This window comes from Cheilinus undulatus, linkage group 4, assembly GCF_018320785.1.
Source record: "Cheilinus undulatus linkage group 4, ASM1832078v1, whole genome shotgun sequence".
Classification (NCBI taxonomy): Eukaryota; Metazoa; Chordata; class Actinopteri; order Labriformes; family Labridae; genus Cheilinus; species Cheilinus undulatus.
In genome coordinates this window covers 4,756,758-5,333,473 of record NC_054868.1, presented here as the reverse complement: position 1 = coordinate 5,333,473, position 576,716 = coordinate 4,756,758, and the positions used below count along the sequence as shown (strand labels likewise).

The 576,716-nt window shown below is 39.6% G+C and overlaps 5 protein-coding genes across 8 annotated transcripts; 2 read left to right on the top strand and 3 right to left on the bottom strand.

Annotated features, from left to right (window-relative positions):
• Positions 1-20,823: 20,823 nt before the first annotated feature.
• On the bottom strand, positions 20,824-35,620 carry hand2 (heart and neural crest derivatives expressed 2). The gene is made up of 2 exons (XM_041786119.1): positions 34,925-35,620; positions 20,824-21,414 (listed from the first exon to the last, which is right to left on the bottom strand). The coding sequence occupies exons 1-2, from the start codon at positions 35,540-35,542 to the stop codon at positions 21,292-21,294; spliced, it is 741 nt and encodes a 246-aa protein (XP_041642053.1). The 5' UTR covers positions 35,543-35,620; the 3' UTR covers positions 20,824-21,291.
• Positions 35,621-142,964: 107,344 nt separating this feature from the next.
• fbxo8 (F-box protein 8) lies at positions 142,965-172,872 on the bottom strand. 3 transcript variants are annotated; one of them, XM_041785281.1, is made up of 8 exons: positions 172,710-172,872; positions 154,550-154,655; positions 154,096-154,179; positions 152,704-152,848; positions 151,044-151,170; positions 150,658-150,776; positions 146,804-147,000; positions 142,965-143,973 (listed from the first exon to the last, which is right to left on the bottom strand). In XM_041785281.1, exons 2-8 carry the CDS (start codon positions 154,653-154,655, stop codon positions 143,786-143,788), a joined length of 966 nt encoding a protein of 321 aa, XP_041641215.1. In that variant the 5' UTR covers positions 172,710-172,872; the 3' UTR covers positions 142,965-143,785. The 3 variants fall into 3 exon arrangements, with proteins under 3 accessions (XP_041641215.1, XP_041641216.1, XP_041641217.1); XM_041785282.1 differs by lacking the exons at positions 142,965-143,973; positions 146,804-147,000; positions 150,658-150,776; ... (2 more) ...; positions 154,096-154,179; positions 154,550-154,655 and adding an exon at positions 163,378-167,642; XM_041785283.1 differs by lacking the exons at positions 142,965-143,973; positions 146,804-147,000; positions 150,658-150,776; ... (2 more) ...; positions 154,096-154,179; positions 154,550-154,655 and adding an exon at positions 163,378-167,610.
• A 2,616-nt stretch (positions 172,873-175,488) lies between these two features.
• On the top strand, positions 175,489-185,269 carry cep44 (centrosomal protein 44). The gene is made up of 11 exons (XM_041785834.1): positions 175,489-175,630; positions 176,013-176,110; positions 179,364-179,511; positions 179,630-179,767; positions 180,237-180,299; positions 180,580-180,741; positions 181,320-181,448; positions 181,540-181,638; positions 183,765-183,839; positions 184,612-184,649; positions 185,001-185,269. The coding sequence occupies exons 2-11, from the start codon at positions 176,019-176,021 to the stop codon at positions 185,059-185,061; spliced, it is 1,005 nt and encodes a 334-aa protein (XP_041641768.1). The 5' UTR covers positions 175,489-175,630; positions 176,013-176,018; the 3' UTR covers positions 185,062-185,269.
• A 1,127-nt stretch (positions 185,270-186,396) lies between these two features.
• Positions 186,397-199,062, top strand: dctd (dCMP deaminase). The gene is made up of 6 exons (XM_041784361.1): positions 186,397-186,523; positions 187,207-187,303; positions 190,465-190,600; positions 191,184-191,300; positions 192,064-192,160; positions 197,736-199,062. The coding sequence occupies exons 1-6, from the start codon at positions 186,483-186,485 to the stop codon at positions 197,818-197,820; spliced, it is 573 nt and encodes a 190-aa protein (XP_041640295.1). The 5' UTR covers positions 186,397-186,482; the 3' UTR covers positions 197,821-199,062.
• A 10,135-nt stretch (positions 199,063-209,197) lies between these two features.
• tenm3 (teneurin transmembrane protein 3) lies at positions 209,198-576,135 on the bottom strand. Of its 2 annotated transcripts, XM_041784623.1 has the most exons (51): positions 575,753-576,135; positions 483,492-483,683; positions 429,574-429,838; positions 400,266-400,439; positions 397,006-397,070; positions 381,399-381,518; positions 381,107-381,190; positions 378,385-378,509; positions 373,994-374,234; positions 371,405-371,506; positions 367,873-368,067; positions 364,397-364,597; positions 353,283-353,468; positions 340,549-340,695; positions 332,090-332,220; positions 331,095-331,183; positions 325,997-326,116; positions 325,548-325,680; positions 325,336-325,464; positions 319,115-319,246; positions 316,804-316,939; positions 309,220-309,363; positions 280,698-280,769; positions 278,591-278,768; positions 277,859-277,879; positions 262,209-262,333; positions 261,985-262,092; positions 256,904-257,058; positions 255,110-255,211; positions 253,553-253,726; positions 253,202-253,261; positions 251,867-252,029; positions 251,552-251,690; positions 251,296-251,401; positions 250,404-250,546; positions 249,370-249,548; positions 246,756-246,860; positions 244,719-244,849; positions 238,370-238,539; positions 234,072-234,198; positions 221,165-221,362; positions 220,856-220,915; positions 217,850-218,194; positions 217,278-217,522; positions 217,020-217,201; positions 216,686-216,888; positions 214,328-214,438; positions 214,095-214,237; positions 213,868-213,992; positions 213,482-213,612; positions 209,198-211,469 (listed from the first exon to the last, which is right to left on the bottom strand). In XM_041784623.1, the coding sequence occupies exons 2-51, from the start codon at positions 483,673-483,675 to the stop codon at positions 210,714-210,716; spliced, it is 7,860 nt and encodes a 2,619-aa protein (XP_041640557.1). In that variant the 5' UTR covers positions 483,676-483,683; positions 575,753-576,135; the 3' UTR covers positions 209,198-210,713. The 2 variants fall into 2 exon arrangements, with proteins under 2 accessions (XP_041640557.1, XP_041640559.1); XM_041784625.1 differs by lacking the exon at positions 277,859-277,879.
• Between the last annotated feature and the right edge of the window lie 581 nt (positions 576,136-576,716).

Genomic DNA, 576,716 nt, shown 5'->3' with positions numbered 1-576,716 from the left:
TACCACTGTGTGAAGTCTTAACCAATCAGATCAGACAATTTTACACTCCCCAGACTTGCTCTGACCCACATTTGATTTAAGAATTATAGCAAGCTCACAGTTCCAGCCTGTTCAGTGTCTCTTTCCTCTAATGTCGGTGCTGTTGTTCTATTTTTAATGTTATTATGGACACTTGATTTGAGGTTTTTGCCTTAATGTTCACTGTCATCTTTGATGCTGTTTGTGTTGAATGTAACGTCACTATTATTGAAAAGATCCCAATTCAGTTAAAAAAAACTGCAAGCTATGAATGAATTGGTCTATATATGCCCATATATGGTCACGTTGGTCAACTTCCTCTGTGGCCCTACAACCTCACAGCCAGACATGACTGAAGACATAAAACCTGGCTCCATTATTGGCTCTGTGTGCCCTCCTTTAGCCAGTTTTATGTTTGTTCCCAGACCTGCTGATCAAAAACATGCAGCACTGGACCGATCAGCCCGGTGGTCTGCACGGACACGGGTGGTCTCAGGATTTACAGCCACCTGAGTGTGTGTCTGTGTGTATGTGTGGTGAGTCAGCAGAGTCGTGGGATAATTTGTCTCATTTCCAGCTCAGGTGTGCAGGACGGCTGTCACAGGCTGCTGGGTGCTGCAGAAGGATTGTTCAAAGTGACGGCGTTGGAACAGCAGAGAATCAGCCGTGTCGTTTTGTTTGTGACTGCAGCTTTTTTAGACTCACACTTCTACCTAAAATCCACAAACAGGAACCTTCTGCTGCTCTCCTAGCTGGGACAAAGCTGTGAGGTGTCTGCACACTCAACAAATAGTTAGTACTTTTGATTTAAATCAAATTCTTCTTTTAATTTAGAGTTTTTATTCAACTGTCTCATTTGTAGTTTTCATTCAATGTGTAGAAATTAACTTTAACAGAAGTTGAGCTCTTTGTGTAATTGTCCTTTAATTCTTGTCTGAAATGTTGAGTTTGATGTTCCAGTGCATGCTTCTGTCATTTCTATAAAATTATTACAGACTAGTTTGTTTTTGTGTGTCAGGAGTTCATCCTGGTGTTGGTATATGAACTGAAATCTGGTCCTTCACTGCAAAAAACTTGAATCTTTGCAAGTGTATTTGTCTATTTTCTTATTTTCATCCTTGACATGTCCACATAAACATCTGGAAGGTTGGAATTGCTTGTTATTTAAAAAAGAAATCTTCATAATGAATGAAGTAAAATTTAACTTACACCTTTTGTTATTTCTTTACAGAAAAGAGCCTTTATTTCATTTCCAGACACATTACAAGTCTTTTTTTTTTCTTTGCCTTTGGAGTGTTTACAAAGGCAAAAAAATAAAGTGAATAATCAAATCATAAATATTTATAAAATGCATGACAAAATGATACGGATTTAAATGATATTCACATGTAACATATATTTTTGTTTCTTTGAACCTATATATAAACTTAAAACAAAAGTAAGGCAATTTGTGTTTGGTACATTATTTCTTTGTTGTAACAATGCTTCTTGGCAATAAATCTTAGACCATTGGAAAGCCTGTTTATTACCCTTATAAATGATGCCACATTTGTAAGGATCATGCATTTGTGGGATGAGCAGCAGAGCTGAGTATGTAGGTTACGCCCATGAAAAATGTGCCAGATCTTCTCTGCCAAACAGCTGATTCTGCCATTGAATCTTGTTGGGTGTTTGGTGGATTGGATTATGAAGTTTAAAGAAACAAGACATATTGACAATTTAACAATTTATTCATTTAACGAACAGGGGGGCAAGTGTTGTCATCTTGGAGGATAGAGTTCTTGCTGACAGGGTGAAAAAACAGTATTTTTGGGGTGTTGTCTTCTTGGGACGCCCACTTCACGGCTTGTCTCTGACATTCCCCGTTGTATGGAGCTTGGCCTTCAGTTTGGAGATGGTACTAGGGTTCACTCCAAACAATGACGCAACTTGGTTTTGCGGAACACCAGCTTGGAGTTGCCCAACCGACGGGCCGTATCCAGATCAGTCAAACGTTGCATGCCGATTCTTGAAGCAGACATCTACTGACCACTGTAGCAGGGCCCATGCTCACAGCACCTGGGGGTACCAGGAGCTCAAAATAAGAGTCAATAGCAACAGCAAAATAAGCTGTTTGGCATTGGCAGAGAAGATTTGGCACATTTTTCATGGGCGCAACCCACATACTCAGCTCTGCTGCTCATCCCACAAATGCATGATCCTTACAAATGTGGCATCATTTAAAAGGGTAATAAACAGGCTTTCCAACGGTGTAAGATTTATTACCAAGAAGCACTGTTACAACAAAGAAATGAGAAATAATGATTTTAATGAAAAATATTCTTTAAACTTTGCTTTCATAGAAAAAAAAACACCTGTTGCAGCAGTTACAGACCTTCGTCATTCTAGCGGTCAGATTTTCAAAGTAATCTGATGAGATTTCCCCCCCATGCTTGGAGAATCTCCCACAAGATGGATTGGCTTGATGGAGTCTTCCTCCATACCGTATGATTAAGCTCCTCCCACAATAGCTCAATAGCACTGGCCACTCCACAACAGTCAGAATTATGGCTGACTACTCTTTAAGTATCTCGTAGACATTTTGGAGGTGTGTTTTGGGTCATTATCCTGTTGTAGGATGAACTTGGCCCCAAGCAAGTGCTGTCGAGGAAAAGCGAGGAAACGAACCTTGAACAATTAAAAAAAACAAGGAATATTTTAATCTGCAACTGCTGCCACTTTATACCAATTTTGCCAGATTTCAACCCGTTGTTATCACTTTTTCCCACCAATTTAGCCAACTTAAACATATTTTTGCCACTTAAACCCCATTTTTTTTCTTAGTTTTAAACCTTTTCCACCACTTTTTTCTGCCTGTTTTTGTGATTTCTAAACCAAATATTGCCAATCTCTGCCTATTGTTGGCTCTGTTGACCCATTATTGCCACTATGAACCCCTCTTTACCACATTTCACAATTTAATATGCCCACTTTTACCAGTTTAACCCATTTCTGCCTATTTCTGCCTCAGCTAACCCTTTTATGCCAGTTTATATCAATTTTTCATCCCATTTCACCAAATTTCCACCCATTTTTGCTACTTTAACGCCATTTCAGTCACTTTTTATCCCATTTTACCTATAAAATGCCTGTTTTTGCCTCTTTTTTGCCACTTTTATCCAATTAATGGCACTTCTAACCCATTTCTGCTTCTTTTAAACTCCAATTTCACCACCTTTCGCAGCATTTTTTGCTATTGCTAACCCATTTTAGGTATTTTTACATTTTTAAGAGGGCTCCTTACCACACAAATGAATTAAAAACAATATTTGTTTCTTTGATAAGAGTGGTTATGATTCAGGTGAAATTTAAAACACCACACCTTAACTCTACAATGGACCAGGATTTTTCTGGCCCTCAGTTTGGCTGGAGCATTTTTTCCCCCCTAATGGGCGGCCTTGTCTCCACATGACTATTCTTGAATGTGCATGGCTGTGTTCAGCCACCTTCAGGTACTGTGGGGGTCCCCCGTCTCTGAACCTTTATTTTGAGGGTCGTGGTCTGACAAGGCTGAGAAGCCCTGGTTTAGATTAGCTGTATATGTGCAGGTTATCTAGCATTAACTGCATCAGTAACAGTTATTGGCCCCAAACAAACTGTGCTTAGGGCTCCAAGTAGGCTTGGGCTGGTCCTGGTTTTACTTTTGGAGAGGTCCTCTGCCTTCGATTTTTTGAAAACACTGACATACGGGGCAAAACCGTTACAGGTGTGAAAATTAAAGCATTCAGTGATCAGCTCAGGTCAAATATCTCCAAACTTATTCACCTGTGTAAATCCTAAATCAAACACAGCCCTACTAGAAAGCATGACAGCCTTTCCAACATGAGTTAACAGAGAATTTATCCTGATTACTGTTTCAGAGAGCAGGCAGGCGATTTGTTTTTAGCTTTTACACTCTTTTGGGAGGAAAATATTTCCCACTGCACAACATCATGGCCTAGTACTTGCAGCTACAGTGTTGGATATTTGTAACTATCTTTAGCATTGCAGGCCTGAATATATTTAATTTTTTATGTCTTGATTTAATACAGGCCAGTTTATCTGGAACAGCCTCAGTGAAAAAAAAAATCAAAGAAAAGTAATTTCTCTCTCTGTGGGGTGTTTTGACGGCCATCTAATGTCAAAAGAAATCAAAAGTGACCCCCGCTGTGCGTCAGGGTTAAAGGAGAACAGCAGTGATCGAAGCAGACACCAAACATCCTTGAAAGCTCATTATTTTATCTTTATTTCTAACAGCAATGACAAACATATCCTTTAAACTTTCCAAACACATCTGTACTTCACAATCAGGACTGCTAAAGAAGAATTCATGACAGAAATTACATTGTTTTTAGGTGTACCTAATAAAGTGACCAGTGCAGGCGACTCTTCACGTCTCATTCTGACTAATGCGATTCTCTATAATGTCATTAAAAATCCTCAGCCGTGATAATAATTCCCCTACACCTCCGCCTCGTTTCCCTCTCTCTCTCTTTTATTCTCTGGTGATTTATGGCCGAGCGAGGAGGTCAGTCTGCTCTGCGGTTTATTGGTCATTAGTTGTGAGGTTGGCGTGTCTCACACCTCTCACACCTGGGTGGCCTTCTCCCCCTTCTGTTCTGCCTCCATCAGTTTGTCTGTAGGTAAAAAGCCCTCCTGCTGCTTTGTCCAAACACTTTTTACATGAGAGTCTACATTTCAGACGCAGAAAGTGTCACTTGCATATTGGATACTATTTACGTTACCAATGCTCATTTTTCTGCTATTATGAAATGCAAAAGTAAAAATGTGTTTTTTTATGTTATGCTAAATGCTTTTTTGCTGCTGCAGAAAATTAAAGTAGTAACATTATTTTCCTGAGTGTAAAGCAGAATTTTTAAGATTAAATGATGGATGATCACTTGAGATTCTGAGACTGAACTAATACTGTAGAATAACTTCATATTAGTAGCACTGGTAGAGCTTCAGTAGACTTTAGAGAAAGGTGTTCTAAGGGTCATTTTTACAGGGATGCAGGTCCAATAAACATCAAATCTAGAGAAGGAACGATAACGGTCAGTTGAGTTATAACAGTTTGAGTTTTTTATGGGAGGACCACACTATCAATATCATGACTTCTGATTTTTAATTTGCACCTCATTAATCAGGCTTTTATTTTGAAAAGTTTACATTTACTTCCAAGTCAGGTGACCGTCCTGGTCAGTGTATTTTCTGGCTGATCCATTTCCTGGTTGAAACCAGGCTCAAAAATCAGGAGAAACTCTCGTTATTCCCTTTTTTTTTTTTTTTTTTTTTTTTTACGTTTTTGACCAAAAATGGGAAAAACTGAAAAACAAGCTGTTTTTCTGGGGGTTTTTTTCACTTTGGTCACAAAAACAGAAAAACAAATAACTTTTTTTTTTTTTTTAAGGTCCAATTTTTTTTTTTCAATTCTGTTATTTTGTTTTGTCCATTTAATGAAATACTTGAGGGAAAAGAAATCATGTGACCATTGGGAAAGGTGAACATTTCAAAATAAAAGCCTCCATGTCAAAACAACAGCAATTCGTGTATCATTCGTTCATTTAATATTTGATTGATAAATGAATAACAAATTATGAAAACATGGTTTATTTTCTTGTTTTCATTTCTGAAAAAAACCCAAAATAAACAAGAAATGATGCATCTTTTTGACTTTTGCTATAAATGTTGGATCAGAGGATGTAATATGAAAAAACTGGGGTAAGCAGTTAGTATGGTTTCAATGTTAATTTGAAGGTGTTGTGATCAGAAAAGCATCCTGAGAATCCCATGCCCATCGCTGAGGAGTTCCCGCTTCCTGGAATGATATATGGAACACAAACACCAGCACCAAGTTATGTCACATTCCCGCACTTGTGCTCCTTCATTTGTATTCGTGCCATGCTTTTGTCCTTCCGTGCCAGAGCCAGGGAAACATGCCGCGTCCAAGCCTGGAAGAGTGTACTCATGCTGGTCAAAGGTACTGGACTTTTAGGCTCAAACGTACCTAGGCACAGTACAGATTAGTGTGAGTGCGCCCTGACTAGGTGTTTGTATTCCCGTATATCATTCCAGGATGTGTGAATGGATGCTTCTCTGAGCACAACACCTGTACCAGGTTACACAAATCAATATCACAATTAAATTGACTGCTTACAGATTTTTTTTCATATTACATTCTTTGATCCTAACATGAATAGCAAAAATCAAAAAGATGCACCATTTCCTGTTTATTTACAGAAATGAAAACTAAAACGTGAACGGTGTTTTCATTATTTGATTTGGTTTTCAAAACAGAAACGTGAACAATGAGCCATTTTTCAAAATTTTTTATTCAAATATCAATCAAATATTAGATGAATAAATGATACACCGATTGCTGTTGTTTTGACATGGAGGCTTTTATTTTGAAATGTTCACCTTTCCCAGTGGTCACATGATCTCCTTTTCCTCAAGTATTTCATTAAATGAAGAAAAAAACAAAATGGAATAGAAAAACAAAAATTGGACCCCCTTATTTCTAATTTTGTTGTCATTCCTTTTTTTTGCCACCAAAATGAAAAAACACTCATTTTGCCATTTGTTCCATTTTTGGTCAAAAACAAAACAAAAAAAAAGGGAATAACGAAAAATTCTCCCAATTTTTGAATCTGGTTTCAACCAGGAAATGGATCTGCCAGAAAATACACTGACCCCTCCCACTTCTTTACTGTCTTATTGTTAAACAACAACAGGAAAGGACAATAAACAAGATTCAACCATTTTTCAAGCTTCGTTTCCTCGTTTTACCATTTTAATTCAAAAACAAAAATGTAAAAATGGTGGCTATTATTGTTTTTTGTTTCAACCCAGAAACAAAAAACGAGTGAAGCTGGCCATTTTCTTGATTTCAATACAGTCAAATGCCCTTTCTAAATAAATTATACTTTGGTACCCTGACTGGCAGTCATGTTACTGGGAAGTAAACATAAACTTTTCAAAATAAAAGTCTGAGTACCACTTTAATTCAAAAAACAACAACAAACGGGAAAAATGACACAGATTATATGTTTTACTGTTTCTGTCCAGAAACGAGAAACAAGTGCAGCTGGCTTTTTTCTCGATTTCCATACGGTCAAATGCCCTTTAAAAAAAAATTATACTGTGGTACCCTGATTGCATCAGACAAGAATGGGACAACATTACTCTCCCAAAACTTCAACGACTAGTCTCCTCACTTCCCAGACGTTTACAGACTGTTGTTAAAAGAGGAGGGGATGCTACATGACTAGGGATGGGGATGGTTAATTTTTATTGATATTGATACTCTTATTGATACTCCTTATTGATCTGAGTTTTTATCAATACCTCTATCACTGTTGATACTTTCTATCCTTCGGTGGAAAGACAAAGTAAGAGCAAATTTAAACTACAAGTGGTCTTATCTGAGTAGTGCTTGAGTGAAAATTAAATTTTCCCATTTTTATGTGACATTTAAAAACATCATAACATAGAATACAGTCGTCTAATTTACTGAGGTTGCATGAACATATCATGTTTTCCGTCTTCAGCTCTTAAAAATTGCTAAACAACTTTAGCTTAGTCAGTTCCATCACTGATTTCTACACTGGATTGTTAACAAACAGGACTGTCTCAAAGTTTTGGAGCACTCTTCAGCATTTATCTGAGCAGCTGAAGAGAGAGGCATGAGTTTTGATCCCCATCCTGTAAACACGGCCCTGTCCCTACTTTTTTGAGATGTAATGCTGCCATCAGAATTAAAATGAGTTCATATTTTTCATGGAATGGTAAAATATCTCAGTTTAACATCTGATACGTTGTTTATGTTTAATTGTGAATAAAATATGTGTTCATGAGATTTGACAATCATTGCATCCTGTTCTTATTTACATTTTAAACCATGACCCAACTTTTTTGGAATCTAGGTTGTATTTGCTTGATGCTTTTATGGTCCCTGCAGCCACACGGATGTCAGATAATCCCAGCACTGCTCCTTAATGTCTCATTTCACTCAAAGTCTCGAACAGGCCTGACTTTGTCGCTCTTGCGCGCCTTATTTTTATTTTTGCTGTTTTGTCTCAGAGTTGTCAGATATTTGTGATTTATTTCAGACAAATCAAGCCTCTAATTGGCTTTTTATATCCCTGAATGAGATTTCTGTCTGTTTACTATGGTGGGAGTTTTTAAAGCTTGACTGTAACTTGGATAAACCAGGAACAGTTCATGAGGAAGGACCTGAAACTGTGAGTGCAAAATGTAGAGAAAAGTTGACAGAGTTGATCTTCCTGGCGTGGCTTTATGTCAGGGGTCATCAAGTACATCTGCACAAGGGCCGGATTTAGTCTCAACAGAAACTCTGGGGGTCGGACTTTCAAATTCACGAAAATTAAAGAAATGTTTTATATTATTTTAGGCATTACCAGTGAGATCTATCTCTATTATCTATAACGCAGCAGGCCACAAGGAGACAGGCCTGACAACAGAACAGTCCAGACCCCTTAAAATCACAGAGAATGGGCCCTCTCTAGATGTCATTTAGCACCAATATTAACCCATTTTTGACACTTTTAACCCTTTTTTGATTCTTTTTGCCCCCTTTTGCCTCTTTAACACAATTTTTGAAAGATTTGAACCCCATTTAAACAACTTTTCATGCATGTTTTATCCCCTTTGTGACACTCATCAATTTTTGCCACTTTTCTTCAAATTTTGCCACTTTTTAACCCCTTTTCATTACATTTTTTCAACATTTTTTGTAACTTTAAAAACAATTTTCCCACTTTTAACCCACTATTGATCATTTTTGCCCATTTTTGCCTCTTTAACACAGTTTTTGAAAGATTTTAACCCCCTTTAAACCACTTTTCCTGCATGTTTTATCTCCTTGACGCCACTCTTCTATCAATTTTTCCACTTTTTAACCCTTTTTCGTTACTTTCTTGCACTACTTTTTTGTCATTCGTAACCACTTTTTGATACCTTTTGTGCCTTATTTCCTCTTTGACCATTTTGTGCCACATTTTAACCTTTTTTCATCACTTTATCTGGTCATTTTTGCAGCACTTCTGCCAGCCTTAACCCTTTTTAAAATACTTACTAATTATGACAGTAAATCTCTGTAAAAACAGATCAAATCGTTAGTCATTCTAAAACTATTTCAATGTTATTTTTGGGGGATGGATTTAACAGCTGCAGACATTTAAAGCCAAAAGATACTCTTAACATCTTCTTTTCCTCCTTTTCTGAATTCAACAATCTTTCGGGCCGGACAGGAAGCTTTGGGGGGCCTGATGTGGCCCCCAGGCCGCCAGTTGATGTTCAGTGCTTTATGTGCACGCTCAGCACTGAGAAATCAAACTAGTAAAACTAAATCTGACCTTTGTGTTTGTGTGATTGTGGCCCAGCGGAAAAGAGCAGCATGTCCCGTTCTGTGCAGCTGATTAAAGGAGGCTCCATATGGAAAAAAGCTATAAATCCTCCACATCATTTTTTCTCTATTTCCTGCTTTTTCTCTTTTTAAAAAACATCTATAAAAATGGGAACAATGGGCTGGCTGTCTCTGCTCTGCCTGCTAATGAATCCAATATTTCCCCTTCATGGCACTAGGGCTGATTAGATGTAGAAAAAACCTGGTTAGTCATCGTCTCTTTTGATGGAGAGCCCTATCTGAGCCTGTGAGTTGCATAATAGCAGTTATGGGGTGAATGGAGTGACCTGGAGGTTTGTTTCAAAGGTTTCCAAGAGCCCGCCCTCTCTCTCTCTCTCTTCTCACTCCTTCTCCTCTTCCTCTTTTTCCACTCCTCCCTCCTCACTCACACAACTCTTTTCGACACCCAAACACCATCACATGTTTATCTAATTGCTGTGCATGTCCCCTGTTATCAAGTGAAGCCACTAAATCATCATCTGTGTCCTCGGTCAGGCTTTGGTTCTCCTCACAGCTTGGTTTTTCAGCAAAGAAAAGTCTTTGGAAGAATCGGGCCCTCTAGTGGAGAGAAAGAACAGCAGCCCAAAATGGTGGGGAGGTGGGAGAGGAAGGGGGAGGAGGAGGAGGAGGAAGGGAGGGTCTGCACAGAGTAATAGCTGCCAGATGTTTTGGTTTTATCGCAGGGAAAAATTCTATCCCAGCCGAAGTCATCGATCATGTTCAGCTGCAGTCAGAGAGACGGACAGGAGACGAGAGGACAGATAAGTCCATGAATGAGCAGAGATGTTGGTATGTGGTTGGTATGTCTCACTCTGGCTGCAGGAAATGTTTTTTTAGGTAAGTGTTTCAAAAAGCACCGTCTGATTCAGACTTTTACAACTCAAACTCACACTGGTGAATTTAGCTACCTTTATTAGCTTCAGTATTTGCATAGTAATAAACATGATTGCATTTTGTTAAAGCAGGTTAAACGTAGGATTTAATGGTGGATACAGACTTACCTTTATGTTTTTATTATGCAAACAAATGTAGAACCTTTCTGAACAAAAATATGAATGAAATTTGACCCTGGAGTCAAACTACAGTCACCAGGTACACAGAAACTATCAATAGTGTTTGCCTCCTTGGATGTTTTCACAGATTTCTACAAATTAATGTCATTAAATAATAATGTGTAAGGTGAAGTAAGTATCATAAGCATATTCAACAGAAGTCCAGCCAATTGGTGCAATGAGTTCAGTGAATGTGTTTAAGTGATTGTAGTATAAAGACACCTGTGTCTGGAAGGTGCAGCCACTGGTTCATCAGTATTTCTGGCTACCATTACACCACGAAGACAAAAGAACACTCCAAGCAACTCAGAGGAAATGTTATTGAAAATAATAAGTCAGGGGATGGAGACAAAAACATTTCCAAGGCACTGGACATCCCCCAGGGTTCAGTTAAATCCATCATGAAGAAATAAAGGAATATGTCACATGTGTGAATCTGCCTAGATCAGGCCGTCCTCACAAACTGAGTGAGCCTGCAAGAAGGAGAGAGACTCTGCAGACAACAACTGTTGCCCTGGTTCTTCACCAGTCAAAGCTTTATGGGAGAGTGGCAAAGAGAAGGAAGCTGTTGACAAAAACTCAGATTCAAGCCCCGTCCACAAGGAGACGAATTCAGGAGTATACGCATACGTTTTTTGTCGTATTGGCATTTCATCCACACGGAAACGGCATTTTGGGTGACTGTAAACGGTACTTATTGAAAAAGGGCCCCAGAGTGCACAAATCCATAAATGACTACCATTTCCTCTTTTGTTTTTGGACGGCCAGCCACATCTTTCTTGAAACGATTACAACACACATAGCGTAGCTCTCTTAAGACGCCTGCGCAGGTCCAGCCAAAACAATGGTGGCGGATTACAAGGTTGTGGTCGTGCTGCAGAAGCTACTGAGCTTGTTATGGCTTTTACTGCGAAATCTGATGCTCCTTTACCACCATCGCGAAACGCACCATATGTTCTTAAATCCAATGTGGAGAACAACCAGAAGGGCAACTAAAAGATAGTTTGTGTCAGTTTTCTCTGATCTTCTCTCTTTTGGTGCATTTCCATGGCAGCGTGACAGCCCCATGTACAGGCTTGGCATATGCACTACAGCATTTTCAGTCGTTGTCAGTGGTTCTGTGCTAACGCGGCTATTTCCTGAAATGATCCCGTCTTTACGGAAAACTTTTTTTAAACGAAACGGCAATATATCGTTTTCATCGTTTTGTGGATGGGGCCAAGATGAAGAAAGTTCTTTACACAATGAGACCGAAATGGGGCTTTTTGGCCATTGGTGGCAGCATCATGCTGTGGGGATGCTTCTTAGCAGCCGGCCCTCGAAGCAAAATATAGGAAGATCCTGCAAGAGAATTACGTCTTGGGAGAAGATTTATTTTCCAGTAAGACAATGAGCCAAAGCATACAGAGAAAGCTACACAGAAATGGTTTAAAGACAACAAAAGGAATGTTCTGGTGTGGCCAAGTCAAAGCCCAGACCTCAATCCAAAAATCTGTTGCTAGACTTGAATACTTTTTATTGGTGTTGTAGGTCGCCTCCCAAACTTTTTAGATGTAAAAGTGCAGGTTTCACCAAGAGCTTTATGGTAGATGAAAACCAAATACAGAACCTTTCTGAAGAAAAACTGGAGGCACAATCACATTTAGATTGCAGTCAAACTAGAGCTACCATGTGGCAGTCATATTCCTCCACCTGGCATACAACTGTGAACACTGAAGCTGCAGCGATGGGTCAGGAAAAGAGCTGTAGTTGTTTCTGACTTTGCACCTCTAAATCAGTTCATTCTTAAACTATAGTGGACATTGGTGCAAAGTTTGAAGAAAAGTATGAAGGTTGAAGCATTCTTGAGAGTACAGTGTAAAAACAGCCTGGACATTTGGGTGAACAACCCCAAAATATAATTTCTCGTGCGCCCTTTCATCCATTCATTAACCCCTTATTTGTCTTAGCATGTGACATGAGGTGAACCAGCTATCAGTGACTTTTAAAAGTTCTCAAACAGCTGACTCAGAGACTAACAGCTCAGGCTGGCGTGCGTTTATGTGAGCATGTTTGGGTTCCGGTCGCTGTAGGGTCATCTCTGGACTTATCTGCTCTCCTGTCTGCACCTGAGGCCAGACTCGGGACGGCCCACCTCACATTTATCTCTGTCAGGACAAGAAAAATCCTCTGCAGCTCTCAAACTGATGACATACCGACTGTCTGCAGATAAGACGACTGACTGACAGCTCGGTCCGTGTCAGTAACCCAAAGTGTAGGTCACAGGCTAAGATATGGATAATTATATGGATGGATAATTGAAACTCATCATTAATAATGATGTTGTTGTTTGTTTGAAGGGTAGTCTTCTATTTACAACACGCAACGACACATATTCTGTTTTTGGTGGAAAAGTTTTAAAAAATAGTGTGAAGGAGTGATTGCCACATACAGTGCCTATAAAAAGTTTTGCCCTCCTTGGATGTTTTACCCTTTCATTGGTTTTATAAATCAATCATGGTCGATGTATTTTGGCTTTTTTGACAAAGAATCCTCTTTCATGTCAAAGTGAAAAGCGGATAGGTCTCAGTCAGGTCTCTGAAACTTTACTTCATTCTTGTTTGCTGGACTGCAAAAGCTCTGTCGGGTTGTACAGACCAGCCCTTTTCAAGTCCTTTTTCCACTCTACCTTTACAAGCCTTCCAGCCTTCTCCTGCTGAGAAGCATCCCCACAGCATGATGCTGCCCCCACCATGCTCCACAGTGGGGATGGTGTGTTTGTGGTGATGTGCAGTGTTTGGCATCTTGATGGTTAAAAAGCTCCATTTTGGTCACATCAGACCAAAGAACTTTCTTCCACTTGACCATGAAGTCTCCCACATGCCTTTTGGTGAACTCTAGTCCAGATTAAATTGAACTGTCTTCAACAGTGTCTTTCTCTTTGCCACTCTCCCCTAAAGCTTTGACTGGTAAAGAACCCAGCCAACAGCTGTTGTCTGCAGAGTCTCTCCCATCTCAGCTGCTGAAGCTTGGAACTCCTTCAGAGTAGTCATTGGTGTCTTGGTGGTCTCTCTCACTAGTCTCCTTCTTGCACACTCAGTTTGTGAGGACGGTCTGATCCAAGCAGATTTACACATGTGCCATATTCCTTTATTTCTTCATAATGGATTTAACTGAACTATATTCAGAGCCTTGGAAATGTTTTTGTCTCCATCCCCTGACTTAGACTTTTAATATCCATTTCTCTGAGTTGCTTGGAGAGTTCTTTTGTCTTCATGGTGTAATAGTAGCCAGGGATACCGATGAACCAGTGGCTGAACCTTCCAGACACAGGTGTCTTTATGGACCTCTGTTGAATTAGGTCAGTCACTTTAAATGGGGTGAATATTTATGCAATTACTTTATACCCTAGGTATTTTCATTTAATTGACTTTACTTTGTAGAAATCTGTTCACACTTTGACAATAATAAGTATTCGTCCTTTTTCATCAAAAAAATCTATTGACCATGACTGATTAATCAAATCAATGAAAGGGTAAAACATCCGTACTTCTTATAGAGGGAGCTCACACCGTGTCACCATGAAACCATGTTTTATTAAAGTCATGACACTGTTTACATCCAACACTGAGCATTATTTAGACTCACATCACAACACAGACACTACACCATCACCATGATGGCATTACATTTACAACAGAGAGAAAGAGAGACTTCACATACACCTTGTAGTTTAATCAAAGAAACTCAGTCTGACAGTCAGAGCGGCTGTTTGAGTCCTTAAAACGTCCACATTGCACATAAATATATTCCATTAAATAAAGTAGAGACAGCCCGGTGTGTCACCTGTGTCCATTCACCACGTAGCAGAGGTACGAAGCTGCTTTGCTTTTTTAAAGAGTTTTCCCCTTTTACTTCTGTGAACATCCACGAAAGAGCACGTGTTTAATATTCTGCACTATCTCAGCCACAGGCCCAATTCTGATGCTTTGCCAGGCCCTCTTTTTGACCCACCCGGTGGCTGTTAATATGAGCCTAGTATCTTTTATTTTGGGCACAAAATCTCTTGGTTCAGGTTTTCAAAGAGGAATCAGAATGGTGAAAAATAAATCTATAGGAAGTTTGTTTTTAGTTTATTTCAAATTAAAAATCTTCCAATAAAAATTTTGAACATTTTTATGATCTAAAGGTCAAATTTTAGGCTGACATTGAGGTTTAAACCATCAAACTAAAAGACAGCACCTTTAAAGGTCACATATTTTACCCCTTTAAGACAAGTTGATTTTGCTCTCAGAGGTCCCCAAAACATGCTTGTGAAGTTTGTTGCTGAAAAACACTGCAGTATTGGATTTTTGCAATTCTAAAACCCCTCTGTTTCAGCCCTGCTCAGAATGAGGTGTTTCTGTGTCTGTGGCTTGTCTGACCCCGCCCCAGACTCCGCCCTCTCAGAAAATGGATGTGGCATAATGGATGTGGCTCTCCTGATCCTCCTCTCAGCTAAGAGGAGGATCTGGAGAGGAGGGTGGAACTTTCTTCCAAGCAGGGAGGGCCTACCAAACCTGGGGGCGGGGCTAACTCACCACATGACATCATGAGGGGAAAATCTGAGAACTGCTTGTTTCAGCCACATTATCTGAAGGGGGGGGTTCTGATTCTTGGGGGGTTTGTAGACAGGCCAGGGGCACATATTTTCGTTAGAAATGTCTGAAAAGTGATTTTTGCACATTTTGTGACCTTTACGTCACGTTCTATTAAAACATAAATATGTACAAATAGATGCTTCTTCAAGGTTTCAGCATGCGTCTATGCAGCCACCATTTTGGAGAGGGGTAGCTGAAGCTCATAATAATGTGTCAGACATGTTAATGATCCAGGATCCTTGGTTGAATAAAAAAATGTAGTTTTTCATGCCAAATTATGCTCGGCATTAATGTGAATCTTCAGCAAGAATCACATGTGAGACGTACAGTGGTTTTCAACCGCTGGGTTGGGACCCAATAAGCCATTGTCAGTGGGTTGTAGATGTGCAAATTGTGTCATAAAGTCCTGAAGCATTTCTCAAACATGTTGCTCTGTTGAAGGTCCGTGTTATCTTTTTCAGTATACATCTGATTCATTATTTGGATCTGATCTGGTTGAAAAAATATCAAAAATATGGGTCGAAATTTCCGCTAAGGGAGCTGGGCCACTTTCATACACCTCACCTTTGTGTAGTAAAGTTTGTGAAACTAATCCAGTGTGGGTTAAGATGTGCTTAGATATCAAATACACTTGAAGGTAAAAGCATTAGTGGCTGATTAGACGAATAGCCAATCACTGTAAAGGATTTTGGGGTAGCCAATGAGAATCCAGGGAGCACATCTCAACCCTGGCTACCACTAGATCTGCCCCCGTTCTGGATGACTATAACCTTCCATGCAGCAGAGACAGGATATGCTGACAGCTCATCTTCACATGCAGACACACAACAAGAGAAAACTGCAGGATGCTGCAAAATTCTGCAGAATTCTGCTGCTTAAAAGATAAGGACAAAATATACTTTGTTAATCAGATCTTTACATGGAGCAGAGAGAGGAGCAAATGGGTTCAATCTGTGCTACTGTTTGCTAATCCTTTTGTCTTTATTCATTTAAGATATCATTATTTGTTGTAAATCTGTTTTCCATTTACGTTGTCTCAGTAAAGCCATTAATCATCAACACTGCAGCATCACCTAGTGTCAAAACTAGGAAGTGCAATAAAACTTTATGTTTTAATATGGGCCACATTTTATTTCACTTTCAGAATTTGCTGAGTGCCAATGCATTTGCATGAAGACTTGATTAAATCTGCATTAATGTCTTTAATATTTATTTTTCTATTAAAACATCATACGTTTGGGATAAAATCTGCCCTATAGATTCACATCTAGGCTGCCATTTTGTACAATGCATTCTGAGTAGTGATGCTGCATGGTCTACTTCTCAAATCTTTTGGATTGCATTTGCCTGAATCTACATTTTAAGGGTGAAACTCCATTGAAAGAACAACCATGCAGCCATGCATTTGTCTGAAACACTGGTATCACTCCAATAAGATTCATATGACTTACTACAAAGGGTTCCCTTAAAAGTTCAAATGATTTAAAATTTGGAAAAAATAACTTGCAACAGATTGAGAAGTAAATGAAACCAAGCAATGTTTGGCATCACAATGTGCAGATGACTTTTGACTTGTCCACTGAGCTGTCTGAGCTTTTTCAGACTAGTGGTTCTCAACTGGTGGGTCAGGACCCAAAAGTGGGTCGCAAAGCTGTTTGTGTTGGGTGTGGGTTGTGACCAGTGTCTGGGGAAAAAATGGTGGCAAGGTCTGAGAAGTACTGCAGTCTTTAGTGAATATACATGTGTTTCATCATAATAATAGGGGAATGTCAATGTTTTCTCTGCATTTCAACTAATTTGTCTCCTGTTTTTACAACTTTTTACCATGGTAATGAGGTAATTTCTCTTTTTTTAAACAAAAAAATATGTAATCATGGTGAAATGGGGCATAAGGTGTGTTTTATGTTGTTCTATCCAATATTCAAACTTCAAAATTAGCCCTGAATAAAACTAAAAAAAAAAAAGAAGAAAGAAAAGAAAGTTTTTTTTGGGGGGGGGGCTTGATTTGTCAATGAAGAAATTAGATCTGGAGATCTGAAGGAGCAGTGCTGGACCTATTCCCATCACTGTGAGAGCAAGAGGACACTACAGTGAGTAGCATCCAGCTTCAACTCTGCTATCGAAGGTTAACTTCAAAGTTCCTAACAGGCAGAGATACTGTGTGATTTTTTTAAAAATTAACATGCATATTTTCAACTTCACCTGCATTGGAAATAACACGTTAACACTGACAGCCCAAGCATTAGCATCTGTATTATAATGGCCATTATTTAATGGTAATAAAAGTATGCTGTTTTTCTGCGTGAACAAGATCCTAATCTTGGAATTACATCTACTCTAAAAAAAGCTCTTTTTCCACCAGTGAAGGGATTATCATCTCTTAATCTTGAGAAAATTCTACTTGCATCACTGGTTAGCTAGTCTGGATGTATCATCTGTGAATGACACCATGTTGGTTCAACTGATCCTGAGGAAACACTTAAATGCCAGTATTATACCACAACCTTTAGAATAGCCAAATATACTGGCCTATATAATAGATATGTAACTGTTATGTCAGCAGATTATCACATAACACCAGCTATGCCTTTATGAGGAATCTTGACCCATGAATCTGAAGAATTTAAACCACTGAAACTTGTAAGATGAAAACTGTTGGACCTCAGCTGATTCTCAGCAAAGAGGCAGGACAAAAAAATGTTTGTAAATGGTAGACAGAAGCCCTGAAAGGACAAGATGCATATATACCATTTGACTCCAGTGATTATGGGAAAATTTGAGCTTTTTCTATAGATTTGGAGAATTAAACTCACTGTCATGATAAACTCAGTTATTATGAGGGCAGATCTAAAAAAAAAACCTATCAAAATAATTCTTAATCACTGGAAAACAGAATAAAATAATTGTATGGATCTGTGTCTGCTAGACTTTTAGGGACATTTTTCCTAGGTCACACATTTGCAACCCACTGACATGGGTGGTTTCATGATTTGGAGGCCCCAGGCAAAGACACTGTTCTTTTTCTGGCTCTGTTCTCATTCTGGAGTCTCAGAACCTCGTGCTTTCTGGTGAACCAGGCCACATTCACACCAGTTTAAGCGGAACCAAAGTGGGAGGACATGATGGACATGTATCCTTCTTCAGTTTCTTGAGTTAATTTATTATTTGGTCTAGTGTTCAGGTAAACCCAGCCTTTGCCATCTCTTAAACAAGTTCGGCATATAACCTGCTCTTCCTTGTTTTGGAATTCTGTCAATGCCCAGATTACCACCAAACATTTTGCCTCCCCAGCAGACAACTTTTTCTCCATTTTCTCCTCGTCTGCACAACCTAGAAAGTGACACGCCCACTGATGATGTCACCGTTCCCAAGAAAGACCCAACTATTTCTGGTTCCAGCGGAGGACCAACTTTTTAGGTTCAGAACCATTTTTTTGTAAGTTGAACATGGGGGCTGGTTCAGAATAAGGTTCAGGAACCGGCACTGAGCCCCACCAGTCTAAAAGAGTTGAGGCCCTTCCCCATTCACAATCGTAAGGAGGGAAAAGTCTTAAGGGATCTAGGTTTACTTGACATGAAGACGTCTGGGGCTTTCCAGGGGCTTGGTTGGGTGGTTATTTACAACTGATAGTTTGGCTATAAAAATCAGCCTATATCAGCTGTAAATATATGCCATAAGAACAAGTGGAGTTTAGGCTGGACCAACAGACCTACATCAGTCTTTTTCTATATTCATCATTTCTCCTTAGGATTTAAAGGTTGTTTTCAGGGCTGAAATGTATTAATCTGATCATCCTCAGACTTTAAATTGTGTCTGGTTTTAGGTCTGAACTACATTTACCTATCGATGTAAATATTGGTATGTGGGATATCAGCAAAAGTCCAATCTTGCATGAATGCATGATTACTGCGTGACAGATATGGCACATGTAAGCTCCAGCTTACACCACTGTGGCTTTAATACTAGTGGCTCATTGTATGACAGATCTGGGGAGCTGAGCTGTTTATCTTGGCATATTCTCCCGATGTAGACATGCATATCTGCTGACGCGACGCTCATGCAGGCAGTCCTTGACTTGTCATCATGCACGCCAAAATGAAAATCAAGCTGTGACACAACCGTTATGCAGCTACAATGCACCCAGACTGGTAAACTACTGTACATTATGCCTCATAAGATTAGTGAAAAAAGTGACCTTAACTTTATATCCACATTATTCCTGAGGGGTCTTCTGTATCTACGAATGTAGGCGGAACTTCCTGTAATTACCATAATCCAAATGTCCAGCAGCTTAGCAACAACGGCGGTTGTTTTTAAAAGGAATAAATGTTCATTTTAGTAAGTTCTGCCTCATTTGTTTGAGATCATCCAGCTAAATGTTACCGTAAGTTTCTGAAAGAACTAATGTTAATAACCAGACAAGTTTGAATATGGGTCTTTAACATCACACTGGACACACCCACACGCAAACATCTCATCACAGCATCCTGTACTGGCAACAGGAAGTGACACAAATGGGCCAATTCTTTATTTCTCCTACTGTACTGAAGCTATCAAGCTTGGATTTAAGAGAACAGCCTCAATATTTCTCTACATCTCGTACATGTTTCATTAAAGGATGACTCAATGGTGATGGCGAGCATTTTGACATCTCGCCAATCTGGCAGGAAGTTCACATAACTCTAATATGCCACATCTGATTTCATTCATATTTGACATATGATCAAGGTCTCCCCCTCTATACATTTAAATGTTAATTTTAAGGGTTTTGCTGTAGTGCCACCTACTGTAAGAAGTCTGTCACACCTCCTGAACCAAATGTCCAAACTTATTCTAGTAGCCCCCAATGCAATGTGCAATAGTGGGCGGTGACCAATGAGCATTTGACATCATCCACTGTTGAGCGTTGGGCATCGCCCACTTTCAAGCTGTCCAATCAGACGTTTGCCCTACGTCATTACATCATCACGTCCGCTTTCAAGAAATGGGAAGTAAACAGTACGCTACGAAAATGATTCTGAATGGAAATTACCAACATATTTCACGTTCAAACATGCATTTTCGTTGTTTTTAATCAATGTATTCTCTTCAGGATAACTAGCAGGCTAACCAGCGAGCACTGTGAGACGTCTGCTACTAATGAATAGTATCATTTACTGAAGATGCTATCATTTATCTTAAAAAATCTATTACACCATAGTTTATAATATATAAAGTATAACACGTTCAGATAGATTAATCGGATTTTTAATATTCAATTGATTAAAATGTATTTTTTTATCATAAAATTCAACTGTCAATAGATTCCACTTCTATTGTTGTTAAGCCTTAAGTTATGATGTTTTTGTCAGATACTCATTGTTTTATTGGTGGGTCACAAACCATCATTTTCTGTGCTATTTTCCTCATACCCACAGATTTCGTAGGAAGGGTAAGGCAGCGTTGAGTGGGCGATGCTCAACATTGAGCATTGCCCACATTGGGCTCCGCCCCCTATTGCACACTGCACTGAGGGGCTTCTCAACTTATTTGAATTTCATATGATAAAAATATCGGTCCTGCCCAGATCACGCCTACATATTACTGTCATACTGCCACCCTAATCTCCAAATCCCTAATAATCAGGATAAGCATCTCCACATTTCCCGCAAAATATCATGGGGGCGTTGAATAAGGTGGATTAGATTCAGATTTATTCAACCGAGTATCCTGCATCATAAATAGATCACACAGCTTAAAAATAGATTCACAATTCAGTCAAACAGGAATATTTTAATCCTACACAGACCTTAGCTTACTCATCTTACTGTAGACTTACAATTATGAGCTACTGACACCCCTCCAAGATGGCGGCAACGTAGACGCATTAGACTCCCGGAAGTGGCCTCTACTGTAGCCTACATATCTCTGCCAACAGAAACTCCATCAAACAAAGCATCGACGACTACTTCCACGTGCCTTCACACTGAAACACAGCGCGTGCAGGTCCACACAGAGGAGGAGGAGGAGGAGGAGGATGACGCCATTATAGTTCATTAGCGCACTCTTTTTGTCCCATTATCTCCGTCCTCGAGCGCAGAGCCGGAGGAGGAGGAGGAGGAGAGGAGCGCTATCAGCTCTCATTAAGGAGGGAGGGTGGGGTGAGGAGGAGGGAGAGCTACTGTTTGAGTTCCAGCGCCCAGACATGTTGAGGCCATCCTGTCCGTCCTTTACTCTTCTTATCTCCCGCTGAAGACGACGACGACGAGGAGGAAGATGAGGTCGTCTTAGGGATCTCCACCTGCAGACACGAGACACTTTTTAGTACGTACGTTACCCTCGGTGCTGCGCGAGCGCCTGCTTTAATATTACAGATAAATATTCTTTTCTTTTAGACTTTTCATGCTTCCTGTCTGCAGAAAGTTTGACCAATTTTTCTGAAGTTTTAAAGATTTAAAGAAGAAAAAAACTTCTTATTCAAATATTTTTTAAACAACAAAGAAAAAAAAACATTCAATCTGAAAAATATCAGGAAACGTATTAATTAAATAAATGTACTATTTATTTTCTTTTATTTATTTTTGTATTTTTTATGTATGCCTCTGTACTGTTATCAACCCGTGGGGAAAATTGGTGTATAAAACTTTCAAAACTACCGTATAAAAATAAATAAATAAATTTCATAAAATAGGAAGAACTTCAGAAAAAATCCGACACACTGGAGAAATTGCACAAAAATATTGCCACAATGCCGGGCTTAATTTAGCCGTTTTGCGGAAGGCTGCCTTTTAAAAAAATATTTTAAACAATAAAAATCAATATTGGGTGCACAGGCCTATTATTTGCTACAATATTATCTTTTCACGTATCAATTTGTACATTTTTTTTTACAGACAACCAACTATATGAACCCCTAGTTTGGTCGTATAATAACAATAATAATAATAATAATAATAATAATAATAATAACAATAAAAATAATAATAATATCGTTAATTTACGTTCATTGTTTAGAACGGTTAAAGACATTACGCCCACAGCTCCTTTAAAATTATAAGAATTTTCTTGTAAAGAGCAGAATTATCTGGAGAACACATCCCCCTTCGTCCAAAGAAGTATCCTAAAACAGTATTTATTATTTATTTGTGTGCGCCCCTATTTACGCATGCGTGAAGGGGATTCGGTTCCGAGCTTGAAAGCTTTTCTTCCCACTCTATTTGTGTCCTGCTGAGGTTGGAAAAAAAAAAAACAGATATAAGCCTCATATCTAAATGGATATGTGCATATATTTTACCTTTTGTATTTAGGCCTGTATCTTTTTTTTAACCCTAAAAACGTGCAGGTGCAGCGAAAAGTGTCATTTAGGAAAGAAAGAAAGAATTATTTCAGATGTTTCCTTGAAGGAAAAGCCCCATACATCCATGATCTAGGGGTCTAGAGTTTAATAAAGCTGCTTTATTTCATTATTATTTAGAGCACAGTGACAGTAAAGTCGACCTTTCCCCGTTTCCTCACACTGACACACCAACAGAGGGGATTTTAGAATCAGACCTAGGGATGCTCAGCTCCTACGTAGCCTGTATCATTAACATCAGTAAAACTCAGAAATGTGAGTTTATGCCACACAAATGTTCACAAATGTTCTGTTTTACATGTTGAATTCTGCATGTCAGTGTTATTACCATGGCTGTGAACGTCATTAGGATTCTCACAGATGTGCACCCACAGACCAGCACCTTTACCTGATCACGTCCTCTGATTGGTCTGAAATCGACATTTAAAAGTGGAAACTGAACTTTTTGCCTAAAGCAAATCAGTGCGTAAATACGCATGCTTACGTTATTGCAGTTCTTTAATTCAGTTTTGGTAGAAAATGGTTGATTTTAGCTTACGTTCCTTTTTTTTTGTTTTTTTTTTTGTTTTTTTTTACATATGATAAAAATCTCTTTATACAGCATTGATCCAAGGATATTAAAATATGAAAAAGACTGAATTCATGTCAGAATGGTTTGGGGAAACTCAGAGACCGACTGCTCATCAGTTCAGACTTAAAGTCAGCTTCATCTTTAGCAGCTCCCACTAACGACATTAACACACTAACGCATCAGCAGGCCTCATTAAAATTAAACAGTATAGAATATCATGATACCAGGGGAGACTTATTTTAAATTCTAATATTACTCTGCTTTATTTAAAATAACAAAATAGAAATAAAAATACATTTACGTTATTTTTAGGGGTGTTCAGCTCCCCTAAGAGTGTCTAAAATCGTCCCATCCTGTCCACACTCAGCGTGTTCCTCTGATTCCTTCCTTTATTATGAATGAATATAAAGTTGCACAGCGCTGACGTCATCCTAAAGCAGATTCAGTGGAGTCAACGTAAGTCTAGTTCCCAAACCTTCTATAATCCTGATCCAGCAGACGGAGTCATGATAACGATCCTGTTCAGCCTGTAGACCGATCATAGATGAACAAACACACAACATTACTAAAATAAAGACATTCATTTAACAGGACGGGCAGAGAGCAGGAAAACTTCGACAGACCGATGGTCTGCAGACGACGACTTATTTCACTGATTTCACTTCATTGGTTATGAAGCCGTTGAAGAAAAACTAACTGTCCTATATCAATTAGAGTAGCCTATCATTAAAGAAAAATAAGAGCAAGGGAATTCTGAGCAAAAGGATGAAAAGTGAGCCCAGTGAGACCGTCCAAGAATCCTGGAGCTTTCTGGCTCACAGGCCAACGTCCAGTGAAACAAAGACTTGACAACACATCGTTTTTAAATGACAGTAGACATGAGAAACCACGATTAAAAACCATCAGGAAAATAAATGAATTAAAACATGAACTTATTTCATTGGTGTGTGATTTAGGGTCTGGGTTACAGCATGGATGTGTTAGCAAGCAGGAGCTCCTCTATTCACAACAAAAAAACGGAAAATGTTCAAAATAAAATAGGAAATTAAAGCAGGTGCACCTGAAATATTAATTATCATAATAATAATAATTTTAAAGGAAGCGTTCTTATTAATTTAACCTTTTTAACTCTGCTCTATGTATTTAAAGTTTAGAGTAAAGTCAATAATTACAAAATAGCAATAATAATGATAAACAATCCTTCTAACATCATTTTAAGTCATCATCGCCTGCTAATATTTCATATTCATTTGCAATTACACTTGAATTATTCATCAAAGATATGAAAAAGTCATAAATAAAAATTAAAATGATAAGGGCCCTAGAATTAAACCTTGTGGTTCACCACAAAAATGTATTCCTTTGATATCTGCTTTTAGCAAAGCAGCTTATATTATGAGAAATTAAAATAATACTTATAACAACACAAAAGAACATAGATATAAATAATAGATTCTTATAAATTGTTCCATTACATTTTAAAAGTTGAAACTAAAGTAGTTGTTTTTATTTGCCGGGTACTCACACTGACATCTTTAATGGGATCATTGTTTGCTAATTTTTATATTAATTTGCAAATAATGTTTAGATTACTTCTCAAGGACATTAAAGGGTCATTATAAACATTTTAAAAAGAGATGGAGACTAAGAATTTTACCCTGTAGTACAAAAGAAAAAGATTAGAAAAGAGAAAACCTGAACTAGAATTCACCACGCTTTAGAAAAACCAGCTTAGATTGAGATATTTAATAATTAACAAACAATAATATTAATAATTAATAAAACTTGATTAAAAACAATAATAGTAATGATAATAATAATATCGGCTTTCCTTTGGCATACATAACATCATGAAAAACATCTTCTTTATATAAAAGTATATATTTAAAATGTGTTTTTTCATTAAAGAAGTCATAACTTCAGTGCATTTATACAACATATAAAAACATATTTAGATACGTTTTTAACAAACATGTAACATGTTATCTATATTCTGCATTTTACTCAGAGTTTTTCATATGCAACACAGAGTGTGTTTTAGTTTTTATTTTTGTAAAGAAAAAACTGTACATACTGTACTTACATACAGTGCTTAACAAATTTATTAGACCACCCTAACCCCAACCAAAGTACAGTTTATGCCACAGCTGCCCTAAATTATCACTATTGGTAATTACCAAAATCATTTTTTATGTTTCTACAATGGTTAATACACCAATATGTAGAAGCTCTTTAACCCAAATGATATTTTTAATGCTAAAATATAATTATTATTGTTATCCATGAATTCTCAAATTGACTGATTTACAAAAAAACAGAAAAAATAGTAAAGCACATTATTATTTCTTGATTAATATGTCAAATTATAATTATTTACTTGCATTCCTGAACAGAAAAATGAGTTTTAGTGGTTGAATGTTATGCTCGATTCATTTCTGACTTCTCGGAGAAGGCCAGTGAGCCGGCTCAAATTTGGGTGTATTCAGTTTGAAATTCCTCATTCCTGATCAAAATGGTGAAACGTGGAGAGCTCACTGAAAATGAAAGAGTCTGCATTAAAGCACTTCATGATGCTGGATGGTCTTTGAGACAAATATGACAGGTGGTCTAATAAATTTGTTAAGCACTGTACTTTTATTATCGGTTTTTATTGTGGATATTCTGTAAACGTTCGTATTTTACCTTTTCTTGGCATTTACAGACAACTAAACTAATACTGACGTCATAAAAGTTAAAGAATGATTGAATATGAACAATAAAGCAAGTTATGCTTTATGCGTTAAATACATATGTGAGCTTTCCTGATTTATGTGAGTGTGATTGACGGATGCTAGAAGCTTCACTCATCTATCAGATGTCCAAACATCGCTGACAAAGCTCTGCAGACATCTGAGCTAGTGGATCATCACAACCGTGACACAGAGCAGGCGTTGGTGTCTGTGATGCGGTCTGACCAATTGTCACTTGGAAGGCGAGAAATTCTCAGCCAGTTTGCACGCAAAACATGCACGACACGACCTCGAGTGCACTTCCATGCCACCCCCACAAAATAGCCAACATTTACCAGCAAATACCTTCATAAAAACTACAATTATCAAACCCCAAACAGCTGGAATTAAAGACAAATCAGACAACATTCCTTTATCTAAAACACCAGAATGTTCCGAGACGTGTGCTGACACTGTGAGGGCGACAGTCTGCCTTTCTTATAACGTGACCTTACAACACAACAAGTGTGTCCGAAATCTAAAGAAAAAGAGTGAAGCGAGACCATTTACTCCACACTGTCCCTTTAGTTTACTGCTGAGCTGTGAGGAACTGATTGGATAAAAATTCAGGTTAGAAAAATATTTAAAATATGTATATTAGGGGCACTGATAACCTGTTATGGTCGTCTGCATGCCACATCTTCAGAGGCTGTTGTCCTCCGGCGTGTGGCTCCTTTCCCTCATGTCAGTTTCCTCTCTGACTTTACCCACCGTCCTGTCTGAGTTAGAACTGATCTCTTACATTTCCCCTCTGTGATGAGATCAGAACACCATTGAGACAGAAAAGTAGAGCTGTATGTTCAAAATCCTGAAATATTTGGCGTATGGAGTGACTGTTTCATTTCAGTGTTTCTTCGTTTTCACTGTCAAGCTCTCTTTGTATTAATCGTGGCGTCTTCTGAGCCTCTTTGGGCCAGGCACATTGTTCCTAAAGAATCAAATCAATCATTCCTTTATAGAGAGTGATATTTATAATAAACCTGCAGTCAAAGAACAGTCTGAATAATTTGAACTCACGAGACTGTTCTGTCAAAGTTAATGACTGGATGCTGAAAACTCCAAATCTTGAAAATATCAGAACACTTGGAAGCTCACAGTTAAGGTTTGAGGCTCCTACAGGTCAAAGAATATGGTATTATCACAGCTATGATATGATACTTCTGTATTTTCTGCGAACAGAAATGAATGAAACCTTTTGAAAGCTGCACTATTAGTACAGAAAAAAAAACTGACAAACTGAACCAGACAGTTAAAGCTGCTCCAGACAAGCTGAACTTGTGTTTGATTTCCGTTGTATCTCTTAAAACATGGGCAGCAGATCCTAAGTGCATTAATTCCTCACTCGCTCATGTGCAAAACATTGTAGTAATAGGGTAAGAAAAAGTAGTTCAGCGGAATGCATGCATAACATAATGTATGTTTTTTGTTGTTTTTCATCATCAGTATGTCATTGCCCATTGCTCCTCCATCATTAACCTAAATGAGAGGGATTTTTCAGCATTTTCTGAATCTGCACATCATTTATGTACAGAGCATACAGTTGGCATTTTTCAACTGTAAATATTAGTACAATTACATACAGTAACACTTGTAGTATTTCACTCATTACATCCAAATGCTATGTGCTGAGAGTTTAATATTCTTCTGTGCAATTGGCCGAAAACTGAAGGGTTGTTTGCATGTTTTACTGATCCATTTCCTCTTATTAAATCTAGCTCATCTTTACTTTATTAGAAACTATTTCTTAGGGCAATTTACACATTTTATTTGAACACAGTGGTATCATTTTAAGCACATCTAGAGCATCATTATGTGTGGTTTTAGAGCAGATATTTCACATATTTATTCACAATTGCAGGTTTAATACATATATTTATGTAACAAGGAGTCACCACTGCAATATTACATCTACCATTTATTCACTAATTGTATATGTGCAATTTCTTTGCAACTGAGTCAAAAGTGTGCAAAGTTTATTTAGGTGTGTATTATTTTTATTATGCGTTCAACTTGCTTCTTTTTCTAATCTATTTTAAAGAACCAAAGAAGAAGGAGGGTAGAAAGGCATAGTACAAGAAACACAACATGTGCAGTGCATGTGAATTTGGACATATAAACAATAATTCCAGAAATAAATGTGCAGAAAAAAAACAAAGAAACTTATATAAGCTTGTCAAGAGGCCTTCCTAATGGGAAAAATTCAGACTATTAAAATGGTATGAGCCTATACTCCGCAGCTAGGCAAAAAAAAATGATTATAAGGGTTAAAAGAGAAATTAGGAAAATTATGAAGACAAAAAAAGAAAATGGTAACATATATAAGAAGTGAAATAGAGAATCATAGCAGAGGAGATAATTGAGATCTTACTAGGGCTGGGAAATCAATTACAATTTAGATTAAATATTAATACGTAATGCTGCAAGGTGTTGCAAATGCATTTCAAAATAACAGTTCAATTTTTTATGCAGCAGCAGCAGAGATGTTCTGCTCTGCACATCATGCAAACGCTCAATTGTGTTTTGTTTTAGAATTCTTTGCAAAAAAATCCAACTTTCTGTTTTTGTGTGTTTGTCTTATCAAAAACCAAAAGACATAAAATAGTTTTCTTCACAACAAAAATTCCTATGGAGAATGCAACAAGCTGAAATGAGCACAATAAGATTTTTTTTCAGAATTGCTCAGTCTCAGTTTGTTCAACTGAATATTGTGTGGGTTATAATAGAGGATGATTTATTGCTTGTTTAAGATATGCATCTCTAGATATTACCATGCTTAATTAGACCAACAAAATGTTTACTCTGTTCCTTTAATGAGTTTAAGCTGGTGCAGGTTCTACTGACTCAATAAGTTGTTCCATCAATGAGGGCTAGAGTCTAACGGAAAACTGAAAAAGTTTTCCTAAAAATGCTGGATGAGGATTCAAATTAGCCTGGGAATGGATTATTGATATCCTAAAGATGATTGCATGCAATCAAGTGCATTATGTAAATGTTTTTACATTAAAAAGATGTATTTTATACATGTACTATTTTATTGATTTTAGCATTTTATCAGGTCAGATTTTCTTTTTTTTTTTTGCAGTGTTATTATTTGTGTCACAATCAGAGTGATATATTTTGTATGTTTTTGGCAAAAAATCTAAACATTTTTTAGCATGGGCACTGTGTGATTACTTTATCACTATACCTGCTCAACTGCTTATTAGCATAAACACCTAATCAGCCAATCATGTGACAGTAACCAGTTTGTCTGGGCGTAGACATGATCAAACCTGCTTAGGTGCAAGGAGAGCATCAGAATGGGGAAGAAGTGTGTTTTATGTGACTTTGGATATGTCATGGTGAAGTTCAGTCCGCTAGACTCTCATGCTGTGTATTCTGACCCTACCATTTGAATGTTACAGCACAAATCGAGGCTCATCAGACCAGGTAATGTGTTTTTTCAATCTATTGCCTGTGTAAACTGCAGTCTCTGTTTCCTCTTTCACAGAAGCGGCACCTGATGTGGTCTTCAGCTGCCCGTCTGCTTCAAGCTCCAACATGCTGTGCATTCAGAGATCTCTACATCTCATTTGCAGTTATCTTCCCCCTGACCTCCACCATCACTGGAGATTTTTTCACCACTCTCTGTGATCCCTGGAGACAGTGGTGTGTGAAAATCCCAGTAGATCTGCAGTCTCTGAAATCCTCAGAGCCATGGCACGTTCAAAGTCACCTTTTGTCCCAATTTTGATGCTTGGTATGAACTTAAGCACCTTTGTCTGCATGCTTGTTTGCTGTCATATGATGGGCAGATTAGATATCTGTGTTACCGAGCAGCTGAGCAGGTGTACCTAATAAAGTGATCGGTACAAATTTTCACATATCAGATCTAAACACTGCTCAGTTGTTTGTTTGCACATTATTGTGCACATTTTCTCCACAGTTACTGATCTAGCAATACATACTTGAGAAGTGCATGTTTTTACTACCACTCATATTTTTGATAGTGTTTATATTTTGTAGATATTTGCATGTTTTCTCTCTCTCAGAAACAATCGTGCGCAGTATTTTTACTTTAATGCACATTTTCAAAATGTTAACGTATATCACTTATAAATCATTTCAATTAACAGCTATCTTTAGATAGTAAGATATTCTGTTATTTTGTGGGTATCTTGTATATTTTTGATGTGTAATATATAGATTTTTTTTTAATATTCACAACAGCTTGTGAATCCTTGTAACATACTATGCAGTTATGTTTGTGCAACTTTTTTACACATTGCAAAATTTCACAATTCATATCTTTTAATGCAATTTCTGATTGCACTTTATGTTTGATCATTAGTTAAGTGAAATTAATAATTTTATCTTAACTTTATCTTTTTAAATGTTGCATTGCAGCCTTTTTAATTCATATACTGGAAGATGAAGGCTTAAGGTTTGTGTATTGCTACCGTTCAATGATGAAATGCTCCCCCTACTAACACACGTTTAATCTAAGTGCCTAGAGGTCATCCTCTTTCAGACACTGATGCTCAAACTCTTCCTCTAAGAGCTGACCAAGCCTCGCACTAACGCTCTGCAGGACTTTTGAATGAACTCGTCTTTATTTAGAGTGCGTTTGTGAGTATGTGGAGGAGTGCAACATGAGTTATTAACAGCACCACATCCTCCGATTACTGATCGCAGTTTGAAATGTGAGCAAAAATTGCTCTCTGGCTTCAATTAGGCTCCACACTTCCTCCGGGCAGGAAATGATTACTGTGCCCTCTTCTGATCGGCTCTGTGTGTGTGGGGGTGTGTGTGTGTTCGCCAAGATTGTTTGTTTCTGCACACACACTTTCTCTGCTACAGTCATGTTTGCGATGAAGAGGATGAAGAGGTGATGAAGAAGACAAATGTGTCAAAACAACATGCAGTTTACGTGTTTGCAGCTTCCTTTGTTTACATTTTGCTCTGTTTACATCCATTTTTCACAACACTCCATAATTTCATATTTAACCAATGTTAGATGTTTTTTGTCTCTGTAGAACTTTATTATCAGTTTTATTGTCTGTCTTTTTAATTCATGTAATGAGCTATAACCAATTTCACCCTCAAAGACTTTTTATCCTCTTATTAAACTAATCACATTCTTCTTAGTCAATTTATTCATCTGTCAGCCTCGTTTATAGCAGCATTTAATTTTAGGTCTTGTTTTGTATTTTGAGCTTACACATATTGTTGCTGTTTGTATTTTTAGCTGTGTGTTTTATGCGCAAGCTGCTCTGAACCAATTGCCCCTTGAGGGATTAATAAAGTTGTTTGAATTGGATTAAATCTTGTTGTAATTTTGCCTTTGTATCCCATTCATGGAATTAATTTTATTTATATAAACTATCCTGTTAATGGTGCTGTTTTCCTGAATTCCTGGCTTTGTTTTATCCACCAAAACTCTTCGTAAAAATACTTTTTTAAAAAGGTATCATTGCTATAATGATAAAAGTTATCATTACTAATATTGTACTCCTTTTTAAATCAATAAATGTAAGCTAGTTCTGTCCTTGGTTGGTAATTTTAACAAAATAGTGTCCTTTTTTGTTTTTCTTCTTATCTGTTTTTTTTTTTTTTTTTTACCTTTTCCCCACGTTTTAGTTCCACTCATTTGACATCCTTGTATTTCATCGCTTAGTGTGTTATGTTGTTGTGAAACATTCAAAATAATACATTTTGGCCACTAGAGGACTTTCTTTTTGAATAAATAAAGCTATTTCACATGATAATAACACGTGATAGTGTGTGTCTGTTTGTGAAGCTGGATTAAAATGCAATAAAAACCTTAAAATTAATTGAAATACATACTGAATGTACTGTACTGTATGTTAAAATGCATATTTAAAAACTTCAAAATTAGTGAACACGTAAAGTTGTAAGTCTTCGTAGCGCTGCTCAGTGATCTGGCAGCACAACTATGCGCAGAATGACGCGTGTGCAGTGTTGTTGCCATAGCAATAACAGAGCTGCAGCGCGTGGCCCCTCCTGGCTCCAAGCTGTCTGAGGATGGAAAGCAATTTAGCGTCTCCCCTCTCACAGACTCTTTACCCTTATTATGTCCAATCTCTCTGTTTAGACTGAGGGAAATACGCTTTTTTTTAGAGCTGTTGAGCTGTATGCTAGCTAGTTAGCATCCTAGCTTGTTTAGAAATGTTCCTGAGCGAAGCGTCATTAGCTACTATTTCACGGTCCAGGATGAGAGAGACGTCTATACGTTTTTACACAACACAATGGTTGAGTGGTTATTTAGATTTTCTTTTGAATTCATATTAAAGTATCCGTGTTGTTGTTATCTCACTGCTAAATCCATAATAGCCCTGAGGCCCAAAAGACAGCGGACTATTTTGTCTCTGTTTTCTTCCGCCATCGTCTCCTCCTTCATAAATCAAACCAGGTAAAAAGCCCGTCAACAACATTCAAGCCGTATCACTCCTGCTAGGCTGTTAAATCTTGTTTTGCTATTTCCGTGTCATTGTGCAGTGTATTTTCACACAGTAAGACACACAGGCCTACTAGTTTAGAAACATAAAAAGTCCAACTAAATTCAGGAAGCGGTAAAAAAAAACAGCCGTTGCCCTTTCTGGTAACACATTTGTAGGCTATAGGCTCAAATGGTAAACAAACTTTGCACAGCATACTACACGAGCTGGATTATAGCACTCTGTTATGAATAGTAATATTTTAATATAACCATATATAAAGTACGATTTAAGCTCTGTACAAATATCCCATTGATTACTTTAATAAGCCCAATGTTTTGACCACAATAGCCTATTTGCCCATAAGGGGGGAAACGTCATGTCTGCATTAGGAACATTAAATTAAACGTGTAATTTGAGCATAATTGTGCCAAATCAACGTCTTAAATTATTATTTTCTGTAGCCAATTTTCATTTGATTACTCCAAATTATCTTCATTTAAGCCTATTATAGCCTGCACATTTCCCAAATTGTTACTTTAATGTTTAACAAAAAAAATAAAATGTTACGTTTATTTAATTATTTATTTATATTTAGCAGATTATTTAAATTAAATCTAAGACCAGAGAATAAGGCGTGTACTGATCGGAGTTAAAAACAAAAAGTAGTCCCAATTACAGCCTTATTGGGACTCCGAATTTCCTCTGCTACGCAGATTCATTTAGGTCATGGCTTATGTCTGCCAAACATTAAAAAAAAAAAAAAAACGTTGTTTCTGTAAATACCAAAATGGTGAGTAAGTTTAGATGGAATGTGCGAGGCTTGTTAAGATGTTGTTTATCTGCACAGCTACAAACCTCCATCCTGTCACTCTGCACACACACACACACACACACACACAGCAGCCTGCTGGAGCTGCAAACTTCATAATTGTTCATGTTAAAATGTAAGTTTTTTTTGTTCACTTGCTTTGCTGTTCAGCCTTTGTGCAAACACATAAAGAGACCAGAGCAGCTTTTAAAAGTTTCACTGTGCAGAACACTGTTTCTTGAGCGCTTGCAGCAAACTTTAGCCCTTTGACTAAATCCTAACAAACTCTGCTCTCATGTCTGACCTACAGCTAAATGTGTTTTTACTGTCATGCCCAGATTTTTGTTTTTCTCCTTATAACTTACAAGTCTCATTTTTATTCTATCAAAAAGCCCTCATAGGGTCGACAGCGGCAAATACGCATTCGCTGCAAGGGTCGTTCTATAGCAGGGGTGTCAAACTCAAGGCCCGGGGGCCAAATCCGGCCGGTGGTACAGATTTACCCGGCCCACCAGATATTTTTATTAGAACTGGCCCACCAATATGAGGTCCGCAGATTTCCTCCAGTATAAAAATGTAAACTTAACCTGGATGATTTATAACATCCTCGCTGAGTCATGAAAAATAATTTGATAAAAAGTCAGGAGCGTAGGAGAAATGTGTGTTTTCTTTACATTTTCAATTTGGCATCTGACAGTTATGACTAAAAGTTGTGGTTTTGAGTTTTATTGCATATTTTGACCTTAACATCTCATAGCTTTAAATTTTTATCTCATATTTTTACCTTTAAGATTCATAATTTTACATTAAATCCTAGTTTGACCTTTTAAACTCCTGATTTTGACTTTTATCTCGTATTTTTATCTTTTAAACTCGTGATTTTTAACATTGTTTCACATTTTCACTTTTAAAATTCATGAATCTGAAATTTGGTCTCACATTTTGACAATTTAAACTCACAATTTCAATATTTACCTCACATTTGATTGTTAAATATGATTTTTGCTGACCATTTCAACTCCTAACTTTGAATTTTAGCTCATTTTTTGGACTTTAAATGTCATGTTTTTACCTTTAAAACTTGTAAGTTAGACTTTTTATCTCAGATTTTGAGTTTTTAACTCATAATGTTCACCTTTTAATGTCTAAATCATTTAGGTTGACAGTCAATGGTTAAATATTGACCCTGTTAGGCCCTCAGGTTAGACCCAAGTTCAGAATCCGGCCCCTGCCGTGATTGAGTTTGACACCCCGTTCTATAGAAAGGTCCACTTTTGGAGTTGCATCATGTCTTATTTCCCACCCTGGCACTCTGATAATTCCACATTAACTAACTGTTAAGTGTATTTGCTCAAACTACAGCTGTGTTCTGTTTAAATATCCTGGTGTTGCCCTGCTGGCTTTAGTGGCCATCATTTCTCAGTCTCGTTGGCACATGTGCTCAGAGTCTAATGGAAACGCAACAAATCAGGACATTATCTTCATTTTGATCTTAAATGTTTGTTTGACGTGTGACTCAGTGATGGTGGTTCGTTTTCGGATAAAATCGTTGCGATTATAATGGGGATATGTGGAAAAACTTGGTGCGTAATTACGCATCCAGAAGTGACACATGTTAGTGTGCAGGAGACACTGACACTGACAGGTCCTGGTCTTCAATTATCTTGTGGTTGTACTAAATTAGTCTCTTAAACCTCCATAACAAATAAACCCAAAGTTGGCTGAATAAGCGGGTACTTTTGATCCGTTTGTGGATGGAGCTGCTGAGTCAGCATGGTGTGATTTTTAGGCCTATTTGTGTTTTAACTCTCCTATTTTTGGAACACCTGGTTGAACTTCACGTCTTCATGTACTTTCTTGGTGCTCTTACCGCCTCTCTCTTCCGCCGCTCCTCGCGGGCCTCCGTCTTCTTCAGCTCGGCCTTGAAGGCCTGCGTGTCCCCGTGCGGTCCGTCTTTGTCCAGGATGTCCATCAGGTAGGAGATGTAGCTGGTGGCCAGCCTCAGAGTCTTGATCTTGGACAGTTTGGTGTCCGCGGGCACGTTAGGGATGCACTCCCGCAGCTCCGCGAAGGCCGAGTTGATGCTCTGGGTCCGCCGTCGCTCCTTCCGGTTGGCGGTGGGTCTCCTCTTCACGGTGCGTGGGTGCGCGTGGTGGTGATGGTGGTGGTGCATACCGACGGCGGCTCCGTTCACCGAGATGGCCCCGGCCCCTGGGACCAGGCTGCCGGGGCCGTAGTGGTGGTGGTGGTGCGGGTCAAGGCCGCCCGTGGACCCGCCGCTGCTGTTGCCGTGGTACTCCGGGCTGTAGCCGGGCGCGAGGCCGTACTCTGTGGGTGACATGTCCGCGTGGCTAATGAGCCAGCTCGTGAAGTACGGAGGAGCTCCGGTGTCCTCGTGACAGCGCCCGGCCGCCGCGTGCAGAGAGTAGTGGTGGCTGTCGTGGTGGTGCATGACCGGGTGGTGAGGAAAACCTGAGACCAGACTCATCCTAGCGTTCACTCATGCACTCCTGAGAATTTCTAGAACATTTCAGGAGCCCTGCACCTGAAAACCTCCTGAGCTGCTTTTCTCACACTTCAAGGAAAAACACTAAGAGAAAATCGGTTGTTTTCGTGCAGCTCATCAGGGAAAATTCTGGAAATTATCAGGAGTTTCCCCTCACACACTCTTCCACTCACTCTCCCTGATCCTCGTCGTCGCTGTAAACTTTTATTCCGGAGCTGCAGTTTGCATCCTCCTGCAGCGACTCTCTCTCTTTCTCTCTCTCTCTCTCTCTCTCTCTCTCGGGGCCGGCTCAGGGCGCTCCGTCCCCCGGTGCAGCAGCAGCCTGAGCCCGCAGAGTCCCGCAGGCCGCTTCCCTTCCTGCTCCCCCCCCGGTTAAGTCCCTCTGCCTCTCGGTGGAAACATGCTTCCTCTTCCTCCCTGCAGAGACTCACAGCGCGGATCGCTCCCTCTCTCCTCCGAGCTTCATGTCTCTGCTGGCAGCCTCAGAGCCGTTTGGCAAGGCAGGAGCAGTGAGTGTTTGAGCAGACTGATAGTGAGCGGAGGTAGAGCCAGGCTGAGTGTCAGGGAGAGAGAGAGAGAGCGTTTGATTTACTTCATCATGTGTACTACCGGGGTGGAGACTGACCTCACAGTCCCTCTCAGCCAATAGTTACCCCCCTTCTCCTCCTCCAGTCTGCAGGCTCTGTTTACCTCTCTTTAATGTCAATGAGCCCGCTAAGTAGTCCTGCAGCCGCGCGCACACGCATACTTTAGGGTCACGCGCACGCCTGTGCACAGCAGACTTAATAAAACCTCATATTAAACTGGAATAAATCACAATTCCTCCATATTTTTACGTGTTTTAGTGATTCTATTTGAAATGTTGAGCCTTAAATGTTTCTGCACCAGTTTCTATTTTTATCAGTTTGTTTTATTGCTCACTCTGTGATGATTTACAGGGTAATCTGCAGAGGATACACGGCTTGTGTTTAGAACTATTGTCGTCATAAATCCAGATTAGCAGCTGGTGTTTATGCTCACACGTTTTTTTTTCTTCACTGATCAGAACAGAGCGATATGAACCAAAAGTCAGAGCTAAATATCTTCAGTTCAATTCCAGTTTATTCCTTGGGGTCGTCATCCACCAAGAGTTAACATGGAAACAGCATACTGAATACATTAAAGGGAAAATTTCAGTCGGTTGCAATCCTGTATAAATCCAGACATGTAATAAATTCTAAGGCTTTGCATTTAATCTATAACTCATTAATTGTTCCCTTTATTTCTTATTGTGTGGAATTGTGGGCATCCACCTTGAAAACAACCATAAATTCAATAATAAAACTGCAAAAACGAGCCATACGTCTCATCAATAAGGCTGATTACTATGCTCCACTTTTTCTAAATTCTCATGTGATGAAATTTTCTGATTTGTTTTATTATGAAATAATGCAAATGACGTTCAGAGCTAAGTCAAAAACGCTCCCTGACTCAACTCAGGAGAGTCCGTATCATCTCAGAGGTGTTTGTAAATTTACTGTACAAAAAGCTAAAAAAAAATATGAAAAGGAGATGTTTTTCTGTTATTGGAGTTAAATTCTGGAATGATGCCAATATACATTTAAAAACATGTAATTTTCTTTTGGTTATCAAGAAAATGGTTTGTAAAGGTATCTCTGAAGGTTTTAAGTGTGACTGATTGTCTGAAGTTGGGAGCTTAAATAGATGAAAATGTGGGACAGGCTTTTATAAGCAGTCTGCGTCGCCTATGCCTTTTCAGTCATTACTCAGCACATGACTATTGATTTTGTTTAAAATGTCTATACTGTGCAAAATGTTTGGTGTTGTGTTATGATTGAATAAACCAAACTTTATTCACAAAATCGATGGAAATGCAAATACATTCAGTAGTGGTTATTCGTTAAAAGACACTCATTTGTAAAATGTGACTCATCAGAAGGCATGTGGAGCTTGAAGGTAGGGGCGCAGCAGTGTTAACGCTGGCAGCTATTTTTAAGTTTAGTTTTAGTCTTCAAAGGAAATGCATTTTAGTGTTAGTCACATTTTAGTCATTTCTATCCTTTTTAGTTTCAGTCGATGAAAACTCAAAACATTTTAGTCTAGTTTTAGTCCATAAAAGTCCTCATGTTTTTAGTCTTTACTTTAAGTCCAAGCATTTGTTTTCTTGCCTAAATCTGGTACCAAATCACTGCACTCTGTCAAACCTGGGTCCCTGCTTTCTACAGCTGAGAGGCAGAATAGATACAGTTGCACTGCAATTTGACAGATTTACCCACAGTGGAGAAATATCACAGATTTTGAATGTCCAGTGAAAACTAAATTGTATTTTAGTCTAGTTTTAGTCATTTTGATGAAAACTAAACTTAGTGTTTGTCAGTCTTAGTCATCACAGATCTATTTTTGTTAGTCTAGTTTTTGTCATGGAAAAAAAGGCTGTAGACAAACATTTTTAGTCATAGCTTTAGTCGATGAAATTACCACTGGGGCACAGGAATTCATTCACAAATGATTTACACAAACATACTTCACTGGAAGCTGAAAGGCCATGTGCATTATTTATACGTTTTTTTATGCAAAGAAATAAGCAATAACAGTTTTAGTCTTAGTTTTTATTTTATTGTATTATTTTTTAGCTCTTTGTTCTCTTCTTGTTTTATTTTGCTATTTATTTGTGGTTGTTTTTGCTGTTTTCCTTGAGCAAGAATGTAAACATATTTTGGATCTGTTAACCTATCGCATGAATGTTAGAAATGTATATATAATTGTGACTATGGGGTGTATGTACGCACTGTAAATAAATAAATAAAAGCATTTAAAAAACACTTTTGGTCAAATGAAAGAGAAATGACACACAGGATCTATTATGAGAAGAATGTGCTATACAAATGGTATGAAATATCTACCAAAAAAAACATGTGAAAACAAACATTATACCAAGTGGACATGCTCCAAAAATACAATAAAATAAAATGAAATAAAAAAAGACGACAATTCAACCTAAACATCTCAGATTATACAGCAGTAAAAAAGTCTACAGCCGGTTTTACAACCATCTTGTTTTTCTATCGCAGTGATGAAGTCAGGAGAAAAATACATGTCATCAAATGCAACACATATCTAAATTAATTTATAATACTGTCTGGTGACTAAAGGTAAACAAACAAACAAACAAACAAATAAATAAATAGATAAACAAATAAAATAAGTCCACACAGGCTATCCCTCAGGCAGGGCACAGATCAAATCTAGTGCTAAAAAAGAAGGATTAAAAAACTATGTTTGATCATAAGTGTGTTGTTTTCTGCAGGGTCTGCAGAGGCGTGCATTCATGTTTTTTTAAAGCCTCTGATTGGCTCAGTTTGACTTTTGTTGGTCTCCTACTTTTCCATGATGTCAGACCTGCAGTCAGTGTTTCATTCTGCAGGTAACCTGATTTAATTGGCTGTAAAGTTTAAGGATTTGACCAAAATCACTGCTACGTTAGCTTTATAAAGAATCATATTTAAAAGGCCCTGCTTTTCTATTACTGTTGTTTTGCACATGGAAAATACAGAATATTTATTTGATCCAAATCCTTTGCTTTTTAAAAATGTAAATAGGCCTTCAAAAAAAATCCTAAAGAGTTTCAGGATTAAATCGAGATTAAAGATCAAAGTTTGTGTGTAAAACAGAGAGAAACTGGTCTTCCACTGTTCAAAATTCTAAATCGTCTCAATTTAAAGCCATTATCTGGTGAGTGAGCTGCAGAGATTATTAGGAGTGGCTCGGCGCCAAAAAACGATTAAAGTCCAATCCAGCACTATGAGAGAGTTTACGGCAGATATCAAGCTTTATTTACAAACAGTTCTCTGAACAGTAACGCCGAGAGCTGACGAGATGCTGGGACGACCCTCAAATATTTATGAAAAGATCAAGAGCACCAGCTATATTTATGTGAGAGAAATATTTCAAATGTTACATTTTAGACATTAAAACACCAAATTCTATCTTGATGATCCCACGTCAGGATGCAGGGAACTCATTTCTACCTCAATGACTGGCAGAAAAAACACGTGATAATATTGCAAAAGGGACTGTTTGTTTTTATGTATAAAAGTCTGGATTTCCAGGCTCTTGTGTTGATGCACATGCTGTTCAAGGTTGGGGGACAAAAAAAAAAAAAACCTCACGGAATTGACTGTTAATGCTGCATTCAGAAGTCTGCTGCTGTGATGGTTCAGTGGTGCTGGCATCAGAATGAGGTTCATCAGAGATGAGCAGACTCTACAACACTTTTTATTTAATTATTAATGTTAAAGTAATCGCCCTGGTTTGTGAGGAAAACTTGGTTTAAGGAGTTTGAACTTCAGAGTCCACGGTGTTTAAAGTCAAAGTGAGCGGAGTTGTGGACTCTTCCATCTACAGCCATCAAAAACATTTAACATTAACCGTTCAAATAAGTGCATTTAATGTAAGGATATATCTGAAATGTTAACCAATGCATGGTTTATTTTCATTCATCAGTATTTTATAACTTTGGTTTAATTTCCGAGTAAAAACGATGTCTAAATATTTCTAGATCTTATTTGATATTTGAAGCACTCTTTGAGGATGTGCTGTTTCCCCAGATGACCAGAGAAAAACACTAAATCATGACATTAAACCCAAAAGGCACTGAAGATAAAAAACAAAACAACAGAAAAGACAAACTGGCCAAACAATATGGAGAAAATGAATTTTGACGTATTCCTTTAGACTACAGTAGCGTAAATCAGAAACACAGTGGACACAGCAGGACTTTTACCGTTGATATAAAAGTGTTTGATAAAAGTAGAAATGATGATAATAATATTAAAAATGAGCTCCGGGAAAACCTCCGTGCTTCGGCTCCGAGCTGACTCCGTGTCCGACCTCCTGACCGCGTTTCTCGGCTACAGCCACGCGAAGAGTCCGCTGCACCTCCGGAGCTTTAAACCCCCTCAAAGAGCCGCTCTGACCCGATCTGAGACCTGCGCTGTGTCCCTCCTCTTTGAGCCACGACCTGTGCTTAAAAGGATCATTAACACCGTTTAAAGTGTCTTTAAAAGGAGCTGTTTTAATCAGCTGAGATAGATTTCAATCTGGGCGAAGATTTCACAGCTCTGTTCCGTCTTTGACTTTGACCTGAGGAGCTCAGAGAGAAAGAGCAGAAGTCAGACACTCAGAGCTCTGCCTGGCTCCTGTCACGATGTGGGCAATCTATACACGACCACGTTAATCAACAAATAAGCCTTCTATATTTCTCTGTTACATAAAGTGAATGCAAAAATTCAGGGAAATGAAACGATGGCACGTATTGGTCAAAATGTCACCAAGCAACCCTTTTATTTATTCCAAAAGGAACAAAATAAACAAAGAGAAAATAGTAACGTTTAAAGGCCAGAGGTGTTGCCATGATTTCTGTGCCCTATACAAATATGTCTCAGTGGGCCTCTTCAATGATATTGCTAGCCACACCTCCATCACAAAAAGAAAAGCTTGAAATAAGGATGTCAAATTTTCCTCCTTTAACACCCCTGAGCCTCAACAAAACAGCCTCTGTGTTTTAATGACAGTGAAGAATGAAAGTAAAACTCTGGCTGAAATAAACCTTTTTTTTTTTTTTTTTTTTTGAGCTGGTAATCAATAATCACTTCTCCTGATGCTCAATAACCTATCTTTTTTTTCAATTGTGGATTTTTAAAACATCTTTACACCGCATTCACAATTATTATGCAAACGATATTTTTCTCTGATAAACCATTGGAGCAGTGTTACTCAACCCTGCTCAACCAAAGAGCCAAACTGTTGAAAAATACATTTACAAGAGCCACAATCCAAGAGGTGAAACATGGCAATTAAGTTAAAGGTGGCAGAAATTGTCAAAAAAGCAGAAAACACTGGGAGAAAAGTAGCAAAAATAGGTTGGAAGTGACCATATAATGAGTTAAAGTGGTGAAAACATTGCAAAAAAAATGAGTGAAAAGTAAATAAAATGCGCAAAAATCAGAAAAAAGGTGGAAAAAATGGGCAAAAAGTGGCATTTAATTGCAAAAGGCAGCTTCAATGGGTGAGAAGTGACAAAAAAAGGCAAAAAGCAGGAAACTTGTCAAAAAGAAGTGGCAAAAATGGGCGAGAAATGGCCAGAAATAATGAGTTACAGGTGGCAAAAATGGTCCATAAGTAGCTAAAATGTGGAGAAAAAAATGAGTGAAAAGTGACTAAAATGGGCAAAAATCTGAAAAAGGGTGGTAAATTGGGCAAAAGCATTTAAGACTGGCAAAATGGAAAATTAGTGGCATTTAATAGCCAACAAAAAAGGGGTAAAATATTGCAAAAAGCAGGATATAAGAGTCAAAACACAGTGGCAAAAATGGGAATAAAGTTTCAGATTAAGACATAAAAGAGCCACAGATCATCACAAAAGAGCCACATGTGGCTCCAGAGCCACAGGTTGAGTATCACTGCGTTAGAGCATCATTTCAATTTTATTGAACAAACCTCCCAATGATGACTATTTTAATTCAAAAAAAAAAATAAAAATTTAAAAAATTTAAAAAAACACTGTTCAACATAATTGAGCATAACAGAGTTTTAAAACATTTTTTTGGTTGTAAAGAACTGAAAATGGTCATTTGTTGAATTTGCAGCATTAGGAGGTCATATTTACTGAAATCAAAGCTATTTCAATATAAAACATCTTAACAGGCAAAGTTCCATGTTAACATAGGAGCCCTTCTTTGATATCACCTTCACTATTCTTGCATCCATTGAACTTGTGAGTTTTTGGAGAGTTTCTGCTGGAATTTCTTTGCAGGATGTCAGAATATCCTCCCAGAGCTGCTGTTTTGATGTGAACTGCCTCCCACCCTCATAGATCTTTAGCTTGAGGACGCTCCAAAGCTTCTCAACAGGGTTGAGGTCAGGGAAAGATGGGGGCCACACCATGATTCTCTCCTTTATGCCCATAGCAGCCAATGACTCAGAGGGATTCTCTGCAGCATGAGATGGCGCATTGTCATCCATGAAGATCATTTTTGCCACGGAAGGAATGGTTCTTCTTTTTGTACCATGAAAGAAAGTGGTCAGTCAGAAACACTATATGCTCTGCTGAGGTGATTTTCACACCTTCAGGGACCCTAAAGGGGCCTACCAACTCTCTCCCCATGACTCTGCCCACTCCTTACTGACGTCACAGCCTTGTTGGGACATGGTGGCCATCCACTACTCCATCCATCTGGACCACGGCACGGTAAACAAGACTGTTTGAAAATGAGTCTTCATGTATTTCTGGGCCCACTTCAACCGTTTCTGCTTGTGAGCATTGGTTAGGGGGGGCTGAATAGTAGGTTTATGCACGACTGCAAGCCTCTGGAGGATCCTACACCTTGAGGTTGGTGAGACTCCAGAGGCACCAGCAGCTTCAAATACCTGTTTGCTGCTTTGTAATGGTATTTTAGCATCTGCTCTCTTAATCTGATGAATTTTTCTGGTAGAAACCTTCCTCATTATACCTTTATCTGCAGGAACCGTCTGTGCTCTGAATCAGCCACAAATTTCTTCACAGTGCGATGATCACGCTTAAGTTTTCCTGAAATATTGAATGTTTTCATACCTTGTCCAAGGCATTGCATTATTTGAGGCTTTTCAGCAGCGGAGAGATCCTTTTTCTTTCCCATATTGCTGAAACCTGTGGCCTGCTTAATAATGTAGAACGTCCTTCATGAGTAGTTTTCAGCTATTGCTGGCCTCACTTGTGCTTAGACTATATAAAACAAAGAACAGGTTTTAGTTCCAACTGTTATTTATTCTTTTTTTCAACACTCCCATAGAAAGCGTTCAGGAAGGGCAGGACGTTTCGAAAAATTCTCAGATAGTGATTGGAGGAATGTTTTGTCTGTCACATTCGTGAAGGGCCAATCAGATCAACAAACCAAAATGGCGTTGTATGCATGCTGTCACTGCTGCCGTTGTTGTGAATGGAGGAGCTCCCTCGTGAATAAACTTATGCCAAGGCTGGTCAGGATGTGGAAAATATAATCTCTGCTAAGACAAGCTTTCAGTGTGACTTTTAGAACTTGTTTGTAAAGAAAATGTCGTCCAATTTTATACTCTTGCTTCCCTAAGGGTGCTTTCACATTAGACCCAGTTGTTTTGAATCGCGCTGCGGCGTGATTCCCCCCGGCTTGCTTTCACACTAGCAACATAAAACCATGCCAGGGCACACTTGCGTATTTACTTGGTCTGAAACAGCAGGTGGCGGCATGCACGTAGCTGGTTTACAACCCCGCAAAGGAGGAGAAAGAAGAAGAAGCTACCATGGCAACCACTGGGGTCATGACCTGAGCGAAGATGACTTTTGTTTTGCCCCGGCAAAAAGTCCATCCTGCAGCCATGGATGATTAAAATCACTTTTAAGATGCCAGCAATGTCGCTCTTCGTATCTGCACATCTACTACAGCTCAGAGGATTAAATGGGCTTGTGCTGCACAGATACAGCAGTTTTTGAGGTGACAGGAAACTTTTATTGCCTTTGCACCTCCTCTCACTGACTCCAACTTGTGTTCATCTGTAAGGTGAGTCACCACAGACTGTTTACTGACTGGATTCTGATGATTTTCGCCCTTTATTGAGGACAAACTGCTGCGCTGTGGATAGAAGTTTAGTTTTTACGATAATGTCATAAAGCTGATTCTATGGTCTGTCCCGTATCCGAGCGCGATTGCATTCCCATCTCATCCGAACTGTGCCAGAGTCCACTTGATTTGCACCAGAGACCACCTCCCCAAGTGGGCCCAGGCCCGGTGTCCGGGCGCGGTTCGTTTGCATTCACACTACCCAAACAAATCAGACTCTGGGCTCAAGTGCACTCGGATCGGGGACCAGGCCCCTAGTGTGAAAGCCACCTAAAGCTACATCTAAGCTAATTGCTACCTCAGCAGCAGCCTTGGATACACCGGCAAACCCCACCGTAACGAACGCAAATTCAAGCAGACCAAAGAGCGAACATTTTTTCCGCCATGAAAAGATTTCAGTGTGGCTCTCTGCTCTTGTTTCAATAAAGAAATGTGGTCAAGTTCTGATTGTGGCTAAGTCTGAGCTAATCACTCTACTAGCAGCCATGGTGCACAAACACCAACACAACAACTAACCCTTTCCCCCATAATGAACGTAAACTCATGCGAAAACATCTTTGCACATCATAAAAAGTTTATGTGCTTTATTGTTTATTACGTCCAGAAATGTGGTCCAGTTCTGAAAAAATTGCCACTATGTTGTAGCTCAGTGGTGTCCAAACTATCGGGCCCAATGTGGCCCTTTGCCCATTTTTATTTGGCCTGCAGCAAATTTTATAAATAGCCCACATTGATCATGTAGCTCATGCTTGATTGATTTTATCTGTTTTCTTATTGAATGTCCAGTATAGGTCTGTGTGACCTTGGGGGCTCGTCCAGGATGGTAACACAAAACTGTACTTGTCTGCCAATAAGAAAACACAGAAAAAAATATAGTTTGTGAAAACGGTATGAATTTATTTGGATTAGTGTGTATTTTATTTTCAGCACTATGATATTGCGCTAATTCCTTAAACATTTTGACAGGACATTTTATTGATGTTCTTTTTTTTTTTTTTTAAGATTTATTTTTGGGCATTTTTGTGCCTTTATTAGATAGAGGAGGACAATGGATAGAGTCGGAAAGAGGGTCAAGAGTGGGGGAGAGACATGCGGTAAAGGGCCTCAGGCCAGATTCGAACCCGGACTGCCCGCGTACATGGGGAGAGCCTTTAACCACTAGGCCTCCTCCTCCCCTTATTGATGTTCTTTAATGAAGACTTAAACTGAGACAACACTGTAAATCTGATACATAGAGCGTCATTCTCAGTCTGACTGGGGTAGATCCAGCAATAGCCTTGGATTTCTACTGAAATCTGATAGGCCTTGAAATCCTTGAAATGTCTGGCTATTTGCATAGTTAGCCATTAATTAGCCAATCACTTAGCATGTCACTACCTAAATAAGACCGGATTCTCTGACTTCAGTATCATAAAGGTGAGGATATGAAAGTGGCCCCACCATGGTTATAGCTTTCAGGATGTGGCCCTTAGCGGAAAAAGTTTGAACACCCCTGTCGTCGCTGCATCTGAGCTAATCACTGCACTGGAAGTAGCCATGGAAATGGCTATCATAACTAAATCCCACCCACAGAGACTGCCTTGTTCTTCTTCACTCATTGAGTGCCATTGACATATATATATACGTCAAAGTGTTTTTTCGGCGGCTGGCACAAGGGGGGCGCTCTCACGCTCCCTGTGAGTAATTTTGGGGCTTCTGGGATACGTAGTTGGAACACTACAGTCGGAAGAGACAGTAGATCAAAGCCACAGAGATCAGAGGTGGAGACCCTGGGGTCAAAGACCAGAGCAGAGGTAATTTAAGCCAAAAGTTCTAAAAATAGACTCTGGAAGAAACTTTAAACTTTTGCCTGAGAAATCGCTTACTCACTGAAACCGACACTGAACTTAACGACAGCGAATCCAAGGATCAGCGCAGTCATTCATCTGCCTCGGCCGGCCAAGAGGCTAAAGAATGCCACGAGGTCTCCCCCTTGCGTCAGAGAAATAAGGCAGCCTCTCGCCAGCTGGATACATACAGCGACAACAATTCAGAGACGAACTTTTCTGACCCAGACTCTGAGGAATGGCTGCCGAGTGAGCGGAGCAGATCTTGTTCTCCGTCCCAGAGTGATGGAGATAAGTTAACGTTTGAAACCCACTGATTATTCAGCTAAATTTAGCGAATGAAACCATCACTCATGTTCCTGTGATTCCAGAAGCAGACTTGAGAGAAGAGCAAGCCCCATGCAGTTCTACAACCCCGTCTGTTGGCAGAAAAAGAGGTAAGAACAAAAAAAAATTATATATATATATATATATATATATAGCATATTATATATTATAATACACCTATTATTTACAGGTAGTGCCAGGGGACACGCAAGCAGGAGAGGACATGGGCGTATCGGGGGGGTCCCGTGGAGGCCGTCCAGTTCCAGAGTGTGAATGACAGTGACTGGAAGCATTGTTATTTATTTTACAATAAAATAACTTCGTAATACAATTTTCAGATGTCTTTTATGTCACAGAAGGCAAAATGATAACATTAAAATCATTGTTTTGCTTGACAGACTCTCTTTCACAAAAATGCATTTTTCTCAGCTTTCTAGAAAAAAAGTGGTCTTTTTGGTGAAACTAGCCTCTATTCAACTTCAGATAAATCAAGAACAGAACAAGCTGCAAACAAACGTTTTTTTCCATGATGAAATAGAGAGTTTCTTCTTTCATTTGAGCTATTCTGTGTTTTCAGGGTCATGGTACAAAATATTCTGTGGGTCCTGAAAGATGACTCAAATGGCCAAAAACGCTGGCACAAGCCATTTTCCATTTTATGAGAGGGCTGGCACTCAATGAGTTAAACAGTGTTGATTGGTCCAAACAGTGTTTCGGTTCGGTACAAAGGTTGTGGACTGGAGCTTTTCAAGATCACGTTTATCTGCTTTGCAAGGATACTGGCCTCTGCACAGGTCAGCGTGTTAAAGGACTGTAAAGGTTTGGCTTCAGTTAGGGAAACTATTGTTCTGTACAGTTACAAATGACTGGCTAAAACTATTCTAGAATGACAGTAGGTTTAAATTTTGGCAGTTTTGGTAAATTTACTCCAACGTGCCACCGTTCTCCACATGTACCCCAGTTACATAACAAGTTACTTTTAAGAGTAACGCTAAAGTCCAACAATATGTATTTATTTTTCTTAGGTACAAGTCCAAAAAGCTTTGAATAGATGGGTTTATAAAAGACTGATGTATTTTGTAGTCTTAAAAATTAAAATGCATCTGCTGTTGTAAATTTTAGACACTGATACCCTGATATTTTAAGTTTTGAGGCCATTAAAGGCTTCCTAGAGATCCTGGTAAGGTCTTCAAGGCCTCTGATTGCAGTAACTCAAGTATCCTTGAAAGACGATAAACTTCTGGAGCCAAAGGAGTCACTCTATGACATTTTTAAAAAAGTTCTCTCACCCTCTTCAGCTCAACTACTTGTGCTGGTCTTTAAGGTGATGCATGTTGTTTTAAGGGTTGTTTTTCACATGGTTGATGGTTTTCAGGGTTGTAAATGTGAGTTCGAGTAGAAGAAAAAAAGATGTGTCAGTAGCCTGGGTAGAGGAAGCTGAGAGTAGTGATGGGGGTCATTTTCCCAGGCAGAGAAGGACTTCCCATTCTGCTGTCAGCCCCCACTTCAGGCTCCAACATGAGTCTGAAATTAAGAGTCTGGATTTACTAAAGTAGGAGGGCTCAGTGTAGGGATTTGATACTCCAGTGAGGAGGGTCATTGAACCAACCCACCCCCCAGGTTTAGACTCTGAATAAAAAGCCAGGATAAGATATAATCCTCCTTGAACCGATGAGGGCCAGGAGAGTCCAAGGACAACCACACCGATCCACCATCACTAGGATGAAGTCCTGATCACCTTCCTTCACTGCTGTTTTCATTCTTAAAATCAAATGCTCACTGAGAATCATTTTAAAAACATATATATGGTTGAAATACCTGCAAATAACATTTTAGCTCCCCTGAAATGTTACAAGAGCAGAACAAAAAGGGACATAACGAGAAAACTAAACGGTGTTTACAACAGCTACTAGTGTGTAACGTGACATTAAAACACATGACATGCTAAGTCATGGCAACAGGAAAGAAGAATTACTGGAATGTTACAGAGACACAGTCATTATCCAGTATACTGGAAAAAACTCTTAAACTTAGGATGACTTACCTAAGTATGATGTTTGCTGTTGATGCACAATGTTTATAAATAAATAAATAAAATTCAAGTTCATGTGAAGTTTACAACTCATTTACAGTTCATTTGGCCACTAGGGGGCAGTTGAAGAAGCTGTGAACCATTGGGGCTGCTCAGACAGTGAATTAATGTTCCGATTCAAACATCTGGAGACCAAGTGACTTCAGTTTAGCTACATGTAGCTCTCCCTGCATGTTGTGTGCAGAAGTGATGGGAACTCCGGGCTCTCTTCGGTGATCTGGATCTTTTTGCTCTGCTCGGCAAGAAGAGCCGGCTCTTTTTGCTCCCAAGTGGCTCTTCATTTGGTTTCATTTGGCCTTGCAATGTCAGAGCATATGATTGATATCTGTGCTGGTATCTTATTCTAACAGTCATACTTGTTTTTGTTTTTTGTTTTTTATTGATGAAAATATCATGTAATTATTGTTCTAAATATACCGTCTCCCTAAATGTCAAACACACATGTATATATATATAAATGTTTATTTTAGGGCTGGTATTTTTCAGTAATTTTACATTAGGTCAGTATCTCAATCTGTGCCTTGTTGGGTTTGAGTTTACCATGTTATGCTCTCAGCATATTTTTTTAAGCGTTCAGTAGCTTTGAGCTTAATCTGGAGATTTTCTGTCTTCTGCATGTCAAAGCACTTTTTAAGCCCCTTGTTTTTAAAAGTTATTATTATTTTTATCATCATTATTATTATTATTATTATTATTATTACTACTATTGTTGTTGTTGTTGTTGTTGTTGTTTTATGTTGTTGCCATGACCAAACATTATCATAAAGAAAGATTTTTTGTCCAGTCATGTGTTATATATATATACATATATATATACAGTGCTTAACAGATTTATTAGACCACCACCCAAAGTAAGGTTTATGCCACAGCTGCCCTAAATTAACAGCATTGGTAATTACCAAAATCATTTTTTATGTTTCTGCAACGGTTAATACACCAATATGTAGAAGCTCTTTAACCCAAATTATATTTTTAATGCTGAAATATAATTATTATTGTTATCCATGAATTTTCAAATTTACTGATTTACAAAAAAACTGAAAAAAATTGTCAAATTATAGTTATTTCCTTGCAGTCCTGAACAGAAAAATAGGTTTTAGTGGTTGAATGTTATGCTTGATTCATTTCTGACTTCTCAGAGAAGCCCAGTGAGCCGGCTCAAATTTGGGTGAATTCAGTTTAAAATTCCTCATTCCTGTTCAAAATGGTAAAACGTGGAGAGCTGACTGAAAATGAAAGAGTCAGCAGTTCCACCAGTTCTCAACCTTTCTTCTTACCCGTGGTAAAAATCACATGCTCTTTAATGTCTCATTTCACTCAAAAAACACTCGGTTAGAGAAGTCAGCCTTTATTCATCAAACATGTTCCTTTGTACTGTTTCTTATTCACTTTTCATTCCATAACAGTTCTGTGGTTTAGTTCACATCATAATCTACCTGAATGTCCATATTTTCTTTCAAAATAAAAGCAAGTCTGTATCCAAACAGGAAGTCACTTGCCTGTTGTTTAAATCATAACAAAAATATAAAATGAAACAAAAAAGTTTTAAATGCAAAAAAGCAGAATTTCAGAAAGCAACAAAAGGGAAGATTAATCACAATTAATTTAAGATCTTAGAGTAATATAAGCACATTGTTGTTATCATAAAAGTGGGGGTAGGACTTGAAAAGCTTCTGCTTCCTTCTGCTCCTTTTCGGACTCATGAAATGCTTTATTTATTGGTTTTATGGCATTATGGGATTCTATATCCTTGGAATAGAATTACTTTATTGTTGTTGTTGTTCTTTTTTATTATTATTTTGTTTGTCCAAAATAAAAAAAAAAAAATACATAAAGGAGCTTCTGAGATTAATTGCAATTAAAGATACTGACCAGTCACAGCCCTGATGGAAATGTTCATTGAATGTTGTTTTATTGTGAAAGTTTGTTACTGAAGTTATAAAGTGGTAGTTAAATGCTGTTTGTTCCAGTGATGTAAACATTTCTGCTGCCTCTGATTGGCCGTAAACAACAGCTGGGATTAGAAAAGGTTGTGAGCACAGCTTAAGCTGAAGACAGAGAGCCGGGGGGATGTGGAGGAATTTTCGGAGAGGAAGGCATATGATTTATATTTGTTTAAGTGTTGAATGTGTGTGCGTCGGCCTGCTCTGTGTAATCCATCTATGTGAATGGGAGCTGTTGCAGTAATTTAGATCGGTTTGTGTCTCCTGATAATGATACATAATTAGACTGTAGGTCAGTCGGTCAGACTCCTGATCTCACAGACCTCCCCCCCCCCCATGCCCTCTCCTCTGATCTCAGCCATTCCTCCTCTGTATAAATAAACCTGACAGAGTAGCCAGGCCTGTGTGATGACGTGCAGGTACATTCCTGAGCAGCGGAAGTTTCTCTTCACAGTGAAGTGCCGTGGTTGCAGCCTGGACTCCATTACAGCCGTGCTGCAGCTTTATGGGTCAAACATCACTTTATGACACACTTTAAATGAGAACCAGTGAGTGTGAACAAAAGCATGTTATTCCCAGTCTGGGTGAGTACTGTATCTTAGATTAGTAAACACAGCAGCATGGCGGCAGTCAAAGCCTCCATTTATCATTTAAAAAAACCGTGTTAATTAGTCGTTACTTTTAGCCAGAGCTGGACACATGTCTGTAAATCTGTTCAAAGCTCAGTATGAAAATTCCTCCACCAAGGGGCTCTTAATCAAAATTAGTAACCAAATCTGACCAATAGAGACCAGCTGTTCCTCCGAGACTTACTTACCGTAAAATACCAAATAATAGCCAGATCCCAATTAATTGCCAGGTCCCAATTAACCGTCAGGTGTAGCAGTACTTTCTGATAAATAACCGTCTGTTCCAAATAAATGCCGGGTGTAATTCATTTAAGCTTGAGGTGTGTGACTTTCAAAGAGAACCGTATAGAATCAACTTTCAACTCCCCCTCCATTCCTGTTCTTCTCTGTTTTTGACTCATGGTTTGACTGTTTGAGCTCCGTAGCTCCGCCCCTCTCCTTACATACCTCCTCGCAGATGAAAATATCCGCTGAATTGAATACCAATGGTTGCGAAGCGCTCGTGGAGTGATTTTGCTCTGCTTTTCCACTGAAATCAATGGCCAAATCACAGGCAAGAAAACACCTCATCTCAGACCGAACACCACCATAATTCCGCCATTGAATGAACTTCTCACTGAGCTGAGATACCGGAAGCTACAGCGGCAAGTAGGAATGCTCCCTCTGACCTGAGCTTGATTGGCTGCGAGTACTAGCCTCCTCATTGGCTGGGGCAACCCCCGTCCTTTGCTGGTTTTCTCATGTGAGATAGCAGCGCCATGGCCCCGGTGCAGTGATCCAGGATTCGGCCATTATTGTTCAGCCTTTGGCTTTTTATTATTTACCTTTTTCCTTTAACCTATTTATCTCATGTTTGAATGACATGTTGAACAGCTTGCTGCCTCGCTAGCTGCTCATAACCCCCCAATGCAAAAGCAGAAACCCCAAGACTCCGTAAACTCAGTGTTTTTCCATTGCATATGTCGAAAAAAAGTCTGGCGGAAGGAGATGGATATCCGGTTTCATCTTCTTCTGCATCTCCTTTTCTTCATTGCTCTTTGTTTGGGACAACAGCGCCACAAACGTATAGTTTGGTTTGTTTGACCAAGGGTAATGTGAATGCGAACCAAACCATAGGAAAGTACAACAATGTTGGAATTTCAGTTCTAAAACGAACCGAGTCCCCCGGACTATCAGGAGTGAAAACGACCTAACATATCACACATTCTGTGCCCCATAGTTCTGTCTCCTTCCAGAAATGTCTCTCCTTCTTCTGCAAAAATGTAGTAAAAAGCACACACATCAAAAACAATATACTATAATATAATCTGGACCACTGCCTTTCACAGCACTGCCTACTTCATGTGATGCCATATGACGACGTTTGTCTGCACAAACCAATCACGTAATCTTCTTGTAGGCCACAAGTCATACTTGTTTTTCTTTCAGCATGGTCTTCTGCAAACATGTTTGCTCAAAGGTATCTGGCACATTTAGATATTTGAGTGCACTAAAAAGTTTATTTTTTATAAACAAGCTTTTTGCAAAAAATCCTATTTCATTTTCATTTTTTCCTTCTATGGTAGGTCCTAAAGGGTTAAAAAGTGACCATTCCTATGTTATATTTAGTGTAAATTCAGGTCTTACAGTATCTCAAATATTTAGAAAATTTTCTAAAGACAGAGAAACTCTTTGCTTTTATGATTGCAAAGGGTATCTCTAGTCATGATGGCTGCCAGTAAAATCGCTAAAAACTCACCTGTGCAACATGAATGCCCCCTACACTCGACATTTCCAGCGAGTTCAGACCAGCACTGCTCAGCACCACCTACCTCTGTGGCCTCCTTGTCAATACTACTTCTTATTTTGAATTGAGGACTCTTCGGCTCCTCATAAGGCTCATTTACTCAACACAAAAACAATGTTTTAGTTTTCAGAATGCACATTAAAAGACACTGGTTCCCTCTAAAAGCAGGCAGAAGATGCATATGTGCTCTAGAGTTGATTCCAGCACACCCGTGCATTCTGGGACCTTCATGAAACGTCATCCCTGCTGGAAATTCCACAGTCAGCTGTGAGTGATATTATTACAAAGTGGAAGCATTTAGGAACAACAGCAAGTTGTTAAAGCCGCATCTGGTAAACCTTCCATAGACAGCGTTTGGGAATGGGCCAATCAGAGCAACAAAACACATGACGTCATAGCCGCTACCAAGGAGTAAACTCCATAAAGAGCTGCATAATGCAAACCATGGTGACTGTAGACATGTCAGTACACGACTTCTGTAATTTTTGAAAAGAAATTTCGTCAAGTTCCAAAAAAATGATGCTTTAGCAGCATCCAAGCTAATCTCTCCCGCTACAATTGCACCGGCCTCTTGGTGCTGCTTGCTTATGTCACGACTTCGCCACACCCGAAAGTAAAGCCCCTCAACGCTGATTGGTCCTGTCACTTTCTAACCAGGCCGAAACGGTTCAGACAAGAGCTTTGCAAGATTGATTCACTAATGAGAAACGAGCGATTCCATCTGCTTTGCAAGGTTAAAGTCACTCAGGAAGACCTGCCGACTCAGCTGATTTCACAGCCGAAGAGTTCTGAACTTCCACTGGTATTAACGTAAGCACAACGGAGCTTCATGAATGGGTTTCCATGGCCGAGCAGCTGCATGCAAGCCTCACATCACCAAGCCAGATGCCAAGTGTTGGATGGAGTGTTGTAAAACACACCAACACTGGACTGTGAGCAGTGGTCTGTGAAGTGACGTACTTGTCTGTTTCACAGAGAAGACACCCTTCTTACTGTTAAAACTCATTGAATCGTTTGATCAACTTTCCACCAGTTTGATGAGGAAAAGTTAAAAATTGCTGCTCTTACTGGTCTAAGATCAATTCCCCTTTAAAAATGACATTGAATGAGACAAGTGTCACAAGTGTTTTCAACCTTGCAGCGGCAGACTACAACTGTTTTACCCTAACTCTTCCTTCTTCTATCTTTCAGATCTTCTACCACTTCGAACTCTTCAAAATGACGTTGGATTTGAATATCAGGTGGCTGTGTTTGCAGGGTTATTCCCATGTCAGCCCAGGATCAAATTTCCAGCAGAGAAGAGGCTCAAACTTCGTCCCCACAGGTCATCTCCATGTGGTCAGTGGCGTTCCTCCTGTAGACCAAAGGGACAGTTAATCTGAGGGATTACTGCCTTTGTGGCTCTGAGAGCTCAGATTGAAACAGTGAGAGGAAATCTGAGAGATGTGAAAACAGAGAGTGGACACTTACACCGTGTGAGAAAAGCCAAAACTTAACAGGTTCACAGAGACACAAATCACATGGTTTCATATGGCGATACGCCTCTGAGGCTAAAAATCAGATCAATACATCGACAGCAGTCACTGGACAGATTTTTTCCATTTGTGAGGATATTTTAATCCTGGCACCGCAGACTAGCTCTTTATTTATCTGATTGTTATATTCCTGTGTTGATTCTTTCATCACATCCAAACTCTTTCATGTCTAACCGTCTCTACTCGTGTAACACGTCCACCTCTCTTACACCGGTTTCGTTCAGGGGAATTTCCCTCTTGTGGTTTGGAGGAATTGTACTTTTTGTCCCCACAGGGTCAAAGTTCACATGTTTATCAGACGAAGGATGGACAGCTGGTCGGTTTGCAAAAAAAAAAAAAAAAAAAAAAAAAACAGATTTCCCCGGATTTCAAAATAAAACACTAGGTACAGTCTGACAAACATTTAACCAATCACAACATCAACATTTAACCAGAACAGGAAACAAACAGCCAATCAACCCTGTGCTAACAAGGAAACATGCTGTTTAGATGTAGTTTTCTCTATTCTCCTGTGGACTCGGGATCTCAGCCCACAGAGTTGACCCCTGAAAACCCGTCTGTGATTTACTGATGACATTAGTCTGTGTTGGATCAATAGCTTTGGTGCTAGCATCCTAGCTAACAGTTCCCTCATCAGCTGAAAAGCATCAAACTATAACTGATGCTGGAATCAGTTATTGATACAACTTTTTAACCTCCTTTCAACACAATTTCTGCCAAATTTTGCTACAATCTTTTTGCCATTTTTAACCAACTTCTGCTGTTTTGCTGCTTTTTGGCACATTATGAACATTTTATCCTTCAAAACTGCTTTGCTGCTTTTTGTCAATTTTGGCCACTATTTTGCTGCATTTTGTTAATTCTTTTTTTTTTTTTTTTTTGCCAGTTTTGGTGATTTTTTTTTCCATCTTTGTCACTTTTTTGCTGCTTTTTGTCAATTTTTGCAACTGTTTTGCTGCTTTTATCCATTTATCCCACTGTTTTGCTGAATTTGGTCAATTTTTTCCACTGTTTTTGCTGCTTTATGGCCACTTTCACCACTATAAACCACTTGTTGCTGCCTTTTTGTCCATTTTTGCCACTGTTTTGCTGCTTTTTATCCATTTTGCCTCTGTTTTGCTGCTTTTTATCCATTTGTGCCACTGTTTTGCTGCTCTGTATCCATTTTTGCCACTGTTTTGCTGAATTGGTCAATTTTTGCCACTGTTTTGCTGCTTTTTGTCAACTTTTGTTACTTTTTTACTGCTGTTTGTTCATTTTTGCCACTGTTTTGGTACTTTTTATCCATTTTTGCCACTTTTTTGCTGCTTTTTAACCATTTCTGCCACTTTTTTTTGCTGTCTTTTTGTCCATTTTTGCCACTGTTTTGCTGAATTTGTTCCTTTTTTTCTGTTTTTACTGCCTTTTGGCCACTTTCACCACTAATGACCACTTGTTGCTGCCTTTTTGTCCGTTTTTGCCACTGTTTTGCTGAATTTGGTCCATCTTTGCCACTGTTTTGCCACTTTTAGCACTTTTAACCCCTTTTTAGGGTTCTGAGGCCTTACACGCGACTTTCTTTGCTGCTGTTTTGCCACTATTTGCCCATTAATGCCTATTCCAGCCACTTCTTTTCATGCACTTTGTGCCCTTTCATGCCATTGCCTTTCCACTTTCAACCAAATTTTTCTGGTTTTCTCCCACATTTGCCACTTCTTTTGACGATTTTAACACATTCTCTGCAACCTTTTGGCAGTTTTTGGCACTTTCTTTGCCAGTTTTAACCCATTTTCAACATTTTTAACTCCCGACATTTTTGCCTAGTTAGGAAGTTAGACATTACTTTCCAAAATGGTTTATTTCAGTATCCATCTACATTGTTATGATCACAGATTTAAAAGTAATTTTGTTTAAAGAAAATTATCATTTGAGTTGTGACCATGACCCTCAAGTGTTAGGATGTGGGTAAACAGACTGCTGTCTAATGAGCCTCCCCTACGCTGACTTTGGCTCAGATAGCTGAGAAAAGACTTGACCAGGCACTCATCACTATCAGGATAAGGACACATAAAGAACCTTTCTTTGCTCATGGATTTGGGATTGGAACATTTGGTTGCAGCTGACTGACATGTTCACAGATGTTTGAATCTCCGTTTTATTCCACTCAGTACTAAAATTTCAGTAGAACATCATCAGAGTTTCCCAACAATAACAGCCAGACACAAACGTTGAAATCAGCCGTCATTAAGGACAAGCTGAACATCCCCATGATTAATGGATCACATCAGCTGAGTGTGTGCAGGTAATTAGGAGCTCATTAAGAAGTAGTCCAAACTAAGCTTTGAGTTTCCGTAAGCTGGTCTGTTCCACCCTCAATTACCCTCTCTAAGAACACACACAGTCTCTGAATCAACAGCTTTAAATCAGTCATGCTGTTGATGCACCTGAATGGAATCAGGTTTGTTTGGTCACCACAGAACATCTTTAACATGTTTGCTCTGGACTTTTTAAAGTTTGTGTTACATTGGATCATTGATATGTGCTCTACCTGTGGAGGATGGGGCCCTCTGTGGTCCCAAATATATATTATTTTATCTTGGATGTGTTTCTTTAAGTCACAGTGTAGGTAGAACTGGACAAACAAATGAACCTGATGCTTAACTTGTTCTTAAATTTTCTGTAATTGCTGAGGTAAAAATGATATGTTTTGTTTTTAGGAGTGGCTGCACTCTAGAGAGGATAAATATCCAGGAACAAAAAAAGTGAAAAGAAAATATTCCTAATGGAAAGAAGCTAAATAAATTAGAATCTATTTGATTAAATATCCAGCAGAGATTAGAATTTGGAAGGACCTTGATGGACCATGTGTTTTGTGGACTTGGAAGAGGCTTATGACTGTGTCCCTCAGGGGCTGACATGGAGGATGTAGGAATATGGGGCCATTGCAGCAGCTATCAGGCCCCTGTGGAACCAAAGAGAGAGTTGTGTCCACGTTCTTGGCACAGAGTTGGACACGCTCTCGGTGCATGTTGGCCTCTGCCAGCACTGCTCCTTATCTCCGATTCTGTTTTTCTTTTCCATGGACAGGACCTCGAGGTGCAGCCAGGAGGAGGAGAGTTTGTCAGTTTGGGGACATCAGAATTACATCTCTGCTTTTTGCAGATGATGTGGTTCTGTTGGTTTCCTCAGCTGGGGGCCTTGAACAGGCATGGACGGGGGGTTTGCAGCTGAGTGCAAAGTGCTTGGGATGAGGGTCAGCACCTTCAAGTCTGAGGGCTGGCTCTCTGCAAGAAAACGGTGGATTGCTTTCTCTGGGTGGGGAGTGAGGATTTTCCTCAGGTGAAGGAGTCCAAGTATCTCGGGTTCTTGTTCACAACTGAGGGTGAAAGGGAGCATGACATTAGTGCAGCATCAGCAGTACTGCAGGCGTTGGGCTGGACCGTTGTGATTAAGGAGTTTTTGGGTTACCAGTCGACCAACCCTCACTTATGGCCATGAACTCTAGGTAATGACTGAAAGAATGAGAGCATGGATTTAAGCAGCCAACATGAGTTTTCTATATATCCTGTCTTGTCTGAGAATGCCTTGAGATCCTCCAGAAGGAGTTGGAAAGTGTCGCTGGGGAGAGAGATGTCAAAGTTGACTTAATCAGCATTTATCCATTACTCCATCCATCCATCAATACATGCTTCCATCCCTCCATCCATGCATCGATGCATCCATCCATCCATGCATCCATCCATGCATCCATGCATCTATCCATCCATCCATGCATCCATCCTTCCATCCATGCATCCATTTATGCATCCATCAATCCATCCACCCATGCATCCATGCATGCATCCATGCATCCATCCATCCATCCATCCATGCATCCATTTATGCATCCATCAATCCATCCACCCATGAATCCATGCATCCATCCATCCATTCATGCATCCATCCATCCATCAATCCATCCATGCATCCATCCAGGTAAAAATGAATGGATGTAGGCCCAGCTCTGGAAGATGGTCTATGATTGATTTACTAAAACAAGGTTCAGAACTAGAACTTTTGTGAACTAGCCTTGCTCTAGCAATGTTAAATATTTAGTAATGTGTAAAAAGATGAGACACAGACCAGCCAATCAAACACTTTGATCAATTATTCCAGAACAAATTATCCTGGTGATCTCAATGAGGCTTTCCTGTTTAATTACATTTTAAATAAAATAGATAAAAAATATTGGGCTTCACAGTGAAGTCATGTGGGCCAGAGAGATTTGTTTTTTTTTCATTCTTGTCTATGACTGTTTAGTCCAGTCTAACAGTGAGGAGAATAAACTCCTCTCTGATTATCTTGGACTGTTGATAGCATAAGTCAACAAGGATGATGACTAAAGAGGCAAAGCTGTGAGAGCAAAGAGGTTGGTCTTACATCCCAGCTCATCTGTGTTTTCAGGAGAAAAGTTGAATGGAATTCAAAGTTGCTCTTTTCAGTGTTTTTTAAGTCGACAGGTAGCATCATGTAACATAGAGCACAGAAATGCATGATCAATCAATCAATCAATCAATCAGTCAAGAACTTTATTCGTCCCCAGTAAGGGTGATTCAGTGTGCAAAAATATGGTGAGCATAAGAAACATAAAAGCCACATAAAACACGCAAGAATACATAAAAACATGTAACAGCAACAACTGACCCTTTAAAGCACAAAGAAACATAAAACAAGTAACAAATTTAAAATCCAACAAGGACATTGATCAATTAATTCATCACACTGGATGTCACAAGGGGCAAAAGTGCAAAGACTATCTCCTCCTACTTGAGTTAAGAAGGGAGACGGCAGTAGGAATAAAGGAGCGTTTGAATCTGTGGGTTTTGATTGGTGGAAGTCTGAGAAGGGAACCTGATGGGAGAGGCTCAAATTGTAGATGTAATGGATGCGAGCTATCTGACAAGATAGACTTAGCCATGTTGTACACCCTTTTGTTGTACAATTCCCGAAGAGGTTCCTGAGTCACACCAGTTATTCTACTGCAGACTCTAATTACTCTCGAAAGGACATTTTTGTTTTTAATGTTCAGGGACTGAAACAAACAGATAAAAGAAAAGGTGAGCACTTGCTCAATAAAGGAACGATACAACATATTTAACAAGGGCCTGTCAACCTGGAATTTAGCAAGCTTTCTGAGACAGAAGAGGCGCTGCTGACTTTTCTTATTCACTGCATTAGTATTATGCTCTAAAGTCAGTTTCTTAGTGATTATAGTGCCTAAGTACTCATAGGACTCCACTGTTTCAATATTCTGTCTGTTGATTATCGTGCTGACAGGAGAAGGAGGGAGTTTCTGAAATCAATCAGCATGTTTTTTGTCTCGGTCACATTAAGTGATAAGAAAGATTCCTGACACCAGGTTGTAAAATAATCAATAACGGGACCATGAGAGAGTTCCTCACTGTTCATCAAGCTAACAATTACAGTATCGTCTGCAAACTTTAAAATATGGCGGTTTTCACATGTGCTCCTGCAGTCATTCTTATACATGATATAAAGGAGAGGAGATACAACACATCCTTGGGGAGACCCCGTGGATGTTACAGACAGACCAGAAAGTTCTCCATTTACTCTCACTCTCTGAGTCCTGAACATAAGAAAATCCAAAATCCAACCAGCAATCCAATTATCAAGGCCGAACTGGTTAGTAAGTTTCCTGACAAGCAGATGAGGCTGGATAGTGTTGAAGGCTGAGAAGAAATCAACAAATAATAATTTAGCATGAGTGCTAGAGCCTTCAAGGTGACGATAAATGTAATTAAGCAAAGTTAATGTGGCATCTTGGACACCCCTCTTAGTTCTGTAAGCAAATTGCAAAGGATCAAGCAGATGTTCAGACCTGTTTAATATTTCGTTTTTGATCAACTTTTCAAATGATTTCATTACTAAGGAGGTCAGAGCAATGGGCCTGAAATCATTCAAGGTGAATCATTCAATGAAGAACCTTTCGTCTGAAGCTCACACTGCTGATGAAACCTTGGAAGAATTTTGGCAGCAGGACAGGAAAATTACAGATGCTGTATTTGACAGAGCGTTCATAACATCCTTCCTGGTCATTTGTCCTGATGGCTAAACTCGTGCATAGTTTCCACTGTTAGTGAGGCAGACAGAGGACTAGGCTGCTAGCATTCACCCGTTCTATTCAGGACACGTAACAAGCACATGCTAAAGCACAAAATAAAACTAGAATCACTGAAGTATGTCTCTGTGAGCTTTACAAATGCTGGGCAATAAAAAGCTACAGTTCTGGATGAAAGACTAGGCTGTTTTGACCTCTCGATGGCTTCACTGATCCATCGATGGTACCTGTTTCTCTCTGGACAACGAACCCTCAGGTTTTCCCAGTCCATGATGTGAATTTCCTTTTTGCTGTTTGATAAGGCTGATTGAAGGTCTCCTGTTTGGCCCTTTCAAAGATGAAAAAAAAAGATACACTGTGCAGCCACTTTAATAGGTACACCTGTTGAATTGCTTCACAACACGAATAGCTAATCAGGCAATCACATGGCAGTGGCTTAATGCATTTAGGCATGTCGAAAAGGGCAAGACGTCTGGCTGAAATTCAAACAGAGCATCAGAATGGGGAAGACAGGGACACCCTCCAGCCAGTCAGAACTGAGTATTCACCAACAAATGTATTCCCTCAATTCATCCATTTTCTTCTGCTTATCTGGGCTCGGGTCACGGTGGCAGCAGGTGAAGCAAGTCAACCCAGACATCTCACTCCTCAGCAACATTTTCCAGCTCCTCCCAGGGGATTCTGAGGCGTTCCCAGGTTACATGAGCTGTATAATCCCTCCAGTGCATTCTGGGTCTACCCGGGATCTCCTTGCAGTTGACGTGCCCGGAAAATTGGCACAGGGAGGCGACCAGGAGGCATCCTTATCAGATGCCCCTCGCATCTCCTGCCCTTTGCAGCATGAAGGAGTAGCGGCTCTACTCTGAGATCCTTCCAGATATCCAAGTTCCTCACCCTATCTCTAAGGCTGAGCCCAGCCACCTTCCTGAGGAATCTTGTTTCAATTACTTGAACCTGCAATCTTATTCTTTCAGTCTTTAATCTAAGTTCATGACCATTAGTGAGGGTTGGGACGAAGCTCGACCGGTAAATTGAGAGTTTTGCCTTCTGGCTCAGCTCCCTCTTCACCACAATGGTGTGGTACAATGTCGATCTCGCTGCCCTTTCTATCCTAACTTGTGGTCAAGACCCAGAGGTACTTGAACTCCTTCACTTGGGGCAAAGACACTCTCCCCAACCCATGCACACTCACACTAACGCTTGCTGGAGGTCCCAGGCTGAAGAGGCCAACAGAACCACATCATCTGCAAAAAGCAGAGATGGAATTCCGAGATCACTAAACTGAAAACCCTCCTGTCCCTGGCTGCACCTTGAGATTCTGTCCATGAAGTCACAAACAGAATCAGAGACATGGGGCAGCTCTGGCAGAGGCCAACAAGCACCAGCAATGTGTCCGACTTTGTGTCTAGGATGCAGACACAGCTCTCACTTTGGTTATACAGGGACCTGATGGTTCGCTGCTGTGGCCCCGGGACCCCCCACATTACCCCCCATGGGACACGGTCGTAAGCCTCCTCCAAATCCACGAAAAAACATGTAGACTGGATGTGCAAACTCCCACGCCCCCTCAAGGAGCCCTGCAAGGGTAAAGAGTTAGTCCACTGTTCCAAGGCCAGGGCGGAAATTGCATCGTTCTTCTTGTATCAGAGGTTCAACAATTTATTCCCTGCCCATCCAAAATAAAACCATCATTTTGTCTGAAACCCAGCTGACTGTGAACTCAGACCTGACATATTGCTTGAGTCATACAAGCACATATCTGTAATCCATTTTAAAAAATTAATACAATTATTTACTGTTTGGTCCAAAACGGTTTATTTTATAATTTAATTTTTGAGGCATTTTTGCCCCTATTCAAGCTGAGGAGAGAATATGGAAATATGGTAAGAGAATGGGGGAAGTAATCAAAGATTGGAAATGGTTTCTATTTTCATGTTTTCATGGCAGATTCTGTCATGTTTTCCTCATTTTTATAATTTATTGTTTTTTTAAAACTGACCTGGGGGCTGCATGTGTCCATCAATGGTCTAGACCAGTGTTACTCAACCCTGCTCAACCAAAGAGCCAAAAATATATTGTTGCAAGAGCCACAATCTAAGTGGTGAAAAGTCACAATAAAGGATTAGAGTGGCAATGAAAATAAGTTAGAGGTGGCAAAAATGGTAAAAATTGGCAAAAAAGGGGAAAAATAGGCATAAAATGATGACAATTGAATTGACAAAAATGGGTGAAGAGTGACAAAACATTAGTAACCGGTAGCAAAATGGTCAAAAAGTGACAAATATGTAGCAAAAAACTGAGTAAAAATTGACTAAAATGGTCAAAAAGCAGCAAGAAGGTGGCAAAAATGGGACACAAGCGATTTCAATTGGTGAAAATAGCAAAAAAGGGGGGAAAATTGCAAGTAGCAGAATGCAGGATATAGGTGGCAAAAATGGGGGGAAAAGTAGCAAAAAGAAGTGGCAAAATGGTCAAAAACCAGCAAGTATGTAGCAAAAAATGATTGAAAAGTGACTAAAATGGGCAAAAATCAGCAAGAAAGTGGCAAAAATGGGCAAAAGGCGTTAAAATAGGCAACAAGTGGCAAAAAAAGTGGGAAAATTTTGAAAAAGGGGCCAAAAATGCAAATAAGGGCAATGGAAATAAGCAGAAAAAGAATAAAACTAGAAAAGCGCAGAGCACCGCCATTAGCCCTATCTCCCAATAGTGAAGAATCCTTTAAAAACATTCCTGGATCCAGACAGTGATCAGGATCACTCCCAAAATGTGGGGTGGAGACACGGTGAGGCAAAGTATTGGCTTCGCTAAGTGTGGACTTCTCATGGAGGAAGCATCCAGGGTCTAACCAGAAGACTGGAAGTCATGTCAGAGGGTGAGTATTCCTCTATTCCTCCCAGCATTGTGAGTATTCTCACTACAATTCGCTGTCCAACTCATCTCCTTGACCAGGCGTGAGTCTTTCAAACTCTATAAACTTCAAAACTTTGAATAGAAACACACCCAAAATGCTGCTGGGATTGAAGTTACTCATGTCCGTCATCTCCTGGTGTAAAGTGGTAACAGCGCAGCCCTATTTCCCAATAGTACAGAATCCTTTAAAAAATTCCTGGGTCCAGACAGTGATCCGGATCAGTCCCAAAATCTAATCAGTTCTTCCTTATGCCATTTCTGACATTTCCTGAAAATTTCATCGAAATCCATCCACAACTTTTTGAGTTATGTTGCTAACAAACTAACAAACAAACAAACCCACCTGATCACATAACCTCCTTGGCAGAGGTAATAATTAAAGCCTACTGTGTAAGTGTGGGAAACAACCTGAATAATGTGACTTGTAATGGATAATTTCTGAGGCCCAAGTTTCCCTTTTAAAGGTTTTCTGGGGGAACAATATTGAAAATTAAGACATGAAAAAGCCACAAATCAACACAAAAGAGCCACACGTGGCTTTGAGTAACGCTGGTCTAGACATTCCCTGGCCAAGTTTTTCCATCAGGAAATATGAAGATTTTTTGCTTTCATTTTCTCTCTGGTTCTATTAGTCATTCCATTCACAGGCCTGAGTGTAAGAATCCAAATAACAATCATTCAAACGCTAATCTTCTAATCTGATGTTGTTTAAATGTGAGCGCTGACCGCTGATTTGGTTGGTAAATGAGAAACCTCCCCATCAGTCCCACTGCACCACTAATCTCCATGTGCTCTGTAAATTGTCTATATTTCCTCACAGAATTAAATAAACTGTGGTTATTTGATGATTCGCTTTTTCTTGCAAAATGTGCCGCGGTTTGACCTAAAGCTTTGTCTCAAACACTTCAACATGTTTATGTCTGAGCAGATTTTCCACGGGGAGAGCCAGAGACACTCTGCAAACACTTGTGAGCAGAGTAGGTCGCGTTTAGACAGAAAAACGGACGTCTTCTCTGTTTGAATGGAACAGCACAAGAAAAAACAAATGCAGGAAATAATGAACAAACTTGATTAAAGTTCTCCGTTTTCTGGCATTTATCTCATAAAATCATCAGTGATGTCTCAGTAAAAGTCAGCTTGTTTTATCAGAGCTCCCAGGACAATTGATCCTGACTTTCATCAGCTTCTTTCATTTATTTAGATCAAAACTTTTCCTCTGCTTCAGTTTCTAACTTTCCCATTAAAGGTCAGACCCTGTCAAGTATGTCTGTCTCTTCTCTCATCAAAATATCTCATCACACTTAAATCCCGGTTCCAAAAAAGCTGGTACGCTGTGTAAAATGTAAATAAAGACAATGCAATGATTTGCAAACTTCAAAAATCCATTTTATTCACAATAGAACATAAACAACATATAAGATGTTTAAACTGAGACATTTTACCATTTCATGAAAAGATTAGCTCATGCTGCATTTCATTGCAGCATCACATCACAAAAAAGTAGGGACGGGGCCGTGTTTACCATCATACAGTAGAGCATCCCCTCTTCTAACAGTCTGTAAACGTCTGGGAAGTGAGGACTCTTCTCCTGTGAAGCCATGCTGTTGTGATGAATGTGGTATGTGATTTAGCATCGTCTTGCTGAAACAGTCGAGGCCTTCCATGACAGAGATGTTGTCTGGATGGGAACATATGTTGCTCTAAAACCTCTCTCTACTTTCCAGCATTGATAGTTCCTTTCCAGATGTGTAAGCTGCCCATGTAGGCTCTAATGCAACCCCATACCATCAGAGATTCAGGCTTTAGAACTGAGCCAGGAGAACAAACTGGATGCTCCCTCTCCTCTTTGGTCCTCAGGACATAGCATCTGTGGTTTCATCTGACCACAGAACAGTTTTCCATGTAGCCTCAGTCCGTGTTAAATGAGTATTGGTCCAGAGAAGACAGCAGTGCCTCTGGATCCTGTTCACATATGGCTTCTTCTCTCCATGATCCAGCTTTAACTGTCATTTGTGGATGCCACGGCCAACCGTGTTGACAGACAATGATTTCTGGAAGTGTTCCTGAGCCCATGCAGTGAATTCCAGTAGAGAAGCATGCCTGTTTTTAATCCAATGGCCCCTGAGGGCCCCTTAAGCCTGAGCACAGATATTTCTCCAGATTCTTTGAATCTTTTGACAATATTAATATTAATCCCAAAGACATTCAAAGTCTTTGGGATTTTATGTTGAGGAACATTTTTCTGGAATAAATTAGACTCAGTATTTTTGCAGAATGTTAAACCTCCGCCAATGTCTCTGCCTGTCTAAAAGGCTCCTTTTATCCCCAGTCATGTTGTTGCTGCAATTTAACCTAATTGTTGCAAAATGCTCCTCTAGCTGTTTTTTATGGATGTTTGAGATTTTTTAACCATTGCATTCTGTTTTATCTATATTTTACACTGCATCCAACATTTTGGAATTGGTATTGTTATAAAATGTACAGTAATCTTATAATGTATAATGTATAGTAACTCCTCTGTTTCAGCCCTGCTCAGAATGAGCTGTTTCTGTGTCTGTGGCTTTAAATGTTACTGAGCAATCTGACTCCACCCCTGACCACACCCCTCAAGGGAAATGTATGTGGCTATCCTGATGCGCCTCTCAGCAGGATCATGAGAGGAGGGCGAAACTCTTATCCAAGAAGAGAGGACTATCCAAACCTAGGGGCGGGGCTAACTCCCCACATGACATCATGAGGGGAAAATCTAAGAACGGCTTGTTTCAGCACACATTTTCTGAAAGGTGGACAAAGGGGGGAGGGGATGGATTTTTTGATACTAAGGGGTGATTGTGGACAGGCCAGGGGCACATTTTTGTTAGAAAAACCTGAAAACAGTGTATTTTGCATAATATGTGACTTTTAAGTTTCAGGAAATTATAATGTTTTTATTTCTTTGAGAAACATAAGTACATTGTATTGACTATATCTGTAGCTGTTTCAATGTGTGTAATTCAGGCCTTATATTTTCATTCTATGTCTTAAAATGAGATTATTTTCCAAACCTAACTACACTTGCAGAACCTTTTCCATAATTCTGTTTGTTAAAAAAAAAAAAAAGCAGCAGGAGGAGCGATCAGCTGATGGACCTAGTCTTGTTTAAATTCCAGCTTCAGCACTTGAGCTCCCTCGCCGTTCTTTCTCTTTCCCTTGCCGTCCCTCTGTTTACATTCTCCTCCAACCACAGGAAGCCATTTTTAAAGCCCTGCAGACACAGAACCATGTGAGTGATTGTTGCAGACTCCGGCGGATGGCCAACTCACCATAAACAACATATTTTAAAAAATGAAACCTCATCCTTTAGTCAGAGAGACAGTGTTGGAAAGGAAGAGTAAGAGATTAAACATGAATGTACAAGAGAAACTGAAATATTTAAAAGAAGAATGTGAGACCCAGTGAAGCAACCCTTTACATGAATGTCTATTTTCTGTGTGTTATCAGGTCAACAATGGCTCATTGGACACAGATGAATGCCTAATCATCAGAACTGGAGCTAAACTTTGGTCATCCTTGTTTGTTTTGGTATTTTAAGCTTTGCAGTGTCATGTCAGGAAATATTTTAATGGTTTTATGTTCTAAGAATGTATGAGACCCACCTAGACGTTAAATCAAAAAAACAACAATTACGGATCAAAATAAAATATAAATATTACATTTATCGGCTCTTTTTCATCATATTTCTCAGCAATACAGACGACACACTGATCCAGAACAATAAATGAATAAAGAGTGCCAGTTTAACTCAGGAGCTTCTATACAGACTCTACAGTCCTGACCAGTCTACGGATCAACCCTCTATATCAAGGCTAATCAGTGCATGACCTCTCCATCTCTTTTCACTCCTATCAAATAATGCAATAAGCCCCAAAGAAATCTTAAAAAAAGTTAAGACAACAGTGCAACATGTATGGCAGCATTTTATCAACTCCTGTGCATAGTAGTACAGAGCCGGACTCACACAGGGAATGCACAGATTTTGTGGCCATATTAATACTAATGAGTCAAAAAGACATTGTCCAATTCACAAAATACAAAGTCTAAAAGGTCACACATTCCCCCCAAGAATCAGAAAAATTACCCCTCTCTCTCTACCTTCCAGAAAATGTGTGCTGAAACAAGCCTTCAGATTTTCCCCGAACAATGTCTTGTGGGGAGTTAGCCCCGCCCCCAGGTTTAGTTGGCCCTCCTTGTTTGGAAGGAAGTTCCGCCCTCCTCTTAAAGGGGACATATTTAACCCCTTTCAGACAAGTTCATATTGGTCTCAGAGGTCCCCAAAACATGACTGTGGCTGAAAAAACACCCCTGTTGGATTTGTGCATGTCTGAAAAACCCTCTGTTTCAGCCCTGCTCAGAATACAATAATACTCAACTGCAGCTGCGGGTACCGTACAAACCAAACCCCCCCACAAAACAAACTCCCAACAAAACACGCAGGCTCGTGCTATTTGCTTTGTTTAAGGTTAACATAGATTAATTTAGATAGGCCTTAATTAATTTCCACTGGTTAGATTTAGGGGTAGCTCATTGGGGTAGGTGTACATTTTAGTTAATTAGCTTCCTGGGGTTAGGTTTAGCATTTAAATTCCACTGGATCCACGGGGGCATTTTTCTGGTACTAACTGACAGGATAGGGGCTCATATTTTAGTTAGGAAAGGCTGATAAAGTTATTTTTGCATCATATGTGACCTTTAAGATATTACAGCGATTAGATTGGAACTCATGTCAATCCTCGAGTTTCTGTTGATCTTTTAATAAGAGCATTTCTAAAAAAACATCCTTAAAAATATTCATGTTTCAGATGATTTCAGAGCCGTACTGGTGATGATCAGACTCAGGTCAGGACTTTAATCCGGTTTAAAGCCCTTAAATGAAGGATCAGCTGATCCAGTCTCCTGTTAGTTTATTGTAAAATGAAGCAGCAGAGGAAGAGAAGAGAGCAGGAATGAACAGACTGATGTCACTGCAGTTAACACATAGTACGGACACTGTGTTTATAATTCTGGATCCAGAAGCAGTCTTTTCAATAAACAGCCTGACAGTCTGATTTATGTCTGCAGCCCTACAGAGAAAGCTAACGCTACTCCTCTGTCCTCTCTCATCTGTGAGGAACTCTTCTTCTACTCCTCCAAGCCAAGTGTGGCACACACTCTGACAAATAAAAGCAGGACTTAGTAGGAGGACCCTTTTTAGTGTAGAAATACAAGAAGAATATCATGAAAAAGGTCATTTTTTCAAGTGATTTTTTAAAGTAAAACTTCTATATATTCTAGATATATAAAGTGAAATATTTCAAGACTTTTTTAGTTTTAATCTTGATGATTATACTTCATAAATCCATCATCTCATATATTAGAATATCACAAACATCAGTCCAAAAAAGGATTTATAAAACACTGTTGACCTTCTGGAGCTCATTTTGCCCTAATTACTGCATGTATGTGACCTGGCATGGAGGCAATCAGTCCGTGGCACTGGGGTGTTATGAAGCCCAGATCACTCTGATAGCTGCCTTCAGCTCGTCTGGATTGTTGAGTCTGGTGTCTCATCTTCTAGAGATCCTCTACGGCCGTGTTACTCAACCCTGTTCAACCAAAAAGCCAAATAGTTGAAGAATACCTTTGCAAGAGCCACAATCTAAGCAGTGAAAAGTGGCAAAAACAGCTTGAAGCAGCGATAAAAATAAGTTACAGGTTGCAAAAATGGGTGAAAAGGAGCAAAAATGGGAAGAAAAAGTGTAAAAAGGGTCAGAACAAAGCAAAAATGGGTGAGAAGTGACAAAAATTTGTTACAGGAGCCAAAAAAGGTCCAAAATTGGCAAAGTTATAAAGCAGTCGAGTGGCAAAAATGGGCAACAAAGGAAACAAGTGGTACTTAATGGCAAAAGGTAGCTTAAATGGGAAAATAATAGGAAAAAGGGGCAAAAATGGGAGAAAAGTGGCAAAAATGGGTAAAAAAAGGAAACAAGTGGCATTGAATGGCAAAAGGTAGCTTAAATGGGGAAATCTGCAAAAAAATATTTTAAAAAAGGCAAAAATTGGATAGGACTGGCAAAAATGGGTATAACAGTTCGAGACAAATGGTATTTAATGGCAAAGAGTAGCTTTAATGGGTGAAGAGTGTCCCTTTTTGAAGTTTTCTGGAGGAATAATATTTAAAATTAAGACATTAAAGAGGCACAAATAATCACAATAGAGCCACACATGGCTCCAGAGCTACACCATGAGTATCCCTGCTCTACAGGGTAAACCAGACTCTTGCAGTTCTGGCTTTACTGGGGGGTGGTGTCAAGTCCTGCTGGAAGAGGAAATCAGGATCTCCATAAAGCTTCTCAGCAGATGGAAGCATGAGGGTCTCTAAAATTTCCATGGAGACGGCTGACAGCATGGACTCTGGACTTGATAAAGACCAGTGGACCAACAGCAGCAGATGACGTGGACCCCAAACCACCACTGACTGTGGAGACAAAACCCCAAGATTTCATGCACATTGGATTCTGCCTGTCCAGTCTTCCTCCAGACTCTAGGACCTTAATTTCCAATGTGCATGACTTTCATCTGAAAACAGGACTTTGGACCACCGAGCAATGGTCCAGTTCTTTTTCTCTCTTTTTTCTCTTTGTTGCTTGTGCTCATTTTCTTCTCAGTCATGAATCTGCTTTGATTCAGCCTCTGAGAACAGCCTGGCCTTTCAGCAGTGGCCTTCTGTGGCTTACCCTCCTCATGGAGGCGTCAGTGATCGTCCTCTGGACAACAGTCCAGTCAATAGTCTTCCCCGTGATTGTGGTTGTGTGAACTGAACCAGAGTGAGAGATAAAGGCTCAGGAAACCTTTGCAAACTGGACCTTTCCCTACTGTTTTACTATTTTGAGATAGTGGAGTTTTCATTTTTGTGAGCTGTAATCATCAAAATTAAAACAAAAAAAGGTCTATAAATATTTAACTTTGTATGCTACGAATCTGGAATCTAGAAGTTTAATTCTTTTATGATATCCATTTTTAGAAGCACATGTAGTCTACAGAATAAAAATAACAGAAAGCACTGAGACATGAGGAAGGAAGGATCCTACAAATATGCTGGTATGTGTAGCAGCTGCACAAAAATAAGAATAATCACATGACACATAGTTTGATTTACCCATATCCTATTTTTCTGCACAGCTTTGTTCTGGTTATAAAAAGGCATTTTATTTAGTTTTCTCATCTTTGCTGTAAATGAGGTCTGAAGAATGTCTGTTGAAGTTTAAGAGATGTGACTGAACTTCTCAATATATTTATTTTGTTTTTGCATCTTTTGGAATTTCGGAAATTTGCTGTATTTTGGGGAAATTTGGTCGAGAATTTGGGGGTGGAGGTTGTCCATTGCAAGTGTTTGGATGTTTCAGTCATTTTCATGGATTTTGAAAGATTTATTATTATTATTGTTATTATTATTATTATCATTATTTAGAATTTTCTTGAAATTTTAGGCTGGATTTTCTTGTTTGTTTTTTTTTTACTTATTTTTGTGGGGGATGTTTATTGGAATGTTTAGTCTTTATGCTAAAGTTTCAATGAAAGATGTGAGGACTATGTGAATAAATTTTAGGGTAATATTGCCATACAAATATGTTAAAGAAATTTCAGAAAAACTTGGGTAATTTCTTTGACATTTTGGGGAATCTGTTTGTATTTTGGAAAGGGGAATTTCCAAGAAATTCCTGTTCAAAGATGAAGCTGATGTCAGACTTAATGTGTCACAAATAAGAGGGAGAAACTAAAAATGCTTTTTGGAACAAAGGCTCAAGTCTCAGGAGGTTAAAGGCCCGTCTCATGTCTACATCTACCCACCCAGTAAGGCCACAAAGATATTCACTTTTACTTTCTTCTCCAGGACAAGGAGGAAAAACCCAGCTTGAAGTCCGGCTCAATGGACAGTCATGTTTTTTGCTTTCTGAATGCAAACCACCCGGATAAATTGGAGGGACTTTTCAGGAGTGCAGTGCATTTGCAAAACGGACTGATAGGTCCTACTGGTGGGAGAACATGGGGGTCATCCAGGAGGAGAAAAGCTTGGACGATTTCTTCACAGTGTTTAAAACAATAACTGCTTTGTTGTTCTTGCTGATTATGTTACAAAGGAAATAAGGCTTTATCAGAATTTTTCTACAACAAGAAAAGACTTTGTCCTTCATCAGAGACCCCCTACTGTTCAGATGAATTAAAGTCACTTACTCCAGAGCATAAAGGACGTATATTTGCCATTTTGTATAATACTTTTCTGTCTCTATATTCATTCCTTTCTTTCCCTGACTTCTCGCGTCTCTTCCTCGGTGGTCCCATCATGCTTCATGTTTGATGTCCAGCCATTATCACAATCATATTATCCATTCTGCTCTGCTGTATAGAGCTACTGTAAGTGGCTGTCTCATCTTAAGGCCAATGTAATTAGCAGCCTGACCTCGCGGCACAAGACAGCGCCAGCCCTGCCGGTGACCCCCAGTGACCCTGCAGCTGTATATGTGTGGGCTTTGACCAGAGGAGCTTCAGCAGACTCAGGCTGCCTCCCAAACCACATACACTAGGAAGGTACACAAATGTTGGTACGCTGTGTAAAATGTAAATAAAACACAATGCAATAATTTGCCAAACATCATAAAAGCATATTTTATTTATTCACAATAGAACAATAAAAACATATCAGATGTTGAATTTGAGATATTTTACCATTACATGAAAATATGAGTTCATTTTGAATTTGATGGCAGCAACACATCTCAAAAAAGTAGAGACAGGGCCATGTTTATCATTGTGTAGCATCCCCTGCTCTTTTAACAACAGTATGCAAACGTTTGAAAATGAGGAGACCAGCTGATGGGGAAGGAATGTTGTCCCATTCTTGTCTCGTGTAGGATTCCAGCCCAACAGTCCTGGGTTTTCTTTACTGGAGTTCTCTTTTCTGATGCTCCAAATGTTTTCTATTGGTGAAAGGTCTGGACAGCAGGCAGACCAGTTCAGGACCTGGACTCGTCTCCTGTGAAGCCATGCTGTTGTGATGGATGTGGTATGTGATTTAGCATCGTCTTGCTGTCAGAGATTTTGTCTGGATGGGAGCATATGTTGCTCTAAAACCTCTCTCTACTTTTCAGCATTGATAGTTCCTTTCCAGATGTTAGAGCTGCCCACATAGGCTCTAATGCAACCCCATACCATCAGAGATGCAGGCTTTAGAACTGAGCCAGGAGAACAAGCTGGATGCTCCCTCTCCTCTTTAGTCCACAGGACACGGCAACTGTGGTTTCATCCGACCACAGAACAGTTTTCCATGTAGCATCAGTCCATTGTAAATGAGCCTTGCCCCAGAGAAGATGGCAGATTTTCTGAATCCTGTTCACATATGGCTTCTTCTCACCATGATGATCTCCCATGACAGACAATGATTTCTGGAAGCGCTCCTGAATCATGCCTGTTTTTAAAGCAGTGCTACCCGAGGGCCTGAAGATTACAAGCATCCAGTGGTGACCTTTGATCTTGTTCCTTGAACTCAGAGAATTCTGCAGATTCTCTGAGTTTTTGGCGATATTCTGTAAAGGATTTATTGGGATATTCAAGTATTCATGATTACACGACGAGAAACTTTTTCTGAAATTGCTTCAGAATTTGTAGACACCGCTATTCTCAGATTGATGAAACACTTCCTATCTTTAATTCTGGGATACTCTGCCCCTCTAAAATGCTCCTTTTATACCCAGTCATGTCACTGACCTGTTGCCAGTTATCCTAACCAGTTACAAAATGCTCCTCCAGCTGTTTTTCATTACTATCACTTACTTTTCCAGCCTTTTGTTTCCCTGTCCCTCCTTTTTGAGATGTGTTGCATCAAAGTCAAAATTTTCCTGAAATGGTGAAATGTCTCAGTTTCAACATGCGGTATGTTGTTGTGACTAAAATACGGATGGATGTTGCATTCTGTTTTATTTACATTTTGCAGAGCATCCCAACTTTTTTGGAATAAATAATCGTATGGTATTGATGTTGGCATTGGATTAACAGTTAGCGAGGATGTATTTTTGATTACCAGTGCCAACCTCTGTTTAAATCCACTCGCTGCTGTTGGTCCCCTCCTCAGCAGGAGCTTTACCTCAGGATTATCTGTGATCAGGTGTGTCAAAAGGCAAACAATGATAATAAAAATGTGTCTAAAAAGTAAAAAACACAGCAGCCCACTCACACTCTCTCAGTGAGGTTAACTCTGAGTGACCCGATGATTCACTCGGCTGAAGTTTGACAACTCAAATAGCATCTATGTTTAGCCCAGCGTCTGAGACTGTGTGTGTCCTGTCTCCAGCATGGCCTGGGGCGTGTTGTTGCTTACCTCATTAGACCATGAAAGGCCCAGCAGACCACCACTGCACACTTACTCGCATATACTGCGCTCTATTGTGCAGCGTGGCAGCAGCATCGCAGTGATTAGTGTCCGAGTCTGTCATGTCACAGAGAGATCAAGAATGTCACTGAGAAGCCATTCACACACTGATGAGCTGCATGTCCAGCCCACACACACCACTGCAGGCTCAAAGAATCATTTCTCTTCGTTAGTGTTCCTCATTAACTCGTAGCCTGCAGACACAAAAAGACAGACGAGAGCTGGCTGCATACAGGCCACATGCACACGCCCCCGTATAGCGAATTAGCTTCTGTAGGCAACAAACACACACTCAATCACAGAAGAATCCTAAAGGGATTTTTTTAAGCATGCTGAATCAGTCATCATCCTCACCTGGGCAATTGTATTTTTTCTCCAATGGCAAAAACTCAAATCTTGCACCACGTTCTACCTGCATGCAAGCATTACATTTGCACAGCACTGAAAGCTCGCTGTACACACTGCATCTGTCCAAATTTAATTTATCCTTAAATTTCCACTTCTGCTCTTAAAAGTATATGTCATCCAGCAGTTTTTTTCTGAATGCAGAGAGACGGAAGTGTGGAGCTTTTGATGGCTGAATAATGTTGCCCCCATGCTGACTTAAGTCAGACCATAACCTTCAAAACAACAAGCGCATCTCAAAAACATCAAAATATCATGAAAACAATCATTTTTCCCCCTCAATTAAAGGTTAGATCTTGATGATAACTGAAAATTGTTGTACTTTTGTAGAAGTCCAGTTTGCAAAGGTTTCCTAAACCTTCAGTCTCTCACTCTGGTTCAGTTCACACAACCACAATCATGGAGAAGACTGCTGACTAGACAAACATCCAGAGGACAATTACTGGCATCCTTCACAAGGAGGGTAAGCCACAGAAGGTCACTGCTGAAAGGGCAGGCTGTTCTCAGAGGCTGCATCAAAGCAGATTCATGACTGAAAGGAAGAAGGAGCACAAGCAACAGGGATGAGCTCAGCCTGCAGAGGATTGTCAAACAAAGCAGATTCAGACTGGACTGAGGCTGGAGTCAGTGGATCAAGAACAACCACACAGACGGGTCAAGGAGATGCATAAAAGCCTGCTGATGCACCATGTATAAAAGCCAGAGATGACATTTACTCTGTTACATGTACTTGACAAGTTTTTTTTTTGAAAAATCCTACTTCTGAGAGTACTTTTTACTTCTACTCCATTACATTGGGCATGCACTGGTCGCTGCCTTTACTTGTCTATAATTTAATTTAATTAGGCCTAAGTATGTTTTTACACTCAGCTCTCACAGCAGCGTGAGGTAAAATCCTCAGCACCACAGAGTAGACGGAGGAGTGACCCCTCCACCTTGACTATCAGCAGTTGGAGATGATGGCTGAAGATGTAATACCTGCGTCTCCTTCAGAGGAGCATGTTCATCCCTGGTCCAACATCAAGACTCTCTGCCTTTCAAATGACGAGGAACAACAGCCACATAATGTGCTGCCTACTGTGTCTGCCTAAAACGGTGGAAATCTCAAGCTTCAAAAATAGCACGTCAAATCTAAGAAAGCACATTATGGTAAGAAAGATAAGCAAGCTAACGACTGCACTGCAAAGACAAGAACGGAGGCAGCATTTCTAACCAACTCGCACAACTTTTCCTCAAAAAGTTCCGCCATTGTTATTTCTTCTTCATGTCTCACTAGAGCTACATATTGGGTAGTGACAGCAACACTGCCCCCACGGTTTCCGGTGGTACTGCTCCGTCTGGCCTGTATCCGTAAGCTTTATGGAAACGTGCAGAAATACCGACGAAATGAACACAGAGCACGGACAGAAGGCTCCGTCCGTATCTGGATCCGTATTTAACGTTGAGCATAAATGGGCCTTTAAAGTACTTTTACTTGAGTACTGCAATTGTGTACTCTATCCACCACTGATAAAAGCTCAGTACTGATTGGTCAGTACATGTGCTAGTCAATCTTAGCGTGCAGATGCTGCTTAGCTAGCCCGGTTCATCAAACTGGCAGGAGCTGCTACGTTATGACAGCTCTGCTAGCTTGCATGCTGAAAAGAAAGTCAGCATTTAACAAAAAGCTCCAGGTGAGGTACAGCTTCCTTTGAAAAGTACCAGGCAATGAATATGCTGTTTTGCACCCACTGCAAGTGTCTATTTAAGTCGTCCACGGTGGAAATGCTTTGCTTTAAACATGCAAACAGAAAAGATGGGAGCTGGCTGAAAGTAGTATGGTTGGGTCTGACTTTAGTGAGGAAAATATGGATAAAAACCAGCTGGATGCAACAAATATGTTCCATTACACCAACGCAGTCCTTGCGTTTAGTGGTGTCACACAATCACATTTTTCAATAAAGTTTTGGTTTGTCTTGTGAGATGTGATTTTTCATCTTCTGAATCACTCTCTATGATGCTGTAAGAGAAAACATCAGATTGTACCATGAGCTCAAACATGTGGGTTTGCAGTAAAACTGAGAGTCTAATTCTGTAGCTTTTAAATGAGATTATCCTCCATAATCCAATTTTTAAAAACTTCAGTAAACCTTAACTTCCTGCATTCGCAGATATTTAACTCATTACACACAATTCAGGCCTTGTTTTTGCTTTTTATAGATTAAAATATGACATTTTATTCTTGACCAAAAATCACACGCGTACACGTGTTAGGGATTCAGCTCCTGCTCCGTAGAGCCATCTTCTCCAAACAGTCATGCCACAACGCTGTTATCAAACTGGAGACTGTCCAGCAGCCCTCGATATCGCCGCACCAGTGTCACAAACAGGAAAAAGGTGACAAAGGCCATTCTTCTCACAGCACAGAGACCACGTAGTGAAACCGGAGATATCATTCTCTGTGGGAGAGCGGAGATACACTACCCTCAACTGCTGCTGACATAACTATTCTTTCAAACTTCTTCATGACAGGCTGCTGTGATTTACATGCACTAATCACTATAAATACTCTGATTACTTTAAAATACACTGATAAAAAAACCTACACACCTCATATGCACAGTGGAGAAATATCCTAATTTTTGGAATTTCCCTTTGTGGGACTAATAAAGGAATATCGTATCTTTTTAATGTCCAAAAACATTTTAGTCTCATTTAAGGAAGCTAACTGTCATCAGAGTTTTTTGTCATCAAAGATCTACTTCTAGCCAGTCTTAGGCCCCGTCCACACAGAGACGAAAACGATATATTGCCATTTCGTTTGGAAAAAGTTTTCTATAAATACGGGACTGTTTCAGGAAATATCTGCATGAGCAAGTAACCACTGAAAACGACTGAAAACGACTGAAAACGCTGTAGTGCATATGCCAAGCCTGTATGTGGCACCGTAACACTGCCACGGAAATGCACCAAAAGAGAAGAACACAGAAAACTGACACGAACTCTCTCCTAGTTGCCCTCCTGGTTTTTCTCTGCGTTGGATTTAAGAGCATCTGGTGTCTGCTGTTCTCGTTGGTGGTAAAAGAGAATCAGGTTTTGCTGTGAAGTCATAACAAGCTCAGTAGCTTCTGCAGCATGAACACACCCTGTAATCCACCATTGTTGTTTTGGCCGGACCCACACAGGCATTTTGAGAGAGCTACACTATGTGTGATGTAATCGTTTCAAGAAAGATGCAGTTGGCCATCCACACGGGGATGCAACTGTAGTCGTTTATGGATTTGTGCACTCTGGGACCCGTTTTCAAAAAGTATTATTTACAGTCACCCAAAACACTAACCTGACACGCCAGATGGATTTGTTTCACACATCTATCTGAGAAAGCCTCAATAGGAAACATTTGAGAAAAGGCAGGGGATTTGAAAAAAACTCGGAGTGTGATTGGATGAACGTTCTGTCTATCACATCTCTATGGGCCAATAAGAGCAACAGCAAAACAAAACACATGACGTAGCTGCTATTGAGCTCTGCATGCGCAGCTAGCGAGGAATAACTCGAAACATGGCGACTATAGACATGTAAGTACTTGACTTTTGTTGTTTTTGAAAAGAAAACATCTCGATGCTGTTCTTTGTTCTTCTTTTAAAGAAGAAATGTCATCAAGTTCTGATAAAACTGGTGCTTTAGCAGCATCCACGCGTGTTTATGTCACGACTCTGCTGCCCCTGAAAGTACTGCCCCTCGTCACTGATTGGTCCTGTCACTCTCTAACCGGGCCCAAACGATTCAGATGGGAGCTTTGCAAGGTGGATTCGCCAGTGAAAAAAAAGGAAACGGGTGTATCCATCTGCTTTGCAAGGTCACCAAAACGCTGTTTCCGTGTGTATGAAACGCAGATACGACAAAAAACTTTAGCGTATACTCCTGAAGTCGTCCACATGTGGATGTGGCCTTAAGCCGGCCACACACAACAGGATTTTAAGCCAAGTTTGAGACCAGACCCCCCCCCCACGATCATGGGGGCGTGTCCTGAGTGAAGCCTCATTGCAAACGATTATTTGTCGGAATAATCTTCAAGTGCGTGGTGTCAACTAGTTCTGTAGTACTCGAGAACGGTCTTGGTCTTCAGACATTTTGAATGTCTTGGTCTTGTCTCTGTCTCGGATTGGCTGGACTCAGAATTTTCCATCTAGACCGGTCTAGACCAGCACTGACCTGTTATTCTTCCACTTCATTAATGTGATAATAAGGAGAAGCAGCTTGCTAAAACAACAAATATCTACACCTGTAAAAACTCAGACATCAGTCCATCTTATTTCTAGTCAGAAAAATGTCAGAACACTTACTTTGGCCTCATTCACCTGACAAATCTAGATAAACATCTCATTTTCAGATATTTAAAATGATTCCAGACTTGTCAGTGGTTTTTAAATACATACAAGGATTTACTTGTACAAGATATTAGTTGAACATAGTTTAGTTAGTTGAGATTTTTGCATGTTGTGCTTTGAAAGAGTTGCAGACAACTTGTTTTTATGGCAGATTTATTAAAAAGGAAAACTGAAATTAAAGAGAGAGAGCTCTTTAACTGTTCAACCTTGTCATGGGTTTTTTAAATTGATTTTTATGGTCTTGGTCTCGGATAGTGTTGCATTGAGTACAACACTAGAGTCAGCCCAATTGTTTTACTGCTCCGTAGCCTCCCAGACCCCGAATCGTAAATATCAAGCCTGTTTGATAGGTAATTCCTCACAACTTTACTAAAACTGCATGCTGTGGAGGGAAAAGGGAGTACAAGTAAAATGTTTGCATGCATGCTTTTTGTATCTTTGCACTTTTTAACACGTTTGAGTTGTCCTGTCTCTTTTTTCAGATGTATTTTTTCCATTTAAGGTCCAAGTTAATAAATTGTTGCAGGGTTGTGATTTCTGGTAAGGGGGCAGTGGTGGGTCCTGATGCCTGACCAGTTGAGAACCACTGGTCTTAAGGACCGAACAAGTTAGGAGTAAAAACAGCCGAAGAGAGTTTGTAAAAATGGGACGCAGGTAGAGGCTGATGCTACATGGGGGTCCTGGGGATCGTAACCCCACTTCCCTTCAATTGTTTAATGGTGTCCATAAGTTATCAGATTGTGAAAATGGCAGTATATATATTTATTTACTGTAAATTTTCAAAAAAAAAAAGGCTAGAAGCAAATAGACAAAACCAAAGCCCGAGCTTTACTGAATTAGGATCGTCTTCTTTCAGACTCCTCCAGGTCTGTGCTGAAACACAGACTCTGTGTGAGTGTGGAGACTCCACTCAGGTCAGGGTCTCAGAAGGAGAAAAAATAGATCCCCCAAAAGCCTGGTAATAGCTTAAAGCTGCTCTCACACCACACACACAGACATAAGGAGCGGTAGTAGTGGTGTTATTATTGTAATTGTGCTGCCAGTTTGTCTGTGTGTCACCCTCATCCTGCCCCTAAATGTGACTGGACAACAAAGTGTTTGAGCAGCCAATTAGCCGGCAGACACAGCGTGTTAGTGACAGCCGCTATTAGTACTGCGTTTGTGTTGGGCAGGTGAGGAAGAGGTCACCTGGGAGGATGTGTGGCCTAAAGCAAACTGTCATCACACGTTTCCCTCGTCGTACAAATACGCCTTCAGGTTTGTTTGAAGACTAAGGAGGAAAATTTGGTTGATAATGCAGTCGACTGATTTTCTCTTACTTCTTTTACATTTTCTAAAAAGAAAATATTGTAATCTTGAGAATATATAAAACAATTTATATTGCACTTTTTTTGTTTGTATTAACCCTCTGACTCCTATGCTATTATTAACCATTGTGTCTCACCTGGACTTTTTGTATGAAAACGCTTGTAAACCATGAACCCTGTGGTGCAGAGTCAAGCTTTAAACATTTTTTTCAACATGTTAAAGTAAGGCAAAAAAAATCCTGTCATAATTATGAGATAAAAACTTTAAATTATGAGAAAAAAAGTCATAACTATGAGATAAAAAGTTGTATTTATGAGATAAAAATTCGAAATGATGAGATGAAAATTCAAAATTAGAAAAAGACATAATTATGAGATAAAAAGTCATAATTATGATTTAAAATGTCAAAATCTAGATAAAAAGTCATAATTATGAGATAAAAAGTCGAAATGATGAGATAAAAAGTTGTATTTATGAGATAAAAAGTCAAACTTATGAGATAAAATTATTAGATAAAAGTCAAAATTATGAAATAAAAAGTCATAATTATGAGATAACAAGTCCTAATTTTAAGTTAAAAAGTCATAATTATGAGATAAAAACTTTAAATTATGAAGAAAAAAGTCATAACTATGAGATAAAAAGATGTATTTATGAGATAAAAATTCGAAATGATGAGATAAAAATTCAAAATGAGAAAAAGATGATTATGATTATTATGATTTAAAATGTCAAAATCGAGATAAAAGTCATAATTATGAGATAAAAAGTCTAAATCATGAGATAAAATATCATAATTATGAGATAAAAAGTAGAAATGATGAGATATGAGATTATGAGATAAAAATTATTAGATAAAAGTCAAAATGATGAGATAACAAGTCCTAGTTTTAAGTTAAAAAGTCATAAACATGAGATAAAACATCATAATTATGTGTTAAAAAGTCAAAATTATGAGATAAAATGCCATAGTTATGAGATAGAAAGTCATAATTGTGAGATAAAAAGTCATATTTTTTTTACTTAAAAAGTCAACATTGAAATAAAATCTCATAATTATGAGATAAATCTTATAATTATAAGATAAAGAGTCTTTTAATCTAATCCAACACATGACAGCCCTCTTAAAGTTTGCATAAATAACACCTGAAGGACTCTGAGACTGTGAGGCAGAAATTCCATGGTTTGATGAAACCAAGATTCAACTGTTTGGTTTCAGTGCTAAACTTTACGTTTGGAGGAATGCAGGTGCTGCTCATCACCTGCTTAATACCATCCTGGCAGTGAAGCATGGTGGTAGCAGCATCATGCTGTTGAGGTGTTTCTCAGCAGCAGCCACTGGTAGACTGTCAGTTGTAAAAGTGAGCAACAGAGGTGTTCTGTCACTGTGTGGCTGAGGCAGATTCAGTCTGGCCGTACCACTTCACCGGCTCGTTTACTAACAAGAGTCCTCACTCATGACTTGTCGTGAATAGTTTTCATTTTAATCATCTAGTCTGCCAGCGTGTCCTTTAGGAGCGTGGGGGAGAAAAGCTGTTAGAGAGGCACTTCCAGCCTCTTAACTCAGCTAACTGACCACTCTTCATTTTGCCAGTTGCTTCACTGCACAAAGCATGCTGGGATACCTAACCAGTAAGCCTCAGAGCCATATGAGGAGAGGAAGTGAGTTTTGAATGCAGGGCATCATTGAGGACATGTTGTTAATGGATGGTGTAGATGTTTGTACTCTGAATCCGTCTCGGTATCAAAATGCCCCATACAGATGTTAACACCCAGATGTTTAATGGGAGATATGAACGACCCGTCACATTAGGATTGGTCATCAGGGAGCGGTCTAACATCCTTTCAGTGGAGGTCGGGATTCAGCTTAACAAGAAGCCAGTTTTTGAATTTGTAAAGCCTCTGTTTTGTGAATCAAATGTTCGTTTTATCCAGTCTGATCTTTAATGTGTTTTTCTTTCATTACTAAACCACTGATCCCAGTGTCGATAGTTTAAAATTTATCATCGATCATTTTATTGCAGCTTTAAAGTTTCCTTTCAAACTTTTTCCCCCCTTTTGATGGTGTAATAAAAGCAAAAGTAACCTCATATTTCCTGAAAATGTCTCACCTTTGTCCACTATTAGCTTTAATGTCTTCCAGCTGTGAGCGGCTCCTCCACTCCCACGTTGCATTGTGGGACTTTTCATCTGTCATCACTGTATTTAAAGAAGAAAAGAAAAAAAACACTTTTTCCTGTGTTGTTTTTTTTTTTTTTTTCTCATTTTCCTCACCTTATTTTACTGTTTACATAACCGAACCATGTCACCTTATCTCATCACTTGTCTCTTTAATTTGTCACTTAGCATGTCTCAGTTATCCAGCAGTGGTACGGTCCAGGGATCAGCATATAAACAAATGTATGATGATTTTTATTGGCTAACACAACCTACATTTCAGGTTTCTGCTGATTCAGGCACTTCTTCTTTAAAGTTCGTCAACTTTTACAGGAATCCTGAAAAATGCTCGCATCATTGATATCAGATTTTAACTAAGATTTTTTTGTTCTGTTTCCAACCTCTTTGGCTCAGCTGCATAAAAGGGAGGATGTTTTTTATGACCAATATTAATTTATCATCTTACTGTTTAAATTCTCCTCCCAACTGTCTGTGAGAAAAAGATTGCAAGACGGGAAGAGCCTTTACAGTTTTCCTCATTTTTAACGCTGGATTTTCCAGGGTTGTTTTTTGCCTGCTCAGATCAACAGAATTCTGTATTTTATGTTTATTATTTTTACTTTTTTATGTCAGGATGCCAGTGATAGCGATTATCAGGGACATCATGTTTTCAGGCTGTCGGTCCATCTGTGTGAAAGTGCCCCTGTGCCATTCTTGTGTTTTTCTAACAAAATCTCCAGAACACTTTAAGGGATTTGCTTCAAACTCTGACTCAAGATTGAATTGATTCAATTTTAAAGGTTAAAGGTCAAAAACCACACCAGCCCCTCTTCACTGTACTCTCACTATCCAGCTATGTATACAGTGCTGTGAAAAAGTATTTGCCCCTTTCTGATTCCTGATTTTTTTGCATATTTATCACACTTAAATGTTTCGGATCATTAAACCAATTTTTATATTTCACAAAGACAACCCAGTAAATACAAAATGCAGCATCTGAATGATTATTTAATTTCTTAAGGGGGGAAAAAATCCAACCTTATCTGGCCTTGTGTGAAAAAGTAATTCCCCCTACACCTAATAACTGGTTGTGCTAACCTTGGCAGCAATAACTGAAATCAAGCCCCCAGAAAGAATATTTTACAGGGTCCCCTTAACCGGCCAGCCAAGCAACAATCAAATGTATAAGGTTTGCAAATATCTTTGCATTTTAATGTATTTTTGAGCCATAATTTCCTCATTTATAAGCAATATTTTTACTATGGTTAAAGTGAATTTACTTCCATTATTTCGCAGAGCTGAACTATACCATTTGATCATTATTAAGGGAGAAGCAGAGACCCGCCGTATTTTTATTTTACTCTTTTTAACACAAATTTCAGTCTGTTGACTGATTCATTCAGTCGCTTTTGATTTAATATTGACACTAGTTACTAAGAAAAATTTAAAAACACTTTCATTGCAGGTTTCTCAAGGGCCCCTCCCTACTGTGGGCCCAGGAAATCAGTAACCCCCGTGCTACGCCCATGGCGATAACTGCTGATGAGTCTTTCGCATCACCGTGGAGGAATTTTGGATGAGTTATAACTTCTTCAACGAATCATTGGAATTAATTTCAATAAAACTGCAGGAAAATTGTGATTTCTAATGCTTCTCTATGGAGGTCTGCCAGCCAGTTGTCAGAGCCTGGTGTGGGGCTGCGTGGAATATGATTGGCTTGTGAGGTTGGAGGGCGGGACTGAGTGAGAGGTCAGTTGAAGTCGCCTACTGCAGGTGCAGCCCAGCACTAAGTTTGAAGGAAAAGTAGGTTAGCAGTTTAACATCAGTATCGATCTTAGAAATGTTCTAACTACAGAAATAAATCCATAAATACCATTCAAATATCAGGAGACACATAAAAACCCTCAGATAAGGACCAACATGTTCTAGAAGATTTAGAAAAGCCCCATGATCCCTCCCAGAACTGTCCCAGCATTCGCACGCTCTCACACTGGCACACCTAGTCGTCTTCAGAGTAGCTAATAAAGCTGTTTTTATGAGGATCAGGTGACCGAGGCCCCTGATCTTGAGTGGAGGAGACACAGGGCCAATAGAGGGCCACCCAGCTTTTATGTCCTGTCTGCATAATCAAGCTAGCAGCCACACATGGACATGCATAAAGGAGGAGGCCCTGCCAAGCTTTACAGTGTAAAGACGACATACAGGAAGCAATTTTTACCACAGAGGACGACCAGCAGACGTTCAGGGCTACAGTCTAAGAATCCTGTGTTTTAGGTTTTGTTTCCTCATATTCACAGGCTGGCCATTATCTCTGACAGCTAACTCAGGGTGGAAAGCCTAAATGCTGCTATTATGTTGTAGCACTCTTTCAATGTATAAGTGGTTTAAATTTGCATATCTGATGATCGTTATACTTGTACAGCAGTGTGGGTCATATTAAAACACCTCAGATAGTCCACAGTCCTCACTCTACTATGATAAACCACATTTAAAACCCTTCAAGTGTGAGACACTTCACCTAAACCCAGCCGTCTGCCTGGATCAGGATTATCTTTATTCAGTGTGATCAAAGTTACTGATTCTGCCTGACATTTACAGCAAATTAAACAACACAGAAAGAGTAAGCTAAGATTAGATGCATGATTCAGTTAGAAACAGTAAGATTTAATGATTTCCAATATGAAACAACAAAGGTTAGATAAGTCACAATATCATATATAACATAAAATATAATACAATATGATGCAACAAGATGTGGTGCAATATACTATGAAATGATGTAATACAAAATATTGCAGTTCACTCCAGTACAATACAATGCTGTAAAAAGGTTGGAAAATTATATTTCTAATGCTTTATAGATATTCTGTTAAGCTGATTCAAGGTCCCAGGTCAAGATGTATGGTCAGAAATGGAGACTGTAGGCATCTCTCCTCTTCTCCTGGGTTGATAGTCTAAACTTACATTCTTGAGTTAGATAAAAAGCTGTTTGTTCTTATAGTCAAAGATTGTTCCCTCACAGTGCCATGGCGCAATCACTGGGGTCATGACCTGAGTGAAGATTGTTTTTGTTTTGGCCCAGTAAAAAGTCCATCCTGCAGCCATGGATGGTTAAAATCACTCTTAAGATGCCAGCAACTTCGCTCTTCATATCTGCACATCTACTACAGCACAGAGGATTAAATGGGCTTGTGCTGGGCAGATACAGCAGTTTTTAAGGTGACAGGAGACTTTTATGGCCTTTGCTCCTCCTCTCACTGACTCCAACTTGTGTTCATCTGTAAGGTGAGTCACAGCAGACCGTTTATTGGCTGGATTCTGATGAGTAAACTAACTGCCGCGCTGTGGAAAGAAGTTTAGTTTTTACGATGACGTCATAAAGCTGATACGGCGCTCTGTCCCATATCCGAGCGCGGTTGCATTCACATCTCATCCGAACCGTGCCAGAGTCCACTTAAATCACGCCCGAGACCGCCTCCCCAAGTGGGCTTGGGCCCAGTGCCCAGGTGTGGTTCGTTTGCATTCACACTACCAAAACAAACCAGACTTTGGGCTCAAGTGCATTTGGATCCAGGATCAGGCCCCTAGTGTGAAAGCCACCTTAGACAAGGACAGTCTGGCTATAGTACGTCTTAATACTGAAGGTTACTCATTGAAGTCCTCAGGATCATATTTTTGGTTATAATCAAGGTTAAGGTTTACACAAAAGAGAGGCACAAAAGAGTGAACTACTTTGGGCTTCGTTAGAAATCTGGCTTCAACCACACACTGTATTGATGTCACTGTTTCTCTTTGGCCAAGACTAGTAAACAGCTCAACTTAAGTCATCTCCGTCTCTCGTGTCTTCCTTTCACCTGAGTTTTTGGATTATTTGAATTATATATTTATATAAAACATTTCTTTATCACACCCTTTCAATGCTTCTGTGGCAGGAGGGGTAAATCCCTCCAGCAAATCATACCCTGCGAAATGCTTTGACGTCAGCCCAGCACACTTGGACGTGGGGCTGGCTCCCTTTGGTCCCCGAGTGTGGCTTGGCACAGCTTGGCTCAGGCAAACTGGAGATGGAAAAGCAAATCAGCACAGCCTGGTTTGGCTCGGCGCGGCAATAAGTCGCCCATTTACCATTCAGTTGTCAAGATTTAATCCAGTTAAACAGCCATTTTCAAACATCTACGAGCACACTGGATTCAAGAATACAGGATTTCAACATCTACACCAAAAATGATCCAGATTCATCTTTTTGAGCCTCAGGGCCTTGGGATTTGAAATGTTTGATTTCCCAAAGACAGAAGATCTGATGGCAAAAACACAATTTCTCTGTGTAGTTTTATTTTCATCACACAGACCACCCTAACAGCTCTTCAACACCACTGTGCACACGTGTCTGTACCCCCATGTCGACCAGTTCCCCTTTTTCTGCCCCCCAGCCTGAACCCCCACCCTCAGCCCTCCACCTGAAGCAGTGCGTGGAAAAGCTCAGGGTGATTCTGCACCATTTTTAATGACCACATTCCAGCCCATATATCTGCCACACAAGTCGTCAACTGCACCGTGACTGTGTGTGTGATACCAGCTAGTTCTCTGCCTCCTACTGCGACACAGAGATAAAAACACGACATTACACCGCTTTCATCTAGGCATGGGTATTTACAGCTAAAAGTGGGTTTGTGTGAGATGCCTTGTGTACGTGATTTTAGTATTTATCATTGAGCACACTGATTTCTCAGTTGGTTAAGATTTATAGGTGCCATATTGAATAAAAGTGGGGAAGATAAAGTAATGTCTGTGTGTAGACAGATAGGGAGTGTATCAGTCCGTTTAGTAGCAGGAAGTCTGTGTCATAAGGGAGTCAGGCAACTCTGGATACCGAATCCAGGCGGTGATTTATCTCAAACACACGCTCTAACACGGATGAAGTGCGAGGTGTATTTTGTGGGGAGGAAAGCACTTTTATTGGTTGCTGAAACATTAGAAAGCCAGCTGTTTCCAAAGAAAGAGGGAGGAATAAATACGTCAGAGTGTTCTTGGTTGTTATTCCAGCATTTCACTGTTTCCAGGTGAAACCCTGTAACTCTACCTCCACTAACTTCCACTTAAACTGAGAGTCGACAGGCGCCGTTATGTACAACAACATGTTCAGACAAAGTGGTACAGGTAGGAGAAAAACACATCTGCTGCACACGTGATGAAGGATCTGACAGAAGTCATCATTTATGGGAGATTCATGTCAGAAAATTTTAGGACAAAAATAGAAAACCCTCCTCTTTCAGGGGTCAAACACTGAAACAACAAGAACACTTTGGGACACCTCCATGTCAGCTGATTTATTCCCTCTGTAAACATTAAATAATGAGATGATGGATTCAATCTATATTTTCAACTCTTTTTCCATTCATAGTTGAAAAAAGCTCAGGAGCTACCAGCTACCACTGAACACCACATGGAGCTGCAACACCGGGCATTATACGTTCACCATCTCCTCAAAACGACACGTGTTTACATCACCTGTTAACAGATAGCTGAGATATTGTTTTGGGCCCTTTGAAGCTAACCTTGCCAAGCTGATAGAATGGTCAGACTCAGGTGTATCCATCTTACAAGCTCCAATCTGAAACAAATGTGCCAGGTCTGAAAACAGACCAACCAGCAGCATTGGAAGAGAATGAGGTGGAGCTATGGGCGGGGTTTTGTCATACTGGAAGCTGTTAGCAATGGCTTCCACCTGTGTAGCAATTAGTTAAGATGTAGCCTTAGTAAAGTGGCGGTTTTATCAGAATGGCCCATATGTCTTTATTAAAACAAGAGCAAAAAGCCACTGCAAGGGCTTCTTAGGACAGAGAAGACAGTATTTTCCACTGACAAGCTCCACTGTTCAGAAATTATGAAAGTGCCTGTCTGTCGAGCTCAGTGTTCAAGAGCTGCACATGCCTGCTACCATATTTAGTCCTGTGGTCCTGTTTGGCCTACGAATGTTCCAGACACAATGTTTGTCCATTCACCTTCTGAGAATTTTTTGAAAAGATCTGCCCTTCCCAAACATGTTGTGTGGGCAGGTTCCCCATATGAACATGAAATATATCCATGCAATCAATATCAAAGGTCTATCTGGCATGCCAGGTTATTATAAAGCACCCTCAGCCAAAGGAGAATTAAACATCCAGGGCTCAGCGCAATTTAGGAAAATCCAGATGGTACCTTGGAATTGCTTATCAGGCAGTCGAATTTACTGAAAAATTTCTTCTTCTGTTGTCTCTAACAAACCCGCTACTCTGCAGGCAAGATGTAAAAGGCTGCTGTGAGGAAAACTCTCAGCCAGCCACGGGCATGCTGGGAATAGAGCAGTGGTGTAAAGAGTGGTGGTGTAAAGTGTGGTGGTGTATAGTGCAGTGGTGTACAGTGTAGTGGTGTACAGTTCAGGGGAGTACAGTTCAGTAGTTTACAGTGCAGTGGTGTAAAGTGCAGTGGTATACAGTGGTGTAGAGTGCAGTGGTGTAAAGTGCAGTGGTATACAGTGGTGTAGAGTGCAGTGGTGTAAAGTGCAGTGGTATACAGTGGTGTAGAGTGCAGTGGTGTAAAGTGCAGTAGTATTGCAGTGGCATAAAGTGCAGTGGTGTAAAGCGCAGTAGTATTGCAGTGGCATAAAGGGCAGTGATGTACAGTGCAGTGGTGTAAAGTGCAGTGGTGTAAAGCGCAGTAGTGTAAATTGCAGTGGTGTAAATGCAGTGGTGTACAGTGTAGTGGTGTAAAGTGCAGTGAGGTAAAGTGCAGTGAGGTAAAGTGCAGTTGTATGAAATGTATTGGTGTAAAGTGCAATGACATAAGGTGCAGTGGAGTAGAATACATTGATGTGAAGTGCAGTTTTGTGGAGTGCAGCGGTGTAGGGTGCAGTGGCATGAAGTGCAGCAGCGCAGCACGTCCAGACGTGTCTTGCTTCCCCCAGTGTGGGTTTGTTCCAGGAAAAAAAAATGGTGGTGGTTGTTTGGGCATGCGTCAGACATCTGCATCCCTTTGACCAGAGTTTCAAAGACTTTGTCATTTTGTTTTGTGTCCTTAAGGTTATTTTTTGAATAATCATGAATACATTAGTAAAACACTATTGTATTATAAGATGACACTTGCCCAATGAGGTATATTTAATGTAATCTAAAAAAATTATAATGAAACAGAGCTAACACAGAAGGGTTGAAGATTGTCTGGTTTGATTCCTGATCGTTCAAAGGTTGAGTCATGTATGAGGTTCAGGTTTGATAATCATGTTTTTTCTTCTTATCGCTACTTTAAAGCCACAGATTTAAAGGTTTGTCCTCTCTGGGCCTTCATGGAGACATGAAAGAAAACCACTGGTGTGTATGTGATTGTGTTTTTTTATCTTTTATCCGTAGCACCAGGCCTTTTCACCCGCTGATAACACACAAACCTACACAGATAACACACATACACAAGAATATCACCTCCTCTACTGCTTGTTTTCTCTATACACATAATTCAATTAAAATTAAGAGATCAAAATCCCTTCCTGTATGTCGTCAAAGTGTCAGCCATGTTTTATGTTATTTGTGTTTATTCAAATATACACATCCGATTTTACAGATCACTATGATAAATTCACAGTTACAGAGTCACTACTTTGTGTGTCTAACATTAATTTTTTTTAAATCTTTGAAAATGATTTTCTCTCACTTATTCTCTGAATTTAGTGTAGATGTCCCCAATATCACTGACTTTTACAAGAAGCTGACTTAACAGAGCTCACTACTGCTTCTGTTAAAATAATGGCACCTTTTTTAACACATAGAGAAGCTCAGTGGTGATTATTTTGGTTTCGAGTCAGAGAAAATTAGAGAAGGAGCAAGACATTAGAGACTGGAAGCACACAGAGAGCACTTTAAGTGCTTTAGCTGTCAGCTATCCAAGATTCTCATCTGTGTCTGCGTGTTGGCCTCAGGCTGCAGCAGGTGATGTGTGGACTAATGAGATTCCCGCTGATGTAATCTGTGTTTCAGCTGTCAGTCAGTTTGCAGACAGGTACCTGATACGTCTTCTGCTATAGATACAGTCAGGGCTGTGAAGAGTGGATTATGGATTTTAATCGCTAGGGTTCTCAATATAGCAGGACAAATTTACCCTTGAACTGATTTTCACAAAGAGGCCTGATCAAAAGCATTTATACCACACACACTGGAGAACAGGATCACTGTATGATTAATCCATCACATTAAAAATCATCTTAGCACTGATCACTCAGTCCTGAAACTTTCCCACCATCAGATTCTTCTTCACTTAAAATGCCGAATAAATCTATTAACATAACACATTGATTATTGCCTTTTTTACCTGGGATATCCATGATGAAAGTGGATCTCTGACTTCTGAAGCAATGCAGCAATGAACAGGTGTTTCCATGGAAACAGCTATTGTTTATCTCCTGGTGAGAAATAAAAAAAAAGGAGAATCTTCTACATTTTTCCTTCACGGCCGTTATAAACATCCACTTTAAAATTCTCCACAGTCTTAGATACAGAATGCAGATTTTTTTTAACAGTATTAGGATGTAGTTATTCAAATGAACAGCACTTTTCAGCTGAAATAATGTTGTTTACTGCTTACTCTCTACTGATTTCTTCTGTGAAAATAGCAACAGAAAAGATATTTTGCGACTAGTCAATAAAACAACACTTAACAATACTTAAAAGAACTAAATGGAACAACGAATATCTGACAAGAATAAAATAATTGAAGGCATAAGAACAATTTAAGTTTTACAGATTGACAGTTGATTTTAATGTGATAAAAAAAGATGTTTTAAATAATTGAATATAAAAAATCTGATTAATCTATCTGGGAGTGTTACAGTTTATATTTTATAATCTACAGTGTTATAGAGATTTTAAAGATAAATGATTGAAAGTTCAGTAAATATTTCTGTTTATTTGTAGTGTCCAACCCTTGATAGTGGGCGGTGTCAAACACTCATAGAGCATCGCCCACTACTGCATGGCTGCGCCTCATATACTGTGTATCTTATTGGAGAAGCACGTATCATCAGTTTGTCCTGATGGTGAAAATAACAAAATGTTTCAGTGGTTCATTAATCATGTTTAAAAACGGCCAGTAATTAAAGGTATACACATTAAAAGCACCCTGTGCTTATTTTCATGCTCGTGTCTGTGTGTGTTGTGAACCAGTGATTGTCTGTGTCTCAGGTCAGAGGTGGATCTATTTATACCCGAGACACAACCCAGAAATAGACGGCAAACCAGAGCCATTAACATGGTCGCCGTGTGTGTTTGTTGGAGAGGAGCTCCACTTTTTGACCCAGGCACAAGCCAGGGTCAAAGGTCACCAACTTTCAGTCTGCCTGTTTAAACACTCTGACCCTACAGGACCTCTGTGACCCCCTGAACACACACAGGCATACTCTCTGTCTCTGTTTTCAGCCTATTTTGAATAAAGTTTTGATGCAGGATAAATTGGGTTTGGTCCTGCATTTTTTTAATACAAATAAAATTTAAGAATCTTTTCTTCCTTTTTTCTCTAACTGCTAACTTTGTTTAGCCTTTAATTTGATGTCATTTACTGGTCTTTGAGAGTTTGCAGTAAAAACTGTAAAACTGTTGGAGCTCTAAAAACATAGCTGTTAGGTTGTGTTTATGGACAAATGTTGTCATCCTCCAAGCCACCGACCTGTAGCTCCATTCCTACACGTCCTTTTCCTCGAATTGGTGAAACTTAAGTATTTACAATCACCAAAATCAGCCCTGTACCTCAAAAATGAATGATGAAAAACAAGCAAAATGAGCATGATGTCAGTGTGTCTGTGACAGCAGCAGCATCACCTGGAGCCTGAATGTTTTACGTGCAGGAGACGCACAGACTCTGCATGCACAGTGCTCAGTTTTGATTCCTGGTGGTGATGTTGGACAGGATTTTGATGCAAATTAGTCATAAAGCAAGAAAACTTGCAGTTATGGTTTTCATCAAACACATCAGAAGTGGCAGCACGATGTGCTTCAGATCACGTGACCAACACTGAATATGTACACATATAGAGCTATTATTGCTGTAAAACTATTTGTAAATGTATACACAGATCCATACACAAATCTGCAAATATGCAGATAGATTTGCAAATACATGTACAAATTCACAAATGTGTGCCATGATTTGCAAATGTGTAGGATCTGAAAATTTGTACAAAGATCCACAAATGTGTGCACAATTCTGCAAACGTGCACAATCCTGCAAATGTGTGCACAATTCTGCAAACGTGCACAATTCTGCAAACATGCACATTTCTGCAAATGCATGCACAATTCTGAAAATACATGCACAATTCTGCAAATGTGTAGACCAGTTTGTAATGGTGGACTTAGTTTATTTTGATGAAAGGGAATACTCACTCTTTTCTGCTTCAAGTTGTTAAAATACTCACAGGATATCAATTATATCTGTAGTCTGGCTCTTAATTGTGTGTCACACACAGGACTTTTGAAACACTTCGGCCGTGCATGAGCTGCAAATGTGTACTTAGATCTGTAAGTGTAAAAGCATTTGGGTTTTTTGCCCTCAGCGCAGGTTTGCAGGCAAGGCTGCCTGCCTCGTAGCATATGCATCACATTAACCAGTATTCATTGCTCAGTCAGGCAACAGTTTTGATGTAATTGACGTCTTTCAGTTATCTCTTAAAGCAAAAAACAATATGTTTTTTGAACCAAAATAACCCAAGTCCACCATTACAAATCAGTCTACACATTTACAGATCTGTGCACACAATTGCAGATCTGTGCACACATTTATGGACTTAAGCTGATTTGCAAATCTATGTACCCATTTCCAGATTTGTGTATGGGTATGTGTCTGCATTTTCAAATAGTTTTGCAGCAACAATAGCTCCATACAGGAGGTTTTCATAGCAATGTTAACTTTGTTGATGGATTATCAGACTTACATTTTTTTTGTCGATTGCCTACCTCTGGCTTCAACATCTATGCAAACAAAACAGGTCTTGGTTTGTTAGGAAAACAATGGAAAAGAAAGACAACTGAGTCACCGTCTTAAAAGATACTAAACTCATTCTTCACATGGGCAGACTTACCTCTGGGCTGTTTCTTTGTTTTATTACAAAGAAAAGAAAACCTTTCATGTGGTATTGAAGAGTTTGAGACAAATAAATACTCTCCCTCACAGCTGGCCAAAGCACCAATGTGTTCTTCCACAAAATAAAACCAGAATAGGATTCATGAAAATAACCTCAAAGGCATGCCAAGCATACACATCTGTATTTCTTATTTGTGCAATTCAGTAAATAATTATTCTGGTACTACAAGAAAATAAGAAAATATCTCAAATATATATGCATTTTGGGCTACAGTCAGCAACTTTTTATTCATTATTTTAATCTGTTTTTATTAGGGCTTTCAGCATTAGTGCATTCATCAGGATTAATTAGTACATTCTTTTTTGAAATGCAATTAAATGCATGCTTTATTATCCCTTATGGACACTGTAGTTAAGCTATGTCAGCCCTTCAGCCACCGTGATGTTAAATAAGTACACCACTGCTCTTTAATGTCTCATTTCATGTTAAAATCTCACAGCTCAGTGGACAGGTCAGGTCAGAAGTCACCTGACATTTTAACTGTTCTCTTATTTCCTATTCACTCCTCAACAATTTCCGTTCTCTGTGGTTAAGTTCATGTTAAAATCTGCAATATACTTGTGAAAGCATAACCGTGAAAAGCAGATGGACCGCCCAGACTCTGTCTGTCAAATCCATGTTGCAAAGCTGAAATCTGAAATGACTGTGCCAGGTCTGAGGATGAACCGCACCATTCACAGTGATTAGAGGGGGAAGAGGTGGTAGCCACAGGCGGGGTTTAGTTGTACACAAAGTAATGGCTGCCACTGGATGTAGCTTGGATGTAGCTACAGCCACTGGTGTAGTGCATAGTATACGCAGGTATAACCACTTCTAAATTCTCTCTCCTAGGGTGGCAAAGGCAACACAAAGAAATCGCAGCACAAAAGTGCATTGCTTTGAAATGCATTATCTCTAATTCTACTAACGAATGTGGAATTAATATCTCTAAATATGCAACCATGTTCTGCCCAGTGGTAAGGTAAATTCTGTTCTTCTTTTGCTGCTAATTATCTCAGGATCCTTACCTCCTTGAGTAGCAGAAGTTAGGGGGCAATGCAAAAACACTAAAGGGCATTTTAAAATGAACTAAATGTTCAAAGTGTCATTACATCTTTGTTTATAACACAGGGGAGTTTTTCTTTGCTGCATGGGCCCCTTAAACCACGTGGAGGATAATTCAAGAGTATCCCCACTCCTGCAGGCACCAGACACCAGCAGCTACAGCCGCAGTTTCATCAGACCACATTTCTTCATTTAGTATGAGCAAAGAATCACACTTGAAGCTTTTCTTGGAAGAAAATATGTTTGCTTTTCTCCCAACCTGCTTCACCATGAGTTTATGATAGTTTCAGGTGGGGTTACAAGCCAGTAGCAATGGCTGCCACTGTAGAGACTTTAGTGGCAGTTTCATTAATCAGATCTGGACAGCTTTTCTTTCTTGAAAGAAGAGCAAAGAACCACAATGAAAACTTTTCTTTGCAGGGGAAATGTTTTTGCACTTTTCCCAACCAGCCTCGGCATGATATTGATCCACCAACTAGCTCCGCTGTTCTCATAGCCTGCATGTCAAGCTCATGTTACTGACAAAAGCTTTTCATGCCTTCTACCTCATTTGGTCTTGTTGCTCTGATTGGCCCATAGTGAATGTGACAAAACATTTGTCCAATTATCTTCCAAGAATTTTTTTTAAAGTCCTGCCTTTCCCAAACGATCACAATTATTAGAAAATTCAGAGACTGATTGTGATTACAACTTTAAATCATTTGACAATCCTTGTTTTAATATTATAAAAGTTATCCATGCATGTTTAAAGAGTGCAAATTTAACACTGAGTTCTTCTTGTTTCCTCATTTTCTTGCTTAAACAGACAGAAAGCGGGAGGCCTGAGTAATTCCTGCTGTGGGAGAGAAGAGGATTTAGCTGCAGATGGATTACTCCTGAGAGGAGAATTACACCCAAACACTGTGTGTACACGTTTGGCCCCTGATGACAACCATTTAAAGGTGTCAGACTGGAGCCACAGCAAATTACACAAAACACACACACATGCACACACTCCCTCTCTCCCTCCCTGCAGTCTAAACAAACCTGTTATCTTGCCAGTTATTAGATAATGGATGACAACAGGTCACATGACCTTAACAAGGCCTAATGAGGTGGTTGCTAGGAGACATCCTATTAGCACTAAGTAGCTATAAACATTATTTTTCAAGTGAGCAGGTAGATGTTATTTCTATGTGGGCTTCTTTTCTACCCAACAGGTGATACGGGTGAAGACTGATATTTGTAGTGAGTTTTTTCTTCATGGTGAGGAAAAATTATTTTTTAAAGAGCTTGAAAAAAAAACCCGAGGGCATTAACCCTTTAATTTTGTTTGACTAGAAATGATCTTTATACCACTTTTGATGAAAATGCACATTCTTAAATGACTCATATAGGATCAAAAAGACTAAAGTATGAACAAAAATCAATCATAATTGATAACAATTTTAAAGACTTAATTTCTTTTTATCTACCAAGAAAACATCAGATAAAGGCATATTAAAAAGCCAGTTTAAAATAATAAAGCCAAATAAATACGATTATATTACATAGACAGCATTAATAAGAGGCATGGCTGTTTGTTGATAAATAATAATAAAGAGGACATAATTTCAAGTTTTCTTGTGCATCTTTATAACCAAGCTGAAATTAAATTATTTGTTGCTTTGATTCATCGATTGTGTCGCTGTCTGTGTGTTTGCTATCAGACCTCTCTCGCTCCCTCTCTCTCTAGCTCACACACACACACACACACACATGCTCGCCCTCGCTGCCACGTCTGGCGCCAGTGATTACGCTGTTAAGCCAAATCAGCTTCCTGTGTTTGGTTTGATGGATGCCATCATCTTCATGGATCGAAAACAGGTAAGAGTGACCCCAGCACCCCTCTCACCCCCTCTGCCACACTGCAACCACACAACATTCACAGAGCTCAGTGTGTGTGAGCCCCAGAAATTATAAGTGGCTATCAATTGTAAGGAAAAAAGGAATTTCTAATGGATAGGGGGGATGCATTGTTCTTTTCACTCCTGTAACCATATCATCAGCATGGCATCAGTATTGGCAGATGTAAGATCAAAGTTAATTATTAGGGTCAGCAGAAAGTATCAGCTGTAAGAATCAGCCAATATCAGCAGTAAATATCAGTCTAAATCAGCCAAAATGTCAGCCTGTACAATCTTCAAATATCAGCCTGTATAAGCCATTATTATCAGTCTATATCAGCTGTAAATATCGGCCTGTATCAGCTTTGATTATCAGTCTATATCAGCTGTTAATATCAGTCAATGTCAGCTGTAAATATCAGTCTAAATCGGCTGTAAATACCAGCCAGTATCAGCTTTAATTATAAGCCTATATCAGCTGTAATTATCAGTCTTTATCAGCAGTAAATATCAGTCTATATCAGCTGTAAATATCAGCCTGTATAAGCCATTATTATCAGTCTATATCAGCTGTAAATGTCAGCCTGTATCAGCTTTGATTATCAGTCTGTATCAGCTGTAAATATCAGCTTTCAGTCATCCATAAATTTTCTTTGGGGCACCAGAGGAACTGCAGTCCATTAACTATAGATTCGCTCAGCTCCTTTATGGCTGCGCCAAGAGATGGGTGGTATTAATATTTTTTTTTCCCTGTGCAGAGAGAGAGAGAGAGAGAGAGAGAGAGGGAGAGAGAGAGACAGCTGGTCTGTGTCACGACTGATGAGAGACATTCCTGTTAGTGTAGCATAACCTCCCTACTGCTCTGCTGATAACACTGGCACCTCTCTCCATCACACAAACACACACACATTAGTATCTTGTGCACTAACATCATGGGAACCAGACTGTGGGCCGACTATGCTGAATTATTCCACCACACACACACGAACACCGTAGTTGTTTCAGTGAGCTCATAGTGGAAAGAGTTAGTTAAGATAGCATTTCTTATCCTCACTAACACACGCACCTACACCAACATACACAAAATGAGCGAGGGAGCTACCTTTAAAAGAGCCATACATCTATAATCCACCAAAATCTTGTTTTGTTAACACACTTAATGATTTATTACAGCCTGTGGGAGTGGTTTTTTAAGGTTTTCTTTGGCTTATTGGTCAGCTTTGGTCACTGATGTAATTTTAGAGAGGAACACTTTCTCCATCCTAAAGCTACTTCTGCCATCACCAACACTTTCAATCTGTTTCTTTCTCCTTTTTTCACTTCTTCTCGAGCTGGCATTTTTAAAGGGATATTTCAGAATTTATTTACACTAGGTTGTTTAAGGTTCTTGGCAATAGTAGTAGCATTAGCCTCCAGAGATTTCTGTGAGCATTGCCCCTTTAATAGGCTATACAGCACTACAGACAGGTGCAGTTGCTCTACCTAATTTAAGTAAAAATGGGGAAAAAAACAATGTTGACTTAAAGCCCCTGTGTTTGTTACTCATTTGCAATGCCAGCTTCGGCTACATGTCCTTCTGCCAATATCTTAGATCAGCTGTTTGGGTCTGCAAATGGCGAACTAAACTTAAGCTAGTTATTTCAGCTCAGTTTTCCTCTGCAACAGCTGGCAAAATCTTTTGTAAAAATTGTTGAAATTTGGGTCACGATTTGTCATCAAAGATATTGGTGGGTCCTGAGTTTGACCAGAGAACCAATACTGTAAATCACTTCCAGCACCCCTGCAATAGATGTCTTTTTTACCTTGAATCATTTTGTTAAAGGATTACATGAAGCAGCAGCAGAAGCTGGGGGTGTAACAGTTCAAAGAGGTCACGGTCCGGTTCGTACCTCGGTTTTGGGGTCATGGTTCAGTACGGGTTTGGTTCATTTATGAAAAAGAAAAGTCGGTTTATAATTCTAGATGTCCCTCAATTATTATTTTTTCCTTTTATTAATATTAGTGCAGCTTGTACATCAAAATAACATGTTTGAAATATGTGTTTGAATCAATCAATCAATACTTTGATCCATAGTGTATTAAAAAATATGCAAAATGAAAAACAAAACAGAAAACAGCCTAATACAACATAATATGCAAATTAAACTACATACTTTTTATAGCACTGTATCCTATTTATGGTTTATAAAGAAAGCTGTAACTCTGCTTTCAATAAAAACTCATTTACTGATGACTCATCATCAGTGAAGGACCCCAGACCAGCTCATGTAATACGGGACGGGAGGTTACACCAGAGTCAGAGCAGAGTACTTAAAACACATTTGTTGTCTGTGTTTTTTTTTAACTTCTCCTGCTCCCTGTGTCGTCTTTAAAATGTTTTAGCAGCAGTAATATCTTCGATACTCTGCTTTCACATCTGGAGTCTTTTTAAAAATGTGGAGCGGGAGCTTCCTCTCTTGCAGCGGGAGCAGGTTGTCCACTTTTCTTCTTCGTGTGTTTTCCAGGCTACTTCCTCTTCATTGTTGGTGGTTTAACCTTTAGAGCTAACAGCTAGTTTTTACACCATCATGCCTCATCTGGACTTTTATATTATAAAGATTGTAAAATATCAACCCTTTAACCCTCAAGCCCTGTACATCCTTTTTTTCAGGACCACCTGGGCTTTAAGAATATATCTACAGTAATGTCACCTGATTTTTAAAAAAGTTATAGGACTCTAAAGTCAAAAGAAAAAATAAATCCAAATTTGAAACTCAAATGTTTTTATTGATAACACACAGTAAACAATAGTGACTGAGGCTTTTCTTTGCACAGACTTGTTCTCCATCTCTTGGGGAGAAAACAGTGAAAAGAAATAAACATTCTGTGACTAACGGTTTTCAAAATAGCTACATATATATATATATATATATATATATGCGCTATTTTGCAGCTCGATTCATTTGTGCAGTTCCTCAAAGTAGCAGAGACCATGGTTGACAGCCCCTGCCATGGTGATGCCCATGCCAGAAAGTCAAAGTAAATGATTGAAAATTTATTAAAAATTGATCTAAAAGAGGCTTATTACCAGATCTAACAACATGGATTTAATCTTTAAATTCCCCTAAATATCACCGAAGTTCTGTGCCTGCTAGAATGGTGTCCTGTAGGACTATCGATGTTAGCAAACAAATGACAAAAAGGTAAGCTTTCAGAGCAAAAGACAAGTAAGTGTCTGTGACTTACTTTTCGAAAGTTAATGTTTTCATAAACTTGTCACTTCTTGTTGTATAAGACAACCCCGTTCTCAGAGACCCTGGAAAATCAGCCAAGTTTCGGGCTCACTAGAAAATGTTTTGTAAGAGCAACAGATGCATGGAGAACATAACTGTAAAGGCACAACGGGGAGCTTTCATAGGAAATAACAAGTTAGTGCCTACGCCTTACAGTTCAAAAGTTACCAAGCAATTTACAAAGGGGTGGGCGTGTGCCATGGACCCGTGACAAGAGAGCTCTAAGGGTTAATAATGGTAAGCAAACACTGAGCAGCATTGCTGCCACCAAGTTTGAAAGGAAATACTGTAACATTTCTTTTCCTTAATGGTTCGGACGTATCCATCGTGTCAGAGCATGCACTGAACCGTGACCCTCGAACCGTGAAGTTCTGGGCCAATACAGAAGCCATTACACCTCTAGCAGAAGCGTACTCTACTCGCTGTGTCTGTGCGTGCATGTGGGAAATCATCTGTATAATGGGCTTTATACTGCAGTAGAAATTGGGGATGGTTTGATGGTGTTAAAAAAATCCAAGAGTATTGTGGGGTTTACCTAGCCCTCACTAATTAACAGAGAAACTGTACCTGTCTGTAGCACAGTAGCTTCCCCTTTAGCTAACCTATTTAAGCAAAGCTGACTAAAATCTCTGTAGGATGATTCCACCATTATTGCCAAGTACCTCATACAACCCAACCTTCAAAAATACCAGAATATCCCTTTAATTTAAAGGAGACTCTTTGCAGGATTGAAAATGTTTCCTCCTCTAACCTCTCAGGATCTGCGTTACCTTCACCCATGTACATCATTTTATCATTTTTACAGTTAGAACTCTTTAAATTTCAATAAACAGCAGTGAAATTAAAATTTCAGATGCTTTCCATCATCATCTACGAACCAGATGTCTGAGTATAGCTGCAAGAAATGTGATTGGCCCGTGGTGTGGGAAGGTGGGGCCTAGCAATGGGACAATTGTTGGATGGGTTACTATATCTAGTGTTTTGGGTCTGTTTTGATCCCGTCTGTATTATTGAACAGCAGTTATTTGCAGTCATGAAGATTTTTCTTCTGCAAATCCAAACAGACGACCAGAGAGAGCGAGAGACAGTGAGTGAGACCTTGAACATCTGTCAGAGAACATCTGTGGCTCAGCGTAAATACAGTGTTCCTCAGTTTTACTCACAGGGGAAACATCAATTACAAACTGGCCAAACTCGGTTAACCTTTTGTTCCTCTGACCAGAGACGCAGAGGCCAACCAGGACACAGCAAACACACAGCGGCCTGCAGTGCACAGTAACTGAATTAGCCACGGTGCACGACCTGGTCTGGTCTTCGTCTCAGAGGCATCTGGTCAGCTCTGAGCCTCTCTCTCTCTCTCATTTGTCTGTTGTTTTTGCAGAGCTGTGTTCACCAGTATTGCTCTTAATATGAGGTTAACCCAGTTATCACAATTATAACAGGGATCTCTGACCGTACACAGCTGAGAGTTGGATAATAACGAGAGTGAGATCAGTAAAATAAAAGACAAACGAGAAGACAAGAAAACAGACGGATCAGGATTTCCGAGAAGTTGAAATGATCCAAAAAAAAAAAAAAACATAAATAAAAGAAAAGAAAAATCAACAAAGGCAGGATGAAGAGAGAGTAGTTTTAAACCCTGGTTGATTTTATGATCTGTTTGCTTCAGATAATCAAAGAGAAACCTCACTGTACCCTAGCAAGCACATGATGTGGGTGACATTTTCAGCTTCATTCAGCCGTTAGATCGTTCTAAAAACCTAAGAGCAGGCTGCAGGAAGCATGCATGCCAGTTTTTGCCAACCGTCCTTTTTAATTTTTCTCTGTCTCTTGTATTTTTATGGACAAGAACAAGGAAAGAGGGAGATGACATGGCACCAGGAGTGCTGGATAAGATGATTTTTTTTCCCTTTTCTTTCATTTTTCTCTCTCACTATGTTTGTTGGTTTGTCTTACAAAGAGATGACACTGCTGCACTGATAATAAATCCATGAATCTGTCACGCTGGATCAAGCTCTGTCACTGGTGCTAAATCTCATTGTTTGCTGTTAGGAAACACTGTAAAGCCTGACTCTTTGCCTCAGCATCAAAGCTATGCTGCAGCCTACACCATATTAGAGATATTGGCAATTTAACAAATTCATCAATGAACGAACAGGAGCCTCAGTAGCATGTGGAAGAACACATACACAGCCACAACAGCCTGGCTCCTCTCCCTCATCAGCCTGGTCACACACTGCTGTAGGATGGCATCCCATTCTTCCACTACCTGGCTTCATTTTTTCAGGACCAGAGGTTGCCGCTTGGGTTGAGGTCAGGACTACTGTCAGGCAATTTCATCCTGTCCACTCCCAAATTCTGGAGGTAGTCTCTGATAAACCCCGCTCTGTGGGGGCCAGCTCCTTCATCTTGGAGGATAGAGTTCAGTCCCAGACTGTGGAGATATGGAACTGACACTAGTTGCAGAATTTCATCTCCACATCTCTCTGTATTGAGATTTCCTCTTTTTCCATTGAGGGAGATGCCGCCCCACACCATCACACTGCCTCCACCAAAAGATGTTACTCTATCAGTGCAGCAATCAGCATAGCGTTCTCTGCGTCTTCTCCACACTTTGACCTTATGATCCAGCTGCCATAGGCAGAATCTGGATTCATCGCTAAACCTAACAGGTGCCAATCAGGCACTTGAATGTTGGTACTTGGCAGTGCCAGAAGCTGCAGGTGGCCTTTTGCTTCATGGCTGAGTTGCTGTTGCTCCTAAACTCTTCCACTTTCTAATAATATCACTTACAGTTGACAGTGGAATATCCAGCAGGGATGGAATTTCACAAACCATCTTAATGCAAAGGTTTCAACCAATCATGCAGCTTTTTTAATGACCATGTGATTCTATCTTCTCTTCATCTTTCTGCTATTTCAGTCATTCACCTTATTTCTCCTGTAAGCATCAACATTTGCATCACCGTGTTGATCAGGTATTTGACATTCAACTTACTGAAACACTGGATCAACAATGTTAAATAAATGTCTGCAGTTTGGAAAGAAAAAACGTTATGTAGCTCAGGATTTATAGAGCCACTGCTTCAGGTAAAAACCCCATTAAAGCGGAGCACCGCTACTGCCCATGTGTTTGTGTCCAGTCATAAACCGCTGTGGTGGCCTCAGTCATGTGTTTTTATGTAATGTGTGTGAGGTGACTTCAAACAGAGACATAATCCTGCTTCTTTCTAATCTCTGATTCTTCAGGATGTTTTTAAAGTCAAGTTTAGCTCTAAGCTGCTTCATTAACACACACCCTTCTACGTGTGTGTTTAAACACGACCCCATGTATGCTGTCTCAGCTTTAGTTTGAAACCATCTTCGAGTTAATGTGGGTCATTTCTGCAGCAATGCAAGAGGGTTAAACATGTTTTAAAATAAAACACACACTGATGGGTTTTCTACTCCTCAGGCTGGGTATTATGCTTTTGTGTTGCTGTATTAAGGAGATCTTTTTTCAATGATTTAGGTCTTTGTGTCCATCCATCATCTGCTTATCCAAGGTTGGGGCAGCAGGTGAGGTAAGTCAGCCCTCTCTACAGTTACGTTTTCAGGATCTTCCTGCCTACCAGGCCAGAACGACTGCTGACCAAAAAGAAGGTATGCGTCCTGTTACATGTGGCGTAGATCCTACACAGCATTGTATCAAAGAAAATCATACCAATAGTCAAGTATGGTGGTGGCAGTGTGACGGAATGGGGCTGCTTTGCTGCTTCAGGACCTGGACCACCTGCTTTAACTGAAAGAACCATGAATTCTCTACCAGAAAATCCTAAAAGAGAATGTCCGGCCATCAGTTCATGACCTCAAGCTAAGGCGCACATGGAGCAGGACAATGATCCCAAACACACCAGCAAGGGTTTTGGAGTGGCCCAATGAAAGTACCAGAACCAGAGAGTACAGAAGGCAGCAGATTGCTGTGAAGTGTGGTTGCACCACCAGAGACTCCTCTCCAGTTGATTCTGAGAAAAGGCAGGGCTGCGTCTCACCTCCAATTTCCACATACAGCAACCGCGCCGTGATCCGTCGGCAAGTCGTACTGCAGAGCACACTGCACTCTCTCTGGTCTATCAGAGCATTTCCACAGCCGGCTCTCCAGACTGGCAGCGGTGCATCCCTGGAGCGCCACTTCGTTCAAGATACGCCGCAGGTCTATTTTCAGCACCGGCCTCTGCCAAACCGTGTTAATACCTTTCAATCAGAAAGCTCCGAAAGGAAGTCACAAGCGTAGAATAATAGGTTCTTTCAAAATACAACACAATGCATGGACTCCTGATCATAAATCATCACTACATCAACATTACGTCTCATCCTGCAGCGAGAGCAAAGGCTCACTGAGATGTCAGTGGGTCACAGAGTTTCAACAGCGGCAATGATGAGAAAAAGTTAACTTTTGAGGACATTTAGCCAAAGAATTTTTCATAAAACCACAGATCCTTTAAGCAAACATTAACCTTTTAACTTCCTAATGTACTCACCCAATGGTGGAAGCAATAATATCATGGACTTATACAGGAAAGGATGATAGGTTAACCCCAAAAGGTAAAATAGTTCACTGTTGACATGCTATTCCTGCATAGGTTAGCCCCTATGCCCTTCAGTACCTGTACGGACTGGATAATGGGGTGGGTATAAGGGCGGTGAACTGTGGAGTATCATTTGGCATTGCCCAGATCACAGTTGTAGAGCAGTCCACCTACCTTGGCAGTGTAATCCATCAGCTGTGAGGCTGAGATAAACTGCAGACTTGGACTCATGCATGGAAGGTTAGGTTCTGGTGTTGAAGCATGCATAAAAGTTAACGTTTTTTGGTCCTTGGCCCTCCCAGTCTTACTATACTGTTGTGAGGCCTCGATGTTCACTGATTGTTAGAGATGCCAACTGGAATCCTTTGTGACAAGTTCTCTTTTGAAGGACCATGTGTCTAAAGCTTATATGCTCAAGAGTGAGGACAGGAAGGTTCAGCTGCCTGAAACAGGAACAGCAGCTTTGCTTTAACGGGCACTGGCGCACTTTTCCAAGCCTGATCCAGCTCACCACATACGGTACTGGGTGCCCAGGACCCAGAGGGCTGGTCCAGACAGGGGCGACTGCATGCATTGTGGAGGGGGCAGCTAGGAGGATACCTGGAGAGATGGGACATGGACCTGAAGGATGGCCAAGGTTGATGCGGTGGAGTGCCAAAATGGCAGATGCTCCCATGCCTGACCTGACCTTGTCAAAGTCTGGACTTCAATCTGACTGAGATGCTGAGGCATGACCTTAAACCGGCCGCTCATGCTGGAAAACACTCCAAAGAGGGTGAATTAAAACAATTCTGCAAAAAAGAGTGGTCCAAAATTTGTGATGTGAAAGTAGAGCCAGGTAGCTTTGGCTGGCTTTTTTCTCTTAATAAATAAAACCATCATTAAAAAACTGCATTTTCCATTTACTCAGGTTATCTTTGTCTAATAATAAAATGTGTTTAATGATCTGCAACTAGGAAATGTGAAACCTGGCAAGGCGCAATAACCAGCCAGCCAGCCAGCATCTGTAGTTTCCACATAATAGATGTAGTGCTATCTTAAGGTGTTTATTATTCTGCCCCCTGCTGGACAGAGATGACACCACACGCTGACCAAACACTACAGCTCTGCAGTCTTCCTCACGTCAAACCAGCAGCAAAGACAATCTGTCCTCTTCATCTCATTAAATTCTGCAGAGCTGAGTCTGAGTGCACTTTAATCCTCCAGCAGCACATGTAATCACATCACTCTGTTTTTTGTTTTGTTCAGGATGCTCAAAAGCACACAAAACAAAAACCAGAGCACGCTGCAGCGACTGAAATAAGTTTGATTATGCAGAGTCGGAGTGGCTGAATTGTTTGGAATTATTTAGTGACTAAAAACGACAGTAGAATTCATGCAGTAGTAAGAAAGTGTTGCAGATAGAAATGTACATCTAGAGCTCATGTTTTCAGTCTGTAAGCAGCAACATGTGATTCAAAGAAACTCTCCTTGACTCAGGTCTGCGGTTGCTCTGCTAAAAAGGCTTTTTATGTGTGTGTGGGTGTGTGTGTGTGTGTGTGTGTGTGTGTGTGTGATCAGGAATTCATTAGCTGAGAGGAAGCTCTATGCCACAGTCTGTTTTCTGTCAGTCTGTCGCACACTGATTTTTTCCCAAGGCCGAGAGGATATCCCTTACACACAAACGCACACACACAAACACAGGAACGTGAGTGCTGATACACACGGAAACAGAGAAAGTGAGGCAAAGAGCGGCCAACATGAAGACAAACAAAAATGTATGGGGGCTAAAATCTAAAACACTAATCATACACTTTAACATATATAGAAGACTTTATGACACATTAAAATATTATAATATTCTTAAAAATAATGAGCAAACTCTCTATGATCCCCTTTAAGAAATCAAGGAAATGCCTGCTTTGTCAAAATCGAACCTGCAAGGTATTCACATGCAATCCAGATTTGAATTTTATGCCATATAAGAGAAAGACTTTCCTTGTCCAACTGAGCTAGTTTCTTTTAAAAATGGATATCATTGCATATCTATTTATTTGTGCATTAATAAAAAAATGCATAATTTCTTTTTTGTGAGCCTGAAAACTCGAGACAAACGGCCTCTTTTCAGCCTCGACAATGTTTCCCCTTCTGACGGCCGCTGAAAACGATTTATGACCCAGAGAGTTCAGGGAAATGTTCAGAAGGAGGAACACGCTCTCCTTCAACGGCCAATAAATTATTTCAGCTGAAATGTGAGGGGGAAGGAATAAATATATGAGTAAATAAAGGGAGTCAGAGAAGAGTTCCACTTTTTTCTTTTCAAAATAAAACAATTACTCAAAACTTCATATGGATATTCAGAAGAATAAAATGCCAAGATATGAACCAAAACTAAAATAATAATTGCATGCAAAAATAGGATCTACTTCATGGGTATTTTGGATTTACATAACCTCCATTTTTGTCAACTTTACAGGGGCCATAGCTGATTAAGAGCCTCTGATTTCATATCTTTTATTTTTACCATGCATTGTAAAGTCATTTCCCTCCTATACGCATAAAAACAAAATAAATAAAAGCATTTGTCACATGTGTTATCTCACAGCTGTAAGCTGCAAGGCTGCAGGACTTCTGTAAGTGGAAAATTAGTAGGGATGCACAATATAATCAGCAGATATGAGCAGTTCTGCAGATATTTACAGCTAATATATCAGCAGTATGAGTCACATTTTGGCCTTTAATATAAACAAATGTACAATAGCAGGTTTAGGTGGTTCCTTGGGGTGCAGAACACTCGAGGAGGCCCTGAACATTTCAATGAAGCCCCAAATGTAAAACAACTAAACTGTCCCCGTTTGACTCGCTTCTCTTTGCACAACAGGAACTTTGTGTTTTGCACAATAAAAAAGTGGGTTTATATTACAGTATCAGCTAAATATATATATATATATATATATATATATATATATATATATATATATATATTGGTTCTAGACAAAAATCCTACATCATGCATCCCTTAAAACTAGGATATACATTAAATTGACTCGTGTAAGAATAGAAGTACATATGCATGTTCGTATGCATTTTCATGCATCAGCCTTAAACAGTACTCATGATAAGGCAAAACAATTTAATTCTCTCAGTGTAAAACTCTTTTAAATCTCTTCTCTCTTGTTTTTCTTTTTGGACTTTTTGGACTTCTCTGCCAGGTTCGATTCATGTATGTGCATGTTGAGTCTTATCAACCCCTTTATTTATCTGTTTTTACATTTCTATTTGTGCATTTTTTTATACATATTTTAACACCGTTATAGACGTTTTTGCACAGAACTGTCTAGACTAGACTACATTTCCTGAATATTACAATTATTTTTAAAGCCAGAGATTTTCCACAGTTTTGTAGATGTGATGGTAATTGTTGTGTCAAAGACACAAAGTATGTTTCTTGCTGTTGTAAAATGCTGAATGTTCCAGAAAAGGCTGCTACATAGAGCGCGTGAACTGCTACTGGAAGCTGCCCTTTATGTTGTGAAGGACAACGAATATTCTCTGTACCCTCTTTTGCTCTACTTCCCCATGCAATGCATGACTTTATCTCTTCAGCCCAGAATAATAAACAGGGTGGAGACTGTCAAAATAAAGTTTTTCGAGATCATTTATTAAAGGAAAAACCGGTGGTAAATAAAAGCTAGAAGAAGTATATCTTTGTGTTTTTGTTGGTCTGACTGCATATTTGAGTTCACAGAGATTCTTCAGGACAGCGGGAAATCCAGCTTAAAGTGTGTTAATCAGAAAAAGTCATGTCTCCAAAGGTTTCTTCTGTATTTCTGTAATGGGCCCTGGGCAGGGGAGGATGCAAAAACAAACAATAGGGTCATACGATATCTTAGTTGTGTTAATAATCAATAAAAATGACTCTCACAGTGAATCCTTGTTGGACTCCATTCTGCATATTCAAAAAGCTTTAAACTGTGGAAGTCACATGAGCAGCAAAGGAAATAAAAGTAGCATGCATTCAGCTTCTTGACCACTGCCTCATACCTAGCCAACATGCTACCTCCTGCGCCCAGGCTCCCACCTCATTAACCTCAGCGTTATAAATAACTTTGCTAATACCTTTGCAGCCGCCCCATCCACCCGCTCCTTAGAACTTCCTTCTGCCAACTTCAACCCCTGTGAAACTGGTTTTACCTCTACCTGCACCCAAATCTCAAACACTGTTGCTCCTGTAAGGACCAGGACCTCAAACCAGGCTAAATGACTCCCTGTAGGACAGGCAGAAATCAGCGCTTTGGTGCTCGGGCCATTTAAAATAGGCTTTAGAAATGAAGATGACCTGGCTTGACTTCTTATGCACCAATTGTATTTCGCTTTTGTTTTGATCAAGTCTTAATTTATTCAGAATCATCTTAACAGAGAAGCATGTAAATTAACCTCATTAAGACACATGAGTGTTTGAGGGAAAAAAGAAACAAAAAAGAAAAAATATGATTTAATAATAAAGAGGAGCCAGTTCGGGTCTCTGTGGGACACCTTTGACAAGTTTAATCTCTAAAATATTAAAATCTACATTTACTAAAAAATAAAAGTAGCTACTTAGCATCAGTTTTGTTTTGTTGCTGTTAAGATGAAATATTCATTTAAATTAAAGTAAAAATTATATTTTAAAAAATGTCTTTAAATAAAACAATATGCCAATAAAGAGGACCAGGAATGGGTGGACTCAGTATCATTTTTATGTTTTGTTCACATAAATATAAAATCTTGATTTATGTGTGTGTGTGGTTTGTTAATTGCATTTTTAAGTAGGACATTAATAAATAAATAAATAAGAAAGAAAGAAAGAAAGAAAGAAAGAAAGAAAGAAAGAAAGAAAACAATGAATGATTTAGCAAAAAAAAGGGACCAAGTCCAAACCCCAATATAGCCTACATTTAAAAGCATTACATGTACTTTCACAAAACAAAGAAGAGTAGCTATGACTCATTATTATTTTTTTGTTTTGTTTCCACGATGATTAATCTGGATAATGTTAAAGTGGCTCGTTTTTTTTTCTGTTTGTTTTTTGTTTTTTTTTATACATAGGGGACCTAGTAGGGGTCCCTGGAGGACACCATTATTTTTTTAAGTGTCTATGTCAACTATTTAGATCAGCAATGGGAAAACAAAGAAAAGGAGCTTTATCTGAGCATCTTGTGTATCACTTTAATTTTTGTTGGCATTGAGATTCCTCTGGGAAATTTCAAAATCGGCTTGTAGTTTGTTGGCTGCACTCACTAAAGAGGAAGAATCTAAAGATAATTTAATCTATCATAACAGGCCCAGTACAGACCTCTGTGGGACACCACTGTTTATTCAAAAATTCAGAAACGTTCACTCCAAATAAAGGATTAAAATTAGAGCTGTTTTATTTCCGAGCAAAACATATTGGGTAGAAATATTTAGATATGAATCAGAATAAAACAAAGCCCCTGTGGGTAATTTACTCTGACACATTTGTATAATTAGAGCTTGTAAACTGAGAAAGTTGTATCATCACTTAGGAAACAAAGAGGCTGAATTGGAGTGCATGCAGACCATCTCACTATTTTTCCCCCAGAACTGGAACCTGGCTGTGAAAAACAAACAGAGACTGTAGATTCAGAGCAGCAGCAGGGTGCTGTGCTACAGTAATAATCATGCAGTGTGATGTTTGTGTACACTCTCTCCTCCATGTATCTGCTGCCGCCGCGTGCTTGTGGTTGAAACGTTGCTTGTGCGTCCGTGCTCTGTCAGTCCTGTTTCCAGGTCTGCACGGTCCTGCTCTGCAGCTCTGTTCAGGATCCAGTCTGACAACGCAGGACCGGGCTGAAGGTAAGTCTGCAACCAGCCAAACACAGACGCAGCACCTCACGACAATGAGCCGAGATTTCACTGGAAAATGATGATTTTTAGGAGGAAACTGTAGGCTTAAACATCTGCAGAGCAACTATCCACAAAAGCAAGGGTAATGTAAATGTAATAGAGTATAGTAGCCAAAGTAGCTTTGGAGTTTCTGAATATTATCAGGCATTTCTGCTTTAATTGCTCCAGTAGTTTCCTTAAATTCTGCTCTGTTGGTTGGAGTGGTTCAATGCTTTCATTGAATATCATGTGAATAATATTTTCTGTCTGTTGCTAATGTCCCCTAATGACTGAAACTCTCTCTTCAGCTCCTGATTCATTCATTTTCGGGCGCAGTTTTAGGAGGGAGCAGTGTGCGCGTGCGTGTGTGTGATGAATAACAGCTAAAAGTGGCCTAATAACTAAATAGCTCCGATTAAGGTTTTAACCGAGGCTCGTGAACGCGCCGCGCTGTGGAGAAGAATGCGCAGCGCGCGTTCTCGTTTCCGCAGAGGCAATCTGTGATGAATGTTTGCGGGTCAAGAGGAGCCCACGCGTTATCAGGCGCGAGGCACGCAGACAAAAGAGGACCGCGGTGCTCGTGATTCAGTATGTGACGTCATGTTTAAACCATCACCTGGCTCTTTTAAATCGAACTTTTGTGAAGCATTAATAAACACCCTGGGTTTGATGTGAAAGAGTGTGGGTTTAAATTAAAGAGGAATAACCAGAGATTCACTGCGCATGTCTGATGTCAAACTGTGCTGACGGTTTAACCCCAATACTGTAAAAACACAAAGAAAACATTGCAAATGAAAAAAAAAACACGAATCAGATTTTTAAAAAAGAAAAAAAAAATCAGAGTCGTTACTTATTTTGTCCAACAGGCTTTTGTTCTGTTAAAAGTACCATAAAACCTTCTAAAAGTCCACATTTATCAGGGAAAATATTTTAAAAAACGAGAACAGAGACAGAGAAGCACGACAAAATAAATGTTTTAAACAGCTGACCAAATTAAAATCCAGAAAACGCGAAGAATCAGTCACTAAAACCGATTTTATTGTTGTGACTCCGTCTTGTTGCGTTTCTAGAACATTTTACGTTCCGGTAATGGGCTCTAAACATTGATTTTATTATAATTACTGGTAACTAAACAAGAATTATAAAACCCTCTTTTAAAAATAACCAAAGTTATTTGTTTAAAATTTATTTACTTCGAAAAACAAGCCAAAATAAAAGAACGTATTCTAAAAATTTGGTCCGCAAATCAAAAAGCGTTCAAATAAAACAAACTTTAGCCTAAATATTTGTCATTATGAGGCAGTTTCTGTTCATACTAACTCTAAATATTAGTCTACATCTGACCCCAGAAGTAGAAATCATGAAATGAGGGGATTTTAGTTTTAGACCTCTAAAGGTTCAGTCAGCTCTTACAGAAACTAAAACGTCATTCAGTGTTCAATCGTGATGTTTCAATTCACTGAAAAAGAGGATTTTTTTATTTAACCAAGAACAACAGTTACATGTAGATAAAGGACGGAACGCTCTGCTGTATATTTAACCTGATGTGTAGTATTACAGATGGAATATTTGTAGCCTTCGTTATTTTTAAACCGCCATGATAGGAAATTATACTTCCTGCTGAGGTATATTTGAATAGTTAAGTTTAGCTGTGGAACGTGTGACTCAGCATCTGTACACCTAAGCATAGTTATATTTACTGAATAAGAAACCCAACCATTAGTGGTAAATGACATTTCTGTAAAGAAAAAAAAAACGGGGGGAGGGTTTCTAATAAATCTAATGAGCCTAGGCTAATATTTATCATTTCTGCACACAGACTACACATCCAAAAAAATAAAATTCAATTCAGATATGTGCAGGTAGCAGCCCCCGATAGTTCAGGGGTGCTGAGATTTAATTTCGGCGTGCTTCAGCAGAGCCAAAAAAGCGCTAAAATCGCCAATAAGCATCAAATCACCGTAATTCACAGTGTGCACTGTGAAACAAGCTGTTTCTGAAGATGTCAAGTCCCCTGATCTCAGCTTATGTCCGTCATATTTGTTTTTTTTGTTTTGTTTTGTTTTGTTTTGTTTTTTTGTTTGTTTGTTTGTTTGTTTGTTTGTTTGTTTGTTTGTTTGCTTGCTTTTTCGGGGAAATATAGAAAGGTTTGAGACATGTATGGGCTAAAGAGGGCCCAGTAAGGATAATCTACTAGTACATATGATAAATAATATTAAAAGCAGGAATACCGAGAGTATCATCGTCTCTGGTGAGCTTTAACATGAAGAACTCTTAAAAATATCGACTATCTTCTTGTTCTGATTTCGTTCTGCCGCGTTTGGTGATTATTTCACCTTCTGTTGAATATTTTAGCTGACATAAATTCTAATCATTAATAGGCCGGCAGCTGTTTAAAGGCCAAAAAAAGAAGATAAAGATGGAGATGTTAAAGCTTTACTACAACGGCCAACATGTCAGTAAAAAATAATCTTATTGTCATAATTTTATTCCGCAGCTTTTTCTCCTCCTGTATGACTACATGTGTCAGAGAGGTTATTTCTGTCGGACAGCTGAGATCATTCTGGTTAGAAGTGTTCAGTAAAAGTCTGCAAAGTCCTCCTAAGACTACAGGAAAATAAATATGATGGAAAAGATTTTAAAAAAAAATCCCGAGAAAATAGAAAACATGTAAGATCTGCTCAAATAAATGTATAAATTCATGTTTAATACGCTGCTGGTAATTTTTCTCCCAGACCTACTTATCATTACTAAAACGGTTTCACTGAATTTAACAGCATTTACTACTTTACTGCTATATTTTTGAATAATAAATTAACACTGGTCTTTATTATAATAAGGTGGTCTTAATAAATGATTAAGGCTAACAGGCCACAACAGAGAGGATGGTCTAGATCTGCCCTCTTTCTACAGTGTCTTGGGATAATTCTGTTGTTAATCGGTGCTATACAAACTTTTGATTGAAAATAAATAAATAAATAAATAAATAAATAAATAATAGGCTAAAAGAAGAAGAATTGTAAAATATTAACAAGCATTATCAAAAGTTTTCAAACACGATCGTTTCTGCTGAAAGGCTATCGCCGTCTTCTGATTGGCTGATCCTGATTTACTGGATTTTTTTGTTATTATTTTTAGGCCCAGTCTGATTTTCAGGCACTGCCACACACATGAATTAAATGAACAAATGAAAAATTAAAACAAGGAAAACTGTTGCAGGCATGCCGTCTAAATCCTCCACAAACGGAAAAACCCACAAAGTTGCGGTGAATTAGGACAAAGAAGTGATAAAAACACAAGAAAGGAGCATTAAAGATCCGGATTAAACGTTTGTGGATTAATTTCTGCGTTTGCTCTGAATTTTCTCCTTTATGACAGAGAAGGATTTCTGTATTAAGCCTCTGATTGGTGGTAATTAGAGCGCGTGAGACGCGATGAAAATTAGAACTTTTTAAAGTTTGAAATATGAAAGTGACACGAAGTTTATGTCTCGGTGTTGATTTGCACATAACACGGTGATGATGTTAACGGCGCCTGTGATTAAAGCGGGTTAAGTGGCTGACCTCTGGTGTCTGACTGTGCGCTTATTACGATGATAAATGGCTACCTGTGAGCCCAAGCCCAGGACAAATTAAACAGAGAAGGACGCGCGTGTTCGAGCAGGTATGAGCATGTGCAGTTGTCACAGTGCAGATGAGTGAGGCCGGAAACACGCCATCCATCAGGTCAGACTCACCTGGTTTGATACAAGAGGATCCCCCCAAAACTCTCTACGACCTCATAGATCCACATCAGAGCCTGAGGAACACTCATCTAACACTGGCTTGGTTGTTACAAAGCCTACTACTCCCAGGATGCACTGCGGATTAAACTGACCTACATCAGCAGAATATGTTTTCAGAAGCAGAAAGAAAGTAAGAAGAAACACCAATACTTCTTTTTATTTAGGAGTCACATTATAGAGGACCCAGGTGGGAAACCAGTGAATATCTAAAAACGCTTTAAAATGTAATAATGTTTTTTAACAACTCACCCTGGGTCCGTTTGTATGGTCCTTTTTGCTCAGGAAGGTTCCTTGCTGAGTGTAACGACCCGGGAGTATTTTAGTGTGGGACGTGATAGAGGCAGTTTGACTTCGCAAAATGATTTGGAAAGAAGCTTCATTTCTTCACTTATAAACTCCGTTAGCCTAGCAAACACTGTACAGTTCTGTTCTTTACCAAAGGAGAGGAGGAAAGATGACCCACAATTCTTTGCATCAGCTTTATTTAAAGAGGGGGTATTATACTTTTCCGATTTTTAAAACATAAATATAAAGTCACAATGTTGGGTGTCCATACTTCATGTATGCAAATTTTCAAACCATAAGATAAACGTATGTGGCAGTAATCTTGGATTTAGAGCGTAAACTAATAAAAACAGTTCATTGGGAATCTCTCTGAGATCTTTCCGAGATGAGATTTCGATAGAGCGACCCGATGGCGTCATCGCAATAGGATCTCCTGACTGGTTCGTCCGTGCTGCCGGCAAAGCGGAACAGACCATCCCCACAAGGCCTTTTAGTAACACAGCAATTAAACACTTAAAATTGAAAAATTAAATTAAATTAATTAAAATTACCAATCAAAATTCGCCATATTTTACTCAGTCGGACCGGTTCATTCAAAGTTTACAAGTACGTAAACATAGCCACATTGAAGGGGGCAGACACAAAACATGAGTCCTGCCCCCGGCCAGCCTCCGGAAAATCGGCCAATCAGGGGAAAGCAGGTCCGTGGGGGGTTAAGGAGACAGCAGCGAAAACGAAGCATTTCAGACGGAGGTTAAAAGAAGGGTTTTTCAGGACACCAGTGAGAGAAACATGAGTTTATTGAGCTGTAAACCATGTAAAGCTACTACGAGGGTATCAGAGAGATGGTGGAAAGCCTTGAAAAAAGGGGTAACACCCCCTCTTTAAAGTGACGCACCTGTTCATCAGAAGAAGCGTTGACTGTAACGTTACCTTCACTGAATGAAACAAACTGATGAGTCGTGATACATTTTAAAAATAAGACTGAACAGAGGAATACTGCAGACATGCCAACTATATTATCCCACATTTCTTCTCTTTCCATTTTCAATTTTTATCAAAACATCCAATCAAGCAGTCAATCAATAATTCAAACGGCATGTGTTCAGAAATATTGAAGAGAAATTTTATAAATCGCTAGGCCTACAATCAGGATTTCTGATGATTTTAAAGTTTTCTTATTGACCTATATTGTGATCATGGTGGTTCTCATCACACAACAGTGAGACGAAGAAAATGTTTACTAAAAATTTTGATTTGCGGAACTAAACAACACAGAGAAAGATGTGTGATAGACATATGTTTGTAGTTAATCATCTTAAAATTGTAGTTTTTACATAGTAAACCCACATCGTCCCAGTGCAGCCAGATTCCCTAATCACCACGGTTCTCCTTTCCTATCGTCTTACTCCACCTTTCCTTCACCTTGTGGCGTTTTTCTTCAGGGTTAAGGAAAAATAGGAAAGGACTGAGGGAGTACTTTTTTGGGGGCTTGTTGGATGCACCCCCTGTGTCAAAACCTATTCTCTAAATCTCTTAGAATAAAGACAAAGATACGGTAGGGTGGGGCACGCAGATGGTCAAGTGGTTTGAGGCGCTTCCCATGTGTGCGGGCAGCTCAGGTTCGGATCTGGCCTGTGGCCCTTTGCCGCGTGTCTCTCCCCGCTCTCTTCCCTGTTTCTGGGTCTGTCCCCTGTCCTTCCTCTGTCCAATAAAGGCACGAAAAGGCCCAAAAATAAATCTTAAAGAAAAAAAATATACAAGTAGGGTGCACAAGGATAAGTCTAAATTTCTATAAAATAGAATAATATATAATAATACAGATGTCTCATGTCTGTGATGTCAATTTAGGTTAACCGTCTTCAACAAAGTGCTTATTTCACAACAAGAAATAAATGGGATAGCTAATGTGCAGATAATGCAGAATGTCAAGCTGCATGTTGATGCTAATGCTAGGTTGCTAACATTACAGAATAGTAGCATTACATTATTCTAAAGTTAATGTGTAATGCTGAGTTTGCTGTTAACTATTATAGCTACCTGCCATGATCAGAACATCATATTGCTGCTGTTAGGGGTTCTCTGATTGGTGGGCAGCAGACCAATCAGAGGGAGTCATTAAGAGAAGCTACTTAAACTCAGAACTCACATTAAGAAACATTAGAGCATCTAGCTGTAAATTGCGTTCATTAAAGAATATTTATCTGTGAATAAAGAGAGAGGGACCCGGATGCAGCCAAGGACCTCCACTTCATTGCGGAAGTCGAATCAGCACTGCTGTATCTCGTCTTCTAATACCAGAAGTCACTTGAATTGAACGTCTTTGTTTTTTTTCTTCATGCATTGCCACCATATTAATAGAGTCAGGTCCGCCTCATAAGGAAATACAAGTAGACGAAAAATATGTGAGTTTTCAGGCAGGGATGTCCCGATCCCGATTGTATGAATTGGATCGGAGCCAATATAAGCATTTTTAATAGATCGGAGATCGGCGATTTGATCCAATCAGCCCAGCCGATCATTTACGTCAGCTGTTGTAAACGGAGCACATTTTCCGACAGGCCATAAACGCATCAGTAACACAACAAAGCAGCAGTAGCAACATTAGCATTCCTGTTTTTAAAATGTCAGCAGTGTGGAAAAGCTTTAAATGTAAGAGTGAAAACAGTCCAGTTGCCACTTGCAGCCTCTGTCATCTCCAAACTAAATATACAGCGGACTTTCCTATAGCAACAGGCAGCTTCACCAAAGTAACACACTCTGGACTTTAAGAGAACAGACAAGTACCCTTGAGAGAGCGATAAGGCAAAAAAAAAAGATAACAGAAAAAGTGATTGAATTCATTGCTTTGGACAACCATCCTATCTCTGGTGGAGAATTTGGGTTTTGTCTTCTTCTTGAGCTTTTAGGCGTCTTGACATTACATTACTGACTGACTTACGTTGCTGTAGAACAAAGTATGTGGCAGCATACTAGAAAGTTTATAAAGCAACTTCACTGCCGTTAGCTTCACTACAGACATTTGGAGCTCTGATGTTTGCCCCATGTCACTGCTGAGTCTCACTGCACAGTCCTCCACCTTTGAGTTAAAGCGTGCAGTATTACATGCACACCAGTTTAGAGGGTCTCACACAGCAGAGCATGTAAAGCAGGCCATCAACAATGTTCCTAAACAAGAAGCTAGACTTCATTTTAAAGTCACAGTGGGTAAAGAAATTAAACTGAGGGAGGAAAAAGTGATGAAGCAGCTCCAGGTGCACTTTAGAAATTGCACTGTAAGAACAAGAGCGCCCTGTATTTGATATTTGGGTTTTATTGCAATGTTAGTGTTTAGGTTTATGTCTCAGATTAAGCTGCTACATTTGAATCTGTATAATTCATATGTTTTTGATCCCATTCAAGTTAAACTGTTTGAATTCAGTTTTTGTTGTGACTAATACAGTCAAGTTAATATGTAACTTTATTTATTTACAGACGAATTATTAAAGTGAAACAAAGCTAATACACCATTTTGAGTAGAAATGTGATCTTGCTTTTTACAGCAATGTTGGCTGTACTGAGCTAAATGGAATATGTTTGAGACATCTGGTAGTTATTCTGTTTACTTCCGTTATTTTTGTAAACAAAAACAATTGAAACTCTAATCTAAGTAATTATGAATATCGGATCAGGACTTGGTATTGGCAGATATTCAATATTAAAAAATCGGATCGGGATCGGAGGCCAGAAGTGCTGATCAGGACAACCCTATTTTCAGACTAACAAGCACAGCGATAACATTACATTTTAATAAATCGATTTATGATCCAAATTCAAGTACCACTGAGCACAGACATGATATGCGAAGAGAGATTGGCTGGCTGGCCCGAACGCCGATGTTGCCGCCATGTTGCCAGAGGCAGGTCCGCTACATCATTCAATACAGTAAACAAGGATTGTGCAAGTTTTTGGAATAAACAGCTCAAACAAGTATTTCCTTATGTGGCGGACCTGCCTCTATTAATTAGGTGGCAACATGGAGAAAACAACAAAGACGACGTTCAGTTCAAGTGACGTCTAGTATTAGAAGAAGAGATATGGTGGCTATTTTCATACTTCCAATGTGAAGTGGAGGTCCTTGGCTGCATCCTACGGGCAATTTAAAGTGATCAGTTAACCTAACAAGCATGCCTTTGGTGGTGGGAGGAAGCAGGAGTACTTGGTTAACATGCAAACTCTGCACAGAAAGGTCCCGACCGGGAAGCAAACCAGGGACCTTGTTTCTGTGAGGCACCAGCGTTAGCCCCTGTGCTGCCATGGAGCCCCCAAGTATTCATTCTCTTGCCTAAATCTGGTACTAAGTCATGGTAGTGTGTTCTCTGCACTCAGACAAACCTGTAGAAAGCAGGGACTTCAGGTTTGTCTGCACTCAGACAAACCTGAAGTCCCTGCTTTCTACAGCTGAGAGGCAGAATAGATACAGATGCATGTTTTCTGGCAGATTTATCCACAGTGGAAAAACAATAAAGTACTGTATACGTTACAGTTTAAGCCTGGGAAGTGGTAATCCATTAGGTTACTGCAAAATATTACAATTAAATATTGTGAAATCCTTGTAAGTTTTTACAGTGTGTAGATCAGCTCTCTCTATTAAAGGGCTTTATGCCACAGATCTGACAGGATCACTTAGAAACAACAAGAAGCGTGGATTTTCCTGAACTGGCACAAAATCAGCCTGATTATCTCACAGCATGCACTCATCTTTAATATAGGTTTCTATTGTGTTTTTACAACTCTGCAAATACAAGATAAATAAGTCAAGATCATGGAGAAAAAAGCCACAGAACATGCGTCATAAAAAAGACAAGTATGGATACTTTAATAAAAATCAACTAGCAGTACATTTCTCCCTCCTACTAGTCAAAGGTGCTCATTAGCATGCATTAATTAAAGCCTTTAAATATCCTCAGCAGATTATTGGTATTAAATCAGTCCGCTAAGATGCTGCAGATCTGCAAACAGTCATGAAGTTTGACGTTTTTTGAACATATTAAAGTGAAAGTATTTTCTATTTTAAAAATGGAAATGTGGGGCTTTGTTTGCTGACAGGTCAAGTGGGGGGCCTTAGTTCAACTCAGTCCCAACCCTTCTTTCCAGTGTCCACCACTACCCACTGTCCGACCTGAATGAAAGCACAAAAACATACTTTTAAACGTAGGTATAACATGTGCATTGAGCAACATTAAAATGATAAATGAATAAAGAGGACCCAGTACAGACTCCTGTGGGACACCACTCTCTCTACGGTTCCCACCAATATCCGATGTCCTATCTGCATAAAAGGCCACTTCGTAAAGCTATTTAACTAATAACTTCTAACTGCATTTAAATGTTAACAGAAAAGACCATGCACTTGTTCTCTAAAGAGTTGAATTTTCTCCCAAGAATTAAAAACAGAAATGTGAATCAAAAGTGAAGTATTTTTCCAGCATTGCTCATTCTCAGGTCAAAGGCTGCAGGCTACCCGTACCATAAACACTCACACACTCGCTCACACACACACATCAGTCTTCCGTGGCTCACGGAGGATCAAACAGGACAAACTGAGGGAATGAGGTGGAGAGCAGAGCGAGTGGTGAAGCTCGGGTCAGTGCAGGTCTTCAGGTCGCTTCATAAAGAAGATTTAAATCTCTGGATGTAAGCCGGGTCAGAAAAACCGGGACGGGCTATTTGCTCCCAAGGTATGTCTCACAAAAACACACAGATGATAGTCGGAGCTTAATAGAAATTAGCTGTGACACATTTCTTACAAGTGTTTTTGTTTGTTCATTACAAAGCTTTAAGGGATTCATAGGATTATTTCAAATTTTGACAATATTTCCAAATAATTTGTGCCAATACTGATTTTGATACATACAGTACCTTATTTCTGTCGTAATGAGCTCAGAGGTTCTTCTTTTTCCAGAGTTGCCGTCCCTCTTTTTTTTGACAGTCTGCTTTTTTTTTTTGTTACAGAAAAAGATGAAAGAGATTTGAATCTTCACTAAATGGTAGTAGTACTAATTCTAAAATGATGACAAACCTAAAGCCATTTCTTTGAATTACTGGCTGAACTTTAAATGCTAAATAGATTTTTAAGACTGACGGTAAAACTGAGCTTCATCTGCCTTTCTGAGAGCTTCAGACAGCGCTGTAAAAACCTGCTGACAGATAGCGAGCGACATGGAGCACTCAGTTAAAAACATTTTATTCAGCTTGTAATTCAAATGAATTCTCCTGATTAAGCATCAGAGTTTGAGGACAGCCGAAGAAAGGAATTTTGCTTAAAATCAAACAAAAACACACCACAGACTTAATTTTACATGTGAATTCTGCCGGTGTGTATGTCCCACATAATGACTAAATATGATACTGATAACTAACTTTTTAAGCTGTTAAGGAATAATATTGTACTCCCCTAGAAAATATTGCAAAAATAATTATTCAGTTCACCAGTAAGACTTTCTATGGAACGAATAAACCTAAATCTTGAAAAGTGGATGCAAATAACTGCCTGTTTCAAAGAAAATACCAACATTATAAGAGCAAAAATCTTACAAACAACCCAAACAAGATTGAACTGTTAAACCTGTCCACATAAATCTCACGAGTGTCTGAATTAGAAATACTACTGCCCTTTTAAAACCGTTAAACGTCTCATAAGTTAAGACAATATGTGTTTGAGTAAATCTTATTACAAGTGTACCAAATTCCCCAGTCAGGCACAGAGAGGGCAGCCCGCAGTGCACCTGGATCCTTGAGGGGTCCACTGCAGCATCTCCATTAGCAGTTTGTGTACATGCATGAAAGACGAAAGTTTTCCTCTCTGTTCATATTTGCTGTTTTATTTACCCTATGTGGGACATTTTCCATCCATCCCTTTTCTATACCACTTATCCTGCTGGGGGTCGCGGGGGGCTGGAGCCTATCCCAGCCGTCATTGGGCGAGAGGCATAGAGACAGACGACCAGGCACACTCACACCTCTTAGTGTGATCAGTTAACCTAACGAGTGTGTCTTTGGTGGTGGGAGGAAGCCAGAGTTCCCAGAGAGAATCCACGTATGCACGGGGAGAACATGCAAACTCCACACAGAAAGGCTCCGACCGGGACGCTGACCAGGGACCTTCTTGCTGTGAGGCAACAGTGCTAACACCCACGCCGCCGTGCAGCTGTGGCACACATTATTTTGCCTTATTTATGTTTGAAGTTTATGACTCTGTAGATTTATATTTCGGCTAGTTAAGCTAATTTGCATGCTAGCCGACAGGCCTAGCTTAGCCATGTGCTTCTCATAGTGAGCCTAATGCTACTAAAGTTGTATTTCTCCTGTTAGCACAGAGATCTGTGCGGCCTTATTTTCGTGTATACTGATTTTAAGCTGAGCTAATCTGTTTCAGCATATTATCTGCTCTGTTTTCATCCTATTTCTGTTATTATTCTTATATTGCAGAAACCATACATACATAGAATACATCTTCGTAAACTGGAATACAGGGTGTCCATTTTTTATTGTTTTTAATATGTATTAGACCAGTGCCAGCTTTAATAATAATATACTTCAACAAGAATATGTATTTAAAATATGAAAGTTGTTCATAAATTTGTAAGACAATAAAAAAAAAACTCAAAGAATAAAATTAATAAATATTTAAAGGTCACAAAGCAAAATACACTTTTTCAGGCTTTTCTAAAAAGGTTTGGTTGGCCCTCCCCACTTTGGGGAAAGCTCCGCCCTTCTCTCTGAGCCACATCTATTGAGCCATATCTATTTCCTGAGAGAGGCGGGGTAAGGGGCGGAGCCAGTCAGCTCATTAACATTTAAAGCCACAGACACAGAAACAGCTCATTCTGAGCGGGGCTGAAACAGAGGGGTTTTTAGACATGCAAAGATCAAATACTGGAGTGTTTTTTTTCCAGCAAGAAACTTCACAGGTAGAACTTTCTTCCAAGTGGGACGGGCCAACTGAATGTTAGGGGATTGTGGACAGGCCAGGGGCACATATTTTTGCTAGAGAAGCCTGAAGCCATATTCCCGACTTTATATCTAATTATTTTTACTCTTTGCTTTTTCACGTTTTTATACCTTAACAAGGATAATATAAATCATCAAGGTTGTTTACATTATTATACTGGAGGAAATCTGCAGACCTCATACTGATGGACCAGTTATAATAGAAAAGATAAGACCTTGCAGGCCAGGTTTAGCTGTGCCATGGCCAGTTTTAGCCCCCATGCCTTTAGTTTGACACCCCTGTTCTAGTCAGTGGGCTAGAAGTGGTTGTAAAAGCTGTTCTTTTTCTTTGGCTGCCAGTTTTTAAATCGATAACATCCCAGATGGTCTTACATGTCAGTCAAATAGACTTCTAAGCAGGCATTAAGGCTTTAGTATTATGTAAGATCACTGCCTGTGTACAGAGAAAGGTCTCTTTCAGGCCACCCTTCACAAGTTTCTCTGTTTTGTAGCTCCCTCCAGCTAAATTACTTTATTTAACAGAGTCACTGGCATTTGTGTTAAACAGGCTCATTCTGTTTTGGTACTCTCTGTTATTCTGTGGCTCCCAAATACAGAATGATGAAAATGCAATGGGAGTCAAAGTCAACACCAGCACTCCCACTGCCTGCTGTAGTGAGTGATGTCACAGGGGTCTCTATCGATAATCTAGAGTTCATGTAATGTTAACGGTTATCATAAAATGAACAATACATCTATGAATATTAGACACTTTTTAAAGTGCATCACCACTCTCCGCTTTATCTGGCTAGCCGTGTGTGTGTGAGTGTGGAGTGTAGTTAATAAGACGTCAGTGAGCTAAGCTCCTCTGAGAGTTTTTTTTTTTTTTTTTACCCATAAAGCATCTCTGCACCACTTAGCTCAGCTCACCTCTGCCTCCACCAGGGGAGGGGAGGGGTCATAGAAAGAGAGAGAGAGAGAGAGAGGGATCATTCCACAGCTGGAGAACAGATGGTATGAGCTGACACACATGCACATGCATGACCTCTACTCATCCACACATCACATGAAGCTAACAGGCTAGCACAGAGGCTAACTACAAAGAGCGCTGAGAAAGATGTCAGCTCATACTGTTCTTTATGTGCACGAATGAAGATGTCAGGACGAACTGACAAGACGTTATGATCATGTAAGCAGGCAAAACACGGAGCTTCAACATCAGCCATGTAGCATAAAGCCCAGAATAATATGGATTTCCACAGTAAAAGCATTTCACATTTTACCCTTTAGTATTCATCAGATCTGAATAAAGCATTTTCAAAGTTTAAGTCAGTCCATGCTGACATAAGAATCATATTTAAGAGAGAAAAAAACAGATGTGAACTTTTATTTTCCCACTGAAAACCAGAGAGATCTGCTGTCCATATCTTTGAAGTCAGAATGCTTTTAAATAAAGAAGCCTCCATTTATTGTTAACGCTGAAAATACAGCGCTAAATGACGACGCTGTAGTTGAAATCCCCCTTTCTTATGAAAGCAAACAGAAAAACAGCATCAAACAAGATAATAATATAATAGGTAAAGATGTGCTGTTCACAAAAGGGCCTGTGCTACGAAACGTCTCCTTAATGTGAGCCACTGTAGCTAGCTCCTGTTTGAGTGCCAGTTTCCTTTCCTCCCCTTATTTAGGCCTCGTCCACACGGAAACGAATTCAGGAGTATACGCAAAAGTTTTATGTCGGATCAGTGTTTCATCCACATGGAAACGGCATTTCGGGTAACTGTAAACGATACCTTTTGTAAACGGGTCCCAGAGTGCTTAAATCCGTAAACGACTACCCTTTTGTCTCTGTGTGGATGGCTATCCGCATCTTTCTTGAAACGATTATGTCACACATAGTGTATCTCCCTTAAGACGCCTGCGTCCGACCAGAACATTATTGGTGGACTACAGGGTTGTGTTGGTGTTGCAGAAGCTACTGAGCTTATTGTGGCTTTTACAGCAAAATCTGATGCTCCTTTACCACCACCACGAAATGCATAAACCATTTATTCTTAAATCCAACACTGAGAACAACCAGAAGGGCAACTAGAAGAAAGTTTGTGTCAGTTTTCTGTGATCTTCTTCTCCTTTGGTGCATTTCCGCGGCAGCATTACAGCGCCACGTACAGGCTTGGCTTATGCATTACAGTGTTTTCAGTCGTTTCAGTGGTTCCTGAAACGACTCTGTCTTTACGGAAAACTTTTTCAAAATGAAGCGGCAATATATCGTTTTAGTCTCCATGTGGACAGAGCCTTAGTCCACATTGAAAAAGCCAGACTGGTACCAAATGATTTAGCTGGGCCATCCTAGTTTGACGTACAGGTCAAAAATGTAGCTCTCTCTCTGAAGCAGTTTTTATGAATAAAAAACAAACATCAGTAGAAACGTTTACCCAGTGCCATGTAATGATTACAGCTTTAAATCACACATACTGCAACATAACCCCCATTGCACATGTTCCAGATAAAAAGCAGCATAAATAACTTGTAAAAGAGCTTCCTGTCTTCTCTCTCCATCCCAGTGCAGCAAGCAGACGAAACAGGAGATCAGAAATCTGCAGAAATAAGCTCTCTAAGTGCTCTGATGTCACAGCTCGCTATTCCTGTGATGGAAAAGAAAAGTCTGGAGCTTCTCCCAAGTGGAAACTCGGACTTATTCAGCTTATCCCACTTAACGCTGTGGCTGGCCGAGTGCCCTGCCACTGCAGGAACTTCAAGTGCCTAGTGTTTCAGCTGCACTTCTTTTATTTCTGACTGGGCACATGTGTGTAAACGATGCCAAGGAGCCTTTTTTGTCCTGAATCTTTCCACTGGGGATTTTTGATTTTTGTTGTTTATAAAGCAAAGAAAAAACAACTTGAAGGTAGGAGCATTTTTAAAAGAGTCTTTCAGTAGACGTCAGCTTCTGCCTCCTGATAAAAGGGCCCTTTTTTCTCCTTTTTCATTCACATAATGCTCAGCACTCACCTCGTTCAATTTCCTCCTTCCTTCCTGTCGGGGATAAAAACATGAGCTCGCAGCTCCGTGCTGTCTTGGAGTTGCACCAGCAGCAGTAAATCTGGCAGCAGACAGACTGGAGGAGCTGCAGAGAAGACGTGATCTAACAGTGATCATGTCCTCGTGTGTCTCCTGGACTCATAAATCATCGTCGGGAGCGGCTCAGCTCAGGCTGCGAGGCCATGCCAGCTGCGGCCAAGTGTTGCTAAACATGTGACAGGAGAAGAGACACGGCAGCCGAGGGTTCGGAGCCGGCACAAAATGTGGACAACAGCTGCTTTGCAACAAGACAGCAGACAATGCTGACTGAAAGATCGATATTTACAGGCTGGATTCAGGTTTAATGAGGGAACTGTTTGGTTTATAAATCATCCTGAAGTGTTTGTTAAACTAAAAGTGTTGTATTTTAAAGCCAAAACACTTTCTCACCGAACAATAGAGGTTTCAAAGTCAATCTAACAGAGAGAATGACGTCGACTTCATCACAGAGCACTCTGCTTTCAGCACTATGTAACTTTGGCAGCAGGCCACAGTTCTCTCATGAGAAGTTATTCATCTTTATGGCATTAGTTCATACACTGGCCTTCAGCTCAGAAGAAGCCAGTTAGCCTGTTTGAGTACTGTTTGATACATGGCTGAGGCTAAGGCTGGCCACACACTAGATGATTTTTTAATCTGAAACGATTTTAAAGCCGTGGGACACCACAGACTTCAGGAAAATTTCCAAAGATTTTTTCATGTTTAATCCTCTGAACGCACACACTAGACAACTCAGCCAGACTGTCAGATCACTGGAGACCACATACCTGCCGACCTGCCTAGGACCTCGCGTGATCACATGGCTTCAGAAAAAAACAAAACACGGATGTCTGTCGTCTTGCTGTCTCTCCACAACGGGCTGTCCTGGCATGCGTTACAGGTGAAGCAAAAATATAATACAAGGGAAAGACTTGGGATGAAATCATGGCTGAAATTAGATTAAAGGTGTGTTCATGGTTGTGAGCAGTGAAACTATGTATGATCTGGCTGTGACGCTACCCGGTTTGCTCGCTTTCATTGGTTGTTGTGGGTACTCCGTCAGCAGCACTATGACCTAGAATAGTAAATATTTACAATTTGGGTTTTTAGAGGCTACGACGTGATTTGGAGCAGTAAAACAATCGTGATGACACCACACATGTGCAGACTACCCAGACAAATAGTCGTTTGCAATGAGGCTCCTCTCGGGATACGCCCCCACGATTGTCAGGGGAGGCAAATCTTGCCCCAAATCAGGCTTAAAATCCTGTAGTGTGTGGCCGGCCTTAGAGACCGTAGAATGTGGTGATGGATGAAGTTGAAGTTTTTGTTTTCATACATTTCCAGGACAGCCCCATAGCAAAGCTCTGCCATCATATCACTAGACAGATCCTACACTGGCGGGACATTACGGAGGAGAGCAGGGCTCATAAGGAGCTTCATGTGCAAACTATCAGACATGCACACAAACACAACACTGCACTCCTGATCCCATCCCATCATCACAGATATGCCTGCTTTACTCTGCAAAACTCAAACACTCAAAGCCAAGGCCAAATGCAAATATCACACCTGAAACAGCAGTTAATAAGGCTTAAGAGGAGAAAAAGAGCAAAATGCAACTGCAGCATGTACATCCCTGCAGATATTACTCAGATTGTAACGTAGTTAGGGATGCACGATATCGGATTTTTTTTTTAAATCTGATATGCCGATACAGATTAATTTTAGCCAAAATCGATACTGATATTTAACTTTGACCTCACCGCTGTTTTTTTCACCATCTCGTCTCGTCTGCACTTTTTGTCTCAAAAACCTTGTAAAACATCAACCCTGTGCACAGTCAAGCTCTGTACATCCTTTTTTCAGGACAGCCTGGGCTTTAAGAATATATCTACAGTAATGTCACTTGATTTTTTTTAAAAAGTTATAGAACTCTAAAGACAAAAGAAAAAAAAACAAATCATAATTTGTAACTCAGAGATTTTTTTTTATAACCTACAGAAAACAGTGACTAAGCATTTTCTTTGCACAGACTTGTTCTCCCATCTCTTGGGGACAAAAAATAAACATTTTGTGACAAACGGTTCTACATGTTTACAAAAAAAGTCCATGCGCTTTTTTTTTCTTTTTTTTTTTTTTTTGCAGCAAGGTTAATTTGTGCGATTCCTCAAAGCAGTAGAGACGAAACTGGTCAACTGCCCCTCCCACAATGCATTGCGATAAACAATATGGTGATGCCCAGGGCAGAAAGCCGAAGGAAGTGATCAAAAATGGATTGAAAATGGATAAAAAGACACTATCGATCTAACAATGCGGATTCAATCTTTAAAGACCCCAAATAGTCACAGAAGTTCCAGGCTTGCAAGAACGGCGTGCTTTAGGGCTACAGAGACATCGAGGGTAGCAAACGAACAACAAGAAAGTCAGCTTTCAGAGGAAAAAAGAGTCAGTGTCTATGACTTATGGATCAAAAGTTAGCAATGTTTTTATAAGCTTGTCACCTCTTGTTATTTACGATAACCCTGTCCTCAGAGACCCCAGAAAGTCAGCCAAGTTTAGGGCTCACTAGAAAATGTTCTGTGAGAGCTACGATTGCATGGACGACATGATTAGAAAGGCACAACGGGGGGCTTTCAGATTTAAAAAAAAAAACAAAAAAAACCAACAACAACTAAGTGCCTATGACTTAGGGCTCAAATGTTACCAAGTGATTTATAAAAGGGTGTGCCTGCGGCACGGATCCATGAACATGAGCTCTAAGGGTTAAATTTGCTTTTCAGACAGGAAAATTCAGTCCTTTTGACACACTTAAAGGTTTGAGGATGAGCAAAGAAAACAAAGTTTAGTCCTTCAAAGCACTTTAAAGTTTAAAGAATGAGGATAAATAAGATCTCAACTGACATAGGTCTGTGGATTCAGCCTAAAACTCCAGTAATTTATTAATATGTATGGACAACATTTACAGTCAATATGTGCTGAAATACACAGGCGGAATATCAGATGTAAATGTCAGCAGAAATGTTGATACCAGACTGATTATGTTGGGCTGTATTGGTAGTGTCATTGTTGTCTTATGTTTATCAGCTTCAAAGTCATCTAACCCAAGTTATACCCAAGTTTGGAACCAATGAAATATCTGTAAGTTCACCTTGCACCACAAAAGTTGTCTCGTTTGGTTGAGCTTCACCTGTAAACAGTGTCGCTCTGACTGTAACATCTGATGCAATGAGACGGTGCTACAGCAGGTACACTGTCCAGGGTTTTATAAGAATCCTGAGTAGGATGGATTAGATGACATCACAAGCACAATGGCTGTAGACATCATGGCAACAGTTGAATATATGTAGACATACTCCACATGCAAACTGTTAGCAAACAACGCGTTTTAACAGCTACTCACATCGGTGACTTAAATGTTTGCTCTGACTTCTGTCGACAAAGGGGAAAGACTATTTGGTTGACAGCTGTCAAAGACTCCACACTTCTAGGTCAGGTCAGGTATGGGGAGCATTCGCCTTGGTCCTGCCCTGCTCTGGCCTCCTGATGGTCATCATCCAGGCCTGGACCAGGCCCACGCCCATCTCTCCAGATAACCTCCCAGTTGATCCATCCACAATGCATGCGGATGCCCCCAACGTCTGGTCCAACCCACCTGGTCCTGGGCACCCAGTTTATGGTGAGCTGGATCAGGCCTGGGAAAGTTTGTGAGGTGTCAGCAGAAGCGTAGCTGCCACTCCTGTATCCAGCAGGCGACCGTCCCATCCCCAAACTCACCAAGGATAATTAAAAATGTGCCAAAAAGAGGTCATCAGCCAGCATCCAGGCCTCACAGGAGTATAATAAGACCAGGCGGACCAAGGAGGGAAAGACTGCCTTTCGTCTGCACGCTTAGATACCAGGAGCGCCACACCACCTTGCCCAGCCAACCCACACCAAGCATGTGATTGACCTCGACGTTGTGGTTGGTAGATCAATGGATCTACTTCCCTGTATTCCAAATAAAAGCTCTAGATGTCCCATACATTTTATGAGGTAAAACACAGATTTAGAGGGCAGATGATCAAATATTCAACAGCTGTAAAATGAACAGCAAGCATGTGATGTGCTGATAATTTTAATATTATCTAAGAAATATAGATATTTCCTGGGGTTCCGCATAGATATTCATGTGGTTTAACCTTACCCAAACTGTGTTTTGTAATTTTTTACTTTTATGCCTTCAATACATGGACATTTTATAATAATTCTACACTGGATTTGCTTCCCTTGACATTTTAATGCATTTTTCTGCATATTTTCACTGATTGCAACTTCAGCTTAATATGATAAGAGATTTATTTATTATATTATATTTATTAATCTATTGAATGTTATTCGATTTGAGAGATTTCAGACTTATTTTGTTAGCTAGTTCGTAAATTGATCTTGCAATATATTACTAAAGTGTGTCTGAAAAGGAAGCACATCTTTTAGGCAGTGGTTCCCGACCTGGGGTCCGGGCACCCAGAGGTGGGGCGCCAAAGATATAAATATATATATATATATTTATATTTATATATATATACACATACAGTGCTTAACAAATGTATTAGACCACCTGTCATATTTGTCTCAGAGACCATCCAGCATCATGAAGTGCTTTAATGCGGACTCTTTCATTTTCAGTGACCTCTCAAGTTTTACCATTTTGAACAGGAATGAGGAATTTCAAACTGAATTCACCCAAATTTGAGCCAACTCACTGGGCTTCTCTGAGAAGTCAGAAATGAATCAAGCATAACATTCAACCAATAAAACTCATTTTTCTGTTCAGGAATGCAGGTAAATAACTATAATTTGACACATTAATCAAGAAATATTAATGTTCTGTACTTTTTTAAAGTTTTTTTTATAAATCAGTTAATTTGAAAATCATGGATAACAATGATAACCATATTTAGCATTAAAAATATCATGTGGGTTGAAGAGCTTCTACATATTGGTGTGTTAACCATTGCAAAAACATAAAAAAAGATTTTCGTAATTACCAATGCTGTTTTATATATATATATACATATATATATATATATATATATATATATATATATATATATATATATTCCCTTGATTAAAGATGAAAGATGCAAAAATAAAGCGAAACTGTTGATTTTAATGCAAAAACATCAACATAAAAAAAAACAACGAAATTTTAAAGATAATAAAGTCATGCATTTACAGGTAATCAAACCTGTAATTTCAGGGTTAAAACAAAATCTGAAATTTACAAGAAAAAAATTAAATTTCAAAGTTTAAAAAGGCTTAAATTTTGACACTAAAAACTAAAAAATATCAAATTTCAAAACCTTTAATTTTCAACAGTGTAAAGTAAAAAGAGACAGAAGAAAGCTGAAAACAGTGGTTGGATTTTTGACTTTATTGTCTGAAATATTCTACGTTTTGGTTTAAGTGAATTTAAAACATTTTAAAGTAAAAGAAGTCAACACTTTTAAGACTTAAGAGTTTTTTTTTCCTAAAAAAATTAAGTGAATCTCTTTATTATACAGCATCATAATAATAATGATTCAAAAAAGTACAATAAAAGATTGGGAACCACTGTCTAAGGAATAAATATTTTTGAATTTAAAGACAAACTGAATGCACATTAAACGGAGAGAGAGCAAGAACTTTACCTGAAATCCCAAAACCCAAAAGATTTGACAGAAAAATGGAAAGAAAATAAGCAAAAGCCAAAAATGAGACAAAAAAAGCATGCAGCGATTCAGATAGAAATGTCAAACCTACAGTATTTAGTTACAATGACCATTAATGGTAGAGAGAAATAAAGCCACCTAATAATGATAAAATAGTTAACATCTAGGTTAGGTAGTTCATTTAATTCAGATAAAATACAGTAATTAATTAATGCAGCAGTGTGACTCACAGTTTAGTTATTTTATAATGAAATTCAAACATATTCTTTTTTCTTTTTATTTACATGCTGAAGTGTGTTCTCCTACTGGCTTAAAGTCTTTGATTAATCATTACAGGTCAGAAAATAATGCATGAGAAATGCTGTAATAATGCAAGTTATTTATTAGTGGCGTCTGCAGTGAAGCTGAGGCCGCAGACAGACGGCCGAGCGTTGCTCCGCAGACACACGGACAGAAAACAGAGACGGACTAAACCGGGGTGTGTTTGCACGCCGTGGTTTCTGTGGTTTGATGCCTCTGCAGCTTTGATTTAGCTCACCATGACAGAAGCAAACGTTAGGAGGCCAAAGGTGTGTTTGAAAACCAGAGAGAAATATCTACGGATCCAAACCTGGAATTTAATATTTATGATTTGATTTCACTCACAGCAGGCAGGTTTACAATCAGAGGAGTGACACTGTGGGAAATTTGGTTCTTATTGAGATTAAAAAAGTAAAGCCATCTTTCTCTAAGATGTTGACAGAATCCCATTCTTTTTTCCTCCTAACAACATTTTAGATTTCTCTTCTTTACTCTAACTTGGCACTTTAGCATTTCAGAATGTGACTTTGCTGCAGAAGGAGGGTCATAAATTGAAACTGCAGCAGAGAAGGGAGACGAATAAAGAAGAGTTAATCCTCCACGGTAGAGCGCTCAAGCAAAATCTCTAAATCAAACAGCCTACGAGGACCTCTCTAGAGACCTGACTATTTTTGTAATGTTATCATTTCTATATTTTATAAAATATTAAAAATTCCCTTTTTTATTGTTAAATAAGCATTTGAATTCCAAACTTGCTAGTTTGATTTGGGTTCGTATTAAAGGACCAATATGTAGAGTTTCTGTGAAACAGTTTTTAAATGAAATGCACTGTCACTTTATAGTTACCATGAAGTAGATTCAAATTCATTGCACTATTTTAATTTATACATTCTAAGGGGGTTCTGTTAAAATCTAAACCTTCATGAGCCTAAGATTTCATTTTGAGTCTAAACAATAAGAATCAAGAGGAACTTCGCATCCTACAATGCAAGGACCTTTGCATTGTTTTTTTGTGTACATATGATAAAGTAAAAAATATAAAAGGAGATTACACAAAAAAATTAATTTCCATGTATTAAAATAAATTCAATATTGTTCTGTTTTTTTAATGATGTTCTTTTATTGCAACTTTTGTGGAAAATTGAGTTTTGAAAGTGAGTTTCTGTTGTTTTCAGTCTGTCTGCATTTTTCCCTTTAACTCCTCCGTTTCCTCTGTCGGCTCACTAAATTAGATTAATCTCATCTCCATGTAAATCTGTCTTTAGCTGACCTCTAATGAATTCTACGTCTGCTTCATGTGTCTGGTGAGTGTTTCATTTAAAAGTCACATTTTTACTCTGGTGCTTTTACACCACCGACATTTTACCGAACCACTGCTATTTATCGTTCTATTATATTCTACTTGTGTAAGAATTTGATGCAAGTTAAATATTTTACCATGCGGTTATCTTATTTACTATGAAAGTAATAGATATTCTATCTGCTATTTGAAGAGAAATATCATCCTTTGTGTCACATTACAGAGTGAAAAATACATTTGGAAATATCCTGAGTACCTCAAATGTATGGAAATGTAAAATAACACTAGAAAGTTTTACAGATTTATGTATTGTTTTTCTGCATTTTTAGGTTTTTATAAATATGTATTCACATACAGAGTTAAGCGCTTTTATTTTGCTGAATGTTGTGTATTTTTTGTTCCACTTGTCCAAGAGTTAAAAATTAGCAGCATGCAGCATATCAGTTGCATGTTCTGTTTTTGAGTTTAATTTCAATAAAGTTAAATAAATCTGATACGATTTAATAATAAGAAAAAAAAAAAGACTGGTGAAAAACAGAGAATGAAACAGAAAACTATTAAAAATGCCTGATGCTTCGGATTCATTCTTCACTAATTTGCAAACTTTTAAACCTGGTGTACGAAAAAAATTGAAACATTATTTTTAATTCTGTAATATTTGCATTTGTTTTCGCTGCACAGAGGAGAGTGTGCATGTAAATAAGCATTCATGCAAACATCAGTGTTTTGATCTGCTGCTGTTCTTTAAAGAAGAAGAAGAAAATAAATAACTACAATGGCCCTCTGAGGCGGCAGACCCACGCCTAAGCAGTGCCACTGAGGAACTCTCGCGCCCATTGATTACTATGGTGTGGGTAAAAATGTGCCCTTCTAATAAAGCTATAAGTGTGAGTTTTGTTAAAATAGTGAGCAGGTAAAAGAATGTTGTTGGTAACTGCAGTAACAGTAGTCATGTGTGTTTGTGTCAGCAGCAGTGATGAAGAACAGGAGCTCGGGGGGCTCAGGAGAACATCCATCATCTCCATCAGCCTTAAGTGAGTCTCTCTGGACGTTGGGGGGGCGGGGGGTGCCACCAGACCGGGGTCCAGACCTGGCAGGGCGGGCGCTCTGAGAGACTGCCTAAATAAACAGCAGAGCCTTCATCATCAGTTCCACGGTCATTATTACTGTCATCATCATCATCATTAGAATCATCATCAACATAATGATGTCAACATCATCATTAAAATCATCATAATTAACACCAATATCACCATCATCATCACTCAAAACATCATCATCATCATTGTGGAGTGATCATCTACATCATCATCATTATCAGTGAAAACATCTTTGACATCATTATCATCATCATCATCATGACTGAGAACATCATCATAATCATAAATATAACCATTACTGGAAACATTATAGTTCAAAACATCTTCATCATCATCATCACAATTATCATTGACAACATCAACATCGTCATGATCAACATCACCATCATTGTCATGTTTAAAAATGTCTTCATCTTCTTTATAATCATCACCATAAAGCCCCATATCCTCTTCAACATCATCATCGTTGACATCATCACTGGCAATTTCAGCTTCATCATCATCATCATCATTGTAATCATCATTTTTTTTGTCAGCTTCATCATTATCATTATCCTCATCATTGTGATAGTCAGCTTCATCATTGTCATCATTATTGTGATTGTCAGCTTCATCATCGTCATCATCATCATTGTCATTGGCAGCGTCATCATCATCACTGACATCATCATTATAGTCATTGTCAGCTTCATCATTGTCATTATTGTTATTTCCAGCTTCTTCTTCATCATCATCATTATCATCATCATTGTCAGCTTCATCATCAGCTTTATCGTCATCATCATTGTGATTGTCAGCTTCATCATCATCGTCATCATCATCATCATAATCATTGTCAGCTTCATCATCAGATTTATCATCATCATCATCTTTGTCATCATCATCATCCTTGTCATTGTCAGCTTCATCATCATCATCATCATTATTGTCATCCTTGTCATTGTCAGCTCCATCATCATTATCATTGTCATCATCATTGTCATTGTCAGCTTCATCATCATCATCATCATGACCGTGTTCTCTGAATCTATGATTCAAAATATCATCATCACAAAGAGAGGAAAGTAGAAAAGGTTTGTTTGTGGGGTTTTGGATTTTCAGAAACTCATTTAGATGTAAATAACAATTTTAAACAAAGTTTGATGAATTCCTCCGAGGGTTTGTTTCTGTTTGAATAAAGAAATAAAGTCTGCAGTGATTCAAACTAAGCCCTGATTTGTGTGAGAATGTGACTCCATTTGTGAGTGTGATTGTAGGGGTCGTGTATCTCTGACCTCTGCTCTCTTTTCATTTGCAGTACATAAACCAAACAGCACCCAGGGTGAGGCCGTTTACTCACACACAGGTCAAGTGTTAAAGGTCATATTGTGTCTGGCGAGGATTTTGTGATGTTTGATCTCAAATACACACACTGGCTTATATTCAGAGAACACCTTGGAACCTTATTTTAAAAGAAACCCTTGCAGTAAATATCTATGTGGAAAAAGAAGACATATCACATCTGAATGGCTAATTCTAGCTGTAAACTGCTATTGTGTTATTATGTTTTTTATAAAAAGATATCTCTGTGCTTACACCTCATTCCTTTAAGGTAACAAAGGGCAGCGGAGGAAAGGATTAAGTGACATCTAGTGGTGAGGAGGTAGGCTACAGGCAGCTGCTGACTTCTCTAAATCCCCTAAAAAGTTCAAACTCAAAGTATTTTACGCAAGCAAAAAACTAAAAATTCAAGGAAATTGCAGCCCCACATCCAGCCTAGCAAAAAGTAGGGCTTCTTCATCTAAAAAAAAATAAACAAACAAAAAACAAAACAAAACAAAAAAACTTTTTACAGTTTCTCTGCTGAATCGAATGACAGGCAGATGTTGAATGCTGTGCCTGCACACAAGTATTTACACAATCACTGATGAAAGTAGATCATAAAAATGGTGCTTTTGATGAGATCAGCTGGAGGGTATTAATGCACAGGCTAGCCAAGGCTAAGGGCCTCACATGTGCAGGAGCATCTGAAGTAGCAAAATAAAAAAAAACACTATGTAAGGTAACTTCAGAAGAAAAAAAACAGATTGAATCTTTGAAATTAGCATCTGACAGGTTAGATATGATGGGCCACATTCATCCTACCACATCATTAGCTGTACCCATGTTCATAACACCAGAGTTTTTTTTTCAAAAGACTACTAAATATAAAAGTGCAGATATGCTGTAGATGTTTTTTCCATGTAGCATTGCTGTGCACACTAAAAGCTGCTGTAATAAATGTGCAGTGTATTCTAGCGTGTGCTGCCATTTAATAAACTTAGCACGGTTTTATGCACAGTTACTCTTTCCTGGCAAAGCATGATGAGTGAGGTGGGACCCTCAAAAAGTCTTGCCTAGGGGGGCCGTGACTGTGTTAATCTGCTACTGAAGATCAGGGCTTCTGTTTAGTTTAGACATTTCAGTTTGCTGGATTCATTTAGCACTATTGGCCATTGTATATGACAGAGAGGCATATTTATTTTAGTAGAGAAAACTTTACATTTTGAGTGAATTTTTCTCGCGTGTCAAAAAATTGTGGAATGATTTCAGAAAAATGTTCTTCAACAAAAAAATTGTGAAGACTTTGAATATCCCACCATCTACAGTTCATAATATCAAGACAAGACTCAGAGAATCTGGAGAAATCTCTGTGTACATGGGATAAGGCTGGAGATCAATATTGGATGCTTGTGATCTTGGGGTACTCACGTGGCACTGCATTAAAAATAGGCATACTGGAAATCCCTGCATGGGCTCAGGAACTAACCTTGCAAAGCAGATGGATATGCCTGTTTCCTTGTTTTTCACTGGCAAATCCATCTTGCAAAGCTCTCACCTGAACCGTTTGGGTCCAGTAAGAAAGTGACAGGACCAATCAGCGACGAGGGGCAGTACTTTCGGGTGCTGCAGAGTTGTGATGTAACCAAGCAGCAGTAAGAGGCCGGAACAATTATGGCGAAGAGCTTAGCGTGGATGCTGCTACAGCGCCAGTTTTATCAGAACTTAATGACATTTCTTCGTTAAAAGAAGAACAAAGAACAGCAGTGAATTGTTTTCTTTTCAGAAACAAAAGTCGAGTACTTACATGTCTGTAGTCGCCATGTTTCGCATTAGTCCTCGGTAGCTGCGCATGCACTGCTGGCATGTCATGTGTTTTGTTGCTCTGATTGGCCTGTAGAGATGTGACAGACAGAACATTCATCCAATCACACTCTGAGTTTTTTCAAAGCCTCTGCCTTTTCCCAAACATTTCCTATTGAAGCTTTCCCAGATGGGTGTGTGAAACAAATCCATCTGGCGTGTCAGGTTACACAGGAACACTTCCAGAAATCAATGTCTGTCCACACAGTTGGCCTTGCCATCCACGAATGGCAGTTAAAGCCGGATCATGGAGAGGGGAAGCTAAATATGAACAGGATCCAGAAATGCCACTGCGTTCTCTCGGTCACAGTTCATTTAAAATTGACTGAGGCAAAACAGAAAACTGTTCTGTGGTCAGACAAATCAAAATGTCAAATTCTTTATGGAAGGACACTGTGTCCTGCAGACCAAAGAGGAGAGAGGCCATCTAACTCACTATCAGCACACAGTTTTTGGGTAAACACAAATGCGTTATAAAACAAAAAAGTCCAGCAAAGAAGACCCAGGACTGTGGAGCAGCTAGAATCCTTAGACAAGAACGGGACAACATTCCTCTCTTTAAAGGCTGTTGTTAAAAGAAAGAGGATGCTACACAAACATGGCCCTGTCCCAACTTTTTCGAGATGTGTTGCTGCCATCAAGTTCAGAATATGCTAACATTTTTTTCTGAAATGGTAAAATGTCTCAGTTTTAACATCTGATTTGTTCTTTATGTTCTATTGTAAATAAAATATGGGTTTATGAGATTTTCAAACTATTGCATTCTGTTTTTGTTTTTTTACATTTTACTCAGTGTCCCAACTTTTTTGGAATCAGGGTTATATTTACATCAAAAACAAGGATTACCAGGAGTCGTACTTTAACAGAGCTGTTTCTATAATAATGATGCTGGGGGCAAACTAGTTCATATCAGCCACAACAATACAAATGCTCAGGGGCTAAGGTAAATACAAAAATAGTCTCTTTTGTAGCCTGTAGATGATCTTTTTACATTTAAATTAGCCTGCGACCTTTTTGTGGCTTTGCAGGAATCTACTTGGCATTTTTTTCAGATTTTCCTCCAGTACGGAAACTAAAGAATATTTTTCTGATGCCCCAAGCAGGCGCACTTTCACAGTAGGGCTGGGCAATTGATCACAAATTACATTCAATCGCAATATGGCCTGCTGCAATTTACAAATCCCAGACAGTGCAATATTTCTTTAATCTGAAATGCACCAAAATACTAGTTTGAGATATATATATATATATTTGAAGCAGAGATATTTTGCCCTACATTATGCAAACATTCAAGTGTAATTTTTTAGAATAGTTTGAAAAAATCCTACTTTTCCTGGTCATGTATATGATTTTCCTAGTCAAAACGAGAAAAACAAACAAACAAAAAAAAACATTCCCTTCAGTATAGCAATAGATATCAACTTTGCTTTATAAGCCAAAATCATAATTCGATTGATTTATTATTATTATTTTTTAAAGTTCATCCTAAGGTTATTTATCTAATAGTGTGTTGATTATAATACACAATGATTTACTGCTTGGGTTTGTTGAACAATACATAAAATGAAAAAACGAAAAAATAATTGCATATTAATTCGCAAATTGCTATATTTGGGGAAAAAAATCACAATTAGATTATTTTCACAAATCGTTCAGCCCTATTTCACAGCACCTTAAAAAATGAAGAGCAAACAAACAACCACATGGAAGGCCCAGGAGCAGAGTGTTGGATTAATAACATCAGCATTACTATGAACTTTCACTGAGTTTGAACAGAAATAACAGGATAACTATTATTGTTGTAGGTGTCTTGGTTAAAAGGAACCCTGCATGATCAGACAAGTTTATCTTGTTGGACAGATATTTGTATCTCTCATATGTACATTGAACTAAACAACTCACTAGATATCAGCATTTTGTGTAATTTGAGTTTATAAACTCACCAGGAGGCTGCCATGTTTTGGTCCACACTGGCACAGTGACGTCACTTAGCCGGAGCATTCCTCTCCCTTCCTATGCACAGAAAATGTTAAGATTTGAGGTCTCTTCTATTTTTCCTTGCACCATAAGCGTTTATCTGTCAAATTAGACAGGAAAATGATAAATACAGAGCCATATTTACCTTGTTATAGCAAATTTGTCCATCCACATTGGTAGAATATGTTTGAAATCTGTTTCTTGATGAACCAGATGAAGGCCACAAGCTTAAATGTGTCTGTTTAATAATGTTGTTCCCCAAACTTCTACTATTTATCAAGCTTTCTGTTACCACAGCGTTCAAAATGATTCAGGTAAAGATAAACACAGTATGAAATTTGCGCTTTTCAAAGTAAAAGCCCAGCATTTTCTTTGGAGAAACTCCCTCCCTTTCTACAAAAGGCTCTTATTTTGAAAAGCTACTGGCACGCTTCCACTATACAGTGAATGCAGCCACTGTATGGGGGGTTAACTGAGGTCAAATTTAGGAGGAATGACAGAGTTTTGTGGTTACTATAGCAATGGCGAGGACCACTATCGACATACTCATCGACACACTACCAGTGCAGACCATAACACCGGGGGCTTCCTGGTGAGTTTATAAGCTCAAATTTACTCAAAATGCAGATATCTAGGATATCTAGTGAGAGTTTTTAGTTAAATATACATATGAGAGGTACAAATATCTATCCAACAAGATGAACTTGTCTGGTAATGCAGGGTTCCTTTTAGCAGAATACCAGTTATCTTAAGATCATACTTAAGATATTATTAGTTGGCACTAAGGGTTGCTTGATTGATTTTTGAGCCATTTCAGTCTAGCTCAGAAAAGAACAGAATCACAGATAAACAGTACATTAAATCAAACAAACCATGTGTGTTTTCTATCTTTTAATACATCAAACTGTAAAACCTTGAGTGGTCAAAACAGGTGAGTAAAATCAATCCAGATTTAATAAGTCAAATATTCAGAGCATTTTCTCAGCACATGTTGTCAGACATAGAGTCATCTGGTGCCCACAAACACACTCTACAGGAGGTGGATTTCCTTCATAGTTAAAAGAACACAAAGACATCCGTGTGCATCAGTCACTTAAGTTAATGATCGGATGTATTAATGAAGAGGCTCTGTAATCAGGATTTATCTGGATGGAAAACACATTAAAGAAATAAATAAATGTTGGTATTGCAAGTATCTATCTTAGTAATGATACAAACCCCTTTAATTAAAAAAAACAAAGGTTTAAATAGAAAACTGCTTCACCAGTCTGCTATGGTTACATTCAGAGACCACTGTGACACCTGACCGTTAGCTGTGGCTACATGCTAGCTGCTGGGTGCGACTAGCATAAAGTGACACTCAGGTGGGCATTATTGTGAAAATAAGATAAAAAATATTCATTTTTTTAATGTCTTTCATGATGTTTTAGGTGTTCACACACTTAAGCCGAGGTCAGACTTACCATTGTATTATAACAGCCACAACTGAGCAGTTTGAGGGTTTTAGGCCCTGAAAACGTCAGTTATTTTGTCCCGTGTAATGCACCATAATAAACAATAATCAAGGCTACGTCTGGGATGCCTCATAACCTCCTGACAGGAAGTATAGAACTTTTTTTTTTTTCCTAGTTTCCAGTGGTACAATTTGTTCCATCACGTCAGCAACCAATGAGAGCAGAGAGTGCTCTGCACGTGCAAAAGTCACAAAATGTAAACAAACCAAATGGTGAAGCACTGACGAATGATGAGGTTGGTACTGGAAGATTGAACTATGAGGCAGAGGAAAGCTGTGGAGCTCTGACAACAACATCCCTGTTTTTATTATGCATCATCACGTGATAAATATTAGCAGACTTACTTCAGCATCCCAGTGAGGAAGTACTGTTAGCTTTAGCATGAAGTTAGTCTAACATTCATTATAATATTAGGATGGACAAGGGGTTCCAAACCTTTTTCCCTTGCCCCCCCCCCCCCCGTAAATTTTTTTTAAATTAATAAAGTTGAAAAGTTAATCATTTTTTTAAGTTTGTGTTTTTAAACATTGTTGTAAATACAGAATTTTAAAAACTTGAACTTTTCTAGATTCTGATGTCAAAAATTCAGACTTTTCAAACTAAGGAATTGCAAGTTTTCTTTCAAATTTATGAGTTTTTAAACTCAGAAATTCTGAGTTTCTTTTGAAATTAGGAAAAAAAAAACTAAAATGTTAACTTTTTTTCCATCAAAAACAAACAGATTTTCTTAATTCTTTATTCTTTTAGGCTGGCCCTAAAACATTTTGTTTCTAACCATGATTAAAGTATATACATAGTATATACATCTTTAAAATTTCAACAAAATCAGAGCAGACCAGGTCAGAGATGTTTGGCACCCCTCTAGAGGTGCCGGGACCCTAGGTTGGGAACCAACAGTACAGATGCAGTGTACAGGAGGGGCATGACGGCTGACCACAGCCAGACCAGCTGCTCTTGGTGGCCGGATGGATTTCTAACATGATAGTTTGGTCCTATGACTGCACACACTCGAACAGTAAGAGCACAACCACAGCTTTTGGACATTTTTTCTTTTATAAACTGTCATACAGCTTCTTTGATCATCAGTGTTCCTTATACTAAAGGAAATAAACAAGCAAGATATGGGCTTTCCTGCAGACCTCCAGCTGAATATTTGTTATTATTTTGCTGCTAGTTGTGTTTGCAGGTGATTCTGTTTATGTGAGAGAGATGGTGAGAGTGTTGCTGTTTGTGGTAGAAATAAGATTAAATGACTTCAACCTCCGTCTGTGAGGCTTTTGAGAGGAAACTTTAACATTCGTCACAGCCCCTCTCATCTTCACTCATACAGTGTGAGCCCTCGGGTTGTAGTCGGCCATGAGACCATTCAGTTTGAGCTCATAAATAATGCGTCATGGTTGTGCATCGTAAACAATTCAGTCACACAGTGTGAGCCGACATTCACCTACAACTGTCAGTCGGCTTGAAATCCCACAGTGTACACCGGGCTTTATCTTATACAGTGACCATCTCAGATAAAAGACTGTGAAGTCTGACCTCGGCCTTTAGAGTTCAGTGTGTCATACTTAAAAGAACGGTTGTCTTTTCTCCAGTAGTGCTTCTTAAATCCACCAGAGATGAGACGTATGTAAGTATAAAGTCAAAAATCTTTCAGCTTGCTTTTTCTGTTTGGCCAAAATCATTTTCCAAAGTATTTGCAATGTTTTCTGACATTCTAGGTAACATCAGAAAGCCTATGACTTCATATACACAATCTAACAGGGTTAAATAAAGGGGAAAAAGAGTGCAATGTGCAGAAGTTTAGATTATTCTTATGAATGAAAGTGCTCACATTGCCTCGACTGGCAATTTCTGGGGTTGTGACTGAACTATTAATGATCAGGTGACATTCATCAGGTGAAACTTGTTCAACTCTTTAAGTGAGGTTAAGAGAGTTCTTAGACTTCACCGTAAAATCCAGTGTATAAGAGACTTTTGTTCCTTCTTTTTCCTCTTCTTTTCACAATTTTTGGCAATTTTTGGGGGTACTTTTTGGGAACATTAGAAGGTTTGATTTTACTTTTCAAGACTGATAATTTTGGCTTTTATACCATTTATTTGATAGGAAGTGGATAAGCGTAAGAAACTGAAGATAGAGAGAGTGGGGAATGACATTTGGAAAAAAGGCTGGAATTAATCTTGGGCTGCCAGCTTTAAAGAGAAAGCCTCGTTTTTTTGCACGGGGTGTACAACATAACCACAAAGCTATAGGCCTTTAAGCTGTCTTTAATGGCTGTTTATTTATCTAAAAAGTTGCACCTGTTACGCTAATGTCACCAACACACCAGTACAAATTCTGAGATGTGCTGTTATGACTGCAAGTGCAGCTGCCAAGATCACACACTGCACAAGAGCAGATGCTGCTGAAATTTCTCCTCCATTGGCAAGGATAGGCGCAACTTTTTAACATATTTTCTCCCTCATTAGGTCATAATCCTGCACTTTAAGAAAAGTAGGTGAAATCCTTGCCAGTTTTCAGTTATTCTGAATGGTAAAGAAGTCAAAGGGGTAGAGCGTTTGTCTAACCTAGCGATTAACAGGCTGTGGGTCTGTACTTCACAACTATCCCTGCAGGCTGACTGCTTAACTAGGGCTGGGCAATTAATCGAAAATTAGATCAAATCGCAATATGGCCTGCTGCAGTTTTCAAATTTTGGAAGGTGCTATATTTCTTTAACGTGAAATTTGTGTCAAAATAGCAGTTTCAAACGTTTTTTGCAGCAGAGATGTTATGCATTTCAGATCATGCAACCATCCACAGGCATTGTTTTGGAAAACTCTACAAAAATCCTACTTTGTATGTTTTTCTTATTAAAAATGAGAATGACATAAAATTACACCTCCCTTCAATACATCAATTCCTATCCAATTTGCAATATGAGTCAAAATCATCACAATTAGATATTTTTCAAAACTGTTCTGCTCTAGTTTTATCTAATTTTGTGTTGGTTATAATGATTAGTGATTTTTGTTTGTGTATGTTGGTAAAAAATATAATATAAGGAACTTAAGAAACAATGGCATATCAAATCACATTTGCAATACTGGGGAAAACAATCACAATCAGATTATTTTCCCAAATCTTTCAGCTCTAAGCTTAACTACCGTATTATAGGTAGTACGTGTTCAAACCCTCACTGAGGAAAACATGTGGAACTAAAAGAGCTACAGCACAGAGCACAGAAAATGTATGTTGTCGACTTTGGTGGAAGTAAATATCGCACAGGAAGACTGTTTCCGCTTGTTTTTGTCCCCCTGGAGAAAAATTGTGACTTATAATCTGGATTTTACGGTAAATCAAAGCTCAGAATAAACTTTTCTAGCAAGAATTGAAGGAGAAAACAGAAAATGAGCAACTTCTTCTTCTGTCAGTGTTTATCTGCCTTTTATCAGACTGGTGATTCAATGCTGAGTGATTTTAACACCCTCTGTGTCTCTTCCTTCATGTATGTCCCAGTGTTTGTCCTACAGGTGAGCGTGAAGCTGTCCAATCAGAGACCAGCGTGACAGTGACAGGCTCCTCCTCCTCAGTAGTACTTATTCGTCAGTGCAGAATCAGAGCTTGTCTTCATGTTTGCACTTTAAAACCTCCTTCTTTGCAACGACTTGGTTTTAAAGATGTTTCAACACCTTCTTTCGATCGCAGTCTGTGTCACAGTGCAGAGGTGAACGTTAATTTCTAAGCTTTCTAGTAAGATCTATTTCTGGTTATTTTAATCATAAAATTGTTCAAACTGTCTCCACAATGTTCCAAACGCCTCCTCTTCATCTTCATCTTCAGTGCAGTGTTGGGTTTGCTGGTAGGCGGAGCTACGCAGCCACGTGTCCTATCAGGTAGATGTTGTCATAGAGGTGGCCCACAAAGTCGTCTGACACGTTGTGCGCCGCTCGCCTAGTGTTCCTGATGAATTCCCTCTTGGACATCTTGTTCTTGACGTGAGGGCTCGTCAGGTCGATGGACAGCAGGATGAGGCTGTAGCACAGCACGTACACAGCGTCTGCACATGGGAGACACGAAACATCATCAGTGATCTGGAGATTTGCTGATTTTTAGATAAAGCACAGGAGGATCATTTTCCATTTAAAACACAAAAAAATCAACATTCTTTGGTATTTCCATTAATGCATATGACACAAGACGGAAGAAAAACAGGATTTTTACAGTCAAAATGAAAAAGAGAAAATTATGAGTTAAAGGGGAGACACCAGGGTTATTTTCAAATACACAAGAAGTTACTGGTGGATCATTTTATAAATTTCTTTTGGATTTTTTATCCTTTTTTATTGGAGTGCTCAGAACTTTTCATCAAGGGGTTTGTAGTACATTTGTTTGAAAATTTGTCTGAAATTTTTTTAAAAAATTCTTCACAAACTGAAGATTTTGGAGGAATTTTTTATAGAGCTATTTTAAACTAACTTCAGACAGGAATTCGCAGATTTGTACATCACAAAGTCTGTAAATTATTGTTAGGAATTGTCATTAAAAAAACAATTTTTTAATTTATTATTATTTTCTTAATTTTCTGTAGTGTCTTTAGAAGTAAAAGTAGTCTGGCATTTTATTTTACGTAATAATTCAGAGATTTTCCTCTTGAGTATTTTAACAGCTTTTTTTCCCAACATTATTTTGTTGATTTAGAATTTTATTTTAGTTGATTTTTTTTTGGGTACTGTTTGCAATTTAAAAAAAACTTTTTTTGATTTAGTATTGGATGGAAAGGACAGTGGAGGGAAGAGAGAAGTAATAAAATACAGAAAAGGAGCTACAGGTCAGCCTACTTGAGGAAAACAGCCTCCGTTCATGGGACACACAAACTAATAACCAGGAAACCACTGCTCCTATAAGCAGAAAACTTGGTGGAATTCATTTTTTAGTTTCAGTCAGATATCATTGCAAAAATATATTTACATACATTTTTTTTTACATCTTAATGACTTTTTGTTGATCTGAGTTTTTTTCCTGGAAGTTCTATAAAAACTTTTTCAAACAAAAAAAAACCCTGATTTTTTGCACACATTTGTGGATTTTTGATTTACAAAATCTTCAAACTTTTGTTGGAAATTTCCACTGAAAACATGAGAAACTTTTCTATCTTCATATTGAACTTTTTAATTTGTTGGAGAGTGAGTGGGAGCTGAAATGCAGAAAAGGAGCCACAGGTCAGCCTACTTGAGGAAAACAGGAAACATTCATTTTTAAATTTCAGCAGGATATCATTGCAAAATTTGTTACATTATTTTGAAATTTTAATGACTTTTTGTTGCAAACATTATGCTCCATCTGAGTTTTTTCCTGGAAATTCTATGAAACTTTTCTAAGAGAGGTTGTACGAATTTATGGGTTTTTGAATTACAAAATCTTTAAATCATTCTTGGGAATTTCCACTAAAAACATCAGAAACTTTCATAGTCATGGTCAGAAATATTGGACACTCTCATCTTGAACTTATTTTTGTTTTTGTAATTTGTCTGAATTTTTTGGATTTTTTCAGGAATATTTGGGAGCTTTAAGTGCTTTTTTATCACAAAAAAAACCCTCCAAAATTTGGCACTTACTTCTGTCTATTGCTTAAATGTTTTAGCAGATTTTTCCCCCTGTTTGGTATCATTCTATTTTGCATTTTTCAAACCTTTTTCAGAAAAAAGGTCAGTCGATGGGGCAAGAGAGTGAGTGGGGGCAGAAATGCAGAAAGGAGCCACAAGTCCCTCAGAAGAATTTCTTAAATTAATGAAAATAATTTGAAAGTTTTGCTGAAAATTATGGAATTTTTTAAATCTCAAATTTTTGAAAATGTGGGAAAAAATATCCTTAGAAAGTCATTTAACCTCAGATTTTGTTAAACAATTTTTTGAAGTTTTTTGAAGTTTTTCTATTTTTTTTTTTTCAGGAATATGTTTTGAACATTTCTGAAAAACTGATCTTTTTTTGTATTTTTACTTCTTCCTGTGCAAACATTTATGGTGTAGAATATGATAAGTTGATTGTTCTTCCTGCTCCTTTCTGATCATGTAAACCAGATGCTTAAGAATTTGCAGATGCAAGTTACTGCTTTGTTTTGTGTTATTCTTGCTTAACACAAGTTGGTGGATGTTTTTATTTTTAAACTGACATGATCAAAATACAATATCAATCAATAATGCTTTTCACTTGAATAAAGAATCTTATTTCTTTAGTCAAATATTACAGCTAAAACAAAAAATCAGAGTGTAAAAATGGCAGTAAACATGACCTGAAGCATACGAAACTGTCATTACTCTTAAATTAAATCTGGTTATGATAGAAACTCAAGTGTTACTCTGCTCCTGATGAGCTGTAAGTCTTCTGTCAGATTGTCTCCAGTGAAAAGGGAGGAGCACAGGAGGTTGACAGCAGAGACAGCCGCCCATCCGTCCATGAGCAGCCTGGAGCTCTGAACCATTACTCTAATCCTGTTAATCACAGCAGTAGGTCTGAGCAGCGTGCAGGGCCAGAGTCAGGGATCGGTTTCTGTATGGTCTGCTGACGTTAACAAAGCTTTTACTCAGTAAATGCACGGCTCACTGAGGATACTTTAGCCAGGGATTACTTGAAAATAAAACTCGGATGGTTGGGTCAGGAGTTTAAAAGCTTTAAAATCACGTTGACTGTCTCTACAGTGTTTGAACTTGGTGCTGCAGGGATCGAATGTGGGTATTAATGGTCCAAAAAATGATGGTTTGGAATTCCTAAACTGTTAAAATCCAACTCCACTGGCTTGAACTTGATAAAACTGTGAGTGGCTGAGTCTTCATCAGTGCTATAAGTTATCATAAAGAAGTAAATGGGTGTGTTTTTGTGATTGCACTGACCAGGACTGAGGCCGAGCTCCCGGACGAGTCCTGGGTTGCAGGTGCAGAACCGGTGACTAAACTTGGTGATGAGTGTCTCCAGGTACTCCCCCCTCTCCTCGGGGGCGTGGATGTGTCTGAAGAAATCCCGCAGAGCGTTGGGGAGGAACTGGTTACTGAAGTTATGGAGGGTCACCAACTCGTCCAGGACATCCCTCCTGCAAACACCCACACACAAATACAAGCTCAGTTTTGTGATTAAAAAAAGAGAGATTTGAGTCTTTAAAGGAACCTGAGCCTCATTATGATTTAATTTTGGGACTGAATGATTTAAACATAAATAAGGTTTAACAGCTTTTCATAAAGTGATTCAACCATTACATCATCAACCCAGTCTTTTACAGCTGTCACACTCTGTTCACATAAACAGTCATTTCACCTTGAGTTTCTGGTCTAGGTCTGCTCGCTGCCTCTGTTCTCTTAGTTTGTCATTGTGGGACTTATAAGGGAAAGTTAAGATCTAACAGCACAATAGAACATACAGTCTTTGTGTAAAGGCCAGCTCAGACTACACGAATTCAGCCAGATTTAGCCCAACTGCAACGTCGCAGCCCATCGTCAAAACTCTGGCCCAATTTTGAGCTTTGGGGACGACAAAGGGTCTTGTAGTGTGACATAATTAACGACACGTCCAAGACACCCCATGACCACGATTCAACAAGACTGACATGTCAGAATTTTTCTTACATCGTGGCCTAGTTTGACACCCTGACCTGATGTCAAAGATGTGAATCCTGACATCTACCAACAGGAGAGTGTTTGCTCTGTATCTTTGCATCATCATTTACAAGATTTTACCACTTTTTATCCACTTTTATTCCCTAAAACTGATGTGTATTTTATTTATGGTATCACATGCATACCTTAAGTCCTACCTGAAGGAGAGCCAGTCCATATTGTCCTCCTTTTGAAACACCAATACTAATTTTCCATAATCCAAACCATAATTGTTTATTTTCAATTATTACGAGCAAAAGAGCACTACAATTAGATAGAGTGCTTCTGTGATTGACACTCTTTGACCCGCCCCCTGACACTGTCACTCAGTCGCGGACAGTGGTGACGCCAGCCTATGGTAAGCAGTCAGGATTACTCTTGTAGTGCGGCCAGGCTGTCGGCCAAGACGGGACAAGATTTTGGTCAAATAGTCTGACATGGTGCTATCATGAATGGCCAAAAAAATCGTGTAGTGTGAGCCGGCCTTTATGTTGACAAACAGTTAGAGTAACAGTCTGGGCCTGTCAGTCCCAAAACCAACAACTTCATCTGGAACACTTAGGGTGAATCCCATTTCTACACCCTAGCCTTAATCTTAGCCCCTTCCCTTGGTTTTGACCATTCACGTCAGGTGAAGGGGTGTCCCAATTCTGTTTTGAATCAAGGGCTAAGGGCTACATAGCCCTTGAAACGAATATTTTTCAGGACCACACTTGAAACCAAGGGGTATGATGAATATCCCACCATGCACTGCGTTCACTTGCGAAATGGCACAACAGAGGAAGGAGGCATGTAAATGTAAATATTTTTAGCATTTATAAAAGATTATAGAAAATACGACAGTTGTGTTTTCTCATTTATTCAATCTTTAACTACCACTAGAGATGGGAGTTTATTGTATTTTCAGTATGTACACATGTAAACGAGGGCTATTAACTGTATAAATAAATGGAGAAGATTAACACAGAGATCCACAGTATGGACAAGATGGTTGAAATGTTATTGTCACCTCCATTTATCGTTATGATGTTATGATGAACAGCAATCAAGTGGCGTCTCTTTTTTTAAGGGAAGGTTTTCACTCCTAGGTAGGGTGTAGGCTTTGCTGCTTCAGTACCTGGACCACCTGCCTAAACTGATGGAATCATGAATTCTGCTCTCTACCAAATCCTGGAGGAGTGGACCATCAGTTTGTAGCAGATGCAGACAGGGTTGAGTCGAGAGTGTACCATGACAAAATAATCATTTCTGTTAACTCAACCGTCTGCCACAAAGAGTTTGTCCCACGCACACAAACCCTCAGTAGCTGCTATCGAGTTGTAAACTCCATAGAGAACTACATAACGTGAATCATGGCGACTGTAGACATGTCAGTACACGACCTTTGTCGTTTTTGAAAAGAAAACAACTCACTGTTGTTCTTTGTTCTTCTTTTAACGAAGAAATGTCGTCAAGTTCTGATAAAACTGACACTTTGGCAGCATCCACATTAATCTCTTCCACCATAATTGCACCAGCCTCTTCTCGTTGCTTGCTTACATCATGACTCCGCCGCGCCTGAAAGTACTGCCCCTTCACACTGATTGGTCTTGTCACTTTCTAACCAGGCCCAAATGGTTCAGATGGGAGCTTTGCAAGATGGATTCAGCAGTGAGAAACACAGAAACAGGTGAATCCATCTGCTTTGCAAAGTTAACAAACCCTGCTGTTTTGCCCAAACACACCCAGCACAACAACAAAAACAAGCACAAAAGACCACACAACACAAAAGCAAGTTCCAATTATCCCCACAGTTCAACCCAGCACCAAAGCCAAACAATCCTTGAAACCCCAGAGTAACTATCTCAGATCCCCTAGGTAGTCAATATCTGCAAGAGTTTCTCAGACAGAGTGAGACCTCCTGTCTCACTTCCGGTCATATTCCACACCGGCTAAGTGGCGTTACCTCTCTTCCTCATATCCATAAGGAAACACTGTTGTGAGACGTCGCAGATTTCACAGGCAAACGGGACAGGAAAGGGAAAGCAGGTTGTGGGAATCCTGAGTAATCCATGATATAGAAGGAGGAAACACGGAAATTTTAAGCTGACTTTTATTCACGAGCTTCTGAGGAGATGGCCAGTAAGCTCGCACTGTATTTCTTGGGGTTTCCCTAGGGGGTGTGTCTAGTTACGCAGGTATGGGTGCCAGTTGCCACAAGGTCATGATCTTGAGCTCAAGCGCACTTGGGTTTTGGAGAAGGACAATGATCGGAAACACAAAAGGAAGGTTTTTGAGCGGCCTAGCTGAAGTCTGAACCTAAATCTGATAATTGAGATGCTATGGCATGACTTTAAAACAGGCAATTCATGCTAGAAAACCCTCCAATGTGGCTGGCTTAAAACTATTCTGGAAAGAAGAGTGGGACAACATTCCTCCACAGTGATATTGAAGATTCATTGAAAATTGTTGCAAATGCTTGCAGTTGTTGCTGCCAAGTATGGAACAACCAGTTAATAGATTTAGGTGGCCATGACTTTTTCACATAGGACCAGGTAGGTTTGGATAGCTTTTTCCCTTAATCAATATAATCATCATTTAAAAACTTCATTTTGTATTTCTCAGGCTATCTTTGTCTTGCATTAATTTTTTGATCATCTGAAACATTTAAGAGTGACAAATACACAAAGACATAAGAAATCAGGAAGAAGAGAAATAATTTTTCAGAGCACCATAGATAACAAGGCATCAGCAGTGTCTGATGGGGATTTTCAGTGATTTTTTTTTACTTTCCTCACTAAATAGAGCTTGTTAGCTTGTTTTAAAAAGTGGAGTTGTTGTGCATCAATAATATCCATGTTTGAAATGTATTATACTCTGATTTATGTCGACATGGGGACAAAACTACTCGTCTTAAAGCTGTCAAATGCTCTTGGCTGCATTAAAAATAAAAGTTCAAGGTGTCATACTATTTACAGGACAGGCCTGATATTCACACGGCAGAGAAGTTTAACTGATGCAGCATGGACAGGGAGCATGCATTGTTGGATTTTAAAAAAGAACTGGGTTCTTTCTGAAGTGGGTTCTTTCATCACAGCATGAAGCCTAACCCCGCCTACCTCTCGTCCAGGTAAATCCTCAGCATCTTCCAGTTGAGCCGTCTGGTGTAGAAGATGAATTTAGCCAGCTCAGTGGGATGGTCGACCAGAATGCCTTTGGACATGAAGTAACTGATACCCTACACACACACACACACACACACACACACACACACACAAAAGACCTCAGAGATGATCAAAAATCTTCACATATCCATTTAATAATCCAGACGCACGATCTTTGATGTTTGAGTGAAGCACCATGGTGTTTCACTCGAACATCAAAGATTCTGCAGGAGCTAAAAGTGCAGACTCCATCAAACACATGACTCTGCAGTGACATCATTCCTCCAACATGTGCACCTTGACTTTAGGACTAAAGATGTGTATTTCTGTGTGTGTGTTACCTCCTGTGGGTTAGCGTTGAACGTCAGGCTGCCTTCATCCAGCTGCAGGTAAAGTCTCCTGTAGGAGAAACCAGCGGGGAGTCTCCTGTTGTAGATGGAGCAGTGTCCCCATGTCGACTTACACAACCTGACGGAGCGACACGCACACAATCATAGCAGGAAAACAAATTAAACAGAGCTCTTAAACTTTACTGTGCATGTGTTGAGCTACAGAACAAAGGGAACAGTTAACAGAAAAAAACAGACATTAGAAACATATGATTGGCTTTTAATACTTTCTTTTAACATGCTTTGGCTTTATTTTGCGATTAAATTTTAATTCTCTTTTTGCATCTGTTGGATATGTTTTATGCGTCAGTCCAGTGGTGCAGGAATGAGTTTAAAAGTGGGGCAGACATCCAGCAGAATGACGTAGCAGACCCCTTTATACCTAGAGTTAAAATGCATTTTCTGTGATTGGACAACGTTTGACCACACCCTTCTACACCTGGTATTAATATGAGTCTCTATTCTCACCACTGGGATCCAATAGCACATTTCTCCTCTCACATCTTCTTTCTAAGGATACATGATATTGGATTTTTGCTGTTATCCAATATCTCCAAACTCATTTTAGCTGATACCAACATATGCATTCTTTTATTTATTGTAAAAACATGTCAGTACCATGACTGAGTATAAAGGGAGAATTTTAGAGAGGCAGAGTCTCTCAGAAGTAAAGATGAGCAGATGTTCACCATGCTGCAAAAAACTGCATCAGAAATGTGTTCATCAATCTAAAATTGCATAGATTTTGAATCCACCGTCTACAGCACAAAATTTCATTAAAAGGTTCAGGGAATCTGGAAAAATCTCTGTGCACAAAGGGCAAGCCTGAAGGTTAATATAGGATGCTTGTGACTTCCTGGCCTTCAGATGACCACCACAATAAAAACAGGCATGATTCTGTACTGGAATTCACTGCATGGGCTCAGGAACACTTCCAGAAATCTGTCAAAACAGATTGCGGTGCCATCTGCAAGTTACAGCTGCATCATGCAAAGGAGAAGCTTGTTGCGGATATCCGATATCCCAATATTTACAGATTCATTTAAGCCAATATTGATATTGAAATATGTTTAATTTTACTAAAAATTCAGCCTTTTGAATACAATTTAAGGTTTGAGGATGAACTCAGAACAAACTTTTTTTCTTAAAACTCACTAAAGTTTAAAAAATGAGGATGAATAAAGGAAAAGATCTCAACTTACATACTGGAGGTCTGTTGTTCAGCCTAAAACTCCACTGATTTATTAATATATATGGACAACATTTACAGTCGATGTATGCTGATTTTCACGGCCAAAATACCAGATGTAAATATATGCAGAAATTTTGATATCTGCCGATACAAAAATCAGGCCAATAATATTTTGCATCCCTAGTAAAATGTCTTAGTTTCAGCATCTGATATGTTGCCTAAGTTCAGGTTTGGACTGAAATTGACTGAAAATGTTCAGAAGTGAAGCAGTCCTTCATGTTGTAAGTATGCTTCACATTACAAGCATCAATCCTGAGGAATCGACCTTGTCGCCACTACTGTTACCTGGTGTCTCTGCTCAGCCAATCAGTTTTGATCTGAATTCACCAAACAGAAAACAGGAACCACAGGTTCACTCACCCCTGCCACAGGTACTCGTCATTCCCCAGGTCCTGCCACACGCAGCCGGCCAGGCACAGGTCGGTGGCGTTCAGGTACGACAGTATGGTGATGCCTAATTCAGGAGGAAGCATCTCCAGGTCTATAAAACCATGTTGCTCTTTACCTGCACAGGCACAATGAGATGGGATCCTTTACAGCAGGGATCATCGACTAGATTTTTATAAGGGCCAGCTTTTTTCTAATCAGGCGCTTTGGGGGACTGAACTCTCAAATAAACCACATAAATTTTAAAAATGGTCTAGTTAATGACAGCTGGGATAGGCTTTGAGGGGCCTGATGTGGCTCTCAGGCCGCTGGTTGATTATCCCTGCTTTGTAGTTTCATAACAACTGAAAAAATATAATGCATTAAATAAACAAACACAAATTGTGTTTTTTTTTTATTTGAACAAGTTTTCTAAACCCTTCTGTGGTGTTGCAGTTTCCACCTCTGATTGAAAAGGTCTATCTTTGGTTTTATTAACCCTTTGGTGGCTGTCTGATCAGTCCGTTTCATTCTGAATGTGCTTGAGATGTCTGCAAGAGAGACTTGTGATATCCATATCATAATTGGGAAGTATTTTCATCCCATTTTTCTATATCGATGGTTGGTTTGGAAAAATGCTGTGTTCTACAGGATAAAAGGTGCAAGTTTATCCATAACATTGTGAGCACATTTGGAAAGGCTGGTCTGAAGTTACCAGTGTTAAGATGAGCTCAGAACAAAAGTAAAGCAATATTTGTAATCGAGTTTGAAGAATAGTCTTAGTTTGGTTAGATCGAGAGTGAAGGGAACATTCTACCGCACCGTCAGCCTTAAACACATCTCATCTTATGCCATTTCCATTAATGTGCTAACAGCTAATGTCAGTTAGCCAACAAGCTTTAATCTGCTGGTTTTAAAAAGGATTTCAACACAGATTTTTTACACTGTATTATTATTTTCCACTGAAGTGAAATGCATGTATGCCATTCCCCACTCTCTTTCCCTGATTTCTGACACTATCCATTACTCAGTCCTCTTCAAATGAAGGCTAAAAAGGTAAAAGAAAATGGAAAAAGGAGAGTTATAACAAATTTTGGGGGAAGCCAACATAGTTGCTTCAAGTGGAAGACTGAGCAGCAGCTTAACCAGGTTGTCAGATCAGCAACTTCTAGTATTATTTCCAATATTTTCACTCATGATTTTTAAAAGGCATCAGCCACTGATCAATTAGAGTCAACCTCATTCAAATACCTTTATAGTTAATATACGTTTTGGAGATGCAGTCCATAATAATTTTAGAACAGCTAAGGAAACACCTTTATTGTAAAAACAGCTAAAAGGACAGCGAGTTAGCTCAGCTTTGTTCAGCATGTCTGGTTTTCGTACCTCCCATGCGTGTTTTCAGCAGGTGGTAGATGTCAGGGCCGTAACAATGCTGAGGGGCTCTCCTCTGAGGTCCTCCATCCCTCCCTGAGAAGGAAAAACAAAACAAATAGAATTTTCTCTAATTCCGTAATGATCTCTGTATTTAACTCTTTAACTGCCAATTAACAAGACATGCTTAACAACTGACAGAACAGTAACACTGAGTTTGTGATGATTAAAAGTCAACTACAGAGTCAAAAACGTTTGAAATGATAATACAGGAGACGACCACATTGCAATCAATCTTCAGTTCACTTTTGGCATGAATTAAACATCTGCAGGTCCAGTATTGTTAGTAGGTGCTTGCTGTGCAGACAGAATAGATTTGAGTCAAGGACCTTGTCCACTTTTTATACCTTTGCTTATTTGTTCCAATGGCTTAAAAACCCTAAAATAACAGGATGTTTTGCGTTACCTTGCTCTTGTCTTCCTCCCTCCCCTCGGTCGGCTAAGCGGTCTGCAAGTTCTTCCTGAAGCTGCTGCTGTTGTCTAGGAGGCAGCCTCCACAGTGCCTGACCCATCTGTATGGACAGAAAACACACAAACACTTACATCATTATATCTAAAGGTTGTGAAAATGTGGGATCTTTCATTTTTGATACTGCATTTTTTTCAACTATGCAATCTGTTATTTAAATTATAGTAGCAAATAGTACCAAAACTTAAAAAAGCATGTGTTTCACAAGACAGGTCAATTGAAGAGAAATGAATCAGTTAAAAGTCACTGATAAACTTCTGCACCCTGTCTAAATAGAACAAATACATCAAATTTTAACTACATTTTATAGTGTACTGGAGTTTTCCTGCAACTTTTTAATGATTAAAAACAAGAAATCCCCTAAATTTGGCTATTAGGCCTTCAATTTTTGTTGCTGTGATATTAAAAATAGGGGTGCACGATAACTATCGGGCCGATAACAGGAAAGTATTATGTCATTCTTATCAGTCCGATATCATTACAACGAGCCCTGATAACATTTATATTTTTGTCAGCACAGCAGTGCTGGCATTTGTTTTCTTTCTCAGGAGACTACACATTTCGAAACAGCAGGTGACGCCGCAGTACACGACCTGCTATTAAAGCACCAAAAAAGAACAGGAAGTAACAGCCCCTGTGCTAAAATGCTAACAACACGGTGGCGTTATTCAGTATTTATGGGGAGGATAACACAACCGTGTGTAGAATTTGCCCTGCAAAGGTCACAAAGAGTAGAAAGAAGTCCTCAACGGATCTTATAAGTCACTTAAGAGTCATTAACCTAACAACGTTAAAACGAAGCGGGAGCAGCCACTAGCCTCAGCCGCGGGCATTAGCAGGCATTGAAAATTGCAGAAAGTTTGGAAGAGCCAAAATGCGCAACGTTATAACAAAATCAGTCTGACAGTCTCCTGATCCATCGCTACTTTCATAGATGTATACCTGCCTGCTCTGTTTGACGTAGTTTCATTCAGTCCGATCGACGTCATGACTTTACATTCTTAATCTATCTCTGATATGACTTATGTCAGTGCATATTTTTAATCTTTATGTGAAACATCAGCTTGCTTTAATTCTGGCTTAAGCAAAAAAAAAAAAAAAAAAACAGACCCCTAAATATCTCCATTTGTTAAGCACAACACCTGTTATCATTTGGTTTTATGGGGGAAAACCGTCTGTCAGTTGTTTGTGTATGCTGTAGTTGGTACACAAATGTTTAACTAAAAAAAATGAACTGTAATAACAGTTATAAAGTCAGAATAGTTCTTTGTTTTTTTGAAAAACATGAGTGATATTAGTTAAAATTAGTCATAAATATCTTTGCTCACTACATATTAACCCCTTCTTACCCCCAGATGTGCATAAACACATCAAATAAACTTTTTTTGTTAAATCAACAATTGAAAAAAAAAATATCGGTTATTATCAGTTATCGGCCATCAGGAGTAGGAAATTATTGGTTATCAGTATCAGTTCAAAAAAATAGTTATCTTGCATCACTAATTAAAATGGATAAGATATGATGTTTGAATGTTCAAATGGTCCTGAGCTAAAGGAGACATATCATGCTGATGCATACTTTCTAACCTACAAATTATACAGTGCAACTGAATGCCCAACACTACGGGTGCGTTCGAAAAATCCATTTTGCTTAGGAAGGTTCCTAACTGAGTGAAACGACCCGGAAGTATTTAAGTGTTGACCATGATAAGAACTGTTCGAATTCTCCAAATGGTAAGGAAAGGAGCTTCATTGTGTCCTTTATTATCTCCTTTAGCCTAGGAAACACTGGACCATCCTTTACCAAAGGAGAGATGAAAAGACAACCCATAATGCTTTGCGTAAACTTCATTTTAAGTGACGCACCTGTTGACCGCTCATCAAAACAAGTGAATAACTTGAATAACTAGAATAACTTTACTAACCCCGATTTAAACCATAAAATTCAGTCAAACGTATAATACACGTGATAAACGGAAGGCAGTAGGGATGAACTGAGAAATATTACAGACATGAAAACTTTGTCATTCAACTTGTGATCACGATTTCATTTCTTCTCATTTCCATTTTATTTAAATAGTTAACCGATCAGTCAGTATTTTAAACTGTATTTGTCTTGCTATTTTGAAATATTCAGGTAAACGTTTTAAGTTTGTAAATCACAACCAACTAAAGCGATAAAGTCAGCATGTAGCTATATTGTGATTATTATATTTATCATCACAATTACGCAGGGAAGACACAGTTTATAGAGCTTTTCACAGAACGAGCTGAAAGGAAGATGAAACCAGAGTAGACTCTGTAATAAAATTAACAGAGATGAGAGAATTAAAGAAAAAATGATTAGGTAGGGAATAAAGCAAAAGTATTTAATATCGTTATGAAACAAAAGGACTTGAACATTATTCATCTTGTTGTATTGACTTAGTAGAAAGTTCAGATTAAGAGAAAGGTTTCTGCTGTCCTGGATGTTCACAGTTCCTCTTCCTGAAGAGACTTTAGGATATAAAAATCATAATGAGCTCATATCTGACGTTTTAGCGTTCACAGCACACAACAACACAGAAAACGCACCGAGTGGAAGTTGCGAATTTTGTAGTCCATCAACGTTAAATTGTAGTTTTTGCACAAAAAACAAATGTCACGTCCGTAACATCCGCCTAGGGAAAGTGCCATTGGATTCCTTACTCACCCCAGTTCTCCTTTCCTATCCTCTTACTCCCACCTTTCCTTAACCCTGTGACGTTTCTTGTCGGGGTGAAGGAAAAGTGAATAGGAAAGGACTTGGGAGGTAATTTTTTGGACTTTTCGAACGCACCCTACACCTCCTCAAAGTTTCACAACATGAGACACCCTCCTCTTCCCGTTTTCCAGGAACGAGATTTCCTGCCCCCTGAAATGGCTCGTTGCGAAATCTTCCCGAGATTTTGCACAACCTGACGTCAGGTTGTTGCAGTCTCTCCTTACTGGACATGTCTGAGAAAAGAGAGTAAAACATCTCCTCCCCCACACTCTGCCCGAACAAGCCCACAGGCAGGAAGGACACGTCCACCCAGGCACAGCCGGCAGCCTCTGCTGTCCTGTTTTGCCTCCTGCTCTTGTCTTCACGCTAAGTATTTTGAGAACCAACAGCAAGGAAAGTCAAAAGTGGTTTTGGTTGTGATTCAAAATCAGAATTGTTTCCATTTCCAAAGGAGGAAGGAAGGCAACAGAAAGCAGTGGGCAGCGTTTAGCCTCAAACCGTTCGGTCTCAGCTGCTTCTATGTGCTCGTCACTACACAGAGGACTCTGGACAACGCTGGATTTTCCTCTAAACTGCTGCTCAAACCAGGAGTGGTTCCCTCTAGAAAAGGTGTTCATGGAGACCCGGAACCACAAGCTGTAAGTAATTTAATCCAAACGAGTAATTTAAATAAAACTACGCTGTAATGGGAAGCTAATGCTAAGCTAGTTAGCATTAGCGTCACCGTTGTGTAAATGCAGACCCTCCGGGCCTGTTTACAACCATAAAGCTGCTCTAAAAGCTTTACTCACAAACTGTTCTTCCTTATTTGTAAAGTTATATTCTTATCTTTTAATAATCAAGAAGAAAATATGTGTGAATTGGCCTACACTCCCCCCTCAGGCAATGGGTAGCTTACTGAAAAGTGAGCTAAGGTCAGCTGTTAGACCCGCTGTTGTACGTAAACACATCATTTATGGAGCCTCTTTCTTTATTAAAAGGCAGAGAAAAAGTTACACTCGATGTGTATGATTCGGTCTGGGATTAACGTCAGTGCTAGACAATGAAATCAATGCTGTGGGGAGCTAATAGTGCTAGCCTGAGGCAATGTATGTGACTCCAGAGGCCTGTACGACGAAGCTGGATTTTCTCTTATGGAGATAACTTCAGGATTAACCCTGGATTTTCTGTACGACAAAGCTGGTTCACTTCTTACCGGGATAAATCACCATAGAAACTTATACTGAACAGCTAACCTGCTCTGGAGCAGGTTATGTTCTGGATAAGAGATCAGCGAGTAAATCGCATCAGTCCAAGTCATTTAAATGGGTGAGTGATGATTTAAAACAGTGTCCACTGCTTCCTCTTCACCTGCTCACCCTCACCGGACCCCTCCTCCCTCTCTCTCGCCCTGAAACATCACTTTAAACACCAAAGTTTGCTCATTTATTATGTGGATATAAATCATGGAAATATAACTAATAGATGGGTGATAGGTGATTCAGATCAGCCCCCGTGGCTTTCTCTCTCTCTCACTCACCCCTGTCCAACTCCTCCCTCTCTCCCACTCCTGAAACCTCACTTAAAACCCCGTGGTTTGCAGGTGTGTCATGTGGATATCATCTATGGAAATATAACAGATAAAGAGGCTACATTTGTAGCCTACTCACAGCTCATAACAGAGACAGAATAAAAAAGTTGCCCTCCATCTCTCCAACTTGTCTCTGCGCTATGATGCATGGGCAGGTGCTGAATGGAGCTCTCTGTCAGGATGGATCCAGCGGGATTTTAAAGGAATGACAGAGACGCAGGCTCACAGTACTAAACTATTTGCCACCTTTTACGAATTTTCGCAGTGAAGGCAAAATAAAAAGGCATCAGATCCAATGTGCAAGGTCCAAGTGCGTGACTTTTTTTTCGGATTACGGATCCAAAAATAACGGACAGTGTGTAAAAACCTTAACTGCAGAAACATGGCTTAATGGAACGTGCGAGAATTTAATATTACAACACAAAATTCGCCGAGGAAGCTCTGCCCCAAACATCTGTGGCGTAATAAAGTGAAACTGAGTGATCAGAGTGCTGTCAGTTTATATTGTCCCATAAATTAATTTTGTATAATCTGACGAATTTACGCATTAACAGAGTCGGCAATTTTCTGCCAGCTTTCATTCCTGGCTTTTGCTGCGGCGACAGTGTTGCTTCTGGCCTGGATGATTGATTTAAATTCCTCCTGTTTTTGAATAATGATTGTTCCTCCATTGAAAAGACGCTGCTCTGCAGGCTTTCTCCATGTTTGTGATTGGTCAGATGCTGCAAACACCACCTCTTTTATGTGAGCGCGCACTGATCTAGATTGGAAAACCCTGGCTGCAATTAGCGAGTTGATAACCAGCTTCATCGTACAGCTGATCCGGATTGCGAACGTCTTGATAAGTCAATCCAGCTAGCGGAGAGATATCCAGGGCTTGTTAATCCAGCTTCGTCGTACAGGCCTCAGGCCTACTATGACGATCAAAACTCGCAGTGAATGATAACACTTATTAACGGTGTATGAATGTATATAGCTTTATTCTTACCTGTTCATTTTACTGAAAAATCTTGCCTTTTGTGGATTTAATGAAATAAAATGTGTTTGAATCTACGTAATAATATTCTGTAAATGCCAATGACACAGAGGTATTCTTTGCAGCATGAGATGGAGCATTGTCATGCTTGAAGAAAATTTTGCTACAGAAGGCACGATTCTCTTTTTGTACCATGGAAGAAAGTGGTCAGTCAGAAACTTTACATACTTTGCCGAGGTCATTTTCACACCTTCAGGGACCCTAAAGGGGCCTATCAGCTCTCTCCTCATGATTCCAGCCCAAACATGACTCCGCCCCCTCCTTGTTGACGTCCCAGCCTCATTGGGACATGGTGGCCATCCACCAACCATCCACTACTCCTCCATCTGGACCATCCAGGGTTGCACGGCACTCATCAGTCAACAAGACTGTTTGAAAATGAGTCTTCGTGTATTTCTGGGCCCACTGCAACCATTTCTGCTTGTGAGTATTGGTTAGAGGGGCTGAATAGTAGGTTTATGCACGACTGCAAGCCTCTGGAGGATCCTACACCTTGAGGTTGGTGGGACTCCAGAGGCACCAGCAGCTTCAAATACTTGTTTGCTGCTTTGTAATGGCATTTTAGCATCTGCTCTCTTAATCTGATGTATTTGTCTATCAGAAACCTTCATCATTATGTCTTTATCTGCACAAACCCATCTGTGCTCTGAATCAGCCACAAATTTCTTCACAGTACGATGATCATGCTTAATTTTTCCTGAAATATCAAATGTTTTCATTCCTTGTCCAAGGCATTACACTATTTGACACTTTTAAGCAGCAGAGAGATCCTTTTTCTTTCCCATATTGCTGAAACCTGTGACCTGCTTAATAATGTGGAACATGTGGAAAAGTGCATTTTGAGGTTTTTATTCTTAAAAAAACTAATAGTTATCATTATGAAGTTGTTTCAAAAACATTTGAATTATACTCTAACTGTTGATGACTTGAAAAATATTATGACTGTCATTTGCATTGATATTTAGAAAATCAGAGAAAAACGTTGTTTGCATTATAATGTGGAACGCGGTGTATAATCAGGTACTCAGGCTACAGCTCCATATCAGTTTGAGCACTGAGAGGTTTTCCCCTTTCATCAACACCAATGCAGGTAATAAATCTTTATATTGCAAAGTTAGATTTTTTCTTTCTGATCCTGTCAAATCATGCAGTTTATCATATAACCTTTAATGCTGAGTGTATATCACCACTTATGTTATTTGGTTTGAGAAGAAAATCCCTGATAAATTTACAGGCTCTGTATCATGCCCCACAAGGACCCCACAGGATCATTTAATTCTAAACATGGCTCTCCAGTCCTTTTGATATTTATAAAAACAGTTCTTTTACTTTGTTTAGGGTGCAGATTTTTTAAGCATGAAACCCCACATTTAACGGCAATCATCCCGCCCCTTAGACCATGACATAAGTCCCAGAGTTCTCTGTGCATATGGTGATGCCACATCCTGATTTGAATTATAAACTCAGGACCATGTAAACAAACTTAGAGGTGCTCAGTTTCAGTTTATCATCATGACCTAAAGTATGGTATTGTTTTAATGCAAGTTTCACCTGCAAACAACAAAAGTAAAATTTCATTTTTTTGTTGCCCCACTTGTTCCCCTATTTAACAGAAAATGAGTAATGTGGCATCAACACAAAGACTGATAATTTTTTTTCATGCTTCCTGCAGTCCTATAACATTCCATATCATGTTCAGAATGTTTTCTGTGTGTCATACTTTATAATAAAGCCAATGAAAGAATAGTTTGTTGTGAGCTTCTGGTGTATCAGAATGATTGTTGTTATCAAACCAGTTTGATTAGTCTGAGCAAACTGTTTTACAACAGTCAGTTTTGAAATCTTTGGTATTTAACTGACAGCCATTAAGTTTTGTTCCAGTGAATGATAAATGCAAAATAGAATTTATTTAACCGAAGACTGTCCTGACTTTTTTTGTAGGCTGTACCTGGCTGCAGTGAATTTCACTGAAAATACTGAGTGTAAACAGGCTACGACTGCAGAGGGAGATCCAATGTAGTGGATCACATTTGCCAAGTCAAGAAAAAGCACATCAAAGCCTGTCAAGACAGAACCAACATTCCAGTAAGTATAAAGATGATTTATTATAAATAAGACCAAACAGAATAAAAAGTTTAAGAAATGAGGAAAAAAAACAACCTAAACGAATTTAAAACACACATTTATCAATACTCATGAAAATATTTACAAATCAACTATTTTAATTTACAGCCTATGTGAGAGACCTCATGACTTCAGTCTCTGAAAATGTGTTTGAGGACCCCGCCACCTATGAGGAAGAGTTAAAAGAGTCTCCATCCCTGAGCATCTGTGTTCCAAGTATGAGAGGAAGACAACAGAGGAGATCATCGCAGGGCACATGTCATGCTTCAGTCAAGGCAGGTGGAAGCCAACATACTGTCCAGCAGGATCCAGAAACTCCAGGCATAACCAGCTTACAACACACGACGTGTCTGCCCAGGTATCCCGAGCACAGCTGACAAATCTTTGGTATGAAAGGCACTGATAACGCCTGGACAAGAGACATTTGACAGCAGAAGACAAAATAATCACTGAGGGTAACCTGTAGACTGCTTTTATCCTTGTCTTCTAAGCTTACTAATATAGTTACATCCAGTGACAATTGTTTTCCAAAACATATCTTTGTAAAAAGACATATTTGTAAATATTCCTCCTCTTTTAGTAAATGAAATAATAAAAACATCTGATTGAGTGTTCATGTTTTTATTTTGTTTTTAAAAGGAGATCATAATTTTTTACATGTATTAAAATGTTTTAATAAAATACTAATAAACGTTTGCAGCATGATTGCAAAACTTACTCTTCCTCTCTCCTCCTCCTCAGGGGTCCATAGTCTGCCTTGTATATGTTGTGCATGTTTTGTAGTGTGTCAGCATAAAGGTAGTTAGGTTCCAGGATGGTCTGAGATGCAGGTCAGGGGTGTTGGTACCTGGATTATTCTCCTCAGCACCTTACTGGGACAAAGACACACAGAATCAATATTTCTGTAGAAGGCTAACTGTATCATAAATACATAGAACAGAACACAGTGAATTAAATTTGTGTAAATACAGGTGCGTACAGTGAACTTTATGAAACTGTTCACTCAAGCAGAAATGACAGAATAAAGGTTCACCTGATTATAAGTGTCTAGATTCAGGCTAAATAACGTTTTAATTGCTATTTCACATTTTCACTGTACTTCAAAATAAAAAGATGAGGGTGGTCAATCAGAGTAGAACAAAACATGAAGTTTTTCTCCTGTAACATACCTTGGATATTTCCTGACAGCACACATTTTCAGGTTCAGTCGGCAATGTCACACACTTTCCACAGACCTAGGCAATAATGGAAAAAAAAGAGAGAACTTGTGATGGAAATACTCTTCTCAACATTGTATTCACTTATCAAGAAAAGCCACACAATAAAGATCGGTTCAGACCAAAGAATCGCGGCACTATGAGGTAGTTTTAGGCTGTGTCTGAGACAGCTGCAGCCCTCTGAACTCATGGTGTTTCCTGTGACGTAGTATGTCAACAAATGATTCTTGGATATTGCAGGTAAATGATAAATAACATGCAAAGCAGCAGGCAATTAAAAAAGAACGCAGTCAGAGGAAAAAAGCATTTTAGATCAAACCATGCAGAGAATTTCAAAATGTTAATATCTGCCTTTTAAATAAAGTTTCTAGGGAATCCTCGGCTGATAAACACCCCTGCCCCCTCCCCAATCAGCTGTACAGCTAAACTGTTTCACTTGATATTCAAGGCTGTACAGGGTAAATTAATCTGTGAAACACCTTTGTTTTTCACGGGTATCTATATTATAGCGAGACTGAGTTAGCAAAGCATTTTTGTGCTGATATGTGCCGTGAAACTGTGATACTAAACTACTAATCTGTAATGGAAACAACAGACTGTAGCCACATTTTAGTGCCACATTTTCAGTGCCATGAATGTGGCGGTTCGTTGGCCTTGTACAGTATGTATAGTGTTATGCTGTACATATAACACGCTACTCAGAGTTACACTTACCACACTGAGATGTCTTGTGTTGTTCTTCTTTGCCGGTTTTCTTCCTGTTCAGTCACCAAAGTCTCTGGGTCTGACTCGGGGTACAATGCGTACAGACGTATTTCAAAATTTGCCATTGTAATCAAAAGCCAGGGCTAACAAAATTAAGTTTAAGTTAGCTCTCAAAGTCTTGCACACAGTCGCGAATGGAGAGGCGGAGCCCAAAAACAGTGCACTGCACGCAGGTCCTGCCCATGGTCCTGCCCACCATCGATATCTATAGAACACTAGATACGCCAGCGCACTGTAGCAGCCCGCTATGCGACGTGCCTACGTGGCGGCCATCTTGGCGGGGGCGAGTTTCTCATTAAAGGCAATGCATGTACATTGAAAATAAATCATAACTTGCTCATTTCTCAACCGATTTTCATTCGGTTTGCTTTATTGTCAACGTCAAAACATGTGCTATTAATACAGAACACTTGAGTTTAAAAGAAAAAAAACGGAAAAGGGCTTTCTACCAATGTAGCCTACAGTTTTAGTTATTTTACTCTTTAAGTCCAGAGGTCTGGGATTCGTTTATGTTCAGCCATTATATATTTATAAATATATATACATAGACATAAAGTTGTATGTATAAAAATAGAAAGATAAAGATGTATATATATAGAAAATGTTTTTAGATCGAAAGATTTAATTGTAAAGGTAATCAAATAATCATTAATATTAATTTATTTGTCTCTCTCCCTCCTTATCTCTTTCTCACTCCCTCTATCTGTATATACATATGTTTATAGAAACAAACACACTCTGTGGAGATAGAAAAGAATAGTTTATTGCCATTTGTACAAGTTAGAAACAGGTACATTGAAACTGTTGTGCGTGTCACTGAATAAATAGTAACACTTCACCTTGGACTTAAATAACGTATATAACTATACATATAACTATAACGTATATAACTACTACTAGTACTAGTAGTGATAGTACAGCAACTACTACTGCTAATACTGGCACTGCTACTACAACTGGTATTACTATTACAAATGCTGATACTACTTCTAGGACTCTAAAGGCTATTTATTCTACTGCTGCTGATGTACAGCTATACTACAGCTACTGTTAATCGTCTGGTATTTAGCTGTCAAGCTGCTAGCTCGCATTAGTGTTTTGCTAATAGCCAGGTATTTACTGAAGCTCTCAACAAGATTTAATAATGAAAAAAGAGCCAAAAACTAATTTTACCTATGAAAGGTTATTTCCAGTTTCCTTGTTTCAACCGTACGGTGTAGTGTGCAACCGTATGCAGCACATTGTGCAGGCATCCTTGTTGTCTTAGTTTTCGTGCCATCTACAACCATGGAATGCCCCGACACTTTTGCCCCCACTAGCTTAGCCTCGCCGTAGGCACGTAGCTCTAAGGGGCGTGTCGTATCTACTCTTCTATATATATCTATGCTGCCCACAGCAGCTTTCACAGAACTGGCCAGTCAGAGGACAGTGGGCACGTGGGGTTGGGGACTCTTAAAGAGACAACGCTGAAACGGAGCGTTTCAGGCAGAGGCTGTAAAGCAGAGAAAATGAGGATTTTATAAATGCCATTGTGAGGCACAGAAGGCGCTTTATGACCTGCAAATCATGCAGTGTTACTCCATAGGCATCCAAGATTGACATAATGAAAAGGAAAAATGAGCAAAATATGTCTCCTTTAAGCTCTTTGGATCTAGCATGCATACACATGGACATTATATTTGCTTTGTTACAACATACTAATGAATTCTGCGATTAGAATTTTTAAGATAATTGTGCAGAATTTTCATAGCAGTTTAACTAATTTGCTTGGAATGCTGGAGATGGCTATTGCTTTAAAAATGTCAGGAATTCTCATGAAAACTGTTGAAGATATGTTTGTGTATTTTGCAGTATTTTATAACAGGTACTAGAGGAATTTGCTTTTAAAGTTTAAGGTATTTTCATCAGAAATCGAGGGATTTATTTGTGGATATTTGGGAATTTTAATTTGAAATGTTGGGGGAAGGAATATCTTTTGATATTTCTAAATTTTCATGGAAATTTCAGGGAATTTATTTTTAGATTCTTGGCAAATTGTATAGAAATTTTGCATTGAATTCGCTTTAAAATTTTGGTGAATTTTGTTGTGAAATTTCAATTTCAATTTTCAGGCGTTTTAAGAACGTTTGACTAAAACATCTGGTAAATATTTAAGGATATTTTTCATTTGTTAAAATTTTTTTAAAATGTTTAGAATTTTCACAAAATTCTTGGCAATGTCTTTGGAATTTGGAGGAAATTTTGGGCATTTTTTATGTTTTGGAAAGCTCTAGTAATTTTAAGGGGAATTTTCCAAAATCTCCAGAACTTTTAGTGGAAATTAAGTTCATGCTTGGCTTAAGGAAGTTCTTATGGTAAATCATGACAGGATGGTTGCAACCAATGCTAGACTCTTTCAAGTTACCTACCTAAGCAAATAAATAACATCAAAGCAAATATGCATTTAGAGATATAGTTGCTGATTTTTTTTAGTCTTTTAGCAGATAATGCAGTGATGTAGTGTTTCTCCCAGTCTCAGGTGGATTCTGATTCATCCTGATTCGTGCGCTGGGGTTTCCTCTTCTCTTCCAGCACGTTCTTCAAGTCTTGGATCACCACGGGCTTCGTGTTCATCCAACATGGATGAAGCGTCGTTGTCCTGGTCTGATCTGAGCTCACCAAGTTCACTCTACGGGTTCTGGCTGATATCCTCCTCCTGATTGGTCAGTTTGGTTTCATTCATGTTGTCCTTTAGCCTTGCTATCATTTCCTCCACGACCTGGGTGACCAGCGAAACCAGATACAAGTTTACCTCGGCCTGGGTGAGAAGCGAAATGAATTGGAATTGTAACTCCTCCTCCAGCTGCACAAATGTCTGGTTCCTTGTGGCCTCCTGGTCAGCTGGCTGCTCTCCCCCCAGCATGGCTAGATTGAATTTGAACAGGACGTCGACAAGATCACAGAGCTTTGCTTTCTGATGCTGCAAGTTGTTTAGGATCTGTAGGTCACTTAGATCAGTCACATTCTCAATGCTCAGTAGACGTTGCCAGAACCACTCCCAGTGATCACGCCCTTCCTCACTGTCATCACTGTCTTCATCCTCTTCCTCCTCCTCATTGGAATTATCCAGTATTTCCTGAAGATCGCTGAGAGAGTGATACTCCAGCTGTTTTTTCAGCAGTTTCAGCTTCTCCAGAGCGAATTTCACCAGCTCAGTGCAACTCAGTTGACTGTCATCACTGTCTTCATCCTTTACCTCGGTTTTATTCTTAAGAAGAGTAACAATTTTCCTTATCTCCTTCTTTGTCCGTAGCTTCTGTATCCTGTTCTCATGATCAGAAATTTCCAGCTGCAGCATATTCATTTTGATGTTCTTCAGAGTGAGCATCTTCAGAAAGTCCCTCTCCAGCTCGACATTTCTCAGACGACTCTCGCCGTCCTCCGAGCGCTTATCTCCTCGCAGTTCGTCTACGTTTTCCATTTTAACGTGCTGGATGCTCCAAAATGGTGTAGATGCTGTCTCTTTGTGTCATTGCTGTCTTTCTGTTGAAGGTTTTTTTGTTTCTGAATGAAAAGTTTCAGTTGTTTTTGTTAACCTGCAGTTGTCATAACAAACACAGAGCATGGAGCTGTTTTAAAGTCCACTGTTTTCTCCACGACGACATCCCTAAAGTTAGTGTATTCTTTTAACAATAAATATTCTTAAAGTGGTGGTTAGCAGCACAAACACTCCAATGAAATGCTGTTGTCATAGCAAAATCCGTAAAAGGGCAGAACACATTGTTTAAAGAGTAACCTAATCCTCAGACAATCTTTTTAAGACGTACTGTCAAGCTCAGCAGTTACTTCCCACTTTTACAACGTTGACTTCACTAGTAACTGTTAACAGATGAAATTCTGGGGTCACAGCTCCACCAATCAGGGATGTCTCTTTGTTGCTGTGGGATTGTGGGTAGTGCTTTTGCACAATATTGCAGAAAAAAATGTCTTCTACATGGTTATATCATTCCCCTATTCATCTTTTGTTTAAAGAAAGAGTCTAATTTATTAGAGGCAGAAGCTGTTGTCTGAGGTTTCAAGTAAAGCCGGGCATACTCTGTACTTTTTCTCCTCTTTCTGGCCAGTCGTTTTGCTGTTCAAGTGACCCTATTCATGCCTTCAAATCCTGTGCTGAAGCTTTTCTAGCAAACCTGAAACTTGGATGACTTTCAGTAGTATTTAAAGATTAAACCCACACCAGTAAATCTGATATTGAGCATCTTTTAATTGTTCATTTCTATTTGTGGATGCCCCATGACAGGTATTATTAGAGGATCTCTGTCCCAGACCCCACAGCTGTAGGATAGCACAACACATACAGACAAGGCGTGACCACATTGGATAAGAAGCTGGGGACCAATTCTGCCTACCATAAAACAGCGTTAATTTCGTTGACTAAAACTACAACTAAAAATGTTCGTTGACAGCCTTTTTTTCCATGACAAAAACTAGACTAAGACTAGGAAAAAGAGATCAGTGATGACTAAAACTGACAAAAACTAAGTTAAGGCCAGCCACACACTAGAGACAACTCAGCCAGACTGTCAGATCACTGGAGACCACACACCTGCCGACCTGGCTACGACCTCACGTGATCATGTGACTTCAGGAAAAAAAACAAAAACAAAACATGGATGTCTGTCGATGCCGTCTTGCTGTCTCTCCACAACAGGCTGTCCTGGCGTGTGTTATAGGTGCAGCAACAATCATAAAAAAGGGGAAAGACTCAGGATGAAATCCTGGCTGGAATTAAGGTACAGTTGTGTTTATGGTTGTGAGCGGCGAAAGTATGTATGATTCGGCTGGTGACGCTACCAGTGTGCTCGCTCTGGTTGGTTGTTGTGGGTACTCCGTCAGCGGCACTACGACCTAGAATCGTAAATATCAAACATGTTTGATATTTACAATTCAGGGTCTGGGAGACTATGACGCGATTTGGAGCAGTAAATTAATCGTGTTGACACCACACACATGCAGACTACTCAGATAAATAATCATTTGCGACGAGGCTCCAGCCGGTATACACCCACACGAAAAGTAAAGACTAAAATGTGAGGACTTTTATGGACTGAAACTAGACTAAAATGTTTTGAGTTTTCGTCGACTAAAACTAGACTAAAACTAAAAAGGATAGAAATGACTAAAATGTGACTAAAACTTAAATGTATTTCATTTAAAGACTAAAACTGAAACTAAAAATAGCTGCCAAAATTAACATTGCCATAAAAATCAGCAGACAGAATAATGGAACATGGCTTCTTCTGGGCTGGCACACAAGGCGAACTGACGGATGAGGATGCATAATGTCACTCCATCACAGCATCAACATGAGGCATAATGACGGTGGGGCTTTATCATGGTGCATTGCAAAAATGCTATGTAATAACACATAAATAGATAAAAAGAAAGAGCCAGAGGGGGTGACAGTGCACTCTACATAAAGAGTACTACTTGGCAATGTGAGAAGTGCACTGTAGGATTTTATCTGCAGTTTGACAGGAGCTAGAGGCTGCGAGGAGTTCTACAGTGGGACAAAAACACTTGGACATTCATTCAGAAAGGGGCTGAAACATCAACACTACAAGCCCAACAATAACAAAAGTCTTTGGAAATTCATAAAATGTTTTTAAGTCCATGTTGTTAAATACTTTGTTAATGTACAGCCACAGCTGTTCCTAGTAAAAACATTAAAGAATTATTTGTTTTAAAATGTGTTGTACGTAAGTGTAATTAAACCCTCAGGCCATCCTTAAAAAAAAGGCACACTCTCCCTCTTAAAGCCCTTTTAGGACATTGGATATATTTAGAAATATTAAACATTGGTCCTTAACTCAGTCCATTATGCATAGCAAATGTGCATTCATTTTCATAATTTTAATTTTTCATCAGACTCTGACATCCATAGAAAACACCCCAAGTAGTTTTGAAATACTACCTGATTCCACTGGCCTACAGAAATGACGAAATTTGGCAGCATTTTTTTGGTGTGCAAATATTCTTACCTCTGAATGACTGAATTACAGAAGAATTGACAGGATTTCTTATTTCTGTATTGCAGTGGCAGTAGAATGAAAATAAGTGGTTTTAATGGTTGTCAATGAGGCTAAAAGGGCTTTAGGAGGGAAAGTGTGAGGTTTTTGTCAGTACAGTGGAAAATTCTGTCAACACAGTCAGTGTGAATAACAACATTTCAAAAATTCATTAGTGGGGATGCTGAGTAAGCATCCAGGTCAATAGGATCAACGGTTTTGGCACAGTGATCTTCAAAGCATGACCAACTCCTCTACAGCTCCTAATCTGCAGCAATGCAATTTTTGATCAAAGACTCCTGAGTGAGAGCTTTCGGTACCACTGTTTTTAACTCACTCTTGTAGCATGAATTTTCACTTCCCACATATAAAAATCATATCACCGCGTTCCTCAACTTCTGCTGATTCTCTACTTTGAGCTATTCTAATGCCACTTTCAGCTAGTTTAGGCTACTTTGAGCTATATTGTTGCCATTTACAGCTATTGAAGTCTACTTTGAGCTGTGCTTATGCTACCTTCAGATATTTTTAGATTACTTTGACCTTTTTTTAGGCTACTTTCAGCTATTTGTATGGTACTTTAGCTATTCTTATGCTACTGTCAGCTATATTTAGGCTCTATCTGGCTATTTAAGGCTACTTTGAGCTATTCCTATGCTACTTTAAGCTATATTTAGGCTCTTTCTGGCTATCACAGGCTACTTTGAACTATTCTTATGCTTTTTTCTGCTATTTTAGGCGACTTTGAGCTATTCTTATGCTACTTTCAGCTATAGGCTACTTTGAGCAATATTTATGCTACTTTCAGCTCTTTTTAGGCTACTTTGAGCCATTCTTATGCTATTTTTAGCTATTTGTATGCTACTTAGAGCTGTTTAAGGCTTTGTTCAGCTATTCTTTTCCTATTTTCAACTATTTTACTCTACTTGGAGCTGTGCTTATGCCACTTTCAGCAATTTCTAGACTACCTTGACCTGTTTTTAGGCCACTTTGACATTTTCTTATGCTACTTTTAGCTTTTTTAGGCTATTTCTGGCTATTTCAGGCTACTATGAGCTATTCTTGTGCTATATTCAGCTATTTTATGTGACTTTGAGCTATCCTTATGCTACTTTCAGCTATTTTAAGACTACTTTTAACTATATTTAAGTTATTTTCAGCTATTTTTAAGCTACTCAGTGCATTTCTTTTGCTGTTTTCAACTATTCTACTCTACTTTGAGCTGTGTTTATGCTACTTTTAGCAATTTTTAGACTACTGTGACCTTTTATTAGGCTACTTTGAGCTTTTTTCAGGCTACTTTGAGATTTGCTTATGCTACTTTTAGCTCTTATTGGCTATTTTGAGCTATTTCAGGCTACTTTCAGCTATTTTATGCTATTTTCAGCAAATTTTTTGCCTTTTCAGTGATTTATAGCAGTTCTTCCACAGTTCAGCTCTCAGCATCCCCACACAATTTCAGCTGAAATTGCATTTTGATCTAGTTAAAAATGATCATCTTTGTCAAATATCATTTTACCATGATAACTTCCAAAGTAAGGGCAAACATACAATCAAAAAGCCCTAAAAGGGCTCTAGGAGGGCCTAAGGGTTAAGGGTGAATAACTGCCAGATACTTAAAGCTGAAGTTAAGTTTAACTCACATGACAGTTCCTGATGAAATATCAAAATAAAAAGGACTTTACCACATTAATCAATATCCTTGAGATTCACCTGTATGAATGTTGTTGATGATCAAAAATAATATGACAGAAAAAGAGTGCTTTATTCTGAAAGGATAGGCTGGTAACATGCAGCAGCACCTGACTGTGATCTCGTGTTCTTCCAGCATGGCATTTTAAATGCCTGGGATGCTTTTGTATGAACATTTCTTTCATTCTTAGAGTAAATATTTGCTTAAAATGTCCATTAATAATTGGACAAGTGTGAATTGGCTTTTTCTTTCTTGACCAAAGTCTATCTCGTACACAGTTGGCCGCCATATTATTTTATTATGATATGAAACTGTCCGATAAACAGACCTCAGAGTGACTACAATTACATGTTAAGTCTGTGTGTAATTGCTGTGTTCGACTCGGCAAATGACAACAACACTGTGTTTTCTGGTGAACAATAACAGAATGTACAAAAAGCATTGTAACACCGAAGGCCTTTAAAATGGGCTTGTTGGCTTTGCTGTCGTAAAGAAAGCCCTGCCAGGGCTTACTGTGTCCTTTCCCTCTCACCCTGTCTAACGTCAGCCGTGTTGCATAAACAAATCCATCACACTGTTGTAAACATCAACGTTGGAAAGTGGAGCAAGCACACTAGTTTGACGCGTAGTCACGCCTCCCCTCTAATCCCATTGGGCAGAAATATCACAGCAGTCCTTAACATGAAATATTATTGGACGAGCTGGATGTCAGTTACCATCTGTCCTTACAAATCCCGAGTTAGCAGTAAGAGCTAGTTTAAGTTAAAAACTAAAGTGTCGAAAAATACTTTTGGCTATTTCAGCTAACGCAGAGGTTATTTATTATATTTAACCCAAAAGCAGGGGTTAGTGTTTCGTGCTAGGTGCGACACAGCGCCGTAACTCGAGGTATCGTTACCTACCTGAGTTAAATGGTTCCTTTGACAACCCGGCCAGCACACGGACAGCTAGAGACGGAGCTGATCTTCTGTTAAACGAATCCAGATGGCATTTCATTCAATATGTATGAAATAACAATATAAAACAGAGAAGCTGCTCCTGTTTGTCCGAGGGAACCTTTCATACTGTAACACAATTATCATGTGTATTCACCCTCCTCCTCCGGTCAAGTGATGTGTCGATCAAGAACGAGTCGGCTCTATGAACCGACTCCTTTAACTAACAAGCGGATTACCAAGACCAAGATGATCCTGAAATAGGCTGATGTAAAATAAGTCCACCACTGCTTCTTAATGTCTCATTTCCCTTGTAAAAAAAAACAGACAGCCAGTTTACTGGACAAGTCAAAAGTCTTTTGCACCTTGGGTTATCAGTATTTAAATGTGCCAAGGAGCAAACGATTCCTAATAGGTAAGAAACATAAGCTGAAATGTACAAGCAGAGGTATCTAAATCTGTGATGAGCTTTAAACTAAGATAAAAAATGTCATCATCTTTGTCTGTCTTCAAAAAGAGCCTGAGACAACAGCTGCTACTAAAATATGTTCCGTTTTAAACTTCTGAGGATCTCTGATCATTTCTTACCTTCCCATATGAAAAATATACTTCAACTGATACAAATTGCTACTTTCTAAATGTCATTGTCTACAGCTACTGTATCAGTGTCATATTTAGAGTAAACTTTAGGGCAGTAGTTTTCAAGTGTGAGGCAGGCCTCCCCTGGGGGGCGCCACAGAGCTTCAGGGGAGGCATGGAACCATAAACCTGAAAAAAGGTGATTTGCTTTGTGAACCTCTGCTGTGCATGGAACAAAATGGATAGACTTATGGTTACTATAAGGACTATGTTATAGAGCAGTGTTCCTCAACCAAAGAGCCAAATTATTGAAAACACCTTTTCAAGAGTCACAATCTAAGAGGTAAAAAGAGGCAAAAACCGCCTGAAGCACCAATAAAAAAAGGTTAAAGGTGGCAAAAATGGTCGAAAAAGCAGCAAAAAATGGGTGAAAATGGGGAGGAAAAAGTGGAAAAATGGTCAGAAAGTAGCATAAAGTTGTGAGAAGTGACAAAAAATGAGTGGAAAGTGACTTAAATGGGCAAAAAGCAGTCAAGAGTGGCAAAAAGTGGCAAAATATTGTGAAAAAGGCAAAACTGACAAAAAGAAGAGGCAAAATGGGGGGGGGGGCAAGTGGTATTTAATGGTTGTAAAAAAAAAATTGTAAAAAAAAAAAAAAAGGACCAAAAACGGGATAAAAGTGGCAAAACTTGGGAAAAAGTGGCAAAAAAAGACGTCGCAAAAATGAGCAAAAAACTGACAAAAAAAATGAAAAAGGGATATTTAAAGATGAAAGGTAGCTTAAATGGGCAAAAAGGTGAAAAGGGGCAAATAAGGATAAAAGTGGAAAAAATGGGGAAAAAGAAGTTGTAAAATTGCCCAAAAAATATGAAAAGGGGGTTTTTTAATGGCATTACAACTGAATAAGAGGGAAAGGCAGATGTTTAAAGACACCTACAAACCAAAATATCCAAAATATATTAATGTTAAAAATGTTTAGAGATTAGACATGAATGTTTGAAATGTTTTTGTTTAATTATTGATATTTTTAATTTGAATCATTTTTGTGGGTGGGGGTCCACCGAATGAATAAGTTCTTCTCAGGGGAGGCTCACTCTCACACACTTTCAAAACCCCTGCTTTTAGAGTATTCTAGAGTGTTGAGTTAATATTAGGAATGACGATTGAATTTGTAACTGTGTATATTATGTAAGTTATCTGTAAATTGAACAGTAATGTCTGGGCCCCTATCTACAAGCTCAAAATAGCTTCTGGGGAGTCCCATTTCACAAATGAGTTTTTAATGAATTTTCATGATGGTTTGTATTGCACTTTTTATTGGTTTTGTGAATAAACTGATTGATGATTGACAATTGATATTTCATTTTCAATCCATAACAAACTCCTTTTTCCGTGATTAAGTTCATGTTGGAATCTTTAAACTATCAACAAAAGCAGGTCTGTATCTAAACAGGGAGTCAATAACCCTTAGTTTAAGACAATACAAAAATATAATGACACAAAAGAGGTTTGAATGCAAAATTCAAGTTCTGAAATGCAAGAGAAAGGATGTAATTGATATTCTTTATATATGAGGTGTAAATATCTGTAATGAGCTGGTCATTGTTGAAAAGTAAAATTCTCTTTTTTACTGATTTACTTACACACAAAGAATCTAAAGTTAAATCTTGATTTTTATTTTTTTTTATTTTTTTTTTTGAAATCCTTGATTTAAAAAAAACACTTGAATGATATACACATACAAAATCCTGAATATATTTGTTGCATACGTTTAAAAAAGACATAAAAATTTAAGGTCACTCATCACTCAAAATTACAGAATGTTTAGATCAAAAGGTTGTTCTAATAGCAATTTCTGAGCGAAAGGAGTCTGATCTCATAGTTTAGTTGAGTTGAATAAAAAGATCTGAATCACTGGCTGGAGCCGAAATCCCCATCTCTGCTGCTGTCACCACTGTGCCCCGCCCCATTCTTCTCTCTTCTCCTTGCACAGGCAGATGAATCAAAGCGTTTACATTTTTATTAGAAAATAATTCTTAAATCGTAGAAACATGACTTATGAGATGTGACAAATTGATAATCAAAGTACGACGAAATAAAGTGAAAGCTGTAACTGCCTGTTCATCACTGACGTCAGCTCGTAACGAACTTCCACGTAATGCGGGGAACAGCCAATCCTGCTCCGTGTTATTGGTCACCCGGCAGAAACAAAACTAGGCAGTTCGGAGGTACCAGCTAGCTTTAGCTTTAGGAAAGTCGTTAATTCCTTAGGAAACAAAGGGAAATTGTCCCAAAAGGACATCGATATTGTAAGTTACGTCGCTTGTCTGTGTAAGATTCCGTCTTCTTTTGTATTCGTTTCGCCCCAACACAGGTTTGGTTTCAGTGTTATGGTGTAAAGTGTAACTGTTTTATCTGACGATTCTCGGTTAAATTTGTCTGCAGTGGTCAATAACTGACGTAGAAAACGAAAATTGTCCTACGAATGAATGTCGCTTTGTATGAGTTTTCTATGAAGTACAAAACAAACGGCATTTATAAGGATACTTTCGTCTTAAATGTCTGATTTCCAACTACATGCTGACGAATTCGGCTGAAAGACGTCAGTTAACACAGTCTCTCGTTAAACCGTAACATCTGTTAATAGCAAACTGCTACGTTCCTTTGCTTAATGCTGTTTCTGTTTTATAGGTAGATATGTTGTCTACTGGAGATGTCCAAGGCTGTCTCCGGAAACTGGAGACTCTCCTGCGGGTGATCAAGTATCCAGGACATGTCGACTACAACAGGTAGGCCAATCCACCAGTTTGTCGATAGTAGCACTGTTACATAACAAAATATATACCTAAAAAAAATACCTCTCAGCATATTCTTTGTAAACCAAGTGACGTTTTGTTTTCAAAGCTCGTCATCCCCACATATATTCACATTATAACGATTTTAACTTCCAGATAGACTGTAGCCTCCATTAGCCATATAGACATAAAAACAAACAATATGATACTTTTTCTAATTCCAGCTAAAGGGGAAATTCACCCATTAGAGCATCTGAAGAGTCAAACTGAGGGGCTGAAGTAAGTCAGAATAATAAAGAACATGCATGATAGTATTTTAAAGTTGTTGTTCTTGACTTGTTCTTAACTTTTTCCACATATTTGACTGTATTTACAGTAAAATGTTGAATAAAAAACCCATCATAATCTTTTTTATTATAGCCTTGTACTAGTGCATGTTTTGGCAAATGAATGCAGTTTTCAATTGGAGATCTCTATGTGTTTGGAGCGGAACTAATCTTAAAACAAAAAGTAAGGCAATTTGTGTTTGGTACATTATTTCTTTGAAGTGACAGTGCTTCTTGGTAATAAATCTTAGACCAATGGAAAGCCTGTTTATTACCCTTTTAAATGATGCCACATTTGTAAGGAACATGCATTTGTGGGATGAGCAGCAGAGCTGAGTATGTGGGTTGCACCCATGAAAGATGTGCCAAATCTTCTTTGCCAATGCCAAACAGCTTATTTTGATTTTGCTAGTGACTCTTGTTTTGAGCTTCTGGTACCCCCAGGTGCTGCCCTGCTACAGTGGTCAGTAGATGTCTGCTTCAAGAATTGGCATGCAACATTTGACTGATCTGGATACGGCCTGTCGGTTGGGCAACTTCAAGCTGGTGTTTCGCAAAACCAAGTTGTGGCATTGTTTGGAGTGAACCCTAGTACCATCTCCAAACTGAAGGCCAAGTTCCATACAACGGGGAATGTCAGAGACAGGCCACGAAGTGGGCGTCCCAAGATGACAACACCCCAAGAATACTGTTTTCTCACCCTGTCAGCAAGAACTCTATCCTCCAAGATGACAACACTCGCCCCCACAGAGCGGGGTTTATCAGAGACTACCTCCAGAATCTGGGAGTGGAGAGGATGGAATGGCCTGCCAGCACTCCTGACCTTAACCCCATTGAACACTTGTGGGATCAGCTTGGATGTGTTGTTTGTGCCAGAGTGACCAACACAACCACGTTGGCTGACTTGCGACAAATGCTGGTTGAAGAATGGGATGCCATCCCACAGCAGTGTGTGACCAGGCTGGTGACCAGCGTGAGGAGGAGGAGCCAGATTGTTGTGGCTGTGTACGGTTCTTCTACACACTGTTGAGGCTCCTGTTTGTTAAATGAATATATTGTTAAGTTGTCAATATGTCTTGTTTCTTCAAACTTCAATAATCCAATCCACCAAACACCCAACAAGAGTCAAAGGCAGAATAAGCTGTTTGGCATTGGGATTTGGCACATTTTTCACGGGTGCAACCCACATACTCAGCTCTGCTGCTTATCCCACAAATGCATGATCCTTACAAATGTGGCACCATTTAAAAGGGTAATAAACAGGCTTTCCAATGGTCTAAGATTTATTACCAAGAAGCATTGTTACAACAAAAGAAATAATGTACCAAACACAAATTGCCTTACTTTTTGTTTTAAGTTTATTTTATTCTACTTATTATACTAACGTGTGGATTAACAATAGAAAGGCTGGGTTGGAACTAGGGCTGGGAAATCAACCCAAATTTAGGTTAAATCGCAATATGGCCTGGTGCAATTATCAAGTCACAGAGGGTGCAATATTTCTATGACCTGAAATTTGAGTAAAAATGGCAGTTTAAATCTTTTTTGCAGCAGAGATGTCATGCATTACTTATTACTAGGGCTGTCAATAGATTAAAATTTTTAATCGTGATTAAGCTCACAAATTCCATAGTTAACTTGCGATTAATCGCGTTAACTTTGACAGCCCTACTTATTACACAGTCATTGAAGTGCAATTTTAAGAATGATCCACAAACAATCCGACTTTCTTCATTTTGGCTTTTTTCTCTTATTGCCAAATCAAATTCAATTTGCAACACGGTTCAAAATAATCTCAATGAGATATTTTTAAAACTGTTCAGCCCTTTTTTAAGCTAATATTGTGTTGGTTATAATATAGAATAATTTATTACTTGTGTTTGTTGGAAAATTCATAAGATGAAGAACTAAAGGAATGATCGCTTATCAAATGGCAATACTGAGGGGAAAAAAATCGCAATTAGATTATTTTCCCAAATCGTTCAGCCTTAGTTGGGACAACATGTGGGCTGCTGATGTGTGCCTGGAAAAAAATATGAGTGGTAAATGGTCTATGAAGTGGTTTCAACAACTTGTTTTAATAATGCATAGTGGGCAAACATGCTAAAGCTAACTAATAAAATTCCCCAGCTTGCACAAAAAATATGCATATTGCATATTAATGCATCTTATATCAGGTGAAATAAGGGACACTTTGGATAAGGGCTTTTTTATGGTAAATTCTGTGTTTACAGATGACTACATTTCAGCCTTTCACACTCAAACTGATGAAGTAAATCTCACAGTGAAACCGACTTTTTGAAAGCTTTTCTCTTTACCTGTGCCTCAGATAAACCTCTTTGCAAATTTACGCGACAAGCAGAACTTGTCAGATCGGATGCCTTTCTGTCACTGTGTTGAATAACTGTTGTAATGGTGCCTGCCAACCACAAGATGTCCTTCTTTCTTAAACAAAACCCAATTTAACTACCTTTACAGTGAATTCAGACCCCCTTCACTTTTTCAGTTTGTTTTGTTGTTGCCTGGTGCTACAGTTGAAAACAATCTCTCATTAATCTAAACTCAGTCAGTACCCCATTATAACAAAGAGAAAACATACTTTTAGATTTTTTTGCTAAATAAAAAACTGAAATATTGCATTGACATAAGTATTCAGACACTTTTGCAACAACTCAGCTCATTACTGAGATGTGTCAGCACCTTAACTGGAGTCCACCTGTAGTAAATTAAAATGATGTCACTGTCCACATACACACATTACATTATGATGGTTGTAAAAAATGTATCCACTAGGGGTCACTGTCTTCCACAAGTGCATCTCGTCTATCAAGATTGCTTGTTGAGAACTAAGTGTTGAATATTAGCCTGTATTTTCACATTTTTTCTCATTATTTATCTGAACCTGTTGTTTTCTTCTGCAGCCTTTCCAAAGGGGATCCCTCTGCTTTTCTCCCCATTGTGAGCTTCACCCTCACCTCCTTTTCTCCACCTTTCACTGAGCAGCTGATGGCGGCGGGACTTGAGCTGACCGGCAAAACTGACCTCCGATTCACGGACACTCTTTATAAGGTCAAACACATATGCACCCTCATAGAGATGCACTCTGGGCACTGTGTTTTCTTCATCAGAATAAACCAAGCAGTCTGTTATGGCCATTTTAACTGTGTGACTGTTTTTGTGTGCGAAGGTGCTGCGTGATATCTTTCACTATAAACCTGTTCTGACTAAGCAGCAGTTCCTGCAGTGGGGTTTCTCTCAGAGGAAAATCTCTGTCACCTGTGACATCATCAACTTAGTCCTGCAGAAACACAACCAGCTGAAGAAGGTATCAGTGATTTTATCTCCTCATACACAAATGTTTTATGAGAGTTTTTCCTCCTGATTTCAGCTTCTATCTGTAATCTCATTTTCTATGCAAGAAAAATTGAGACAAATGAATCAGATCTGTTGTAATGGCACTTAACAAATGTGATATCATTGTACTTCATGGATGACGTGTCCAAGTGCATCGAGAGATGTACATATCAACTATGTTAATTCGGCTTAGCCAGTGACTTCTAGGAATAGGCTGGTTGACTACCATGAATAGAGTGGTGACAGCTGGAGAGACAGTGGGCAGCTTGGAAAGAGGGTGCTGGGGCAGGAAGGGCTAGCAACCCAAACTGCATCTTCTGAGAGGAAGAATCCATACCTGCTACGAAAAGTCCGGCAGAACAGATGGACAACCATTTCCCCTTCATTTACCTCAGAGTTAACATTCCCCCCACATAATTCAACCTGTTTGTGTTTCGCAGCCCAGAATCAGATGTCCAGCCTCAAACAAGGACTGCAGAGGAGAACCTCCGCTGAAACTCGCTGTAAGTAAAACTCAAGCCTGATTCATGCTTCCATTTTGATTCTATGCCATTGGCCTGAGTAGCCCTGAGCCCTATGCAACATACACCTCTTAAAAACGTGGCCCCATGGTTGTCACCATTAGCCCACCACTGGCGTAGTCTTAACATAGAAGTAACAACCAGACTTTAGAAGGTGACTTTGTTTAACCAGAGTCGAGACTGTAGATTATTAGACTTCTTAATTGTGAGCTAGAATCATTTTTTCCTTGGTTGAATGCTGTGGTGTTTTTCTTTTTTTCAGGTGTCTGATCAGGCAGTTGTGGTGAATCACACAGTAAATCATTCCACTTTTCATACAGAGGCTTTCTCCTCCAGTTCTTCGGGGAAAAATTTCACAGAGCTGATAGAAGAGGAGGAGGAGGAGGAGGAGGAAGAAGAGGAGGAGAAAGAGTATCTGCATCATGTAAGTAGAATCTGAATATGTCAATAGTAGTGTCAGGCAGGTGAAACCTTGCAAAGCCTTCTTTTTATTTGGGCTGCAAAAGACCCCAAGCTTCAAACTCTGCAAACATAGTTCAGTTCCTTTAGTTCTAAATGTCATGGACCGATAGCGACATCTGGTGGCTATATTTCTAAATACTTTTGAATCTGGTATCAACATTCTTTAGTTTAATAATAATTTGTTTTGGTTTTAGGCCGTTTTCATTTAAGCAACTTTAAACTTTGATATGAATGCCTGAGAATCAAATTATCCTTGCCTGGTTTAATACCATGCAAATTCATGGTACTTACAGTGTGCAGGAATTTACTCGCAGTCATTGATGGATTAATTCCTCTTCTCATAAGTGTCTTTTAAAGAGGTAGTTAATACTTTTTGATACTTTAATTCACTGAATTAACAGGCTTTATTGTTTGAATTTAGAAAACCTTTCTTACATTTAGAAATGATCACATTTTCTTTCTCTTTCACTTTTAATCAACATCCCATTTTTTTTTTTTTTTTGGAAACAAAGTTGTAAAATTAGTCTTATTGTGATCCAGTCCTCAGAGGTCGAAGGGCGTCTCTCTGCTCTGGAGGCTCAGCTGCAGACCCTTCAGTCTGGACTGGATCAGATCAGGATTGTGGAGAAACGGCTGGAGGAGCTGGAGACACAGAGACTCACAGACAAGGTTCAGCACAGTGTTCATGTATTCAAGCCGTTGTTGTTACTTTATCAGACAGACTGAAGAGAAGATGTTGTGTTTGAAATGTTAATTACAGATTGAGGGAGACGTGGTGATCATATCCAGAGAGAGCTGGGAGAACCTGCTGAGCAGAGTCGTTCTTCTGGAAACCAAAGTAGAACTGAGTGGCACACAGGTAACCTGTTTATTTAACTCCATTTATACTGGCTGGTTTTTAAATCTTTCTCTGTTTGTATACAAATCTTATCTCATTAATCATTTTTTTACTTCTTTTTTTTTTTTTTACCCTTAGAGCTCACAGCTTTTTTTTTTTTCACCATCATGTGTCGTCTGGACTTTTTGTCTTAAAAGACTTGTAAAACATCAACCCTGTGGTGCAGTCAAGCTCCAAACATCTTTTTTTCAGGAGAACCTGGGCTTTAAGAATATATCTACTAAAGTAATTTCACTTCATTTTTGAAAAAATGTATAGGACTCTAAAGAAAAAAGAAAAAAATAAATCGAAATTTAAAACTCACAGATTCTTATTGATAACACAGTAAACAATAGTGACAAACAGTTTCTTTGCACAGACTTGTTCTCCCATCTCTTGGGGATAAAACAATGAAAAATTCTGTGGCTAACGGTTTTTAAAATATTTATATATACCATATATACAAAAAAAAGTCCATGCTCTTTTTTGCAGTTGGATTAATTTGTGCCATTCCTTTAAGCAGTAGAAACACAACATCTTGCTATTGGAGGACAGCCCCTCCCACAATGCATTGCATGTAAACATTGCCCTCAAGAAATATGGCGCTACCCATTGAAGAAAGCGATCAAAAATGGATTGAAAATGGACAAAAAGAAGCTTATTATCGGATCTAATGCCGTGGATTTAATCTCTAAAGACCCCAAAAAGTCACTGACATTCCGGGCTCGCTAGAACAGCGTCCTTAAGGGCTACGGAGACATCAAGGGTAGCAAACGAACGGCAAAATAGTCAGCTTTCAGAGGAAATAAGGAGTAAGTGTCTATGAATTATGTTCAAAAGTTATCGACATATTTCTAAACTGTTTCACTTCTTCTTGTATATGACAGCGCTGTCCTCAGAGAACCTGGGACGTCAGCCAAGTTCTGGGCTCACTAGAAAATGTTCTGTAAGAGCTATGAATGCAGTAGATCTGAAGTGGGTAAATCTGGCACAACTTCACCAACTCCCAAGGTGCATGGAAGATGAGGAGGGTCTTGAAGAGAACAGAAATCTCCAGCAACACTTGTAGTTAAAAGAACAACTCTATTAGACCTAATAAAGTTGTTCTTTTAACTACAAGTGTTGCTGGAGATTTCTGTTCTCTTAAAGAGCTATGAATGCATGAAGAACATATTTAGAAAGGCACAGCACAGAGCTTTCACAGGAAAAAATAAGTTAGTGTCTACAACTTACAGTTCAAAAGTTACCAAGCAAGTTACAAAGGGGTGTGCCTGCAGCACGGATCCGTGCCGCGTGAGCTCTAAGGGTTAAGGTTTGTTTTGGGGGCTTTTCATGCCTTTATTTTTGGCAGATGAGAACAGTGGATATACTCAGAAACGGGATGAGAGAGTGGGGAGAGACATGCAGTAAAGGGCCACAGTCCGGATTCGAACCCAGGTCACTTGCGTACATGGATCACACCTTAGACCTCGGCCATCTGCGTGCCTCCATTTTTGTACTTCTGTATTGAATTTACATCATAAAGTACACTATAGGTTTACTGAAACCTGAACCTACACGACTGCCTACATACACTGCCCGTCCCAAAAGAAGTCACACACATTAGCTGTGGCATCATTTCAATAAGCGTCTGCAGTGTCTCAACATTTATTTCCATCCAGAGTTGCATTAATTTTTCGACAGAAGTAATGCTCATAAAGACATAGGTTGCTATGGCTTACAGCCGCGTCTGACTGGTTGTGGGGTGGCCATGTAACAGCTGCATCATTGTGTGGTTTTCATTTCAGCATGCATGTTACCTTTCAGACTGTCTGTGTCATGGCTGCTCAGACTCAACTGTTATTTCGTCATTCCTCATTGTCAAATGTCTGGCCTGAAGATCGACGGATCTACCAGCCAATCAACCATTCATTATTTGTATAGCCATTTGCATGCAAAACAATGTAGCACATGACACCACGCTTCCTCGCCTAATAAATAAAAAAATAAAGTACTCTCCTTTCCTTATTCTAAGGGAAACATGAACCACTGTTTAAGATTTTATTTGTTCACTCTTCAGACTATTCTTCAATGACATATATTTACACATATCTCTTGTTTGCCCTCAGTTAAATGTCCAACCATCATGTCTATCCTCTTTCCATCCTCCACCTCCCCACTCCACCATCTCTGAAACCTCGAAGGTGAGCCAACAACGCCGCTCTCTGTCCAATTTGAATCACTTATAGTTTAAGCTGTGCAGTCATCTCACTCAGTACTTGCTAAATGCTGCAAATTTTCAGCTTGCTTTTAAACATGCAATCTATTATTTTCTTTGTGCAGTTTAAGGTGTCGTATATTGTGACATTGCAAAGCATTGTATGCAGTGATATTTTCCCAAGTTTTTCTGTTTTGCCTATAAAAAAGCAGATTTTCCCATAAGTTTTCTATTATCAAAATATTCTTAAAATATGGTTTTTAATTTTTCCAAAGAGGAAAAGCGCTAAAAGGTCTGCACACCAGGCAGCTCCTGCCTCTAGCATCTACATGCAACAAGTTTTAGATTTGTCAACATGTTTTTCTGGAAGAGGAACCAAACCCCGCAGCACGAGAATGATGGTGGTTGTAGACAGAACCAAACCCTGCAACACAAGAAGGATGATAGTGGCTGTAGCCAGAACCAAACCCTGCAACACGAGATGGATGGTGGCTGTAGACGGACGGAAACCCTGCAGCAGGAGAAGGATGGTGGCTATAGACTGGCTACTATCCCTTCTAAAAGAGCTGACAGACCAAAACCTATTTACTGATCAGCATGTCTTGCCTTGTCACTTATTTTCGCAAGCAATACAATGAAAAAGCCTGTGTATTTAATTATGTTCAACATTTCATTGCAGCAGTAAGACTTTCTATTGACTACATTAAGCGTTATTATTTTTGGAGCTGTTAACAATGGCCTTCCCTTTAATTTTCCAGGAAGATCTGAAGGAGAGGCTGGAGAGAATCACAAACATGTAAGAGTTTAATTCTGTCCTAATTCTCATCTCTTTTGAACAAATTAAACAAACCCAAAAATGATAAATGAAGCACTTAACAAAAAGCTTTATCGTGTGGACAGCAAAATAGCAGTCAAGGACTTTAGTACATGCTTCAACCACTGTGTATGTACAGAGAAATGACTCTTTCAGTTGGGTCTCAGATAATTTCTCTGTTTGTGAGCATCCCTGAGGTGACTTAGCTCATTCGGCAGAGTAACTGAAATTTTTGTTGAGTAGATTTATTATGTTATGTAACAAAAATAAATATGGCAAATATGAAAACGCCCTTGGAACAGTTTTCAGTTTGTGTGCTTGTGTGTGTTGTAGGATGAAGAGCACCTCCAGTCTGCTGAAGGACATCGAATCTTCTGCAACACCCTGCAAATAAATGCTGATTAATAGTCATTTTGTTATAATGTCGCAGTTGCACACTGGACCTTTTTTATGTTTCATACAAAATCTAATTCTGAAGTGAATGCATTTGTTTTATTTTATAATAATGTACATGCCAAATTAAAACTGAGAAACTTCTAGAAAAGTTTTTCAACCCGAGTTCTTTGAGTATCAAATATTTATTCAATGAAAATAAATTTGCTGCAAAATACCTTTGCCCTTAATTTTTTTTTTAATTATTAAAACTGTTTCTGCTTGTGCAATATGTGTCTGTTAATATTGCATGGATTTTCTATTGCAAAGTAAAGGTTGATCAAGTTGCTAACTTACTAATAGCACTAGTGATAGTATTAGCAGTATTACTTGCTATACTTTTAAGCTCAGGCTGTGGTAGAAAACATTTTAAGGGCCTAACTTGGCTTCCTGATTCTGGTATAAAAGAAAAGAGAACTGCTGCAAGCATGGGCGTAGCACAGGGGTGAAAGGGTACTGATTACTCAGGCCCACAGTAGGGAGGGGCCCTTGAGAAGCCTGCAATAAAAAGTGTGTTTTTTATTTATTTTTTCTTAGTAAGTGTTGTTATTGAATCAAAAGCAACTAAATGAAGTGGTCAACAGGCTGAAATTTGTATCAAATAGAGAGAAGTAAAATACTTAGGGGCCCCTGCTCCTCCCTCAAAAATGTCCAAATGGTATAGTCTAGCGCAAGTAAATTTAATTATAAAAATATTGCTAATAAATTCTGAAATAATGGTTAAAAAATGCATTTAAATGCATAGATATTTGTAAAAAATATGCAACATTTGTTGCTTGGGTAGCCAGTTAAGGGGCCCTGTGTAATATTCTTTCTGGGGGCCCAAAATCCCTAGATACGTCCCTGGCTGTAAGCAATAAATCATCTGCACAAAGCACCTGATTTAATTTAGACTTCCAGATTATATCAAGACCTTAAACTGATCTCCCATTTCATTTTGCAAGGATGGGACGAAATAGAAAACACATTTCTTTGGTTTTATAAGAGAAAGCCCCCCACCCCACCCTTTAACCACTGCTGGATCAAAAGCGGAACACTGAGGATGGTAAGTGGGGAAATTTCGCTCCTGATTTTACCTTACAAGGCAGGCTAAGCCTGCTTCCTTTAGGTTTCACGTCTTTCCAACATACTCAGTTACTTTTATAATTCAGTATTGTTTCTTTATTGTAACTGTCGTGACTGGAATGCAAATTTTGATCAGCTGATGTTTGTTTTTCCCTGGTAGACAAAAATCAGGGGTGAAGGGACGTAAAGTAGAAGGAAGAAGCGCGGGAGATTCTTCCGGGTTTGTGTTGACGTAGTTCAGCGTGTTCGACTCAAACAGCCAAATTCCCGGGAGACGCAGGGAAACCTTGAATAACTTTAGAATTGCATCTGGAAAGCATGGAGGAGATTCAGCAGCAAAAGCCCACTCTTACGAACAGGTAAAAGCCCCACTTTATCTTGCTGTCTGTTACGTTTGTAAAGCATTTAGTCCTTTTTGTCTCAACGCTTAAATTCAAGTGGTCCTAAACCCTGGCTATGTTGATACGTAGGTCAGGCGTTTTGACGACATACTGGGAAACTTTTGGTGGAAGTACTCTACGCTGTTATACTGCACCTACATCAATTAAGTTATTTTGTAATATTTCACATATTTATGACCTGGAACATTAATTTTAATGACCTGTTCTACTGTGTGGAGCCTGACGGTGTGGCTCAGGTCCATTCATGACGCAGAAATATGACTTAGTCAATTCAGAAGCCCCCAGCTTGTGCCAAAGCTAATCTGGAATTAAAACCAAACATATATCTGAATAAATCTGATACACAAAGAACAGAGATGAGGCTTTAAAGTTAATTAAACTGCTTTATGCTCCCTAGTGCCTGCTTAAGAAGCAGACAGTAAGACATCATGTTTAGATTTTAAAGGAATTTATTCACAGTAAGCCTCTTCTCAGGAGATTGTTGTGGAGCTTTTAAATGCCTGTGTTTTTATGTAATTGGTTTGCAAAATCATCTCCAGTCAAAGCTGAAATAAAAAGAGAAGAATCCGACTATGTGATTAATGTTCCTCTTGGTTCTCATTGCGTTATTTCTGTTGTTATATTGTGTTTTTCTGCCGCAGTACAACCAGGAAGAGGGAAGATTACTTGGAGTGGCCTGAGTACTTCATGGCTGTCGCTTTTCTGTCTGCACAGAGGAGTAAAGATCCCAGCTCACAGGTTTGTGTTGTATGTCTTTCATACAGTTATATACCTCACAGAAGGGCTGCTCGATTACGGCAAAAATGCTAATTACTCATTTATTCTTCAACCTCAATATCAAATGCATTTAACAAACTTAAACATGTAGAACAGCAGTTCTCAACTGGCTGTGCATGAGGACCCACCTCCTTATGACAAAAGGTGACCCAGATTCTTCTGAAAGTTTCAAACACTAAAACATATGCAATGAACAATTTTACAGTTTGGACTATGAATGGAACGTGAAACATACATTTCAGAAAGAACATTATTACAGAAGGAAAAGTATGCATACATTTTTATCTTGCTCAATTTGGAGTAAGTGGAAATTCAGCAATTTTTTGACGTGTTTCCTCATTATCTTAGGAAAACCAGCTTTGTTATCAAGGAAAAGACTGAGAGACTGACTAAATTAATTCACCTTTGCAAGAAAACAGTGGGTGCTGTATTTCTGCTTAAGGCTTTTATACATCATAAAGTTTTCACTCTGTATGTTTCCAGGCAAACATTTGCCACGGGCTGCATGGTGGCGCAGGGGTTAGCGCTGTTGCCTCACTGCAAGAAGGTCCCTTCCAATCAGGGTTTTTCTGTACAGAGTTTGCATGTTCTCCCCATGCACGCATGGGTTCTCTCTGGGTGCTCTGGCTTCCTCCCACCACCAAAAAAATATGCTCATTAGGTTAATTGGTGACTCTTAATTGGCTGTAGGTGTGAATGCGAGTGTGCCTTGTTGTCTGTCTTTATATGTAAGCCCTGCGATTGACTGGCGACCAGTCCAGGGTGTACCCCACCTCTCGCCTAATGACAGCTGGGATAGGCTCCAGCCCCCCGCTACCCCTAATGGGATAAGCGGTATAGAAAATGGATGGATGGATGGACATTTGCCACAGCCTGGATACAGCTTAATGACCCACCATTTAGAAAACCTTGAAAAACAAGCTATTTATGAAGATAATAGATAGATAATAAACAGATATAACTATAAAAATGTAATGATTAACCAAACATAAAAATATTATGATTAACAAAACATTAAAAAATTATGGTTAAGAAAACATAAAAATAACAATTCTTTTTTAAGGTTTATTTTTGGGCCTTTTGGGCCTTTCATTAGATAGAGGAGAACAGTGGATAGACTCAGAAACAGGGATAAGAAAAGGGGAGAGACATGCACCAAAGGGCCACAGGCCGAATTCAAACCCAGGCCACCAGTGCACATGGGGTGTGCCCCAAACCACTCGACCATCTGCACGCCCTCATAAAAATAACAATTATTAAGTTTTGATGATGTACTTTCATTGCAAAAATATACACTTAAACATTTGCTACACTTGGCAACACTGAATACCAAAACATCTTATTTCAATTACCTGGTTTATCGGGATCATTGGAAGCCAAAATTATAATTGAAATTGAAAATTAATTAATTACCCAGCACCAGAGTTGACACTAGACTTTATTGTGTCTGGTCACAATGGCCAGCAGGTCCCCAAAATTCCAAAAACAGCTACTGGAAATATACTTTAGATAGCCATGTGTGACTAATAACATGAATTTAACAGCAATACAGCACAGAAAAAGCGAAACACTGCAATGCAGATTCATATCTGCGCTAACGCCAGAGCAACTGAGTCCAAGACAGTTGAAACCAAGCTCAACAGATAATCCCAGGTTGTTGTTTCCTTGTTTTGACAGCCTGCTTGACACATATTACTCATGAACATACTTTGGAAATGGCAGCAAAAAGACTAGTTATGCTAGTTAACACATAATAAAAGTTGGGATCTGTTCCTTACACAACAGCCAAATATCCTCCATTTAAAACGCCACTAAATCGTCCAAACAAATTGTTGACTAGTGCCCTGTCAGCTAGACACCCAAGTTAAAACTCCACATTTCAAATGAAAGTTGAGTCTTACCTTCGATTGTCCCATATTCATCTTCATAAACTGATGATCTCAACTGTAACCGCTGCTAAAATGGTGAAATCCTCTTATTAATGGCTCTTCCCACAGCTGATGGTACATTCACTGCTGCTGCAGATTTTAGCCAGAAAGCCCCAAGCAAGGACTCCAAGCCTCTGGTTGCACATGCTGCTCATGCCATCAGAGATAGGCTTTGTTTGAAGTCATCCATGCCGATGACATGAATATTCACAGCCTTAATTAGCCATGTGCCATGTCACATAGATAAACAACCCCAGCACCAAACAGGAAGTAGGCAGTAGTAAAATTACTTTGAGTTTATATAAAAGAGGCTGTGTCAACGCATCTTCTAGGTAACACAATATATTATGTAATTATTTGCTGTTTCCTAATTTGGTAATTTCTATATTTTTTAGTCTGACATTTTGGCCGGGATTGTGGCTCAGTAGGTAAAGTCGTCGCCTCACAATTCGGAAGGTTGTGGGTTCGATCTAACCTGACATGCCAGATTGTTGTGTTCACACATCCATCTGGTAAACCACTCATAGACAGCATTTGGGAATGGGCAAAGCCTTTGATAAAAAAACTCAGAGGGTGATTGGAAGAACATTCTGTCTGTCACATCTTTACGGGCCAATCAGAGAAACAAAACACATGAAGTAGCCACTACCAAGGTGTGCTGCTACCGATAGTAAACTCCATAGAGAGCTGCATAACATGAACCATGGCGACTGTAGACATGTCAATACTGGACTTTTGTCTGTTTTGAAAAGAAAACAAGACTGGTGAATACCAGCTAAGCAAACCTGCCTTGAAGACAACTCAATCTGCTGCTGGCAGAGTATCGATTCGCTGGCTGTATTTCATACCTAAATACTACAATAAGGACACTTTTTCTGTCTGTGACTTTGGAAATCTGATGTTTTTATGACACAGATATAAAGGAAAGGCTTTAGAATTTAAGCCAGAGGCAAGACAAAAGATTTGTGTGTGCAGAAATGGACTTTAGTTTGAGGGGTACTAAATAAAGTTGGAAAAATAATGGGTGAGGACAGAGGCACTTGTTTACATATCATTTTATAATGTCAAGAAAAAATGCAGTTGTCAGTCAGCCAAACTAAAGTCCTCACAGCAGCTTGTTTTAACCACAGTTAGTATCTGAGCCCAGGTGGATAACTGAGAACTGACACACCTTTCCACCTCTCTTGTTTGCAGGTCGGGGCCTGTATAGTGAACCAGGAGAATAAAATCGTCGGCATCGGCTACAACGGGATGCCAAATGGCTGTGATGATGATCTGCTGCCGTGGTCTCGCTCTGCTGAGGACCGACTGGACACCAAATATCCCTATGGTGAGAGCTACTCTATTTAGATAATTTAACTGTCTGAGGTCTTCTTGGTTTAGGGTTTACCTTAAGCCTTCATTCATGGGGTTTATTTGGTGTTTTGATGAGGAGTTCTGGTGTGTCCATTATGTGGTGTAGTGCTTCCTTTTGGCCTGTTGAGGGCAGTAGAGGATTATCAATATGGAAGTCTTAGTCATGAGAGTTTCTCTGGTTTCTGTGATATTTTCCCTATCTCTCAGCGCTCAGCCACAGGTTTGACGGGGCGGGAAAATATCATCTTTTTCTATTTATTCTACTGTAATTTGGAGTTGAAAGAGCAAATGTTTTAGTGAAACTGCTTCTTCAAACATTCAAATGAATAAAAGACACAAATTAATCATTAATGTGTCCAGTCCTGCAAGAACAAAGGCCAGTCAATCATTTAAGTCACATTTAACATGTTAAAATGTGTTTGCAGGTGTTATGAAGGCTTGCAGTTCATTATTTTACATGTTACAATAACTTTTTTCACACCAATTCTATTATTTAATTACCCTAAAACAAAAAAGGAATAAATCAGTCTTGTGTGTGTCTCTGTTCTGTCCCACAGTATGCCATGCAGAGCTGAACGCCATCATGAACAAGAACAGTGCTGACGTAAAAGGCTGCACCATGTATGTGGCTCTGTTCCCCTGCAACGAGTGTGCCAAGCTCGTCATCCAGGCAGGTGTGTAGGCAGTACTCCTTTACTAATGCCAATGATGAGACTAATATAAGAGGTTAGAGGGCTGAGTGGAGTGGGTTAGAGTCATATTTCCTTTTATCTCTGTTTGTAAAGCACTTTGTGTTATATTAGCTTGTATGAAGAGTACTATGTAAATAAAGTTAGATTTATTGGTAAGTCTCTGAAGCACTGGCGCTGCTGTAAACAATAACAGCTGCAGCACAATACATCATTTCTAACCACATTGATTTTTACCGAAGCATAACGTTAAACAAAGTTAATTATTCTGGCATTTTCTATGGTATAACTGTGAAACTGGACAGACTTGTCATTGCAGGAACTAGGCATAAGACTGTGATGTTTTTTAGGAACTTCAGTGTGGTGGATCGTAATGTTTTTATCTTCAGAAACAGCAGCTGGATGTCCTTTAAAAGTGACGCATGGAGACTCGGCTCATATTACAAGTTGGGCTGCTGTGTTGATTGGCTAGAACTCTTGTGATATCTCAGCCTATGAGATAGTCTTGTGGGTTGGACATTGTGTTAGACATTGTAAAGGAACCACAGGGAGAAGGAAGACATGTGGCAAAGTAGCGTCTTATTAATTAGTTAAATATATCTGTCATCGGTGAAATAAAATGCCTATCTTGATCTTTCTTCTCCTGCTTTTATGTGTCTTATTTTGTCCTCAGTAAAGCGGCAGATTTCTGTCTCACAGACTCAGAATGTTATTTATTTCACACTCCTCTTTCCTCCCTTTTGTCCAGGTATAAAGGAGGTGGTTTATCTCTCTGATAAGTACCATGACACACCGGAGATGGTCGCCTCCAGGAAGCTGCTGAGCATGGCAGGAGTACAATACAGGTGAGTCACATTTTCCTCAGTTTTCTTACCTTGAAGGAAAAATTCTCCAAAAAGTTTGACAAAGTGATACTGAGACTCTTTCTTGCTCCAACTATCCTCGCCTTGTAAATCAGAGTTACAGAAGTAGGTGGTTTACCTCATATTTCAGATTGTTTTACAAAAGATAAGAGAGCTTTTGTTAACGTAGTTACAATGCTAGATTCTAAAGCTTTTAAACAATATTAGTAAATATCAAATGATACAGATTTATGGAGGTGTAATGGGGTTTCTTAACGCCCTTGAATGTCAGGATTTTTGCACACAGTCTTATGAAAAATGCATCTGAATGAACAAAATGATATTCACAGCCCAATCCAGGTTGCCGTAATGCTCTGTACCATTTTCTGACCATTAGTAAACAACATGAGAAAGCAGGTATAACCAAACACTCAAAGAAGAAAAGTTAGTAGCAAGAAGACCCAGCACATGAACCAGTTGGTGGCTGTTATCGACTTGCATGAGCTGTAATGAATGTTGAATGGTATACTGAAATTTTGGTATTTTTCTGTACTTTTTATTTTAAAAAGTACCAAACCAGAATTTGGTCCTAGTTCAAGTAACCAGTAGATATTAACCAGGATAGGAGGAAAAAGAAATTTTACATGGATCTTCCACCAGATGGCAATGTGACCGAGATAGGCAGTGTCAACAGCGAGGTAGACACCTATCTGCTGGCTTTGATAATCCATTCAGTTTAGTACAACTACTAACAACAATGGCAAGTCTTTCACTGTAATACCTCTGCGTGCCGGTGAACTGAACAGGCTACTGATGCCCCTCACAGCGCTACCTTATCCACAGAGCCAACGCTGAACCAGTGGACTTATGTGACCTCCATGCTAAAGCTACAATCAGTCGTAATAACACTCACAAAAACACCAAACACCCCAGTGACAGACCTGTCCAAGTAGCACAAAACAGTTTAGCATAGAAGCTAGCTGGCTAGCCTGCTAGTAGGAAGATGAGAGGCTGCTAAATTTTGTTATCCAACAAAAATAGCATTGGTAAATCACTTCATGTTGCTATCACCCCCACCCAACAGCTTATTATCATGCAAATGATATTTTTCTCTGATTTTCCTAAATGGATGATGCAAATCACTTAACTCTTCACAATTCTTGCATCCATTGAACTTGTTAGTTTTCTGAGAGTTTCTGCTTGAATTTCTTTGCAGGATGTCAGAATAGCCTCTCAGAGCTGCTGTTTTGATGTGAACTGCCTCCCACCCTCATAGATCTTTGGCTTGAGGATGCTTCAAGGGTTCTCAGTAGGGTTGAGGTCAGGAGAGGATTGGGGCCATAGTAGCCAATGACACAGAGGTATTCTTTGCAGCATGAGATGGTGCATTGTCATGCATGAAGATCATTTTGCTACGGGAGGCATGGTTCTTCTTTTTGTACCATGGAAGAAAGGGGTCCGTCAGAAATTCTGTATACTTTGCCGAGGTCATTTTCACACCTTCAGGGACCCTAAAGGGGCCTACCAGCTCTCTCCTCATGATTTCGGCCCAAAACATGACTCTGCCCCCTCCTAGCTAATGCCATAGCCTTGTTGGGACATGGTGGCCATCCACCAGCCATCCACTGCTCCTCCATCTGGACCGTCCCGGGTTGCACGGCACTCATCAGTCAACAAGACTGTTTGAAAATGAGTCCTCATGTATTTCTGGGCCCACTGCAAGGGTTTTTGCTTGTGAGCATTAGTTAGGGGTGGCTGAATAATAGATTAATGCACGACTGCAAGCCTCTGGGGGATCCTACACCTTGAGGTTGGTGGGACTCCAGAGGCTCCAGCAGCTTCAAATACCTGTTTGCTGCTTTGTAATGGCATTTTAGCATCTGCTCTCTTAATCTGATGAATTTTTCTGGCAGAAACCTTCCTCATTATACCTTTATCTTCATGAACCCATCTGTGCCAATATGCATAATAATTTGGAACGCGGTGTAATGAAAGGCAAAATAACACTGACCACTGGAAATTAAACGTACTGTTAATAGGTATAAAATTACTTCCCAGATAACAATGTTTACTAAGTAAACATTTCCTCTGAATTATCCTTAGTATTTCAAATGTTGTGTTTGCAGTGATCCTTGTCATTATTTTCTAATGTCCTTATTTGGGATATTTTCCATCTTGTGGACTTTGAGCTCCAGGCTTCACTGATGGAAACACAGTCTTCCCGCTGTCATCAGCAATAAGACGATATAATTCTACCATAAACAGATGAGACTCCAGACAAATGAATTCCCCTTCGGGAATAAATAAAGTTATTGTATTGTATTGTATTGTATTGTATTGTCATTGCTGAATGCTGTTTCACCCCGTCAAGCTTCATCTGTAACATTTTGATCAATCCAGTTTGTCTCTCTTTTCAAAATGTCACACAACAGTCTCTAATTTCCTTTTTCTGGATCAGCCCCAATCCCAGTCTGTCTGTTACAATTTCCTGTAAGTGGATGTAAAACGAGTCCAGGCTGGGCTAGCTTAGATCTTATCCCGACTCTTTGGAGATGTGATCTGGAGAAGAGCCAGAGAAAGATACCATCGCTGTAAAAACCATTAAAAAAAATGTCTGCAGGGTGCGTTTATAATTTTGTCTCTGTGAAACTGGGCGATATATCGTGTTTCAGTTTCAACTAAGGCGGGGCAATTAATCGCAAGTTAGATTAAATTGCAATTTAGCCTGTGGCAATTTTCAAATCACAGAAAGTGCAATATTTTTTTTTTTACCCTGAAATGTGTCAAAATACCGATTTGAAACAATTTTTTGCAGCAGAAATGTCATCCTCTACACATTGTGCATGTATAAAATTATCTTTTTTTCCAAAAATAGTTTAGTAAAATCCTACTTCTCTGGTTCATGTATATGATTTTCTTTACCAAAATAAGAATAACATAAAAAATGATCATCCCTTCAGTATAGCAATCGATGTCACATTTGCTATTTAAGCCAAAATCACAATTAGATTCTTTTTTTCAAATCTTTCATCCCTAGTTTAATTTTTCTAGTTTTGCTTTAGTTATGATAAAGGATTTATTTCTTATGTTTGTTGAATAATAAAAAAGATGAGAAACCTTAAAGTAATGGCATATTAAATCGCAATCACAATATTGCGATTTGAACCCTGATTTTAGCTTCCCACCATCATAAAAACAATATAAATGTTATTAATCAATTACTGTGCTATATCTGATTTTATCCTGTTATTTTTCATGCCATAAAAGTTTCAATGTGCATAGTTTGGCCATTAAAGTAGTTATTTATGTATTTATGTCGATTTACTGCAGTTCCTTAGTTTCTAATTTGTGTAGACACAGGGTATCCAGAAAGTATTCAGACCCCCTTCACTGTTTTTTCAGTGTTGGTATGTTTCAGCCTGATGCTGCAGTCATTTAAATTATCTTTTTTCTCACTCACTTAGAGTTTGCAAAAAAAAAAAAAAAAAACTCCCCATAAGAGCCAAGCAAGCTTACATGTGTTGTGCACAGAGGAAAGGCTTCTGTCCAGCATAAGGCCCAGCTCAGTGGAGGGCTACAGTGATGGTTGTCCCTCTGGAACATTGTCCCATCTCCACACAGGATCTCTGGAGCTCAGAGTGACCATCAGCTTCTCGGTCACCTTTCTCAATGTGGCCCTTCTCCCCCCGATTGCTCAGTTTGTCCAGACCACCAGCCCTTGGATGAGTCCTGGTTGTGTCAGACTTCTTCCATTTGAGAATTATGAGGGACACAGTGCTCTTGAGAAACTTTAGAGCAGCAGAAGTTTTTTGTTTCCTTCCCCGGATCTGTGGCGTCAACAACCCTGCCTCTGAGCTCTGCAGCTCCTCAGACCTCATGGCTTGGTTTTTGCTCTAATATTGCTGTCAGCTGTGAAGCCTTTTATAAATTTTATACGATTCTGATCACTCTTTTTGTGTGTAATCTCATCCATGTAACAATTACAGCAGTAAAAAGTAAAACACCAGAATCTGGCCATTTATGATCATTTTTTCCATTTCCCAAAAAGTACATTAAATTAAAAAAGTCTCAGCCCTGATCTGGTAAACAATAAATCTTGCATGCCTTTTAATTTAGATCATTTGCAGTGCAAAAAGTGGTATAGTTTTTTTTCTTGATTGAGGTCTTTAACAGTTTTTTTAATTTATTTTATTTAAAAAAAAAATGTAGGAACACTGTGTACCCCAAGGCAGGTACGCTGTCAGAATCCTGACTGTCAATCCTCATGTCCCTGGTAAAAATGTAAGGTACGGTAAACTTCCTGAATGAATTTCAAAGTAAAAGCATCATCTGTTTTTTTAGTTATAACTTCTTGGGTGTTCTAACAATGCTTTTTTTCTGCCGTTGTTTCGGGACGTTATTTTGCTATTGAAGTCAGTTTGAAAAGTTGCCTAGATTTCTTCTGGCCCCTGTCAAACTTTCTTCAGGCATAAATCATAAAAGCCGTTTGTATGTGTTGTTTTAAGATTTAAATCATCAGGTTAGGTAGTATTCATTTAAGATCCTCCTCCCTCTCTGACTCTTGCAGTGCATGCAGTGTTTTTTTTCACCTGTGTCTTAAGCTCCCTTTTTTTAATGTAGAAAAAAAGAGTTTTCCTGTGATCTAAATCAGTGGTTCTCGACCAGTCTAGTACTAGGACCCACCACCTCCTTAAGGTCTAACTGTGACACTAACTTCTCACATTTTGCAATCATAACGACCATGGACTTGAGATGGAACAAAAATATGTGATTGGACAAAGGGATGGAGGCGCATCCTTCAAAATAATAGCACGTCAGATTTTTTTGCCAAATTTTTTTCGCACAAGTCTGCGACCCACTTTTGGCTCCTGACCCACCAGTTGAGAACCAAGGATCTAAACAACAGTGATCACTAAGGGTTGACATTTAGACTGTCAAATGAAGAGTAATTCATACATTTCATTGATGTGCATTTAATTTAAGTTACTAGAGTACACTTCCTGTTAACCTTTCCTGTTTAGAATCAGCCCTAATGAAATTTATGAAAGCAAGAAATGTTAACACTTTGTGTTCCAAATCTGCAGCTGCCTCCCAACAAACATCCATCCTGTAACCATTAAATATAAGATCAGATTCCATGGGACTTGTGCTGCCAAAATTGTCATGAGAAATCAGATCTGAGTTGCATTTGAGCAAAAAAGGGGATTTGGGTCATTTTTTCCTCAGTGTAGCTTTAGTTATGTCCACTATGTTTATGCAGGTTAAAAGGAGGCTTTAAATATAAATCAACCCGCTACAAGACCATAAATTTGTTCCTGATTCTCTGTAGAAGGTGGAAGAAGACTTGGTTTTGCTTTTTATTTCTCCCTCTTGTTGCTCTCTCTGTCACACTTCTTAATGTTTACAACTCTGACATTGTGGAAACGTGTTTGTGTGGGGTACAGATGGGATGAAAGGACAACTTTAAAAGACAAAGAAAAGGTGACTTTCATTCTCATGCGTGTTTTTAGTCTGTTTTTTCCATGTGTGACTTTGTGTGCGTGTCATGTATTTTTTTCCCCTCTGTGTGTTCTTGCAGGCAGTTCAAGCCCAAGAGGACTGAGATTGTCATTGATTTTAATTCCATTAACCACCCTGGAATCCTGAGCAGCGCGACCAAGTGAAAATGCAAACGGCTCACCTTGGGGAGCTGCTGAACGAGGCGAGGAAGAGGAGGAAGGCTGACGAGATTGAAAGGGACTTTGATGCCTCTTTCCTGCAGGTCTTCTTGCCCCCTGCTTTGTCCAAAGGAAACTCAAGGATACCTCGACTTTGGCGTCTTTTGATATTTTGATTAACCGGATATTCAAGATAGTTTAATTTGGCGCCTCACTCTTTGTATCTGTCAGTGGCAGAAGGTCTTTTTTACTTAAAAACTCTCTTTGGGATTAAGGAAACACAAGGACTGTTGATTTTAAGGCTTTGGTGTTGTGGATCAGATCCTCTCCTGTCTGTCAGCGCAGGGGAAAACCTGCTTTTCTTCCCCCTTCAAACAAGGTTCAGGAATAATAAGAGGCACCTTGACATTCACTTCATCTGACCTTTAATGCTAACGGTGGAAGTTTCACAGCTAATCTTGTTGTTTTGGAAACGGGGAGATGTTAAGTGTTGCTGTCAGGGTTTTACGAAGTACAACCTGTGTAGAGGTCCAGATTTTATTCGTACAACCCTGACACACAGCTGAAGAGGAACCAGTTTTATTTTGTCGAGTTATTCTTTAGTCATTCCCTTATCTGCTGCTGATTCTTTCATGAGTGAATTTTATATAATTTTTACCCTTGATCCCTTTTTGTAAAAATCTAGTTTTCTGAAAAAAAAAAAAAAAACTCTTTAGATCAGAACAGGAAAGTTTTGTAGTGCTGCACAGTGAATTGCAGTTTCATTATCAATGCGATGCAAGCATTCGCATTTGACTCATTACAAAAGTTTTAATAAACAAGAATCTTTTGTGTAACTAGCGTTGCTTGCACACTCAGCGACTGAATGCAAATGTTTTCGATCCATTTAGGATTTTTTTTTTTATTCAGGAATAGCATTTTGCACTCACAACTGTTGTTAAAGACAGGGGTTTTAAAAGTGTGGGAGAGTGAGCCTCCCCTGAGAGAACATAATGTATTTTGCATAATGTATTAGTGGATGTACTTTAATCAGGCACATTTAACCCCAGTGATTGTGTTAAAACTATTACAGTGTTTAATTGCTCTACCTACGCTATCTACTGAAGTAAGTCCTGCACTTTTTGTTCCTATTAGTCATTTAACCCTCAAAATAAACCGAAAATTGCTCAGAAAAGATCTGTTATCCTTCGCTTTGTTTGGGAAACGTGTCACTTTTACTCATCTGTTTGAAAAAAGAACAATTAAAAGCCAGTGTCCATGCATTTCTTTTCAAGCTGGCAGCATTACAGCCGAGGGATATGGGTTAAATTTACATCACGGCATGTTTTTTTTCTGCTTTCACTGTAACAGTACTATATCAGTATTACACAATTAAAAGCCATCATGCATTTAAAGATGACATATTTAACCCTTTTAAGAGAAGTGTATATTGGTCTTATTGGGCTCTAACTGAAGAGTTGACAACTTGAGTCATGGATAGTAATATCAATATAATTCCCACATTGTTAGAGGAACTAGTTGATGAAATAAGAATTTCTGCAGCCCCACAAACTAAATAGAGAAATGTTAATTTTCTTTGCTTTGGTCTCTCAAGTAGAGGGAGGAGAAATAATATTATACCGTCTGAGGAGTAGCAGACAAAGTTTACATATTTTAATCTCATAATCAATCACGTTTAGCATCTTGTCTCTATGCAAAGTCCCATTTAGATGGAAAGAACTGGAAGCCACGCCCACATTTCACACAAAGTATCATGGGGGCTAGGAATAAGGTCTGACTGAAATTTGACCTGGGGGTTCATAATACCTGTCATACAGCAAACCTAAACACAGATTATTATTATTTTACAGGGTCTTTCATTTTGATGATTATGGCTTACAGCAGGGGTCATCAACTCCATTTGCACAAGGGCCAGATTTTTCTTAACAGACTCTGTAGGGGCCTGACATTGAAATTAACTACAGTAAAATCAATATTCTGTTGTGATCAACATATTTTTGTAAAAATATGATGTCCTTTAACAGAACCTTTATCCTTTCGAGATCAGCCCCTGTCACCTATACAGCAGTCGGCCCACAGGAAATATTAAACTACATAAATCTGGACCCCTCATGATGTCCATTACTGGGTTTGGTACTTATATGGTAAGTCATGATTGGCCAAAAAAATACACAGAAGAAACAGATCTTCAGTGTAGATTCTCAGAAAGGGAAACTGCTCCCTGTTTGGAAAATCAATGTGAAAAACCACAGTTTTAATCAAGATTAGACTGCTAAGTCCATGTTTACCATGCCAACTACAATCCTCCTCTATCAATAAAGGCATAAAACACTCAAAGATATATCTTTAAAAATATTGCTCTCTATCTCTTAATTTTTCTGATTTTAATAATCTTTGAGGGCCAGATGGAAAGTTGTGGGGGACCTGATGTGGCCCCCAGGCTGCCAGTTGATGATCACTGACTTAAAGCGAATGAAACCCAAATTCATTATGTCAGAGAATATTATTTAAAACCAATAAAAACAGTTTAAATTATTATAGAATATGATATGATATATATTATATATCTATACTGTATTATACAAACTTCAGTGCAGAAGTTCTATGTAAGGTATCTTTAAAATAATTCTACATGATTTTTTTCTCTACATGATTTTCTCCTGGTTTGAATGTCGTCTGATTTTTTTTTTTTTTCAGAAATTAGGCCTCTTATTATCAGAGTTTGATATCACCCAGGCAGTCAGAACCATGAAGGGTTGAAATCTGGATCTAGATCTCATCTCTAAACTCCTTGTTCTCCGCTGTTCTTGAATATAAATGTCAAGCTTCTTTTTCAATTCAGGCTGTTCAAATATTCCATCTGCATGCTGTTGTTTGACACTCAGCTCACAAGATATTCACAGAAACATAATGGACGCGGTCGTTTCATTGTTTTGCAATGCACCCGCTCTCACACTTCATATTCAGCTTGCTATCCGTCTTTTCTGCAGACATACCTCCACACTGAGGCCCATTTCACTGTCAGATTGATTTGCTGCTCATTTCTGAACCTCGTTTACATCGATACACTGCGATCATTACTCTGCCCGTAGAACGCACTCGCTTTAATCACATCCAGCTGAGTGTGTGTTCTAAGGGAGCGCCTTCAGCTCAGTCCAGAAAAGGTTTAATTGTTTACAAAAGAAAATAAATACATTTACTGGATGATGGGAAATAAAGCCGAAGTATAGAAGTTTTTTTTGTTTGCTTAAAGGGGACATATTATGCAAATATCACTTTTTCAGGCTTTTCTAACACAAGTATGTGTCCCTGGCCTGTCCACAATCCCCTCAAGTACCAGAAAAATCCATTCCCTCTCCCCCTCTCTCTCTCCACCTTTCAGAAAATATGTGCTCAAACAAGCTGTTCTCAGATTTTACATCTAGTGACCTCACCAGGGGCCTACGCACCCACCCCCGGGTTTGATTGTCCCCCCACTTGGAGGAAAGTTTGCCCTTCAGCTGAGATCCTGGATAGCTTGGTGGGTTACCCTGCTGACTACGGCCTGACAGATTGATGGTTCAAAACCCAGTCTAAACTTTGGGAAAAAACTGTCTTTAATATCACAAGAGGGGTGTGGTCAGGGGTGGAGTCAGACAACTAATTACCATTTAAAGCCACAGACACAGAAACAGCTTGTTCTGAGAAGGGATAAAACAGAGGGGTTTTTAGACATGCAAAAATCCAATACTGAAGTGTTTTTTCAGCATTAAACTTCACAGGCATGTTTTGGGGACCTCTGAGAAAAATATAAACTTGTCTTAAAGGGTAAAATATGTCACCTTTAAATATAAGTGCATCGTAATGACTGGCTGTTAAGTGGGAAAAAGGTAAAGCTTTCCAGGGCCCAGCACCATGGGGCTCAGCATGGTCAATCCTACTTGATTAAAGGTCACATATTGTACACCTTTAAGAAAAATATATATTGGTTTCAGAGGTCCCCAAAACATGCCTGTGAAGTTTGTTGCTGAAAAAACACTCCAGTATTGGATTTTAGCATGTCTAAAAACCCCTCTGTTTCAGCCCTGCTCAGAACGAGCTGTTCCTGTGTCTGTGGCTCTAAATGTTAATGAGCTGTCTGACTCTGCCCCCTGATCACGCCCCTCTCAGGAAATGGAAGTGGCTTAACGAATGTGGGGCTCAATCCCAAACTGCCCCCTACATACTCTCCCTACACACTAGCCCTCCGCTTGTGCGTTCTCGCGGAGGGTCTGCCATATTAAGGGCCGTCCCAAACCACGTAGTGCGGAGGGGGAGTGGACCGTTCAGCCCTTAAATAGCAAGTCTGCATCGATGCACACTTTCGACAACTTTTGCAGGGAGTGCAATGCCTAAATGGAGGAGGAAACAACATATATATGTAAGTGCCGCAAGTGTCCAATATGTTCCCCACACCTTTGTCACACTGACAGAAAATCCCAAAAAGCGTGGTTTAAAAAGATTAAAGGAAACAAGCAAATCTTACTCTATGCTGACGTTTGATTTGATTGTGCAGCACTGGCACCTTAAAATGTGAACACAATTGGCTGCATTAATTCATTTGTTTGATTGGAAATGTCAGATGGTAATAGGATTGAAAGACGTGGAATCACTTAAAATTATTTGAAGTATAATGTAGCTGCCGTTAAATGTAGAAGGATCTCGCGGAGTTATGTACCATCAAATATATCAAGTTAACAAAATACACAGCGGAGCAGCATTTACCCCTTGCTGATGCAACAAAGCCAACAAACGCTGAAGACGCTTGCGTCTTCTGCAAGCGGCAGCGATCCTAGCGAGTTGCAATCTGTGCCACAGCATAACAGCCATACACGGGGGGCGTCTTTCTGTTGCCATAGCGACGAGGTCTTCCGTTTTCCGGTGAAGAGGGCCTCCCATTCCTGCCCGTCATATTTATACCCTCCCCCTTCAATTAAAGTACCTCAACAACTACGAGTGTGACTTCATTTGGAGTGACACTCGGTAGTGAAGGGGTAGTGTGTGGGGGGGCCATTTGGGATTGAGCCTGGGTCTCCAGATCCTCCTTTCAGAGGAGGGTGGAACTTTCTTCCAAGCGGGGCCAACCAAACCTGGGGGCAGGCCTAACTCCCCACATGACATCATGAGGGGAAAATCTGAGAACAGTTTGTTTGAGCACATTTTCTGAAAAATAGGGGTGGGGGGGGGTGGATTTCCTCATTCTTCTAGGATTGTGGACAGGCCAGGAACACGTTTTGTTAGAAAAGCCTGAAAAAGTGTATTTTACACCTTTATGCACAACCACATTTTAATGTTAACCTTAATATTAACCATTCACTAGTGCAATCAATGCTAACTCTTCATTGTTTCTTCAGTAAAAATGTAGCCTTTGTAACTTTTTTTTTCCAGATTGTGTTATGCATCGATGCATGAAGTGGATCCATGATTTGGACCAACTATAGATGTTAAAACATCCTTAGAGCTAGTCTTGTAAAAAAAAAAAAAAGATGAATATAAATCTTTAAGCCTTGGTTAAACTTTGTTTTTACATCATTTAGACTGTTGATAAAAGTATTAGCATGTTAGTTATGCACTGAAGTTGTAAAACTAGTGGAAGCTGCTGGCTTGAGATAACAGTGTGAACATATACAATTGTTTTCTGGCTCTTTTTAAATGTTTTTCAAACTGTTAATAGAAATACAACATGGAGCATTGTTATTGTTGTGAAATGTGTCTCCTTGGACTCATTTTCGCCCAGAGACAATCACTTTGGCCCAACACCTGGTGCTGTGTCTGTTTGAGTCCTGGTGTCTGCACAGATCAGTGAACAGGAGTTCACAGTGGGGGCAGAGGAGAGAGCGGGCATGTACCAAAGCGCCTCAGGGTGTGAAGTGTGCAGAGAGCCTGAAATCTGGAATCCACACTTGCACACCCCCCTGCTGGTATAACATGTTCATTTTGTGCAATGAGGCGTTAAAATATTACTAATGAACGGAGGCGCCACCAGCTCGAGATTCAAACCGCAGTCTGCTGAGACACATTAAGCACCTTCTGCCTCGCTGCACTGGGCTGAACTCTGATTTTGGCCACTAAACAAAGAGTGAGAGTCAAAAAGTCGGCAAACACAGAGCGTGGGGACAATCGAATCACATGCTGTATTAGGCAGGGCCGAGCTGAGGGAACAACAGAGCCGGACTGATGAGAGAGGAAGAAGACAGAGTCATCGGCGAAATAAAAGAGACCACTGAGTCATGATCTTATTCTAAGTTATGTAACAAACCCGGAGCAGACACACATGAGAAAACAAAAATATATCTCCCCTCTGCTCTCACAGGGACTGTTTTAAGATTACTTGAAGATTTAAGTTCCATTGCCAATCAGATTATGACTGGGCGATTTAAATCACATTAAATTCAGGAATCTAAAAACTGGGCCCAATTTTTTTTTTAAGATTTATTTGGGGGATTTTTGTACCTTTATTTGATAAAGGAGGATACTGGATAGAGTTGGAAACAGGGACGAGAATGGGGGAAAGACATACGGTAAAGGGCCTCAGGCTGGATTCGAACCCCGGTCGTTCACGTACATGGGGCACGTCTCGAAAAGGGTCTATTATGCCTTTTTTTCAAGGCTTTGCACATCTGTCTGAGACCCACATTGTAGCTTCACATGGTTTACAGCTCAAAAAACTCCTCATGTTTCTAACACTGGTGTCCTGAAAAACCGTTATTTTAACCTTTGTCTGAAATGCTTTGTTTTTACTGCTGTCTCTTTTACATCCCCCGCCCCCACGGATCTGCTTTCCTCCGATTGGCCGATTTTACAGAGGAAACTTGAATGAAGTGGTCCGACTGAGTGAAATAAGGCAAATTTTGATGTATGTCCGTACGTGTTAGACCCGGAGTCTGACCCTAATAGTTTAGAGAGAGAGGGGGAAGAAAACCAGCAGCAGTGAAGGATAAAGCAGGACATATCTGTTAGGTAAGTATTTAATTACTGTGCTACTAAATGGCTTTGATAATGGTGGACTTATCCCTCGCCTCATTTAGCGGTGTATTTATTCATCTCTGTTCATCCTGTGGGGGCGGTCTGTTCCGCTTTGCTGGCAGCACGGACGAACCAGTCAGGAGATCCTATTGCAATGACCTCATCAGCTCGCTCCATCTAATTCTCGTCTCGGGAAGATCTCGGAGAGATTCCCAACATTGTGACTTTATATTTATGCTTTAAAAATCAGAAAAGTATAATGCCCCCTGTTTAACCACTCGGCCACCTGTGCCCCAAACTGGGCCCAATTTTTAATTCAAAGTTGGCTTCTGCAGTAAATAATCAACTAAAAGGTTGTATGCACACAGTTAGCCAGCTAATCATCTAGATTCAGCTATTAAATTAGTCCAAACACCTATAATTTTTCATAAACTGGGCCTGAAATCCAGGTCAAAAGCTCCTGAAACATCCTGCCTCTAGTAGCTGCTGAAGCTTCAGTTGATGGCTGCTGCCTTCCCGTCAGACGCTTCAACGTATGTAAACATGAGAAGTTCATCTGTTAGCATGAAGTAGGAACTAGAAAATGGAAATAAAGTTGTAGGCTGTTGTGGGTTGAACTCACAAATAACCACTCAACTGAAGTGACTTTAAGCGTGATTTTAATCTGCAAAGGATGCTAACTATAACCACACTCTACTCAGCATACTGGGCTCACTTTATATACCCACTGGCACAATAAGCCTGTGAGTGTTTGACTGTTTTCTGAGCAATTTCTCGTCTTTTTCTGCAATTTAAAAGCAAGTCAAGCTGAAAAGTGAAATAGCTGCCTTTTACTCCCTTAATTTATATTTAAATAAACTGGAAGTTTTTGACACTTTAATCACATTTTGCTAACCTGGCATGCAGATGGAAAACCACTGATATACAGTGTTTGGGAAAGGGCAGAGCCTTTGAAAAAAACTCGAAGGGTGATTGGTAAAGATGTTTGTCACATCTTTACGGGCCAATCAGAGCAACAAAACATGTGACGTAACTGCCAGCGAGCTGTGCCCCTACCGAAGGAGTAAACTCCATTAGCTGCATAACGCAAATAATGGCGACTGTAGACATGTCAGTACATAAGAAAACAACTCACTGCTGTTCTTTGTTCTTCTTTTAACTAAGAAATGTCGTCAAGTTCTGATAAAATTGGCGCTTTAGCAGCATCCACGCTAATCTCTCCTGCCATAACTGCACCGGCCTCTAGTTGCCACTCGCTTGTGTCACGACTCTGCTGTGTTCGAAAGTACTGCCCCTCAATGCTGATTGGTCATGTCACTTTCTAACCAGGCCCAAATGGTTCAGAGGGGAGCTTTGCAAGATGGATTAATACCGCAAGTCACCTTAACGTCTTCTTTGTGTATCGCCTCTATATTTGTAGAGGCAGGTCAACTACATAAGGAAATACAAGTAGACGAAAATATGCAAGTTTTCGGGTTAACAAGCACAGCGATAACTTCAAATTAATTTTAATGAATTGATTTATTATCCAAATTCATGTATCACTGAGCACAGACAGAATCCACTTTTTTTGTATTCTCGGATTCTTCTTTTATGTTTCACTATCAGTTCTTATTTTAATATGGATGGTTGATTACAAACGATTCATCAAAATCCATGTAATATCGTCGTTATCGTGAGCTTTTTATTCCGAAAATGTGCACAATCCTTGTCTACTGTATTGAATGATGGATCTGCCTCTGGCAACATGGTGGCGACGTTGATGTCCGGCCAGCCAGCCAATCTCTCGTCGCACATTATGTCTATGATCAGTGATACACGAATTTGGATCATACATCAATTTATTGAGATCAACGTTATGTATTCGCTGTGCTTGTTAGTCTGAAAACTCACGTATTTTTTCTGTACTTGTCTTTCCTTATATGGCGGACCTGCCAGTATTAAGATGGCGGCAATGGAGGAAGAAAACGAAGACGTTCAGTTCAAGTGACTTCCGGTGTTAGAAGACAAGATATGGTGGTGCTCGTCCGACTTCCGGTATGAAGTTGAGGTCTTCAGCTGTATCTAGGTCCCTCTTTACTTTTTGCAACTTATATTTTTTTGCCAATTTTTCCCTAATTTTTCCACTTAATAACCCTTTTTTTTACAGCATTCTGCTCATTTCTACCACTTTTCATGCCCCTTTTTTACCCATTGTTGTCATATTTTGACCATTTTTGCCTTTTATTTCCACTGTTATTCCATTCTTGCTATATTTAGCCCTTGTAACCTTTGCATTTTTGCCTTTTTAAACCTATTTTTGCCACTGCTTTGCCACTCAACACCCAACTCTTCCCACCTCTTTTCCCCACTTTTAACCCTTTTTACTGCTTTCCCTTCTTTTTTACCACTTTCTTTTACCCCTTCTTAAATATTTATTTTTCAGCTTTTAGTGCCTTTAATGATCACAGGCAGGACATGAACCTGGGCTGCCCGTGCACATGGGGCACTATGGAGGATGCTCTGAAGGAGGAGGCTGGGGTGGAGGATGTTAAGCCTTATGCTATAAAGGAGGAGGCTGGGGTGGAGGAGGTTAAGCTTTTTGCTTAGTGCCTTTAATGACTGAGTAGGTCAGGGGACAGAATCAGAAAAGGGGTGACAAAGTTGGGGAGAGACATGCAGGAAAGGGCCATAGGCCGAACTTGAACCTGAGCCGCCCGCGCACATGGGGCACCCCTCAAACCACCAGGCCATCTGTGCCCCACTTTTGCCTGTTTTTTACCCTTTTCTGCTGATTTTTATCCACTCCGATTTGCCATACGAACCCATTTTTGCTACTTCTTTTTGCCACTTCTAACTCTATTTTGCCTCTTTTCACAATTATTCAGTTCTTTTCCTTTAGTCTTATTCTTTTAGCTTAACTCTCTAGTATCCTGACATTTGTGCACATGATGGCCTTGCTACGAAGTCTGACATTACTTTCCTTATCGTTTAGTTCAGTGTGCCCATCCACATCAGTGACATTACTAATAAAAGGTAGTTAAATTCAGTTGTTTACATTTTTAAAAAGGCCATATTAGCATAAATAAATAATGTTCATGTTTTGTTGCTTTAGTAAGAGTGGTTATTATTCAGGTTAAGATAAAATATTGCTATCAAAGCTTAACTTTACTGTGGACCATGATTCTGCTGACCTCCATGGGTCCCCCAGTTTGGCTAGGTACCAGAAAGTTCTACCCTTTATCCCCTGTTACGGGCGGCCTTGGCTATAGCTCCATCCAGTCACAGATTTGCTGTGTTACAGCTCAGAATCATCTAAACTGGCAAGGGCGACAGTATGTCATAGTTAGTCTACTTATGTCCCTTATTCATCCCTCATACTTCAGTGTTTTGTTGTTTAAAGTATCTAGCACTTGTAGACTCTCAACTTTGTAGCCCATACTTTTAACTGGTCAAACCCACTCCCATCCTCCTCTTGCCTCCGGCCTTTAAACTCGTTGAAACCAGGAACAAGAAGAAGCAAAGCTTGTCATCATTGATATGTGAATCTGAGCCTGGGTGAAGGAAATCCATGCTGTCACATCTTAAATAACGAGTCAGCATGATGTAGCAGAGATAAAAGCACAGTAGTCCTAACCTCGCTCTCAGTCTCATCCTGGATAAATGTGATATAACAAAGTTTAAACAAGAACAAGACGAGAAGTCGGCTCAGAGAGAAGGATCTTTGACTTTTTTTCTGTTGTTTCTGCAGAGCTCGAAAAAGTTTAACTAAATTAGCTTAAAGAAGATCCTCCTAAAGTTCAGAAAGAAACCAGACACCAAAACCACCTAACCTGCCACTGTACAAGATAAAACAAAGGTTATATATCCTCTGTGTTTTTGTGAAACATTTATTGAAGTCTGTGGCTTCATTTCTCTACAATACAATCCACATTGTTGTTCCTAGTTTTTATGCTTCTACACAGGTGATAGCCAGGCAGTTTGATTTCAGGTCGGCCATCACTCCAGACTCCAGACTGTTCTTGTGAACCCGTTTTCTCAAGAACACTTTGAGCAATTTTCTTCAAACTTCGGACAAATGTCCATTCTGACCCAAGGATGAACTAAAGACATTTCTGTCTAAAGAAAACACTAAAGAAACACTCCACAATCTTGTGGAAAGCCTACCAAGAAGAGTGGAGGCTGTTAAAGCTGCAAAAAGGGGGGCAATGGATCTTAATACTGTCTTTACAGTCCCTGTTGGTGTAATGGTCAGACGTCTGAATACTTCTGTCCACATAGTGTATCTTATTACACTGTGGGACACCGTGTTGTCTGTCACCATGAAAATTGGTGATTGCTACTCAGCTTTTCATCCACCTGCTTTGACAGATCAGAAAATATAGAACACAAGAAAAAAACTCAACAATAGTTTCAAGGATTTTTATTCTTTACCGTAGAAACACTGTACATAAATTACTTTCTCTGAGACTAATATTGATGTACGGATAAGTGGAATTTCTCAACCTTCAAAATAAAAAAGATAAACCGATAAAACACTGTCAACTCGTCTCAGTTGTCTCTGAAAAAAGATATGATGTTATCTCTCTGTAAAGATCCTGTTCTTCCCTCTGAAATGATTCAAGTCGGCGTCCCACGCTTTGTAAACACACATACACACAAAAAAACTCATCTAGAAGAGTACAGAGACCCACAATCAATGAGAAAACATCCACGTCGATTTCTGATCAATTTACTGGTACTTATTAAAGTCACTGATGGCGATGCACTGTCCCTTTAAGGAGAAACGAGCAAAAAACGAGGAGAGAAGCAACGATTAGTTACTACTCACAGCAACCCTGCCCCCCCACCCCCACCCATAGCCATGACAACATGTTTTCTATTGCAAGCAATACTACTACCTCTGACCGATAAAAGCACAAGGTCTATGCATTATGAGTCACATTTTGCAGAAGTGAAGGAGTCCCGGGCTGACCGGGGACCACTGTTTGAGCTAACCCGGTCCACAAAGAGCAAATCCATGAAGAATCCATGGCACCGGAGTCGTTCGATGTCTGATTTTAGTCTGAAGAGTTTGATTTTATAGACCTTGTAAGAGCACGGGGGATTAGGAGGAGTGGTTTTAGAAACGACCTGTAAGAAAGAAACAAAAACAACTCAAAGTCTGTGGTGTTCAGTCCAGATCCTGATCCATTCCGGTGGAGGTGAAGTTAGAGTAATATGCAGTAATAGTGGTATAGGTAATAGGATGTAAACACTTCTTTGTTCATTTTTAAATCCCCTTTGTTTGAAGCAAATGCAAGTTCATTTATAAAAACCAAAACCAAAAATATTCAAACATAAAATCAGTCTTTTTTTTTCCTTCGTACAAATTGTAGTCCTTTTTTTAGTGCCTGTCTCTCTTAGAGAGAGTCCACATCAGTCCCACTTCAGTTCCATTCAATGGCTTCAACCACTGAACAAAAGCTCCCGTAGACACGTCTCATAACCCCGAGCGACGGCCCACATCTGGGCCCACACCTGTAACATCTGTCAGGGATCCACAGGCATTTGATTTTTGACTTCTTGGACAGTTTACAACTGTCTAAATGCTTGCAGGCTGCTGAAATGCTTGGTTGGCTACGTGAGCAAGTCTCTACATCTGACTGTTTCACAGCTAGATAGCACAAGATTAAAGCACTCAGGTTTAGCCCTGCCTACCACGGAGAAGGATAGACAGAAACAGAAAGAGAGAGAAGGCATTGGTCGTCTGAGCGGGCTCATGTGGACGTTTTGTTTGGTCAAGTTTCTGGTTTGATGTGTTGAAGAATAAAACTAATTCGGGGTCTCTTCGATCTCTACACAGTTTAGTCTGTGACATCCATTTGTGTTAAACTCAGCCTTTGTTAGTCTTTTACAGTCACAGGGGTACAAATTTGACGTTTGCTGATGCCGTGTTACCTCCTCCCTATCTCACTCTGCCGTAGGAACTGGATGTTGTTAGCACTGTCAGCCAGCTCGGGGTACTGCTCGATGGACAGGACGTAGTAGCCGTCGTAACCCAAAACCTTCCCGCTGCTCAGAAGCTGCCTCTTCTCTCCCTCCGTCCACAGTCGAACCCCTTCCTCTCCGTCTCTGACCCGCTGCTGCTCGCGGGCCCAGGCGTTAGACAGCGCCCTCTGCCTGGCGTGCTCCAAGATGCGTGCTTTCTCCTCGTCAAGCGTCGTCCCGTAGCGGACGTGCAGAGCTAAAGCACCGTACTGCAGCTCCACGTCAGCAAAGCGCCGCGTTCTCCCATTCATCACTGTCGTAGACTGCGACACAGTGACATTCACTCCGTTTTCCAGAGACTTCCTGCCCGAGGTGAGCCGCAGCGCGCTCAGGTCGTTCTCGGGCAGGCTGGTCTTGATGAAGTAGTGCGTGTCTCGTCCCTCCACGGTGTAATGAAGGTCTTCCAAGTAAAAGGCGTTGTTTAAGACGGCAGCCACTTTGATGCAGTCCTCGTTGGCGATGTTGAGAGCGTTGGTAACCACCCGGCCCTGGATCACGGCCAGCATCACGCCCTTGCCAATCAGGGACTTGACAGTGGCGAACCACAGCCAGGGTTTGGTGTGGTCGGAGTGGCGCCGGCTTAGCTGGATTTCAGGCATCCGCTCAAAGGACAAGAAGGCCTGAGACTGACGAGTCACTTCCTGCTGGACTCCTGAGATCGACTGTGGATGAGAGAAACAGAACATGTTGGAATTGATGCTCTGCTTTCTGATTAAAACATCTTTAAATTAATCACGAACATAAAATGTGCTCTTGTGTTGTTGTTTGATTGAGAGCCCCCTGGTGACAGAAGTTACGTACTGCAAATTTAAGTTTTTAAACTTCTTAAAACTATCAATTATTAAAAGATCCAAGACTTGAAGAAGAAGATTCTGGCCCTTATCCTGATGTAGTTTAGGACCTCTGCTGTAAACATTTATAAAAGCACTGTGGCTGTAAAGTGATTAAAAGTGAGCTATTTTTTGCTCAAGCCACAGCTGTTTCACTGGCTCAGCGGTCTCTGAGTTTCTGAGTAAGAAAGGTGAACAAGAGCAGAACATGTATAAGATTTACATGTTTCCTTCCCTATTTTCACTCTTTCTCTGGATGTATCACCTCTGCTTGTTAAGTGGTGTTAGTGCTGTTATCTTTCTCACTCTTTGTGCCAGGCATGACTCCCTGCTAACCCGTACACAATAAAAAGTACAGTAAGTTAAGAAAAAGCTCCAAAAACAGAAAACACTGCTTAGAGCTGAGGAGAGACGAATGACTGGCCTCGCTGGATGTTTCTTTATTTTCCTCTCTACTCATTTCCTTTCTCATTATTCTCACTCCATTTCCTCCTACAGATTCCTCTTTCCTCTCCATTTGCTCGTTCTCTCTTCTCAGTGACTGTCAGGTTGTTTCTTGATTTTTTTCTCCCTCATTTCAGTCTGCTTCGTTTCCTTCTCTATTTCCAGCCTGTGCTTTTCATTTGGACTTTCTGAATTGGTCTTTTACTTCATGAAACTTCCTCCATTTCATCTCGTTTGTCTGTAATGTGTTTTTCAGTTGGCTTAGAAAAATTCTTTCCTAATGGTCATGGTTTCATCCTTGTGTTTCCGTTTCTCCCTCCAACTCCTTTCTCTGTGTTATCATTGATCATGGATGCAAAAACTACCAGTGGCGTAACAGGTCCAAGGAAGGTGGGCATGCTTTTAATTTGTGCCCCAAAGTGTCTTGTTTAGTGGAGGATAAACACCCTGTGTTACAACCACTAACATTCAGGGGCTTTTATTCAGGTAAATGTTTGTTGCTGTAACATGCATGGCTTTATTGCTGTGCAGGTGCTACAGTTTAATCTGTGACCATGTTAGCTGATGTCAACTGCTTTTTACTGCAACTATTCTTTGTTAAGTTTTCATTTAAAGGTGCTTTCACACTAGGCAACATTGATCTGGGCCTACTTGTGTATGTACTCAGTCTGAGCAGCAGGTGGCGGTATGCACGTAGCTGGTTTACAAACCCACCAAGGAAGAGAAAGAAGAAGAAGCAACCATAGCAATGACTCTGGTCATGACCTGAGCAAAGACTATTGTTGTTTTAACCTGGCTAAAATGTCCATCCTGCCGCCATGAATGATTTAAAATCACTTTTTAAGATGCCAGCAATGTTTCTCTTCGTATCTGCACATCTATGTGCAGCTCAGAGGATTAAATGTTTTTCGTAACAAATGAAGTAACTAATAAAAAAAAAAAAACCCTTCAATACAGCAATCGATAACAAATTTGCAATATCAGCAAAATTAACTGCAATTAGAGATTTTTTAAATTGTTCTGCCTCCTATCTAATCCTGAGGAAGCTTAGCATTAGTTAATGGATGTCATACCCACAGCCAATCATAGCTTTTTCTCTCTAGTCCCTGCTTACATCAGTGCTGATGCACCATGCTGATGCTGCAGGAAAAGCTTCACCTCCTCCACCCCAGCCACCTCCTCTATAGCTTAAAGCTTGTTGCATCCTCATATTCAGATTCATGCTTCTATAGATTAATTGCTTCTGAAATAATTTCATTGTTTGAACATACATTGTCATAAATGTACTTCCATTTTGCAATGAAATGTATGATGAGAGTGTTAGATTATTTTTGCAAACCATTCAGCCCTATTAATCACACGTCTTATTTAACCATTTTAAGAGTACTTTAGATACGTACAGGCAGGTCATCCCACAGCTGGCTTTTCTTCATCTCCAGCGACGGCTGCGTCAGGTCAAACTTGGGAATGGGGAATCCTGGGATTGCATTGTGGAGATGGAAGCCGAATGTGACTAACCAGATGTTGACATCTACAGAGAGAGAGAACAGAGGAGGAAGACAAGAGACTCATTTGAGTATTATTTCACTCAATCCTCAAAGCATCTGAAAGAATGACTACAGTGTAGGTTGGAAAAGATATACTGAATAAAAAAAGCAAGACCTTAATTAATTTATTCATGAATTATAAGTGTTAGTAATTGTAAATAAAATGGGACCAAGTAAAGAACTCTTTCACCTTTACCTTAAAATTCTTATCAGTACACAATTAAGTCTTTTTTTATTACCTGTGACATATTCTTTGACCTGGTGGATCTTGCTGATAGGGTTGTTTCCTCTGAACATGTAGAGGTTAAATGGTTGGGGGTCTTTACCAACACGCGTCCATGTGCTGATGTCAGGAGTGGTCCACCTTCAGAACAAACACACACTGGTCAGATATGACGCCCGGTGACAGCCAGGTAATGTCCACAATCAGAGTAGAAAACATGTAAATACATGACAGATGACCTACCTTCCTGCAGGGATGTCGTAGTCTCGGTCCCCAAAGTGCAGCAATCGCGTCAGAGGATCGTATAGGCCGCCGTGAAAACCGATCACCAGCACAAAGTCAGGGTTGGAATCAAAGTAGACCTCGCCGTATGCTGTGTACTGAACCTGCACATAAAGACACGTTTTCATTTAAAATGGAGGTATAAAACAAATGTATGACTGGGATTTTAATGTATCTGAGATCAAATGATGTACCTGTTTGAGCAGCAGTCCGTTGTTGCTAAAGACAGCCAGCGGCGTCCCTGTGTTATCACAGGCGATGTAAAACTCCTCCCCACTGCTGATCTCCATCGCAAACACATGACCCTAAGACAAAACACATGTTAAAGCTACACACACTGTGGATGTAACTAGTAATCATAGTAGAGCTGTTATTTTTCTAAAATGAAATGATGGGGTTTTTAGCAGGATTTCATTGTTATACATTCTGTTTTACATGCAAGAATTCCCTCAGAACTCCTGCAAGAATTGCATGCATCCCATTTGTGGCCAAATGTACAGTAGCAAGTATGTGAGAGATTTACAAAGCTGCATGGTTTTACCTTTCCACATTTAGCCTGGTCGCTAACTTGTTAGCAATATCAACAGGAAAAATGTCCAGCTGTATGTAGCTGAAAGGATGCACATTCTATCAATACACTCCTGCAGTGCATGGTACGAGGACAAGGACAGCTGTCCAAGGAAATTACCCTATCGAGCTGTAACTGAAGCTCAACTTCTCTATGCATGTAAACATGCTGAATGTTGTCACTGTTGAATTTTGCTCCTTGTGCCTGCATCGTATTCATCACAACAAAACAGATTCCTCTCCGTCTGTCAGTGTTGCAGTTTCTCTAACCAGCAAAGCATTCAAAGTAGCAAACAATTTATTTTTGGTGATGAGGTGGTGCTGCTACAGAGGAACTATCCTCTCTTCCCTAATTGGGATTCTGTACATTCACCATGTTTCTTCTGAAGTCACTGGAGGGAAACCTGCTCCACACAGAGCATCATAAATCAAAAGATGAGACTGAAACTAAAATGGAAACATTTCACCTACTTCTGTGGTTGAATTTACAAACGCCTCATGTGGTGACAGTGAGATATATACACTGCTCAAAAAAATAAAGGGGACACATAATCATCATGATATTACTCCAAGTCAATCGCACTTCCGGGATATCAACCTGTCCAGAAGCAGCACTGATTGTGAATAAGTTTCACCTGCTGTTGGTGAAAAGGAAAGGAAATTAACAAGACAAGCCCTATAAAAAATGGTTTTGCAGGTGGGTGCCACAGACAGTTTCCCTCTCATCATCGTTTCTGGCGGATTTTTGGTTACTGTTGCATTTTTCCATAAGGCGGTATCTGCAACCCACAGAAGTTGCTCAGGTAGTGCAGCTCATCCAGGATGGCACATCCATGCACGATGTGGCAAGAAGGTTTGCTGTGTCTCCCAGCACACTATGAAGATACCAGGAGACAGGCCAGTGCACCAGGAGACGTGTAGGGGGCTGTCTGAGGGCAACAACCCAGCAGGAGGACTGCCACCTGCTCCTTTGTGCAAGGAGAAACAGGAGGAACGCTGGGCAAAATGACATCCAGCTGGCCACTAATGTGCATGTTCCTGCTCAAACTGTCAGACAGACTCCATGAGGATGGTATGTGGGGCCTATGCTCACAGCCTAGCCCGATTTGCCAGAAAAAACAGAATTAATAGATTCCCCATTGGGGCCCTGTGCTCTTCACCGATAAGAACAGGTTCACACTGAGCACGTGACAGACGTGAGTCTGAAGACGCCATGGAGAATGTTCTGCTGCCTGCAACATCCTCCAGCATGACCGATTTGGATTAGTGATGGCCTGGGAAGGCATATCCTCACACAGACCTCCATGTGCTAGCCAAAGGTACCCTGGCTGCCATTAGGAACTGGGATGAGGTCGTCAGGCCTATTGTCACACCATATGCTGGTGCAGTGGGCCCTGGGTTCCTTCTGATGCAAGACAATGTTTGGCCTCATGTGGCTGGAGTGTGGCAGCAGTTAATGCATGATGAAGGCATTGATGGTATGGACTAGCCTGCCCGTTCCCAAGACCTGAATCCAACCAAGCACCTCTGGGACTCATTCCATCCACATCCACCATGCACCACAGACTGTCCAGGAGCTAACTGATGCCCTGATCCAGATCTAGGAGGAGATCCCTCAAAAGACCATCTTGGGATCATGCCAAGACATTGTAGGGAATGCATACAGGCACGTGGAGGCCGTACACACTACTGAGCCTCGTTTTGAGTTGTCTTGAGGAATTTCACAGAAACTGGGTCAGACTGTGATCTGATTTTTCCACTTTTATTCTGAGTATGATTCAGAATCCAGTCCTCTATGGATTAATGATTTTGGTTTCCATTGACCGTTCTTATGTTATTTTGTTCTCAACGCATTCAACTATGTAATGAATAAAGATTATCAACTGGAATATTTAATTCATCAGGTCTAGGATGTGTTATTGAAGTGATCCCTTTACTTTTTTGAGCAGTGTATAAAAATTCGATTGCGATTCCAGCATCCGTACCTGCAGGTCGTAGTAGAAGGAGGTGATCTCGGAGCTGGAGTGGTTATAGACATGTGTAATCCTGGTCGGATAGTTCAGGTCAGCGTAGAAGAACTGGAGGTGTTGACCTAGGCTGTTTCTCGATGCCACACGCCGACCCAAGCCGTCATAACGGTACTGAATGGTCCAGCTGGCTGCTTTGCTGTAAACACGGACTAGAAGACCTGAACACGAGATAAAAAGATAAGTAGGTTAGACATAATCTTAATTAAGCATGCATTCCATGAAAAAGGGTGAACAATGTGCTTTTTCCTCATGTTTCCAGGATTAAAGAGGACCAGATACTCATTCCCACCTTTGGAGTTGTATTCAAAGATATCAGCTCCTCTCTGTCTCAGAAAACCATCCTCATCCATTCTGTACTGAACGTCTCCCAGACGAGTGATTCTGTCCCGCAGGTCGTAGCGGAGCGGCGTTAACCGTCCGCTGTTTCCAGGGTTCAGCAGGTGCAAGTTTCCATTCAGGTCATAATTATACCTATGAGGTCAGATAATTAAGCTTTTAACATCTTGTATCTTGGTGCTTTAATTCATGTCTAAAGGTGGGATCTTACCTCCACATCATCTTCTCGTTGAGAGAGACCGTCTGCAGCTGTCCGTCGACGTCATACTCATAACCATATTTAGTGGTGTTAGCGAACGGTCCGATCTTGATCTCCCGTTTGGTGACTCTGCCCATGTTGTCGTACTGAATAGTGATCCAGTACATCAGGGACCTGAAGATCTCGTACTGGATCTCTTTGATGCGGCCGTGCTGGTCAAAGTGTTTGGTGTAGGTCATCACTGCTGTGGAGATGATCTGAGACACAGGAAGATACATGAAAATTATCCTCATTTTATATCTGACACCTGCAGAAAAGCCTGAGCAGACATCAGCAGACATGACAGTGGTGGGTCATCTTGGCCAGCAGGCCCTGACACTGTCATGGAAGCTGGAGAACCCGGAGAGAACCCACGTATGCACGGAGAGAACATGCAAACTCTGCACAGAAAGGCCCTGACCAGGAAGTGAACCAGCGACCTTTTTGCTGTGAGGCAACAGCGCTAACCCCTGCGCCACCCGTTACCAACTATAAGTTTTGTAAATTATGGTCTATATAGTTAGTTTAAATCTATCCAGTCTTACCTGATTGATGTCATAATAGATGACTCCAAACTTCCCAAACTGCTCCACCTTCCCTGATATGTCATCGAACTGGTACAGGTCGATCGGCAGCGGTGTCTCATTGATAACGGCCTGCATGCTGGTGACTCTAAAGCTGTTGTCGTAGGTGTAGTCGAAGCGCGCATTCACCATCCCGTCTTCGCTGAAGCGGAAGATCTGCCGATCCACCAGCGGGCCGATCTGCCGGTACCTGATGGAGCAGATGAAGCCTTCGCTCTGCAGGTTGACAGTCTTCAGGACGCCGGCTGTCTCATCGTAAGTGAAGCTGACTCGTGTGGAGTCATAGAGGATCTCTGCTAGCTTGTTCTGAGGAAACAAATAAAGCAAAGTGCATGCTCACTACAGTGTACTATCCAAATTACTCCATTTATTAAAGAGTCTGCTGTATGAAAAACAGACTCTGCACTAGAAAAGAATACAAGTCAGACCTCATGGCAAATCTTTCCATCTTAAAAATAAACTAAAGCTAAAAGTGAGGATGATATTTAAGAAATTCAAGTCCCAAGAATCACTGAGCATGGAAACTCTCGGTCCATGATTTGTTCAAAATACAGAAAAAAGGGAGAAAAGAAACAGGACACTTAACTCAAGATTAAAATGCTGGTATGAAATAATTTTGGAAATAACTCAAATGAAAATGTTCATTTTTTTCCTCTTGGATCAAAATAGAAAACTCCTCCAATAATTGAAAAAAAAATCTTTTTTATTCAAAAGCAAATCCAAGCCCACTAATACCATTGCTTTGAGTATCTGAAAGACATCAAATCCTGAATGATTTTAGATGTTTTACATTTCAGTGAAAGAAACACCGAGGTCACAGTGATCATGGTGTCTATGATCCCTCTTTTAAGGACCTGGGTTCTTTGCAACCTTATAAAATGCTATTACTCACCAACTGAGGTGTGAGGGCTGATTTAGATTTAAAACTGAACAAGGTTAATCTGGTATCTTTTAGTGTTTTTGCAATCTTAGTCATGCTTTTATGAAGCCTGGACTACCATAATTCACTTTATGTGGACATTAGTCAAGCATTCTTGGCTCGTCTCCTGATAACCCATAATGCAACAGTTCTTTTCTGAAAGGCACAAAAAGTGAGAAGCATCATCATATTCATTATCCTTGCCTCACTCCACTGGCACTCTGCTTGTTAAGGATTCCTTCAAAAATATCATCATTTGCTTCCAAATCAGCCAGCGGTGGGTTCTGTGGTATGTTTCCACATAGCACACCCAACATTACTGTAACTGTATTTTATTTAGAGTCATGTTGGACTTTCTAATACTACACCATTGTTCTGAAAGGTTGTAAAGACACAGTTTTATGGATCATGTCCACATTGTGCTCCTGTGCTTATATTAATGCACATGCAATCATTCTGTCCTATAGCCTGCCTCTTCCATCAGGACCAAGGCCGAGGAAGAATAATTATGCTGGAGTACAAACAAAATGGTGGTCAAAAACACTGGGACACTCTGGAGTGGGAGTATGCCCTAAATCTTGTCATGTAACTCATTTTTATGCCATGTTTTTAAACTCTAAATTTAATTATTTAATTAGTCCTTGATCTACTGTTTACTTTTTTCTTGTATGTAATTTTTAAAAATGTATTTCATTTATTTCTACCAGTTATTTTTAGGCAAGTAGTGTATTATGTAAACCAAAAATACTTTGGCAAACCCAGATAGTTTGTTGTTATTGTTGTTTTAAATATGCTCTAAACACTAAGCTGGTTTGGACTGGGAATGGCTGGACTAACTGGACTGGGCTGGACTGGTCTTATCTGGTCTGGTCTGGATTGAATTGGATTGGATTGAACTAGACTGGACTAGACTAGACTGCTCTTGTCTGGTTTGGATTGGATTGGATTTAACTGGATTGGACTTTACTGGACTTTTCTTGTCTGGTCTGGATTGGACTGGACTGAACTGGTCTTGTCTGATCTAATCTGGTCTGGATTGGATTGGATTGAACTGGACTGGACTGGACAAGACTGGAATGTTCTTGTCTGGTCTGTATTTTATTGGACTGGATTGGATTGGATTGGATTGGATTGGATTGGATTGGACTGGATTGGATTGAACTGAACTGGATTGGACTTGACTGGACTTTTCTTGTCTGGCCTGGATTGGATAAGAATGAGCTGGATTGAAATGGACTGGACTGGACTGGTCTTGTCTCGTCTGGTCTGAATTGGATTGAATTGGACTAGATAGACTGTTCTTGTCTGCTCTGGATTGGATTGGACTGGACTAGAATTGATTTGAATGCAAAGTATTGCACTAGTTGGATTGGACTGGCTTGTATTGAATTAATTTGGACTGGATCATATTGGACTTGTTAGTACTGACTGGATAGCACTGAATTTGATTAGACTGGATTGGCTCAGATTGGATTGAGTTATATTGGTTTGTCCTGGATGTAGCAAATTAGAGTGGTTTGGATTGGATTGGACAAGGACTGACTTGGCTTGGCTTTGTTTGGATTTAGTTGGATTGGATTAAATTGGATAAAACTGGAATGGATTTGATCAGATTGGATGGGGTTGTTTAGTATCAGATTGCACTGGATTAGACCGGAATTGTAAGTATTGGATCGATTTGGATTGATTTGGAGTGGATCGTATTGACTGAATTTGACTGCTTAGTTGACTGCCTAGGACTGGATCAGATTGGATTGGATTGGACTGGACATTTTTTGTTGAAATGTATGCATCCTTATTTTACAGATTATCATAAAATTTTTCAGGAGTGTGTAGAGATTATATGTCAGTTAAATGAAAATGAAAACAGATCTAATTGAAATGTATTGTTTAAGTCTTTAAATGTTCCCGGTCATTCAGGTGATCTGAATTCAGTTTCATCCAACAAAACAACTAGATTTGGTCAAAATCCTTGATTTTTCATTCTATGCCCAAAAAAATTCCTCAGAAGAAGCCTTTATAATGTTGAAGTAAATAAATGTACATACCTGTCTACGATATTTGTAGAGTATGCGTCGGCCGGTGCCCAGATGAGCAACTCTGAGGAGCTACAGAGAGAAAGAGAGGATTGATGAAATATCACTGCAATGATGCTTAGATCAGTGATTAGCTCTAAACAGGACAATTACCACATTAACACTGGACAGGTTAAGGACAGGACAGATGCAAATCATAGTAGAAAAGCATCATAAGAAAACACAATGAGCTGTGGACTGGGAGTGTTTAACAGGACTACATGTCTGGTTTTCTGTGTAGGGTGGAAATCATCGTGCAGGAGAAGACAAAAAAAGACCCACCTGTCCGTCCTCAGAGTAGTCAACAGTGACTGAGGCATTGCTTTCTGGGGGGGTGTAGATGTTCCGGTAGTACCCGATGGATCTGATGGTCTGCATGGTGTGACGAGCCACACTGGGCATGGTGACAGCAGACAGACGGTCACCCGAGTCATAGTCGAAGATGTATTGATGTTGACTGTGCAGCAGCAGAACCATGGACTGTGAGGGAGGGGGCAAAACAAGGGGAATCAAACAAACAAACACTGAGGAACAGGCAATTTTAGCTCTGGCATACAAATTCTACAACATATTTTTTATTTTTTTTGCCCAGTTTGAACCATTGGTACAGCCATAAAAGGCACAAAAAAGTGCTTCACCTCTTCCTTCACCCCATCTAGAGCTCTTCACCATGATGTGGCGCCATCTACCAACAACCTACTCAGATAATTACGAAATATGATGCCACAATGGGCGCAGATTCTGAAGAGACCATCAGATTTCATGTTTTCAGACATAGGCGGACCACAAACAGAGGACTGGATCAACTTAGGTGATATTTTGTGAGCTGGTTAAAACTTGCATTCCTGAATATATGTGCAAAAACACTAAAAACATGTATTCCATCATATTTCCCTTTTAAAAAAAGTAACTGCAGTGTTTATGAACCTTATCCACCTTGTAATGACACCCTAGGGAATGTAAGGGCAACTCAAGTCCACACTATAAACTAATTACTCTTGATTGGTCCACTGACCAACCAATCAGAGAGCCCCCTCTCACAGCAACCACTTCTTGGTTACTTCCTGTTTGACAAACTTTACCCTTTCAAAATAAGACCTTAATTTGGAAACTTAGGCAAGGTTGAAAGGCGTTCTTTGGGTGTCTGCAAGATATTTACATCATTCAGGAATGTTTTAAAAGCAATGCCATTGGATATAAAGACATAAATATAGGATTTTACCATTGCTAACATTACTTTGGCTCATCATGGTGGGCTGCCGCCTCGGTCATTCTAAAAGAAGATCCTTTTTTACTAAACTAAAGTGACTTCTTTGTAGCTGCTGGCATGTTCTTTTAAAATCTTAGAAATACAGCCAGCTTTGAAATGGGGCCACATTGTTAGCTCTACATTATGGATTGCTATTCAGAAATAATAACATATATTTGACTGAACAACTGTCATTGAGTCGAGTCCTGCTGAATGTCCTTTTGTGCAGTTTGTGGATCTGAACCCCAGCTGAGGATGTCATTGAAAAAGTCTGAACAAAAGCACAAAAGAAACAAGGATGGTTATAAAACTCCTCGGAGAGTGAATCAGCGGTGGCCTCGACATGTTCTACTGACCACCAGGGATTTAAAACCCCAACATTTCCTGTAAGATGCAGGCAGCGGCCAAGGAAATTATTTCTCACCAAAATATGACCCAACATGTTTTCTAGGAGTACATCCAACGTGATGTTTTCTTCAACTCTCATGCCCTGCTGCATGATGTCCTTCAGTTGTCAAAAGCATATCAGCACCAACAAATCTGCTACAAGAGGAGGAATGTCTGCAAGCTACAAGACAGGCTGCCAAAACAAAATCAGCAGCCTTCAGTTTCACAACACCACCTCCTCGAGTGTCCTGCTCTGTGTTTACACAGGGATAATAACTTAAGATGTGAGAAAAGAACAGGTCTGAGAGTGGCGAATCCTCTTTGTTTGAAGGATAACTCTATAATTGTGACATGAAACTCTTCCAGGTGTGTGCTCCTTGCCTCAGGCAGGTGTCAAAGTCACCTCTATAACCAATTAAACAGGCCAGAGGAGGATGCCATATAGATGGCCAAAGTGCAAAACTTCTTAGCTGCAGGATTCCAATTTGTGGATTTCACGTTGGATGAGGAGAATGCTCATAGCATTGTTACATAATATAGTCCAAAAAGTGTATTATCGAAAGCAGTGGTTTTCAAAGTGTGAGGCGGGCCTCCCCAGGGGGCGCCACAGAGCTTCAGGGGAGGCGTGGAACCATAAACCTGAAAAAAGGTGATTTGCTTTGCGAACCTCTGCTGTGCATTGAGCAAAATGGATAGACTTATAGTTACTATAGGGACTATGCTAGAGCAGTGTTTCTCAACCCTCAACCAAAGAGCAAAACTGTTGAAAAATACCTTTGCAAAAGCCACAACCTAACAGGTGAAAACTGGCAAAAACAGCTTGAAGTAGCAAAAGATATAGGTCAAAGGTGGCAAAATGGTCAAAGAGCAGCTAAAAATGGGTGAAAAGGGACAAAATGGGGAGAAAAAGTGGAAAAATGGTCATAAAGTAGCAGAAATGGGTAAGAAGTGAAAAAATTAGTGGAAAGTGCCTAAAATGGGCAAAAAGCAGTCAAGAGTGGCAAAAAAGAGGCAACAAGTGGTATGTAATGGCATTGGTAATTCAAATGGACAAAAAGTGGCAAAAAAATTGTGAAAAAGTGGCAAAATGGGAAAAAGTGGCAAAAAGGAGAGTCAAAAAATTGGAAAAAAAGGAAACAAGTGGTATGTAATGGTAAAAGGTAGCTCAACTGGACAAAAAGTTGCAAAAAATGTTTTTTAAAAAACGGCAAAAATGGCATAAAAGTGGCCAAAATTGGAAAAAGTGGCAAAAAGACGTTGCAAAATGAGCAAAAAACTTGGGGAAAAAAGGTATATTTAATGATGAAAGGTAGCTTAAATGGGCAAAAAGGTGAAAAAGGGCAAAAATGGGATGAAAGTGGAAAAAATGGGGAAACCTGGCAAAAAGAAGTTGTATAATGGCCAAAAAAATATGAAAAAGGGGTATTTAATGGCATTATACCTGAATAAGAGAGAAAGGCAGATGTTTAAGGACATTTGTAAACCAAAATTTCCAAAATATATTAATGTTAAAAATGTTTAAAGATTAGACATAAATGTTTGAAATTTTTTTTTTTTTTTTCATTATTATTATTATTATTACTATTTTTTCAATTTCAATTTCTTTTTGTGGATGGGGGTCCACTGAATGAATACTTTGTTCTTTGAGGAGGCTCACTCTCCCACCCTTTGAAAACTCCTGATCCAGAGGGTATCCTGAACAATAAGCATTCTGCAAGAAAACAAAAAGTTTTATTGGTATTATCAAAAAAAATTCTTCAGATAAAGATATAGTCCTGTTAGACACAGGAGGAAGTTATATGCTGGCCTCTTTTTCAATGGTGTTAATTACACTCCACCCTATTTACCATATGCAACATCGCTGATATTGGTAAATTCAATTTCCCCATCATTGTGTCATGTCATTTTGGAGTTTGATTTAGCTGTCTCTGGTCAAAAAGAGACAAAATCCAGACTACAGACGTTTAGCCAGATTTTGGTCCTAACTGCATCGTCACAGCCTCTGTCAGACGTCTGGCCCGCATACAAACGTTGGGAAAAACAGCAATGACACAATCAACAATGCATCCAGAACACCCCACAGCCATGATTTGACAAGACTGGCCTGTCAGAAATCTTTTTACAAGCTTTCACCAAGACAGGACAAGATTTCTGTTGCATAGTCTGACATGATGTTTGATCATGTAGTCTGATCTGCCCACAAGTAAACGAAATGACACCAGGATTGAATTTGTGGTAAAAATGTAAAAAGAACCAAAGGTTGTAAAGTGCAGTACTTGTGGAATTATTAGAAATCTGCTGAAATTCCTGTCTGTAAATCCTCCACACTGCTCCTTGATGTATTCCTGTTATTTCACTATCTACACGTTGCCCATGGTGTTAATCATATTAAACGCCTATACAGCTGCAGTTGGCTGTTATTTTTGCATCGCTGTACATGATGAATCCTGCTTTTTCACACTCCGTCTCCCAAAGCGACTTCCTGCGAGCATTTTCAGCGAACGTGACAGATGGAGACAGGAAGTGAATGAAAAACAAGTGCAAGAGAAGGTGAGACCGTGCACAGAGTGACATGTGGAGTAATAGAGTGTGGCTCATTTATTCACAGAGAGAGAAAAAAATAAACTCTCCTTTGTGTTCGTCTCTTTTTCACGTCATCGGTTTTGTTTTTTTGGTTTCGTGGCCTTCTTCCTCCTTTTTCACCTTTCTCTGCTTCGTTCTCTTTCACTTCAGTCCCTTCTGCTTTTGTCACTTTCTCTTGTTTTATTCATTATTGTCGAGGGTCTTGTTTCCATATTTTCAATCCTGTCACTCAGAAACACAATAACCAAGAAACACAGCTCTTTCTTTTGTTGGAGAGCTTCTTTATAGTTTCCTCAGTGTGTTTTAGGTTTCTAATTCTGGACTCAAACTTTGTCACTCATCTACTTTATATAAATCTCTGTAAAAGTGGATCAGGTCTAACCTAAACGTCAGTACTGTGCTCTGGAGCTGTGCATTAAAACATTTACAGCACTACATTGTTATTTACATCTTGAGAATTGGTGCAGTGATGCAAATGCGATAGAAATAATATGGCTACAAATACTGTGATAGCTGTTTTGGAACACACATTCCCTATGGTGCAATTAACAAAAAGATAATAGGGGGCAGCAGAGGCTACAATACTTGATGAAGTGCATGTTCAAAATCAATACAATCATGAGCGAAAAACAGGCAGTTGAAACTGAAAACAAAGATGCAGTATTTGGGCTCCTGCAATCAACAGGAGGTCAGGAGTTAGACCTTAGTCATGCAATAAGTAAGCTATGCTAAAAAAAAAAAAAAAAAACGTAAAATATTCCTGCAGCATGGCTAACCTCCATCTACACATGGCAAGATACTTAGCAGCTAGCAGCAACAGCTGGAACTCGCTACCCAGACCAGTTTGTGCCAACCAGCTCTGAAAGACGCTGTAAAGAAGTGGCAGACTGAGGATGTTTGAGTAAAAAAGCTGGGGCACAAGTGCACAAAGAGTTGTCATACATTTATGAAGTAGTCCCGGTAAAATGATTGTACCTACAACACTTAACAGACCAGAATTTCATCAGTTTAAAGGGAATTCTAGAGGACAAATTTTGTCCACTTGGAGAGCGCCAAAGAGGGACAGTTGTCCAGTGTTGACCACCTGGTGGGTACCAAGAAGGCTTTTTATTGAATTAAGCCCACTGAAATGTCGCCAAAGAAAACAGATTTTTTCAGCTTACATGGCACACTAGAGGGGACTGTCAAATTTTGCCCACAGAGAGGGCCAAGATGGAACATATAGATGTTACCCAGATGGAACTGGGTCATATGTTACCCATTTGGAAGGAACCAGAGATGGAACTTTGTCATATGTTGCCCAATGTGAAGGAACCAAAGATGGAACTTTGTCATATGTTGCCCACTTGGAAGGAACCAAAGATGGATCTTGTCATATGTTTCCCACTTGGAAGGAACCAAAGATGGATCTTGTCATATGTTTCCCACTTGGAAGGAACCAGAGATGGACCTTGTCATATGTTGCCCACTTGGAAGGAACCAAAGATGGATCTTGTCATATGTTTCCCACTTGGAAGGAACCAGAGATGGACCTTGTCATATGTTACCCACTTGGAAAGAACCAAAAATGGAATTTTGTCATATGTTGCCCACTCGGGAGGAACCAGAGATGGATCTTGTCATATGTTACCGACTTGGAAAGAACCAAAGATGTAACTTTGTCATATGTTACCCACTTGGAAAGAACCAAAGATGGAACTTTGTCATATGTTGCCCACTTGGAAGGAACCAAAGATGGACCTTGTCATATGTTGCATACTTGGAAAGAACCAAAGATGTAACTTTGTCATATGTTTCCCACTTGGAAAGAACCAAAGATAGAACTTTGTCATATGTTGCCCACTCGGAAAGAACCAAAGATGGAACTTTGTCATATGTTGCATACTTGGAAAGAACAAAAGATGAAACTTTGTCATATGTTGCCCACTTGTCATATGTTTCCCACTTGGAAAGAACCAAAGATGGAACTTTGTCATATGTTGCCCACTTGATGGAAACCAAAGATAGAGTTTGTCAACTGTTTTAACAAGTCAGCTGACTAAAGCAATGAATGCTGCAGGCGGGCAAGGATGCTTTCACCCTTCACCTGCAAAGTTGAGTTTCATAAAACACAAGTACATTTGCTGGGTTGGTTTTGACCAAACAACTGGACCGAGACACCTTGAAAAGGTTGGTTTCAGTGTCAACAGAATGGTCAGAAGCATGTCAGTATGACTGAAATCATACTCAATTGAATTTCTCAATATTAGACAAACACACCAAGATAATGTGATTGGAGACTGATTCAATCTTCAGTGAATCTATCTCAATCCGACCAAAACTGGACTAGTTGTTCTGCGCATGCTCCACAGTTTCTACATCAGACTTTGACCCTGAATTTGATGAGTATAGATGCCGCGTATGGCAGACGCTTCACTGTCGTCTGCTTTCAGATAAGCTAGAAGCAAATGCATATGCATATCTTGTGCCTAACGTAGGGTTAAGGTTACAACCTGGTCAGCTGGCTGCCTACAAGTCAACAGGAATCTTTTCTGTGTATTTCTGTCACATTCTTTAACACTCTACTTTCATTCTTTACTCTTCCCTCTGTCTCAGTGTGTCCCCTCTCTCTCTATAACATGCTTTAGATAATGTCCCTTGGGTCTTATTTCTTCCTAGTGCGGCTGTCTCTGCAGACTCTCTTAAATATCGCTCTCTGTCCCTCCTCCCCCGTCTCTCTCTATCATCCCGCTCTTTCAGCGTGCACAAACAAGGCTCACTCCTGTTTAGTGTCGGACTTCATCTGTCTCTTCCTCCATCTTCCCGGGCTAACAAACACAAAAGTGTCTGATTTATCCCTCCTGTCTCTTCCTGCTCGTCTTCCTCCTATTTGTTATTTTACTACAGGGAATATCCTCTCCTGTCCTCTTTACAGACCAGGTGGGTTGTTTTGAAAGCCTTTGCTTTAAGTATTTCTGTCTCTCTTTCCCTGCTTTGTTACCTCTGCTTTAGTCTCCTCACAGACCTTTTGTCTTTTTAAGTTATACTGCACTGTCCTCTTTTCCATGTCTCCGAATCAAACCCAGCCATCCATTTTCAAGTAACCTCTTCAGCAGAGAGAAGTCTCTCTTTACTCCTTTGGGAGCGCTTTGAATACAGGGGCAAATAATGGAAAGGACGTCTCTTTTCTGTATGAAATAAAGCTTTGTTTCCTCTGCTTAATCTGTGTATCCACAGAAATAAGGGCTAAGGTGAAGGGACATGACCATAAGTTTGAGGAAAATGGCCATAAATTGTACTTCAGAGAGGACACAAACCATCAAGTTTGGCTTTCTGTTGTAGAATTGTGGCTCTCTGAAGCCAGAGGTAACCACATTTGGACAAGAGGGTGAACTGCTGTTCCTCCACCATGACTGTATAAAGTATGGATGTAGTCTCGGTGACATCATCGACTGGTTTCTGTAGTTTAGAGGCCAAGCAATGACAGTTGCTGCGTTGTAGGCACACTAACTATCAGATCAACCTAGAAACAGACAAAGGGGCAGAGCTGAGGCAGGTCTCAAGCCTCCTGACACACAGCTTCAGTGTGCCAGCTTGCAGTATGGCCGTGCCTCTATTCATACATAAATCAATAGTTTTTAAAGAATTCAGTGTGTGCACAAAGGCAACAACTATTCAGATTTAATTTCTTTGAACCAAGCAGTAAATACAGTTTCTTTCTGTAACAAAACAAAACAAAACATGGATATAAAGGGATTTTCCATGTTTTAGTGGTCCATATTGCCCCAACGTACACCACTGTGCCTTGCCACACCATTTGAGAACCAGTACACTAGAAGCACAGGCAAGGAGGTTAGGCTATACTGACTAAAGAAGGGTATAGCTTGCACTGCAAATTTGGCACGATTTTGTGGTGCAACTTTCGGCTATGTGCTCTTCCACCTCAGCGTATCATCATCTCCATCAGCTGTTTGGGTTTGCAGTTTTCGACAAAAACGACAAGCTGAACTAAAACCAGTTATTTAAGCTCATAATATTATGGCCACGGCCATAAAACTGAGCTTGAAGACAAAATTTCTATCCAGCTCATGTGGTCTTGCTAGGTTTTTTCAGTTTATCCTCTGAGAGTTGAAGAAGGTCGATAAAACCCCGGCATTCATTAAGGCAGGATACTCTTGATGGGAAGTGATGCAGGCTGCAGTCATCTGTGGGCCACTACCCTCTATCAGAAGTATTGTGAAATCCTACTCCTGACAGCAGTAGCTCTCCGTGTTCATGACCATGGGCTCACAGTTTCCACACCTACACTAGCAGATAACTTGGGATCTCTCCCGCTCACCATCCTCTCTCTTTCAGCTTGTTGAGTCTCTGTCTGTAGAAGTTGATCCCCTGTGAACTGATGCATGGTTCTCTGCATCGGTGGCTTGCTCGTCCAGGGAGGTTTGTCTTTGCCCCAAGTGAAGGAGTTCAAGTATCTCTGGGTCTTGTTCATAGCTGAGGGTAGAATGGACTGAGATTGACAGATGGACTGGTGCAGCATCAGCAGATCTGCGGGTGTTGTGGTAAAGATAGACCTGAGACAGAAGACAAAGCTTTCAATTCACCGGTCAATCTATATTCCAACTCTCACTTATGGTCATGAGCTTTGGGCACCGCCTGAACGAATGAGATTGTGGATGCAAGCGGTTGAAACAAGATTCCTCTTGGAGTGTGGCTGGGCTCAGCCTTAGAGACAGGGTGAAGAGCTTGGACATCCGGAGGGACTCGGAGTAGACGCTGCTCTTTCTCCTTGAAAGGAGTCAGTTGAGGTGAATCTGATCAGGGCGCCTCCTAGTCGCCCCCCTGTGGAGGTCTTCCAGGACCGTTCAACTGGGAGGAGGCACTGGGGCAGACCCCGAACTTGCTGGAGGAATTTTTATATATATCCCATCAGGCCTGGGAGGACTTTTAACCCCCTCAGGGGAACCTGGAAAAAGATGCTTGGGTAAGGGATGTCTGGGTTGACCTACTTAGCCTGCTACCACTGTGACCTGACCTCGGATAAGTGGAAGAAGATGGATGGATGGATGGATGGATGGATGGATACGTAGATGGAACTGTACCTTTCTGTTGTACTGTATAGCCTTTAACTTCCCCCAGCACGCACTCCTTAAAGGGGCAATGCAGACCAAAGTTCATGGAAACTAATGTTGCCAATATTGCCAAAGCCCTTAGACAACCCAACTCCCTCCTACCCCAAAATCCCTGGTATGTATATATCTTTTGGTGCTTCTGCAGACAGGATCAAACGGATTTCCAATGATCTGCAGGTTTTTCTGCTGGCTTCATTTTTCAACCATCTAGGTCAGCACTTGAACTAACCTTGACTTCTAAAAGAAAATGTAACATAATAAACATTCTTGTCACTTTGCAGTGTCCATACAGATGTGGTTGATGGATGGGTTCATGTTGACTTGGTTGATCATTTTGTCTTTAAAACTTACTGCTTGTTTCTCTTGCCGTGTTGATCTCCACTGTCCCTACCATACATGTGCATTCTGCAGCTCACATCCAGGTCATCTGTTTGGCAAAATAAGGCAGAAGCATGGCCGCTATTATACACGTATGTGTGGTTAACAGCTCTGGCCTTGGCTGAGGTGACACCTAGCAGACAGCTAGGAGCTGTCACTCAAAGAGGTCACGCCCCCTAATTCGGCTAATTCTTCCCTAATTTAAGCTTAATTCTACCCCCGGGAGAAAACGGTCTCTTTGGCATATTACATATTGACTACTGGCAGATTAAAGCCCTGCCTTTTACTCTGAGATGAGCACCTTTAAGTCCCACTTGCACTGAAGAATAATGAAAAGAGCAAATACCCAATTAGCATCCAAGCTACGTGGTTGACGACCTTACCCAAATTTAACTACTGAGAATATGCAGTATTTCTTTGCATTTTTCTCACTTTTCTTCATCCTTTGTCACATTCCTTCTCTTGTTTCATCGTGATTTGACAAGGGAGGATGTGTTTGTGTCCTTCCTTAAAGCTATTAAAAGCTGTTCCTCCCCCTCTCCTCCCTCTCGGGGGGTGGAGGGTGTGTGTGTGTGGGGGGGGGGGGGGTGAACTGTCTCTCCCTCTCTGGGGGGAGGTGGGCTGTCTGTTTGTAAGAACACTCTTTGTGGCTGCTTATTTTCTTTCCTCTCTTACTTTGTGACAGAAAATTTCACACCAGGGAGAAAAAAAAGCTTCAATTAGTGCTACTGACTTTGTTTGACAAGAATTTATTAAAAACTTCCTTTGTGAGAGGAGACAAAACAAAGAACAAAATGTGTGTGCGCTTACTTCTGCACATCATTTATCCTGTTTAATCCTAATTTCTGTCAGCACACCTTTTGGAGAGTAAAAACATTTTGTTTGATTGTTGTTTGTCGTATTTACTCTACTTCTAAAAGCTTATTAATGTGATTATTTTCTATATAGTCCAACTGTCTGATCATTTTGCACTGTGCCACTTTATTAAATATAAATATAAAACCATTAGATTAAATGGAATAAAACCAATGAGGAAGCATTTTGTTTGATTTGAATCATCAGAGATTGTTTAGTTGTGTCTTTTATGGCCTTTAGAGATAAAAACAGCTTTAACTCTATTTTTAATCAGAACTTTCTTGTGTCTTCCTTCATAGCAGAATACAGAATGTATCAAAATAAATTATAGTTAATGAAAAACAAACTTTATAGGTTTTTTATTGTTTGTACTGAAGTCAGTTATGTTTGATGATGATCTTCCACATCCTTTAACTCTGTAAAAGTGATTTTTCTAAACTACAATTCTCTTTGTTGCATGTTTCTGTTACAAGAACATCACATTTAAAGGTACAATGTGTAGAATTTTCACACTGAAAATTAAATGAAATGTGATTAAACTTTCATTGTATATAATTCATAGGCATTATGTTCTCAGGTTGTCCATTTATCAACCCTCAGTCTGTCATCATTCTTGCAAATGCAGATTTCAAGAGCCCATCCTTCAGATTTGACAGAAATGTCCACACCAACTTAAAGATACAGTGATTAGATTTCAAGAGTACCTTGATGCAGACAAGATGGCTTACATACATCCAATCCATACTGGAAGTCTCAACCTGAGGTCCGTACGTCTAAGGTTAGGCTTAGGCATTAAAACCCGAGTGGTTAGGTTCAGGGTAAGGCAGTGGGGAAGGTGATATATTTGAGATCCAGCACCAAGGGTTAGGTGTGAAAAAGACTGACAAAAACTGGCAGCTGAGTCCAACATGAAGAAGAAACTTCTGCTTGGGACTTCTGGCATGGATTGGATGTATAGCAACGCCCATGTCAGCCATCTTGAATGCAGTAGGTCCCTCTCTTAGATTTGGAAAGGTCAAAGGTTAGGCTCAGTCGTAGGTATGCATGATGTTATTGGCATAATGTCATATCAGCAGGTCTGAAAATTTTTGCAGATTTTTACAGTGGCAGAAAAAAAAAATAAATACGTGCAGTTTAAAAAAAGATTGACGGACCTACCTGAGCTAAGGTTTATTCCTTTTTCATGCTCATTCCTGAAACTTCAAGTGTGCCCCAAAGAATTTAGGTCTGAACCACGACAAGTTTCATTTTTGTGACTTGAAAGAATGCATTTTTATTTTGTCATATCTTTCTTGCCTCTGAATATTTGTCTTTTTTGCCAGTTGTTTGAAAGCAGATAGCAACCTATCACAAGTGTTACTACCGCCTAAACCAGCGAGTAAATACACTATATGGACAAAAGTATTTGGCCACACCTGTTAATTATTGAATTCAGCTGTTCCAATCAGACCCGTCACCACAGCTGTATAAAATCATCACCTAACCATGCAGTCTCCATTTACAAACATCTGTGATCCTAAGTATGCTGTTCTGAAGAGATCAGTGACTTCTAGGGTGGTACTGTGATGGATGCCACCTTTGCAATAAAACAGTGTGTGAAATTTCCCTGCTGGATATTCCACAGGAAACTGTAAGTGATACTATCACAAAGTGGAAGCGTTTAGGAACAACAGCAACTCAGTGGAAGACCACCTAAAATCACAGAGCAAAGGTTGTGTAAAAGTCACCAACCCTCTGAAGAGTTCTGAACTTCCACTGGCATTAATGTCGGCACAAAACCTGTGACGGGGGCTCCATGAAAGCCTCGTTTCACCGAGTCGAATGCCAAGGGTCAGATCAAGCGCTGTAAAGCACACCAACACTGGACTGTGGAGCAGTGGAAACGTGTTCTGTGGAGTGACGACTCATGCTCTCTGTTTGGCAGTCAGATGTTGATTCTGGGTTTGGAGGATGCTGGGAGAGCATTACCTGCCTGACTGTGAAGTCTGGTGGAGGAGGGATAATGGTATGGGTCTGTTTTACAGGGTTTTGACTAGACCCCTTATCTCCAGTGAAGGCCAATCTTAATGCTTCAGCACACCAGGACATTCTAGACAATGCTATGCTTCCAACTGTGCAACAGTTTGGGGAAGGCCCTTTTCTATTCCAACATGACTGTGCTCCAGAGCACAAAGAAGGACTAGAAATACATGGTTTGATGAGTTTGGTGTGGAAGAACTTGACTGACCCACACAGAGTCCTGGCCTCAACCCCATTGAGCATCTTTGGGATGGACTGGAAAAGAGATTATGAGCCAGGCCTTCTCATCTATCATCAGTGCCTGACCTCATAAATGCTCTGCAGAGTGAATGGGTACACATTCCCACAGAAATGCTCCAAAATCCTGTGGAAAGTCTTCCAAGGAGAGTGGAGGCTGTTAAAGGTGCAAAACAGGGGCAACTCCCTGTTAAAGTGCTTGAATTAACTATCATTACAGTCAATATATATATACCTCTCTCCATTCAGATGTTTTTGTTGTGTCACTACATGCTCCAAACCATGATAGTTCTAGACAAATACATTATTCCCCTCATATATGTTGTTTCTGTACAGCGCTGCATGTCTTTTAGAGTGTGCCCTGTTGTACCTTGTCCAGGTAGGTGTAGCTCCACGTTTTTCCATCAGCAAACACTCTGGAAATGATTCTCCCCTGACTGTCGTACTCCCACCGCTCCGTGGTCGGTCCCCTCTGCAGGCCTGTCACCTGACCCGTACTGCAGTAAAAAATACAACACCACAATCAGGTACAAAAATAACAGACGCTGTAAAAGCTGATAACAGTGCCAACATTCTTTATGTCGACTTAGTCCCCTGTTTAGACCTTTACTTTCAGAGAACCTTGACTGATATAAATGGCTTTTATTTTATTTCCTACAATAGTGGTCCTTAGTTTTCTAACATTGTACTTATATCACCTATATTTTCCTTTCAGATGTGTTTCTTTCATTTTGCTGCCAGTTTGAATCACTTTTAGCTTGGCTTTTGACAAGTCCTCTAACAATAATTGTAGCCAAGTAGTTCCTGTGTTAACCCTGTAAGTCTAAGAGGCAGCTTTAAGCTCACTTGTTCAATAAATGTCAAAAACATGAAAGGATGTGATTTAAAATGCCTCCAAAAGCTGCCACTCCAGACTCAGAAAGAAAGTAGGCTGCAGGTTGAAATGATGGTCATCTTTTGGAACTACTTTTCCATTTCCAAAACACTAAAGGGAAATGGAAAAAGCAGTAAAAGTTAAAAAACAAGTGTCCTGCCGTAAAGACCTTCCCTGACCCCTCAAAATTGCTCAAGGCAAATATGGCCAGTTTTAACTTAAAATGTCACACGATGTCTTTGTTTTAGCATATTTGTCCTATTATTTAGTAATTTTAGGAACAAAAGATGCACATTAGGTTGCCAGATTTGCTCAATTGGTTGATCAGGTGCCCCTATACAGATGCTGAAGTCCTCAATGTCACTTGTCATGGGATCACGTCCCAATCCTGGTGCTATTTGGTACATGTCTCCCCCAACTCTCTCTTTCCATATTTCCTGTCTCTTCTTGGCTGTTTCTTTCAAAATAAAGGCCAAATCTTTTAAAATGTTGTGCATAAGCATTCTTGTAAACTCTGCCATTTCACATCTGAAATTTTTATGCTGATGTTTCTCTAAATAAATTATTTAATTAAAGTGAATGAATGATATTAGCGTGTTTGTAAATTCCCATCCCTTGTCCAGGAAGGCCTTACACCAAATAGTGTTTAATTAGTGAAGAACTGCAGATTTAATCACATGAATTATTTTTCAAAAAATCCATTATGGTGAACTTTTATGGTCCAAGAGGAATTATTGTTTAACACATACAATTCTACTTTTGTCCAATAAAAAATAAGTTAATAAAGAAAGCATGGTATGCTTAACCTTAATTGCGGCATCATCTGGCCAAAAGGAGGCACTGAAGCTCAGGAGTGTTCTACCTTTTCTGGGTTTGTACACCAATCATTATTGTAACCCCTGGCTAATCAAGCTGCAGTTCCATTTGAGAACACTAGGTGTCAGTAGCACCTTACAAGTCTGCCTGGTTAATTTCATGAGAGACTGAGAGGTTGAGGTTGTGGACCTTTTGTTGTCTGGACCACTGTTTTCTAAAGTATTGGTCTTGACATCCTGGGCAGGTCGCAGAAACATGGAAAGAGGGGGGAAAATGGAATAAGAAGGGATGGTTCCTGTGACAATGACATTTCATTAGGACATTTTTTTACTTTTTTTCCCCACACAAAAAACACTCAAGCATCTGGTTTAAGTAACACTGAAATATTTCAATTTACCTTCTCTTATAATAGATACATTTCTTCAATAAAAATGAACAGCATCCCACAAGACTGGACATAACTTAGCCCAAGAAGAGCAGCAACTACAGAGTACCACCATTTAAATGCCATCATATTAGTGAACCATGGGGAGAGCCATTATCCACAAATGGAGAAAACTTGGAACAGTGGTGAACATTCCCAGGAGCAGTCAGGAATGGCCTCCCTCCCTGTTAAACCATGAATTAACTGTGATTGACCACATTTTTGGATAGCTTAATTAATTTAACTTTCCACACACAGGTCTTATTCAGTGTTACTTTCGTCGACTAAAACAACGACTAAAAATGTTTGTCGACAGCCTTTTTTTCCATGACAAAGACTACACTAAGACTAACAAAAACAGATCTGTGATGACTAAAACTGACAAAAACTAAGTCTAGTTTTCATCAAGATGACTAAAACTAGACTAAAATGTAATTTAGTTTTCATCAGACATTCAAAATCCTTGATATTTCTCCACTGTGGGTAAATCAGTCAACAAAACAATCCATCTGAAGCTACTGAACCTCTCAACTGTAGAAAGCAGGGACCCCAGGTTTGGCAGAGCGCATAGAACACACTTTCATGATTTGGTACCTGATTTAGGCAAGAGTATAAATGCTTGGACTAAGAGTAAAGACTAAAATGTGAGGACTTTTTATGGACTAAAACTAGACTAAAATGTTTTGAGTTTTCGTCGACTAAAACTAAAATGCATTTCATTTTTTCATTCAAAGTGAAGTAGGCTAAAAGATCTCCAAACATATTATGGAGCCATCTAAAGAAATTCAAGAACAGATGAGAAACAAAGTCAATAACATCTATCAGTCTGGTATGGATTACAAAGACATTTGTATGGTTTTGGGACTCCACGTCGAGAGCCATTATCCACAAATGAAGAAAACTTGAGAACCTTCCCAGGAATGGCCGGCCAACCAAAATCATTCCAAGGGCGCATTGAAGACTCATCCAGGAGGTCCCAAAAGAACCCAGAACAACATTTAAAGACCTCACTTGACCCAGTTTAGGTTGGAGTTCATTATTCAACAAGAAAAACAGTGGGCAAAAATGGAATCCATGGGAGAGTTCCAAGGCCAAAACCACTGCTGACAAATAAGAACACAAAGGCTCGTCTCACATTTGCATGGTGGTTCAATGGTAGTCTGGGGCTGCTTTGCTGTAATTGATGGTATTGACTATTTTGCATCAATGTTGCATTAATATAGCTGAATAAATCAACAGAATCTACAACAAGTGCACATATTAGTCCGCACATCTGTTTGTTCTGTCTTCCTTTCTCTCTTGGTTCCAGTCAGAAATTTCATGTTGGACAAAAACAATCCAACAACAACCATAAAGTTAGAGACTAAGATGCCATTACACTTTTACAAACTGGGCCAAGCTTTGCATTTTAACTATCTTGTTAGACTTTTCTGCAGAGTCCTGTGCTGCTAGAGAGAAAGAGCTTAGGACAGGAATAAGAAGAGCAAATTATATTCTTATTTTTCCTTTTTTTGTTTTTCTTTTTTTTTTAAATGCAACTTACTTTTGATAAGATACTGATTTTTAATAAGTCCACTTGTACATGTCATAGTTTTGAGGAATTATCTCACTGGACATGAATCTACGTCTCAAAATTGAAGGAAGGCCAATTTTGGTGAATTAACACAAGTTTTAAATTCTTAAGTTGAATTATTCTTATTCATCTTTGAAAGCATATCCTTGATTGGTTTGATTTTTCTGTTACTGGAAAGTGAAAGTTATTCACACCCATTAGAATTTTTGAAGAATAAATGACGTAAACTGATCAGTCAATAAATTCTCTTTTAGCCCCAAAGTTAAAATTTAAATGATTCTTATCTTCCATTCAGAACCAAGAAAATCTTAAGCTTTGAAGGTCACATGTTTTACCCTTTTAAGACAAGTTTATATTGGTCTCAGAGGTCCCCAAAACATACCTGTGAAGTTTGTTGCTGAAAAAACACTCCAGTATTGGATTTTGCATGTCTAAAAGCCCTCTTGTTTCAGCCCTGCTCAGAACAAGCTGTTTCTGTGTCTGTGGCTTTCAACGTTACTGAGCTGTCTGACTCCGTCCCCTGATTGCGCCCCTCTTTGGATATGGATGTGACTCTCCTGATCCAGCTGAGGGGAGGATCAGGAGAGGAGGGCAGAACTTTCTTCCAAGCCAGGAGGTCCAACTGAACCTGGGGGAGGGGCTAACTCCCCACATGACATTATGAGGAGGAAATCTGAGAACAGCTTGTTTCAGCACACATTTTCTGAAAGGTGGAGAAAGAGAGGGGGAGGGAATGGATTTTTCTGGTACATGAGGAGATTGTAGACAGGCCAGGGGCACATATTTTTTTGTTAGAAAAGCCTGCGAAAGTGATTTTTGCATAATATGTCCTCTTTAAAAAAGAAGATCCTCAGATTTTTTGTTGTTATCCCTGGTCCTCGGACCTTCCATACACTATATAATCTTTGATCCACATCATGTGTCTTCATGGAGCTGAGAGAAACAGGTGAGTTCATAAAAACCCAGGTAGGTCAGGCTCACCTGGAGTAGGTGAGGTTGACTGACAGGAGTTTACTGCTGGGGACCCACAGCGTCGGGTGGCCCTGCATGTCATAGATGATCTTCAGCAGAAACTTCCTGTGGTCGTCATAAATTTTCTCCGTTCGCAGTGAGCGGTCGTAATCCACGGACAGCAGGTTTCTGCCATTCACCTGAAAGAGACACAAATACACAGAAGATGACGTTAAACACTTCTGGATCAGCTGTGAATGCAGAGTGAGTGGGAGGACAGTATGATCTAAAGCCAGGATGGACATAGTTCTAGCTTTTTATAGAGTCACTGTCATAAGGGAGAAAAAACATGGCTCACGCAGTTTACAAGATGTGCAGGCTCAATGTCAGCTCAGACACAGACAAAATGAGAGTATTTATACTCACTTGAGTCTTTCTGGTCAGATAGGACTCTCTCATTGTTTAAAATCATTGTTAAGATGAATGGCTGTTACGATTATACAGCACATCCAAGCCACGCCCCCACGTTTATGTGTGTGAAAGAGCAAGTGCACCACACTGAAGCATCTACCATCCTTGCTGGGGCCAAGGAAGCACAGCAACAGTACGAAGTACTCAAACTGATCAAGCAAACTGGACTTTGGGGTCTACAGTACTTGGGTACAGTACAGATGGACTAGTGTAGGCACTCCCTAACATGACATGCAACATTTTCATTATTCACACACTGAGGATGCATATATGGACTTTGTTTGTTGTAAGAATCCCAAGTGTTTGGTCATGTAAACATAATGGGTGTAAAGGTACGTGTATTCGTACACATACACAGACAGAAAACCAGAGAACAACTCATTGTCACACTCTCCTAACAACGACAGCAAACAACAGCAACAGCCTGAATATTCCCAGATGAAAGTGTCCTGTTTAGGAACACTTTGTTTCCCAGTGAAAAACAACAGTGGACAAAGACAACAACAGTAGCGCTGACATTATTCAGCAGATGTGTTGCTGACAGCACGTCGTCCAGTGGACCAATCACATTTAAAAAAGGCTCCATTCAAACAAGAACACCACTGTAATGAGGAGGAACAACAAAGTCTCACCAGCCAGTTGTAAATTTCCTATGATTTAATATCTTTGTATTATACCAATGGTGCTCTGGTTTAGTGAATCAAATTAATTCTAAGAGTACCTTCAACTATCAGCCTCAGAGGAGGGGGAGAGGAGACTCTATCATGTCTGCAGCTGCATTATAGATAAAGTTATCCTCCGATTTCACAAGATGGGCTGTGAAAAGTTCTACCAAACTTTGTAGTAGGTTCCATTGTTTAAAAACGTAATCCAGTGCTGAGATCCGTGTTGAAATCAGAAGGATAGAAGGCTAATTGGTATACTTAACAAGCTAACTTATGGTTGTATGATGATGTGTTTAAGTTGGCTAGGAAATTTTAGTGTTTAAAGCATGGGTATTTATATGTCAATATATCAATTAAAATAACCTAGAAACTCAAAAATGTATTTATATATTAATAATTGTATTAATTGAAGACCTTTTGGAAGGAGGTTGCAGCATTATTAATGATTTAAATTTAATTTATTCAGCCTATTTATTTTAATACAATTTAATACAATTTAAAAATAATTTAAAAATCTGTTATTTATTAGCTTTATTCACCGTCCCAAAACTGTACCAAACCGTGACTTCAAAACCGAGGTACGTACCGAACCTAAATTTTCCATACCGTTACACCCCTAGTAAACATCATATACCAAGTTTAGAAACTAGGATGAGGACTTCATCAGATTTTAAGAAAACCTGTAGAAGTCAGAAAGAAGACAAGTTAGTGCAGCATGTTAATGCCTCATACCACTTACCAACAGCTACCGACCACCTGCACAGGTGTAGCCTCAGTCACCTGACATATTGGCAAAACAAACATGGCAGCAGAAATAGCTCCTTGAACTGTACAAAGCAGGTGGATTGGCAAGATTTCATGTCTTTCATCAGGTAATTCCATCTTGCAAAGCTCCATTTTGAAACAATTATGCCAGGTCTGACCAATCTGCGCCATTTGAGGAGAATGAGACGTTTGCAACAGGTGGGGTTTAGTTGCACTGGAAGCCAATAGCAATGGCTGCTGTTGATGTAGCGTGTAGCTCAGATGTTGCGTTTGTTTGAATTTCCCCTGCATCCTTGCATGGGACTATCGTTTAAAATTTGGTGTTTTGCTCCCTAAAATTAATGTTGAGATATCTGTAACTTTACAACAAACTAGAGGGGCACTGAGTCTTGTTAAAATTGTCATAGGGGGGCTGAGAGCAAGTATAGGGGTGCTCCAGCACTCTAAAAATGGTCTGAAACCACCCTGAAGCAGCAGCAAGAGGGTTTTACTTCTAGAGACGTTTTTTTTTTTGGTAATTTAAGAATCCCTGGAAGTTTGGATAGAACAAAGCATGAAAAGGTGACCTATTTTGGTCTGTGGTGGACAGGCTACAGGGCAAGAAAAACAGCCTCAAGAAGAACCAGGCACACTGAAGCATCAAGAAAAGGAATCAAATAAGAGACAGACAGGGAAACCAAGCTTTATTTCTGAACTCTTGGTCCACAAACACTCATTAAAGCTGCTTCATGATAAAGGATCCTTCTCATAGATAAGCAAAGATAAGCAATAGAGACACCCAGGTGTGTCATTGTTTTCTATTCAAAATCTGCATCTTAGCCACACAGACTTCAGATCCAGAAGCTGTGAAGTACTGTGGCGTCACAGAGCCAGCTGACTCTCTTTAAGGCTCTCTAAATGACGTCCTGTTTGTTCAAACTCACATTTACAAAGACCGATGGTTCAGGTTCAGCTCAAAACTCACCTCACAGCTGCCTGATCGAGGGGGACGCACTCAGAATCAGACGATCGATTCTTTCACAGACGTGTTTCATTAAAGAGAGAGGCCTGCTGGAACATGTTCAACACTCATTTCTCTCATCTCTTCATTCAGACACTCATTCATTTGTAAATTAGCACCAGTTGAATGCAGGGGGTGAGTAAAAGGGGGAGCAGATGGATGGGAGCCAGCTGGATGAAAAAGCATCAGATAACAGCCAGAAGTCACACAGAGAGTAAGCATCATCATATCGGGGACTCTCATCGTCCTGCTGAGTGGCAGGGCTCGCCATGGTCACCTGGACCCATGAAAACCAGGACTTGATGTTGAATCAAACGCTGAGCAAAAAAACTGCACAACTGGAAAGAATCACAGAATCTGGACTGAAACTGCAGCTGTGACCAAGGACTTGGTTTAGTGTTTCCATAGTTTTTTGGCTTCATTCACCAATATCATCCAAAGATTTTTCTTAAATTTGACTTTTTAAAACCCTTTGACTTGGGACAGCTCCGCTTCACAATGCATTTCTGCATTGATGATATGTTTGTGGGGGGGCAGGTCCAGTAGTTTCTGTGTGGACAAGAGTAAAGTGGTGGCTGCTGAGCTCTGTTGGAAGAAAAATATAAGAGCATGGGCTTGCAATAGGGTGGCCATATGCCCGGCTTTAGGCTGAACAGTCCGGAATTTAAATGCCTCAACCGGACGCTTTTTTTTTGTCCTCCTTTTTGGCGTTGCGACACTTTTGGTCTAACGAAAGATCGTTCAAAAGATATGATTGGCTGAAAGCAGTGTCAAAGGATTATCTAATATATATCATTGTTTAAAAACAAACAAGCCCCCATGAGCTAGCTGCCTATGTCTTGTCCAGGGTTGCCAGGTCTGTGTGACAAAACCAAGCCCAATGCTGAAATTCAAAATAAGCAAGCAAAACCTCTGCCACACCACATATACTGCTTGTGCATGCACAGGCATGCTGCTTCTCTGTGTGTGGTGTGTATGTCTGTGTACTATGTTCTGTGTTTTCCTGCTTCTCTGCTGGTTGATTTAAGGCGGCTTTATACCCACCGACTTTTTGTCTAATTTCAAAGTTGCACACAAAATTCCAAAGTCGGAGTAAAATCATGGGAGTCTTGCCAAAGTGGCAGCTTGATCCTGTTGTCTCAGTTGTTAGGTGTAAGGTGGTCATAAGACTCAATTCCATCTGTTTTCAGTCTTGATGTTTCCATTATATCAAACGTGTTTGATATTATCGTAAGTCTTTAGTCTGGTCAGAGCTGCAGTCAGATCTCTGCTCCTGAGTTTGTGTGCCTTGTCTGTCAATTCATTCCAGGCTGACATGACAGGTACAGTATATCTCCATTGGGATTTTCAAAGTAAAAGCCCAATCAGTTTGTTTCTGTGATGAGACTATCTTTTCATACAATACTTTTATTCTGAAGTGTTTCCGGGATAGTTCCTCGGTTGTTGCAGTAACATGCAAAGTCGCTTCAGTGTTTAACTTTCCTTTCGTTTCTACTCGATGTAAATAATTTAGAAACATGGGATTTTAAGAGATATTAACTCAAATGTTATCTCCATCTCCTTCTACATCTTGTTCTCTGCTCAAAAATTGTTGTTGTGAATTTCCACCAGATGCATGATGGGAAATAATCTCAAAAGGAATCCTATTCTAGTCTTTTAGTTAGTGACCCACAGTCTTTGCAAAATCTCAGTCTGAGACTAAAAACTTGCTAACAAATTGTCTTTAGATGTGAGAGGGTCTCAGATGTCAGTCTTTTTAGAGTCAGTGTGTAAGAGTAGCCCAATCTGCGGGAAAACCGCGACCTGGTGGTTATGTCATCACGTTAACAGAACGTTAGCATGCCGGAAGGACAGAACTCATTCAATCCGATTTCAAGGACTCTCATTTATTGCTAAAAGCAGCAAAGATGGACTACATTTGCATTGTACTCTTTGTCAATATGATGTGGATGTTAGTACCAAGGGAAAAGGGGCAGTGATATGCATGCTAGCGCAGATAAACATAAGAGCAACAGATGAGCCATGAGTTTCTCTTTCCTGAATTCTTTTTTTGAGAAGCAGCATCACCTTAGATGACAATATATCTGCTGCAGACCTCTTTAGTTTATCATGCAGTCAAGCATCAGCTGCCATATTCTTGCTTCACTAAGTGCTGCAAAGTGTCCTCCTTTTTGATGCTGCAGAAATGACCACCCTAGTTTTCAAGGACATTAATTTGACCACAAATATCAGATAAAACCATTCCTGTTTGTGGTCATGAACACATGATGTCTGGGATGAGCAGTTTATAACCACGTGAACCTTTCTAGAGCTGACTTTGTGTCAAACAGGAGATGTTTCAAACTGTTAAAAAAATAGCACACGACATTGCAATCCCCATGAATGTGATGCTTTGCACAATCTAAGGATGCACTCACACTAGTCAGTCCATACCATGCCCAATTACACCTAAGCCCTTAAAGAATTATCGCTGATGCATGCACACATACAATCTGTCTGTTTCCCTTGACAAACGTAATAGATAATGGTGGAATGCTAGAGGGCTGTATCTGACCAAAACAACTCAAAACAAGCCACAAAGTGAAAAAAATCACCGCCATGTTGTCTGAAACTGTGAGTGGCAGATTACAGTCTGATGACATATCTCTGCTCAGGATTGGTTGGGCTTGAATTGTAGGCCCAAAGGAGACTACGGAGCGGGAACAAATATTATAATTCAGTCTAAAGCTAGATTAGAGCTGTCTCTGGTCACAGTGACTTTAACTGTCAGCTTGTTTCTGCTGCAGGAAGCTGTACTGATGACAAACTCAAACCTGTATAAATAACAAGCAGCTCTCATGTACAGCATGTTTGATTCCTGCTCACCTTCATGCTCATTATTGCTCACTAGCAGTACAGCAGTCGCTCACGCATGCTGCTTCAGTCATTAGTGTTTACAGGACCACGCTGAGTGTGGCACCGCTGTGCATAAGACACTCAGGAGGGCCTCGTGACGGCACAGTTTCCTCCGATTATGCAGGGCTAGTTAGAGAGCACTTCATGTAATATTCAGACCCATCACTGTCCCATCGTTCTCTCCTAATAGCCCATAGGAACAACAGATGCAGCATCATAATCGTCAAGAACAAGTAACCTACATGAGCTGCTCACAGAGGGGGCCAAACAATGCAAGTCAAACTGAGGGGTTTGTTGCCTCATTGCAAGGTTGTATGGATAACTGGAGCCTAGGGACTGTTATGTGTTTTTACATCTCTCGAAACCAGAAGAAAGAAGTGGTGCGCATGAAAAGTGTCATCATTACACAGAAAATGAATAAATGATTAATTAAACTTACCTCACTCCACTGGACTGAACCAAATCCCTTTTAAATGAGCAAACCCACACATCAAACACATCCTGTCTTCTCTTAAAAAATAACAGTAATGTTTGTTGGTCAGAAATTAGGTTTTTTATTTCTGCATGTACAAAGAGTACTCACCCTGAGCTTTCTCCCGAACACGATGACTTTTCCTCGTGTCTGCTCTTTCCTGAACCTCCACTCCACCAGATTCTGGCCGTTCTCTCCAGGTAGCGTCATGTTGCGTCGAGCTACAGTCGGGTTAGCGGCACCTAGGATTCAAAAACAGAATACAATGTTAAATGCACCAGTAAGAGTGTAAATGTTGGACTGGGTCCTGCAGATTGCTCAATTTAACCAACATTATGCTGAACTGAACTTTTGCACTTTTCAGATTGCTTTTTTCTTCTCTTTGGTGTTGAGAAACTTTAAAACACTTTGAAAAATGCTCACTCTATCTTGTATTTCAGTGTTTTGTTTGAGCATTTTACTAATAAGTATGGCTGCTTCTTAAATTTGCTGTTGCCTGTCTTGGTCAGTACATTCTTGAAAAAACAGTGACTAATCTCAGTGAGATTTGTTTCTCCTCATTAAATGAGGTTAAACCAAATAAAAAATCTTTTCCTAAGAAATTGGGCCAGCTGTTGAGGAAGGTGCTTCGGAGAACACTCTGAGCAATAAGACAGAAGAATGGCATCATTATTGGGTTGGGTGCATCTTGTAACTTCTCCACAACAAAATGAAATACCCATGCACCAAAAAAATGCAAGAATACAGCGAGAGGTGTCAGTTTTCCAACAAGCAGCATTTCAGAGCAGGCTAGAAAAGGAAGTTTGCATGATTGCATTGCTTTATGAAGAAACAGATGTATATCTTGTACTATTAATGTAAAACAGACACTTCATCCATCACTTTTGATCTCTACTACCTTGTTTCTGCAGCCTGCTGTAGCATTGCAGTTTTAAAAGCATCATATTAAACTCTGCAGAGACTTGACACTCATTTCAGCTGATCATCAATCACTGTGAGCATCTCCTCCTCTGTATTTACTGTTACACTGCTCAGCTGCTAAAGCAGGCCTGTAAACCTGCACAACATTACTCTGCAAAGATGACAAAACACTGACATAAAACAAGCAGCCCGCTTTATTATGATGGACCACCTCAGTGTACCCGGCACATTCTGACTCTCTCCGAGCTCATTTTTTATGTATTTTACTGATTTGTGCTGAGAGGAATGCAAACTAAGAAATGGTGTGAGAATAAAACGCATCTGTTGTCCTTTTTGAACAGTGGCAAAAAAGGACAAATCAGTCCTGGTTCAGAGGATCCCCCCCACTTGACTCTTTTGTGACTGGTTTTGGATCTTTCAAGTCCTATATGCCGCTTTCCACGTTATTATGCAAATGACATTTTTCTCTTATTTTCATAAATAATAATGCAAATGACATTCAGATATTTTTCAAGTCATCAGCCGTAAGAGCATAATTCAAATGTTTTTGAACAAACTTCATAATGATAATCATTATTTTTTAAAAATAAAAACTTCAAAATGCACTTTTCCACATTATTATGCAAAACAGAGTTTTAAAACATTTTATAGGTTGTAAGGAACTGAAAATGGTCATTTGTTAAATGTGCAGCATTAGGAGGTCATATTTACTGAAATCAAAGCTATTTCAATCAAAAACATCTTAACAGGCCATGTTACACGTTAACATAGGAGCCCTTCTTTATATCACCCTCACTATTCTTGCATCCATTGAACTTGTGAGTTTTTTTCGAGTTTCTGTTTGAATTTCTTTGCAGGATGTCAGAATATCCTCCCAGAGGTTAAAAGCAGATTAACTAACAGCTAAACCAGCTGCTACATCATAACACAGAATATGACAGGTATTGTATACCTCTTAACTTCTTCTTAACTCAAGTTTTACCGAGCTTATACCAGCTCTGTTAAAAGTGTCTTTCCCCCAAATAATAAAGACATACTGATAGTGGTATTGATAAAGACTCAGATCCTTAATAAGGGAATCAATATCAATAAAACTAATGATCCCCATCCCTAATTGCACCATAAAGCATGCATTTAATGAACTGTAATTGTTGTCTCTTTTCTCAAAAGCTAACTGTTTTTGTGGTTGTGGCTCCTGGGTAGGACAATGCTGCTTCACAGTGTTACCTGCTAGTATATGAGGCTCAGTCTGGTAGTGAGAGTCCATGCCATTGGCGTAGATGACCCTCAGCGAGTGGTCGTTCCCCACCTGGTAGCTGTTACGAAGCTGATCTGTGAGGGTGAGAAACCCAGTTGATAATATTATCATTAATAAACCATGACAATGATTCACTTTTCTTCTGTGGAGCAAAAGTCAAGAAAACTGAAACCGACCTGGGACTGGAGAAGAGAAAATTCAAAGAGAGAGGGGAGAGACAGTGTGACAGGGTGAAGGGTGAATGTGAGGAGGGAAAACAGAACAATTAATTTCCTGGTCGTTGTTTGAAGCTGCTAATGGAGCACAGAACAGGTATTAACGTCCCCCGGTCTCCTTTAATTAGCTTCCCCTTGACCTCTCACAGGACTAATGGCCGCGGGTGTGTGTGCGTATGGTGTGTAAGAGTGAAAATGAAAAGAGAGGCAATCTAGACAGTGGACCTTTGGTTTCTTCTCCTCCTCCCTCTGATGTACGATCTGTCTGTTTTGACTTTTCTGCTGTGATTATGAAAAAATTCAAAAGGAAAATAAATATTTGAAGCTGCAGTTACTGCAGACTTTAACACAACTATAGAGCTGAATCAGGGTACAGACTGCAGCTTTGCATCATCTGAATAAATTTAACATTTTTAAACTCAGTATTCAAGTCAGTAAGTGACAAAAAAATCACTTAATTTTTGAAAGTTGTCCTAATTCCATGTGGCATCACAATTATGCCACAGCAAATTAGGCTCTCTCTTATTTATTAAAATAAGTAAATAAAAAATAGCTCTTTTCTCCTAGGATTTTGTCCTGTAAAATCTACAACATTTTATGCAAGTTTGGATCACAAAAGATATAAATCATTATTTTCTTGCAAAATAAATAATCTGAAATTTGGCCAAATCCCCCCCAAAAAAATCCTGTATTTTTGTTTTGAGATGACAATGTAAAATTACACATATGAGCATGATAACAATGAGGCAATAACTCAAGGAATAGCTGTAAATGAGATGAGAGATATCAGAGAACAAATACTTGCATAATTTTGGAGTTATGTTTTAACATTAATTCTGTAAATAAAGTTAAATTCAGATATGTCATTTTTTACATTATTAATGAAAATAAGCTTCTTTTCTGTACATAATCGTCTTTAAAACAGTCTTCAATTTTTTGTTTATTTAAATTTTCACAAGGTCATTCATTTGTATCTTCAAGTTTTTCTTCTTTTCATTTAAATTTTAGTGTGAAGGGTAAAGGTGTCAATCCTTTTAATTTCCTGCACCAGTAAGAAGAGCTGAAAATAAAATATGTCATTATAAACAAGCAAAAAAGGAATAACAAAAATCGCAGGGAATAAAAATAATCTTTCCACACTGATACATTAATAGAAAAATAATTCTGGTAAAAGTATATTTTAGTTTATTGGTCTTTAACAGGTTTTATTTTTTTTAAATGGCCCTCCTGGGACTCTACAGATCTGCTGGTCAGTGCAGCGCTTTGACTCCAGCCGTAATACATCCGTTTTTCCATTTTTAAAATGATCTAACTGATTAGTTTATTATTATAGTCTCCAAAAACACAATGACATTAATATTTCCTGTTTCCATTCTTGTAAAATATTCAGCTCTGAAAAAACCAAACCTGTTTTCCAGTTTTCACTAAGCAATCACCAAACAGCGCAGCTGCTTGTTTCCCATTCCTGCACTGCACTTCCACATAATGTGATTTCACATCACAGAGCAGCGGGCCGTTTCTCTGAGCAGTTTAGACAATGGCGAGGACATGAAACGATAAATAATGTAGGTGAATTGATGGAGAGAAACGCTGCACTTGTCGATGGCTTTGAATAACTTATTACACTGCAATCAATACTGCGGTGCTGTGAGGGAGACTGCTCTGTTTGCACCACACTCGGGGAAACGCACTGAGCGTGCTCGGAAACAAATCACTGCTGGCCACTCGAGGCCGTGCAACAGCAGGCTCATTAGTTCACATTTAACAAGGGCAGCAGGGCTAAATTATTGTTTTCCCTCAACATTTATGCTTAACGTCATAAATGTTAGATGGGGCAACAAACACTTTCTTGTTCCTTTTTGTCTTTTTTTTTTTTTTTTACATCTAAACTCCTGGTTAGATGGACACAGTTTGGGAAGCACTGCTCTACACTTTTCACTGTTCTGCCTTCTTTAAATAACAACAGAAAGTCTCTTTTAAAAAAGAGAACAATTCTGACATGCCAGTTGTGTTGAATCGAGGTCCTGGGACATCCTGGACACACTAAGGGTGTTTGTTGTTCCTGCTGTTTACATTTGGGTCCTGCCTTTGACTATGGGTGGTGACGGTGCAATCAGAAGTCTGTTTAAATTCATGCAGTCTGATCTGAGCCCATTTTTCTTTACCTTTGTTTCAGCAGGGATCTTTCTCCATGTTAGATTTCATAGATTGTGTAAATAATGGATGATAAAATGGGGCCTAGTAGAGCCTCTCTGTTTCCTTTTTGCAGTACACACTCAAAGATCTTCTGTTTTTATACGTCGACTTTATTTTTAACTGCTGCAACATTTGCTAACTTCTCTCCTTTCTCCATCAGTGAACGTCTTACCTTGCACCAGTGTGTAGAAAGAGTCTATGGATGACAGGTTGGTCGTAATGGAAACGTCCTCATCCCTCCCTGATGTCTCAATGTCCACGGCAACGGCCCCTGACGACATATCACCATGGAGATTGGTGACCACACCGGTGGGGAAGGTCACGTTAGTCAGACGGCCTTCGCTGTCATAGCTGCAGGGAAGAATGAAGGAACATTAAGTGTTAATGTGCTTTAAAGGTACTTACTAAAAATAATACAGCCCACTGTACATCACAGAGAGACACAGACAGTTTGACACAGCTAAACATCAAAGAGCTGGCTCTTAAAATGACATATTTTCAATCCAGTAAGAAGGAAGAGCTTAAGATTAACTTTTTGAAAATAAAGTACAACTTAAAGTGCTGTGAATTTCTGTTGTAATCTTAGCCTTTCTGTCATCCAGAGAGAATTCGTTCAGTCATCTCTGTTCATACAAAACTGAATGTGGAAACACTTTCTCTGCAGTCTACAATTTTACAGTTGTACAGTTTTAGTCTGTCTTATCTTTAAGGGAAATTCCAGTACCCATTTAAGTGGGTCTGTATGACAAACAGGGACAAAATGTTTTGGGATAACTGAGAAATTGCAGGAAAAAAACAGTCTTTAGTGGACAAAATCCATGCTGTAACTGGCTCAAAATACAGAATGTCCACTTAAGACTGCTGTGTTTGATGATAACAGACTCCGATTGTTAATTCAAGAGTCTGACAGCATCACAGATATGATCTCTACAAAGAGAGAGCATTTGTTACAGAGTAAGAGACTTTTTAAAAAACAGAAACTTCCTTTAAAAGCCACAGGACCTCATTGATGAAACCTGCTCGCTTTGCATGTAGGGTGCTGAAGATGTGGCTAATGTTGCCTTGACATATCCACTCTCTCATCACATAATTAAGTACAGCTGTAGGCATTTAAGCGTGTAGATAATGTCTTTGGACACACTCCTCTCTGCACACAGCAGCACAGAAAAACACACTCTGAAGTACAAACGCAAAAATCCTTCTCACTCATAGAACGTGGTCCAGCCTATCTGGATGCTCTTGGTCGCCAGCAAGCCACTGTTGCCGTGGTAACTAAAAAGGACAAGTTCCTGACCCTGAGCAGTGAGACTCTTCAGACCTCCGTTTGTCCCGATGGTCAGCCAGATGACCTATAGACACACAAAGACAGAGCAGGAGTAACCACTCTAAGGAGAGGGAAGAAATGTCAACTTTGCTTCTAAATATGAATTTTTGTTTGACGTTTTAATTTCTGTGAAGAATAAGAAAATGTAAAATTACATTAAAAATAGTTCTTCATCAGCTGGGAATGTATTAAGTAAATTGCAAAATAATATTCAATTCTAATTCACAATTTATTTTTGAAATAATATTACTTTTTTCTTTTTAATTTGTTTATTGATTGTTGTTTCCTGTTGTATTTATAAATGCATATTTGTGACTCTTATTTATTTTATGGATTTTGACTTTTTGTTGTGAATCGATTTTATAAATATCAGAAAAAGATTGCGAATTTATTTTGTTACACCATAATTATTTTTTATTTGTAAAAGTTTTTATTGATTAAGTCATTATTTATTTGTTGATTTAAAATATTTAAATTCTTATTTTTTTATTTTTGATAATTTTTTTATTTTTATTCTGTTTATTTTTGATATTTTTTATTTTTTTTTATTATTCATATTTTGTCAGCAAATTACTTAAGTGACAGCTTTCAAAATTTCTCTTTTTTCATGTTTTTAACCTTTTTATAAATCATCTCATCTTAATAAATTTAAGATGCCAAAACTTTGTCCTTACTTACATGGCATTTTAATGTTCTGATACAATAAAAATTAAAAGATGGTCAAAGTTCCATCCGCTGATGTTATGATGGATTGGGTCATCAGACCAGTCTTACCTGGTTGTCAGGGGCGACCACACGCACAGGCATCCTGTTAGTGTCTCTACGGATACGGAGGGTGTTCCCGCTGCTGTCTGTCACCGCTGTAACATCCTCCTCATTGCTGAAAGTGATGGAGAGTGGGAGGAAAAATGACAGAGTGAGAATTAGCTTCAGTATGAAAAGAAGGAAAAGAACAAAGAGTCTAGAAAAAAGAATTTTAGCAGCAGTGTTGACGATGTGTGTTTCCTCCCACACTCTCTCTGTCACTGACCTGTAGCTGAAGTTGTACTTGTAGTCTCCGGTGACCAGAGACATGGTGAACTGATGAGTGCCATTTAGGTCGAACACATAGAGCTCCTGAGAGGCTGGAGAGGCGACTTCATATGAGCTTGGACCAGAAGCAAGAGAGCCTGAAGAATCAGAGAGAAACAAAGTTAAGTGCTTGTTGTGCTGCAGAAAAACAAAGTTGGAATCCTCTCTCTAGAGTGTTTTTGATGGCATGTCAAACAGAGAGAGCAATCAAAATTCAAGGTGTTCGTTGACAGAAGGGGAACATATCATTGCCTCCTTTGCAGTATATACACACCAGTGGGTGGCCGGTTGCATCTAATGGCTCGTATCCGGATGTTTCCAAGATCAGCGACGAACAGAGTCCCATCTGGAGAAACCACCAGAGAGGACGGACAGTTGAGGCGTGCATCTTTAGCGTAGCCGTCTCCAGTTTGGTAGCAGTCACAGTTTGCATCGTTCTGTTGGACAGAAGAAGAAAAAAAAAGTGAGAAATGGAGAGTGAAAGATTCCTTATTTTACTATTCATCAACATTTTTTTTTTTATAAGCCTTTAAAGCCACTGATATTTAATGAATTACACTAGCCAATGAAGACGTTCTTTTTTCATGCATTTTTCATTGCCGATGCCAATGGCTGCATTAAGAATTTTACTTTATCAGCTTTTCTACTGATGTAATCCTTCAGGAAACCTCTCCTACTTAATTTCTGCTCTCAATCTCTACTTTCAAGTCTTCCAAAAACCTTGTCATGTCTGCGCTGTAGGCCAGGGCAAGATAGGATTGGCCAGTTGCTTTGCTGAAAAGTGTTTAACCCAAGGTTTGGTAGAATCAAAGAACTCTCCTCAATTGTCTGGCCTTTCATTCTGCTACATCTGTTTTTGCAGGCCAAGATTAGCATATATAATAATTAGCAATTTAGCCTAAAATGTCAGATAGACAGTTTCATATCCACTGCACAGAATATATTTCACATTCATCTGGGAAACCTCCCACAGTGATTGGCCAAACGTTCTGTCTGTCACATTCATTATGGGCCAATCAGAGGGAAAATAAGAAAGTAGACATGTGCAGTTCCAGTAGTCACCTGAGCTCGACAGACACACGCTCCTGTAGTTTCTGAAGCTTGTTGGTGGATAAAACTCATGCAGAGGCCGGTCGGGAGAAGTGCAAAAATATCTTCTCTGCCAAGAGAAGCTTCCACTGTGGCTCCTTGCTTTTCTTTCAATAAAGAAAAGTGGCCCAGTTTTGCTGCTACACTATATCTAAGTTAACTCCAGTCATATCTATTGCAGACTCATGCTGGAGCAAAAGACAAGGCTCAATCGTTACAGCACGGAGCTTTGCAAGATGGATTTGTCTGATGACAGACGTGTCAATCCGTCTGCTTTGCAGGTTTACCCCCACCCTGCTATACAGCCCCAATTCTTTTGTCCCCTTTATTTCCCTCAGAATCAGGTTGGTAAAGACTAAAATACAAATCTTGCTAGCCGACCAACACTAAAGCTAAAAAGCTCAAAAAGTCAGCTAAAAACACAATGTCCTTTACAATGGACACATTCTTAATTATGCAATAAAGATGTAAAGATGCACATGATGGTTTCATAAAGGTGTGAAGAGAAGGTGTGTAGTACCTTGCAGTCACAGTCAGATGGCGCTCCAGCTAGATGTGTAATCTCCCCATCAGTAGAAACCTGAAACATTTCAAAACAATGTTAAACATTAACAGAAAAATATTCTCACAGCTTCCAGTTAAATCTTTATAATTACAATTTAGAATTCGGGGTTCAAATCTGACCAGTAATCTGTGCTTTCGGTGTTTTATTTTCTTTGTTGTAAAAAAGCTAAAGTTGACTGCTCTTCTTTAAAACAAATGAGACACTGACACCACAGGTGGAATGAATCCGATTGACTCTAAAAACTTAAAAAAAACATCACAAATGAAGAAATTACTATGCTTAGGAGTTGAATAAAATAAAGGTTACTTGTCGGATGCGATGCAGTTTCTTCTCGTCTGTCTCCGCGATGTAAAGGACGCCGCTGTAGGACAGAGCGATGGCTGTGGCACCCTCCAACATGGTCTGGACCGCTCTCTTCCCCATCGTGTACTCGATACCAGGAACCTGACAGTGCATGGGACGACCTGCCACGATACGCACCTGAGTAAAGAATACTCAGGTTTATTCAAGGGAAGCCCAGAGGTTTTTGGTTAGGTTAAGTTGACACTGAAGCTTTTAAATCAGTCAATGAAACGGTTTTAGCAAACAGTAGCAGTGATTCTGATTCCAGTAGCCATCACTTTTTAGCATTTGCCCTGATTTATACTCATTCACCACTCTGACTGTGTAAATTTTGTTTATAATGTATCCTTATGTTTTCCCTCTGGGAGGGGTACTTTGTGCAACATGAGCACCCTTAGCTGTTCAAGTCTGGCCCCTGCAAGCCGTGCACTGTTTCCACACATATGAATGTTAGACTCTGAAAACAATACCAAACATTTCTTTGATATCATCAAATTATTTCTGGATAATCTGATGATAATTTGTTGGCTTCTTCAGACAGGGACCTCTAGCAGGCACTGGGATGGTTTGCAGCTGAGTGTAAAGCGGTCGAGATGTGGGTCATCACCTCCAAGTCCCAGGCCATGGTTCTCTGCTGGACAGCAGTGGATTGCTACCTCTCAGTGGGGAGTGGGTCTTTGGCCCAAGTCAAGGAGTTCAAGCATCTCTGGATCTTGTTTACAAGTGAGGGTAGAATGGAGATCGACAGGCCAATCAGTCAGCGTTGGCATTATTGCAGATGTTGTATCATACTGTTGTGGTGAAGAGGGAGCTGAAGACAAAACTCTCAATTTACTGATCGATCTTTGTCCCAACCCTCACCTATGGCCGTGAACTCTGGCGAATGACCGAAAGAATAAGATCGCAGATTCAACTGGTCAAAATAAGCTTCCTCTTAAAGGGGGGCTTGGCTCAGCCTTAGACATAGGGTGAGGAGCCTGGACATCCAGAGGGATCTCGGAGTAGAGCCGCTGCTCATTCACCTGGAAAGAAGCAAGTTGAGGTTGTTTGGGTGTCTGATCAGAATGTCTCCTGGTAGAATCCTTATGGAGGTCGCATCCAACTAGAAGGAGACCCCAGGGCAGACCCAGGACTCGCTGGAAGAATTATATATCTCACCTGGCCTGTGGATGCCCCAAAATCCCAAAGGAAGAGGTGGAAAATGTTGCTGGAGAGAGAGATGTCGGGTTGGATTTGCTTAGCCTGCTATCACCGCAATCTGGCTCCGGATAAGCAGAAGAAAATGGATGGATGCATGGATGTATGGACGGATAATATGGATTGTTATGTTTTTAAGTTAAAATTGATCTCTATTCATTTCAGTATTATTGAAGCTTATTACAAGAAGAGTAGCTGTGAGAGAGCTAATCTGCCTCTGCTGTTATCAGAATCACTGCCTGCAGGTACCAAAAGTGAAAGCTCATGCCTGATTCATCACACAGCGTAATGGAGAGTACATATAACGATAAAGATGGGTGACACCTGTCTGTTTTCAGTGATCTGCAGCACCACGTTGTTGTCCAGGACGTAGATGGAGTTGTCCATGGGGTTGATGGCGAGGTCTGTAGGCCACTCTAAACGGACCTGCACACAGAGAGAGAGAGAGACGAGGAGGATTAGATACTTTAAAACAGGGGTGCCCAATATGCCGATCACGATTGACCAGGTGATCACATAAGCTATGCTGGTCAATCATGTGTCATTTCAATAAATTCATTCGATAGGCTATCGCTCAGTTCACCCTTCCTCCCTGTGGCATCTGCCACTTGATGCAGCTCTGACGTGATTGACGTAAAGAGCGGCCAGTCTGTCAAACCCAAAATGCCACCAGTTCACGAACTGGTTTTGTGAGCATCTCAGCCTAGCTTAAATTAATGTGTAACGTGGGGAACAGAAGATGACAGAAAACTGAGGAGCGTGCACAGCTCGACAGCATGTGCAATAGAGAGAGTGCTTCAGAGGGTGAATATTTTTGTACCACAATGGTTTAGATTATATTTAGGAAAAACCTCACTGTGGACTAATTTGCGCGTCTCATTTGATTGACAGATAGCTCGACAGGCAAATGCTACGTGTCTGTCAACCAGAATGCTAGCTAGCTAACAGGAAGTCGGGCTTAGTGGGCGGGCCGTTAGGTTGATCCAAAGTTTGGTTGAGACTGCGATTTCAATATGGAAGCCGCTGTGGCTTCAAGAGCTGTTTGAGTCCGCCTATTGTAAGCAGACAGCTGACAGCTGACGTCACACAGAGTTTGTCCTATTCTTTCTACAGTTTGTGCTATGGATAGTGTGATTTTGTTTTAGCACCATGTAGAGCACCAGCTTAAGTGTATGTTCATGTAAGTCGGTGCTATTAGTTTGGTTTCTTTGTGGTTTTAACTATTTTACCCTTTAAAATTGTGCAAAGTTCGTACATCATAATGTTGACATTCCATTCACTTTCTTTCAGTGAATAACTCACATGTTGTGTTGTTTCTGGTGTTATAAAGTTGTTGTTATCAAGCCCCCCTTGCAATCTCGTGATTTTTTTTTGGTAGGGAAATCATGATTTTATGAGTAACTCACAAGCCAAAAAGTGTAGGCACCCCTGTGTTAGAACATTTGGGACTAAAACTATGCAGGTCAGATTTAACCATTGGTCACTATTGATTCATATCCAGAAACATTTTGCTTAAACTCTGCAAACAGAGGCTGTGTGGGGGGACCTCTGAGTGAACCATTTGTGCTCTGAGGGCCTGAAATGTGCAGACAAAACTTTTCCTGAACTCAGCGCTCTTGGTGCTTTAAGGTCAAATGTCAGACAGGGATCCGAAAGTTTTTAATGGCTGCTTCAACTTAACTTTCTGATCTCAAGTACTTTTTCACAACTGCAGAGGACTGAGCGGGCATTCAAAAAATACTTAAAACTGGAGATCTGATTTACAGAATGGAGAAAAAAACACCATATTTCATACTAGACACATTTTGGTTAATATAATAGATAAATGATTCATTTATACAAAAATTAATGAAAAGTTCTTACAGAGTCTTACAGAGTTACAGAGAACAGTTACTTTATCTTGTCTTTATTCTACTCCACTTTCACATTTTCTCTGACATACACACTCTCTTGTGCTCCACCTGTTTTCGTCTTCAATAAATCACAGAGAAGTGTGTTTAGGTGTCTTTAAATTGTGTTTGGAAATATTTCAAATGTTGCTAAGTCAAAAGTGACACACAGGCAGACCAGGAGGATGGACATAGATGTAGCACAATGAGGCTCTTTTCTCTACGATACCTGTCGTATGTGCATGCTGGTATCACAGGTCAGCGGCCGTGCAGATGTCAAGTCGTTGCTGCCGAGCATCGTGGAGATTATCCCGTTACGATCCACTTTCCTTATCATCGTCCCGTCCACGAAGTAGATCAGGCCGTTTCTGTCCACAGCAATCCCTGAGACACAAACACACCATTCAATATTCAGTCACATGACTACTTTATGAGAGGATTATTGGTTAAAAAGTGAAACAGGAGATATTTTTCTGTTGGGAATCAAGAAAAGCAAATCATACTAGAAGCGCCGAATATTAAAAGGAAAGTAAACATACAAGAGATTTCAGAAAATAAAGTTTTTTGGTGCATTTTTAAGCAAAGTCAGTTCAGATCCTTAGAAATGAATATTTAAAAGCCTTCATTAGTATTATTATGATGAAAAAGGTCTGGAAGAGTCTTCATATGTTGGAAATTAAGGCTCTTTGTTTGGACTCAAAACTTAAAATCAGTTGGCATGATAGAGACTTTACTGCTCAAATCCCAGAGATTAACCAGCATTCACAGTTAAATTTTTAAGTCCATGTAATGTGAAGCAAGTCTTCCCAGTTTTCTTGATTAGCCCTCTATGAGATGGTGTTGCCATACCTCTTTTTGGCCTTGCGCACTTCCGCAATACAAACCAAAGTATGGCAGGACCTTTAGTATAACAGTATAACAGTGTTCTGATTTTTCTCTCTCTGGGAAGCCACTGTTAAATCATTTTTTGTGCAGACATCCTCACATAAAACAGCTTGGATATTTTGCTGCAAAAGAACTGCAAGAAAATATATTTTCTAGATATTTCCGAGGCTGCATAATTATTAGTTGGTACAGTTTAATTTCTAGTTGTTAAATGTTGCTTTTTGAGGAATTAAAAATGGAAAATGGTTAAAATATACATCTTTCCTTAGGACAACACCGTACCATTTTGAAAAACTGTAAACACTGTACCTTTATGGATTCACATGGAATTTTGTTATTGCATATTTAGGTATTTTCTGGATGTTTTCCATGCAGATGCAATGTTGTTATTTGATATTATTTGAAAATAGTTATTTTCATTGTTAAAATTAAAATAACATGAATTGCAACCTGTTGCAACTACTTTGCATTTTCTACTATGCATTTCAATGTGCTTTAAAACAAATTTTGTTAGAATTTTAAGCGATATTAGTTCTTGTTCATTCCATACCATTATGGGACAGTGCTGCCTTAAGGCAACACAACCCAAAAAGTACCCTCCAAAATATATTTTATAATTGTTTCATATTATGTTTATTTAGGCTATTTTATGACAAGAAACACAATTTTCCACCTGGCATCATATTCCGTCCCATAGAGGGTTAGGAGATAAATAAATTCAATGAGATGGATTCAATGATGGTGCCAGTGTTGTGAAAGAAGGTATTTGCCCCCTCTTGATTTCTGATTATTGCACATTTGTCACATTAAACAAGTTTAACAAGTGGAAAAAGATAACCTGCAAAAATATAAATATGCAGTTTTTAAATGATGACTTCTTTTATTAAGGGGAAATAAAACATCCAGACCTACCTGGCCATATATATATGAAAAAGTGAGGGGAAACATAGTTGACCAAGTCCCAGATAACCTTCATACACTTTTCCTTATTATTGTCCTTTCACCTTTTGTGTTTTAATTTCCTGTTTTTTTTTTCCACATTTCTTTTACTGTCTCACTCCTTTTAGTCTGTATCTTCAAACAAAACTTTAACAACATGTTTAAACAATACTAAGTTATTGTAATGCTTTTCGACTCTATTGAGTTGCCTATCCTGTGTCTTTGTTCTTAATTCACTCATTATTTCAACAGTAGGATTCATGATAAGCAGTTTCTTTTGTTTCCCAGCTGCAGGTGATGTTAGCTTAAGATTAACCAAGTTTTAATCTGATGTGATTAGGCCTGGTGTGAGGGTCTGTGTGGTGACTTACAACATGAGATGTGTTTGTTCTGATCTGATGAGGTCCAACATGTGAAGCACTGCTGTGAAGCTAAATGCTTCGTCTGCTCTTCAGCACAGTGGGTGCTTGCGCCTGGCCAGCGGTGTGATACGCTGTTGTGTCACCTTACATGCCTGAACAGACTCACTCTGAAAGCTTCACAGCTGACTCTGTAAGTGAAACACAAGCTGACTTGATTCTTTGTAACCCTGAAGCAGGGAAACTCATTTTTGATTTTACCAGGATAAACGTTTCTGTCGTCCCACACTAACCCTCTGCAGACAGACGTCCCAGCAGAGCTCCAATGTCCCTGTGGTTCACCGTCACTTCCTGTTTGCTCGCTTATTTTAAAAACCAAAATGTGTTACGTCTTTCTCTACTTATTCAAGAGGCAAAAGAATGGAACTGGGTCAAACCAATATTGATTCTGATTTTTCAGCTATAGGAGAAAGCTCGGGCTGCATGCTGATTCAGGGGTTAGCGCTGCTGCCTCACAGCAAGAGGGTTCCTTGTCCAAATCCAAGTTGGACGTGGCCTTTCTGGGTGGATTTTGCATGTTCTCCCCCCTGCATGAGTGAGTGTTCTTTGGGTACTGTGGCTCCCTCCCATAGACTAAAGACATGCTCGTTAGGTTAACAGTTGGCTCTAAATTGCCCGTAGATTTGTGAGCCTTGTTGTTTGTCTCTGTAAGTCAGCTCTGGGATTGACTGGTGATCAGTCCAGGAGAGTGTTACCAGGTAAATGCATAAAATATGCTGTGCACACCAAAGACATAACTGCAGATAGTGTAGCAGAGTGATATGTGATAGCTCAGTCACTCTGACACAAGAGCAGCCAGGTAAGAAGCCAAACATCACCAGCTTGTGTCTGTCTAATTAATGTGAAGTACAGCAGTGAGGTGAAACATGTCTTCTCTCCTCTCCACATTTAATGTGTGTAATAACAGCAACATACAATGAGTGTGCTCGCTCCTCTGTGTCTTCAGGATACAGTATAGATCTCTGTCCAGTCATTTCTCAGTTTTCACATCAAGAGTTACATATAAACGGTTGGGTATTCACGCACAACTGCTGTAAGTTTCTAGTAAGTCACATATTTAGTTCACTGCTAGCTAATGACTGAAGCACATGTGTTTTTGCTAAGGCACTGGAAAATGATTAGCTTAAAAGTTGACCAAAACATTAAATTAAAGTCTTGTTATTCAATAGCCACACCTCGTGTAGTCAGTTAACATGGTCACTCTTTAAACCATAACACCAGTCGTTGGCATGACACAGACTACAGATCCTGTTATTTTTATTGTCTGTATCTGACAGTAGTTGATGGCTGATGTTCTCCTTATTCTCTCTCTGAGTAAGTGTGCATGTGTGATTTAAACTTGTGCACATGAATCGTCCCTGAAATAGGCTACATTACTTTGGTTTAGCATGCTTAGCATACAAGCCAGGACAGACTTCCTCTAAGGGGTTGTAGAATCCACAGAGACTCTAAACACTCTTTTTTAGTGAAAGCAGAGTTAACAGTGCTGCTAATGCTAACAGCCAGCCAAAACCTCGTTTCCACCAGGTGGTCCGGTTTGATTGAGTGCTGTTTGGTATGGTTCAGTAACGCTAAAGACCAAAATAATTAGCATTTCCATAGACACCCGTACCCTCACTTAGTGAGTGGGCTGTAAAGGCGATGAATGCATGCAGCGCACGTCTGCCAGAGCTGCAGAAAGCACGAGTGACAGAAATCAGTAGGGAATAAGCATTAAACAGCTTTATTTCAGCTTAAAGTGCTTCTTAAAACAAAAACTACATCTTAATCATGTTAACTGCAGTCAGTACAGATCCACAGCTGATGGAACATGTGTACAGAAACATTTTAAGACGTAGTGGTACGTTAATATGCGAATACATCTAGCCTATAACAGTATGACATAATACAAATCCTAGAGCTGTACCATGACAATTCATCACTTTAAAAAAAAACTAAAGGTTTAACTGGTGTTAAAATCAAACTAGATTAAGTCAGAAATCCTGGGTTTGTTGATCTCGTTTTAAAATAGGCTGCAGCCTGGAGTTTTACGAGAACGTTCAACAATCACAGAGCGATGTTGTCACAGGTTACCTAAAGTAAGAAGTAGATAAATAAGTACCTACAATACAGAGAATCAACTGATCTAAAGCTGTGTATTCACAAAACTTTAGCATTAATCTAGTTTCACATCCATCGCTGATAGACCAGGCTGATGTGAGCCTTCAGGCTCTGTTTTGTGTTCTTAAAATCAGGTCCAGATAAACGTCAGAAAAAATGGATTTGTGGCCACGTATCAATATCCACAGACAAGGAAACAATGGGGATCTCTGTTGAGTCCAAATATCCTCAATTTAAGCAGACTACGGCTGTGTCGCGCACTGACGTCATGTCAGAACAACCCCCTATTGTTGTGTGTGTAGCTCCACCTTTTTGGGACCAATTGGTAAGACTGGCACCCCTACGGAAGGGTGACAAAAAGTGGGATGGTACAGGTCAGTTTTTTTGGGACCCTTTCCAACTTTTGCTCTATGGAAATGCATAAGAATGTGTGCCGTTCCGCACTGAACTGAACCAGACCGCTCAGTGGAAAGGAGGCTCAATAGACCACACATCGCCAGCTACATCTGTGTACCAAGGTAGTTATAGATCTATTATTTCCAGCACCTCTAGAAATTTCTGCTCTTTCTATAATGTGCTCAGTAATCTTCCTGAATAAATGCATGATTGTGCAGGTTGCTGGATGAAGCGTTTGCACTATGAGAAAACAAATCAGCTGTGAAAACTTTGATCTTCCGGAAATCTTTCTGCTGTTCTCAGTTTGGGCAAAGGCCCTTGGCACTTGAGTTCAACACTGGAGCTTTACAAATAGGACAGCTTTCCAAGAGGAAATGCTCTTGCTTCTCCTTTTTGGACAAAATATGTGCGTGGGCTGGTAAGGCCCAGTGTCAGACCAGGACATCATGACCAGTGCTGGCCAAGACTTGAATTTGAGTGAGGTCAAACTCCGACTCGACCGTCCTCTGCGGTGACTCCTGTTATGAAACGAGGTTGAATTATTCAGGCTTGTGGGTGTGTTTGTGTGCACCTTTTGGCCCCAGCAGCTGTGCCTCTGTGGCTTTTCTTCCATCTCCACATCGTGCTTCATCAAATGGAGGACACTGCTCGCCTGTTCCGGCCACCACTTCACCATTACCTGAAAATGCATGAACATCGTAAGCTTGCAGATGTTTGTTGCATAAAAATGACAACAAATACAGATGTTTTAAACATTTCAGACAAAATTACTAGAGAGGGGAAGTGAGTGCTTACTGATGAGGTCTTTGGCACCGCTGAGCATCTTGGGTCGATAGATTCGACGTGAGTTTGTGTCAGAGACGTAAAGCTGCCCAGTAACTGGGTCGGTGGCGAGGTAGTAGCGATGAGCAGGATTGTTACTGTGGAGCAATGAGAAAATTCCATGTTAATTGTCATTCTGAGAATAATCAGTGCTATCCAGGTCTACAGAGACGCAGGGAGTGTTTGAAATTTAACACTGATTTCAAAAAAGTTGGGGCGTTATTGCAAATAAAACTACAATGCAATGATTTGCAAATCTTATCGACCCACATTTTATTCATGATAGAACACAAATAACATATCAGATGTTGAAACAGACATTTTAACATGTCATGAAAAATATTAGCTTTTGAAATTGATGGCAGCAGCAGATCTAAAAAAGAGAGGGATGTCCCATTTTTCTCTGATGTAGGATTCAAGCTGCTCAACAGTCCTGGGTCTTCTTTGCTGGATTTTCCACTTTAACCCTTTCATCCCTAAGCCCTTTTCAGTGTTCAAGCTTGAAAATGACATACCTAAACCCCACTGAGTATTTCTCTGCAACTACAAAGTCTACATGAAAAAGCTTGGCGTCTATGTAAAGATAACTCTTTACAGGTTTCCCTGTAGAAGTTACTGGGAGGAAATAGCATAACTGATTTTTTCCACCAAAAAATGTTTACACCTTTAGGGAAAATATCTCCCGTGGTTTGAAATATGAAGTATTGAGCGTGCCTTGTTTGCAGGAAAGTACTGTGTTTAGAGGAACTGTAGTTTTTGACATCTTTTTATTCTACTGGTTGTGGTCTGAGTTGTGTTTTGTTTAGGTGGAAGATGTTCTGCTTGTTAGTTCGCCGTGATCTGTGGGCTTCTAACAGTGTGTGACAGGCCTCTGTCCATGGACTCTGAGACTGCTTTTTAAAGGTTTTCCTCAGAGGAGGTGGGTTTAGATGTACCAAATGTTGTCTCTTGTTGTTGAAAGGTCTGGACTGCAGGCAGACCAGTTAAACACCCGGACTATTCTCCTGTGAAGCCATGCTGTTGTGATGGATATGGTATGTGGTTTAGTATTGTCTCGCTGAAATAGTCAAGGCCTTCCCTGAAAGAGACGTCTAGATCAGTGGTTCTCAACTGGTGGGTTGGGACCCAAAAGTGGGTTGCAGAGCAGTTTTTAGGGGGTCACAAATAGGTGTCTGAAAAAAAAAATGGTGGCAAAAAGCCCTTAAGGCCTTAGTGGACATGCATCGATACCTTTAATTTGATCCCGTTTTACTGTAAATTGGGTGAATTTTAATTTTTGGTCAATATATTTCAACTAGTTTTTCCTTTTCTTGCAATGAATAAAGTTACTTTTCCCATGATAATAGAGTAATTTCTCAAAATCTCTGCAAAACTGGCAAAATTTAGACCTAATGATGGTAAAAGAGGTTGTAAAAATTGTTAGTTTTGTCCCTTCTATTTTTCACATCATGTATTTTGGTCCAATCCTTCTCCAAACTGCAGCATATTCAGTTAACTAAACATGCGTTGTTGGAATTTGGGTTGCGATTCGTGCTAAGAGAGACTGGGATGTCCTAAGGCTGGACCAGATGAGATCCAGTGGTCTAGATTGGAGCATGTATCTGCTGCTAACACCGTAGGCACTAATGCAACCCCATATCATCACAGATGCAAGCTTTTGACTTGATGAAAAATGAAATAGTCCCTCTCCTCTTTATCTCACATGAAATGGCGTCCATGGTTTTTCAAAAGAATTTCAAATTTTGATTCATCTGACCACAGAACAGTTTTCCATTTTGCCTCAGTCCATTTTAAATGAGCTATGAAGAAGAGAAGATGGTTGCGTTCCTTGATCCTGTTCACATATGGCTTCTTTTTTGCATGATCCAGCTTTAACTGTCATCTGTGGATGGCACGGCGAACCGTGCTGTCAGACTATGTTTTGGATGTGCAGTGATTTCAGTACAGAATCACGTCTGTTTCTGATGCAGCTCTGCCTGAGGGCACAAAGATCAAGAGCATTCAATACTGTCCCTTGCAGTCAGAGATTTCTCCGGATTCTCTGAATCTTTTGATATAACTCTGGACTAGAGATGGTGAGATATGATAAAATAAAAAATAATAAATAAAGCAAATTGAAATTGAAAATTGAGAGATTTACAGTCTCTCAGTCTGATGGACTCTGCTTCTCTAAAATGCTCCTTTAATAGCCAGTCATGTGACTGTTGCCAATTAATCTAATTAGTTAAAAACACCTCCACCTGTTTTTCATTAGTACTACTTACATTTTAAGCCATTTGTTGCTCCTTCCCTACTTTTTTGGAATGTGTTACTGCCTTCAAATTCAAAGTGAGCTAATATTTTCTATGAAATGGTAAAATGTCTTATTTTTCAGCATCTGATATGTTGTTTATGTTCTGTTGTGAATAAAATATGGGTTTATGGCAGGGGTGTCAAACTCAATCACAGCAGGGGCCAAAATCTGACTTTAGGTTTAACCGGAGGGCCTAACAGGGTCAACATTTAACCAGAAACTGTCAACTGCGTTTTCACAGGTGATGTATTTTGGGGGAAATTAAACAGTGATGATAAATGATTTTGAGATTTCAACACAAAAAAAGTCAAAATGATTAAATATCACAGCATCAATAAATCTGAGATAAAATGTCAACTTTATAAGTCCTAAAGGTCAAAGTACAAAATTAAAAGTCAAAATGAAGTTTTTAAAAGACAAATATATGAGATAGAGTGTTAAAATCATGAGTTTAAAGGTCATGATATGAGATAAAACACATAATAAAGAGTTTTAAAAGTCAAAATAGAAGATAAAATTCTAAATTGTGACTATAAAAGGTCAAAATATAAGATAAAATTCTCGGTTAGGAGTTTAAAAAGTGAAAACATGGGATTAAAAACCAAACTTAGGAGTTTAAAAGGTTAAGACTTGATTTAAAATGAAAATTTGTAAATCTAAAAGGTCACAATCTAAGAAAAAGGTCAAAATTATGAATTTAAAAAGGTCAAAATATGATATAAAAAGTCAAAATCCTAAGTTTCAGTCATTTTCTTTGGATGCAAAATGAAAATATCAAACGGAAACACAAATGAATTCATTTCCCTCATTCCTGACTTTTTATCTAATTATTTCTACACTTTACTTTTTCCGTTTTTTTTAACTTAACAAGGCATAGTTTAATATTTAAGGTGAAATTTACATTCTTATGCTGTAGGAAGCAGCAGGCCAATTCTAATTAAGATATGATAGTGCAGGCTGGGTAAAACTGCACTGCAGGCCGCATTAGGCCTTGAGTTTGACACCCGTGGTTTATGGGATTTGCCAGTCTTTCTGTTTTATTTACATTTTACACAGGGTCCCAGCTTTTTGGAATTAGGGCTCTAAATGTATAAATTTACAGCACATGTAAGCATACGGTAACTATAAAAGACCTATTGCTGGTGTTGCAGCTTGTTTCAGAGCTGCTGGCTTAAACTTTCCGCTGAGATAGTTTAATTTTTTTATTACTAATTAGTCATTTAGACACTAAATTATGTAAAACAGGGCACAGGTTTAAAAAATCCTCTTGTTTACAAAAACTCCCTTTGGTGATTTTATTGAAATGAGTTAAAAGCTCACAATGAAATCATCATCAGCGGAACAGATTTACAGTCTGCTTCCAGCGTTTTTATGTGCGGGAAATGGAGAAGAGCTGATGGTAATGAAGAAGTAATGAACAAAAGGAAGGTTGATGAGGTGAAAGCAGAGCGAGTGGTGTTAATTTACTGCCAGAGGAGCACCTGAAAACGAGACAGTGAGGGAGCCAGGGCGTGTGAGAGTCTATTTCTGGGTTTCAGCTCAGTTCTCTTGACTTCAGTTCAGGTGTGATACATGTTAGTTAGAAAGCCTTTCTGTCTGTCAATCACAACAGAGAGCTGCGTGGGCGCCGTCACTTTCTGTGACACTCTTTTAATGATGTCTGCCATACTGTCATGTAGAAGTCCATCACACACACACACACACACACACACAGGAAGCACCAGGCATGCTCAGCCTCTAGTTAGAAATCTCAGTGGTTGATGATCATTAGGCAATCAAAGGCTAACACTTAGAAAAGATATAAATAGACTGACTTTGGTTGCTTCTCTTTGTTTTTACTGAACTTTTATTAGGACCCTTTAGAAGAGATAAACACATTAAACCCTTCATATCAGCAGTTTTCACAAGAATAGTGTAAAATTGTTCTAGTAATCATTTAAGTTCTGATTCTTCTTGTTTCCTGCAAAAAAAAGTGTGGCAATTTTGACTCTGAAATGTCCTAAAAATCTCAAAGTAGAAGTGTCCCTCCGAAGGTCGTTTCTTGTGCAGAGCTCTAACAGAAGCTCTCTTCATATTCTGGACAGATAAAATGGAGTCGTCTCATTTGTTTTGGGTCATTTTCATCACATTACATCAGTGGTGTGACCTTGTCTCCTTAATATGGGTATACATTTTGCCAAATTATTACAGCAAGGAAATGTTATACAGTCAGAAGAAAGTTTTCAATATTATGAAAATACTTTTGGTGCATAACTATTTCCAAATGCATGAACAGATCCACAAATGCATGCTCATATCAACAAATACAAAGACTGATTTGTAAATGCAAACATACAGTAGCTATTTTTGGCTTAAAAGTAAGAATGCACAGATTGCTTTGGGAGTAATACTATCCAATAAACCCTGATGACAAACATCAGCCATCTTCAAATAATGTGGCAAGAATGGAGATGAAATGTCTATCTGTTGCTCATCAATTCAACACTTGCTCTTAGTTCCTTTAGCGGCTGAATCTAACTAGGTTTTATTTAATGGGCAGAAGATGTCACAGTTTGAACAAATCGTATCTGTTTTCATGGATAGAGAGAGAAAAGTGATTACAAAACATTAGTATTGGAAATTGGCTTAATTCTTACTCCTAACAACAATTTAGGCTCTCTATACATCTGCACAAGTGCTTTCACCTGCATACTAGTGGGACTAACTGAAAACCCTTGTTTTGTATTTGTGGATAGTTTTGCACCAGTAAAATTTTCTTGCAAGATAATAAAGCTGTTCTTCATTATGATGTTTACTGGATGAGTATTGATTTGATTTTCACCTAAACTTGCAGTTCTTTCACGCACCTGTGCAGTGTTCATTTTCTCGACTCAAGCGATGACAGAAAATGTTGACTTCTCATGAGGAAGACTAAGCTAAAAGCAGACCTTTGATTACAAAAAAACAATAAAAAGTACATTTAGTTTTCATCAAGGAGACTAAAACGAGACTCACATATAATTATGTATTTGTTAGACATACAAATCCCATGATATCAGAGAGCACAAGCTGTTAGGTAGAGTCAATCTGCTGCTCCTCTGCCTTTCAGATGAAGAAATAAGGGAGGTTTTGTGTAGAACACCTTTGATTTGTACCATATTTAGGCAGAGAGAATAAATGTTTTGACTTAAAGTTTTTCCTTAAAGAGGGGGTATTATACTTTTCTGATTTTTAAAACAAAAATACAAAGTCACAATGTTGGGTGTCCATACTTCACGTATGCAAATTTTCAAACCGCAAGATAAACATATGTGGCAGTAATCTTGGAATTAGAGTGTAAACTGATTAAAATGGTTTGTTGGGAATCTCTCCGAGATCTTCCCGAGACGAGATTTCGATGGAGCGAACTGATGAGGTCATCAGCGGAACAGACCGCCCCCACAAGGCCTTTTAGCCATTTAGTAACACAGTAATTAAACATTTACCAGACAGATACGTCCTGCTCTATCCTTCGCTGCTGCTGGTTTTCTTCCTCCTCTCTCTCCAAACTATCAGGGTCAGACTCCAGGTCTAACATGTACAGATGTTTATCAAAATTCGCCATATTTTACTCAGTCGGACCGGTTTATTCAAAGTTTACAATTACATAAACATAGCCACATTAGAGGGGGCGGGCACATAACATTGAGTCCTGCCCCCAGCCAGCCTCCGGAAAATCGGCCAATTGGAGGAAAACAGGTCGGGGTGGGGGTGGGGGGGTGGGGGGGGGGGGGTGTTAAAGAGACAGCAGCAAAAACGAAGTGTTTCAGACGGAGGTTAAAATAAGGGTTTTTCAGGACGCCAGTGTGAGAAACATGAGGAGTTTTTTGAGCTGTAAACCATGTGGAGCTACTACGTGGGTATCAGAGAGATGGCGTAAAGCCTTGAAAAAAGGCATAATACCCCCTCTTTAAGTGTCAGAATGTTTTTAGACTTATACTGGACTAAACTATAAAGGGCAGAACAGAAAAGGTAATTTAATCTATAGAATACGGTTGGGGTTAAATTTTAAAAAAGCTTCCTAAATCAACACTGCAACTGTGGCTCAGTAGGCAGAGTCTGTCATCTCTCAACAAGAATGTCAGGGGTTTGAGCCCTAGATTTTTAAGTGACATGTTGACGTAGGCAAGATACCGAACCTTAAATTGGTCGCATCGCTGTGTCAGCGGTGTATTTAAATGTGTTTTGATTTGTTTTATCTCAACACAGCAGTCCATTTACATACGACATACTGGACCACGCTGCCACAGGCAAAGCTAACCTCCTCCACCCCAGCCTCCCCTTTTATAGCATAAAACTTGTTGCAGCCTCATATTTAGATTCATACTATGTGTTGATCGCTTTAAAACAAATTTTTTCTATTCAACATGCATCGTCACAAATGTATCTATCCATATGGTTTTTTTTAGCCATATCCTGCCTCGAAAGTCAAGGCATGCTGCTTGACTAATCCAGGGAGCATCTCTTGAGCAGAGCTTTCTCCACCAAGTAAAACTGTAGAACCATTTTGCAATTAAAGGGTTAAATGTATGATGAGTGTTCCTGGATTAAACCTTATTTTGTGACTTTTTTCTGTTTATATCATGGGCTAATTCATCACAAAGTTAAAAGTTTAAGGTTCTCTACAAAGCATGTGTGGTTTTCATGTAAAATTCTGTGGTTTTCCACCTTTCATCAGTGGTGCTGGAATAGCTCTGTGACCCCCTGACCTCCCAGTGACCTGTTGATTGTACCCCAGGATGAGACGGAATGTTGATGGAGTGATGAGTTACGCTCAGGAGTCTGTGCATTTTGCTGTATTTTGCAGATGACTGCATGCTTTACATGTTTTTCCTCCTGGCCAAACTGCTCCACATAGACTGATGCGTTGTGGCAAGATACACGCCCAGAGATAGACCTGGTGTGTATCTTGAGTAGATTGGAGCTGGGCAGAGTGGTGCCTCTGGGACACACCGGAGAAAGACCAGAGCCTGTGCAGTGGAACTGCAAAAATGGACAAGAAAAGGAGAGTCTGTACGCTTCGTGAGCAGATCACTGCACAGACGGAGTATGTGGAATATGTGCCCAGCTAAAAAAGAAACATAGAATTTGAAAAACTAATAATGTAAAGTTTAACTTCCCAAAGTGGTACGCAGAAGTACATGCCACTGCTGAAACCCACCTGTATTTAGTATTCTCAAGTTGTGCTGATAAAGAGTAGGAAGCAGAAACCTCACAAACTACTCTGAGTGTGAAACAAAAATGCAAATTCACTCCTTTGTATGGAGGAAACACCTAATTAAAAGTCTCAGTTCTATTGGAATAAAGTGTGAAAACCATGTGTCTGATTTCCACCTGTCGGTGAGACTCATTTTGTTAATTAAACACAGTGACATCCTGACGATTCAGCCTCTGTGTTTATACCTCTCATTCTCCAGTTTTAAACATCTAATGAGGTTCACTTAAACAGCCCCATGAGAGCAAAGAAAAGGATGTTTTTGATGCCACAGTCTATTTTAGACATGCCTCACTGTGTTGTGTGAGTGCAGCTTAATGCAGACACTCACACAGAGCCTGAGGATGAACTTGACATGGATGGCACTTGATCATCCAAACATGCCAGGACGCATTAATAGATGTGACTGAACAGGGAGTGGGAGGAAACAAGGGCGGCAGAGAAAGACAAAAGAAAGACAAAAGAAGAGAGAAAGAAGACGACGGAGGAGGCGATGAGTGAATACAAAAAGGGTCCAGAGTGAGGAAAGTAAGTGAAGAATAAGTGAAAGGAAGCGAAGATGAAGAGGAGTAGGACTGTAAACAGAGAGAGGAAAGGTAAAGGATGAGAAGAGGATGATTAAACCATGAAAAGGAGGGAAAATGCTGCGAAGAAGCAAACAAGAGGGAAGTGAGGTAAGGCTACTGAGAGGAAAAAATGGGTGTTAATTAAAAAAGCAGAGTTTTAATTGAAACTACAAGAGTCAAGAAACTGGATCCAATCACTGTTAGTTTGCTGATGGCAGTGAAGGTGCAGGTGTGGTGCTGCCATGTGTGGAGAAAGAGAAGGAAACAACGACGCGGAAGGAAAGAGGAATTAGAAAATAAGAGTAGAGCTGGATCAGTCGGTATGATGGTGGATGCATGCTAAATAAATCTCCACAACTGCAAGAGACACAAAAGCAACCCCACCTTCAGTATAAGCATCACAATACATTGATGGTAAATGACCCTTAAAATAAAGGTGTACGACACTCAGAATGGGTCAATCCAATCAGATTGTCCGGTTGATATAAGCTTCTATTTTTTTGGCTTCTCAAGGGTTGTAGCTGGGTTGGTGTGCAACGGTCTGAACCACCCTTGTATCTAATTGGCCACCCTGAAATCCTAAATCCTGATTGCCTATTAGGCTATAATCAACTGTTTGGGGTTGTTTCATAACAGGACACAAGAAGATGTTAATTAATTACAATGTACGTTTCTTTTTGTCATTGACTTCTCGTTATAGACCTGAGTTTAGAATGTGAATGCATTGTGTTTACTTTTTAAGGGTCACATATTATGCCAAATACACTTTTTCGGGCAGTTCTAGCAAAAAATATGTGCCACTGGCCTGTTGGCCTCCAAGAATCAGAAAAATCCATCCCCTCCCCCGCACTCTTTCTCCACCTTTCAGAAAATGTGTCATGAAACAAGCTGTTCTCAGATTTTCCCCTCATGATGTCATGTGGCGAGATAGCTCCGCCCCAGATTCGGTTGGCCCTCCGAGTTCAACCTTCCTCTCATGATCCTCCTCTCAGCTGGCAGCTAAGAGGAGGATCAGGAGAGCCACATTTATTTCCTGAGAGGGGCAGAATCAGGGGCGGAGTCAGACAGCTCAGTAACATTTAAAGACAGACACAGAAACAGCTCGTTCTGAGCAGGGCTGGAACAGAAGGGTTTTTAGACAGGCAAAAATTCAAATCTGGAGAGTTTTTTTAGCAACAAACTTCACAGGCATGTTTTTGGGACCTCTGAGAACAATATAAACTTGTCTTAAAGGTTAAAATGTGACCTTTAAGTGAAATAATGTGCAGACTAATAACTATGTATGTAAACTTTGACTTTACTCTACATTAGGTGTGGAAAAATATTCTTATTGTCCTTATCTGTCATGGTTTCAAAATCACAGCTCAGGATTTTGAGTGTCACTCCAAAAAATAAATACAAGCCCCAACCCTAAGTGGACAGCTAGCTAATTAAAATTAGGGATTATGGAGTCACCTTGGAGAGGCTTCCCATATATCGTAGGGAGATTTTTAGCTGTACATTGCATGTGTGAAAGAGTCTAGAGGAAATGACAGTGTGTGTAAATCTTTCCTGGAGCGTGGTGGACAGTGCTCCTAAACATTTGTCATCAGGTTGTTCATTGACTTGCAGTGATTTGTGGAGGGTATTGATTTATTTAGAGTCTTTCTGATCGAAGAGGAGCAGGATTATCTTACTCCTGTCACCTCTGAGGATGCTCAAAATGGATTCTGCACTCGATTCAATGATTAGAAGGGGTGTTTTTCTTCTTTTAGAGTCAGCAGAGAGATATTTATGTGAGGTGACTTGGGGTTAATTTGGGCCAACATGATTGATTCTGATCTGTATTTAACAGTCCTCATCAAAACTCTGTTGTTGTTGTTTAAACACAGAATATTTTTTTTTCTAATTTGTCCATAGTTTTTCCCCTATACAGTTGTTGTACTCCTATTACTTTTTTCACTCGGGTGTGAGTATTTTATTCTTTTTTATGCGTTTACAGGTGTGTCATTAAAACCTTCTGAATCCTTGCCGCATGAAAAGCAGATTTTGGAGCATGTGGACATTTACCAGAGCCATTAGGGTCATTTCAGCTGCGCGCAGTTAGAGCCATCTGAATGCATGCACAATTACATGCAACTATGACTCTCACAGCTGGTTTATTGTGCTCTTTGAGTCGCCTACGTCATGGCTGCTGTAAGCAAAAAGTGGAATCGAAGCATCGCCCCTCGTGGCACAACTTTATATCTGCTGCCTCTAAACTGATACTGACAACATTATCACTGGGTAAATGGATAGTCACAAGAAAGGAAAGGGAAAGGTGGGAAGAAAGAGAGAGTAAAGGAAAGAGAAAGGCCATGGCCACAGAGTCACAAAATGCCTTGAAGGTCACGTATTATGCAAAATACACTTTTTCAGGCTTTTCTAACAAAACCATGTGCCCCTGTCCTGTCTAAAATCCCCCCAAGAATGAGAAAAATCCATTCCCTCCCCCCTCTCTTTCTCCACCTTTCAGAAAATGTGTCATGAAACAAGCCGTTCTCAGATTTTCCCCTCATGATGTCTTATGGGGTGTTAGCCCCGCCCCTAGGTTCAGTTGGCCTTCCCAACAGAGGGGTTTGTAGACATGCAAAAATCCAATACTGGAGTGTTTTTTCAGCAACAAACTTCCCAGGCATGTTTTGGGGACCTCTGAGACCAATATAAACTTATCTTAAAGCGGTAACATATGTGACCTTTAAGATAAACACCTTCACCAGTAAGGGACCAGGTTGGTCGACACATACAAACCATTGCTAGCTAAGTAGCCTGGCTAACAACAGTGTGAGAAAATGATGTGTAGTCTTTACAATGAGCACCGTGGAAGGCTAAAATTAATGAGTGCAACAGAGCAATGCTATAACACTGAAGGCAGTGTGTTTACACTAGTCAAAAATAGCATAAGTTAACGATGATGCACTATATTCTGTTGCCTAAAGCTGATAAATGAAACAGAGAGGCTTTATAACCTTACTAGGATCAAGGGAAAAGACTAAACATGCTATCTGCTGGTACGTTTTAGAACTGTGAGTTACTATAATGAGGTATGGTAGTAATGATAAAATAATCAATTTGGTTTAAGATAGAATGATGCTGATGAATTATTACATCATGCAAACTTGCATGATGAAATAATCAGTCAATTGCATTTGCAATTAAATGCAATAATTTTGACAGATATTTTGACTCTCTACAAGTAGAGTGGGTGATTACACTTACAAAATCATTTGCATTTGCATCTAAAAAAATACAACCATCAGGAAAACTTCCAGAAATCATTGCAGAATGTCAACAAATTTGGCAGTTCATCCAGAAAGCTGTATCATGCAAAGGAGAAGCCACGTGTGGACACAAACCAGAACCAGCACCATCTTCTCGGGGCCAAAGCTCATCATAAATGGACTGAGGCAAAATGGAAAACTGTTCTGTGGTCAGAGGAATCAAAATGTGAATATATTTTTGGAAACCATGGACCAAATTTCCTGCAGACTAAAGAGGAGAGGGAGCCTTCAGCTTGTTATCCTGGCTCAGTTCTAAAGTCTGCATCTCTGATTGTATGGGGTTGCACTAGTGCCTATGACATAGGCAACTTACACACCTGGAAAGGAACTATCAATGCTGAAAAGTGGTGCTTTACTGGTCTGCAGTGGCATGCACAGACTTTTTCAAGGGCAGGGGCGAAAAGAAAAAAAAAAAGGGCACATAAAGCGCGTTCTCGCCACCGAAGAGGGTGTGGGGGTCTTCCTCCAGAACATTTTTAATTAAGTAGATGCCATTTCCTGTATTCTAGTGCATTTTAACACCATATTAGCACCAGATAATCCAAACTGGTTCCGTGAGATATAGTTCTGGCTCAATATATATCAAAAAAGGGCCTAACATAAAAGTCATTGCAACATTAATATTTCATAGTGTTTTTTGGTCCTAATGGTCTTCTGAAGTTTAGTGTGTTTTCTTCACCCAAGAGGGCAGTTTAGAGTGTTTTGCCAGTGAGGAGGGTACTTAAACACGCCTTTTTGCCACCTAAGTGGGCAGTTTATCATGTTTTAACCAGCCAAGGGGGCAGTTTAGTGTGTTTTGCCAACCAGGAGGGCACTTTAGCACATGTTTTGGCTCCCAAGAGGGCACTTTTAGCATGTTTTGGCTCCAAAGAGAGCACTTTAGCATGTGTTTTGGCTCCCAAGAGGCACTTTAGAGTGCATTTTGCCACACAAGAGGGCACTTTACCACACATTTTGGCTCCAAAGAGGGTACTTTGGCGTTTTTCAAGAATTGGGCCACGAGGGGGGGGCCACTGCCTGCCCTGTCCCGCCCCCCTCCCCGTGCACACCACTGCTGGTCTGACTGCAGTCCAGACCTTTAAATTAACAGAGAAGACTGATGATCAGCTAGAGTCCTACATCAGACAAGAATGGGAAAACAGTCCTCTCCCAAAATTCCAGGAACTGGTCTCCTCACCTCCCAGGCCTTTACAGACTGTTGTTAAAAAATAGGGGATACTACACACATGGCCCACATGGCCCTGTCCCTACTTTTTTGAGATGTGTTGCTGCCATCGAATTTCCAATGAGCTAGTATTTTTCATGAAATAGTAAAATGTCTCAGTTTCAACATTTCTTCAACATTCATGTTCTATTATTGATAAAAGATGGGTTTATGAGATTTGCAAATCATTGCATTCTATTCTCATTCATATTTTACACAGTGCCCCAACTTTTTTGGAATCAGGGTTGTAGTAAAACCATGATGTTGTAACATTTATTGTTGTCTTTATTAGATAAGCATGCTTTATTACATCTGAAGTGGAGAGACTGGTCTGGGATGGAGTCAATGACTGTCCCAGTCCACACTTAGTTACAGGTTTGGTTGCTTATACCCTCACAATTTAGAATCCCCTTGACTCCATTTTTAAAGGTCAGAGACAGTGAGAGGGTTTGGGGGGGTCTTGAAAACAGTGAAAAAGAACGACCACGGCCAACACCCTGCCCCCTTCCCTATGTGTCTCTCCTTGCTTGGGGGCTGCTGCTATGAAATGATGACTGTGCTCTTCATCCGAGCTGACACCAGAGGAGACGGCTCGATTTCGTGTGAACCCTCGTTGTGATTAGAGCGAGGAAGAAAACGAGAGCAAGCGAGACAAAAGGAAAGCTAAATGAGGGACTTTGATTTGGACAGTAGGGGAAAAAACGTCAGCTTCTTTAGCCTGGTTCTGCCTGCAGAGAGCTTTATGAATGGATGACTAAATGGATAATTCCATGTTTTAATTAAGCAGCTTCATCCTAACAGCTAATTCACTCACTGCTGTGAAGTCTGCCAGTCTGGTTTAAATCTGGTTGTCTGAAGCATTCATTTTCCCTGAATGATGCTTCCTGCAGCTTTATAGCATCACTGGAACACATCATATGTGCTAAATTATTGTACTAACAGCTTGATGGAGCTCAGTCTCTCTGCAGCCTTGTGCTTCGACTGCTGAGGAAGTGACTTCCAAGGAAACAATTTTCTCCAACGCTGGCCACACATGAGATGATTGTAGGCCAAACTATGAGCCCTACAGCTCAACAGTGCATGCCCACTTTTTGGCGGCTCTGGTTTTGGAAGTAAAATTCACCAGTGAAATCCCCATTGACATTTCACAAAAATCCAGATAACAACATTATTAATGTAAGAGCCAAGCTAACCAGCTACCTACTCATGTAAAACAAATATTTTATTCACAATAAAACATACCAAATGTTGAAACTGAGACATTTTACCATTTCAGGACAAGCATTACCTCATTTTGATTGCAATGGCAGCAACACATCTCAAAAAAAGTAGGGACTGGGCCATGTTTAGCATTGTGTAGCACCCCCTCTTCTTTTAACAACAGTCTGTAAATGTCTGGGAATTAAGGAGACCAGTTGCTGGTGTTTTGATGAGGAATGTTGTCCCATTCTTGTCTGATGTAGGATTTTAGCTGTTCAACAGTCCTCGTTCTTTTTTGCTGGATTTCCCTTTTATGTTGTGGAATGTGGTTTAGCTAACTTTGCAATGCAGATGGATTCGCTCATTTCCGTGTTTCTCACTGGTGAATCCGTCCTGCAAAGCTCCTGTCTGAACAGTTTGGGCACGTTTAGAAAGTGACAGGACCAATCAACATTGAGGGGCAGTACTTTAAGGCGCAGCAGAGACATGACGAAAGCAAGCGGCAACAAGAGGCCGGTGCAATTATGGCAGAAGAGATTAGTGTGGATGCTGCTAAAGTGCCAGTTTTATCAGAACTTGACAACATTTCTTTGTTAAAAGAAGAAAAAAGAACAGCAGTGAGTTGTTTTTTTTCCAAAAAGGCTATAGTCACCATGGTTCACGTTGTGCAGTTCTCTATGGAGTTTACACCTCGGTAGCGGCTACATCCCATGTTTTGTTGCTCTGATTGGCCCGTAAAGTTGTGACAGACACAACGTTCATCCAATCACCCCCCCAGCATTTTTTCCACAAGCTCTACCCTTTCCCAAACGCTGTCTATGGAAAGTTTACCAGATGGATGTGTGAAAAAAATTCATCTGGCATGTCAGGGTATGGTTTAGCTTTGTCTTGCTGAAAAATGCAAGGACTTCCCTTAAAGAGACATTGTCTGGATGGGAGCATTTGCAGCCATCTTTAGTCTTCAGGACACAGGGCCCATGGTTTCCAAAAAGAATTTCAAATTTTGATTCTTCTGACCACAGAACAGTTTTCCATTTTGCCTTAGTCCATTTTGAATGAGCTTTAGCAGACGGGCCCCATGTGGCTTCTGCTTTGTATGGTCCAGCTTTAACTGTCATTTGTGGATGGCATGGCCAACTGTACTGACGGACAATGATTTCTGGAAGTGTTCCTGGGCCCATGCAGTGATTTCCGGTATACCTGTTTTTAATGCAGTGCCATCTGAAGGCCTGAAGCGCCAAATATTGACCTTTGGCCTTGTCCCTTACACACAGAAATGTCTCTGGGGTCTCTGAATCTGTTGATGATTTCATGGAGTGTAGCAGGTGGGACATACAAAGTTGTTGCAAATACACATGAAGTACAACACACAGCTGTTTGACAGATTGGTGACCCTCTGCCCATCTTTGCTCCTGAAAGATTCTACCTCTCTAAGATGCTCCTTTTATACCCAGTCATGTTACTGACCTGTTGGCAATTAACCTTATTAGATGCAGCTTATTTTCGTCAGATCAATTCACTTTTCCAGATGTTTGTTGGTCTGTCCCTAACTTTTTGGAATTTGTTGCCGCCATCAAATAGAAAATGAGCTAGTATTTTTTCATGAAATGGTAAAATGTCTCAGTTTCAGTAAATGCAGCAACAACATTTGGTGCAACCTGGTGTCTTGCATAGGGATTTAAACAAAAACTGCGTTATGAAAGCTTCCGAATGAGTAACAGTGATTGTTTTCATGGAGAAGGAAGGATGGATGAAAGGTCCTTATGGAAAAAAGTGTACATTTAAATGAGAGGAAAGACAAAGATTGAAAAGGGTTAGTCAGTCTTACCTATGTCTGAAATCTTTGTTTCTTTAGAGAGCAAGCAAAGGAAAGAAAGGAGAGAATAAAAACAGTTAGTAGACAGATTAGTTGCTAAAATTTCAAAGATCTCCCAAAAAAGAAGAAAAAAACAGCACTAAATGGAGAAGAGTAGGATGCTGTAGTCAAAATGCAGAATTCAAATCGAGTCAGAGGGAGGAATAATTCAGACGACTCTTTGACTTGGAGGAGTTTTTGACAAATGAGCACTCAGGAGTCTGCCAGCAGCTTGTTTCTAAAGTTTGAGCGCTAATCCAAATTTTCCTTTCTAAATTCAGAGAGCTCCTCTATCTTTTAGCACTTTTGGCTTCAGAGGCGGCACTCGAATGTTAATTTTTGTCAAAGTGTTCGGTCTGGCCATGCATCTATTCCATCTCTTTTCTTTATGTTTTCAAGCATGGCTTCGAAGTCCTCCAAGAGTCGAGAGCAGGAAGGAGAGATGCCCAGAAAAACGGAGTCACAGAGAGATGAAATCTGTGAATCCAAACCCAAGAACTCTCCGGTTTATCCTCACAAATGTCTGAGGGTTGAAAACGTGTCTGACTGTCAGTCTGTCGAGGCTCTGCTGTAAAATAGATCCTGAGTTCATAGAGTGAGACCTTTATCTATGTGACATGAGGAGCTGTACTCTCTGGATTAGGATCTAATCCCTGATCCACAGCAGCAGCAGCAGGCACCCCCTCCTCCCCCCTCCTGTCTTACCTCAGCTCCATGACACTGGTAACGTTCCCAGAGGGGAAGATCCTCCGGATGTAGTTGAAGTCTCCGACAAAGATGCTGCCGTCTGCTCCACACGCCAGAGCCAGGGGGGCCAGCAGCTTGTTGCCCTCTGCCTGACCATTACAGGAAGGGCAGGAGATACTGCGACGGCGACCATTTCCTGGAAGGAGAAGAGGAGGTTAAAATCCATTTTTACACACTGCAGCTACTGGTTTCTGCACATTTACAACCAATCACTCACAGACCCTGTTTACATTTTGCATGAATATCTGAGCTGAGTAATCCAATGGTAGCCTTGCACATTTTATGTCTGCACTGTTAGAGCCTATGGTCTCTTAGCTTTAAGTGAAAGGCTAGGTATCCCAGCATGCTATGTGAACTGAAGTCCCCGGCAGTTTGGAATGCAAAAATTCTCAGTACAAAACTGAACCATTCGGTACAGCATCCTCGGTTCAGTGCATGCATGTGAATTGCATTTCTTTCTGTTTAACATTTGACTACCTCCCATGTATTTTATATTTCTTTGAACTGGCTCTGTGTGTGTAGCTGAAGAAACTCATCATCACAAGCGATCACTCAATTCAGGGTCTGAACACCAGCCAAGCGCCGAGATGGGTAGATTTTCTGTTTCTAAATTTCAGAAGACTCCGAGCCACATGGTGGATTAATGTTTGCACCAAAAAAAGCCACATATCAGTAAACTCTGTTGGGTTTGAATCCATTTAGCGCAGCTCTTTTTGCACGCAGGAGAATACAGCTGCAGCCTGGACATGTTTCGCTTCTCATGCCCTACAGGTAAGGTGAGGCCAACACACTTCAGTGTGCAATAAGGGCACAAAGAGCCATAGAGCAGCATCTAGCACAGACTTTCTCCTTTCTCTCTGGCCAATCACCATCATTCAAGGGGAATGAGACGGTAGCTACTGGTGGAGTTAAGTTGTGCTGTAAGCTGTTGGTAACGGCTGCCACCATTGCAGCAATTAGCTTGGATGTAGCTGGCAGAACTGAACCACACTTCTTTATTAAATAAAGGTCAGATAACAGCACTGCAAGCTTTTCGTGACATTAATGGTGTTTTTGAATTAGCCATTTAGCCAGTTTTATTAGAATTAGAACACATTTCTTTATCAAAACAAGAGTTAAGAGCCACACTGACAGGTTTTCATGAGGGAATTTGGCTTTTGATGAGTCTAATCAGAATTTGAAACAAGTTTATTGAGACAAGAAAAGACACAACATGCTAAAATAGTGAAAAATACACAGAAAGTGGTATTTTGTAGTGTTACCTTTTGGACAGATTGAATAAAAAAAAAAAAAGAACTAACTAGATGAAAAATGAAGTTTAATTTCCACATTTTTCACAAACATCTCCCAGAGGTTTGTACAGAAGAGATTCATGCTGATTTATTTATCTATTTATTTAGGTTATTTAAAGTAAGTCTAATCGCATAACTTATCACCACACATCAATTTGTATAAGGCATGGATTATTGGGGTTTAAGATCCTCATCCGCCTTCATGATTGTTAAGATAAACTGGCCCAGATATTTCCTGGTTCAGACCCAACTTGCATCCGATGCCATCAGGCCTGTGCTATTTTAGGACACATGTTTTGGAAATGCCAAAACTAAACAAATTTAGGTCTGATATTTTTAAACCACTCACATATAAATGCAATTACAAAGTTAATACAGACCCAGGCATTGCAATTTTTAGAGATTGCTCCGTGCATCAATCAGCATTTGATTGCACTCTCAACATTATTAGCCTGCAGGCTTATTCTCCTTAGCTGGAAATCCCAGAGCTCTCCATCTTACACTGGGTTTGTGAGGTTATGTTTTTCCTTAAACAAGAAAAGTCAGATGCATGGTTCAGGGCTCAGTGGAGAGATTTTAAAAAAGCTGACCACAGTAACCCTTCTCATATTTCTCAGCCTTTCTGGTACTTTTGTTTACTTTTTTTTTCAGTTACATTCTGTTATCTCTACATCGTTGTACCAAAAACTCAGTGACATGATCCGAACACAACTAGCACAAAATTCAAGGTTCATAACGCTCAGAAAAGACCACAGCTTTTAACTGGTGCTTACCCATGATGCTGCTGATGACTGGAGGCTGCTGGGAGACAAAAATGTTCTCTCCATTGCCCTTGTAGAGAATTCCTGATGGAGGAAGGACAAAACAGACAAACTTGTTATAAGAGCACGAAGACGAAGCAAAAACACAAAAATAATTCCACACTGAAACCATTTAAGAAACTGAAGTGATGTTTTAAAACAAGAGTCTAAAAATAAATTTAAAATAAAGACGTAGTTCAGTGATCATCTGTTAAATGTTTACAGAGACATGAATTCATCCACTCTAGCCAGTTGTACTGTAATACGTGATTAAAAGATGGTGATTTAGTTTAAGTTTTATTCATTTAATTTGACCATAATTCCATCAATCCCTGATGACTACAATAGAAAGGACTTGAAGCCGTTCTCTGTGCATCTGTACTTTGTTTTCATGTTGTTGTTCTCCTTTATTCACCCTTCTCTTTTATCGTGAGTACAGACTTCATGTGTTTGTGCATGCATGCGCAGGTGCAGATTTCACATGTGGAGTATGGCTGTGAGTGTGCACACTAAAGCTGTCTTTATGTCAGAAACAGGAGTCTCGCTGTCTTTGAGCATGAAGTCTCAGAGGTCTATACTGCCTGTGTGATGTAGAATGGTGTTTATGTGTGGTGTTGTTCCATCCTTTGTAATGTGAATTAAAGGTACATCAATGGAAAATGAATGAATATATTTATACATATTCCATAGAAACCGTAGCTGACCATAAACCTGGGTCTGCAGCATTTTTTCATCCGCACATGTTTTTCTGTCTTTCTTTATGTAGCTTGCAGCTTGTTTGATTTTTACACTGTTTTGCTTCTTGCATCATGTTTGAATGTCATTTCATACACTGCAGTCTGTTTTGACTTTTGCATGTTTGTTTTTTCAATCTTACACCTTTCCTAAATATGCTGCATGATTTTCCAACCATATTCTACTTGTCTGATGACTTAGTGTCAGTTTTTAAAACAGTGATGTACGCCTCTAAAGATCATGAGTACAAGATTATCAAAACTAAATTCTGACTGTGCATCACGCTGTGCTTGTTTTGTCGATAAGTTTCTGTCATGAGTAGAATGTACCGTACTTTGGTTCACAGTATGCATGAGCGTCTACCCCTCCAACTAAGGCAGGCCAAAGACCGAGTCCACTTTTAAGATGTTTAATTTATTTATTTAACACCTGAGAGGTGAAGAATTTTACAAACTTTGTTTAAAGTAATTATATGTAGTTGAAAAAAAACCTGAGTTTTTGGATTGTACCATCATTCTGCGTGGTTTCCTCTTTTTATGTTAAAGGTATCAAACCCCAATTCTGCCACCAAAAAAAATTAAAAATATGAAACTAGGTAATTAATACAAAACAATCTTTAGTCAAAAATATGGTTGAAAAGTCAAAGGTATGACATAAGTCATGTAGAGGTAGAAAGTTGAAGATATGAGATGGACAGTCAAAATCATGGCATTTGTTTTTTTAATCTGGACATTGAATCTGTAATAAATTTTCACTTAAATTTAATTGAATAATTAGAAAATAAAAAGGTTGAAATAAAGATAGAGGGAGGTAATAATGAGATAAAAAAAAACAAAATTATGAGATAAAAAAAATCAAATAAATTTTTTGATAAAAAAAAACAAAATTAAGAGAGTGAAAATTAAAATTTTGTTTAAAAAAAATTTAAATCCAAAGTCAAAATGATCAGATCAAAAAATGAAATTCTGAAAAAAGTCAAGCTTATTAAAAAGTAACACTTTTGATAAAAAGCCAAAATTTTGATTAAAAAAATAACAATTTTGATTTGAAAAAAATAAAAATGATCAGAATAAAATCCAAATTTTGATGAAGAGAAGAAATTATGGGATTAAAAATCAAAAGACTGGTTTAAAAAATCAAAATAACTAAAATTAAAAATTTAAATGTTGAGAAAAGTCAAAAGTATGAAATTGAAAATTAAAATATTGATAAGAATTCAAAACTATCCCATAGAAAATTACCATTTTCATAAAAGTAGATATTGTAATATTAAAAAAATGATCTAAAGCAAAAACTATGGGATTAAAAATAAAAAGTTGTGTTAAAAATCCAAATAATTAAAATGAAAATTCAAAATGTTAAAAAATAATAACATTCAAATTCTGATAAAAATTCAAAATCATCAAAATAAAACATTTTACAAAATTTTAATTTTGAAAAATTGAAATTAAAAGTAAAAATTATGATATCAAAAATCAATACTTCCATTTCCTTCTTTAACCACCTTAAAGACTACAATCTCTGAGCTAGGCATGAATCATTCTGGTGACATCTGAACCAACAGTTTCACTTAAAATGTGAGCTTTAAACCACAGAGGTCTCCTGGTATCGTAATGAAAACAATATGTAAAATTAACTAGGTTAACAAGTGTGTCCCTAAGGGTGCAAAGCTGTATAGTTCCTCCTCTGCTCTGGGCTTAAAGGTTTTAATGCACAGAATCAATCAATAAAAGCCTCGGGCCAATTCAACTTACATTTCCATTTTATTCTAAAGGTAACAACCCTCTAAAGGATTTTCTGGAGGGCTTTCCCATTTGGAATCGTGGGTCATTGATTGAGAGTGTAAAGAGCAGATTATATATTAGAGTCAGCACGTTGTGAGATTTGATAGGTTAAAATAACTCTGCTGTTGATTTACTCCCAAAGACTCTTTTATTTAATTAGTGAGATGGCCTTTGCATTTCATGACTCGGGCTGCATTAAATCATCACAGTCGGCGAGAGTCGGTTCAATGTGTGAGGAAATGTTTGCTCCAAGCTGTCACGGCTCAATAGCTACAAAAATCCACCTGGAAGTTGACTTCATGTATAACATATTCTATTTCTTGTAAATATGGAAACAGAGCATGGCTTGTGTAGTTTCAATAAAATCTCATTATGGTTTCAGTATTTACACATTTAGACTGCTCAGACTGGCACCAATGAATGCCTAGATTCAGATGTGGCTAGTTAACTTCTTAATGATCAGCTGTACCTAATAAAGTGATCATGAGTTCATGTGTAAGGCTCTACTGTAAGGCTCCTTTGTTTTGAACTGATTGACACTAAAATAAGCGTCCAGTCTAGGGTATGACAACGCACTTAAATCACTTGTCGAGACGAGATTTGGGTTAATGAGAAAAGACGGGATTTCACTCTTTTTTAAACTCTGATAAAAACACATGACTGGAGAATCTGTATTCCATTTAACCATTAAGTCAAAATGCAAAGCAATACAGGTCCATTTCTAAATGATTTAAACAACATTCCTCTAGTACTGAATGTCCCTGCTCACTCATGGTGTCTGTCCTCTCTAGCCATTACTAAACTATTAGTTTTAACAGCACTTCATATCAAATATCCATGCATTTTACTATCTCAAAAAAACAATTTACTACACTTGGAGTCATAGCCATAAATAACAGATAATAGCAGCTGTGCTCCATTTCTCCACAAGCTGGCACACCAGTGATTTAAGAGTGTCAGGGACATCTACCAGTAATTTCCAATTAAATCTGGCTTTGTCACACGACCTACTGCCCTGCATCTATTCAGTCTATTGATCTTGTGAGATAATTTTCCTATCAACTTTAATGTGACTTTGCAATCTCACAAGATCTTGTCACATCCCACTAAAAATGTCCCAAAAGAGTAAATGCTAACAATGCCTCACGCTACAACAGCAATGCACAGGTGCAGGTCAAATGGAGAAAAAGTAAATCGGTGCTTTAAAGTGTGGGTTGTAGTCTCCTGGATTATTTTCCCATCCATCTGGTAATATGCCAGACATCCAGAGCATGACAAGGGTTGTGCCAATTCTCCCTCCCACCTGATGGTGCCCTCAGGTACTCGCCACATCGACACCTTACTTTGGTCCCAAACATGCCTAAAACTTCCACACAGTACTATACACCTGAGCTTAAAGCTACACCAGCAGCAGCCATTGCTATTGGCCTCCAGTGGAGCTAAACCCCGCCCACAGCTACTGCCTCAAATGATGCAGATTGGCCAGGTCTGTTCACAGACAGTCATTTCAGATTGGAACTTTGCAAGATAGATTTGCATGATGACAGACAAGGAATCTGGCGAATCCAAGAAGAAAAAGACATTCCTTAAAGCAGTGGTTCTCAACCTTTTCAGCCTGCAACCCCCAAAATAAAGATGTAAGAGACAGGGGACCCCAGCCAAACTGGGGTCCCATGGAGGTCAGCAAAATCATGGTCCATTTTGAAATTAAGCTGTGAAAAACATATTATATATTTGACCTGAATAATAACCACTCTTATCAATATCTTTATTTATTCATCTGTGTTATAAACAGCCTTCTTAAATGAAAATAACTTCTGTTAAAAACATAATTAAAATAGGTTAGAAATGGCTAACATTGGTTGATAATGGCAAATAATGGTGGAAAAGGTGGTGAAATTGGATTTTTAAAGAACATAAAGGGGTTAAAGGGGCAAAAAATAACCAAAATTGGGTTAAAGTGGCAAAAACAGGCACAAACAGCGATAAAGGGGGATTAAAAATGACTGATATGGCTTTAAAGTGTAATAAATTGGTGAAAATATGGTAGATTGGGATTAAAAGTTGATATAATCTGGCAAAAATTGGTCAACTGCGGTTAAAATGGACAAAAGGGGTGTAAAAAGTGGTTAGTAGTGGCAATAATGGGTCAACAATAGGCAGAAAGGGGCAAGAATTGGATTAGAAGTGGCAAAAATAGGCAGGAAAAAGTGGTGGAAAGGGTTTAAGATTGACATTAATGGGTTTTAAGTGGCAAAATGTGCTAAAACTGGCAAAATCTGTTGTTAAAAAGTGACAAAAGGGGTAAACATTTGGTAAAATTGGTGTAAAAAGTCAACAGTCTAATTAAAAAAAATATTGTTCGTTTTTTAAGGCATCTGGTGACCCTCTCTCAGTGTCTTGCGGCCCCCAAGGGGGTCTTGACCCCAAGGCTGAGAATCTTCAGCCTTAAAGAAAAAAGCTACAGGGCACAGGTGGCCTGGGGGTTTGAGGCTCGCCTCACGTTCGTGGCCGGCCCATCGCACTTTTCTATTCGTCACTCCCCAGCTCTCTCATCCCTTTTTCTAATTCTGTCCACTGTCCTCCTCTGTCAGTAATGGCATAAAAAGCCCAAAAATACATATTTAATAAAAAGAAAAAAGATCGCTACAAGAAGTAAACAAAATGTAGTTTTCAAATCAAAAAGTAAGCCATTTCAACAAAACTTCTAGAGATTTACAACTTGAACAGAATAATATTTTCCCACTATTCTATCCCTTCAGTAGGACTACATAAGACTAGAGTAGTAGAGAAGATTGTATTGCTGGAAAGTCTGTGTGTACAGTTTTCATGTCTTTTATTGGGGTGTTTTCTTCTCTCTGATCTTTACAGTGTAATATAATTTCTGTACGATGCTGAAGTTACATGAATAAATTATGAGCCTGTGCACTTCTACTTACCTTTAATATGTACAACCCCTACTACTATATTTAGCAGCGCTTAATTACAATCTAATAATGATGCAAATAATCCTGTGTTAATGGGAATACTTTGCTTAGAGGAGTTTCTTTGATCTGACGTGCGAGATAATGTTAAAGCGGATGAAGAGAGTAACACACAAAGACATATGCTTCTCTGATGATGCGTACATATGCATTCACACTGGACGGACTAAACATGGGTTAAAAAAGCAGCAGAAAGAGAAGGTATGAAGGACGGTATGTTTCTGCAGAGAGATGTAAAGAAAAGGATGACAGGTGAGACGAGGGGGAGGAGGTGTGCTTCGGCGTCATGTGAGGAGGGTTAATGTGAGTGATGAGAGGACGAAGAGAGGAAAAGAGAGAGGGATGCACTCGTTCTTCAAAGTGAGACATCAAAGGGGAACCTCCTGCAGAGAGAGAGAGAGCTGAATTATTCAGACTCTGCTGCCATCTTGGAAACCAGCCCATCTATCTATCTATACATCTATAGTATGTTCATCACATATGCCTCAACCCCTTGGATGCCTCGTTTGCAACAACTTGAAGATTAATGTTCCCTAATTGTTGAGTTAAAGCAATAAGTGTTTGTTGATGAACTGAAGCACTGAAGTCAGTATTTTGCATTAAACATCGAAACCATCTGTGAGGTTTATCCACTGAAAAACTCTTTTTAGACTTGTAAAGCAAAGATTCAAGCTTAAAGTAGCTTCAAAAGTCACCCAAACACAAAGTTTATGCTGTAAAACCAGCCGGGTGTCAATCCATATCTCTCTGATGTGTGATTTCATACATATTATTCCAAGTGTTTACTCCTTGATGCATTTTTTTCTACTTCTTTTTACAAGTGATACAAGACAGGCAGAGCTGACAGTTAAAGATCAGAAAAATCTTTCCAAAAATGCACATTTTTAAGTGCAAATGGAATCAATTTCCCACCATAAATATGGGAGAGTGAGCTGCAAATGTGCTACCGTCAAAAAGCTTTTTTACCCAATTTACCTTTCAAAGTTTGCGTAAAAAAAATCCACTTAAATAGCACTATGCACATTTCCTTCAGGCTTTTTCGTTGAAACACAATTCTCAAGAACATTTTTTAACAATTTCAAGCTGTAATTGTAAAGCAAAAACCCCAACAATAGCAGGATTTTTTAAATGCATTATTTTTATTTTTAATTGTGATTACTGATGATTTATCATCCCTTTCTACACACTTTAGTTAAGCCACGTCAGCATCTCTCTGCAGCCACAGTGATGTCAAATAAGTCCATCACTGTTCCTAAATGTCTCATTCCAGTTTGCGTTTACCTGTTTTACCATTACCATTCCCTGATTTCCTATTCAATCCATAACAAGTTCCTTTTTCCCTGGGAATGCTGAACGGATATAAAAGCAGCTGTGTCTCCAGACAGGATGTCAGTTAACCTTAGTCAAATACAGTAGAACATTTCAACGGACAAAAAACAGTATTAAAGGTCACATATTTAACCCCTTTATGACACGTTTATATTGGTCTCAGAGGTCCCCAAAACATGCCTGTGAAGTTTGTTGCTGAAAAAACATTCCACTATTGAATTTTTGCATGTCTAAAAACCCCTCTGTTTCATCCCAGCTCAGCTGTTTCTGTGTCTGTGGCTTTAAATGTTGACAAGCTTTCTGACTCTGCCCCTGACTCCGCCCCTCACAGGAAATGGATGTGGCTTCATGGATGTGGCTCTCCTGGAGGAGAGGAGGGCAGAACTGTCTTCTAGGCAGAGAGGGCCAACCAGACCACATGACATCATGAGGGAAAAATCTGAGAATGGCTTGTTTCGGCACACATTTTCTGAAAGGTGGAGAAGGGAAGGGGGGGTTGCATAATATGTGACCTTAAAATGCAATTAATGGAGTTTAGAATAAAAAGGATGTGATTAATTGTGATTGATTACAGAAATCTTTGGACAGCCCTGATAATTATATTGTGTATATACGTAGTATATTGTGTGGCAACAGTTTGCAGAAGGCCCTTTTCTATTCCAGCATGGCTGTGCCCCAGATCATAAAGAAGGACAATAAAGACATGGCTTGATGAGTTTGGTGTGGAAGAACTTGACTGGCCCGCACAGATTTCTGACCTTGATCCTATCAAGCACCTTTGGGATGAACTGCAACCTGCAGCCTTCTTGTCCAACATCAGTGCCTGACCTCATAGATGTGCAAAATGAATGGGCACTCAGTCCCACAGCTAACACCGAAAATCTTGTGGAAGCCTTCCAAGAAGAGTGGAGGCTGTTCTAGCTGCAAAAAGGGACAACTCCATACCAAAGTGCATGGATTTGAATACAATGTTATTACAGTCCCTTTTGGTGTAATGGTCAGGTGGCCAAATACTTTTGTCCATATAGTATACCCTGAATGCTCTTGCACCTTATCTCTGCTTGTGATTAAATGCAAAGTGGAGAAATTTTGTGGATTTTGACTGTAGTCTCTAAGGCAGTGACACTCAAGTGTGGCTCTTTTGTGAGAATTTGTGGCTCTTTTATGTCTTATTCTGAAATATTATTCCCCCAAAAACCTTGAAAAGGACACGCTGGCCTCAGAAATTATCCATTGTAAGTAATATTAATCAGTTTGTTTCCCATTCTTACAAAGTAGGCTTAAATTGTCAACCTTTATTTTTGTCTGTATATTTCTATTGCCCTTCTTTGCAATTTTTTTGCAACTTTTATAACATTTTTACTGCCTTTAGCCCATTTTTGCCATGTGTGTTAGTCATTTTTTGCCCATTCTTGACAATTTTATCCTGCTTTTTTCAATTTTTTGCCCCTTTATGCCTTTTCTGCCACTTCTCACCCATTTAAGCTGCCGTTTGCAATGAAATGCCACTTCTTGCCCATTGTCCCACCTTTTTGTTGATTTTTCGCCCATTTTTTTGGCCATGTTTTGGCCCTTTCTAGACCATTTTTGCCAACTGTAATTCATTTTTGGTCACTTCTTGACCATTTTTGCCACTTTTTCTTCCCTTTCTTGCCTCTTTTCTCTCAATGTTTGCCACTTTTTGACAATTTTTCCACATTTTTTGTTGCTTTTCACCCATTTTTGACATTTTTATCCTGTTTTCGCAATTTTTTTTTGCTTCTTTTTGCTTTCGTTGCCACTTCTTGCCTATGCTTCCTTTTGCAGTTGACTGCCACTTTTTGTCCATTTTCCCACCTTTTTGCTGGTTTTTGCCCATTTCAGTCCCTTTTCACTCATTTTCTGCCATGTGTTTGCCACATTTTAACCATTTTTTTCACCTGTAACTCATTTTTTGGTCACTTTTCACCAACTTTTCCCACTTTCTGCCCTTTTTTTGTCAATTTTCTCTCAGGGTTTGCCACTTTTTGACCATTTTGCCACCTTTAACTTATTTCAACAGGCACCTTTCACCACTTACATTATGACTCTTACAAATGTATTTTTCAACAATTGGGCTCTTTGGTTGAGCAGGGTTGAGTAACACTGGTCTAAGGAGTTTTTATCATCAAAGATCTGTTTTTACCTCGCTTCCATCCTGTCATCCTAATGGATAAAAGGTTTTCGATGAACATTTTTAGTTGCACTTTAGTCGATTAAATTAATACTGGTGGGGACTCTTTCTGAAAGCAGCAGAACTGTTGGAAAATTATGATGAGGAGACCAAAGTAGAACTTGTAATGGTTTGTTAAATGCCCTAAACCACTGTTTGATTGTCAGTGGTCTGACAAATGTGTGGATTGAGTCTGCTGATTGCATCTTGCAAGAGCAGAATCACAAGAATCACTACTTTCTCGAGTTTTAAGGCATAATACTTGTGCACTGGAGTTCCCTGATACTGAGGAGAAAACACACAGATGGCCCTTCTGAAAAATAATCAGGGACTCATGTGATGCTGACAGAGAGGAAACCTCAAAGTATGGAAGAATTTTGCATTTGCTTGAGAAAAACTGTTCTATTTATAGAATTACAGAGACGCTGTGCTGTGCCCTGGCCACAGTAGCACTTCATGAGGACGAAGCATTTTCAGAAATTGTCTCTTGAGTCCCCATGTAGCTGGCCTGAATGCAAAATTGGCTCACAAAAGTCCCCCAATGCCTCTAAACAGATTTGATCATACCTAACAATCAGACCAAGTTTGCTTCCTTAAATGGCCTTGGGGAGATGTATTTATGGAACTTGAGGTACAGGTAGCTTTTTAATCAAGAAAAACCGAGCAGATGTCTTTTTATAATGACTTTACTTGTACTTCTGAGATAATGATCCCATTAAATCAGACGTCAGATTTGGAGATTTTGCAAAACATTTTCATTTAAGTTAACCAGGAAACTCGATCTTCTTAAATACACATAAAAAGACATGGCAGTAGAGCACAGCAGTGACAGTTAAGCCTTATTTTATGACATGACTTCATTTCCGTAAGTTTGTGTAACTTTCCCAACAGAAGACAGTCAATTTAAAAGTTCATCAGACTCAGCAGGGCTCATCGCTATCAGTCCTTAACTCCCATATCAGTCAGCTCCCTCCCCGTCCGTCTGTCTCTGTATCCCTCTCCTTCCTCTCTTTCCCATCATCCTCCTCTCCTTCTTTCATCTCTCCCTCCATTAGAAGGTGTTGATTGATCAACAGCGGCCCGACCAGCGGGGCTCCACTCACGCTGTGCAGCGCTCTGCACAGGCAACCGACTACTGCATGACTCTAAAAAAGTCTGTGTGTGTGGTGTTGCAGGGTGATGAGAGAGGGAGAGACAGGCGGAGCAGAAATAGAGAGGAACATCGAATTCTCCTGCTGTGTTAAAAGAGAGGCCAGTGAGGCTTTCTCACACGCCTTTCTCTGTGTGTGTGTGTGTGTGTCTGTATAAATGATTGTGTTTGACCTTGATTTTAAACTCTTAAACCCAGATCTGCACAATCTTTCTGCACATACAGCAGGCCCTGACACTGAGCTCAACCCGGAGAAAAAGCAGCAGAAACCGATAGGCTGCTTTGTTCTGCATCCAGGCTTTTAAATCATCCCATTAGGAGTAAAGAATATCACCAGTTTGTACCAGTCAAAGCAGATAGATTGTCCAGATTCCATTTCAGTCATCAGGCAGATCCATCCTGCAGAGCTCCAGTCTGAAATGATTGTGCTTGAGGCTGGAGCAGTGTCATTTGAGGGGAATGAGATGGTAGTTATGGGCGGGGTTTAGTTGTACTGCATGCCAGTATACATTGGCTGCCTGCGTAACATTCAGAGTTAATGTAGCAATAGTATAGTGGCATTTTAATCAGAACGGGGCCACACTTCTTTATTAAAAGAAGAGCAAAGAGCCACACTGAAAGCTTTACCTGGAGGATAAGATGTTTGTGCACTTTTCCCAACCAGCCTCAGCATGAGTTTTATCCACCAACAAGCCCATACTATTCTCTCTCCTACTGCATCATTTGACTATTTGTTTTTTTTTGTTTTGGTTTTAACGGACAAAAGGATTACAGTATAGATACCATCGAAAAATGACACAGTAAAAGTTATCCAATAGAAATTGAATCAGCCTTTAAAAGACACTGTTCTAGTCTTAGCAGAACTGCATGAACTAAAGGCAGCCTTACACCTAACAAGTTTCTCTCTAATTTCAAAGTCACAAACAAAATTCCAAAGTTGGAGTAAAATCCTGGGAGTCTTGCTAAAGTCTCAGTTCACTCCTGTTGTCTCAGTCTTTAAGTGTAAGGTGGTCTTGAGACTCTTCTTTAGCTGTTTTAAGGTAGTCTTTCTTTAGTCTTGTCATTACGATGATAACAAGGGTGCTTTATACTATCGTAAGTCTTTAGTCTGGTCATATGTAAATTGTGCTTCTAAGGCTGCATTCACACCAGAGCTGTTTGGTCCACTTTTAATGAACTCTGGTCCGTTTTCCCGCACAGTCTGGTTAGTTTGAAGTGGTGTGAAAGCTCAAACGAACTCTGGTGCAGACCCAACAAGCGGACTCTGATCCATTTGAAAACAGGGGATCTCGGTCCGCTTCCAAATGAACCCTGGTGCAGTTTGTTTGAGGTGTGAAAACTAACTAGACAAACTTGTGAACCAATGGCAGGAAGTGGCAGAAAGCGTAATCACATACAGATTTATATGTGATTTAATTCACTTAAAGGAGACATATTATGCAAAAATCACTTTTTCAGGCTTTTCTAACACAAATATGTGCCCCTGGCCTGTCCACAATCCCCTCAAATACCAGAAAAATCCATTCCCTCTCCCCCTCTCTTTCTCCACCTTTCAGAAAATGTGTGCTGAAACAAGCTGTCCTCATATTTAGCTCCTGGTGACCTCACCAGGAGCGTAAGGACCTGCCCCCAGGTTTGGTTGGCCCTCCCCCACTTGGAGGAAAACTCTGCCCTCGTCTGTTTATCCTCTCAACTATCAGCTGAGATTCTGGATAGCTCAGTGGGTTATCCTGCTGACTACAGCTTGGGAGGTTGATGGTTCAAATCCCAGTCAAGTTCTAAACTGTGGATAAAAGTGTCTGTAGTACCAGGAGTACTGCATCCATTTCCTGAGAGGGGTGTGGTCAGGGGCAGAGTCAGACAGCTAATTACCATTTAAAGACACAGAAACGGCTCATTCTGAGAGGGGCTGAAATAGAGGGGGTTTTCAACGTACAAAAATCCCAAACTGGAGTGTTTTTTTCAGCAACAAACTTCACAGGCATGTTTTGGGGACCTCTGAGAACAATTTAAGCTTGTCTTAAAAGGGTATAATATGTCTCCTTTAAATACATGTCGGTACCTCGCTTGGCGTCTGTGTAGCCATGGCAACACATCGTACTCGGTGCTGATTTATTCGTCTCATGTAAAGAACGACATGCTGGACAGCTCACCACCTTGCTGCCTGCTCATGATGCCCCAATGCAAGAGCAGAAACCCCAAGATGATGTAAATTCTGTGTTTTTTCATTGTTTATGTGGAAGAAAAGACTGCCAGAAGGAGCTGGATTTCCGGTTTTGTCTTCTTCTATGCCTTCTTTTCTTCGTGGTCGTCTTTTGTTTGTGACGACAGCACCCCTAATGGGCAGAGGTTGTAGGTGTTCAGACCGTTTGGTCCGTTTAACCAAGAGCAGTGTGAATGAGAACCAAACCAAAGGAAAGTGCAACAGTGTTGCAATTTCCGTTCCAAACGGAGCAAGTCCCCCGGACTATCAGGTGTGAAAACGACCTCAGTGATGCGACCGTCGTCCATGACCAATGGGAGCCGCTGTTGTGCATTCTTCACAATATGAACATGAGCGTAGATCAGTCTAGAGCCGCTGAACTCAAGAGGTTGAAAAACCTTTCTGCTCAGAGCTGCAGGCAGATCTCTGCTCCTGTGTGTTTGTGTTCTTTGTCTGTCATTTAACTCCAGGCTGACATGACAGGTATGGTAAACCTTCACTGGGATTTTCAAAGTAAAAGTTCATCAGTTCTTTTTGTGGTGAGACTTCTCAAGTTGGGCTGCACAGCGGCACGGCGGTTAGCGCTGTTGGAAGAAGGTCCCTGGTTCGCCTTCCAGTCAGGACCTTTCTGTGTGGAGTTTGCATGTTCTCTCTGTGTACGTGTGGGTTCCCTCCGGGTACTCCAGCTTCCTCCCACCACCAAAAAAATGCTTGTTACGTTAATTGGTGACTCTAAAATTGGCCTTAGGTGTGAATGTGAATGTGCTTGTCTATCTCTATATGTCAGCCCTGCAACTGACCGGCAACCAGTCCAGGGTGTATCCCGCCTCTTGCCCAATGACAGCCGGGATAGGCTCAAGTGCCCCCTGACCCCTAACAGGATAAGCAGTGTAGAACATGGATGGAAATGGATGGACTTCTCAAGTTTTCATACGGTACTTTTATTCTGAAGTGTTTCTGGGATAGTTGTTGCAGTAACATGCAAAGTTGCTTCAGTGTTTAACTTTCTTTTTAGTTTCTCCTCGATGTAAATTATTTAAAAACATCAAAATATAATAGTAACTCAAATGTGCTCTCCATCTCCTTCTACATCTTGTTCTCTGCCCCAAAATTGTTGTCATGAATTTCCACCAGATGCATGATGGGAAATAATTGCAAAAGGAATCGTATTCTAGTTTTGTCGTTTTTGACCACATGTCTTTGCAAAATCTCAGTCTGAGACTAAAAACTTGCAGACAAATTGTCTTTAGATGTGAGAGGGTCTCAGTCTTTTTAGAGTCTTTCAAGAGTTTTAGCAAAGTCCTCTGGAGAGAGGCCAACCTAAGGCAGACCATTTATGTTAGAGAATGCTTGAACTTAAAGATCAACATCATTTAGGACTGTGGCACACACAATCACAGAGCTCTAACGTCTCACCAAACATGCACAAAACCAACACATGAGTGTCTGGACGGCTGTAAGTGATAAATGGTTGGGTGTCTTTATCCTGTTATGGATGCTTCACATTCACTCTCTCCCAGTAAACAGGGTTAAAATGAGTTGAGGAAAAACCCACACCCATGAACACAACATGTGTGATGTATGAGGGGAGCTGAATAATGAAGGCAGGCTGTAAATCAGAGTGAAAACCGCCCTTCAGCGGATCAGAGGAGAATTCAAAAAGACGACTCCTCACCGCCAAGGACGAATGTTTGAATTCCAATTTTTCAGGTTTGAAAATTGTTTCTTTTCATCACATCGAGATAGAAAATCTCTTTCACCACCACTGCTGTTTTATTTTTTACATTTACCACAAATTCATTTTCAATTTACCTGCACAAAAACATGATGGATGTTTTTTTTTTTCTTTTTGTCATGTTGAATACAAGTACAACTTTAAAATACTGTGCCAGTCCTTCCACTTTCTGCATGTTTTTGCCTCTCTAACCTTACATGGCCGAAGGATTGGCCAGATGCTTTGTCTGCCAACAGATGGATTCATCTTGCAATGCTTCAAGCTGGTAGAAAACCCAATTAGCATCGTGGCAAAAGAAGCAGTTGCTACAGCTGAAAAACCAAGGGTGCAGAGACGCTATTGAAACTGGAGTAACTATTAAAGCATGAGCCCCAGTCTTGGAGTGAGGGTTCTTTTGAAACAGTAGACGTTATCAATATTTTTGTTGGAAAATTCCTGTTTTTTCTTTACAGAAATTTGATCCCCAGTTGAAATTTTTGTATTCTGGTGGAATCATGCAAGGCCATCGCAGAGGCCAGTAAAGGGCCGAGGTAAGAACTACATGCATGGAAAATCATACATATATCTATCAGGTCTAGAAAGGATAAAAAGTCCTTGGGACCAAAATGTACAGGAAGTGCAATACAAACAGCTGAAGATCAAATTTCCACATTTTCACTGGTTGGCAGGTTACGCATTTTAACAATCTTGTTCGAGGGATTTCATCTGATCAACTCTAGAATTTTTTAGGTCATTCTAGAATCAGTGAAGTTCAAAAGCTTTAGTTTTTACCATAGGATGGGGCCGTGACCGGGGCCCAAACTTGCATTACTTTTTGTACTTTCTCCACCCAGAGAAAAAATGCCATTATGACTTAGTAATTATGGTAATATTCACCAAAAAGTCTCAGGAATGATTGATCAGAACACTGATCCAGAATTCATCAACATCATTACTTTGTCACAGTGCCCCCCTCTCCCAATTGATGATTCCCAATAAAATTTAGATTTTTATGTCCTCAAAAACCACTTTAAACATTCAGCCCCTGCAGACCATTCAACCTAGGCTTATGATTTTAGATCTGTGTATGGGTCATTATCAGACCTACTAAAAAGCCTCTTGGACCTATACCAAAATATCAACAGGTAGTCCACCAGCTTCATCTCAGTTTTAAAACAAGGTGTTTTTGACTTTGTATATATATTAATCTTATGACTGCAAGCCTGTAAACAATGGTGGCTGGTAAAGAGATGAACATGTATGTAGCTGTAGTATCAGTTTGATGGGACCTGGATTTTTTTTTTTTTTTTTTTTAACTTTAAGAAAAGCAAGAACCACAAAGATCTTTTTACTCTTCCCCTGGCCCACTTAAGCAAGAGTCTGATTTACCAACTGGCTTCACTGATAGTGACTGTGGTGACATGACAATGGCTGCCCATCTAGCTCAGGTTATGTTTATTTTGTTACTCTGACCGGCTGATAATGAATGTGAAAGACAGAACATTAATCTCATTTCCGCCTAGGTTTTTGTTTGAAAGGTTTTGCCCTTTCCAAACAAGGCCTGTGGGATGTTGTGATGTTGCCCAGGTGACATGTCTGGTTAAATGCCATCGACCAAAAATAGCAAAAAATGTCCCACTGAAATGAATGGAGCACTGCTGATAGAAATAATAATAAAAAACTCATCTTCTAAGTCCTAAAACATTGGTTTACTTTAAATACATGTCGGTACCTTGCTTGGCGTCTGTGTAGCCATGGCAACACGTCGTACTCGGTGCTGGTTTATTCGTCTCATGTAAAGAACGACATGCTGGACAGCTCACCACCTTGCTGCCTGCTCATGATGCCCCAATGCAAGAGCAGAAACCCCAAGACGATGTAAATTCTGTTTTTTCATTGTTTATGTGGAAGAAAAGACTGCCAGAAGGAGCTGGATTTCCGGTTTGTCTTCTTCTACGCCTTCTTTTCTCTGTGGTCGCCTTTTGTTTGTGACGACAGCACCCCTAATTACTACCTACAGGTTTCATTTTTGGTTACAATGTTAGAAAAATCTTTTTTTTCAATGTATTTTCTGGTTCAGTTTTCAGCTATCTCTTTTAGATTTTTAAGAATACCTTTTTCTTATGCTAAATTTTCGAAATAAACCTTACTCATTTGAAAGTAACTTAACTGGCTCTTTAATTCAGTTTTATTGTTCTGACTTTTAGTTTTTGAACAGTCTGCTTCTCTACAGAGCTCACTAAACCGAGTGTTCTGGCAGGGAAACATGCATGTTGTAAAAGTTCTTCATAATATCCATCCCCTTCATGTTTTTTATCCTAAAGGTGGTGAGAATATTTTATAATAGTTCAAATAACTATCCATTTTCTTTTCTCATTTGCTCTCCTTTGACAGCATTACCAGTTTTTCTTTTGATAAAAATGACAAGTATTTTCTGATATTTCATCCCATGTATGTATATTAAAATATGAACATCTAAATTTATATAACAGAACAGAACTTAAAAAAAAACAAACAAACAAATATAATAAAAATTAACAAATAAACATAAATATGTTAGAGTTATATGCTGATTCTCTCTCTCAGACTTTTAAAATGTTTATGTAAGTGATATGTACGCTGGATTTTCAAAACAATCTTGTTTATTTCAAAAGAATTTGCTAAGAATCTCCTTAAAGTGGGGTTTAAAAAAATAAAAGCTCCATTTTTTTTGTTATTTTTGAATCTCTAAACTACCAGAACTTTCAAAACAAAAGTCCCAATCAATCAGTTAGAAGCCAATTCTTTATAACCTCTTGTGCAGAGTTGATTTTTTTAATAAAAGCCTCACCACACAGATCAGAAGGTTAGGTTAATGTTGGAGTAAGACTTGAACTTGTTCTGGCCAAAAGCAGTCTTTCACAATTTTTTTAATTAGTTTATGTCCTTGAACTAAAATAAATCATGAAGATAGCTTTTGTTTTCAATATTAATACAAAAATAACTAGTCCACTCTCGTTTCTGATTTTTGCTCTCTTCATGGTGTTACCAGTAACAGTTCTCCGATATTTCAACAAATATAAATAAGATTTTAAAATATAAAAACATTGATCAAATATTTTAACTTAAAAAAAAAAAGACTTTAAAATAAATTAAAAGCACAAAATCACAAAAAAATGCAACAAAATATATCTTACATTTACTGATGTTTATTTAGTTTTTTGGATATCTCTTGAGGATTTTTAAGTTTCATGTTAAGTTTTAGCTCTCTTAGACTTTTCAAATCGATGTCTGTGTGATATGTAGACTGGATATTTTATTTCTAAGTGACTTCTGAAGAATCCCTTTAAAGTTTAAGTGAGTGGATTATGAAAACAAAGCTTCATTTTAAAATGAATTTCTTTTGAATCTCTTAAGTGGAAGGAACTTTCAAAATGAACAACTAAATCATTTAAAATTGTTCCTGGCAATCTCAGTCACTAGAGTGGATTTTCAAAATAAAAGTTTAACCACTAAGCTCAATGTCTGGAAAGAAAGAGTCGTCTGTTACAATTTCTTCATAAATGTTTCTGGCCAATGATTTTAAAAATTTTAAAGAACATAGAATATTATTATTGTTATTGTTGTTATTATTATTATTATTTCTATTATTATTATTACTATTATTATCATAACTACTTTATTATCATTATTATTATATTTTTTTATTATTATTATTATTATTATTATTTTATTGTTATTTTACTTATTTATTTATTATTTGCAAATACTTAGCCATCCTTATTACCCTCTCTCTCTCTCTCACTAAATGTACAACCAAAAAGGTTTTATTTTCTCATTACCTATTTTATTTGGTTATTACTATTTTTACATTTAAATTCAAAACTTGGATGAAGTATTGTGGTTGATCTAAAGGATGTCGTAGCCTTTTCTCACATTTATAAATGCAGCTCAAGTCTGAAAGCCAATCAGAAATATGAGTGAAATTAAATGAAATATTACCTTGTTATTCTTCTCTGTTACATTCCAAGGCTTTCTTCCAAATATTTCTGCTTTTGAAAAAGTAGAGATATAACCCTCACAACCTTGAACAAATAACAAAATGTCATCTTCTCCCACTGACAGTCTGAGGTGAAGAAGAAGACGCGCTCACTCGTGTTAATCTGAGGCTGACCTTTAAAAAAAATGGCACTGAGCTGTCGGTTATTCTAGCACAGAGACTCATGAGGCCTTCTCCTGAAAATATCCTACAGGTCATTTTAAAAAAGGCACATACTTTTTAAATAATTCATTTCAGATGCATGGGAAAAATCTCTCTTTCTATTTTTTCAAAGAAAGGCTTAATTTGGTTTTATTGTGGGAAAACTAAACTGGAGTGAGGGGGCGAGGAAAGCTTCCAGCTAAATCAAAGTAAAGAGAGTTGAACTGTTTTCTCCATCCATGTGGTTGGATTTTTGCTGTATTCATGGCTGTATTTTGTTTAATTATCAGACTTGCTTTGACTTATCTATTCACGTAGCTATTCATGATCCTGTTAAACTTCTAAGCCAGCTTCTCCTTTGTGTTTATAGAAAAAAAAACTTCAAGCACAAGAGAGCAGAAAGAAAAAAAAAATACTACAGTAGTTTGAAGTTCAGTCATTCTGATTTGATCTGACGTCTTGGAAAAAAAGCAACACTTCCTCTTGTTCTCTGGAGTGAAGGACTCACACAGCCGACTGCGTTACAGTCGCTGACAATCCTCCAGCCACGCTGAGCAGAGACTACACGGACAAGCACAGGCTTCACAAACACACGAGTGCACTTGAATAAAAATCACACACACCGGAAAGGAGCGTGGTCAACACGCACACACCTGACTTTCATCTGGTCTTATCGGAGCAGCTCAGCGGAGCTCGCTGCTCACGGATCACACAGCACCAGGTGTCTGCGTGTCTCTTCTCCTCGCTCTCTTTGCTTTCCATGAATGTTTCTTCTTCATATCATTTTAATTTTAATGTTAATGTGCCTCTATTTATGGGCCATAAAAAATATAGGAGCAACTCTCCTCAGTATGTGGGAATGACATTCAAACTGAAAATCCAAGAATTCAGATTTTTAAAGTACAGCTTCATCTCCCTCCTTCCCTCTAGGAAGCCATGCAGATAAAGGTTTATATTTACTGTGCTTAACATGGAGATACATCTGTATAAGCTGAAAAAAATACTTTTTTGTGTTCAGTTCTTTTGTGTGAAGCATAAGCAGGGACAGAGTAGAAGAAAGGTTGGTACGAGACTATTTTTAAAATCCTCTTTCAACAGTTTTGAAGAAGATTTTGATATTCACCAAAGCTGCCTAATTTGTGATTTGTTCTTCACTTAGAACAAAGTCTGAGAACATTCCAGAGAATTATTGTGAACTTTAGAGTGCTGATATATCAGGATAAAATAGGGGTGTAACAGTATGGAAAATTTTGGTTCGGTACGTACCTCAATTTTGAAGTCACAGTTCGGTAAATTTTTGGTAATTAAAGCAAATACTCAACACTTTTTTTTTCTTTTTTTCTTTTATTAAATTGTTTTTAAATAAATAGGGTGAATAAATTACATTCAAATTATTAATAATGCTGCAACCTTTTCCCAGATGAATAAAAATATTAATAAATAAATACATTTTTGACTCTCTAGGGGATTTTAATTGCTATATTGACATTTTTATACCCATTCTTTAAACACTAAAATTTCCCTGTGAACTTAAATGCATCATCATACAACCATAAGTTAGCTTAAGTATGCTAATTAGCAACACATTAGCAACACTTCAGCACTGGATTACTTTTTTAACCAATGAGACCTACTACAAAGTTTGGGAGAACTTTTCACAGCCCATCTTGTGAAATCTGAGGATAACTTTACCTATGACGCAGCTGCAGACATGATGGATTCCCCCTTTCCCCCTCCTCCGAGGCTGACAGTTGAAGGTACTGCATTTAGATTTAATTCGATTTACTAAACCAGAGCGCCATTATTAAAATAAAAAAATTTTAAATCACGGGAAATTCATAGCTGGCTAGTGAGACTTTTCGTTGTTCCTTCTCGTTACAGTGACGTTCTTGTTTGAGAGGAGCCTTTTCAAGTGCTGTGATTGGTCCGCTGGACGACGTCTTGTCAGCAACACACCTGCTGAATAATGTCAGCGCTAGTGTTGTTGTCTTTGTCCACTGTTGTATTTTACTGGGAAACAAAGTGTTCCTAAACAGGACACTTTTATCTGGGAATATTCAGGCTGTTGCTGTTGTTTGTTTACCGTACCGAGAAGCCCGTACTGAACAGGTACAGTAAAAAAAACACGTACCTTTACACCCCTACAATCAGATACAATTTTAATTTTATCTACTGTATTTCTTTTACTCATGCAACACTTCTATATAATGGAATAATTAGCAAAAATGCATGCATTAATTCGGTCAAGGATAAATTTAAATATGCAGTGTCTCATCTTCTCTGCAAAATTTTCAATTAAATAAAAAAAATCAGCACATAAGAAGATGTTTAATCATAAGACACTTATTCAAAAAAACAACATTTAACTATTTTTTAACACATCCTGAAAGCATCTTTCTTTACAGTAAAATGGATGTCATCTCTGACGAAAGCACCACTGTCTGAACCAGTGATTTTATTTCAGAAATAAAGAATATTGAATTTTTGCTGATATTTACAGATTAATTTGAGCTGATATCGATGCAGATATTTAAATATGTTTCACATAACTAAAAATTCAGTCCTTTGAATAGAATTTAAGAATTGAGGATGAAAAAGAAACCAAACTTTTTCCTTAAAAACACTTTAAAGTTTAAAGAATGAGGATGAATAAAGACAAAGATCTCCACTTACATAGGTCTGTTGTTCCAGCAAAAACCTCCACTAATTCATCAGCATATACGGACAAATTTTACAGTCGATAGATGCTGATAGTCACAGCAAAAATATTGGATGTTAATATCATCAGACATTTTGATATCTGCCGATACCGATATCAGGCTGATAATATCGTGCATCCCTAAGAAATATGTTTATTGCATACACCTAATATCCTCAACTGGTGCTAAAAATAGAATTAAATCTTCCTCCATCAGTGTCATTTTCAGAAGCACAGCATCCTTTTTAGAACTCCCAAAGTATTTCAAACTATTGTGATTGTTTTACAATTTATTTTGACGTGGATGTCACTGATATCTTGCTTCTTTGCCTCTCACTCTTATGTGCCTTCTGTGTCTGCACACTGCCCTGCAGTCTCATGCCCTTATATGGTCATAATAAGGATACTAGTCTATGCTAATCAGGGGAAATATGCAAGTGCTTCCAGCCAACACTTCACCTGATATTCACTGACTTAAGAACACAGGTGAGAAACTCCCAAACACTTTGAATGGGAGGTTTCCCAGATGAGTGTGGAAGATATCCCATACAGTGGATATGTCAGGTGAGAAAAACCGAAGCCTGCTGCCAAAGTTGCATAGTACTGAAAGCAGGTGACTGGGGCTCTCTGTGGAAATCGAGCAGACACCATTCTGCCTGTTAAAAGTTATTGTACTGCTAGATGAGCTTTAAAGCAACTCATTTTAAGAGGAATATGAACATATTTAGCCGTGTTTCCATCAGGGAGTCCGGTTTGATTCAGTACAGTTTGGTATGTTTTGGTACGCTAAACCCCAAAATAGTTTGCATTTCCACAGACACCCATGTTCTCACTTAGTGGGCGGGCTGTAAAGGCGACGGATGTGAAGTCACAGTCAGCGCTGGTCCAGCTGCAGAGTTATAGAAAGGATGAGTGACAGAAATCAGCAGGGAATAAGCAGTAGACAGTTTTATTTCAGCTGAAAGTGCTTTTAAAATAATTAACTATATCTTTATGATGTTAACCGCTGTCAGTACAGATCCTCTGCTGATGAAATAGGTGGACAGAAGCCTGTTGCATCGTAACTGTTCATTAATATGTGAATATATCTAGTCTAGAACAGTTTATATGACAAAATATGACAGTTCAGAGCTGTACTGTGAGAATTCGCCACATTAAAAATCAACTAAAGGTTTAACTGGTGTTAAAATCAAGCTAGATTAAGTCAGAAATCCTGGGTGTGGTGATCTTGTTTTAAAATAGGCTGCAGCCGAAGTTTTACAAACACATCCAACAACCACAGAGCGAAGTTTTCACAGCTTACCTACAGTAAAAAGCAGATTAATAACTAGTTACAGTACAGAGAATCAACTGTTCTAAGGCTTTGTATTCACAAAATTGTAGCGTTAATTTAGTTTCTCATCCATCACAGATAGACCAGGCTGATGTGAGCCTTCAGGCTCTGCTTTGTGTGTCTAAAATCAGGTCCAGATAAACATCAGGAAACTTGATTTGTGGCCAGATATCACCACAGACTAGGAAACAGTTTGGATCTCTGTTGAGTCCAAATATCCCGATTTAAGCAGACATTAGCCCATTTTTCTCACTTTTTTGCCTGCTCCTCACAGCGCAGACTTCCGTGTTTTGTAGCCAGGGCTGAGCAGCTGAGCATCCGTGTCGCGCGCTGACGTGACGTCAGTACAGCCCCTTATTGTTGTGTGTGTAGCTCCACCTTTTTGGTATGGATAAGTAAGATTGGCACCCCTACGAAAGGATGCAGAAAAATGGGACGGTACGGGTTGTTTTTTTGGGACCCTTTCCAACTTTTGCTCTGTGGAAATGCAAAAAAATGCGTGCCATTTTACACAGAACTGAGCCGGACTGTTTGGTGGAAACAACCTATTATTTGCCTTCTGCAGAAATGTCTTATTATTTGGTGGATAAAAAGTGCTGTGACTTTAGTGTGGATGGTATATTTCTGTATGTGTGTCAGTGCTCTGCTTGACGTGATGTGTTTCATCCCCAGTGGATGTCTTATCTCCCCATGGGACAAGCTGATTTACAAACTGGACCTTCTGCAGCTCCATCACTGCCTTTTTTATCAATGCATAAATGAAAGGATCAGATTTAAATTCAGTCAGCAGAAAGTAGCCGCTGTTTCCCATCAAACCATGAAAACATGAAAAGAAAAGAGAAAGTAACAGCAGCACCGTTTGTGTACAGGCATGATATTTACATCTCACACATCGTCCACATCATTAGAGGAGCTGCGAGACAACAGTGTGTGGCGGTCTCTGAAACATTGTCCATACAGTGTTTGTTAGTCTCAAAAGGACAAACACACATCATGTGTTGCAGCTCTGTCCCTCTAAGGCACCAAATCACACCCACAGAGACGGGGACATATATAAACAGAAAATCACAAATCACACCTGCATTCTAAACACACACTGACATACACATACATGACACACACACGCATGCACATACACTCCCTGAATCGGGTGACAAGGTGCTGAAAGCCCAAGAGGACTGCAGGGAGAGAGGGATGAATAGCAATGTGATGGATGGGGTGACAGATAGAGGACAGCAAGGGAGGGAGGGGGAGGAGGGCGGGCGGGGTATATGCCAAAGCCTTTGAAGCAGCAAAATGCATCTTTTACATAGAAATAAGAATGTGTTCTTTTATAAAACTGTGACATAAACTGTAAGGTGCGATAACTGAATTAGAGGATTTTAGAAATAAAGGAAACGACTACTGCATGGCATAAAAGTAAAGAATACAACCGAAAACAGCACGATAGGTCTGGAATCACAGTTTGTTGTCACAAATTCACAGCAGGGGGTATATTTTATCCATTTGGGCAACAAATACCAACCAAAAAACCCTCAGAGGGTGATTGGGAAAGTGTTTTGTCTGTCACATTAATTACAAGCCAATTAGAGTAACTAAACATTAAGTAGTAGGTGTGCACCTCCCCTGACGGCCTGAGCTGTAGCGGACTTCAGTGAGTGTTTAAATCTACCTATGACCAGTTTTCAGACGAATTGGAACAGTATTCAACACAGAATCATGTCATGCAGAAAGGCACAGCTCATACGGGCTGATAGTGAGAGCTCCATCTCACTTCCCCGTAGCTGGGCGTTCATACTCTGAGCGCCCTGGCTAGGCAGCAGCAGTATGGGACGGGTCATCGATGAGAGGAGGACTGTATCGAACAATCCAAAGTGGACACTTTTGTCTTTCTTGGGTACTTCTCCAGAAAACCCAGATGGTTGGATTTTACTGTTTTAGCAGTGGTTACAGTTGAGATCATCAGTTTATGAGGACTTTTGACAGCAAGAGTTTTAAGGTGGTCAGTTATTTGTTCTGATGATATGTTGGTGTTGTCAGTGGAGGATTTTATTGGCTGTCGTAAGCTGCTTAGCTATGGTAGCTAATGGGCTAAATCAGAGCTAATAGTGCTTATGTGAAGCTTTTGAAAGTGCTGCTGTTCTTTATGTGTTATGTAGGTGTATATTGTCAAACTGCCTGCTTGTGTGTAAGGAAAAGCTCACTCCTTTTATTATGTTTGCTTAGACAACATACACAATGACAAAAAAGAGAAGTCTCTCTGCAGTCAAGCAGGCTGTAAAAATAGGTTAACAACTACTCTGGTTTGCTGCCTGCTCCATTTCTAGTGTCTCAGGCTCTAAAATAGTCCCCAGTCCTGTTTTAGTGAAGACATGAAGCTGCATCAGTGTTTTTTTATTTTTATTTATTTTTTCTTGCTGTTGAATGCAGCTTGTTGCTCTTATGGCAATCTAAAGAAAATTTGCCAACAATGATGGTCATTTTGGCCAGAGGCAAAAAAGTCTAGCAGAAACTCTCAATGCACATCGGAACAAAGAGCATCATGCAGTTGTCTAGGGAAAATAATTTCCCCTTTACATGCAAATTTTCCCTTAATATAAAAAGCAGCTAAATCACAAACACCAAGATAATCAGCCACGTGCAGTTAGAGTGAAAAAAGACCATCTAAAGAGAATTTATGGTGACTGCACTGCAGAATGCAAAGATGCCACATTCAAACGTTCCAGTCCCCAGCTAAACAGCTCATTTTTTAAGCTTAAAAGTATATTGTGTGTAAAGAAAGTATGTAAATATGATTTTGACATTACTATTATCAATATAACCAAAAGTTAAATCATTTTGGGGCTTTCAGTGGCTTCATCCTTTATTCATGTGTGTGAAGAGGTCTATCACTTTTTCAACCATTTACCTGTATGCAGTGTTTGTTATCCTAAATGATTGAAGTGAATGGCCAGAATTTGTGTGGGTAAGGGCAGGAGGGAAAGAACAGCGCTGCGGGAGCAAGTAGTAATGATCAGAAATCCAGCGGGAGCTGGCAGGAGAGTGATTAAGGAAACTGTCCCAAGCAGGGCTCTAATTAGATTTCACATAAAGACACAGGAGGATTTTGATCAATGTGGAGTTTTTTCTGAAACAACAGATAAGGCAGAGGGTATGTGTTGATGAAGCAGCGGACTTAAGTATTAAGGGCTGCGGGGAACACTGCATTATAATGGCTGAAAGTTTTAGAAGTTAAGAAACTAATACAAGTAAAAAAACAAACACTGATTTTGGACATGTGTGACTCCATAGCTGTGACGACACACTTCTAGGGTGACTTGGTTGTCTTACGATCAGAAGGTCGTGGGTTCATAACCCTAGCTTCTGCAGTCACATGTCAATGGCCCCTACACATCCAGACTGCAAATTACCCACAGTGTGAAGGCGCCTTGACAATTTTTTCTATTGTCTTTTTTTGGTTCACTTAGATTGTTAATGTAACCTGACACGCCAGATGGATTTTTTTCACTCATGCATCTGGTAAACCTCCCATAGGAGGCATTTGGGAAAGGGCAGAGCCTTGAAAAAAAACTCAGAGGGTGATTGGATGAACGTTCTGTCACATCTTTACGAGCCAATCAGAAGAAAAAAAACATGTGACATCGTAGCTGCAAGATTTATTCTTTTTTCACCAATTCATTGGTACACTTATATTCTTGAAAGCTGTATTTGAATTTTTGCATTCAAACATTGTTTGTACATTTCAATCCTGAAATAAATTTCTAGGGGGAAAAAAAAATCCATAGAGAGCTGCATAACGAGAACCATGGCAACTGTAGAAAAATAAACGTTAAAAATAGAATAATAAACAACTAAAAATTTGAGATAAATTTGAAGTAAATCTGCTAGAGTATCTTTTTTGAGCCATTTTTTGCCTGTCCCAAGCCCAGATAAAGGAGGAGAGTTGGAATTGTGATGTTCAACAGAAGGAAGTTCATTAGTTCTAAACATATTGAGGGTCTTTTTTTACTAAAGTTTTATTTCTCTCATGACATTATTCCTCTCTCCTACAGCATCCATTACAATTAAAAGCATACAGCCAATTATGCAGATTAGGCGCTGATGTCATTTCGCGACTTCTGGCGACTTTTAGGACAGCCAATAGTGACTTTCCTCACTCAGGAGTTGACAACACTGCTCGCTTTGTGATGGGGCAGCTTTGTGATGAGATAATGAATTAAAAAGGTAAAAAGTAAAAGGAACCAAAAAATGAAAGAGGAAATAATGGTAGAATGATTTATAACAAGACTTGAAAGCTTGTGATTCCTTACCCCATATTTTACCTGACAACATTAAAACAATCAATGCTTCATAACTCAAAGACAGGCAGTTTTGTTTCTTTTAAATTGTTGTTCTCCAGCTACAAATGGTGATGTCTAATATAGCTTCAAGCCAGAGTATAGATGAAAAATTCTTGTTCAGATGCGCGTAAGTTAATAATGTAAAACTATAAACACTAAGCATTCAAAGTCATGACCTCTGCAAATCACACTTTATAGCAGAAACATAATTTATTGATGAGAAGGAGAGGAAAACAGACGTCTGATTACAAATTCAACCCCAGGGAGTCTAAAACGCAGAGAAGAAGAAGCACATGCAAGAGAGGAGGGAGTAAGAGCAGAGGAGGGAAGGAGGCAGAGAAGAGATGAAGGCCTGAAAATCAGTGTGTGTGAGATGAGAAGCTAATTGTGTGTCTGTGTGTGTGTGAGAGATGAAAGGCCGGCAAAAATACCAGCGGGCAGCTGGAACAAATCCAAGAGACCAACAAGGAACCTGCTCTCTCCCTCTCAGACACAAACACAGCGCTCTTTCTGTCTGCTTTGTCAACCGGCGTCTGCATGACAACAATCATCGTGACAGCTGCTGAGATTAACAAACTTTTAAACGCCTATAATCTTCATCCTCTTGTTCCCGGAGATTTTATTAACACTCAGTGACGTGGAGACACAAAGAGAGAGAGGGAGGGAAACATTTATAGTGTGGTTGTCTTTATGAAAACCAAGCTGCAGTCTCCATCTTAAACCTTAAACTAAACTGGGTCCTACATTTAAGGGTAGGGGTATCCTAAATCTTGTGACTCCAACGCCTCTTATTCTGTGTTTTACACAGGAGAGCATGTACAAAATGATGTTGATGATTCCCACTTAGACATTTTCTCAACATACTCTTTGTTATGATTTGTGAGGTATGAGTTCTTTACTTCCAATATATATTTAAGGTGTTGGTAACCTTTGATTTGTCCACTGAGCTGTCTGCAGGGTTTGAAAGAAAAATTAGACATTTAAGAGAGGACTGTTATGGCTGGCCTACCAGAATGACTCCAAGAGCGCATCAATGACTCATCTGGGAGGTCACAAAGGAACCTAGAACCACATCTAAAGACCTGCAGGCCTCAAGGCCAAAAATCACTGCTGAGGCAGAAAAAAAAAAAAAAAAAAAACATCCTGCTGATCTCAAAGGCTTTTGGAAAAATATTATGAGACAAAAGTTGAACTTTCTGGAAGGTGTGATGTAAAACTAACACAGCTTTTCATAGAAAGAACATCATAGCAACACTCAAACATGCTGGCTGCTTTGCTGCTTCAGGACCTGAACAACTCATGAAGCATAGATTCTGAGAATGTCTGGCCCTCAGTTTATGACTTTAAGCTCAAGAGCACTTGCAGAAGGACAATGATCTTAAAAACACTAGCAAGTCCACCTCTGCATGAATTAAAACAACAAAATTAAGATTTTGGAGTGGTCTAGTCAAAGTTTGGACTTCAGTCTGATTGAGATGCTGTGGCATGACCTCAAATAGGCCGTTCACGCTCAAAATCCCTCCAGTGTGGCTGAGTTAAAATAATTCTGCAAAGAAGAGTGGGTCAAAATTCCTCCACAGTGATGTGAAAGACTCTTGCCCGCAGTTGTTGCCGCCAAGGGTGGAACAACCAGTTATTAGGTTTGGGGGGGTAAATGAGATTTTTACATAGGGCCTGGTTGGATTAGTTGATTTTTCCCTTCATACATGAAACCTAAATTTCATATTTACTTGGGTAATCTTTGTTGAATTTTAAATTTTGTTTGATAATCCGAAACATTTAAGTGTGACTAATTTGCAAAAAGAGATATCAGAAAGTGGGCAAACACTTTAACACAGTCTTTTTGTTTCCTACCGTTCTGCAGATCCAGGATGTGATGCTTGTCGAGCGTCCATCCTCCCATGTTGGATGCATCCATCTCATAGCCCTGCAAAAAGGCTGTCCTCTTCTCCCACAGGATAAGGTCCAAACACGACTCATATTCAAATCCCACGGACACTGTAACACACATGAACACACACTCTTCTTTAGAGATGTTTAAATTATCAGAAATTGTTTTTTTGTTTTGTTTTGTTTTTCAGAGACAATCAAATGGTTTGATATGCACTGACTTCACCTCTGCTTTTCTAACATTCACTGGTAACATGTCAGGCCTGTCTGCACCAAATTTGTGCATTGCAAACGACAATCTTACTCAAAGTTATAAATAAAAATAGAGCAGGGCTTAGCAGTCACTCACAAACAGAATCCATCCATCGTTCCAGCAAGCATGTCCAAATGTAAAGTTTATTTTGTGTCATCAGCCAGCTAGAATGGGCATTGCTATTTTCAGTAAAGTGCCTGTGAAAGCTTTTTTCTGACTGTGTGAGCTTAAATCTTGGTCTTCCACTTTTTTCATTTTTATCTGAAAAACTTTTCTTAGAACATGGTTTCTAAAGCAAATAAGCCACTTAATCAGTATCAACATCAGCTGTTATTCTTTTTGGGTTTAAAATCCTGCAGTCTGTCATTACTGCCCCATGGCAGGGAAAAATACGTGTTCATTGGTTGACAACACCCCTAGAGCCTTCTAGCAGGCCTTGGGGGTGTTCCAATCATCATGTTTCAAACCTGATCAGTTAATTTTGTTATCACTGCATATCAATGCCAAATTTACTCTCTATCAGCAAAGCCTGCAACCATGGCCACAGCAGGCCCTTTGCTTATTCACAGCGCAACACAGGTAGCATCAAATCATGCATTTAATGATCATGGTAAAGTTAACTTAACCCTTTTAGCGCCAAAGCCGCAAAATTGCGGCAAGCAACATTGCTGAATTAAACAGGCTCTAGCTGCAAATATGATGCCTAATGTTGTTACTACTTTACACCAGGAGATGGCGGACATGAGTAACTTCAATCCCAGCAGCATTTGTGGGTGTGTTTCTATTTAAAGTTTTGGAGAGAGAGAGTTTTGAAAGACCCACCCCCGGTCCAGGAGACGAGGAAGCGGTGGTTGTAGTCGGAGCATAACGGAGAGAAAGAGGGTAAATTGTAACGAGAATACCCACAATGCCGGGAGGCATAGGGGAATATTCACCCTCTGACATGACGTTCAGTCGTCCGGGGAAGTCATGGGTGAGACTGACGGTGCATCTGTGCGAACCGACAGCGCGTCCATGCGCCATGATAGTCCACAATTAGCACATACCGAGGCCGATGCTTTACCTCACCGTGGCCGGGGAGGGAGGGGATGTGGTTGGGGTATCGGGGTGGTCAAAACACCGTGAATTGTGATGGCGGTGGAGGCCGCCTGGTGATGTCAGAGTATGCAAATTAGATGAGTGAATTTTTTTCCATCTCAAACTTTGGGTCATACAAAAGATTTGTCTTGTTTACAGTGTGCCTTTATAACTAACCACTTTCAAGCTACAGCCTTTTGAAATCTTGATTTCAAAATTGAAAATTTCCTTGAGAAAAACTCTGGCGCCCAAAGAGTTAAGCCAAACTAAAGTCTGCATTTAAACTGATGTTCAAATTGTTATTCAATATTTACACCAGGAATTACTCATTTTTAATATTTTTATCATTGAAAGAAAAACAATTTTCAAAACTAGTAAAGCCTTGGAGGACCTGGCAGACCTCCACTGGTTGAAAGGCAGCTGCCACTAAAGGCTTCCCTGCTGTCACTCCAGTGAGCGCGCTCCCTACACGCTGACTGTATCCTCAGACACAGGTTGATAATGAAAACAGAAAGGAGAAAAAGTTCAACCCAGCTGAAGTCAACAGACACCACAGAAAAGTGAAAAGGTAAAACCCTGGTTCCAAAATAGTTGGGACACTATGTAAAGTGAGAATGAAGATAGAATGCAATGATTTGCATATCGCATAAACCCATATTTTATTCCCAGTAGAACATAAACAATGTCAGATTGGTGAACCTTTGCCCACCTTTAAGTCTGATAGTGTGCCTTGCTAAAATGCCCCTTTATACACAGTCATATTACTGTCCTGTTGCCAATTAAACTAATTAGTTGCAAAATTCCCCTCCTGTTTTTCATTAGTACCAACTACTTTTCCTGCCTTTCACTGCCCTGTTCCTACTTTTTTGTGATGCATTGCTGGCATCAAATCCAAAATGAGGTAGCAGTTTTCATGAAATGGTAAGATGTCTAATTTTCTACATCTGACATGTCGTTTTTGTTCTACTGTGAATGAAATATGGGTTTATGATATTTAAAAATCACTGCATTCTGTTTTTGTTTGAAACTGCGTCCATATTTTTTTGGAATTTGGGTTGCAGTGGGTTTTACAGTAGATTTTCCAGGATTCAGTATTATGCTCCTATGCCAAAGGTTACAATAGTGGGGTCAGGGACCTTGAAAAGCCCCTTTAACTTAACATGCCATAATTAACTCATGCCTGGGGACAAACACTTGAAACATTTGATTAAATGAGCTTCATAGAAACAAAGAATAATCAACCAAGAACTGAAGTGACACGACCTGGATCAGTGAGAAGATATTCGGCTGAAAATGTCTGAACATCTGGAAAGCAGTTGGCTTTCTATAAGTGTTAGACAATAAGTTTAAAGTCCTTTAAAAGCCCAGTAAAGCTGCAGTAACTACATAAACTATGTTACAGCTGTTAAAGGTCTGGATTTACCTCAAAGTCAATACATCGTTGTGTTAAAGCTGCAACAATAAGGCTCAACTGAGCTCTCTTGATATCTTTTTTGAATAAACACATTACCCCCCTTTTATTTCTGTCTGTTTAGTCTCTGCTGCTCCCGCTCAGGCTGCCAGCGTCGCTCTGACAGCTGATTATTTGTCAGTGTCAGCCGACACGTTCCTGTAATGGCCGAGGTTTGTTTGAGTTAACCTGACGTAATGCGAGCTATGTTTGGACTGCAGACAGCAGATCTGCCTCTACATAGATCATCTGTTCAGCTGTATCTGTTATTAATCACTGTCCGAGTCAGAGCGGCCGCTCGTTCTGACGCTGCGCTCTGCATTAAACAAAGCGCTGACTGTAAAGTCAGTGAACACGGAGCCAGAAAAAAGCCAATTGTTTTTACAATGTTTCAATTCTACTAAACATGTGCTCTGCATTTTAATGTTTTAGTTTTAGCTTTAATTTTCCCCGTATATATGGAGCACAATGGACATCGCTCTGTCAATATGTGAACATGCATCTCTTAGCTTCACAGTTTAAATAAGTCTACCAATGCCAACAGTAATTTCTGACAAAGATGTTGTTTTTGGTATTATCTTTGGCTGTTAGGCACAGGGTTTGTATCTTAAGATATCACAAACTCATAAAGAATACAGATTTTGGTTTTCAAAATATTTTGTTGGATAAACAAACCAGACATCTGAGATGTGGGACATCCATAAACATGTGGGTAGTTTACATATCAGCCCATGAATGCTGGCATTAAAGGGGACATATTAGGCGAAAATCCCTTTTTTTAGGGCTTTTCTGACAAAAATACGTGCCCCAGGCCTGTCCACAATCCCTTCAAGTATCAGAAAAATCCTCAAACGAGCCGTTCTCAGATTTTCCCCCTCATGATGTCATGTGGGGAGTTAGCCCCACCCCAGGTTCGGTAGTCCCTCCCCACTTGAAAGAAAGTTCTGCCCGCCTTGTCCAGCCACATCCATTTCCTGAGAGAGGTGTGGTCAGGGGTGGAGTCAGACAGCTCATTAACATTTAAAGCCACAGACACAGAAACAGCTTGTTTTGAGCACAGGTATGTTGTGGGGACTTCTGAGACCAATATAAACTTGTCTTAAAAAGGTGAAACATGTCAACTTCAACCTGCAAAGAGGAGCAAAAGCTAGCACTGCCAATGCTAGCAACATTCTACAATCCGATTATGCTACATTATGGTGGGATGTTTTTTAATAGTTGCAGAGGGAGGTTGGCTCACACAATGTTGTTATTCGACTTTAGATCATGTGATCAGTCATATTCTTTAAACCTGTTAATATTTGGATATTTTAAAAATAATATTGCTCCTTAGTTGTCGTTTAAGGCAGTGGTTCTAAAATGGTGTGGCAAGGCACACTAGTGTGCCTCGAGACAAGTCTTGGTGTGCTTTGGAATCTGGCTGGACCCCTGAAAAAACCCAGAGAATTGACCCTCCCCAGTTTTGATTTATTGATGAGTCTGTGTGTTGGATCAGTAGCATTGGTGCTAGCATCCTGGCTAACAGTCACCTCATTTGGCAAGCTATTATTGAGTTGAAATTGGTGTTGAAATTATTATTTTTCATGCTACTTTTAACCAACTTAACCAATGTTTCTACCCATTTTGCCACTAATTTTGACAACTTAAACCATTTTTGCTGCTTTTTTGTAATTTTACAACTTTTTAAAAATACTTTTGACCTATTTTTTGCTACTTTTATGGAATTTTTTGCCACATTTAACCATTTTTGCTACCCTTTTAACAGTTTTTGCCTACTTTTGCTGTTATTTGGACATTTTTTGCCAATTTTTTCATCACTTTTTACCATGTTTTAGCAACTTTAAACCTTTTTGCCACTTTTCTGCCACTTGTAACCTATTTTGTCACCTTTTCAACACTTTCAACCTATTTTTGCCACCTTCTTTCTAATTTTCACTCATGTTGCCTTTGTTTGACCACCTTTTGGCCTAATTTTGCCCATTTTTTAATCACTTTTAAACCATTTTAACCACCTTTTTACAACATTAAACCCTTTTGGCCACTTGTAACCCATTCTGCCACCTTTTTGACACTTTCAACATGTTTTGCCACTATTAACCAATTCCCTGGCCCCTTATGCCAATTGTTAACCATTTTTGACTTTGTCTTGCCACTTTTTACCCAATTTTGCCATGTTTGATCATCACTTTTACCAATTTTTGCCACCTTTCAGGCACCTTTTGCCAAATTTTGCCACCCCCAGTTGTCTGGGCCCCGAAACCTCTCCCTTTTATCCCCCCTTATGAGCCACCTTGACTGTTATATTATTTAAAAAGTCTGTTTTGTATTGATATGAATATGATGTGCCTTGAGATTTTGCCTTAACCTTAGGTGTGCTTTGGGCGAAAAAAGTTTGAAAACCACTGGTTTAAGGTGTCAACAAAAAGATCACCTAAGAGGGCCTCTTAGAATATTATGGAAGACATTATATTCTAGATATTACTGTGAAAAGGTTGCAGTTTATATTTTCTGTTGGATAAGACTGTATAGAAACTGGTTTCATATTATGTTTCTGAGTGCACAAACTCAGTGGAAACTCAGAGGCCTCGACATTAACATCCCAGCTCTAAATCTTCACAGTCACCACACGTGTACTCCAAATATTCCTGTGGTTATACTCTCTTATCCTAACTTATGAGCACCAATTTCAGAAGTGTTACAAAACTCAGCCGTAAATCTTCTTTATGTGCGGCCCATTAAGCTGGGCTACCGTAGGTAATAACTCACAGTGGAGTGTGTCTGCTCGACTTGTCCCTAATAAAGGTGTCAGAGGGGTTAGCGTGCCCATAATGTTCAGGCCATTTCCCTGTCAGAGCTTTTCTGTAAAACATATTTGAACTCAGCCGCAGCTGTCTGCAGCAAAATGTATGTTCATAGAAAGTCAGGCTCCTCTCAACAGTTAGTGTGAACAGCATTTAGTCAAAGAAAATCTAGAGTTATGTTAAATGTGTACTCCATTTTGTGGCTAATATTTAAAACATGTAATTATTTGTGAGGCTCCCTTGAATTAACTGTCTCCTTTTGGTCACCGGAAAAAGGTTAACCATTACAGTGGTCAACCAGACAAAAAGCAGCAAACTTGTTCTCTGAAAAAACCTTAAAATTAATGATTCTAATCACCGATCACTACAACAAATCACCTGTGATCACTGATGTCAGCAGCTGACAGCAGCATGATGTAGTGTAATTATATGGGCAGAGTGAACTGTCATCAAGAATTTATTATGCACATCAGCAGCATGAATTAAACTTAAATCTAGCATTTTCAGCTGTCAGCTTGAGAAAATTCAGTCAACTAATCTGCTGCAGATCAGTCATCTTTCCACTCAAAGCAACCTTTAAAACATCCCCCAAACTCTGTAGTGCAGCAGGTAAACTGAGATGTCATTTTTCATGATTTTGAAGTTTAATTTTATAAACTTAGAGATGTTTTATCTGACTGAAATTTGACCTGGTTGTTCATAACACAGTGACCTATCATACAACAAACCTAAATACAGATTCATTTTTACTTTACAGGCTCTTTAAATAAAACACAATGTCATGAACGAGTCTTCACACTGTATGATTTAGTTCACCTTATAACAAAAAAACTTGTTTCGTTTCTCTTTAGTTTTTTTTTTACTGCTCTGTTGAACAAAGGAAGTAAAAGCGTGCTAATTGATAAAGGATGACTTTCTACTGCTTTTTCAGGTTACACTGCCCCCTGCAGGAGGTCCCAGTACACTACAAAGCAAAGTGGACTGACTAACCACTAGACCAGCTGTAATAACTGAAGAGAATATATGATCCTGTAGCCATCAGTAGTAGCCGATCTTGCTCATACATGATTAGAATCTGCAGCTATGACTTCCCCAGTAGAACAGACACGGCCAAACAAAGCAAGACAAGTTAAGCAGAAGTAAAGGAAAGAAGAGAAAATATGACAAAGGGGAGGAGGGTGAAGGAGAAGGGCTGTAAATGGACACACTAAATGTTTGATTGTTTCATAATTCATAGGAAAGAAACATAAAAAATGATGCAAATGGGAATAAATATACAGAAGGTGATGTATAGGTACAGAGAGAGCACATCACATTAAAGCAAGTGTAAAATTAGGTTTTATAAAGGGGTTCATTCTTTCGCATTTATTTTAACTTTAGACCAAGAAAAAGAAAAATATGTAATGTAAAACAGAGCAACAGAGCCAGAAATACAAGATTACCTATGTAAGCCTTGTGTTATCTTCTTTTTATGTGTTTGCAAAGACATGAAGCAGTGATGGGAGCTGAATCTACTGAAGCCTTTTTGTTCCCTGAGGACTTTCAAACAAAAGGCGGCTGATAAGGGTGAAATTATTTCTAGCTTACATCAAATGATTTTGCTTGAGAACTTCAGATTTTTCCCAGAGGGACCATAATGGAAAAAAAACTTCAGGAGATTACAGTGTAAACAGAAAAAAATGCAGAAATCTTTAGAGTATTTGTGAAGCTTGGAGATGATGTTTGTGTGAAGCTGACTTTCATAGTCAGTGTTCAAAGTAGGTGGATTCATACAGTGTTGAAAGGAAATTTAATTTAGTTTAGTTGGCTGCACAGCAAAAGCATAGCATAAGGGGAGTTAATGTAAAATCAAAGGAGAAAGCATCTCTCTTTTTAAAGCAGGTTTGCATGTCTGTAGAACTCTGGGAGGGGGATCTGTGCTCGAAAAGTTTAGCTTCGTCTATTTTCATCATTGGAAGGGAACTCACCAACTGCCTCGGACAGTCCGTACACCCGTTGGCCGTAAGCGTCGGTTTTGTCCCAGATGAAGGTGTACGATAGGTTTGGTTGTGCAGGAAACCATTTCTGGAAAAGGCGACCCACCACCGCCACCATCAGGTGAACCTGGGAAACACATCCAGACATAAAAGTTGACAAGTGGCAGTCAGGCAGCGACCTCAGAGGTTACCAATGTGGAGGTGGTAGAAACTACGGTTTCTCAAGTGTCAACCTGAAGCTGGCTGCAAAAGCCCAGGAATATTAAAAAGGTTTATACAGCTAAGAATTAAAGTTATGTTTCCAGCCAGGTGCAAACAGAGGATTTGGTAACAAAGTTCATCATCATTGGTACAAAGCACGTGGATAGAGAGGCTTTAAAACTCACTTGTTTTGTTTATAGGGAAGCTAAGAGTTATGAATAAAATTACATGAATTTAAGTGTTTTCACAACAAAGATCATTCATCGTAGCATTTTTGCCATAGGTTGTTCTCTGTTTGTTGTATTATAAAGCGTGTCAATGCAAACACCAACAGAGAGCTATCCTTGCAGCTTTATAACCAATCTATAACCTAATGCCAAATGGGGGGTGGGGGGTGGAGGTCAGAAAAAACATGGTCCAATGAAAAGCTAAGCAGTGATAACCATATTTAACATTTAGCCACTTCTGTCAAAGAAATATAGAATCATTTTTTATAAGTATGCTGTAGTATAATATATATCCATCCATCCATTTTCTATACCCCTTATCCTATTCCGGGTCGCTGGGGGGCTGGAGCCTATCCCAGTTGTCACTGGGCAAAGAGGCAGGGTTACACCCTGGACTGGTCACCAGCCAATCGCAGGGCAAGTGCAATATAGCCTTTTCAAAATGTGAATCCTTTTCTTGAAACGGAATCAGTTTTTTAGGGGTAATGTTAACAGTGTAGATGGGCACATACAGCCAAATCATCTGGAGAGGAATGTCAGACTTCATAGATAAGCCATGATTTGCACAAACATTAGGATACCAGAGAAGTAAGAACGACGGAATTGAAATAAATGAAGAATTAAAGAAAGAAATTTGGTAAAAACTGAACAGAAATAAGTGGTCAATAGTGGTAAAAGAATGGCAAAATTGGGGCAAAAGAGGCAATAATTGTCCAGAGTTGAAAAATGGGTGGTAAAAAAGATGAAAAGCAGTTCAAAAGTGGCAACAATTGTCTAACATAAATGGTGGAAAGTGGCAAAAACGGTGATAAATGGAAACCAGGGTAAGGCAGCAAATATGGGTTAAGAAAGAAAAGAGTGGTAAAAAATGGGCTGTAAAAAGGTTGGAAAGCAGAAACAAAAGATCGGCAAAAATTGAGTTGAAAGGAGTTGCAGAAACTGGAAAAATTGGAGGAAAAAATGGTGAAAATCGGTAAAAAAAATGGCAAAAAGGATCATAAGTAACAAAAAGGCGAAAACATGGTCAGCTAAAGTAGTAAAAAGGGTTAAAATGAGTAAAAATGGGTTAAGAGAGGCAAAAGTTTGCTATAGTTGAGAAATGGGTGAAAAAAATGGTAAAAAAAAAAAAGCAGTTAAAAGAGGCAAAAATGGGTTTAAAGTGGAAAAATAGATTAAAAGTGGCAAAAATTGTCTAACATAAGTGGTGGAAAGTGGTTAGTGGGGCATAATTGGTTGAAAGTGGCAAAGAAAAGGTGATACGTGGAAAACGGGATAAGGCAGCAAATATGGGTTAAGAAAGAAAAAAAGTGGCAAAAATGGACATAAAAAATGTTGGAAAGCAGAAACAAAAGATTTTCAAAAAATGGTTGAAACAGCAAAAAGGGGTCCAAGTTGCAAGGAGTTGCAAAAACTGGAAAAATTGGAGAAAAAAATATGAAAAGCTGTTAAAGGGTGGCAAAAAATTTGGTTTAAGTTGCAAAAAAAGGGGCAAACATCGGCACCTAAATAAAAGGGTTCAACGTAGGAAAAGTTGACTAAATGTGGCAAAAATGAGTTAAACATGTAAACAAATGAGGCAAAATAGGAGGAAACGTTGATGTTAAAAAAGTATCAGGAATAAATAATTGGAACATCAGAACCAAAGTACTGATTGAAACACTTTTCAGCTCCAAAACAAGGTAACTGTCAGCCAGGATGATAGCATCAATGCTACTGATCCAACACACATGCAGATTACTACATATATACCACACATGCAATGTCTCTGGGGTAAAGATCTTAAGTTATTTGCTTCTGTCCTCTCTGTGTGCACTTGTTTCTTAAGATGAAACATTCTGACAGCTCCAGGCCCCCATACATGACAAATTTCTCACCTTCATCAGGTTGAATGGTATTGAAGACTGCGTCATGGTGACTTTGAGGACCGGTTTATACCCTGCAGCTCTGGAGCTCAAGTAGATCAGGTTCAGATCGCTACCAGGGATGGATGTTTTCTCTTGTAAAACCTGCAGAAGAAAAAAAAAGCAGAAATCATCAGCATCTGACACTACTTCTTCATCCTGATTGGTGGTTAAGCTTCATATTCATGGGAAAAGTCTACTAATTAGCACACAGCTTCATACAGCCCCTAGCGGTGTTTGTACAGAGAACACTCCGGAAAGAGTAAAACAAGCATCAAACCATCTGTTCCCACGACAGGGTGGCTATTTAACATCATGACTTCTTCCCACTGGAGTTTTTACAGGCAGATTTATTCCACAGATCTCAGTGATATGGTTATAAATAACATTTCAGCATAAACGATACGGCTTTAAAGGATTGTTTCTGTAACCCTTCTACCTCAGTGGAAATTGAGTCTGCATCATTTGGTCTTTGACTGAAGGTTAATCTGCATATTTTATCGGGTGTATCTGCAGGCGAAGGACAAGTAGAAGGACTGCTCTGATTAGCACACACAGTAACACACAAACATGGCACGGCGACTCCTCCTTGAACTTTTTAATTCTTGTGGTGAGATATCGTCTGCTAACTTCAAACCTGCACCCTGGCTCACTGTTCACTGTCAGAATCATCATGTCGTCTGCTCTTCTGAAAGAAATAACTGATTGCTTTTTGCATGCTTGTGTATTAAGTATGCAGATAATATCTGCATTTATCTAACAGTTTGTCCTTGTGATGAACTTGATCAAGGTGAACCACAGTTTCCTCAGTAATCACACATCATCTCTGCACTGATTCTCTGTTAAAAAGGGAATTTAATGTGTGCAGTTGTCTGGTGTCCTCTAAGTTTGTTGTCCAGGTGGTGTTGATGCAGTCTGTTGTGGTGTGTCCCAGCTCCAGTTGGCAGAAATTTGACATCATTCATTTATCTTTATAAACACATATCTACATGTAAAGCACCAAATAATCCTTTTTTAATTCAAATATTTACAATTGAGCAAAAAAATCAGCTTGAAAATCAATCAGTGTTAAATTTCAGTAATCTATTAAATTCAGTTTGACAAACATTTTGAAGCTCTCTTCCTTCTCTTGTCTCAGTTAACTAAAGCTTTCTACTAAAGGCTAAACACTGCACACACAAGATAAGGGTTTATTGGTTGCATTTTATGAATACGTGAAAGTTATTGTCTGAAAAATGCAACAGTTGCTGCATGGAAAAAGACATTGCAGGAAATTAATGTATTATTCATAAATTCAAAAGCTGAGAGATCGTTCTCGTTCGTTTAAAAAGTGCAAACTTCCCCACAAGTTCAAGGCCCTGTCCACATGTAAACATCTTTTCAGGAGGTCATAAATGCAAGAGCAGTGAGCCCCATTGAAAGCCTGTCAGTGCAAATAAGATGTTTTCGCTCTTCCACACCAGCCTCAGCACGAGTTTGTGGCGTGGTTTAGTTCAGCAGTTTCCACACTTTTGTTCCAGTACAGACCAAAGACCAGGCCAAAATCCTGACACATTCAAATCTTTGCAAATCAGCCTCTTTAACATGTGTTACTCTATCTTTAGTTATTGTGTATGGGAGCAGTATTTATGTATGGTTCTAAAAAAATCCCATGGCTTTCCTAGATGTACATGAAGGCACGCCATTTCAAACCACTGGCTTAGTTGTACCATAAAATGGTGCACAATGGTTGAGGCTTCAGCATCAGTTTGATTCCAGCTCGCCCCACTAATAGTTAACAGCCGTAACAGCTGCACACCGAGTTCACACATCATGTGCTTAAGTGGTTCCCAACCTTTTTCCCTAACCCCCCTCATATCTAAGGAAAGCTAAGACCCCCTGGAACCAATTGGAAAAATAATACATCAGGGTTAATTGTTGTCACGGACAAAATCCCAGCATAGTATGCCGACATGCACTTGTTTTTGACAAAAGATCTATGAATAAACCATCCATCATTATAACAGTGTATTAGAGCCTCTCTAGAAAAAATAGTAAGCTTGAAATTCTCACATTCAAAATGTTAACTTACGAGAAAAAAACAGAAATGTTTGACTGTGAAAGTCAAAGATTTCTATTGAAAGATTTTTTGAGATTGTAACATCTAGAATAAAACAACTCTACATTGTTGACCATACACTGTTGTAAATTTACAATTTTAAAAAATTATATTTTTTAATTTCTAGAGTAAAATTCGAAGACTTTTATACTTAGTAATTTCAAGCCTTTTCTCATAAATTTCCAACTTTTTAAACTCTGAAATCCTTTTTTTTTCTTGTAAATATAAAATTTTATAACTCAAAAATTTTGATAGTTTTTCACCAAAATTTTGAAATTTTTGCTTTAAAAAATTAAAATATTCTCTTCCTTTTTATGTTGGCCTTACTACGCCGAAGTATGTAATGTTTCTAATCTTATTTTAAAAATGTAAAGATGTACATCTAATTTTAACAATGTTGGAGCTGACAGGGACCTGTGCCCCCCTGACATCTTCTGTAGGGCCTCTAATAGAGCTCAACAGTGTGGTTTTAGAAGTAAAATTCCTATTTATTTTCTCCAAAGCTGATCTGATTATTAGCTCTATTGTCAGAGATATTTAAGTTAGACTATAACAAGCTACCTGGGTGTGAAACAATGAAACGTGCACTTATTAGGGCTGAACGATTTGGGAAGACAATGTAATTCCGTTTTTTTTCCCTGAATTGCAATTTTGATTTGATATGCAACTATTTCTTAAGTTCCTAATATTATGTTTTTAACCAACAAACACAAGCAATAAATCATTCTGTCTTATAACCATCACAACATTAAAATAAAATTAGTGTTGAACTATTTTTAAAAATATGAAATTTGTGTTGATTTTGGCTGGCATTGCAAATTGAACAGGAATTGATGTATTGAATGGAGTTATAATTGTTATGTCATTCTCATGTTTAATGAGAAAAATGTACAAAAAAAGTAGGATTTTTGTAGACTATGTTACAAAAAAATGCCTGTGGATAATTTCATAATGATGCATAACTGCTTCAAAAAAGTTTTAAAGTGCTATTTTGACAAAAAGAAATATTGCATCTTTGGCAATTTCAGAATTTCAGCAAGCCATATTGTGATTTAATCTAATTTTTTGATTAATTGCCCAGCCCTAGCACGTATAGAAGACAAATGTTTGTAAGATATAAACCTCTGTTTAAGGGTGCTTTCACACCAGGGGCCGGGTCCTGGATCCGAGTGCACTTGAGCCCAAAGTCTGGTTCGTTTTGGTAGTGTGAATGCAATCGAACCATGCCCGGGCTTGGGGAGGTGGTCTCGGGTGCGATTCAAATGGACTCTGGCTCGGTTTGGATGAGATGTGAATGCAACCGCGCTCGGATACGGGACAGACCATAGAATCAGCTTTATGACATTATCGTAAAAGCTAAACTACTTTCCACGGCGCGGTAGTTTGTTCACATTTTTCCTCAATAAAGGGCGGAAATAATCAGAACCCAGTCTATAAACGGTCTGTTGTGACACACCTTACAGATGAACACAAATTGGAGTCAGTAAGATGAGATGCAAAGGCAATAAAAGTCTCCTGTCACCTTAACAACCACTGTATCTGTGCAGCGCAAGCCCATTTAATCATCTGAGCTGTAGCAGATGTGAAGATACGAAGAGCAAAGTTGCTGGCATCCTAAATAGTGATTTTATATCATCCATGGCTGCAGGATGGACTTCTTGCCAGGTCAAAATGAAAAAAAATGTTTGCTCAGGTCATGACCTGTCATGACCCCAGTGGCTGCCATGGTAGCTTCTTCTTCTTTCTCCTCCTTTGCGGGGCTGTAAAGTGCGCCCGGGCACAGTTCGATATGGCTAGTGTGAAAGCAAACCAGCAGGGGAAGGGGGAGGGGGAGGAATCGCGCCGCGGCGCAGTTCAAATCAACTGGGCCTAATGTGAAAGCACCCAAAGAAAAACCTGGTTTTCTTAATCAAAAATACTACAGGACCCATAATCCTAGAGAGGCATAGCGACTTCTCTGATTGGTGGGGTTTCTCATAATCATGGAACTGTCAGCCACACATAAATAAAGACTGCTAATGATAACAATATTTGCCATCCTAGCATGAAGCAAAATGCACACAAGATAAGTTATAATATTTAAAATGTAAACACTGCAATAAAGATAGGTGTAGTAACATGACTGTTTTGAAAGCTTGACTAACTACCCTTACCAACAACCAAATTAAATCTTGTACCTTTGCCTTCGTCTGAATGCTATTTGTTGTGCCAAATTAAATGTTTTATTGTTATGAGTATACATACAGTTAGCTGGTCAGCATTGGTTCATGCACTCTACATGTTGTAATACAACCTTGAAAAGCAAATGGATTGGCCAGATTCCATGTCTGTCATCGGTCAAATCCAAATTGCAAATCTGAAACAACTGGGCCAGGTCTGACAACGGACCCGAACCATAAGTGTGATTTGAGGAGAACAAGGCAGTATCTGTCAGTGGGGTTTAGTCATTTGGCTGTGGCTGGCACAGTGTTTAGCTTGGATGTAGCTATAGTTGGTGTCATTTTCATCAGAAGGAAGCCACATTTTTTATGAGATGAACAGCAAATAACAGCAGTGACACCTTCTCTTAAAGGAGATGACTACTATCAGTGTAGCTTTGAGTTTGGATCTAGCTACAGTATAGAGGCAGCTTTATCAGGACTGGTAAACACTTCACTACTGGAACCAGAGCAGCCAAAAAAGTGGGCGGGTTCTGTTGAGCTTTATTGATAGACAGACAGAAATTCTGTCTAATCACCCTCTGAGAATTTTTTCCCAGACTCAGATTATGGACCTTTTCCCAGATGGATGTTGAAAAATATGCTTTAGATACATGAAACAGTCTATCTGGCGTGTTAAGTTATGACTTTTTACCACGGCTGTCAAAAAATCAAATTATAAACCATGATTAATTGCTACATTTGTATAGTAAATCACAATTAATCACATTTTTAATCATGTTTAAAGTTCACAAACTGGTATGATGTGGCTCTAGAGAGGTTAGTTCAACAGGAAACCAGTGGTTTACTAGTGGCACACACAGCTCCACCCTGTCCTGCCGCTGATTGCTGTGAGCCTAATAACACGTTTCAGTTGGCAGGCAACTGAAGCTCATCATGGAGGAATGTTGTAATTGCATCCACATTACACCGTGTTATCTTTGTGTGGCATATGCATGCGTGTGTGTGTGTGCATGTGTTGTGTTCAAGAGAAGAAAGAGAGATTTCTGTGTGTAAGCCAGGGAGATTTAGGGAAGTAAAAAGAGGTGTGGATACGTGTTCATAGATGTGTGTGTATGTGTGTGTTTCACATTGAGTTAAGCAGCCCACAGAGGAAATGAAACAGATGACAGAACTCCATGTGTGTTTTTATATTTTTACAACCCTGAACCAGCGCTCCGTAATTATTTTTTATTTGACAAGCGTGCGCGTGCGTGTCTGTCTGTCTGTCTGCGATAAAAGGAAAGAGTTTGTGCACAAAGGACAGCATGTGTGTGAGGGCAGATCTAAAGCTGGTGAATGGAAGGCGCTCGGTGCAGCTGAGTCCATTAGAGAGCGGGGCCGAGGAGAGGGCAGTCTTAAAGGGGATTTAATGGATCTGTAATGAACACTAAATGCCTGGCTAATGAAAAGGCAATAGTGCAGTTGAAAAATATAACACTGAAACAGGCCAAATGGGTCATTTCCCTCAGGAGACTCTTTTTTTTCTGTTGGTTTCGTCAGTTTCATAAAGTCCACTTCTTTAGCAGAAGTCTCTTTTTATTCTAAACTTGTATGTGGGATTCAGAAATCTAATTATCCAAACACAAAGTCATTTTTAAATTCATCAGTTTCAAGTGAGTCTCAGTTTTACTGTAAATACTGAGTTACACAGAGGGTTAGTTCTGGATTATCTGTAGAGTGAACCTGAAAAAGAACCTTTAATGTGATATTACTTCAGTCTGACAACTCCTGTTGTAGAGGTTAACACTAGGGCTATAAAAATTGCTTATCCCAATTTATACCACCTTTTGCTTGCATTTCAGAATTACACTATGTTGCATAACAAGAACGGAATGTTCATGTGTTTCTAAACATTAAAATTTGCAGCTATAAAGCTGTTCTAAAGTATTTATTACCTGTGTTTCGGGGATGATCGGGCCGTCCTCAGGTGAACTTCTGAAAAACGTAGACAGAGGAGATGCGACAATGACTGGACTTGGTCTGATGAATCCACTCAGGTCACAGCTTGGGATGTCATTCTCCTCCTGGAACAAACAGACACAATTTAAGCAGGTTAGATGTTTCATTCCTGACTGTGGGACTTTTAAATCACAGGTTTGCTGCACACCTTCTTCATGACCAGCGTGTCCATCACGTAGAAGACGTTCCACGGCACCCACACGGTCCTGTACTGAGTGAGGAACGGAGCGCGCTCAAAACTCAACGTGAGGGACGCTCCACCATTAGCGAGGAGGTCGAACCTGCAAAAGAAAAACATCATAAAAGAAAAATATACTGTGAAGTGTAAGAGAAACACAAGTCTGCTTAAATGTGGTGAACCCCCTAACCCCAATAACATGCAACTATACGGAAGAGGATTAGGGCCAGGATCTGAGGAGGCGCTGTGGAGTAACTGTGTTAAGCACATGCAGGAACGCACTAAAACGTGATAAACTCCACTACTTTTAAATTTTTCTAAGCACTTGGGCATGTCAACTTCCCTAAATATACAATTCTAACAGACATACTTGGGTGCTTGGGCCCTAAATATGAATATAAATATAAATAAATACATACATGCCATCCTTGCGTGTCACAGTGAACCCATGTTCTGGATAGTGTACAAACGTCACATTGACTCCGATCAGAGGCGTCCCGTCTGCTGTCAGCACCTGACCACGAATGATTGACACCAAGCTGCAGAGAAAGAGAGAGATTATCATGAGACAGAAAAACGATATCATTCTTTTTTTCTGAGTGGCTTTAATACAACATCTATAAGAAAAACATTTTTCAGTCATGTATCCAGCAACCTAAGCATTGGGCATTACAGGCATTGGGAGCGCTGTAATGGGACTCATAGCATGTCTGCACATCTTCATCACACAGTGACATGGTTTTACACCAAAGCAAGTCAGCTGAGATTACTTCCCCCTGTCTTTCTTATCAAAACTTAAAAAATGAACTGTTTTTGTTTGGTAACACTGAAAGCAAGTTTTGATGCAAAAACAAATAGGAACACAGATGCATGTATCTGTGAGGATTTCCTAATGTTCTGGATGTTTTTCTGTACATATGACTGTTTTTATATTGTTTTGTTTTTGGTTTTTATCTTTTTAAGTTGTCATTTTCTTGTTCCTCTTCTGTTGCTTTACTTCCTTACTTTGTTTCTTTTCCTGCTTATGATATTTCTGCCTCACCTTGTTGTGACCTGTGTCTGATGACCTTTAACTTTCCAAGTCTATTTAGGGTCCTTTCCAAAAGTCTAAAAATGACCCCTTAACTCCTTTGCTATCCCCTTATCTTGACCTCTGTAAAAAAGAGTAGAGGAAAGGTGTGAATCAGAGTGTGGTGATAAAGGAATCTGACAGCAAGTTGTTACTGAAGTGTTTGCTGTAAAAGGTTTATAAAGATTAAAAATCGGAACTTAGGCAGTTTCATCTGCTCTAACAGTCTGAAGATCTGAAAACACATGGAAGATGTCGGGTCTCTTAATGTAACTTAGCTTTTTTCAAGGGTAATTGTGTAATCTTCTTGTTTTATCCTTTTCTATTCATTCTGTCATCATTTTTCCTCTTGTTTCTAGGCTGTTAACATTTTTAAGCCTATAATCTCCTCTGGTTCTGTCTGTAAACATGTGAACTACTTTCAACTGCAAATAAACTCCCCTTACCGTTACGATAAGTATTTCTCTTATCCTAGGCCCAGTTGTTTTCTCAGGTGTACAGCATTACCACTTTCATTTCCATGGCAACCGCAGCAGCTGCAGTTGTAAAACATTGCTGTACTTTTGAAATGCTCACACAAAAACACACAGTTGCTCTTCTAATTTGTTGATGAACGGAGATGCCTGACTGGGAGCTTGGAGGTCAAAGCTGCTTATAACAACACTCTGAAGACACAAACCCAGGTTGGGTTTGTTGGTGATTTTGGATGAGATCTGGTGAAAATGAATTGGTCATTGCAGAGGAAAATCAGTCGTACTTTGACTTTTCAAGGACATCCTTGCTGTCTGACTGAGCTGCATCACCAGCACAGTGAAAGACAGACTGCTGTTGACATGGCATGCTCTTCACAATACATAAGAGTGCATTTTTGCCATTTCCTGTAAATAAGGACATTTGAGTAAATGTGTACGGGATTATGTTTTAAAATCATTGAATAGAGGGATATAAATTGATTTTAAAACATAATCAGCAGCGTCGACACCTGCCATTGTCATGTAAACAAAAGTGACAATGCTACAAACCCAAAAAGACATCAAACAGAGGTCAGTGACCTTAAACACTGCCTCAATGTTCACTTAAAACCAAAAACACTCCTCAGAAATATCAGGCTAAGTGGATACCAGGTCTGACTGAGGCTGTTGTTTGTGTCTATATGTCAGCCCTCTGATTTACTGTATACCAGTCAAGGGGGTATCCTGCCTATAGCCTAGTGACAGCTGAGACTGGCCCCAGCTCTCAGGATCCTGGACAGGATAAGTGGCATAGAAATAAAGATGATGGATGGATGGATGGATGGATGGATGGAAAAACAACGAGAGGGATGTTTGGATGGAGGGATGATTGGATGGAGGAATGGTTAGATGGAGGAATGGATGGGTGGATGGATGGATGGATGGATAGATGGATAGATGGATGGATGGAATAACAACAGGAGGGATGGATGGACGGGTGGACGGATGGAAGATGGATGGATAGATGCATGGATGGATAGATGCATGGATGGATGGATGGAATAACAACAGGAGGGATGGATGGACGGGTGGACGGATGGATGGATGGATGGATGAATGGAGCAACAACAGGATGGATGGATGGATGGATGGATTATTCCAAACTACATTTTACTACCTGTGATGCAGACTCAGTAATAATCAGTTGTATTGAGTTTTGATCACGTTTTTTTCTATCTACATTTGTAATTGGTGTTATTCCTCTCTCACCTGTATTACTGTGAAACTAAAGCTGTGTTTATAGATGTAATAGAGCACTTTAGCATTTGTACTTACAGTATTTACCCTCTGTAAGTAAGGTGCATTAATACATTTGTCACTGTGAGCATGGCACTAAAATTAAAACATAATTTCTTTGCCTTCTTATGGTGACATTTAATACCCCTTTAACAGCCCACACAGTCACACAAACACACACAATCACAGACACACAAAACTGTTTTGAGGCCTAATAAAACATTTTTATGATGAGGTTGCCGGGCTGCTCCATTATGGAAATACAGGACGTTTTTATTAGCCGGTTGTGGCCTTCTGCGCTATGAAACATTCAGGCTCGCATAAAAAATGTGACAATCGCAGAAACATTGCCGAACAAAATTGCCGTCATGTTTTTCTCCTGCCGCTCACTGTGCCGTTCACTCCCGCCACCTTCCTCTACTCTATTATCATACTAAATGAATGTCATGTCTGAGGAACGCGTTGGTACAAATGTTTTTTTGTCATGGGGTGAAATAGCAGGCTTTACAGTATGGAGACCTCTGCTTCGCTCTGGTTCCATCACAGCCAATAGAAACCAGCAGCTGCTAATATAACTGCAGACTAAAGCATGCTGAGCTCTGACCTGCAGGCACCGGCTTTATGACTCGAGCTATCACAACTATACAAAGAAAACAAAGAGGAGACACACATTATCCCTGAACCCACTGTGATGAAAAACAACAGGGTTCATATAGAAGAACAGGAAGTCATTTTCTCCGCCCTCTCAGTGTATGGAAAGCTTTTTCTATACAGCACGTAACAGAAGCCAGAAACAGCGGAAATCTACCTCAGCCGCCGTCCACCCTACTAAAGGAAACATTACCCATATGATAAAATATGGAGTTTATCCTCTCTTGTAGCTGTAGACAGCATTCCTGATGGTTCAAATATTTCACTCACTATTTGAATCAAAGCTCAGTGCTCTGTAAGAGAAAAAAAAAACACATTTCTTTATGTTCAATTTTTCCATACTCCTGCAGCTAAGCACAGAAGTTCATCAGTCTGATAACCTTGTCCTTCCCTATTGTTTCTGTGCAGAACAAAATACAAAGCACAGCAATATATTTACACAAAAGCCCTAAGCAGGCATACATCATTTTTTTATTTTATTTTACTAAGACTACCCATAATTTAAAGCTAATTAAAGTTGTTCTCTTGACTTGCCATTTATCACTGGTTGTCTTTTTTCCATTTCTTGGCCAGTTATCACAGGAAAATGGAGCCTATTAATTAATTGATCACAATTATTCTATCAATGACTTTAGAAAGAATGACTTAAGACTAAATTGTGCTATACCCCTTGTCCATAACACTTAGTCCTAGCCTTTTGTTTCCAGAAAATCTGGAGGGGGACAACTACTGTCAGGCCCCTTCTCCACTAAGGGGCCCCTTCTTCACTGTCAGGCCCCCTGTCCACTATCAGGCCCCTATTCCACTTTTAGCACCTATCACCACAGTCAGGCTCCTTCTCCACCGTCAGGCCTGTTCTTCACTGTCAGGCCCCTTGTCCACTGTCAGGACCCTGCTCCACTATCAGGACCCTGCTCCACTATCAGGCCCCTCCTCCACTATCAGGCCCCTCCTCCACTGTCAGGCCTGTTATCCACTGTCAGGCCTGTTCTCTACTGTCAGGCCCCTTCTTCACTGTCAGGCCCACTTCTTCACTGTCATACCCCTTCTTCACTGTCAGCCCACTTCTTCACTTTCAGACCTCTTCTGCACTGTCAGGCCCCTTCTCCACTGTCTGCCCACTTCTTTACTCTCAGACCTCTTCTCCACAGTCAGGCCCCTTCTCCACTGTCAGACCTCTTCTCAACTGTCAGGCGTCTTCTCCACTGTCAAGCCCCTCCTCCACTGTCAGGCCTCTTGTCCACTGTCAGGCCCCTTTTCCAAGGTCAGACCTCTTCTCCACAGTCAGGCCCTTTCTTCACTGTCAGACCTCTTCTCCACAGTCAGACCTCTTCTCCACTGTCAGGCCTCTTCTCCACAGTCAGACCTCTCCTCTAATGTCAGGTCCCAAAACTTTTACCATTACAAAACATTTGATGGTGGTAGTGGGCCAAAACTTTGTTTGCCTGATAACATTTAATTTTGATTAAAAAAAAAAAAAAAAAAAAAAAAAAAAAAAAAACTTTAGGGAAAGAGTTAGGGCCAGTTGTGGTATGGGAGGAGAGGTCTCCAGGTTACAGGAATACTAATCTCTTTAAGAGGGGGTTGGCAGTTGTGAGCGGGCTCATTTCTATTATCAACTGTGGTATAATGGTTTAAGTTTCACTTTTATTTTATATAAATAGCTCAGGATAAAAATGTCCAGTACTGCTGTTGATGACTACATGAGATAAAGCTAAAAATGTGACTCAGCCATACTGCTTCACCATGTTTCTCTGGGCTTATTTCTGTCTAGTTAGTTTTACCGTGTTCCTGTCCTCTGCAAAAGGCTGCTTGCCCCTGTCCCCTCTTTTTTGTGTTGTTCTTTATCACCAGAATATTTAACTGTCTTAAAATCTAGTTTGTTTGCCTCACAGTGTGTTAACAAGAAATGCTGACGATGTAGTAAAATGATCCTAAATAAAATGGTTATGAATATTACTGGAACTTTACAAGCTTTTACAGCAGCAGATGTATATTTATCAGGAAAGATTGCATCAATAGATGCATTCATAGGTGGAATGAACGCACCTTTTGTTAAAGGGGCTCTCCTCAGTGATGACATGAGTGGATTCAGGTCCCAACAGGAAGTGAATGCGTTGGTAGAAAGAGCGGGCAGCCTGGAAAAAATACAAGACAATAACAGTAGATAGTCATTGCTTATTGTCCTTCCCTTCTACTGAACAATTTGGAGTAGATGCCACATTTATGTTACAGCAGCTGTGCTTGCATCATGGTGGCAAAGGCAGGAAAGATACTGAGCAAAAAGATTGGGGGAAGTCTGACTGTCAAAATAGGACTGCAAACACATGACCTCCATTTAAATACAGTTGTCAAAGATGCTGTTTTAAGTTAAGCGCTTGTTGTTGTAAGATGCTAAATGGGCAAAATGGGCTGATGGAATTCTGCAAAATTCTCGCGTCAGAAATGTCCTTGCTGCAGGCTTGGCATTGCCTCTCTCTTTGATGCACAAAAACTATCTGACAAATCTGTCGTCAATGTCCTGGACATGATGGCAAAGTACAAATTTATATGCACCAAGAGATTTGTATGTCTTGAGTTTGTTTTTAGTATAAATGCTGAGTTTCTCCATGGTGCATATGAAGATGTCCATGCACTGTGGCTTTGTCTGTGTAGCTGGATGCTTGACCCACAGAGTCAGCAGGACACCACAGCCCAAAGCTAAGGGTTAGCTTGTCGCTTTAAGACAGCTTGTCTTCTGCTGACCAACTATTCAAATAATTGGAGTGGGCCTTTTGATGGTCAAGACCTTTCTGATCCGAATTCTACCTACAGAACAACGTCATCACTGTGTCCAATTTCAAAAATGGTCTGTGGGTTACTTTCATTTCACTAATATGTCTCCTCCTGTCACTTGTATTAGCGACTCAGCTCCTTCAAGCGAAGATTGGCATGGAGGAGTAAGAGATGCAAAGATGGAACATAACAAGGATGGGGAATGAGCTTTACTTTCCATATACTGGCATTGATTTTACATGGTTTAACTTCTGATGGGAGCTTCTTACCTGCTGAGGAGCCAGCGAGGATGGGGATTGGCTGAGGACCTCCACTGGGTCAGGAGACCCTTTGCAGTACTGCTGGTTCTGACAAGAGGGCTGCAGGCAGCAGTCTGGATCCATACAGTCCGCTAGGCCATCTGGAACAAGAGACACACATATTATCACTGGTGTATTTATGTGCACAGGTAGTTTTACCATTAAGCTACAGTGGGTGTGGTGCATATGGGTGTGCATAAAAAAGATGATATTCAAGGAGTAAGATGTGTAATTTGAATGTAAATAAGAGGCTATTTGCAAATGAAACTGCACTGAAACTGAGTTTAAATGTCAAAAAAATGTCCCTTAGAACTACTGGCCTTAACAGTGAGTCCAAAGCCCCTCAAAAAGCCCCAACATGTCTTAACAGCAGGCAAGGTAGTTATTCAGATCCCTATAGAAGTATTAATACAATGAAAAGGGGGTTTACTATTGTCAAAATGGCACACAATAGATAGAAATCTATGATTTGAGGTGGAAGAATGGATATTTCATTAATAATAAGAGTACGTTTTTTTATATGCGATGATTTTGAACTCTGAGACCTGTTGAGCGTGCACTGTTGGGTATTTAAAGACTATTTTAGATTCAGGTCCACGCTGTACTTTTCTGGCTTTATTACCTGAAAATAGACACTTCAAATTTTGTCCACTCACTATGATTGCGTTTTGTGTCTTTGTCTGTGGCCTCCAAATGATAAAAAACACCCAGTGGAGGGATGATGAGATGAAGAGGTAACCAAGGGATTAAAAAGCAATGAGGGATGATTGAAGGTTTGGAAACAAAAAGTTCACACAAAGATGTTGAAATTTAGTGATAAGGATGTAAACGATCAAGGGCAAACATGTTTTAAATTCATGTATTTTCTATTTTACTCTTAATAGTTTGTGGTTATCATCCTCTTAAGTGTGCTGGCCTTGTCCAAAACAAAACCAATCAGTTCAGTGCTTTCAGGACGAAGGGTCATGAGCATAAATCTCTCTCTGTATGAGCCGTGCTGTGCTATCTGTGCTCTTAAAATAGTTCAGCTTTTAGAACATCTCTCATCACTACCATTTCTCCCTCACAGACTAAACTAAATCAAGAATAAATGGGATCTCTGATATCATCTTTGACAAAAACAGTAACAGAAGAGGAACTAATTACAGGTCTAGAGATGCTGCTAAAGCCATGAAATCAGTCTTAACTTGTTTATAGACTGTCAAACAATCAACACTTTTAATCATGACTAATTTAGAAATTTATGTAGTTTTTCTATTTATTTATTTAAAACAGACACACAGTAACACTGAAGCTGTGGCATTTTATCATGCACAGTAGTGTTGTAGTACTCAAGAACAGTCTCGAGACCACATTTTGAATGTGGTTTGGTCCTGTCTCAGACTGGCCGGACTCGAGATTTTACATCAAGACCAGTGGAGACCAGCACTGATCTCCTATTCTTTGACTTCATTGATGTGGTAATAAGGAGAAGCACTAGCTAAAACAACAAATAGCTTCAGTTCATGTAAAATTAACCCCCTCCCCCCACAGACAAGTGGGAGTGGAAGGTGTGAGACGACAGAAGGACGAGACTCTGAGCTAGGAGTTAGCATGTCTGCTAACTCATCTGTAATCAAATTTGGCTTCCCCAACCACAAAGACTTCATATCTAAAACAACATGCAAAAGAAAACACTCTGTAGTGTGCAAATTCTGCAGTCTTCATTCACTGAAACAGTGGGGACAACGTCAACTGTTCCTGGTAAATCAATGTTGTAATTTGACTTAAAACAGCTGCAGGTAGCTTGGAAATCTTGGAAATCTTTTCGGGTGCCTTATGTGTCAGACACCTGCAAAAACTCAGACATCAGTCCATCTTATTTCCAGTCAGAAGTACCTCTGAACACTTACTTTAGGCCTCATTCAGCTGACAAGTCTAGATAAGCATCTCATTTTCAGATATTTAAAATAATTTCAGACTTGTCAGTGGCTTTTAAATACATACAAGGATTTATTTTTCACAAGAATGTGGTTGAACAAATTTGATTTGAAAGATCTGAAGATTTGAAATTTTTGCATGTTGTGCTTTGAAAGAGTTGCAGACATCCTGTTTTTATTTGTCAGATTTATTTAAAAGAAAACTAAAATTAAAGAGAGAGTGCTCTTTAACTGTTAAACCTTGTCATGGTTTTGAAAAATGATTTTTATGGTCTTGGTCTAGTCCCGGCTTGTCTCGGTCTCGGTCTTGACTCAGTCTCGACCCCCAGAAATCTTGGTGTTGTCTCAGTCTCGGTCTTGACTCGGTCTCGCCCCCCAAAAGTCTTGGTCTTGTCTTGGTCTTGGCTTGTCTTTGTCTCGGTCTTGTCCCCCAAAAATATTGGTCTTGTCTCGGTCTCGGCTTGTCTCTGTCTCCATCTTGACTCGGTCTTGTCCCCCAAAAATCTTGGTCTTGTCTTGGTCTCGGCTTGTCTCTGTCTCAGTCTTGACTCCGTCTCAACCCCCAAAAGTCTTGGTCTTGGTCTTGACTCGGTTTCGACCCCGAAAAGTCTTGGTCTTGTTTCAATCTTGGTACACTCTGGTCCTTGGCAAGTCCTGGTCTCGGCTAATGTGGTCTTGAGTACAACACTAATGCACAGGTCGCAGATGAGCTGCTGTAAGTGCTTATAGCAAAGCGCTAATTTTCAGCACCTGTCTATGGACCTTTAGATGCCTTTAGATGCTAAAGTTAAAAATAAAGGAAAATGAGCAGAGAATAGAGAAACCTTCAGCAGAAAGTGCATTAGCAAATACATTAAAGTTCACATATTCAAGACGGATAAAATAGAAATCCAACATAAAAGAGAGCTGGTGAAGTTTTCACCCTCACTGAGCAATGTAGGCCCCTCAGGTCTGCCTGTGACATGTTGACGAGCACGGATGTCAAAAGTTATGCAAAAAGTCTGTAGACCGTCTAATATTGTTGGGGATGAAGGGTTCACTGAAGGTTAGTGAGAGGCAACAGGGATTTGATCATCTATGTGGTTAATCACGATTAATCCACAGAAACCTGTGATTCATTTGATCAAAAATTGTAATCATTTCACAGCCCTATTTAATACCTTTGGGAATTTGGGATAATGAATTGAAGCCGTTGAGTTATACATGAAATCTGAAATGAACCAACACCACATGGAGTGTAAAAAGAATTTCAGGGGCTTCAGCTTACGTTTTTTTAAAAGTGTGCAGCAACACTGTCAAAATACACAGGTCATTTTCCATGAGAAAAAGGATGAAATGGAAAGAGATATGATGTAGAAATCAGAGAATAAACATGGCAGGATGGGAAAGAGGAAACAAAAGATGAAACAGCATCCCTTTGTTCCTTGATTTTCTGATTAGAAGAAATGAGAGGAATTGATGAATGATTGAGAAATGGAGTAGATTTTAAACACGAGCAGTTTGTGTTTATCAGCTGCTGGCAGGAAGAATAAAGGCAGAGGGAAGGAGGCAGGAGGACAGATGATGAAGAGCCAGGATTCAATGACAGGAGAAGAGAGATTAGGAAGGAAAGGAGGGATAAGAAAGAGCAGAGGCAGATGGAGAGATGGAGGGATGAAGGAGGTATGTAAGGGTATGTAATAATATACTGGCTGCTATTTATCTCTGTTAGTTTATAAAAGCCAGTTGTACATCTGGTGAGCAGACACAAGGGACTACTGTAAATACTCTCTCTCTCCCTGACTCCTCTCCTTCTCTTCTTCATCATCTGTCTTCTCTATCTGTCCATAATGTCACACGGCTCAATTATTTTGTCATTTTAGGGTTGCAGGATCGGGGGTGCAGCAGCCCTTAAAACATGCCCGGCTGAAACCATCATCCCACAGGGTTGTCATGTGATGCAACCTGCAGCAGATTGGAGCATTTCTATTGCTGTGCACATATTGAGCTGTTTCAGATGTTATCATGGACTTGAGCTTGTAAAGCACTTTTCTAGTGATGTGCCGACACCGCAGGTCACACTCCACGCCCGTTCACTCCACAATCACACATCGATGGGGAAGACTGCTATGTAGTGGCCATCAACGTTCCCATTTATCCTTGCCCAAAGATACATCAACATGTGACTGTAGGAGCTGGAGATGGAACACCCAACCCTCTGGTTGTGGTCTCAGTCTCCACTCCCAACACACAGCCTTACTATCCACTCAGTTAGAGGTAAATGGACAACATGAGTCATGTAAGGTCGAAACGCCTAGCCGGAGCATGGCAGAACAAGCTAGAACAACAAGCTCCATGGGCTAATGCACTAGGATGTCTGACATCTCATCTTAGATCTGTTTAACTCTGCACCCCCATCCACCTTGTGTCAAAGGTCTGTAACCTTGGACCCTGGACTCAACTCTGACCTTCCAGTCTCACATCAAATCAGTGACCAAATTTGCTTTTTTTTCCACCTGCAAAATTATCTCCAGAGTCTCAGGTTCTGTTGCCGAAATCCAAATCCATGCATTCATTGCCTCTGGTCTGGACTATGCAGTCTTGTCTGGGTACACAATAAAGCCCTAAGACAGGCTCCAGTATGTCCAGATCTCCACTGCCAGGGTTCTCACCTGCACTAGGCCCTGGCAGTACATATCCCCTTACCTCAACCAACTTTAATGGCCTCAAGTTAGGTTCCGTTAAAAGAAATTCTTGGATTAAAACTCTTGACAGAAAACTCAATTCTGTCTTCTCGACTGAACAAATCTTGCTTTTGCAGAGTTCTTTTCTTATTGTTACGTGCATCAGAAATCCTAAACATCAGTATCGACGCAGCCCCCCAGTAGCTCTTAAAACCAACTCGTCCCTGCTGCTGAAGGTTTAACATGTTGGCAAACTGCTAAAATGCTCATGTTTTGTGCCATTATTATTTTTTTCTTTATATTCAATCTTTGTCCTTGTTCCTTTCAGTTCGACTTCTCTTACTTGAGTTTCAGAGCCTTTTCTCACTTCAGTGTCTTCCTTTTAAACACTGCAGCTTATTTAAAACAGCCTCTTAACTCCAACCAGCAGCCTTTTCACTTCACTGCCTCATCAAGGTTGATGCTACATTTTCCACATAACTCTGGCAGCCGAGGAGCTGCGGTTTGAATGCAGGTAAGTTAACACCTGCTGCAGGTATGACACAAAAAATGTGAAGCTTTCAGCTCTGTGGCTTGTTTATTAGGAACACAATTTTCACTCCTTTAAGATGGCCCATAGTAGAACCACACAATTTATTGATTTTTGGACACATTACAAGAGATCAATCCTCAAGTTTGAAACTTTCAAGTACTGACTGTTTGGTGGTTTTCTTTAAATAAAACAAACTTTTAGAGGAAGGTAAGGCTTCCTTGAAATTGATCGAGCCTCTTCTGCACTTGAAATTCAAAAAAGAAGAAAACTGAAAAGACTTGAAAGTGTTTCGATGAAATATAACTTTTGCTTTCTTTGAAGCTGAAAACTAACTTGGCTTCCTGTGCAAGGGAGCTTCAGATAGGCATTCTTGGCTTCACAGTAAACTTGTGTGTTAACATCTTTATGAACGGCTCTAGTAAGGGTGCACTCACATTAGGCAATCTGTACCAAGTCAAAGCACATTTGAGCCCCAAAAAACTATTTGTTTGTGCAACTTTCCATGCAGCACAGTACACTTCTTTGGCCTGGGAGGTGGGTTTTGCATAGCACAACTGCTAATGCATGCACAAAGCATCAAAGTACAACTTGCATGTGATGTGTGATAATTACGACTGTTTCGTTTTTTTGTTTTTTTTGTTTTTTTTGTTTTTTTTTGCAATCAATGCGGAGGGTTAAGGAGCGATATGTGAAACGTAATAAGCCATGATAAGAGTAAAGTCACTGTCATGATGTCTCAGAACAATGACATCAATACCCAGGCCCAGTGGGGCTTGGAGCACTTCGGGTGACAAGTCAGCAAGGGACTGGGGAGGGAGAACAATCATGCTTCATCTCAGTATAAGAGAACTGGGCCGAGTATGAGTACGCTGCTTAGACTCACAGATTTCACAGCCTACAAGTTAGCATATATTCATACTTGCACATGTGCACTGGACAAACGTTCAACATTATGTTGATGCTATGAAACATTGCAGTTTGAATATATTTGCCACCAAATCGCTTGGTGCATTAAAGACTAAATATTCAGGTCAAGAAAGTATGGACTCACAGGTCCTTTGTTGATATTTTTATTGACTGTGTTAGCCAAAACAAATTCCTCTTTAAGTGTGGATAGATTTGATACAATTTTGTGAAGCAAATCCACATAGAAAGTCAATGGCCAGAAAGAAAAACACAAAGTGCAATGTGCAGCTCTTTCAGTGGTTAGTTAGACAGATGGCTTGCAGTCTTGCAACAATATGATGCGCACAGATTTAATTCCATTATTTAGAATGCCTTGTCCTCTTAAGCATACTTGGCCAATCAAGTTTGCAATATTTGAATATTCTTATGTAAGTTAGTAAAAACTGACCCTAGTAAATGTCAGCTAGAGTTAAAATTTCAGTACAAGCATGAGCACATCAGAAATTCTCAATCCAAACAACAGGCTAAACAAAAGCATTTAATGCTTTGAAAACCTACGGGATAGCCGGAGCTCCCATTTGCATATCTATTTTTAACTGGGGTAGAATTGTATCCAAATGAGATAGACCAATAATTCTTTTGCATATAAAACCAGAGGATTAACACTAACACATCACACATTCAGTGTGTTCCAGAGTACTGTTTCCTTCTAGAAATATCCTTCCTTCTTTTGCAGAAATGTAGTACAAAGTGCACACATCAAAAAAAATATAAACTAATATAATCCGGGCTATAAATGTGTTGTTTTCTTGCAGGTCACGAGTCGCTCTTGTTATTGTTTCAGCATGGTCACATGTATGCTCAAAAGTATCTGGCACACTTAGAGATTTGATTGCACTACTGTACATAGTTCCTTTTTTTTAAAAAAAAAAAAGATGCAATCTTTTTCCAAATATAGCACAATTTCATTCTATTTTTGTTTTTGCCACAGTTTATAAAAATGAGTGTATTTGAAAAATGAAGTTATGACCATACTCAAAACAATTTTTTTGTGGTTTGAAATGATCTTGTGCAACTTCTTTACTGTCACAATGTTGAGAAATACAGCTATCACATCTTTGTATTTAGGAAAATATGTTAAAAAAAAAACAAAGACTTTTCATTTGTCTTGTGTTTTTTTGCACTTTTGAGCAAATTAAATTGTTTCTATGGACTTATCACATGCATATCATTGAAATGTGGGTTCTAAGGGTTGTATTTATGTATAGCCAATTAAAATACTAAATACTCCACTCTGGTGGACTTTTTCCTATGGTAGGTCATAAAGGGTTAAAGGAAGTTTGTTCTCCATAGGAAGACAGACCTGATGATACTTGACAATTTTCTTTTTTATAAATCTTCATTATGACAGTCTTAAATGCACAGTTTGTAAAATTCTGCCACTAGGGGGCTCTTTATCAAAAGAACAACCAGAACTGCTCAGCTCCACCGATCTCTATCATTAAGTTCTCATTTTGAAATGACGACTTCGTTCATATAAAAATGGCTCTCCACTAGGTGTATTTTTTTCAACAGGAAACCAACATTCTGATTTCACTTGCAAAGCATGCTGGGACTACTTGCAGCATGAACCTGGAAGGCCCCTTGTAACAGCTTTCTCCCCCTTATTCTGAGATTAACCCCGAACCAGAATATTGGTGAACATTGAAGAGAGTGAACAGATCTTAAATTTAGAGTCAGACTTGACATGTTGACACACATGTCTGTTGCTGGGCAGCCAAGGTCAAGCTCGTCAGCATCTCCTTTATCCGGGTAAAAATAACTCTTTTATCCCGGTAATACGCTCAGAGAGCGCATGATTTTCTGGCCCTGGGGACAGCACAACCAAGGGCCCGTGGCAACCCAACTACCCACCCTAACGACGCCCTAGGCCATGCTTACTCATCACATCCACCCCTTACTCCTCCCTTAAGGTGTGGACTTAATTTTTCAACATATTATTTTCCTGGTGAAATGTACGGACATCCAGAGCATGACTGGAGTTTTGTCCCTCAGGTGGGCTTACTTGCCACATCTGTGCCTTACTTTTTAAGGAGTAGACTTTGAGACTACGGCAAGCTATTGCTCCAAAATCAACCAACATGGGGAAATGGAGTTATTTTGCATTTTGTAGATACTGGGCTAACACTTCACTTCTTATTCCACCCCCAAACCTTTCTCTACAGCAGGATTTAAAGACTACAAAAGTCTGATAAATCCTTCCCTTTGGTCTAGACATCCAAGCATCCATTTGGACATTCGGATAATTTGTGTATAGTCCAACCAAGACTCGGAGTCGTCCGTCAAAAACAACCTTTTATCTCTAAGGTAAGGCCAAAGAGGAGATGGCATAAATGTAGACAAATGTACCTCCTTCGTTGTCCTTGCCGTCTGTACAAAGTGTTTCCATGGCTACGTGACACCCGGCCCCTCTCCATCCTGATTGGCAGATGCAATGCCAGCCGCTGGCCTCCAGGGTGCAGCGTCCGTTGTTGTTGCAGAGACCTGGACAACCCTCTGAGACAGGGGAAAAGACAAAGTTAGAAAAGTTAGAGTAGAGCAAGTGGGAGGGAGGGGTCAGGGCTGACCGTCAGGTGGTGAGGTAGGCTTCAACCAGCGAGCAGGTTTGAAGGCAGCTGAGAGTAATTCTGCTCTAAAGCTCTGACAGATGAGAGGAATCAATATTTTTTATATTGAATGATTTGATGCCAAAATAACAACATGTTCAGTGTTTCCTTTTCAACTTGGAAGAGCCTGTGAAACAGACGGAGAGCATCATGGGACGGTGAATCTCCAGTGAATGTCAGAAACAGCTCGAGGTGATCTGGCAGCCTCTGCAGGCGTGAGGCAGGTTCATTGCAGGTTTCACACAGCTGAGGGAAATCCTCCTACGCCACATTGAAGCTCTCTCAGATAACACATCTGACAGAATAACAACAAATAAATACGGCGCATTCCAGAAATAAGTGTGGGGAAGATGAGTCGATGCTTGTGGTGGTGCAAGACATTTAAAGAATTTGCTAATCGATGTGGCGGCATTCACAGACTGTCACCTTGAAAATATATACGCAAACTCAGTGTAGAAAATGGACTGATGAACTCTGACTGAAATAAAAACAAGTGTAAGTTAACCTTCGTAAAAGAAAGTTCTTTTTTTAACTAAGGCTCAATTTACATGATTTCAGCCCTAAACTGGAACCTGCTGCTGCATTTAAGCTGGTTGTGTAAGAACACTGGTTCTCAAACTTTTCAGCCTGTGACCCTAAAAATATAGGTGCCAGAGACTGGGGACACCCCCCTGTACCTGAAAGTGGCTGAACACAGCCATGCACAATCAAGAATAGTCATGTGGAGACAAGGCTGTCCAGAAGGGGGGAGCTTTCTGGGGCCCAGCCAAACTGGGGGCCCATGGATGTCAACAAAATCAGGGTCTATTGTAAAGTTAAGCTGTGATATCCTTATATTACATTTAAGCTGAAAAATAACCACTCCTATCAGTGAAACAAATCTTTTTTCAATCATTTGTGCTTTATAACGCCTTCTTAAAAATGATAATCTATTTTGTTAAAAAACAATAACAATCAAAATGGGTTGGAAAAAAAAGGTTTATAATGGCAATAAAATGGTGGAAAAGGTGGTGAAGTTGGATCTTAAAAGTAGCAGAAAGGGGCTAGAAGTGGAAAAAATCATATAAGAATGGCAAAAAATAATTGAAAAAAGGCCAAAAAGGGTTACAGTGCATAAATAGTGGTAAAAAGGAATTAGAAAGTGGCTGAAAAGGCTTAAATTGGCAAAAAAAATGGGTGGAAATTTGGTGAAATGGGAATAAAAATCAATATAAACTGGAAAAATAGTGCTAACTGAGAAAGAAAAAACAGGCAGATATTGTCAGAAACTGATCAAGCTGGCAAAAATGGGCATATCAGACAGTGAAATGTGGTTAAAATTGGAAAAATTGGGCATAAAAAGTGGTAAAATTGGGTTAATAGTGGCAATAATGGGTCAACAGAGGCAACATTTGGCTTTTGTGGTTTAGAAGTGGTAAAAAACAGGCAGAGAAAAAAGTGGTGGAAAGGGTTTAAAATGGCAAAATGAGTGTTAAATGGCAAAAAAGTGTTTAGATTTGTGGGAAAAAAAATGATGAAAACTGGTTAAAATTTCTTATCATATCTTTTTTTTTTTTTTTTTTTTTTTTAAAGGGAATCTGGAGACCCCCTCTTAGTGTCTCATGACCCCCAAGGGGGTTCTGGCCTCAAGGTTGAGAACCACTCATGTAGACAACAACAGCAATCTCACACCAAAGTTTGCAAGGTTTAAAAATTGAATCCAAAGTGCAACTTTGAATTCTGCACTATCTTCATAACTGAGTGAACAGGCGATCCGCAATTCCTCTGGAAAAGACACACTTTCCGTTCAACTTTCTGTATGATTTTTAAAATTCTAATGTTAACTATGTTATTAAAGCATTTAAACCTAGGTATCTATCCCTAACTTAAAGGTAGAATATCCAACATTTTACACTTAAATGTAATAAAATTCAAACATATGTCATGTAAATGTTTTTCTGAGTACAGTATCAACACACTGAATTAAAACTTTGGTACCCTGTAGTTTTGTTTATATGGGATGTTTATAGCTCTGTCCGGACCGGACTGGGGCAGTAACCTTCTCCTCTGGCACACGCCCTTCTCCTCCTAGATGCGCCCCCAGGGGCAGCAGTGCTGCTGCAGGTAAATGTTTCACCCAAACAGCTGAGAGGAGGGTAAATGGCAGACTCCAGTCCGACTGAAAGCCTGCCACCGGCTTCCCCTCCACCTAAAATGCCTCGACATTAGTCTAGGGAACCCTCCGACAAAGCAAGAGGAAAAACTAGAGTTAATATCGGACTTGCTTTTCCTCAGTGGCGAGCCCTACGCAACGCTAAAAAGCTCTCGCATGACTCAGAACTGGCATTGCTTCTCGTGGATGCGTAAGTAGGCTACATCTTTTCATTCATTGTGCGCACTGTCTCAACATTTGTCCAGTGTTGATTTATTGACACAGCGCTATTCTTATGGTTGGACATTTAAGCTGAGTGTGATAGCGCGGCTGAAATAAATGTGGGGTAAAAATGAATGGAAGCTAGGCGTGCTAATGTTAGCCTGCTCATAATAAATGGAGGCAGCAGACGGAGGTAGCTCTACTCAAATCAGGTAGTGTCTCAAATTTTGTTTATCTCAAATCACCCAAGTCTTGTTTGAAGCTGATGTTTTCATGTTTAATTGGTGCTATAATATAACCGTCCAGGGTAAGAAGAGCTTGTGAAATGGTTTACTGCAGCTGAAAAACATATAAGCAGTAAAGGTTGCCTTGAACGTTACATATAAACTTGTATATGATTGGTGTTTAGGATCAACAGAAGCTAAAGGGGGAGGCTTCAAAGTGGCGGAGGTGTGTCAAAAATTCTTCTTTGTTTACATTTTCAAGGCTTTGCTCTCCTACGACACCTAGTGGAAAAAAAATCGCATAGTCTACCTTTAACCCCTGTGCCCTGTTAAGAAAAACGTTCTTATTTAATTTATTCTACATTAAAAAAAAAAAAAAAATCAAATAATGATTTTATTCAATCAAATCTAAAACATAACATTTTAGATACCAGTTTTGATCATGCACCAATCCCGAGTCTTTGTTGGAGGTTAGATTGCTGGCCTCCTTAAGTGGTTGTACCGCAAAAAATTGGTCAGCCTGGCTACTTACTAAAAGATTTAAGTCTTAACAAATCTAAAAAATACAGGGGACCACAGATTTGAGGACAGTTTTAACTGATTTGAAACATTATAATCCTCTGGATGCACAGGATTCAGCTTTTTCAGCCATCTATGAGACCACACACCTGTTGTCTGGAGTTATTTCCCAGCCCTGAGATCTCACAGAAATTTGCATGATCAAATGTGACTTCAGAAGAATGACAAATATAGGGGAAATCAATGTCATCAGCTAGCTGTCCTGCTATGACTCCAGAAGCTGGTCCTCTTTAAAAGAGACTTGGCTCCCGGAGACAGTTTATGTTTCTGGGCTGTGAAAGTGTGGCTGCAGGTTGGTGGTGCTTTCTGGTCTGCTTATTCTAATTGGCTGTTGAATGTTTTTAGTTGTAGCAGCTCATCTGGGAATGTAAAACATATCTGACAGTTACAACTGCAGGTTGGAGAGGCATTGACTCGATCAGGAGCAGGATGATGGACGTGTTGATACCACTGACTCAAGGATATTTTTGTACAAATAATCAGTTGCAACAAGCTTTGAATCGGAACATGCTCACCCAGTTTTGGGGTTACAAATTGGGTGAAAACAGCCTAAGATAATCTTGTGCATTGTCAAGGCGGGGCTGCACGGCAGAGAGGTTACACTGTTGCCTCACAGCTAGAAGGTCCCTGGTTAGCTTCCAGGTCAGGGCCTCCAGCCCCCAACAGGATAAGCCCTGTAGAAAATGGATGGATGGATTGTCGAGCCTTAGTTGATTCCCCAACGACATGAATACCTTTCAGAGAACATGGTGCAAACATCCTGCTGCTTACCAGAGTTTTACTATTATGGCAAAGTTTCAACACTTTTTCAAAGGCTTTCCACAATTTTCAAGGAAACACTGAGCACTTGTTTTTTTTTTGGCATTAAATATGAACATATTGCATGTCAGCAGCTCTGTCAGCAGCTTCAGTCCAAAAATACCCTTGAAAAGACTTCAAAGAGCCTCATTGGTTGAATCCTAACGTGTGTGACGGCCCTCAGTGATGAGCCTTTCTCCTACAGATGGACTGACAGACTAAAAGACAGATCGATAGACAAATATAACAGATCAATACATTAACCCACATGTGAGAGAGACACAGACTGACAGACAGACAGACAGTCAGCCTTTGGTGAAATGCACTGATGTTGTAGTTTCACATGAACCACGGCCAAAATGGCTACTGTGTGCTGGAATACTGTTTTAATCGACAAGAAGAATCATTTCAAAGTTAGATCACGAAATCCATTTGAAGGCAAAACATTCCCAAAAGGTAAAATTTTAAAGGATTTCTGTCTCCGTCAGGCCAAAAAAGGCTCCAACATCTCTTTTAAAAGGTTCCTTGGTTTGGTTATATAATTCCTTTGGTCCTGCTGGGTAACTAAATCAAAAGCAAACCGAATCACAGTTTGAATCCATGTGAAAACACAACAGTAGACAGATACACAGTGCACAAAGTATAGGGAGGACGGGGTGCTTTAGACTGCATGCCTCCGATGGCTATACTTTCTGCCTCTGTTTGACATTCCCCGATCACAGAAAAGACAATCAGATAGATCGATCAGTAAACAGTGAGTATCAGGCCCAAGCAAAGCCCAGTTTGAGACAGAACAAGGGATGAATGTGAAGGTAGGAAACAGAGAGAGACACAGGATAGTGGAGACAGGAAGAAGGCAGGGGGACAGCAGCTGGCTAAAGAGACACAAACAGATATATCAGGCTTGTGGATGCAAGACGAAACATGTAGTCGTGTGCATCTTCGTGTGTGTGTTGTGTGTGTGAGAGCCAGAAAGAGGGTTAATAATGATGTGACCAGAAAGAAACCGATCCAAAAGTGAGACTGCAAAAAGACAGGATGTACAGAAGTATAACAGAAAAGAGAGATACACTGAGCATCTAAAGACTGAAATAAAAAAAAAAAAGAAAAAGACAGAAGAATTAAGGTGAAATGGAATAAATCAGATCAAAAGAAGTCAACAAAGCAGAGTGTGGAGTGGTTGTATTTGGGGACAGAAAGGCCTTTTATTGAGTCTTTGGCATGAATTACCTTTATATCCTGAGAATAGGAGAGGGCACGAGGGAGAGAGGGAGGAAAATTAGGGAAAAAAAGTAAATCGAAACAAAAGCAGCACTGCCAAATATACTCTCTGTGATGGACAGATGGAAATGGCAGCCAAAGGAAGAGGAGGAGAGGAAGAAAGAGCTGGGATCAAGGGAGTGCAATAACACTGCAGGAGGACCTAACAGGGTAAGAACGAGCAATTCATTCAAATCTGTCTCCATTCACATTTAAATTACACACCAGGGGAGGGAGGACAAAAGGCAACTGATAAAGGAATAATAAAAAACAGTCCTTCAAAACTAACAAGCAGAATGTAAACTTATAATCCTGTCAAAGACTGGATGATTATTGGTCAGGACAACAGTCATTGTACAAGGAATCAAACATTTAAGCTCAGATCAATGAATAACCTCCCCTAATGCCTGAGTTGGAGTAAGACTTCAGACCGATGCTTCAGGCTTTGCTCACATTTCAAACACTCAGTATATTTTCATGCAGACAGAATTCTTCTGTCCTAACTTGTTGGTTGAAAACAACTAAACTTGTTAGTACGACCAAAATCATATAAAATCCAATTTCCTTAAGTTTGACAAGAAAATGCATTTCAAATTGCAGGTATTTACTCTTGCTTGTACACTATATGGACAAAAGTATTTGGCCACACCTGTTACTGATTGAATTCAGGAGCAACAGGTGTATAAAATCCAGCACCTAGCCATGCAGTCTCCATTTGCAAACATTTGTGATCCTAAATGTGTCGTTCTGAAGAGCTCAGTCACTTAAAGTGCAGTACTGGGATGGACACCACCTTTTCAATAAGACGGTTTGTGAAATTTCATCCCTTCTGGGTATTCTACAGTCCACTGTAAGGGATGTTATAAAGTGGAAGTGTTTAGGAACAGCAGCAACTCGGCCACAAAGCGAAAGGATTACATGAATCACAGAGTGGTTAATGACTGCTAGAGCGCATGGTGTGTAAAAGTTGGAACTGGAAAAGAGATTGTGAGCCAGGCCTGCTGGTCCAACATCAGTGCCTGACCTCATAAATGTTCTACAGAATGAATGGGAGCAAATTCCCACCTTATGGAAAGCCAAGAAGAGTGACCTGTTAAAGCGACAAATCCATATTAAAGTACATGGATTTGGAGACAATGTTATTACAGTCCCTGATGCTGTTGCCAGGCAACCAGAGCAGGAAAGGTGACTGAGTTGTATTTTTGAACTGTAGAGTTATTTCAAAATTAAGTTGACAATATATATTATGCCAAAAGTATTCCCTCACCCATCCAAATAATTGAAAGCAGGTGTTCCAGTCACTTCCATGTCCACAGGTGTATAAAATCAAGCACCTAGGCATGCAGACTGTTTCTACAAACATTTGTGAAAGAATGGCTCACTCTAAGGAGCTCAGTAAATTCCAGCGTGGTACTGTGATAGGATGCCACCTGTGCAACAAGTCCAGTCGTAAAATTTCCTCGCTACTAAATATTCCACAGTCAACTGTCAGTGGTATTATAACAAAGTGGGAGCGGTTGGGAAGGATAGCAACTCAGCCACCAAGTGGTAGGCCATGTAAAATGACGGAGCAGGGTCAGCGGATGCTGAGGCACATAGCGCGCAGAGGTGGCCAACTTGCTGTAGAGTCAGTCGCTACAGACCTCAAAACTTCATGTGGCCAGGAGAACAGTACTTGTCTGACTGCATTGTGCCAAGTGTAAAGTTTGGTGAAGGGGGGATTATGGTGTGGGGTTGTTTTTCAGGAGCTGGACTTGGCCCCTTAGTTCCAGTCAAAGGAACTCTGAATTCTTTAGCATACCAAGAGGTTTTGGACAATTCCATGCTCCCAACTTTGTGGGAACAGTTTGGGGATGGCCCCCTCCTGTTCCAACATGACTGTGGACCAGTGCACAAAGCAAGGTCCATAAAGACATGGATGAGAGAGTTTGGTGTGGATGAAGTTGACTGGCCTGCACAGAGTCCTGACCTCAACCCGACAGAACAGCTTTGGGAGGAATTAGAGCGGAGACTGAGGCCGTCTCGTCCAACATCAGTGTGTGACCTCACAAATGTGCTTCTGGAAGAATGGTCAAAAATTCCCATAAACACACTCCTAAACCTTGTGGAAAGCCTTCCCAGAAGAGCTGAAGGTGTTATAGCTGCAAAGGGTGGACTGACGTCATATTAAACCCTATGGATTAAGAATGGGATGTCACTTAAGCTCATATGCGAGTCAAGGTAATACTTCTGGCAATATAGTGTATGTTGAGACCTATGAAAACAAGAAGATGGATAGTCCAGGACACCACTAAGAGAAAGAACGGAAAAACACAAAAAGAACAGAAAAGAAGACCTCAGTCTCAACTTCAACTCCTGGCTAGCTTAAAAGCTAACAAAAACTGTCAATAACTGCCACAGAACACTGCCTGATCAACAGGAGACTACTGAATGCTACCTACTGAAATAACATGGGGCGGCACGTACGAATGCAGCGGCCCGGCACTCCATTACTAGCAGCAAAACAAAACCCTATACTCACACCAGAACTGACATTCTGTGTATAAGAGACTGCTTCTTCAACTACTGCAAAGGAAATGTGTCCGCAGAGTTTACATCTTTACCAACGGAGATTATCTGAAGAACAGGGCACTCGCAGATTGAAAGGAGGAGGACGTGATGCAGCACGTCACCTACAGGCGGGTGGGGAGGAGGCAGAGACGACATCGTGTGAGAAAGCAGAAGTGGGGCAAACAAGCCGGGACTGCAGGCAGGGCTAAGAGCAGCCCCACACAAACCTGACGTACCAAGCTTCTTTCTCGTGGGTGCCCGCTCCCTTGCCAGCAAGATGGACGACGTGAGGCTGCAGATTTCTAACTACAGCTTGGACGACTGTGTTTGCTGCTACAGAGGAGACTGCCAAATGTAATTTCGTTGTAGACTATCTATCTAATGGTCCCCTGTCCAAATACTTTTGTCTATGTAGCGTATATCTACAAAAATAAGGGAAGTAGTTTTTTCTTGTGAACTGTTCCAAAGAATTGGACACTAAATACTACCAACACATCTCTGCAGAAAAAAGAAGAAATTGTATTTAGGGTTAAAGAAAAATTGCAACTTCTGGGATTTGGAAATTGCAGATATGTTGATCTAAATTCTGATTAACTGCTTGGTGTCATTGCCAACATATGTCAACACTGACTATTACACAAGAATCAAAAATGGTCTGAAAGTAAGGGAACCATTCATCGATTTGTGCTCACAGCAGTTCGTGCTCTTTACATTATGTCAGTAGATTTTAAATGCAATACCATAAAAATCAAGGACAGCATCTACACGTGGTGAAAGAGAGGGACCTACAGTCTCATATTCTGAGGGTCAGAAAGATACATTTTTTTAGCTCTTCTGGTAAACAACATTTTTTTAAAGTACTTTAGAATATTTTAAAGAAATTTAGGCTGGTCAAGAAGGCTTTTTGAGAAGATAAAGATATGGTGCTTGAAAATAAAAGCATTGGAACAACTTCTTAAAACAACAGTAAGTATACATGAGGGGAAAAAACACTTTGACTCATCTAAACCATCCGTACATTTGAGAAAGTCATAATTATTGTCATTCAAAAACAATCAAATGCACTAGTTATTGTAAAAAAAATAGCTGAAGTACATTTTGCTAAAATATAAAGCCTGTAAATGTTCAAAGCCATAGTAATGGTGCACGTGATCAGAGATGACAACATGAGAGAGGGGAGGAAAGGAGAAATAAAAATGGATTTCTGAATAAAAACTGAACAGCCACCATCATCTTCAGCCACAGCTCCACAATACAGGAAGAAATAAAAAGCAAAGGATGAAGGGAGGAAGAGGAGAAGCTTGTGATGAGGGGAAGAAGAGGAGAAGAGCACAGTACCTTTTACTCTAATGTCCGGGTTGTGAGCTTTCAGAAGGGAAGGAAATACAGAGAGAAGGGTAGATAGAAAGAAAGGATTTAGTCCAGATCGGAAGGAAGTCTGAAGAAAATTCAAAATAAAGATTTTGCATCAATCTTGGAAAGAAAAGTAGACAATCTGTATCATTCATCAGTTTCAGGCTCCAACAAGAGGCCTTGAACATTTCTAGATAATGAATTCTCGTGTCTTGGCTTTACTAGCTCTTTCCATGCTGGAATATAAAAACACCCGATTAATGAACTTGGAAACAACTCTGCAGTGAGGTCAGAGTTTCCAGCAGACTCGAACACAAGACGTTCATGTGATGTTTAGAGACAGAAGACGAAATGAATCCTCCCCGTCTAAACAAACAGGCTGTTTGTTGGCTCAGCGTTTAACTGGATCCACTCATCTCACCGCCGCTCAGCTTTCAGCATCCCACTCCATGTGTGGGTGTTTGTATCGGTCTGTGTGTGAGCGCCTAACTGTCAATAACTGCAGCCAATTTGCCGTTCTCTCCCAGCGATACTGTATCTGTCCGTCTGTTTGGCAACAAATAGCTTTTTAAGTGTGGGGTTTGGTGGAGAGATGAAGCTGCCACAAAGGCCCCGCTGCTCGCGTGTTTCCCTGTGCGACTATCACACCGCAGCAAGCAGAGGTTTCTCCATTCGCCACAGATACTCTCTCAAGAACACAGTCCTGCTGTCAGGACTGCAAATAAGTTAAACAGTTAGCTCTCAATGCACCAATAATTTACAAAAGGGCTTCTTCAGAGGCCGCAGTGCTTTAATGAAAGGAGTCTAACTACTCTTGCAAAGTAGGAACAAATTAATGCATATAGATGAAAGCACAGTACCTAATTCATCGGGTGCCTTTTTAACTCCTAATCAACACGTATATATATATATATATATATATATATATATATAAATATATATACATATATATCAGAAGAGGATATATATTCAGAAACTGCTCATCTCCTGGGATTTTCATGTATCACTTGGGTTCTCTAACCTTGCAAAGCAGATGGATTCACCCGTTTCCATGTTTCTTACTGCCGGATCCATCTTGCAAAGCTCCCATCTGAACCATTTGGGCCGGGTTAGAAAGTGACAGGACCAATCAACGTCGAGGGGCAGTACTTTCGTCCTGAGTCGTGACGTATGCAAGCAGCGCGCAATTATGGTCGAAGACATTAGCATGCATGCTGCTAAAGCTTCAGTTTTATCAGAGCATGACGACATTTCTTCGTTAAAAGAAGAAAGAAGAACAGCAGTGAGTGGTTTTCTTTTCAAAAACGACAAAAGTCATGTACTGACATGTCTACACTCGCCATGGTTCGTGTTATGTAGTTCTTTATGGAATGTAGCCTAGTCATTAGGGGTGCAGGCGTATCTTGTTAGCGGCTACGTCACATGTTTTGTTGCTCTGACTGGCCCATAAGATGTGACAGACAGAACGTTCATCCAATCACACGCCAAGTGTTTTTTGAAAGGTTCTGCCCTTTCCCAAACGTTGTGTATTGAAGGTTTTCCAGATGGATGTGTGAAACACATCCATCTGGCGTGTCAGGTTAGGGGTTTTTAGCAGTACATCTAGTAATTTCCATCAGTGTTGATGATACAACAAACATTATTTGACTGAAATTTGATTTAAGGGTTCATAACACAGTGACCTGTCATACAAGAAACCTAAATACAGACTCATTTTCACTTTACAGGGTCTTTAAGTCAAGTTTAATCAAGTACATGTACTATTAATTTCAGCATTTCTTAGGTCGTTTTCACACCTGATAGTCCGGGGGACTCGGTCCGTTTTGGAACAAAAATGACAACATTGTTGCACTTTCCTATGGTTTGGTTCACATTCACACTGCTCTTGGCCAAACGTACCAAACTGTCTGAACACCTACAACCTCTGCCCATTAGGGGCACTGTGGTCACAAACAAACAGCGGCCAAGAAGGAAAGCCGGTGTAAAGGAAGACGAAATGGGGAAATCCAGCTCCTTCCGCCTGTTTTTTTTCTACATAAACAATGAAAAAACACAGAATTTACACTGTCCTGGGGTTTCTGCTCTTGCATTGGGGCATCATGAGCAGCCAGTGAGATGGTGAGCTGTCCAGCCTGTCGTTCTTTACACGAGAAGAATAAATCAGCACGGACTATGACGTGTTGCTATGGCTACACAGACGTCAAATGAGACCAACATGTTTTTGAGTGTATTAAATCACATATAAATCCGTATATCATTAGACCTTATGCCACTTTCTGCCATTGGTTCACAAGTTGGTCCGCTTTGCTTTCACACCTCAAACGAACCACACCAGGGTTCGTTTGGAAGCAGACCCTCTGTTTTCAAGCAGAGCAGAGTCCACTTGTTTGGTCCGCACCAGAGTTCGTGTGAGCTTTCACACCACTCCAAACAAACTGGACTATCTGGGGAAACGGACCAGAGTTAGTTTAAAGCAGATCAAACAGCTCTGGTGTGAATGTGCCCTTATTCTTTCTACCCCTTCAGAAAAGAGACAATAAAATGTCAAAGCATCTTGAAAATTAAGTTGAAGAAGATTAAGTTTCCTTTTTAAGTTTATAGAAGGTCCTACAAATCTTTAATCACACAAAGCTGATGGATTTGAAGATTCTATTTCTGGATCCATCTTGCAAAGCTCCAATCCTATTTGCCTGTTGCCAATCTGTGAATGACCAGACCAATCAGCATCATTAGAGAAGACAGAAGCAGTAGCTACTGGCATGGTTTGGTTAAAATGAGCCTGCAAGCCTGCAAACAATGGCGGCCTATGAAGAGGTTAGCATGGATCCAGCATTAGCAGCAGAACTGGACAACATTTCTCTATTTAAAGCCCCCCCACTAGTCTGACAGTGGCTTCCTGTTGAGTCTGGGCATTCTAGGGCAGCAGTGCATGCCTACATCACATGTTTTGTTGCTCTGATTTGCCGGTAATGAATGTGACATACAGAAAGTTTGTCCAATCATCCTCCAAGTTTTATTTTGAAAGGTTCTGCCCTTCCCAAACTGTGTCTAGAGTTCCCCATATGGATGTGAAATATATCCCATGGATAAACAGTGGTGACAGGTTACTAACAAACTATTTTGAGGCAACTGACAAAGTCACGGTCTGATAATGCAACGCAACGCAGAAGAAGAACCTTTGCACAAAGAATGTGTTTGATTTTCCATAAAATTCAGACAACATTTCAGGACACTAGTGAAGAAGCCTTGCTTGCATGCAGGACTGTGTCTTTCATGGAAAGGTTTCTACTGGACTATTTCAGTCACAGTCCACCTTTCTCTGCCCTGTGTTTGTGTTTCGTGTTTGTGTGATCCACTCACCGATATTGCAATGCTCTCCGGTCCATCCCTGGTCACACTCACATTTGCCCTCCTTGCACACTCCATTCTTGCTGCACATAGGATGGCAAGCCTTTTGGTTGCACACAGTTCCCGTCCAGCCTTCTTCACACCGACACAAGCCTCCGTAACACACACCATGGCTGCCACAGTCCACCTCACACACTTCTGTTGAAGAAAGAAAACCAAATATGAAGCCACTGAGTGCAACAAGATTCCAACTCAAGTCTTACACACTTACAGGAAAACAGATCAAACAATAAGTGCTGTGAATATGCATGATAAAAATATTAATTTGTGATACTGTCACAAACAAAACAACTCACTTTACATTGTAACTATGCCGCTGTCACTGCTGTGCAATGAATAAATGACAAAAAATACACTCTCCTTTCATGCTAAATCAAACACGCTCTCAAAGAGAGAAAGGAAATGAAGGCAGACAGTTGTAAAAGGAGGAAACGAAGGATTTGGATGGATTTTTATTTGTCGTATTGTGATGTGGAGCAGATATTTAAACATGTATGACAGCAAGCCTGCTGTAGCTTCTTTCATCACCTCCCAGTTCCTGCATGTGTGAGGACTGTTTGAGAACATGCTCTGCCTCCAACACATGCGGTGTTAACAAACCAAAAAACACTTTTCAGATGTTATTATGTGAGTAACTGAATGCCCACTGTGCTTATGAGAAGAAAACTCATAAAGGTGAAGCAGGGCATAACTCGGTGGGGCTGCCAGGAGCTAAAATCAATCCTGCAAAGGAGAGAGACTTCTACTTTCTTAATGACCAAGTAGATCGGCACTAAAGAGAGGAAATGGTTTCTAATAGGATCCAATGGAGCAGTGGTATTCAACCTTGCCCTACGCAGTAGCCACATTCAGAAAAAAAACGTGCAGGATCCATCATCCAAAAACTTCCCTTTCCTCCACTAAAAAATTTTATCAAGGAATGAAAAGCAGGATTTATAGTGCAATCAGAGATAGGATCTTTAATATTTGTTGAAATTTAAACCCTTATTGATACTCCCTAATGAACCAAGTTGTTTTCAGTATCATTACTTTTCTATTCACTTGTGGAAAGATGAGATGATGTTCAATTTATAACAAAGGTGGTAGAAGCTGAGTAGAGTTTGTGTTGAGATGCATTCACACTACAAGATAATTAGGTCAATTTTAGGTCAGACTGACCCCCTCTGACTAAAGTGAGCAAAGACCTGATTATTGGATGGTTCTAATGATTATCTAGTGAAAAATCTTGCACATACAGAACTGTGCAGAACTTTTAGGCATATTTAAGCCAAAAGGAACTGAGGCTAAAGTAAGGTTCAGATGTGGACGAGGATTGACACAACCCCAGATGTGCTCTGGATGTCCTACATACAACCAGGAGCATGGGAAAATAATCTGTTGGAAAAATAAGTCCACACCTTTAGGGCAGAGTAAAGGGTGCATGAGGTGAGTTAGCATGGCGTATGGTCTCTTGTCCAAAGAGACATACATCTGGTAGTGCTTTCAGACAGACATGGCTCTGGCTCCATGCTGGAGTCTCAGAACCTTGGAGCCTTCTGGCAATCCAGCTCCAATCACACCTGTTTAAGCAGAACCAAAGTTTAAGGACGTTACTCTGCATTACTCAGGCGGTTTTTGAGTTAAGGAATTGTTTGGTCTGACATTTCTCAGACATTCCTTGTTCTACTCTCCAGCTTCACCTGGAATTCTGTCGATGCCCAGATAGCAACAAAACATTTTGCCTCAACAGCAGACCATTTTCATTCGTCTTCACAACCTAGAATATGGCACGCCCACTGATGATTGACAATGCCACGGTTCACGAGGAAGAACCAACCATTTTCAGGTTACGAACCTTTTTTATTTATGCGCTGGCCAGTTCAAAGTTAAGTTCAGGAACCAGAGCCCTGTCGGTCTGAAAGGCCTATTAGAGAAAGTACCACACAAGCAAAGGAAACAACATCACTAAGTGCCACAAAGTGCTTCAAGTCCAATCAGACAAGTGCCGCCATGCAGTAATAGAGGCGTTGCACATGGTGTATAGAATCTTTTTTCCCATGTTTATCTATTTTTTTTATAAATGATAAACAACACAGCAATGAAACAACCAGTCATTAACACAAGACCTCTCATCATCACCATAAATTTAATTGCCTTTAGACCAAAGCACCAAGTGCTGGGTTGCTCACAAAGACCTGGGTGCAAAAACTCCCAGAAGTAGAGCAGGACAGTGCTCATTCTACCACTGGGGACAACAGCAGAAAAGTCTAGCTAAGTGCATAGTACTCTCTAAAGACCTGGGTCTTCAGCTTTCTCTTGAGAGTAGAAAGGGACTCGCGGATCGAATGGAGTTGGGTAATTCATTCCACCTTGGAGGGACAACAGAGGGGTCAAGCTGGTGACTTAGGGCCCTGATGTGATAGAAGTACCAGTTGCCTTTTGCTGGCTGAATGTAGTAGGGCTGCCACAAGCCCCTGGTTGTGCTGTGGAGGTCCCAATGGACAGTAAACAGCTACCCAGTCTCCGGGGGATATAACCCGGGATGAAAAGGCCTGGACAAAAACCTCACCCACCCCTGCCCCAGGATGTTGCACATCTGCCCCTGTGATGAATCCTTCGTACCCTACATGCTTTTAACAAAGCACAGGACTGTAAATTACTCTGGCACGTAAGCTGCAGTCTGGTTTTGAAATTCCCTAAAAAGGGAGAAGGTTTAAATCGACCGTGACAATTTTGATCTCTTTTGTCAAAGTCCACAACGTGCAGTATCTGTGCAGCTGTGTTGCTCTGTTAGTGTCTGATTTGTTGGCGTAGGAAGTTTGTGCATCAACTAGCTATAATATGGTAGTTTAGCTCTCTGCTTTTAGTGTTGAGACAGACTCACAGGCCGCAAGTTGCAGTGCCGTTATCGTCTATTGTACTTACTGAGGAGTGTCCTCAGGTAAATCCGCGTTCTACAATACTTGGTGGTTTACTTCTCATTTTTTGTTTAAAGGCTTTGACACTCTGATGAGTCTGTAATGAATAAGACTGACAGAACCTTCGTCCAATCATCCACCGAGAATTATTTTAAAAGGATGTGAGCCATATTCCATGATATGTGAAACAGTCCACGTTAACCCAGGACACTACTTCATAAAGATCATCATTGTCATGAACGTTTTAACCAAACTGTACAGCTGGTGCTAGCTCTAAACAGTTTAAATGAATCATTAGTCCACTGCTGATAGAAATGTTGGAACCTGCATGCAGATGAGCTTAGTATTGATTCAGCATTGATCCTGTGATTACTTCTGATAGCTGCACATGCTGGCTAATGAGCTGAATGATGATCCAACTTTATGGATCATAAATCATTGCACCTTCAGAGCTGTTCGTGTCTTTATCACGCCACTTTCTAAAAATGCATGTAAAGTTATTAGTTAATTAATAACTATAATTAATGTTTGATATTCCAGCCTTCAATATGCACGGAAGTGAGCGGCTGAAGAGGCAGCAGTAAAGCTGTGCAGTCAGAACTGATTGTCCTCTAAATATAATGACCTGTCCACACTGCTTAATGAGACATAAATTAAAAAATCAATTAGAGCTGAGGCTACAAGTTTGTCCCTAATTCACCTCGACCTGTGTCTGTCCTGGACTGAACTCTAATTCTCCAGAGCTGCTGGTGTGTGCTTTAAGATTAAAAACGGGTACGTTATGAAACAATATGGAGTAATCAAATGCCAATTGGTTTATTTATTAGTATAAAATTGTGCCATGTATTTCTCATAGTATCATATTTTGTAAGCTGTGAGCTAGTTTTAGCCTCTGTGTGTAAAAACGGTGAGAACTTAAAGAAGACCTTATCCATTTAAGTATGCAAAGTGAGATTTTAGAAGGGATTCCTTGGTCTTGAATCAGCTAGTACAAGATTAATTTGTTTTGTCCCCAGGGAGGTTTGTCTTTGACAAAAGGCTGACAAATGAAAATACATAAATTATAGAGCAAATTCATAGAAACAAAACATAAATCCATAAAACAGAAAAGCATTCAAAGAGCTATTGGAGGGTTGGATTCTCTCTCACCCCCATCACTTTCAGTTCTGTACCGGTACGTTGGCTAATTTTGATTTAACTACTGAATCCGAAACAAACATGCTCTCTACAACAGCATGATAAAATACAGTTTTTTAGACTCCTAAAACCATGAATTCTGCTCAGCAGTCCTGGGTCTTATTTGCCAGGTTTACTATTTTCTGACGCTGCAAATGTTTTCTATTGCTAATAGGTCTGGACTGCAGGCAGACCAGTACAGGACTCAGACTCTTCTCTCGTGAAGCCATGCTGTTTTGATGGATATGGTATGTGGTTTCAAATGAAATAGTCAAGGACTTCCCTGAAAGAGATGATGTCTGGATGGGAGCATATGTTGCTCTAAAACCTCTCTCTGCTTTTCAGCACTGATAGTTTCTTTCCAGATGTGTAAGCTGCCCACGCCATAGGCACTAATGCAACCCCATACCATCAGAGATGAGCCAGGAGAACAAGCTGGATGCTCCCTCTCCTCTTTAGTCTCCAGGACAAGGTGTCTGTGGTTTTGATTCATCTGACCACAGAACAGTTTTTCATTTTGCCTCAGTCCATTTCAAATCAGCTTTGACCCGGAGAAGATTGGCAGCATTCTGGATCGTGTTTGCATGTGGCTCCTTCTTTCATGATGCTCCTTCTTTTACCTTGCACATGTGGATGGCACGCTCAACTGTGTTGACAGACAGTGATTTCTGGAAGTGTTCCTGAGCCCGTGCACTGATTTTCAGTACGGAATAATGCTCATTTTTAACCCTTAGAGCTCCCAGCTATTTCTTTCACCATCATGTCTTTTCTGGACCTTTTTTTCTTTAAAAGCTTGCAAAACAACCCTGTGGTGCACAGTCAAGATCTATACATCTTTCTTTTTTCAGGACAACCTGGGCTTTAACAATATATCTACTACAGTTATTTCACTTAAATTATGAAAAAGTTATAGGACTCTAAAGACAAAAGAAAAAAACAAATCAGAATATAAAACTCAAAGATTTTTATTATTAACACACAGTAAACAATAATGACAAAGCATTTTCTTTGCACTGACTGTTCTCCCATCTTTTTGGGACTAAACAGTGAAAGAATAAACATTCTGTGACTAACAGTTTTCAAAATATCTACATATATACAAATAAAAAAGTCCACGTGCCTCTTTGCAGTTACAATTATTTTGCTATTCCTTTAAGCAGTAGAGACGCAACAGCTTGCTATTGGAGGACGGCCCCTCCCACAGTGCATTGCATGTAAATATGCCCTAAACAAATATGGCGCTTCCCACCGAAGAAAGCCAGAGGTAAATGATCGAAAATTGATTAAAAATGGACAAAAAGATGCTTATTATCAGAACTAACGCTGTGGATTTAATCTTCAAAGACCCCGAAAAAGCACAGAAGTTCCAGGCCTGCTAGAACAGGGCCCTTAGGTGCTAAGGGCAGAGGAAAGAAGAGTGTCTATGACTTATGGTTTGAATGTTATTAACATTTTTCTAAACTGTTTCACTCCTTGTTATATATAGTATGACGACGCTGTCCTCAGAGACCCTGGGAAGTCAGCCAAGTCCAGGCTCACTAGTTCTCACTAGAACATATTTAGAAAGGCACAGCACAGGGCTTTAACAGGAAAAATTAAGTAAGTGTCTAAGACTTACGGTCCAAAAGTTACCAAGCAATTTACAAAGGGGTGTACAGATCCGTGCCGCGTGAGCTCTAAGGGTTAATGCAGTGCCTCCTGGGCACCCAAAGACGCACATCCAGTATTGACCTCCAGCCTTGTCCCTTGTGAATAGAGATTTCTCCAGATTCTCTGAATCTTTGGATGATATTCTGGACTGTAGATGGTGCTATTCAAAGCCTTTGCAATTTTATATTGAGGAACATTTTACTGAAATCATTGCACCATTTTTAGATGCAGTTTTTAACAGATTGGTGAACCTCTTTCCATATTTATTACCGGGAGACTCTACCTCTCTAAAATGCTCCTTTTATACCCTGTCATATCACTGACCTTTTGCCAATTAACTTAATTAGTTTTAAAATGCTCCTCAAGCTGTTTCTGTCTGTCTTTTGTTGCCTCATCTCTACTTTTTGAGATGTGTGGTTGCCAACATGTTCTTTATGTTCTATTGTGAATAAAGTATGTGTTTATGAGATTGGTAAATCATTGCATTCTGTTTTTATTTGCATTTTACAAAGCGCATAAAATTTTTAGTTGTTAATCATTACTAAATTCATGAGTAGAGTCATAAAATGTTCTAATAAACATACTGTCCAACTACAAATATGTGTGTGCATTTTTGTGTGCATGCAAGTGATTTCAGTCCCACATGTTTGTGTGTTTAACAAATAAACTGCACATAATTGGGCATGTGTTTGATGGTTTTGACAGGACAACACTCGGCAAAGGAGCCCAAGAAAACTAAAATAGAAGTGAGAGCACACACTTCCACACAAACACACTTCTTCCCTCTCGTCTTTGTTTTTATGTCGCGCCATCTGTTACTGATCTGCATTCCTCCTCACCTTTTTTCTACATCAGTGCTGTCACTTGTCTTATTCTCCTCTTCTCTTTATCTCTCTCTCTGCTGCAGCACAAAGACCGGTCATTTGTTTAAATGCATAAGAAACAACAAAAGCCTCCTCTTGTGGATGTATAAATTATGACTCGTCTGTAGGAGTAGAGACAGAAATAACCCGTTTAATTGTTGTGTCGAACAGGAAAACCCGGTACGGATGAGGTCAGGGTTGACAGACGGGTCAGCAATGACCGCTGAGTGTTCCTGTTTCCTGCTGACAAACAGTTTCGGTTTGTTTAACCATCACCGCAACCTTACAGTGACCTTCAACCAGCAGCTTTTCTTCCTGCAGCTAACCAAACATTATCATTAGCTGTGGTAGATTATGGAACAAAACATTTAAGTTTTGGAGCAGACTTGTGCACTTTGAAAGGAACTGTAATATGGGTGTAAGATCACAGAGTGGAAATGAAAGTGAAATATTGTTTTCACAGCAGAAAAGCCCAGAGGGTGGTTTCACATAAGGAGCCCAGTCCCTAATCCAAGTTCAAAGTCAAAGAGGGGTCTGGCATTAGACAGCTGTTCTCATCCGTAACTTCCACATACACCGGCTACGCTGCTCTCCACAGCGCCATAGTTTTATGGCAACCAAAGGTGAGACGCTGGATGTCTATAATACTGCACAACATAGTGCAGCCCTGGTCAGTGAGCAAGAGAGCAGAGGTCAGAGGAAAATGCAAGTTCACGCAGGGATATGTCAACAGATTATTTTCCCTTTCTGGTGTTGATTCGCCGTTCATTTTTGACATGATTCCCTGATTTATTGCTTCTGCCATGGGCGAATTCATGATTAAGTTAAAAGGTTATCGTTTGCTAAAAACGATGTGTGCTTTCATGTAAAATTCCTTTTTTTTAAATTCAAAACTAAACATTTATGTTTCAATGACACCATTGTAGCTCTGTGACCCATAAACCTCCCGATGACCTTGTGCTGCAGGATGAGACGTGATGTTGATATAGAGATGATTTAAGATTATGGGGCTATGCATTGTGCTCTATTTTTCATCATTGGACTCTTAATGTGCTCTTCTGGCTGTTTGGCTGAATCTGCCCTTTTTGGATTGACGTGGTTCTGCAGCGGCCCTGTGTTAATTTTGACAGCTATTTTTAATTTAAGTCTTAGTATTTAGATCAAATGTCTTTTGGTTTTAGTCATGTTTAGTGAAGTTTCAGTTCACGAAAACTCCAAAACATTTTAGTCTAGTTTTAGTTCATAAAAAGTGCTCACATTTTAGTCTTTAATTTCAGTCCAAGCATTTATTTTCTTGCCTAAGGGTGCTTTCACATTAGGCCCAGTTGTTTCGAACTGCACCGTGGCGCGATTCCTCCTACAATGGAAAAACAGCGGATTTACCCACAGTGGAGAAATAGCACGGATTTCGAATGTCAGACAAAAACTAAATTACATTTTAGTCTAGTTTTAGTCATCTTGACAATAACTAAACTCACTTTTAGTCAGTTTAAGTTATCATAAATCTATCTTTGGCTGGTCTTAGTCTTGTTTTTGTCATGGAGAAAAAGGCTGTCGACAAACATTTTTAGTCATAGTTTGAGTCGATGAAATTAACACTGCAGCAGCCAGCATCAAAAGCAGACCTGCAGCACGTCTCGAACAAAGCAGAGCTTCTGGGACACACAAGAGCTGGACCAGGGTGCTGGCAGTGGACCTGCTCCAATTGGCTTGAAAGGGAGCAGTTAGCTCCACAGTGCCTTTTGCAGACCATTGCGCAGCCATTGTTTGTTAAAACTGGTGGTCAGGTTTCCCCTACTGCAGGCCACCACTGTGAGACGCCACCTGCAGAAGTGATGCAATTTGTCTGTACTTGCTGTTTTAAAAGTAGTTCCATGAATGGAGGTTCAAGTAACTTGGCTCATGCAACTTAGAAGATTAACATCTCATAAACTCGTCATCATCCACATAAAAAGACAACAGCACTCTGTAATGTGCGGTAAAGAGCTCTGCATGTCAACAGTAGTCTGTCCTTCACTGTGCAGCCATAGCAAATCACTCACAGACAGTAAGGCTGTCATTGACATGAAATGACCGTTTCATTTTCAAAGTTGTCCCACCAACACAAACCTGGTGTTGAAAAAACTGATGTTGGTGCTTGAGTTTGTGTCTTCGCAGTTTTGTATGAAGCGGCAGTGACATTAGTGATACATGTAAACTTGTCAAAAGCCATGCAAATAAAACTAATAATGTTGCAGACAAGTAATGTCAAACAGAGGCGCGATCACTGCACAATATGAATGCTGTAAATTAAGTTTTTAAATATCTTCTAGAAAGAATTCAAAAAATCTTGAATGCTTAAGTCAGCAGTTGTCTTCTTTGTATAAAAGAAGTTGAAAACGCACAAAGTTCTGTTATAAAAGTCGACTTAGGAACATACAAATAATGATGGCCAATTAGATCTGTGCAGTAGAAATAGGTCTATCATAGGTCTATCTATTAGATGCCTAAGCTGATCTGACAGATCTTAAGCATGCTACACACAAGTTTAAGGCCTAATTATGACTGTAATTGGGCTGATTAAAGGTTTGTTGCTTGCTATTATTTGTCCAAATAATCCTCAAGTGTTTGGTGTCAATACAAGTATAGGAGACAGGTGCTAACACATAGGCTGTCCTCATATTTTCTCTTTCTGAAGTCATGGAGACACTGTTTGCTCTACAGCAGTAGAGTTAGAGCAACAATTAACTCTTTTTGTGTGTTTGGCGAATTAGTGCCTCTTTGACTGATTTGCATAGGTTTAATGGGTGCAAAAGCTGCAGAATCATTTTGTGAATCAGTGTTGTACTCAAGACCACACAATCAGAGACCAAGACTTGCCCAAGACCAGAGTGCACTGAGACCAAGACAAGACCAAGAATTTTTGGGTTCGAGACTAGGATTGACAGATTAAAACAAGGTGTCTGCAACTCTTTCAAAGCACAACATGCAACAATTTCAAATCTTCACAAATTTAACTAACCTCTTGTAAAAAAATAAATCCTTGTATGTATTTAAAAGCCACTGACAAGTCTGGAGTTACTTTAAATATGTGAAAATGAGATGTTCATCTAGATTTGTCTGGTGAATGAGGCCTAAAGTAAGTATTCAGAGATATTTCTGACTAGAAACAAGATGGACTGATGTCTGGGTTCTTGCAGGTGTAGACAGTTGTTGTTTTAGTGCTTCTCCTTGTTATCACATTAATGAAGTGAAAGAACAGCAGATAAGTGCTGGTCGAGACCGGTCAGGATGGAAAATCCAGAGTCCAGTCAGTCTGAGACCGAGACAAGACCAAGACATTCAAAATGTGGTCTTGAGACCATTCTCGAGTACTACAGCACTATCAATCAGGACCGAGCCAACTATGACAATATTGATTTGGAGGCTGGTCACTTTTGATAGATTTTTACCACAGCATCTGGCTAAATAAGAAAAGACTGCATAACCAACAAGTAGACTACTTAAGGCCACTTCTCACTCAACATAAAACACAAGATGGCTTATGTCAAAAAGCCAAACTTGATGTATTACTCCTCAACTGTCTATGCATGTGAAAAGCAAAAAGAAAGGTCTTTTTGTTGCTGAAATCTTTTTATAAATCATATCAAAAGTCTGGCTCCATCATGTCCCTGCCTTTGAAAAGTTTCCAGTCGTGGAAAAAGAGCCACTTCATCTACTTATCAGGGAAGTTAGATCTGCAGCCTCTCTGAGCTGTTTTTCATGCTGTCCACTCAGCTGCTCTCTGACTCCTTCCTCTGCCAGGAGATAGCTCCGCTGTTTGCAACCACTGCTGCAGGCCGTCTAACACGCTGTTAGTAATCCTGAGTCTATAAAACTTCTATTTTAGCTCCTCTTCATTGGCCGCCAGTCATTTTAAGAATTGATTCACAGGATTTACTGAAACCTTAATGTGTTTCAGCCTGCAGCTATGTCACTGACCTTGTGCCTCTGCGCAAGTTTCAGAGTGAGCTCCTCGGGCGAGGTTCTTCTGCCCGTTTTCAAACTGCTGCTAACTTCTAAAAGTGAACATGATTTTGCCATCAGGGGATCACAGCTGCAGGAGAGTACACAGCCTAAATAAAGCACCATCATCCTTTAAATCACTCTGCAGAATTATGTTTACAGATGCAGGTTTTGCATAATTGACTGTCTTACCCACCTTATGTTCTATTGGTTGTTGTACAAGCGATGTTTCCTGTCTTTTATTCCTGCTCCTACGGGCTCACATCTCTGACGCTGTTATCTTAATTACGTTCTGCTCTGTAATTGCTTTTTTGTTTTCATTTTATGCTGATGTGGATCTTCTTTATCCTCTCTTAATGATTTGGTATAGAGCTTTATTAACTCTAGAAGGCTCAGTGAAATGTGGCTTTTTATAAAAGACAAAAAAGGACGCTGCTTCAAAAGATTGTGTAAGAAAAGACAGAGGAAAAAGGAGATAGACCTGGACCACACTCACCCAGAGAGCAGTCAGGTCCTGTCCAGTTCTGGTCACAGGCACAGGTGCTGGTCTCTGCATTGTAGGTGCCGTGACCGGAGCATTGATCCGGACACATGGCCTTGGCGATCTCACAGCTTGCTCCGCCCCAGCCGGGCTGACAGTGACACTCACCGTGAATGCACACGCCATGTGCAGAACAACTGGGGTCAATGCAGTCCACTGGAGACAGAGAGGAAAAGAGAGAGTCATAATACTGGAAGATACATTTAGAAACCACAAAAATATTTTTGGAGGAATTTCCCCTTGGAGTTCTGCTGACAAATGTCAGGAACAGCTCACACCTGCAGCTATCTCTCCTCCCTAAAGTCACCTCTCACAAACAGAACTAACATCAAGGGTGGACTGCATGAGTTTGTGAGTCTTTGCACAGAATAAAAATGAGAAATGGCATACAGTATTTTGGCATTACATGTTCCCTGGAAATTATGTTGCACTTAAACAAAGCCACACCTCCAGTATGTGACTGTACCTATTCTATTGGAATCAAAAATACAGGTGCACATCACAAAATCAGAATAGCATGTCAAAGTTTTCCTGTGATTTACTTCAGACAGTGAAACTTTCTACATATCCTGTTGTAATTCAGAAAACAATTCTGCATATTACATCTTTATATATACAAACTCATCTTCAGGTGTAAAGTGGGAGGTGTCTATGATTGTTATTTTGGATATCAAGAAGTCTAACGAGCCACATCCAAGCTCCTCCTCTCCCCCTTCTCCTCTGCCTCTTTCACATCACACTGACCCTTTCAGCGCTGCGCCTCAAAGCCACTCAGCTGTAGCGTCTTTCGTGGAAATCCTATATGGTTTCTTTGACATAAATTGTGGATTCAGCAGCGGTAAATGGGATTAACACAATCTCACACACACATACAGGCTCTGTTGTTCGGGGCATATCCCCTCTCTGTCTGTCTGTCAGTGAACTGTCGCTCATAGGATTAGTGTGACCGAGGATTGAACTGATCGGAAACTAATCTGGTTACCGTCACCTTCATGTAAACATAGCACGTGCACATCTCTGTGTTTCATTAGTGCAGACTTGAATGATGTGAATCCGTGCACTCTGATGGAGTCAATGATCTAGTTTGGCAGTGTGTGTGTCCAACCAGAAAACAGCAGATTAGTATCGACCTGTTCAGATTAAATTAGTGTGGTGGTGTACAGCTCGTAGCCAGCTACCTGTCAGCAGCTGGACGGTAACACTGTGTGTGCCTGAGTGTGTGTGACAGAGATTAGTGTAAATTAATTTACCAAGCAGCTGTAACACCATCTGAACAGACTACCTGTCAGCAGCTTCACTTTAGACCTGATTTAAGCTCGTTCTTACACGCAGGTCAGTGGGATTATTGGCTTTTAATCATTAAAACAGGAATTACACCTGCAGCATGTAACATTTACCTGAAGTAATCCTGTAATCATTGGCGCCATATGGGGGAGAAAAGTTTGAACGATTTGAAGGGCCGATGATAGTCATGAGCCATAAATAATATTGAAACAGTTGTCTATTTTTATGCCTCTGTGCTCGTTTTACGAGGCATTATACTATTGGGTTGTCCGACCATCTGCACACCTGTCCTACGCATACCGAGCAATTATTGTGAATGTGATATTTTGAGGGTTGATGTATCCCAGGCCTGATCCAGCTCAATGCATACTGGTTGCCAATATGACGGGGCAGCTGTGTGCATAATGGATGCATCAGCGTGGAAGATACCTTTCATAGGCCTGGATAATGGCCATCAGGAGGCCAGAGCAGTACAGGACCAAGGCTGACACAGTCAAGTGCTAACCCGGCATATACACCCTTATATTTCAAAAAAGCTTTGAGAGATTTTCTTCAATCTTCTCACTCATGTCCACTTTAACCCAATAAATTAGTCATTTATGAAAGTTAAGAGTGTTAGTCTATTGTAACCCACACAGACATCTAAAAACTTCAATTACTATCTACACTTCTGTGGGCGTTTTGAGAAGTATAACCTCGACTTGTCTCCTCATCCTGTAGCATCCAGCTGAAAAACTTTCTTTCAATTGAAAAAAAAAATGGATAAAGCACATACAGTCATGGACGAAAAGTATTGGCACCCCTGAAATTTTTCCAGAAAATACACCATTTCTCCCAGAAGTTGTCACAATTACTTTTTCTTTTTTTTCTTTATTCACGTTTATTTCCTTTATGTGCATTAGAACAACACAAAAAAGCAGAAGAAAAAAGCCGAAATCGGCATAATTTTACACAAAAGAACACAGTACCTACAGTCAAACATGATGGAGGTTCAAAGATGATTTGGGGTTGTTTTGCTGCCTCTGGCACTGGGTGCCTTGACTGTGTGCAAGGAATCATGAAATCTGGAGACTATCAAAAGATTTTTGGGCTGCAATGTAGGACCTAGTGTCAGAAAGTTGGGTCTGCGTCAGAGGTCATGGGTGTTCCAGCAGGACAATGACCCCAAACATACCTCCAAAAGCACCAAGAAATGGTTGGAGACAAAGCGCTGGAGAGTTCTGAAGTGGCCAGCAATGAGTCCGGATCTAAATCCCATTGACCACCTATGGAGAGATCTCAAAAAATGCTGTTTCAAGAAGGCACCCTTCAAATCTGAGAGTCCTGGAGCAGTTTGCAAAAGAAGAGTGGTCCTAATTTCCAGTTGAGAGGTGTAAGAAGCTTGTCGATGGTTATAGGAAGCAATTGTTTCAGGGTTTTTTTTCCCAAGGGTGTGCCACCAAATGTTGAGTTGAGGGTGCCAACAATTTTGTCCGTCCCATTTTTTGTTTTGTGTAAAATTATGTCAATTTTGGCTTTTTTCTTCTTTCTTTTTGTGTTGTTCCGATGCACGTAAATGAAATAAACATGTTTACACCAAAAACATTTGTAATTGCAACAATTTCTGGGATAAATTATGTCTTTTCTGGAAAAATTCCAGGGGTGCCAATACTTCCGTCCATGACTGTAGGTGATAGCTGAGACTGTCAACCTCCCTAAAGTAGGAAGCATCATAGCCCTCCAGGGGATGTTAACACGGGTGAGTGATGTCCAGTGAGAGCTATGAAAAACACCAAGCATAGTTTGTCTTTAGAGATTCACTGGAGGAGGGTGCTTATAAAACATACACCACGATTAAATGTGTTTTCTTTTTTTCTGCACAAATATTAGTTTTTAAATAAAGTGCATCTAATTTAAATAAGCCAGTGTACTCCAAATGTAAGGGCATAAACTTTGTCCAGAGTGTTTTTATTGAAACAGATTATTTATTGGCCAAACACCTCATGCTACTAAGCGTCCTTTTAAATGCTGTCTCAAAAGGATGTAAACTTTTAAATGAAACCCATTATGAATTTAATTATCGTCCATCAGGAAGAATTTCTCAAAGGCCAAAGTTGCAATTATTGAACATGACATTAATCATTGTTGCCTTGTATCGATGTTCTTACCTTCCTCACAGTTCTCGCCTTTGTAGCCAGTGTTGCAGATGCAGGCGCCCATGATGCAGATGCCGTGTCCTCCACAGTGGATGTCGATGCATTGGTTGGCCGGGACGTCGCACTCTGTGCCTTTCCAGCCGCTGAAGCACTGACAACGACCGCGAGAGTACTGACCATTACCGCTGCACAGCACCGGACAGGCAGCTGCAACACACACAGGTGAGGAGGAGGATCAGGAACAGGAACATAGATTAATAGACAGGTGACTGAACAGAGAAGTTTCCCTGAAGCTCCTAAAGGCTTGGAACCTGGCATCATGTTACCATAACAGGCAAAAATAAAAAGGGAAAAACGCAGGAGAACATGCATAAAATATATTTATGCATACTTTGTACATTACAGACTCTGTTATGTCCTGGATGCAGTTGTTTCTAGTTTTCATATGGAGCTTAAAGATCATCTTTAAGTCTTTATGAGACTTGTTAGAAAGTGTCTGACAGTGTTCATGTTTGCAGCTGTTTTAGACTGTGTCTTAGTTTTAATCTTAAAAATAAATGGTCACGTTAGTCATTTCATCCCTAATAATTTAATCTGATGAAGATTGAAACATTTCAGTCCAGTTTGACATTTAGTAAAAACATCTTCTATCTACAAAATTAGTTGCTTAGCCTTTTTTACACATTTGAGTGTACTTTTAACACAATATTGTGTTATTTCCATCCACTTTCAGTATTAATATGTGGTATTTACTACCGTAATTGTTGACACAAATCTATGCACTTTTCATACTTAATAAAAAACTTCTGCCTCATATCAAATTCCTGATGGAGTCATGTGTTTTATGGCATTCATGGTGTATAAAGAAAGGCTCAGAGCCAAAATATGCACAGTTACAAGCTAGCGTCCCAGCCTACAGTAGACCAGACCCCACTACAACCAGGAAGTGACCAACGTAGTGGACAACTACACTCATGGTGCAGAAGGGTTTACCATCAAAAACAATAATCCACCAGAAACAAAGCAAAGGAATCCCAGGAGTGTTCGCTGTACAACACGCAGCATCTTAACACATCCAAACACATCTAGACGAATATAAATACGTCTAAACACTCCGCCTTGGAGCATGCTGGGAAAAATCCACCCCCCAGATTTAAAATGGCTCTGGCTGACTAACCCAGGGAGCATCTTTTGAGCAGAGCCTTCTCTGCCAAGTAAAATTGTGGATCCATTTTCCCATACATGGTTAGATGTATGACTAGTTTTACTGACTGAAATATTTTTAATGAACACAACTTACTACAAACTTTTTTAGCAGTAATGAGGAGGATTACAATACAGCAGCAGAAGTTTAGAAGTGTAGGGCGTGCAATAATAGTCACGTGAATTTCAATCCAGTCTTTTCATGATTATGAATGATTGGCATTAAAGTCCATTAGACAAGTGGTTTTCAACGTGTGAGGTGGGCCTCCCCTGGGGGGGGCGCCACAGAACAACAGGGGAGACGCGAAACCATAAACCAGAAAAAAAAAAAAAAAAAGTGATTTGCTTTGCTAGCTTCTGCTGTGCATGGAGCAAAATTAATAGACATATAGTTACTTTAAGGCAGTGATACTCAACGTGTGATCTGTGATTATTAGTGGCTCTTTGATGTCTTAATTTTAACTATTATTCCCCCAGAAAACCTTAAACAAGGGAAATGGTTTTGCACCTTTATACCATTTTTTTTCCACTTTTCATCCATTAAAGCTACCTTTTGACATTAAATACCACTTTTTTCTGCTTTTTGCCCATTTTTGCCACTCTTGACTACTCTTTACCTTTTTTATACTTTTTTGCCTTGTTTTTGCCACCTATAACTAATTTTTTGTCACTTCTCACCCATCTTTTTTTTACTTTTTATCCCAATTTTTGCCATTTCCACCCATATTTGCTGTTTTTTTGTTTGTTTGTTTGTTTGTTTTTTACCATTTTTGTCATTTTTAGTTTATTTTTAGTGCTACTTCACGCTGTTTTTGCCACTTTTCACCCCTTAGATTGTGGCTCTTGCTAAGGTATTTTTCAACAGTTTGGCTTTTTGGTTGAGCAGGGTTGATTAACACTACTTTAAGGATTATCAGAGCAGAATAATCAGGTAGTATTGGCAATAAATTCATCACTGAAACCAAATAGCTGATTACCTGGTAAAGACGGATGTTTAAGAACATTGGCAGACCAAAATATCAAAGATACAAAAATGTTAAAAATATTTAAAATTAGACATAAATGTTTGAAAATATGGTTAAGTTTTTTTTCAGTCTGAATCTTTATGTGAGTGGGGGGCCACTGAATGAATAAATTTCTCTTAGGGGAGGCTCACTCTTACACACTTTGAAAACCCCTGCATTAGACTGATGGTGCAGCAGTCAAAGAGCTAAACAATGTGCAGGAAGAGTCATTGTGTCTCCTGCATATACATACATTTAGGCTACTAATGTTGTTACAGATTTCCTGGAATGATGCTTAAGGCAGACACTCGATCACGCAACAATCTTAAGTCAGTGGATTCCCACTGGAGCAGCACCTCATACTTGTGTATGTTAATATACACTCGGTTAACGACACAGACATAAGACGTTTTAGTCTCTTTCTTTCTATTTTTCAGCAATTCATATTCTCATCTTTCTCATGGAAAAAGGTCAGTGAAGAACATTATTGCTCCAAGAAATTAACACTGGTGTTTGTTTTCTGCAACATTTAAGAGCTGCATGCCACATTGTCTATCATCAGGATAAACAAACAAACAGCACTGATCCTCCAGGACTGCCATCACTCATCACTTTCCCAGCTTGGATTAGAGTTTAGCATCTAAAAAGGATTTGAATGTCCTTTGAGTCCTCAGACATTGCAGAGTCAGAGTGATGGATAACATGAAGTTTGATGGATTACAGCTGGTCAGCACTGCAGGAATGTAGAGCCTGTGGGAGCACTTTAAAATGATCTGACAACGATGGATCGACAAAGGTGAAGAGGAAACACTGATTCCACCTGAGCAGGCCTTCAAATTGACGAGTAAAGATCACACTGAGATTCCACATTCTGTTTTTGAAGAACTATAGTGCTTCTATCTTCATAGACAGGTTGCAAGACATAACTCACAGAACCTATCATCTAATGATTATGGTCCTCATGTACCAGTCAGTAAAACCAAGACATCAGCTCTAAAAGCTGACTTACACAGAAGAAGGTTTTAAAATTCTCCAGGTCTGGTTTGGTTTGATAGATGGGCCTGGTTTCAAACAGTCTCAGGCTGTAACACTTGAACACCCACAGGTGATCCCGGGGTGTCAGAGGTTCTTTCAGGTAAAAGGTCTGTGTTTTCTTTGATAAAGGAGGATGCAGCAGGAGAGAGAGGGAGTGTGACGGAGACAGAACAGTAACACAGCAGAGCCTCCTGCCCGAGCGGGGTCACACTCGCTGCTCAGATAACAACCTCCCGCAATTACTGCCTCACTACAGGTGGCAGAGCGCTGGTGTGTGGATGCGAGAGAGTGTGTGTGTTTACCTCGAGAGCAGTCAGGCCCAAGAAACCCAGGGAAACAGTGGCAGATTCCTGAGAGACAGTCTCCGTTTCCATGGCAATTCTGAGGGCACTCCATTATTGACTCTGATTAGAGAGAGAAGGAGAGAGATGTGGTGTGAGTGAAGGAAATTCAATGGACTTATACAGAAAATATATAGTTCAGTGGTTTCCATCAGACTGTTTAGCATATCTGGCTGCAGACCACCTCTGAAATTATAGCCAGCAATAATTAGAGGCAAAAATACCTGCTGTCTACAACCCACTGGATGTCAGAACATCCCATCTAATTATGATACCAAATGTTAGCTTGTGTTCAGGCTGAAAGAAGAGCAAGTTTTTCATGCAGTTTCTCCAGTTAGTTGTCAAAATGCAGCAATGTCATGCAGCATTACCTAAATGTGCACACAGCCAGGTTAATCCACCCTCTCAGTAAAGAAACTGGTTTAACTTTCTAGCTGCCTCATGCACCTTGAGACCAACCAGATCCCAGTTTGATGAGCTGTTAGCTTGGATCATATCTGGGCTGTTGCTGACGGACACCACACACTGCTGCAGTCCTGTATCAGCAGAGATGATCAGCCCATCTGTCTCCACTAGGGGACAGTTTACTGTGTTTAAAGAGATGCTCAATACTGGATTTTTGCTGATATTTTAAAAAAGTCTTACTTTTTAATGACGATATTGATTCATATAATCCAGAGATTGAATTTTAACCATGGGCCTGCTCATGCAGGCTCCTCACATGACTAATATCAGACTTATGTCACTTATGCAGCTTGAAACCTGACCTGTACTTACCTCTAAAAGCTGTTAAACCCATTCACTCTCTTATCAATTAGATATGGGAATCTTTAGGACCCTAGAGATGCGATTCGATTAGGATTCATAGGGCTATAATTCAATTCCTAATTGATTATTGATGTATTGAGGGTTTTTTTCATTTCTCTTGTTCTCACTGTGTCAAACAATAAAAACATTACATTTGTGTTTAGAGGGCCAGACTCTTCCTGACCGATGCTGTGGGGGCAGGACATTGAAATAAACAGAAATAAAATCAACATTTTTGTCTAATTATGGGCTGCATGGCAGAGTAGCGGTTAGCATTGTTACCTCACAGCAAGAAAGTTCCTGGGCCTTTCTGTGCATATTCTCCCAGTGCATGCGTGGGTTCTCTCCAGGTACTCTGCCTTCCTCCCACCACCAAAAACATCCTCATTAGGTTGATTAGTGAATCTGAATTGGCTGTAGGTTTGAATGTGAGCGTGCCTGGTTGTCTGTCTCTATATGTCAGCCTTGTGATTGACTGGCGACCAGTTCAGGGTGTACCCCGCCTCTCGCCCAAGACAGCTGGGATAGGCTCCAGCTCCCCCGCAACCCCAAACGGGATGAGTGGTATAGAAAATGGATGGATGGAGGTCTAAGTAATAATTTATGTAAAATATCCCTCCTAAATTAATGGAACTTTTTAAGCCTTTAACAGTGAGACCAGTCTCTATCACTTTTACTGCCACCAGCCATAAGGAACAATTAAGATATTTTAGCTCCATATTTCTGAAGCCCTCTTGCTGTCTATCACTGAGTTTGATGCTAATATGGTGTGTTGTGATCGGCTAAAAACATGTGCTTTCTTAAACCTTTTAAGCAGAGGTATACCCAGAGTAAATGGATTAGCTCTGATTTGATGGCAATAAAAGGACTGAAAGGCTGCTGATATCTTTAAGTCAGGATTAGTTGAAAAGTCTAAATTTGTGATTGCTCTGTTTACAAATATAAACAATAAACATTGGAAGAAGTCGTTTTCCTGCAGGAGTTTGGTTGGACTATTCCAATGCATTCCCAGGATGTCCAGAAATCTCTGCTAATGTTTCTGAAAAGGTGCAAATTGGCACCTTAATAGTGACTTTCTTTTCAGTTAAACTCAACATTTTTTCCCTCTTGCTGTGAACACGCATGATGACAAGTGCTGTGGTAGGTGGGCATTTATTCCTGCTGCCTGCTGCTTTAAATGTAAAACATAACAGGTTTAAATGAAATATAAAGAAGACAGCACGATCAAAACACAACTGAATTAAATGGCCAAAAAACTGAAAAAAAAAACAAAAAGACGTGGAGGTAAAAGTCAGAGAAAGGGAAACAGCTGGCTGAGACATAAAATGCTTTGGCTGATTCTGGCTGCCTGTCAAATCTTGGTTGCCGTAGTTACAACCAGGGAGTCCAATCAACACAATGTAACATCCAATTACCCCTCTGCCTTTCTCTCCATCATGTTTTCTCTCTCTGGTGCACACATTGTTGACTCTGATGTGCTTACTGTGCTGCTCAAACATATTCCTCAGGTTGAAAATGAAAAATAGTGCTTTTGTCAGGCTTTTACACCTGTATGGACATACTGTAGTCTTAAGAAAGATCCAGGCTGTTTTACTGAAAATCAAACTAGAAAGTAATGTTTGCTGCTCAGACTGATTGACTAAGTCTGATGAAGAGCAACAAAGCTCAAGAGGTCCCCTCTTTCAGGCAGTAAACAGTTTTGACAGTAACATCCACTCAAACAGCCATCCTGCTTCCTCTCACCTATGACGATGGTGTTATAAGACACTTGTTCCGTGTTGCGTCCGTCGTTGTAAAACGCCAGGTGCCAGATCCCCGTGTCCAGGTACTGTATGAAGCCGGCTTCGTACACGTTGACAGAGCGAGCGTGTCTGGCTCCTCCTGAGGACTCTTCCTCGTGTGCGTGTCCTGCATCGTTGTCGCTGAGAGCTCGTTTTTCTTTGGAAATAAGGCGACTACCATCCAGCAGCTCCACGAAGTCGTACTGGAAAAAGAAGCATTACATAAAGTTAAAAGAAAGGAAGCATTTTCTTCAGATTTTCCTACATAAACACATATTACATCAGCACCAAAAATGATAAATGCAGAAAAATGACTTTTAACATCTATTAGTACTCCAAAGGCTGTTTGAACTATTTGTTTTTGTTGTTTATTTATTTGCATTTGAAAATTCTCTCTCAATGAGCAAAGTGCACAGGTGTTTTTATCTGCAATAGAGATATACACCAATCAGGGATAATGTTATGACAACCGGCCTTATATCGTGTTTGTCCCCCTTTTTTCTGATCTGGCGAGGCATGGACTCCACTAGACCCTGAAGGTGTGCTGTGTAATCTGGCACCAAGATGTTAGCAGCAGATTCTTAAGTAAGTAAGATATGAGATAGGGCCTCCATGCATCAGACATGTTTGTGCAGCACATCCCACGGATGCTCCATTGGATTGAGATCTTGGGACTTTGGAGGCCGAGGCAACACCTCAAACCTGCTGTTGTGCTCCTCAAACCATTCCTGAACCATTTTTTCTCTGTGGCAGGCTGCATTATCATGCTGAAAGAGGCCAAAGCCACTAGGGAATACCATTTTCATAAAAGGTACACGGTCTGCAACAATGCTTAGGTAGGTAGTACGTGTCAAAGTAACATCCACACAGATGGCAGGACCTAAGGTTTCCCAGTAGAACATTTCCCGAAGCATCACACTGCCTCGGCCACCCATGACCCTGTAGCTGGTTCACTGCTGTTCCTGGGAACACCCCACAAGAGCCAGTCGTCTAGCCATTGAATTCAGCCCTTTTCAAACTTACTTCAGTCCTTACGCTTGCCTATTTTTCCTGCGTCTTGCATGTCAACTTTGAGGACATGTTTGCTTATTGACTAATATATCCCATCCACTATCAGGCGCCATGGTGAAGAGAAAAATCACTGTTATCCACCTGTCAGTGGTTATACTGTTATGCCTAATCGGTGTCGTATCTACATCGAAGCGTGGTGTTTATAGCTTTAATTCGGATAGTTTTTAACACCATGGCTGATTCGTCATTCATTTATTCCATGATGTTTTTGCTTCTACCATGGGTGACTACGTTAGGATGTTAAAAGGTTTATGTTTCTATATAGGGCAGGTGGTTTCATTTAAAATTCTGTGGGTTTCCTTTTCAAAAGTTCTCTTCCTTGAAAACAGTGCAGTGTTAAATCTGTGACCCACTGACCCAGCTGGTGGGCTACAGTTTGTGCTACAGGATAGAATCGTGATGATTTACCATCTTGAGTGTGTGCATTGTGTTGTATTTAGAGGTTGACCGGATGCTTTGCATGTTTTTCTGTCTGTTTTTTTTTTTTGATTGGTTTAAGTGGACTGACACAGTTGGAAATAGACTGAGTGTGTATTTTAAATGCTGCAGAATGGAGTGGCTCTTCTTGAGTGGGGCAGAGTGTGGCAGTGGAATTGCAAATATTAACTAAAAAGGGATCAATTTGCACTGCAGTGTGCTTTGCAAGGCAGAGCTCTGCCGATTGTTGTGCAGACGAGGTATGTTGATTTAGGGCTACATGTGACCTTAAGCTTGTAAGTGACTTGTATGGTTGCAATAGCCAGAGACTGGAGACTACATATTTGCTAATTCTATTTGTACATATGTATACCCATAGGGGTCATTCCTGTGATCCTGACATTTCATGAACATTTTGAAGAATTGTCTACCAATTTCCCACAAATGTCCAATTTCACCAACAGATGACCTGATGAGATTTTGGAGATCACAGGTCAAAGGTCAAGATCATGAGGCCTCATTTAAATGCTTTGCCTTCTAAGCTGATATCTCAAAAATGCTTTGAAGGATTTACTTCAAACTTTGGGCAAATGTCCACTCTGACTCAAGGGTGACCTGATTAGATTTTGGAGAAACAAGGTCAAGATCACTCAAATTTTATGAGTACATAACTTCAAAAATGCATTTTGAGATTTTTATCAAATTTGGCACAAACGTTCACTTGGATTCAGAGTGAGCTGACTGAATTTTGGAGGTCAAAGGTTATTACTGTATGCATCGATGTAACTCTGTAAAGTTCCCCATAAAGGCATGTAACTGCTTGGCCTTACTTCCGGTTCTAACAGTTCTAGTCAGTTTGCATTGATTGGAATTAAATTTGAATTCTCATAAACTTTGACGAAGACATTTAAAGCAGTGCAATGAAAGGTTAACACGTCTGCTCTTTTCTCATCTTGAAGAACTCCTCGACAGAGTGACAACACTGACAATCTGTCTACACTAAAAGAAATAATGGGATCTTAGATTAGGTTATGACAAGGACATCTACGCTTACACACGCACCCTTTTATCTGAAGTGCTAACATTGAGCTGTGATAGGGACAGCATTGTATGAAGCTGTCTCTTACAGATAAGTGGATTAATCCCCCGATAGAAGACACGATCTGCCACACAGAGATGTAAGTGGACTCATCAAAAGGATAGTTTCGGTCTGTAAGGAGCTTATCTGCTTCATTATGAGCTGAGAATCCATAGAGCACTTGACCTACACACACTGGCAAAGTTACAAAAGGGATTTAAGGTTTTAACATTTTAAGAGGCTGACATTTTTTAAGCAGTTTTTTAGGGTTTTTTTGGGAAATACCTTAGAAGGGAAAGAGTCAGTGATGTTAAAATTGAGGAGAAAGGATATCTGATTGAATCAGATTTTAATCGAAGGACATGTTAGGAAACTCTACAGCACACAATGAATACACCATGCCAATCCAGGTGGTAGTAAAACTCATAACTGTCTACTAAATGTTGTTAAAAACCAATAAAGAAGAAGCTGGCATAACAAAACACACAAAGAAGAAAGGTTATATTCTGTAGCAAGTGCAGCGGGACCACTGGTTTTTCATCTTTCTCCTCAACTTCTCCACTGTTTGTCAAAAAGCTTCTTGGTGTGAAAGCAGAGAGGGTCAGAGACATTACAGTTTTTTTTGCTTTTTTTTTTTGGATTTTCAAGGCTTTATGAAGATATGTAGAAGTAGAAAACACCAGCTCGGAGTATGTGGAGTATACTGATGGTGAGTTTGCCAAACTGGACACGTCAGATAGATGGTTTCATTAATCCACTGCATATACGGTACATAAATATATATTTTACATTCATCTGGGAAACCTCCCTTTCACAATATTCTGCACTGATTTCTTTGCATAATGTCAGATCTGTCCTTCACAACTGGGTATCACTATAGGATATTATGACAGGTCACATATTTTACCCCTTTAAGGCAAGTTTATATTGGTCTCAGAGATGACCAAAACATGCCTGTGAAGTCTTTCTAGATATTTTAACTGTGTTTATAATTTTTGCTAAAATTATTTATTTTAAATGTTTTTTTACCTCCTTGCACTTACATTTTAATTTAATTGAGGATTATAGGAATAAAATTCTGAATGACCCGGATATGTCTTTAAATATTCCTGAAATGTGTGACTTTTAAAAGTTTGTTTGGTCAATATCAGAAAGTATTAGTATCAAATTTCAAAAATGTTGGTATCATCCATCCCATATCTGCAAACTAGCAAGTTGTAGTTGCATGTCAAGAGGTTTAAGAGCTGTCTCAGCTTCACCTTTTTGTCTGTTACAAAGTTGATCAGTTTGAGAAAATAAGACGGCCTCATAGACCCCCTTCAGATGTTTGACACCACTAAAACATTTTCTACAGTCTATGGTCACGCAGGCATGTCACTATAGAGGCTTAAATAATGTGTGAAAAATGGCCTAATGACTGACAGGTTATGTGTGTGGAAATAAAGATGAAATAAATTATGGCTTTGTAAATAAACCCACCTCTCATGGGGATGGGCTGCCAACCAATCAAATGTCACGGACACTTATTAAACCCGTCAGCCTCTCTTCCAGCCAGTCTTTTACTACTGCTCTATGTCCCAACCCCTTTCCTCTCTCTGTCAGGTGCTGACATTTCAATCAATAAAGCATGTAGAGGGATGAGTTTTTCATTCACATTTCACTCCTGACTGAGCTTATCATAGCATGAGAACATGTTAAACAGCCATCAGAGTCATCGTAAACATCTTAAAGGTCGGTTTGCTTTCCCTGTAGTGATCAATAGTTATCACAGTGTTTGTGGTACAAACCTGTGTGTGTGAGGGTGGAATGCCTTTACGTCCGTAAACTCCAACAAGAGCGTCTTTCTGGACGGAGATGTTGAACTTTAAGAACTGTGGCTGGTCGATGTACAGCTGAGATCTCCAAAACACACCTGAGACAAAGAGAACCACAAATAAGCAGAGATTACAATCTTAAACCTTCACCAGTGTCCAGGATTGACCTTTTTAATTTTATACAAGAAAAAAAGCAAAAAATGCACAAAAATCATGATTTAACTGATTCATATTTTCGTGCCATCAAAAGGCTGCATCAGATGAGTTGAGCTCCACTTAACTGGACTACCTCCCAGTGTTAATATAGTTAACAAACACTATGATGAAAACATTACGTTAAAGACCTTTGTTTCAACGAGGAAGACGGAACTAGGAAAATTGATTACTGATGATAGAAACTGTATACAGGTACATCTGTCAAGTCTGCAGTCTTCCCCATGAGTGTGTAGCCTACTGACCCAGACTGAGAGACCATTTAAAGGCTCAGGAAACCTTTGCAGGTGTCTAAGTCCATTAGCTGATTAGGTTGTGACACCGTGACTTTCCAGTACTGAACTTTTTCACAATATTCAAATTTTCTGGGACACTGAATTTGGGTTTTCTTATCTGTAAGCCATTATCATCAACATTTCAAGAAATAAAGGCTTATAATATTTCACTCTATGTGCAATGAGTCTATAGGGTTTCACTTTCTGAAATGAGTGACAAAAAATATTAAACTTTTTCATGATATTGTTACTTTTTGAGATGTACCTGTAAAACAGGTAGCTCTCCTCTGTATTCTAGCGGCAATTAAACTAAAATGCAGCCAGCCTACCTTTGAATTGTTGAAAATCTCCAGCAGCTGTTTACTAGCATAGACTCCGAATATTAGCTCCTGTTGCTGCTGTTCAGTAATCCCCCTCAGTCTTGGTCAGAGTTGTACTGATTAAAAAAAAACTCTAAAACCTTGTACTAAATCCCGTTAGTTAAAAATATTAATCCAAAGTTGAAATCTGCGTTAAACTCAGTAAGACAAATGCTAATTAGCAAGCTAAAGGACACAACGTTCAAGTACATCATGATGTGTTTAAAGAGGCTCGGACTTTTAGCAATTCAAGAAGGATGAAAGTAACTTATCATGATGTGTTCAAAGTCACATGGAGAAATTGGAATTTTAGTTTTAGGTGGAAATCTGAATAAATGTGGTCCTTAAAAGGAGAAATGTTTATTTATTTAGTAACATTAAATAGATATAAAGCATGAAACCAGTTACAAACATCTCATTTTTCAGCCCAAATGCACCAATATCCCTATTAATATTACTAATAAGTCAATAGAGAGTTTGATAATTAAAGCACACAGACAAGAACAAGTATTTTCAGACAAGTATTTTCATCAGTTTATTTCAGATTATTACATGGAGGGTATTGATTGTATAAAACAGTGTTAATTTTGGCAGCTATTTTTAATTTCAGTCTTAGTTTAAGCCTTTAAATGAAATGCATTTAGTCATTTCTATTCTTTTTAGTTGTAGTCTAGTTTTAGACCATAAAAGTCCTCACATTTAACTTTTCACGTTTAGTCCAAGCATTTATTTTCTTGCCTAAATCTGGTACCAGATCATGAGAGGGTCCCTGCTTTCTACAGCTGAGATGCAGAAGAGAAACAGCATTGTCTTTTGATAGATTTACCCACAGTGGAGAAATATCACAGATTTTGAATATCTGAAGAAAACTACATTACATTTCAGTCTAGTTTTAGTCATCTTGACGAAAACTTAATTTAGTTTTTGTCAGTTTTAGTCATCACAGATCTATATTTGTTAGTCTTAGTCTAGTTTTGTCATGGAAAAAAGGCTGTCAACAAACATTTCTAGTAATAGTTTAAAGTTGATGAAATTAACACTGGTATAAGTGTTTATTGATTTTTTTTTTTTTTACAATTTGGCTATTTTTTTAACAGAAAAAATATGATGTGACCAAAATGTAAGAACTTTTCATCACCTAAAACTAGACTAAAACTATGAAGGGTGAAAATGTGGGAAAAAAACAATTTTTTTTTGTCTTGTCTAAAACTACGACTAAATCTCAAAACAGCTGCTTAAATAAACACTACTTCTTCCACGTGCACAGTGACTGTTTTTTATAATACTCAAGGTCTAATTACAAAAGCAATAGGAAATAATCATAACATCAATAAAGGCAACAATATAAAAACCCAGTTTCAAAAAAGTTGGGACTCTGTTTGGAAAGCAAAGAATAAAATGCAGTGATTTGAAAATATTTTTCAACCTATACTCAATTTGATAAAGTGCAAAAAATCATATATTGAAATGTCCAAACTTATTATATCAATGGTTTGTTGTAAATATACACACTCTGCATGTTCTGGATCTGAGTACAATGCTATAACAGTCCCTGTTGGTTTAATGATCCAGAGGCCAAATTCTTTTGTCCATATAGTGTAGATATGTGAGGAGGCCCTCTCCTTTTACTGCCACCAGGATGAAAATCTGCAAGAGTATAACAGTTTTATGTAATTTTATTTATTTATCTAATAATTATATGTGTCTGGGTTTGGGTCTGTGTTGGTGGACGGTGGAAATTCATCACTATCAAACATTAGCTAGTTTATGTGATCTGATGATGGTATCAAGATTACTGGCGGTTTCAGAAGTCACATGTACAGTAACACAGCGCTGGGGGTCTCTGACCTGGTGGGACGTCTTGTAGCGCTCGCCTACCCACATCCACCTCTCCAGTGTCGATGGTGTTGTTCTCTAGAAGAAACATTTTACCTGCACCGAAAAATAAACACAACAAACAAAAAATATGAGCCTTGAGGAAGATCACTCCTTTATTCATTGAAGCTCTAAATATCAGCAATGACTGTGCATTAATCCTGAACATTTCTCCTCGAAGCTGGGAAACTTCTGCTTCATGCAAAGTTTTCTCTCATTTTTTTCCTGTCTTCAGAAGACTCAATCTGTCCGAGCAGGAACTCACCGTTGTCTGTGGACACCATGAAGGTGTTTGGAGTCGTATCCCTCCCCCCTCCTCCGTTTTCAAACGCTCCATATCCCTCGCTCTCCTGGAGCTGCCAGTTCAGACCGAACAGGTGCATAGCTTCAGAGAAGAGGAGAGAGAGGTTAATACAAGGTGCAAAACGTAAAAGAGATAAAGAGGAAAAGAGGGGGGTAAAATGAGGGGAAAGACAGGACAGTGAAGATAAGGACAGAAGGGACATTAATGGTGCTACAAAACTTGAAACATAAAAAATGATGTGAATAAAGGGGATATAAAGAGAAGAAGAGAGGACACACAGTGCCTATAAAAAACATATTAACCCCCTTGGATGCTTTACCCTTTCATTGATTTTATAATTTAATCATGATCAACATAATTTTGCTTTCTAACAAAAAAATCACAAAAAAAACCCTTTAATGTCAAAGTATCCGCAAACCTCAGAGATCAGGGAAAGGCTGCAGAGGCTCCAGAATTCCCCTGAGCCATCAGGGGAGAAGGGTCTAAGTAAGAGAGGTGACTAAGAACTTGATGGTCACTGTGACTGAGCTCCAGAGATCCTGTATGGAGATGGGACGATGTTCTAGAAGGATAACCACGGCTGCAGCTGCAACTTATCTGGGCTTCATGGCAGAGTGGATAGATGGAAATCTCTACTCAGTGGTAAACACAAGCTAAAGTCACATTTAAAGGTCACATATTTTACCCCTTTAAGACAAGTTTATATTGGTCTCAGAAGTCCCCAAAACATTCCTGTGAAGTCTGTTGCTAAAAAACACTCCAGTGTTGGATTTTTGCGTGTCTAAAAAGCCCTCTGTTTCAGCCCTGCTCAGACAAGCTGTTTCTGTGTCTGTGCCTTTAAATGTTACTGAGCTGTTTGACTCCACCCCTTCACTATACCCCTCTCAGGAAATGGATGTAGCTCAATGGATGTGGCTCTCCTGGAGAGGAAGGTGGAACTTTCTTCCAAATGGGGAGGGCCAACCGAATGTGGAGGCGGGGCTAACTCCACACATTACATCATGAGGGGAAAATCAAAGAATGGGTTGTTTCAGCACACACTTTCTGAAAGATGGACAAAGAGAGGGTGGAGGTGGATTTTTCTGACTCTTGGGGGGATAGAGGACAGGCCGGGTGTACATACTTTTTCATTATTTTTCATAATATGTACCCTTTAAAATTTCTTGTTTTGCAGCATTATTCATGGTCGTCTTTGAAAGTTTCTTGCACTCTAAAAGTTTTATACATGGTAGTTACAGTTGTTTGTGTAGTAGAAAAGTGAATCTGTCAGCCACCCACACACGCTCGCTGGAAAAATACCAGGCTCAGGATTTTTGTTTTTAACTTTAAGCCCTGTTAACTACACTGCACCTACAAGAAGAAAACATCATGTGATCCCATATTTAAATTCAACGCTTTAATGCGTGAATGTGTCAGTGCCAACAGCTCTACATAGGAAGTGACTGAAACAGTAATGAAGGTTTAAAGAAGCAAAATTGAGCATAATTTTTCTCTTGTATTCAGAGACATCTGTTGGCAGAGTAAAAAAAGAGACAAAAATGTTTATGTCTGACTGTCAGGAGATGAAAAAGAGAGAGATAAGGATGGATATAGATTAAAAAAACACTGTATATGGTTGTTGTGGGCACACAGAGCACTCAGAGTATGTTTTAGCAATGTAAAGAACATCTACACTCTCAGGTTACAAACAAACGTATACAGTATGAGAACACACACAGGCTGTATAAACAAACACAGAGGCCCAGACCACAACTATATCCAGTCTCTCTCTCTCTTTTCCTCCCTCGCTCTCTCTCTACAGACGAGCTGAGTACTGCCATCAAAAGCAGCCTCTGGCAGAAAACCTTCTCCAACACAATAAAACACTCACCTCTGCTGCCTTTGTGTTCACTCTCCTTCTCTAAAACATCACCCTACTTCTTCCTCCATCTCAACTCAGATGTTTCTGAGGATAATTTGGTGTAAACCAGACCCAAAGAAGCACTCACACACATAAATAATACGCCCACGAAGCCCATTTCTATGCCTCATCACAGCTCCCTCTCAAACTTTGATCCTCTCCTGTATTTTGCATGGACTCTGCAGGATTATTCAGACTTTCTGATGAGGGACTGCAGGGCTGAGGGGACATTTTCAAACATGAAGTAGCAGAATAACAAAACCGTTTTCTGCTTTGCCTGTTCAGACTCAAAGAAATAGAGAGGAGGCTGACGTTACACAGTCTGTCCTATCCAGCCTTGTCCAATTGTGGGCAGTAAACTGGTATCAGTACCGTCACCATTAAAATTTAAGCAACAGAGTGGATATTTGCAGCACTGTCCTCACCGGTTTAAATGCACATAAGAGGCATAAGTGCTGCCACCGTTAGCATAGCAGAGTGATATGTGACAGACAACAGCTGAGACTGCAGTCATCAGCGTGTTTCACTCTAGAACAGGGTTCATCAAGTACATTTGCACAAGGGCCAGATTTAGTCTTGACCCAGTCTCTGAGGGCCGGACTTTCAGATAAAGAAAAATTAAATCAATATTTTGTTCTGATTAACATATTACTTAATTAGTATTTGTATTTTCAGGACATTTTTAGGCATTACGAGTGAGATCTATCCCAATCTGTAATGCCGTAGACCACAGAATTGGCTGGGCTCCTGAAAATCCCAGAGAATGGACACTCAACAATGTGATTTAGCACCACTATGAACTCATATTTCACACTTTACCCTACTTCACTGCTTCATTCTGCCATATCTGCAACATTTTGTGCCACTTTTAACCGATTTTTGCCACTTTTTGCTGTTTTATCACTCTTTAACCTGTTTTCCTGCCTTTACACTGCTTTGCCATTGGCTTCTTTTGCACCATTTGCCACTTTTACTTCTGGCCCTTTTTTGCCTCTTTAACCCATTTTTTGCCATTCTTTAACTCCTTTAAACCACTTTTCTTGCCTTTTGTGCCACTCCTTTATCCATTTTGCCACTCTGCACTACTTTTTTCACCATTTTTGCTACTTTTAATCCATTTTTAATATACTTTTTGCCCCCTTTATTTCTTTTATACTAATGGTTTGCCACATTTTAACCTCTTTTCACCACTTTTCCTCCAAGTTTTTGCCCCTTTGTGCCACTCCACAACCCATTTAGATGCTTATCGCCCATTTTTGGCTGACAAGTGAATTTCTGTAAAAACAGATCAAATGTGAAGTCATCCTAAAAACTATCTGAATATTAATTGCTTTTGGGGTCGATTTAACAGCTACAGACATTTAAAGCCGAAGGACACTCTTAAAACCACATTTTCTTTCTGAATTTAATGATCTTCTGGGGGCCAGACAGGAAGCTTTGGGGGGCCTGATTTGGCCCCCGGGCCACCAGTTTATGATCAGTGCTCTAGAATAAAACAAGCAGCCAGGTAACTAACCAAACATCGCACACTGCACCGCAGTGACTGCTTTGCAGATCATCTCTGTCTGTAAATCTATGCAAATTAAACCAGCTAACAGCTGCATTCTCATGTATTCTCCTTTAGTGAGAGAAATGTTTGATTCATCTTGTACACATTTTAAATCTGAACTTTAACCAGGACAGGTTTGCTGAGAGACGTCTGCTGTGTCTTGTAGTGATGTTTGACACCGTATTGATCGGTACGGTACTGAAACATATGAGACTCATTGGTTCAAACCATATGTACCATGAGGAAGAATTACCTTTTCACAGTCCATTTTTGATGGACCAGTCTGTTTTTCTCCGTCTTTTCATGATCAAACCGTCTCTACTGTCTCTGACTCGCTCCGTCTATTCCTCAGTAAACTCTCCTGTCAGAGCTGAGCCTGAGCAAAGGATGTGATTGGCCAAGTAGCGTGACATATACCCAGCCTGCAAGATCATATCATATTTTTATCATAACTGTCCTACTGGTAGAAGGTCTGCAGATTTCCTCCAGTGTAAAAATGTAAATTTGACCTCAATGATTTAAAATTTTCTTAAGTCATAAAAATGTGACAAAGAGTTACTTTTGATTTCAAATTTTGACCTATTTAATGCGTAATTTTAACCTCTTTTCTCACATTTTGACATTTAAACTCACAGTTTACAATTTAAACTCATTTTGACCTTTTGAACCTTTTCAACTCAGTATTTGTTGATTTATTCTTTTCTCATATTTTGAGCCTAAAACTCATTATTTCAACTTTAGTTTTAAATTTTGACCTTAAGAGTCATGGTTTTATTTCTTTTCTTATATTTTGTCCTTTTAAACTCTTTATTTTTTAATTCGTTCTCAAATTTTGACCATTAACACTCATGATTTTGAATTTTATCTCATATTTTGACCTTTAAAACTCATGATTTTAAATTTATCTCACATTTTTACCTTTTAAACTTGCAATTCAAAATTAAACTCATCTTTACCTCATTTGAAACTCATTATTTTTACTTTTAATCTCATATTTTTGATCTCTTAAACTAATGATTTCAAATTGTATCTCATATTTTGACCTTTAAAATCATTGTTTTAACTTTAATTTCAAATTTTGACCTGAAAAGTCATGATTTCTAATTTTCTTATATTTGACCTTTTCAACTCATTATTCAATGTTTTTCCTCATGTTTTGACCTTTAAACTCACAATTTAATAGTAAAAATAAATTTTGACCTCAGTTGAGACTCATTCTTTTTTATTTTAATTCATATTTTGACCTTTAAAACTCATAATTGTGAATTTTATATCACATTTTGACCTTTAAACTAACAATCTTAAATTGAAACTCATTTTTGACCTTTTAAATTCAGTACTTTGAATTGATTCTTAAATTTTGACATTAAAAGTCATGCTTTTTTAATTGTATCTCATATTTTTACCTTAATACTCCTTATTTCAACTTTAATTTTAAATTTACACCTCTAAAACTTTTGCTTTTGAATTTAATATCTTATATTTTGACCTTTAAAACTCATGATCTGAATTTTATCTTTTATGTTTTGCCTTTAAAAACGTTATTTTGACTTTCAATTTTGTGTTTTGACCTTTTGCTCTAATAAGTCCGACTTTTTTCTCAGACTTTGAGCCTTTAAACTTCTCATTTGACTTCTTTAAAATCTCAAAATCATCTTTCACCTTGCTTTTTTTTCCCCCATAAATCATTTCTGGTGGAAATATGGTTGAAAGTTGAAGTTAAATGTTGACCCTGTTAGGCTCTCAGGTTAGACCTAAATTCAGAATCAGCCCCTGCTGTGATTGAGTTTGACACCCCTGTTATAGCTCAGTATATATCTGTTAAAGTCAGTTTGAAAGGGCCAAAGAAGTGGCAGTCATATGATTCTTTAGTTTCTCTACCAACGCTTGCTGAAAGGAGACCCACTGCAAACAGTCTGTAAGAGATTTGAAGTTCTGCTGCCAACATAACCGAGCTGTTTTAATGCACCAGTATTTACTGTCCTTAAATTGAATGTCTCTCACAGCAGCCAATAAAAGAGAATAAGAAGCTGCAATGAGTCTATGTTTGTCAGAGGAAGAAGCCCTGGTGGAGGAGGAGTGTGCAGTGAACTCCTCACAGCAGATATCAGAGAGAGATGTGTCAAGGACCAATTACTGATTCAACTTGGGAACATTTGCAGGGAGATAACCCACACGGTCTCACACCGATCCACACATACACACAAACATCTCTGCCTCATTAAATTAGAGCCGTGCTGTGCCAGCCCGTTACCCACAACCCCTCCTGGTGAGGACTGGAGCAAAGGGTCATGGGAGAGTGCTGGCTAATCGACAGGAGCCCACATGTATGAGTGTGGTTGTCTGTGAGAGAGCAAGCGTGTGCATGTGTGTGCGTGATAAAATAAGAGGATTAATGTCCATGGAAACAGTCATACCAGGCTGCTTCTCACTAGCATAACCTTTTTAGGAAATTTGGGAATTAATTCAACATTTCAGAGAGACGTGGTCATCATGGGGAAGGTAAAAAAGTTCACAGGATGGTAGTAAACTTTAAAACTTTGCATGCAATGGAGATGGTGATGTTAATTGATTGAAAAGACCTTTTGCCGCTAATTCCCAAATATTTCTCTTTTATTAAATAACCAAAAACTGCTGATTGAGATAATGAGAGCTCTGAGAACATTCTCTGCAGCAGGAGAACCTGCAGGATCGATGGAAGACGATCCCTCCTCCTGTGTTCAAAGCAGGACGGGAATCTGCGCCTAGCGTGCGCTGTCAGCCTTAAAAAGTGTCCAATGAGACGAAGACACTGATCCAGAATAAGTCCTGATGATCTGACTCACACTGAGAGGGACTGGAGCAGCCAGATTCCCCTCTTTAAAGGGAATTCCTGCAGTGGTTTTTGAAGATATCGATTCACTTTTGGTTGTAGTCAGCTGAGGCTATGAAATCTGCTGCCACACTGACAGAGGAATCAAGACAACCCCCAACAGGGTCTGCATGTACCAGGATGCTTCTGCAGTCTTGGCTTTGTTCTGCTGGATTTCTTCAGCTGTGTTCAAAATATCGAGACAGCCAAAAGCAAAATGAGCCATTTATGAGGTTCAGCCACATCCAGACACAAGCTTGGATATTTTCCTTATGTGTATTATATACATTTTTAACCTTGCAGAGCAGATGGATTGGTCATCAGACAAATCCATCTTGCAGAGCTTATAAAAACAAGAGCAAAGAGCAACAATGAAACGTCTCTTGAAGGAGAAGATGTTTTCTGCACTTCTTCCTACCTGCCTCGACATGACTTTTATCCACCAACAACCTCCACTGTTCATAAACTTCAACAGCAGCACATGCCTACTGCACTATTTTATCTTGTCCCTCAGTTTCTCCACATCACATGGCAAACTGGGCTTTTAAGCCCTGACTTGTACACATGCACACAGACATGAAAACCCTGCTATGGCACAGCCATTACACCGCCTGCATGAACCCACTCTGAAATGACCACGAGCCTGATCGCTAGACTTTAAACATTCACGTCCAGAGGGTGCCCAGATTTTTTTCGAGTTATAGGGTGAAGTGCTCGAGATACATGACTCTTCAAACAGAGATTTTCCAGAGGTACTGAGTGTTATAGGAAATCTCCCATAATGCCTTGTGAATCATCAGCAAGCTTTCCAAACTACTTAAACCACATCATATCCTAATTAAAAGTCATTTTAGTGGATTACAGTCCTTTTAATTTCAAACAGGTATTTAAAAAAAAGCTCATCGGAATGTCTGGTAGCATCATGGCATCTGCACATAGAAATGCTGATGATGGAACCTGAAGGGTCATCCCAGTTCCAAGGGGAAGATTTTACCACTACCTTTTTTCATTGTGTTTAAAAGGGTCAGTGACAGCACCCAAAATCTAGGGGCAAAAGTTAGAAATGAGACTGAGCCTTACTGACCGCCCAACTGAACATATCTGTGTGTTGACTAATACCTAATCCAACACTGTCAATTCATCGATGGATTTCTCACACTGAAAGCTGTTTTAAAAAAGCTGACACATTACAGCTTGCAACTCATGCAGGTGCAAGCAATTTTTGTCCGATTCAGCCAGGAATTTTAGGCCGCATTCACTTTCAGTCGGATTGGGCGTCATTTGTTGTGCTGTGTACAGAGGGCGTATGGCTGACCACGGCTCAACTACAACCCAACAAGCTGCTCCCGAATGGTTGGATGGATTTCTGACATGTTTAACATTTTAGTCATAGGACTTCCCACACTTCACAGTGAGAGCAGAAACGCATAAAAAGCCTAATACTAATGACCATAACACTCTATTTACACAGCAGTTATCCTTCTAAAAACCTCTGCTTTAGGCCTCCAGTCATCTGTATTGCTGTCTTAACCATATGTTCCTTATATTTTTGTATTTGTTTTTGTATTATTATTATTATTATTATTATTTTATACAATTTTATCATTATATTGCAATATAAAAATATTGCAATATGATGATAAAATTGTATTTTTGTATTTATTTTTGTATTATCATTATCATTATTACTATTTTATACAATTTTATCATCATATTTCAATATTTTAATATATTTTAATATATATTTGTATTATTATTAAAATTCTTATTATTATATGCATCTTTATAATATTTAAATATTATAAATATTATATATACATATACATATATATATATAAATCATTTATATATATTAATATGTATTTTTATTTATTTTTATATTTTATTTTACTCTTCTTCTTCTTATTATTATTATTATTATATTTTTATTATATTTAAATATTATCAATATAAAAAAATATATTTTGTATTATGATGATTCTGATTCTGATTATTACATCATCATCATTATTATTATTATTATCACATTTTTATTATTTCCATATTGTTGATATATACATTTTATTTATTTCTGTATTTTTCATTATTGTTATTATCAATTTATATTATATTATTATATTTCAATATTATGGATATATATTAATATTAATATTTATAATTTATTCTTCTTTTCCAACCCCTCTTCTTCTGTCACTGTCTTCATGTACTACTTGAATATCACTCATTTGTCTTGTTATTTCTCACCAATAGAAAAAAACTAAAACACAACTAAAAGTTATTGAAAATACACAAAAACTAGCAGTATAAACCAATAAAACTAAACGGAAATTGATTATAAGAATAAAACTAATGAAAAATCCCAAACTAGTGTGATGAATTCTGCACATATCTCAGATTATTTGATGGTTTTTGTGATGCAGAGTTTAGACCATGGCTCCCAAATGTTTCCTGGGAAGCCCTTCTATTTGTTTTATACAAAAGGGGAACTCAGATATAAAAATTACGGGGAAAGACTATCCTCGAACAGTTAAAGAGTTATTTTAAAGAGAAACTCACTGGCGACATCCCTCAAACTATCAAGCTTTGATCTTCATCCTCTTAAATGTTTTACTTACAGAGGTCAATTTTCAACTTGATATAAACTACAAGCTTGCCAGGAGGAGCTCCAGAACCTTAAAAAAGACATGAGCTCCCCTGAAGGCATGATATGTGGCGCTTTGGAGGTCTCTTTAATTTTAAAAAGTTTACTATTTGCTGCCCTGGTTTTCTATTTGTCTCTATTCTTATCATCATGATAATGCCTCACATTAAGTTCTATGACTCCTGCAGACAACTCACTCACATCTCAAATGGCAGCAGACTCACTAAAGCTCTTTATACTGAATTACTTTAACATTAGAATCAACACACAAAAGAATGTGTCAGAGTTTAATTATGTTTTTAAATCAAAAGGCTAACCTTAAAGTTTAAAATAATGTATGAAGGATTTATAATGTATATCCAGCACCAAGCAGAATTCAGCAGTTTAACTAAAGCTTGTTAAAAGCCACCTCCACAGAGGATCATTTACATAAATTATTCTACAGCATGCATATTCATCTGAGCTACACTGACATCATTTATGAGGTCGGTGCTTTGCATCTCTGACACCGTGTCCTTGTTATTTTACAAACTCCTGACGTGGCAGATTCAGGAGATTAAATAATTAAGCTTGCAGCTCCTGCAAATATACCAAACATGTATCCTATACATCATCAGCCTGCATGCAAATGCTGAAAATACAGCCGTGGAAGCTAAGGAAATAAACATGAGAGAAGTGTTTTGCTTGTTTTTTAACTCATTTGACTCACACTGAGAGGATAATCAGGGAAAAACAACAAAAAAGTAATAAAAATTAGGTTTTGTGCATAATTTTAGATAGAAATTAGACTTTTAATCACCCTGCATGAGTCACAGAGAGGAGTTTAATGAAAAGTGTTTAGTGGACGGGGGAGTTGCAGCTCTCTTCATGCAGGGTCTTATTTTATGAGGAACACTTCGGCTCAATTAGTCACAGAGGAGGGTTTTATATCTCTGTATGTGAGCGTGTTTGTTAAACACAATCTGGCCTTGCATCTAAACTAAGCGGCCATTAAAAAAAATGGCCTTGGTCCTCCTTTTAACATGCAATAGCTTGCATTAATGAACTGTTGGCCTGACTGTTGTGTTATAGATTATATTTTTGTGTGTGCACAGTTCCTATAGAACTTTTTGGATAGAAAGGTTGCTTACTGAGAGAAACACCAAAGTATCAGACATAGAAGGAGCTGTTTGAATTCCCTGAAAGATAAGAAAAGGAGTGTCATTGCTTCCTTTATTATCCCCAATACACTGGACCACCGTTTACCAGAGGGAAGAAGAAAAAAACACCCATAATGCTTTGCTTCAACTTAATTTAAATAGACAGAAATGCCCATAATATGCTTGTGAAAGCTACATTCATGATATGATTTGTTAATGGATCAGTGTGAGCAGAGTTTACGGTATTTACCTGGAAGACTGCAGACGGCTAAAGCAGCAGCTGAATTTCAGCTGAGGACCCAGCGATCAGAGCGGGGGCGGAGCCAGACATGTTTAAAATCCAAGGCTAATCCCAAAAGAAAGATGGCCGACGACATATGTGTTGGTGTGTGGGTAAGTTACTGACATCTCTCAGTATGGAAAAGGTCACAAAGCCATCCCCAAGGCTCTGGGACTCAAGTGAACTACATTTAGCGCCATTATCCACAAATGGAGAAAACTGTGAACAGTGGGGAACCTTCCAAGGAGAGGCCAGCCAACCAAAATGACTCAAAGAACACATGGCGACTGATCCAGGAAGGTCACAAAAGAACCCAGAAGATCTAAAGACCTGCAGGCCTCACTGACTCAGTTAGGGTCAGAGTTCATGACTTAACCATAAGAAAGAGACTGGGCAACAATGGCATCATGGGAAAGTTCCAAGGCCAAAACCACTGCTGAGCAAACAGAACACAAAGGCTCGTCTCACATTTGACTAAAAACATCCTGATGATCCCCAAGACTTCTGGGGAAAAATGCTATGGATTTACCAGACATAACTTGTGAGCGTCCCGTCACACCTGGAGTAAAACTAACAGCATTTCATCAAAGAACATCAGACCAACAGTCAAACATGGAGGTTGTGTGATGGTCTGGGACTGCTTTGCTGCATCAGGACCTTGACCACCGGCCATAGTTGATGAATTCTGCTTTCTACCAAATAATGATCCAGTTATCACAAACACATTCACGCAGCTGTTGCCGCCAAGGATGGAACAACCAGTTGTTAGGTTTAGGGGGAAATAACTCTTTCACATAGGGCCAGGTAGGTTCTCAGGTTATCTTTGTCTACTATCAAAATCTGTTTGATGATCTGAAACATTTAATTGTGACAAAAAAAAAAAAAAAAAAAAAAAAAAATCATAGGGGGGAAATATACTTTTCCACAGCACTGTATGTCAACCTACAGTTTGTGTGTGTGTCATTGCTATCATTGCTCAGCTCTGGTAAGTACTGTAAAGGCCTAATTGGGTGTATGTGTGTTACCCTGTGCATGTGCTCATCCATGTATGGGATGGACTCACTGGTGTGTGGGTGTGTAGAGAGTGAGAGAGAGAATATGTGTGCATGGATAAAAAAAAAATCCCAGGAAACTGCTCACAGATGCTTCAACTAAAAAACATCTTTCTTACTACTCTGCACGAGGGAGCCCATGATTCACACACACACACTTAGCCCAGCACGATACACCGAATTCCCCCCTCCACCCACGCACAAACACCGGCACACACAGTTTAGCCGAAGGGAAGAGATACCCAAGTCCAAGGACCATCCGAGCTGCGATCATAATTGCCTCAGTTCATTGTGGGAATCAGCGACCTTTATATAAAACCCCTCTCTTCCTTTCACTCTCTTTTTTTATGATTCCTCTTTCTCTTTTTCTCTCCGGGTTTAAAGAATAAATAAATAAATATAATATCACCGTCAAGTCAGACCAGCAGCAAACTGACAGCTTTAAAGCCATGAAAGGAGAAAGGAAAAGCAAAATGTGAGACATCTCTTAGGATTTTGTTTTTTGGCTGCAGTCTGCACCTCTAAATCTGATGTTTATAATACAAATATTTTATCTAAGCAATGCAATGCATAAAAATTTACAAAATGTTCTCATCAGAGAAGAAAAAATAAAGCCTCCTCCGACATTTTCTCTAATGTCAGCTCCGGTTCAGCCAACTTCAAGAGGTTAAAAATAACTTGGATGAGCGCACAATTAAGTAGCGTTCCAATATCAACAGCCAAATCAAGAAGTGATTAAAACACAGTTAAATCAATTCAAAAAAGTTGATGTCACAGCCAATCTTTTCTAAGTTTTCCACTGCAGTGCAGTCCAGACTCAGGAAAGTTGAAAAGATCACTTCTAGCCTTAAAAATCTCGAATTTCTCTCCCGGTAGACATTAAACACTAAAGTATCGTGATAATTTTGCCAGCTTCCCAAGAAGCTCTCATGACTGATTCCCACAGTATTACAGTTTTATTCCAGGTGTCCTATTTTCATGCAACAGTCTGAAAATTGCACATTTTACTGATATTTTGGCCCAAAAACCATGCGTTATGTCTCTAAGGATGTTTTCACACATATAGCTCCTTCGTCTTGTTCTCATTCACATGGTTAAATGATTCATTGTTGCATTTTTCCCTCTGGGCCTTTTGCGTTCACATTGCCATATTATAAAGGAGCCAAAGCACACACCAACGCAACAACCATAACTGCATGTCACAGCCTGCTTTTCCTCACCTCATAGAATTAAATGCTAATTCTACTGGTCATTCCTTGCATCATGGGACAGCTCTACAAGTGCTTACCCGGTTAGTTTTGATTAAATGAGCTGTGGGTTGACTTGGAGTGGTGTATTTCCCATTTTCTTCAAATTGATGCATGTGCACATCACAGCAGAAAAATTAAAACATGAATTAAACTGCAGGTTTTGAGCAGCTGTGACCCTTTCACTGCACATGGACACTAGTTCAATCACTAGAAACGGCCAGAACCTTTTTTCAGTCATGTTTACATGCCAGTAGAGTGGAGAATCCTTCCTTTGCCAAAGCTTGAAGTCTACAAAAGTAGGGACAGCTTTATGTATTTGGATGTGTTGTGGTGAATAATGCTGCCTTTTGGGAAGTGAAGGGCAAATTATTCCTTGTCACCAAAGCACCGCTGAATATTATCGTTAGCCCGTTGCATTACCTTATGATAGAAAGATCATCAAGCTCCAACTTTAACCATAAGGGGTCCACGATCATGCCTGCAGGATTTCACCATCTGCTATTTTTGTCACATGATAGCATGAAAACAAAGCCACATTTTCATTGCAATCATTTTGTGTGGAAAGTGGGATTTTTAAGCTTTCTTTAGTTTTTGTTTGTCATCAAAAACACAAAGAAAACAGGAAATATGATCATTTGAATTTGACATAAACATTTATATATACATATATATATATATATTGTATATATGTATGTATTGTTTTAAATAACACTTTTTAAAAATCAATTTTTTGGTGGGGTTGTGTTTTTTGAAAGTCCTATATGTAATACAGTAATTTTAACTTAAAATTACAGTTTTCATTTCATAAAGTTTAGATATTGCAGAAACAAAAATGATACCAAACATGAGCATGGTAACATTTTTGAGGTGGTTTATATTTTCAAAAGAAATGTATTAACAAAATGGCAAAATAGGACTGGACCTCTAAGGGTTAAGTCGATGTTTTGAGGCAGTATTGTTACTTGAAAGCAGGGATTAAAAAAACTTAGGTTACCATAATTGTAGCTTTTTTGGGTACATGTACTTTTTCGAGAAGTTATTAAAGATCGCATATTATGCAAAGTACACTTTTTCAGGATTTCCTTAATAAAATATGTCCACAATCCCCCCAAGAATCAGAAAAATCCATTCCCTCCCCTCTCTTTCTCCACCTTTCAGTAAATGTGTTCTGAATAAGCTGTTGTCAGATTTTTGGGAGGAAAGATCTGCCCTCCTCTCTTGCTCCTCCTCTCAGCTGCCAGCTGAAAAGAGGATCGGGAGAGCCACATCCATGAAGCCGCATCCATTACCTGAGAGGGGCGGAGTCAGACATCTCATCAACATTTAAAGCCACAGAAACAGCTCGTTCTGAGCAGGGCTGAAACAGAGGAGTTTTAAGACATGCAAAAATCCAATACTAGAGTGTTTTTTTTCAGCTACAAACTTCACAGGCAGGCTTTGGGGACCTCTGAGACCAATATAAACTTGTCTTGAACCAGTAAAATATGTGACCTTTAATTTCTCTGACTGGAATTTGTAGAAAGTTAAAGCATCAGCTGTCTTAACATCTGTTTGTTAAGTGCATCATGCAGAATGATAGCTGTCATACGTTTAAGAAAAATAAAAATAATAATAACAAAAAGGTTCAAATGGTTTTAATTTATATAAATTAATTATGCAAGAAATAACGCATCCAAAAAATGAAGTGAATGCAAATGAATCCCAAAAATCCCACTGTTCATTCAGCGGTTCACATTAGCTTTGTAAACTTGATGAAAACTTTCTTGGACTTTTGATCTTTATTAGTTACTCCATCCAAATCAACACTCATCCAGTACTGTCTGAGAGTAAAATAAAGATAAATATACAATCTGTCTATGGCCACTGCTATGCCCAAAACTACTTCTAATGCAATATTTCCCTGCATATACGTATACATGCATGTAATCAAGATCAATCAGTTGCAAAGCCCGTAATCAATGATGCATGTTTCTCACAGTAGCAGGTTGTTCTTGGCTGCAAAAGTGCAGTTCAGTAAGAGTGTGATATTAAAGCTATAATTATCATTTACATACTAGCAAAAATCGCCCTTGTGTGCCACACGCACCTTCGCTGGTAATAAAAAATGTAAGAAAATCAATGCAAGAAAAGTCTGTTTTAGCGTAATTTTACATTTGATTAAGGCTGGAAAAAAGAAACTATCTCTGAGGAAATATGCAGAAGAATTGGTGTTTTCCCTTTGTGGTGTTAAAAAAAGCACTTTTCATCACCACCTTTGTCAGAGTGATCTAATCCTGAATAAACCTGACAATGAAGAATCTGAGTAATTCCTCTCAGAAGATTCCTCTCTTTCATCAGCACCTCTGGAGAAAAGCTCCGCTGTGCAAAAAGCATTTCAACACTTTGATGAATGGTATATTTTTCTATCATCACTGTTTCTTACAATGATTCAAGTCTGGATCAATATTTATTGATGGATACCAACAAATCAGTTGAAACATGATCATTGCTGAGTGCTGGAGTGACTTTAAACTCTGGTGGTGCAGCTTAGAAACATCGTTTGCCTACAATATTCAAACATGTGTCCAAGGTGGATTCCTGCTACAGATTAGTGCAAAATCTGCAGTCATATTAGCCTTCACATCACCTACATCACATCCTGCTCAACAGCTCACAGATGAGGAAAGGTCTGGGGAAAGGAAACCTTGCACTGTGTTTATCTGATTGGCTCAGACTACCGAAGTAAAAAGGATGCATGCATGCTGCAACAAGAGAAGAAGAAGGCTGTGATAGAAGGAGACCGGACAAGATCAGAGGAGAGATGAACAGTGGACACGTCCGGGGAAGCAGAAAGGAAACCCTTCAGACTGATAGGTGTGTATCCAGTCGCAGAGCTGATACTGAAACAGAAAGTCGTGTGGTCTTACCTATGCAGTAGCAGAGCAGCACAGAGAGCAGCACAGACAGTCCTACAGCACTGAGGGCCGTACACCTGAGGAGAGGAACAAAAAGACATCTGTGATGTGCTGCTGTCAGCCTCATTTTTGTTCATTTTGTCTCAGTGACCTTCACAAAACACAAAGAAATATCTCCTGACAGCTGCTTATCACTGCATGAAAAAATACATAAAAATGCCAGTTATGATTATTTTTCTCTATTAGACAACGTAACTAATGAAGGCAAACACATTTAGACCCAGCTCGTTCATCTTCTACCTTTATCCCCTGATGTGAGAGTGGAAAGGTCAAAAAGCTCAGAGATAGGACTGAAATCTAGTATTTACAGGGCAAACACATAATTTCAGGTACGAGGTTGACCAAAGTAAAGGGCAGAAGGACAAAAAATCTCAAATTTAGTCCAGTTTTAATTTAAAAAAAGCTATTTGGTTAATACATTTTGTTGCATTTATTTTCTTTCAGCTGATTTAGGTGGCATTCACAGCAGGGGCCCGGTCCCAGATCACTTGAGCACAAAGTCCAGTTCGTTTTGTAGATGAACTGTGCCCGGGCCCGGGACAGGCCCACATGGGGAGGTGGTCCCGGGTGTGTTTCAAGTGGCACAGTTCAGATGAGGCGTGAATGCAACCGCGCCCATATATGGCACAAAGCAGGGGTGTAGCTAGGGGTTTTGGGACCCCAGAAATAATTAATATTAATATTTTTAAGTGGAAAAAGATGGATGGATGGATTTTTACTATGGTTACATTTAATTTACTTGCATTATTTCACAGTGCTGGACCAGGGGCCCCCCCAATATTGTTTTTACTCTGTTTGATGCAAATTGCAGGTTGTTGACCGATTCATTTATTGGATTTTGATTCAATAATGACACTAAGTATTAAGAAAAATAAATAAAAACATTTCATTGCAGGCCTCTCAAGGGCCCCTCCCTACTGTGGGCCTGGGTAATCAGTACCCTTTTCCCCCCTGTGCTACATGCATGGGATAGAGCATCGTATCAGCTTTATGACGTCATCGTAAAAACAAAACTTCTTTCCATGGCGCAGGAGTTTGTTCACATTTTCCCCCCCAAAAAAGGTGGAAATCATCAAAATCCAGTCATTAAACAGTCTGTTATGACTCACCTTATGGATGAACACGAGTTGGAGTCAGTGACATGACATGCAAAGGCAGTTAAAGTCTCCTGTCAACTCAAAAACTTATAAAGTGATTTTTAATCATCCGTGGTGACAGGATGGACTTTTTTGCTGGGTTAAAACAAAAACAATCTTCCTTAAGGTCATGACCTGAATGGTTGCCATGGTAGCTTTTTGCTGGGTTTGTAAAACAGCTACATGCATACCGCCACCTGCTGCTCAGACTGAGTTTGTAACAAGCGGCAACCTCTGGTCCTGAAAAAATTAAGCCAATGAAGAGGCGCAAAAAATTGCAATACCGCAAGTGTCCACTTGAGGCTGGCTGCAGGAACACCAGAAGTCCCATCCGGACACCTGTTAAACAGCCATTTTTTACACTAGAAATAGACTGGTTTACAGCCTGGTTCGAAAAACCAAACGTGTCTCATTAGCTAATGTCTTCATGTGCTCTCAATGTACGGGGGGTGAATTTTTTGTACCACAATGGTTTAGATTATATCGAGGGAAAACCTCACTGCGGACTGATTGAAGAGTCTCATTTTACTGACAGGCAGAAGCTACATTTCTGTCAACCAGAATGCAAGCTAGCTAGCTGACAGGAGTGTTGTAAAGCATACTAACACTGGAGTGTGGAGCAGTGGAAACGTGTTCTGTGGAGGAGACCAATCATGCTGCTCCGTGTGGCAGTCAGATGGGCCAGTCTGAGTTTGGCAGATGCCAGGAGAATATTACCTTTCGAACTTCTGACTGTGAAGTTTGGCGGAGGGGGGATAATGGTATGGGGCTGTTTTTCAGGGTCTGGGCTAGGCCCCCTTATCTCGAGTGAAGGCCAGTCTTAATGCTTCAGCATACCAAGACATTCTGGACAATGCTATATAGGACTATAAAGACATTGTTTTATGAGTTTGGTTTGGAAAAACTTGACTGGCCCACGCAGAGTCCTGTCCTAAACTCCACTGAGCACATTTGGGATGAACTGGAACCGAGGCCTGACCTCATTAATGCTCTACAGAATGAATGGGCACACATTCCCACAGAAACAATCAAAAATTTTGTGGAAAGCGTTCCAAGAAGAATGGAGACTGTTACAGCTGCAAAAAGGGGGCCAACTCAAAGTCAAAGTACTTGTGTTTAAATACAAGTCAGTCCCAGGTGGTGTAATGGTCAGTTGGCCGAATACTTTTGACCAAGTAATGTGTCTTTATTACTGTTCCATACAGTGGAGAGAAACCATGGAACTGGAATGTCTAATAGTCCAGCACTAACATTCTGGTTTGAATTTAGCCCAGTTTAAGTCCAGCTAAAATCATGCATCATCCTTTGGCTCATTTCTTCCATCCTCATGGAAGAAGTTCAGTACTGTAAGCTTCAAAAGAACCAGGGACTGGTGTACTCAGATCTGGGCCCTGGTCTCTCATGTGAAACTACCCTTAGTGTTTGGGGACAGAAAATCAAGGTCCGAAGGTCTTAAAGTTTTTATTAAAGATAGTTTTATGTAAAAGACCACCAGATAGCAGTCTGTATGCTTTTCCCTGAAGAGTTGAGCTAATTAAATCATCAATAAGCAGATGTTTAAATTGATTGCTTTCAATTCCGTCCAAATAAAACACACGTCTGAGATTATATCTCACAGAAATGTGTGGGTTTTTTTCTAAATACATACCTTACTGAATCCTGCTTCTTTGCCATTTGTTTTACAAACACCAGCGTGGATTTCAGGATGTTGTCAAAGCTTCAATTATAATCAGCTTTACAGTAAATCCCCCGAATGTACATTAGCAGGAGATAATCTAAATACTGAGCTGTGTTTGAGAGGAGTATTTACAGTGAGTCAAATGCTGCTAAATACGCTGAAAAACGTGGTCAAATAGGCAGCTGTTTATTCCAACTTAAACTTTGATAAGGACGCAAACTACAGCCCCAGACAAGCTAGAAATTCAGCAAAAAAAAAAAAGACATCTTTATCTGACAAAAGAGCCAAAAAAGGCTCTCCCCATTTTTTTTCTAGCCTGAATAGTTTTCCTCACAGGAATTTAATTTGCATTTTCCTGATGCCATAATCAAACACAAAACATTTATTTCCCGTCTCACCTCCATGAGCAGTACTTGGAGGATTTCTTGAACTTGAAGGCGGAGCGGGACAGCGTGTTCCTCGGCAGAGGCCTGGTGGGCGGTGAGTACACGGAGCCTGTTGCCATGGTGTAGCCAGGTGTTGCCGTGGAGAAGAGGGGGGTGGTGCCTGTACCTGTCTTGAAGAGGAAGTGCCTGCAAGCGAAAAAAAAGGGGAGAATAGGAGAGAAATTAGATCTAGTAAACCATTAAATACAGTATAAAATCTGCCACTAGGGGGCTCTCAATCAAAATATTAACAGCATATAACGTCAAAGTAGCAGGGAACCCTGGGTAGAGTTGTGCCTGATTATGCTTTTTGAGGACTGTTGAACTTGATGGTTTGATTCTCAAGTCATGTAGGAGAATACTCTGGACACAGAGAACCACTGCTCTGAGAAGTACTAGGTTTAAAAAAACATGATGTGCCAGGGAAGATTAACTGAACTTAGAAAGCATCGCAGCCTGAATGTAAAGTTTCAAAATAAAAGCTGTATCTCTATCATTGTCCCAATGATGAGATTGCCCCTGGGCTGCATGTTTGTGTGCATGTTCTCCCCGTGCAAACGAGGGTTCTCTCTGAGTACTCCAGTTTCCGTCCACCACAAAAGACATGCTTGTTAAGTTAATTGGTGACTCTAAATTGGCCATAGGTGTGGATGTGGGCGTGCCTGCTTGTCTGTTTCTATGTGATTGTCTGAGAGCAGTCCAGGGTGAACCCCGCCCCTCGCCCAGTGACAGCTGGGATAGGTTCCAGCCCCCACAACCCCCAACTTGACAAGCAGAAAAGCCTGTAGAAAAGCCTGGACTGTTTTTATTATTATTAATATATTTTCTTTTAGACCACCTGTGTTTTCACACACTGCTTTTATTCTGAATTTTACTTTTTCTTTGAATTTGCTGCAGTTATTTTGTAAGTTATTGAGGTCACTTGCAAAGTTGCATGGCTTGTTTTAAATTTCCCTGATGTTTTCCTTTCAAACATAAACATACAACAACAAAGCAGTAAACGGCATTTGCACACAGTAATTTGATGATTAAATTTGATGATTCAAATTTATTCCATTATTGTTGTTATTATCATGACTGTTTTTTAAGTGTATGCAAGATTATATTGTACCCATGTACAGCACTTTGTTCAAGGTCGAGGTTGTTTTTAAACGTGCTCTATAAATAAACTTTGACTTGACTTGACATTTATTTATTTAGGATCTCCCTCTTGTTCTCTGCCTCTGTCTCAGAATTTTCTTTGCATGAAGTTGTTGTTTTTTTAGGCCCCCTATGTCAGTTAACCACCAGTCTTTAAGGTAAATCAGTTTGTTTTATTAAAGTTTCTTATGACATCTGGCATAATGAGATACATCGAATATACCTATAATTAAATACTTTTGGCTTTGAATATTGTTGGAAATATTTGAGGGAATGGAAGTGCAACAGTAACATATATTTCAAGCAGAACCTGGGTTTTCAGAATAAGAAAGTTCTATCGACATTTAACCTGTTCTAAAAATATATATATTTGCAAATATAACAGAAATTTGATATCAGCAGTTTCGAGTATATTCAGGTTGACTGGCAAGTTCATGTATGAAAGAAAGAGGCTGGTACCACCTACCAGTTTTCCTACTTCAGATACCAAAACTTTAAAGCTCAGTTTCTCAAAACTACTCAGAATGCAGACACAACCTCACAATTCAAAGGGGCCGATTTGATTTGTAAAATTAATGTAAGTGATTCACTTTTTTTTAAAAAAAATTTAAATATTAGTCAAAAAGAACACTTTTATTTTAAAAACAGCGATACAGGGTGTCGGTTGAGTAAAGTGTAAGGCTTTGCTGACCTTTAAAAGGAGAGATAATAAGCGAAATAAAAACATTGTCTTCTCTGTTAGGTCTGCAGATCAGATTTCAGGAGCAGTGCCAGAGAGCTGAGTGACCAGCGGGACAGCTCGGTACCTTCCTTTCAAGGGATCCTGCTGCAATTCTAACCTTTGGCCTGTTACTCCTCTCTCTCTCTTGCGTTCTGATGAAGGTCAAAACCTTGAGAAAAGCGACCCAAAAACTCATTAAGGTGAACTATTCCACCTTGCTGTGAGGAGCGGGGCATGAAAACAAACATGGAGACTTGGTGCACCAGTTTGTTGATGTTCACAGCATGCACAGGCGTTATAACCTCCCCCACAATGGAAAAATCTCTGAGTTTAGTTTGGCTGGGAAATCAGAGAGGTTCCAGTTCCCCCAAGCCTCCGATTTTAACAACACATCAAGCTTTTGGTGCTTCCTTTCCAAAACACCCCTCAGGTTTGGATGTTGTATGACGAGGTTAACACAGTCTCTGCTGCGCCCAACAAAAATATCTTTTTTAAATCACATGGTCTGAGGCCAGCCAACACAAATTCTAAAAGGCTAATTGCAGCGGCATAACTGTGACTCACTGTGTTTGGACCACAATAGCCATGACTCTTTTAATCTCACACAACTGTTTCTCTGACTATTAGTCACAACGCAGGCTGCCATAGCTTTATTGTGCCCATTAAGTTGATTAATGAAGCCCGTGACGTGTATTTATTCTTTCCATTGTGCATCTCTGTACTGGAGCAGAACCACCTTCTGCCTTCAGTCCTGCACTGAGTCATTACCCATAAGTCATCTGCAATTTACCCATGCAAAACGCAAGGAACCACTGCATGGTAAATCATGTCTGTCAGTAATGTCCGTGAGTGCACAGATTAGTATTGATTGCTTTAAGCACATATAAGAAGCTTTATTAATACGTCTGTCTGCGTGGAAAAGCTGTCAGGAGAAAATCACAGGCACATGCATGTGAAGCTGCAGTAATTACCAAGGTCACAATGTCTAATTAATGACAGAAGCCCAGCTAACGAGCATCTGTAATTACAATCAGACTGCTCTCTAACAAGGCAGTGTGATTAACAATTAGAACCTATTATAACAAGAACCCTTCAATTAATACCTGCCTGCAGGCGAGATGTAGAGAGATAGAGGAACACAGGAGAAAGGGAGAGAGTTAAATCACAGGAGATGGAGTTGGAGACAGAAGCAGAAGAGAGAAAGACACTGTTACTGTGTTTTGTTATGAAATTAAAGCATGGACGTGATTTGAAGCATTTCCTCAAAAGCATGAGATGTAGTTAGTCACACAAGCAAAGGCTTTTGTTGAGGAATTGTTAAAAAGCGCTTTGAGTAGACTGGAACAAAGGAGTAAAAAAGGAAGCAAAGGGAATTTTTGTTGGCGAGTAAATCCTTCAGAAAGCTGCAGATAATTTGGCTTCTTACATTTTATGGTGGTATTATAAGACTTCCTTCTTTTCAATCCCAAAACCATCTAAAAAAAAAAAAGCTGTACCAAACACAACCAAACTCAGTCTCTTAGTGTACAACCCCGAATGCAAAAAAAGTTGGGACACTATGTAAAATGTAAATAAAAACAGAATGCATTGATTGTCAAATGTCATAAACCCATATTTCAGGGCTCATCAACTACACCGCTTTCCACATTATTATGAAAATTACATTTTTCTCTTATTTTCCAAAACAATAATGCAAATGACAGTCAGAAAATTTTCATGTCATCAGCCATTAGAGCAAAATATACATTTTTTTTTAACAAACTTCATAATGATAACCATTATCTTTTTAAAATAAAACCTCGAAATGCACTGTTCCATATTATTAAGCACGGCAGAATTTTAAAACATTTTATAGGTCGTAAAGAACTGAAAATGGTCATTTGTAGAAACTGCAGCATCAGGAGGTCATATTTACTAAAATCAAAGCTATTTCAATCAAAACATCTTAACAGGACAAGTTCCATGTTAACCTAAAGACCACTTCTTTGATTTCACCGTCACTATTCTTGCATCCATTGAACTTGTGAGTTTTTGGAGAGCTTCTGCTGGAATTTCTTTGCAGGATGTCAAAAAGGATCTCTCTGCTGCCAAAAAGTGTCAAATAGTGTAATTCCTTGGACAAGGAATGAAAACATTTGATATTTCAGGAAAAATTAATCGTGATCATCATACTGTGAAGAAATTTGAGGTGGATTCAGAGCACAGATGGGTTTGTGCAGATAAAGGCATAATGAGGAAGTTTTCTGACAGAAAAATTCATCAGACTTAGAGAGCAGCTGCTAAAATGCCATTACAAAGCAGCAAACAAGTATTTGAAGCTGCTGGTGCCTCTGGAGTCCCACCAACCTCAAGGTGTAGGATCCTCCAGAGGCTTGCAGTCGTGTATAAACCTACTATTCAGCCCACCCTAACCAATACTCACAAGCAGAAACGGTTGCAGTGGGCCCAGAAATACATGAAGACTCATTTTCAAACAGTCTTGTTGACTGATGAGTGCTGTGCAACCCTTGATGGTCCAGATGGAGGAGTAGTGGATGGTTGGTGGATGGCCACCATGTCCCAACAAGGCTGTGACGTCAGCAAGGAGGGGGCGGAGTCATGTTCTGGGCCGGATTCAGAGAGAGAGCTGGTAGGCCCCTTTAGGGTCCCTGAATGTGTAAAAAAACGCCTCAGCAAAGTATATAGAGTTTCTGACTGACCACTTTCTTCCATGGTACAAAAAGAAGAGCAGTGCCTTCTGTAGCAAAATTTTCTTTATGCATGACAATGCTCCATCTCATGCTACAAAGAATCCCTCTGTGTCATTGGCTGCTATGGGCATAAAAGGAGAGAAACTCATGGTGTGGCCCCCATCCTCCCCTGACCTCATCCCTACTGAGAACCTTTGGAGCATCCTCAAGCTAAAGATCTATGAGGGTGGGAGGCAGTTCACATCAAAACAGCAGCTCTGGGAGGATATTCTGACATCTTGCAAAGAAATTCAAGCAGAAACTCTCCAAAAACTCACAAGTTCAATGGATGCAAGAATAGTGAAGGGGATATCAAAGAAGGGCTCCTATGTCAACATGGACCTTGGCCTCTTAAGATGTTTTTGATTGAAATAGCTTTGATTTCAGTAAATATGATCTCCTTATGCTGCAAATTCAACAAATGATCGTTTTCAGTTCTTTACGACCTATAAAATGTTTTAAAACTCTGTTATGCTTAATAAAATGGAACAGTGCATTTTGAGGTTTTTATTTAAAAAAAATAATGATTATCATTATGAAGTTTGTTCAAAAACATTTGAATTATGCTCGGCTGATGACTTGAAAAATATTCTGTCATTTGCATTAATATTTCGGAAAATAAGAGAAAAATGTCATTTGCATAATAATGTGGAAAGAGGTGTAAATCAAACAACTCATAAGCATTGCTTCATTTAGTCAGCATGGCTCTCTAAGTGCATTTTAATAGGCAGCATATGAGAATGACTGAATTTCAAATGTGTGGTTAATCTGTGATTAATCCAGATTAACAATCAACGATTACTTCTGATTTAAAAAATCATTTCACAAGTAAGAACTTAATATCTGCACTCTGCTTTGTCACAGATGTAGAGATGTAAATGAGTGTTCCTCGTAGCTCCTCCATGGAGACAAATATTGTGAACAGTGTGAACAAATTCAATAATCCCGGGACAACAACGTCTCTCAAGGAAAGCTGGTACACAGTCTGTGCCTTTCTTTACCTGATATGGCATTTATGTTTCTTTAATGGACAAATTTGTTCCTGTGTTCACACAGCCAGAGGTGTTTCTGTCCTCAGAGTGTGGATGGTACATATTTATTCATGACAATTATTTTTTTTTTATCAGAGTGCAACGCTGCAGCACATCTCTGCAGGGTGTGAATATAGAATAGTCTCATCTGGTTGTGCTTTATAGAGAAACAGGGACGAACGTCACAGGAAAGTCAGATGTTAATGGAGATTTGTCACAGTTAAGATTGAAGATAATTTTTATCAGAAAAAAAACATAATAAAAACAAACGTTTCATATTCTCTTCATATTTTCTCAGAAAGCTGCTGTCACTGGTATCAGCCTAATAAAAAATAGATGTTTCTAACACAATCTGGCGACAATGGGCTCTCCTGAGATGCTAAAAAAAAAAGATTTTCGTTCCTTTGTTTCTATTTTTACATTCCCTCCCTGCTTTTCATGGCAAACATCACCTTCGTATCAATTAGTCATGAAGCTGCAATTATCCTGGGCTGTGAAGCTGAACACTCGGAGGTACCACAGGAAGACTTCAACAGTAGACCTGAACACGATATCTGCAAATACAGCTGCAGGTGAAACCCAAACCCGGCACAGAAAGTGACCCTAAAGCATGTGGGGTTAAGAGGAGGAGGGACGTGATGTGGACATGCGATAGTCTGCAGGTCATCACGGTTAGAAAGCTGAGAACGATGAAATGCAGTCTGGATTTATGGATGTATTCAGCTGTTTCATCTCTATATGAGAGAAACTCAGACACCCACAGATTCAAACATGCTGGAGCTGAGTGGCTTTTGTCTTCATGCTTTTGTCTGCACTAATGTCAGAAAAACAGCAGAACAGTCATCTTTGATAAACGTTTAAGGCCCTCGCTGCTCAGCACTTCTCTTATCTGGGGAACTCTAGTAAATTGTCAAATTAAAGGATCTTCATCCTTTGAAATTCTGCCATGTTTGCTATTCATCAAGTTTAATTTCCACTTCAAATTACTGAGATAATTTCAGATAATCAATTTTAGTCTTATGGTAATTCTTCAAAGTCTTGGTTGTGATCATTTTTACTTTTTGTGCATTTGTTTTCATTGTCTCATTTTAATTTTATGCCTCTTGCTTAACAGAGAGTTTCCAAGTGCTTGCTAAATTCTAAAAGAAAATATTTTTAAATATTCACGGCATATTTGAAGCAAATAGAAGCTCATCCCACAGCACAGCCTGAAGGCAAGTTCACAGAAAGAGCAAAGATCAAATTAATGCAATATAAAAATGCAAGATTGTACAACAATGGATAAAAAACATTTTAAATTTCTTTTGTTATGCCTAAAAGTTCTGATGTGTGAGCTCATTGGTAGTCAGGATAGAATGCCTTCAGTCACATGAGGTAGGCTATTTTAAAATCAGAATCATTAACAATCGTCGATCACTGTGCATTTGTTTTCTTTGAATGTGTTTTTAGATCAACATTGTAAAGTCATTTCATTTCTGTCACAGTGGAGAACTCTAGATGGGGGGCAAGGGGTGATTTCTGCATGGAGAAATGCTGCCAAAAGGCCAATTATGCCGAGCGTTCAAAGTGAGGAAATATATACATTCTTTAATCTGAAACTACTTTTGTCTCTTGAAAGTAGAGAAATAGTCAGAAAAAAATAAAATAACTTGGAAAAATAACTCACAGAGAAATGACAGGAATTAAAAAATACAAAGCGGTTTGGCTCATTAAAAGTCACATATCATGCAAAATACCCTTTTTTCAGGCTTTTCTAGCAAAAATATGTGCCCCTGTCCTGTCCTGTCCATAATCCCCCCCCAAGAATCAGAAAATGTGTGCTGAAACAAGCCGTTCTCAGATTTTTCACTCATGATGTCATGTGGTGAGTTAGCCCCGCCCCCAGGTTCAGTTGGCCCTCCCCACTTGAAAGAAAGTTCCGCCCTCCTCTTCTGATCCTCCTCTAAGCTGCCAGTTGAGAGGAGGATCGGGAGAGCCAAATCCATGAAGCCACATTTCTGGAGAGGGGTGGAGTCAGACAGCTCATTAACATTTAAAGCCATAGACACAGCTCGTTCTGAGCAGGGCTGAAACAGGGTTTTAAGACATGCAAAAGTCCAATACTGGAGTGTTTAAACAGCAACAGACTTCACAGGCATGTTTTGGGGACTTCTGAGACCAATATAAACTTGTCTTAATGGGGTAAAATATGTGACCTTTAAAAGGAAACCTGCATGATCAGACAAGTTCATCTTGTTGGATAGATAATTGTATGTCTCAAATGTATATTAAACTAAAAACTCACTAAATATCCCACATATCTGCATTTTGAGTTCATTTCAGCTCATAAACTCACCAGGGGACCGCCATGTTTTGACCCGTGTCACGTTAGTGCGACGTCACGGTTCAGCAGTGCTCCTCTCCGTTGCTGAGCAGTAACCACTTTTCAGACAGTTTTGTTGCTTGCAGCTGTCGCTGCTGTTGGTTTTGTGTCCCTGCTGTCAAAGCTCTGTCATTCTTCTAAGTTTCCTCTAAGTTTTTCTAAGCTTTTCAAAATAAAAGTATTATGTACATACGAAGGGAGCTTCTCCAAAAAAATGCTAAACTGAACTTTTACTTTGAAATGCGCAATCTGGAAGTTCTTTTGTTCTGTGTTTATCTTTACCTGAACTGTGTGGAAACAGAAAGCTTGATAAGGAGTAGAAGTTTGGGGAACAACTTTATTAATAGACACATTTTAGCTTGTGGCCTTCATCTTGTTCATCAAGAAACAGATTTCAAACATTTTCTACCCATGCAGATGTAAATATTTGCTACAACAAGGTAAATATGGCTCTGTATTTATCATTTTCCTGTCTAGATGGACAGATAACCGTTTGTGGTGCAAATATAAAATAGAAGAGACATCAAATTTTAGAATTCTCCATGTGTGAGACGTGCTGCATTTCTGAGATGCAGCCCTAACACTGGCTGTCAGTCTGAAACAGGTTACTGCATAGGAGCGGTGAGGATCACACCACGGAACTGTGATGTCACGGCGGCAGCGCGAACCAAAACATGGCGGTCTCCTGGTTAATTTATAAACTCAGATGACTCAAAATGCAGATATCTTGTGAGCACTGCACGGCCCTTTGCAGCCCTGAGTAGCTCTAGACTCAAGATCACGGGAGAACTATGAGTTCATGCAGGAACACAATGTAAACCCACTTCCTGAGGTTGATTTACCACGATGCACTTTATGAAGTTTAGATGTTTATGATTGCTATAAAGGATGTATTGTTTCATGTATAATTCTGTGGTTTTCCAACTCAAAAGTTGACTTGTCCATGTCAATGGCCCTTTGATAGCCCTCTGACCTACTGACCTACTGATGACCTATTGCTTGAGCAAAAAGATGAGGCATGAGGTTTACATAGTAATGGTTTATAATCAAGAGTACGTGCTTTGTGTTGTATTATGAAGCTGCACTTTGAATGTTTTTCAAGCTATTTGGATTGATCTGATCAACGTGGATTGATTCGGATTTGCTGTAGTACACCGAAAATACCTGTAGACCTAGCGTGTAGCAGGGCAGGGTGGAACTGCAAAGGCTGACTAGAGAGAGAGTGATTTACTCTGCAGTGCGCCTCATAAGCAGATAGCAGCACAGGTGGAGTATGTGGAAATTGGAGGTTAAAGTCCAATGCAATAAAAAAAATTTCACTTGAAACTAATATCTCACTTTCCTTTAGTTTGTCAGGTGAGGCAACCATGCCTCATTTGGAGAAGATTGAGGATTGAAATGTCTGGTGTCAGCACCATGCAGTGGCCGCTGGTAGCTTCTAGTGCCTAAGCTCTTTTTGCCCTCTAGGTCTCAACAAAGCTATGCATAGTGGAATGTTTGCATGCAGCATTATAAAGGACCTTGTACTGCCGCCACATAAACAGGTCTTCCTTTTTAATATTCCACTTGCCCAGGGCTGCTGCTGGGTTTATGTTTTCTGCTATGTTTATGAGCTGAAAATGCATGCTACATCAGGGTGGCGACGTCTCATGGTCTACCGGATCTTCCCTGCTACTGCAGGTATTCTGTGATTTAAAAATGTTGTTGAACATGCTGATGACAAAGCTTTTTAATTCTTTTTTTTTTTTTTACTTTGGAGTGAGAACGTGTTGTTCAAGTTGGGCTAGAAAGAGCTTCACTTAAATATGACCCTTAAATGAATACATTTAGGAGAAGAGCAGCTTCAGTTTTCACACAATGGATTAAATTTGATGCCACTTTTCTTCCCACTCCAGTATTTTAATATGTGCAGCACTCGTTCTTCACAAATGTTTTATTTTTTTCATGAAATGTTTTTAGGCGGTAAATCAGCGTCATTGTTTTGGGAACACAAGACTCTATATTTTAATCATCCTCAGTGTAAGTCAAAGTCACATCTCTCTGCAGTGTTTGTCAGCTGAATGTGAGCATGTTTCTTTAGAGATAAGAGGTTTTTAAAACGCTGCAGCAGTGGGACATTTAAAGCACACAGGACTGGGACTTTATCTTCACAGCACCAACACAGTCAGAGCTGCAGAGAGCACTAAATACTGTCTGTATATGTGTGTTATAAGTGTTTAAGTGAAGTCAATTACAGCAGACATTCAGAGCGAGGATAATCGAGTGTAAAATGAGTATAACCACAGCGAGCTGGGCTCACAGGAGCATGTCGTCGACCAGAACTAATCTGCTAGTCCACTAATAATAACACTATTATACAACACATTTACATTACATTAACACTATTTACACTGAAGCTTTTATTTGACAATAAGAGCAGAGAGAATGATTCTGCTGTGTGTGCATTTAAGTGTGACATAACAAAAGGGAGAGAGGTCACGGACCCTGAGGAGAAATTAACTGTAGCTAATGTGTGCACAGTAAACGCTGTATGTACTGTAGGTCTAACACTAGCCAGCAGACAACAGATTTATCCAGACATTAAAGGATAATCCACATTTACCTCTGCCTATAGCATGAAATATAAACGGATCATTTTAATGTACTTTGAACCGTTCAAATGCATGCAAACCTCCACACAATGAAAGACATTTTCAGCTTCAGATTTGTGTTCAGTGGTTGTACACGATGTTCTGTACAAAAAACACACAGCTACTTTAAAGTGTAAGTTGATTTGCAATGCCTTGAATATTTATAAAGGGATCTATTTATTTATATTTTTTGTATTTCGTTTATCTTCTCCTGAAAATATCCAGAAATACTTTTAGAAATATTCTTTTATTAAGTAGAGCTCAAAAGTGACCAATAATTTCAATTCCACAAAATCCTGACATATCAACACTTTCAATTGATAAGTATTCTTTTGAACCGATAATTTCCTACTCCTGATGGCTGATAACAGATAAGACCCCATCATTTTTTTTCAATTGTTGATTTTAAAAGAGAAGTTTATTCGGTGTATTTCTGCACATCTGGGTTAAAGACCCTGTAAAGTGAGAATGAATCTGTATTTAAGTTTAATGTATGGCAGGTCACTGTGCTATGAACCTCCAGGTCAAATTTCAGTCACACAAAACATTTCTAAGTTTATAAAATCAAGCTCCAAAATCATGAAAAAAGAGGCTGTAAAATCTGCTCCAGGATGGTGTGGGCGTGTCTGTTGAATGAGCTGAAGCCACGCCCACTCAGGAGAAATACAATCCTCTCAGATTAAAAAATGCAATACAATCTGAAGGGAGGAAATTACCCTGCCTCTTGACCTTTAATTGACCTCAGAAGAAGAGACAAAGTCAGTTTTCTGTCTCAAATCTCTGTTCTGATGCTTTAAATAATCCATAGACCACTGTGGCTGATAGATTTGGCAAATTTACCTCACAATGAACAAAAAAACCAACATTTAACTGACTGTTAGCTTTCAATAAAGGCAGAGACATCAGCTAACAACAGACTGTACTGAGATGAACTGCTCTGTGATTTTATATTGTAGTGTTAGAGGGGCGGGTCATTCCCTACTGTGGGCTGGTGATATCATGACCCACATTAAACATAGCCAGGAAAGAGGTGAAAAACTTTCTAATGGCCTAAAAACAAAATTCAGTCACATATAGATGTCAGTGTTTTCACTTTTACAGCAACCATACATCCAACATATCTAGAGTGTTAAGAAAAAAATTTTGGATTTCACTTAACAGGATCTTTAAACATGTGGTGAGCAAAGATATTTACAACTAATTCAAACCAACATCACTCGTGTTTACATCAAAAAGCAAAGAACTATTCTGATTTTACAGCTGTTATTTTTTGTTAAACATTTGTGTACGAAACAAAGTACAGCATACATGAATGACTGACATACGTTTTCCCCTTTTCTCTTAAAATGAATTAAAGTATCTTGACAAGGGGCGCGGGTGGCCGGGTGGTTGGGGCACGCCCCGTGTGCCCGGGTTCGGGTCCGGCCTGGGGCCCTTTGCTGCATGTCTCTCCCCCGCTCTTGTCCTTGTTTCCAATTCTGTCCACTATCCTCCTCTATCAAATAAAGGCACAAAAATGCCAAAAATAAACCTTTAAAAAAAAAAGTATCTTGACAAGAGGTCAAATCTGACTTTTTAATCAATAAAAAATAATTCAGCTTTTGTCGAATCATTTTTTTTCGCTGCTTAAGTCAAAAATAAAGATAACATTCAGATTAAAAAAATACACTGATGTAAGTCATATCTACGGTGGCCAGTAAGGGCAAACAGTCTGCAAAAACCAGATGCACTTTAAATGAAACAAAACAGCTTCAATATAAGAAACGCTTCAATTTTAGAGACACAATTAAACGTCCAAACGAACTTCAAAAGGAGAAACGCGATGCAACTGACAAAACGCTCTCCAAGAATCAAAAACAAATTCATGAACGACAAATGCGCTTCTAATACAGAAATAATTCCAGACTCAAAACGATCCTAAACCAAAACGCTCTTCAAAACCAGAAACAACAAAAAGCACCAGGCCTCCGGGGGCACTCTAACAGGAAGAGCGAGAGGGAGAGACAGACAGATGGAAGAGAGAACAACCCGAGGACGGACTTATGATTGTGTTTTGAAAGTCATTACGGGGTAATAATACTCGTTACCAGTTATGTAGTTATATCAGGGTGAGAATATTTCCTCTCGTCTGGCTCTGATTTACCCCTCTGATGACACATTTTCATCCCCGGGGTGTATATGTTTTATATTTTATCCCTGTCTCTGCTCAAACTACTGCCTCCCACTCTGGTCCTCTGTCCTCAGCATTCACTATCTGATTGAATCTTTTATGACACATGATCAGAATTAAAGATTTATGTTCTTATACTGCAGTCCGATTGTTGCAAATGGCCTGAGTTCTCACACTGGGTTTGTTTGGACTTTTGATTGCATCTCTAAAGTTGAAGCATTTCATTTATTGTAGCTGTTTTGTTTCATTTAGAGTGTGTCTGGGTTTTGCAGACTGTTTGCCCTTACCAGCCACCGTACATATCAGAAATAGGCTAAGAATGTTAAGTCCACCGTGGTCTGTGGCTAAACTTCTGCTCCTAATACAATACAATAACTTTATTTATTCCCGCAGGGAAATTCAATAATAATGTCGATCAGACTGAATGAAAGCACATCAAACAGAGCAGGCAGGGATACATCTATGAAAGTAGTGGTGGATCAGGAGACTGTGAGACTGATTTTGTCATTATAAGTGTTGACTTTTTGCTCTGGTGAACTTTCTGCAGGTTCCAAAGCCTGCTGAATCAGCACTCTGCCTGGTATTAGCCTTTGGCTTGGTCCTAATGCCAGCGGCTAAGGCTAGCAGCTAAGGCTGCTGCTGCTTCGTTTAAACATTGTTAGGATGATGACTTTTAAGTGACTTGTAAGATCCATAGTGTTCAAACTCGAGTACTTTTTTCCACTCTTTGCGATCTTTGCAGGACAAGTATGACAAACACTGCCGTGTTATCCTCCCCTAAATACTGAGTAACTCCACCAGTACCGCGGTATTATTAGCATTAGCCTCTTAGCACTGAAGCTGCTTCCTCTTCTTCCCTGGGGCTCAACCCTAGGTCACAAACTGTGGCGCCACCTACTGTTTTGGGGTGTGTAGTCTAGTGAGAAAGAAAACAAACGGGGTATTTTATTAGTTAACATTTTTGTTATCAGGATAAAAAAAAAAAGTAAAATATATGCAATATCAACCAAAAATTTTTCGTTACAGATAATTATCGTACACCCCTACGTTTAATCTTGAAATGTCCTGCAGACTTGGGACAAAGAAATATTTCATTGGGCACAAAAATTGGATTTTACAACTGAGAAAAAAGCAAAAGCACAGGACTGAGTGCATAATATTTTCTGGGAATTGGATAATTGAAGGATAATTGATGCATGCATGGGTCCGACACGCTGATATTTCTAAGCTCATTTTATGGGACTGATAAAAATACAGATACATATATCTGCAAAGAGTGATTGCATAATGTTGCAGCTGATGGTGACAGCACACTGCAGTGAGTGGGAGTGTCCACATTGATCTTTTAAAGGCATTTTTTAAAAAAGGATGGATGCACTTCAGCCACAACTCGAGGGTTTAGTTAGTCTTTAAAGCTATTTTTATTCTGAAGTTTCTTGGCAGATCGTAGGAATTAAAATATTCATCATTGCCTGTTTGGAGCAACATCTTGAGAAATAACAGAGAAAACTCTTGTATTTCTTTAAGTTAAAACCCTTGGGCCATAAATATATAGTGTTTCAAAGTTTGCCTTTAGCAGCGCTCTCTGTTTAAGTTGTAAGTGGAGACTTGAGTGTAGGATCTCTGGTGTCATATTAACTTTGTTCACACTACATCTCTATAACAGGATGGTGTGTGGGTTTATGTGGGTTAGATTGACACTGACGGCTGTTCAATCCAGCCACCAGTTGTGTTGGGTGTCCCTTGACACAACAGGTGCATGCACATGAATCTGTGAGAGTGTTTCTGAGGGTTCAATAGAGCGTGCGTGTGTCAGTGGGAGGATTATCACCTCTAAATGAGGACATTCACACTCTGCTGTCACATCTCACCCCGTTCACTCCTCCTTTCATGTCCAATAAAAGCTCCAACACACCTCTTTACCCTCTCTCTCTACACTGCAGTCTGATGCTTTGTCACTCACACCATCAGCTAGAGCCACAAACACAACCTTCAGTCTGAATAAATCAAAGAAGCAGAGCTGATATTTCCTTCCCAAGTCCTCTCTCAGTGATTTGCATAATAGAAATCTGACCCTGTAGACGTGCTCATTGGCCTTTTTGCAGGAAAACATGTAGTAAACACATTTTTATGTATTGTCTGCAGAGGAAACAGCAAGTCATTTTGAATAGATTTCATTTTCATAATATCTGTATTTTCCTCTCTTCTCAGCAGAAAACACCAGAAGTGATTCTTTCGCCACATGTCGACGGCTTTGTGAGACATGGAGAACATCAGGGAATCTGTTATCTCTGTGGCAGAAGGAAATAAAATCACTTCCTTTCATTACTATGAAACCATGTTTTCACAGCAAACTACATTTTATATGGAAAAGATGTTCTATTATGTATTCAATAAGACAAATTGGACGGAGAAATGCTCTAAAATTGTTGTTTTTAATTTATTTTTCCTGATAAAATGAGGTTAAATGGCTTGAATGAGTTGGGATGTCAGCATAAATGCATTATTTGTAATGAAATTTAAGTCTAAAATAAATTACATAGTGTTTCTCCTTACAGTTGCACCATACATAGGCTGCCATTGCTGGCTAGCAGCTTGATGCTACTCATCATAGCGTCTGCCTGCTCTCACAGTGATGGAGAAGTGACACCACTGCTCCTCTGAACATCTCATTTCCCTTCAAACAGGTACAAAAAATAAACTTCTCTTTGTATGAGAATATCATGAGAATAATATTTCACTTTTCACTATTCTTTTTTAAGATATTTTATTCACTTTTCTATCCGTAGCAAGTTCTTTTTCCTGTGGTTCAGCTTATGATGCATCTTTTTGCGGGGTTAATCAGAACAGGAAGTAAAGTTCCCTTGGTTTAGGGCAGAAGAAAAGAAGAAGTAATAGCAAAACAGTAAGTAGAGAATGCCCCTTAGCTCTGCCGTAAACCTTACCTGGTTATTTGCACAGACAAGCTACTGAAAGTGAGCTCCTGGAAAGTGTAACCCCAAACTGCGTCTGTGCAACAACCACGGCCCACAAGGCGTAGCAAATCGCTCCCCTTCTAGACAATCTATGCCAGCGATTCTCAACTGGTGGGTCGGGACCCAAACGTGGGTCCTGGAGCAGTTTTCAGTGGGTCACGACAAGGTGTCTGAAAAAAAAAAGTGTGGCAAAAGTCCTGAAGTCCTTATTGGACATGCATCAATACCATTTATTTTACCCTGTTTAGCTGTGAAATTGGGTAAATTTAAATGTTTGATCAATATTTCAACTAATTTATCTCCTTTTCATGTAATAAACGGCTACTTTTCCCATGATAATTAAGTAATTTCACAAGTTCTCTGGAAAATTGGCAAAAATTGACACATACTGATGGGGAAAGGGTAGGGTTAGGGTTAGGGTTAGGCTTGAGATACATTCCAGGTCTATATTCCAGATCTAGTTTTTTTGGCACTGGCTGTAAAAACACAGCCTGGAACACTGTGCAAGTGGAGTATGTGGAATTTGAGGGTTAATGCTTTACAGCAACCTTTGGGAGTCAGTGAGTCACTTTGAACATGAGAGTGAATCACTCATTAGAATGATGAATCCAAAAGTCAAGATCATAAGATACACGATAACATCTTGGACAAAAGTTTGTGGCCACATCTGTTAATCAAATAATCCTGCTGTGGATTGCGGCAGCTGTGTGTAAGTTCAAACGTAGCCTAGTTTGAGCATAAGTTCTTATTTAAGATGGAGTTTACACTCTCCTAACATTTAAGGTGTTGCACCAGCTGTGATCGTTTAACCGCAAGCTAAAGTTATATCCTACCTCCTACTAGGTGTAAAGTCCTCCGTAGAATATGGCTGTCATAGCGATAACTCTGAGAGGCGGGATCACCCAGAAGGCGACAAGGAGTTGAGGATTTTACTGGCAATTTGGTGTCCACACTGTGAGTGGAGATAATTTCCACTGTCCACTGTTAAATTATCTCGTATTACTGTATCAGCGGTTTCGATGTCAGTGTTGTTATTTTATGCTGGCTTTACTTTTAGGATTAATGGCAGTTAGCATACGTTATTTTTAGCTTTTAGCATCTGTAGCAAACACTGGGTTAAGAAATGCTTTTCACATCATATTTGCAACAATATTTTGATTAGTTTGGACGTAAATCTCTACTAGCTAAGATCAACCGTACATCTGTGTGGTGCAACTGAACAATGACACAACTTAAATAAGAACTTAAATAGTTTCAGCGTTGGGTTAAGTGTGGACCATAACTTAAGGCAGAACTTACACATAGCTAGTGCAACAGGCTACAGGTGTTTAAATCAGGCCATAAACCCAAGCACCTAGCCATGCAGTCTCCATTTGCAAACATTTGTGATCCTAAATGAGTCTTCTGGAGAGCTCAGTGGCTTCAAGCGTGGTTGTGTGATGAAAGCCACCTTTACAACCTAATGGCTCATGAAATTTCATCCCTGCTGGATTTTCCAGTCAACTGTTAGTGATGGTATAAGAAAGTGGAAGCGTTTAGAAATAACAGCCACAAAACAGCAGACCATGCAAAGTGTCAGAATGGCATCATCAGCTGTTATGCGCATTGTGTGTAAAAGTCAACACTCTGCTGATTCCATAGATGAAGAGTTGTGAATTTCCAGTAATTTCCAGATTTTCCATGGCTGAGCAGGTGCATGCAAGCATCACATCAATGAGTCCAATGCCAAGTGTTAGGTGGTGCCTTTCAAGAATATAGATCTATATAAGTGTCTGAGGCTAACATCTGCTACCATTGAGATACTATTAAATATGAAACCCTACAGATAATCTGCTGCACTCATATAATTTCTGCTTCCAGTAAATGCAGTAATCGTAATAATTTAACGAGAGATGCTCCATTTTTTCTGTATCTTGTAGAGAGAGCACATTTTAAGAGACGCAGGGTGTGTGCAGACATAACACAGCCTTATTTTACCAGTAGCAAGGATGTTAAGAGTCCAGTAGAGTGAGCCGTACAAACTAATGTCAGCATTACTTAGTTTAATGCACTGTGACTGTCGTTAAAGTGACAGATTTGTGATGTTTTGGGGTTTTCTGTTTGTTTATTCCGAACCACTGAATGGAGCAGTGCTTCCTGTAATCTGACAGATACATCGCCCTCCAGTGAATAACCGACTTATATAAATCATCAAAAAAAACAGCAAACAGGAAAACAAATGTCTGTTATAACTCCAGGCAGTGTCAGCTTTAGTAATAACACAGAGCCGTTTGTCACTCAGCATCAGATATGCAGACGAGCGGGTGTGAGGAACAGCTTCACCTCACACTGAGAGAGAGGAATACAGTAAAAGTGAGATTAGAGCGGAGACATGATAAGGAGACAACGGGACAGAGAGAAGAGCAGGTTTAGACCAGAGAGAAACATGGAAGCAACTAAATAAAGCTCCTTATTCCAAACATGCCAAGGTTTGATCATATCAGAGAAAATAATGTCACCAGCAGCTCACATATTTCATTTTTATAAACATGTTTTATTCAAAAGTAGGTCATACCAGGGTCTTAGCTGTTCCATGAATTAATGAAGTTTATCCTATACACACATTAAACTGACTTCACTGGAGGGAGGAGGAGGGAGAAATAAGGACAAAGACGGCATGATTTAATACCTGGTTTTATTTGGTGTTCATTTGCACCACTTTGGCAGTTAATGCTGACTTTTCTGAATTAGTTGCTAATTGTAATGAGGCTTATGGGGCATCATTTTGATATGCATTTTTCCCTATTCCCTCATTCACATTCATGCAAATTTGACAGGGCGCTGTATGCTTGGCTGAGCAGTTGAGTGCATTTTGTGTGCAGTTTGCATTAATTTCCCTTCTGAGCATGCTCTGTGGATAATGCCCTATCTTTTTTTGCCATTTGCACAGCTTGCACATGTTAAGTCTACATCACTTAAAGTTTTAAAATCAGAAGAATACTTCAGGGTAGTGGCTCACTACAGCCTCACGATTAGGGCTGGGCAATTAACCACAAATGAGCTGTACGGCAGCGCAGGAGCTACACTGTTGCCTCACAGAAAGATAGTTCCTGCTCTTCTTCCTGGTCAGGGCCTTTCCGTGCAGAGTTTGCATGAGCGGGTTCTCTGCGGGTATTCCAGCTTCCTTCCACCACCAAAAACATGCTCGTTAGATTAATTGACGACTCTAAATTGGCCATGAGTGTGAGTTTGAGTGTGTTTTTAAATCGTGGAAGGTGCAATATTTTTTGACCTGACCTGACTTGGAATTTGTCAAAATACCATTTAATTATTTATTTATTAGTTATTTATTTATTTATTTTTTGCAGCACAGATGATATGCACTACATATCATGCAATCCTTCAAGTGCCATTTCATTAGAGTTGTCTACAAAAAAAATCCTACTTTCTTAATTTTTTATACGTTTTTCTGACTAAATATGAGAATGATATAAAAATTATCACTCCCTTTAAAAAACAGTTCATTTCTAATTTGCAATATGAGTCAAAATCATCAGAATTACATATTTTTTCAAAATTGTTCAGCCCTAGTTTGATCTAATATCATGTTGGTTATAGTATAGAATGACGTATTAAAAAATACACAAGATGAGGAACTAAAAAAATAATTGCAAATCAAATCACAATTGCAGTATTAGGTATAAAAAAAATCCCAATTAGATTATTTTCCCAAATCGTTCAGCCATACTCAGGATCTTTAATGAGAGAAATGGTAAACCAATTTTTCTAAAATTTTGAACCCCTCAAATTTATCCAATGGGAAAATTTGCTGTGCAGATCTTAGACGATACTTTTTTTTTTTTTTTTTTTTTTTTTTTTTACTAATTTCTCCATGATTAAATTCGGATTCTCCAGAGATGTCAAGAAATTAACTATTTATATAGCTCTGCTGCACCAAGAAAGGAGATAAGTAGTTTGAGATCTCATTACAACCTGCAACAAGGTTATCTTGCAGTAACATATGGATGCATGTCTGTTCAGGGCTTTGATATGACATCAGTGATCATCAACTGGCGGCCCGAGGACCACATCAGCCCCCCAACATCTTCCCATCCCCAGAACATTAAATTCAGAAATATGCAGAGAAACATAGGTTGATGTATATACACCTTTTTTTTTTTTCCTTACAGCTATGAATTTGAAGTATTGGGAGCTAGATTGAGTCTGCAGCAGGAAAATAATGACCTCAACTTGTCAGTCTTGCTTGTATGCCTTTGTATCCACGTGCACTGTTTAAGTGTGTGCATGTGTGTGAATGAGAGTCAGGCTGAGCGGTATATGCAGGGTGAAGTCGACAGTTGGTGAGTGTTTTGTCTGCAAAGATTACTATAGCGTCTATATGATACCATGGCCGCTTCAAACACACATACATAACACAGTGACAGATAGATAGGCACACGGTCCATCTGATACCTCGTCAGCTGACGTGTGTATTATGGAGAGAAGCAGCCAGCACTTGAACAGAACACACACCAGCTCTGTTGGAGAGATACTGATCTGTTCATCACATTCAGTTAAGTCAGAGTGTATCACTTCAACAAAGATGTGGCTTTAGCTTGATTGATTGCATGTTTATTGTCAATTTTACCGGTGCTGCATAGATTTTTTTTAATTCTGAATCTTTGTATTGCCTCTTGTATTAGGTATTTGCATCATCATCAATGTTTAAATCTGATTCTTTCACTCTGGGTTTTTTGACACACTAAGATGACGGGTAGATAAAGCTTTGAAAGTGTCTGCAGGGAAAACATCTTTTCTTTAAACAGTGAAGAACTGGAGTAAAAGACGGAGCGACACTGACTGAAGAGAGAGAAACTTGAGCTGCTGATGAAATCCTCCTGTCTGCTCTTTTCAAAGCAGGCTGCTGGGTTGTACTTAAAAGATTGGCACAGGTTTGAACTCGTGTTTGGGCCAAATTGATGATGAAACTTGAATGAGAGGAAGTAAAAGATGAGAATAATGGTTGATCTCTAAATCACAGCGGACCTGATAGTGGTCAGTGAGCAGGATAGGACTGTCATTAGGAAGTTTATCTACCAAACACAACAGGACTGTCACCTTCAAGCACACTGATGAAACACTAGGCTGGAGTCTATTTTACAACCCTAAGTTGGGGCACTCTGTAAGATGTTAGATGAGACATTTTACCATTTCATGAAAAATATTCGTTCTTTTTTAAGTTTGATGGCAGCAATACATCTAAAAAAGTTCGGACGGGGCAACAAAAGGCTGAAAAAGTGGTACTGATGAAAAACAGCTTTCAGAGATCATTGTCTGCCAACACAGTAGGCCATGCCACCCACAAAGACGAAGGCTTATCTAAACTGCTCTTGCCTAGCTACATTCTGCTGCTCTCTCTGCAAGCTGCTCTTGCAACCCTCCTCCACCCCAGCTCCTCCATTCTGTTCTGACTTAATCAGTGTCAGTCTGTTGTCATGGATGCCTTTCCTGCTCTGAGTATTGCTGCTTCTCTTTCTGCCTTAGGCTTTCCTTATCAGCATAGGAAAAGCAGGAATGAGTACTGTTCCTGCTTGATTGCTTTCTACGTAGGCTCATGGAAGGGCGGAGGGATCCCAGAACAGATACAAACACATAAACATTAAACATAAATGTCATGTCCTGTGAAGTAAAGAGGAGATGGACCATCAAGCTTGTTATTGGGGCCCAGTTGAAAAGCCTGCATCCCTGATGGGGTTGCATTAGTTAGTGTCTATGATGTGGATAGCTGACCTGCAATTTTCACATAGGACGACTGCGCTGCGCAACGAAGTGCAGGGGTTTGCTCTGATTGAAGCCCACTGGAAGCAGGTCTAGAGCACTGCACTGTGGCACTTGTGTTGTACTTTGAAAGAACCGTATATCCTACGCTTGTGACTTCCTGTTTGGAGCTTTGACAGGTATTGACAGGTATTGACGCGGTTTGGCAGTGTCCGGCGCTGAAAATAGACCTGCAGCATTTCTTGAATGAAGGGGAGCAAAGTAGCGCTCCAGGCATGCGCCACTGCTGGACTGGAGCACCAGCTGTGGAAATGCTCTGATAGACTAGAGAGAGAGCGATTTGCACCGCAGTGTGATTCGCCGGCAGATCGCAGCGCTGTCGCTGTATGTGGAAACTGGAGGTCAAACATCTGGAAAGGTACTATCAGTGCTGATATGTAATCTAAGTTTTAAAGCAACATACGCATGCAATCCTACATCAGACAGGAATGGGACAACATTCCTCTCCCAAAACCCCAGCAACTGCTCTCCTCACTCTCCAGACTTTCCCAGACTGTTGTTAAAAGAAGAGGGGATGCTCCACAGTGGTAATCATGGATGTGTTGCTACCATCAAATTCAAAATGAGATAGTATTTTTAATAAAATTGCAAAATGTCTCAGTTGTGACATCTGATATATTGCTTAGGTTCTATTGTGAAAAAACATGATCTTAGGAGACTTGCAAATCATTGCATTCTGTTTTACTTGCCCCAACTTTTTTGGAAGTGGTGTTGCTTTTTGTTTACTAGTGGAATAACACAGGTTACATCAGAGCCAGTCTGCACAACCAGTCTAGTCCAGATGAAGACATCGCAGATCACCTCTGTATGCAGTCTGAGCTGTCAGATATCAAACCATCTTTAGCACACATTTCGGTTCACCCACACAAAGCATTATGGATTACCCCTTGGAATCTGATTGCCCAAAACAGATGGAAATCCCTGTTAATGCATGGTCTAAACAGGGACTGTGTCTGTGTGTCAGCAGGAGAGACGGGCAGCAGACTGCAGCGTCCAGCTGTGGATGGATGTATTTGATTTACCATGCAGGGAGCGCCTCCGGGTCACATAGCATTTATTTTTCAGCTCCACCCCATGTGTTTTTTCATCTACAAGTCTGTCTGAATATATGTGTGTGTGTGTGAAAGAAAGAGCAGCATACTATTTCTTACACACTCTCCACATTGGTATGGGGTCTGTGTTTGCAGTGGAAGGGGGGGGTCAGTTTTGAAAAATGGTGCCCTGAACTCCACATGTGTGTATGTGTGAGAAATTTAGCCTTTCATATGAATTTAAAGCAGAGCCAAGGACATGGTTTGGCTATCCCAAAGGGTCCACGCATGCTCCAACACACACACACAAGCGGTAAAAGAGCTGCAGGTTGTAAAGTTCCTTGAGGCAGACATTTCCTGCTCTATCAATCTATCAGCAACACTTTTTTTTCTCTAAGGGCACAAAACAAAAGAGAAAAGAAAGGAGGAAAGAAAGAGCCGGCTACAAATTGTCCGTGGAATTAAAGGTCAAGGTTAAAGTTAGCCTCATAAATTGTGTCTCTGTGTGTCGGCCTTTATGAGAATATAAAACTACAGCAGGGTTCTGGCTTGGCTGTCCCCAGACTCCACAAATCCTCCCAAACACACCACCGCTCACAGACATATACAAAGAAAGCCAAATGTTGGGAGCTACAAAGACTTAACATTTCTCCATCTATCACTCTGTCTCTGTCTTTTCTCTGCGGGTAAAAAACATTAACGAGCGGGGCAGAAAAAGGAAGACGCAGTGAAAGAGAGAGCGAGCAATAAACCGCCCGGTGAACACAGGGTCAAGGTTAAAGTCGCTCCCTTAATTATCCTGCGTTTGTGTATGTGTGTGTGTCTGTGTGTGTGTGGGTGTGTGTGTGATGGGGGGTAGCTCAAGGCAACAGGTGTTTGCACAGTCAGCAGGTTGATGTTTCACTCGGCTAGAGTGATTTTCAATGTATTAAACCAACTGTACAGAGAGATAAATCAATAAATGGTTCAAAGAGAAAAAATTCAAGGCTCAATTTTCCAATGAAAACCTCTGTACTGCTTTAAACTCGCTTTAAGCCATGCATACACTGTGTGAATTTCTTCCGATTCAGCCACGAGTTTTGAGTCACACGACTCACTTTGAGGTTGGGCTGACTTTTAGTCAGATTGGGCGTCATTTTGTTGTGCCGACCACGGCTCAACTACAGCCCGGCGAGCTCCTCCCGACTGGCCAGAAGCATTTCTGACATGTTTGATATTTTGGTCGTACAACTCCAGACACTCCCACAGTCAGAGCAGAAACGTGAACAGATTAAACAACTTTGGGGTATGGTTTTCCTTTGTAAACTGTCAGACAACGTCCTAAATTACCATGACAACAGCTGGAATGACTTTCTGATGCACCCACAGCCATGCTATGATAAAGGAAATATACAAGCAGGAAATGTTCCTAACCTCAGACCTGCAGCTGACACAGAGTTGATGTTTTACTTGAATAAAAACTTAGAAATTTGAGATTATTAAGTGGAAAATAGCAGATAGCGTGGAATAAATCAGACAGAGCTGTTTTCCTTGCACAAGTCCTGTGCTTGAAAGCCGTATGTACTCCTTGGGACTGATCAGTACTGATCAGTGGACTAAGAAGAGACATTTGTTGAAAGTGGGGTTATCAAACCACTGTTTTTAGTTTGGTGTCCCATGAATTTCTAACTTTACAATTCAGTACATTATTGACTTATAAAAATCTAAATTCTAAAGTTTATAGTGTCAAAACTTTCTGCTTTCTGAATTTGGAAATTTCGAGGTTATCCATCCAGCTATCTATCCATCCTCTTCTTCTTATCTGAGGCCGGGTCACAAGTGGTAGTAGGATGAGTAAATCAACCCAGACATCTCTCTCCCCAGCAACACTTTCCAACTGCTTCTGGTGGATCCTGAGGTGTTCCCAGACCAGACAGCAAATATGATCCCTTCAGGGCATTCTGAGTCCTCCCCGAGGTCTCCTCCCAGCTGGGCATGCCCAGAAAACCTGCAAAGGGAGGCGTCCAGGAGCCAGCATGTCCACATGGGCCCCATAAGGCTCATATGCAGGCTACCAGATGTGTCCCATGTGGGTTTGTCCGTGAGTTCCATGGTGGCCCCACCTGTGATTGCCCATGTGAAGTGCAAGTGTGGATCAGCCCATATGAGTCCCTTATAGGCCCCATCCAGAGATGCTTTCAATTACCCATGTTTACTACAAGTAGGGATCTACCTTGGATCTCTAGATGGTGCCTATTTGGGTCTCATATGGGCTGATCCACACTTGCAGTTCACATGGGACCCGTGTTATAGCCCACATATAACCCTTGTGGGGCCCAGGTGGACATCCTGATCAGACACCAGAACCACCTCAACTGGCTCCTTTCAATGTGAAGGAGCAGGGACTCTACTCCTAGTTCCCTCCACTCCTAACCCTATCTCTAAGGGTTTCAATAAAAAAAACAACATTTTCATACTTGAACATTTTTTATTTTTTTTCTAAAAATGTACAGATCCTCTGTATTTATTTTGTATTTTAGAGTGGCTCTCTAGGCCTATCGTGTTGGGATTTGTCAATGAAAACAGTTTATTTTTAATTTGTCCAAATGGGTCCTGGGGGGGGGGCAAAGCTTTACTAAGGTGGCTTTCACACTAGGGGGCCGGTCCTGAATCTGAGTGCACTTGAGCCCAAAGTCTGGTTGTTTGGGTAGTGTGAATGCAAAACGAACCGCGCCCAGGCACCGGGCCCGGGTCCACTTGGGGAGGTGGTCTCAGGCACGATTCAAGTGGACTCTGGCACGGTCCGGATGAGAATGCAACCATGCTCAGATACGGGACAGAGCGTCATATCAGCTTTATGACGTCATCGTAAAAACTAAACTTCTTTCAACAGCGTGGCAGTTTGTTCACATTTTTTCTCATCAGAATCCAGGAATTGGGAGGAATCGCGCCACGGCGCAGTTCAATACAACTGGGCCTAATGTGAAAGCACCCTTAGATATGAATGGGGGGGCTATGGCAAAAAGGTTGGGAACCACTTTCTAACAAAAAATGTCCTAAAGTTTCCAGAGAGGGACATTCTTTATCTTTAGTTGTAACGGGACGTGAACCCCCCCCCACACACTCTGTATTTTAAAATGTATTTTCAAAGCGACGCCTGTGTTCATGCTGAAAGCAGTCTCAGAATGTGCATGCACGCTGGAAATGACGCTAGAGCTAAGCGTGCCTTTTTGACACTTAAACTGTACAAAACTGTGACTGTTTGCAACTTGATGTAACATTTTTGCTTCTTTAATAAAGTGCTGCTTAAACTGCCTTGAAGAAGCGACGCTTGCCTCTATTCTCACATTCATCCTATGTATGCTGAAATATGTTGATACATCTCTGCTTTATTTCCTCCTGCATTTCCTCACAAAAACCAAAGCCTTGGTGGTGTTGGGGTGGCTCACTTCCTAAAGGAGTCGAGTTCAAATCAATTCCCCTCCCTTTAAATCTTTTATCCAGCTGAGATCTCTTATGAATAAATAATGGAGTAAACAGCATTTCCTCTTCCCTTTAATTAAACACGGCTCTGCTGAGGAGGGAGAGCTGCTCTGGAAGTTCGGGAGGAACCACGTGGTTTAGGCGATAAAGAGACGGTGCTGTTTTAATTTTCATTCTGTTTCACTGCTGACTGTCACTCCACTTCACGTTCATAATAAATCACACGCTGAGATGATGCATGGGGAGAGGCTCGGCATTTGAATACAAAACACCACAGTAAAGACTATTCAGATTCTGTCTCATTAGCCCCAAAATCAACCGCATAATTACTCTTACCATCATTTCTTCCTCAGTGATACATCTACTTCCTTGTTTTCCTTAACTAAAAGCAGCTGACACATTCATTTTATACAGGAGCTGCTGCTTTACTCCTCATCTTCTGTCTTCATGCCTCGTTTTCTTTTAGTAGAGTAACTTTGCTGTTTTAAACTTTTGCTCAGAAGTCAACACAATATCTGGCACAAAATAAGATCAAAAAGGAAGACTGTCTCAGGTTTAAACAGGCAATGATTTTAACTGTTTTCTCCAACTTTGACAATAAAGCTTTTATTCGCTCCAAAAGTGATAATATAACCTTCACTCTTTTGCTGAAAACACTGTTGGGTGATCAGATGGGAGGAAAGGGAAGACATGATGGACACTGACGACATGATAATAGTAACAAAGCCAAGAGGCTAATGGTGTGATGACAGTTTTTGCCTTTATTTAAATGCAATGTGTGACCAGTAACATGCACACTATCGATGCATGCCTTACAAACATATAGGGCCATGCCCGCCCCTGCTGATTTGGGGGGCCTCCTATAAGAGTCTGCTTAGGGCCTCACTTTGGTCAGGGGCGGCCCTGCATAGGGCATAATGCAGATATATCCAGTAGCTACAGAAAGAGAAAAGAAAGGCTCTGGAGTGAATGTTTTAACAGTCAGCATGGCTACTTGCAATTTAGATTGTCTTAGATTCATCTTGACGATGAACTGCAGCCAAAGAATGTAATTTACAAATTTATGCTGGCAAAAGCCTATGAGGCCATGCAAACTCCAGCATCATATTAAGACCAAGCACCCAAGTTTGGTGACCAAGCCACAGGAGCTGTTGGTCAGAAAGCTAAAGCCATTGTTGTCAGAAACAAGGAAAGACACATTTAGCAGTGCAAATACCGAGGCCAACTGTGTGGAGGGTATCCACATTAATCAAAAGCAAGAACGGATCATGACTGCAGGTGGAGGATGATCTGCAGTGATTCCTCTCTGCAGTGCAGACCTGAATCACTTCCCACTAAATCAGAGGTGCACATAAAAGGATGTTCTGGTAATTATTTGATAGCTGAAAGCATAACGAGAATGATTCATGGATGGTGTTGAGACGGCAATAGGAAAAAGTGATGCACACTGCATGCAATATTATGTCCTACCTTCTATTATTAAGTTATTTAAACAGAAAGGCTATGCAGTGCTTTGGAAACATATTTACCCTTTCCTAATTTCTTTATGTAAATATTTGTCACTCTTAAATGTTTCAAATCATCAAAGAAATTTGAATATCAGACAAAGATAACCTGAGAGAAAACAAGCAGCAGTTTGTAAATGATGATTTCATTTATTAAGGGAAAATGTCCAAACCTACCTGTTCCTATGTGAAAAACGTCCCCACCCTTTGTTGAATTAATTGTCATTAACCAAATATTTTGCACAGATGACTTCAGTTTCACTTTCCACACCCAGGCCCGATTACTGCCAGACCTGCTGAATCCAGAAATCCCTTAAATAGAACCTGTCTGACAACGTTAAGTCAGCTAAAAGACCTCCAACACATCAACACACCATCTAAAGAAATTTAAGAACAGATGAGAAACAAAGTACATCAGTCTAGAAAGGAATGCAAAGACATTCCTACGGCTTTGAGACTCCAGTGAACCATGGTGAGAGCTATTATCCACAAATGCAGAAAACTTGTAATAGTGGTGAACCTTCCCAGGAGTGGGAGCACATGGATGACTCATCCAGGAGTTCATAGAAAAACCCAGAACAACATCTGCAAGATCTGCAGGCCTCAATTGACTTTGTTAAGGTCATTGTTCATGATTCAACAATAATAAAGAGACTGGGCAAAAATGGCATCCTGGGAGAGTTCCAAAACCACTGCTGAGCAAAAACAAAACAATGGCTCGTCTCACATTTGACTAAAAACATCCTGATGATCCCCAAAACTTCTGGGAAAATATTCTGTGGACTGACCAGACTTTTTGGAAGGTATGTGTCCTGAAGGAGAATGTCTAGCCATCAGTTTGAGACCTCAAGCTCAAGCATAATTGGACTAAGCAGCAGGACAATTATTCCAAACACACCAGCAAGTCCACCTCTGAATGGTTTAAAAAGGAAATGAAGGTTTTGGAGTGGCCTAGTCAAACTCTGGACTTTAATATGGTTGAGATGCTGTGGCATGACCTTATACAGAAAACCTTCCAATGTGGCTGAATTAAAATAATTCTGCAAAGAGGAGTGGGCCAAAATTTGTCCACAGCAAAGTGAAAGACTCATTGCCAGTTACTGCAAATACTTGCTTGAAGTTGTTGCTGTCAAAAATGGAAGAACCATTATTAGGTTTAAAGGCCAGTGTCTTTTTCAGATAGGGCCAAATAGGTTTGGATGGATTTTTTCCTCATAAAAATAAAATCATTACTCATCCACACTTTGAAAAACACAGGTCCATATTGAATAAAAAACTAGTAATGACTATTATTCTAGTGTTGTACTTCACTTGTCTAAAATATTGCCAACAACTTCCAAATTCTGGCTTGTAATTGGACCTTGTTATGTCGGCCACAATGACAGACTTTTATAAAACAATCTTATTTGTATTAAAAATGTGGCTGACTGACAAACAGTAGCAAAAACAACTGCATACACAGAAAAGTCAGAGAAGACCTTTATGGCCCTTAAACTGATGTTTTATATAATCAGAAGAGTGTGTAAAGCAGCCTACCTGTTAGTTTGTTTTATTTAGAAAGTTTAGCAGGGAACCCCAGAAAGAGCAACCACCTTTGCAAATAACTTGATTGTTTCAATAACTGCCCAGAAATAAATTCATATAATAATAATAATAATGAATAAATACATGTTCAGCAACACCAACAGGTAAGACTTAGTCGCTTTACCTTGTTTCCAGAGGCACATTGCTACCCAGCACCCAGCTGTCTTGCAGCGGGACGCTCTCGGGGGGCGTGGTCTGCAGCTCGGCTGGTGATTGGCCGGCCACGGGGGCCGGAGTTCCAGTGGGAGGGGTGAGCTGCCGTGAATTCAGGGATTGGCCAGCGTGGTGCGTGGGGCCCAGGGATTGGTTGAGAGCTGTGATGGAGGGCTGCTGGCGGTGAGGGGGAGGTACTGGAGGCAGGGTGGAGCCGTGGTGATTGGACGGTTGCTCTGTGGAAACAGAAGAGAGGCGTGGTCAGAGGGAATCTTTGTTGAAATTCACACATTTTTAACATAAATGGATAGTTTCTTGGGCTTCTAAAAGTAGGGTAACAATTATGCAACACATTGCATTCAAGACAACATACAACTGTCTCCTTCCTCCTTTGAATTTTGCACGTCTAACATTTTTAAATATTCTTATCTTAAAAGAAGAAAACAATTTTCTCTGATTGTTTCTTCTAAAATGCAAATACTGTTGCATTGTTGTATTTCTTGGAAAATGAATGGTATCTCTAAGTGAAGTTTTGCTTCTCTTTTCAATATTTTAGATCATTTTAAACAGGATTACAAAAACAATCTGCAGCAGGCAGGGGGTGTGTTTTCATGGGTTTAAATGAATTTTAGGAGAACAGAGATTTGGGGATGGGTTGGGGTTTCATTGGATTATAATAAAGTAAAATCTTGGCTTTCATTTTGTACAAAGAAAATCCCTCCTTTTTCTAAACCACTCATCTTGTTCAGGATGGTGGGAAAGGAATACAGTTAATAGAAAAGGCTTTAATTTGAAAAGGATGCAAATCAAACACCGACAGAAGCGGCTACTTTGCCTGCCAGCTCCGTTTCCATCCAAACCGGCGCCTCACACTGCCAGGTTCAAACAAAAGAAGTTTCTGGTGTGTGGAGGACGTGTGTTTGTAGTTTTTTTTGAGTTTCACTGCAGAGATGTCATTGGCAGGATTTGGAGGATATCTCCAAACTTCCCTCTGACTTTATGCTCAGTAAGGACTAAATTAATGAACTAACATTTGCATTGTTAACAGGAGAAAACTCATCACGTTGCTTTTTTAAAATTCTAATTAAGCAGTTGTGAGAATATCATAACTGTCGTCTGCATGGAAACAAAAAGTAGCGTCAGACTATCACAGGCTGAGTTCATCAGAGTAAATAGAAATCTTTATGAAGCAGTGACTGGGAAAAAATCTAACTCAGACGCCTGAGGCAGTTTGACCTGCAGAGATGTTTCCGATGACTGTCAGAGTCTAAATGTAAGAGCCCTGAGGCAACAGGAGGATGGACTGAAGAGTCAGAGGAAGATCAGCGACAGAACTTGACTTTTAATGAAGAGAGAGGAAAGGAGATTCAAGGCCCCAGAGTGCTTAAAGATCCAATAATACACAAATTTAACAATCTGTCACATATCCATAAAGGTTACAGAGAGGATACAGGGAGTTTCCATCCATCAAGGAAACTTAAGACTATGTTTGCAGGGCATCAGAAATGCAGTTTTATACAGTAAATGCTTTAAAGCACTGGTGGATGCCGGGCTGGGTTAAATGGACCAAAAATGTGTTAATAACTTCAAGATGAAGGATACATGATCAATGATAAATGGTTGTTAAAATACCCAAATTGTAGGATATTCTATGGAGAAAAGACATTTCTAAGGCTTTGAGACTCAAGCAAACCATGATGACAGCCATTATCCACAAATGCAGAAAACTTAGAACAGTGATAAACCTTCCCAGGAGTGGTTGGCCCAACAAAATGCACATCGAGGAGGTCACAAAAGAACCCAGAACAACATCTAAAGACCTGCAGGCCTCTCTTGGATCAGTATTCATGATTCATGAATACTGAGTATGATGATTCATGCTGTGGCATGACCTTAAAGACCCTGTAAAGTGAAATCCAAAGTCTGTGTCTTAACACACTAGATATGTTGGAGTATGGTTGCCGTAAACATGTGAAAATGCTGAGATCTACATGTGACTGAATATTGAATTGAGACTGTTAGAAAATTTTTCACCTCTTTCCTGGCTTAGTTTCATGTGGGCGGGGCCAATATGTGGGCAGTGGGAATGACCCTGCCTCTCTAACACTACAATATAAAATCAGAGCAGTTCATCTCAGTACAGTCTGTTGTTAGCTGATGTCACTGCCTTTACTGAAAGTTAACAGTCAGTTAAATACTATTTTTTTTTTCGTTGTGAGGTAAATTGCCAAATCTTTCAGCCACAGTGGTCTATGGATCATTTAAAGCATCAGAACAGAGATTTGAGCCAGAAAACGGCCTTTGTTCTTCTTCTGAGGTCAACGAAAGGTCAAGAAGCAGGCTAATGACAGGAGTGCTTTCCCTAACTCAGATTGTATTGCATTTTTTAAAAATTTGACAGCATCTTATTTCTCCTGAGTGGGCGTGGCTTCAGCTCATTCAACAGACACGCCCACACCATCCTGGAGCAGATTTTACATGATTTTGAAGCTTGATTTTATAGACTTAGAGATGTTTTATTGGACCGAAACTTGACCTGGGGGTTCATAACTCAATGGCCTATCATACAACAAACTTAAATACAAATTTATTTTCACTTTACAGGCTCTTTAAACATGCGTCCCATGCTAAAAAACCTTCCAATGTGGATGAATGAAAACACTTCTGCAAAGAAGAGTGGGTCAAAATTCCTCCCCACTGATGTGAAAGACTCATTGCCAGTTATCACAAACTTTGTTGCATACAAAGGTGGCACAACCAGTTACTAGGTAGAGGGAGGCAATGACTTTTCACATTTAAAACATCAAACACTCACCCTCTAACTACAATCTCCCATTTTTATGCCTACAAAAACATTCCTTTTTCTTATTCTTCTTTTTTAGTTATTGCTATAAAGGTGTGTTAACTATACTGACTACATTTCCTTGAGTAACAGCTAAATTTAATCATGTTCACACATGCTTTGACTTCACTACGGCACGACTCGCCAGAGCACACAGCCACCAGCAGGTGTTTGATGTGTTATTTTTCTAACCATGTATGTCAGATGTAAATAAGGAGAAACGTATTCATTAAAATAAAACACAACTTTAATCTAAGTGTCCTTGAATCTGCTGCAGGTTCACATATTTTGTTTGTTTTAAGCTTCATGTGAGAAGAAAAGCTCAGAGCGACTGCTGGTTTGGATGTTAACCGCCATGTAAATTCCTCTGCGGTGAACAGGCCGGTCAAAGCTGGTGAGAACAGTAACCCTACGCTGCGCTCCGCTCAGCCAGGATGAATACTGATCAGTGATTGGCCTTCACAAAACCCAGCTTTGTTTTTCCACAAAATATTTGCACAAAGTTGACCTGGCTTCAACTTTTCCCCGCTGCTTTACTTGCACTGCTTTTTGGCTCCTTCTCTGTCCCCGGGGTGCTCTGAAGGAAATGAATGGCAACGCTGGTGTTTGATTTGCATAAAGAGCATCACGTCTCCATTTCCCAGCCCTGCTGTTATTCATTCTCCGCCGTCCTCACAGGACAAAGCAGAAAGTGAAGAGAGTAAAGAACATGCAGGAACAGAGAGAAGGAGAGAGAGGGCGTTTTGGTTACAGAGAGAGGAAGTTCTCTCCTCCTTCTGTCCATATGCTGTTTTGTCGGCTTAGTAATTGCTCCACTTATGCAAACCTTCAAGGCTAAATGCTTAACTCACACATGCACACACAAAGTCAGGAATTCAGGATGAGTGTTCAGGCATCATTAGCAGGACTACATCTGTGTGCCATCATTGCAAATGCAGTACTAAACACCTTTTAGTCAGTGAGATACCACACACGCTCACACAGATCATTCTGGGTGCTGTTTCTCCAATAAAAAAAAATCTCAGTGAGACAGAAGCAGGAGGATATATCACTCCAGATGACAGACAAAAAGCTCTCATGGTGAAAGGAAGAAATTCACTCCAGCACTAAATCCCATTACATGGAAATATTCAGACAGAAGGGACAGAGTCGTTTAATGAGCATCTCAAAGAGTGAGGCACACTGACTCTACATTTAAGAGGAAAAAGAACCACATGCATACAGTCTCCTTCACAAATCACAGCTCCCCACACACTCAGTGCTTTCATGCACTTTTAGAAAAAACTAATGGCAGTTGTTTTAGAAGGCAGGGATAGAAACATGGCTCTAATGATTAAAGCCCCTTGATATCCTGCATGCATGGATGTACAGTGCTTTTTTATTAGACCACCACCCAAGGTAAGGGTTATGCCACAGCTGCCCTAAATTAACAGCATTGGTAATTACCAAAATCATTTTTGATGTTTCTGCAATGGTTAATACACCAATATGTAGAAGCTCTTTAACCCAAATGATATTTTTATTGCTAAAGTAGAATTATTATTGTTATCCATGAATTTTCAAATGTACTAATTTCCAAAAAAAAAAAGAGAGAGAAAGAAAAAGTAAAGCACATTATTATTTCTTGATTAATATGTCAAATTATAGTTATTTACCTGCATTCCTGAACAGAAAAATGAGTTTTAGTGGTTGAATGTTATGCTTTATTCATTTCTGACTTCACAGAGAAGCCTAGTGAGCCGGTTCAAATTTGAGTGAATTCAGTTTGAAATCCCTCATTCCTGTTCAAAATGGTAAACTGTGGAGAGCTGACTGAAAATGAAAGAGTCTGCATTAAAGCACTTCATGATGCTGGATGGTCTCTGAGACAAATATGACAGGTGGTCTAATAAAATTGTTAAGCACTGTATATGTCACAATAAGAAAAAAAAAATCATGATATTCTCAGTTAAATTGCAAATAAAAAAACAATTATTTGTTACCAAACTGGAAAAGGCTATCAGTCTGATTTAATTGCAACTGAGGAATAAATTTACCATTGATGCCCAAGGTGACATATATGTAACTTTTCAGATCTTTACTCATGTTAGGACTTATTATCTGTCATTATCCAACAGAGAGAATACACCTCTAACTCAGTAAAGGCTGATCCGGCTGTTCCATCTTACAAATCTTCAAGATGATTGCCTGGTCTAAGAATGAGAGGACCAATCAGCATCATTTGAGGAGAAAGAGGCAGTAGCTACAGCCGTAATTTAGTTGAAGTGACTGCAAGCCTGCAAACAATGGTTGCCAGAACGTGCAGCTGTAGCAGTAGCAGCTTTTTTCAGTGCAAAAGATGTTTTTATGTTTTCACTGACTGCCTTCAGAAAGAGTTTCATTTACCATCTGGCTCCAGTGATAGTGAATGATTATGGGCTGAAGATCTCTATTTTTCCTTAAGGGCTTTTCATGCCTTCATTTAGACACCAGGACAGTAGACAGAAACAAAAACAGGATGAGAGAGTGGGGATAAGACATGAAAGAAAGAGGCCCCAGGCCAGAATTGAAACCGGGCCACCCACACACACAGGACACAACCCTACTGCCAGGCCATCCACGCCCTGAAGATCTCCAGAAAAATGTTCACTGAGGGAACGAATCAACAGAGAGGATGTCTCATTTTCTCACAGAGCTGCTGCTCTCTGTTGGTCCTTAGAAATAATGCATATTCACGACACCTGGCTCAACTTGACTGTTTCTTTTTTTTCTTTCTTAAACTCGAGGTAATTGACTTCCTGAATTTTATTTTGAAAGACAATAAAGAACTTTCAGGAGATCAAAAATGATGGCGTGAACTTGAGCAAGGAAAAAGTGACCATGTAATGGATTTAAAAGGGAATAAGGGAACAGTTAAAGGGTAAATGTTTGGTAACACTTGATGCAGATGACTTTTGACTGAGCTGTCTGTGAGTACTTTTAAAGTAGAGTGAGACATAAGAGCAGCGGTAGACTTGTTTTACAGAACTGTGGCATGGCTTTAAAAAGTGTGCTGAAAGGGACAATAAAACATGCAGTTAACCTCAATTTACACATTAAATTAATGCAGTAGTTACGGACTTAAATTCATCTCACTTAAATGCATACTGACAGTCCCACTTACAAGTATTCACCGTGACAATATCCTGTTTTTTAATATCTCTCTCAGCTGCTGAGTTATTAGCAGCCCATCCCAGGATGATGTCACTCGCTTCTCATTCGTTACCCCACAGAGGAAACTTTTATGATAATCAAGCATCCCTCTGTGACACAATCAACTTAGGGTGTGTGGACATTCCTGAAAAAGACCATCACCAGAAAGCCTCTTTAATGTCTATAAATGCTTTGGTGACATGCAGAAGACTTTAGCAGGCTACTTCAGTTTGAATCAGTGCAGAGCTAGGGAACTCCTCTGCTCCTGAATACTGCAGCATTTGTGATTTGTACATTTTAAAGCAACGCTATCTGTAACAAGAAAAAGGGGACATTTTTACAGTATTTTTTTGCTTCATGAATAAGCACGGAGCGCGATGTATTCTAACTTAGGCTGCCTCCACACGGCAGACCAAAGACAGCTGAATGTAATTGGCTGTTTAGACCATGCGTTCTCAACATTGGGGTTGCGAGACACTGAGAGGGGGTCTCCAGATGCCTTAAAACACTAGGAATATTTTTTTTTTATTTACACTGTTGCTACTTCACACCAATTTTGCCAGATTTTAACCCATTGTCATCCCTTTTTTCCTTCCAATTTTTCCAACTTTAACACATTTTTACCACTTAAAACCCATTTTTTGTCAGTTTTTTTCTGCCTGTTTTTGCCACTTTAAACCAAATCTTTCGATTCTCTATTGTTGGCTCTGCTGACCCATTATTGCCACTGTTAACTCCTCTTTTCCACTTTTTACACCACATTTGACAATTTAATATGGCATTTTTTGCCAGTTTAACCCATTTTGGCCTAGTTCTGCCTCAGCTAACCCTTTTTTTGGCCAGTTTATATCATTTTCATCCCATTTTACCAAATTTCCACCTATTTTTACCACTTTAATGCCATTTCAGCCACTTTTTCATCCCCTTTTACCACTTAATATGCCCGTTTCTGCCACTTTAACCCATTTTTGGTTATTTTTTTGCCACTTTTATCCAATTTTTGGCACTTCTAATCCATTTATGCTACTTTTAAACAACAATTTCACCACCTTTCCCAACATTTTTTGACATTATTAACCCATTTAAGCTATTTTTAACGTATTTTAAATATACCACAGCTTAACTTTACAATGGACCATGATTTTGCTTGCCCCTCAGTTTGGCTGGGCCATCCTTCTGCAGCCTTGTCTGCACATGACTATTGTAGAATGTGCATGGCTGTGATCAGCCACCTTCAGGTACAGTGGGGGTCCCCGGTCTCTGACACCTTCATTTTGGGGGTCACAGGCTTAAACGGTTGAGAACCCCTGGTTTAGATGATGCATTAATGTGGATTAATCATGCAATTTAAGCATTCAGATAAACTTTAGTGCATGCATCCATAATATGCATCAAATATATTTTTGGGGCTTTTTCAGCCTTTAGATGATGAGAAGATGAGAAGCTGAGAAGGAGTTGTGATGTGTGTTCGTAGATGAGTTTGTTCAAATGGCTGGCTCCTTCTGTGAGCTGTGGGGAGAGATGGTTTACTTTTTCCATGTGTTGTTGGTGTTTTAAAGAGATAAAAATGAGCAGAATGGAACCGAATAAAGAGTCATTTGGGAACCGAAAGGTGAGCTGAGACAAACAATCAGGATCTCTAAAAATAGCTGCAATTCCTACCACTCCAAGCAAGGCTGAACAGACATGATATTTTGCTATAATCATTAGATTAGACTGTATTCAAGTCTTGAAAGTAACAGTGAAAGTAACTAATGTAAAGTAGTTGACTGGAGTGCTTTTCTCCATCTTGAGCTGTGTTTTAGAGCACTCACAGACACATAAATACACACAGACCCAGATATAAACGCATACGCCTACACAAGTCTGCAGCAGCTTTGATTGTCCAATGGATTTTTTAACTCAGGGAGCTGGAATTAATTTGGAAAGGTCATTTGACCAAGTACCTCAGCGTAATAGATTTTGTTCTGAATTAATCCCAGTGCAGTGACAGACCTGCAATAGCGTGTGTGTTTGTCTGTGTGTGTCTTAGATCGTTGATCTTGAAAATTATCCAGAAAATACGTTTGGTGTAAAAAAGGTTGTGACTTTAAATTAAGCAGTTTTTAATGCTGTTTTAGGGCCAGGAACAACTTTTTATAAATATATGGATCTATTAAGGAGCATGACGATAGGTGAGACTATATCATTATTTCATTGTTGTTTATGTTTGTTCACCCAAATACTCATTGCTCTAAAACATCTGATTCAGCACAAAAACTTCATTGGTAATGGAGAAAAAGACAAAAAAAGACTTTGTACACAACTATTTTTCCTCTACTTAAGAACTACACAACCCACAATACATTGCGGTTCCATTATATTACTGTAAATACTCTCTTTTTCAACAAGATGCAACTCACAAGAGATTAATGTGCTTCCTTTCAAAGCATAAACAGACTGTCTTTCTACATCATAGCCTTTTCAAACCTGCAGGAGCGCCGGCGCTCACATTGCATATCTATTTTCTACCGTGAGTAGAATTGCAATCAAATGAGATAGAGCAATAATTCTTTTTGTATATTAGGCCAGAGGAGTTACACAAACATATCACACAGTCAGTGTGTCCCAGAGTTCTGTTTCCTTCCAGAAATATCCTTTCTTCTTTTGCAGAAATGTAGTAAAAAGCACGCACATTAAAAACATGCCAGCGCAGGGGTTAGTGCTGTTGCCTCACAGCAAGAAGGTCACTGGTTCACTTCCTGGTCAGGGCCTTTCTGTGTGGAGTTTGTGTGTTCTCCCTTTGCATGTGTGGGCTCTCTCTGGGTACTAATGCTTCCTCCTCATAACAAAAAAAAAGCTCATTATGTTAACTGGTGACTCAAAATTGACCAAATGCTAGAGTGTGAGAGTGCCTGGTGGTCTGTCTCTATTTGTCAGCCCTGTGATTGACCGGCGACCAGTCCAGGGTGTACCCCGCCTCTTGCCCAATGACAGCTGGGATAGGCTAGTACAAAAAGCTTGCTGTCATAAAATATATTAGCATTCATTCTGAACAGTGTTAGTATCTGTTTTCTTTGTAGGCTGTTTTTAACCAGGAAGCCATACAATAAACAGTAGCAAGGGATCGTTTAAACTTCACTGTTACATCACTTCCATACATTCAGATATCAGATGCTAAGCCTTGATGCTTTTGAGGACTTTATCACAAAAACTACATTTTTTTGTGATAAATTTTGGAATTAATCGCAAAAAGCTACTTGTCAGTGGGCTCCACCGAACAGATATATCACTTTCATACTCCTGGACAGTGCTTATCAGTTGATGAGGCTGTTTTCTGTGGGTCAAAAGAAGACTTCTTAGAATCCATGTGGAAGCTCCGAGCCGGTGTGTGCCCATTTATTTTCTACTCCTGATCTTGATTTATGTGTCTCCTTTTCTTTGGAGAAAAAGCTAGTTTTTCCTTGATAATGTGTTCATTTCTGCAGATCCCTTGGTAAAAATGTAAAAGTTTGCAAAAAAAAAAAAAATCGGACTACAATAAATTGCATGCATGCATGTCTTCAAGTAAGGTCAGGTTTGGGAGCATAGGCCAGTGCTCAGGTATGATACTGTAAGCCAGACCTATTCATTTAGAAGCCCAGGGGCCACATGCGGCCCAGAGCCAACCTCCAAGTGGCCCAGTCTGGTCATGCCAGAGATGAAACCTGTTTGCAAGATTTCATAAATTCCCACAGTATTTTAGACCATAAATGCAACACTCCGCGTAGCTTAGCAACAGGCTACCTACAATGCACTGGGTTGTTTTGAAGCCGACAGAAGTAGCCCCAAATTCTGAGCATAAAACATGTCCTTTTCAATCCTTTCTATTTATTTTACTTTTATTCAAGTGAAAGAAACATTTCTACTACCTCAGGTTATGTTCAAATACAGCTCTGTTGAGTTTTTTATGAACTTTTTGACATGCTTTTGTCATGTTGTCAAATTCAAAAGGGACACTATGAATAAAAAGTGCACATTTTTCATCAAATTCAAATCCAAATTTGACATTACCTGCTGCTTACTGGGTGCTGAACATGTCCAGCCACTACATTTCTTGATTTTAAAATCTGGCCTAGTTGAATTTGTAATTGAATAGCCCTGCTGTAAGCCATACTGCCTGGTCTAGCACCCCATGCACAAGTTAAAGTCTGCGATTGATCTTAGCCTTACAGTTGGTGGACTGCTCTACAACCTCCATGATCTCAACATTCACAGACACAGATTGGAAGGCAGACTATGTTGCCCCCAAATGCATGGATCACTGTTTTGGCCCAGGAGATGTGCAGACCCAAGGATTCGGCCTCTTCACTCAGCAAGTTAAGAGTCTCTCCAGGGACATCTACAGTCTCTGCAAGGATCACATCATCAGCAAAGTCCACATCAAGGATCCGGGCATTACCAAATGACACTCCACAGTTTGCTACCCCTGTTATCTGCCACATTATCTAGTCCATACTGGTACTGAAGAGCGTAGAAGCTAAGATGCCTTACTCCAGCATTTACTGCTAAGAAGTCAGAGGTGGAGCCACCACTTCACATCACTCTCTGTACCAGGATATAGGGCATACTTCAGCTGAACGAGCAGATGTGGGATCCTGTGGAGCTCCAGAATCCTCCAGAGGGCATCCCTGCTCACTGGAAGTCAATATAGGCATGTCCTCCTTTTTAACTGATGTGCTTTTTTTAACATTGTTTCCTGTCTCTTTGTTCAATCATGGGTTTTGTACCATCTTAAGTCCAGAATGCAACATTTTTCATGGAAGGTATTTAGAAAATTGTAATGGTTACATCATTATGGTTAATAAAGTCTGCTATGGTGAAAATGAATGTTTATACCCTCAGTATCCACAGTTGAGCTCTATAATCTTTAACATAATCATAAAAATGTGTTTTAAATCTGAAAATGCATAATTAAAACTGCATCTGATTGGCTTTGCACTGACATCAGCACCACTGACACACAGAAGAAACCTTTAAGTTCTCTGCTGTGATGACATGTGGAATGTTTTTGATTAATGAAGCTTTGATTGGTTCCCATCAGATCATTTATTCACCTCAAAAGAAACCTGTGATCCACACATGCTGAGTGACAGTGAGTTTTACTGTAAAAGCTGTTTCCGTGTGCAGAGAGACAGCCCATCAGAACACTGGAGGGAAAAAAAAAAACCTCTCCTCCATATGAAAGAAAAGCGCCTTTCCTCAACCAGCGATTTCATCTCTCTTCACTCCACCTCTCTTTGGTCCCTTCATTGATTTGCATACTTTTATCTGTCGCTCTCAGGGTCCACTGCCCCCTTCGCTCTCCTCACTGCTGATCTGACTCGCTCTCATCTTTTATTTTCTGCTGACACACACGCACTTCACAGCAGCTGAAAATCCATCCAATGTATACTGAGGAGACAGAGTGTGTGTTTGCGCACAGTTATGACTGGATTGTTTTCTGTCCTGCAGGGACTTGGATATAACAGATTATGGTGTCTCCTTTTCTGATCATTAATCGACTGTTTCCTCCCTGGTTCTTTATTTGAGAATACAGGAGATTGATTTACACTTTTAACAGGGCAATAGAGTAGCCTTTATCTTTACTGCTGTTGTCATAAATATCAGGAAATCTATATCCTAATGGTTAAAATGGGACTGTGAGGATTCCTTGCCTTCATAATGAACAAGTGTATTTCAAAAGGGCCCTTGTGCATTTCTTCTTCTTCTTCTGCAGCTTTCTGTATAGAACTGTTCCCGCCTCATCTTCTTCCCTGATATGGAATAATGATTGCAACATTGGCTTCTTGATAAATCCAACAACTTACAGACATGTGTTGCATTATTAACTGCAGAAGCAACAGCGTGTCCAAATCAAACCTGGGCATCAGAGAAATGTGGGAGGACTTCCATGCATAAGAGATGCATTTTGAAGTTTTTGATACCTTTATCTGGTTAAAGCAGAGGCACAGTGAGCTCAGCAGAATTGCTGTAGAAGTAAAAATCCCACCCATTTAGATGAAGACCACACTATAAATACACAATCCTTATTTCAAAAAAGTTGGGGCACTGTGCAAAATGTCAACGAAAACAAAGCAAAGATTTGCAAATCTCATATACTCATATTTTATACACAATAGAACATTAACAACATATCAGATGTTGAAACTGAGACATTTTACTATTTCCTGCATGGGCTCAGGAACCCTTCCAGAAATCACTGCCAACACAGTTCACAGTGCCATCCATAAATTTTCAGGTAAAGCTGTGTCGTGCAAAGACGCCATCTTTCTGAGCCAACGCTCATTTAAAATGGACTGAGGCCAAATGGAAAACTGTTCTGTGGTCAGATGAATGACAGTTGGATTTTTTTTTAAACCAGGCCCCCATGTCCTGCAGACTAAAGAGGAGAGGGAGCATCCAGCTTGTTCTCCTGGCTCTGTACTAAAGCCTGCATCTCTGTTGGTATGAGGTTGCATTAGTCCCTATGTGGGCAGCTTACACATCTGGAAAGGAACTATCAATGCTGAAAACTAGAGAGAGGTTTTAGAGCAACATGTGCTCCCATATAGACAATAGGCCTTGTATATTTCTGCAAAAAATGCTGAACCACATACCACATCCATCACAACAGCATGGCTTCATAGGAGAAGAGTCTGGGTCCTGAACTGGCCTGCTTGCAGTCCAGACCTTTCACCAACAGAAACATTTGGAGGAAAAATCTAGTAAAGAAGACCCAGGACTAATTTTTGTAATAGCATGTTCCATGCATGTTGTCTCATCATGTGCAAATTTGCAAATATGCATTTGATTATAACAACAATTCTGATTATGTGCTCTTCCACAGATCTCAGCCATCATAAAATATCTTCTCTTGGCAGAGCTGCATGGGAGAAAAAAAAAAAAAAAGTTCTTAACAACTGTTTTAGTCTGATCAGAGGACAGAACCAAAAAAGGACACTTTTTCTAATGCAAGTTGCGTAACTTTGATTTATTTCTGCTGAAAATGCTGCAATTTAATCATACATGGATGTTTTACTGACTCATTGCACAACATATACAGGATTATTGACTGCTGCAGATCAATGTCTCCTGCAGATAATAATCCCAGCTCCAGTGATTACTGTACCTGCTCCTGTTATCAATAACTAAACTGGCAGCCGTGTCAGAGATTTCCTGAGTAATGACTGTGGAATAATGAGCGATGGCTTCCTTGGCACAGGAAGAACATCTTGGATACAAATCACACAAGAGACTATTTAGAGAGCGTGCCAAGTTTTTTGGCAAATGACGGCGGATGATTTATGTAACACATCAGGGGCCATTTTCACGAAACATCTGAGGGCTATGAGTTGATCTGTACAGGATGATTTAGGAAAACTCCTAAAAGGAAAGCCTGTGTTGAAGTTATTTTTGATTCTTCTGGGTCTTTGATGGAGATATTCATGCAGCAGAAGAAGAAACTAACGCCAGCAGTGAATGCCCTTTTCTGCTAAGAAAACACTGATTCCATCCTGTTATCCACTGTGATGTAAGTCCAAGAACCTGATTCATGAAAAGCAGATAAATGTTGAACAAGCAGAGAAAGAGCCTGAGCATTATCAGACAGGTGAATGTTTCTGGCGGGTAGAAAACATTTGTCATTGTCCGAGGAGTCCGATGACTCCTCAGTTTGGGCCTAAGGCGGCCGCTGTCCCTGTTTGATGCCACACGCTCAAGCACAGTCACCGACCCTGCGGGCTGTGACTCACAGCCGGTTACATTACAGCCAGGAGACTCACACAGTGTTTGCCATTTCATTGTTGTTTTTTTCTTGTCTTATATTCACACCCAGAAGCATGTTGTTTTATTCCTCAGGAGCTGATGACTAAGTTTTCAGACTAAATGCTTAAACACAGCATTTCATACCCAAAGGTCATTCTCTTTTTTTCCATCTGAATTCATGCAGACTTCTCTTTCTCTCCCACTGCCTTATCCTGTTATCTGTGTCTGTGTAACAGAACTTTTGAAGCCCCTGCACTGCTGATAGCCAAGGCTGGAGTCTGCATGTTTTATGTACAGATCTATGCTCCTGCGTCTGCACATACCTGTGCATCCATGTCCACCTGTACTGACCATTAGTTTGAACACGATATCTCAAGAACACTTAGAGGGATCTTTAAAATTCCACTATTTTGCATTGAAAATGTTTTTGAGTCAATTTGGATTTTTCCACTGTCTTCTGATTCTGACATGAACTGAACTACAGAAAAAAAGGAACTTGTTATGAATTGAAAATGAAATAGGGGAACAGTAAAGAGGTTAAGTTTTGATAGCACGAGGTTCATATGACTTTTGATTTCATCCACTGAGCTGTCTGTGAGGTTTGTAAAGAGAAATAAAATATTAAGGAGCAGTTGTGGACTTGTTTTACATCACTGTGGCTGCAGAGAGATGCTGACGGGGTTTCACCAAAGTGTGCTGAGAGGGACAAGCATCCCATTAAATCCAAATAGAAGACCCACTAGACGGCCCTTTAACATCAGTGGGCCTCATTCACCAGCCAAAGATACTTGTTCTTAACCCGTCTTATGCAGGTTTTAAGAAGAGATTCTTCTCTGTGATTTATTCTCTACCAAGAAGAGCACTCTCAAAAACATTAGAGTGCTGATATAACAAAATTATTATTATTTTTTTTTTTTTAGCTCATCAGCACTCAAACCTGTTTTATGAACAATGACACAATAAATTTTAAATTCTATTTTACTGCATTTTTTTTTCAAAGATTTAATTTTGGGCAGTTTTGTGCCTTTATTAGATAGAAGAGGACAATGGATAGAGTCGGAAACAGGGTCAAGAGCAGGGGAGAGACATGGGGTAAAGGGCCTCAGGCCGGATTTAAACCCGGGCCGCCCGCGTACATGGGGAGCACCTTTAACCACTAGGCCACCTGCTCCCCTTTCTGCATTTTTTAAGGGTCACATACAGTGCTTAACAAATTTATTAGACCATCCTAACCCTGTGGCTGTTTATGCCACAGCTGCCCTAAATTAACAGCATTGGTAATTACCAAAATCATTTTTGATGTTTCTGCAATGGTTAATACACCAATATGTAGAAGCTCTTTAACCCAAATGATATTTTTATTGCTAAAATATAATTATTATTGTTATCCATGAATTTTCAAATTTACTGATTTAAAAAAACTGAAAAAATTGTCAAGCACATTATTATTTCTTGATAATATGTCAAATTATAGTTATTTACTTGCATTCCTGAAGAGAAAAATGAGTTTTAGTGGTTGAATGTTATGCTTGATTCATTTCTGACTTCTCAGAGAAGCCCAGTGAGCCGGCTCAAATTTGGATATAAAAAGGTGAATTCAGTTTGAAATTCCTCATTCCTGTTCATATGTAAAATGTGGAGAGATCAATGAAAATGAAAGAGTCCGCATTAAAACACTTCATGGTGCTGGATGGTCTCTGAGACAAACAGGGAAAGACATAAAATGTTCTCACAGTGTGGTCAAGTCTGCTTTGGAGTCAATTGCTGAGACTGGTACTTACAAAATGTTCCAAGGAAGAGGCAGGAAACCAAAGTTAACTGAAGCAGATGTCAGACACCTCAAGATTTGAAGTACTAGAGACAGAAGGAAGATCACTGCTGATCTTCAGGCAGAGATGAATGCTTCTAGATCAGAGACTGAGAAAGTCTCCAGAATGACCATAAGCAGACGACTGACGGAACAAGGCTTAAAGGGAAGAACAGCTGCTAAGAAGCTATTTTTGAGGCCTGCAAACATCCAGAAACGCCTCAGATTTGCCAGGGAGCACAAACACTGGACTGTTGATGACTGGAAGAAGGTACTCTGGACAGACCAGTCCAAGGCTGAACTCTTGGGTCAGGATGGTCGTGTTTATGTCCACAGAAAAGCTGGAGAACATTTTGATGCCAGATGCATTGCACCCACAGTGAAACACGGTGGAGATTCCATTATGGTATGGGCTTCCATTTGTGGATACTGCGTGGGCAAATGAGTGAAAATGGACGGTATCATGAACAAGAACATCTACCACAACATCTCAGCGGATCATGGAATCCCTTCTGGACTTAATCTGATTGGTCACGGGTTCACATACCAACAAGACAATGACCCCAAGCAGACTTCAAAGCTGTGCAGAGACTATTTGAGCAAGAAAAAGTAATCTGGAGGACTGGAACTGATGGACTGGCCAAGTCAAAGCCTGGATTTGAATCCTATTGAACAAATTTGGAATTTAGTAGATTCAAAGATTGATGGCACAAAAGTTTCATCTAAAGCAAGTCTGTGGGAACAGCTAGAAACTATTTGAAACTCAATGACAAAAGAGACTGTGGAAAAGTCCATAAAAACAACGGCAGCAAGAATGCAAGCTGTTATCAAGGCCAAAGGAGGCCATACAAAGTATGAAGTTTTTTTGGTTATTATGTGTGAAAAAGGACTATTTAGTTGTTTCAGTTTGTTATTTGACAAATGAATAACGATAACATTTTTAGTTTTAAACAAGTTTTTTTTGAAAGATTTCTAAAATTTATTTATTTTTTTTTCTTTTTTAAGATTTATTTTGGGGCATTTGTGCCTTTATTAGATAGAGGAGGACAGTGGATAGAATCAGAAACAGGGTCAAGAGTGGGGGAGAGACATGCGGTAAGGGCCTCAGGCTGGATTCGAACCCAGGCCACCCGCGTAGATGGGGAGCGCCTTTAACCACTAGGCCCCCTGCTCCCCAAAATTTTATGTTTTCTCATTTTTATGACAGGTGGTCTAATAAATTTGTTAAACACTGTATGTTCCATCATTTTAAAGCATCAGATTTTGGATAAAGTGTACATTTAAATCTCATCAAACTCACTTTAAATAAGAAACAAAAAATCTGGAATGCTTTCTTTTCTGATGACAGCATGATGCATGTCATTTCTGCTGAAATCACCGGTGAACCGGTGATTTCATCCAATAAATGCATGCATATTCAAAATGCTGTACTGGTGCTTAAAATATAATATCTTCCCATTGCAGCAGCACTAACTCCCCTTTAGGACTATCAAAATATTGTCAAGTATTGTGATTGCCTTTACAGTTTATTTAATTTAATTTTTAAAAAATTTTATTTACATTTTTTTCTCCTCTCATTCCAGTGTTCCTTCTGTGTTTGCACACGGCCTTGCAGTCTCACGCCCTTATATGGGCATAAAAAGGGTGACTCTCAATGCAAACAGGAGAAATGTGTACGTACTTCCAGCTTGCATTAACCTGGCATTCATCAACTCAAGAGCACAGGTGAGAAAAAGTCAACAGTTTTAGATTGTGCCACGAATCCCTACACGTAGGTTTCTATAAGAAACTTTCTAAAGAACAAACTTTGGAAAAATCTCAGGAGGATATTGGGGATTGAAGCCCAGCATCAACAATAATTTTCACAACTTGGCTCATCTTTAGTAAAAGCCCAAAACAAGGATGACAAACAAACACCAATCTAGCCATGCTCTTCAACTGGAAGCCACTTTTGAATCTGTCTTTAAGGGTTTTTGTGCCACTACTGTGACGTTACACATTCTAGCCATATGCGATTCCTGTCATATTTTTTTTAATAATCCACCGTTTACCTTTCTCTTTGGAGTATTTCTCTGTGATCATCTTTGTCTTCCAAGCAAGTATTCCACTTAAAGTGTCTGACAACAATCACAAATGATTATCAGCCTTCCTCTTTAAATGTCAGTCAAGCAGAAAGTTTTTCCCATTGGGATCAACATTACCCAAAGTCAGGATGATTATCTATGTGTGATGTCTGCTGCTCTCGCTCTGTAGAGACTCTGCCTTTGGTCGTGGGCTCACCACAGCACACCAGTGCCAAATTCAGATGGCCCAGAACTCCTTCTCACTGCTTAATTACCTCCCTGAGGGACTTTTCTGTGCGCTTGAGTTGTCACTTGAAGAAACATACCATAAGACAAGCTGACATGAAATTTCAGATAGAGGAAGAAGAGAGAAAAAAGTTCTCTGATCCTGCAGGAGCTGCTCTCTGTGTGCGGCGGGACAAATGTTTTCGTAGCAAATGTTTGAACCCTCAGAGAGGATTTTACACAAGAATGTGAGAGTGTAGTTTTCTCTCTCACACACAGTTTTCCATCAGTGAGATGGACTGATGTGTGCTCAGTAAATTGACATCTCAGTGGAGCAGTGAGGTGAGCTGTCGTAGAGGGAAGAGGTTATTTGTCAAAGGCAGAGCGATTACAAGCCTCACTATGACTCTGTGTCTCCGTCTATACGTCCATGGCTCTCTCTGCTCCTTCACAGCACTTATTCTCTCTCTGCATCACTGATTTTCTCCTTTTTTTCTCCTGCATGTCAAAAGTTATACATTTCTCCTGTCACTGTTTCCAGCCTTTTGTTCTTTTGTCTCGACTCAGATTTTGTCAAACGCTTCGAAAAAGGGACGCTAAATTCCCAGACTCTTCGGTTGGCTGCAACAATAACAATGGTATGTTTTGTCTGGTGAATGTTTAAAAATGTTTATATAAATATAGATCCAATTGGAGCACAATATGTCTCTGATAAAGTCTGGAGAAGTGAGTCATGGTTGACTTAGAAAAAAGAAAGGCATTATTCTTCAGAGAAAATTATTCAAAGAAGCTTTTAAATGCAATGATTGTGGAAGTAAATGATGCCAAAAGAAAAAGGAATCAAAGCCTCATTGTGTAAGTTCTGCCACTAGGGGGTTATCAATCAAACAATAACAAAAGATGGGGAATGTGAAGGAGTGTTGTACCTCAAAACATCTATTTTGAGCACACAAATACCGCAATGAGTGCACTTAGTGGCCTCCACACTTTGCATTGACAATACATCTCCAGTGACAATGTGAATTAAATCTCCCTTGCCCAGCCGGCATATCCTTTCTAAAGTTCTCAGGCTTATACACTTACATCTGTCTCACTCATGACTAGGACACCACACTGCTAGCAATAGAAATGATTGGGGCAAATTAGTCATAATCCAAGAGGCTAGTTCCACCTCTATTTCCCTCATTATGTCATCAACATGCTTTTAAAAAAGGCAGTGATATAATATTTAGTATATTTACCCGCTGACTAGACTGAAATGACAACTCAGTTTAAGACTTGGGTCGTTATCACATGAACTCGTAGTTCTCCTGTGATCTTGTGATCTCTTGTCCCCAGCTGCTCAGGGCTGCACATCACTTCAGAAACACAGCCAGTGGGCAAAGGTCTTCACTGATGGTCGGGGCAAAACTGCATCTTGCACAGAATACTGCAGTATGGAGTGTTAGGGCTGAACAATTTGGGAAAATAATCTAATTGCAATTTTCTTATCCAATATTGTGCTTTAATATTCAATCATGTATTTTCCAAAAAAACAAGCAATAATTCATTCTACATTATAACCAACACAATATTAGATCAAACTAGGGCTGAACAGTTTGGAAAAAGCATCTGATTGGGATGATTTCAACTCATTTTACAAATTGGATATGACCTGTTGTATTAAAGGAAAATATCATTTTTATGTAATTCACATATTCAAAAGAAAAACATACAAAAATGAAGACAATGTGATTTTTATGATACACTATTCTAAAAATATGCCACTAGAATGATTGCATGATATTTAATACATAACATTTCTGCAGCAAAAAAGTCTTAAACTGGTATTTTGACACAAATTTCAGGTTAAAGAAATATTCCACCTTCTGTGATTTGAAAATTGCAGCAGGCCATATTGCGATTTAATCTCATTTGCAATTAACTGCCCAGCCCTACGGAGTATGTGGAATTTGCAGGGGAGCAATCGGATATCAAACTGTCTTTAGTACACACTAGGGCCACATCCGGCCCCCCACAGCTTTCCATTCGCACCCCAGAAGATGATCAAATTCAGAAAATTTACCAAAATATGGCATGCTTTTGTTGAAATTTTTCCTTAAAGTTTATAAAAACCATTAACCTACTGGCTTATCAGACAAGAAGTAGACTAGTGTTTCTGTAAGTTAGCATGGTCAGCATTGTTATCATTGTTTTCTTGATTAAAGCTGCAGTTCCACATAAGGCTCTTTCAGAGTGCAATTTCCCTCTCTGAGAATCTTCACAGATGATCAGTGTCTATCATGTGTTTTTACCGAATCAGCATATTAGCATTAAACTCAGTGACAGAAATCATGATAGCTCTAGAGATATGTAGCTAAAATACTTCAATCGCCCCCTTGTGGCTGGCTGCAGCATAGGTGACAGGGTCTGAAGTCACTGTTAAATGTTTAATGTTCCATTAATTTTGGAACAAAGTAATATTTAACAAGAATCAGTTAATTTGACGGAATCATTGATTCTATTTCAGTTTATTTCAATGTCCGGCCCCCACAGCATCGGTCAAGAAAAAGCTATCCCTCATGAAAACGGGGTCGATGACCCCTGCACTCTGGTCTATCCAGCCTTGGTATCCAAAATAAATAAATGTCAATGCAAGGTATAAACAGGCCGATAGGAACCTCGTTCTTGCTCTAAGACACAGGTGTCAAACTCAAGGCCAAATCCGGCCCATAAGATCATATTATATTTGTATTATAACTGGCCCACCAGTATGAGGTCTGCAGCTTTCCTGCAGTGTAAAAATGTTGACCTCAACTTGATGATTCAAAACATCCTTGTTAAGCCATTAAAATCTGAAAAAGTAAAGAGTAAGCAAAATTTCATAAAAAGTCAAGAATGTGGGGGGAAAAAATAATTTGTGATTATTTCATATTTTCAATTTTGTATCTCAAGGTTACGACTCAAACTTATGATTTTGACTCTCATTTTATGCTTTCACCTTTTCAACTCATAATTTGGACTTTATATGTCACATTTTTATCTTTTAGATTCCCAATTTTAAATTTTAAGTCATATTTTGACCTTTTCCACTCCTTACTCAGACTTTGTGGTCCCATATTTTGACTTTTAAACACATGATTTCAATTTTTTTCATATATTTTGACATTTTAAATTCACAATTTTTACTTTTTATATCATATTTTGACCATTTCCACTCCCAATTTTCAATTTAAATCATAATTTTAACTTTTTAAGTCATAATTTTGAATTCTAACTCATATTTTGACATTCTCAACTCCTAATTTCTGTGTTTTTAATCCCACATTTTGAACTATCAGACTCACAATTTAAAAATGTAAGTCATATTTTGACTCTTAAACTCATGATTTCAAATCTGATCCCTAATTTTGACCTTTCAAACTTATGATTTCAACTTTCCTTGTATATTTGCTCTTTAAAAACATCATTTTTTATTTCATATTGTGTTCTGATCTTTTGAACTAATAAATTGGAATTTTTATCTTTTTACTTTTTTACTTCTTTGAAATTCCAAATGATTTATCATCAGTGTTGGTTTTTTTAATATATTTTATTACTGGTGAAAATGAGGTTGACAGTTATGGTTAAATGTTGACCCTATTAGGCCCTCAGGTTAGACCTAAATCCAGAATCCAGCCCCTGCTGTGACTGAGTTTGACAGCCCTGCTCTAAGAGGTACAGAGAATGAAAAACCACCAGGAAAAAACAAAAAACAAAACCCGTTAATCATGCAGGCATTTGTACATGCTAGAATATGATTTAAAACATCAAATGCGCCATATTTATTCATTTAATACCTCCCTCTCTGACTTCTCTCCACATTCAGTTGTTTTTGCACCAGATAAGCTCATGTTTTAACATGATAAAGATCATTTTATAAAAGTATTTCATGGCAGCTGCAGTGATAAGACACATGCATTCACAGCTGTAAAAATTAAGGAATTATCTGGCTATGAAAGCATTGGTGATACCTGAGGCAATTAAAGTATTCAGTTAAGAAAAATAGACGTTTTGATTATTTTAGATATTTCAGTGCAAAAATTCTATATAACACAATTTCAAAGATGAAAAGCCAAGAAAGGAGTCTGATTGCAGCTCCGGTCAGAGTCTGAAATGTTGCTGTTGATGGAAACTCAGAGAGGAAGAGAGGATACAGCGGGAACAGGAGGTGTCACACAGAGTCAATTAAAAGTTTCAGAAGCAACAACAATGATCTGAGGAGTTTGGACAAGGTGGAAGGAGGACAGTACCGACTGAAAGAGAGAGAAGAGGTGAGGCAGGGAGAAAAAAAGTCGAACAGAAAACTGAAAAAAGAGGGGGAGAGAGGAAAAAAAGGAAGAGACAATAGATCTTGGGAAAAGTAAAAGCTTCATCGACAAAGTGAACGAGGTCAGTGGACGAGTTAAGATTTGTGATTTGTGAAGCGTGAAAACTCATTCCACCTCCAGACTCCCGGTGAGGAGAGGGGAACGAGCCAGGTCTCTGTGCCCGGTCACAGGCTGCCTCAGTGGGGCACAGAGGTGGAGTGAACCCCCCCACACCCCTTTCTCTGCTCGCTGACCCGCAGCAGGGAAAAGAATCTAAAAACAGAGATATTTTGTAGGTGGGATAGCTCCACCGGGACAGGATTAGTGTATCATGGCAACACTGAGCAGGCCTGTGTTATTTAACTGCAGATGTTTGGAGCCAGAGCCAGATTAGTGAGCGAGTGAGCCGTCTGTCTGTTTACTGTTTCAGGAGGTCAAACACCTGTGCAAGAGGACAGATTTGTAATGCAAATAAAATTACTGCAGCTCTGAGTCACTAAAATCTGTAATGATGTTATTTCTGAAAACAAGAGGAGGTCTTAATTAGACTGAGACAACAAAAACGAAGAGAAACAGAACGCAGAGGTTTCCTCTCTATGTGCACAGAGCATTAATGAATTAACACAAGCAGTACAAACAAATATAAATGTAGTCCATTAAAAGATCAGAAGAAAATGAGAGAAGCTCAACTGACCCTTTGTTTCCTCTCTGATTGGTCTGTTTGACCAGAGAGAAAGACCCCTCTAGAAACAGCTTTTGATTGGCTAGTCCTGGTTAAACTTGGCCAGATCTCCCAATAGGATAAGAATGATGGCAGGGATTCTTCTTAAACTTTTCACAAACGCCCACTCTGATTGTCTTCTCTGACTCAAGGATGAACCAGTGAGATGTGGATGTCAGAGGTCAAGATCACTGTGACCTTAAATCTTGTGTTCTCAATATTTCAAGAATGCACAGTGAGCAAATCTCTCAGACTTGAAGGTGAACTAATCAGATTGTAGAGGTCAAAGGTTGCAGCAATTTGACTCCAATACAATCAACTGGCTCTGTAATTCAAAGTTTATCGCAAAAAGTCACCTATGTACACCATAAACCTGACAAGAAATGAAGCTTAATGGCAGTTCATGCAGGATACAGTAATCATATACCCAGCTGGGATCAGGTGATCCCAATTATCACCTCCCAGCTACCACAACTCTTTCTCTAAACACAGTGGTCCATTTAAACATGACACAATTTTCACTAATCCCTGCTTGCATTTATACTGATGCACCACCATGCTGCTGCTGGCAGGACTTCCCCTCCTCAACCCCAGCCTCCTCCTTCACAGCATAAAGCTTGCTGCACCCTCATATTGAGATCCATGCTACTATGGATTCATTGCTTCTGAAGTAATTTCATTGTATTCAGTACACATTGCAATTATTATTTTCATGCATATCAGGGGTTCTAGCTATGTGCTCCATGGAAGGTCAAAGCCTGCTGCTTGACTAACACAGGGAGCATCTTTAAAACAGAGCTTTCTTTACAAAGTAAAGCTGTATATCTATTTTGTAATACGATGGTAAAATGTATGACAAGAGTGTTCCTGACTGAACTGGCCTTTATTTTGGGTCTCATGTTCATGATTATCAGAGTATATCTCTGCAACTCCAGTTTGATCAATCAACGTACACATCATATTAAAAGGAATCCAGATGTGCAGGTGTTATTTCCACCCCTCCCTTATGAATGATGCAGTTCTATCCATCCATTTTCTATACTGCTAGTCCCTTTGGGGGTTGCAGGGGGGCTGGAGCCTATCCCAGCTGTCATTGGGCGAGGTACACCCTGGACTGGTCACCAGTCAATCACAGGGCTGACATAAAGAGACAGACAACCAGGCACACTCACACTCACACCTATGGCCAATTTAGAGTCACCAGTTAACGATACGAGCACGAGGAAGCCGGAGTACCCATGCATGCACTGGAAGCATGCAAACTTCGCAGAAAGGCCCTGACTAGGAACCAAATCATGGACCTTCTGGCTGTGAGGCAACAGCACTAACCCCTGTGCTGCTGTGCAGTTGCAGCTTCAAATCCTGAGCAAACCATAGAACAACATCTGTGCCAACTAAAGCAATCCTGAGCAAAATTAGTGAGGTTTAAGTCCAGAGTATTGAGGTGAAATCTTCAAACTGTGCCAAAGTGGTCAATTTTGGGCACATTTGGCACCATCTGTACCTAATATAAAAAAAATAAATTTCACTCAAATGCCACTCTGTGTGTCCTTTTCCAACATTTCTGTCCTTTTTATAAAAAACAACAACAAAAAACACAGACCAGACTAAAGATTGAAGAATTTAAGTGGATCAGACTTACAATAAAAAAAAACAAAAAAAAAAGCCTCTGTTTGTGTTCGTAGCATGCAGTAGCACACGCCTGGTAGCTAAAATGTGTGACTAGGTGGTGCTATAATGATTTCAGTGGTCACATGATTTCAGTTGTTTTTGGTGCTGGAAAAAATGTTTACATGAGTTTATCCCAGTTTGGTATGTTAAATTCAACATGTATTCACCTCAGATATTGATCCTAGGAGGACAATTCATTCACAGCTCAACCATGTCCACAATAACCAACATTCAACAGTAACATAAAATAAATGCATAAATAATAACAATAGACTAAAAGATGAGAGTCAGTTGAAATGAGTCGGTTCAATAACCTGATAGCAGAAGGAATAACACAAAATCATCTTGATTAAGTTGATTTATCTTGCAGTTTCCCAACAGCATGCGAGCGATGCAGCACGAAGCTGCCACATACGTGTTAACATCCCCCCATCGCCCTGTTCCAATTTTCCTCTCTGCCGCTCGCATTAAGATGAGCAAAGAACAAGGAAACAGGTACATAGGAAAGCATAATAAATTTTGGATGGAATATTTCCTTGCTTTCTTTCATTGTCCTGGCTCTGTAGAGCTTGTTAGCTTGTTTTACAAAGTGGAGATAGCTGTGCTTGAATAATATTCATATCCATATTAAAATGTATCATGCTCTGGCTTGTGTCAACACAGAGACAAAAGTTATTCAGCTCAAAGCTGACACATGCTCATCAATACAGAGCACCACATATCTGTTTGTCCTCTTCAGCATAAAAGCACTAGATGTCATATTTCTACAAGGAGAAACTGGAATGCATAAGGCAAAAAATCAAATATTTAACTGATCCAGTGTGATCAGTGAGCTGTGCAATGCAAGCCAAGTCTGATGCTTGCATCCTATTAGGACACGGTCAGTTATCTGGTCGCAGGCCTTGAAGGCATTACCAAGAACTTACTAGCTGAAATATGATTAGGCTGGCTGAAAATATATGCTTAGTGTGCTCTTTGGGACACAGCTCACTGGTAGCTCCATGCAGGCTCAAATGGTTACAGAAATAAGATCACACTACAACAAACACCAACCAGCACCATTCCTTGACTCTCCATTGTGCTTTCACTGACAGTTTACCTCGTGGAGGCATTTGACAGTAGTTATAGTAAACCCTTACTGCAGAATTGAGCTGTTTTATACGCATCAATAAAAAAATCATGATGAAAAGTGCAACTAAGCTTTGAAAAAAGAGCAATAAAACACAGGAGTGAACTCTGAGGAGACTCCCACTGAGCCATGAGATCCTTAAAAACCTTCACTGTAAACTGGATGAACTGTTAAGCCTTCGATGATTAAACCCCGGTATCATGTGTGAATCTAACATGAGGAGAGCAGCTCTGATCCTCTGTTTAGAGTTCGGCCGGCTCTCAGGTCATCTACAGGTGAGCTTCACACAGATGTGTCTCTCCACATCAGGTTGCAGACATCAAGCAAGGCTGAGGGGAATAAAGCAGAGCAGACTGGTTTTACATGAGCAGCTGGTTGAGCTGAAACCAAACAAGGAATGAAATCCTGTTGCATTTTTACATTGATTTCAAATCAATCTTGACTAAGTTTTACCCTCTCGTCATGCATAGAAAGCAGAGGTTGTGCAGCGATGCTTACATTGTTTGCATGTACAAGAATGCATTGCATCTGCAGCCTTCCTTTGCTAAATTTGAGTCTAAACACTTAGGATCCCCTATCCTTAATAGGACTTGACAGCTATCCATAGGACACTAAATTCTCCCAGTTTCAACTACAATGAAGTTATTTTTTGTCATGATGTATGTGTTTTCAGCACTTGCATCAATTACCATGTTTTTTGTTCCCACAAATTAGAACCCAACCTAGCAGGAATGATTACCAAAAGCACCATGAATTTGTTCAGTCTGCAAGAGTTTTGGGCCACTTTAATGACTCTCGCCCTTTCCCCAAAATGTCTTCATATAACAAATGTTTTATAAATGAAATTAAACGGATGGTTTCATCCGTACTTTACATGCAGGGCCACAACAGCTAGTAAGAGAGTGAAGGAGAGAAAGAGGCAAAGCTGCTGATGGTGTTTCCAAGCACAAAAAGCATAACAGCCCCCGGGCTAGAACTCACTGTCGACAAAAAAAAAGCAAATAGGTACAATCTCAGCTCCAGTTCTCTCTGCAGAAAACACAACCTTTGCTGACCATGTATACTTCCAACATTTTCTCATTTTCTCTCAGAGCTTTGTATTTGGACAGAATCAGTCTTTCTTAAAAGGCTCCGCGAGGATTTTTTTCCTTTTCTTCACAAAGTTTCCAGCGATAAAAATGCTGCAGCAGTGGTGTCAACAAGTCAAACGATGAATTAATAGACCCTTTTTGTTTTTGTACACAGAGATGACTTGTTGAGCTGCACTGGTATCAGAGAGTAAGCAACACTGGCTTATGTTTAATTCAAATCAAATTCACATTCTGGACCATCCAGGCCCCCTCACCTTCTCAAAGGAAACCAAGCAGTTGGAGATTCAGGGTTTTTTTTAAGGGCAAGTGATCTGGCATGTCTCCAGTTACTGAGCCAGTTTCCACACTTTGGTTCATATTAGCCTCAACAGACTGAGCTACTGGTGCCTCCAACAATTATTTGAAAACTCGCCTGCAGAAGGCAAGTTGTCTTACAAGCTAACTTTTAGCAAAAGGCTGTGTCCTGCTCACTGTGAACTTCTCAGGTAAACCATCCAACAGCCCAACAAAGTTAAAGTGAATGGACCGAACCCAGCATCTACACGAAAGAAGAATTCAAAGCATACAAGTCTCTTGATGCATGCAGTTTTGTACTTTGCAGTCATGTCCAGTAACCTTCCAAAGCCAATGGATTGGCCTGTCAGCAGGCTGATCCATTTCCTGAACCTTCAAACTGGAACCACAGTTGGGTCAAGGAATAACTAGACCAATCAGAGTCACGTAGGGAGAAGAGTATGGTGGGTAAGGCCAGTATAAAGTTTAACAGCAAGCCTGTAAACAATGGAAACCGATGAAGTGATTAAAGCCCTTTTCACACCGCCGCGCGGCAACTCACCGCCTCCAGTTATTTTAATGAGGGAAGGGCAGCAGACGGGAAGCGATTTTAACCGCGGCAGTAGGACCCGGAAGCGGTTGCCGCCCACGTGAACGCACACAGATTTTGCCCTGCCGCTGGGAGTTCAGCGTGTTGAACTTTCTGGCAGCAGCCACCTGGCAGCAGCCAATCACATTGAAGGAGGGTGAGAACCCGGAAATAGCAGGCTTTGTGGGTCATAGCAAACAATGGAGGAGCTCATAATGTTGATATCGGAATATCCTGAGCTCTACCGTCGTACAAAGACAACCAGAAGAAAAACTGTGGAACCAACCATTGAAACGTATTTTCTAGAGGGAATTATTTTGATGACAGAACCATATTTTTCCCTTCGTTTTATAGTACATTATACATGTTAATATACAGACATTGTGAGGTATTCTATGTGTTTTTGGGGAGGGGGGGATTGTGATGGACTTGTGGCTGGGCTCTGCTGTGACGTTCACCGAAGCACCTCTACATCATTGCCACCTAGTACCACGGCGGCAGCAGCCGCTTTAAAAAACGCTCGGCATTTCGGGGGAATCCTCTGGCAGGGAGGCGGTTTTCAGGGTAGTTACTGTGTGACCGGCTTTACTTGGACATAGCTATAGCAGCAGTTTGATCAGAGCGAGACATTTCTTTATCAAAAGAAGAGCAATCTGGATTTATTTCCCAATCATTTGGGGAACCTCTCAAGGAAAGCGTTTGTGAAGGGCAGGATTTTCAAACAACTTTTGGAAGGTGATTGGGCGTACATTCTGTCAGTCACAATCATTATGAGCCAATCAGTATGACAGTTTTTTAAGTAGTAAATGGAAATAAAGTGGTATGTAGGCTGTCAAAGGGTTGAACTCACGTGTAACGACTGAACCAAATTGAAAAGAGGCCACAAATCAGAGCTGGATATTAATCTGCAAAAAGGAATGAAGGCTGGTGACACTAGCTGTTCATGTTAGCCACACTGTAGAGGGAACATCAGGCTAACATGAAACCTGCTGACACAGTGACCCTGTGAGGAACTTGACTGTTTACTAAGGATTTTTTCCTCTTTAGCATAGTTGGCTAAACTAAATTTAAATTAGCATTTAGCCAGACACTTAGGAATATTCTAAGGTTAAATAAAGCCCAGTTCTGATAAAACTGCTGCTATACTACAGATACATCCCAGTTAATTGCTCCACCAGCACTCAAATCTGACAAACTCATGCCAAAACAGTTCTAGAGACAAGTGAAAAATCTTACCTGTCAAGAGAAGCTTTCAGAATGGCTCTTAACTCTTGTTTTAACAGAGAAAGGTGGCCCAGTAGCTACATCCGAGCTAGTCGCTCAGTGGCGGTAGCCATTGCTACCAGCTTCCAGGCCAACAAAATCCCACCCAAAGCTCCCGCCTTATTCTCCTCAAATGATGTGGATTGGTTAGATCTTGCACAATCGTTTCAGGTTGGAGCTTTGTGAGACGGACTTGCCTGATGACAGACATGAAATACTGCTTCACAAGATTAGCATTTCAAACAAGATTTTCTCTGGTTGACTCCGCCCAGGAATTAGGGGAATACACTTGATAACAGTTGAGTTTTTACAGTTAAGATATGGTTAAAAGGCAGCTGAAAATCCCTTGGGGACAGTTTAGGTCAGCTGCAAGAGCATGGTGCTGAAATATCCAGGATCATGTCTTTGACAGTAGCTTCATTGCAGGTTCAAATCCCAATCCTCCCTTCTTCAGCTGCCCTGTCCTATGCATTACTTTTGTAAGGATTTTTTCAGCTTTTAAGCCTTAATTGAACAGTGAGAAGGGAAATATGGGGGTAGAGAGCAGGGGGTGACATGCACCAAAGAACATCAGGGGTATCAGGGTTCAAACCTGCGACCCCTGTGATAAGGACTGTAGCTTCTGTGCATGTGATGCCGTCTCCTCCAGCTGAGCTAAACCAACAGCCCCTAATAATGAAATCTCAAAGTAAGGGTTTAATTTAGGAACAAAAATGTGAACGTGAAGATTGAAGCTGCGGTCCAGTGGCTTTAATAACAATAGAGTAAATAAAGGGCCTCATGTGTAGTTATCTGTGTATGTGCCTGTCTGAATGTTATGGTAGTGCTCTTTCCCCCTCAGTAACTCCTGCTCCTGAGTTCCTGCTCTGTAAAATTGAAGTTTTCATGGCTGCTGCATCTGACAATGCACATCACCTTTTAAAGAGAAGGGGTGGGAACAAGGACGAGCGAGGTCCCAGAGAAAGAAACAAAAAGTGACACGTGAAAGCATTAAGGGTAAGTGAAAGGAAGAGAGAGCATGAAATGAAAATATAATGGGATGCAGCAAAGTGGAGTAAGGAGGGAGGGAGCGCGTGAGAGGGAGACGTGTTTCTACAACAACAGGTCGGACAGAAGCGACAGTTAGTCCTCTGAGACCGCTTTAGCGACAGCGTTAGCATCACGGTAATCCTCTTAGACACAGCAGCCCTGGGAAGGGATTTCACTACATGTAATTAAAGGAATCATTAAGCTACACGGGGACAAGTTTTAGTTTAAAAAAAAGAAAGGGAAAGCCGCATCTGAAATATTTACCTCAAAGAATTTGTTCTCCATCATAACAGGGACCCAGAGCATTCAAGTTTAATGTGAAAGTTTGTTAACTGATGTACAAATGCTGTCATTGGTTAAAAGTGTGCAACACAATGACTGTTTCTCAGTTAGGCAGCTTTTCTTACAGCAGAAACAGTGTTTGCATCCCTCCTGTCATATCCACTGTTGCTCCATCAGTAACCAGAGTGACCACCTAAAGGTCATATGACTCACCGAAGGACACAAATGTGAAGCGTACAGTGGTGGGTGAAGAGGAAGAGCTGGGATCAGAAGCACGCAAAGAACTGATTGGGCCCCTGAACAACCCACTGAATGTGCCATCCACATTTTTATTTTATTTCAGCCATTAATTTAGGCCAATTTTACCCATTGTTGCCACATTTTGGCAACTTTTCCCCACTGTATTCACATTTTCAACCCTTGTCTGATTTTCGTTGCCCCTTTTTGCAACATGTATGCCATTTTTGCTACATTTCACCATATTTTTCTGTAATTTATGTCACTTTTGACCGATTTCTGCCACTTTTTTTGCTGCTTTTCACCACTTTATTCCCATTTTCAACCCTTATCGGACTTTCTTTTTCCATTTTTGCAATGCATGTGCCATAGTTGCTACATTTTACCACTTCTTCTGTAATCTCTGTCATTTTTAACACATTTTTTCAAACTTTTTAGCTGCTTTTTACCACTTCATTCTCATTTTTAACCCTTACCAGATGTTTTTTTTTTTTTTTACCCATTTTTGCAACGTGTATGCAAAATCTTGCCACATTTCACCACATTCTGCAATTTTATGTCCCTTTTAACCCATTTTTGCAACCTTTTAGCTGCTTTCCACCACTTTATTCTAATTTTAACCCTTATCTGACTTTCTTTACCATTTTTTTGTTCAACATGTATGCCAACTTTGCCACATTTCACCACATTGTTTGCAATTTTCTGTCACTTTTATCCCATTATTGCCACCTTTTAGCTGCTTTCCACCACTTTATTCTAATTTTTAACCCTTATCTGACTTTCTTTACCATTTTTGCAACATGTATGCCAATTTTGCCACATTTCACCCTTTTACAGCCCCCCCCCCACCACCACCTTTATCCCCCTTGCGGACAGCCTGGCTGGGGTGGTTTCTGTACTAGTGTGATTCATAGAAATTTTAGAAGCAGGGTGAACATGAACATGAGGCCAAAGATCTTGACCTCTGACTGCCTAGATCAGATTTGCACCACATGCAGCTCACAAAGTATCTAGGACTGCTTACAGAGAAAAGCGGAAAGCTTTAAAGCTTTACTTTTCTGTGCAAAAATCCCACCTATTGTACCTTCAAGTCCCGGTGTGATTATCACCCTGATATACTGAAACACAACAGTGTTGGAGTAGAGGGGACCCACTGAAAGTTATTGTCTCTTCGACTCAAAGTGAGTGAAATATCGGTGCTGTTTGTAGCTGATAATGACTCACCACATGCAGGAGAAAAATAGCACAGAGGTCACCTTTGGAAGAGATTACACTTTGTTGTGTTCAGGAATGAAATGTAACCGTATCTCCTCTGCAGAAATGTGGGAGAGAATCCCTCTAAAGACAGCTGGAACAATAACAGCTGAAGCCCTCTTCTATGACTTCCTCGCACTCTGAGCTATAGACCTTCACTTTATTCACACCACTGCCTGGGATTTATGGGTAATAAAGTTCTCAACACAATCCAGAAACAGCCACCTCTCCGTTATTTACTGCTGCTGCTGCTGTACTCTACTTCTTTTAAAGACTTTTCCAAAGCTGTATCTCTTTCACAGACTACTGTTTCATAGAGTTTCTGCTTTGATTCTGATCTCAATACTGTTTTTTCTTTGTTGACAGCAGGATTACATGCTCATCTAATGAGCCATGAGGTGCATATAGAAAAAGCAGAAAATCAGGATTATCTCTGTCAGTCGTCTCTGATTATCTACATCCAGCAGTGAAGGGTAGGGGACTTAAATGAATGAAAACACTCTTTTTCAACTGAAAAATACACCTTTTTATTTCCTCTTAGGCTTAAATATCAGATTAAACATGTAAATGAGCAATTAAAATGTTAAAATCCCTTCCCCCTTCAGAAAAAAAAACTGCTTGACTCAAGAGTAAAGTCAGAGCAGTTTATTCAGTATAAACATGAATAGGCGTTATCCATAGATTGTGAGCTTATGAGTCCACACAGTCTACAATTAGGCTTTTGTGAATTAAGATCAAACATAATAAGATTCCTTAAGAGGAACTGGAATGTCAGTGTTTAAAATAAGGCCAGGCTTCACAGTCCACAGTATATTAGCACCACAGATAGAAACTTAAGAAAAAATCTTTGATTAGAGTAATAAATTCAGCCACACTGACTGTGATAACTTCTTTGTTTAGAATAAAAGATTGCTGGCCAAATCCACTGCAAAAACTCCAATTTTTGCAAAGGTATTTGTCCAATTTAAAGTCAGAAATATCTCATATCACTTATTTTAATCTACCTTTACCTCACACAGTGGTTCCCAAAGTGGGCTGTGGGCTCCCTCAGGGGGGCGCAAGGTCATGATAGAGAGGGCACGGCAAGGCAAGGCTGAGCAACACAAGTTGATGACTTCAGTGCTGCAGAATAGGAGCAGTTCATTGATGTCACCTCAGATTCAACAACGCCATTGACAGCCTTGGCCACGCTCTTCACTTTTGTTACATCCTACCTGTGTGAGATATTTATGTTTTCTGCTGTTGCTGCAATTAATTAAAAAAAAAATAGATCTGAGACCAATATAAACACGTCTTAAAAAGGTAAAATATGTGACCTTTAAAGGGATACTTCAACATTTTGGCACATTCACCCATTGCCATAATCTCTATAGTCTTAGTAATAGGTTCATTTCCTTTAGTTGTAGGTGCAAGCTGTTTTCTTAGATGTGGGGGGCTGATATGCCAGCTGCTCAGCTAACGCTATGGAGACCTACGGTATTTCCCCCATCAAACTCATCAAATACACAATTCAACAACTCCAAAACGCTCTCATGGACAAGTTGTGACCTGCACATTCACCACGCTGTGAGATAATCATGGAACAATACAAGACAAAGTTGTTTTAGAGGCAAATGCAAAGCCGGAACTACACTCCAGGCATGGCTGCTGGGTGGAGTGATTTCAAAAGCGCACATTTAGTGAAGGTACTTCCGTCAATAAAACTTGAGATGAAGCTGTTTCTGCTACGTCCAGCCAATGATACTCCTGGTGAAACCAAGTAACTACGGCACTGCCTGAGGCACACACTGTGTCACTCTGCCCAGTGGTTTACTTAAGAAAGTAGTTTGGAGTATTTGCTTCATGTGTCGTAATGTTACATAATTGTAGTTTATTATTTCAAAGCGTGGTGAATGTGCAGGTCACAACTTGTCCACAAGAGCGTTTTGGAGTATTTGATGAGCTTGATGAGGGAAAGCCGGAAATACCGGAAGTCTCCATAGTGTTAGCTGAGCAGCTGGCATATCAGCCCCCCAGATCAAAAAATAGCTGGCACTGACAACTAAAGGAAACAAACCTTTTACTAAGACTATAGGGATTATGGCAATGGGTGAATTTGCCAAAACGTTGAAGTATCCCTTTGAGCTTCATATTGAGCAACTTTTAAAGGAGTCAAAGTTGTGTTGTGGGCTTTTACTTCAGAAATAAGCCTTGTTTTTCCTTTGCTGCAAAGAAAAGTTTTGATTCCGCCACTTTTATGCCTCTGACTGATTATGATGTTCTGTGCATGCATGCATCTTCGCAATGCCTTAAAGCTTTAGATACTGTGTTTCATGACGCACTGAGGTTTATAGCAAATCTAAAGTCCTTAACTCATCATTGCATTCTGTATGACTGAGTTGACTGGCCTTCTTTGACCACTCAGGCTAAATCCTTGGCACATCCTTATTCAGGCTTTACTTCATTTCTTCCATCATACTTGTGTGATTTTTTTTTTCTTTCATGTGAACAGTGCTGGAAGTGACAGGCATCACTCTGTGACTCAGTCACAAAATTTACTTTTGCAATCTGTTCCAAAAGTCTGTCCTGAGATGGGTAAAAAGGGCTTTTGATATGCTGCTCCTGCAGCCTAGAATCTTCTGCAGGAAAGTGCTTGTCTTGGAGGTGGTCTAAAACTGTCTTTAAAGTAGACTGAAGGAATTGGAGGAAGATGCATGAGGCTGTAGATGTTCAGACTGATGACCCTGTGCTCTGTGACTCAGGATTTGGATGTTCTGTGGTTGAAACTGCTCAGATTTTTGTTTCTGTGTCTTTGATATTGTCCTGCTGGCCATCTTGGCCATTGTAAATTAGATTCTTCATCTCAATGATGGTTACTAAATTTAGAGAATAAAAGCAATAAACATCTTAATATAAAGATACCTGAAAGATTAATAATCCTAATCATTGAAACTTATCAATAACGTGTATTTTTTTGTCAAGCATGGAGTTGTGAAATACTTCACTCAGAGTTTGGTGTCTTTGTTCATGTGGGTTTTGCTATTCTGCAACTTTTTTAACACCTTACGACATAAACCCATCTCACATCTTCTGAGTCTTTTTTTGCTCCAACAGGAAGGGTTTTTGAAATAGTCCCTGAATTGCCCAACAATCCTTTTGGATGGTTCTCTTCGAAGAAATACTTGTTCCGATAAAGCTTATTCTGACGACAAAGGAGAGGCAGAGACAGGGAAAAGACTTACGGATACAATTCAGCCCAGGAGTTATTGTAACAAAGAGATAAAGAATGAGACAGAAGAAAGCATCAATACCTTTTCCTATTGTCTCCCTGCATTGATTTGGACAGAGACTACTAGAAACTACCTCTCATCTTCTCTGGCATGGCTCGATTTCCATTTTTCTTTCTCACTCTCTTCATGTGTGTTTTTTTCCCCATCACCTCCCTCCCACTACCTCCATCCTCTTCTGCTGACCTCCTCCTCCTCCACTCGTTTTTTTTAGTATCGGCAGCTGCAGCCTTTTCAGAGCCTCTCATCAGTCCTGCACCTTTCTCTCTCTCTCTCGCCTTATTGTAGCTGCAGAGCACTGACCCTTCGTCCACCCTCCTCTCCCTCTCTGTCTCTCGCCCTCATTCTCTCATTCATTTTCTCCTGCCAAGTCAGCTCTCTGTGCCCCTGTCTCTCTCTCGCTCTCTCTCTTTCTCTTCATTCTCTTCCTCCCTCTCTCGCCAAGTTGTTAATATGGAAGACTGTGTTCCTCTAAGCCACTGAGTCTTCATCTACTGTTACTCCTTTACCTCGTTCATCTGATTTCCATCCTTTTCTGTCCTCTCAGCCACCAAGAGGTTTTTTGTACTGTTGTCCTCTGTCTGTTATCATATTTTCAAGACATTCCCCTTTTTTGCTCCCCAAAAAACACAAAATCAAATTTGCTTTCCTGGGCTGAGTAACAGATGTAATGTACTGCCAGTGAACTGAAATATAAGAACACCGCTAACAGCTCCAAGTCCTTTCACTCCATGAAAACTGCTGGACTGGGTGCGTTCATAAAAACCCTGCATTTATTGAAGCTTTCAGCAGAAAGGTTTAAGCAAACATTGTAACAAGAGCATTGCCAATGACAGAGCAGCAAGTAAGGGTTTTGTACATTTGGGATTCACCTATGTTCTCCAGTATGGGGACTCCTGTCTGCATGCTCGCCTGGAGCAGGGACATGGAGATGAAGGACTAGACAGCAGAAAAGTGCAAAATGACACAAAAAGTTTTGAATGCAAAATAGTGGCCTTTTAAAATTCCATAAGAAGGATCTGATTAACCACAGAAATTCTGAGATTAATCACAATTAGTAATTTTGGTTGTCTGACAGCCATAGTTTAATGAAGTCTAATGGTAGTTCATGCCGGACATAATAGTTATATGCCCAGTCGTGATCAGCTGACAGCCACCAGATTCCAATTATCACCCCTAAGCTCCCACAGCCAATCAAAGCTCTGTTTCTCAACACAGCTGTGTATTTAACTATAACATGCTTGTCAGTAATACCTGCTTGCAATATTGATGATGCACCACGCTGCAGCTGCTGCTGGCAAAGCTTCACTTCCTCCACCCCAGCCTCCTCCTTTATAGCATAAAGCTTCACCTCCTCCCCAGCCTCCTCCTTTATAGCATAAAGCTTCACCTCCTCCACCCCAGCCTCCTCCTTTATAGCATAAAGCTTCACCTCCTCCACCCCAGCCTCCTCCTTTATAGCATAAAGCTTCACCTCCTCCACCCCAGCCTCCTTCTTTATAGCATAAAGCTTCATCTCCTCCACCCCAGCCTCCTCCTTTATAGCATAAAGCTTCATCTCCTCCACCCCAGCCTCCTCCTTTATAGCATAAAGCTTCACCTCCTCCCCAGCCTCCTCCTTTATAGCATAAAGCTTCACCTCCTCCACCCCAGCCTCCTCCTTTATAGCATAAAGCTTCACCTCCTCCACCCCAGCCTCCTCCTTTATAGCATAAAGCTTCACCTCCTCCACCCCAGCCTCCTTCTTTATAGCATAAAGCTTCATCTCCTCCACCCCAGCCTCCTCCTTTATAGCATAAAGCTTCATCTCCTCCACCCCAGCCTCCTCCTTTATAGCATAAAGGTTGTTTCACCCCCTTGTTGCAATTTCATTGTATTCAATAAGCACTTTCCTTAATGTATTTATCCATATGGGGGTTTCTAGCCATGTGCTACCTGGATAGTCAAAGCATGCTGCTTGGCTAACCCAGAGCTTATTTTGGGCAGAGCCTACTCCACTAAGTAAACTGTATTTACATTTTCCAATAAAAGGGTTAAATGTATGACCAGGGTGTTCCTGGATGAACTTATGATACAGACAGAGAATAAATATCATGAATTTTGAATGACCAATAGCCCAGCACTAACATTTTAGTCTCTTTTTAGTCTCTGGGATGAAAAAAAATTTTAAGTCATAGTTTTAGATGATGAAATTCATCAATCACTGGTCTGTCCTCTCCAGCTAGTGTCTTCTACTTATCTTTAAGGCTCATTTATAACCTGGCATGCCAGATAGACTTTTTCTTGTTTCCATTGCACGGGATATGTTTCACATTCACCTGGTAAACATTCATAAAAAGCATTTGGGAGTGCAGGACCTTTCAAAAACTGTTCTTGGAAGGTGATTGGACAAATATTTTGTCTGTTATATCCATTACGGACCAGTCAAAGCGACAAGACATAACGAGTCAGCAGGCATGTACCGCTCCAATTGTAACCTGAGCTCGACAGACAGTTGCATCAATGTTGCTACAATGGTAGCAGCCATCACCAAACTCTCCTGGTACAACTACACCCAACCTTTAGCTTAATTTGCCTCGAATAATTGATCAGACCTGGGACAATAATTTCAGACTGAAGCTCTGCAAGATGGGTCTGCCTGATGATAGACGTGGAATCTGGACAACCCATGTGCTGTGCAAGGGTAGCTCACTGATGCTCTATTTGAAATGCCAACAAATACAAACAAAATTTTCTGTAAATACTCTGCTTCCATTTTGTCTGTACTTTGGCACGTTCTCTCAGCTTATGGACCCAAACCAAGCATTGTAATACCACCGGTAACTGTGGGGGCGGCATTGGGCCATGATGCCAAATGTTTTCAGCCAGAGCAGAAAAAAAGAACAAAGAAGACTGATTTGAAAAATGAAGGAACGCTACTCACTAGTTGTGTCTCAAATAGCTCACATCAACTTGTGATTGCTTTTCTTCAAAGAAGGTGACCTTTAATCACTGTAGACTATACTCTGCCTAAATGTAGAGGCGGCAGAGCTGTTAAAAAAAGTCTTTATAAGGTTCAGCTATGGTCTGGATTATAGGAGAAAGCTGTGCTGTGGGTGAAAGGAAAAACAGGACTGCTTGTACAACTTTCACACTGACTGTGATGAATAGAAACATGCCCTTTGCACACCCAGACTCCTTTCTGCTTCCAATAAATGAGTCAGGACTTTTTCTTGTTTACAACAACCACAGCATCAAAGAGCTTTTTCTGCTTTGACAACAAGGTCTCCACTTGTTTTCTTGAACACTTAGGGAGTAAATTGTGTGATAAGAAAAGTCAGATTTATCGTACACACTGACAAACGCGCCGACTGGTGTGGTGTCAGATTTGTTTTGACCTATTTTATCCGCAGCAGCGAGGTTGTGTTTTTCCAGACAGTCGACCAAAAGCTCTGCACACAATTGTTAGTCGATATCTAGTCTGACTGACGGGCTTATTTCAGAAATCAATTCTTCTGGGGAACATCAAGTCCAAATCTATTGAGAAGAAGTGAAAATAACATAATTAAACACTGGCCCAGGTTCCATTTATTCTGGCTCAGGCTTTATATTTTTAACAGACGTGTTCAGTGTCTTAATGGTTAAGATTACAAAGCTGGTTTTATACTTTTCCAGTGTATAGCATACGCTAGCTCTCTGCTTATTCAGCATATGTGTGTAAATTGGCGTCCGTGGACCCAGTCTGTGGTTTTAACCCACTAATCCACATAGCGGAAACAAGGCCAACATCATCCTGGAGTGAGGTAGGTATAAATGGATCTGATGAAGAAAATCGCTTTAAAAAACAGACTTACACATGGAAAATACATCAAGAATACAGAAGGGACACAGTCTCCATTTATGTTTGATTGGTCTATGGTATTTTTTAATTAACTTCCCTACCTTGCAGCAGCAGATGTTAGCTTCACGTTACCGGCTAAAAATCTCTGTTAAGGAGTTGCCAAAAACCTGAACAGCTGCACTAGAATGAGCTGGTTTATAATTGATAAGAGCAATCCATGCGGACACTGCCCAAATGGTGCTGGATCGGTCTCTTTTCTGGGTGAAACGCTCAATTAAAATGAATGGCAGTAAACTAAAAAGGAGTTAGTGATTTTAAGAGTTGAAAATATGGAAACTGGGCAGTTTAACAGTAAAACCCAATGGCTAGTGAGTTAAACATAAAAACGATGACTATCTAAGGAATGATAGGAAAGACTTCATATGCCAAACGGGAAAATAAACCCACCTTGTGACTGGATTTGTGAAAACCTGGCATCTTTCACACACATATTTCATGTGTTATTTAAACCAGGTTACCTGAGTTGGATCTGAACTTTTAACCATACTTAATATGCCAACAAACAGAGGTGTCAAGAAACTAAGTACAAACATTTCATTACCTTAGTTAAGTAGAAATTTTGGGTATCTATACTTTACTGGAGTAATTATTTTTCAGCCTACTTTTTACTTCTACTCCTCACATTTTCCCACAATTATCTGTACTTTCTACTCTTTACATTTTAAAAATAGCCTTGTTACTTGTATTTCATTTCAGCTTGTTTTCATTCCAGCTTGGCATTGTTCAAAAAAACCCCAAATAAAAAACCCAAAAACTATCCAGATAAATCGCACCATCTGGATAGAGTGAATTTGATTGTGGTTGAATGAGAAGTATAAACATAAAACCATTCTGACACCCTATTGGTTTTTCACAGCCCATTGCACCTTTGAATATGACACAATTCACGTCACACTCCATCAAGGAAATAGCAGACGTATGTAGCCTAGTACGAAGATGTCGGTGGCAGAGACTCAAGAGAACTGGAGCGAAATGTCCCAACCAAGCACCAGTGAGGAGGTTGGTAGTACACATATATGGTTCTTGAATGTATTTGCATTGTACTAAAATGAGTTCATTTTCAATGGGCATAAATGTAGCTGAAACAGGTGCATCCCAAATTTTTAACATTAACACTTTAATATAACATTGTAGTCATTCTGGCCTTTAGAAAAATGTTTTTTGGGGAGGTGGAGTAATGCCCTATGGTAGAATGAAATAGAATGGAATGGAATGTATAATGGAATGAAATGGTAGAATGGAATAGAATGGAATGGTAGAATGAAATGGTAGAATAGAATGGAATGGAAAGTATAATGGAATGGAATGGTGGAATAAAATGGAATGGTAGAATTGAATGAAATGGTAGAATAGAATGGAATAGTAGAATGGAATGGAAAGTATAATGAAATGGAATGGTTAGAATGGAATTGACTCCTGTGGAGCAGCCAAAGCTTTTGTCCTAATGGAATTGTTTCCCCTTTACTTTACTTTTACTTTTATACTTTAAGTAGTTTTGAAACCAGTACTTATATATTTTTACTTGAATAAAAAGCTTGAGTTGATACTTAAACTTCTGCAGAAGTCTTTTTAAACCCTAGTATCTATACTTCTAACTGAGTAATGAATGTGAATACTTCTGACACCTCTGCCAACAAAATATGTGAGAAATCTGTAACGAGGAGTAGACTATAGCTGTATTCACAGAGAGATTACTGGCTTAGAGTCAGTAAGAAACCAACACTGGTCTCACATTTAACCACTTTACTCCTACATTTACATCCAAGATAACTGCTAGCAGCAAATGTATATAAACAAGCTTACAGTACAACCAAAACACACCTGTAACTATTGCAAAATCAGGACAAGTGAAAACATCTTGTCTGCCAAGTAAAAGCTATCAGTGTGGTCCTGCGCTCTTCTTTAAGTTATCAAACTGCCACTATACTTTAGCTACATTCAAGCTAATTGCTACTCCAGCAAAAGGCATTACTACCAGCCTCCAGTACAAGTTAACCCTGTGTGTTCCTACCAGTGTTAATTGTGGCAGCTATTTTTCATTTGAGTTTTAGCCTTTAGATTGTCTTTTTTAAGTCACATTTTAGTCATTTCTACCCTTTTTAGTTTTAGTCTAGTTTTAGTCAAAAAAAGTCCTCACATTTTAGTCTTTATTTATGTCCAAACTACATTACATTTTAGTATAGTTTTAGACATCTTGATGAAAACTAAACTTAGTTTTGTCAGTTTTAGTCATCACAGATCTATATTTGTTAATCTTAGTCTAGTTTTTGTCATGAAAAAAAAGGCTGTTGACGAACATTTTTAGTCATAGTTTTAATCGATAAAATTAACACTGGTTCCTACTGCATCATTCTCCTTGAATGACACTGATCAGTCTATTATATATATTTTATATTATATATAGTATATATATATATATATATATATATATATTATATATAGTATATATAGTATATATATATAATATATATATCAGTCTATTCTCTGATCTGGAGTGGTTTCAGATTTAAGCTTTGCAAGATGGATTTGCCAGGTGACAGACATGGAATCTGGTCGATCATCTGCTTTGTAAGCTTGCGGTTTTCCCCAGTGTTTGCTTAAGGTTTTTTTTTTCACACCTGATAATCTGGGGGACTTTGTTTGTGTCGGTTTGGGGGCTGATTGTTATATTGTTGCACATTCATGGCTTTTGGTTTGCTTTCACACTGCTCTTGGTCAAATGAACCAAACCATCTGAACGACAATACACAGTTATTCCTTTGTGGCGCTAAGGTCCCAAACAAACAGAGAAGACAACGTACAAAAACCACCACCTTTTTTGGCAAACAGACGATAGAGCCACACCCATTTGTTGCCATTTGGGATTTCTGCTTTTGATTTGGTGTTCACATGGGAGCTAGCAGCCAGCATGTTCTTTACATGAGATAAATGAATCAGTACTGAAGGAAAAGGTGAGCCGGAATAAGAGTGAAGGACTACAATGTGTTGTAATGGTGACACAGATGCTGAGTGAGGTACTGATGTGTTTTGGAACACATTAAATCACACGTATAAATCATTAGGCGTTATACCACTTCCTGCCTTAAAGCAGACCAAACCGCTCTGGTGTGAAGGTGACCACAGAGTCAAAGGTGGGTCATAGATCCACCATGTTGTCTTGCAATGTCAGGCTACTCTTCTTTTCTGTTGTGTCTGCTTCTTCCTCTTCATTGTTAGTTGTTTGTTTGTATCATTAACCCTGAATGGACTGGGGTGACTGCCTCTTTTTTCCACTCTGACATTCGTCGTAAGACTACCTGCACAAATATGACAAATACAAAATCTGTCACAGGCACATCAAAGTCATTTTAATCATAAAGAATAGTGAAACCAGCTTCATGTTTGAAAATATGGCCTTCATATTTGCTCAAATTTTCCTCCACACGTAACTGATGTTGCTCTCGCTGTCAGGCACGTACACACAAACTCTACCTTCCTCACACTCCTTTTCATCTTTCTCTCTCTCTCTGTCTGGCCGTCTCTGCGTGTGGAGTCTGCTACAACATTTTGATACACTTAAGCGACTCCATTCTGCAATCAGTCTCAGACGTGAGCCGTTTCTGTCGCCTCTCTGCACGTGTGCGTGCGCGGCCACCATCCTGAGCTTCATTAGCCTGATCAATGATTGACTTTCCACTCCTCTAATTCGTTATAAATATCTCTTTTTGCAGTTTGACCTCCCTCTCTTCTTATCCATCTTTCATCGACTCCGTCTCTTCTAGAGAGCTCTTTTTCTTTTCATTATTTTCCCTCTCCACGTCTTCCTGTCGCCATCATTGATCAGGTCTGCTGTTGAAGAAAATATGTCTCTGTCTCCCTCTTTTCCTCCCTCCCTCTCATTCAGTGGATCATTGATTCGTTCTGGTGTTGAGGAGAATTGCCTTGGTCCCAAAGTAAAAAGCACTAAGTGTTATCCGTGTTTCTCCCCCCCGCCCACCTCCCTCCCACACACCCCCCTTTTACATTCAGTATAGACGTTGTCAATAACCCTTGGCGTCAACCAGCCGTTTACAAAGAAACTCGCCTTTTTTTCTGCTGCTTTTTCCGCTCGCCGTTGATAGCCTTGGCGTCTTTGAGGCACCTAAAGGCTGGACTGTGGAAGGGTTTTGGCGTCTTTTCACTCTCAAGGGGGAAAAAGAGAAACTGTTTGTGATGCGGAGTGAGAAGTCATTAAAACGTCTTTGTTCACCTGTCTTAAAACAAAAAGCCACTGCTGGGTTTAAACAATTAACACAGCCAATACTTTTTAAAAGAAACCCACTGAAGTTGTTTTGTTTCTAACTCCTTTATGGTTGAATCAATGCTACATTGTTCATCTTTAGTTAACATCGCCTTCAGCTCATTGTTGTTGTCATGAACAGAAATGGTCCCATGATTAAAGTCTATGAGTGAAAAATGGTACAATTGTTGTTTTTAAAGGTTTCCAATCAAAGAGAGCTTTTGCAATTGTGATATAGGTTTTTATTTAATTGTCTAAGCTGACACTAGATTATAATCATAGATCATCACAAGATCATCAACAAGTTTTCCTGATACAACTTTAAAAAGACAGAACTTTTCTGCCTTTGAAAACTGTTGAAACTATCAGAGGTCATCAGAGTATTGCAAAGTGAGTGAACTATCCAGATTCTGTGTCAGGCAAATCTAAGGTTTGTGCCAGGTCTGAACAATCAGTGCGATTTGAGGAGAACAAGGTGGTGGCAACAGGTAGGGTTTAGTTGCATTGTTAGGTGATAGCAATGGCTTCTGCTGTTGCAGCACTACGCTTGGATGAGGCTGTAGTACAGCAACAGTCTTAACTCTTTAGGCGCCAGAGTTTTTCAAAAAAATATTCAATTTTGATTTCAAGATTTCAAAAGGCTGTAGCTTCAAAGTGGTTAGAGATAAAGGCATACTGTAAATGAGAAAAATCTTCAGTGTGACCCAAAGTTTGTGATGGGAGTAAATTCACTCATCTAATTTGCATATTCCGACATCACCAGGTGGCCTCCACCGCCACTGGCTGTGCATTTTCTCCCACGCCTTCTAACATGGCTGCCCCTACCGCCACAGTGTTTTTCATTCCCTAACCCCGTCACTATTAGCCGTGTTTTGACCACCTGGCCACCCCCACTATGCCCCCTTCCTCCACGGCCATGATGGAGCAAAGCATTGGCCTCGGTATGTGCCGCTTGTGGACTATCATGGCGCACGGGTGCGCTGTCGGTGCTCACAGACTCAGTCTCAGTCTCACCCATGGTCCCACCGGACAACTGAACGTCATGTCAGAGGGTGAATATTCCTCTATTCCTCCCGGCATTGTGAGTATTCTCGCTACAATTCGCTCTCTTTCTCTCCCTTACACTCCAACTACAACCAACTACAGTTGCCTCGTCTCCTGGACCAGGGGTGGATCTTTCAAAACTCTCTCTCTCTAAAACTTTGAATAGAAACACACCCACAAATGCTGCTGGGATTGAAGTTACTCATGTCCGCCATCTCCTGGTGTAAAGTAGTAACAACATTAGGCACCATATTTGCAGCTGTAGCCTGTTTAATTCAGCAATGTTGCGTGTCGCAATTTTGCGACTTTGGCACTTAAAGGGTTAACTAGGGGTGGGGTGGGGGGGGATCGATACAGCATAGTATCGCAATATTTTGCCTGGTGATATATCATATTGTCTCATCCACCAAGTATCAATTTTTTTCAAAGTAGCTGCTAATATGAACTGAAGTTTTTGATAATGGAAAAATTACATCAATTGTTTGTCCAGTGAGGTCAGCAGAGGTCAAAGTCATACAGCAGGAGAAAATCAGTACAACAAACATGGCAGCACCAGGGGAAGGACATTAGGAATGCAAGCAGGGCTCAAATGAGATGGACATGACTAGGGCTGGGCGATTATGGCAAAAATCAAAATCATGATAATTAAACTTTTTACCTCGATTACATTAATGAACGATTATTCCACCCCCACCTCCGACTCTGTTTTTTCCTGTAAATGTTTGTATAATCTTAAAATAAATAAGTGAAAGGAACTTGCACAGATAAACAGTGAGGTTTGTAAGAGTGCTACATGGAAACATGAGGGCAAGACTAATGCTAAACCAGCTAAACAGTTGGAAAAATGGTAGAAATCGCAATATATGGTATCACAATACTCACTGTATTGCAAAATGTTTAAAATCGCAATAATACCGAATCATGACCCAAGTATTTTGATAATATCGTAATATCGTGGGGTCACTAGTGATTCCCACCCCTAGTTTTAACAAACCTGGACCATATTTCTTTTATCTGTTTGCATCGTTTCTACATGCACCTACAAAAAGCCTTCATGTTGACTCATGCAGACTGTAATATTGTTGTCGATTCAAGCACATGTTCTTGTGTTCTACATTGCACTGGAGGGGCTGCATGATTACCTCTTACCTAGATCTGTTAAATTGCATGTGCTGGCCTGGGAACACCATTTAGGACCAACCAGATGAGTCCTTTTCAAAATTAAGTTAGACACTCTGGGAAAAAAAATTTGACGTATTTGACCTTTAAGGCAAGAGAAACAGAATGTCTTATGTGAGACTACCCCTCTGTTTCTCTCTGAGCGTCAGTGATGATCTGCCACCATCAACAATAATTTATCAGGTTTGTTTATGCTGCATGTTCCAGTTTTTTGTGTCAAAATGAATCTGCATTTTGTCCCTCACACACTTGCACAGACACAGAGCCGAGCTGCTGACTACAAGGAGAATAAGTGAGGGAGAGTTAGCCTGAGGCAGCAGTGTGAATAAAATAATACAGCGTGTGTCCCATCACTGCTCAGCCCACCACTGTAAACAAAGAAAGTTGTGAAAGTGAGACACTCATCTCAGAGCCGTCTGTTTGGAGGCGACATTCGGCTCAACACTGCTCTCTGCAGACTCTGTGTTACTGAGCTCATTTAAAGAGCTCCTCTCTTTCTCTCTCTCTCTCTCTCTCTCTCTTACACACTCATTAAAGGTGAATCATGAAAGGCAAAGACGATTACCCGAGGGGCCTCTCATGTCAAACACCTGTCGTCCGTTTTCATTTTCTGTTTTGAGGTAAATAAAGGTGGCGATTTAAGAATTTACACAGCCACTGTATATCACCGACAGCTGGAGTGAAACAATTATGTATTTAAATTTTATGGTAGAAACATGACCAGCAGTAGAAGCTGAAGAGGTTAGTGCTGCTGTTGCTATAACAACAAATATGATGCTGCCGTTACAGCAAAAACATCTGGCGATAGGGCCAACACTCGACAGATGCCTTTAGATGGACAGATCATTCTTCACAGCTTCTATTTCTCCTGCAAACCTCTCAAAGTAACACCACCTGTCTATGAGAATATCACACATGTCAATAAAGGCCTGCAGCATGTTACCATGCAAAGTTCAGCAGGATAATATTTGTAAAACAATAAATTCCAGCCGTGTTTTCTGAACAGGCATTTGAGGTCCTGCAGATAAGATTACATCACAGTGGAGAACTCCAGACAGGGGGCAGGAAGTGATGAAATGCCAACGTTTTGTGCTGTTAATGACTGTGTAAACAATTCAAATAGAAAATAAAACAATCTTAAGCTGCCTTTGTGTCCCAAATGTAGTGACACATTCAGGCAAAAGAGTAAAAAGCTGACATGGACTGAACGCCTCTGTTTAAAGTCTGGAACAGTGCGACGTCACTTCCTGCTGTCCAGAGTGACCACACTCCCATTTGGGTAAAAACAAGCCTGAAATTTGACGGCCATTTTCTCTTAGTATTGAATTACTTTAAGTTGTGTTACTTTTATTATCATCACTACTGAAACTACTAAATTTCAACTGTCATAGCTGACGCTGACAACATAAATCACATAATGTCGTGTTGCAATATTTTTGCTGTTAATCCTCTGAGCTCTAAGCTATTTTTGTGGCTTATCTGGACTTTTTGTCTTAGAAAGCTTGTTAAACTGCAACCCTGTGTGCACAGTCAAGCTCTAAACATCTGGTTTCTCAAGACGACCTGGGCTTAAAGAATATGTGTGCCACAGTAATGCCAGTGGAATTAAAAAAAACATGGGACACTAGAGAAAAAAGAAAAAAAAGAAATTAAAACTAAATGACTTTTGTATTAAAAACACTAAACATTAATGACTAAGTTATTTTTGCAAACTTCTTCACCCATCTTCTTTAGACCAAGGTCTTCAAAATATACATATTTTTATTAATGAGTCCCTGCACTTTTTTGAATTCGAGTCAATATTTAAAGCACTTCCTGCCTGCAGAGACTCTTCAGAACACGTCACGGCCTCTCTGTGTCTCTTTCTCTCTATTATGACTCATTCAGACTCTCTTCCTAAGTTTCTAAGTCTGTGCACATGCGCTGTGCAGCAAAGCATGATGTAACAATGGAACAGCCTGCCACTGGTTGTCACAGCCCAGTCACAATGCCTTCTGGGATTTAAACAGACAAAATCGTGGTGGACTACCCAGCTAACTGCCGGAACAATTGAAAAATGGATTATAATGCATTCTGGGATTTAAACAGATGGAATGGTGGTGGACTACCTAGCTAACTGCCGGAACGATTGAAAACTGTATTATGAATGGACAAAAAGACGTCCAGTATTGGAGTAACTAGAGTGGATTTAAAAGTCATATATGCAAAACTCACTTTTTCAGGCTTGTTTTACAAAAAATTTGCCCCTGGCCTGTCCACAATCACCCCAAGAGTCAGAAAACTCTGTTCCCTCGCCCCCTCCCTTTGTTCACATTTCAGAAAATGTGTGCTGAAACAAGCCCTTCTTAGATTTTCCCCTCATGATGTCATGTGGGGAGTTAGCCCCGCCCCCAGGTTCAGTTGGCCCTCCCTGCTTGGAAGAAAGTTCCATCCTCCACTCCTGATCCTCCTCTCAGCCAAATCCATTAAGCAAAATCCATTTCCTGAGAGGGGCGGAGTCAGACAGCTCATTAACATTTAAAGCCACAGACAAAGAAACAGCTTGTTCTGAGCAGGGCTGAAACAGGGGCGTTTTTAGACGTGCAAATATCCAATACTGGAGTGTTTTTTCAGCAACAAACTTCACAGACATGCTTTGGGGACCTCTGAGACCAATATAAACTTGTCTTAAAGGGTAAAATATGTGACCTTTAATCTCTAAAGATCTTGGAATGTCAGCCAAATTATAGCTACGCAGGTGTGGATAGCATCATTAGAATGGCACAGCAGAGACTCGCGGTGGCTGCTCACAGACGCACGGCAGTTTTACGACGTCGTGTATTGACCACCCCTGAAACCCCCACCACGTCCCCTCATCGGGATTCGCTGATTACTCCCACCCCAGCCACAGTGAGGAATTTTGACGGAGGTAGCGGAATAAAAAGCACAGTGGAGGTAGGGGCAGATTTGGTAGAAGCCGTCGCAGTGGAGGCCACCTGGTGACATCAGAATATGCAAATTAGATTAGTGAATTTACTTCCATCACAAATTTTGGGTCGTACTGAAGCTTTTTCTCATTTACAGTATGCCTTTAGCTCTAACCACTTTCAAGCTTCTGCCTTTTGAAAATTTGATATCAAAACTGAATACTTCTTGAAAAAACTGTGGCGCCCAAAGGGTTAACATAAATGTTGGTTTAGCACAGCAGAGCACAGTCTACAACACATCATGTTCTCTTTTAATAAAAAGCACTTCACTGACGGGCCGTGGTTGGAAATCTAACTAAGTTAACAGCTCTTCATCAGACATGAGTTATATCTTAAATGATTTTAACAAGTTGATAACAATCTGAGTCTGTCAAATGGTTGTTTTTACAGTTTAATTCAAAGCTGCAGAGTAAAGCCATGTTCCTGGGTATTTCCTTCATATTTTGTGACCAACTGTCATTTAAGTTGGGGTAAGCATTAAAATTCTTCCCTTTCTTAGCAGTCAGTGTAGCAAAGTTCACAAAACAAACCAAAAACCATACAAGACAAAGAAAACAAAACTTTTCTTTCAACTAAATGCAGAAAAAAAAGAGTGAAACTCACGTCCATGGGAAGAAAACGCACAGCCGTGGGGTCAAACAGACGGTTTTGTTGTAGCAGCAAGTATAAACTCCGTCATCTGTCCATCATAACGGCTGCGTGAACATCACTCTAAGCGTGTTTATTATTATTTTTCCTGTTGCAGAATATCTTTTTCGTGGCTTCCATCCTGAAACACATTTTCCATGTAAGGCAGTGAGACAACTCTCACAAATGCCTTTTTGGATTGAACAAATGTTTTTTCACACCGTCTTTGACGCTTCCAACAGCCAATAAAAATATGCTTTTAGGAGGAGAAGGGAAAAAAGAAAATCCTGGATTCTCTCCCCGTTCTCACATTCTCTCTCTCCCATTCTCCCTGCTGAGCTCCTTCCTGCTGTAAACAACCGACTTTTTTTTTTAACTGCATTTGCATTTATGTCTTTTTGTGCACCACAATCTGAACTAAAGACGTCTGATATTTTGCTTCAGAGCAAAATAAGTGAGCAGAGAAAAAAAGCTTAAGTGCAGGAAGTGGTGAGAGTGATATTTTAGATGTTTGGCTGAACATTGGTCGGTTCGGTCGGGGCTGGGACTACTTTAGGGGAGGAGGACCACACACATCTGCACAAACACTCACACGTATGCACAACCTTTACCCACTTTAGAGCTGTTTCTGATTACATTTAGATGGCAATGTATATACGAGGAGACGTCTGTCTGTCTCCTGATTCCCATCACTCCGTGCAGCTGTCTCTCTTTTTCTCACTCTCCTTCCTTCCAGATCTCCTCCCTCCTCTCTTCTCCCTTTCATGCCCTCCGCCCTGATGCAGTCTGACTCTAATTGTGGTTGTCTTAGTTCCTTTCTTCACATCACCAGAGTCTGTTTCCTATCACAGATCTCTCCATAAGATGACTGATCTTGGGTCATCAGCCAGGAAACGTTACTCTGCATCTGGTGCGAGTCAATCTCCGCAGGCAAACAGGTCTCGGATCAGATCTGAACCGTCGGCCCCAGTGGCTCAATTTGCCAGACTTTGGTTTCACCCTCCGCTTGCAGCCTAACATTTGCCATGTGCAGAGCAGTATAGGATTAGGGATGATGGCCGTCAGGGAGGATGCTGAATCAGCCGAATTCTGGTCAAATTAGCTCTTTTGGTTGGACGGGAATCAAAAATGGCAGCTGTCTAAATTTGGTGAATTCAATCTTATAACACAAATAAAACATGTCATCTGCACTATTCAAGAGTTACTCTGCAAGAAAGGTTGCTGATAATGTAATTTAATAATTCAATACAATGCCCACCATACAAAAGACAGTATCATAAAGTGCCTAAACTTAAAAAAAAACAAACAAAAAAAAAACCATCTACTCACCACTGATCTACACCCAGGAAGGAGAGCTAGAGTGTTTTTAAACACATACACATTACAACCAGTGCTGCATGTTTGATTCTAGAGAGGTGCCAGCACCGTGCCGGCCATTGCGCAGGAGTATTTATGTGCTTCTCCACCGTCTTAATTGCATAAATATGTTGGCAATGTTTTCATACATTGCTAACAATAAGGAGCAAATGCCGGCCTCACAACTTAAAGATTTTGCTAAAACTTTTAAACCTGAGACCCTCTCACATCTACAGACTATTTGTTGGCAAGCTGTTGATTTTTTAGTCTCAGATTCTGCAGAGACTGTAGGTCACTAACTACAAGACTAGAATACAGTTCCTTTTGAGACTATTTCCCATCATGCATCTGGTGGAAATTAACAATAAAAAACATTTTTGAGCAGAGAACAAGATGTTGAAGGAGATGGAGAGCACATTTAAGATAATATATTTTAAAATTTTGATGTTTTAAATCATTTAGAGTAGAAATGAAAGGAAAGTTAAGCACTGAATTGACTTTGCATGTTACTGCAACAATAGAGGATCTATCCCAGAAACATTCCAGAATAAAAGTACTGTATGAAAACATGGGTTGTCTCACCACAGAAACAAACTCATCAGGCTTTTACTTTGAAAATCCCAGTGGCTGTTTACCGTACCTGTCATGTCAGCCTAGCACACAAACACACAGGTACAGAGATCTGACTGCAGCCTTCCGTGATTTTACTCTGACTTTGGAAATTTTTCTGCGACTTTGAAATCAAAGAAAAGTCATTAGGTGTAAGGCCGCCTTTAATTTGTGTCAAGAGAGACCAAAATAATTGGTGTTAGTGATTTAAAATACACGGCTTTAACTCTACTAAAGTATTGATCATTAAAGATGACCACACTGTAGGACTTTCAGCAGACTTTCCCCTCACTCCTTTTATCCGGTTGCCTGATCTAATAAAAGCTAAAAATACGTGGGGCTGTAATTTTCACTGTGAAATGTCAGGAGTCTAAAGTGCTGCAGCCAAAAGAAGACATTTTTACCAAGAGCTGATTGTCCTTTTTCTGCACAGATTAAGAAAAGGTCGTTCTTGCTTTTATGTCCTGCAGACTCCAGTGTTGGAGCACATTTACTGTTGCAAGGCTCTTAACAAGCACTGAGAGTAGTGGCTACATCGAACCAAACCTTGCTGTCTTTTACTGGTTAAAGGTGAGTTTTTGGGCCTTGGTACTAACAGACATCATTGGCTCTAGTTTTATGCAACTTTGTCCCACTTTTTTTGGCACCAGCTTGCCTTTTGTTGCAGCTTTTTTGCAGTCCAATATGATATAACCATGGCATATTAAAAGAACAAAAAGAAACCTACAATTTTAGGTAGACGCATAGAGCAGTGATCAAAGCTTTCAAGTATAAGAGTGGCTGTTATATTCCCCTCATAGCTACAGCAGCCAAAACATGTCAATTTTCAACAGATGTTTTCAATTTCCCATTATTCTACTTTCAAAAAGCTTTGCGTAAGTTTTTCCAGCCCCACATTCTGTACAAACTGTGTCTGAGAGCACTGTTCGAGAAACATTTTCTTCTTTTAGTTCATAGATTGCTGACCTTTCCCTGGACTCTCAATCCCTAATTGTCCTTTTCGTGTTTATATCTGTCAGACATCTCTGAGAGAAGATAAAGTTTAAGGGTTCTGTGCGATAAGAAGGAGAAACAGACATTAAAAGAAGGGGGTGTCTGGAAAGCAAACCAGAGATTAAGAACGGCCGCGAGGAAGCATGACAGAGATGGAGAAGGTCGGCCCAACTCCCACAGAGGACGACTGATATATCGAGGACAACCGCTGGAAGTCATCACAAGTTCAGGCCGCCAGACTGCAACCCTCGCCAAGTGTTAAGAGTGACTTCAACATGACAAATATCCACAATCTGTAACGTGTAACAGCCAGAGAGACACTCGGAGATGAGTTAGCGTAGAGCGAGCTTTGTTGAATCACTTGACCTGCATGATTAGGTCCGTCTTGCTACATATCAATTACCAAAGACCACCTGTCCAGCCTAGCTGAGAAGAAATATGAGCAAACATGAGCCAAAATCTAATCCAGAGACCACAATCTACAAAGTGCAGCAGCAGCTGTATGCTCAGATTTAAACATAAAAATAGTTCCCAGGAGGGAGGGAGGGAGTGTAGAAGAAATGAGATTTTCCAACAAAACCCCCCAATCACCCTGATCTCCTGTATGACAGTCAAATCCAAATAAAGGCAGACAAAAATATCCAGAGGAAACATACAGGCTTTAACAAACGACCAGGATTTGACTGGTGGAATAAAAAATCTTTTTTATGGGATAAAGCTTAGAAAGGTCAGATTCTGTGCCAAATTTCATTCAGTATTTTAAATTTGAAAGCAAAAATGTATGAAATACGAATGTCAGAGAGCAGGGCTTCTTATAAAAAGACAAATATTGACTCAGTTCATCAGTCAAATCCGGCTCAGATAACACTTTAAGAATACTTAGTCTCTAATGCAGGGATGTCAAACTCATTCATAGCAGGGGCCGGATTCTGAATTCAGGTCCAACCAGAGAGCGTAACAGGGTCGAAATTTAACCCTAAACTGTCAACCTTATTTTCAGCAGTAATGAAATATGGAACAAAAAAAAAAAAAAAATTAGCACTGATGAAACATGATTTTGAGATTTAAAAATGTCAAAATTAGAAATTTAAAGGCTCAAAATCTGATATCGAAAGTCAAACTTATTAGTTAAACAGGTTGAAACACAATATTAAAAGTCAAAATAAATTTTTTTAAAGGCAAATATGTGAAATAGAAATTTGAAATCACAAGTTTTATAGGTTAAAATATGGGATAAAATTAAAAATCAGGCATTTTAAAGGTCAAAGTATAAGCTGAGATGTGAAGTCATGGGTTTAAAATGTCCAAGTTTGAGATACAACCTGAAATTCTGAGTATAAATGGAAAAATGTGAGGTAATAAGAGATAAAAGGAAAAATAATGTGTTTAAAAGGTTATCATATGAGATAAAATTTGAAATCATGAGTTAGAAGGTAAAAATAAGAGATATAAGTCAAAATCATGAGTTTTAAATTTTTAATTTTGAGTTTTAAAGGTCACATTTTTAAAGGTTCAAGTCTAAGTTAGGAGTTGAAAAGGTCAAAAAGTGAGATAAAATTCAAAATCATAAATTTAAAAGGTCAAAATATGGCTTAAAATAAAAAAGGTCAAATTTATGAATTGAAAGGTCTAAATATGAAATAAAAAGCCAAAATCAGAAGTATAAGTTGTAATTGTGAGATGCAAAATTGAAAATATTAAATTAAAACACAAATTAGTTTAATTTTCCCACATTCTTGACTTTTTAACTAATTATTTTCCCTTTTTTTTTTTTTAAATTTTGATGAATTAAGGATACTTCAAACCAAAAGAGTTAAAAAGTTACATTGTGACGTCATACTGGTGGGCCAGTTGTAATAAAAATATGATATAATCTTTTGGACCGGGTGTAACTGTACCACGGGCCAGATTTGGCCCCCGGGCCTTGAGTTTGACACCCCTGCTCTAATGAATCAAATCAAAGTCCCTTTACCATGAGTTACAGGTAAGTACAATCGGGCTGCATACTCCTCTCGCTCTTCTTCCTCCTCCTCCTCCTCCTCCTCCTCCTCTGACTCAGGCTCAGCCACGTCGCCTAACAACGGGTTGTCATGAGGATTGGCTGATTGTGGATGTGATTGGTCAATGACAGATGATGGACAGGAGGGGGAGGGCATTGGAGAACCTATAAAAGAACAGAACCAAAAAAAAGAAACAAAAAGGAATGATGAATGTAGAGAATGGATAAAAGTCACAACCACAGCAAACAAAAGCGTAAAATAAAAATAAATGACTGAGTGAGGATGTTCAGTGATGTGATGTGTGACGCTTCATTGGTCAGCGCCAGTTAGAAACGTAAAATGTGACAAATAACAAAACAAAAAACTGCAATTCTCCGAGTGTCCAGTGGTGACTTAACCCGTCTGACTTTACAGACAAAATCAACATGTTTACTCCCTAGTAGCTCATTTTTCTCTCTTCAGCTGTACAGACTGAAAGTTGGTCCATGCTGTTCTCCTGCCACTCACTCTCAAAAGAGAAGCCTTCCAGCCTGCAAGTCTAAGACCAGTAAATAAACCCAGCTATTACAACAAATAAATCATATTCCCAGTGAAATAGTGTGGTTAACAAGTTAATTAGCCTGCTAAAGAATTAGCCTTGGGCACAGACTGTCTAACTGTGATTCTTGGCATTTGCTAATCACTCACTCCTTTCCAGCTACAGCCTCTCGCCCAAAATGCTCTCTTCTGGCTGAATAAAAGCAAAGTGATGATGCCCAAAATGCATAGCCTGAAGCCTTTAATTTACCGTGATAGCTCCATCCACTCATGTACAACATCCAGTGTCATTGTTCCCAAACAGTGCTCCGTAAAACACTGCCGCTGCCCCTCTTTCTGTGCAGACTGTCACGGACCTTCCTCCTCATCCCTCCCAGCTGCTTCCCTTCACTCTCCACAAGGACAGAACTCGATTAACTCCCACATTGCATCTTCACCGCTGCTGATTTGTGAATGAAGAAGAACTTGGTCTGATTTGCTGAACAGTGTGAGTATTTGTTGTGCGTCTGTGAGACCAAACTCACCAGCAGAGGAGGCAAAATCAATTGTGTATCGATGTGGTAACCTTGGCATTTAGTGACTTCTGAATGCTAAATGGCTCTCTTTCTCTCTACATATATGTGTGTTCTGTTTGGGAGGTTTTGTGTGTGTTTTGCTCAGACAGATAACTCTGACCAGCCTTGCATTCCATACAAATGTGCAGCTACAAAAGAAAGAAATTAGCCGTTGAAAAGCAAAGGAATGAGAGAGAAACACATTGCATTAACAGCTCTCTCTGTGGTGGCTGGCTTTACAGATAAAAATGTGTTAGGACTCCATCTAAATCTCTTGAGCTTACACATTTGCAAGCAAGCAGGGAGAAATTGAAATACAAAAATCAATGTTAGGTCATTTGCAGGAAAAGAATTGCAATTTAGTTTGGTAAAGCTGCAGCGAAGAATGCCACACTGAACTCTTTCACACTGCCCTTCACTTGAAAACACATAATATCTGGCATTATCTTTCAGATAGGAAAAACAACATCACTTCTATAAGTCACCTTGTGAATAAAATCACATACTTTCCTCTGGATATGGAATTACTCCATGTTTAGATGATTTTTAATAACAACTGTCGTGATTTAGATGTGTAAAAATGCTCTTAAATAAACACCAGACCAGTAGTTGATGGTGCAGTTTTTAATGAAACACAATGTGCAACAGGGTTGGATATTTCCCGCAACCAGTTGGTATGATATGTACCACACTGATTATGGATGATAACCATGTCTTACACATTTCATTGCAGATAATTATGCAGATTTAGATCAGATTTCCCCATTCTGACTAAAAAAAGCAAAGGCCTCATTATCTGACTCAGTGTTACACAACCCTGCTCAACCAAAGAGCCAAATTGTTGAAAAATACCTTTGCAAGAGCCACAATGTAAGTGGTGAAAAGTTGCAAAAATGGTTTCAAGTAGCAATAAAAATAAGTTAAATGGGCCAAAATGGTCCTAACTGGCAAAAACGGGGCAAAGAAATGAGAGAAAAGTGACTAAAATGAGCAAAAAGGTGTCAAGAGTGGCAAAAATGTTGAAAAATAAGAAAAAAAAGTGGTATTTAATAGCAAAAGGTAGCTGAAATGGGCAGAAAAATGGTGAAAAGTGAAAAAAATTGGATAAAAGTGGCTAAAAGAAGTTGCAAAAATAGGAAACAAGTGGTTTTTAATTGCAAAGGGTAGCTTAAATGGGCAAAAAGTGGTGAAAAAATGGTGGAAAGGGGCAAAAATGGGACAGAAGTGGCAAAAATGGGCAAAAAATGGAAAACAGGGGTACTTAATGGCAAAAGGTAGCGTAAAATGGACGAAAAGTGGTGAAAAATGGTGGAAAGGGGCAACAATGGGACAATCATGTTTGACAGTTAAAGCCTTCTGTATAAGTCTGGGAAACAACCTGATTAATATGATTAACTTCTTAGGTCAAAGTTTCCCTTTTCTGAGGTTTCTGGGGGAATAATATTTCAAATTTAGACATTAAAGATCCACAATTAATCACAAAAGAGCCACACATTCAGTAACACTGATCTGATGGCTTCAAAGATTATCTTGCTAGATTTTCTGGTGCGTGATGCTTTAAGAGGGATTGTTCCCTCTCTGATCTGCTGGAAGGACGATCAGAGCAGCTCCAACTTTAGATTCTGTTGAACACCAAGGACAGCAGAGTGGGCGTGAGCAGGATTGCCAACCGGAATGGAGCAATAGCCAGTTAGGAAGCAAGCTGACTGAAGGAGGATGCACAACAAACACAGCCATGGCAATGACTGTAAACAGAAAGCCCGAAATGGTGAAGCAACTTCCTGAGTTGTGGCAACAACACAACTGTTTATACAAATTTCCCTGGAAAACATACCACAATCCAACTAACAGCGAGAGGAGTCAGATGTCCACTTTAAAGTTGCGTAATCCTGACACACCAGACGGACTGTTTGAAATACCCACTGCATGGGTTACATTTCACATCCATCTGGAAACCTCCCATACAAAGTGGTTGGGAGGAGCAGGACTTATGTCTGTCAGAGCATCAAGTAACCTGAGCCAAGCAGGAACTGTTGTGGTTTTCCAGTGGTGGAGCTTGTTGGTTTATAACTCTAACGCCCAGATCTGATTTTTTTTAAAAATCACAGTTACATTGCATACATTACAGCCTGTCCCTGCCCCAAACCAATGACAGGTGGGTTTGAAGAAGAGCAATGTGTGGAGCCTCACTCTGAAAACATCAGGTAAGATTGTCTGACGTGTACCAGGCTTAAGACAGCTTATCTTTACTGAGGAGAATAAAAGCAAAGGCTCCTCCAACTTTAAACACTTAAAATTCATCTCCCTAGACAACCTAGAAGTAAATTAAAATTTTCTGCTTTTACTCCCCGAGCTATTAAGAAATGCAAATTGAAATATTGTTTAATTTTTAGAACTTAAATGGCTCTCTGTGTTGCCTCCCTTCCCTTCTTGTGATACAACAAAAATAGTTTTCTTTTCCCTTGACTATAAATCCGCTTGTATTTGCAGGAAAGTCTTATTTACATCTCCATACAATCTAACAATTGACTTTTATATAATGAGTCTGTAAGTGGGAATTGTGACTCACACCCTTTAAGCAGCTGCCTGAATCCTTGATCAAATATGATATGGGGGTACCAGTCTTTATCAATAAGGCATAAAAGCACAAGTGATCTTCAAGGTCCTTTTAGGAGTGGATAAATATTTTGACTTGCTGGTCGGGACGATTGAAACACTCCCCCTGTGTGGTGAGCCTAGATGTTGTAGCTAGCTGCCGATTAGGATGGTGTGTTGTGTAGTTAAAAGTTGGTTGTGTTGCTGCAGTATTTTACCTTGTTTTTTTTGCAGCTTGCATATTGCATGACTCAGGTCCTACTCTCAACTTTCTGGTGTTTGTAGAAACCCAAAATGCTCTGACATCTTTGCTTTATGTTTAGCTGGGGGTGGAAAATTAGTCAACCATGCTTGTTTACTCTGATTTCAAACATGCACTGCATTATGGGATAGCTTTCCGTGGCTGAGCAGCTGCAAGCCTCACATCCCCAAGTTCAATGCCAGGTGTTGCATGGAGTGGTGTAAAGAGCACTGACATTGGGAGAGCGTTGAGGCCCATTTATGCTCAACGTTAAATATGAATCTGGATGCGGAGGGAGCCTTCTGTCCGTGCTCCGTCCATAAAGCTTACGGACATGGGCCAAATGGAGCAGTACCACCAGAAACTGTGGGGGCAGTGTTGCTGTCACTACCCGATACGTAGCTCTAGTGGGACACGAAGAAGAAATAACAATTACGGAACTTTCTGAGGAAAAGTTATGCGAGTTGGCCTCCTACAATGCTGCCTCCTTTTTTGTCTTTTATGCAAGAGGTACATTATCAATACCTCCTCCACAGTCGCCATGTTTGTTTTTAAGTTTGTTGTTATAAACTTTTGACTCTGGGCTGTCCCCCCCGGTGGATGTATTGGTTAACACCCATGCCAACGTAAAGGATGCATGGAAGTATGTGAGCAGTGACGGTAACATTGTTTGAAAACGACGTATACATTTTTGTACGTAATGGGGGTATAAATGGGCCTTTACCTGTCTGACTGTGAAGTTTGGTGAAGGAGGGATAATGGTTATGGGGCTGTTTTTTTTTAGGGTTTGGGCTAGACCAGTGAAGGCCAATCTTAATACTTCAGCATACCAAGACATTTTGGACAATGCTATGCTTCCAACTTTGTGGCAACAGTTTGGGGTAGGGCCAAAGCTAGCATTGGCGAGTACTTAGCGATAGTACTCTCACCGTCAGCTTTGACTTTCAAACAATGTTTTGGAGCTGTAAAGGAAAACATTTTTCATCATGTTAGCACAATATCTGATGGCAACATCTGTGCTACTTTCTATTATAACCTACAATAACTGCAGAGCATCTAACAGCATTAATCTATGAAGTTCACTAATGGGGTTTAGTAGACGTAAAACCTGTAAGTAGCAGCTGAGACTATCAACTTCTCTTTTTATTGTGCAATAATAGAGAGCTGTTTTTTTTCCTGCAGGAGGCATTTGTATGAGTGTCTAACGTTTCATTAATGCCATGAATTGACTGGAACTGTAATGCATGTGGAAAAAGCGTCTATTATGAGAGGACTCCCATATTGTCAGTTTATACAGCGTTTTTCATAACTTTCCGTTCAGGCACCCAAACAGCCAAGAAGCAAAATCTGTCACAGTTTCTGGCTCACATAGTCATGTAAACATAGTTTTGAACTTGCATGCACAAACACATGCAATGTTGTCCCTTCCAGAGATAAACCTTAAACTCCCTCGTCACGTATTTGGGGGTTTTCAGTTTTGGGTTGAACTAAAGTCCAGCGGCTTGATGGAAACAGATGCAAAAAAACAAGACTGGAATCTGAGTTTGATTATTTACTAGAATGCCTCTTGGCTTGTTCCTTCCACTGAGATAGAAAATCACATGCATGTTGGCATTTTCTATTAAAAACCCAACCCCCACTTCCTCCCCAAGAGTGACGCTGTGGATGGAGAAAAAAAGCCCATTGGCTTCTGCAGGGGAAACAGGAACAACACAGGATTAGTGCTGCATGTGGGCAATATTAAACAGCAGATACGCTCCACTGGTTTCACTCCAAAATTTGTGCAAAACTGATCAGGCTGCAGTGGTTGTGTGTGGAAAGCTCCATCACCTGGACCCATCCTCCTGAGACATTTAAATTAGCTTCCACATAGGAAGGTCTGAATCTGCTTTGTGTTTCATTTACATGATAAAAAAAAAAAAAGCTGCATTTCCTGGGGCAGTTTTATTATTAAAACCTGCACTGAGAGGCCTTTCTACCCCGACAGGAAAATATACCTGGGGCAAACATAAGTTATACATGATCTTATGCTTTTAATTTCTTACTGAAATATCAAACATTTCACTCACACCTGTGAATACTGTAACATGCAGCAGCTTATTTTGAAGAAAATCAACAAATTGACCAGTGAAGCTGTTAGCTCGGATGTGGCTTCAGTGACAGTTTTTTTTTCTTTTCTTTTCTTTTTTTTTTTTTTTTTTTTATCAAAACAGCATTTCTTTATTGAAAGAGAAGCAAAGAGACACACTGAAGTAGGGGTGTCAAACTCAATCACAGCAGAGGCCGGATTCTGAATTTTTGGTCTAACCTGAGGGCCTAACAGAGTCAATATTTAACCACTGAGTGTCAACCTAAATGATTCTGAGCTTAAAAGGTCTCAAAACTCAACATCTATGATAGTCAAGTCAAACTGAGATATAATATTGAAACCATGATTTTTAACAGTCAATATGAGATGGAATTTCAAATTCATGAGTTTTAAAAGCCAAAACATGAAATAGAATTAAAAGTCATGAGTTATAAAAGTCAAAATATGAGATAAAAGTGAAAGTTAGGAGTTGAAATGGTCAGCAAAACTGAGAAAGAATTCAAAATCATGTTATTTAACAATCAAAATATGAGATGAAATTTCAAATTCATGAGTTTTAAAAGTCAAAATATGAAATAGCATTAAAAATCACAAATTTTAAAGGTAAAAAATGGGATAAAAGGCAAAGTTATGAGTTTTAAAAGGTTAAAACATGAGATAAAAGTCAAAATCATGACTTTAAAAGGTCAAAACATGTGATTAAAGTCAAAATCGTGACTTTCAAAGGTCAAAACATGAGATAAAAGTCAAAGTCATGACTTTCAAAGGTCAAAACATGTGATTAAAGTCAAAATTGTGACTTTCAAAGGTCAAAACATGAGATAAAAGTCAAAATCATGACTTTCAAAGGTGAAAACATGAGCTAAAACTCAAAATTATGACTTTAAAGGGTCACAACATGAGATAAATGTCAAAATCATGCCTTTAGAAGGTCAAAAACATGAGATAAAACTCAAAATCATGGCTTTCAAAGGTCAAAACATGAGATAAAAGTCAAAATCACGACTTTAAAAGGTCAAAATAGGGTTTAAAATGTCAAATTATGAATCTAAAAGGTTAAGATATAAAATAAAAAGTCAAAACCATAACTTTTAGTCATAGTTGTGAAATGCAAAATTGAAAATATAAAGACAACACAAATGTCTCCTGCGTTACTGACTTTGTATCAGATTATCTCCAGTGTTTACGTTTTCTCATCTTTATGACTCAATGAGGATATTATAAATCATCAAGCTTAAGTTTACATTTTTATACTGGACAAAATCTGCAGACCTCATACTGGTGGGCCAGTTCTAACAAAAATATCATACGATCTGGTGGGCCGGGTATAACTGCACCATGGTTTGGATTTGGTCCACGGGCCTTGAGTTTGACACCCCTGCACTTAAGCCTGTCTTTGCAGATAAGATCGTTGAATACTCTAACCTCTGCAAATTTTAATCGCAATTCATTCTAAACTAAACTCCAAATTTGAATATTCAATTTGCTGCAAATTTGGTCAATTTTTCTGCAACAAAAGCAAACTCTTATCATAGTAGAGCCTCGTAGTCTCACACTCCAGTGAGTTCCAGCTGTTTGGAAGCTTATTTTCGTCCACCTTGGTGGAGTTTGGGGAAAAGAAATCTCTGGGTTGTCATTCTTTGTTTGCGCCTGCTCTCAGTCAATCTCCATATCAAAGATGCTCTGCCAGGAAATATTGTACCAGGGATTACAAGGAGAGAGAAGGTGAGACTGAAATATGACTTTAAGGCCTGAAGAGATCCCCAAACCTATCACTGTAACTCCTCAAACTCTGCAGGTATGTGTGCTAAAAACTGGGTCACAGGCAGACATTATGACTGTCAAAAGGTCGGATGGAGCCGTCCAGCGTGCCCCACAGGGACGCGGTTTAAATCTCTGCTATGATTGCCTAGGAGCTTGTTGTTCTGGCTCAAGACAATATTCTTTTAAGGCTCTGATCAATGGAGTAAAAATAACTCGGGATGAAATACTCAGTCTGTCAAATGGCGAGGTGCCTCCTGGCTTCTCCCCACAGTGCCTGAGAGAGGAGAGTTATGCTGCTTTCACATCCCCGGGGAGCAACCCGGCAGAACAACTTGGCGCTTCAGAGACTTGGATGTGTTCGAGTGTCTGAAGTGAAGCCACTGAGACTCCAGGAATGACAAGTTTAGCAGACTCTGCTCCTGATTTACTTCTATTTTACACTCCACATAGATGATAGTGTGACACATTTGCATTGCATTTTGAAAGACAAGGACAAGGTGTGAATGTGACTCAGAATACTTAGAAACTAATCATAGAAAATAGATACGGTGATCAGTATTTAAATAACCCCAAATGAAACCTGCAGACTGTAGCTCAGGAATTTTACTGCAGAATCAAACACGGCGTCCCACCCTCCTCCCCCTCCTCCCCAAAGACTCTACTCCACTTCAGATGTGCCTGAGGGGAGGAGGATGAAGACGAGAAGAGCCTCTTGACATTTTTCATCCTCGATTCCTTTCCTTGCACGAGGCTTAGTAGCTCCCTTCTAATCAGGCAGTTCTCATTCACTGTTCATACTTACTTGAACAGTGAGTAATGCACTTTAATTGTATGCATTCATGGTCTGCAGGAGATATGCTACATTTTCAACTTTCTCCAATGTGAGACCACTTCCAATTTAAAGAGTAACTCAACCCTCAGACCACTTTTTTCTGACTAAACCTTTCTGTATGGGTATATGGTTGTACTTCTGGTCCAAATCTTGACATTTAAGGACAAACTGGTTAAATTCTTAAGTTTGCACAAGACTGCAGTTTGCAGCTTGAAGCCTGGCGAGCGCACTGAGCTCAACAGTTACCACCTTCTTCAGTTGTAGCAGCCAACAGAGCTCAGCAGTGCTGATCTGGAAGTAAAACTCCCATGCATTTCCCCGTAGCTGATTTCAGCCATAATATCAGAAACATCTGAGACTAACCATGAGCTACCGGAGAGTGAAATGGGGGTATAACCTGCTGCAGAAGACAAATTTGCAAACTATTTTCAAGAAAACCTAGCTTATTTGTGATCTTAGGTAAAAAATACTACAATACCCACAATCCTAGAGTAGCACAGTGATGTTTCTGATAATGACAATACATGCTGACATAGTATGAAGCATATCACGACGTTATAATTTTAAAAATCAAACATTACAATAAAAACAAGTGTTAAAAAAAGGAGACAGGAGGTGGCTGACATACGCTAGGATAAATACAATTCTTTCTACTGTGATTGAGTTTGACACCCCTGCGCTAACGGCTCAAATCCCTATACTGAAAACTTGGGTTGAGCTTACATGCCATCCATCCTTCAGAGCTAAAGGATTTCACAGCTGCATAATATTGATTGTAGTTAAGAAATTGTATATATTTTGTCCTTAAATGCTAAAATTTCTGTCAGACAAGCATAGGGGAGTCTCTATTTATAGATGTAGTTCTTTTTATTTGGTATAGAGATTTATACCAAGCTCCTTTTTTAACGACTCTAAGAAAGAGGAAAAGCCCACACCTGTGCTCTTCCTGCCCACCTCTCCTCTCTCCTCCAGATGGATTTTCAGGAATTAAGACATCCTTCAAGACGGCACGCTGCGATCAGGTCACAGGCAGGAGAACAGAGGAGGGAGCAGACGAGGAGGCGCACGATAGGAGAAAGACAAAAGCAGAGGGGGAGCGGAGCAGGTGCCAGGAGATGATAGATGATAAAGACGGAGGGCAGAAAGAGAACAGATGGAAAATGAAGACAAGAACGCATACAGAGGAGAGCAGAGAGGTTGCATACAGGATGGCTCTTACCAATGATTTATTATCCACTTTAGAAAGACGATTTTATTCAGAGAATGCAAACCACAAATTGGTGTCAACATGAGGGAACGATGTTAAAAAAGAGGCTAATATTAAGTAAGTGCAGAAGGTAACTGTAAGACATGTGGCTGGAAGTTTCTGGAGTTTCTTGGCATTTAAATGTCACTTACTGTTGTAATGAGTGCCCCTTTGCTTCTAGGTATAGGTGTATGATCTTAGAAAGGCAGAACATTTGTGTCTGCTGGAGCTCAAGTCTTTCTGTCACCATGGATGAATGCTGATGGCAATTATTTTCATATGAAGTCACAAGAAATAAAGAATCAATCAATCGAGTTTCTGTAATGTGACGACATTTTAAGCCTTGGCACAGAAACCTATCCTTGCTCACCCAGTCTCCATTGTCTCAGTCCTTTCCTGAAGACACCTACGCTCTTTCTGTGCTAGCATAGCACGCTGCTTTAATTTAGGGAGCATCTTAAGAGAGAAGCAATCAGCCAAGTGGCTTTGTATTTCTATTTGTGCGATAATTGTTTAATTCCTTGAGGAGTGTTTCTATTTGACAAATAGTCTGCAGATAGAAGGGAATCACTGCTGAACCAAAGAAAAGCAGCAAAGCTAAAAATTGCTCTGGTCTGTTTTTCCTCCAATCAATTGCAACAAAACAAACTTATCAAAATGCAAAAAGAGCAAGAAAGCGTTCTGTTTCATGAGTTTGACAAAGGCTGGCTGCACACTCCACGATTGTTGAATCCAGAAAAGGTGAAACCACAAACATAAGGACATATTCTAGTCATTTATAATATTATAATCCTCTGAGACCACACACCTGTCCTATGTAGTTACTATTTCTCAGTGGGAGTTCCATACTCAAGATCTCACAGAAACTTGCATGAGCAATTGTGAGCTCAGAGGAAAAACAAACATGGAGGACGATCAACATCTTGAGCTGACTGGCCTTCCTACTTTGGTTTACTTCTTCAATATTTTACTTGACTTAAACCCAAAACACATCGGCACCAGATCGTTGTGTCACGTAATTTGCCGTCCCCTACACACTCCAAAAGCAGCAAATCAAGAGTCAAACTCCCCACCAGCCACTGCATGGCCGGGTCTTGATGCCAAGGCCAAAAGCCCTCTGAGGGACCACCTCTCTGCCTCACTGGGTAAGTGAAGAAACAATAGAAGCAGTGGTTTACCAGCAGCCTCCGGTTTAGTCTGCACCTCAAACAAAAGATGCGCTACATTACTTTTTCTGTGCTCTCAAAAAGAGCTGCCACTACAACAGCTGAGGTGAACAAACCCGCTGTTGTCTCAGGGAAACACTCTGCCAGCTGTGGCCGAGGGCGCCGCTGCTCGTCCCCTGGTAGGGGTCGGTTTGTTGACAGAAAATAGCCGTGATCATTTTGATGCATTTCAGATGGTGCTGGTTTGTTTTGGGCTTTAGAGCAAACTTTTGTTTGTGTTCACTGTCATGGTCATGAGCTGTAAAAGCACTCAACATCCAGTCAGTGGCCCTTTGTGGTTTGCTTGTTGTCACTGACTATTACAGGTACTGGAGGCAGCACAATCTGGGGTCAAAATAACCAACAAACCTCAGAATTATTTGGACAAATGCTTGGGTGAAGCAAGCCACGTATCAGGGCTACACGGTGCTGTTGCCTCACAGACATGGCTGCTATGTTGCATTTGTATGTTCACTTCATGCATGTGAGTGAACTCAGGCTTCCTCCCACAGTCCGAAAAACATACCCTTATGTTCATAACTCTATGTCACTTTTACCCAACCCAGCTCAACCAAAGAGCCAAATTGTTGAAAAATCCCATCGCAAGAGCCACAATCTAAATGGTGAAAGTGACTAAAGTGGGCAAAAAAGCTGTAAAAAGATGGGAGAATGGGGTAAAAGTGGCATTTAATGGCAAAAGGCAGCTGAAATGGGTGAACAGTTGTAAAGATGCAGGATAAAAGTGGCTAAAACTTATGAAAAAGGGCAAAAGTGTGATGCAAAAACTGGTAAAAGAGGCTAAAAGAAGTGTTAAAAATATGCTTAAAGCAGCAGAAATGGATTAAAAGTGGCAAAAAATGGGGGGAAAGGGGCAAAATAGCCATAGCATGGAAAAAAAACTGGGAGAAAAGTGGCAAAAATGGGTGCAAAGTCACAAAAAATTGAGTTACAGGTGGTCAAAAAGATACACAAAATGAGAGAAAAGTGACTAAAATGGGAAATAAAAAAAAAGCTGCAGGTGGGAAAATTGGGTAAATGTGGCAATTAAAAGCTGAAATGGGCAAAAAATTGCAAAGAAGCAGGATAAAAGTGGCTAACAAAAAGTGTGATGCAAAAATGGTCAAAAAGTGTCTAAAAAGGGGTATATATATGCTAAAAGCAGCAGAAATGGATTAAACAAGAGGGTCTGGCTGCAGCCCTCGAGCAAACCTCTATGCTGGGGCTTTTGGCTGGACTGTGCAGTAGCAAACGCCGTCTACGCTATTAAAACCCGACTGCTTCGGTTTAGGCGTTTAAATCCGACTGGTTAGCTTAGGCATTAAAATCTGACTGGTTAGATTTAGGCTCAGCCTGTCAGCAAGCGGATAGAGCTGAAATTTCGTCGCGGGTAATATACGTCACGCCCCAGCGTAGAGGTCCGCCGGCTCGGGAAATATACGTAATGCCCCAGCGTAGAGATCCATGGCTTGGTCAATGTACGTCACACCCCAGCGATGAGGTTTCGCTCCACCGTAGAGGTCTCCAGCTGAATGCCCGTAGAGGTTTGCCCGAGGGCTGCAGCCAGATGCCTCTTGGATTAAAAGTGGAAAAAAATGTAAGAAAAAGGGACTAAAAGATTACAAATGAGGCCAATGGAAATACACAGAGAAAAAAAAAAGGTTGACAATTAAGTTTGACCATTAAGACTTCTGTATAAGTGTGGGAAACAAACTGATTAATGTGACTTATAATGGATAATTTCTGAGGTCAAAGTTTAACAGAATAATATTTCAAATTAAGACATAAAAGAGAGAAATCATCACAAAAGAGCCACACGTTGAGTGTCACTGCTCTAAGTTGACCAGAGGTGATTTTAACTGGCTGTATCTCTTGGTAAGCTTTTTGGTTACTTGACAGGAAAGCTAAAGAGAGAAGGCAATATGGGGAAGGACAGTGCACCAGGATGGGTATTTGATCCTTCGTTCAGTGGGTTTAGGACTCAAGTGTCTGTGAATGTGTGCCTGCTCTACAAACTGAGCTGAACATGCACCCACAATCTGGTTTTTCCTCCTGTAAATGAAAAGCCTTGAAAACTTGTCATTACTGCAGTGTTTGTTGCTTCAGCAGCGAGCCGTGCTGGAGAAGTTTGTCAGACAGAAACATTAGGAGTCAGACGGTGACTCCAGAGGCAACTTGTGTACTTTAGCGACGACTGGTTTCTGTCGTCTCGATGGAAAAATCTGCAGAGCTCTTTAACCCGGCAGCCTTGTCACGCAACACGAGTGCAACCTTAGATCTCACCCAGCTGCTGCTGCGGAGAGCCACTGTGTGTTTGTGTGTATGTTGTGAACACCTGGCTCCTTCAGCGCCTCCTCATTCTTCATCCCTGCTTGGCTTAGTTTTGGCAGACACAGGTATCTCCCTCGGTATTCTCTCGACCCTCTCTCTCCTCTACTTTTCATCTCTCCTCCTGTTTGCCTGACGACTCGCTCGCCCCCGGCTGTGTGGCACAGTAGGTGTGCTTTACTTTGTTTGGTAAAGTTTCCCCGACAGATCAATAACAGCAAAATTTACATTTTAATGCAGACAAGTTCCTAAATCCTGACAGTAATTGCTTTTTAAACTCTCCCTGAACAAATTAAAGACAAAAGAGGAAGACATTACACTAATTTAGGATTCATTACACTAAAAAAAAAAAACAACAAAGAAGATGAACAGTGCTCAGGTTTTCTTCTTTGGCAATAACAGAGTCTAGAGGACTGATGATTATCATTTAAACACCTGCTCAAATATTATCACTGCAAAGCTTTAACATGGGTTTAAAATCTACTCCACATTTGGCTAATGCGACTGTGTTTCCAGTCAGATCTGCTTACAAATACAATGTTGACAACACTGAATCTCAGGTCAGTCTCACCAAACAGTCTCTATAGTCCAAAGACATCTTTGGCTGACTATTTTCCTCTAGTCAGTGAAAAATCACCCTCAGCTGGCTTGGATCAGGAGATTTTATTGTCAAAAAGACAAGTCTAAAAAGACATTTCTCCTCCACCATTGTTGTTGACAGAGCTGACATTAAAAGTCCCGCCTCATGTTGATTTTAATTGGTCAGTGAGGGAAAGATCATGCTTGTCGTTGCACTGAGGACACTGAGCATGGAGAACGCTCAACTGCATTGATTTTATAGAAAATTAGCCCAAAAACTGGTGCAATGGACCACAGGTGGTTTTATAATGTGAAGACCCCAAACAAAGGCCTACATTTATATAGTTCAACTGATCTAAGGACATTTTTGAGTGTCTCCTCTAGGGACTTTTAGGGATAATCATCCTTATTCACTCTTGGCCAGTATTAATTTCGTCAACTAAAACTATGACTAAAAATTTAATTGACAGCCTCTTTTCTATGACAAAAACTAGACTAAGACTAACAAAAATAGATTTGTGATGACTAAAACTGACAAAAACTAAGTTTAGTTTTCATCAAGATGACTAAAACTAGACTAAAATGTCACATAGTTTTTGGTGGACATTCGAAATCCGTGATATTTCTCCACTTTGGGTAAATCTGTCAAAAAACAATGCAGCTGTTTCTCTTCTGCCACTCAGCTGTAGAAAGCAGGGACCCCAGGTTTAGCAGACTGCAGAGAACATACTACCATGATTTGGTACCAGATTTTGGCAAGTGAATAAATGCTCCGACTAAAAGTGGAAAAACTTAAATGTGAGGACTTTTGGACTGAAACTAGACTAAATTGTTTTGAGTTTTCGTTGAGTAAAACTAGACTAAAACTAAAAAGGATAGAAATGACTAAAATGTGACTAAAACTAAAAAGCATTTTATTTAAAGACTAAAACCAAGACTAAAATTAAAACTAGATGCCAAAATTAACACGCTCTCAGCTCCTTACTGACTGCCATAAATGTGTCTTAAACATTAAGAGTAATTTTAGATGCATACCTCATAACTGATGCACATCTATGACTTTGTCTTGAGGCTCCTTGAAGCCCAAGCAAGCTGGCATTTCACCTTTTACTATCTCTACTTTAATTTATTCATTTTTTTTTACTTTTTCATAACCAGCCGTGGACTCAGGCCCTATAATGGGCAACTGCTTTTTGACTTCTTGTCTATATTGTCAATTAAGATGAACATATATGAACAGTACCCAAGACTGGAGGCCACCCTAGAGGTAGTGAAAGCATCGTGTTCAATTGAACATTTTTACTGTTTTTTTTTGTACACATTACTTTTGTTTAAGCACAAATATCACCTAATATTGATAGTTTTACTGCAACTGAATTCATTTTAGGATACTTTTTTGCAATAATGGATAAAATATACTAATTGGAGTCATTTTCATTTATTCCCGACGTTTGGAAGCATCCCATGGGTACCAAACCCCACTGATATAGTTTACCAAATTCAATTGAGTGACAATGGTCTGGCTTTTTTTCAATTAAACTGAAGTTTTGTTTTGTCAGCATTTTTTAAATAAATTAAAACAATTTTTTCAGATATAATAAGGTCAGTTTTTTTTAGAGCGATTAACAACATTGCAAACTATCACTACATAAAGACTTCAGTGTCAAAGAGTTTAATTTTCTTTTTTATCAAATCTTCAAACCAATTAAAAAGAGCAGTAGTTTTAAATCACATAACACCAGAGTTGCTGGTCTACCACTGCCTTTGTTTGTCCATGTTATTGTGTAACTTTGCTGATTTGATGGTTAATCAGAGGTTTAGTTTGGGGCTGGAGTTGATGCACTGATGGCAGAGAGTAATCGGGGTCTATCACAAGTAAGCAGCACAAACATGAATGAGGTACAGCAACAGAACGGCAGCTTCCAGAAGCAGTAGCCACTTTCTTATGCAGCCGTCTAAGGGGTAATTTCCAGTTTTTCCCTTGTAATAATTCACACGTTGTGTTGTTGTCCTGCTGGTTCTGTCACATCAGCCGCTACCAAAATATGCGTCATACTCAAATTATATCAATTAAAGACCAGGTTCTCATCTATAAAATACATGCAATAAAGGATGAATCCTGTTTAATTCATTCAGACGAAGGCTGTCAAATTTAATGCTTTAATCCTGATGCAAATATGATCCAAAATATATCAGTGCATTACTTTTTATTGCATTTTTAATAGCATTAATTGCATTTGTTATCGTCCCTTTTGGCACACTTAAGTGAAGCCATGTCAGCATCTACCTGCGGCCACAGTGATGTAAATAACTCCACCACTCCTCTGTAATGGCTTGTTTCACTTTAAAACTTCACAGACAGCTCAGACTATGTTTTACTATTCCCATCCTTTTCAATCCATGACACGTTCCTACTCCCACTTCTATAACCTACTATCTATGTGAGGTTCCTATTTTCTCTCAAAATAAAAGGAGCTCTGTATCCAAGCAAGAAATTAACTACTCCTAGTAAGAAAGGGCAAAAATCAAATAAGAAAAAACAATTGTTGTAATGCCAAAAAGTAGAATTTCAAAAAGGAGATTAACTGCAATTAACTTTAGAAATTATGAGGTCAATCACAATTAAAATATTTAACCCAAGGACAGCCTTTATTTCGATAGCTCAGTGCACATATTGCATCTTTGCCATGGCAGGTGCATCATCGTATTATGATGTTTTAGCCATCATAGCCTGTTTCTCTGTTGCTGACTGAGCCAATGTACTGGAGTAAATTCAAAACCATGATTAGTCTTAGACTTAAAATAGACCCATGAAACCAGAAGGAAGGTTTTGCCTATCCTTAGATGATCCTCCAGCAGCTAGCTTTTAGTATTCTGTTGTTTAAGTTTCATTCTCCAGCAGAGACATTTCTGTTGTGATCATAACGTGTGAAGTGCAGATTACGTCTAAGAGGCTGCAATCAGAAAACAGAATATCTCCAGATGTAAATGCACGTCTCTGATGGTTTGCTTGTGTTTACACACCCCATACCTTCTGTTGCATGTTGTGACTACTCAACATATCTGCTGTAATGAGCAGTGTGTGACTGGACAGATTTCCCTTGACTCCTTGTCTTCACATTTACTAGAAACGACTCTACAGAGCATTGGATCGTTGTGAAGCACATTATTGTGATGCACTGTGCATCCCGACCAGTAATCAGTCACTGCAGCAGAGAAACAAGAAGCCATGGAGGTTTTCTTCCAGGGGTTTGTTGAGACCTCTTCTAATGCATAAAAAATGAATTTAAAAGTCTGTGGTGAAAAGCAGCCATATATCTATAAAGAGGCAAAAAACAACCATCGGGATCAAATTACAAATTGATGTGAAGCTGATTGAAAATAAATAATTCATCACAGTTTCCAATAAATTATAAGCCACAAATGTTGAGCTGCAAGGAATGCACCTCAAACCAACCAAAGAAGTCAGCATAAACACTTGAGCTGTGACTGAGAGTACAGGAAACAATTTTTATTTTCATCAATTCATATTGCTACAGTAAGCACTTAGAGATATGCTACGGTTTGAGATCACTTATTGACTAATATATTTTAATATTCAGCCTGTAAAATGTGAGAGAGCTCACATTCAAAGACAAATAATGATGGAATAACTGTTTTATTTCCAATAGTGCATGGGTCACTAACTACAATTATACTGAGATATGCTGGCTACATAAATGTTGTCCATCAATGGGTTTGGTTGAATAGGCTGTGTTGTGATTGGTTAAAAACAAGTGCTGGAAACATGTCTTTCGTCTGGATTCTCAGAGAAGTGCACTTGCAGAGAATTTGAAGTGGAGAGCTGAAGCTGAAAACTGGAACTTTGATCAAGAACAGAGTGAAGCATGTGTTTATTATCTTCTGGGGGCTAGATAGGAATCTATGGGAGGGCAGATGTGCTAGTTGATGATAACTGCTGTAGAGCATGGCGAGCACCAAACATGGAGGATAATGGACTGAAACTCTATAATAAAAAATCAATAAAAATAAAAATAAATGTGTCACTGTGTATAACTGCCAGAACAATTATTATGACAGCTTCATTGTCTTGTAAGCTGTACCCCTCTCTGGCTGCAGGTGCTCTGTTGTTGTGCGCAAATTAATTGTCAATTAATTGTATGAATGCAGCATTAACCAAAAGCCCTTAAAGGTCACATATTTTTCATTTTCAAGACAAGTTCATTTTGGTCTCAGAGGTACCCAAAACATGCAAGTATTGGATTTTTGCGTGTCTAAAAACCCCTCTGTTTAACCCTTTCTCAGAACAAGCTGTTTCTGTGTCTGTGGCTTTAAATGTTAATGAGCTGTCTGACCCCACCCCCTAAACATGCCCCTCCCAGGAAATGGATGTGGTTTAACGGATGTGGCTCTCCTGGCTGCCAGCTGCAAGTAGGATCGAGAGGGACCCAACTGCAGTCAAGATGGCCGACATGGACGTTGCTATACATCCAATCCATGCCGGAAGTCCCAAGTGTTGGACTCAGCTGCCAGTGTTTGTCAGTCTTTTTCATGCCTAAGCCTAACCCTTGGTGCTGGATCTCAAATATATCACCTTCCCCACTGCCTTACCCTGAACCTAGCCACTCGGGTTTAAATGCCTAAGCCTAACCTTAGATGTACGGACTTCCGGTTGAGACTTCCGGTATGGATTGGATGTATGTCGGCCGTCTTGTCTGCAGCAAGGTACTCTTGGTAGGATCAGGAGAGGAGAGCGTAACTTTCTTCGATGTGGGGAGGGCCGACTGAACCTGGGGGTGGGCTAACCCCCCACATGACATCATGAGGTGAAAATCTGAGAACGGCTTGTTTCAGCACACATTTTCTGAAAGGTGAAAGAGAGCAGAGGAGGTAATGGATTTTTCTGACTCTTGGGGGGTATTGTGGACAGGCCAGGGGCATATATTTTTGCTAGAAAAGCCTGAAAAGTGATTTTGTATGGTATGTGACCTTTAACTCCCATTTTCAAACCCACACTATTGAAACAGGCAAATTTTGGCCTTTATGCTTCTCTCAGACTGTGTTTAAAACGCCAAATCAAACCCAGTGAAAGTTTATAGCACAGACACTTTGAATGCTCACACATTTAGTAGTTCTTATGACCATTACTAATATTATTCAAAAGTGGTGATTAATAAGGTTTTAGTGGCTTTTAAGAAAACACATTTATATCGTAACATTTTCATGGATGAGCAGTATCAGTGATGGGAAACAGCCCGTTCTAGTGAATGTGGCTGATCTGACGGCTGCAGTTTAACACAGAAAATGTGGCCTGGAGCTACTTTACAAAAATCAGCGGGTTCTCTGAGTCATTACAGTTAAATATAGAACCACTAACACAACAGAAGAGTGGATTTGTGGGTGCTCAGTGCATGAAGGACCTCTCAGTGAGTGAAAAGGGAAGTCAGCCTCTTTTCTAAATCTCCTTACTCTCATATAAAAGCATTTTCACTTAAAATGTGCACTTTACCCACTGTAAAGAAAAAAGACATAAGTTCCAACTTTTTACAGAAAAGGTTAGGTTTTATCTCCATGGTCTACCACATTAAAACAAGTTTTTACCATCGTGATAAACATTGCACGCAGCTGCTGGAGATCAGGAGGAAGTGTTCATATAGCTAATTGTTACTTCTCTGTTAAAAAGGAAATATTTGACCATAGCTGAAGCACCAGGCCAGGCCATCACAAACATACCAATTAGATGACTCTGTACACACTCACAGTCCAACATTACAGACCCAAGCCTTCCCAGAATGCACCTCACACTCACTCTGCTCTATAATTTAGCTTCGGTGAGGGAGAAAACAACCTTCCTGAAACACTTTAGCCTTCGTGTGGGCTTGAGATAAGACGTCATCTTGTTTCAGCTGATATGAAATTAAATCCAGAATAGCTGGAGCATTATGACTTCTGCATCAGAGGGTTAACCAGTACGTTTGTTGACGACAGTATCCCAGTGATGTTTTATGCAGTGTTACAATCAAGGAGAATCTGGAGGCCCGTAGAAGCACTCAGAACCTTGGCATTTGTTGCTGTCAGGTTATGAAAGTTAACTTCTGCTATAGTTATTAAGCTCTGAGGGCATTTGCATCTTGTAATTAGGACTCAAACTTAGGATTCTGACGGTTTATTTCATACTTTGAGCATTTCAACCAATAATTTTGATTTCTTACATAATATTTTGAGCTTTAAGATTCATAATTATAAATTTTAATTTATATTTTGACCTTTTTAACCAGTTATTTTTTTTTTTTTTTAAAGATTTATTTTTGGCCTTTATTAAATAGGACAGTGGATAGAGTCGGAAACAGGGAGAGACATGCAGGAAATGGTGCCACAGGCTGGATTTGAACCCAGGTCGCCTGAGTATATGACGTGCGCCTTAACCACTCGACTACCGGCGCGCCAACCAGTTATTTTGTATTTCATCTCATGTTTTCAACTCCAAACTTTGACTTCATAATTCCATAGTTCCACATTTTAGACTGACAATTTAAATTTTGAACCATATTTTGACTTTTAATTTAATGCTTACAAATTTTATTTCATATTTTGACCTTTTAAACTCATCAGTTTGACTTTCTTTCTAATACTTGCCTTTAAAAAACATAATTTTTAAATTTCAGTGTCATCTTTTGACCTTTTTGAACTAATAAATTTACTTTTTTTTAGATTGTGAGCCTTGAAACTTATCTTTTTAAGTTTTTAAATGTCAAAATCATTGATCATCAGTGCTATTTTTTTTTTTTCATATTTTATTACTGGTGAAATGAGGTTGACAGTTAATGGTTAAAAAGGTGACGCTGTTAGGCCTTCAGGTTAGACCTGAATCCAGAATCTGGCCCCTGCTGTGATTGAGTTTGACACCGCTGATTTAGGGAGTTGCATAAAATCTGAGCTCAGGTCATGCAGAATATTAAGAATTTGAAAGTACTCCAAGAAATGACATAACAAGCAAATTATGCAGGCAGGCTTATTTCTTTGGCAGAGTTCAAAGGGTTAATTTGGGCCTTTGGAGATGGATGAATGGAGGGAAAAGGAATCAAAAAAGAACAAGAAAGTCAAAGTAAAGTGGGCTACAGTTGGTCCTCGCTCTCTCCCCATCATTCATTATCTCTGTCCGTCTCTTTTATGAGTCTCTGAGATCATGTCGGCCTTTTGTTCTCCTGGACTATAAGCTCGTGTAAAGCCCCTCAGTCCCCCGAGTACTGTTACAGCTCTGATGGTGCAGAGACACATGCTAAAACCATCGAGTCATGCTAACTGAGAAAAGAAACCCTGGCATGTAAACCAGCACAGAGGGGAAACAGATTGCACAGAGAAACCATCACATAAACCCAACCACCGCTCTGACACTTTTATAGCCCGCTCTGATTGGAATTTAAGTTTGTTTTGATTGCTGCCCTGCTCTGATTGGTTTAACGCTGACCGACTGGGATGAGTAATAATGTTAAAAAATCCTGTCTGAGGGAAACAGAGCCAGAAAGACTAAACAAAATGTGGCGTCTGAGATTCAAAGGTCTGGAAGCTAACCCCGGCTGGGATGTTTTGCATAAAAGGTGTTACATAGGAGAGGAAATAGAGAGCAATCACAACATTTCCATGACGCAGGTGTATAACCAACAGCACCATCTGAACCGTCCCATGACATCCCGTTATTCTGCTAATGCATCCTTCGGAGGAATGATTTGTGCGTGTGCGTGATATAAATTAGGCCTCTCCATAGGGGACAACACAACAGAGAGCAATACATTACCCTCTGTTTCAACATCCACACGCTGTCTGCCTCCTCAGAGAGACGACCAAACACCGCTCACTGTCTCACATGGACCAGCACAGCTACGCAAAAAGCAGGGAAAGGTGAGATCAACTTGGTAGAGATGTACCTCCCTGTGCACAGCCACATTCATCTTTGTGAAGGGAACAATGACTGCATATTTTTAAGAGCCACAAACTGCAGGAAAACTTAAAAATAAAAATCCAATACTCCTGAAATCAGCTACAAATAGGAGGCTGCAAAATAGTGATTGAATTAAGTCTACTGAAACGCTAGCTTATGCCTGGATCTGTCATGAATTATCCTTGTTTGTTATAATCTTCATTCAGTTTTGTCATTTATGATGTTCTCTGTTTGTTGTCTAATCATCCCAAATAGCTGGGCAACAGAGATCAAAAGTCATATCCTGATATTTCTTAGCTGAATGGTGATAAAAGGATATATATCTTTTTTATGTGTCTTTAATACCAGAATAATGAACTTTGATTTAATTCTAGTTATAATCAAACAAACAATAAAACCTGTTTGATATCATAGCAACAAAAGAGAAGTCTCAGACACATCAAATTGGTCAATTTCTCATTGTTAATTGTCAAAAACTGCAGAAAAAACTCCTGCATACAGTCTAAATGGTACAAAAACACTTGCAACATACCATTTTTTAAAAAATAGTCACAGTTTTCTTTTAAATCTTTCTTAATGCGTGGCTCTGGAGCCACATGTGGCTCTTTTGTGATGATTTGTGGCTCTTTTCTGTCTTAATTTGAAATATTTTTCCCCCAGAAAACCTTAAAAAAGTGTAACTTTGACCTCAGAAATTAGCCATTGCAAGCCATTAACAGTTTGTTTCCCACATGTATACAGCTGGCTTTAATTGTCAGGGTTAATTGTTGACCTTTACCTTTTATCAGTATAATCCATATCCCTTATTTGCAATTTTGTGCCCCTATTTTTCTTTTTTATTGACACTTTTATTCAATTTTTGCTATGTAAGCCCATTTTTGACACCTCTTTTTGCCACTTCTATCCTGTTTCTGCCCTTCTTTCTCTATTTTTTGACACTTTTTGCCATTAAATGCCACTTTTTTCCTCTTTTGCCCATTTTTGCCACTCTTTGCTGCGTTCAGCCCATTTTTCACACCTTTAAGATGCTTTTTGCCCATTATAATCATTTTTCACTCATTTTTTTGCCATATTTTAGCTTTTTTTTGACTGTTATTGCTAGATGTATCTTTCTTTGATCACTTCTCACCCAATTTCTGCCACTTTCTGCCCCTTTTTCCACTTTTTCCCCATTTTTGCAACTTTTCACACAGTTTTTGTCATTTTATGCCTATTTTGCTCCTTTTCAGCAATTTTATACCACCTTTTGTGCTGCTATTTTTTTTTTTTTTTACCAGCTTTAACTAATTTTCATTGTTGTTTCAACACATTTTTGACACTTTTACCACTAAGTTGTGGCTCATGCAAAGTTTTTTTTTTTTTTTTTTTTTTTTCAGCAATTTGGTTCTGGTTGAGCAGGGTTGAGTAACACTGTCTTAAATAAAGGGGCTTTAAATGATAAAATCTCCATTTTTCTTATATCTTTTCTTAGACTGCATCAGTTTAACATCGGTATGCCAGACATGTTTGCAAACAACCACTGGCTTAATGACGTGGCACGACCAGATATCAGTTGCCAGTATGCAGATTCTACGGCTGTCATCAGGCAGATCCATCTTGCAAAGCTCTGGTTTGAAATGATTATTCCAGCTCTGAAAATGGACTTGACCAATCAGGGTCATCTGAGGAGAATGTGGCAGTAGCTATGGGTGGAGTTTAGCTGTGGAAAGAAAACCCTCAGCATGAGTTTTATCCACTGACAAGCCCTATTGTTCATAAACTATGGTAATGCCTCTTTGTTGAGCTCCATCAGACATGCCTGCTACCTCATTTTGTTATTGCTCTGATTGGCCTGTAATGCATGTGACAGTCAGAATGTTTATCCAGTCACCCTCCAAGAATATTTTGAAAAGTCCTGCCTTTCTCAGATGCTTTGTTTGGGAGGTTTTACAGATGATTGTGAAATACAGTATAACCTATGCAGTGGATATATGACACTGTCTATGGCATGTCAGATAAGGTAGATCTAACTGCTGAATCAAATAAGAGATGTTTTACAGAGAGACAAGAGACTGGTTAGAGACACTCTGAACTGATTTCATGGTCATAATAAACCAGTTTTCATTTTAAGTGTGGCTGATAAGTTTCTGTGTAACATAATTGTGTAAAATGCTCAACTCTGTCTTTACAAACATTTAAAAACTGTTAGAAGTTGTTAAGCTTGCTTTTCCACGCGGATGTACAGCTCTGGAGAGGTGGAACTATCAGTTACAGTATGGTCACAGTCTGAGTAAAGCCTACAATCACAAACATTCATCATGTTCACAGAGCAGCTGGCTCTTCTTTAAGGCTTGGAGCGGTCCATGGTTTGGTCTTAAAATGAACTAGAGTGAGTCAGAAGAGCTGCAGCCTGGGATTGTGTCCAGGTCCCTGTGGTGTCTGCACCGCCCGTGCAAAACTCAAAACCCAGAGGAGGTTATGTTTCAGATTTTCTGCTGAGATGAAAATCGAGCCAATGCACATCCCACTAATAGAAGTAAATATCCAAACATTTCACTGCCTCCATGGAAGAAAAACAGGTTTTATGGTCAGCTTTGTCGTCATACCTCCTACAGCTCTCATTCCCACTGTTGCCTCATTTTTCTGGTTTAATCACATCCAAAATAGTCTATAATTTAAGCTATTGCAAAGACTGTGACTGTTAATTTACAGAAGACACATTGTTCAGTGGTGTAGTGGAGGGTAAACGCAGATGTACGGAGTATACCCACTCATTTATTAGTCTCTTTTGGAAAGGCCGACGTCTTAAGACAGCAAAAGCAACAGTAAGTAATCTGACTATGCTTGTCTGTTGCTTTCTATCGCATCACCTCCAACCCTATGAGGGAACAGTAACTCAAAATGCACACCAATGCTTTAAGCCAAAGGTCTGTGGAGCCATGGTGATGGTACAATCTGCTCTTCCTTGAATGTTAATTTCATTAGTGATAATTCCTCCCTGAAGCAGAGGAGTTCAATGACAATGAGCAAACACAGAAGGTCCATTTTCAGGTGAACTATGCCAGGGGTTCTCAACGTTGGGGTCGGGACTCCATTTGGGGTCATGAGACACTGAGAGGGGGTCTCCGGATACCTTAAAAAAAGCTAGGAATATATCTAAAATTACACTTACACCAATTTTCCAATGTTATCAATTTTAACACATTTTTGCAACTTAAAACCCATCTTTTGTCAGTTTTAAACCCTTTCCACCACTTTATTCTGCCTGTTTTTGTCACTTCTACACCAAATCCTGCAACTCTCTGCCTATTGTTGGCTCTGTTGACACATTATAGCCACTATTAATCCCTTTTACCACATTTTAAGCCACATTTTACAATTTGATATGCCCATTTTTGCCAGTTTCTGACTTTTCTGCCAGAGCTAACTCTTTTTTTTGCCAGTTTTTATCAATTTTCAACCCATTCTACCAAATTTCTACCTATTTTTGCAACTTTAATGCCATTTCAGCCACTTTTGAATCCCCTTTTATCACTCAATATGCCCATTTTGCCACTTTAACCCATTTTTGCCATTGTTTTGGTTATTTTGCAACATTTTTCAGTTTTTTGGCATTTCTAACCCATTTCTGCTACTTTTAACATCCAATTTCCCCACCTTTCCCACCCTTTTTGCCGCTATTAACCCATTTTAGCTATTTTTAATGTATTTTAATCATGTTTTCAACAAAAGAATTTACATTTTAAAAGAGGGCTACTTACAACACAAAGTATTTAAAATTTGATTCTTTGATAAGAGTGATGATTACTCAGGTTTAATACAAAATACCACAGCTTAACTTTACAATGGACCATATTTTGCTGGCCCCCAGAAAGCTCTCCTGTCCCCCCTCCCCCCAACGGGCAGCCTTGTCTCCACATGACTTTTCTTGAATGTGCATGGCTGTGTTCAACCACCTTCAGGTTGAGTGGGGGTCCCCGGTTTCTGGCACCTTTCTTTTGGGGGTTGTGGGCTGAAAAGGTTGAGAACCACTGAACTATGCAAGATGATCTCACATTTTTCTGTATGACAGTCAGATGGGTGGCTGTGGGTTTGGTAGATGCCAGGAGATTGTTACCTGCCTGACTGTGCCAACTGTGAGGTTTAGAGGAGGAGGGATAATGGTATGGGGCTGTTAATCAGGGTTTGGTTTAGGCCCCTTATCTCCAGTGAAGGCCGATCTTAATGCTTCAGCATACCAAGACATTCTGGACAATGCTATGCTTCCAACTTTGTGGCAACAGTTTTGGGAAGGCCCTTTTCTATTCCAACATGAGTGTGCACCAGTGGACAAAGCAAGGACTATAAAGACATGGTTTGATGAGTTTGGTGTGGAAGATCTTGACTGATTTGCACAGAGCCCTGACCTCAACCCCATCCAGCATCTTTGGGATGGACTGGAACCGAGGTTGTGAGCCAGGCCTTCTGGTCTAACATCAGTGCTTGATCTCATCAATTCTCTACAGAATGAATGGGCCCAAATTCTCACAGAAACACTCACAAAATCTTGTGGAAAGCCTTCCAAGAGCAGAGGCTGTTGTAGCTGGAAAAGGAAAGACAACTCCATATGAATGTGCATGAAATAGCATATGATTGAAACTGGGCTAATGCTCCCTCAAGGTTATGTGAACTCATTTAAATTCTGGATGTCCAAAGGCTTTGAGGAAACATCAGCAGGAGTAATCAATATATGCTAAATGAGTGCATGTTTGCAAAGGGACAAATATGCAGGATATCTGTTGTACTAGTTTGTTTTATTAAACTTTAATGTTACCATGCAGCTTAGAAAAATTATTTTTCAACCAATCCCACTGTAAGAATCAATATTTAAAAGAATTACAAATAAAGAAGGGGGACCTTCCACGTCATGCCATATTTATGGACTGCCTCTGTGAGTGTGCGTCAGCCTCTAAATGTGCTGCATCCACTTAAATTATCTGTCATTTACAACACACCGGGCCTGTTTCCAATAACATGAGAGAGTGAGAAACCAACTGTGCCCGAGGCAGCCGAGAGGCTGAGATAGGCAGCTCCATCCTGCACACAGAGGAGGGAAGAACCTGTGTATGTGCACAATCAGCCACGCTTTAGAGCATGTGCCTTTACTGTGTGTGTGCATTACCTGCTACAAAAAGGAGCAGTCCCTGTCACACAATGGTGTCTGCTGGAAACACTGCCTCATTGACAAACCAGGTCACACACACACTAAAGCAGCAACACACACGCTGGCAGACACTCCCTCTGTGTGTCTGAGTGACTGCTCTGCTCTCGCCTGGAGGCTGACAGTGACCTCCAAGTGGAGTCTCTCTCTATGCCTTGGTGCGTGTTTGTGCGTCGTGTGCTGACCTTACAAGAACTCCCAGCATCCCCTCTGGTCCTGCACTACCTCTCCTGTCACAACAGGGCTTGTGGGTGTGGAAAATAAAAAGCTACTGGGTATGCAGAAAGCTTTATTAACGCAGCGCAGGAACAATATTGACAAAGCTGTAAACAAAATGCAGTAAATGCTTTGGAGCCTCGGGGGCTAAAAGTGCATAGCACAAGCCGCCTGCAGGGTGCAAAGGATAGAACAAGAGAAAGAGACCACCTGGTTAGTGGTTAACAGCCGAGAGGAGAGCAACAGACTCATTTGCATGCCCCAAATGTGTCCTTTTTTCAGCAGTCCTTTATATTCTATATATAATAGAAATAAATTTTGTTTGTATGGCACTTTTAAGAACTAGGGAAGCAAGAAGCAAAGCAAAATAAAACAAAGCATAATTTCATGAGAACCCAAGAACACATCATAGGGGGCTTAGAAACAGATCATAAGAACCCAGAGTAACCCATACAAACCCAGGCAACACAGGAACCCAACTACCTAACCTAAGGACCAGCAGCCTGCTGCACCATATCTATAAGTTTTAATATGCCTTAAAGTCCTCACTAGACCAAGGTAAGTTGTTTCTTGAGTTGTGTCATTGGTTGGTTGTACCAAGGCGACACATGGTTGATCTTAACTAGTGGAGCTAAACATCAAAACTAACCAACATTTTGTCATAGCCTGATATCCAGAAACACTGCTTCATGGTTTATAATTCACATTCATCAAGGACACCTCCCATACAGTGTGTATGGAGAGGGTAGGACTGTTCAAAAAAATTCCCAGAAGGTGATTGGATGAAATTTCTATCAGAACCACCAGACAAAATGGGGAAGTAGACAGAACAGCTCTGGTAGTAACCAAGCAGCAACCTCCAGCCCTGAAAAATGAAGCCAATGCAGAAGTGCAAGAATTTGCAATACCGTGAGTGTCCACTTGAGGCTGGCTGCAGGAACACAGGAAGTCACATACACAGCACATGTTATAAAGCAGTTTTTAACAGTAGAAATAAACTGATTTACAGCCTGGTTCAAAAATGTGTTTCGTTAGCTAATGTCTTCATGTCCTCTCACTTGACAGATAGCTTGAAAGGCAGAAACTACAAATATGTCAACCAGGAAGTCGAGCTTAGTGGGTGGGCTGTTAGGCTGACTGGCTTCAAGGGCTGTTTGAGTCCGCCTATTGTAACTAAACGGCTGATGTCATGCAGGCTGTGTCCAGTTCTTTTTACAGTTTATGGTAGTAACCTGAGCTCAACAGGCAGGCGCTGCTGTAGTTCATGAATGGCTGAGCTTATTGGTGGATAAAACTCATGCCAAGGCCAGTCGGGAGAAGTGCAAAACATCTTTTCTGCCAAGACAAGATTCCAGTATGGTTCTACGCTCTGGTTTTTATATAGAAATGTGTCTTTGAATGTTAATTTCATTAGTGATAATTCCACCCTGAAGCAATTCTGACAAAACTACTGTTATACTTTAACTACATGTGAGCTTAACACTACACCAGCAGCAGCCATTGCTATCAGCTTCCAGTACAACTAAACCCTGGCTGTAGCTACCGCCTCATTTACCGAGGATGTCTCTTATTGGTCAGTTCCTGGCACAGTTGTTGCAGACTGGAGCCTGATGACTGAGAGAGAATCTGGACAATCCATGTGCTTGACAAGGTTAATGTTTTCATTTAATTTGACCAATCAGTGGCAAGCATTTCTTAACCCAGTGTTTCTTACAGTGCTATTTCTTGTGAAATTCTATTTCTTTTTCCTGAAATTCTCCTCTAATGGAAAACGACAGTGTATCTCATTGAAGAGAACACCAAACAGCAAGTAAAATCATCAGCACCTTGTTATCCTCTGATTTATTCCACCTGTCACCAATGGTACCATATTTCATGTTACAGCCAGTAGGAGGTAGCTGTAATATTCAAGTTATAACTTAAGCCTTTAAACTAACCCAGCTGGTACAACACCTCAAACGTAAACTCCATCGTAAGAGCTTGCATTCACATTAGACAATGTTTGAACTAATATAAAACTGGTGCAACCCATAGCAGAGATGTAAGAGCAAATAAGATATTATGAGGAGAAAAATTGAAAAAAAATTAAAACCATAAGAAAAGATAAGAAAAACTTTGAGAAAAGGGTATGAAAACATTACCAAAAAATGTATAAATAGAACAGAAGACAAAAAACTAAGAGAATTGGGGGAGAGAAGTGAAGATATAGAGGCGTTAAGGACAAAACCAAGGCATAAAATACAAAATGGAGCGATAAGACATTAGAAAAATGAAAAAGTAAATAGAATAAATTTAAGAGAGACAAAACACTAAAAATAAGAAAGAGGACTATGTTTAAACTCCAGTTTGATAAGAACTCGAATCAGAGCTGCAGGGCAAAACCACAGGATCCATAAATAATGCATAATGTTAACATTTATCTGGCGAATGCAAACTTTCATTTTCTACAAATGCACGTGCATTAATGCAAATCTATGCAAACTTATTCCTCTAATTACATGTCAGAAATACCTCATCACACTTATTTTAATCTACACTCATGACAACAAGGAGACATGCATAATAAAAAAAGGAAACTTCAGGGAGGCAAGGGACAAAGCACAGCCATGCTGAAGAAGCGCTCCAGTTGTCAGTTATCGGATATTTTTGTGCAGAACATGAATAAGACGTTTACCCAGAACACTTGTGAATAAATTCAGACCCATAAAAATCTTTATGTAGTTATGCTTTATGTAGGCACTTATCAGCTAAAACTCTCCATAAAAGAACAAAATGAGCCCTAACAGCATTTTTATTTGTCCTTTCACTTACAATCAATCAGGCTTTTATTCCCACAGCACAGGCCTGGACAACACTAATGGACTCTCAAGGCTCTGTACTTTCTTACATTTTCTTGTTTTCTTTCTTTATGACTGAATAGTGAAATGTATACTGAAGATAAGCTGAAGAAGGACACGCAGAATACAGAGGCAATGTGGTAGCATAAATAACAGATAACCAATACACGTCTGCTGTAATGGATCATTGCTGCAAGACTGATGTGTGTAAGTGTAAGCGAGCAACTATGCAAGACAGAGGAGGGGGAGAAAGCAGTAAACCCTGAATTTGTTAGTGTGTCCACAGCCAATCTTACCAAGGATTATCCAGTTTGAAAACACCTGGATTTTCCACATGAAAACAGGTGTAAAATCCTCATTTCTGATCTCTTGTTGTCAGCTTTGAAGCTGAACTAGCTAAGGCTTTATGCTTTAGTCCAGGTGAGTTTTCCAGCTTTTACTAGAGTTATCTACAGGCCTTAGTTTCACAGCACATTCAGATGATTAAAAAACTATTAATCCCAGTAGAACCTTCAATGAGTCTGACAGTTTGGGAGGAAATTTAAAGTCACCTTTTCAAAAGACACCTTGTATATGTAAACAGTTAAACAACAGCATTCAGATTAATTCAAGTGTTCCAGGATAGATGTTTTTGACTAATTTTACCCAGATTTAAAAGGGGTTAGTACTCTGTCACTTGCACAAAATTTATATTTGACCTACAGATAGTACCGAATGTAAAGAAAGTCTAGCACTGTACCAATTTAAATTAAAAGGCTGATCCTATCAGAAGAGGAGGGCAGACCTTTCTTTCAAGCAAGGAGGGCCAACTCGCCACATGACATCATGAGGGGAAAATCTGAGAACGGCTTGTTTTTGCACAGATTTTCTGAAAGGTGGGGTTGGTTCTGATTCTTGGGGGGCTTGTGGACATACCAGGGCAGTCATACTCAACACCCAGCTCTGGAGCCACATGTGGCTCTTTTGTGATTATTTGTGGCTCTTTTATGCCTTAATTTCAAATATTATTGCCCCAGAAAACCATAAAAAAGGGAAACTATGACCTCAGAAATATCCATTACAAGTCACATTAATCAGTTTGAATCCCCACATTACTTCGGTTGGCTTTAATTTTCAGCCTTTATTTATTATTTTTTTTAAATTTACAATTTTTTTTGCCATTTTTAAAAAATGTTTTTGCCACTTTCCCCCCATTTAAGCTTTGTTTTGCCATTAAATGCCACTGTTTTCAGCATTCTTGCCACTCTTTCCTAACCTTGCATAGCAGATGGATACGCCCATTTCCGTGTTTCTCACTGGCGAATCTATCTTGCAAAGCTCCCGTCTGAACCCTTTGGGCATGGTTAGAAAGTGACAGGACCAATCAGCAACAGGGGGCAGTACTTTCAGGCGCAGTGGAGTCGTGATGTAAACAATAAACATCAAGAGGCCGGTGCAATTATGGCAGAAGAGATTGGTGAGGATGCTGCCCACATTTTTGTCCATTTTAGTCATTTTTACACTCATTTTTTTGCCATGATTTTTTGGTCATTTTTTGCCACCTTTAACTCATTTTTTTTGGTAACTTCCACCTTTTTATTGCCAGTTTCTACTCTATTTTGCCACTCCCCCCCCCCCTGTTTTTCCACTTTTTTCCATTTTATGCCTACTTTGCTCCTTTTCGCCCCTTTCTGCCATGTTTTTGCCACTTTTTGACCATTATTTGCCACATTTAACTTATCTTTATTGCCACTTTAACCAGTTTTTGCCACTTTTCACCACTTACATTGTGGCTCTTGCAAAGGCATTTTTTTCAACAATATGACTCTTTGGATGAGCAGGGTTGAGTAACGCTGGGCTAGGGGCACATATTTTTGCTAGAAAAGCCTGAAAAGTGAGCATACAGATCACTACATGTAGGCTATTGATTGTATAAAATGAGTGTTTATTTATCTTTTACAGTTTAGCTGTTTTTTTAGAGAGAGAACAGGAAGTGGACTAAAATATTTTCAGAGTTTTTGTCAACTAGAACTAGACTAAAACTATGAAGGGTGAACAGGATGAAAATGTGACTAAAACTAAGACTAAATCTAAAAATGGCTGTCAAAATTAACGCTGCTGTGAACTTGGCTTTGGACAACAATGATAGCCTCTCAGTAGATAATATATGATCACATAAATATGTGTGTTATGTTGAGCAGTGGAGGGAACTAATTGAAAATGCAGCTTTGGAATAAGTGTGCAAGGTTTTTTCTCCTCCAGGCTCATGCTGTGTGAAATTTGTGTGTTCATCGAGCAAATAAAATCCATCCCTCATCTGTCTGTGGAGGAATTAATTTAGTCATGTGCATGTGTCTGTGTTTATGTGTGAATAATACACTCTATCTCACCAGCTTTCTGCTTTAGTGTTTCTGAGCATGTGCATATCTTCTATACTGTTCACTTGAGTTTCTATAGAGCTGCATGCTGTTGATGTCATATTCGTGTGTTAATTTGTCTTTGTCTTAGTGTGTGTGTGTGTGTGTGGGGGTGTGTGCGCGTGTGTGTGTGCAGCAGGGCAGAACAGATGGTGCTGTGCGGATCACCGTTTGTAATAATCGTCTATATTTCACTAACTCATAATTATCCTGATTGGAGCGGCGCGCTGCCTGAATGACGCTGACATGTGACACATGTCATCCAGTCTGTGCTTATTATGAAGCTGGATATGAACTGTGCTCACATTTCCTCTCCCTCTCGTGTTTATAATCGCCCACTCTTCACTGTGTTATGCAAATATAATGAACAGATTGTTCTAAGAAGTGGGACAAATGTGACTTTTGGGACTTTGTCGCTGGAAAACACAAACAAAGAATAAAAATATTTTCCACTTTGTCCACGTGGATTTATGATTTAAAAAGTAAGAATAAAAATCCTGGCAGGTTCAGCTGAAAAAGCATTCAGATTTGTTGTCAACAAGTTTAAAGTATGTGCAGATCTGGGCGATTTCACTCACTAACAACTCAATGATACATGTCTCTCCTTGGGTTTTAAATGATGCTGCAGGGATTTGCAGATTCAAAGAGAGGAGAGTAGCAGACTTTGCAGAGCTACATGATGGGGCTGTTTTCTTCACCGTGCTCTGGGTTAGATTCTTGGATTCCTGGATGGAAAATAAGCTGTGGTAACATTCATTTAACATGTCAGAAAACAGAATCAACAGGACAGTTTTTCTTTGGAATGAATCCCAAATTTGATATTGGGAAACAAAACATAAGAGAAGAGTTTTATGAGCAGAATGTGTAATATTACAAACTAGGTTTGTAAGCAGAGGATTTCTGTCTTTATTACTGCACATTAAGCTTACATGAAAAGTTGCAATACCACTCGGAATTGTGGGGGCAATGTTGACCAATACAGCCAACACTTCTAGTCACCCTAGCAGAAAATAACCAAGAAGGTCATGTTGGAAAATGACCAGACTTTGATTTGGGTAGGAACTGTAAGACGTTAGCTCAAGCTAGCTCGTCTGGGTAAAGGGAAGGACTTTAAAAGAGGAGCAGGCCTGGGATTGGACTGTAGCTGCCATTTGAAACAGAGCTGTGGAGAAGTGAAACCATTGTGTCATACCTTGACTTATAGTCTTAAAAAGCCTGTAAGACATCAACCCTGTGGTGCAAAGTCAAGCTCTCAACGTCATTTTCTGCAGGACAGCCTGGGCTTTAAGAACATGCATGCTTGCTGCAATTTCACTTGATTTAAAAACAGTTTTAGGACTATAAAGAAAAAAGAAAAACCATGTTTTTTGATAAAAAAAAAGTATTTTTCTTTGTGTTAGCTTTATTGTACCATGATTCAAATTCATTCCTGTTTGCAGCGAAACAGAAGGCCACATCACAGGCTCTCTGTCTCTCTTTCTCTCCATTTTGAGCTATTCAGGCCATCTCCTGCATGTAAAGACATACACAGTTTGATAAAGTATGACGTGAGCCTTTCACAATGCATTGTGGGATACAAAATAGACAATATGCATGTAGCATTGGCTGCTAGCTGCAGCAACGATGGAAAAACTGATTTAAAAAACTGAAGAAGGCATGGATAGCACTATTGGAATGGCAAAACAGAGGGCTTCAAGAGGAAATAAAGTGGTTCAAATTTGTATTTGTATTTTTTTTTTTTACATTTTGTAGCCTGTGTCTCTCGCTACCCGGCCAGAGCCTTTCTGTGCGGAGTTTGCATGTTCTCCCCGTACATGCGTGGGTTCTCTCCGGGTACTCCGACTTCCTCCCACTACCAAAAACATGCTCATGATGGTTGATTAGTGATTTTGAATTGGCCGTAGGTGTGAGTGTGAGCGTGCCTGGTTGTCTGTCTCTAAATGTCAGCCCTGCGATTGAGTGGCGACCAGTCCAGTGCGTACTTCGCCTCTCGCCCAATGACAGCTGGGGTAGGCTCCAGCCCTCATCCATAGAAAATGGATGGATGGATGGATGGATGGATGGATGGGTAACCTATGTCTCTTCTTGTCTTATACAACAGCATTAGTCTAAGAGGGTTAATGTCCTCTTAACATTCAGGACACAGTTGTAGACCGTCGCAGCTGTAAAGTTCAGATCGATTTTCATATGAAAAGGTTCGAAATACATTAAAATATTAACAATACAGACACAGTGATCAGTCTCTATGCTGCATTCTTTCTGTCCATATTTCAGAATGTTCTCTTGAACCTAAATACACAAAAAAAACCTGGAAAAACCACTGGCAAACTTGGGGCTAGTATTGAGTAATGTTGCCAAAAGTTCAAGCCAGAGTGTAAAAACACAATGAAGAAGAATAATTAAAAAATGGCAAGAGTTAACTCTGAGGGAAAAGCTCCTTCAATTCCAGCACTTTAATTATGAATGAGTCTTGCACTTTCTTAGTTATTGTTTGTCTTGTCTGTCTTTTTAACAGATAAAGAGTTTTGTGTAAGTCACATCATATTTTTGAATGACACAAGACTTAAACTACACTTATAAATCTTAAAATATACAATAACTAGAAAATACACACTAATGTTAGAATAATGATAGGGATGCTGACTTTGATTTAAAAACGTTGTCACTGAGGCGCTGATGTTTTATCTTAATAAATCATTTTAATCAGCTTAAAAACTCTCTTCATTCACTTTATCCACTGCACCGCTGTAAATGAAACCTCTATAATTTTAATTATAACTGACACACACACCTATAGCTCAGATTACACATGTGAACAGATGCATGTTGGGTATTAACCCGACAAGAGAAATAATTAGTGGATGGTACGGGGAGCTAAGTGGATCGCTGGGGTCACGGGTTCGAGTCCCCGGTGGAAGACATGAACGCTGCCAAGGTTAGAGTGTCCAGCTGTTCCATCCAACTGTGTGTACCAGCGTCTGTGTTAATGAGGATTTCTGAGGTGAGTTAGTCCAAACGCAGCTTTATCTTTCCTCCCTTTCCTCCCCTCTTATCCCAGCTCCCTCTCTCTTTCCTTTGCTGCTCCCTCTCTCTCTCTCTCTCTCTCTCTCTCTCCCTCTCTCTTTTATAATCAGTGTACTGCAGCCCGGCACTAGAGGAAGCTCATGGAAAGTGATTTATTACGGTCACTCACACACACTCTTCCCCTCTCTCTCTCTTCTCTTCTCTCTCACACACACTCACACAAATCAGGGTGATTTATTGCCGAGCAGGTAGACAGTAGTTCAAGGGCGAGAGATTAGCCGAACACACGAAGAACACCAAATTATTATTACACATTTAGACGGAGGAAATGGTCTCACACCGGATCAAGTACACTCTAAATGCTCGAACTTTTTTACTCCATAAACCCAAGATACATCAAGATACAGCAAATGAGGCTGAAAGCTGGGGAAATGGGGTCAGGACAGGAAAGATGACTTCATTAAAAGCTCTTTTTTCATATATTTCAAACTATTTTAACGCACCAAAAATATTCTCCTACTCATGTTTTTATCCTTAAATTGGGAAAAGTAACCCATTAGGTTTCATTTATTATTTTAATCGTGTGCAGTAATAATACACTGATTTTAATGCAAGTTGTACTTATCTCAAATGCTGTGCAAGACCTAACTGGGTTTACACTTGACATTGCAGAATGCAACTCCATCAAGTTTTAGAAAATCTCTGCTTGTCATTCTGCAGAAACGTCTGAAAAAGCATGGTGTATTTCTCTGTCTGCCTGTTAATTGATTTATAGAGATTTACCATGACTTTAGTGGGACTTTTTAGAAAGGGCCGGGCACAGGTGAAAGAGGCTGTCACCTAGGGTGCCACGCTGTATGGGTTTCGGGAGACTGTGGTTCAGCTGGTTGAGTCAGTTGTCTCACACCTGGAAATTTGTGGGTTTGATCCCCAGCTCCTGCAGTCACATGTCGATGTGTCCTTGGGAAAGATGCCTAACTCCAGTTTGCTCCCGCTTCTTCGTCGGTGTGAATGGGTGTAGCTAATAATGATGCCCAATTCTCCAACCTCCAGCAACCTCTGTGTGTGAATGAGGAATGAATGGATGAATGCATAGGTGTAACTCACATCACTGGCCTAAATGTTTAAGGCAGAAGCATGATTGTGCACAAATGCATTGATTATGACTGGTGATTGTCCCGTCAGGCATAAAAATGTGTTAAAGTTTGAGTTGCTATTTCATTTGAGAGTCGTTCCAAATTAAAAAACTATATATTTTTTTGCTGCTGAGAGACATAACGGGAAATCATGTGAACATAGATAATGCCTTTCTCTGTGTATAAGGAAGGGTGGGTTGATTTAGCCCTGGAATGGTTGTGTCTGTGCAAACCAGCATGGACATCTGACTGGGGCATGGAGGAGGGCCAAAAAATGTTTTCAGCCAGCATGAGTATTTTACACTGCTGCTGGTCAGCCTCACGGGGATGAAAGCAGCAGGAGGGTCATGGAGGAGGAGTGGAGGCATGTTGCCATTTGGGTTTTTCCAACTTAGAGAGTGTAAGTCTTGCATTTAGCCATCCAGAAAAAATCACTGAAGATCCTGTGGCATAAATTGGCGGTTGCAAGACGCTACTTAAACAAAATCATCACTTTTACAAGTATAACCTCCTGATACACAAGCTTTTGTTTGGAATTCAGTTCTAGTTTCTCCCACTTACTTGGGATAATTAGGACATGGCAAGTTTGAAAAGCTCAGTCTTGTATTTTAACAGGAATTAATTTTGACAAAAATTGATGTCCAATATCAACACAAATTCACTGAGTTCACAAAGAAACTACCAAAATTTCTGTGCAAATTCTTAATCATATTTTCCAAAAAATACTAAATCAAATTCCCCAAAACAAATATATTCCCAAGGTTCCATAAAAAAACAATGGAAAATTCCCTCAAACATGCCAACAAATTCTTCTGCAAATTCTATTACATTGTAGCAATATCAAAGGATACGCTGCCTCCCAATCCCCAGTCAAATTCCTAAAATTAAAAAATAAAATTCCCAAGTTTCTGTGAGCATACCTTAAAATTTAGAAGCAAATTGTTCCCAAAAAATTCAAATAAAATTCAATTAAATTAAACACATTTCTCAGATTAACTAAAAAAAACAAACATTAAAACAAATTTTGATGCAAATACTTAAAAATATTACTGCAAAATTTACCTTGAAACTATACAAAATAGTATACAAAAAATTCCATGAAAATTTCCAAGAAATAATCCCAAAATTATTCATAGAAATCCCTGATTTTCATCAGAATTCCCACAGTATTTCAAGTGAATTACTAATATTTCAATGGACAATTTCTCAAAAATCCTAATAGTAGAAAGTATTTCTGTGGTATGCTGTGGGAAAGCCAGAATACAATGTCCACATATGTGCACGCAGGGTCTGAGGAGGTGAATGACTTCTGCTATCTCTTCTGCCTAATTTTAAACAATTGGATTTGAAAATATTTTTAAAAAACACACCATTTCCGTACAAAATGTTCATGAAATTAAGATCCTCTCTATGAACTGGTGCTTGCACTCATATTTGTGTCTCTAAAAGCAGCCTGAAAATGATTTATCACCGGCTGCAGGAAGCTTTAATTTGAAAATATCAGTCTCAGAAAACCCAGGATGGTTAAACTGGTCAAACGCATGCAGAGCAGCTGAGAAAGGCTGCGGCTTACTCCCTCAAGCTAGACACCCTGAGCTGATCTCCACTCCTCCTTGAAGCTCTATAATCCATCAGCTGTGCAGAGAAGCATTCACTGAGAAAAGACCATACAAAGCCTTTTATGAGCCGCGGCCATTGTTTCATTTGTTTCCGTCTAATTCTCCTCGTGTCAGGACTGATTGAACGGAAGGGATATGAAGTGATGCACCCTGAGGTCATGCAGGCACACAAAGCGACAAACACACGAGCTCAGGATGTTAACAAACGATGAAGTGATAAGAATGCAATTCAAACTAGAAACTTCCTTACAGTAAAAGCGGTGCTGAGTGCTGAGTCAGAGCCTGGATGAGATTTAGATCAAACTTTTGTTTACTGATGTCTCTGTGGATGCTGCAGCCGTGTGCTCACGCTGACAGTGTGCCTCTGTGTTTGTGTGTTTATCAGACAAAGAGAATGCTCCTCAGCCAGACAAATGGGTCAGCAGTTAAAATGCCAACGCTGACCCTGCTGTCACTTCGCATGGAGGTCTCTGGAAAGACGTTTGTGTGTGTGTGCAGCACCCTCCGCTACTACTCTCACAGCTGCGTGTGTAAATTTAAGGATTAAGATAAAATGAATACATGGACTGATCCTTTTGGTGTATTAGAATTTAAATGAAATGATACAGTTGCAGCCTTTCCTCTTCTTTTGTGTCTTTTAAATTAACTTTAATGATATGTCACATTAAACACACTGGGTCTCATGAAATCATATCTTGTGATGATTTTTCTTTGTTTTTTAAAGCTCAAACAAAATGCTCAGTTGAATTCATGAAGGTTGTTTGCACCAGCGCCTTTAAATTGAAGCTGGAAACTTGTGCATGTCAAAATGAAACCATGTACTAATAGCGTGCAGGCATCACGACACACCAGTGTTAATTTTCGAGGCTAATCTAAATTCAGTCTTTTTTTGCATTCTTAGTTTTAGTGATAGTCATTTTCCTTCTTTAAAGTTTCAGTCCAGTTTAAGTCAATAAAAATCTCTACATTTCAGTCCCAATGTTTACTATCTTTGAACTAATTTAAGCAGCTAAATTGTAAAGTTCATATTGATGCAAAACACTCATATTAATGTACTCTCAATACTTAAACTGGTTTAAAATGCATGGATGGAAATACTGGCATGTCTTGTATGCATAATGTCTAATAACCTTGCAAAGCAGCTGGACTGGCCAGATTCAATTCAAGATTGAAGAACTGACCTGACCAATCAGCGCCATCAGAAGAGAACAGAGCAGTAGCTCTGGGCGGGGTTAGTTGAACTGGAAGCCAATAGCAATGGCTGCCACCAGTGTAGCTGGGTTGTAGTTTTAGTATAGCTGCAGTTGTATCACAACTGGGACAATTTTCTCTATCATGTAAAGAGTAAAGAACCACAATGAAAGCTTTTCATGACAGAAAAGATTTTTCTTTTCCTGATCTGCTTGAGTTTCCTAGAGTTAAGGGCGGGGTTTAGTCATACTGGAAGGCAGTATTTGCAACCACTGCTGCCACTAAAGTGGTAAGTTTGGATGTAAGTAGTGGCACTTTTACGAGAAAAAAGAGCCACATTGAAAACTTCTCTTAGATGTCATGCACATCTTTCAATTGACCTCGGCATGAGTTTTATCCACAGATACCCTCCACCATTCTTAAGCGACTGCAGAACCTGTCTGTTGAGCTCAGGTTGCTGCTGGAGATGGGCACGCCTGCTAACTTATTTTGTGTTGTCACTCTGATTGGCCTGTAATGGATGTGATTGACAGAATGTTCATCCAATCACTCCCTTTGTATGGGAGCTCTTCTAGATGAATGTGCAATATATCCCATGCGATGCATATATAAAACTGTCTATCTGTGTGTTAGGTTACTGAATTCAACTACTTCACAGAGGAAAGATCTTTTTAAAGCTCACATTTAAGGAAAAATACATTTTTTGGGCAAAAGATGTGCCTCTGGCCTGTCCACAATCCCCTCAAATACAAGAAAAATCCATTTCCTTCCACCTTCTTCTCCACCTTTCAGAAAATGTCTGCTGAAACAAGCAGTTCTCACATTTTCCCCTCATGATGTCATGTGGGGAGTTAGGCCCTCCCCAGGTTCTCCGCTTGGAAGAATGTTCTGCTCTCCTCTCCTGATCCTCCTCTCAGGAATCAGGAGAGTCACATCCATTTCCTGAGAAGGGTGTGGTCAGGGGCGGAGTCAGACCGCTTATTAACATTTAAAGCCACAGACATAGAAACACCTCGTTCTGAGCAGGGCTGAAACAGAGGGGGTTTTTAGACATGCAAAAATCCAGCAACAGGAGTGTTTTTTCAGCAACAAACTTCACAGACATGTTTTGGGGACCTCTGGGACCAACATAAACGTGTCCTAAAGGGGTAAAATATGTGACCTTTTCTACCTCATCGAATCAGCTCTCAAATGTGACTAAGAGGGCTCTTGGGTGTTGCTCGATTCTGTTCTTCGTTAAGAAAAAATATGAGAAAAAGTCAACTGTGGTGAGCGTCTGCATCTTCCTAAGAACTGTGTGAGAGGGGTTCAAGAACATGTTTGTCCTGAAAAACGATTGCTTACTAAAGCCCTCTGATATCTCTTTCTTGCTCTCTTTCTTTGCCGCCTTTATTTCTCTTTTGTTGGCCTGAAATTGTCAAAATAGACACTCTTGCATCACTGCCTCACTCTCTCACTCCTACTGAAAGGATTTCTTTTCTTTTAACACTCTCCATGTTTTTCTTTTATTACTGCTCTCAGAAGAAATGTCATCCTCCCAACAAAGCATCGGCTCTTTCATCCTTCTAGCTTTACCACTGTTTTTTTTTCTTTATGTGCTTTGTGAATATGTGCTTTGTGTAACATTTCCAAAATTACTTCTCACCTCCTCCCTCTGCCTACTTTAAAGCTCCTCTTCTTTTTTTCACCTAGCCAGCTATTATCTGCGCTTTTTTGCTCTTTGTATCCCGTTTTCATTCCGATCAAACGTTTTGGAAGAATCACACTGAAGACGGTTCACATTGCACAAGTGCTGTAGCATCAAAAACGTAGCACAAATACAAGACTAGATGCATGAAACAGCCCCTCGTTTTTCTCATCCAAAGAAAGCCAAGTTGAGGAAACGTGTACCCTAACAAGGGAAAAGCAGGAATGGCATTGATGTCTAATAGACTGGTTCACATTCCTCTGAGCTACTCGAGCAGGGAGGAACAGAGAAAATGAGATAGACACGGGGTGGGAGGGGGTGGCGTCGGGGAACATTTCTCTGGTCACTCGGCCTAATTGACAGTTTAAAATCTGATCCTTATCTGCGGTTACACTCTTCTCCCTCGTACTCTCCTCTCCTCTGCTCTGCTTTTTTTTCTCACAGTCATCAGCCCTCCTTGTCTCGCTCCCCTTCAGTCCGTCTCCTCCTTTTCCTGTGAACTCTGTTCGCTAAGGCTCGCAGCTGTGCAGCTGAGAGCATGACGGGAAGAAACACTGAGGACTGACAGAAAAACAAGCACGAATTTGCAAAAACTGCAACCGTGTGGGAGCATGCATCCATGCTTTCGTACACAAACACAGCCTCATCTCAACCATGTGTGAGTATAATTGTGCTTGCATCTTTCTCTACAGCTTACTCTCACTACTACATCTTTAAATACAGCAGCTGGCATAACACCAAATATGACTCACTTGGTTTCCTTTCAGTATTTTCCTTGATATCTATTAGCTTGCTGCTTTGATGTGGTGTTGAAATTAGATGGCGTATCAAACAGGGCATTTAGTAAAAGTAGTTTGATTTTTATTCTGAAGGAAAAAGTGAGAGGGTCAGGGATGTTCCTAGTGACTTATTTCTAAGTTTATAACAGGAAATTTGAATTCACCAGCCTTCTGTTCTCCTTTGCAGGTTAACATCCACATGCCTGAGCTGAACGTGGTCTTACTTTGCTCTGGCATATTCCTGATTAACCTGACACATCAGGCATGTCTTTTAATCCCCATTTCTTGATCAAAACACTTCGAAACCACACTGATCCTTCAAGCTTTAACTGTGCTTGTTTATATCTGGGAAGTAGAGCCAGAGAAGTAGCCCCATCAAATTAAGCTACAGTGACAAGTGGATCCGTTGGTTTGAGCTCAACATCTGACTGTGCACCATAGGCGTGGAATGATCTTAATCTTCTGATGCTGACTAAGGCCACACTGCAGGATTTTAAGCTTGATTTGAGGCAAGATTTGCCTCCCCCAATGATCGTGGGGGCAAATACTGGCAAATCCATCTCACAAAGCTTCAGTCTGAACCGTTTGGGCCCGGTTAGAAAGTGACAGGACCCATCAGTGACAAGAGGCAATACTTTCGGGCACGGCGGAGTTGTGACGTATGCAAGCAGCAAGAAGAGGCCGGTGCAATTATGGCGGAAGAGATTAGCATGGATGCTGCTAAAGCACCAGTTTTATCAGAACTTGATGACTTTTTTTATTTAAAAGCAGAACAAAGAACAGCAGTGAGCTGTTCTCTGTTCAAAAACAACAAAAATCGTGTACTGACATGTCTACAGTCGCCATGGTTCACGTTATGCAGTTCTCTATGGAGTTTACTCCTCGGTAGCTGCGTTAACGTCATGTGTTTTGTTGCTCTGATTGGCCCGTAAAGATGTGACAGACAGAACAGTCATCCAATCACCCTCTGTGTTTTTTCTAAGGCTCTGGCCTTTCCCAAACGCTGTGTATGGGAGGTTTACCAGATGGATGTGTGAAACAAATCCATCTGGAGTGTCAGGTTACTGAAAAAAAGTGTATTTTGTACAATATGTGACCTTTAAGGAAAGATCAAACTTCACAGTGTGAGCTCCTTGGGTGTTAAAATTAGCTTCGCAGTACCTGGAATAAACTTTAAGTGACTTACTTTTTACTTTTACTGGAGTATATTTATAGACCAGTACTTTTATTTCTATTTTTGTAAAGTTTAACCAAAGTGACTGTACCTTTACTTGTGCATAGACTTGGAGTATGCAAACGGTCTTGGTCTTGAGACATTTTGAATGTCTTGGTCTTGGCCAGATTCGGGATTTTCCTTCCAGACTGGTCTAGACCAGCACTGCTTTGCTATTCTTCCACTTCATTAATGTGATAATAAGGAGAATCACTTACTAAAACAACAAATATCCACACCTGCAAAAACTCGGACATCAGTCCATCTTATTTCTAGTCAGAAATACCTCTGAACACTTACTTTAGGCCTCATTCACCTGACAAATCTAGATGAACATCTCATTTTCAGATATTTAAAATAAATCCAGACTTGTCAGTGGCTTTAAAATGCAGACAAGGATTTTTTTTTTACAATAAGTTATCTGAACAAATTTATTAATATTGGAGATTTTTTGCATTGAAAGAGTTGCAGACACCTCATTTTTATCTGTCAGATTTATTAAAAAGAAAACTAAAATTAAAGAGAGAGTGCTCTTTAACTGTTCAACCTTGGCATGGGTTTTTAAAATTGATTTTTATGGTCTTAGTCTCGTCTAGGTGCACTCTGGACCTGGATAGTGTGGTCTTAAGTTCAACACTACTTGTGCACAACAGTCGTGTACTTTTTCCTCCTCTGCAAGAGGCACATTACATCCTGCAGAATTTGACAAAATGGGAATAATGTTGTTCTTTAACACAACTTATTACAATGATGATTTAATCAGACAAAAAAAGACATCAGACAAAATCTTACACAAGTCTATGAATCCTCTCATCGATGCAGTCTTAGGCCACATGCCTCCTTCAAAACAGTTCATAGATGTACAACAAAGCACAATAAGATTCAATGTAGCACCGCATGGACACACAAAGATTAGGACATGTTTTGGTCTAACTGCCTTGCTGATCAAACAAACAGCGAAGCACAGAGCTGCTCATAACAGCACGCTAAATCTGAGGAGTTCTGTTTTTCTCATTGACTTAAAAAAATCCAGCATTCTCCGCACTCGTCTTTGCAAATGCCAAAATACTTGGGGTTTTATAAGGACATGAGGTGGAGTAAACAGAGCACCAGTCTGGAGCTTTTAAGTAACTCCAGCAGCCAGTCAAACAGGTGAAAACATGGCAACAGCAACAAATGATCCTGGAACTGTGTCAAGACTCGTCAAATTATGAAGAACTTGGCTTAGAGAGCCGCCAGAGACACAGAGGTGACATAATCTTTGTGGAGATGTTGCTGTAAAGCTGTCAAACACCTCTGCTGAGTCACAGCCTGATCTTTATTTATAGTGGCACTCGAGTGTTAAATCCTCTTTAGATATTAAATGTAGCGTTGGAAATGACATAGGAATCCAGCTTTCATAGCACCACCACCCTGTCTACCCTGTAATTTAAAGCTCCATTAAGCAATATTGTTCATGTTGACACTGAATAACAAGATTCATCAAATAAGTGAACAAGCTGGTCTACAGCTCAGTGTCTGCTCATTGTTGGGCTTGTCGAGTCCTGGCAGCTCACGCTGACAAACTCCGGGCAGAAACTCCCAGGACAAGAACTCAGGCAAGAATACTTGACTGTATATGACAACTATCAAACACCAAAAACACGAGTAAACGAGCGATGAAACATCTCACATGTCTGCCAAACCACAGAGACAGACGTCGTCTGAAAGAAGACGTCTCCAATCTAATGTTTATATCGATGTGTTTTGGATGGGTGTGTTCGCTGGGAAATCCTTTTATGCTACAAACAAATGTGTTTTGGAGTTAATATGATTGCTGCCACTTTCCTAACTCAGGAAATGTGAAGCTTTTATTCTGCACAGATATCGTAATACGGTCTGGAGCAAGCAGACCAAGCAAAACAGCTACAATATCAAATATGTTTTGTTACTGGTTTCTGGAATCGACATCAATTTCCTGAAGTTTTCCAATCAGAACAGCTGGTTTCATCATCACTTTTTGTGTTGGCTGTGACATTTTGGATCCTATTTCGATGTCTCCATACATCAGAGCATGCTGGGTCGTCGGTTGTCAGATGTTGTGATAACTCAAGAATGCTTTAAGAAGTTTTCTTTGAAATTTACAAAAATGTTCACTCTGACTCAAGGATGAAGTGATTACATTTGGGATGTTACAGGTCACGGTCCACAAAACCTCCAGCTACCCTTCTTCTTAAAACATCCTTGTAATTTCACTGTCAATCAAGTATATACAGCACACCTCATATGACTGGCAGGGGATATTCATATTTATTAAAAACTGGTTACTACAGTCCTTTGGAGATTTAAACTGCACTACAATGTTTAGACAAGATAGCAAAAGTCACGAAATAGGAAAAATGAATATTCATCCATCAATTATCTACACCAGTGGTTGCTCTTTCAAGAGTTTCCCGAAATGTGCGTCAGGGAAAAAAGGTGGTAAAAAGTCTATTGTATGGAAGCCCTAAGGAGACATTCATACATGTATTCCATGGGTTTTCCTATGATGATGAGTTAACTTCAGTCTCCAGATTTCAACTTATTTATCTTTGGATAACAAGCAGGTTTTCCAAAGATACTGATACATTTCTTATGAAATTGCCACATTTCCATGCTGTCTTGGGAAAACTGGGTAAAATAAAATGCATGAATGCATTTCCTTCTGTAATGATGTTCTTTTAAACATGTTTATTTTGGACGGGGCCTGGGTCTGTTGAAGGTGGCTTACTGTTTAGGGTGTGTGGGTCACGCGGTAAGGTAGGTAAGATGATATCTCCGTCTGGCATGGTGGGTGGTGAAAGCTGGCATTAAGGGGGGTGGCTCTGGGATGGGTTGGGGGGGGGGGGCTGCTGCTATTTGATGAAGGGGAATAGGAAATATAATGCTGCTAATCTTGAAAATAAACTTCTATTGTGTCGAAAACTTAGCATGTGCAATTTTAAGATTGGGACATGGCTCTAGAACAGTACGTATTGGATATCCAGTGGAGAAAAAAAAAAGTTTTTTTAAAGGTTTTACAACTTTTTTATAATCTTATATAACGTGATATTCTAAAACAAAGTTCTACAACAATATTATTGTATCAAAAATACATGTGAAAGCGTAAGCAAATGCACTTTTAATATTTGTATTATTGCAATAACCAAGCATGGTTCTACAAGTTCCAAACTTCAAGGCACACTCATGCGCCTTCCTACACCGTTTGAGATTCAAATCAGTTCTACAACTGGTACCTGCCCAATGGATCCTCAAAGGCAGTTGGTAAAAAATTCAAAATATTTCTTAAACTGACTGTTTGCCATTGTGTGAAGCTGAAATGGATGCATTGTTGTGAGACAGTATTTAAGTTTTTCCCTGCAAATGATGAAATCCACAAAACTTACTGGAAAAAAAGCAGAGATGACCTTCTGAAGATCAGGCAGAGAGAAAATAATCTACCTCAACTGTTCAAAAAAACATGATGGAATAACTTGCTTTGCAAAGTAAAGGTCACTATTCAAATATCACACCCAAAGTCTCCGGCTGAAGGTTTGACAATCTGTAGACAGGAAGTGAAGATGACACTTGGCAACAACTCTGGTCCGAAAAAAAAAAAAAAAAAAAAAAAAAAAGAAGAAGAAGAAGAAGAAGAAGAAAAAACTTCTGTTCAGTCTCATATAGTGGGCAAGTCTAGGTGTGCCATGGGAATTTTTTACAGCCATTAATGTTTCTACAACAGTGCAACAACTGAGGGCCCTGTAGCTCATGTTAAAAGGGCTATATGAAGGGATATGAATATGGTATGGCTTAAGATTTTGGGCTTATCCTACTGAGTTTTGGCTTTGTTTCACACAGGGTGTCAGTGATGTTGATGTTGAAATGAGGAACTTTTACTTGTAATGACTGACATGTGAAAGCTTGTGGGTGAGGATCTTTAATCATTTTTTAAATCACATTTATTTTGAACAACATACTAAAGGATAATCAAAGTAATTCTTAGGGATTTTGGAGTTTCAGGTTAGTACTAAGAATGCTGGCAGAAAATTTGTTGTAACATTGTATATTGTGTATGTTATTTATGTATTAAATATATTGATATCTGAGCCCTGAGTTAAGCTCCAGCTCCAGATAGCTTCTGGGGAGTCCCACTACAGCAGACACTATTTCTATGAATGATCATGATTGAACCTGAAACAGAATTGGTTTTGTGAATGAACAGATAATGATCCAAACTTTATGTATGGTTCACTTACATTTAAAAAGAATTTTTCAAAGAGAAAAAACAAAACATACAAACAAAAAAAAAAAAAACAGGGGATCAAGATTGGAGCCTTGTGGAACACCACGATTCAGACGAGCCACAAAAGAAGCATCAATGCATCTTGGGAAATGTTGTGTTTGATGAGTTAGGTTTAAAACAAGTTTAGAGAATTTTTCTGAAATGAAAAATACTTTTCAGAGAAACAAAAGAGCAACAAAAGGATAATCTGTGCCTAGTAAGCTCAAACACATGAAATCAATGGGAGCAGTTTCAACAATGCATTGGCTTACTAATATAAACAGATACTACCAATGAGATACATAGTTTCCAGAACTTTACAATGCAAAATGACCACAAACTACCACTTTTTGTTACCTGTTGGGCTCCACAGAGGACTGACACAAACACACACATGTCCTTGACCACAACTTAGAGGCACAAGGCTGAAACAAGCTAAAGCAAACCGACATCTTCACCCTCTATCTTCAGCTTCTACTCTTGTATTTAAGAGATATTCTAGCTTCTCACACCTATTTCTGTGCTCCAGCAGTCTCTTCTTCTATTTCCAATAAGCCGACTCTTTTTCACGCATCACATACATATGCTCTCCGGCTACACGCTCACACACACAGACACCAGGCAGCAGACAGACAAGACCACACCGACATCTTCACACTCGGAAGCACAAGAACAAATACTGATTGTTCATTAAAGACACACGCTCTCGCACAGAGATATCGAAAAAAGGCGGATTATTGTTGCTTGGAATGTGACTTCCTGTGTGGCAGTATCCAGGGAGCTGATAAAACACAGTGTGTGGAAGAAAGGGGCAGAAATAGAGGTAAATATTCTGTCGAAACAAGATGAAAGAGGATTCAGATTTTCTTGCTTCTTTTCTGTTTTCTCTTGATTCTTGTTTTCTGTTTTAAACTATTTTTAGAATTTATTTACTTTCTTCTCTGTGGTCACAATACGCCACTTTAAGGGTGTGAATACAAATGCATCAAGTTTAGAATATGACTGAATACTTTCAGTGTTAAAAAGCATGCAGTTTGGAGGGGCAGCATCAACACTTGACTTAGAGGCATGCATGCCATCACACGCCACTATGGCGCCAACTGTTTGATCAATTGGACAGAAAGATACATGTTAATGTGGATACATGAGGGACAGCAGCAGAAAAATAACTGTCATCCAGACCATTTAAAGGAAAAATAGCATTCCTAAGTCCTCAGTTATCTGCTATCAGTTGACGCAATTCATCCTGAGTTAGCAGCCAAGAACAACAGAGGAGAAGGCGCTCGCTGGGTCCAGTGGTTTCACTTGAATGGAAAGAGAAATATATGACAAAGAAGATAGTGTCTTTAAAAAGCTTGTGTATCAGTGCCAGTCCAGGTGTTTGGAAGGTAGCTGAGGTGCTTTCAAAATAAATCAGCTTGTGCGTGACCATGGCAGCTCCAGTATTTATGGGCCCTGTAAAAAGATAGAGCATTGAAGCCCTCGACCACAACCTACGGTTGCCTTCTGATAACCACAACCACATCACACAGATGAGTCATAAAATCTTTAAATTAAAGTCTCTAAATTTTCCTCCTGCAGTTTACTTTGATCATGCATACATTAAAGCAATACAATCTCTTTTATTTTAATAAAAGCCACCACTGAAAAGCAATTAAATAAAAAAACTTTCTGCAGTGTTTGACCAGTAGGATTACATTGGTGACAAATTACTACTAATGCATTTCCAAAAATCCTGATCAATATTAGGTTTTTGGACTTGTATTTTTGTTGCAGTGGTACTAAAAGGTTTCAGCAGTTTTAAGTTGTTATTGTTTATGACAGCTTAAAAACATTCAATTTTTTATACTTTATCTACAACTTATGCCGGCTTAAACTGTCTCGAGCCCCCACAACCCTAAACGGGATAGGTGGTGTAGACCAATTTTTCCCAACCATTTTTCCTTGGCGCCCCCCCATACATGTACCAAAGAAAAGCGGACCCGAGAAAGAAGAAAAAGTGACACACTGCCGCCAAAAATCAACCTAGATGCTCGCTATTCTTATCAAAAGACCTTCGTGTAAACAGCTTAATAACTGCTTTATCATGGTTTTAATCAATATTTGCACATCTAATTTTGGCAGCCTCAGGACAGACAAAGCCTTGCACACCCCTCTAAAATCTTTGGAACCCCCCCAAGGGGGTCCCAGACCCCAGGCTGGGTTCCCAAAGTGAGGGTTAGGACCTCCATGGGGGTCGCATGACAGAGAAGGTGGGTTGCGAGATGTGCGAGATTGCGAGATTTTATGGAAAGCCATAAAACAAAGAGGAAATTCATATTACTTAAAATGATACATTTTATTTATTATTTTAAAAAATATTATTAAAATTAGCTCAAATTAAAAATCAAAATGTAGTTATTAGGTGACATTTGTGCTTAAATGTTAGAAAAAGTTATAAAAACAACCTAAAATGCAAGTTTTGTACAATACTTGGTGCAATATTGTGCACTTTATCCCCCTCAAGGGAAGATGGGGGTTCCTGATCTCTGACACTGTTTTTTGCAGGGGTCACGGGCTGAAAAGTTTGGAACCCCTGGTGTTGACGACAGATAGATAGATAGGCTCTGTGATGTAACTACATGGCTTCCTTCTGTAGCATCGTAAACATATTACTCTTCCAGAGGTTTCCATATAAAACTCCAATCACAAAAAATGTTGAGGTGCTGTTTAAAAGGTAAATAAAAACAGAATGCAATAATTTTCAAATCTGAAGATCCCATATTTTTTTCTAACCTTGCAATGTGGACAGATTGGCCAGATTCCATGTCCGTCATCAGGCAAATCCATCTTGCAAAGCTCCAGTCTGAAATGATTGTGCCAGGTGTGAAGTCATACCTGACCAATTAGCATCATTTGAGATGTACAAGGTGGTATCTTTTGGCGGGGTTTAGTTGTACTGACCTGATAGCAATGGCTGCCACAAGTGTAGTGATTTGTTTGGTTTTAGCTTTGCAGTAGTTTTATCAGAACTGGGCCAAATTTCATTTCTAAAATAAGGGAAAAGAGCCTCACTGAAAGCTTTTCTTGGCAGACATGTTTTTTTACTTCTCCTGAACGAACTTGGCCTGAGTTTTATCCACCAATAAGTTCAGAAACAGCAGCACCTGCCTGTTGAGCTCAAGTTACTTGAGCTGCACACGTCTGCTACCTCATTTTGGCTGCAATGAATGTGACAGACAGAACGTTCGTTCAATTACCTTCCAAGAATTCTCTGACAAGTCCTGCTCTACCCAAACACTTTGTGAGATAGGTAACCCATATGAACAAGAACTACTAGAATATCCCATGCAATGCATGTATGAAATAGTCTATTTGGCGTGTCAGGTTGCATCTGGATGCCAGCTCAATTGATTCGAATATTTTGAAGGGTTGTCTTACAGTAGTAAGCCTAATGATGTGAGACCAGACTCGGAGTGATCCACCAGTTGAAGCACATGTCTACAGACTCACGATGGCTTTTACCTTGTACTACAAACAAAATACACACACATATACCAAGACCTACACACCCTGTCAGTCAGTGATTTGCTCCCAGCTCACTGTTTAGTGACTCACACTAAAAAACTGGGCATAAATCCACTTATCTCTTCCAATCAGTCTGTTGGGCTCAATGTTTTGCCTTCTAAACACACCTCTTTGTTCCTATTATTTACTGACACACTCACACTAAACCACCCTCTAGGTGTTTACTATGCAGAATGTATTCACAACACACTGCTTTTGTTTGTGCTGCAAAATGCTGACTGCACACACACAGTAAACCTTATTATGCACAAGCACAAATTTATTCACTGTATCCACAAATAGCGCCCGCACACCAGGGGTACCTGACTGGGACCTTGCTATGATTTAGGTCACTAATCCGTTTCCACAGCGATGGCCTGCCTTCACATTAGAGATGTGTGCTTTTTGTCCGTCCACTGGAAAATCCAGTCTGTGGACTGGACTGCGCCCTCTCTCTCTCCTCTCAGTGTGTCTGCGTGCTGCTTATCTGATATGATTTCATTCGACTCATTCTGTGTGGGGATTTGTGTGTATGTATGGGTGTTTATGTGTGTATTTAACAGAAGCCAAGCTGTTTACTGAAATATGGAAAGATGTTTTTGGAGTATCAAGCAAACACGACCTGATTGTACAAGCACACACAAACTCACTGATGAAACACAAATCTGTCTTCCTGAATGGCCTTGTGCACCTCCACCCTGAAATGAGACTTTATCTGCCTTTTGTAACAAAGATAAGCTGTAAACTGTCAGTTTGAAAATTCAGCCGATGCAGAAGTTCACAAAGCCATTAGAGGCTGTTTCCAAAAGTGAGCCTTATGTTAAAGGTCACATCTTTTGCAAAAGTCACCTTTTCAGGCTTTCTAACAACAACATGTGCCCCTGGCCTGTCCACAATTCCCCCCAGGAATTGTAAAAATCCATCTCCTCCCCCCTCTCTTTCTCCATCTTTCATAGGATGTGTGTTGAAATACGCTGTTCTCAGATTTTCCCTTCATGATGTCATGTGGGGAGTTAGGCTGTCCCTCAGGTTCTCCACTTGGAAGAAAGTTCCGCTCTCCTCTCCTGATCCTCATCTAAGCTAGCAGCAGAGAGGAGGATCGGGAGAGCCACATCCATGCCACATTCATGTACTGAGAGGGGCGGAGTCAAGGGCGGAGCTAGACAGCTCAGTAACATTTAAATCCACAGACACAAAAACATCTCGTTCTTTTTAGACATGCAAAAATTTAACACTGAAGCGTTTTTTTCAGAAACAAACTTCACAGACATGTTTTAGGGACCTCTGAGACCAATATGAACTTGTCTTAAAGGGGTAAAATATGTGACCTTTAAAACATGCAACTCTAGAGCAGAAATGCACATTTACAGTCTGAGATATAGACAGTTTTGGTCTTAAGCTGATGTGTCACTTTATGCTGGAATAAAGATTTTTTTCAAGGCAATTATTAGCATCACGAACCTCTGACCTTTAGATGGACACCTTATTTGGTCTGTTGGGATCTTCCTCACTCCCTCTAGAGCCTAGAGAAGCCAATTTGCACATTTGTTGAAGGGACATGCCCATTGCTCTTGTGCTGTTACCAATCTTGACCATATAAGGACTGGCATGCTGCCACTAATAAGAAAATAGTTAAATTTATAAATAATGTCTCTTGAAATGTAAGGTGCAGGTTGATAAGTGCATGTAAACATATTTTTTCAAGCTTAATATTTATTTTTTAATTCCTCTTTTTCTGTGCCAGTAACGCTGATAGTGGACTATCTAAGTGTTACCTTAAAGAGCCCAAGACGGTGCCTGTATGTTGAAGCATTCAGGAGTAACAGCCTTTAATTTAAGCATGGGTTCCCTTTGGAGTCTACAGTTTGGAATATCCTGGATGTCGCTCATAAAAACAAGTGTAAAATACTTATATTCTTTGAACTTTGAACCTGAAGTAGCTAAGGCTTTTCACCTCCAAGGTGCAACCAATATTAACATCAAAATTTAATGCAAAACTTAAAGAAAGCATGGCCAGACAGACCACTGGGGCCAAAAACAACATGGCTGTCAATAAAATGCAGAACTAGAGAGACCAAAAAACATCTCTATAAACTGCAGCATATGCAGTTTATAAAGCCTGGCTTCAAATAAGTCAGTGTCACAGGTCTTTCTTTAAAACAGCCTCTTTGCTCTTTTCTCCTCCACTGTGTAAACAAAGGTTGCATTCAAAACCAATCAACAAAATCACTGCTGCAGAACTACAAAGGTTAATCGTCTCTAATTCTGTGTGTGATTCTTCTCAGCCCCTGACCCAAATGCATAATTTACTGTTTCCCTCGGACTCATTAAAAGCGATTGCGACTTCTGGCGAGTGAGGACGCAGCAGAAACTCTCAGCGCTGGGCAGCGGTTCATGTTTTCCAAACACGTCTACAGGCCTGTTTCTTTCGCCTGTGTCATGTGAGAAACTTGTAGCCCGACAAGAACGTCTGATGCCCGAAGAGAAGCAGAGCATTTGAGCGCGTGACTTGGCTCATGCACTAACTTGCATGGTATTGCTGCATAATGCATCCACACAGAAAGAAATGCAAATGAATGCAGGATTTCTCTCAAACACCCGGCTCATCAGATGTGTTTTCAGGAGCCATGTTCACATTAAATCCTATTTATTTGGACAGAATGAGTCAGTAGTGAACACACATGCTGGCTACAATTGTATTTATTCTTCTGTAACAAACTCAGAAGTGCCAAGACAAAACAAAAGCTGACTCACTTCCAAGAATTATGAATGCCTATTTGCAAAAGTAAACATTATATATTAGCAGTTATATGAACTTCTGCATAAGTAAAACCTGCTGGCATCGTTTACACAGGATCACGGTAAAATTACACGCCTTTACAAATTCAAGTCTTGGACTTAAACTCAGTGTGGAGCTTTCCAGCAGCCCTATTCAGACTACCAATTCAAGGTGTGATCTCTACACCCTGAGATGCCTCATCTTATGCACACCTTGATATGAAATGCTACCTAATCCGTCCTGACATCAAGAGGTGTGCCGAGGTGTTACTAAGAAGAAACAACAGTACAAATTTGTGAAGAGTTTTAGTACAGTGCTCATGCATAATCAAACTTGGGAGTAACAGACTAGCTGTTAGAGTCTGTCAGGTTCACGTTCACATGGAGCACATTGCAATGATCATTAAAACTGCAGAAACATGTTCCTGTTGGTCAGTTTAAAACTAGAACTATTCTGCATTTGAACGTGATTGTTTTTAATTGTGCCTTCATAATCGTGAAGGAATTTTCAAGATCAATTAAAGGTTGAATGAATTTGGCATTTGTGAGCGACAGGAAGCAGCACCACGACTAACTTTTGAGGTTGAAAATCAAAGATTGCCGAGACTTTGACTGTGCCATAGTTGTTGCTGCTGGGCTACTCTAAGTATTCCTCAAACTTCTGCTTCTACTGGGATTTTCACACCATCTCAAGGATTTACAGAGAATGCTAAGAAACAAAGAAAATGTCCAGTCAAACAAAGGGGACGGGTTTGAGCTGATAGACTCTGGTTGTAGCCGAGGCATGCAGAAGGGCTAGCCGGTACAGCAGCAAAAGACCACACCTGGTGTCACTTCTGTCAGGTAAGAACAGCAAACTGAGACTACAGTTTGCACAATAGAAGACTGAATAAATGTTGCCTCAGTTTGTTGAGTCTTGATTTCTACTGTGACATTCAAATGGCAGGGCCAAAATTTGATGCAATCAGCATTTTAATCACCTCTCTCTCTGGACTGTTATGACTGTGTCATATTTATTGTATTGTTTATTCAGCGTATTAATTGTATTTTGTAGAGGAGCGCAGTTATTTTTTCCCTCCTCCCTCTCTTTCTGTGCTCCTCCACTTTACGCGGCGCTGCAGGTATGATGGTTCCTGACTGGACGGGAGCTGAAGGAGCACACTAGCCGCTGACTAGAGGAGTGATGTGGCGTCATGGCTTGTGATTAGCTGGGAGCTGATGGCTGCTCTTTCAAAAGGAGACTGCAGGAGCCTTCCTTACTACCAACATTCTCCACAGAGCAGCTCATTTATCGTGATAGCTCGACTGAGAATTGTAAATTGTGATTTTGATATTTTGGTGAAAACTAAAAGTTAAAAGTAAAAGCAGGCCGGGTAAGTAGGGGAGAATAGCTGGGGTGATAGTTTTCTCCTGTTTTTCGTTTAGGTAACCAGATTAGATTTGTATATTTTTCATTGTTTAAATGCAGGTACGCTATTTGATTTATAAGAGTGTTTTGTTTATTATGTTAGCTATCTCTCCCTGAGGTAGCTTTGTTGCATTTGGAAAGAAAAAAAGAAACAAATAAAGTTGACTTTATGGACTGCAATCTTGTTTCCTGTTCCTTTTGTGCTGCTGGGTCATCTTGGAATAAGAAAGGAGTAGTCACTTATATGTGGCGTCTAGTATCCCTAAGCTGGACGTAACAAAATCATATTTACTGTGATATCAGGCATTCCTGTTTCATGCTGTAACTAAAAATAACTGTGACTGATGAGTGGATGTTAGTGCCATGAAATAAAGAAAAAAAAACAACACCTAACAGAGCACAAAAACACCAAAAATGACCTCAGACATAGTTGTAAGACCTTGATGGTCAAAATATATGAACATCTTTCAGTACCAAGCATGCAAAACACGAGCTGGAAAAGCTTTTCTGGAAACAATCACCTGTTTCATTTTCTCTTCAAGCCACATGGCAGCATCTTTAAATTTCACTAAAATGGAATATCTAATTAGTCCTTTTTTCTGAGAAAAAAAAACCTGACTAATTATTGGATGCTTTTAACAGAAAAAAAGCTGCTGCTGCTTGGAATCCATTCCTCTTCAGTGTGCTGTTTCCAGGGGAACATCAAAAAGTGATCAAAATAAAGAAAACATCAGCTTTCATATGATGGGGAATGTTGTCAGATATGCAGAAGGTCAAACTTAAAAAAATACATTTTCAGGCTGTAAACAGCATCACATTTGGAGTTTCACTGACAGAAATTAGAAGTTAAAGTCATGAAAAGCTCTAAAGCTGCAATCAACAGCTCCTGAAGTGTTAATTGAAAATCAGGATGGCTTTAAAAAGTCACTTTTAAATTTAGCACTATACATGATGGATGTGAAGGTAAAACATATAGCATGTCTGCAAATCACAGCGCATTACAGCAAAGTTAATCAGTTTGATTTGCATGATCAATCGTCATTATAAGCTGTGGATGTTAGGCTCTGATTGAGGCATCGGGCACACAACACACCGACTTAAAAAGGTGGCTGAAAAGTCTCATTTTAAACCTAAAAGGTTCATTTAGATTTGTGTGGTAAACAAGCAGAATGAAATGAGACGTCTGGATGCAGCACTGAGCAGTTTTATGGTGAGCTGTAACTCTCCAGGGCAATTAGCCCGGGGGAGGTGAGATAGGTTTCAGGGTGAGAAAACGGGGGATTTATGACTGAAAGCGTGGAAACAAACATTTAAAAGCACACCTAAGGCAGCTGCAGCCGTTCAGGAAGTGAAACACAGCGGTGTGACTCATTCAGAGTGTTTGCTTTTCTCTAACATATTAAGTAAAGTCAGACAACCATCTCCTCTGAGAGTAGGAGAGTTTATCCAGCGCTAACATCAAGACTTTCTAAAAACAGGGCATCAGGGATGATGCTGTCTGATGGGGCTGCCACAAGAAATATGTCAGTGTTTATTTTACTCCTTTGTTCTTTGTGGAAATGAATCCGTCATTGTCTACACTGCTGTTTTTGCTTATTATGATGTTAGTTCTAGGAATATCTCCAGTGCTTCTGTACAACTAAAAGCTGCTGTGGTGAGTGGCAATCACAGCATGAGAACCGTATTATTCATCGCTGCCTGACACCACTTTGTGATTTTTTTCATTTTATTCAACTAAAGTGCCTCCAACCTTTGAATTTGTTTGCTGTATTTTTAAGTCTTTGGCATTTTTAATGACTTAAGTGAACTTTGCAGAGAAAAAATAATTACTATAAAAGAGAAATAAATGGAAAGCTTTGCTTTTATTATGCAATGCACAATTAAATTACACAGCAAAAACCTAGCAATCTAGTTAACTATTGTTTTAAAATTTCTGCAACATGCTTGTTTTCCCAGAAAAGTCCCTTCTTGTCATCACCTTTCACTTCAAAGTTTCAGCCAAGTCAAGGCCCTACTCTAAAACTATTTTAGAAATACTACAACTACACTATAATCAAGACACGCCCATTGACAAAAACATATTAATCACTCTTTGTTTTGTATATTTATAACTGGTTTAAGTTGTTAGGAATTTAAAGACAATGAAAACATTCGTATTCACATTTCAAGCCTATGCTTGGAGCACTAGCAGCCTAGGGTTTATGTCTGCATGGCCTAGACCAGGGGTGTCTGAACTAAATGCAGCCCGTGGTCTAATTTTGATGGCCCACAGAAAATTCTAGAAATTACATGAAATATGGCCGACATTTTAAAAAGCACATGAAGTTTTTGCTTGACTGTATTGTATTTTTAAGACTTTCAGTCAGTTTCAGCTCAAGCTGACGCTGCGATGCTAATTCTGTAAACAAACATTTTGACAAGAAGAATTTATTGATGTGTTTTTGTCTGACTCAATTGAGATGACACTACATGGTAAACATGCTGACAACCAAAATAATAACATCTTGTTTTCAAACACCCTGATGGGTTATGGAAACAAATAGCACACATAATAATATTCCAGGGGCGGAGCCAGTGGTAGTTAGGGCCTCCCCAAAAACCTGGAAATGTCTTCTTGCCTTGTCAGCCATTAAATCGAGCATATAGCGTTAGTTTAGGCAAGTCCAGCACCGCCGTCATCACCAAAGCCCTCATTGACTGACAGCTAGCTGATTAGCAGCTAATTGCTGTCATGCTGCCTTACCCCTAATTTCCATATACAGTGTGCGCGCCGCGCAATGCCGGCGAATCGTACTGCGGAACACCTTGCTCCCTCTCTAGTCTATCAGAGCATTTCCATAGTGGGCGCTCTAGACTGGCAGCGGCGCGTGCCTAGAGCAGTACTTTGCTCCGCTTCGTTTCAGATACGCTGCAGGTCTATTTCAGCGCCGGCCACTGCCAAACCTCATAAATTCACTGTTATTCAGAAAGCACCAACCATGGAAGTCACAAGCATAGAACATCCGGTTCTTTCAAAATAAAACACAATGCACGGACTCCCGATCATAAGTCATCACTATATCAACATTACGCCTCATTCTGCAGTGAGAGCAAAGGGTCACCGAGAGGTCAGTGGGTCATAGAGCTACAGTGGCGCCATTGACGAGGAAAAGTTCACATTTGGGGATATTTAGCCAAAGAATTTTGCATAAAACCACAGATCCTTTAATCAAACATTAACCTTTTAACTTCCTAATGTACTTACTCAATGGAGGAAGCAATAATATCATGGACTTATACCGGAAAGGATGATAAATTAAGCCCTCAAGTAAAATAGTCTGCTGTTGACATGCTATTCCTGCGTGAACTCACAGTTCTCCCGTGATCTCTTCCTGCTGATCAGGGCTTGTGTGCCGCAGCGCAGCACTCTAGACTTGCTTCCAATGGGCAAGGTCGCTCGCCTTTCGGTCGGAGCAAACCTGCAGCGCTTCGGTGCGTGGCGCACACGCTGTATATGGAAATTGGGGGTTATCTAAACTGCTCTTGCCTGGCAACGCTCTGTTGCTCTCTCTGCAAGCTGCTCTTGCAATCCTCCTCCACCCCAGCTCCTCCTTTACACTGCTTCTGACTTGATCAGTGTCTATCGTTGTCACTGATGCCTGCTCTGCTCTGGGTTTTTGCTGCGTCCTGAATGAACCAGCCGTTATGAATACTTAATCACGCAGCATGTCTTACCCTACATTACTGTATACTGGTTAAACAAACTTTCTCATACCTGACTTTGAGGTTTAAAAGTGGCCCCAACATTGTCAGATATTTAAGTATGTGGCCCTCAGTGGAAAAAGTTTGGACATACCTGGCTGAGACGCTAGGGTCCTTGGAGCGGATGTTTTTGTTGCTGTGTTCATTGTTGTCTTTGTTAAATTAACAGTTCAGCTTTTGGAACAGCACTGCACTAATCATAGTCACTTGTCCTTCATCGGCCAATCAAAAAGCAGCAGGCGGTCTGGTAATGGGGGAAGAGAAACAAATAAGACTTGTCTTTTTTAGACGGAAATTTCCAACACTACAGCTGCTGCCCATGTCAGGGCAGGGTTCTTTTACAATGTCGTTGCACTTTCTTCGTGATATATCCTTGAAATATGGAAATATGAAGCACAGATTTTTTTTAAATGATGTTACAGATTCTACCAAGGACAGTCTTCTACTTGTCTTTTGTAACCTAGTGGTAATGGAGGACGGTAAGAGGCACTCTGAAAATGAAGTTTTGAGCTCTGCCAGTGCTAAAAAATTCCACCTGCGTACACAGGTCCTGAAGAATGTCATTCCCCACTCTCTTCTCTCCCTAGTGTCTGACTGTATTCACTGTCCTGTCTTTTAATAATGGCCAACAAAGCCATAAGACTGATGAGTGACCAGACCAGGGGGTAGCCTGCCCCTCGCCAAATGACAGCTGAGATTGGCTCCAGCTGTCATGGATGGATGGATGGGCTGTCCTTAACTAACATAAAAGAGCAAAAATGACTCTTGTAAATAAATAAAAGTGGCATGATGTTTAAATGATTAAAATAGCATGTGCAGGGCACCAGGTTAGCTCAGTTGGTGGAGCAGGTGCCTAAATACAGAGGCTGGAGTCCTCGACGCACTGGTTGCAGGAAAGATTCCCTGTCCAAGCGCTGTTTGGTGTGTCTTCCCTTATTCCCCCGGTATTTCCTGTCTCTCTCCAGCTCTTCTATCAGATACTGTAAGTGAAGGAAAAAAGACCCAAAAATCCATCCATCCATTTTCAATACCACTTATCCCACTGGGTGTCCGAGGGGGGACTGGAGCCTATCCCAGCTGTCACTAGGCGAGAGGCAGGGTACACCCTGGATTGGTCGCCTGACAATCGCAGGGCTGACATATAGAGACAGACAACCAGGCACACACACACACACACACACACTCACACTCACACCTAGAGCCAATTTAGGGTCACCAGTTAACCTAACGAGCATGTCTTCGGTGGTGGGAGGAAGCCAGAGTACCTGGGGAGAACCCACGCATGCAAACAGAAAGACCCTGATCGGGAAGCAAACCAGGGACTTTCTTGCTGTAAGGCGCAAGCGCTAACCCCTGAGTGACCGTGCATCCCAAGCTCCAAAAATTTTTTTTTTCAAATTGCATGTGCAGATATTTATGCAAATTATGCTCTAATTTTCCTTTCTCTTTTAAGACAGTTTAACAGGGAACACAAGAAAGAGCTAAACAATAATAAAAGAGGTTTTTAAAACCAACAAACTTATTTCATATTAAGACATGTAGTATATAAAACCTGTGGGCTCCTACTTTATAAAACAGTCACTACAGTAGCCTATAGCTACATCTGAGCTAATAACACCTGCAGCAGTCATTTTTACCAGCATCCCGCATAACTAAACCACGCCCAAAGATACAGCCCCACTCTCCTCAAATGATGCTGATTGGTCAGGTTCATTCTCAGTCAGGGCACAAATGATTCCGATTGGAGCTCTGGAGCTCAAAATCTTGGAGCTCAAGATGGACTTGCCTGATGACAGACATGGAATCTGGACAATCTATCTGCTTTGAAAGGTTAATATTTTACATTCAGCCACTTACTGGGTGCCTACTGGATGCAGTTCCTCCGCTGGACCTTGCAGACCATGAACTGCCACCACCTGTCTCATAAGTGGACAATGCTTATTACTATGCTAATATTTAGCATATTCAGGCCTAACACTCAGCCTACCTGACAACACCTGAGCTATCAAACTAGCTTCACGTCCTCCGATATAAAAAGATGACTTGATACGCCTTGCATATCTGCCTGTTTTACTCTCTAGATGTTTGCATCTTTTATTTCCTCATTTCACTGCAGAACAAACACTTTTCTCTGAGGAGTTTTTATTCAAATCTCATGATCAGGATTTGTTTTGGATTTGATTTGTTTGAAGGTGTTACAACAGAACCATACAATGCTGCAGAAATCCCTCAAGACATCAAAGTTTAAAGGCAATTAGCAGCCTGCTGAGTGTCAGGGAATGGAAACAAATTGGTGTGCCAAGCTATGAGAAGCAACACACACACATGCAAATGCACAGGACGGGCGAGAGAAGAAAGGATCTACTGTGCAGCACAGCTAAAACCAGAAAGTCATGGCTGTCATGGTACTAAGTTTGTGCACATCTAACGGGGATGCATGCAGAGTAAAAAGAGAGAAGAAGACAAGTTGTACGTTGATTTTACCCCACTGTCTGTTGTAGTCAGCTCACTCCCTCTCTGTCAGCATCCACCAGAGAAAATGTAATTATACCCTGAGACTACAGTTCGGTCATATCCACTCTGCTGCTCCACATATTCAAATGAAATGCATAAATTAAATAAACCTGTCTGTGAGAGTGTAATTAAAAAGGGGAAAAAGGCTCAAAGTGGCTGTGTCTGTCCGTGTGTGTGTGTGCATGTGAGAGTGTGTGTAGGCTGGAGTGTTTCACCACATATGGAAGTCTGCTTAATTGGTTGACTTTAGCTAACTCACCGCTGCACCGAGTGGGCGCAGAAGCTACACACACACGTGCACGGCACACACAGACACATAAATCCAGCGTTGGTGTCATCATGTGGAATGTTAGTGAGCTCATGGAACTGTTGATTTAAGATGGAATAAAAGGCATTTGTTAACTGTTCAGTCAGATATTAGATGATCTGATCACAATATCAGTATGTGGAAATGTCATTTGGTATGCATGGTGGTTGGTGCACATGTATGTTGATGAACATGTGGAATGTGTGTTACTGTTCTAATTTATAACCGTGGCAGCAGCTGTACGTGTGCAGCACTTGGAGGCCAAGACAAATTTACCAAATGGGAAGAGTATCGTATCGTGTCTTCTCAGTATGAATCGAATAAAATTGCTTCGTCTCATCTTAGAACAAATCAAATAAAATTGAATGAAATCATTTTAACTTGCCTCTCCTTGAATGGAATTGAACCATCTGCTGATCTTATCAGATTTGTCACACCTCATCTCATCTTGAAAAACAGAATCTTATCATTTTGCATCAAATCACCTCAAATGAAATTCAATTCAACCTTCCTGCTTTGTCTTGTTTCGTCAAAAAAAATCAAATCAAACCAGTTCCAATCAAATTAAATCGACTCACCTTAAATGTAGTTCAATCAAATTTTCTTGCTTTGAATCAAATCAAATCAATTTCAATTGAATTGAATCAATGTAAAACAAATGGGAATTGATCAAAACAAATCCAGTTGTCTTGTCTCATCTCATCTAGAAACAAATCAGATCAATCTAAGGCAAACCGAATTCAATCACCTTAACTTAAATCGAATTGACCCGTCCCGTCTCTTCTCAAACAAATGAAATCAATCTGAGATATAATTAAACTGGAAATTGTCTTGCTTTGTCGAGTTTCATTTCATTTTTTCAAAACAAATAAAATCAAACTGAATTAAATCGCATGGAATTGAATCGTCTCACATTGAATCTAATTTAATTGAATCATCTTCCTCAAATCGAATCAAATAAAATCAAATTATCTTTGACCACAATTCAACCAATCAATAATATCTGCATTTCCATTACAGTCTTTTGCAAAATAGAAGAGACATTTCCTAAATTTCAAAAAAGTACAATTGCACTTCGAATGTGTTTCCATTGAAGGGAGTTTTGGGCTTGAGCCTCGCAATTCTTATAAAATCTCATCTCATATGAATCCACTGCAAGGAAGATGGACGCTCAAAACCTGTTGCATGTCATTAAGGTTATGGTTACATCTACAGCAGTTGCCTTGATAATTTTGAACAAAAGACAAAGACAATGATAGCTCAGAGGTAAGGTCCGTATGTTTGGCAAAAGCCGCATATAAGGGTGTAAGTATGATGTTAAGAAAACTCTCATGTCCTCTAAGTACCGCACCATGTTGTCTTGGAGTGAAGTGGACATGTGGCACCATAGGTCACATCCTGTTACTTGTAAATGCGGAAAAAAGTGTTTTGTGATATATTTCTATATCAAAACATCTGAAAAACCTCCTCATGAGAGTGTAAAAACTTTTCAGTGATATTTGAGAGGTTTATCAAAAATTCAGGATTTTCCATAACCAGTTTTTTATTGTGCTATTTAGATTTTGGGCATTTCTAAGGGTAATGGAAACACAGCTAATGTCTCATCTGGAAGAAAAAGTGGTCTGAAGGTTAAGTGACTCCTTAACCCTTTATGATCTATCTTAGAAGGCAAACACAAAAGTAAAATGAAATTGTGCGCAATTTGCAAAAAGACAGCATGTTTATAAAAATAAACAATTTACAGTATTACTCCATTTCTGCAATAAAATGAAGGATATTTATGGAAAGAAGCAGAACTCTGGGATGCAGAATGTGATACGATAGTGTTACTCCTCTGGTTTTATATGCAAAAAGAATTAATGCTCAGTCTCATTTGGTTGCAATTTTACCCGTGGATAAAAATAGAAATGCAGTGGGAGTGCCAGCGCTCCTGCAGGTTTTAAAGGGTTAAAACCTGTGCATGAATGTCTTAGTTGATTTTCTCTATTCAGAATGAGATATTTTAGAACTGGTTTGTGCTCAGCTCTGAAAAAGGACATACAAGTGAATTTAAGAGGTTGTGAATAAACATTAGTTTTCAAGCAACTAATTACAGAGGGAGAAGTTGAATGCATCTAATGAAAGTGAACAACTTATTAATGAACATATTAATTAGTGACTTTTTTCCAGGAAAGTTTTGGACATTTCCAGTCAAATATAAGCAACATAGAAAGAGTTTCAGTGTCTGCTTTTGCAGGACTGTTGTGTTTGCACAAGCTACTTTTGGTTCTGCTGATTAAAATATGCTTTAATTTCCCAAAATATTCAAGAATCTCCTCTGAGGAACCTAGACTAATAACGACTGCCGCCACAGAGCGTGTATTCCCATTGTTCGTTGACACGGTTCACTTGTTAATCAGTTAGCTGTGACCTTTTAAAGACATCAATACCAGAGAGACAAATGTAAATAAGAGCGGACAAATGAGATGTGACACTGTGAGGAAGCTCTTACATAACACTGTTATTTAAGTAGTTTCCTCCCACAGCGAGGGCACTGCTCCATCATTCATCTCAAGAGTTGACAGGATAAAAAAGTGTTACTGAGTGTCGGCTGGATGAACAGAGTGCCTCATCACACACTCTTTGAGGTATTTCAAGTAGAGCCTTGGAAGAGCTCCTAGCAGACACTCAGCAGTGAGAGCAAGGTTACACAATGATTCAGAGCAGTCAGGGTTTCCAATGCAAGAATATCCCCTTTACTAACTATCAGACTATCAATACTCAATGCTGCACACTTGGTCTATTCTCATTTACTATCCTGCAGGCAGATGGAAATTAAGCAAGTTTTCAGCAACATTTCTATCATTTTACTTCTTCTTCACCATATCAGGAAAATGAAATATTGTGCGTTTTACTTTCTCGCTGTTTTGCATCATAAACGAACAATAAACAAATTAATCACCATGCAACCTTACTGGCTTCCTGCAGACTTGTGACCACTATGACATCCTACACTACAGGGGATGGAGGAAGTGTTAACATCGGGCTACCATGCATTTCAGCAAGGGTGCTCCAAAACGGAACTGAGAGAAGCATCTCTGCATCCACAGACAGGGATCTTGTCCACACCAAGATGCCTACACAGCTGTGATAGCATTAGCATTAAGCCTGGTTAATACTGAACGCCGTGGCTTCCTGCGCACAAACAAGCAGGAAGTGTGGCGGGGGGATTTGAATCTGGCATAAAAATTGCAAGGCTAAGTAGCGTTTTGGCAGAGAATCGTGGAGCGGTGTGGATACACCAAGCATGTAGATTTGACCCAGAAGTATGACCACCACTTCAGCCCATTTGGTGCCTCTGCTATCAGCAAACAGCCACTGCAGTGTCATATACATCCAAGCTATCCAAGCTTCATAAAATGATTATGACGTTTCAAACTTCACACACTGTTCCTGTAAGAAAATGTGCACTACACAGTTGTATGTACTCTGACAGCTGCCAAATCTTCCCTTTTTACATGACTATGATCCACTTCTGCCTTCTTTCCATGTCTTTTGGCAAATTATAGGAGACATTATCAGCCCTTTCCTGGAAGAACAGACCAATGTACAGCCATGTTTGAATGTGCAGATAACATCTCCAAATCTTCATCAAAAGGGCTGCGGGACTTGATTAAGATTACGGTTGGCCTTTTGTTGAAGATTTAGAGAACTATGACCTAATAGAGCCTACACAGACAGTGTAGATAGCATATTACTGGGAGGAATTGGACAAGCTTATTCATTTAGCACTAGCATCCGGGAAGTAATATGTTCCGTTTGACAGCCGGCCTGCAGCAGAACAGACACTGTAACATTAGGTGCAAATAACAGTATTTTTACAAGGGAACTAATTCACTTCTATAAATACGACTATGTTCCAGCTCAGTGGTTCTCAACTGGTCCAGCTACCTACTGTGATGTGAAGTAGGGCCCAAAATGTCTGATTTTTATTAAATTAATTCTACAAAAATGTGGAAATTTGGACCTTGGAAGGAAAACAACAAACAGCTGAACAAAGAGACTGTTTAACACTTTGGGAGGACATGCGTGCAAACATTTCATTTCACTATGTTTTACCATTATAACACATTTTTTTATTCTTTTTTTTAAAGGTGGCAATACATTTACACATTTTTATATGAAAACTGACTTTCTTAAAAATATTTCCATCCAAGATAACAGGATAAATAAGTGATAATCTCAAGAAAAAAAATCAGAATTTACTTATATTCCTGCAGAATAAAGGTTATGGATCGATGTCTGCCTAGGGCAGAGGTGTCAAACTCAATCACAGCAGGGGCCAACATCTTAATTTAGGTAACATATAACCATAAACTGTCAACCTTATTTTCACTGGAAATTAATGGGGATTGAATGATTTTTCCTTTGGATCTTTAACCAAATTCATCCAAACTTGAGCTCTAAATGTTGTAACTCTTCAAACAGAGCTTGACTCTGATAGGAACATATTCTTTATCATCAGAAATGTGAAATTATATAGGAAAGGCTTTTTGCATGCATCCATGACTTTCTGGTGCTGCTTGGATGCTTTAGCATAACATCAGCTGGCATTCAGTCCAAATAAGTCCCAGTGCTGCTGTCCTATAGAGAGCTGCCCAGGATAGCAGTTCCAAACTCAAAAGCGAGACACCAAACACAGCAGGGTCAAAGCTTCCGGTCCCGTTGTGGCTAAAAGGGCAGAGCAAGATATTTAACAAAGTATAGCCCCGGGCTGGATCCTGAAATAACCATCCACAGTCAGACTGCATGTTCCCAGAGAGACAGAAGAGTCCAGTTGGCAGAGGGTTGTGTAGCTGTGGGCGAGTATAGCTGCTAACACTAGCCCACAGCTACAAAGAATAGCTCTCAATGAAGCCAATTTAGCCTGGAACCAAAGTCAACATGTTGCTTTTGCTAATGAGGGAACACGTTTTTTACATTTTCTTCATTTAGAGGAATGATAAAGACATTTTCTCTCTCTGCACAAGTCGTAACTGCAGCTGTGATTAAAATTCAGCATGCACGTCTTTAGTTTGATCATTTTTTATTCATGTGCAATGTGTGCAGAAAGATTTAAACGTTTGTGGAGAGGCAGGATTTGTTGCCATTCCCTGGGAAACAAAAGACTTCCACACATGCACCATTTACTCTGAATTTAACAGCATTTTTGCAAATCAGCGGTAATGTAGGAATATGAAGCCACCGCCACAATGGTAGTAAATTAGTGATGCCAATTTGGCTGCTAAAGAAGTAGTAAAATTAGAGCTGAGCTCCCAACTGGCCTTGGATTTCACTCCTGACTATTTCTGCAGACGTACAGTATGAGTAAAGTGTGGGTGTGTGAACTGTCAGAGAGCATTAAAATCATGGTAAGTTGCTGCCGTTATCCATCCAGGCAGATTTTGTGTTTATGCATTTAATGGACTGAATGTGTGAGCTGTAAAAAACACTACAGCTGCTGATTTACACTGAAGTCAAAACCCTTAAAGGAGAAGACAGAGTAGCAGTTTCTTCCCAAATACACTCTCATAATATCTCATAATACCTATCATAACCTCCTGAGACCTGAGCCTTTGTTTAGAAAGCATTTTTAGTTTCTCCCACTTCTTTGTGACATGTAAAGCCTGACACCAGCCTCATCTTTGAACAGGAATTTCTTGGAAATTACCAAATTTTTTGTGAAATTTCTTCAACATATTTGTAAAGCATACCATAAAAATAGTACCCGGATGCCTGGAAATTGGAAAATCGCTGCCATATCTTGTCTCCTAATACCGGAAGTCGCTTGAACTGAACGTCTTCTTTGTTGTTTTCTTTGTGTGTCGCCACCATGTTAATAGAGGCAAGTCTGCCAAGTAAGGAAATACAAGTAAAATTTGTGCATCTTCGGGTTAATAAGCACAACAATAGCATTACATTTATTTTAATGAATCGATTTATGATCCAAATTCACGTATCGCTGAGCACAGACAGAATATGGGACGGGAGACTGGCTGGCCAGACGTCGGCGTCGCCGCCATGTTGCCAGAGGCAAGTCACTACGTCATTCAATACAGTAGACAAGAATTGTGCATGTTTTTGGAATAAAAAAGCTCGAACGTGGATTTTAATGAATCATTAATAGATGATCCATAACAAAAATAATAACTGACAGTGAAACATAAAAGCAGAATCTGCTTTCTTGTATTTTCTCAGTTAAATGACAAGATGTACTCCATGATTTAAAATAAAATAATTTTATATGTATAGATATTTTTCATGGCCTTTTTCATGTGTATACAAAGTACTCAAGCATTTATTGTGCCGGACCACTGCTGCCAAAATGGACCGTCAATTTAAGACTTTTTAATATATACTTATATTTCACTATCAGTCATTATCTATATATGCATCATTTTTTAATGCTTTGTTAAAATCCAGCTTTTAATTCTTGAAACTTGCACAGTCCTTGTCTACGGTAGTGAATGATGTAGCAGACCTTCTGGCAACATGGCGGCAATGTCAGCCTATAGCCAGCCAAACTCCTATCGCATATGATGTCTGTGCAAAGTGATACTTGAATTTGATGAGTAAAAAGTCACATATTTTTCGTCTACTTATATTTTCTTATGTGACGAACTTGCCTCTATTAATATGGCGGCGATGAACGAAGCCGTTGAGTTCAAATGACTTCTGGTATTAGAAGACGAGATATGGCGGCGCTTGTCCGACTTCTGGTGTGAAGTAGAGGTTCTCAGCTGCATCCAGGTCCCTCTTAAAAATTACCCCAAAATGTATTTATAGTCCTCAAATTTATCTGTAAAACTTTATCATAAAGCCTTAACATTCCAATAAACATGCCCCACAAAAATCTCGGGCAAATTTCTGAGAAGAAAATCAAGATAATCCACCCTAAATTTTCAAGATAATTAAAAAAAAAAAAAAAAAGAAGAAGAAAAAAATTGATACAAATACATCTTCCAAAATCCATGAAAATGAAACATCCAAACACTTGCAATGGACAACCCCCAACCCCAAATTTCCAATCTAATTCCCAAAAAAAACAACAAACAGTTGCAAGTTTCCAGTGCAACTCTCAAAAATATGCATCTTATTTACTAAATTTCCATGAAAAACTTTTCAAATTCCCCAAAATATAATAACAAAATTTAACGGCATTTAAATCACATCTCTTCAACTTCAATAGACATTTCAATTTCAATAACTGTCTCTAAATGCAATGTCATCATATGTGTATGCAGGCTCTTAGGAGGATAAGGCAGTTGTTTCAACATGGAAAATCTTGTTGATCAGTGCTGTTTCCTCTTCAGCGTATGGAAAAGCTTCATGCTCTTTGTTCACCACGCAAGAGTCAAAAGTCTCTTCCAGTGAATTCAAAGTTTCTGAGCTTAGAAAAGCATGCAAAGCTACTTGAAATGACTCAGTGATATGCTCATAAAACAATATACCCTAGCAGCTGTGGCAGTGAAACTCTAAATCTACCATATGTAACAGAAATCTCTAAACAATCTCGCTCTGTATTCCTGCACCCTCATACAGAACATATGTCTAGATGCTACCTCAGACACGACAGTTTTTAATCAAATCAGAAAAGCAATCTGTGAGAATTACCCTGAGAAAACACGGCGGATGAATCATAAAACAGGAAGGGTTGAAGTGGGGGTTCAAAGAATCATGTCAGAGTAAAAGATCTTGTAAATTACGCAATTCAAATTGACATATGTTTATATTATGCAGGTTTAAGAAGCATTCCTCAGCATTCAAATTTGAAATCTCAGCTGTGTTCTTCAGAAATTCACAGCCCATTTCTTTTTTTAATTATTATTATTTAATCAGATTGAGGTTGGAAATATCTTTTTAAGGAGACCTGGCAAGGAACTGTGCAGCACACAGAAAGGTTCAAACTGGAACAGTTCATGTCAAAACATGTGATTATCAGCGAGAACATTTGCACATGCAAAGTTTGGATTCCAGACTTTTTACTGAGGATTTTGCAACATTTCAGCCCGCTGAGTTTCACAAAGTTGTTTGGAGCAAAAGGTGCAGGAAATAGAGCTTATGTGGAGAGTATTTGTTTTGCAGAAGGGCCTTTTTTATTATGATCAAGAGAGTTCAACGCAAGAAAGTTTAGTGGTGGCTGCAGATACATACAGTCTGCATCAAAGAACGCCCACAAAAAGACACATCTGCTTCACACTGAGGGGGCAAAGAAGGCTGGTTGAGCACAATGCTGGGAGCTTCTGGTGGACTTCTGCACTACAGTAACTCCAATCATTTTTATTTTAGTTTTATAATTACCCAACCGAAGAACAGAGATGAGTAGAAGAACACTAGGGCTGCAGGTCATCCAGCGGAAAGATGAGCTACGTCTGACAAGGGGAGCCAAAATCCAATCATGTGTTTCTGTAGTTCAGTGCACTTAACTTTAAAGTGATGCTCACCTTTATCCTCACAATGTTAGACGACATGTCAAACCAGTCTTTTACAACAACTGACTACATTCTAATTGGTTATTAGAATGCAAAAATCACTTTTTCAGGCTTTTCTAACAAAAATATGTACTCCTGACCTGTCTACAGTCCTCCCAAGAATCAGAAAAATACATTCCCTCCCCCCCTTTCTTTCTCCACCATTCAGAAAATGTGTGCTGAAACAGGCCATTCTCAGATTTTCCCCTCTTGATGTCATGTGGAAAGTTAGTCCCGCCCCCAGGCTCAGTTGGCCCTCCCAGCCTGGAAGAAAGTTCTGCCCTCCTCTCCTGATCGGATAAGGAGATCCACATCCATTAAGCCACCTCCATTTCCTGGAAGGGGTGGAGTCAGACAGTTCAGTAACATTTAAAGTCGCAGTCACAGAAACAGCTCGTTCCGAGCAGCACTGAAACTGAGTGTTTTTAGACATGCAAAAATCCAATACTGGAGTGTTTTGTCAGCAACAAACTTCACAGGCATGTTTTAGGGACCTCTAAGACCAATATAAACTTGTCTTAAAGGGGTAAAATATGTAACCTTTAATAAATGCATTGTCCTGTGACAATTAATATCCTCCAAAGAGTGGCAGGGCTCAGCCTTAGAGAAAGAGTGAGGAGTGAGAACATCAAGGAGGAGCTCAGAGTACAGCTGCTGCATGATCAGGATGCCTCCACATGGAGGCCTTCCAGGTACATAAAACTTGGAATAGACCCCATGACATACTCAGAACTAGGGATGAGTATCAGTGTGTCAGCTCACACTGTGTGACAGAATCATTTATGACACATGACCAATGTACACAATTTATGTGTTTACACCGTATGGTCCAATGGTCAGCTACAGCCTGGGTGCTCACACTGTGTGAGTGAAGTTTAGTCAGTGGAGTTTCTTTTAAAAAAGTGTCAAAAAACTGAGATTTTTTCATGCTTCAAACAGCAACAAACAGCCTCAAAACCGCTCCTGTCATCCCTCTCTCTCTCAAAAACATAAACAGCATCTCTAGCAAACACAACTAGCAGCTAAATTATAACAGAAATGATCTGGAGGTTTGCAGGTAGGCCTGTTAAAGGCTATTATGTTGTTATAGGCCTGAGGCTTATTTATTTTATTCTATTATACAAGTTGGAGATTCTGCACGTCTCTGCTCCCGCTGTGGGAGTGTGTGCAGTCGTACGACCAAAACGTCAAACCTGCCCGAAATCCACCAGAGCAGTCAGAAGCAGCTGTATGACAAAACAGGACGCAATCAGGCTGAAAGTTGCAGCAACTTCCAAGTGACTCGTGGCTCAAAATCCATGTCTGAAACCAGCTGCAACCAGGACCTGGTGAGATGAAGATGAGAACAGGAGAGCTTCATGGCTCTAAGGAAGTTTTTGCACTTTAAAAAAAGAAAATCCAGCTCATGTTGTTCTAATCATGTTTGCACACTGACGCCAACATTTTTGTCCGTCACATTTTTTTTCAGAACAGGTTCGATTTTATGTCCCTGTCTCACACCGACACCTCACTTTCAACACTGTAGTTTGCCCGTGTATTATGTGGATATCAGCTATTTATATGAGAGGTAAAGGCATAGGTTTGTAACCTACTCAAAGGTCAGAACAGAGGAGGAACTAAAAAGTGCTTTCCATTTCTCCAACTTGGCTCAGCACTATGATGCATGAGCAGATGCTGTATGAAGATCTCTATCAGGATGGATCCAGTGGGGTTTTAAGGGAGTGACAGACACAGGCTCGCAGTGCAAAACAATTTGCCACATTCTACAAATTTGTGAAGGCAAATAAAAACACACCAGACTGAGTGAGCAAGGTCAGAGTGCCTGACGTTTTTCGGATACAGATCTGGAAAAACCCAGTGTGTAAAGTCCTTAGATGCTAAGAAGCCAGTGTGTAGGGTGGTTCACAAGAACACCATTTCTTTTGATAGGATGTAACTGCAGTGTAAGTTCCCATTGAACAGAATTAACAGATGAGGTGTTAAACAGACTAATGGTTAACAGAGTTTAGTTTTTGATGACTTTGTTTGAAAGTATGCCCTCCTCCCCAGTTTAGCATGCTAATGTCTGTATTTTTACTTCAAATTTTAGAAGAATTGACCGATGCTGACGGCAAAATGTTTTCCCAGCAGTGATTGAGAGGAAAAGACATTATTATTTCTTGTTTCCATTATTTTTTTCATCCTCTGAGACAAAAAAGACTTTTATTCCTTCTACTATCATGTTGTTAAAATCTGACCGAGATTTTGATGTATAATTCAGTTTCTGTAAGCTTAACTATCCTGTGAAATGTTGTAAAGCTTTATTTCATTCCTCTCCAGCAGTATTCTGAAGTGTTTTTATGACCTGACTCCACACAGCAGATATGTGGCCTCCTATGTGTCTGCTGCTTCTCATTCACTTGTATCGATCTGTTGTCACTGATATTCTGCTCTTGATTTCATGACTATTTTTTCTTCATTGGCATTAAAACAATATTTCTCTGATAAATAATTCGTCTGAAATTAAATTTCATGCTGTACAAGTGACCCTGGATGCTCCAAACGGGTAGCTGGTTAACACTAAGTTAAGCTGCATCAGTTTGTGTTTCTTTAATTTGGACTGAAAGGTGTTGACAGTGGTTCCAATTGAAAGTTCACTTTGCACAACTCTAGCTTAAAAATAAACATTTTGACACTCCAATGTAACACGCCAGTGGTGATGAGAGTCCCTCATCATGTCCTTTCTCACTCAAACCAGCACAGCAGTCATGTGAGTAGTCTGGTGGGTGGGAAAAGTGCAGTCTTGCTTGTTTGTGTGTCGGCTATCAACACTGCAATCCGTTTTCAGGTGGAACAACCACAACAGCACATTAACCAAACCACACATGTCAGCACAGGTCACAAACACACTTCCTGTAAGTCGACCCCATGGCCTACTGGGATGGAGACCTTGCCTCGACCCTGACGTGACCTAACAAAAGAGATGTTGGAGGAGGAGGAGGAGGGATAAGGAGGGGGGAGGGGGTGACCATGGAGAGGACAGAGGGTTAAGTGTTTGTTCTCCCCGAGCAGAGAAGCTTCTGAAGATTTATGTCGTTTCTGTTGACTTTAACGGATTAATTTCTCTTCAAACACACTTAAAGTGCTCTTATCTCTCTTACTAAGACTGCCATACTTGACTTTGAAGGATTTTTCAATTTTGTCTGACATTTTACAGACTAAAATACATCAAAATAACATGACAGTCTGGGTACAAAGAGATAAATGGCTGTTGTTTTCCTTTACATCCTCTTCACTCTCCTGTTTCTCTCCCATTCTTTCTTTCAGTCAATCTTCCCTCATCGTTTTTTCTTTATGTAGCTCTGAATTTATGTGGGACAGAAATGCAGAGCCTCCTCTTTCATTCTTATATGAAATCTTGTTTTAGTACAACCCCAATTCCGAAAAAGTTGGGGCACTGTTTTAGATGTAAATCAAAACAATGCAAATATTTTTAAATCTCATAAACCGACATTTAATTCACAATAGGGCAAAAACAACATGTCATTTTGAATTAGATAGCAGCATCACTTCTCAAAAAAGTAGGGCAGAGGAAACAAACGGCTGGAAAAGTAAGTGGTACTAATGAAAAAGCTGCAACATTTCACAACTTATTTGGTTAGTTGTCAACAGGTCAGTGACATGACTGGATATACATGGCATTTTGGAGAGGCAGAGCCACTCAGAAGTAAGGATGGACAGAGGTGTACCAATCTGCATATTGCAGAGACTTTAAATCTCCAACCATCTATAGTCTGTAACATCATCAAAAGATTCAGAGGATCTGGAGAAATCTCTGTGGGCAAGGGACAAGGCTGAAGGGGCCCTCAGGGGCCACTGCATTATAAACAGGCATGATTCTGTCCTGGAAATCACTGCATGGGCTCAGGAACACTTCCAGAAATCATTGTCTGTCAATTCATTTCACAGTGCCATCCACAGTTAAAGCTGGATCATGCAAAAAAGAAGCCGTATGTGAAGATGGTCCAGATCTGTGGGCCAAGCTCATTTAAAACTGACTGAGGCACATGGGAAACTGTTCTGTGGTTGGACTAATGAAAATTTAGAGGGAGCATCCAGTTTGTTATCCTGGCTCAGTCCTAAAGCCTGCATCTCTGATGGTATGGGGTTGAATTAGTGCCTATGTGGGCAGCTTACACATCTGTAAAGGAAATATCAATGCTGGAAAGTAGAGCGAGGTTTTAGAGCAACATAGGCTCCCATTCAGACAACATCTCTGTCAGGGAAGGCTTTGCATATTTCAGCGAGATGATGCTAAACCACATACGGCATCCATCACAACAGCATGGCTTCACAGGAGAAGAATCCCGGTGCAGTATCCAGAACAAAAGAGAGCATTTGCAGTATCAAATGTAGAAAACCATTTTAAAACAAAAAATCTGGCAAAGAAGACCGAGGAGCAGCTACACTCCTAAATCAGACAAGAATGGGACAACATTCCTCAACCAAAACTCCATCTACTGGTCTCCTCACTTCCCAGATGTTTTCAGACTGTTAAAGAGGGGATGCTACACAATGCTAAACATGGTGCTGTCCCAGTTTTTTCTGTTCTGAATAAAATATGTGTTTCTAAAATTTGCAATTAATTGCATAATGTTATTAACTATATCTGACACAGCGCCCCCTATGTTTATGGTGGAATAAAACAAGAAGAGTGTTAATGCTGTGTTTGGCAGTTAATCTGGAATGATTCCAAATGTATGTTGAAAAAAGTTCTTAAACCTTTCAGTCCCAATTGTGCCGGTGATTGATAATCCAATCAGAGTGAGGAACTGGGTTACACTGACGTTAGACCTTTTAAAAGCAGTCAGAAGAAAAATGAAATAGTTTTCAATCCAAACAGGATGACAAGTGTGTGTAGCTCTGCTGTCGATGAGTTGCAAAGGCCTCAGGGACCAGAGAACAGGGGGAATTTAAGGCTGCTATTAAGCTGTTGCAAGTTCATCCATCTGACTGCAAGGAATCCCAACAACAGTCACTCTGAACATATTTTCCTTAAATTCAAACACTCAAATTAGCAGATTTTTTTTTTTTTTTTGTCTGCGGTTCAATCTGCTTGGATCTATCTGGAAACACAGAAGAGAGACGACTCCCTAAAGGATGCTTAACAGTAGATAAAACGCTCACAAACGCAGGAGAGCAGCAGGTAAACACACACTCTGTCACTAATCACCCCTCCCCCCCACACACACGCAGTCTTTCTCTCACACACACACCTCCAGGTGCTCATGGTTCATTTTCCCGTCACATCGTTTGTCTTCATTTTCCCTGAGCCACCAGATAAGACGTGAAAGGAGTGATACAATGGAGCTCTGTGCGTGTGTGTGTGTGTAAATGACTGTGTAAGTTACTCAACATGTCTCTGTTTAAAAGTTCAAAGCTAAGATAGAGAAAAAAATGTGCTTTTAAGATTGCAAGAGTTACTGTCATGTGTCTGCTGTTCTTTCCCTACAAATGCATATTAAAGTGTCTCTAAAAGAAATTAAAGTAAAAAGATTTTTGAGAGAAAAAATGAAATTTGTGAGTTTGAAAAGTTGCAAAATTACAAGAAAAAGTAAGAAATCTATGAGAACAGATCAGAAATTTTGGGATTGTAAAGTCAAAAATGGCTGATTGTATAGAACATTTAACAAATGAAGATGTTTTGCAATAAAGAGCTTTATCAAATCATAGGTGGCCTTCACATTAGGGGCCTGGTCCTTGAGCCCAAAGTCTGGTTTGTTTTGGTCAGCGTGTATGCAATTGAACCCCACAACAATGACGCAGCATATTAGCATCAAACTCAGTGACAGATGTCAAGAGGGCTCCAGAAATATGTAGCTAAAATATCTCAATCGCCCCCTTGTGGCTGGCTGCAGTATAGGTGATAGGGACTGATATCATTGTTAAAGGCTTCAAGTTCCATTAATTTGGGAAGGAAATGATATTCTAAAATAACATTTAAATTAGACAAAAATATTGATACTATTTCAGTTTATTTCAACATCCCACCCCCACAGCGTCAGTTAAGAAAAAGACGCTGAAAATAGAGTTGATGAAACCTGCTTTAAACCCTTGTTAAATAAAGGTTTCTCAAAAACAGGCGAGTGAAACAAAGAAATATGTCTCATTAAAATGCTGAGGAATTATTCCAAACAAATCTTCATCATTTAGAGCAGTGGTTCTCAACCTTGGGGTTGGGACCCCTTGGGGGTCGCGAGACACTGAAAGGGGGGTCACCAGATGCCTTAAAAAACTAAGAATATTTTTGAGATAGCACTGTTGCCACTTTACATCAATTTGACCAAATCTTAACCCTTTTTCATCACTTTTTAACACCAATTTTGCCAATTTTTGCACGTTGCCACTTAAAATCCAATTTTGTCTATGTTAAACTCTTTCCATCACTTTTCTGCCTATTTTTGCCACTTCTAAACCAATTCTTGCAACTTTCTGCCTATTGTTGCTTTTGTTGGCCCATTATTGCCTCTATTAACTCCTTGTTGCCCATTTTAACCACAGTTAACCCATTTTTGCCAGTTTATATCAATTTTTTATCCCATTCCAACTAATTTCCAGCAGTTTTTGGCACTTAAAAGCCATTTCAGCAACTTTTTGATCCCCTTTTATTACCTTATATGCTCTTTTTCTGCCACTTAAACCCACTTTTGATTATTTTTTGCCCCTTTTATCTAATTTTTGCCACTTTTAACCCATTTATGTTTTTTAAAAATCTAATTTCACCACCTTTTCACCATTTTTTGGCATTACTAACCAATTTTAGCTATTTTTTTAAACCATTTGAATTATGTTTGAAAAAAATCTTTATTTTTCATCTAAAGAAGACTTAATGAATAAATAAAGATTTTTTTTTCTTTGATAAGAGTAGTTTTTATTCAGGTCAAATATAAAATGTGGATATCACAGCTTAACTTCACAATGGACCATGATTTTGCTGACCTCTATGGGCCCTCAGCTTGGCTGGGTCCCAGAAACCTCCCCCTTTGTCCCTCCTTATGGGCGGCCTTGTCTGCACACGACTATTCATGAATGTTCCTGGCTGTTCAACCCCCTTCAGATACAGCCAGAGTTTATTTTGGGGGTTGCAGGCTGAAAAGGTTGAGAACCCATGATCTAGAGAACGTTTTAATCAACTTTAAAAATGTTTTGATGTTGTCTTCTAGTCATTTGGGCCTCTTTGGCTCCACACTTGAAGTTATTTTTCAGAGAGAGAATCTGTAGCTGCCACTGTGAGACAAACAGGCATTAATTATTTAAATGGGACAGCACCCAAGTGGTGTAAATATAGATGCACTTTTTTATATTTTACAGGATGATTAAGGAAACTACACTGTGAGAGGAGATTCCCTTTAGATTCAGTCGCATCATTTTCAAAGCTTCCATTCTCTGCAAGCATTCTGACATTTTTCTTCTTCTGCAGTATCTGCTCCTGCGGCGTGGTGTGATGGCTACAACGCTGTCATGATGTAACACACGCAGCTGACAGTGATCCAGAGACTGCGGCTCTTTGGATAACGGCTTTATAATCACCGACATGGCCGGCTTTTATCTGAGGTGCTGGACGATTTATATGGTGGTGGTCACACGGGGAATCTCCAGGAAAAACAAATCAGGGAAACTACTCAAGGATTAAAAGACTGAAGGAGCGGAGGAAGGATGAGGAAGAGGAGGGGGTAAAACAGGGAGTGAGAAAGGGGATGAAGAGGAGGTGTGTTTGCAAACCATCTGGATTCAGTCTCTGATAAGAAACACTTAGTCAGCAGGCACCTCATCATTCAGCCCCTCCCTCGCCGGTTTTCCCCCTGGCCTTTTTGAAAACTGCTCTGAATCTCCGTGCTCTGCTCTAACTCCTTCTTCTCTCAGCTCTCCCTTCATTTTTTTTTTTTTTTTTTTTTTTTTTTTTCTGCAGGAAGTGATAAAGAAGAGATGTGTGGAGGAATGATAAAAGCTTAATGTGGGAAAAGTGGAGAGGGAAAGGTCAGGGCGTCTTGTGGATCAGACTCAGACAGAGTCGTGATTTGGTAAACGAAGGGAAAAAAGGCTCTACAGAAACTCTGGAAGACTGTTTACTTTTTACCTGTCTGTGGGGGGCAAATGTGACCTTCGATTCAGTAAAAGGTGCATAATGGAAGGAGAAAATTATGACGATGCTGTGTACAACAAACACTGGAAATGGAGCTGGTTTTTAGTGAGAGCAGCTGTAAGCTGTCTTGTGAGAATTATTGGCCTATAACTGTGAATTCTGTGCCATAAAATCAATCTGATCAGTTGGATTTTACTGTCACCCTGGCAAGAATTCACTTTAAATGGTACTTTCTAAAGAGCTTTTTTGACATCAGTGATCTCCGCACTTTGTGGAATATGTAAAGAACAGAAAATTACATTAGAAATATTTTTGTCTCAGCCTGTCAAAAGATAAAATCTTTAAGTCATGATATATCGCTTAATTTTGATAGTTAAACACATTTTTAAGCACGTTTAAATATTGCATTGTTTTGTATTCCAAAACAATTTTTGAGCCCATGTCATGATTTGTGGATCACATTAAGTTAAAGAGTTGTATTTTATTATGTTTTCTGTGAAATTTATGTTTTCAATGAGCGTTGCACTCGTCTTTCTTAGCTTTAAAGGGCCTATTCTGATGCACCGTTTAACACAGTCAAACATCAAGAAATATGCAGGATTGCATGTACAAAATGACGACAATCATCCCCTCATTTCTTTTCAGTAGCTGGTGTTTTATTCCCTTTTCTGTGTAAGTGATGCAGTTAATTTTACACATCAATCTTAGAGATTTTCTGTAGGCATGCACCAATGATTCAGCTCACGGTGGTACGATACTGGTCCTGTTGACAGACATTAGCATACCAGCAAACAATGAGGCATCAAGAGATGTCAGAAGCAAATTTTTATCTGTTGTGTTGCATCACTTTAATGCTGGCAAAGCAGGGATCAAGGTATTATCAGTATGATATCAGTATTGGCAGATATTGGCTTTTAGATTTACATATTGCCAATATAAATCATATATCAGCCTTAAATGTCTGCAAACATACAAGTGCATCATAGGTATAGGCAGTTGAATAGAGGGCCACTCACACACTCTGAGGGCCCAACGTGAGCCCAGAGAATTTTGAATAAGGCCCTAAATGCAAAACAACCAGCAGACTGTCTACCCCACTGCTCAGCTTCACTCGACTCAGCATCTCTTTGCACTGAAGACACTTTAACGTTAAAAATTTGATCAACCTATTAACTTTAACTTAAATCACTGCCGTCAAATGTCCTACCTCATGCATATTTGCATCAATTTATCTGCCACTTCTACTGACTGCACTAATTATTAACATTTTTACTTCTGATCATGCCTAGTCAGCATTATCAGTTCACACAGACTTGTTTATACTAGAACAAATACTTGCAAAAGCTTGCACATATTAAAATATGAAATATTTATACCTTTTGAGTAAAATATGTTAAATTCCTGTACAAACAAAGCTAACCATAGTCAAATTCCTTGTTGCCTAAACATACTTGGCAATAAAACTGATTCTGATTCTGAATAAGGTGTGTATATGAGGACATCTGTGCTGGCTGAAATGAGTTTGGAAATATCAGCATATCAGATGTTGGTAAAACTCTAGTATTTTGCATCTCTAGTATCAAGCAGATCTAACTGCATCTTTAAAGAAGAGGTTTCTTAAATCTGTCAGAAGAACAAACTCTGATCTGTTGGTCTTTGGTCAAACATGAGAGAAACTGTTGGTAAGAAGAAATGAACAAGACCTCAGCATCGCTAACAGCCCTGATTTTTACAGTTGGTGCATGCCTAGATCTTTTTTATAATGTTACTTTTTAAAACTACTTTTCTTTTAAAAGAAATAAACAACTTCTGGTGAAACAAAATGTAAATTGCTACACAGAACAGTACAAAGGTAAAGGTTTGATATCAAAAGGTTCAGATGAATTTTGAAAAGTCCACTGAGCTTTCTGTGAGTTTTTGAAACTGAAATGAGAGTGTAACTACAGGGAAACGCTGCTGTAAATAGTATACACCTGCTTACAGTAGCTTAACTACAGTGCATCTAAAATGACGAGGTAGCATGAGGTTAATGCCTTAAAAAAAGTATCTGCATTAAATGCAACACTGACAACCCTACATTTTAAACAACATCACAACTTTAAAGAAGTTTGGTTTGTAGTTAATGATGTTAAATGTTTGGCTGCATGATAGCACATTCATTTTGATGCAATTGAGGTCCATAATTATTGCATTATTATTATTATTATAATTATTATTATTATTATTATTGATTGCATGCTTTATTGTCTCTTTCAGCACACTTTGGTTGAGTCACTGCTAGAGCTGGTTAATTATTGAAACATAATCGAAACAGACATTTAGAGCCTCTAACTGACTAACACCTGCCATGTCAATTATTTCATTTTTTTCCCCTTGTAATTCTCTCTCTATTAATGCACCACCCCTTAAAAACACACTTCTGGCTGTGTAGTCACATGATAGGAAGCCAGGTGTCCCAAGACACGCAGCCTGCTGGAAACCTAAGAGAAGAGGACTGGCTCACGTGCCACAATCCTATCTGGTCTGCTAAAGACGAGCAGTAAAGTTATTTTCTACTTTTTATACAACAGTATACAAATAACTTATTTTGTAAGCAAGAAATACCTGTTGTTTATTTTCTACTTTTCTTGGAAAATGTTACTTTTTTCACAAAATACACTTTCTTTTTAGCTGATGTGTGTTTTGATTTAAAAGTTTCAGTTAATAACCATGAATTGTTTATCTGTGTGCCTTTTCAAATTATTTGTTTTAAAATTTTACAAATATTTACAGAACAAACAAAGTCTGGACTAATCGTTCATTAATCTTAATCGAGGTAAAAAAAAAAAAAAAAAAAAGTCAGTGCAGTTTCTCCCTGCAGCCACAGAAATGTTAACCCCTTAAAGCCTGTTGTATCATATTTGATACATACTTTTATGATACCTCTATCTAATCAATATAATCAATAAATTACAAAAAAAGACTTCTGAATACTGTCTGATAAAAGATAAAAATGCCCTCAAGTGGATCATCAGTTACCAAAAACACCTAATGTATCAAATGAGACACAAAAAATGTATGTTAAATTTTGGGGAAATTTTGATTTTTTGGATTTCAGAAGAAAGTAAAATAATCATTTCACTCCCTATAATTTGTGTTTTCAGGCTTTAATGGGTTAAACAAGTCCGACACTGCTCCTTAAAGTCCCAGTTTAAAAAAGAAAAAAACCCTCACAGACAGCTCAGCGGACAAGTCAAAAGTCATCGTAACCCTTTTTACTGTACCATATTTCCTGTTCAATCCAGAAAAGTCTATTTTTATGGTTAAGTGCATGCAATAATCTTCAATCTACTGGAAAGTTTCTTATTTCTTTTAAAGTAAAAGCAAAAGTCTTAAATGCAACAAAACAATTTTAATGATTAAAATCATCTGACAGCCCTGGTTAAAAGCGCCAAAAAATCAATAAAAAAGAGTTTTTGTTGTGTTGCTCATAACACTTCATATTCACGGGAGAAATGATCGCCTTGTTAATTGGGAAATAGGCCCTAACGATCACATTTGAACTAAAATAAATGGGCGAATGACCACAGGAGGAAACTAAAGCTTCATATTTTGAAGCTCCTGGCCATGCACCTATGATTTGTGCACACGCTCATTCGCACCGCAGCACAGAGCAAACAATACACACACTACAGCTCTGCCTGCATGAACAATGAACTATAAATGTCTGGGAATATAATAAAAAATAATAAAACAGCAGAAAATATGGTCAAATGATAGAAATGAGAAAGGCCTTTGTGCTACAGAGTGTGTGAACGTGACAGTAAATCCTTCTGTCTGCTCCAGTATGCACGGCTGAAAATAATGCACTGCACTATATCACTACGTCTATGTGTGTCTACGTGTGTGCGGGGCATTTTAGGAATAATTGAGACTTTTATTTTCTGAGTAATAGCCCCATCTAGAGTAATGCAGTCCATCAGGGAAATTACTACACACATGCACGCACCCATGCACGCACACCCATGCATAACTACACTTACAAGGGCGTGCATTCATTCTTCAACCCCCGTTTCAAAGTAAATGTCCTTCCTCTGATGACTTTCATCATCTTTCTAGCTTTGAAACATAAATACACACATAACACACACATATGCACACACAGGCCCCTATATCGCAGACACCCAATCTATCTCACACATCACTCTCAAAGGCCTTGTTGCTAGGAGATAGGGCTCTATTTGTGGAGAGAGAGCGACAGAGAGACACAGAGCAAGATATATATGGGCGTGTTTGTGTGTGCGTGGAAGTCTGTGGTTGTGGGAGTGTGTGTTAGTGTGTCAGAGCTAGAGAGTGATAGAGATAAACGAAAGAAAGAAGCAGGAATGAGAAAAACGTGGAGATACGAGAGTCAAGTTCCTCTAAAGCGGAAGGTTCTCTCAAGACGTATCTGCACACACAAAGGGCCACATTCAGCGACCGTTCTTAAGGAGAAATTGTTCTTAAAAACCAGCTTAAACAGTTTTTAAGACGATTCCAACATCCAAGATGTTCTTGTCTGTATTTTGCTCTGTTAAAGAAGAAAATCTCAAAACACTCCAGGTTAAGAATAACAAAACAAAACATATTTTTTTAGCTCCATTTGAATGCATTTTTTTTTTTTTTTTACCAATTTTTCCATTTTATATAATTGAATAAAACACAAATGCATGACTTAAATATGGTCAACTATTAGTTCAAACATGCAGTGTTTGATCTGGGCTGCAAATATTAAAATTCTGAATACAAATTTTGCAGGAGTTTTATTGCAAGATACCCTAAAACATATCTACACACACGAGTATGTGTGCATCAGTGGGCATAAATGTGTTTAGATGAGGTTCCCTCATTTTAAAGTGTCAGAAGTTAGAATAAAAGTACATTTTAGTCAAATTTTACTCACTTTCAAAGAAAAAAGTCCTCCCCTTGGAAAGATTCTGAGCTTAATACAGCATGTTGCAAGTCATTTCTGCAGAAAGCACCATCTGAACCACTGATTTCTCCCATTAATTTGTTTGAAGCACGTAGTAGTATCTCCTTGTGCAAAAAAAAAATTGTTTAGTGTAATTTGTAGCAGCACTACATCCATTTTGGAACTATAGAGTATATAAATATATTGTCATTATTTTTTTACAGTTTATTTCATTTTTTGATATCTTCTTCTTTTCTCACCTCAGTTTCTCCTCTGTGTTTGCACACTGCCCTGCAATCTTATGTCCTCAAATGTTCAGTTTACAAGAACCATTTCTCAACTTAAGAGCACAGGAGAGAACAATTCAGCAGTTTAAGATCATGCCATGAATCCCACGTAGGCTTCTCTTTGAAACATTTAGAACAAATGGAAGATAAACCTTAGGAGGACACTGGTGAATGAGGCCTGCTCTCTTTATCACACCCACACTGAGGGATAACACTGGCATCTTGTTCCTCAGACCTGCTGCACAACCATGCAACACCAGGAAGAACAATGTGTGTGTTCCTGTGGCTCACGCATGGTCGCTCATGTGAATGAGTACGTATCCGAGCTGCAGCATGAATGCCAGCCGGTGTGTGTGCGTGGTTGTGTGTGTGTGAGTGCGGTGGGATCCAGCAGGTCATATAATGGTTGGCTGGTCACATTGTCTGCCCCAGCGGTCAGTCGTTCACACACAAACTGTCCCCTATAATCTGCAAATACATCGTTTATAATCTGATAAAACCTGCAGAGGGAAAGAAGAAAATCCTTCTCTGAATACTGAAAGAGATGAACGTCACGTCTGCTCGATTCTTTTCTCTTTGCTGCCCTTGTAAAAACAAAAATTCCTCAAGGAAACACGTGTATTAATTCTAGCACTTCACATGCATGGATTCTTCAATTTTAATACAATTCTTTATACTTGAAGATGTACTAGTGACCAGTGAAAACATTCAAGCTTCTGCAGCAAGTTTAATATGACTGTATAATGAATACAAACAAAAGAATGGTCGAAAAAAATCATGTATTCATTCTTCTTAATGTTTTGTTTTGTTTTGTTTTTTTGTTGTTGTTGTTGAAGGTGGATCCTTGAAATGACATTGTACATGAGCTTTTGTTGCATGCTCTTCTCTCAAAGATGTAACAAAAAATATAAAAATCTAGAATTTCTGATGGTTTTTGAAGCTGGAACACTTTTGTGTGATTTTGGTACAATATTGCATATTTGGTTACATATCTAGGGATGGAAAAAAATGTGAAATTGTGCATGTGGCTGCTCTTGATCTGCAGAAAATCTTGGATTTTAACATTTTGGTAAAAGCACATTTGTAACTTCACAAAACGTGCAGAGATTTCCACTTTTTTTCCTTATTTTGCTGTCATTGTAAGAATTATGAACAAAAATCATAAAACATGTCTGCATTTGAATTTAAACCTTTAAGACATTTATGTAGAGAAATACAGGATTCATGTTAAAAAATATCCACTTACTTATAGAAACATTCAAACTTCAGCAAAAGCTTGAATTTCAGCTGTACACTAATTTTAAAATAAATATAATCTGTTAATTGCCGCAGAAGCAGCATGCTTGTGTTGGCTTTGACTGAATCTAAGAGTTTAAACAGTCAGAATTGTCATAATTTTTGCACCAAAGCATCATTCCGTGCATGCATTTGCAATTTTGCTGCAAAAATCATTCCATTTGCATGAACCTGTTGAAAAAGTATATAAAATATAAGTCATAAAAAAAGCAGTTTAACTTTAAAACTCATATATCCTGCAGATTGTGTATATTTAAGGACTATAAAGCATGCTAAAACTTTACAAAAATCCTGTTTAAGTTAGTATAGTGCACAGTACAAAGGGTTAAAGCAGAAAAAAGTGCCCCCATGTTTTAGACATGCACAAGACATCTGATTTATTTATCAATAATATGCTAATTCAATGCATTTACTTGAATGAAGTATCATTCTAAGTTGCAGGCTGCATGGGTTATACTCAGGATCCAGATGAAAATGGATGATCTCAGCTCAGTTTGGAAAACTGTAACCTTTACCACCATACTTATGTGAATTTTCTAAAAAGTTCAGTTTAATTTGATTCTTAAAAAAGGGATAAAATTATAATTTCTTCACAGCTGCACATCCATTCAAATTAAGCTTTTATCACATCACAATTAGAGAACATCGTTTAGTCATCATTATAGAATGTAATTAACTGCACAGCATTGAACACCCCTTTCTTCGCTTTGAATGGAGACTGTAAAAAGTGTGCTTCTTTCTAATGATGCAGGTAAAAACAGTTCTATATTCGTGGCTTTTGATGAATCTTTTTGTCATTTGCTTTAATTATTTGTAATTTCCATGATTGTGTCCACTGGTGGAATGTGGCAGCTATCTGTGCTGCTTCACTGACCGCATTGTTTTCCACAGCGGTTGGTCTGAAACTCGCAGTCGTCCTAATCCACTGAAACATTCCAGAGAAGATGAAAATTGGGGCCAAATATGTGAAAAAAAAAAAAAATGACAAGCATGTCCAGTAGAATACAGTGAGTCACATGTGTAAGACTTTAGATAAAAACTAATCAAAGGGGGAATGAAAACACACGCTACAACTCTGGCATGATGCAACAACTGTAATACTTTACCAATTATCCCCAGCACTTTTGCTGCTGCTGCTCTTTTCTTCAGCACATTTAGCAGCCGATGCACTAAAGCAGCAGGCATGCAAATACAGGAAGCTGATGCATGTAAAGATACTTGTCTTTTCAATTTAAACACAATTATTTTTAGAATTAAAGGAAAAATATATATCATAATAAAATATTCTTAAAAATAGCCATTCATTTCACAACATCTGCAACAGTTAAACACGTGTTGTGTTGCCTCGAGGGGCAGCACATCTGATTCCTCAAAAGCATAGTAGTTCCAGCAGCTGCCTTCCTGCATGCCGTGGCTCCCCCTGCTCGTCACTTAAATTAAAGTGAGAGCTGTTTAGGTGGGAGGGGCTTAGCACACGCTATGCTGTAAAGGAGGGGAGTACGTGCTTCAATGACTCCAAAACGCTGGATAAAACGGCGCTTACATCATTAAGCTTCATTAGCTATGCTGGGATTTAAATGATATATGAAATTATAAATTAACTGCAACGCACGAAGGAAAGTGTCTCTAATAGAAGAAGACAAACATATCTCACCCAGTAAAAGTTTTTTTCTGTAACGTACAACAATACGGGCTGTCAAAAGATTAAACATTTTGATCATTTTAATCTCAGGATTTCTGTAGTTAATCACAATTAATCACACCCTTTTCATAGCATTAGAAAATTCCCTTATTTTTCATTTCAAAGTATTATTGTTTCATTTTGGAGTTTTCTTCGGTCTTGAGCTAAAGGTAACTGACTTCCTGCTTTTCTAAATATATTAAATATATAACATGAACTTATCCAAAGAAGAAAGAACTTGTTATGGATTGAAACGGAAATAAAGGGAGAGTAAAAAGGCAAAAATTGATATCATTAGGCTTAAATGACTTCAACTTGTCCACTGAGCTGTCTGTGAGTTTTTAAACAGTGGAGAGCAGTGGTGGGCTTATTTTGCATCACTGTGGCTGTAGAGAGAGGCTGTAGTGGCTTAACTAAAGAGTGCTGAAGGAGAGAATAAATCATGTGATTAATTGTGATTAAAAAATGAGAACTGTAGTTTATTGAGATTAATGTGGTCAAACTTGACAGTCCTAAAAAGGAGCTTGAACACCCTTTGAGAGGCTCCACAAAGACTCTATAAAATAAAACCCTATTCTGAATAACATTAAAGAAAAGATTGAGCTGTGAATAAATCTCAGTTGTCCATTTCCCTTGTTTACTACTATACTTTAGATCCTGTGATGTCATGCTTGCAATTCTGATCATCACTTTTAGTATCATTATTATCACTGTTTTCTGTAGTTTTCTGTTTAGCGTCTCCTGTTTCCCTCACATTGTCTTTTTTGTATTATTTCTGTTAGGGGCTTTTTACTTGAGCAATATGTAAAGTTGATTGATGTGTATTTTGTTGTATTGATATCTTTAATTAAAAAAAGAAGAAAGTAGCTTATTAGTGTCTTATTCTGCAAGAATGTGATGTACGCTTTCACTGCTATGCATGGTGAGCTTTTCCTCAATAACCTTAAAGTTACTTGTTTTTGAATGTAGGAGAAATTATGTGTTGAATAAAGTAGAATTTTGAAATGTCGAAGTATTTCACCACAAACTATTAGTACAGGCGCATGAGCAAAGCATGCAAAAATCTCTACAACTTCAATAAAATGTAACATAATAACTAAACAAACACTTATTTTCACTTTAAGATGACTATGGCTGCAGCTTTGGGAAAGTATCTATAAGAAAAAGTGTTGATTTTTGAAGTGTTTTTTTTTCTTTTAAACAGGAAGTAGTTTTCTTTCAGGTTTATCTGTCTCTGAAAAGCAGCACATCTCTTTTTTTGTCCACTGTAGCTGACAAAAGGCACAAAGTCAAAGCTGTCAGTTGCTGCAAGATCACTGGAATGGTTGATGATCAGCATCTTGGTAGAGGTTGTGCTAATGCTGGCTTTTGTCTTCACTTTAAGGCCTTTACAGTAAGGGTGCACGTCTTTAGTAAAGGCACGTATACTTCTTTGACTGAATCAAAAATACATGGGCCTTTAATCTGTGTATTACGGTACACTGCTTATAAGTATAAATGGCTACTGAATGGTGAATATGAGTACTGTAATATAGAGGGTTAGCAAACTTTTATAGCCTCTTTATTCCCTCGCTCTGTCGTCTTATCATCCTAATAGGCCCGCTGGAATCTTAATCAGTCGCACATGTTCTTCTTCTCTCCTTCACTGTCTCTGCCCTCGATTCTTTACGATCCGTCCATCCACGCTCGTTTTTTTTTCTGCATGTTTCCTCTCACAGTGACAGTTTAATTCCTTTAATCCATCACCTACTTCCTCCTCTGCTTCACAGCCCCGGTGTACGAGCGTCTCAAAATGTATGTTTCTAATTGAAAAAGTAACGGGGGGTGCAGCGGCGTAAGAGGAGAAGAGTGAAGGAGAGAAAAGAGAGAAAGAGCAAGCGGAGGAATGCAAATCTCTGTGTCTGGAAGCGATTAGGTGAAAACGCTAAGGCCCGTCTTCTCTTTCTGTGTCTGAGCAGCGGCAGCGTGCGGCACTAACTCACCTCACACACTCACGCCCACACAAACGTCTCTCAAACACAAAAGCAGAGCAGTCAAATTGTCACACTGCCAGGTCAGATGTGCTGATGCCTTCTCAGTTTATCACCTATGATTGCTTTAAATACAGCTTACACACTTCTGTCAAGGTGACAGACAGCCAGGTAAGAAGTTATTTTCCATTTTTATGTTCATCACTTTTTCCTTTTAGCCATTTTGTGGAGATGAGCCATCATGCAGTCAGCCAAGGGCAGATGTTTCTTTGCAGCACACCTCAGATGGCCAGATTTGTGTTTACTGATGTGCCAGGGATCATGAAAATAAAGAAAAACCCATGTATTTGCTGGATACAAGATTAGCTCCAGCACTGCTCCACAGTGGATGAAAACACAACACTGAATAGAGAGAGTGTCTGAGTGCAAACAAAGTTTAAACACAAAGTCAACCCATCATAGTGTCTCCACTAACCCCGCCTACAAGCGACACATCCTTGGCCCGATGTGTGCTCATCTTCAGCGAGTGTTAAAAAAAGACAAAGCGGTGACCTGAAGAGCGCCAAGGGACTGAAACATTAGGCTGACATTGACTAAAGAGTGTGACACTGCCACCACTGTGAGAGCTACACAAAGAAACGCACACTCGCACAAAGCCCGAGGTGTTCTGGTCCGAGATGCTGCCCAAGATTTCTGCTTCACTGAGAGCGTCAGAGTCGCTGGATAATGTGAGGAGGTGACGTGGCGAGGCTTTTCAGTCCTTACATGTTTTTATATGTGAAAATATTTTTTATTACGAAGAGGAAGCGCCTCTATGTGCAGAGCTTGGAGTTTGAAGACCCAACTCAACAACAGGAAATGTTATTTTTTAATAAGTTTTTAACATTAGATATGCTAACAAATTACATTTAAAAGTTTACTATGCATCTATCTCCTTATAAATGGCCGGCATATTGTGCAATACTTAACTGTGACCCCTTAGACCCCAATAAAATCCTCCATGCTGTAAAACTAAACAAAAAGACTGCAAATGTAGTCCTCCTGTGCCCTCTGTGTTCATTTCTAAAAAGGCATTTTATAAGACATGCACAAAAAATATGTCACTAAGGTCAAACTGAATCAAAAAAAGTTGTGAAAATTACTGAATAAACACCAATGTGGTTTGCTTGGTTAACTAGAAAAACATACATTTCAATATGAAAAGTCAAAATAAGTAAGAAAATATACATCTTATTTGCATGATATTGATTTAAATGCTTTTTTTTTGTACGTGCACTTTTAATGTTGAATATTGAATTGATTTGTGTGTATTTCTGGCCCTTAAAGAAAAAGTGCATTAGTGTAACGATGGTTTCCTGCATGTTGCATCATGATGTCATGTATTTAACGCCACATTTCTATTGTAATGAGGAGAAATACTCAACAGACATTAGGAGATTATTTTTGACCTGACATGATGTCCATGGCAAATGAAATTGGTAGCTCTGTCTATTAAATCTGAACACAATTAAACAGTGTATCTAACACTAAGGCGCACCAGCGTGTGCTTTTTTTTTAACAGAACTCATTGAGATGGAAACATAAAACCATGATATGACATCATTCAGGTCAAACTGACTCAGAGAAGTCATAAAGTGTGAAAAAAAAATAGGAGATTCTTTGACTGTTTAGTCCGTTAGTCAAGCAAATTGTGGAAAAAATGGAGAAGTCTGATTAAAAAGGCAAGATAAGCAAGAAAACTACTTTTTAGTAATAATTATGATTGAAATGCTGGAGTCTATAAAGACAATTGTGAAACATGTGTCTTCAGTGTCAAATATCAAACTAAACTTTTTGGCCCTTAAAGAAAAGCACGTTGAGAGTGATGATGGTTTTTGACACCGTGTGATATCATCTTCTCTGCACTGCATTTGTGATGCATTCAATGCCAGGAGGAACATATTCAGATATTTCAACCTGACCTCATGGCCGCTGATAATAGTGGAATTCTTTTGATGTGTGCCTCATCAGCATCAAATATCAAACTAATATTAGGTGTACAATGAGTATGATGCCTTTAGGCCCTTTGTGGTGTCTTCTTTTGCACTGTATACTTAAGCTAGGAGGAAACTTCAAAAAAGAGATCATATTTAATGATAGAGTCATTAACAAGCTGTGTGCATCATCAGCATCAAATAACAAACTATTATGAGTTGTATCTTTTTGGAGGAAAAAAATGCATTGCATGCACCCTCTGTGATAGCTCCTATGCAGTGTGATTGGCTGCATTCACCGCCTCATTTCTGCTTTAACCAAGGAAGAAATTATTTCAAAAAGATAAGGTTGTCAAGCTGGCGTTGCAGGATGTTGTATGCATGCTCATGATAGAGGTGTTAGCCTGATGTATGCATCACCAGCATCAAACATTAAACTGATTTAAGTTGTTTTTTGTGCGTCTTTGTAAGGATGGCACTTGGCCCGCTCAATATCTTCCATTGTATTGCATCACGAACTGTGATTGGCTGCATGTAACACCACATCTTCACTTTAAACAAGGAAGAAAATCTTCAAAAAAGAGATCGCTTTCAACCTGATGGTGGCATAGCCACTTTCATTCGTGATGTTCACCTTTGTAGTCACGTGTGCATCATCAGCGTCACATTTCTAACCCATGTAAGTTGTTTTAAGCCTTTTCTGGAAAAAGTGCATTGCATTCAATGGCTTTGCATCCTCTGATAAAGCTCCTTTTGCATTGCATCATAAACTGTGATTGGCTGCGTTAACCACCTTATTTCTACTGTAAACAAGGAGGAAAACAGTTTCAAAAGAGAGAGAAATTTCAACCCCTGTCCTGAGGAGACATCTAGGGGCTGAATTGTCTGTGGTGACTTTGTGACTGACAGCAGTATGTTTGTTTCCCAGTGTGTCCTCTCCATTGATTGGTGCCCTAATTAAGGTAATATTCCCCCCATCTCCATTCCCTTTGAATACCGCCTCGCGTAATGGCCAAAAATCAAAACCAGACCTTGAGGCTAATGCTTACTATATGATTAACCACTGAAATATTCATACGTGTGTGTCGCTGTGTCTATGTGGAGAGGAAATGATTGGCAGGGAGGCTGAAAAAGAAGACGAGGAGGACGGTAATTTGGCTGATTTACTGACTGACTGCCTGGCGAGTGGATGAAGTGCAGAAAAAGAGAAAAAAGGCCGCCGAGCTGATTGTCGGCTTACTGACTAACTCTTCGCTTGATTTCGCCCCAGAGTCTTTAGTTGGGAAAGTGTGAACACAGCCAAGAAAAGGCCACAAGAGAGAGAAGAAAGGCTGTGAATGAAACAGAAAATAAATGAGAGGGACAACAAAGGGATAAGGAAAAAGATTAGAAAGAGAAAAGGAGGGAAAAGGAGGTGAAATGGAGCTAAAATTGTAATTCACATAGCTGGCTGGGATGCAGAGAGGGCTTTTTCTTCGCTGCCACTACCACTTTCTCACCAAATCAAACTCTGAGGCCCTGCTCTGGCACTGTTTTCACACAAAGCATACATACACTCATGGATGGACTGTGTTGTTTTTGTCAATGAGTTTACATTCAGTCAGTGAATCCACACAAAGACAGGCAATTAACTGGAGAGCGAGACGTTTCCACAGGCGTGCATCCACTCACACTCACACATGTCGATACATTGTGCAGCTTGAAGGAAGAGGGAAAGATTGAATTCTACCTTGTCTGTGTGAGTACTCCAGTTTCGCCCGGCTTAAAGGGTTAATGCCCCCAAAAAAGACATAGGATCCTTTCAGGCACGCATGGAGTTCCCCGTGCTATGAGGAGAAAAAAATAACAATACACCTCCTTCTCTTTTCCCCTTTGCTTTTTCTTCTTTGGAAATCAAAAATGAAAACACTGCCTTTTTTGCCTCAGTCTTTTCTGCACTCCAACTGAGAGATGGAGAAGGGGAAACAGTGCAGAGAATAATCACAAAGATCCTTCTTTCTCTCCTTTTCTTTTTCCTCTCCCCTGTCAGTCAATGAAAAAGCGCAGATTTCTCCTCTTTTGACTCCGATTCCTCCCCTTCTCTCTCCTCCTGCCGCTGCCTCCTTCAGTGAGAGTGTGAGAGTGCCGTCTCCTCTCCTCTGCTGAGTGTGTGCCTGCCTCCCTCTCTCTCTCTCTCTCTCTCTCTCTCTCTCTCTCTCCCTGTGAGTATGAAGCTCTCTTGCTGGTTGAGCAGGGAGGGGGGCGGAGCAATGAAGACAGAGGGAGTGGGGGGGGAATGGGATTGGTTGACACAGAAGGGGGGTGAGCAAGCTAGGGAGAGAGAGAGGAGAGAGAGGGGCGAAGAAAGAGGAAGAAGAGGAGGAGGAGGAGGAGGGAGGGGCTGGAGTTCTGGTTTCTGCATTAGGAGGCTGGAGGTGTAGATGGCCGAGCGAGAGGCACTCCCTCCCTCACTCTCTCCCTCTACATTCTTCTGCTCTGATCTCCCCGATTTCCCGACCACATATGTATTCATAGCACAGAAACTACACCTCTCAGCCACTTGCACATGAGCTCTCTCTCTCTTTCTGTCTCACCTCTCTCTCTCTCTCTCTCTCTCTCTCTCTCTCTCTCTCTCACACACACACACACACCCCCACCCACACACACACACACACACACACACACCACATTCTGTGCATGTGTGCAGTTGGGCT

Excerpts from the sequence above, each read along its gene's own strand:
- tenm3 (XM_041784623.1), bottom strand. The coding sequence starts at position 483,675 with ATGCCCTCCCCCTCCTGTCCATCATCTGTCATTGACCAATCACATCCA. Across the intron at positions 262,334-277,858 it reads AACAAAGATTTCAGACATAG|TAACAATCCTGCTCATCGCT; the intron begins GTAAGACTGACT and ends ATTGCTCCACAG. Across the intron at positions 251,691-251,866 it reads ATGCAACCGGCCACCCACTG|GCTCTCTTGCTTCTGGTCCA; the intron begins GTGTGTATATAC and ends CTGATTCTTCAG.
- fbxo8 (XM_041785281.1), bottom strand. The coding sequence starts at position 154,655 with ATGGGTCAGGCACTGTGGAGGCTGCCTCCTAGACAACAGCAGCAGCTT. Across the intron at positions 154,180-154,549 it reads GGGAGGAAGACAAGAGCAAG|GGAGGGATGGAGGACCTCAG; the intron begins GTAACGCAAAAC and ends TTTCCTTCTCAG. Across the intron at positions 143,974-146,803 it reads GGAGCTCGGCCTCAGTCCTG|ACGCTGTGTACGTGCTGTGC; the intron begins GTCAGTGCAATC and ends TCCCATGTGCAG.
- dctd (XM_041784361.1), top strand. The coding sequence starts at position 186,483 with ATGGAGGAGATTCAGCAGCAAAAGCCCACTCTTACGAACAG. Across the intron at positions 186,524-187,206 it reads AAGCCCACTCTTACGAACAG|TACAACCAGGAAGAGGGAAG; the intron begins GTAAAAGCCCCA and ends TTTCTGCCGCAG. Across the intron at positions 190,601-191,183 it reads GGACACCAAATATCCCTATG|TATGCCATGCAGAGCTGAAC; the intron begins GTGAGAGCTACT and ends TCTGTCCCACAG.
- hand2 (XM_041786119.1), bottom strand. The coding sequence starts at position 35,542 with ATGAGTCTGGTCTCAGGTTTTCCTCACCACCCGGTCATGCACCACCAC. Across the intron at positions 21,415-34,924 it reads AGCGGCGGAAGAGAGAGGCG|GTGGAGATCCCTAAGACGAC; the intron begins GTAAGAGCACCA and ends TCGTGTCTGCAG.
- cep44 (XM_041785834.1), top strand. The coding sequence starts at position 176,019 with ATGTTGTCTACTGGAGATGTCCAAGGCTGTCTCCGGAAACTGGAGACT. Across the intron at positions 180,742-181,319 it reads AGAAAGAGTATCTGCATCAT|TCCTCAGAGGTCGAAGGGCG; the intron begins GTAAGTAGAATC and ends ATTGTGATCCAG. Across the intron at positions 184,650-185,000 it reads CTGGAGAGAATCACAAACAT|GATGAAGAGCACCTCCAGTC; the intron begins GTAAGAGTTTAA and ends TGTGTGTTGTAG.